This window comes from Scyliorhinus torazame, chromosome 7 (assembly GCF_047496885.1).
Source record: "Scyliorhinus torazame isolate Kashiwa2021f chromosome 7, sScyTor2.1, whole genome shotgun sequence".
NCBI lineage: Eukaryota > Metazoa > Chordata > Chondrichthyes > Carcharhiniformes > Scyliorhinidae > Scyliorhinus > Scyliorhinus torazame.
In genome coordinates, this window is record NC_092713.1 from 35,317,562 (window position 1) to 35,805,148 (window position 487,587).

The 487,587-nt window shown below is 49.2% G+C and overlaps 2 protein-coding genes, 1 long non-coding RNA gene and 1 other non-coding gene across 6 annotated transcripts; 2 read left to right on the forward strand and 2 right to left on the reverse strand.

The window, feature by feature from the left end:
- Window positions 1-266,032: 266,032 nt before the first annotated feature.
- LOC140426141 (choline transporter-like protein 3) lies at window positions 266,033-383,459 on the forward strand. 3 transcript variants are annotated; one of them, XM_072510545.1, is made up of 16 exons: window positions 266,033-266,153; window positions 278,268-278,372; window positions 316,191-316,333; window positions 322,092-322,228; window positions 327,442-327,535; window positions 328,692-328,861; window positions 338,315-338,404; window positions 341,700-341,824; window positions 347,362-347,548; window positions 353,818-353,983; window positions 355,386-355,542; window positions 361,630-361,713; window positions 375,407-375,544; window positions 377,563-377,799; window positions 378,775-378,870; window positions 380,941-383,459. In XM_072510545.1, exons 1-16 carry the CDS (start codon window positions 266,130-266,132, stop codon window positions 380,959-380,961), a joined length of 1,974 nt encoding a protein of 657 aa, XP_072366646.1. In that variant the 5' UTR covers window positions 266,033-266,129; the 3' UTR covers window positions 380,962-383,459. The 3 variants fall into 3 exon arrangements, with proteins under 3 accessions (XP_072366646.1, XP_072366647.1, XP_072366648.1); XM_072510546.1 differs by having other exon boundaries at window positions 380,944-383,459; XM_072510547.1 differs by lacking the exon at window positions 266,033-266,153 and adding an exon at window positions 275,346-275,383.
- On the reverse strand, window positions 279,526-290,936 carry LOC140426142 (uncharacterized). The gene is made up of 2 exons (XR_011948136.1): window positions 290,668-290,936; window positions 279,526-280,311 (listed from the first exon to the last, which is right to left on the reverse strand). It is a non-coding gene; the product is annotated as an uncharacterized lncRNA (long non-coding RNA).
- An 8,171-nt stretch (window positions 383,460-391,630) lies between the features above and the next one.
- Window positions 391,631-485,769, reverse strand: cnn3a (calponin 3, acidic a). The gene is made up of 7 exons (XM_072510548.1): window positions 485,483-485,769; window positions 415,217-415,338; window positions 407,964-408,030; window positions 404,541-404,678; window positions 399,798-399,914; window positions 398,960-399,106; window positions 391,631-392,130 (listed from the first exon to the last, which is right to left on the reverse strand). Exons 1-7 carry the CDS (start codon window positions 485,537-485,539, stop codon window positions 391,789-391,791), a joined length of 990 nt encoding a protein of 329 aa, XP_072366649.1. The 5' UTR covers window positions 485,540-485,769; the 3' UTR covers window positions 391,631-391,788.
- On the forward strand, window positions 472,690-472,797 carry LOC140427520 (U6 spliceosomal RNA). Its single transcript, XR_011948541.1, has one exon. It is a non-coding gene; the product is annotated as a U6 spliceosomal RNA (small nuclear RNA).
- Window positions 485,770-487,587: the final 1,818 nt, after the last annotated feature.

Sequence of the window (487,587 nt, forward strand, 5' to 3'; positions counted from 1 at the left end):
CACAGTAAACATTCCCCCACGACCAACCCTCAATTTGAGTCCAACTTTTCAGTTTGTATAATGTTCCATGCCTCATCGGGCGTTTCAAAATAATGGTGCCGATCTTGGAACGTGACCCACAATCGCGCTGGCTGCAGCATGCCAAACTTCACCCCCTTCCGATGGAGCACCGCCTTAGCCCGGTTAAAACCAGCCCTCTTCTTAGCCACCTCCGCACTCCAGTCCTGGTAAATTCGGATCTCCGTGTTCTCCCACCTGCTGCTCCGCTCTTTTTTGGCCCATCTCAGGACACACTCTCTGTCCATAAAGCGGTGGAACCTCACCACTACAGCCCTTGGCGGCTCGTTGGCTTTGGGTATCCTTGCCAGGACCCGATGAGCCCCATCTAGCTCCAGGGGCCTCGGGAAAGCTCCCGCGCCCATCAGCGAATTGAGCATCGTGCTCATATATGCATCGGGCCCCTCCACTCCTTCAGGGAGACCCAGAATCCTAAGATTCTTCCTCCTCGACCTATTCTCCAGGTCCTCGAATTTATCCGCCCTCCTCTTGTGCAGCGCCTCGTGCGCCTCCACCTTCACCGCCAGGCCCAAGATCTCATCCTCATTCTCCGAGGCATTTTGCCGCACCTCCCGGATCGCCGCCCCTTGGGCCTTCTGGGTCTCCACAAGCTTCTCAATCGCCGCCTTCATTGGCGCCAGCATTTCTGTCCTCAGTTCCTCAAAGCAGCGTTTAAGAAACTTCTGCTGCTCCTGCGACCACTGCGCCCATGCTGCTTGGTCTCCACCTGCCGCCATCTTGCTTTTCCTCCCTCGCACTTTTCGCTGCTCCAAGGTCACTTTTTTAACCGCTCCACTCCTGGTCCAATCCATATAATGTCGGGGGGACCTTGCTGTCACCTTCCCACAGTGGAAGCAGTCGAACAATTGCCGTTGGGGCCCGTCTGGAGAGCCCAAAAGTCCGTTCCCGGCGGGAGCTGCCGAACGTGCGACCTACTTCAGCATAGCCGCACCCTGAAGTCCCCCTTAACTTATTTTCAATCACACCAAACACAATTTGGTCCCGGATCATGGAAGATTCCGCCACAGAAAAATTACAGGTTTTAGCTTTTAACTTTAAATCAGTGATGAAACGATCCATGAACTCTTCTGCCTTCTGTAAACGTGATCAAAACACATAGCGTTCATAAATTTCATTCTTTCTGGGGGTGAAGTGTTCAGCAAATCTTTGAATTACTTCGTTAAAATTTTTAATATCATCATTGCTTGCAAATTTAAGCGTATTAAACACAGCAATTGCTTCGGCCCTGCCGCTGTTAGGAGCATCGCTACCTTACGCAAGTCTGTGATCTCCTAAATTTACTGCAGTGAGAAACAGATTAAATTGTTGTTTAAACACATGCCACTTACTGTCCACGTTACCATGAAATCTGAGACTCATTGGTGGCTTCAACCATTCCATGTAGTTCATTCGTACAGTCTGCAAAATCTTCAAATCTCTGTGGACCCCGTGGCAGGTCTCGCCGATGATGTGCTAGTTTTTTCTCAGTATTTAATACCATCCAACCCTGGTACCATGTAATGTTCTTGTCGTATGGCCTGATTTATATTACAAGAACACTTGTAGCTCAAGCTATAAACTATTTATTAACGTTAACTGTGGGTCAACTATATACAAAACAACAGGTGAATAACAGTATGAAAATGCACAAGCCATTGTCTCTCTCCCAGCTTCCTAGTCAGACGAAGGTCACCTGACTCCAACAGTCACTTATATACTAATGAGTGGTCAGTCAGTGAATTACAACACAACCATGATGTCACTACAGGAACTTGTCCATTTTGGGTTCTTTTACCCCTGCGATGTTCGTGCATTTGGTTGTATGACGAAGGACATCAACGAGTTAACCTGCAGGCTGAGATTCTGCTTGCTGAGAGTCAAGCTGCAGCACAAAGTGACGCCTCCGCAAGAACAAAGAACATGGAGCTGGTCAAAGCTGTTTAAAAGTGACCATTAACAGCAGGGTAGGAAAAAAGATTTGGCACCTGCTAACCGTGTAATCAGACAATGGGCAAAAGGTGAGCTTGTACGGGTCAACCGGAAATAGATGGCCTTTGTGCCTCTTGCTGAAAGATCAAAAACTCTTTCAAATGAATGAGCGCAGAAGGTAATGAAGCCAGCCACCAGACAAAAAGTTATTAATATTACATGTGAAGAACTGTATATAAATATGAACTGAGATTTGCAGTATAACACACACACACACACCATAGCTAGCCATAGGGAGCAGGAAGTGTCTGGTCAGTTCTACCACCAACCTATATTGCCATGGAGAAACCAACCGTGGGGTGATTGTAAGTATCATACTCGGAACTTTGGGAATAGCTAGCTAGGAGAGGGATAGCCTAGGATCTTGATATCTCATATGGATCACGTATGCAACTATGCATGACCTCACTGTAAGTGCATGTAAAATGAGAACTTTTCAATTGAGAGTTTTGAATCGCAATGTTCTGTTGGGTGTTGAAACTTGTCGGCCTCGCCATAATTTTAGCGTTACGAACTGAAAGAGATCATTTGCCTCCAATTCTCAACACAATTGAAGCCAGTGAATAGACTGAGGCAGGGGTGTGCTGTCTATTGCACCTCTGAATCTGGAGCACTGCTTGCTTTCTACCACTCTGCTTGCTCTATCGAAGGGACATTCTTTTAGTCATTACAATGTTTTTTATTTGAAGCTCTACCCCCAAAGCCACTGCACCTCTCTCTCGGCCTTTAATGCTTCTTTATACAGTTGCTTAGTAAGATGTGTTGTGCGCCCTACCTACCCTCTCCCCATCCTTTCCCTTACTCCCTCTGCCATCCCTTGCTCAACATCCTGTCTGTTAAAAAGTGCTGATTCATAAATAATGTCCCCCTTCAGCTTTGCAAACTCTTACTTGAAGTCGACCAACATTCATCTGGCTTTATGAAGGCCGGCACAGTATTAGAGACCATATAGCACTGTTCCTTAACAAGCACCTTTTGACAGACAGGAACACGTCGGTCACTGTGGTTCCAAAGCTCAGGAAAAGAAAACACAAGAAGAGAAAGTTACAATTAAAGATTGAAATACCCGCTGGCTGCTTTCAACCTGACAGTAACAGTAAAGGGCTTTACATAGGCCACCTCATCATTCCAATGAATCACAAATCATTTGGCACACTTCATTACTTTTATCCATTGCAATGTTCTGTAGCCAAATTCAGCAGTTCTGCAGGCACTAACATCCACACCCATCAGAGACGTGGAAAAACATGCCCTTTCATAGCAAAAGAAATAAGCCAATTTTGGAGCATGTAAATCAATGTTTGTTATGGATTGACTTGCCAAGAGGGTTTTCCCATTTTAGCAATGTTTCTAAAAGTGGATAAGTAATAGAATGCTAAGAGTTTGCATCCGATCTGGAGTTAACCAAACCGGTGGGGGGTGGTCATGACTTCCCCATAGGGTCACGAGACAAGAATTTGGGGTGGTGAATCTGAAGCAGCAATAGTTGCAATGGAGTCCCAGCCCCAGGTTCGATCCCGGCCCCGGGTCACTGTCCGTGTGGAGTTTGCACATTCTCCCCGTGTTTGCGTGGGTTTCACCCCTGCAACCCAAAGATGTGCAGGGTAGGTGGATTGCCCATGCTAAATTGCCCCTTAATTGGAAAAAATGAATTGGGTACTCTAAATTTAAAACAAAAATACTGATTTCTGACAATGGCGTGGCCCCTTTAGATCCTTGCATTTTTTGGTTTGTGGGCGTGTCCTTACGGACTGCTCTCTGAGGCCGAAATCCTGCTGCAAAAAGAATCTGTAAAAAGAGAGCTGTTTACTTTTTATACAGAGACTTTTTCTTCAACAATGAGGATCATGATGCATTCTGCATGATGCAGAATCCGATTGTATTAATAATGAACATCCCTATATATCAATGCCCTGAGTTCTATTACATTAATAAGCAGCTTCCTAATACACTCATAATCAGAGTTCCATTACTTCAAGGTTCAAGTTACTTCTACATGAGTAATCTGGACCTAATTACATTATTCACATAGTTCCCAATGCAATAATAACCAGCTGCCTATTACTTCAATAATCAGGAAATGGTTACATCAATAATCAAGATGCCAATACATTAAATATCAGAATTGAACTGCTGGCCACCAATTAAAGGAACATTGATCAAATAATTTAAAGTAAATCTTAAAATATTGCATTGAAAAGTGTTAATTTGGTAAATTGATGAGGAAAAAGATGCCCAGTTGTTGATTGGTATTCCTGATTTTTAAAATAGGAAAATTAGTTTAGAATACTTTGTATTGTGAAGATTTAAAGAAATAATTCGATTGTATTTTGCCTTTTAAAGGGTAAATTCAGTTCATGAATTGTATTTCAATTTAGAATAATTGAGGGTTTTTTTCAGTGAGAAAGGGATGCTCCAGGCCCATAATCAGGCCGCTACAGTAATCATTCAAGTCAGATTAATGATTGTTTTGCAGGATCATCTAAATATTTTCAGTTTCTGCTGTTGAACGAAGAACAAACTTTGCTTGGAGTAGAGCAGATCTTTTTCATTTATTCTCCAGTTGTTTGTTCTGGAAAGATTGTGGGATGAGCAAATGAAGAAACATCCAATGAGGCTGAGAGTAGGAAAACAGCTTGAGAAATAGAGAAAAGTTCACTCCGCAGAAAGGAAACTTTGTGATGACGCTTGTCTGAAAAATAACTTATCCCCTTTCGTCAGGACAGGAAGGAGGATTGGTGTAATGACACAAGGCTTTGGTAGGGCAGGGTATACGGACCAAGGCAGCATGGCATAGTGCATGTCAGAATATATGGAACAGCCACAGAATCACAGAACATATAGTGCAGAAGAGGCTCTACAGCTGATTGAGTCACATGAAAAATACCTGACCTACCTGCCCACCTAATCCCATTTGCCAGCACTTGGCCCATAGTCTTGAATGTTATGCGATGTCAAGTGCTCATCCAGGTACTTTTTAAAGGATGTGAGGCAACCTGCCTCTACCACCCTCCCAGGCAGCGCATTCCAGACCGTCACCGCCCTCTGGGTATAAAAAGGTTTCCTCCCTAACCTCATGCCCCTCACCTTGAACTTGTGTCCCCCTCGTGACTGACCCTTCAACTAAGGGGAACAGCTGCTCCCTATCCACCCTGTCCATGCCCCTCATAATCTTGTACACCTCGATCAGATCGCCCCTCAGTCTTCTCTGCTCCAATGAAAACAACCCAAGCCTATCCAACCTCTCTTCATAACTTAAATGTACCATTCCAGGCAACATCCTGGTGAATCTCCTCTGCGCCCCCTCCAGTGCAATCACATCCTTCCTATAATGAGGCGACCAGAATTGCACACAGTACTCCAGCTGTGGCCTCACCAAAGTTCTATACAGCTCCATCATGACCTCCCTGCTTTTGTAATCTATGCCTCGATTGATAAAGGCAAGTGTCACATATGCCCTTTTCACCACCCCATTAACCTGCCCTTCCATTTTCAGAGAACTATGGACAAACACACCAAGGTCCCTTTGTTCCTCGAAACATCCTAGTGTGGTTCCATTCATGGAATACTTCCTCGTCAAATTTCTCCTTCCAAAGTGTATCACCTCACATTTTTCAGTGTTAAATTCCATCTGCCACTTATCCGCCCAATCGACTATCCCGTCTACATCTTCCTGTCACCCAAGACACTCAACCTCACTGCTAACCACCCAGCCAATCTCTTTTTTAAAATTTATTTTTTAAATTAAAAAAATAAATAAATTAGAGTACCCAATTCATTTTTTCCAATTAAGGGGCAATTTAGCATAGCCAATCCACCTACCCTGCACATCTTTGGGTTGTGGGGGCGAAACCCACGCAAACACGGGGAGAATGTGCAAACTCCACACGCACAGTGACCCAGAGCAGGGATCGAACCTGGGACCTCGGTGCCGTGAGGCAGCAGTGCTAACCACTGCGCCACCGTGCTGCCCCTACCACCCAGCCAATCTTTGTGTCATCGGCAAACATACCGATCCTATCCCCCACATTGTCATCTATATCATTCATATAAATGACAAACAATTGGGGACCCAGCACGGATCCTTGTGGTATGCCACTGGACTGGCTTCCAGACACTAAAGCATCTGTCATCACCCTCTGGCTCACCCTGAGGACTGGAGAATAGCCAATGTTGTTCCTTTGTTTAAGAAGGGTAGCAAGGATAATCCAGGAAATTGCAGGCCGGTGAGCCTTATGTCAGTGGTAGGGGAATTATTGGAGAGGATTCTTCGAGACAGGCTTTACTCTCATTTGGAAGCAATTGGACATCTTCACGAGAAGCAGCAGGAGAAGTCATGTCTCACTCACTTGATCGAGTTTTTCGAGAAAGTGATGAAGATGATTGATGAAGGTAGAGCAGTGGATGTTTTCTACATGGACTTCAATAAGGCCTTTGACAAGGTCCTGCATGGCAGACTTGTACAGAAGGTGAAGTCACACAGGATCAGAGGTGAGCTGGTAAGATGGATACAGAGTTGGCTTGGTCATAGAAGACAGAGGGTAGCAATGGAAAGGTACTTTTCTGAATGGAGGGTTGTGACTAGCGGTGTTCCGTAGGGATCAGTGCTGGGACCGTTGTTGTTTGTAGTATCTATAAATGATTTTAGGGCAGCATGGAGGCGCAGTGGGTTAGCCCTGCTGCCTCACGGCTCCGAGGTCCCAGGTTCGATCCCGGCTCTGGGTCACTGTCCGTGTGGAGTTTGCACATTCTCCCTGTGTTTGCGTGGGTTTCGCCCCCACAACCCAAAGATGTGCAGGCTAGGTGGATTGGCCACACTAAATTGCCCCTTAATTGGAAAAAAATGAATTGGGTACTCTAAATTTTTTTTTTAATGATTTGGAGGAACATGTAACTGGTCTGATCAGTACGTTTGCGGAAGACACAAAGGTTGGTGGAATTGTGGATAGCGATGAGGACCGTCAAAGGATACAGCAGGATATAGATCAGTTGGAGAAATGGGTGGAGAGATGGCGGATGGAGTTTAATCCGGACAAATGTGATTTTGGAAGGTCAAATACAGGTGGGAAATATACAGTAAATGGCAGAAACCTTAAGAGTATTGACAGGCAGAGGGATCTGGCTGTACAGATACACAGGTCACTGAAAGTGGCAACGTGGATGGAAAAGGTAGTCAAGAAGGCATACGGCATGCTTGCCTTCATTGATGGGGGCATTGAGTATAAAAATTGGGAAGTCATGCTGCAGCTGTATAGAATCTTAGTTGGAAAATAATGTTCAATTCTAGTCACCACACTACCAGAAGGATGTAGAGGCTTTGGAGAGAGTACAGAGGAGATTTGCCATGATGTTGCGTGAAATGGAGGGCACACAGCTTTCACATCCTTCTTATAGTGTGGCACACAGAACATTACAAAATACTGCAGCTAAAGTCCAACCACTGTCTTGTATAAGTTGACCACAACCTCCTTGCTCTTATACTCCATGCCCCAATTAATAAAGTCCAGAATACTATGGGCACGATCGAACTAGCTTATTACACGATCTTATTATTATATTATTATCATAATGGAAAAGTTCCTAAGTAGGGCAGTGAGCCGGAATTGTGGGTGCTTCCCGACGACTGAACCAATGAGACCGCTATTGGTATCTAATGCCAGTTAGGGCCGGTAATGATGCCCCATGGGCACCATGTCGGAAATGTCTGTCCTGCCAGCTGATTTGCCTGGATTGCGCCCGGTAGCTCCCTGCTAACGAGGGGAAATAGCACTGAAACCGATCCCCCAAAGCAAACGCAGACATGCCACCGCGCGGACCAACTCCACAATCCGCAGATGCCGACCTGGCCAGATTGTTGGACGCGGTGGAGTCCAGGTAGGATACCCTATTCCCCCGAGGGAGTCAGAGGGCTGGCCACAGGGCAGCCAGTGACGCCTGGGAGGCAGTGGCAGCAGCTGTCAGCACGGGGAGTGTCACAAGGAGGATCGGTACCCAGTGCCACAAGAAGCTAAGCGACCTCCAAGGGGCCGCATGGGTGAGTTGGCATCGGTTCCCTGGCATCGCTCCCGCCTGCCACCCCCAGCCGCCTCCCCCGACGACTCAGGGGTAGGCACCGCCCTCCCCCCTGCACAATACCGCGCACCCTGGCACCCGCCAGCACACTCCATCCATTCTAATAGAATCCCTACAGTGCAGAAGGAGGCTATTCGGCCCATCAGGTCTGCACCGGCCCTTGGAAAGAGCACTCTACTTAAGCCCATATCTATCCCCGTAACTCAATAACCACACCTAACCTTCTGGACGCTAAAGGACAATTTAGCGAGGCCAGTCCACCTAACCCACACGTCTTTCGACTGTGGGAGGAAACCGGAGCACCCGCAGGAAACCCACACGGACACGGGGAGAACGTGCAGACTCCACACAGACACCCGAGGCTGGAACTGAACCGGGGTCCCTGGGGTTGTAAGGCAGCAGTGCTAACCACTCTGCCACCGTCCCATCCAGCAGCGATGCCCATGCCTGTCGTCTGCCACGCCCCCTCCCCCACGGTGATGCATGAAGCGTGTGGCGCACGTTGCCCTTTCCTTTCTCTGTCCTCGCAGAAGAAGGTCCATAACAGATGGGAAAGGGCCCAGACTGGCGGCAGTGTGCCGGAGATCAGAGTCGTCACCCCCTATGAGGAACGGGCCCTGGAGTTTGCGGGGGTGGTTTAAGACAGAGCGGTCACCGATGGAAAGCTAGGCCTGCGCACTGATCCATCGGCTCCCACCCAGATGACTTGTCACATGTGAGTTATTCATGCCAGATATAACGATCCTACCCTTTGACTGACCACATGTCTATTTTCCCGCAGGATCTCCATCCGGCAGCCCATCCAGGATGGTCTCATCCCTCTGCCATCCAAGAGAACACCTCGGAGGAGAGCTCCGAGGATGTCGCTGTCGAGGCATCACGGCTGTCGTCCCCACCAACCGCCAGCGCAGAGACACACACCTCGGTGGGCGAAAGTAGTGGACAGGCGTCTGGAGCACAATCTACTGAGCGCCACACAGTTGCCGCTGCACATCAGGTGGAGGCAGGAACATCCAGGGGACGCAGCAGGTCTGCTGGATCCCAGGATCCAGCTGGGTCCCAGTCAGCAACATGCGTGCCATCTATTACCCCCTGGACCTGGGACAACCTGGCGATGGCAAATAATCCTGCTGCCCGGGCAGCTTGATGGGCCTGGTCCAGGTCAAAGCTTATATAGTCAACTGCCCGGGAAAACAGGGCACCCCTAACGTCACGGATAACGTCACCCTTAACTTATTGGGATATGTCGCAGAGATCCTTGCTCAAGCCCTGGAATGAACCCGAAGCATAAACGTTCAGGCATACGGTGACCTTGTCGACCACCGGGAGCAGCTGTCCTCTTCTTCCACGTGGTGCCAAGTCTGCAAGGACATGGCACAGGTGCCACACCATCCCCTTGCTGAGGCGGAACCTCCTGCGCCACATACTGACTGTCATCTGTTTAAACGCCCAGTGACACCTGTACATCTTGGGCCGTTGCTGGCCCCCCACCTCTGGGTCCCTCCATGGCCTGATGGGTGGCCGGGTCCTCAGGGTGTGGGGCGGGCCCCTGCACATGGGCTGTCACCTAGAGCCTCTGTCGATGCTGCTGCCACCGCGTTATCCGGTGTCTGGCTGTCTGTACTGTCATCACCACCATGAGGTGGTGCGGGGTAAACAATATCATCCATACGGTGATATCTGTAAGGAAATGGAGAGGGTGAGAGACTGATAATCGACTATAACTTCCATCGTGGTACCCTCAAATCCCTCAAGCCTCCCACACCCTTACACTCCCCGCCTTCTCTCAAGGTGCCATCCAACAAGCCAGTTGTTCTGGGGGACCCCACCCTTCACACGCACCCCCAGCAGGGTCCCTGGGCAGCAGACCCCCACTGGGAACATTACTTGGACCAGGCGCAGATCCCCTCCCCGATCCACACACATGCGCCCACTGGTCGCGGGATATACATAGAACATATAGGGCAGAAGGAGGCCATTCGGCCCATCGAGTCTGCACCGACCCACTTAAGCCCTCACTTCCATCCTATCCCCGTAACCCAATAACCCCTCCTAACCTTTTTAGTCACTAAGGGAAATTTATCATGGCCAATCCACCTAACCTGCGCGTCTTTGGACTGTGGGAGGAAACCGGAGCACCCGGAGGAAACCCACGCACACACGGGGGGAATGTGCAGACTCCGCACAGACAGTGACCAGCGGGGAGTCGAACCTGGGACCCTGGTGCTGTGAAGCCACAGTTCTATCCACTTGTACTACCGTGCTGCCCACAGTGCTGAAGCCCAGCTCTTGGGTGTTTGATTGTTGGCTGCTGCTCCTGCGATGTTGAAGCCTCCAGTGTCCAGGCCTCACAGTCTGAGTGGGATGCTCAGCATTAACACCCACCTGCGACACGGCACATCCACTCAACTTGGGAACTGTGTAGTGCTCACATAACTAACATTGTCAATTCCCTATTAGCAATAGCCTTCAGCTGTGCGGCCAGAGGGCGCTACGGTCAGTGGGAGTTAAAGTGACCTGCACCATATTACAATGGACTGGGCTCTGTCCTAGGGGTGATCGGTGGGACGGACGGGCAGCTGCTGGAGTTACCCTTGGTATGGGTAGAACGATTCGGGGGGTGGCATCTTGGACCCGCAGATACTGAGCCCCTCGCTCCCGGCACAGGGGCGACCCCCGACCGATGGCGGCCGACCCCTCAACGGGATCCGGGTCTCACTAACTAGGCCGGTTCGATCGGAAACCAATCGGCACCGGGCACGGCCCCCGATTTCGGCTTCTCCGGCGTTTAAACCGGCTCGTGCAGGATCGCGCCCGGCCGACCCGGCCGTGAGATCGCAGCCTATCGGCCATGGTTCCTCAAGCGATTCGAGCCACGGAACCTTTTGTGACCTCCCAAGTGCATCAGGGAATCCCGAGCATTCTCATAGACCGGAATTCTCTGGCCATTGGGATTCTCTTTTCCGGCAGCGCACCCCCGCTCGTGGGATTCCCGTTGGTGTGGGTGGATTCAATGGGGAATCCCATTTACAAGCAGTGAGAGGAGAGAATCCCACTGCCAGCGGATGGTGCACTGCCCAGAAACACGCGTTTGGGGCACCGGAGAAGCCCGCCCAGAATGGTAACACCCCTGTTCTGCCACAAAATAGATGCAAGCTCAGAAATAAAATGTAAACCAGTCTTTTCTGGCTTTATCTGTACATTTATTAGGAATTAGGAAAAGGCACGCAGTCAGAAATACATTCACCAGTTACAGGGCCCCCTCACATTACCCCTGGCCCATCCATCCTCCCATGGCCCTTTAGCATTAACCACCAGAAGGAGTACCCACTTTAGGAGTGGCTAATCTAAACATTCCTCTTATTAAAAAAAAGTCTTAACTTGTGTGGTGAACCACTGTAATAGGAGATGTAAGGTAGGACCTGCACTACAGGTTCGCTGGTAGCCCCTGCCAGCTGGCTCCGCCCACTAAGATCTGTATAAATATGCATGACCTCCAGTGCCCTGCCATTTCGCCAGCTGCAGCAGGAGGCCACGCATCTGACTGTAATAAAGCTACAGTTGTACCCAATCCGCGTCTTTGTGCAATTGATCGTGCATCAATTTATTACAGTCAGATTTTCCACAGAATGGATATCAGAATTAAGCCCGATCGCCTGCAGCTGGATCCGCACTCGCCCGACGCCAGAAAAGACTTTACTCACTGGCTAGCCTGTTTTGAGGCCTACATCAACGCTGCGGACCCCGAGCCAACAGAGGCTCAGAAGATAAACGTCCTGTACTCCAGACTGAGCTCCAGCGTGTTCCCGTTGATCGAAGACGCCTCGAATTACGCGAAAGCAATGGCACTCCTTAAAGAACACTACGCGCAGAAGGCGAACACACTCTTCGCCAGGCATGTACTCGCCACTCGCTCTCAACTACCTGGTGAGTCCATTAAAGACTTCTGGCGGGCCCTAATTCCACTCGTCCGGGACTGTGACTGTCAGGCCGTTATGGCCGCTGAACACGCTAATCTCCTCATGCGCGATGCTTCCGTGACGGGGATTGCGTCGGACCGCATCCGAGAACGATCACTGGAAGGGGCCACGCTCGAAGTAGCGGAGACGAAAACCTTGGCGCTCTCCATGACGGTCGCATCCCGTAACGTACAATCGTACCCCTCCCACCGTGCTGCCCACCCTTCTACCCCTTCCTACCCCTCCTGGACCTCGCCGACGACGTCCTCAGCGGGGGCCCTGCCTTCCCAATACGCCTGCGCCGCACGCCGATCCGCGCACCCCGGGGGTCCCCGCTGCTACTTCTGCGGTCAGCAGAAGCACCCCCGCCAACACTGCCCGGCCCGCACTGCAGTTTGTAAAGCCTGCAGTAAAAAAGGCCACTTCGCGGCTGTGTGCCTGGCCCGCGCAGTCGCTGCGATCGCGCCCGCTATCGCCCCCTCCCCCACGGCAAACGCACAATGGGAGCCGCCATCTTCTCCTCCCGGGGCCATGTGCGAGCAATGGGCGCCGCCATCTTGTCCCCCTTCGGCCACGTGCGCCCCATGGGCGCCGCCATCTTGTCCCGACCCCGCAATGTGCGCACCATGGGCACCGCCATCTTGTTCATCCCGAGATCGGAACCGCACACACTCGCCATCCGAAGCATCCGATGGCTACCCGCAGCTCGCTTCGATGACGCTGGACCAATCTTGCCCACACAGCCTGGCCACCGCGTCGACGACGGTTAAAATTAACGGCCGCGCGACCTCGTGCCTGCTGGACTCCGGGAGCACCGAAAGCTTCGTTCACCCAGATACGGTAAGGCGCTGCTCCCTCGTGGCCCATCCTGCCAATCAAAGGATCTCCCTAGCCTCCGGATCCCACTCCGTCCCGATCCGAGGTTTCTGTACAGTCACCCTCACGGTCCAGGGTGTAGGATTTAGTAACTTCCGCCTCTATGTCCTTCCTAATCTTTGTGCTGCACTCCTGTTGGGCCTGGACTTCCAGTGCAATCTCCAGAGACTCACCATCAAATTCGGCGGGCCCTTACCCCCCCCTTACCGTTTGCGGCCTCGCGACCCTCAAGGTCGATCCCCCCTCCTTTTTTGCCAATCTAACTGTGGATTGCAAGCCCGTTGCCACTAGGAGAAGACGGTACAGCACCCAGGACAAGACATTCATCAGGTCCGAAGTCCAGCGGCTGCTTAAGGAGGGTATTATCGAGGCCAGCAATAGCCCCTGGAGAGCCCACTTGGTAGTGGTTAAAACTGGGGAGAAACACAGGATGGTCGTGGACTACAGCCAGACCATCAATCGGTACACGCAGCTCGCCGCGTACCCCCTCCCACGCATATCTGATATGGTCAATCAGATTGTGCAGTACCGGGTCTTCTCAACAATTGACCTGAAATCCGCCTACCACCAGCTCCCCATCCGGAAGTCGGACCGGCCATACACTGCCTTCGAGGTGGACGGTCACCTCTACCACTTCCTTAGGGTCCCTTTCGTGTCACAAATGGGGTCTCGGTCTTCCAAAGGGAAATGGACCGAATGGTCGACCAGTACGGTTTGCGGGCCACCTATCCGTACTTAGATAATGTCACCATCTGCGGCCATGACCAGCAGGACCACAATGCCAACCTCGATAACTTCCTCCGCACTGCCACTCTTCTCAACCTGACCTACAACAAAGAGAAGTGTGTGTTCAGCACGACCCGGTTAGCCATTCTCGGCTATGTAGTCCAAAATGGACTTCTCGGGCCCGACCCCGACCGCATGCGCCCCCTCGTGGAGCTCCCCCTCTCCCACTGCACCAAGGCCCTCAAATGCTGCCTGGGGTTCTTTTCCTACTATGCCCAGTGGGTCCCAAACTATGCGGACAAGGCCCGCCCACTCATTCAGTCCACCCAATTCCCTCTCGCGGCTGAGGCACAACACGCTTTCGCCCGCATCAGAGCAGACATCGCCAAGGCCGGGATGCGCACAGTGGACGAGTCACTGCCTTTCCAAGTAGAAAGCGACGCTTCAGACGTCGCCCTTGCTGCCACACTAAACCAGGCAGGCAGACCCGTGGCATTCTTTTCCCGCACCCTTCATGCCTCTGAAATTCGACACTCATCCGTCGAAAAGGAGGCCCAAGCTATCGTTGAAGCTGTGCAGCATTGGAGGCATTACCTGGCCGGTAAGAAATTCACTCTCCTCACTGACCAACGGTCAGTAGCCTTCATGTTCAATAACACACAGCGGGACAAGATCAAAAATGATAAAATCTTGCGGTGGAGAATCGAGCTCTCCACCTATAATTCCGAGATTTTGTATCGCCCCGGTAAACTCAACGAGCCCCCAGATGTCCTCTCCCGAGGTACATGTGCCAGCGCACAAGTAGACCGACTCCGGACCCTACACGACAGCCTTTGTCACCCGGGGTCACTCGATTGTACCATCTGGTCAAAGCTCGCAATCTGCCCTACTCCATCGAGGAAGTAAGGACAGTCACCATGGACTGCCAGGTCTGTGCGGAGTGCAAGCCGCACTTCTACCGGCCAGACCGTGCGCACCTGGTGAAGGCTTCCCGCCCCTTTGAACGCCTCAGCGTGGATTTCAAAGGGCCCCTCCCCTCCACCAACTGTAACACGTATATTCTCAGTGTGCTCGATGAGTACTCCAGATTCCCCTTCGCCATCCCATGCCACCGCCATCCCATGCCACCGTCATCAAGGCCCTCAACACCATCTTGGCTCTGTTCGGTTTCCCCGCCTACATCCAGTGACAGGGGTTCCTCATTCATGAGCGATGAGCTGCGTCAGTTCCTGCTCAGCAGGGGTATAGCCTCCAGCAGGACGACCAGCTACAACCCCCGGGGAAACGGGCAAGTAGAACAGGAGACTGGGACGGTTTGGAGGGCCGTCCAGCTGGCCCTACGGTCCAGGAACCTCCCAGCCTCTTGCTGGCAGAAGGTCCTCCCTGACGCTCTACACTCCATCCGGTCACTATTGTGCATCGCCACTAATAACACACCCCATGAACGTGTTTTTACCTTCCCTGGGAAGTCCACAACCGGGGTGTCGCTCCCGACTTGGCTCGCAGCTCCAGGACCGGTCCTTCTCCGTAGGCACGTCCGACTCCACCCTTGGTGGACAGGGTTCACCTGCTCCACGCCAACCCGCAATATGCCTACGTGGAGTTCCCCGACGACGCCAAGATATTGTCTCATTCAGGGACCTGGCACTGTCAGGTTCCACCCCAACACACTCCCCCACCCATGCGCCCCCCCCCCTTCCACTGCGCCGCCAACATTGACCCCACTAGACCAACCCCCCCCTTTCCGCACAAGAGGACGAAGAGGATTTTGGCACGCTCCCGGAGTTCCCCGATGACTGGCCAGCATCAGCACCGCCACCACCGCCATCGGTGCCACCTTCACCACCGCCGCCACCGACTTCGCCGCCACCGTTACGCCGCTCCCAACGAAGCACCAAAGCACCGGATCGGCTGAACCTATGACGGACTCCGGACCGTCAACATGGACTTTTCTTTTTTTTTCTTCTTCCTTGTTTTCCCAATTCTTAACGCTGTATATAATTGCACTAATTGTATATAGTTTCACATCACCCCCGCCGGACTCATTTTAACAGGGGGTGAATGTAGTGAACCGCTGGATTAGGGGATGTAAGGTAAGACCTGCACTACAGGTTCGCCGGTAGCTCCTGCCGGCTGGCTCCGCCCACGGAGAACTGTATAAATATGTATGACCCCCAGTGCCCTGCCATTTTGCCAGCTGCAGCAGGAGGCCACGCATCTGACTGTAATAAAGCCACAGTTGTACCCAACTTTAGTCTTTGTGCAATTGATCGTGCATCAACTTGTTATCATTTTCAATAGGAGGAGTGATACTGGAAAGATGATGCTCACATCGGACTGCCACAACACTCCCTGCCCCTCACACACCTCCATCGCTCACACACTCACCCCGTCTCTCACACACTCACCCCGTCTCTCACACACTCACCCCGTCTCTCACACACTCACCCCGTCTCTCACACAATCATCCCTTATCTCACACATTCACCCGCTCTCTCACACACCTCCATCTCTCACACACACAGCCGTCTCTCACACACTCACCCCTTATCTCACACACTCAGTCCATCTCTCACACACTCACCCAGTCTCTCACACTTACCCCGTCTCTCACACACTCAGCCCATCTCTCACACACTCACCCCGTCTCTCACACACTCACCCCTTATCTCACACACTCAGTCCATCTCTCACACACTCACCCAGTCTCTCACACACTCAGCCCGTCTCTCACACTTACTCCGTCTCTCACACACTCACCCCCTCTCTCACACACTCACCCCGTCTCTCACACACTCAGCCCGTCTCTCACACTTACCCCGTCTCTCACACACTCACCCCGTCTCTCACACACTCAGCCCGTCTCTCACACACTCACCCCGTCTCTCACACACTCAGCCCATCCCTCACACACTCACCCCATCTCTCACACACTCAGCCCGTCTCTCACACACTCACCCTGTCTCTCACACACTCACCCCGTTTCTCACACACTCACCCCGTCTCTCACACACTCACCCCGTTTCTCACACACTCACCCCGTTTCTCACACACTCATCCCTTATCTCACACACTCATGCTTTATCTCACACACTCACCCCGTCTCTCACACACTCACCCCGTTTCTCACACACTCATCCCTTATCTCACACACTCACCCCGTCTCTCACACACTCACCCCCTCTCTCACACACTCATCCCTTGTCTCACACATTCACGCTGCCTCTCACACACTCACCCCATCTCTCACACACTCACCCCGTCTCTCACACACTCACCCCCTCTCTCACACACTCAGCCTGTCTCTCACACACTCACCCCGTCTCTCACACACTCACCCCGTTTCTCACACACTCATCCCTTATCTCACACACTCATGCTTTATCTCACACACTCACCCCGTCTCTCACACACTCACCCCGTTTCTCACACACTCATCCCTTATCTCACACACTCACCCCGTCTCTCACACACTCACCCCCTCTCTCACACACTCATCCCTTGTCTCACACATTCACGCTGCCTCTCACACACTCACCCCATCTCTCACACACTCACCCCGTCTCTCACACACTCAACCCCTCTCTCACACACTCAGCCTGTCTCTCACACACTCACCCCATCTCTCACACACTCATCCCTTGTCTCACACATTCACGCTGCCTCTCACACACTCACCCCATCTCTCACACACTCACCCCGTCTCTCACACACTCAGCCCGTCTCTCACACAGTCAGCCCGTCTCTCACACACTCATCCCTTATCTCACACACTCACCCCGTCTCTCATACACTCACCCCCTCTCTCACACACTCATCCCTTGTCTCACACATTCACGCTGCCTCTCACACACTCACCCCATCTCTCACACACTCACCCCGTCTCTCACACACTCACCCCCTCTCTCACACACTCAGCCTGTCTCTCACACACTCACCCCATCTCTCACACACTCATCCCTTGTCTCACACATTCACGCTGCCTCTCACACACTCACCCCATCTCTCACACACTCACCCCGTCTCTCACACACTCAGCCCGTCTCTCACACAGTCAGCCCGTCTCTCACACACTCATCCCATCTCTGACACACTCAGCCCATCTCTCACACACTCACCCCGTCTCTCACACACTCACCCCATCTCTCACACACTCACCCCGTCTCTCACACACTCACCCCATCTCTCACACACTCACCCCGTCTCTCACACACTCACCCCCTCTCTCACACACTCAGCCTGTCTCTCACACACTCACCCCATCTCTCACACACTCATCCCTTGTCTCACACATTCACGCTGCCTCTCACACACTCACCCCATCTCTCACACACTCACCCCGTCTCTCACACACTCAGCCCGTCTCTCACACAGTCAGCCCGTCTCTCACACACTCATCCCATCTCTGACACACTCAGCCCATCTCTCACACACTCACCCCGTCTCTCACACACTCACCCCGTCTCTCACACACTCACCCCGTCTCTCACACACTCACCCCGTCTCCCACACACTCACCCCCTCTCTCACACACTCACCACCTCTCTCACACACTCATCCCATCTCTGACACACTCATCCCATCTCTGACACACTCATCCCATCTCTGACACACTCACCCTGCCTCTCACACACTCACCCCCTCTCTCACACACTCATCCCATCTCTGACACACTCACCCTGTCTCTCACACACTCACCACCTCTCTCACACACTCATCCCCTCTCTCACACACTCACCCCCTCTCTCACACACTCAGCCCGTCTCTCACACACTCAGCCCATCTCTCACACACTCAGCCTGTCTCTCACACACTCACCCCCTCTCTCACACACTCAGCCTGTCTCTCACACACTCACCCCGTCTCTCACACACTCACCACCTCTCTCACACACTCACCCCGTCTCTCACACACTCACCCCCTCTCTCACACACTCACCCCGTCTCTCACACACTCACCCCGTCTCTCACACACTCACCCCGTCTCTCACACACTCACCCCGTTTCTCACACACTCAGCCCGTCTCTCACACACTCAGCCCGTCTCTCACACACTCACCCCCTCTCTCAGACACTCACCCCGTCTCTCACACATTCAGCCCGTCTCTCACACACTCACCCCCTCTCTCACACACTCACCCCCTCTCTCACACACTCACCCCGTCTCTGACACACCCTGTCTCTCTCACACTCACCCCGTCTCTCACACACTCACCCCCTCTCTCACACACACCCCGTCTCTCACACACTCACCCCGTCTCTGACACACCCTGTCTCTCTCACACACTCACCCCGTCTCTCACACACTCACCCCGTCTCTCACACTCACCCCGTTTCTCTCACACTCACCCCGTCTCTCACACTCACCCCGTTTCTCTCACACTCACCCCCTCCCTCACACACTCACCCCCTCTCTCACACACTCACCCCGTCTCCCACACACTCAGCCCATCTCTCACACACTCACCCCCTCTCTCACACACTCACCCCCTCTCTCACACACTCACCCCCTCTCTCACACACTCACCCCATCTCTCACACACTCACCCCCTCTCTCACACACTCACCCCGTCTCTGACACACCCTGTGTCTCTCACACACACCCCGTCTCTCACACACTCACCCCGTCTCTCAGACACTCAGCCCGTCTCTCACACACTCACCCCGTCTCTCACACACTCACCCCGTCTCTCACACACTCACCCCGTCTCTCAGACACTCAGCCCGTCTCTCACACACTCACCCTGTCTCTCACACACTCACCCCGTCTCTCACACACTCAGCCCGTCTCTCACACACTCACCCCCTCTCTCACACACTCACCCCCTCTCTCACACACTCACCCCATCTCTCACACACTCACCCCCTCTCTCACACACTCACCCCGTCTCTGACACACCCTGTCTCTCTCACACACACCCCGTCTCTCACACACTCACCCCGTCTCTCACACACTCAGCCCGTCTCTCACACACTCACCCCCTCTCTCACACACTCACCCCGTCTCTCACACACTCACCCCGTCTCTCACACACTCAGCCCATCTCTCACACACTCACCCCGTCTCTCACACACTCACCCCGTCTCCCACACACTCAGCCCATCTCTCACACACTCACCCCGTCTCTCACACACTCACCCCGTCTCTCACACACTCACCCCGTCTCTCACACACTCACCCCGTCTCCCACACACTCACCCCCTCTCTCTCACACACACCCCGTCTCTCACACACTCACCCCGTCTCTCACACACTCACCCCGTCTCCCACACACTCACCCCCTCTCTCTCACACACACCCCGTCTCTCACACACTCACCCCGTCTCTCACCCACTCACCCCGTCTCTCACACACACACCCCGTCTCTCACACACTCACCCCGTCTCTCACACACTCACCCCGTCTCTCACACACTCACCCCGTCTCTCACACACACACCCCGTCTCTCACACACTCACCCCGTCTCTCACACACTCACCCCGTCTCTCACACACTCACCCCCTCTCTCACACACTCAGCCCGTCTCTCACACACTCAGCCCGTCTCTCACACACTCAGCCCGTCTCTCACACACTCACCCCCTCTCTCACACACTCACCCCCTCGCTCATACACTCACCCCCTCTCTCACACACTCACCCCCTCTCTCACACACTCACCCCCTCTCTCACACACTCACCCCCTCTCTCACACACTCACCCCCTCTCTCACACACTCATCCCATCTCTGACACACTCATCCCATCTCTGACACACTCACCCTGCCTCTCACACACTCACCCCCTCTCTCACACACTCCCATCTCTGACACACTCACCCTGCCTCTCACACACACACCACCTCTCTCACACACTCACCCCCTCTCTCACACACTCACCCCCTCTCTCACACACTCACCACCTCTCTCACACACTCATCCCATCTCTGACACACTCACCCTGCCTCTCACACACTCACCCCTCTCTCACACACTCATCCCATCTCTGACACACTCACCCTGCCTCTCACACACTCACCCCCTCTCTCACACACTCATCCCATCTCTGACACACTCACCCTGCCTCTCACACACTCACTACCTCTCTCACACACTCACCCCCTCTCTCACACACTCACCCCCTCTCTCACACACTCACCACCTCTCTCACACACTCATCCCATCTCTGACACACTCACCCTGCCTCTCACACACTCACCCCCTCTCTCACACACTCATCCCATCTCTGACACACTCACCCTGCCTCTCACACACTCACCACCTCTCTCACACACTCATCCCATCTCTCACACAGTCACCCCGCCTCTCACACACTCAAACACAAACCTCTCTCTCCATATTTACATCCTCCTACAACTTACCTCAAAGCCTCAGACTTCACAGGGTTTGTCTCTGAGGTGCCTTGATCAATGATCTTGTTCTGACCTCCTTTTGAGGTCAAGGATGTTCCGTACTCTCCCTTCTGTCGGTGTGAGTGACCGTCTCCTGGGAGGCTGGAGACTTTATCGGAGGCCTTTCCTTTTCTTCAGGATCTGAGTGGTTAGAACAACCTTCAATTGGCTTTCCTTTCAGGATGTGGTGGTTTCTCCTGGCCTTCCTCGACCCTGTACAATCTTGGATTTGGAGCTTGTAGCGCACAATGACTTACGAGAGAGACGAATAGAGATGAAGTCGATGAGGCTTTATTAAGCGTGACTTGTTCCCCGCAGTTCAGCAACAGACTGGAGCGGCGGGGAGAAGCCCGGGTTCTTATACTCCGCCTTCAGGGCGGAGCTAGGGGGTCAACAGCCAACCAGGACCCGGGATCTGTCAGCCAATAGCATCACGGCTTCACAGTCCCACATGACCCCTAATACATACTACCACATTCACCCCTTGTTAAAAATGAACCCGGCGGGGTGGTGGTTCGCATGGTGGTAGGGGTTTACAAGGCTGGTCCTGGGAGGAAAATTTTTGGCATGTCATTACAATCTTAGCCCTACACTGGGCTATGTACAAGGTTTGTGAACATTTACAATATTCGTAAGAGGAAAAGAACATTTTCGTTACAGTCCAACAACATTCTTGTGTTACACCGATGCCACGAGTCGAGCGGGCGGTCTGGTCTTCCTTGTCGATCGCCTCAGCCTCGGTGGTGGTGCAGGTGCTTGTTCCAGCGTTGTCGTCTCCGGGAGCGTTTCGGTGTCTGTTTCTGTTTCACTCCTGGTCGGACACGGGAGGAGGACCGATCCTCCCGGGAAGGGGGCGGTCGCGGGGTGCGCCGGTGGCAGGGAGGTGATCGCTGTCGGGGGGGGTGTGCGTGTTGCTGGCGGGCGCCAGGTCTCGCAGGGAGACCGTGTCCTGTCGGCCGTCGGGGTACACCACGTAGGCGTACTGCGGGTTCGCGTGGAGGAGGTGAACCCTCTCGACCAACGGGTCCGACTTGTGCGCCCGCACATGTTTCCGGAGCAAGATGGGTCCTGGGGCCGCCAGCCAGGTCGGCATCGACGTTCCGGAGGAGGACTTCCTGGGGAAGACAAGGAGGCGCTCGTGAGGCATTTGGTTAGTGGTGGTACACAGCAGCGACCGGATGGAGTGGAGAGCGTCCGGGAGGACCTCCTGTCACCGTGAAACTGGGAGATCTCTGGACTGTAGGGCCAGTAGGACGGTCTTCCAGACCGTGCCGTTCTCCCTCTCTACTTGCCCGTTCCCCCGGGGGTTGTAGCTGGTCGTCCTGCTCGAGGCTATACCCTTGCTGAGCAGGAACTGGCGCAGCTCATCAATCATGAAGGAGGACCCCCTGTCGCTATGGATATATGCGGGGCAACCAAACAGTGTGAATATGCTGCTAAGGGCTTTAATGACTGTGGCCGCTGTCATGTCAGGGCAGGGGATGGCGAAAGGGAAACGGGAGTACTCGTCCACCACGTTCAGGAAGTATGTGTTGCGGTCGGTGGAGGGGAGGGGCCCTTTGAAATCCAGACTGAGGCGTTCAAAGGGGCGGGAAGCCTTGATCAGGTGCGCTCTATCCGGCCTGAAAAAGTGCGGTTTGCACTCTGCGCAGATGTGGCAGTTCCTGGTGACTGTACGGACCTCCTCCACAGAGTAGGGGAGGTTGCGGGACTTTATAAAATGGTAGAACCGAGTGACCCCCGGGTGGCAGAGGTCCTCGTGGAGGGCTTGGAGACGGTCTATTTGTGCGTTGGCACATGTGCCGCGGGATAGGGCATCGGACGGCTCATTCAGCTTTCCGGGACAGTACAAGATCTCGTAGTTGAAGGTAGAGAGCTCGATCCTCCACCTTAAGATCTTGTCGTTTTTAATTTTGCCCCGCTGTGCTTTATCGAACATGAAGGCTACCGACCATTGGTCAGTGAGGAGAGTGAATCTCCTGCCGGCCAGGTAATGCCTCCAATGTCGCACAGCTTCCACTATGGCTTGGGCTTCCTTTTCCACTGAGGAGTGGCGGATTTCTGAGACGTGGAGGGTCCGGGAGAAAAAGGCCATGGGTCTGTCCGCTTGGTTAAGGGTGGCCGCCAGAGCTACGTCGGATGCGTCGCTCTCGACCTGGAAGGGGAGGGACTCGTCGATGGCGCGCATCGTGGCCTTTGCGATATCCGCTTTGATGCGGCTGAAGGCCTGGTGAGCCTCTGTCGACAGGGGGAAGGTAGTGGTCTGTATTAGCGGGCGGGCCTTGTCTGCATACTGGGGGACCCACTGGGCGTAATATGAAAAGAACCCCAGGCAGTGTTTCAGGGCTTTGGAGCAGTGGGGGAGGGGAAATTCCATGAGGGGACGCATGCGTTCGGGGTCGGGGCCTATTATCCCATTGCGCACTACGTATCCCAGGATGGCCAGCCGGTTTGTGCTAAAGACGCACTTTTCCTCGTTGTATGTGAGGTTCAAGGCTTTAGCGGTCTGGAGGAATTTTTGGAGGTTGGCGTCGTGGTCCTGCTGATCGTGGCCGCAGATGGTTACGTTGTCGAGATACGGGAACGTGGCCTGCAACCCGTGTTGATCAACCATTCGGTCCATCTCCCGTTGGAAGACCGAGACCCCGTTTGTGACGCCAAATGGGACCCTTAGGAAGTGGTATAGACGCCCGTCTGCCTCGAAGGCTGTGTACTTGCGGTCACCTGGGTGGATGGGGAGCTGGTGGTAGGCGGACTTGAGGTCCACGGTGGAGAAAACCTTATATTGGGCAATCCGATTTACCATGTCGGATATGCGGGGGAGAGGGTACGCATCTAGCTGTGTGTACCTGTTGATGGTCTGGCTATAGTCTATGACCATCCTTTGCTTCTCCCCGGTCTTTACTACTACCACCTGTGCTCTCCAGGGACTATTGCTGGCCTGGATTATGCCTTCCTTCAGCAACCGCTGGACTTCGGACCGAATAAATATCCGATCCGGGGCGCTGTACCGTCTGCTCCTAGTGGCGACGGGCTTGCAATCCGGGGTGAGGTTTGCAAACAAGGATGGCGGTTCAACTTTGAGGGTTGCGAGGCCGCAGATAGTGAGTGGGGGTATGGGGCCGCCGAATTGAAATGTTAGGCTCTGCAGGTTGCACTGGAAATCTAATCCCAGTAATGTGGGCGCGCAGAGTTGGGGAAGGACGTAGAGCCTGTAGTTTTTAAACTCCCTCCCTTGCACCGTTAGGGTCACTATGCAGAACCCTTTGATCTCTACGGAGTGGGATCCTGCAGCTAGGGAAATCTTTTGCGTACTGGGACGGATGGTCAAAAAACAGCGTCTTACCGTGTCGGGGTGGGTGAAGCTTTCGGTGCTCCCGGAGTCGATCAGGCATGGTGTCTCGTGTCCGTTGATCAGCAACGTTGTTGTCGTCGTCTGGAGCGTCCGGGGCCGTGCTTGATCCAGTGTCACCGAGGCCAGTCGTGGTCGTAGTGTCTCAGCGTCTTCTTCGGACCCCGTGGAGCCCGATGCTGGGGTCCTTTGTTATCATCCAAGATGGCGGCGTCCATGAATCGCACGCGGCCGGGGGTGGACAAAATGGCCGCCCCCACGGATCGCACGTGGTCGGGGGTGGACAAAATGGCCACCCATGCATCGCACATGGCTGGGGGGTCACAAGATGGCGGCGCCCATCCTCCCCTCGTGGTGGCCGGGACCCAAAATGGCGGCGCCCACGGGTCGCACATGGGGCGCTGGGGGGGCTGGGGAGCGTTTGGGATACACTGCGCTCTTTCTTCTCCGGGGACAGCGGCGACCCCCCGGGACCGGCACACAGCCGCGAAATGGCCCTTTTTGCCGCAGCTCTTGCAGATCACTGCGCGGGCCGGGCAGCGCTGCTGGGGGTGTTTCGCCTGGCCGCAGAAATAGCAGCGCGCCCTCCCGGGATGATCTGGCGTCTTAACCGCGCAAGCCTGTGAGGGAGGGGGGTGGGGGGTTTTGTCGCGACGGGGGTCCACGGAGCCCAAGGGGCTGCCGCGCGGTCGGGGCCGTAAGCACGAGCGTTTTGTGAGGCCACATCTAGGGAAGCTGCGATGGCCCGTGCCTCTGAGAGTCCTAGCGACTCTTTTTCTAAAAGTCTTTGGCGGATTTTGGGAGAGTTCATACCTGCCACAAACGCATTGCGAATTAACATGTCCGTGTGTTCAGTCGCGTTTACCAGCGGGCAGCTGCAGCCCCGTCCCAAAATTAGCAGCGCGGCGTAGAACTCCTCTAACGATTCTCCGGGACTTTGCTGTCTCGTTGCGAGTTGGTAGCATGCGTAGACCTGGTTCACGGGGCGAACGTAGATGCTCTTTAGTGCTGCGAGCGCCGTCGGGAAATCCTCTGCGTCTTCTATGAGACGGTAAATTTCCGGGCTTACCCTTGAGTGCAGGACCTGCAGTTTCTGGTCTTCTGTGATCCGGCCGGGGGCCGTTCGGAGGTAGGCTTCAAAACAAGTCTGCCAGTGTTTAAAAACTGCTGCCGAGTTCACTGCGTGGGGGCTGGTCCGCAGGCATTCCGGGGTGATCCTGAGCTCCATAGTCCTTTAAGTCATGCTTAATAAATTGTAGCGCACAATGACTTACGAGAGAGACGAATAGAGATGAAGTCGATGAGGCTTTATTAAGCGTGACTTGTTCCCCGCAGTTCAGCAACAGACTGGAGCGGCGGGGAGAAGCCCGGGTTCTTATACTCCGCCTTCAGGGCGGAGCTAGGGGTCAACAGCCAACCAGGATCCGAGATCTGTCAGCCAATAGCATCACGGCTTCACAGTCCCACATGACCCCTAATACATACTACCACAGAGCTTTCTTCAATGATTGTACCTTTTTGATCACTAATCCTAACACTCCGTCCTTGCTGCAGCATTGGTAACCTATGTGCTCTATGCCCGCGATTAAATTTCCGACCCTGGTTATGAGATCTTCAGCAATAGTTCCTCCAGCATGAAGCAGTGTACTGACTTGGTCTTTTTGATCTTTCTTACATAAACCTGAAGCAGTTCCGTACCTTGTGAAACTTTTTCTCCAGTTGTCTCAGTTCTGGGCCCGTTGCAAGCCTTCTGAACTCTGAAATAGTTCTGGGGGTGATCGCGTGGATTCCATGCTCCCGGTGAGCCCTGGAATTTTTCCTGCTTCACTGGCCTTGCTTGCTGCTTGTGTCCTGTGCTCGCTGCTGACCGTGCCTCTGGGTCCGTGCCTCAGTTTGCATTCACTGCTCTCGCGATACTCTGCCATCTTGGTAAGTCGTGATTTTTTTTTTTAATTTGCCTTTCCTCTTGAGGGTCTCTTTCCTTGCCAGCCCTGTAGCCTCTTTATAATCCTCACAGGGTCCTTCACTCACTGCCACCATGTTTCGTTTTGTGGTACGGGACTCGACGTGGGTTTTGCAGATTGTCCATTCTCCCAAAGTATGCTGCGGGTTTGGGGGGGGGGGGTGCAGACTGTGGTGAGGAGCACACAGGTGACTGGTCACCAAAACTTTATTCTATTTTCAAAGGTGTCTTGGTCTTGTCAATGAGGACCACTAAAGTCATAGAATCATAGAATTTACAGTGCAGAAGGAAGCCATTCGGCCCATCGAGTCTGCACCGGCTCTTACAAAGCCCACGTAATCACCCTATCCCCAGTAGCCCCCACTTAACCTTTTGTTTTTGGACACTAAGGGCAATTTAGCATGGCCAATCCGCATAACCTGCACATCTTTGGACTGTGAGAGGAAACCCACGCAGACACGGGGAGAACGTGCAGACGCCGCACAGACGGTGACCCATGCCAGATTCGAACCTGGGACCCTGGAGCTGTGAAGCAACTGTGCTAACCACTGTGCTACCGTGCTGTCCTGATGTCGCTCTGGGTTTCATTTCCATAGAAAAGGTATCAACGCAATGGGTTAAAATGCAGCCTTTAACTGATTGTCTGAAAACTGCAGATGGAACAGGGTTGCGGGCAGGGCTCTGCACCGCGATGGGATGCGGGATCTGTGCCAGACTGAAGTGGAGGTGGAGGCAGGTTCGTACTTGACTGGCGCAGGGTTGCTGCGGGTGCTCTAGATGCTCTCTGCTCAAGAGTGGAAATCCCACCCGACGTTGTCGTAGCCTCCCCCAAGGACCTTCCCTCAATTTAAAGGGAGCCCTCACACCTATTTTGATCGCGGGACCGGGATTGGCCTTGTGATATTTAAAATGGTCATGTGCGAGATAATATACTGTTGGGAAATATGGCTATCCTTATTCCCACAGTTCATCAAAGCGGCACTCGATTGTGCTGATTCTGGGCTAGAGCATCGCTCCCCTGAATCAGTCAAGATCAATCTGTTCAGCAGAGATCAGCAACTGAATCTGGGAATTTGCTGTATTGTGAGGCGAGTGGAATGATTAGGCCTTCAGGTTTTTGACAACTACTTTTAAGTAAATAAACCTACGAAGCTGGTGGATGGAGGAGGCAAAGACAAATGAGAACAAAAAAGATTAACCATTTTTGGTATTATCATAACTGTAAGAACTGCAAGGGTTAATGAAATGTCTAGAGTAGCCACTAGAGGGAGCTACAGCTACAAGTATATAAGGCATTGATGCTAAGCCTTGTGGGGGAGAGTTGTGCCGGAGTTAGCTAGAGACAGACAGAAGTAAAGATAGTGTGAGTAAGAGCAGATCATAGTTTATAAAGATTAGTAGTACATGAGTGTAGTTTATATGTGTGGTAAACCACTGTGTTCTGATATTAGAGGTTGTACGGTAGAACCTGCACTACAGGTTCACCTGTGGACCCTGCATGCTAGTTCCGCCCAGGAGCCGGGTTATAAATATGCGTGGCCTCCAGCTCGCAGCCATTTCGTCAGCTGCTGTGGGAGGCCACACATCTGATACTAATAAAGCCTCAGTTTGGATTCAACTTCGTCTCCAGTCAAATTGATCGTGCCTCAATTTATTAGTATCAGATTCAGAAGATGGACCTCCGGATTAAACCAGATCGTCTGCAGCTGGATCCACACGCAAGCGACGCCAGAAAGGACTTCCAGCACTGGCTAGCTTGTTTTGAAGCGTATATATACGCGGCACCAACCCCTGTTCCATAGACTCAGAAGATTCAAATATTGTACTCCAGACTCAGCTCCAAAGTCTTCCCGCTGATCCAGGATGCACCCAATTACGCTGATGCCATGACTCGACTCAAAGAAAATTATGAACAGAAGACGAACACGCTCTTCGCCAGACAGGCGCTCGCAACGCGTACTCAACTACCTGTGAGTCAATCGAGGACTTCTGGAGGGCCCCGATCCCACTATTCGGGACTGTGACTGCCAGGACGTTACATCTAAGGAGCAATCAGATCTCCTTATGCGGGACGCTTTTGTAACTGGGATCGGTTCTGATGTTATCAGGCAGCGGCTCCGAGAAGCAGCCACGCGCGACCTCGCAGAGACTAAAACACTAGCGCTCTCCATGACGGTCGCCCTGCGCAATGTCCAGTCCTACGCCCCCAACCGCGGCCCACTCGTCATATGCTTCATGGGCCCCACAGGCAGCGGCCCCAGTGGGGGCGCTACCCACCTAATACGCCTGCGCTACGCGCCAGCCAGTGATCTCCGGGGTGCCCCGATGCTATTTTTGCGGCCAGCAAAAACACCCCCGCAACGCTGCCCAGCCCGCGCTGCCCTTTCTAAGGCCTGCGGGAAGAAGGGCCACTTTGCTGCGGTGTGCCAGGGCTGCTCAGCGGCCGCGTTCGCCCCCACCCACCCCCGGTCACAAACAATGGCCATCGCCATCCTCCTCCCCTCCCCAGGCCATGTGCGATCAATGGGCGCCGCCATCTTCTCCCCCGCACAACACATGCGTTTCATGGGCGCCGCCACCTTGCTCCACCCCCGTAACGTGCGTTCCATGGGTGCCGCCATTTTGAAATCCCCAGGATCTCTGGGCGCCTCCACCTTGTCCACCCCGCAGCACATGGATACCAACGGCGTTTCAGGACCCCAACTCAACGGCCGCCTCACTACCCGACGGTCAACCACGGCTCGCCTCCATGGCAATCGACCAGTCCCGACCACATAATCTGACCAACGCATCCACCAGCGTGAAAGTCAATGGCCATGTGACCTCCTGCCTACTGGACACCGGGAGCACCAAGAGCTTTGTACACCTGAATAAGGTAAGGAGCTGCTCCCTTAAGGTACACCCTACCAACCAAAGTATCTCCCTGGCCTCCGGATCCCAGCGCGTAGCGATCCGGGGGTACCGCACGGTCATGCTCACAGTCCAAGGCGTAGAGTTCCACGGCTTCCGCCTCTACGTCCTCCCTAACCTCTGCGCTGCAATTATCCTCGGCCTGGACTTCCAGTGCAACCTCCAGAGCCTGACCCTTAAATTTGGCGGACCCTTTACACCCGTCACTGTGTACGGCCTCGCGACACTAAAGGTCGATCCTCCTTCCCTCTTTGCCAATCTAACTCCAGATTGCAAACCCGTCGCCACCAGGAGCAGACGGTACAGCACCCAGGATAAGGCCTTCATCAGGTCCGAGGTCCAGCGGTTGCTTCGGGAGGGAGTCATCGAGGCCAGCAACAGCCCCTGGAGAGCTCAAGTGGGAGTGGTTAAGTCTGGGGAGAAAAACCAAATGGTCGTGGACTACAGCCAGACCATCAATCGGTATACGCAGCTCGACGCGTACCCCCTCCCACGCATATCTGACATGGTTAACCAGATTGCACAATACCGGGTCTTCTCAACGGTGGACCTGAAATCCGCTTACCACCAGCTCCCCATCCGTAAATCGGACCGTCCATACACCGCCTTCGAGGCAGACGGCCGGCTATATCACTTCCTTAGGGTCCCCTTCGGCGTCACCAATGGGGTTTTGGTCTTCCAAAGGGAGATGGACCGAATGGTCGACCGGTACGGCTTGCGGGCCACATTTCCGTACCTAGACAATGTGACCATCTGCGGCCATGATCAGCAGGACCACGACGCCAACCTCGCTAAATTTCTCCGCACCGCCACTCCCCTCAACCTCACGTATAACAAGAAGAAGTGTGTGTTCCGTACAAACCGCTTAGCCATCCTCGGCTACGTGGTCCAGAACGGAGTTCTGGGGCCCGATCCCGACCGCATGCGCCCCCACATGGAGCTCCACCTCCCTCACTGCCCCAAGGCCCTCAAACGCTGCCTGGGGTTCTTCTCATATTACGCGCAGTGGGTCCCAAACTATGCGGACAAGGCCCGCCCACTCATACAGTCCACTCATTTCCCCCTAACGGCCAAGGCCCAACAGGCTTTCGCCCAGATCAGAGCTGATATTGCCAAAGCTGGAATGCACGCTGTAGACGAAACACTTCCTTTCCAAGTAGAAAGCGATGCACGGACATCGCCCTTACCGCCACCCTCAACCAGGCAGGCAGGCCCGTGGCATTCTTTTCCCGCACCCTCCATGCCTCCGAAATTCGGCACTCATCTGTCGAAAAAGAGGCCCAGGCTATCGTTGAGGCTGTGCGACATTGGAGGCATTACCTGGCCGGCAGGAGATTCACTCTCCTCACTGACCAACGGTCGGTAGCCTTCATGTTCAACAACACACAGCGGGGCAAGATCAAAAATGATAAAATCTTGCGGTGGAGAATCGAGCTCTCCATCTTTAATTATGAGATCAAGTATCGCCCTGGCAAACTCAACGAGCCCCCAGACGCCCTATCCCGAGATACATGTGCCAGTGCACAAGTGGACCGACTCCGGGCCCTGCCTTTGTCACCCAGGGGTCACTCGGTTGTACCATTTCATTAAGGCACAAAATTTGCCCTACTCCGTTGAGAAAGTAAGGACAATCACCAGGGACTGCCAGGTCTGTGTGGAGTGCAAGCCGCACTTCTACCGGCTTAACCGCGCGCACCTGGTGAAGGCCTCCCGCCCCTTTGAACGCCTCAGCGTGGATTTCACAGGCCCCCTCCCCTCCTCCGATCGACACACATATTTCCTCAGTGTGATCGATGAATACTCCCGTTTTCCCTTCGCCATCCCATGATCCAACATGACATTTGCCACCGTCATTAAAGCCCTTAATTCTATGTTCACTCTGTTCGGCTTCCCCGCCTACATCCACAGTGACAGGGGATCCTCATTCATGAGTGATGAGCTACGTCAGTTCCTGCTCAGCAGGGGTATCGCCTCCAGCAGAACGTCGAGCTACAACCCCCGGGGAAATGGACAGGTAGAAAGGGAGAATGGGACGGTATGGAGGGCCGTCCAGCTGGCCCTGTGGTCCAGAAATCTCCCGTCCTCCCGCTGGTAAGAGGTCCTCCCTGATGCACTACATTCTATTCGCTCATTACTCTGCACTGCCACTAACAATACACCACATGAACGTCTTTTTGCCTTCCCCAGGAAGTCCACATCCGGGGTATCACTCCCAACTTGGCTCACAGCTCCGGGAACCGTGCTTCTCCGAAAACATGTGCGGCTCCACAAGGCAGGATCCATTGGTGAAAAGGGTGCACCTGCTCCACGCAAACCCCCAGTACGCCTATGTGGCGTTCCCCGACGGCCGCCAGGATACCATCTCCCTCAGGGACCTGGCACCAGCAGGTTCCACCCCCACACCACCCCCGTCGCCACTGGCGCCACTCTCCCCTCCCCCGCTGCCCCCATCACCCCCCCCCCCCCCCAGGACCGTCCGTCCTCCCCCTGCCCACCCCCATTGATGAAGAGGATTTTGGCATGCTCCCGGTGTCAACTTCGACCATGACAGTGTCAACATCGCCGTCACCGCTTCGTCGATCTCAAAGGACCATCAAGGCGCCGGACCGACTGAACCTCTGACCGGCCCGCCGGATGACCAGAGACATTTTTTTTACTGCTCTGTAAATATTAAAAATTGCTAATTGTATATAGTCATCCACCACCCCCGCCGGACTCAATTTTAACAGGGGGTGAATGTGGTAAACCACTGTGTTCTGATATTAGAGGTTGTACGGTAGAACCTGCACTACAGGTTCACCTGTGGCCCCTGCATGCTAGCTCCGCCCAGGAGGCGGGGTCTAAATATGCGTGTCCTCCAGCTCGCAGCCATTTCGCCAGCTGCTGTGGGAGGCCACATATCTGATACTAATAAAGCCTCAGTTTGGATTCAACTTTGTCTCCAGTCAAATTGATCGTGCCTCAATATGTTAATAATCAACTGTGTATTATCTAGGAGCATGTGTTGAATCCAAATGAGTAGTGTTAATACATTTATAGCTTTGTTTAAGTTCAAGCTATTTTGTGGTCTGTGTGAACACTACGCCAACCATCCTGAAATGAGCAACACAAAGAACACCACATCATTCAGAAATTCATTTGGTCTGTTACTAGTTTACATAAACTGCTTCTTATGCCTGTCAGTTTCTACTTCATTGCATCAAATAGTTGGAAGTTGAGATTGATCTTTCTTTTGTAAATTGGTAATTGTACCTAGAATCTGAATGAGAGAGAGAATTCAAGGAACTAAGGAAGCATGATATCCTGAACTCATGGTAACTGGAATGACTGGGACTGAATCACCTGGTGATGAACAGAGAATTTTCAGACGGAAAGCTCAGCTCATGGGTGGCGACACATTTCTCCCTAATTACGGCTCCCCTATCTAAGATGTAGCTAAGGTAAAGTTACCATAGTCCCAGATGAGGGGGGAGAGCTGACCGGTGGTGATTTAACATGAGGGTCACCACCCCTCAGGTGAGGGGCGAGGCTGAGGAGGCAGGGCCTCCATGGATAACCTCAGCTGGTATGGGAATTGAACCCACGCTATTGGGCGCGCTTTGGATCACGGATCAGCTGGCCAGCCAACTGAGCTATAACTCAGCAAGGTCATGTCCTGTGGTTAGTATAGACTTCACCCTGTATTACATATACAGAGTGCATGAAAAAATATTGAAATGTTGGTATCACTTTGGTAATTTTATGCAAATGCATTGGTCCACAGTCTTGACTGTAATCACAGGTAAACAAATTGAAAACTAATGGTTGCAGCCACTTGAAAGCGATTAATTCCGCTTGTTCAAAGTGGCCAAGAAGCATTTGCATTTCACTATGGGTTATATCAAGTCCTCAAGCAGCAATGAATGTGCTGCTTTGAGCTCCCATGTGTACATGATTCATTGCCAGAAAAATCTCTCAGATTCTTAACCCAAATTAATGTTCAGAGTCCTACTGTGTCAATAACCAGGATCCTATTGTATTTGCCAATTGTATCATAGGTTCACAATAATCACGGTACTGTAGGAATAATAATCCGTATGCAATTATATTGATATTCAGAGTCCAAATACATTGATAATTTGTACAGTTTTCACTAATCAATAACCTATTGAATTAATAATGTGTATCATTTCACATTAATCAGAGTCCTATGATATGAATACTTAGGTTCCTGTGACATTCATAATAAGAGCCCTTTACTTTATAATTCAAGATATTATTACATGTCTTTTCATCAACACCTCAACATTTTCACCAACATTTTCTACGTATGTTTGTATGGGATATGGGGGGGAAGGCAGGATCAGGGTATTGAACTTGCTGATTAGCCATGATCATAATGAATAGCAGAGCAGGCTCAAAGGGCCGAATGGCCTTTTCCTGCTTCTATTTTCTATGTATGTTTCTATGTCTATCTCCCATGCTAACTCCTGCTCCCCCACCTTCACTGGTCAAGGCCTAAAGTCCCTCTACGTCCTCAACATTTGAAGCCTCACCCTCCACTTAGCAGCCAGAGCCTCCCCCCCCCAACTCAACAGTTCTTGTACCCCCCTCAAACTTTCACCCTGGGGTCATACGAGGAAACTGTTTGTTCCTTCAATCCCTTCCCATCTTCTTAAAGGCCTAAGAGTCAGGGTTAAACCCCTTTCTCTTCTGATGAAGGTCTGCTGCTATCACTAGAATACCGGGAGTTATTTTCTCTTTCCCGGTGGTATGCCATTAATTTTAAGTCCTCCCATTGTTCAATTTTAATAATGTACTATTAATTTTCATTGTAATATCCTGTTTGGCTTTTTCCTTCTTATGGAGATTACAAATGTATCATTTTGCCCGAAAGGTCAGCTTCTCTAATCCGTGACTGCTTCAAATGAAGAAATCCGTTAGTGATGTTTGGTGGTATTTGTGTAATGTTCTTATTGGGACTCTCATCTTTTCCTACTTGTTCTGCTATGAACACGGGCAAGACAGGTTTCCGAGAATATAAAGTCAAACATGTAGTGAATATTGCGCACCTGGTCACTTTTCTGTTAATAATTGAAACATTGCTCTGTTGCTCAGCGGGCGGTAGTAGATGTGGGAGCAGACAAAGACCCTGCCTCGATATCCAGTCTATAGCCGATCTCACCTGTAGCACAATTCAGTTCAATATCATTGGGCTAGAAAGTGGATAAATTCACAAGCGCTTCTTAGCTCCTAACCTGCTCCAAGTCCCATTCACCATCGTCGCTGTGCTCACCTACATTAGCTCTAGATGTAGCCAAGTCTCGATGTTTAAATTCTCACCCTTGTTTTCAGATCCCTCCACAGCTTAATTCCATCCTCCCTCCATAGCGTCCTCCAGCCTTGTTGTCCAGTGTGTCGGTGCTCCTCCAATTCTGGCCTTTTGCTCACCCCAGATTGTAACCACTCCAGCATGGGTGCCTTCAGCTGCTCTGGCGGTTACCCTCTCGAAATCTCTCTGCCTCCCTTCCCTGCTTTCACACATTCTTTAAAAGCCGCCCCTCTGACCCAGCTTCTGGTCACCTGTCCCTCATTACCTGGTTCCATGTCAGATTCGGGTTGATGGAGTGTGCTCCTGTAAGCCTCCTTGGGGCGTTTTCCTCTGTTAAGGTTGTTGTAGGGTTGCCAACTCCTAATGATATGTATGTCTGGAGGTTCTGTCACATGACTTGCCCCCCCCTCCCCCAGCCAACACCCCCAGCCACCCCACTCCAGTCAGTAGTCGGTCCATCCTTGTGGCGTACTGCAGGTATTCAATGCATATTGCTGCACATTAGGAGAAAAGTGCAACTTGGGTAACGTAACAGAGGGCGTCCTGCAACCCTTGAACCACTCTGAAGTGTGGCTCAATAATATCCAAAATGAGGGGGGGGGTGAAGTGGTCTGATAGTTATCAAATATGAATAGAGGGTTAGCTCAACACAAGTTTTCAAAGTATTTCTTGGTGCCAATTCCCAGCTGACAGCTTTCTGTCGTAATTCTCTGCTTGTTGCGATTTACTTTTCCCGCTGGTGGAGCACCCCTGCCCATAGGTTTCCCGGTGGCGTGGGGCGGCTACAATGGGGAATTCCATTGACAAGCGGTGGGAAGATAGAATCCCATCGCCAGTGAATGGCACACAGCCGAGAAGCACACTGGGCTAGGGGAGCGGAGAATCCGACCGGTTACACTGAAACAACTTGGGTGGCGCTGCGCCGTTCGGGGGCCGTTGGCAGCGGACCCGCCGGCGATTCTCCGCCCCGCGATGGGCCGAATGGCCGCCCGTTTTCAGGCAGTCCCACCGGCGTATATTTCACCAGGTCGGTACCAGCGGGACCTGGCTCTGCGGGCGGCCTGCAGAGTCCTCGGGGGGGGGGTGACCTGGCCCCGGGGGTGGCCCAAACGGTGGCCTGGCCCGTGAACGGGGCCCACCGATTTCTCTCAGCACAAACACAAGCAGTTACCTGTTTGACGCTGGACTGTAGGAAAGATTAACGTAAGTGTGACAATTAAAATTCTGAGATCAAAACACACACCAGGACGAGCAAATCAAATCAAACTGTCCTAATTTATCTCTGAATGGAGTCGCAAAGCCACAAGGATCCAGATGTTCCAGGACCCGCAATTCATTTGGGTGGGTGGGTCGGGGCTGGGATGGAAGATGCCGTGGATTCTCTGAACGTGTGGTTGTCGTTGCACACCCACCATCACACGGCGCGAATAGAGCGAGGCCTTGGCTCAATTGTAGGGAAATCCAAAATGACTGGAGACCGCTGTTGAATTGGGATTAACAAACACACACCATCCACCAGTCATCTGCCTGCCTGTCAGCGACATCATTTCTGAAATGCACTATCACTCTCTGAGCACAGCCAGTGTTGGTGATCTCCTTGCTCTCGCTGCTTTCTCGGTGCTCTCGCTGCTCTCGGTGCTCTCTCGGTGCTCTCGGTGCTCTCTCGCTGCTCTCTCGGTGCTCTCGGTGCTCTCTCGGTGCTCTCCCGCTGCTCTCGCTGCTCTCTCGGTACTCTCGCTGCTCTCGGTGCTCTCTCGGTGCTCTCGGTGCTCTCTCGCTGCTCTCGGTGCTCTCTCGCTGCTCTCGGTGCTCTCGGTGCTCTCTCGCTGCTCTCGGTGCTCTCTCGGTGGTCTCGGTGCTCTCCCGCTGCTCTCTCGCTGCTCTCGGTGCTCTCTCGCTGCTCTCGGTGCTCTCTCGGTGCTCTCGGTGCTCTCTCGCTGCTCTCGGTGCTCTCTCGCTGCTCTCAGCGCTCTCGGTGCTCTCCCGCTGCTCTCGCTGCTTTCTCGGTGTTCTGTTGCTGCTCTCGGTGCTCTCGCTGCTCTCGGTGCTCTCTCGCTGCTCTCGGTGCTCTCGCTGCTCTCTCGGTGCTCTCTCAGTGCTCTTGCTGCTCTCTCAGTGCTCTCGCTGCTCTCGCTGCTCATCGGTGCTCTCGGTGCTCTCTCGCTGCTCTCGGTGCTCTCTCGGTGCTCTCGGTGTTCTCTCGCTGCTCTCGGTGCTCTCTCGCTGCTCTCGGTGCTCTCTCGCTGCTCTCGGTGCTCTCTCGCTGCTCTCGGCGCTCTCGGTGCTCTCCCGCTGCTCTCGCTGCTCTCTCAGTGCTCTCTCGCTGCTCTCGGTGCTCTCTCACTGCTCTCGGCGCTCTCGGTGCTCTCCCGCTGCTCTCGCTGCTCTCTCGGTGCTCTTGCGCTGCTCTCGGTGCTCTCGCTGCTCTCTCGGTGCTCTCTCAGTGCTCTCGCTGCTCTCTCGGTGCTCTCGGTGCTCTCTCGATGCTCTCGCTGCTCTCTCAGTGCTCTTGCTGCTCTCTCGGTGCTCTCGCTGCTCTCTCGGTGCTCTCACTGCTCTCTCAATGCTCTCGCTGCTCTCTCAGTGCTCTCTCGGTGCTCTCTCGATGCTCTCGCTGCTCACTCGGTGCTGTCTTGATGGTCTCACTGCTCTCTCGGTGCTCTCGCTGCTCTCTCGATGCTCTCACTGCTCTCTCGCTGCTCTCACGGTGCTCTCGCTGATCTCTTGGTGCTCTCTCGATGCTCTCGCTGCACTCTCGGTGCTCTCTTGATGCTCTCACTGCTCTCTCGGTGCTCTCTCGCTGCTCTCGGTGCTCTCGCTGCTCTCGGTGCTCTCTCGCTGCTCTCGGTGCTCTCGCTGCTCTCTCGGTGCTCTCTCAGTGCTCTCGCTGCTCTCTCAGTGCTCTCGCTGCTCTCGCTGCTCATCGGTGCTCTCGGTGCTCTCTCGCTGCTCTCGGTGCTCTCTCGCTGCTCTCGGTGCTCTCTCGCTGCTCTCGGTGCTCTCTCGCTGCTCTCGGTGCTCTCTCGCTGCTCTCGGTGCTCTCGGTGCTCTCCCGCTGCTCTCGCTGCTCTCTCAGTGCTCTCTCGCTGCTCTCGGTGCTCTCTCGGTGCTCTCGCTGCTCTCGGTGCTCTCTCGGTGCTCTCGGTGCTCCCGCTGCTCTCGGTGCTCTCTCGCTGCTCTCGGTGCTCTCGGTGCTCTCTCGCTGCTCTCGGTGCTCTCTCGGTGCTCTCGGTGCTCTCCCGCTGCTCTCTTGCTGCTCTCGGTGCTCTCTCGCTGCTCTCGGTGCTCTCTCGGTGCTCTCGGTGCTCTCTCGCTGCTCTCGGTGCTCTCTCGCTGCTCTCAGCGCTCTCGGTGCTCTCCCGCTGCTCTCGCTGCTTTCTCGGTGTTCTGTTGCTGCTCTCGGTGCTCTCGCTGCTCTCGGTGCTCTTTCGCTGCTCTCGGTGCTCTCGCTGCTCTCTCGGTGCTCTCTCAGTGCTCTTGCTGCTCTCTCAGTGCTCTCGCTGCTCTCGCTGCTCATCGGTGCTCTCGGTGCTCTCTCGCTGCTCTCGGTGCTCTCTCGGTGCTCTCGGTGTTCTCTCGCTGCTCTCGGTGCTCTCTCGCTGCTCTCGGTGCTCTCTCGCTGCTCTCGGTGCTCTCTCACTGCTCTCGGTGCTCTCGGTGCTCTCCCGCTGCTCTCGCTGCTCTCTCGGTGCTCTTTCGCTGCTCTCGGTGCTCTCGCTGCTCTCTCGGTGCTCTCTCAGTGCTCTCGCTGCTCTCTCGGTGCTCTCGGTGCTCTCTCGATGCTCTCGCTGCTCTCTCAGTGCTCTTGCTGCTCTCTCGGTGCTCTCGCTGCTCTCTCGGTGCTCTCTCGGTGCTCTCACTGCTCTCGCTGCTCTCTCAGTGCTCTCTCGGTGCTCTCTCGATGCTCTCGCTGCTCACTCGGTGCTGTCTTGATGGTCTCACTGCTCTCTCGGTGCTCTCGCTGCTCTCTCGATGCTCTCACTGCTCTCTCGCTGCTCTCACGGTGCTCTCGCTGATCTCTTGGTGCTCTCTCGATGCTCTCGCTGCACTCTCGGTGCTCTCTTGATGCTCTCACTGCTCTCTCGGTGCTCTCTCGCTGCTCTCGGTGCTCTCGCTGCTCTCGGTGCTCTCTCGCTGCTCTCGGTGCTCTCGCTGCTCTCTCGGTGCTCTCTCAGTGCTCTCGCTGCTCTCTCAGTGCTCTCGCTGCTCTCGCTGCTCATCGGTGCTCTCGGTGCTCTCTCGCTGCTCTCGGTGCTCTCTCGGTGCTCTCGGTGCTCTCTCGCTGCTCTCGGTGCTCTCTCGCTGCTCTCGGTGCTCTCGGTGCTCTCCCGCTGCTCTCGCTGCTCTCTCGGTGCTCTCTCGCTGCTCTCGGTGCTCTCGCTGCTCTCTCGGTGCTCTCTCAGTGCTCTCGCTGCTCTCTCGGTGCTCTCGGTGCTCTCTCGATGCTCTCGCTGCTCTCTCAGTGCTCTCGCTGCTCTCTCGGTGCTCTCGCTGCTCTCTCGGTGCTCTCGCTGCTCTCCCGATGCTCTCGCTGCTCTCTCAGTGCTCTCTCGGTGCTCTCTCGATGCTCTCGCTGCTCACTCGGTGCTGTCTTGATGGTCTCGCTGCTCTCTCGGTGCTCTCGCTGCTCTCTCGATGCTCTCACTGCTCTCTCGCTGCTCTCACGGTGCTCTCGCTGATCTCTCGGTGCTCTCTTGATGCTCTCGCTGCTCTCTCAGTGCTCTCGCTGCTCTCTCGGTGCTCTCGCTGCTCTCTCGGTGCTCTCTCGGTGCTCTAGCTGCTCTCTCGGTGCTCTCTTGATGGTCTCGCTGCTCTCTCGGTGCTCTCGCTGCTCTCTCGATGCTCTCACTGCTCTCGCGTTGCTCTCACGGTGCTCGCGCTGATCTCTTGGTGCTCTCTCGATGCTCTCGCTGCTCTCTCGATGCTCTCCTGATGCTCTCGCTGCTCTCTCGGTGCTCTCACTGCTCTCTCGGTGCTCTCGGTGCTTTCTCGCTGCTCTCTCGGTGCTCTCACGGTGCTCTCGTTGCGCTCTCACTGCTCTCTCGGTGCTCTCGGTGCTCTCGCTTCTCTCTCGCTGCTCTCCCGCTGCTCTCTCGGTGCTCTTGCTGCTCTCTCGGTGCTCTTGCTGCTCTCTCTGTGCTCTTGCTGCTCACTGGGTGCTCTCGCTGCTCTCTCGCTGCTTTCTTGCTGCTCTCTCACTGCTCTCTCGGTGCTGTTCCTGCTCTCTCGCTGCTCTCTCCGTGCTCTCACTGCTCTCTTGGTGCTCTCGGTGCTCTCGCTGCTCTCTCGCTGCTCTCTAGCTGCTCTTGCTGCTCTCTCGCTGCTCTCTAGCTGCTCTCACTGCTCTCTCGCTGCTCTCTCGCTGCTTGCTCGCTGCTCTCTTGCTGCTCTCTCGGTGCTGTTCCTGCTCTCTCGCTGCTCTCTCCGTGCTCTCACTGCTCTCTTGGTGCCCTCGCTGTTCTCTCCATGCTCTCGCTGCTCTCTAGCTGCTCTCACTGCTCTCTCGCTGCTCTCTCGCTGCTCTCTCGCTGCTCTCTCCATGCTCTCACTGCTCTCTCGCTGCTCTCTCACTGCTCTCTCGGTGCTCTCTTGGTGCTCTCGCTGCTCTCTCGCTGCTCTCTCCCTGCTCTCACTGCTCTCTCGCTGCTCTCTCACTGCTCTCTCGGTGCTCTCTCGGTGCTCTCGCTGCTCTCTTGCTGCTCACTCTGTGCTCTCGCTGCTCTCTCGGTGCTCTCGCTGCTCTCTGCTCTCTCGGTGCTCTCGGTGATCTCGCTGCTCTCTGCTCTCTCGGTGCTCTCGCTGCTCTCTCGGTGCTCTTGCTGTTCTCTCGGTGCTCTCGCTGCTCTCTCAGTGCTCTCTCGGAGCTCCCGCTGCTCTCTCAGTGCTCTCGCTGCTCTCTCAGTGCTATCGCTGCTCTCTCGATGCTCTCACTGCTCTCTCGCTGCTCTCTCGGTGCTCTCGGTGCTTTCTCGCTGCTCTCTCGGTGCTCTCACGGTGCACTCGCTGCGCTCTCGCTGCTCTCTCGGTGCTCTCGCTGCTCTCTCGGTTCTCTCGCTTCTCTCTCGCTGCTCTCTCGGTGCTCTTGCTGCTCTCTCGGTGCTCTTGCTGCTCTCTCGCTCCTCTCTCCGTGCTCTCTCGTTGCTCTCTCGGCGCTCTCACTGCTCTCTCGGTGCTCTCGCTTCTCTCTCGCTGCTCTCCCGCTGCTCTCTCGGTGCTCTTGCTGCTCTCTCGGTGCTCTTGCTGCTCTCTCTGTGCTCTTGCTGCTCACTCGGTGCTCTCGCTGCTCTCTCGCTGCTTTCTTGCTGCTCTCTCGCTGCTCTCTCGGTGCTGTTCCTGCTCTCTCGCTGCTCTCTCCGTGCTCTCACTGCTCTCTTGGTGCTCTCGGTGCTCTCGCTGCTCTCTCGCTGCTCTCTAGCTGCTCTCGCTGCTCTCTCGCTGCTCTCTAGCTGCTCTCACTGCTCTCTCGCTGCTCTCTCGCTGCTTTCTCGCTGCTCTCTTGCTGCTCTCTCGGTGCTGTTCCTGCTCTCTCGCTGCTCTCTCCGTGCTCTCACTGCTCTCTCGGTGCCCTCGCTGTTCTCTCCATGCTCTCGCTGCTCTCTAGCTGCTCTCACTGCTCTCTCGCTGCTCTCTCGCTGCTCTCTCGCTGCTCTCTCCATGCTCTCACTGCTCTCTCGCTGCTCTCTCACTGCTCTCTCGGTGCTCTCGCTGCTCTCTCGATGCTCTCACTGCTCTCTCGCTGCTCTCTCGGTGCTCTCGGTGCTTTCTCGCTGCTCTCTCGGTGCTCTCACGGTGCACTCGCTGCGCTCTCGCTGCTCTCTCGGTGCTCTCGCTGCTCTCTCGGTTCACTCGTTTCTCTCTCGCTGCTCTCTCGGTGCTCTTGCTGCTCTCTCGCTCCTCTCTCCGTGCTCTCTCGTTGCTCTCTCGGCGCTCTCACTGCTCTCTCGGTGCTCTCGCTTCTCTCTCGCTGCTCTCCCGCTGCTCTCTCGGTGCTCTTGCTGCTCTCTCGGTGCTCTTGCTGCTCCCTCTGTGCTCTTGCTGCTCACTCGGTGCTCTTGCTGCTCTCTCGCTGCTTTCTTGCTGCTCTCTCGCTGCTCTCTCGGTGCTGTTCCTGCTCTCTCGCTGCTCTCTCCGTGCTCTCACTGCTCTCTTGGTGCTCTCGGTACTCTCGCTGCTCTCTCGCTGCTCTCTAGCTGCTCTCGCTGCTCTCTCGCTGCTCTCTAGCTGCTCTCACTGCTCTCTCGCTGCTCTCTCGCTGCTTTCTCGCTGCTCTCTTGCTGCTCTCTCGGTGCTGTTCCTGCTCTCTCGCTGCTCTCTCCGTGCTCTCACTGCTCTCTCGGTGCCCTCGCTGTTCTCTCCATGCTCTCGCTGCTCTCCAGCTGCTCTCACTGCTCTCTCGCTGCTCTCTCGCTGCTCTCTCGCTGCTCTCTCCATGCTCTCACTGCTCTCTCGCTGCTCTCTCACTGCTCTCTCGGTGCTCTCTTGGTGCTCTCGCTGCTCTCTCGCTGCTCTCTCCCTGCTCTCACTGCTCTCTCGCTGCTCTCTCACTGCTCTCTCGGTGCTCTCTCGGTGCTCTCGCTGCTCTCTTGCTGCTCACTCTGTGCTCTCGCTGCTCTCTCGGTGCTCTCGCTGCTCTCTGCTCTCTCGGTGCTCTCGGTGATCTCGGTGCTCTTGCTGTTCTCTCGGTGCTCTCGCTGCTCTCTCAGTGCTCTCTCGGAGCTCCCGCTGCTCTCTCGGTGCTCTCGCTGCTCTCTCAGTGCTCTCGCTGCTCTCTCGATGCTCTCACTGCTCTCTCGCTGCTCTCTCGGTGCTCTCGGTGCTTTCTCGCTGCTCTCTCGGTGCTCTCACGGTGCACTCGCTGCGCTCTCGCTGCTCTCTCGGTGCTCTCGCTGCTCTCTCGGTTCTCTCGCTTCTCTCTCGCTGCTCTCTCGGTGCTCTTGCTGCTCTCTCGGTGCTCTTGCTGCTCTCTCGCTCCTCTCTCCGTGCTCTCTCGTTGCTCTCTCGGCGCTCTTGCTGCTCTCTCGGTGCTCTTGCTGCTCTCTCGGTGCTCTCGCTGCTCTCTCGCTGCTTTCTCGCTGCTCTCTCGCTGCTCTCTCGGTGCTGTTCCTGCTCTCTCGCTGCTCTCTCCATGCTCTCGCAGCTCTCTCCCTGCTCTCTCCCTGCTCTCACTGCTCTCTCGCTGCTCTCTCCCTGCTCTCACTGCTCTCTTGCTGCTCTCTCACTGCTCTCTTGGTGCTCTCTCGGTGCTCTCGCTGCTCTCTTGCTGCTCTATCGGTGCTCTCGCTGCTCTCTCAGTGCTCTCTCGGAGCTCCCGCTGCTCTCGCTGCTCTCTCAGTGCTCGCACTGCTCTCTCGATGCTCTCGCTGCTCTCATGCTGCTCTCTCGGTGCTCTCTCGGAGCTCCCGCTGCTCTCTCGGTGCTCTCGCTTCCCTCTCGCTGCTCTCTCGCTGCTCTCTCGGTGCTCTTGCTGCTCTCTCGGTGCTCTTGCTGCTCTCTCGCTCCTCTCTCCGTGCTCTCTCGTTGCTCTCTCGGCTCTCTTGCTGCTCTCTCGGTGCTCTTGCTGTTCTCACGGTGCTCTCGCTGATCTCTTGGTGCTCTCTCGATGCTCTCGCTGCTCTCTCGGTGCTCTCTTGATGCTCTCGCTGCTCTCTCGGTGCTCTCACTGCTCTCTCGCTGCTCTCTCGGTGCTCTCGGTGCTTTCTCCCTGCTCTCTCGGTGCTCTCACGGTGCTCTCGCTGCGCTCTCGCTGCTCTCTCGGTGCTCTCTGTGCTCTCGCTTCTCTCTCGCTGCTCTCTCGGTGCTCTCTCGCTGCTCTCTCGGTGCTCTTGCTGCTTTCTCGGTGCTCTTGCTGCTCTCTCGCTCCTCTCTCCGTGCTCTTTCGCTGCTCTCTCGGCGCTCTTGCTGCTCTCTTGGTGCTCTTGCTGCTCTCTCGGTGCTCTCGTTGCTCTCTCGCTGCTTTCTTGCTGCTCTCTCGCTGCTCTCTTGGTGCTGTTCCTGCTCTCTCGCTGCTCTCTCCGTGCTGTCACTGCTCTCTTGGTGCTCTCGGTGCTCTCGCTGCTCTCTCGCTGCTCTCTAGCTGCTCTCACTGCTCTCTCGTGGCTCTCTCGCTGCTTTCTCGCTGCTCTCTCGCTGCTCTCTCGGTACTGTTCCTGCTCTCTCGCTGCTCTCTCCGTGCTCTCACTGCTCTCTCGGTGCCCTCGCTGCTCTCTCCATGCTCTCGCTGCTCTCGCTGCTCTCACTGCTCTCTCGCTGCTCTCTCTCTGCTCTCTCGCTGCTCTCTCCCTGCTCTCACTGCTCTCTCGCTGCTCTCTCACTGCTCTCTCGGTACTCTCTTGGAGCTCTCGTTGCTCTCTCGCTGCTCTCTCCCTGCTCTCACTGCTCTCTCACTGCTCTCTCATTGCTCTCTCGGTGCTCTCTCGGTGCTCTCACTGCTCTCTCAGTGCTCTCTCGGAGCTCCCGCTGCTCTCTTGGTGCTCTCGCTGTTCTCTCACTGCTCTCTCGGAGCTCCCGCTGCTCTCTCGGTGCTCTCGCTGCTCTCTCAGTGCTCGCGCTGCTCTCTCGGTGCTCTCGCTTCCCTCCCGCTGCTCTCTCGGTGCTCTTGCTGCTCTCTCGGTGCTCTTGCTGCTCTCTCGCTCCTCTCTCCGTGCTCTCTCGTTGCTCTCTCGGCGCTCTTGCTGCTCTCTCGGTGCTCTTGCTGCTCTCTCGGTGCTCTCGCTGCTCTCTCGCTGCTTTCTCGCTGCTCTCTCGGTGCTGTTCCTGCTCTCTCGCTGCTCTCTCCGTGCTCTCACTGCTCTCTTGGTGCTCTCACTGCTCTCTCGGTGCCCTCGCTGCTCTCTCCATGCTCTCGCTGCTCTCTAGCTGCTCTCACAGCACACGTGCTGCTCTCTCGGTGCTCTCGCTTCCCTCTCGCTGCTCTCGCGCTGCTCTCTCGGTGCTCTTGCTGCTCTCTCGGTGCTCTTGCTGCTCTCTCGCTCCTCTCTCTGTGCTCTCTCGTTGCTCTCTCGGCGCTCTTGCTGCTCTCTCGGTGCTCTTGCTGCTCTCTCGGTGCTCTCGCTGCTCTCTCGCTGCTTTCTCGCTGCTCTCTCGGTGCTGTTCCTGCTCTCTCGCTGCTCTCTCCGTGCTCTCACTGCTCTCTTGGTGCTCTCGCTGCTCTCTCGGTGCCCTCGCTGCTCTCTCCATGCTCTCGCTGCTCTCTAGCTGCTCTCACTGCACACGTGCTGCTCTCTCGGTGCTCTCGCTTCCCTCTCGCTGCTCTCTCGCTGCTCTCTCGGTGCTCTCGGTGCTTTCTCGCTGCTCTCTCGGTGCTCTCACGGTGCACTCGCTGCGCTCTCGCTGCTCTCTCGGTGCTCTCGCTGCTCTCTCGGTTCTCTCGCTTCTCTCTCGCTGCTCTCTCGGTGCTCTTGCTGCTCTCTCGGTGCTCTTGCTGCTCTCTCGCTCCTCTCTCCGTGCTCTCTCGTTGCTCTCTCGGCGCTCTCACTGCTCTCTCGGTGCTCTCGCTTCTCTCTCGCTGCTCTCCCGCTGCTCTCTCGGTGCTGTTGCTGCTCTCTCGGTGCTCTTGCTGCTCTCTCTGTGCTCTTGCTGCTCACTCGGTGCTCTCGCTGCTCTCTCGCTGCTTTCTTGCTGCTCTCTCGCTGCTCTCTCGGTGCTGTTCCTGCTCTCTCGCTGCTCTCTCCGTGCTCTCACTGCTCTCTTGGTGCTCTCGGTGCTCTCGCTGCTCTCTCGCTGCTCTCTAGCTGCTCTCGCTGCTCTCTCGCCGCTCTCTAGCTGCTCTCACTGCTCTTTCGCTGCTCTCTCGCTGCTTTCTCGCTGCTCTCTTGCTGCTCTCTCGGTGCTGTTCCTGCTCTCTCGCTGCTCTCTCCGTGCTCTCACTGCTCTCTCGGTGCCCTCGCTGTTCTCTCCATGCTCTCGCTGCTCTCTAGCTGCTCTCACTGCTCTCTCGCTGCTCTCTCGCTGCTCTCTCCATGCTCTCACTGCTCTCTCGCTGCTCTCTCACTGCTCTCTCGGTGCTCTCTTGGTGCTCTCGCTGCTCTCTCGCTGCTCTCTCCCTGCTCTCACTGCTCTCTCGCTGCTCTCTCACTGCTCTCTCGGTGCTCTCTCGGTGCTCTCGCTGCTCTCTTGCTGCTCACTCTGTGCTCTCGCTGCTCTCTCGGTGCTCTCGCTGCTCTCTGCTCTCTCGGTGCTCTCGGTGATCTCGCTGCTCTCTGCTCTCTCGGTGCTCTCGCTGCTCTCTCGGTGCTCCCGCTGCTCTCTCGGTGCTCTCGCTGCTCTCTCAGTGCTCTCGCTGCTCTCTCGATGCTCTCACTGCTCTCTCGCTGCTCTCTCGGTGCTCTCGGTGCTTTCTCGCTGCTCTCTCGGTGCTCTCACGGTGCACTCGCTGCGCTCTCGCTGCTCTCTCGGTGCTCTCGCTGCTCTCTCGGTTCTCTCGCTTCTCTCTCGCTGCTCTCTCTGTGCTCTTGCTGCTCTCTCGGTGCTCTTGCTGCTCTCTCGCTCCTCTCTCCGTGCTCTCTCGTTGCTCTCTCGGCGCTCTCACTGCTCTCTCGGTGCTCTCGCTTCTCTCTCGCTGCTCTCCCGCTGCTCTCTCGGTGCTCTTGCTGCTCTCTCGGTGCTCTTGCTGCTCTCTCTGTGCTCTTGCTGCTCACTCGGTGCTCTCGCTGCTCTCTCGCTGCTTTCTTGCTGCTCTCTCGCTGCTCTCTCGGTGCTGTTCCTGCTCTCTCGCTGCTCTCTCCGTGCTCTCACTGCTCTCTTGGTGCTCTCGGTGCTCTCGCTGCTCTCTCGCTGCTCTCTAGCTGCTCTCGCTGCTCTCTCGCTGCTCTCTAGCTGCTCTCACTGCTCTCTCGCTGCTCTCTCGCTGCTTTCTCGCTGCTCTCTTGCTGCTCTCTCGGTGCTGTTCCTGCTCTCTCGCTGCTCTCTCCGTGCTCTCACTGCTCTCTCGGTGCCCTCGCTGTTCTCTCCATGCTCTCGCTGCTCTCTAGCTGCTCTCACTGCTCTCTCACTGCTCTCTCGCTGCTCTCTCGCTGCTCTCTCCATGCTCTCACTGCTCTCTCGCTGCTCTCTCACTGCTCTCTCGGTGCTCTCTTGGTGCTCTCGCTGCTCTCTCGCTGCTCTCTCCCTGCTCTCACTGCTCTCTCGCTGCTCTCTCACTGCTCTCTCGGTGCTCTCTCGGTGCTCTCGCTGCTCTCTTGCTGCTCACTCTGTGCTCTCGCTGCTCTCTCGGTGCTCTCGCTGCTCTCTGCTCTCTCGGTGCTCTCGGTGATCTCGCTGCTCTCTCGGTGCTCTTGCTGTTCTCTCGGTGCTCTCGCTGCTCTCTCAGTGCTCTCTCGGAGCTCCCGCTGCTCTCTCGGTGCTCTCGCTGCTCTCTCAGTGCTCTCGCTGCTCTCTCGATGCTCTCACTGCTCTCTCGCTGCTCTCTCGGTGCTCTCGGTGCTTTCTCGCTGCTCTCTCGGTGCTCTCACGGTGCACTCGCTGCGCTCTCGCTGCTCTCTCGGTGCTCTCGCTGCTCTCTCGGTTCTCTCGCTTCTCTCTCGCTGCTCTCTCGGTGCTCTTGCTGCTCTCTCGGTGCTCTTGCTGCTCTCTCGCTCCTCTCTCCGTGCTCTCTCGTTGCTCTCTCGGCGCTCTTGCTGCTCTCTCGGTGCTCTTGCTGCTCTCTCGGTGCTCTCGCTGCTCTCTCGCTGCTTTCTCGCTGCTCTCTCGCTGCTCTCTCGGTGCTGTTCCTGCTCTCTCGCTGCTCTCTCCGTGCTCTCACTGCTCTCTTGCTGCTCTCTCGGTGCTCTCGCTGCTCTCTCCATGCTCTCGCTGCTCTCTCGCTGCTCTCTCCCTGCTCTCACTGCTCTCTCGCTGCTCTCTCGCTGCTCTCTCCCTGCTCTCACTGCTCTCTTGCTGCTCTCTCACTGCTCTCTTGGTGCTCTCTCGGTGCTCTCGCTGCTCTCTTGCTGCTCTCTCGGTGCTCTCGCTGCTCTCTCAGTGCTCTCTCGGAGCTCCCGCTGCTCTCTCGGTGCTCTCGCTGCTCTCTCAGTGCTCTCTCGGAGCTCCCGCTGCTCTCTCGGTGCTCTCGCTGCTCTCTCAGTGCTCGCGTTGCTCTCTCGATGCTCTCGCTGCTCTCATGCTGCTCTCTCGGTGCTCTCTCGGAGCTCCCGCTGCTCTCTCGGTGCTCTCGCTTCCCTCTCGCTGCTCTCTCGCTGCTCTCTCGGTGCTCTTGCTGCTCTCTCGGTGCTCTTGCTGCTCTCTCGCTCCTCTCTCCGTGCTCTCTCGTTGCTCTCTCGGCTCTCTTGCTGCTCTCTCGGTGCTCTTGCTGTTCTCACGGTGCTCTCGCTGATCTCTTGGTGCTCTCTCGATGCTCTCGCTGCTCTCTCGGTGCTCTCTTGATGCTCTCGCTGCTCTCTCGGTGCTCTCACTGCTCTCTCGCTGCTCTCTCGGTGCTCTCGGTGCTTTCTCCCTGCTCTCTCGGTGCTCTCACGGTGCTCTCGCTGCGCTCTCGCTGCTCTCTCGGTGCTCTCTGTGCTCTCGGTGCTTTCTCCCTGCTCTCTCGGTGCTCTCACGGTGCTCTCGCTGCGCTCTCGCTGCTCTCTCGCTGCTCTCTCGGTGCTCTCGGTGCTTTCTCCCTGCTCTCTCGGTGCTCTCTCGCTGCTCTCTCGCTGCTCTCTCGCTGCTCTCTCCCTGCTCTCACTGCTCTCTCGCTGCTCTCTCGCTGCTCTCTCCCTGCTCTCACTGCTCTCTTGCTGCTCTCTCACTGCTCTCTTGGTGCTCTCGCGATGCTCTCGCTGCTCTCTTGCTGCTCTCTCGGTGCTCTCGCTGCTCTCTCAGTGCTCTCTCGGAGCTCCCGCTGCTCTCTCGGTGCTCTCGCTGCTCTCTCAGTGCTCGCGCTGCTCTCTCGATGCTCTCGCTGCTCTCATGCTGCTCTCTCGGTGCTCTCTCGGAGCTCCCGCTGCTCTCTCGGTGCTCTCGCTTCCCTCTCGCTGCTCTCTCGCTGCTCTCTCGGTGCTCTTGCTGCTCTCTCGGTGCTCTTGCTGCTCTCTCGCTCCTCTCTCCGTGCTCTCTCGTTGCTCTCTCGGCTCTCTTGCTGCTCTCTCGGTGCTCTTGCTGTTCTCACGGTGCTCTCGCTGATCTCTTGGTGCTCTCTCGATGCTCTCGCTGCTCTCTCGGTGCTCTCTTGATGCTCTCGCTGCTCTCTCGGTGCTCTCACTGCTCTCTCGCTGCTCTCTCGGTGCTCTCGGTGCTTTCTCCCTGCTCTCTCGGTGCTCTCACGGTGCTCTCGCTGCGCTCTCGCTGCTCTCTCGGTGCTCTCTGTGCTCTCGCTTCTCTCTCGCTGCTCTCTCGGTGCTCTCTCGCTGCTCTCTCGGTGCTCTTGCTGCTTTCTCGGTGCTCTTGCTGCTCTCTCGCTCCTCTCTCCGTGCTCTTTCGCTGCTCTCTCGGCGCTCTTGCTGCTCTCTCGGTGCTCTTGCTGCTCTCTCGGTGCTCTCGTTGCTCTCTCGCTGCTTTCTTGCTGCTCTCTCGCTGCTCTCTTGGTGCTGTTCCTGCTCTCTCGCTGCTCTCTCCGTGCTGTCACTGCTCTCTTGGTGCTCTCGGTGCTCTCGCTGCTCTCTCGCTGCTCTCTAGTTGCTCTCACTGCTCTCTCGTGGCTCTCTCGCTGCTTTCTCGCTGCTCTCTCACTGCTCTCTCGGTACTGTTCCTGCTCTCTCGCTGCTCTCTCCGTGCTCTCACTGCTCTCTCGGTGCCCTCGCTGCTCTCTCCATGCTCTAGCTGCTCTCGCTGCTCTCACTGCTCTCTCGCTGCTCTCTCTCTGCTCTCTCGCTGCTCTCTCCCTGCTCTCACTGCTCTCTCGCTGCTCTCTCACTGCTCTCTCGGTGCTCTCTTGGAGCTCTCGTTGCTCTCTCGCTGCTCTCTCCCTGCTCTCACTGCTCTCTCACTGCTCTCTCATTGCTCTCTCGGTGCTCTCTCGGTGCTCTCACTGCTCTCTCAGTGCTCTCTCGGAGCTCCCGCTGCTCTCTCGGTGCTCTCGCTGTTCTCTCAGTGCTCTCTCGGAGCTCCCGCTGCTCTCTCGGTGCTCTCGCTGCTCTCTCAGTGCTCGCGCTGCTCTCTCGGTGCTCTCGCTTCCCTCCCGCTGCTCTCTCGGTGCTCTTGCTGCTCTCTCGGTGCTCTTGCTGCTCTCTCGCTCCTCTCTCCGTGCTCTCTCGTTGCTCTCTCGGCGCTCTTGCTGCTCTCTCGGTGCTCTTGCTGCTCTCTCGGTGCTCTCGCTGCTCTCTCGCTGCTTTCTCGCTGCTCTCTCGGTGCTGTTCCTGCTCTCTCGCTGCTCTCTCCGTGCTCTCAATGCTCTCTTGGTGCTCTCGCTGCTCTCTCGGTGCCCTCGCTGCTCTCTCCATGCTCTCGCTGCTCTCTAGCTGCTCTCACTGCACACGTGCTGCTCGCTCGGTGCTCTCGCTTCCCTCTCGCTGCTCTCGCGCTGCTCTCTCGGTGCTCTTGCTGCTCTCTCGGTGCTCTTGCTGCTCTCTCGCTCCTCTCTCCGTGCTCTCTCTTTGCTCTCTCGGCGCTCTTGCTGCTCTCTAGGTGCGCTTGCTGCTCTCTCGGTGCTCTCGCTGCTCTCTCGCTGCTTTCTCGCTGCTCTCTCGGTGCTGTTCCTGCTCTCTCGCTGCTCTCTCCGTGCTCTCACTACTCTCTTGGTGCTCTCGCTGCTCTCTCGGTTCCCTCGCTGCTCTCTCCATGCTCTCGCTGCTCTCTAGCTGCTCTCACTGCACACGTGCTGCTCTCTCGGTGCTCTCGCTTCCCTCTCGCTGCTCTCTCGCTGCTCTCTCGGTGCTCTTGCTGCTCTCTCGGTGCTCTTGCTGCTCTCTCGCTCCTCTCTCCGTGCTCTCTCGTTGCTCTCTCGGCGCTCTTGCTGCTCTCTCGGTGCTCTTGCTGCTCTCTCGGTGCTCTCGCTGCTCTCTCGCTGCTTTCTCGCTGCTCTCTCGGTGCTGTTCCTGCTCTCTCGCTGCTCTCTCCGTGCTCTCACTGCTCTCTTGGTGCTCTCGCTGCTCTCTCGGTGCCCTCGGTGCCCTCGCTGCTCTCTCCATGCTCTCGCTGCTCTCTAGCTGCTCTCACTGCACACGCGCTGCTCTCTCGCTGCTCTCTCGCTGCTCTCTCCCTGCTCTCACTGCTCTCTCGCTGCTCTCTCACAGCTCTCTCGGTGCTCTCTTGGTGCTCTCGCTGCTCTCTCACTGCTCTCTCCCTGCTCTCACTGCTCTCTCGCTGCTCTCTCACTGCTCTCTCGGTGCTCTCTCGGTGCTCTCGCTGCTCTCTTGCTGCTCTCTCGGTGCTCTCTCGGTGCTCTCGCTGCTCTCGCTGCTCTCTCAGTGCTCTCTCGGAGCGCCCGCTGCTCTCTCGGTGCTCTCGCTGCTCCCGCTGCTCTCTCGGTGCTCTCGCTGCTCTCTCAGTGCTCTCGCGGCTCTCTCGGTGCTCTCGCTGCTCTCTTGCTGCTCTCTCGGTGCTCTCTGTGATCTCCCGCTGCTCTCTCGGTGCTCTCGCTGCTCTCTCAGTGCTCTCGCTGCTCTCTTGGCGCTCTCGCTGCTCTCCTGGTGCTCTTGCTGCTCTCTCGGTGCTCTCGCTGCTCTCTCGCTGCTCTCTCGGTGCTCTTGCTGCTCTCTCGGTGCTCTTGCTGCTCTCTCGCTCCTCTCTCCGTGCTCTCTCGGTGCTCTTGCTGCTCTCTTGGTGCTCTTGCTGCTCTCTCGGTGCTCTCTCCCTGCTCTCACTGCTCTCCTGCTGCTCTCTCACTGCTCTCTTGGTGCTCTCTCGGTGCTCTCGCTGCTCTCTTGCTGCTCTCTCGGTGCTCTCGCTGCTCTCTCAGTGCTCTCTCGGAGCTCCCGCTGCTCTCTCGGTGCTCTCGCTGCTCTCTCAGTGCTCTCTCGGAGCTCCCGCTGCTCTCTCGGTGCTCTCGCTGCTCTCTCAGTGCTCGCGCTGCTCTCTCGATGCTCTCGCTGCTCTCATGCTGCTCTCCCGGTGCTCTCTCGGAGCTCCTGCTGCTCTCTCGGTGCTCTCGCTTCCCTCTCGCTGCTCTCTCGCTGCTCTCTCGGTGCTCTTGCTGCTCTCTCGGTGCTCTTGCTGCTCTCTCGCTCCTCTCTCCGTGCTCTCTCGTTGCTCTCTCGGCTCTCTTGCTGCTCTCTCGGTGCTCTTGCTGTTCTCACGGTGCTCTCGCTGATCTCTTGGTGCTCTCTCGATGCTCTCGCTGCTCTCTCGGTGCTCTCTTGATGCTCTCGCTGCTCTCTCGGTGCTCTCACTGCTCTCTCGCTGCTCTCTCGGTGCTCTCGGTGCTTTCTCCCTGCTCTCTCGGTGCTCTCACGGTGCTATCGCTGCGCTCTCGCTGCTCTCTCGGTGCTCTCTGTGCTCTCGCTTCTCTCTCGCTGCTCTCTCGGTGCTCTCTCGCTGCTCTCTCGGTGCTCTTGCTGCTCTCTCCATGCTCTCGCTGCTCTCTCGCTGCTCTCTCCCTGCTCTCACTGCTCTCTCGCTGCTCTCTCGCTGCTCTCTCCCTGCTCTCACTGCTCTCTTGCTGCTCTCTCACTGCTCTCTTGGTGCTCTCTCGGTGCTCTCGCTGCTCTCTTGCTGCTCTCTCGGTGCTCTCGCTGCTCTCTCAGTGCTCTCTCGGAGCTCCCGCTGCTCTCTCGGTGCTCTCGCTGCTCTCTCAGTGCTCGCGCTGCTCTCTCGATGCTCTCGCTGCTCTCATGCTGCTCTCTCGGTGCTCTCTCGGAGCTCCCGCTGCTCTCTCGGTGCTCTCGCTTCCCTCTCGCTGCTCTCTCGCTGCTCTCTCGGTGCTCTTGCTGCTCTCTCGGTGCTCTTGCTGCTCTCTCGCTCCTCTCTCCGTGCTCTCTCGTTGCTCTCTCGGCTCTCTTGCTGCTCTCTCGGTGCTCTTGCTGTTCTCACGGTGCTCTCGCTGATCTCTTGGTGCTCTCTCGATGCTCTCGCTGCTCTCTCGGTGCTCTCTTGATGCTCTCGCTGCTCTCTCGGTGCTCTCACTGCTCTCTCGCTGCTCTCTCGGTGCTCTCGGTGCTTTCTCCCTGCTCTCTCGGTGCTCTCACGGTGCTCTCGCTGCGCTCTCGCTGCTCTCTCGGTGCTGTCTGTGCTCTCGCTTCTCTCTCGCTGCTCTCTCGGTGTTCTCTCGCTGCTCTCTCGGTGCTCTTGCTGCTTTCTCGGTGCTCTTGCTGCTCTCTCGCTCCTCTCTCTGTGCTCTTTCGCTGCTCTCTCGGCGCTCTTGCTGCTCTCTCGGTGCTCTTGCTGCTCTCTCGGTGCTCTTGTTGCTCTCTCGCTGCTTTCTTGCTGCTCTCTCGCTGCTCTCTTGGTGCTGTTCCTGCTCTCTCGCTGCTCTCTCCGTGCTCTCACTGCTCTCTTGGTGCTCTCGGTGCTCTCGCTGCTCTCTCGCTGCTCTCTAGCTGCTCTCACTGCTCTCTCGTGGCTCTCTCGCTGCTTTCTCGCTGCTCTCTCACTGCTCTCTCGGTACTGTTCCTGCTCTCTCGCTGCTCTCTCCGTGCTCTCACTGCTCTCTCGGTGCCCTCGCTGCTCTCTCCATGCTCTCGCTGCTCTCGCTGCTCTCACTGCTCTCTCGCTGCTCTCTCTCTGCTCTCTCGCTGCTCTCTCCCTGCTCTCACTGCTCTCTCGCTGCTCTCTCACTGCTCTCTCGGTGCTCTCTTGGAGCTCTCGTTGCTCTCTCGCTGCTCTCTCCCTGCTCTCACTGCTCTCTCACTGCTCTCTCATTGCTCTCTCGGTGCTCTCTCGGTGCTCTCACTGCTCTCTCAGTGCTCTCTCGGAGCTCCCGCTGCTCTCTCGGTGCTCTCGCTGTTCTCTCAGTGCTCTCTCGGAGCTCCCGCTGCTCTCTCGGTGCTCTCGCTGCTCTCTCAGTGCTCGCGCTGCTCTCTCGGTGCTCTCGCTTCCCTCCCGCTGCTCTCTCGGTGCTCTTGCTGCTCTCTCGGTGCTCTTGCTGCTCTCTCGCTCCTCTCTCCGTGCTCTCTCGTTGCTCTCTCGGCGCTCTTGCTGCTCTCTCGGTGCTCTTGCTGCTCTCTCGGTGCTCTCGCTGCTCTCTCGCTGCTTTCTCGCTGCTCTCTCGGTGCTGTTCCTGCTCTCTCGCTGCTCTCTCCGTGCTCTCACTGCTCTCTTGGTGCTCTCGCTGCTCTCTCGGTGCCCTCGCTGCTCTCTCCATGCTCTCGCTGCTCTCTAGCTGCTCTCACTGCACACGTGCTGCTCGCTCGGTGCTCTCGCTTCCCACTCGCTGCTCTCGCGCTGCTCTCTCGGTGCTCTTGCTGCTCTCTCGGTGCTCTTGCTGCTCTCTCGCTCCTCTCTCCGTGCTCTCTCTTTGCTCTCTCGGCGCTCTTGCTGCTCTCTCGGTGCTCTTGCTGCTCTCTCGGTGCTCTCGCTGCTCTCTCGCTGCTTTCTCGCTGCTCTCTCGGTGCTGTTCCTGCTCTCTCGCTGCTCTCTCCGTGCTCTCACTGCTCTCTTGGTGCTCTCGCTGCTCTCTCGGTGCCCTCGCTGCTCTCTCCATGCTCTCGCTGCTCTCTAGCTGCTCTCACTGCACACGTGCTGCTCTCTCGGTGCTCTCGCTTCCCTCTCGCTGCTCTCTCGCTGCTCTCTCGGTGCTCTTGCTGCTCTCTCGGTGCTCTTGCTGCTCTCTCGCTCCTCTCTCCGTGCTCTCTCGTTGCTCTCTCGGCGCTTTTGCTGCTCTCTCGGTGCTCTTGCTGCTCTCTCGGTGCTCTCGCTGCTCTCTCGCTGCTTTCTCGCTGCTCTCTCGGTGCTGTTCCTGCTCTCTCGCTGCTCTCTCCGTGCTCTCACTGCTCTCTTGGTGCTCTCGCTGCTCTCTCGGTGCCCTCGGTGCCCTCGCTGCTCTCTCCATGCTCTCGCTGCTCTCCAGCTGCTCTCACTGCACACGCGCTGCTCTCTCGCTGCTCTCTCGCTGCTCTCTCCCTGCTCTCACTGCTCTCTCGCTGCTCTCTCACAGCTCTCTCGGTGCTCTCTTGGTGCTCTCGCTGCTCTCTCACTGCTCTCTCCCTGCTCTCACTGCTCTCTCGCTGCTCTCTCACTGCTCTCTCGGTGCTCTCTCGGTGCTCTCGCTGCTCTCTTGCTGCTCTCTCGGTGCTCTCTCGGTGCTCTCGCTGCTCTCTTGCTGCTCGCTCGGTGCTCTCTCGCTGCTCCCGGTGCTCTCGCTGCTCTCTCAGTGCTCTCTCGGAGCGCCCGCTGCTCTCTCGGTGCTCTCGCTGCTCCCGCTGCTCTCTCGGTGCTCTCGCTGCTCTCTCAGTGCTCTCGCGGCTCTCTCGGTGCTCTCGCTGCTCTCTTGCTGCTCTCTCGGTGCTCTCTCTGATCTCCCGCTGCTCTCTCGGTGCTCTCGCTGCTCTCTCAGTGCTCTCGCTGCTCTCTTGGCGCTCTCGCTGCTCTCCTGGTGCTCTTGCTGCTCTCTCGGTGCTCTCGCTGCTCTCTCGCTGCTCTCTCGGTGCTCTTGCTGCTCTCTCGGTGCTCTTGCTGCTCTCTCGCTCCTCTCTCCGTGCTCTCTCGGTGCTCTTGCTGCTCTCTTGGTGCTCTTGCTGCTCTCTCGGTGCTGTCGCTGCTCTCTCGCTGCTTCCTCGCTGCTCTCTCGCTGCTCTTTCGGTGCTCTTACTGCTCTCTCGCTGCTCTCTCCGTGCTCTGGCTGCACTCTTTGCGCTTTCGCTGCTCTCGCTGCTCTCCGGTGCCCTCGCTGCTCTCACCATGCTCTCGCTGCTCTCTAGCTGCTCTCACTGCTCTCTCGCTGCTCTCTTGCTGCTCTCTCGCTGCTCTCTCCCTGCTCTCACTGCTCGCTCGCTGCTTGCTCACTGGTCTCTCGGTGCTCTCGCTGCTCTCACACTGCTCTCTCGGTGCTCTCGGTGCTCTCGCTGCTCTCTCGGTGCTCGCGCTGCTCTCGCTGCTCTCTCGGTGCTCTCGCTGCTCTCTCAGTGCTCTCAGTGCTCTCGCTGCTCTCTCGGTGCTCTCGCTGCTCTCTCAGTGCTCTCGCCTGTCTCTCGGTGCTCTCACTGCTCTCTCACTGCTCTTGCTGCTCTCTCGGAGCTCTCACTGCTCTCTCGCTGCTCTCTCGGTGCTCTCGGTGCTCTCGCTGCTCTCTCGGTGCTCTCGCTGCTCTCACTGCTCTCTCGGTGCTCTCGGTGCTCTCTCTGCTCTCTCGGTGCTCTCGCTGCTCTCTCGGTGCTCTCGCTGTTCTTGCGGTGCTCTCACTGCTCTCTTGCTGCTCTCTCGGTGCTCTCGCCGCTCTCTCAGTGCTCTCGCTGCTCTCTTGGTGCCCTCGCTGCTCTCTCGGTGCTCTCGGTGCTCTCTCGGTGCTCTCTCAATGCTCTCGCTGCCATCTCGGTGCTCTCGCTGCTCTCTCGATGCTCTCACCGATCATTAGGTGCTCTCTCGATGCCCTCGCTGCTCTATCGGTTCTCTTGCTGCTCTCTCGGTGCTCTTGCTGCTCACTCGCTCCTCTCTCCATGCTCTCTCGCTGCTCTCTCGGCGCTCTTGCTGCTCTCTCGGTGCTCTTGCTGCTCTCTTGGTGCTCTTGCTGCTCTCTCGCTGCTCTCGCTGCTCTCTCGCTGCTTTCTCGCTGCTCTCTCGCTGCTCTCTCGGTGCTCTTACTGCTCTCTCCGTGCTCTCTTGGTGCTCTCGCTGCTCTCGCTGCTTTCTCGCTGCTCTCTCGCAGCTCTCTCGGTGCTCTTACTGCTCTCTCGCTGCTCTCTCCGTGCTCTTGCTGCTCTCTTGGTGCTCTCGCTGCTCTCTCGGTGCCCTCGCTGCTTTCTCCATGCTCTCACTGCTCTCTAGCTGCTCTCACTGCTCTCTCGCTGCTCTCTCGCTGCTCTCTTGCTGCTCTCTCGCTGCTCTCTTGCTGCTCTCTCCCTGCTCTCACTGCTCTCTCGCTGCTCTCTCACTGCTCTCTCGGTGCTCTCGCAGCTCTCTCACTGCTCTCTTGGTGCTCTCACTGCTCTCTCGCTTGTCTCTCGGTGCTCACGGTGCTCTAGCTGCTCTCGCTGCTCTCACTGCTCTCTCGCTGCTCTCTCTCTGCTCTCTCGCTGCTCTCTCCCTGCTCTCACTGCTCTCTCGCTGCTCTCTCACTGCTCTCTCGGTGCTCTCTTGGAGCTCTCGTTGCTCTCTCGCTGCTCTCTCCCTGCTCTCACTGCTCTCTCACTGCTCTCTCATTGCTCTCTCGGTGCTCTCTCGGTGCTCTCACTGCTCTCTCAGTGCTCTCTCGGAGCTCCCGCTGCTCTCTCGGTGCTCTCGCTGTTCTCTCAGTGCTCTCTCGGAGCTCCCGCTGCTCTCTCGGTGCTCTCGCTGCTCTCTCAGTGCTCGCGCTGCTCTCTCGGTGCTCTCGCTTCCCTCCCGCTGCTCTCTCGGTGCTCTTGCTGCTCTCTCGGTGCTCTTGCTGCTCTCTCGCTCCTCTCTCCGTGCTCTCTCGTTGCTCTCTCGGCGCTCTTGCTGCTCTCTCGGTGCTCTTGCTGCTCTCTCGGTGCTCTCGCTGCTCTCTCGCTGCTTTCTCGCTGCTCTCTCGGTGCTGTTCCTGCTCTCTCGCTGCTCTCTCCGTGCTCTCAATGCTCTCTTGGTGCTCTCGCTGCTCTCTCGGTGCCCTCGCTGCTCTCTCCATGCTCTCGCTGCTCTCTAGCTGCTCTCACTGCACACGTGCTGCTCGCTCGGTGCTCTCGCTTCCCTCTCGCTGCTCTCGCGCTGCTCTCTCGGTGCTCTTGCTGCTCTCTCGGTGCTCTTGCTGCTCTCTCGCTCCTCTCTCCGTGCTCTCTCTTTGCTCTCTCGGCGCTCTTGCTGCTCTCTAGGTGCGCTTGCTGCTCTCTCGGTGCTCTCGCTGCTCTCTCGCTGCTTTCTCGCTGCTCTCTCGGTGCTGTTCCTGCTCTCTCGCTGCTCTCTCCGTGCTCTCACTACTCTCTTGGTGCTCTCGCTGCTCTCTCGGTTCCCTCGCTGCTCTCTCCATGCTCTCGCTGCTCTCTAGCTGCTCTCACTGCACACGTGCTGCTCTCTCGGTGCTCTCGCTTCCCTCTCGCTGCTCTCTCGCTGCTCTCTCGGTGCTCTTGCTGCTCTCTCGGTGCTCTTGCTGCTCTCTCGCTCCTCTCTCCGTGCTCTCTCGTTGCTCTCTCGGCGCTCTTGCTGCTCTCTCGGTGCTCTTGCTGCTCTCTCGGTGCTCTCGCTGCTCTCTCGCTGCTTTCTCGCTGCTCTCTCGGTGCTGTTCCTGCTCTCTCGCTGCTCTCTCCGTGCTCTCACTGCTCTCTTGGTGCTCTCGCTGCTCTCTCGGTGCCCTCGGTGCCCTCGCTGCTCTCTCCATGCTCTCGCTGCTCTCTAGCTGCTCTCACTGCACACGCGCTGCTCTCTCGCTGCTCTCTCGCTGCTCTCTCCCTGCTCTCACTGCTCTCTCGCTGCTCTCTCACAGCTCTCTCGGTGCTCTCTTGGTGCTCTCGCTGCTCTCTCACTGCTCTCTCCCTGCTCTCACTGCTCTCTCGCTGCTCTCTCACTGCTCTCTCGGTGCTCTCTCGGTGCTCTCGCTGCTCTCTTGCTGCTCTCTCGGTGCTCTCTCGGTGCTCTCGCTGCTCTCGCTGCTCTCTCAGTGCTCTCTCGGAGCGCCCGCTGCTCTCTCGGTGCTCTCGCTGCTCCCGCTGCTCTCTCGGTGCTCTCGCTGCTCTCTCAGTGCTCTCGCGGCTCTCTCGGTGCTCTCGCTGCTCTCTTGCTGCTCTCTCGGTGCTCTCTGTGATCTCCCGCTGCTCTCTCGGTGCTCTCGCTGCTCTCTCAGTGCTCTCGCTGCTCTCTTGGCGCTCTCGCTGCTCTCCTGGTGCTCTTGCTGCTCTCTCGGTGCTCTCGCTGCTCTCTCGCTGCTCTCTCGGTGCTCTTGCTGCTCTCTCGGTGCTCTTGCTGCTCTCTCGCTCCTCTCTCCGTGCTCTCTCGGTGCTCTTGCTGCTCTCTTGGTGCTCTTGCTGCTCTCTCGGTGCTCTCTCCCTGCTCTCACTGCTCTCCTGCTGCTCTCTCACTGCTCTCTTGGTGCTCTCTCGGTGCTCTCGCTGCTCTCTTGCTGCTCTCTCGGTGCTCTCGCTGCTCTCTCAGTGCTCTCTCGGAGCTCCCGCTGCTCTCTCGGTGCTCTCGCTGCTCTCTCAGTGCTCTCTCGGAGCTCCCGCTGCTCTCTCGGTGCTCTCGCTGCTCTCTCAGTGCTCGCGCTGCTCTCTCGATGCTCTCGCTGCTCTCATGCTGCTCTCCCGGTGCTCTCTCGGAGCTCCCGCTGCTCTCTCGGTGCTCTCGCTTCCCTCTCGCTGCTCTCTCGCTGCTCTCTCGGTGCTCTTGCTGCTCTCTCGGTGCTCTTGCTGCTCTCTCGCTCCTCTCTCCGTGCTCTCTCGTTGCTCTCTCGGCTCTCTTGCTGCTCTCTCGGTGCTCTTGCTGTTCTCACGGTGCTCTCGCTGATCTCTTGGTGCTCTCTCGATGCTCTCGCTGCTCTCTCGGTGCTCTCTTGATGCTCTCGCTGCTCTCTCGGTGCTCTCACTGCTCTCTCGCTGCTCTCTCGGTGCTCTCGGTGCTTTCTCCCTGCTCTCTCGGTGCTCTCACGGTGCTCTCGCTGCGCTCTCGCTGCTCTCTCGGTGCTCTCTGTGCTCTCGCTTCTCTCTCGCTGCTCTCTCGGTGCTCTCTCGCTGCTCTCTCGGTGCTCTTGCTGCTCTCTCCATGCTCTCGCTGCTCTCTCGCTGCTCTCTCCCTGCTCTCACTGCTCTCTTGCTGCTCTCTCGCTGCTCTCTTGGTGCTCTCTCGGTGCTCTCGCTGCTCTCTTGCTGCTCTCTCGGTGCTCTCGCTGCTCTCTCAGTGCTCTCTCGGAGCTCCCGCTGCTCTCTCGGTGCTCTCGCTGCTCTCTCAGTGCTCGCGCTGCTCTCTCGATGCTCTCGCTGCTCTCATGCTGCTCTCTCGGTGCTCTCTCGGAGCTCCCGCTGCTCTCTCGGTGCTCTCGCTTCCCTCTCGCTGCTCTCTCGCTGCTCTCTCGGTGCTCTTGCTGCTCTCTCGGTGCTCTTGCTGCTCTCTCGCTCCTCTCTCCGTGCTCTCTCGTTGCTCTCTCGGCTCTCTTGCTGCTCTCTCGGTGCTCTTGCTGTTCTCACGGTGCTCTCGCTGATCTCTTGGTGCTCTCTCGATGCTCTCGCTGCTCTCTCGGTGCTCTCTTGATGCTCTCGCTGCTCTCTCGGTGCTCTCACTGCTCTCTCGCTGCTCTCTCGGTGCTCTCGGTGCTTTCTCCCTGCTCTCTCGGTGCTCTCACGGTGCTCTCGCTGCGCTCTCGCTGCTCTCTCGGTGCTCTCTGTGCTCTCGCTTCTCTCTCGCTGCTCTCTCGGTGTTCTCTCGCTGCTCTCTCGGTGCTCTTGCTGCTTTCTCGGTGCTCTTGCTGCTCTCTCGCTCCTCTCTCCGTGCTCTTTCGCTGCTCTCTCGGCGCTCTTGCTGCTCTCTCGGTGCTCTTGCTGCTCTCTCGGTGCTCTCGTTGCTCTCTCGCTGCTTTCTTGCTGCTCTCTCGCTGCTCTCTTGGTGCTGTTCCTGCTCTCTCGCTGCTCTCTCCGTGCTCTCACTGCTCTCTTGGTGCTCTCGGTGCTCTCGCTGCTCTCTCGCTGCTCTCTAGCTGCTCTCACTGCTCTCTCGTGGCTCTCTCGCTGCTTTCTCGCTGCTCTCTCACTGCTCTCTCGGTACTGTTCCTGCTCTCTCGCTGCTCTCTCCGTGCTCTCACTGCTCTCTCGGTGCCCTCGCTGCTCTCTCCATGCTCTCGCTGCTCTCGCTGCTCTCACTGCTCTCTCGCTGCTCTCTCTCTGCTCTCTCGCTGCTCTCTCCCTGCTCTCACTGCTCTCTCGCTGCTCTCTCACTGCTCTCTCGGTGCTCTCTTGGAGCTCTCGTTGCTCTCTCGCTGCTCTCTCCCTGCTCTCACTGCTCTCTCACTGCTCTCTCATTGCTCTCTCGGTGCTCTCTCGGTGCTCTCACTGCTCTCTCAGTGCTCTCTCGGAGCTCCCGCTGCTCTCTCGGTGCTCTCGCTGTTCTCTCAGTGCTCTCTCGGAGCTCCCGCTGCTCTCTCGGTGCTCTCGCTGCTCTCTCAGTGCTCGCGCTGCTCTCTCGGTGCTCTCGCTTCCCTCCCGCTGCTCTCTCGGTGCTCTTGCTGCTCTCTCGGTGCTCTTGCTGCTCTCTCGCTCCTCTCTCCGTGCTCTCTCGTTGCTCTCTCGGCGCTCTTGCTGCTCTCTCGGTGCTCTTGCTGCTCTCTCGGTGCTCTCGCTGCTCTCTCGCTGCTTTCTCGCTGCTCTCTCGGTGCTGTTCCTGCTCTCTCGCTGCTCTCTCCGTGCTCTCACTGCTCTCTTGGTGCTCTCGCTGCTCTCTCGGTGCCCTCGCTGCTCTCTCCATGCTCTCGCTGCTCTCTAGCTGCTCTCACTGCACACGTGCTGCTCGCTCGGTGCTCTCGCTTCCCTCTCGCTGCTCTCGCGCTGCTCTCTCGGTGCTCTTGCTGCTCTCTCGGTGCTCTTGCTGCTCTCTCGCTCCTCTCTCCGTGCTCTCTCTTTGCTCTCTCGGCGCTCTTGCTGCTCTCTCGGTGCTCTTGCTGCTCTCTCGGTGCTCTCGCTGCTCTCTCGCTGCTTTCTCGCTGCTCTCTCGGTGCTGTTCCTGCTCTCTCGCTGCTCTCTCCGTGCTCTCACTGCTCTCTTGGTGCTCTCGCTGCTCTCACTGCTCTCTCGCTGCTCTCTCTCTGCTCTCTCGCTGCTCTCTCCCTGCTCTCACTGCTCTCTCGCTGCTCTCTCACTGCTCTCTCGGTGCTCTCTTGGAGCTCTCGTTGCTCTCTCGCTGCTCTCTCCCTGCTCTCACTGCTCTCTCACTGCTCTCTCATTGCTCTCTCGGTGCTCTCTCGGTGCTCTCACTGCTCTCTCAGTGCTCTCTCGGAGCTCCCGCTGCTCTCTCGGTGCTCTCGCTGTTCTCTCAGTGCTCTCTCGGAGCTCCCGCTGCTCTCTCGGTGCTCTCGCTGCTCTCTCAGTGCTCGCGCTGCTCTCTCGGTGCTCTCGCTTCCCTCCCGCTGCTCTCTCGGTGCTCTTGCTGCTCTCTCGGTGCTCTTGCTGCTCTCTCGCTCCTCTCTCCGTGCTCTCTCGTTGCTCTCTCGGCGCTCTTGCTGCTCTCTCGGTGCTCTTGCTGCTCTCTCGGTGCTCTCGCTGCTCTCTCGCTGCTTTCTCGCTGCTCTCTCGGTGCTGTTCCTGCTCTCTCGCTGCTCTCTCCGTGCTCTCACTGCTCTCTTGGTGCTCTCGCTGCTCTCTCGGTGCCCTCGCTGCTCTCTCCATGCTCTCGCTGCTCTCTAGCTGCTCTCACTGCACACGTGCTGCTCGCTCGGTGCTCTCGCTTCCCTCTCGCTGCTCTCGCGCTGCTCTCTCGGTGCTCTTGCTGCTCTCTCGGTGCTCTTGCTGCTCTCTCGCTCCTCTCTCCGTGCTCTCTCTTTGCTCTCTCGGCGCTCTTGCTGCTCTCTCGGTGCTCTTGCTGCTCTCTCGGTGCTCTCGCTGCTCTCTCGCTGCTTTCTCGCTGCTCTCTCGGTGCTGTTCCTGCTCTCTCGCTGCTCTCTCCGTGCTCTCACTGCTCTCTTGGTGCTCTCGCTGCTCTCTCGGTGCCCTCGCTGCTCTCTCCATGCTCTCGCTGCTCTCTAGCTGCTCTCACTGCACACGTGCTGCTCTCTCGGTGCTCTCGCTTCCCTCTCGCTGCTCTCTCGCTGCTCTCTCGGTGCTCTTGCTGCTCTCTCGGTGCTCTTGCTGCTCTCTCGCTCCTCTCTCCGTGCTCTCTCGTTGCTCTCTCGGCGCTCTTGCTGCTCTCTCGGTGCTCTTGCTGCTCTCTCGGTGCTCTCGCTGCTCTCTCGCTGCTTTCTCGCTGCTCTCTCGGTGCTGTTCCTGCTCTCTCGCTGCTCTCTCCGTGCTCTCACTGCTCTCTTGGTGCTCTCGCTGCTCTCTCGGTGCCCTCGGTGCCCTCGCTGCTCTCTCCATGCTCTCGCTGCTCTCTAGCTGCTCTCACTGCACACGCGCTGCTCTCTCGCTGCTCTCTCGCTGCTCTCTCCCTGCTCTCACTGCTCTCTCGCTGCTCTCTCACAGCTCTCTCGGTGCTCTCTTGGTGCTCTCGCTGCTCTCTCACTGCTCTCTCCCTGCTCTCACTGCTCTCTCGCTGCTCTCTCACTGCTCTCTCGGTGCTCTCTCGGTGCTCTCGCTGCTCTCTTGCTGCTCTCTCGGTGCTCTCTCGGTGCTCTCGCTGCTCTCTTGCTGCTCGCTCGGTGCTCTCTCGCTGCTCCCGGTGCTCTCGCTGCTCTCTCAGTGCTCTCTCGGAGCGCCCGCTGCTCTCTCGGTGCTCTCGCTGCTCCCGCTGCTCTCTCGGTGCTCTCGCTGCTCTCTCAGTGCTCTCGCGGCTCTCTCGGTGCTCTCGCTGCTCTCTTGCTGCTCTCTCGGTGCTCTCTCTGATCTCCCGCTGCTCTCTCGGTGCTCTCGCTGCTCTCTCAGTGCTCTCGCTGCTCTCTTGGCGCATCGCTGCTCTCCTGGTGCTCTTGCTGCTCTCTCGGTGCTCTCGCTGCTCTCTCGCTGCTCTCTCGGTGCTCTTGCTGCTCTCTCGGTGCTCTTGCTGCTCTCTCGCTCCTCTCTCCGTGCTCTCTCGGTGCTCTTGCTGCTCTCTTGGTGCTCTTGCTGCTCTCTCGGTGCTGTCGCTGCTCTCTCGCTGCTTCCTCGCTGCTCTCTCGCTGCTCTTTCGGTGCTCTTACTGCTCTCTCGCTGCTCTCTCCGTGCTCTGGCTGCACTCTTTGCGCTTTCGCTGCTCTCGCTGCTCTCCGGTGCCCTCGCTGCTCTCACCATGCTCTCGCTGCTCTCTAGCTGCTCTCACTGCTCTCTCGCTGCTCTCTTGCTGCTCTCTCGCTGCTCTCTCCCTGCTCTCACTGCTCGCTCGCTGCTTGCTCACTGGTCTCTCGGTGCTCTCGCTGCTCTCACACTGCTCTCTCGGTGCTCTCGGTGCTCTCGCTGCTCTCTCGGTGCTCGCGCTGCTCTCGCTGCTCTCTCGGTGCTCTCGCTGCTCTCTCAGTGCTCTCAGTGCTCTCGCTGCTCTCTCGGTGCTCTCGCTGCTCTCTCAGTGCTCTCGCCTGTCTCTCGGTGCTCTCACTGCTCTCTCACTGCTCTTGCTGCTCTCTCGGAGCTCTCACTGCTCTCTCGCTGCTCTCTCGGTGCTCTCGGTGCTCTCGCTGCTCTCTCGGTGCTCTCGCTGCTCTCACTGCTCTCTCGGTGCTCTCGGTGCTCTCTCTGCTCTCTCGGTGCTCTCGCTGCTCTCTCGGTGCTCTCGCTGTTCTTGCGGTGCTCTCACTGCTCTCTTGCTGCTCTCTCGGTGCTCTCGCCGCTCTCTCAGTGCTCTCGCTGCTCTCTTGGTGCCCTCGCTGCTCTCTCGGTGCTCTCGGTGCTCTCTCGGTGCTCTCTCAATGCTCTCGCTGCCATCTCGGTGCTCTCGCTGCTCTCTCGATGCTCTCACCGATCATTAGGTGCTCTCTCGATGCCCTCGCTGCTCTATCGGTTCTCTTGCTGCTCTCTCGGTGCTCTTGCTGCTCACTCGCTCCTCTCTCCATGCTCTCTCGCTGCTCTCTCGGCGCTCTTGCTGCTCTCTCGGTGCTCTTGCTGCTCTCTTGGTGCTCTTGCTGCTCTCTCGCTGCTCTCGCTGCTCTCTCGCTGCTTTCTCGCTGCTCTCTCGCTGCTCTCTCGGTGCTCTTACTGCTCTCTCCGTGCTCTCTTGGTGCTCTCGCTGCTCTCGCTGCTTTCTCGCTGCTCTCTCGCAGCTCTCTCGGTGCTCTTACTGCTCTCTCGCTGCTCTCTCCGTGCTCTTGCTGCTCTCTTGGTGCTCTCGCTGCTCTCTCGGTGCCCTCGCTGCTTTCTCCATGCTCTCACTGCTCTCTAGCTGCTCTCACTGCTCTCTCGCTGCTCTCTCGCTGCTCTCTTGCTGCTCTCTCGCTGCTCTCTTGCTGCTCTCTCCCTGCTCTCACTGCTCTCTCGCTGCTCTCTCACTGCTCTCTCGGTGCTCTCGCAGCTCTCTCACTGCTCTCTTGGTGCTCTCACTGCTCTCTCGCTGGTCTCTCGGTGCTCACGGTGCTCTCGCTGCTCTCTCTGCTCTCTCGGTGCTCTCGCTGCTCTCTCGGTGCTCTTGCTGCTCTCTCGGTGCTCTTGCTGCTCTCACGGTGCTCTTGCTGCTCACTCGGTGCTCTAGCTGCTCTCTCGCTGCTCTCTCAGTGCTCTTGCTGCTCTCTCGATGCTCTTGCTGCTCTCTCGGTGCTCTTGCTGCTCTCTTGCTGCTTTCCGGGTGCTCTCTTGCTGCTCTCTCGGTGCTCTCGGGGCTCTCGCTGCTCTCTCTGCTCTCTCGGTGCTCTCGCTGCTCTCTCGGTGCTCTCACTGCTCTCTCGATGCTCTCACTGATCTCTCGCTGCTCTCACGGTGCTCTCGCTGCTCTCTTGGTGCTTTCTCGCTGCTCTCTCGGTGCTCTCACGGTGCTCTCGCTGCTATCTCGGTGCTCTCACTGTTGTCTCGGTGCTCTCGCTGCTCTCTCGCTGCTCTCTCGGTGCTCTCGCTGCTCTCTCAGTGCTCTTGCTGCTCTCCCGATGCTCTCGGTGCTCTCTCTGTGCTCTCTCAATGCTCTCGCTGCTCTCTCGGTGCTCTCACTGCTCTCTCGATGCTCTCACTGATCTCTCGCTGCTCTCACGGTGCTCTCGCTGCTCTCTTGGTGCTTTCTCGCTGCACTCTCGCTGCTCTCTCTGTGCTCTCGCTGCTCTCTCACTGCTCTCTTGGTGCGCTCGCTTCTCTCTCGCTGCTCTCTCGGTGCTCTTGCTGCTCTCTAGCTGCTCTTGTTGCTCTCTCGGTGCTCTTGCTGCTCTTTCGCTCCTCTCTCCGTGCACTCTCCCTGCTCTCTCGGTGTTCTTGCTGCTCTCTCGGTGCTCTTGCTGCTCTCTCGCTCCTCTCTCCGTGCTCTCTCGCTCCTCTCTCCGTGCTCTCTCGCTGCCCTCTCGGTGCTCTTGCTCTTGCTCGCTGCTCGGCATTACCTGGCCGGCAGGAGATTCACTCTCCTCACTGACCAACGGTCGGTAACCTTCATGTTCAATAACACACAGTGGGGCAAGATCAAAAATGATAAAATCTTGCGGTGGAGGATCGAGCTCTCCACCTATAATATAGCAACGAGGAGATTTTTAACCCAAAGAGCATTTAGAATGGGAGAGCCTGCAGAGGTAAGGAATCCACGTTGCTGCCAGAGGCGGCCAAAATCGTGGGTGACACCAAAAGCGTACCTAGAGTCTGTGTACACATTCGCACTTTGGTCTTTGGCCAGAACACAAGCTCTAGAACATAGAACATAGAACATAGAAAAATACAGCACAGAACAGGCCCTTCGGCCCACGATGTTGTGCCGAACCTTTGTCCTAGATTAATCATAGATTATCATTGAATTTACAGTGCAGAATCTAGTAAGGGCGAATAGCTCAGCTTTCTGCGCCGAGACTGGAATCTGGAAAGCAGCTGCTTCCAGAATGTCAGTGTCTGTAACAATGGCATACCCTGCTCGCTTTTAAAATTTTTCCTACTTCAAGACTGTGAAGAAAACAACTTTACAACTCTGTTTCGAAATAAATAACTTTGTCTTTATTGACCAAAGTCTGCATGCAGAAGGCTACAGGTTAGTAAATATAAATTCATTGCTGTATATAGTTCTCCACCACCCCCGCCGGACTCAATTTTAACAGGGGGTGGATGTGGTAAACCACTGTTGGCCCTATATTAGGTGATGTAAGGTAGGACCTGTAATACAGGTTCGCCGGTAGTCCCTGCCTGCTGGCTCCGCCCAGTAGGCGGAGTATAAATATGCATGTCCTCCATTCAGCAGGCATTTTGCCAGCTGCTGTGGGAGGCCACACATCTTAGAGCAATAAAGCTTCAATTGTATCCAACACTAGTCTTTGTTCAATTGATCGTGCCTCAAGTAAATAAATGACACAGAATGCCCAGGGACCGTGGTGAAGTCAGCAGGGTCAGCAGCTGAGTAGAAAACGGAATAATTATTTTTTTACCTGATAGCAGCTACTGAGGAGAATAAGAATAAGAATACAGTATATATTTTTCACATTTGCAACTGGTCGGTTAGACTGCAACTATTTTCTCCAGCCAGTGCATTCTCACTTTCCTACACACGTAACATGTATTTTTTATACGTTAACACTGCTCGGGCTTTGGCTGGGAAAGAAGAAATTGCCTCCTTCATGGGTCCCCTGTTTTGATTGGAGTCCCCACCTTTTCCAAATCAGCCTTGGATCTCCCCCCATTGTTCCTGGGGCTTGGCAGCCTGGCATCAGCGATTCCCACTGTGCCCCTCCCACCACACACACACGCGCACCAATAACGAACATTGCTGGGGCCTGGCTGCAGTCCCTGTGGTATCCACAGCTCCAGTGGTGCTGCTGGGATCAAACAGCTGGATTGGATTAGATTTGTTTATTGTCTCGTGTACCGAGATGCAGTGAAAAGTATTTTTCTGCGAGCAGCTCAACAGATCATTAAGTACATGAAAAGAAAAGGAAATAAAAGAAAATACATAATAGGGCAACACAAGGTAGTCAATGTAACTACATAACACCAGCATCGGATAAAGCATACAGGGTGTAGTGTTAATGAGGTCAGTCCATAAGAGGGTCGTTTAGGAATCTGGTGACAGCAGGGATGTGGCCATCTGGGATGGCCACGTCCCGATTACAAAATGGTCACTTGCAAAGAATGCAGGGAAAATTGGACAATACCGAAAAGGCAAGCAGGTGCAAGGTCTGTCTGTTGATTAGAGCTGTAGTTCTCAGACAAGACCGGTACTGCAGAACCATCTACATCCTAATGAGCCATCCCCGGGAACAAAAGGCAACATTTAGGTAAACAATGCAAAGACAGACACCCCGGCGCCAGAGGAGACTAAAACAAAGCAAACCAACGGCCACCTCAGACACGCCCAGCAACCAGGGAACCCACTCCTCTATTGGAGGAAAATCGATAGGAACGTTTGGGAAAGACCCAATTAATTGGGGCCAAGTTCAAGGCCCGCCCAAAAGCGCGCAAAGCCCTTTTGGGTATAAAAAGGACTCCCCAAGAGAGGATCGCCCTCTTGGCCTTGGCTCTCAGCAAGTAGAGACCCGCCAAAGCTACAGCAGACCAAGTAAGTTCCAAGTCAACGCACGCTACGAGATAGACGCTCCTAGTTGCTATCCTGCAAACAGCTCAACCCAGCAGCCTCAGAACCGAGCAACGGCCATTGTTCCTCTGACTGAGTGGGCACCCGAAGCTAAGTATAGGCTTTTAGTAATAGTGATAGTTTAGGTTGTAGAGTTTTATGCATGAATAGATTTGACTGTGTGTAAATAAATGAGCATTGCTTTTGAACTTACTAACTGGTGTGTCGAGTCATTGATCAGTATTCGGTTTTGAACCTTGTGGCGGTGTCGAAAGATACCTGGCAACTCTTGAGCAAACGTAATTAAACAGAGCCAAATTAAGAGACAACAGCAAGTTAGCAACAGGGAAGAAGCTGTTTTTGAGTCTGTTCGTGCCTGTTCTCAGACGTTTGTATCTCCTGCCCAATGGAAGAAGTTGGAAGAGTGAGTAAGCCGGGTGGGAGGGGTCCTTGATTATGCTGCCCGCTTTCCCCAGGCAGTGGGAGGTGTAGATGGAGTCAATGGATGGGAGGCAGGTTTTGTGTGATGGACTGGGCTGTGTTCACGACTCTCTGACGTTTCTTGCGCCTGTGCCATCTGCTTGGCTGGCATCTCTTAAAGGCAGGACACCCTCCCCAGATGGGGGCAGTAGTATCCCCTCAAGGCAATTAACTTCCCAATGGATGTTAAATCTCTGCATGGCCACAGGACTGCGCAGGAGCGGAAGATATGTTTGCTTCCGTGTCCACCGGGCACCCACTTGTTGAATGTTAAAACCAGCTCAATTATTCCTAAATTTGACTCACCAAACCATCGTACACCGACTAGCTCAAATTGTGTTAATATTTACGTGAATAACCACTAACAGCAGCTGCACAAACTACCAAGCCAATTAAATCATCGGAGAAGGAGCCAACACCAAATCATTAACAAACAATTGTTGATTACTCTCAAAATAGCAGCACTCAGGTTTAAACATAGAGTGGATGAATAAGAAGCAGACATAGTCCACAATTGAACCAGAGTAATTTCTCTCCATTCGAGAGATAATTGGTTGACATAGCTTGAGGGCCTCCACTTGCAAGCGTGGACCAAGGTAAGGAGATGGGCTCCCATGAACCTTCACAGCCAGCAGGGGAATTGAAACCATGCTGTTGACATCATCGCCTAGCCATCCAGCCAACTGAGCTCAATGACTGCCACTGATAGACACGGTCAACTGATGAACGGTGTTACAGAGGCAACTTCATTCCATCACAATAATTAAGCGTTAACTACTCTATTATTTTAAATTTACAATTGAAAATGAAAATCGCTTATTGTCGTAGGCTTCAAATGAAGTTACTGTGAAAAGCCCCTAGTCGCCACATTCCGGTGCCTGTTTGGGGAGGCTGGTACGGGAATTGAACCCGCGCTGCTGGCCTTGTTCTGCTTACAAGCCAGCTGTTTAGCCCACTGTGCTAAACCAGTTGAGATCAAGATTTGAGATTGGTATAATTTGGTAAGATTTATTAGGCACTAAACTTTTTTACAGCATTAAATTGCTATCCTATTAACCAGATTAAAATCTATGTTCTTGGAGCTGGCAATATTTCCAGAACATACATAACCTTGTCCTTGTGAGCTTGAGTAGATTAATTAGTTGTTTTCCCGTTACTCTGGGAGGATCGCTTTCTAAGACGGCTGAGTGATCTACAAGGGTTGCCAAGTCTTCCTCCTGAACCCTCTGCTTCTGGGTACATCCATCTTATCTGCTGGTAGTTATATTTGGACCAACTGGCTTAACCTTCCCTTGATCGCAGGGACATTTGTGCATCTAAGCGACTCACTGGTCGATGTGACTGGACAATTCTAATTCTCTATCCTCCCTCTGACTGTCAGTCAGGGACGAACACGTCACCTTTTACAGAACCACCTTTCCACATATACCAGACAGGAAACTCCGGCTGCCAAACTCTGACAAAGGCGACTGGAATTATGAACTAAAATAACAACTGAGAGAACCGAGGAGTAAGAAGCAATAAGATATCCTCCGTGTCGGAACACCATCGTGTGGCTGGACCAGAGATCACCTCATTCAAGAGGTAGGTATCCTACCTCGGAACCAGTCAGTTGGATTTTACTATCCCCGACTGGCATATTTGAAGGTTGGGGGAGCTCATAAAATAAAGCACACGGCCTTCTCACCGCCCTCCGACACTGCTGCTTCACACCGCTAGGGTCCCCGGTTCGATTCCCGGCTTGGGTCACTGTCTGTGTCGAGTCTGCAAATTCTCCCCGTGTCTGCGTGGATTTCCTCCGGGTGCTCCGGTTTCCTCCCACAAGTCCCGAAAGACGTGCTTGTTAGGTGAATTGGACATTCTGAATTTTCCCTCTGTGTACCCGAACAGGCGCCGGAATGTGGCGACCAGGGGCTTTTCACAGTAACTTCATTGCAGTGTTAATGTAAGCCTACTTGTGACAATAATAAAGATTATTATTATTATGAGCGGGGAAGATGTCAGGCAACTCACAAGCCCTTGGGCCTATCAAGACCCTTAAATGGCCAATTAATTAAGGCCTGGCAGCGGGTGGTCACAGGCCGCAAAACGGCTCGGGAGCCTCGTTTCATCCTAATTTCGGGGTCCGCAAACCCTTTGTAAAATTCATGCCTGAACCGTTGTTACTGTCAACTTCCTTCATTTTTCTTCCACCCTCTGCGTTTTCCCTTATATCACACATAGAATGCTGCTCTCAGTAGTCGACCCATTGCACTGACCCATTGTTCAACCGAAGTGAGTTTATTGATACACAATCCGCAAGCTCGGATTTGATTAACTCGGCAAAGGTTGCAAAAGGCTGAAGATTAAAAATGACAGGCAATGGGCAGCAGCTGAGTTTGTTTTCTCGTTCCAGACACAGACTGACAAAAAAAAAGAGAAACGACTTAGCTTTCAGAGAATCTGATGCATGGAAGGGGGCCATTTGGTCCATCCTGCCGGTGTCAGCCTTGGGAAGAGAGGTCCAATTTGACCAATTCCATTCCTCTTCGGGCCACCATTTAATCAAACAGTGACTCTCACAATGGATAGTCAATGTCCCAGCAAATTTCACATTCAATAAACTACACCACAGAGTATTTGCAGCACTTTTGGCCTTAAGCATTATAGAATCAATGATGCACTAATAATCATAATAATAATTGCTTATTGTCACAGGCAGGCTTCAATGAAGTTACTGTGAAAAGCCCCCAGTCGCCACATTCCGGCGCCTGTTCCGGGAGGCCGGTACGGTACTACAGTGCAAAAGGAGGGCATTCGGCCCATTGAGTCTTCACTGACCCTCTGAAAGAGTACCCTACCTAGGCCCACTCCTCCGTCCTATCCCCATAACCCCATCTAACCTTTTGCACACTAAGGGGCAATTTAGCGTGGCCAATCCACCTAACCTGCACATCCTTGGACTGCGGGAAAAAACAGGAGCATCCTGAGGAAACCCAGGTAGACGTAGGGAGAACGTACAAACTCCACACAGACAGTCACCCAAGGCCAGACTTAAACACGGGTCCCTGGCACGCTGAGAGGCAGCAATGCTAACCACTGTGCCACTGTGCTTTCCAAATACAAGTTGCCCAAGTACAAGTTCTGACATAACCTACGAGTTAAAATGTTCTCATTACACTGATGTCTGCAGGAAATGTTAGTGAAGGTTATATCTGGATCCTACTGCAGATGGTAATTGCACAGTTGGCTGCCTGGTTGTTTTTCTGTTTTCAGTCTCTGGCCACCCACTATGTTTTGTATTGCTTTGGGAAAGGTTTGGAACGGAGGATGTGAGTGGGGGCATTGTGGGACGCCAGCACTCAGCATTGCCCACCACCGATAGTGCTTTTTCTATCTGTGGGGTAATAAGAATATTGGATCATGAGAAAAGCGAGTGGGAAAAAAGCGAAGCACTTTTGATTTAGCAATCCAGAACTGACCATGTCTATTGTCTGTCTGATACGTTGGAACATTAGCCACGCTCTAAATTGTTTCATAAAGTCTTATATCCATTGACAGGGGAGCAGGGTCATTTGAAATATCAGAGTGCGGTTGACTCTGGTCTTTTTTTGACTCACCTCAAGCCCAGGTATGGGTCACATGTTCAGCGTTACGAGCCATTTCCAGAGACAGAACCAGCAACTCTTTTGTGGTAAGGGTGGAAGACCAGAACTTCGAGAGACAATGGCTGCTTAAAGGCAAAGGATCCTTCAGGAATACTCTCCATTTTCCTGGATGAGTGCAGCTCCAAGAACACGTAAGAAGCTTGACACCATCCAGGACAAAGCAGCCTGCTTGATTGACACCCCATCCACCACTCATCCATTCAGTCACTACACCGCCAACACACAGTGGCAGCCGTGTGTACCACCTACCCGATGCATTGCATCAACTCACCAGGGCTCCTTCTACAGCATCTTCCAAACACACAACCTCTACCACCTTGACGGACAAGGGCAACAGATGCATAAGAACACCACCACCTTCAGCTTTCTCTCTAAACCACACACCATCCTGACGTGGAATAATATTGCGTGGTTCCTTCACTGTCGCTGGGTCAAAATTCAGGAATTCCCTGCCTAACAACACTGTGGGTGCTGGTCTAGCCAGTGACGACCACATTCCATGATTGAATCATTTTTTTAAAGAGAGGACTCATGGTTCCTGTAAGCACACATGAGGAAGGCAATGACAGAATATCTTCTTTTCCCCAACATAAAAGCAAAATACTGAGAATGCTGGAAATTTGAAATAAAAACAGAAAACGCTGGAAAGATCTGGCAGAGAGAAAGAAACAGAGTTAATGGGCGGGATTCTCCGACCCCCGCCAGGTCGGAAAATCGCCGGGGATCGGCGTGAATCGAGCCCCCGCCGTCCTCCAAATTCTCCGGGCCCCCAAAAATCGGCCTGGCGTGAGTTGCGGCGCCCGCGTCGGAGAATGGCGGGGTCCAGCGCGACTCAATGGGCCCCGGGGCTGCCTGAATTCTCCGGCCCGTGATGGGCCGAAGTCCCGCCCGTCTTTTGCCGGTCCCGCCGGCGTAAATTGGAGTAGGTCCCTTACCGGCGGGACCTGGCGGCGCGGGCGACCTCCGGGGTTCTTGGCGGGGCGCGGGGGGAATCTGGCCCCGGGAGGTGCCCCCACAGTGGTCTGTGTTGCTAAGTGGCCAACTCAGGTGGCTACACCTGGCCCGCGATCGGGGCCCACCGATCCGCGGGCGGGCCTGTGCCGTGGGGGCACTCTAACCTTCCGCACCGGAGACTGTACCGGTCCGCCATTCCCGGTGCGGAAGCGAAGCCCTCTGCGCATGCTCGGGGATGACGCCAGCACATGCTGGCGCTCCCGCGCATGCGCCAACTCACGTCGGCCGGCGGAGGCCCTTTCTGTGCCGGTTGGCATGGCGCCGAGCCCCTTTCCCGCCGGCCGGCAGGGCACCAACCACTCCGGGGCGGGCCTAGCCCCTGAAGGTGCGGAGGATTCCGTACCTTTGGGGCGGCCCGACGCCGGAGTGGTTCACGCCACTCCGTCCCGCTGGGACCCCCCACCCCGCCGGGTAGGGGAGAATCCCGCCCAATATTTTGAGTCTGGATGACTACTCTTCAGAGCTCTTCAGAGTCATACGGACTCGAAACGTTAACGCTGTTTCTCTCTCCACAGATGCTGCCAGACTTGCTGAGTCTTTCCTGGATTTTGACCCATCAACAGTGAAGGAATCCTGCAACATTGCTCAGTTTTTATTTATTATCCTTAATTATATTGCTCATTTCTCATTGAAGTTGAAAATCGGAGAATATGAGCAACTGAAGAGGAAAATAGAGGACTGAGGTGTGGAGGAATAAGCAGAGAATCATAGAATCACTACAGTGTCGGAGGCCATTCGGCCCATCGGGTGTGCACTGGCAATCCTGAAAGAGGACCCTACCTGAGCCCACACCCCGCCTATCCCTGTACCCCATAACCCCACCTAACATTTTGGACACTAAGGCTAAAATTTAGCACAGCCAATCCACCTAACCTGCACATCTTTGCACTGTGGGAGGAAACCAGATCACCCGGAGGAAACCCACGCACACACGGGGCAGACTCCGCACAGCCACCCAAGACCAGAATTGAACCCGGGTTCCTGGCGCTGTGAGCAGCAGAGCTAACCACTGTGCCACGCTGCTGCTCTTAGAAAGAGACCATTCGGCCCATTGAGTCGGCACCAACCCTGTGAAAGAGCACCCCGCCTAGAAACACTAACCATTGAGTGAAAGGTGTGCCACGCTCGCAGTATCCTTTTCCTGTGTTTCACACCTGTGTAAACTGTGAAGAAAAAGCTCTGGAAGCAATCAAAGGATTTTTTAAAATATAAATTTCGAGTACCCAATTATTTTTTTCACAATTAAGGGGCAATGTAGCCTACTCTTCGCATCTTTGGGGTTGTAGGGGTGAGACCCATGCAGACACGGGGAGAATGTGCAACGTCCACATGGACAGTGACCCTGGGCCGGGATCGAACCTGGGATCTCAGCGCCATGAGGCGGCAGTGCTAACCACTGCGCCATAGTGCCACCCTTAGAATATGGAATTTTAAACAGGAATGCTCATCATGGTGAGGGAAGCCCATGGGAAACAGGACAATTTGGCGAACGGGATAGAAAGTTGGCTTAGTAACAGGAAACAAAGGGTAATGGCCCATAGCTGCCCTTGAAAATGGAAAGTTGTTTCAAGTAGTGTTCCACAGGGCTCGGTGTTGGGACCCTCACTGTTTGTGTTACATATTAACGATTTGGATGTGAACGTGGGGAGCACGATTGGGAAATTTGCAAACGACACACAGATTGGCCGAGTGGTGGACAGTGTAGAGAATAGCTACAATCTCCAGAATGATATAGATGGATTGGTGGAGTGTTCGATGTAGTGGCAGAAGTAATTTAACACAGAGAAGTGTGAGGTCATGAATTTCGGGAGGTCAAACAGCTATAAGGAGTACACAGTAAATGGGAATATATGAAGAGGTGTGATGAAGTGAGAGATCTTGACGTACAAGTACACAGGTCCCTTAAGGCAGCAGTTCAAGTAGACAAGGTTGTTAAGAAAGCATTTGGAACGCTCTGCTTCATTGACAGAGGAATAGAATACAAAAGTAAGGACAGTTGGAATTGTTGGAAGAATTTTGGAATTGTATAAGACACTGGTGAGGCAAAAGCTGGAATATTGTGTGCAGTCCTGGTCACCACATTACAGGAAGGGCGTTCTTGTTCTGGAGTGAGTGCAGAGGAGGTTTACAACAATGTTGTCAGGCGAGAAACGTATAGCTACGAGGAGAGATTAGATAGGTTGGGATTATTTTCTTTGGAACAAAGAAGGCTGAGGGGTGTCTTAATTGAGGTGTGCAAAATTCTGAGGGGAAGAGATAGAGCAGACAGGATGAAATGGTTTCCCGTGGTGGAAAATGAACCAGGGGACAGAGATTCGAGATAAGTGGCAGAAGGTGAAGACGAGACACGAGGAAGAAGTTTTCTACGCAGATGGTAGAGGGAGTCTGGAATTCGCTGCCCGAGTTGGTGGTGGAGTCAGAGACCCTAAACTCTTTTGAGAGGTACCTGGATCTGCACCTTAAGTGCTCTGAGCTACAGGGCGATGGACTGGGTGCAGGAAGGTGGGATTAGAAAGGGCACCTGGGTGTCCTCAGGCTGGCATGGGCAAGATGGGCCGAATGGCCTCCTTCTGTGATTCTATGATTGTAAGTTAGTGCTAGTACATTTTGGGCACCCTGGGCAAAGAGTTTGAGCCTGCGTTGACCTTCAGCGTAAATTTGACACAGGCGCAAAATTACAGGGGAGTCGGGAAATGAGATTTTCGCTGTGGAACACTACTTGAAACAACTTTCCATTTGCAAGGGCAGCTATGGGCCATTACCCTTTGTTTCCTGTTACTAAGCCAACTTTCTATCCCGTTCGCCAAATTGTCCTGTTTCCCATGGGCTTCCCTCACCATGATGAGCATTCCTGTTTAAAATTCCATATTCTAAGGGTGGCACTATGGTGCAGTGGTTAGCACTGCCGCCTCATGGCGCTGAGATCCCAGGTTCGATCCCGGCCCAGGGTCACTGTCCATGTGGACGTTGCACATTCTCCCCGTGTCTGCATGGGTCTCACCCCTACAACCCCAATTACTGATTTGCCACACCCCTCGCCCGTGACGTAATGAGGCTCCCACCCAGGAAGGTCGGGAACCTCATTTAAATACTTTAGCATCTCATTAGTGAGCAGTCCTGCCGGCACCTCCATTCTTTCGGAATAATTATTCCATGCTGCTTTATAGAAACGTGAAATTGCCAATCTCATCTCCGAAGGGGATATCGGAAGTGAGCGTGTAGGTCGGCATTACCCACCAGGGAGTCGAATAGATAGAGTCAATGGACACAATGAGGGAAACAGCTAAGTTTCTTAAATCCGGGGGGTAGACATTGAGTCAAGCTATTGTGGGGTGGGAGAGGGTTTTCTGCTCACAAGCCTTAGCGGGCCTTCTGGGTAGATGCTCTTTCCAAGGCTTGGTGCAGACGCGATGGACAAAATGGCCTCCTTAATATAGAACATAGAACATACAGTGCAGAAGGAGGCCATTCGGCCCATCGAGTCTGCACCGACCCACTTAAGCCCTCACTTCCACCCTATCCCCGTAACCCAATCCTAACCTTTTTTGGTCACTAAGGGCAATTTATCATGGCCAATCCACCTAACCTGCACGTCTTTGGACTGCGGGAGGAAACCAGAGCACCCGGAGGAAACCCACGCAGACACGGGGAGAACATGCAGACTCCGCAGAAAGTGACCCAGCGGGGAATCGAACCTGGGACCCTGGCGCTGTGAAGCCACAGTGCTAACCACTTGTGCTACCGTGCTGTCCTTCTGCAGTGTAGGGATTCTATGATTCTGTGCATGACATCTCTGTCAATTGCCACCTGTTGCTGGTCCTCTGTGTAGCCCCACTGCTCTACCACAACAGTATAAATCTGATCCTACTTCCAGTTCTCTCCAGCTCTGAGAAAGAGTCACCCAGAGTCGAAATGTTAGCTTTGTTCTCTCTCCACAGGTGCTGTCAGAGATTGTCCGCGATTTCTGTTTTTGTTCTACAATTTTAGGACCTGTTTCACTTGGTCAAAAGATTTTCTCTGGTAATCTTCCCACTTCCACCAATGATATTTCTTCAACAGCTGTCAACATGTTAAATAAAAACGGCCATAACAGTTAACCATCCATAAAAAGGACTTCAGCTCAGTTCCTTGGTGCCTGCATCCTTTTTATTGCATTTACCTTGTCCTTGTCCGTGGGTCTTTTAAAAGATATTAAAGTAGATAAGTCACCTGGGCCGGATGGGATTCATCCCAGAATACTGAGGGACGCAAGGAAGGAAATTGCTGGGGCCTTGACTGACATCTTTATATCCTCATTGGCTACAGGTGAGATCCCAGAGGACTGAAGAAGTTGAAGAAGGGTAGCAGGGATAATCCAGGAAACTATAGGTCGGTGAGCCTCACGTCGGTAGTAGGTAAATTATTGGAGAGAATTCTCAGGGTCAGGATTTATACTCATCTGGAAACAAATGGACTCATAAGCAATAGAAGCATGATTTTGTGAAGGGGAGGTCGTGCCTTGATCGTGTTTTTTGAGGAGGTAACAAAGATGATTGATGAGGGGAGGGCGGTGGATGTTGTTTACATGAACTTCAGTAAAACCTTTGACAAGGTGCCACATGGCAGACTGGTAAAAAAGATGAAGTCACACGGGATCAGAGGCGAGGTGGTAAGATGGATACAGAACTGACTAGGTCATAGAAGGCAAAGGGTAGCAGTAGAAGGGTGTTTTTCTGAATGGAAGGTTGTGACTCGTGGTGTCCCACAGGGATCTGTGCTGGGGCCTCTGTTGTTTGTAGTATACATAAACGATTTGGAGGAAAATGTAGCCGGTCTAATTAGTAAGTTTGCGGATGACACCAAGGTTGGTGGAGTGACAGATAGTGTTGAGGATTGTCAGAAGATACAGCAGGACATAGATAGGTTGGAGACTTGGGCAGAAATATGGTAAATGGAGTTTAATCCTGACAAATGTGAGGTAATGCATTTTGGTAGGTATAACATAGAGGGGAAATATACCGTAAATGATAAAACTCTTATGAATATAGAAAGTCAGAGAGATCTGGGTGTGCAGGTCCACAGATCTTTGAACGTGGCAACACAAGTGGACAAGGTAGTCAAGAAAGCATATGGAATGCTTGCCTTCATTGGACAGGGCATCGAGTATAAAAACTGGCAAGTCATGCTCCAGTTGTATAGAACCTTGGTAAGGCCGCACTTGGAATATTGCGCACAATTCTGGTCGCCACACGAGCAGAGGTTTTGTAGAGAGTGCAAAAGAGGTTTACCAGGATGTTGCCTGGTCTGGAGGGTGTTAGCTATGTGGAGAGGCTGAATAGACTCAGACTGTTTTCATTAGAAAGACGGAGGTTGAGGGGTGACCTGATAGATGTCTACAAGATTATGAGGGGCATGGATAGAGTGGATGGGCAGGCACTCTTTCCTAGGGTGGAGGGGTCAGTCACCAGGGACATAGGTTTAAAGTCCATGGGGCAATGTTTGAGGAGATGTGCGAGGCAGGTTTTTTACACAGAGGGTGGTGAGTGCCTGGAACGCGTTGCCAGGGGAGGTTGTGGAAGCAGATACATTAACGGCGTTCAAAAGGCATCTTAACAAATACATGGATAGGATGGGTATAGAGGGATAAGGTACAAGGAATTGCTGAGGGTTTTGGCAAAGGTTGGTATCATGACTGGTACAGGCTTGGAGGGCCGAAGGGCCTGTTCCTGTGCTCTAGTAATTGGAGGTGTATTAGTCAGGGAGAGTGTCCCTTTACACGGATGACCTACATCTTTATATTCTGAATCCAGCCCCCTCCGTAGACGACATCCTGAAGTTGCTTAACACCTTCAGCTTCTTCTCTGGGTGCAGATTGAACTTAGGCGAGAGTGAATGTTTCCCGGTTACCCCCCATGAGAGGCAAGTCCAAGTGGGGATGTTACCTTTTCGCCTTGCTAATACAAACTTTCACTGTCTGGGGGTCTGGGTGGCCCACAACTAGGCCTCACTTCACAAGTTAAATTACACCAGTCTGGTTAACAACAGCAAAGCAGATGCACTGGGGGAAAAAACGCCCCCTATCCTTGGCGGGTGGGGTTCAAACTATTAAAATAAACGTTCTCCCGACATTTTTATATTTCTTTCAGTGTCTCCCCATTTTTCTCCCCAAATCCTTTTTTATCAAGGTCAACAAACTGATATCTTCTTTTATTTGGGCAGGTAAGACTCTGAGAATCCATGGTGTTCTGCTCCAAAGCAACAGGCAGTCAGGGAACTTGGCCCTCCCCAATTTATTGTTTTATTATTGGGCAGCTAACATTCAAAAAATAATTACTCCATCGTTGCCCTTTTCCCCCTGTTGAGACAGCATTTCCCTGACTCCACTGGCCCCTATTTGCAATGATCACCTCTTCCTACCTGCTAGTTTGGACATTTAAATCTTGGGAGGTGAAGGGTCTGGGGCAGTTTGGGGACCTGTTCATGGAGCTTGCCAGTTTTAGGGAGTTAGCTGAGAAATTAGCTGCCCAATTCCAATCTTTTTAGGTGTTTCCAAGTTTGCGATTTGTCACGTAAAGCTTTTCCTTTCTTTCCTTTGACGCTACCCTCTCCCTGAGGAAGAGGATTCTGTGTCTGGCTAGGCTTGAGGCGGGTCTATTTGGATATTCATGGTCGTGTCCTTTAACGGATTCTGCGCCGTGTAAGGTTTAAGGGCGAAAGGGAGGGTGAATTGGGTCCCATTCTTAATGGTGAGGTGTGGAGTGAAGCCTTTCATAGGGTCAACTCCACGTCTTCATGTGCTAGGCTCAGCCTGATTCAGTTTAAGGTATTGCATTTCCCCACTTGACCAGGGCAAGGATGAGCAGGTTCGTCCCTGGTGTTGAGGATAGCTGTTCTCGTGGGCTGGCTAACCATCCGCCTCTGTTCTGGTCCTGTCCCAAGTTGATATTCCTTTGGGCTTCATTCTTTAACACCATGTCGGACTCCATGTAGATTTGGATCCCTGTCCACTGATGGCCATATTTGGAGAGTTGGATTCGCTGGTGTTATAATAATAATCTTTAGTGTCACAAGCAGGCTTACGTTAACACTGCAATGAAGTTACTGTGAAAAGCCCCTCGTCGCCACATTCCGGCACCGGTTCGGGTGCACAGAGGGAGAATTCAGAATGTCCAATTCACCTAACATTCGGGACTTGTGGGAAGAAACCGGAGCACCTGGAGGAAATCCACACAGACACGGGGAGGACATGCAGACTCCATACAGACAGTGATCCAAGCTGGGAATCGAACCTGGGACCCCGGCGCTGTGAAATCATAGTGCTAACCACTATGCTACCATACTGCCTGGGGTAAAGGCAGATGTCTTTCCCTTTGCCTTGCTGATAACCCAGCGGTGAATATTACTTGATTGGAGGTCTCCCACTCCACTTAGTGCCTCTGCATGGCTGGGTGACTGAATGTCATTTCTGCATTTGGAGAAGGTCAAGTTCACCAATAGGGGGTCGGTGGAGAGATTCTATCCAAGATGGCAGCTATTTATTTCCTTTTTTAAGGAATTAGTCACCGTCAGTTATTAGGGGGTTCAGGTTAGTTTTTGTATTTAAGTTAATTGTGTGTTGTTTTCCCTTTTTTTGATTGTGATATTTTGCTATTTCTTTTCCTGTTTGATTCTTTCGGGTTGTATTGACTATTATGAAACATTTCTTAATAAACATTTTAAAAAAAAATTGCTGTCTCTTTGTCTATGCTTAGCTTCAGTGAGGCTGGCTGCACGGATACAAGAGCTATCCCCTGCCGACTTTGGCTCCTAACTCCGTTCAGGAATCCGCACTCCCCGCCAGAACACCAAGACCTGTGAGACAATATGAACCCAATATGAAGAACTGCGTTAAAATCCTCAAATGGCTGCAAAGTCAGAACCTTGCTTGCCGATTTCTTCCAATACCCCAACAGAGAAAGTGAAATCCCACGTGATAATGGTTAGCTCGATGTAGCGTAACTTTGATGTGTAACAGACACGGGGGCAGAATTAGCGGACGACCTTGAGTATGTTGAGGAAGAGGATGCTGAGGGAATACTGAATGAGGAAGTGGGAGGCTTGCGAGCGGCCAGAATTCTTTGGCAGCGGCTCATTGAAGAACATTTTAATATTTAGAACCAGATCCAACTCTCCCAGTCCTTCCACCCTCAAATAGCGACAACATCGCAACAACCAACATTGATATTCATGTCAACTAACATTGCGGGTGATTAGCTACACTCTGCACAAAGTGATATCTAAAAGCATTGTGAATGTGTTGACATATAGAAATGTCTGCAAACTAATTATTATCCTGGTGTCAGCCAATAGTGCCTGGTTAAAGTGCTCTCTCACCTAATGGTTGCAGTGTGCTGGGTGAAATCTGAAGGTTCATTCAAGGGCTCATCAAATGCTTGTGTTCAGTGACCTTGTGTAGTTTATGCCTAACCACCCACAAGGTAACTAGCATTGACGCAGTTAGAGAAAAACAAACACACAAAGGCGAAAGCAATAGAAATATATGTTATATTTCTGTTCATGGGGACAAAGCAGGGGAACAGCACTAAATCATAATGCTTATTTGGAGAGCTAGTGCAAAGACGATGGGTTGAATGTCCTCTTTCTGCACTATTACAGTTCTGTGATTCTCTGATTCTGTGACTGAGACAAGGAAGAGTGAGAGGAGGCGTGTATGGGTCATAAACACCATCATTGACCTACTGGGCCAAACGGTCCATTTGTGTAAGGACTTTGTAATGGATTGGATTGCGATGACCTTTAATTTACTCACCTGAACATAGACAATAGAATATTACAGCGCAGTACAGGCCCTTCGGCCCTCGATGTTGCACCGACCTGTGAAACCACTCTAAAGCCCATTTACACTATTCCCTTATCGTCCATATGTCTATCCAATGACCATTTGAATGCCCTTAGTTGGGCGAGTCCACTACTGATGCAGGCAGGGCATTCCACGCCCTTACTACTCTCTGAGTAAAGAACCTACCTCTGACATCTATCCTATATTTATCTCCGCTCAATTTAAAGCTATGTCCCCTCATGCTAGACATCACCATCTGAGGAAAAAGGCTCTCACTGTCCACCCTATCCAATCCTCTGATCATCTTGTATGCCTCAATTAAGTCACCTCTTAACCTTCTTCTCTCTAACAAAAACAGCCTCAAGTCCCTCAGCCTTCCCTCATAAGATCTTCCCTCCATACCAGGCAACATTCTGGTAAATCTCCTCTGCACCCTTTCCAATGCTTCCACATCCTTCCTATAATGCGGCGACCAGAATTGCACGCAATACTCCAAATGCGGCCGCACCAGAGCTTTGTACAGCTGCAACATGGCCTCATGGCTCCGAAACTCAATCCCTCTACCAATAAAAACTAACACACCGTACGCCTTCTTAACAATCCTCTCAACCTGGGTGGCAACTTTCAGGGATCTATGTACATGGACAGCGAGATCTCTCTGCTCATCCACACTACCAAGAATCTTACCATTAGCCCAGTACTCTGTCTTCCTGTTATTCCTTCCAAAATGAATCACCTCACACTTTTCTGCATTAAACTCCATTTGCCACCTCTCAGCCCAGTGCTGCAGCTTATCTATGTCCCTCTGTAACTTGTAACATCCTTCCGCACTGTCCACAACTCCACCGACTTTAGTGTCATCTGCAAATTTACTCACCCATCCTTCTACGCCCTCCTCCAGGTCATTTATAAAAATGACAAACAGCAGTGGCCCCAAAACAGATCCTTGTGGTATACCACTAGTAACTGGACTCCAGTCTGAACATTTCCCATCAACCACCACCCTTTGTCTTCTTCCAGCTAGCCAATTTATGATCCATACTGCTAAATCACCCTGAATCCCATGCCTCCGTATTTTCTGCAATAGCCTACTGTGGGAACCTTATCAAACGCTTTACTGAAATCCATATACACCACATCAACTGCTTTATCCTCATCCACCTGTTTGGTCACCTTCTCAAAGAACTCAATAAGGTTTGTGAGGCACGACCTACCCTTCACAAAACCGTGTTGACTATCTCTAATCAAATTATTCCTTTCCAGATGATTATACATCCTATCTCTTATAAACCTTTCCAAGACCTTGCCCACAACAGAAGTAAGGCTCACTGGTCTATAGCTACCGGGGTTGTCGCTACTCCACTTCTTGAACAAGGGGACAACAGTTGCTATCCTCCAGTCTTCTGGCACTATTTCTGTAGACAGAGTTGACTTAAAGATCAAAGCCAAAGGCTCAGCAATCTCCTCCCTAGCTTCCCAGAGAATCTTAGGATAAATCCCATCCGGCCCAGGGGACTTATCTATTTTCACACTTTCCAGAATTGCTAACACCTCCTCCTTATGAACCTCAAGCCCTTCTAGTCTGAGGCTCATACCCTTCCATTAGCCCATTAGCCTGGCCAGGTGCAGCAGTAATTCAGCACCTGTTAGGGCTGTCTGATCCAGCTGACTTCTGGCATCACTGGGTCAACAGTTATGAAGGGCCCGGACATATGGTCATCATGGGAAATAGCAACACATTCCACTCCCATTGCAGGACTGCCCTCTAAAACACTGGTGGTCCAACTGAAGTCCCAATCCATTCAGCCTCCAAAGGGGAGGACATATTTAAGCCCAGAGCCTGAGACTGTACTTTGACCATCTCTGAGAAATGCTATTAATGGTGAAAGCTGCTGCATGCCGGTCTCTTTGGGACTGGTGCATTCCTTAGATGGGAGATACACCATGCCTCTAAGGTTCCTGGGAGGACCATCCCTGTTGTATTTTTGGTTCTGATATTTTTCAAAAACCCCAAATCACTGCTTAACTGCTTTAGTGCTTTTTAACTTATGAGAATAAGCCTATAATTGACTAATTAGAATCCAAGCCTACCTATTGTTAGTATGACAGTAGAGGTGGTCAATATTGCGATCTGTGTGTCTTGAGCTGAGCAAACATGAACTGGTTGATGAGCAACGGAAGGGAGAAATTAGCCAATGATATGACTCTAGCACAGCACAGGTCAGTGCAGGACAGAATTAACCAGAAAGAAATCCAGTGCAGGAGCAAATACTCCAATGAAGTACTCCCTATACACACATAACTGTGTGGCAAGATTGAACTCCAACTCAATCTATAAGTTTGCAGATGATATGACTGTGGTGGGCCGAATCTCAAACAATGACGAATCAGACTACAGGAGGGAGATAAATCACTTGGTTGCATGGTGTACCAAAAACAACCTCTCTTTAAATGTTGGAAAGACCAAGGAACTGATCATCGACTTCAGGAAGCGTAGCACAACACACACTCCCATCTGCATCAATGGCTCTGAAGCAGAGATGGTCGATAGCTTTAAGTTCTTGGGGGTCACCATCACCAACAGTCTGTCCTGGTCCACTCACGTTGATGTAACAGTCAAGAAAGCCCAACAACGTCTCTACTTCCTCCGGAAGTTAAAAAAATTTGGCATGTCTGCATCGACTTTCACAAACTTCTACAGATGTGCGATAGAGAGCATCCTATCCATCTGCATCACAGCCTGGTCTGGCAACTGCTCGGTCCAAGATCGCAAGAAACTGCAGAGTGTGGTGAACTCAGCCCAACGCATCACACAAGCTTGCCACCCGCACATTGATTCTGTCTACACCTCCCGCTGCCTCAGGAAGGCAGTCAGCATTATCAGTGACCCCTCCCACCCAGGCACTGCCTTCTTCCAGACTCTTCCATCAGGCAGAAGGTGCAGAAGTCTGAAGACCCGCACATCCAGACACAGGAACAGCTTCTTCCCCACAGCTACAAGACTCCTCAACGACTCCCCCTCGGACTGATTTGTTCCCTGTAAGAACAGTGTTCACGGTGCCCTGTGTTGCTCTTGTTCCGCACTGTAACCAATCACTATTTGTTGATCCACCACTGTCAATGTACTCTGTCGATTATTCTTTTGTCTACTATGTATGTACTGTGTATGTTCCCTCTGCCGCAGAAAAATACTTTTCATTGTACTTCGGTACATGTGACAATAAATATCAATCAATCAATCAATCAATCAAGACACTGATGGCTCATCCATTTCTCTTAAAGAAGACAGCAGTTTGACCGGGGCAACAACCTGTCTCAGCACTTTCCTTCAATAGGAACATTTCTTTTCAAACTGAGTCAATAACACGGAATCAATTCTCCCAGATAATTACATCTTTGAACGAATGCACACATAGTCTTAATATGAACTTTGGAAGTTTCATGGTCAGCAATATCTCTTCCAACATGTCTCCAGTCAGAGTACCCATCGACAAGTGATTATTTCCCACGATTAGGATCAGGGAATAATTTGGCAAACAGAACAGCCGACTGCCGTAGAGGTGAACCAATTGCTCCTTACCGTCACCCCATTTCTCTTCACCCTCAGAAAAATGGGACTCGTGAAGACTTCGAACGTCCTTTCGGCCTTCAACGTCAAAATCTTTTCTCAAGTTTTCCATGTTAACCGATGTTCTCTGGTCCATTGATTCTGAAATATTCAATCATATCCAGTGTAGCAGATTTTGGCCAGAGGGCAAAGTCTTCAGGGTAGGTCTCTTCCCTCACTCCAGCTGCAGAACAAAGAGCTTGAGCAGTACCTTGCAATTTCATTCCTATTTCAGAGCCCACATTTTGTTCACCTTTTTCAGGTGATGTATTGTCTCCGGAAATCGGCAGGTCGAAGTCATCAGATAAGCCGCCAAAACATTTGGTGGATGGTGTTGTTGAGGATGAATGTGCAGTTTGTGCACTGCTCAATATATCAAGCCTGTTAAAGTAAACTGTCTTTTTGCCTAGTTTCCTCCTCTTGCCTCGCCTTCAACTTTCTGCGTTTTTCACGGCCTGATTGATAGCATCTCTTCACATTGACTGATCTGCCTTGATTTCAGCGAGTATGAATTTTCAGAAAGAACAGACAGGCTTCTTTGCCCTCCTCAGCCCTGGCCTGGGGGTCGGGTCACCCCTGCAGATGTCACCTTGACGTCCTAAGCTCACAGGTGTCCCAGTGATGGCTCACTGGTTGCCTGGCTGCTGCCTGCTGGCTATCTGGCCTAGTCTTTGCTCTCACCCTCGCCCAGTCCGCTTACTCTCAGCCCCGGCCTCTGGTCGAATCTACTCCCCACAAAACCATGACACTGGCACCTGTGCAGCCCTCGCACTTCCCAACTGCTCACCCCTTCCTCGGGTAACTGGGCCTCGATGACAACATGTGATTCAGGCTGGCTGCCTGGCTGCTACTGGGTGCTGGATTTATCTGGCCTGCCCCCTGTTCTTTCTTTCTTTCTTTCTTTCTTTGGTTTGTTGGTTAACCACCTGCCCTCCTCAGTCCTGGAGGTCAAGAGTCACCCCGCTACTCCTCTCGACAGCTGTTGGCTTCCCCCCTTGACAGCATCTCCTCCTCCCCCCCCCCCCCCCCCCCCTCCCCCCGGTGTAAGGTCGCCGACTTTACTCTTGCCTCAGGCTGCCAGGCCGAATGTCTGAAACCTGGCTGCTGCTTCACTCAATGAAAGTTCAGGAACCTCACGCCAGACAGCCAAGAGATCCATCTGAACTGCTCTCAGTCTCCACCACCTCTCAATGTTTGGCACACTGTTTTCCCATCCTAAAGGGGAGTCCACCAATCAGAGCCTGGTGTTCTGTATTGCCTGCTGATAGGCTCAAGAAATTCAAATGAGCCTATCAGCAAATTCAGGGCTACCAGACTCTGTTTGGTGCTCCCACGGCACAGCCACCTCTCAGCATGGGGCTTCCCCATTGGCTGGGGGAGCTGTGCGTTTCATTGTAGGTCTGCCTCTACTCTGGGTCAGAAGGCAGTGGAGGTGGGGCATTGAATATTTTTAAGGTGGAGGTAAATGAATTCTTGCCGGGCAAGGGAATCGAAGGTTATCAGGGGTAGATGGAAATATAGAACTTGAAACACAAAACGGATCAGCCATGGTCTTATCGAATGGCGGAGCAGGCCCAAGGGGCTGGATGGCCTTCTGCCCCTATTTCATATGGTTGTGTTTTTAAGTAGCCTGAATGCCCATTACAGTGCAGCACAGAGCACAGGGTGGGGAGTAAAATGTTAAATAGGTTTGGCAATGGCAGTGTTTATGACGCAGCATTGATGAATCCCATGTAGTGAATGGATTGATCCCATTGCTTTCCCTAATGTTGCTCAACCCAAGTGAAACTCCCAGATGCCTACTGGCCTCGGAATTATCATTCTTATGCATGCAGGACAAAAGGCGGACAAAGTGTTTTGCTCTTCAAGAACTCTGCAGAGGTTTGCCCTGGTGAGATTTATGACACATTGCAGTGTTTGTACATAAATAGCTTAGCCACCTGGAAGTGTTCATTTAGGAATGCAGTCCCCAGTCAGTTTGCCTGTTGCTGTTAGCTGACGAGCCAGACACATGTGGATAGGGCTCGGCTGTGACCTCCTTTTAACCCAATGCATAAATACTGAAAATATTTAACACAAAATAATTGTGTCAGTTATGGATACACCCAAATCAACAGAGAAATAAAATCATAAGAAATAGAAGCATGAGTAAGCCATGCTCAGGCGAGACAGTAGCGTAGTGGTAATCTAGAGAGTGGGACTAGTAATCTAGAGACCCAGGGTAATACTCCAGGGACCTGGGTTCGAATCCCACCACAGTACGCAGTAAAATTTGAATTCAATTAAACAAAATCTGGAGTTACAAATCTAACCATGAAACCATTGTTGATTGTTATTAAAAAAAACCCATCTGGTTCACAAATGTCCTTTCTGGAAAGAAATCTGCCATCCTTACCTGGTCTGGCCTGCATGTGACCTCAGACCCATAGCAATGTGGTTGACTCTTAAATGCCCTCTGAACAAGGCCACTTAGGGATGAGCAATAAACAATGGCTCAGGCAGCAATGCCCACAGCCTATGAATGAATAATGTTAAAACACCCAGTGCGCGGTCAATTCCAGCTCCACTATGCTCGGAGTTGCAACATAGGGCAGCACGGTAGCATGGTGATTAGCACAATTGCTTCACAGCTCCAGGGTCTCAGGTTCGATTCCCGGCTTGGGTCACTGTCTGTGTGGAGTCTGCACGTTCTTCCCGTGTGTGCGTGGGTTTCCTCCCACAGTCCAAAGATGTGCAGGTTAGGTGGATTGGCCCTGATAAATTGCCCTTAGTGTTGGGTGGGGTTACTGGGTTATGGGGATAGGGTGGAGGTGTTGACCTTGGGTAGGGTGCTCTTTCCAAGAGCCGGTGCAGACTCGATGGGCTGAATGGCCTCCTTCTGCACTGTAAATTCTATGATAATTGAAATGAACTATTGTTTTAAAATACCCGCGGTCTTCGGATGCTCAATAATTACAGTCACCGGGTTTGTAAATTAAAACACGACTAACATTTTATTATTAACAGGAACTATAATTAAACAGGCAATAACTGGTTAACTATGATCTAATATCTAACCCCCCCCCCCCCGTGCCTTTAACTCGCCCCACCCTCTACACAAATACACAGCCAAACAGAGGGGAAAGGTGGGTGTAAAATAACGATGAAAGCAAAAGGATAAGATTCTTTGTTTCAGATCAACATCTTCCAGTTAGTTTCTTCTTCAGTTCGAGTTTTCAGTTGGAGGTTATCTTTTCTTTCAGCTTGTAATGGTTCACAGTAGACTCACAGAAATAGCTGGTAGCCAGCATTCTAGAGAGAGAAATCTTCTACTTTAAGGGTCTGGAAGCTTCTACCTTCAGGCAATAGCAGAGAGAGAGAGCTGCTTTCACCAAGAGGGTCTGGTGGCTTCTCCTGGGTTCTCTCCGGAAAATCCCACCTGTCAGGAACCAATCGCTGTTGCTTGCAGGGCAGAATACTGCCCCATGCCAATCCATTGACCACCAGCCAACCAATCGAAACAAGCCCCGCCAATCTTTTGGGTGCCATAAAGTTAGGGTTGGTCTACCCAAAATACAAAACTTTATAACACAATGCATTATTTTGGCACTTTGAGTTTCTTACTCCTCTGCCCGACTTAAAGATATGCCTCCAATAACGATCCATGGGCAAAAAATAAATACAAAGTAAAAGAAATAGGAACTAAGGGAATCAACAGGATTACAATTAAAAAACGACAAATTGATTCTGCTCTGCCATCCAATATGATAATGGCTGATTTCTACGTTGGGCAGAAGGTGGTGAAGACCCCACCACATTCCTTCCCTATTTCCCCTTCTCAGACCCCAGGTGGGAAGGGGAGAGGGTGGCCTACATGCCAGATCCTGCTGCTGTTGGTATTCGACCAGTAGTTGGCGGAGAACTCGCCATGAGGGCCAACCACCCATCAATATCATGCAGCAGGAAGAATCATTGGGAGCACGGTGACCCCAGCTTCAAGGAGGGGCAAGGACTGTGTGCTGCAGAGGGAAAAGGCACAGCTTGGTGTGCAGGCCTCTCTCATTGTCACTGGCTCTGGGCTTAGTTGTTTCTATACTGGGGTGAAGATGGAACGGTAACTGGAGGCATCTGCAGTCTATAGACTGGAAACACACAACAAAGAGAGGGGTATGTGAAGGTCTCCTGGGGAAGACAGTCTCAAGATGGGGTTGGTAGAGGTCCACGTGGGGCATGGGAACTCCACAGGTGATGTTCTTGAGGAAGGGGTAGGAATCTCCACCACAACAGGATCCGGGACTACTGGGGGAGACTGGAGAATAACAGGAGGAAGTTCTACTCCCACATTGTGAGGTTCGAGGTGTGTATCAGGCACCAGACAGTGAGAGAGAGAGAATCAAATTCCATTTGGAAATCACAGTGACCAGAATAATGGCGAAGTTCAAAATAAAAGTACCATGGAACCTGATCAGGAGGGGTCTGAGGCATTGTGGGAGGAGTGCTGGGCTAAGGGGGTTCCCTCTCAGGGTGCCCTCTAACTTGTTGGTGCTGCAAGATTGAACAGGAGTGAACTTAGTTAGAAAGGAGGAAGACCTCCTTGAGAATAAAGCTACTGGAAACCTTCATAAAGACTGTTAAAGGGATACTCAGAACTCAATGGCTCATATCACAGTTGCTACATCTCATGAGCAACACATTGGAATGTAATCCTTGTGAATGAGGGCAATAGTGAAGGAAGAACTGCTGCATCATTAATGGCATTCCACCAATGAAGTCCAAACACCTGTTCACCTGGCATTCATAATGGGTCAAAGGGTATCCACTCATTGACCATGAGCACCTGATTGGTCATTAGTTTGCCACAGCTGAGATTGAAGCACAGAGCTACAATGGGTCACTCTTCTCATTTACACCTTATCATCCCACGCAGGGCTCCTGGGGGGTCACATTTCTGTGATGCCATCTTGGTCACCTCAATGTGTATGCCAGTATGCCAGTGTCTCAGGAACAAGGCTGCATCTGCCACCATGCAAGTAGGGCAGGGAACGCTGTGGAGCGTTCCATTTCCCCAAAGGTTCCAAATTCAGAGCTTCTCTTTTCAATCCTTCAATGTTTCAGCTCAGAGAGAAGGCAGAAGGGAAATGGATCCAGAGCGTAATGCTGCCTTTGTCAGGGGCTTAGTGCAATGGAGGAGGCAAGGGAGAGAGAGGTGAAGCCGAGCGCAGCTTCAGCAGGAGGCCACACCTGAGGGACATGGTGAAGGAGAGCCAGATCATGAGCAGGAGGGTCAGCAGGAGAGACACAGACAACGGAGGCGACTCACCAAATCAACAGTTTATCACATGGAGTGAGAGGCAATGCCGGCATGTCTGAGCTTGTCCCGAGATCTGGTGCATCACGTAAACCATATCGTTTGGGATCCCCTGACCCCATGGGTTTGGAGGCCTTTCCCTGCCAGTGGCTTTGAAGGTGTCTTGGTCTTTCCAGGGATCAACAGGGGACCTGTGCGACATCTTTCAGTCCGCAATTATGTCAGGTTTGCTCTGGATGAAGATAGCCAGGATGTGAGATTTGCTGCCATCTCAGACTTATAGACAACACCCACGTGGCTATACGGGCTCCAGGACAGCAGCCCTTAGTGCTTAAAAACAGCAAGAGCTACCATTCCATCAATGTGCAATGGTGTGTGACCACTGGAAACACATTTGAATGCAGTATCCCGGGAAATTACCAAGACTCCCACATCCTGAGTCACTTCCAGGTGCCTGAGATTTCCGAGGGACAAACAACGCTGCTCACAGCTCCACAAGCTCCATTATAGAGCAGACCATTGGGCTTTTGTAGCTGCAATTCAGATGCTTAATCCGCTCAGGTGGCTCACTCCAATACACTCCTGATTGGGTTTCCTGCATTATCGCAATGAGTTGTGTCATTCACAATCTGGCAATGCAGGGTACCAGGTGATGGGGGCATGGGAATGGCAGCTTTTCCGCGGGCTCTGGCATCACTTGCTTTATAATCCGTCATTTATCCTGATCGCCTGGCACGGGTTGTCTAACCAGTGAATTTACATTTGAGGTTATGTCCCTGGAAGACTTCTGGATTAGTATTGGTGAGAATTGGCTGAGAAACTGTTGTGGGGGGCGTGAAGCAGTGGGGCTGGATAGAGGGTTAGCATTTAGGTGGAGGTCTGAGTTATTGATCAGAGACTTGGCGTGCTGACACAAAACCTAAGTGCTCATGCGACCGTGTTGCAGAATACCAATGACAGGCTGGATGGGACAGAGGTAATAATCCTAAGCGTTGAAAATGTTGCTTCTTTAGCTGAACCTTGTATTCAATTCTTAGAAAACCAGTTCTGTGGCATGTCAGAAATCCTGGAAGATTTGGAGAACTGAGAGTGATTATCAGAGTTGTCTGTCTATCTGAGGGGGGTGCAGGGTAAGGCTCCTATTAAGTTCTTTGAGAACTGGCGGCCAGGCTTTCATGGGCTAGATGTGAAGGCTGGGCTTTTGAAAGTGGAAATTGTTAAGAGACAATCAGCCTCCTAGTCCTGTAATCATTCGTTCGCTTGCTCAGTTTTGAAGATTAGCCAGAGGGTCCTGGAGACAGCCAGGTGTGGCAGGGCCCAGTTCCACAAGGGAGCGAGGATTTCCTTCTTGAGGATTTTTCGGTGGCAGCGCAGCTGAAACATTGAGGTTTTGATGAAGTTCAAAGGCACCTGGAGTGAATTATGTTAAGCATCATCCTACGACCCTGAAAGTGACAGGGTGGCACAGTGGTTAGCACTGATGCGTCATAACGCCTGGGTCCCCGGTTCGATTCCCGGCTTGGGTCACTGTCTGTGGGGAGTTTGCATGTTCTCCCCGTGTCTGCGTGGGTTTCCTCCGGGTGCTCCAGTTTCCTCCCACAAGTCCCGAAAGATGTGCTGTCAGGTGAATTGGACATTCTGAATTCTTCCTCTGTGTACCCGAACAGGAGCCGGAAAATGGCGAATAAGGGCTTTTAACAGTAACTTTATTGCATCATTAATCTAAGCCAACTTGTGACACTAATAAAGGTGAAATCTGACGATTCCGTTCAGTCTTTCAATAATCTGACGACTGCCTTGGCCTTCGTTAATCCATGGAGGGCGAGGAATTGGACTGATCTTCAAATTCTCAGCAGCTCTAATCTGCTGTGGGATTCGCCATCAGCAGGATCCTCCACATCGCCGGCAGCGCGGGTTCGCCGACAGAGTGGGCTGGCCCCAATGGGAAAGCCCATTGGCTGGCTACCGGAACGGAGGATCCCACTGCCGTCAGGGCTGCGTCGCACTGGAAAACGGGACTGGCGGGACGGAGAATCCCGCTCTGGACTCTCTCTATCATGGTGCAGTTTGTCTGATTTTATTGATATATATCTTGCTTATTAGAAGATGTCAATATTCGAGTTGGCTTTATGCCCTTGAGTGCTTTGGGGACTCTAATTATCATTAATCATGGTAGCTATACCACAATGCTAACCACTGTCTTTTTTATTATCCATGTCTTAATCATGGCAGAATTGTATCGTGTCATTGCCAAACGGTGGGTGGTGGATACATGTCTTCATGGGTCGGCTCAAAATACAGCAGGGGCATTTGAGTTCTATTCCCTTGTTGGTACTCTTCTTCTCCTCCTTGTTGAGGACGCTGTATCCTATTGGTTAGCCCTACAGGTCCTCGCTCTTGTTGAGGAATGTCCCTTCAGAACTATTGTCGTTGCGGTTCTTTTGTATTATTATAATGGGGTCTCTATGCTGATGACTATATCCTGCATTTTGTTTTATTCGTTCTTGGGATGTGGGCGTCACTGGGCTGGGCCAGCATTTTTTGCCCATCTCTAATTACCCTTGAACTGAGTGGCTAGCTGGGTCCTAGTGGGGGCAGTTAAGAGTCAACCGCATCTGAAAAATGAAATGAAATGAAAATCGCTTATTGTCACAAGCAGGCTTCAAATGAAGTTACTGTGAAAAGCCCCTGGTCGCCACATTCCGGCGCCTGTTCGGGGAGGCTGGTACGGGAATCGAACCGTGCTGCTGGCCTGCCTTGGTCTGCTTTCAAAGCCAGCGATTTAGCCCAGTGTGCTAAACCAGCCCCTCTGGAGTCACATGTAGGCCAGACTGGGTAAGGACAGCAGATTTCCTTCCCTGAAGCATATTAGTGGACCAGATGGGTTTTTATGACAATCAGCAATGGCCGTCATTAGACTTTTAATTGCAGATTTTTATTGAATTCAAATTTCACCATCTGCCATGGTGTGATTTGAACCCAGGACCTTAGAGCATTACCCTGGGTCTCTGGATTACTAGCCCCGTGACAATACCATTACGCCACTGCCTCCCTTGGTACAGACAGGTCTTATATCTGTGAAAGAAACATGTTGGGGACATTTTGATACTTGTGGTATAAATTGAGGTGGGGGAAGGGTGTTATGACACACAACCAAATGTGGCACAAAATTCCTATCCTACTTTTCTTTGAATGGTCTACGCAGTGGCAGTAACTAATTTTAAACTGTTTTTCAGGGAATGTACGGGGAATTCATCATCCCATCAAAAGGAAAAAGATCGTGAGCTGGATTCTCCGTTTCTCAGAAGCATTAGTTATAATATTCCAAAATTCCCTGAATTCTGGAAAGGGTCCAGTGGATTGGGAAAAGGCTAATATAACTCCCCGGTTTAAAAAGGGAGAAAGGCAGAAAGTAGGAAACTTTAGAACAGTTAGTTTAACACCTGTCATTGGGAAATTGTGCTATCCATTATTAAGTAAGTAGTAACAGGGCATTTGGAAAATCAATTCGAGTCAGCATGGTATAATGAAGGGCAAATTGCGTTTGACTAATTTGCTGGAGTTCTTCGAAGATGTAACAAGCAAAGCGGATGAAATGAAATGAAAATTGCTTATTGTCACAAGTGGGCTTCAAATGAAGTAACTGTGAAAAGCCCCTAGTCGCCACATTCCGGCGCCTGTTCGGGGAGGCTGGTACGGGAATTGAACCACGCTGCTGGCCTGCCTTGGTCTGCTTTCAAAGCCAGCGATTTAGCCCTGTGCTAAACAGCCCGATCCTGTAGATGTAGTATATCTGGACTTCCAGAAGGCACTTGATAAGGTGCTACACGAAAGGTTGATACACAAAGTAAAATCCCATGGAGGGGGTAATTAATATATTAGCTTAGATAGAAGATTGATTGCTTCTATTAGGTGAGACTTGGCTCATTAGTTTCATCGTTGGGCAAGATTGCCTTCATTAAAATGAACATGTTACCTAGCTTGTCATACCCCCTACAGATGTTGCCAATCTCTGTGTTAGCTCAAGTTCTAAAGATGATCAATGGAATGATTACGCCATTTATCTGGACTAGGAAGAAGCTTCGCCTTAAGGTTGATAAGCTCCAGCTCCAGAGGGCTAAGTGGGGTCTGGGCATCCCAAATATTAGGCTGGATCAACTGGTTTCTCACCTCAGGTTCATAAGGGATTGGGTTAGGATGGACCCTACATCCATTTGGCTCGACACAGAAGCAGACCAGTCGGCTTGCCCTCTGCAGATCTTGTTATTTTATGGAGACATTAAGGTAGGTTCTGCTAAACGTGATAATCCTATTATTATTAACACTTTCAGTGCGTGGAGATTGGTCCGCCAATTAAAAGGGAGATTTGAACTGACTTCCGTTCTCTCTCTCCCATCCAGGGCAGCCAAAGCTTCCCAGCCGGTCTAATGGATCATGGATTCGATACTTGGAGGGATAGAGGCATTTGTAGGCTGTGAGACAAGTCCAGAGATGCTTCCTTCCCATCCTTTGAGCAGCTTTGGCAACAAATTGATATCCCGAGACACTCCATTTTTAAGTATTTACAAATTAGAGACTTTATCCTGAATAAGACAATCTTGAATCTTGACCCTTGTACTTCCTTGGTGGAAATAATCCTGAATTCTGTGGAGCCTTAATTGTTAATCAGCAGGTTTTATGATCCCATATGTTCTAGATCCTGCGTTAGTACATTGGGTACCTTGCAGTCTTGGGAAAAAGCCTTGGCAATTTACATTGATGAGGAGCATGGGGTAGTAAATAGGATTATGCCAGTAGAGTTTCTGCTTGCATTAAAATACAATTTAAGATACTGTACTGCTGGCATATCACACCTAATCTTAGACACAGGTTTGATCCTGATATATCCCTGATGTGCCTAAAGTGCCTGGTAGTCAAGGATGATTATATACACTGCATATAGACCTGTGTTAAGATTCAATCGTATTGGTCTTGTGTAATCAGAGAGCTGGAGAAGATCTTTGACAGCGCCTTAGAACTTAATCCTATGTTCCTAATCCTGGGTCTTCCAGATAGGATAATTACTGATGCTCATGAATAAAGGTGGTGAAATATCCTTACTTTTTCATCTCGTACAAATATGTTCCTGGGTTAGTGACAAATATCCTTCAATTCAAAACTGGCATAAATTAATTATGGAATGTATTACCATGGAATTACTGACATCTGTGATCCATTCTAAGTCTGATTTATTCTGTAGAGTAGAGGTATAGAGTCATAGGGGTCTGTAGCACAGAAACGGCCATTCAGCCCATCGTGTCTGCTCCGGTCGAAAACAACCATTCGAATTCCATTTTCCAGCACTTGGCCTGCCTTGTATTTATTGGCATTGCAAGTGCACATCTAAATACTTCTTAAACGTCACGAGGATTTCTGCCTCCACCACCCTCGAGATGAAAAACCTTTCCTCACATCCCTTCTAAACCTCCTGTTTCTTAACTGAAATCTATGCCCCCTGGTCATTGATCCCTCCACCAAGTGGAAAAGTTTCTTCTTGCCTACTTTATCGACCCTCATACGTTTATACATCTCAACCATGTTCCCCCTCAGTCTCCTCTGCTCCAAGGAAAACAACCCCCAGTCTACCCAATCTGGCTTCATAGATAAAATTCTCCAATCCAGGTACAATTCTGGTACATCTCCTCTGCACCCTTTCCAGTGCTATCACATTTCTTCTATAATGTGGATTCCAGAACTATGCACAATATTCTAGCTGTCGCCTAACCAATGTTTTATACAGCTCCAGCACCTTTCGCACATCTTGCATGGTCTGGTGAAGACAGGTGCAAACCGTCTGCCTTGTATAGGTCCTGACCTCCCCAAAATGTCCTTGAAATCTAAAGCCCTCCCTACTGCACCATCTCTCCAGCCGCGCATTCATTTGGACCAACCTCCTATTTCTATACTCACTAGCACTGGAAGTAATCCCGAGATTACTACCTTCTGGGTTCTGTTTTTCAATCTACTTCCTAGCTCCCTAAATTCTGCTTGCTGGGCCTCATCCCTTTTTCTGCCTATATCGTTGGTACCAATGTGTACCACGATATCTGTCTGTTTGCCCTCCTCCTTTAGAGGGAAGCAGTGGTATGGTGGTATTGTCACTGGACTAGTAATCCATAAAAACCCAGGGTAATGTTCTGGGGACGTGGGTTCGAATCCCACCAGGGCAGATGGTGGAATTTGAATTCAATATAAAGTCTATCCATGAAATCATTTCGACCGTCGTAAAAACCAATCTGGTTCACTAAAGTCCTTTAGAGAAGGAAATCTGTCATCCTAACCCTACGTGGGTTCTGGCCTACATGTGCCTCCAGACCCACAGCAATGCGGTTGGATCTTAAATGCCCTCAGGGATGGCCAATAAATGCTGGCTCAGCGAACGATGCCAACATCCCATAAACAAATAAAGAAAAAAAAAAAGTATGCCCTGCAGCCGCTCAGTGACCTCCCTGACCCTGGCACCAGGGAGGCAACGTAACATCCTAGAGCCTCTTTTGTGGCCTTTCTGTTCCCCCTACAATTGAATCCCTTACCACTATAGCCTTGACATTCTTCTTCCTCCCCTCTTCTGCAGCAGACCCACCCATAGAGTCATGAAGTTGGCTGCCACTGCTTTCCCCTAACAGTCATCTTCCCCAACAGTATCCAACATGGTATAACTTTTAGAAAGGGGGATGGCCACAGGGGATTCCTTCACTGCCTGTCTACCTTTACTCTGCCTGGTGGTCATCCATGCCTCTTCTGCCTGTTCAATCTTCACCTGCGGTGTGACCACCTCACTGAACATGCTCTCCACTACCTGCTCAGCATTACAGATGCTCCACAGTGAATCCACCTTCAGCTCCAGTTCTGAATTGCAGTTAGCCAATAGCTGCAGTTGGACATTCTTCTTGCACACACATGGTCACCAGAGACAACTAAAGTTTCCTTGATTTCCCACATACCACAGGAGGAACATTTCATGGGTGCAGGCTCCCCTTATGCCCCTTATTTACTCCCTTTATAACAAAATATTATGCTTATGTAAGAAAATGATTTACTTACCTCCCTTACGCTAACTTTACTTCCTTTACCCTCCTTATTATTATGTTTACTTACATTACTTTATTATAATGACCCTGACTTTCACTTATTTGTATTGTTTCCCAGCTAACCCCTTCCTCCAAAAAAACCCACACTTTTTAAACCCATAACTGCTTCACTGCGATGCTGACTGCACAGTCAATGAGAACAGGAATCCAACCTTGGTGTTTATGAAACTGAGGTGTACGCCGCTCCTGCCCGCGCTGAGACTACACTCCACATTGAGTCTTTTTAGCTTCACCTTCTCCTGTTTAGCCAAGCAGCACTCACCATGCGGCAAGAGCAGCATTGAGGTGGCCGCCATTTTCTAGGCCTCAAAAACAATGCTTTGGAAATTGGATTTAAACAGTGTGGTAGTCACCACTGTTTGTAATACGGTAAGGCTCCTGTACTACAGGTACGGGGGTAGATCCCTGCCTGCTGGCTCCGCCCAGTAGGCGGAGTATAAATGTGTGTGCTCATCGAGCTGCAGCCAGGAAGCAGCACATCTCTGCTTAATAAAGCCTCGATTACTCTCTACTCTCGTCTCGACGTAATTGATAGTGCATCAACCAGTTGCTCAGTTAACCAGTGGTAGCAGTATGGGACTCCTATCTAAAGGCTCCACCTTGTCTGAAGTGCTCCAGTTGGGCCTTCAATGAACCATATTGTAAGTCTTGATCTCACAATACGTGAAGTTTTTCGGCCTAAACCATTATCCTTTTGTACTTTTATGGCTTTATCCTCCTTTCCCCCTTAACCTGTTATTAACCTGTCATTGGATTGATCCGATATCAAAACTGAAGGCATTAGTTCCTTAAGTAAACTGTTCTAAATTTATCCTGTCTTGTTTGTTCCTATATTTGCAATAATTATTATTCTGTACTGTACCTGTTTTGCTTTGTTAATTACTTTCCTTTTATACTTTGCAAAAAAATTTAAAAATCTAATAAAAATAGATGCTTTAAAAATCTGGCCATGCAACCCTTGCCAGAGGGTGATCTGGAGAAGGATGACGTTCTGCTGCCTAGTATTGGATCTCTAGCTTTGAGTTGGTGATCGTTTCCCATCTGACTGGGGCTGAGCGAGAGCCTGGTTTCCTGGTCTCCAGCAACCCTGCCGAGTATCAGAGACCTGGGCTGTCCCTGCCACTGACTGCTGCAGTGATGTGTCAGTGAGGTGTTCTCCAGAATGTAAGCCCGAGCACAATGTAGAGCTGTGTCCCAGCGAGGTGTGTCTCTCTGCGCCGGTGGAGGTTTTGTGGGTGAGCGCTGTGAAGAATCCTCCTGAGCCTCCTCTTCAGGCATGTTCCGGGGGCTCAGATTGCTACTCGGCTGCCTTGAGGGCCTTGACCTGCTGGTGCCTGGAAATAGAGAATAGAGTTTCAGTTGATGAACATGAGTTACATGACATTGCATCTGACTCATTGCAATTATCAGGGTTTGATGAAGTGATGGAGCTGTGATCCGTACTAGGTTGCTAGCAGAGGGCAATCTCACCTTCCCCACAGGAGCGATCCCTCTCCTCCCAGCCAGCTTGCCCGCAGCCTCCTCTAACTCAATGAGGGCAATGATGTCAGCCGTCCATCTCCCAGTCTGGGCTCTTTTGCATCTCTTGTGCCAGCTTTGCCAGTGTGAAGAAAGGCACGGTGATCATACAGAATGGAGCAACTTTGGATTATATGCATGTCCCCTGTGTGTGGTGAACCCTCCCGAAGAGGAGCAGGGGATGGGCGTGAGCTACATGAATGATGGGATGGCGGTGAAGTGAAAGTGTCCGTGAAAGGGTGGAGAGTTGATATGTGTCCCCCGCTACTGGATGTGTGAGATTCTTGAAGAGAGTCGCCGTTTAAATACATGATACCATGATGAGAGTTAGATACTGGGGGTTGTTAAAGGATGGCTTGTCCTGGCGGAGTGAATGAGATTATTCATCCTCTTCTTGCACTGGATAATGTTTCAGGCGCGGTTGGCAGCTGCCTGATCTCCTGGACAATGGCCTCACAGGCCAGAGATGTGAGGTTGCTGTGATTCCTTGAGCTATCCCTCGGGTACAGGACATGCCTGTGCGACAATACATCTCGGAAGCTGAACTGGGTTGCTGCCTTATTCTCGAGCTCTTTCTCTTCTGGCTTTCTCACATCTTGCATGGTCTTTTGGAGACAGGTGGGCTGGAGAGAGTGAGATGTATGCGTTGGACTGCCATTTAAATATGGCGCCCGGACCTCGGAACCCACCAGCTGACAGTGGGCAGACGAAGCAGCTCCTGACCCGCCAGGTGATTCGGTCTGACACTGGCCTGTGCGTAATTAATGAGCTGTCAAGTGCACAATCGGGCACGGATTTCCGCCATTTCAGCGGGAAGAATATCACTGGAACCGTCTGCCATCACATTTAGTCGCAACAATGGAAGATTCCACCCTGTCATAATATACACCAGTATATCATGGTGCAGATACACACACACTGATGGACACACAGCAAGACCAATCAACACACACAACACCGCAGCCAATCACTTGTTATAGCACACTCACTATATAGACAGAGGGCATCAGAGTTCCCGCTCATTCGGGATGCAGCCTCTCAGAAGGACAGAGCTTACAGCTTACAGCACAGATCTTCACCATGTGCTGAGTGCATAGACTGGTTAGGACAGGCATAGGTCTTTAGTTTAATCTAGCATCGTGTTAACCCACAGTGAAAGTGTGTTCAACAGTTTCTAACTTAATAAAATAGTGTTGCACTATTTTAAGTGTTGGTGGCCTGTATGTGTTCCACAGACCCAGAGCACCCAACACATCACACCCCACCACTCATCCTTCTTCAGTAGGAACTCGGAATCCTGTGGCCACCACCACCAAGAAGGACATGGCAGCTTGTTATGGGAACACCATCACCTCCAAATGCTCCTCCATGCCATTTTGACTTGGACATACATTGCTGCTCCTTCATCGGCATTGGGCCAAATTTCTCAAACTCCGAACCTAATAGGGGTGACGTGGGAACACCTGTGCCACACAGACTACAAGAAGCAGGTCCATCAGCTGCATCTCAAGACTGTCCCTCATTCCAAGAGGTTTCTTTTTTACATCCCAATGGCCTTAGCTTCACCCATTTTTTTTAGTTTCCGCCCTCTTTTCCTGTTGGTCAACCACCGAAGAGGAACGAAAGGAGGAGGAAGATGATGACTTATAAGGAGAAGAAAGAAGAGAAGAGGATAAACACCTTGCCTGGACAACAAAAGGAGAGCAGGATGATGAACAAGGGAGAGGAGTGGTTAAGTTCAAGCCCATGTCTGGATTCCATGGTGCGCCATATTCCTCTACCACAACCCATTTAATCCCACCCCTTGTTCTGTTTCCTTTTACATTCCCGTCCACCAGGCCTCAATGGGGTGCGGGGAGATGCGGAAGTGTCGGTGATGTTGTGGGATCAAGTAATTCACAGGGTAGGAAGCAGCTGCTAGAGTGACTAGTGGGGGAGGGGATGCCAGCGAGGACAAGGAGACGCTGGCTTTGACGCTGTGGAACGCACTGTGAGCATAAAACCAGGAAATACTGCACCGCAGTGCCATGAACCCTAATGATAGTGTGGGTTCGTTGGGTGGTTGGGAACTCAGCCAGCAGGTTGCACTGGGAATTGCCGAGAGAAAAACCTTTGGGTGGAAAACTGATGGAAACTGCCATTGACCCAATTTTCTGGTTGTTTGACCCTGATTTAATAATCTAGAAATGCTAAAAGCAGGGCAACTGTCTCATGTTTGAGAAAGGTTCGGTAATGATTACTGCAGGATCAAATTTCTTTTGCTGTGCTCTCTGGGTTGCTGTATGCCTGTTGAAGAGAGATTGAGGGCGGTATCCTATTGTGGATAACAATTTAATTCCCTAAACCTTCACTGACAACAGTAGTTAGACGTCTGTTTTTTGTCCCCAGTCATGTTGTGATGGGGCTGTGGCTCCTCAGAACTGTTTTGCTTTGGCCTCTACAAACATTCACTTGAGCTGATTCCAATTTTGCTTTTCATAGCAATTCCTGCATTTTTTTTATCTGCGAGCAGCAAATATCATTCGGGAAAATCAGTGTTTGGATAAACTTTATGATATAACAGGAAAGTTCAGGCCATTCCATGGCATTAAACCAACCAAACATGCCCAGTCACCAAAGTGGCATGATTCACATGGTGTTTTCGTACTGCAGTGTACGCCACTGAAAATTAAAAGAAGATATTTTTTAAGTGAATACCGGAGGTTTGGTCATTAATGTAAGCCTATCGCAAGTACTTTTTTAAAAACTTTACTCCCGGGGTGAGGGTTTGCTGGCTGGGCCAGCATTTTCTGCCCATCCCTAATTGTCCTGTCAGTAGGATCAAACTCAAATCTGTGCAGAAACTTGGGCGGGATTCTCCCCTACCTGGCGGGACAGGACGTACCAGTGCTGAGGCGTGGCATGAACCACTCCGGCGTCGGGCCGCCTGGAAGGTGCGGAATCCTGCTGGTACCAACCCAGCTGGCGGGGTTGGTGCCACACCAGCTGACGCCAAAGGGCTTAGCGCCACGTCAACTGGCGCCAAAGGGCCCCTGCTGGCCGGCGCGAGTTGCCCGCGGGAGCGCCAGTGTGGGCTGGTGCCATCCCAGCGCATGCGCAGGGGAGTTCTTCTCCACGCCGGCCATGGTGGACCGTTACACCGGCCGGCCCGGAGGGAAAGAGTGCCTGCCCATGGATCGGTGGGCCCTGATAGCGGGCCAGATGGGTGCCCGCCCCCGGGGCTAGATCCCCACGCGCCTCCCCGAGGACTCCGCAGGCCGCCTGCAGAGCCAGGTCCCGCTGATACGGACCTAGTGTACTTTACGCCGGCGGGATCCGCCGAAAACGGGCGGCCATTCGGCCCATCGCGGGCCGGAGAATCGGCAGGGCGGTCGCTGTCAATGGCCCCCGACCGGCGCAGCGCGATTCCCGCCCCTGCCCAAAAGCCGGAGCTGGAGAATCTGGCAGCGGGGTGGGATTCACGCCGCTCCCCCGCCGATTCTCTGGGGAGTCGGAGAATCCCGCCCCTGATTTTCCCAAGTGAACAAGGCTGTGTGCTTTGATCTACTAGGCGCATTGTGCATTATGCAACAGTCGATGCAATTAATTTTACCACAGCATTTACAGTCTCAAAGGAATTTGTGTGATTATTTGAATAAATTGCTTCATTGTTGCATGTATTTTGAATGGACATTGATATTGGCCCTATTCAAAGTTAGCCTGGATCGTACAAACAAGCTAAGAATCCAGAGGTAGCATGTTTGGAATAGACGTGGAATGATGTGTCTGGACCAGAGTCACAATTAACTTGTGATTAAAAGCAGAGATGGGATTACATAGAATTTACAGTGCAGAAGGAGGCCATTCGGCCCATCGAGTCTGCACCGGCTCTTGGAAAGAGCACCCTACCCAAGTCCATACCTCCACCCTATCCCCATAACCCAGTAACCCCACCCAGCACCAAGGACAATTTTGGACACTAAGGGCAATTTAGCTTGGCCAATCCACCTAACCTGCACATCTTTGGACTGTGGGAGGAAACCGGAGCACCCGGAGGAAACCCACGCAGACACGGGGAGAACGTGCAGACTCCGCACAGACAGTGACCCAGCGGGGAATCGAACCTGGGACCCTGGAGCTGTGAAGCAATTGTGCTAACCACCATGCTACCGTGCTGCCCCTAATAATAATTGCTCATTGTCACAAGTAGGCTTCAATGAAGTTACTGTGAAAAGCCCCTAGTTGCCACATTGCGTTCGGGGAGGCTGGTACGGGTATTGAACCCGCACTGCTGGCATTGTTCTGCATTACAAGCCAGGTGTTTAGCCCACTCTGCTAAACTAACCCCTTGGTTGGATCCTTGATAGTTAAGGGGGTGAAGTGAAAGGGTGTCAGGAGTTATGGGGAGAAGGCAGGAGAATGGGGATGAGAAAAGTATCAGCCATGATTGAATGGTGGAGCAGACTCGATGGGCCGAGTGGCCTATTCCTGCTCCTAATTCGTGTGCCCCCGTTTGTGCCGTCTTCCTCCTCAAAACAGTGCCACCCCCATCACTTCTCCATCCTCTCGCTCCCTCAAGAAACCTACCCCAATTGATTTGTCCGCTATTTCCCATTCTTGCCCATCGCTAACCTCTAAAGGGTCAGACTGCCGATCTGGATTCTGGATGAGCTAGAATTCCCTCTCATTGAAGATTAGAAGGCCAAAGCCATCATTTTCAGTTCTGCAAAAATGCTACTCCTTTTAAAGACTTCATTCGCCTCTCTTGCTGCGCATTCTAGTTGAACTATTGTGCTCAACCTTGACATTATACTCAAACAAAAACTGAACTGCAAATCCCATATCTTATCCATCACCAAGGCTAAAATACATCTGCCTTTACAATATTGCTTACCACTGTTCCGCCACATGCCCAGTGTGGCCAAAGTCCTTATCCACAACTTACTTGCCTCTAGCCTCAATTTTTTCAATGTTGTCTCTGCTTCCTCTCTCCCATTAACTCCAGCTCTGCAACTTCCTTTAGCCTTTGCCATAATAAGGAAGGAAAAACACCAAATTACATCCAGAAATATTGAAATTTGAAGAAGGTCTGTGAGTCTTTATAAAATGGACATACAAACCAAAGGTAGTTGAGCATGTGAAGTCAGCGACTGGCTGATGTGCTGGTGGGTGATACTCTGAGAGAGACAATGGAACCACCCTGTTTCCAGACAAGGATACTGCTGAAGCATACAGAAGCTATTGCCATCCCCGGTGGAGATAATGGGAGACAATTAATGTCCCAGATGGATTTTGCCTCACATACAACGACTGGGAAATAAGTCAGCTGTGCATGCGAGTGTGTGCGTATGTGTGTGCATATGTGTGTGTACTGATGCTGGAGGTGTCGGAACGTGTGGACCACTGCAGAGGTGTTTTGCAAGTATCTGTCTTTCTGTCTGTGGAATTAAGAAAAGTCAGGATATACCACAGCTGTAAAGTAAACAGGGAAGCTTCTCGACTAAACTGTAGAACATTGGAAACTCAAAACCGACTATTCACCTCCTGAAGTCAGCGCCATTGAGATCTCGAATCATAACAACCTCAACGCTCGATCGTTTACTCCTCACAAGCCAAGAACTGTTTTATATACCCTTTGAACCTTACTTTGGACTCAGTTCTCATATCTAATCTGTCTGAATGTAGTTGCATGTGTTTTTATCAGTTTCTTGCCTTTAGTAGTTAATAACCTCACTCTATCTTTAACTCATGAAAGGCAGGTTAAATTGGTTCCTTTTAAAACATAAATATTGGGGCTGAAAAATGAAATGAAAATGAAAATCGCTTATTGTCACAAGTAGGCTTCAAATGAAGTTACTGTGAAAAGCCCCTAGTCGCCACATTCCGGCGCCTGTTCGGGAGGCTGGGAAAAGGTATCAGCAAAGGGGGGGGGGGGTCCGTTTTAGAATTAATCCCTTGTGACCAACCTCCTCACCTGGGAGGGTATCCAAGCCTGATGTTAACAAATTGGGTGCTGCTCAGGATTTTAACAAATTGTGGGCTCGTACCAAGGTAGTCCCCACTGAGGGGACAGAGAATAACCAATTGGGGGATCTCGCCAGGGTTAACAAATTTGGAGAACCTCACCTGGGAAGCAGGCATAACACCTTTAATGTCCTTCCAGCTGCTGGTTCTGGATTTCAGAGCGTTCCCTCTGTCTTTGCACTCAGATCCTGCACAGACCAGCTGCCGAGTGTATTCACAGACATCTTCAACACCTCACTTCTCCTCTCCGAGGTTCCCTCCTCCTTCAAGAAGACCACCATAATACCAGTGCCAAAGAAGAAAAAGGTAGTGTGCCTCAACGACTACCGACTGGTGACCCTGATGTTTGTTATCATGAAATGCTTCGAGCGGCCAGTCATGAGATGGATCAACGCCAGACTCCCAGACGGCCTCGATCCATTGCATTTCGCCTATCGCCACAACCGGTCCACAGTAGATGCTATTTCCCTGGCCCTACAATCAACACTTGAACATCTCAACAACAAGGACATAGACTATAGCTCTGCCTTCAACACCATTATCCCGACAAGACTTATAGCCAAACTCTGCAATCTTGGACTTGACCCCTCCCTGTGCAGCTGGATCCTCGGCTTCCTCAGCAACAGACCGCAAGCTGTCAGGATAGGCAACAGCACCTTCTCCACAATAGTCCTCAACACCGGGGCCCCGCAAGGATGTGTGCTCAGTCCTCTCTGTACTCCCTATACAGACACGACTGTGTGGCAAGATTTAATTCCAATCTATCAGTTTGCGGATGATACGACTGAGATGGCTCGTATCTCAAACAACTACAAATCAGACTACAAGAGGGAGATAGGTCACTTGGTTGCATGGCGTTTCTCGAAATGTCAGCAAAACCAAGGAACTGATCATCGACTTCATCAACTTCAGGAAGCTTAGCATGAGCCCCCCCCCCCCGGTTCTACATCAATGGCTCCGAAGCGGAGATGGTTGATAGCTTTAAGTTCCTGGGGGTCACCATCACCAACAGTCTTTCCTGGTCCACTCACATTGATGCAACAGTCAAGAAAGCCCAACAATGTCTCTACTTCCTACAGAAGCTAAATAAATTCGGCATGTCTGCATCGGCTCTCACAACCTTTACAGATGTGCGATAGAGAGCATCCTATCCGGTGCATCACAGCCTGGTATGGCAACTGCTCGGCCCAAGATCGCAAGAAACTGCAGAATGTCGTGAACTCAGCCCAACGCATCACAAGCTTGCCACCCCCACATTGATTCTGTCTACACCTCCCGCTGCCTCAGGAAGGCAGACAGCATTGTCAGTGACCCCTCGCACCCAGGCTTTGACCTCTTCCAGACACTTCCATCAGGCAGAAGATACAAAAGTCTGAAGACCCGCACATCCAACATAGGACCTGCTTCTTCCCCACAGCTACTAGACTCCTCAACGACTCTCCCTCGGACTGATCGGTTCCCTGTATTCACGATGCCCTATGCTGCTCTATCTCATGTATTTGCTTTATTTGGCCATTGTTCCGCACTGTAACCAATTACTATTTGTCGATGTACCATTGTCAATGTACTCTGTTGATTACTCTTCTTGTCTACTGTGTACGTACTCTATACGTTCCCTCGGCCGCAGAAAAATACTTTTCACTGTACTTCGGTACATGTGACAATAATTCAATCAATCAATCAATGTATTGATGGCACAGCTCATGTGCCAGAAATAACTGTAGCCCTGTCTCCTACCATTAGTTTTATCCTTCTTTTTCCCCTCCTCTCAAGTCTCACCACATCCTTTCCTCCTTCATGTCACGATCACTTCAAAACTACCTTTCCTCTTCCTTCCCCCACTCCTCCCCTACACGTTATCCCCTCAACTCCAGTATCCTCCACTTACTGGTTACCTCTGCAAGGGGGAACATATTCTTACACAATCTTTATTTCACTTATTTGCTCGCAAAAGTTTTGTTAAATTTCAGTTTGTGGATTAACTGCTATTTCAAATTGCAAAATGTGCTTGCTCCAGGCGTAAACTGGAACTTGGTGATTTCATGTACTGTGTTTGTCAAAGGGTGATAGAAAATGACAGACCAAAGAGGCTACTAAGCATGAGGTTAGATTTAGATTTATTGTCACATGTACCGAGGCACAGTGAAAAGTATTATAGAACATAGAACATAGAACATAGAACAATACAGCGCAGTACAGGCCCTTCGGCCCACGATGTTGCACCGAAACAAAAGCCATCTAACCTACACTATGCCATTATCATCCATATGTTTATCCAATAAACTTTTAAATGCCCTCAATGTTGGCGAGTTCACTACTGTAGCAGGTAGGGCATTCCACGGCCTCACTACTCTACTGTATTGTTCTGCATACAGTCCAGGCAGATCATTCCATACATGAAAACATAGAACTTATGATTAATACATGGGGATACATAATGAAAATACATAAACATAGACAGGTGGTGAAGTATACGGCGATGGAGTAAATGGACAATATTGTAAAGGTGCAGAGTGAACCGCTTCTGAAAAAGCTTAGCGGATGATTTTTGCATGACCTCGTGCCACAAGGATTGGAGAAGTGATAAACTGATTATTGAACAGTTAACAGACTGTTGTAAGGAGGGGTCCTGTGGCTGGAGAAGGGGAACGTAATTAACTTTAATTGTTTCAAGCAGTTGAAGTCAAAGAGAACAATCAAAGGAATTTGACCTTGGCTTGAAACATGAATTTGTCTGTTATTATGTCAAGATGAAGAGCGTGATTAAACAGAAATGTTTCTAAGTGTGGTAGCGAGCGGGAATTGCCAGGAGTTTACTGACGGCCAACCCAGCGAGGCCGTCACTGGTACCTGACATTAATTAGGACCCTTAATGATGCCTCGCGGGCTTCACGCCGCAAATGACTGTACCGCCGGCTGAATCACTGGGACCGCGCATGGCAGCTCCCCACTAACGAGGGGGAGCAGCACTTAAATCGATCCCGTAGAGCAAGCCCCCGATAGCACGCAGCCAGACCAGCTCCACGATTCCAGGATGCCGACGTGACCAGACTACTGCACGCGGTCGAGTTCAGACGGGATACCCTTTTCCTTCACCCCGCCCCGCTGCCCCTCATCCCCCAGCACAAGACCGCAACATGCCCCAGCACGCTGGCATCTGTTATGGGCCAGGGTTTAGAGAACCTCAAAGTGTATCATGGAGTTCACCTAACCCACAGCTTTTACTAGATTGTGGTATGGGGAGCACACGGCCCACTCTACAGGTGTGGTACAGCAGAAATGGAAAAGTATTTTTTAAAAGCAAAACAATGTTTATTCTATGAACTCCAGTTAACCTTTTTAAAACATACAGTGAACATCTTAGCAACCGTTAATTCAAATACAACCCCCAAAAAATACAACACTAAGTAATCCTTTAAGCTTTCCTTTTAACATCCATAAGACTTAAAACACCTTTTACCAGAAGCACATCAGGTTAAAGTCACTACTGTTATTAGTTTTAAATCACCAGGACCAAAGCACCTTTTACCAGAAGCACATCAGGTTAAAGTCACTACTGTTATTAGTGTTAAATCACCAGGATCGATTTACAGTCTTTAGATTACAGAGAGAGACTCTAATACACCTTCTGGCTGTGACTGCAGCTATCCAGCTCTGAAAACTAAACTAAAACACACCCTGCAGCAAACAGCCTAAAACGAAAGTAAAAAGCTGACACAGCCCAGCCCCACCCACTCTCTGACATCACTGCAGTAATAAACACCCATTTCTTAAAGGTACTCTCACTACAGATATTTATATACACACCCATTTATAAATACCAATTTCTTAAAGGTACTCTCACATGACACATCTACCAGCACACCCGCCTATGCCCAGCTGTGGAGCACCCACCTATCCCCCCTGCCATGTACCTCCACCCGGGATGCATGAAGCGTGCGGCTCACAACGCCCCCTCTGTTTCCTTGCAGGATAAGCTGGCCCATAACAGATGGGAAAGGTCACAGGCGGGGTGCTGGTATTCAGCTTCTTCACCCCCTTCGAGAACGGGTCCTGAAGGTCACGGTGGTGACCAAGGTCAGATCGGTCACTGACCTAGAGATTGGCATAGCCACAGAGGTGACCATCCACCGACCCCACCCAGATGGCCTGTCGGGCATGAGGTTTTCATGCCAGGATGATGATCCTTCTCTCCCCCTGACCACATATCCATTCTCCCGCAGATATCCTCTCCTTTGCAGCCCCCACCCCACCCTTCCCCTACCCTCCTCTCCATCTGTTATTGCCAAATAGAACCAAGGTATAAAGAGTTGGCAGGAAAAACAGAGAGCAGGGGTAGCGAATGAGCAAGCAGAGGTTTGTGTGGAGTGCGAGGTGGGGTAACCATAAGTCCAAGTCCTGATGACAGCCAGGCACTGTGGAGAGGGGGAAAAAACAGAATGTGTGAGGTTTGTTCATCAGGCAGCTAATAAAACTAATACCTTCTCTCAGCTTCTCCCTTTGTGGGTCACCACAATGCTGGTTGCTCACCCTTCTCCATCTCCTCCTGTCAATCGCGGGCAGCACGGCAACATTGTGGATAGCACAATTGCTTCACAGCTCCAGGGTCCCAGGTTCGATTCCGGCTTGGGTCACTGTCTGTGCGGAGTCTGCACATCCTCCCCGTGTCTGCGTGGGTTTCCTCCGGGTGCTCCGGTTTCCTCCCACAGTCCAAAGATGTGCAGGTTAGATGGATTGGCCATGATAAATTGCCCTTAGTGTCCAAAATTGCCCTTAGTGTTGGGTGGGGTTACTGGGTTATGGGGATAGGATGGAGGTGTTGACCGTGGGTAGGGCGCTCTTTCCAAGAGCCGGTGCAGACCCGACAGGCCAAATGGCCTCCTTCTGCACTATTCTATGATAATCTATGATAATCATCCATTCCTCTTCCAATTCCACTGCATTTCATTCTCACATCCCCACATCTTTCTCTCTGGTCTTAAGTCTTCCTCTGCCCCTCCTCACTGCCAATCCCATCTCCATCACTCACCTAACCACATTCTCTCTCTCTCCGCCAACAAGTCACTATTTCAACCTCCTCTTGGCTACTTTCTTCGGCACTCCAGCAATCTTCACAAATGTACTGGTTCCTGATCTGACTAAGTAATAGTCTTGAGTTGGATAGAAATCTGGTTAGCAGACAGGAAGCAAAAAAGTTGGAATAAATCGGTCTTTTTCTGTTTGGCAGGCAGTGACTAGTGGGGTACCGCAGGGATCTGTGCTAGGACCCCAACTGTTCACATTATATATTAATGATTTGGACGAGGGAACTAAATGTATTATCTCTAAATTTGCAGATGATACAAAGTTGGGTGGGAGGGTGAGCTGTGAGGAGGATGCAGAGATGATTCAGCGGGATTTAGAGAGGCTGAGCGAGTCGGCACATGCATGGCAGATGCCGTATAATGTGGATAAATGTGAGGTTATCTGCTTCGGTAGCAAAAATAGGAAGGCAGATTATTATTTGAATGGGTGTAAATTGAGAGAGGTGGATACTCAGCGAGACCTTGGTATCCTCCTACATCAGTCGCTGAAAGTAAATATGCAAACAGTAAAGAAGTGTTGGCCTTCATTGCGAGAGGATTTGAATATAGGAATAGAGATTTTTACTGCAATTGTATAGGGCATTGGTGAGGCCACACCTGGACTATTTTGTGCAGTTTTGGTGTCCTCATCTGAGGAAGGATGTTCTTGCAATGGAGGGAGTGCAGCGAAGGTTTACCAGGCTGATTCCTGGACTGTCACATGAGGAGAGATTAAATCTGTTAGGATTATATTCATTGGAGTTTAGAAGAGTGAGAGGGGATCTCATAGAAACTTACATAATCCTAACAGGATTAGACAGGGTAGATTCAAAAAGAATGTTCCCGATGGTGATGGAGCCCAGAACTTGGGGGTCATAGTTTGAGGATAAAGGATAAACCTTTTAGGACTGAAGTGAGGAGAAATTTCTTCACCCAGAGAGTGGTGAATCTGTGGAATTCACTACCAGAAAATAGTTGAGGCTAAAAACATTGTGTAATTTCAAGAAGGAATTAGATGTAGTTGTTGGGGCTAAAGGGATCAAGGGGTATGGGGGGGAAGGCAGGATCAGGGTATTGAATTTGATGATCAGCTATGATCATAATGAATGGCAGAGCAGGCTCGAGGGGCCGAATGGCCTCCTCCAGCTTCGATTGTCTATGTTTCTATAAAAAAAGATAACCTACATTAAATTAAAGTGTTATGTTATGATTTTAAAAATTCACCTCCAGGAATCAAGAAATTAAATAAATATCAAATTTGAATCTTCCTGCAGCACCTTAATGGACCTGAAGAAGGAGCAGCAGCAGGCAGCATTGTGAAGACTGAAAGGTGGATATAACATTAAGAATGTAGAATCTTGCAGCTGCAGGTAACGTACAGACAATAACATGAGAATATTGTGAAGTGGGATGTTAAGTGTGACAGGATGCAACACTTTTGTACTGTAATAATAATAATCTTTATTATCACAAGTAGACTTACATTAACGCAGTAATGAGGTTACTGTGAAAAGCGCCTGGTCCAGTGTTTTTCAAACTTTTTTTCCAGGGACCCATTTTTACCAGCCAACCTTCGGGACCCACTCTGGCCGAACTTCGCGATCCATGCCGGTCAACCTTCGCGACCCTCGTCGTCCGACCTTCGTGACCCTCGCCGGCCGAAATTCGCGACCCACCATTTTCTCTTAGCTTTAATGCGAGAGGTGAGCCTGCTTGGTTCCTCATGATCTCCCTCCAATCAGGTTCACAGGAGAAGAGCGTGGATTTCGTAACTCAGTTCGTAAACTCTGAGTAGCTCCCCTGTTGACTGATCATTACTGTGGATGAAGTCCATCATCATTGGGATTGACTGGTCACTGTTTCTATTCAATGCTTTAATGTTGTCGAAAGTTCAGCAAAAAACTTATAGTCAACCCTTCAGTACACAGAGGGCGACGATGTGTTGATTTCCCATGACTTTCATTATATTCCTTGCCAAATGTTCAGTTCTGTCCATGATTAAACCATGAGGAATATATACTCTCTCCAGGTCAGTATAGTAATGTTTAGGGATGCAAAACAGATCGAGGTGATCACCACGCAGTCAGCCGCCGCCATGCCACAATCGCACTTTGACCCCAGGTTCAGGTCCCAACACTCCCAGGCCACATGCGCACTGATGAGCGGACAGGCATGCGCAGTGCGGCTGCATTTCTTTAGCTGGGCGCGGCCGCCATTTTCAAAGCCACGCGCAGCCGACATTGTTAAAAGCCGTCTGCTGCGGCTATTGCGCGTGAATTCCTGCAATCGAAATGCCACGATGGCTGGCTCCGCGACCCTCCCGACACCCACCAGCGACCCACCCGCGAGTCACGATCCCCACTTTGAAAATGCCTGCCCTAGTCGCCACACTCCGGCACCTGTTCAGGTACACTGAGGGAGAATTCAGAATGTCCAAATTACCGAACAGCACATCTTTTGGGGCTTGTGGGAGGAAACTGGAGCACCCGGAGGAAACCCGCGCAGGCAAGGGGAGAACGGGCAGTCCAAAGATGTGCAGGTTAGGTGGATTGGCCATGATAAATTGCTCTTAGTGATCAACAAAATGTTAGGAGGGGTTATTGGGTTACGGGGATAGGGTGGAAGTGAGGGCTTAAGTGGGTCGGTGCAGACTCGATGGACCGAATGGCCTCCTTCTGCACTGTATGTTTTATCTTCTATGCGCTAACGTGCAGACTCCGCACAGACAGTGACCCAAGCCGGGAATCGAACCTGGGACCCTGGCGCTGTGAAGCAACTGTGCTAACCACTGCGCTACCGTGCCACCCATGTAGATGTCATGCTCTTCTTGACAATGTTTAAAAGTTGCGATTTGTATTTCTGGTGAGGGGATGATTAGTTTCCAAATTTATGTTCACATTGCTGGGAAGGAATGTTAATAGCTATGAAAATAACATGCAAATGAGCAGCAGCAGAGATTTTCAAGAACAAAGGACACTCTGCTGAGAAAGGAAAATTGTCACTGTCATAATCAAAATACTAATTTTTTAGAATGATTTTTGATGTCTCGATTCCTGACCCCACCACCATGACAGCTCCACTTAAAACTTGCCTGGAGCACCGTGGTAAACTATGTAAGAAGATCTGTTCATTGTTTAGTGCAGTATCCAAGTGTCCAAAGTGTGATGCTTTGATCATGTGAAACCACAGCTGAAGCACCCGAACCATACCCGATGGATCTGATCAAAAAAAAGAGCTCCTCCTCTGATATCACCCCTTGTGGTGGAGCCGGTGTGCAGGAGACTGTCCCTCAGCTACCTGGAAAAAGCCTTGCTCAGCACAGAGTATAATGTCTTCAATCAAATCATCAACATGACTCACTTTCTAATTGCCGCTTAGTCAATGGATCCAAAACTTCCTCTTGAGGAATCATTGGCGAAGACTGCAGACAATGCCACACCCAAGAGAGGGCTGGGAGGAAGGGTCAGGTAGAGACTAAAATTAGGTGGGTGGCAGTGGGGGAGGGTGATGCCATGCATGTCAATTTATTATAATAATCTTTATTGTCACAAGTAGGCTTACATTAACACTGCAATGACATTACTGTGAAAAGCCCCTAGTCGCCACATTCCGGCGCCTGATCGGGTACACAGAGGGAGAATTCAGAATGTCCAAATTACCTAACAAGCACATCTTTCGGGATTTGTGGGAGGAAACCGGAACACCCGGAGGAAACCCAGGCAGACACGGGAAGAACGTGCAGACTCCACACAGGCAGTGACCCAAGCGGGAATCGAACCTGGGACCCTGCGGCTGTGAAGCAACAGTGCTAACCACTGTGCTACCGTGCTGCCCATTACCAACTTCCTGCAGCTTCTGGGATTTTACCTGTGGTGAGGTAGGTTATAGACAGCCCGCACACCCATAGGCCAATTTAGGCCCTTTGGCAAACAGGCAATCTCAATGCAGGCTTTGGAGGGTGGAGGCCCTCCTGATCAGGCACCCTGTGGCCTATGGAGGGGACCCCTAGTGTCGACAGCCTCCTCCCGCACTGAAAGACCATGCGCCATGCTTGTGATCGACCCTATCAACCCACCCTCAGGATCCCATTGGATGGCACTCCTGGTGGCAGGCGGGGGAGGAAGGGCGGGTTGGTGGTGAGGTTGGAGTTGGTTGTGCATCCTCTCCTATAGGGTGGGAAACCACATCTCCAAGCAATGTCTGAGGACCAGAGGGTATGATTGTGGCTTCCATGACCAGTGGAGGTGGTGTTGTCCCTGACATTCCAGCTGGTGGTTGGGACCACAGCTACCCTGTAAAACCCTGGGCATTTGGAGCAGGTGGTGGGATGAATTGCATATCGCAACCAGGTGGGTGGAGAATTAAAACGTTCCGGGTTACTTAATGCATCAGACTGTTGCCTGGATATTGTCATTTTAAACGAGCACTTCTGGACAGGCAGCCAAGCAGACCACCCAAAGCCAGAGGGGTCCTAGTCCATATCTGCTAATTAGCATTACCTGACACCATCAAGCTTTGCCAGCAATTTTAACTTTGGTCTTCACTTGCGAGGTGAAGGCCAGAGTGAGGCTGAGGCCCCCAAAATATAAGTTTATTTACTTGATCAAAATTCACGCAAAGATCTTTCAGGCCTCCCCTACTCTGGCATTCCCCCTTTCCCTACTCTTCCTCTTACCCCACCCCCTTTCCTATGCCTTATGTTAGTATCAGTGATTTTTAGGAGAGTGACAGCTGTTTTCCAATCATTTCCTTTGAGAAAGTGGACCACCGGCACACGTTAATGTTCATAAGGCCCAGAGGGCGTTGGGCAGCTAACTGGCGGTAAGGTGAAGTTGGGGCAGAAGTGTTGGGCATGGTTGTATTGAATGGCAGCAGGTTCAAGGAGCTGAATGGCCTACTTCTCTTATTTCTTAGGTCCATTTGAAGTCAGTGGTTCCCTGCCGCAAACCTGCTGCCAGTTCAAATAAGCCCTCAGAATTTGAAGCACACAGCAGGCCATTTGTTCCATCGAAGTTGTGATAATACTAGCTCTTCAACTGAGGCTGTTCGCTTTAATACCATTCCGTTCCCTTCCGCCCTATTTTTCTCACTCCTTCTTTACAAATATAAATCCTTTAAACGCTAATTATTATTTTTTTTACAATTTCTGCCTCAAAAAAACACTTGCGGTAAAACCTTGCATGTTCCAATAACTTGTGTGAAATTCTGGTGATAAATCCTTAGCTTTAAATTGTCTTCTTGCTGATTGCCAAATAGTGCTAGAAATCTCTTGGTGTTGCTTTGGAAAACCTCAATGGGACCACCTTCTGCTCCAGTGAAAAGAGTTCTAATTTTTCAATTCAAAGTCCTCTTTGTTATCATGGCATCAGGGTGCTGATATTCTAATCGTTCAGATGCCCCCTAGGTTCCCATTTTTCCCAGCGGAAACTGCACATTCCAAAAAGCCAAATTATCGTCAAAGTACTGGCGATTCGAATTTCTTTCAGGATGAGAACTAGTAACCTGAAGATATGAAAAACAATAGGCGGGATTCTCCGCGAATCGGCGGGGTGAACCACTCCGCGTTGGGCCGCCCCGAAGGTGCCGAATCCTCCGCACCTTCAGGGGCTAGGCCGGCGCCAGGGTGGTTTGCACCGCGCTGGCCGGCGCGGAAGGGGCTTGGGGCCACGCCAACCGGCGTCGAAGGGCCTCCGCCAGCCAGCGCGAGTTGGCGCATGCGCGGGAGCGCCAGGGTGTGCTGGCATCATCCCAGCGTATGCGCAGGGGGGGTTCATCTCCGCGTCGGCCATCACGGACTGTTACAGCGGCTGACGTGGAGGAATAGAGTGCCCCCACAGCATAGGCCCGCCCGCGGATCGGTGGGCTCCGATCGCAGGCCAGGTCACCATGGGGGCACCCCCCGGGGCCGGGTCCCCCCGCCGCCGCCCCCCCCCCTCCGAGGACCCCGGAGGCCACCCGCGGAGCCAGATCCTGCCGGTAAGTACCTGTTGTAATTTACGCCGGCGGGACCGGCCGTAAACAGGCAGCCACTCGGCCCATCGTGGGCCGGAGAATCGCCGGGGGGGGCCGGTGCCAGCGGCCGCCAACCGGCGCGGCGTGATTACCACCCACACCAAATCCCCGGCGCCGGAGAATTCGGCAGCCGGGAGGGGGCGGGATTCACGCCGCCCCCTGGCGATTCTCCGACCCGGCGGGGGGTCGGAGAATCCCGCCCAATAAATACGGTTATTTGGAGAATTATTTTACGGTGATAATGGGGTGGGTTCTCCGCTCCCCCAATCGCGTGTTTCTTGGAGGTGCGCTGTTCGCTGGTGGCGGGATTCTCCACTCCGCCGGGAAACCCGCGGACGGGGGTGCACAGCCAACGGGAACAGAGAATTCCAACGGTCGGAGAATTCCAGCCAATGTTTTATGTTTTCTGCTGATCGGAACATGCTGAATTACGGAGCTAACTGAATGGGGCATTGAAGTCTGAAGGAAACATAAGCTTGATCTGAATAATGTACCAAGTTGAATCTGTCACCTCATCCTTTCCATAAAAGCAAAAGACTTCAGATGCTGGTAATCTGAAAGAGAAACAGAAAATGCTGGAGAAACTCAGCAGGTCTGGCAGCGTCCGTGGAGAGAAACAGAATTAACGGGCGCGATTTTCCGGCCGCGTTACGCCCAGGCTGGTTAGATCGCGGGAGAGGCCCAAATTGGGATTTGCGCCAGGTGCTGATTGGGTTCCGATCTAACCGGCCCGCTCCCATTGGCGTATTCCGGATCCTGGGAAACCAATAATCACCAATTAAGGTCAATCTCCATATCGTTAATGGGAAGGACCCCTTTCAAGAGGCCTCCCGCTACATTACGGCCTCCCCAGGGAGTTCCCATCTTGGCATCGTTCAGTACTGGTCCACACAAACATGCACCAGGTGGAACAGCACCCAGGATGTCTCCCGAGCCATTGGAGCACCCTGGAATGCGGGCACCTTGGCACTGCTGCCCTGCACTGCCAAGCTGCTGGGGTGGCACTGCAAAGCTGGCAGGAGCACTCCCAGGGTGGCAATGCCAGATTTACCAGGTGCCAGGGTGGCACTGCCAAGGGTCAGGGCCTGAGGGGAGCCATGCCCATGAAGGGAAGGTGGAGGTGGGGGTATGAAGGGTGGAGGGGGTGCAGGGCGGGTATCATGGGCCTCTGGAAGGTCGGGGGTAAAGAATGAGGGTTCTGGAAGGGGGGGGTGAAAAGGGCTATGGGGACCTGAAAAGGGGGGCCACTCAGCGGCCCCATAGTGGGGTGTCCTCACTTTGACTGGGGGGGGGGGGGGGGTTTGAGGTACTGCCCAGATGTTTGTGTGTGTGGGTGTTACATTGCCCATGGAAGAGGGGGTATGGGGAATCCACAAGCCCACTTAGAGATCGGGACACCCTTTCAAAATGGCGGCCTGATCTCTGAGGAGCCGTCTGGCCAGCAGGTCCAGGATGAAAATAATTCGAAGTATGGGCTCGTCCGGAGAGAAACTCCCCAGGGCCCAGAAAAGTGACCAGGTGTTCTTGGATAGCGGTGGGAAACTCGCCATCAGAGCCGGCGGGAAACTCACAACAAACCCAAAACAAATTACAGTAAGAAACGTTTCTGTTAGATCGCACCCAATGTTTTGAATCTAAATGATCCTTCTACAGACCTGTTCAGTTTATGCTTCATTTTCTGTTTCTACCTCATCATTTCTGCTCTATATTTTAGCCAGGCTCAGAAAGTTATCTTGTTCATAAACCCTACCTTTTTTGACAATTATCCAGTGTTCAGTCTGGTCTCTGTAGCAGGATTATAGACCGCCAGTATTTATAAATTGTCACGAATGTCCAAACAGCAAGCATTTCCTTGTTGTTTACTGTGATTAGCAATGGATTAGATTGCATTAGTCATTGAAGTGTGAGTGATGTAGACATCATCAAGGTATTCAGTGGGTTTTCTATGTCTCACTACGGATATATGGAAGTAAGTGAAGTCCCAATAAATTCTGACTCTCTCTCCTGATATTACTGTAAAATATTTGTACTGACTGACTCATGAATGAGGCCTGGGCACCACCCAAATCTCAATAATGTACATAGATCAGTTAAGCAAAGCTTCAAGGCACCTACAGAAATAAACCATTAAATGAAGCAGAATAGCAAAATATGAATGTGATTAATACCAACCTAATGATCACCAAGGAAAATGGCAGTCACAACAAAATTTCCCTTTGCTATCTGTCGGTGCTGACTCTCCAGTCCGCCCCCAAAGTATGGAGTTTCCTTGATGTCGAGATGCGACTCTTTGGGAGGTTTACCACAGTCCCCTTGCAAAATCATCTCCTCAGCAGCAAAACCCACAAGGTCCATCACAATATCAAAATCAGCAAGCAGCGTCCATGAAGAAAAACCCACTATTTCCATTATATCATGCAAACATGCTGGCAAGAACCACAGCAGACGTCATCTTCGAGCATCCGTTTACATAACAATTCAGGGCATGAGTTTATTGCAAGATTCAGAGCTACTTCGAGGAAATGGTTTGCAGACACAGCTTGGTGAATCATAAAGAGAGAATCATTTTACAGCTATTTATCAAGAACTTCCCCATTACCACTTCCCGTTTGAAAATAGTGCTGCTATGTTTAAGGGGTTAAACATCTAAAACGTTTTCTGTAGATTCATAGAAGCTTACAGCACAGAATGAAACCATTTGGCCTGTTATGCCTCTGCCGGCTCTTCGAAAGAGCCTAATCCCAAACCCCTGTTTTTTTTAATCAATAACCTGTAAATCATTGAGCCTCAAATACCTGTCCAACTCCATTTTAAAATTATTTATGGAGTCAGTTTTTATCTTATTCTCCTGGCGTGTTTCAAATCCTGATAATTCCTGAGTGTTTTTTTTTCCTCTTCCCTCTTAATGTTTTGTAATTATTTTCAAATCTATGACCTAATCGCCAGGGGGATCAATTTCTCTCCATCTACACTATCAAAAACTCTTGTCACCCTCCAAAACCTCTGTTAGGTCACTTCTTAACCATTTCTGTTCCATCGAAAACAGTCCTAACTTTACTAACCTCTCCTTGACAAAGCCCCTCATTCTGGTACTGTGGTGAATGTAATAATCCACCATTGTATCTGTGCTATGCTGTTGCCCTTGTGGGCTCCACCTATGGGGAATCGCTAGAAGACTACCTACGCGATCTCAAAGTCCTGGCACGCTGCTGCAACTACCTCAACATATGGACCTTGCCGTCCGAGACGTCTACGTGGCAGGAGTCCAGTCCAACTACGTGAGACAGCACCTACTCGAAAAAGGGGCCCGAGACCTGGATCAGACGGTAAAATTAGCCTCCTCTCTGGAAGTAGCGTTCCCAAGCCTTACTGCATTCCCGTCTGACCACGCGACCCCCTCGTGGACCCCCAACCAAAGACTACCCCAGGCCTGTGCCGCGCGGCCGCCCGCCCCCCCACGAGGGGCTACCCTGCTATTTCTGCGGCCAGTCCCAACACCCCCGGCAGCACTGCCCGGCCCGTAACGCGAACTGCAGCAGCTGCGGGAGAAAAGGACATTTCGCCAATGTTTGCCTAGCCAGGTCAAGAACTCTAAATCACAGGTCCGATCCTCAGATGCACAGGCCCACAGACCCCGCAGTGTGGCAGCATGTCTGCCGACTCCGTCCCCTGTAGGTGCGTCATCAGCCTCGTGCTATCCGTGGGGGCAGCCATCTTCCAACCTACACAGCACGTGCGACTCACGGCGGCCGCCATCTTGGCCATCCTCCCCCACGCGGCCTGCCATGTGCGATCCATAGGGGCTGCCATCTTGGACGCCATCTTCCTCACCGCCCGACACGCTCGACCAACGGGGGCAGCCACCTTGGCCGCCATCTGCTACGCTGCTCGACACATGCGACCAACAAGAGTAGCCATCGTGGAACTGCCCAGCGCCTCCGACCACGCCGGCTACCCGCAACTCAGCGTGGTCATTCTGGATCAGTCGCGACCCAAACACCTCCGGAGTTCCATGATGACCGTCCGGGTAAACGGGCACGAAACGCCTTGCCTCTTCGGCTCCAAGAGCACAGAGAGCTTCATTCATCCGGACATGGTAAGACCCTGCTCGCTCTCAATCTTCCCGGCGCACCAAACCATCTCCCTCGCCTCTGGGTCGCACTCGGTGCAAATCCGAGGGTGCACAACCGCAACCCTAGTAATACAGGGCGCTGAGTACGCCAATTTTAAATTATACTCCCAGACCTCTGCGCTCCTCTCCTATTGGGACTAGATTTCCAATGCAACCTCAGGAGCCTAACCCTGAAATTCGGGGGACCCTACCCCCACTCACCGTATGTAGCCTCGCGACCCTAAAGGTCAACCCTCCCCCACTCTTCGTGAACCTCACCGCCGACTGCAAACCAGTCGCCACCAGAAGCAGGCAGTATAGCATCCAGGACAGGACTTTTATCAGGTCCGAGGTCCAGCGACTCTTGCGAGAGGGAATCATCAAGGCTAGCAATAGCCCCTGGAGAGCTCAGGTGGTGGTCGTCAAGACCGGGGAAAAGAACCGGGTGGTTGTAGATTACAGTCAGACCATTAACCGGTTTACGCAATTCGATGCGTACCCCCTTCCCCGGATCACAGACATGGTTAACCAGATCGCACACTACCGGGTGTTCTCCACGGTGGATCTGAAGTCTGCGTACCACCAGCTCCCAATCCGCCCGGAGGACCGCCACTACACGGCTTTTGAGGCAGACGGCCGTCTTTTCCACTTCCTCCGGGTCCCCTTTGGCATCACGAACAGGGTCCCGGTATTCCAAAGAACAATGGACCGAATGGTGGTCCAGTACGGGCTGCGGGCCACATTTCCGTACTTGAACAATGTCACCATCTACGGTCATGATCAGCAGGACCACGATGACAAACTCCACAGATTTCTCCAAACCGCCCAAACCCTTAATCTCACTTACAAGAAGGAGAAATGTGTTTTCCGCACAACCAGATTAGCCATCCTCAGCTACATCGTGGAAAATGGGGTTCTAGGACCCGATCCCGACTCTATGCGCCCCCTCCTGCAACTCCCCCTCCCCCACTGCCCCAAGGCCCTGAAGAGATGCATGGGTTCTTTTATTATGCCCAGTGGGTCCCCAACTATGCGGACTAAGCCCGCCCACTAATCAAGGCCACCATCTTCCCACTGGCGACTGAGGCCCGCCAGGCCTTCAGTTGCATCAAGGCGGACATCGCCAAAGCCGCGATGTGCGCGGTGGACAAGTCCGTCCCCTTCCAGGCAGAGGGCAATGTATCAGAGGTCGCCCTTGCCGCTACCCTCAATCAAGCAGGCAGACCGGTGGCGTTTTTTTCGTGCACCCTCACCACCTCCGAAATTCGGCACTCCTCAGTCGAAAAGGAAGCCCAAGCCATCGTGGAAGCCGTACGGCACTGGAGGCACTACCTCGCTGGTAGGAGGTTTACCCTCGTCATCGACCAACAATCGGTAGCCTTCATGTTCGATAATACGCAGCGGGGCAAAATTAAGAACGATACGATCTTGAGGTGGAGGATCGAACTCTCCACCTACAACTATGATATAGTATATCGTCCTGGGAAACTCAATGAGCCCCCAGATGCCCTGTCCCGCGGCACATGCGCCAGCGCGCAAGATGACCGACTACGTGCTATCCACAATGACCTCTGCCACCCGGGGGTCATCCGGCCTATCCACTACATCAAGGCCCGCAACCTGCCCTACTCCACCGAGGAGGTCAGAGCTATGACCAGGGACTGCCAGATCTGTGCGGAGTGTAAACCGCACTTCTATCGACCAGATAAGGCCCACCTGGTGAAGGCATCCCGGCCCTTTGAGCGCCTCAGTATCGATTTCAAAGGGCCCCTCCCCTCCAATAACCGCAATACATATTTTCTCAATATTATTGATGAGTTCTCCCGCTTCCCCTTTGCAATCCCTTGCCCCGACATGACCACGTCCACCGTCATTAACGCCCTACATAGTGTCTTCACCCTGTTTGGTTTCCCCAATTATGTCCACAGTGACCGGGGCTCGTCATTCATGAGCGACGAACTGCGTACCTGCTCAGTAAGGGCATCGCCTCGAGCAGGACTACCAGTTATAGCCCCAGGGGAAACGGGCAGGTGGAGAGGGAGAACGTGAAGGTCTGGAAGACCGTCCTACTGACCCTGCGGTCTAGGAATCTCCCAGTTTCCCACTGGCAGGTGGTCCTCCCGATGCGCTCCACTCTATTAGGTCCCTACTTTGTACCGCCACAAACGAGACCCCTCATGACCGCCTATTTGTTTTCCCCAGGTGGTCCACCTCAGGGGCCTCGCTTCTGTCCTGGCTGAAGACACCGGGGCCCGTCCTGCTCAGAAAACACGTCAGGAGCCATAAGTCCGACCCTCTTGTAGAGAGGGTCCAGCTCCTACACTCCAACCCACAGTGCGCATATATCGAACACCCCGACGGCCGACAGGATACGGTCTCCCTCCGGACCTGGCACCCGCCGGTTCCACCACCACCGCCACTCCACCCTATCCCGCCCAACCTACCATGACCAGCGCCCCCGCCCCTATATGGCTCCCGCACTACCTCCCACCCGCCATCCCCCCTTCACCGATCCACAGGAATGAAGCTCCAGAAGAGACGCTCCCGGAGTCCACGTCTGTCCCCGCACCGGTGCACTCACTACTGATGCCAGCACGGATGAGCTCGACACCCGGGCCAGCAACAACGCCAGAGCTTCGGCGATCACAGCGCACAATCCCTGCGCCGGACTGGCTGAACTTATGAACCCGTCGCCCCCGCCGGACTTCATTTTTTAACAGCGGGTGAATGTGGTGAATGTATTATATTAATAATCCACCATTGTATCGGTGCTATGCTGTTGCCCTTGTATTTGTATCTGTGCTATGCTGTTGCCCTTGTGGGCTCCACCTATGGGCCATTGTATGGCATTATCCATAAGGTAACATGTTGGGGCCTGCATGGGCTCCGCAAATGGCTCCTCCCCTTGAAGGGAGGTAGAAAGAGCAGTCGACCTGTAGGCAGCTCTCAGTGTTAGATCAGTCGCAGGCAGGCACTGTTCTAGTTGATTAAAGCCACAGTTTATCTCTATTCTTGTCTCGAGTGAATTGATGGTCGCATCAGGTACCATCCTGATAAACCGCCTTTGTTATGATCCGGGAACAGACCTCAACAGTGGCTAGGAGAGTGGGCAAGAACCCCGATATTTTATTTTAATGTTGTAAGGGTGTAAGGAAAGGATGCCTCACTCCAGAAGACATTTCACGAAAAAGAGGGGATATGGTGCATTGAAACAAAAGTTATTACTAACAGAGTTGGTATGAAACCCTGGGCTAGTGAGCGGTCAATTCCAGCTCCACAGACCCCGGAGTCCCAACACAATTGAATTAACAAATTAATCGTATCAAGTTTCTGAGAGCTTTGGCCCTTGACTGCTCCAATGACTTACAGACATCGGGGGCAGAATTCTCCGCAATCGGCGATATGTCTGCCGACAGGCGCCAAAAACGGCGCGAATCAGTCCGGCATTGCGCCGCCCAAAAGGTGCGGAAGTCTCCGCATCCTGAGGGGCCGAGCCCTAACCTTGAGGGGCTAGGCCCACACCGGACTAATTTCCGCCCCGCCAGCTGGCGGGAAAGGCCTTTGGTGCCCCGCCAGCTGGCGCGAAACTGACTTTGCCGGGCGGCGCATGCGCGGGAGCATCAGCGGCCGCTCACGGCATCCCCGCGCATGCGCAGTGGAGGGAGTCTCTTCCGCCTCCGCCATGGTGGAGACCGTGGCGAAGGCGGAAGGAAAAGAGTGCCCCCACGACACAGGCCCGCCCGCGGATCGGTGGGCCCCGATCGCGGGCCAGGCCACCGTGGGGGCACCCTCCGGGGCCAGATCGCCCCGCGCCCCCCCCCAGGACCCCGGAGCCCGCCCGCGTCACCTTGTCCCACCGGTAAGAGAGGTGGTTTAATCCACGTCAACAGGACAGGCATTCCAGCAGCGGGACTTCGGCCCATTCGGGCCGGAGAATCGCCGGGGGGGGGGGCCGCCAACCAGCGCGACACGATTCCCGCCCCCGCCGAATATCCGGTGCCGGAGAATTCGGCAACCGGCGGGGGCGGGATTCACGCCAGCCCCCGGCGATTCTCCGACCCGGCGGGGGGTCGGAGAATCCCGCCCCAGATTTGTAAGCGAAACACAACAACCTGCACTGCGCTGTAATGTTCTATGTTCTATGTTCTAACTGTTCATTTATAACAAAAATAGGGATAAGACATTCAATACTTAAAATAGAATAATGGCCAGCTCATCTACTACTCCCCCCTTTTACCGCCCCACACCCTACCTAAACACACACAAGACAGACACACACAGAGGAATGGGGAGGAGTAAGAAGAATAGGAACAAAATATGAAATGGAAGGTGAGTGTCCTTGCTTCGGCTGTTGAAGTCATTGCAGGCTGTTCTTGTGGGACGGGGTGTGATTGAAACCAGCGGTTGGATTGCTTACGAGGATCTTCTGGCAGAAACATGAAGTCAGATTCCCTCTGGGGAGTCACTTTAATTTTTATTAACCTGGGCCTTCACTCCAGAATCATAGAATTTACAGTGCAGAAGGAGGCCATTGGGCCCATCGAGTCTGCACCGGAGAACAGCCTCGGGCCTGTGTAATTATTATTTGTGTCCAACTCAACCAGACTGTCCAACAGCCTTTCTGAGATAAGAATGGACTGCTCTACACGAGATTTCAAAAAGGATGTTTTATAAATTTAGAGTACCCAATCATTTGTTTCCATTTAAGGGGCAATTTAGCCTGGCCAATCCACCTACCCTGGACATCTTTGGATTGTGGGAGTGAAACCCACGCAGCCACGAGGAAAATGTGCAAACTCCACATGGACAGTAACCAAGGGCCAGGATCGAATCCGGGTCCTCAGCGCTGGAGGCAGCGGTGCTAACCACTGTGCCGCCCTTCAAAAAGGGGTTTTAAGCAACTGATCATGCCTTCAGTTGCTGCTGGACTGGATTTTCTTTGCAGCTTAAACTGGTGTTTTCTTTGGACCTTCAGAAAGAATCCATTAGGTGAGGGAGTAGAATCAGAGCTGTGACCCTCCAGCTTGTGTTCAAAATGGAACGAAAAGCAAAACACAGTCTCACAAAGGAAGAAACATTTCATAATAATCAGCATTGGATATCAGCGAAGGCCTGACAATTGTAAAACAGCTCATTGGCTGCCAGCCAAGTCCATCAAGAGGTGTAATTACTGATATAATACCAAACAGCACATCCTGCTGGAGTGCCTCATAATTAAAGGTGAAGTCTATCTTAAAGGCATAGGTCCCATTAATTGTCCGGGTATAAAAATTGTACCTGCAGAATAACAAATGAAAAGGAAAAACAAGGAACAGGTGGGGATTAACAATAGGATCCTTACACTGTATTAAAATATCTTTAACATCACACAAGAAAAATAGCTTACAATTACCCTGAAAGAATGCTAATCAATACAGTGGCAGAATCACCCTTAACTGCTATCTTTATTCTCACTCAAACAACAAAACCATCTCAGCTCTCAATCCACTGCTAAATACAGTTAACGCTCAGGAATACCTCTTGTCCAGAGATGTTCTTTGAGACTGTTTTAAAGGAAATACCCGAATCCTGTCAGAACCATGCAGAAACTTTGGCTGTATTGCTTCAGGAGCTGCTTCTCAGCGTATTTCAGTTCACCTTCCAGCCACACAATTCTAAATTGCTTGTGCTTGATAAGAAACTGCTAATCTGTCCACAGACACATCTTTAACTGAAACAAAAACAGAAAATACTGGGCCCTCTGGCATGATTGGGATTTATGATTTTAACCCCCCTCATGGTGGCGTAGTGTGAAACTCACCATGGGGCGAAGCTCATTTTGATACATTAGCATGTCATTAGCGAGCACTCACTCCAGACCTTCCCCCCCCTCATTGAATATTCGGTGGGCATCAGTGTGATATCGCGCTGGTGTCATTTACAACAGGTTTACCTAAACCTGAATCTGGCGGCCTCACCTCTGAGGGGGATTTTGGAGGTGAGCACTCAGTCAGCCATCAATCTCCATGGTCTTCATTGCTTCACCAGCGAGGACCCAGGGGGCACGGATAAGTTCAACCCAGGGATGGAGTTCTGTCTCTCAGTCTCGGGGGAGGGGTCACTAGCAGGCCTTACCTTCCATTCACTTTGGGGTGACCCTTGCTTTAATGGCGCCTCAGGGCTGGCATGCAAGCATTGATTCCTGTGTCCTCCCTACTGGGCTTATACCCAAAGAACCACTGAGGAGTGCCTATATTTAGTGAGAGCTGGAAAGTGGGTGGGAGGAGGTAATAAGAGGGCCAGCACTGGGGGTGACTGTGAAGCTCTTGGGCGGGTATCCATGAGAGGCCAGGCTGTAAGGGCAGAGGTGGGGACTCAGGAATGGTTTGCATCCCTGCCTCATGAAGAATGAGGATCCTCTCACGTGGTGAAGAATGACTGCAGTGTGAGTATAACCCCACACTCAGGCAGCACTGTGAGGACAAAGGGTTATGCTGTTTAGAATTTCAATTGCACTTGTCCAGGAAGTTTGATTGACAAGTCAATTGTTATAAAGATACCTGAAGATCTAAATATCAGTTGCACTGAGTGGAATGCCCACCCAGTGTAGAGAGGGACAGGGAGGGAGGAGGACCTGCTCCTGGGCCTGGCCAAACGTGCCATAAATCAGTCCAGGCAGCAGGTGACCGAGGGAGTCGCCCAACCCGACTGTCTGCCCCTCTACCGCGGCTACATTCGCGACCGGGAGTCCCTGAAGAGGGAGCATACGGTGTCCACGGGCTCCAAATGAGGCCGTTCACGCCCAATGGGCACAGCTGGCCCTGGGGTGCTTTATTGACCATTTTAATCACATTTTAGTGTAATGTTTTAAGACTCATTTAAGTTTGATTTTGTTTAAAGCAGAATCCCTTTAAGGAGCTGCCCCCTTTACTTCCCTCAGTTTGTTTAATTTGGTGTATTTGGTTGTATCAAAATAGTTAGAGTCCAAGCATTGAACTCATACAAAACATAACATTGGGCAGCACGGTAGCACAGTGAATAGCATTATGGCTTCACAGCGCCAGGGTCCCAGGTTCGATTCCCTGCTGGGTCACTGCCTGTGCGGAGTTTGCACATTCTCCCCGTGTCTGCGTGGGTTTCCTCCGGGTGCTCCGGTTTCCTCCCACAGTCCAAAGACGTGCAGGTTAGGTGGTTTGGCCATGCTAAATTGCCTTTAGTGTCCAAAAAAAGGTTAGGAGGGGTTATTGGGTTACGGGGATAGGGTGGAAGTGAGGGCTTAAGTGGGTCGATGCAGACTCGATGGGCTGAATGGCCTCCTTCTGCACTGTATGTTCTATGTTCAATGTATAACATCACACGGGGTGCATTGATATGAATCCCAATGCAAGACTTCATGGTGAAGTCTATCATCACTCACCGTCCTCTCTATACCATGATGGGGAGTGTATTTGAGGTGCCCCGAGAGGATGCAGATGCTGGTACCATGCATCCAATCAAGAGCCCTGTCACCTCATGCAAGGTTTGGGAAAGGCGGGGGAGGTGTTTGCAGAAAGGTCAAGGAAAGGTACCACTGAGACTCTTGATGGTCTAGACCCCTAATCCTGGTGGAGGTGAGAGGGAGAGCTGTGGGGATTTTTCAGTGCGAGAGGAGAGGGTGTGAGTCTTAGAGGCGAGGCACGCACTAAGTGGGAAGTACATGGGGGGAGGTCCAGGAGGAATGGAGGGCTGAGCGTCAAGGCTCTGTCGGGAATCCTCAACGCTCCCTATGCTGTTCTCTTCTTTTCAGTGCGTGATTCTGGAGAATCATGGGGCTTGTCACGTTGGCTTTTCTACTCATAGTGATCGAGCAGCAGCAGAAACATCGACATGATATTGCACGCATCCAGGACCCTGCAGAGGAGGTGAAGACTGGACCCGTGGCTGTTCCGGGAGCTGCACTACTGATGGAGGGGTCCCACTGATTTTGATTTGATTTATTATTGTCACATGTATTAGTATACAGTGTTATGGACCAGGATTTAGAGAAGCCCAAAGTGTATCATAGAGTTCACCTGACACACAACTTTTAATAGATTGTGGTTATGGAGAGCACACGGCCACTCTACAGGTGTGGAGCAGCAGAAATCGAAAAGTTTTTTTTTTAGAAACAAAACAATGTTTATTTTATGAACTCAGTTAACCTTTTTAAAACATGCAGTGAACATCTCAGCAACCATCAATTCAAATACAACCCCCAAATAATACAACACTCTAAGTAATCCTTAAACTTTCCTTTTAACATCCATAAGACAAAAAGAACCCTTTGTACAGAAAGACATCAGGTTTAACTTCACTACTGAGAACAGTTACCACCTTGAAATCCCCAAATGGACATTCATAAGCTTTCAGAGATTCATACACATCTTGCTGTGACTGCAGCGTCTCCAAAACTAAAATGAAACTAAACACACCCTGCAGCTGCAAGCCCAAAGTGAAAGTAAAAGCTGACAGACAGCCCAGCTCGACCCAACTCTGACATCACTGCAGAAATAAACACCCATTTCTTAAAGGTACACTCACTACAGTTATTCTATAAGAAACAGCAATTTCTTAAAGGTACATGACAACAATGAAAAGTATTGTTTCTTGCATGCTATACAGACAACGCATACCATACATAGGTAAGGAAGGAGAGACTACAGAATGTAATGTTACAGTCATAGCTAGGGTGTGTAGAAAAGATCAACTTAATACGGCGTAGGTCCATTCAAAAGTCTGATGGCAGTAGGGAAGAAGCTAGTCTTGAGTAGGTTGGTACATGACCTCAAACTTTTGTATCTTTTTCCCAACAGAAGAAGGTGGAAGAGAGTATGTCCAGATGCGTGGGGTCCTTAATTATGCTGGTTACATTTCCAAGGCAGCTGGAATTGTAGACAGAGTCAATTGATGGGAGGCTGGTTTGCGTGATGGACTGGGCTACATTCACAACTTTTTGTAGTTTCCTGCGGTCTTGGGCAGAGCAGGAACCATACCAAGCTGTGATACAACCAGAAAGAATGCTTTCTATGGTGCATCTGTAGATGTTGGTGAGAGTCGTAGCTGACATGCCAAATGTCCTTAGTCTTCTGAGAAAGTAGAGTCGTTGGTGGGCTCTCTTAACTATAGTGTCGGCATGGGGGGACCAGGACAGGCTGTTGGTGATCTGTACACCTAAAAACTTGAAGCTCTCGACCCTCTCTACTTCATTCCCATTGATGTAGACAGGGGCACGTTCTCCTCTACGCTTCCTGCATTAGACCACCTCTTCCTGAAGTCAATTATAATCTCCTTCGTTTTGTTGACATTGAGGGAGAGATTATTGTCGTCGCACCAGTTCACCAGATTCTCTATCTCATTCCTGTACTCTGTCTCGTCATTGTTTGAGATTGAACCACTACGATGGTGTCAGCGAATTTGAAAATTGAGTTGGAGGGGAACTTAGCCACACAGTCATAGGTGTTTCAGGAGTATTGTAGGGGGCTGAGGACACAGCCTTGTGGGGCACCGGTGTTGCGGATGATCGTGGAGGAGGTGTTGTTGCCTATCCTTACTGATTGTGGCCTGTGGGTTAGAAAGTTCAGGATCCAGTCACAGAGGGAGGAGCCAAGGCCCAGGCCACGGAGTTTGGAGATGAATTTCGTCGGAATAATTGTGTTGAAGGCTGAGCTGTAATCAATAAATAGGAGTCTGATATAGGTGTCTTTGTTATCTAGGTGTTCCAGTGTTGAGTGCAGGGCCAGGGAGATGGCATCTGCTGTGGACCTGTTGCAGCAGTAGGCGAACTGCAATGGATCAAGGCAATTCAGGAGGCTGGAGTTGATTTGTGCCATGACTAACCTTTCGAAGCACTTCATAATGATGGATGTCAGAGCCACTGGACGATAGTCATTAAGGCACACTGCTTGGCTTTTCTTTGGTACAGGGATGATGGTCGCCTTCTTGAAGCAGATAGGGACCTCTGATTGTTGTAAAGGGAGGTTGAAAATGCCTGCGAATACCCCTGCCAGCTGATCCGTGCAAGACCTGAGAGCTCGTCCGGGTACCCCATCCGGGCCAGGGACACTACCGGCAAAGTAGTCTACCTACAGGTGTCGGAGCTTCAGTGCTGGAAAAGACGGCATCTTTCCTGGGGGATGGTGGACCACCTTTTCTATGTCCTGCAAGAGCTGGCAGCACATGGAATGGGAGGACACCCTGCCCATGGCCCTCAAATCGCTTCTCTGAACCTTTATGTGAGCAGGTCCTTTCAGGTAATCTGTGTGGCGTCTCTCCGTCAGTAGCACACAAATGCCTTAGGGAGGTAACATATGCCCTTTATGCGAGGGCCCATATGTATATAAACTTGGACTAAGAACATGAGGGTCAAGACGCCAGGGCCATAGACTGCATCCACAAGGCACTGACATCTCCATGGCATCATGCGGTGCCATTTGTGAACTGCAAAGGATTCCACTTCCTCAGTATCCAGATCGTTTGTGACCACACAATGTGCATAATGCAGGCATGTGTCTGTTTGTCGGGAGCATCCATGAGAGCTACATCTTGGGCCACTCTCAGATCCCAAATGATTTTGAGGAGAACAAAGGATGGAGGGATGGTTCCTCGGGGACAAGAGGTACTCACTCAGGAGGTGGCTGATGACGCCAGTGGAGAGGCCACAAACACCTGTAGAGCCTGGCTACAGTGAGTCTCATGTGTCGGCGAGCATGCTGATCGAGCAGGCGATTGGACTCACGATCCAAACACAGTCCCTGGACCAGCCCTTCAGCACAGCCACCAGAGGGGGTCCCAGGTTATTGTGCTCTGCTCTGTTCTCCACAAACGTGACACTGCAGAGGGGAGATCAGCTTGATCAGAAGGAGATGACATCGCCTCAGATGAGGAGGAGGTTGAGGAGGCGCTACTCACAGAGGAGGAGGAGAAAGGGCCTGGGCCCGCATAGACTGACGAGCTAGGGATGTCTTCATAGCCTCTTGGTTTGGGGATGAGCAGGACTAGGGAGTGAGGAGCTCTTCCACCAAGGTGTGTGACATCTCATCATAACTGTGGTGCCAGCGGTAGGTTTTTGAGGTGGTGCCCACGTTCATAGGCAGGGCACACAGGCCGGACTCTGTGGGAGAATGACGATGACTTGCATGGAGGACAAGAGTGATGTCCCTCTCATCCTCAGCGATATGTCTGACTCCTGCCTGATAGAGAGCTGTCAATGAAAGGACTTATCATGGGATCTTGAGACTCTGGATAAGCTCTCATCAGCAAAACTCCCCTTTGAGGTCAGGGGTCCTGTTGTGTTCCTCCAACTAACCTCCGGGGTGGGTCAGCCTCTCTACACTTTGTCAGCTCACGGCAGCCTCATCACTGGAGAAAATTGGAAGCCTGAGCGTTGATACTGTGGCTGGGGGTGGGCAGTGGGCCCTGCTGACTCCAGCGCATCTTTACTGAGTAACCAGTGTGGGCGGGGGTAGACAGTGCTGTCACTCTCACTCCGCACATGGGTGAAGCGCTGAGTGCACAAGAACAAAGAACAAAGAAATGTACAGCACAGGAACAGGCCCTTCGGCCCTCCAAGCCCGTGCCGACCATGCTGCCCGACTAAACTACAATCTTCTACACTTCCTGGGTCCGTATCCCTCTATTCCCATCCTATTCATGTATTTGTCAAGATGCCCCTTAAATGTCACTATCGTCCCTGCTTCCACCACCTCCTCCGGTAGCGAGTTCCAGGCACCCACTACCCTCTGCGTAAAAACCTTGCCTCGTACATCTACTCTAAACCTTGCCCCTCTCACCTTAAACCTATGCCCCCTAGTAATTGACCCCTCTACCCTGGGGAAAAGCCTCTGACTATCCACTCTGTCTATGCCCCTCATAATTTTGTAGACCTCTATCAGGTCTCCCCTCAACCTCCTTCGTTCCAGTGAGAACAAACCGAGTTTATTCAACCGCTCCTCATAGCTAATGCCCTCCATACCAGGCAACATTCTGGTAAATCTCTTCTGCACCCTCTCTAAAGCCTCCACATCCTTCTGGTAGTGTGGCGACCAGAATTGAACACTATACTCCAAGTGTGGCCTAACTAAGGTTCTATACAGCTGCAACATGACTTGCCAATTCTTATACTCAATGCCCCGGCCAATGAAGGCAAGCATGCCGTATGCCTTCTTGACTACCTTCTCCACCGGTGTTGCCCCTTTCAATGACCTGTGGACCTGTACTCCTAGATCTCTTTGACTTTCAATACTCTTGAGGGTTCTACCATTCACTGTATATTCCCTACCTGCATTAGACCTTCCAAAATGCATTACCTCACATTTGTCCAGATTAAACTCCATCTGCCATCTCTCCGCCCAAGTCTCCAAACAATCTAAATCCTGCTGTATCCTCTGACAGTCCTCATCGCTATCCACAATTCCACCAACCTTTGTGTCGTCTGCAAACTTACTAATCAGACCAGTTACATTTTCCTCCAAATCATTTATATATACTACAAAGAGCAAAGGTCCCAGCACTGATCCCTGTGGAACACCACTGGTCACAGCCCTCCAATTAGAAAAGCATCCTTCCATTGCTACTCTCTGCCTTCTATGTCCTAGCCAGTTCTGTATCCACCTTGCCAGCTCATCCCTGATCCCGTGTGACTTCACCTTTTCTACTAGTCTACCATGAGGGACCTTGTCAAAGGCCTTACTGAAGTCCATATAGACAACATCCACTGCCCTACCTGCATCAATCATCTTAGTGACCTCCTCGAAAAACTCTAACAAGTTAGTGAGACACGACCTCCCCTTCACAAAACCATGCTGCCTCTCACTAATACGTCCATTTGCTTCCAAATGGGAGTAGATCCTGTCTCGAAGAATTCTCTCCAGTAATTTCCCTACCACTGAAGTAAGGCTCTCCGGCCTGTAGTTCCCTGGATTATCCTTGCTACCCTTCTTAAACAGAGGAACAACATTGGCTATGCTCCAGTCCTCCGGGACATCCCCTGAAGACAGTGAGGATCCAAAGATTTCTGTCAAGGCCTCAGCAATTTCCTCTCCAGCCTCCTTCAGTATTCTGGGGTAGATCCCATCAGGCCCTGGGGACTTATCTACCTTAATATTTTTTAAGACACCCAACACCTCGTCTTTTTGGATCTCAATGTGACCCAGGCTATCTACACACCCTTCTCCAGACTCAACATCGACCAATTTCTTCTCTTTGGTGAATACTGATGCAAAGTATTCATTTAGTACCTCGCCCATTTCCTCTGGCTCCACACATAGATTCCCTTGCCTATCCTTCAGTGGGCCAACCCTTTCCCTGGCTACCCTCTTGCTTTTTATGTACGTGTAAAAAGCCTTGGGATTTTCCTTAACCCTATTTGCCAATGACTTTTCGTGACCCCTTCTAGCCCTCCTGACTCCTTGCTTAAGTTCCTTCCTACTTTCCTTATATTCCACGCAGGCTTCGTCTGTTCCCAGCCTTTTAGCCCTGACAAATGCCTCCTTTTTCTTTTTGACGAGGCCTACAATATCTCTCGTTATCCAAGGTTCCTGAAAATTGCCCTATTTATCCTTCTTCCTCACAGGAACATGCCGGTCCTGAATTCCTTTCAACTGACACTTGAAAGCCTCCCACATATCAGATGTTGATTTGCCCTCAAACATCTGCCCCCAATCTATGTTCTTCAGTTCCCGCCTAATAGTGTTATAATTAGCCTTCCCCCAATTTAGCACATTCATCCTAGGACCACTCTTATCCTTGTCCACCAGTACTTTAAAACTTACTGAATTGTGGTCACTGTTACCGAAATGCTCCCCTACTGAAACATCTACCACCTGGCCGGGCTCATTCCCCAATACCAGGTCCACTACCGCCCCTTCCCTAGTTGGACTGTCTACATATTGTTTTAAGAAGCCCTCCTGGATGCTCCTTACAAACTCCGCCCCGTCTAAGCCCCTGGCACTAAGTGAGTCCCAGTCAATATTGGGGAAGTTGAAGTCTCCCATCACCACAACCCTGTTGTTTTTACTCTTTTCCAAAATCTGTCTACCTATCTGCTCCTCTATCTCCCGCTGGCTGTTGGGAGGCCTGTAGTAAACCCCCAACATTGTGACTGCACCCTTCTTATTCCTGATCTCTACCCATATAGCCTCACTGCCCTCTGAGGTGTCCTCCCGCAGTACAGCTGTGATATTCTCCCGAACAAGTAGCGCAACTCCGCCTCCCCTTTTACATCCCCCTCTATCCTGCCTGAAACATCTAAATCCTGGAACGTTTAGCTGCCAATCCTGCCCTTCCCTCAACCAGGTCTCTGTAATGGCAACAACATCATAGTTCCAAGTACTAATCCAAGCTCTAAGTTCATCTGCCTTACCCGTAATACTTCTTGCATTAAAACATATGCACTTCAGGCCACCAGACCCGCTGTGTTCAGCAACTTCTCCCTGTCTGCTCTGCCTCAGAGCCACACTGTCCCTATTCCCTAGTTCTCCCTCAATGCTCTCACCTTCTGACCTATTGCTCCCGTGCCCACCCCCCTGCCATACTAGTTTAAACCCTCCCGTGTGACACTAGCAAACCTCGCGGCCAGGATATTTATGCCTCTCCGATTTAGATGCAACCCGTCCTTCTTATATAAGTCACACCTGCCCCGGAAGAGCTCCCAGTGGTCCAGATAACGGAAACCCTCCCTTCTACACCAGCTGTTTAGCCACGTGTTTAGCTGCTCTATCTTCCTATTTCTAGCCTCACTGGCACGTGGCACAGGGAGTAATCCCGAGATTACAACCCTAGAGGTCCTGTCTTTTAACTTTCTGCCTAGCTCCCTGAACTCCTGCTGCAGGACCTCATGCCCCTTCCTGCCTATGTCGTTAGTACCAATATGTACAACAACCTCTGCCTGTTTGCCCTCCCCCTTCAGGATGCCCTCTACCCGTTCGGAGACATCCTGGACCCTGGCACCAGGGAGGCAACATACCATCCTGGAGTCTCTTTCACGTCCACAGAAGCGCCTATCTGTGCCCCTGACTATAGAGTCCCCTATTACTATTGCTCTTCTGCGCTTTCACCCTCCCTTCTGAACATCAGAGCCAGCCGTGGTGCCACTGCTCTGGCTGCTGCTGTTTTCCCCTGATAGGCTATCCCCCCCGACAGTATCCAAAGGGGTATACCTGTTCGAGAGGGGGACAACCACAGGTGATTCCTGCACTGACTGCCTGCCCTTTCTGGTGGTCACCCATTTCTCTGCCTGCACCTTGGGTGTGACCACATTTACATAACTGCGATCTATGACGCTTTCCGCCACCTGCATGCTCCTAAGTGCATCCAATTGCTGCTCCAACCGAACCATGCTGTCTGTGAGGAGCTCCAGTTGGGTGCACTTTCTGCCGATGAAGCCATCCGGGACGCTGGAAGCCTCTCGGACCTGCCACATCTCACAGTCAGAGCACTGCACCCCTCTAACTGACATTGCATCAATTAATTTAAATTTAAATTTAAAAAATTTTTTTTTTTTTTTAATACATTTTTTTTTTAAATTTCAAAGTTACTGCTAACTATCTGTTTCCTAGCACTAGATTTCTATTAGAAAGGTGAAAGCTAAATATAGTACTCTCCGATCTCTGTCTTAGATACCCCTCTAAATTATAATTAAGTAATTATGTTTAATTAGTTACCAATGCTTAGTTTTTTAAATTTAGTGTAGATTCCCAACCAGCCACTCAGGTCACAGCTTTTCTGTGATGTCACTTCAGTTTCCCCCGACACACACAATTTGAAAAAGGTATAAAGGTACAGGAGAGTTTGCAGAGCATGGCACCAGGACATGACAGGGTGGAGGAACGGCTGGTGATCAAAGTGATGCTTATTTACAAATACTATATTACAGTATATAATGGATCTGTGGGAACCAGACGCAGGTACAGCTGATCTCCTTGGAGGAATGGACATGTGGAGCTGCAAGGTAAGTATTACAGCCATTTCCCACACAGCCCCTGTCTGGACTGTTGTCTAGCTTCCAGCCAGCGGTCCCTTTTCTGTGTGGGGGTGGGGAGGCGATCTTTGTGGGGGGGCGAGGGGGGGGGGGGTGACGTCTGTTTGTGAGGAGGGGAGTCTTTGGAGGAGGCTTCTTTAGACAGGGGCTCTGTGTGGGAGGTCCTCCTATTATAGGGGTCCCTGTGGGAGGGGGGTGCATGGGGGGGGGGGGGGGGCTGCTAGAGGAGCCATGTGCAGGCAGTGCATTGTTGGAGGGGAATGGGGTGGCCCTCGATGGGCTCGGATGGTCTCCACCGGCGTGGCCCTGGCCCACTGGACCTCGCGGTAGGCCGAGGGAGTAACTGTTGCCCCTTTGGCCCACTGCAAGGTCCACCGTACCAGGTTCACCATTGTTGAGACCACAAGTGATCCGCGCCCATGTGTATTCCCAGCCACAGGGACCGGAGAATCACGGGAGGCCGGAGCATAGTGCGCCGGGCCGGATAAATGGATAGAAATGGGTCATTAAGAGCCATTTGCGTTTACTTATATCTCCCCCACCGGCGTGTATTGTGGACTTCATTCATTCACGCTGCCGGGGGGGGGTCGATCATTCAATTTTCCTCTGGCGCCTGAACGTCCGTCCCAACCGGGAACGCATCCAGCATCCCGGGACGGATAATCCCGCCCATAGGCCAGAATCTTACCTGAATTTGGCAAAGAGTCAGACTCGGAGAGAAAACTGGCGTGTAACTCTCCAGGTTCACAGACCAGGGGCTAAATTCTCCGGTTTTGAGGCTATGTCCGGAGGATCCGTGACGTTTTACGTGGGAAAAATCAGCACCACACCAGCACCGATCCTCCGGCCGGCGAGGGGCTCGCAGCTGCACCAGATAAACTGCCCGGCCTCCGCAAAATAAACGGCTGGAGAATTGTCGGGTCCGTGGCCGCGCATGCACACGGCGGCGAGCTGCAGCGGTCCCGCCTTACAACGTGGCACTGGCCGTGCACAGGCCCGACCTGCCAGATGGTGCCTCCATGGACAACCCCTCGCCACCCCCTGGCCAATCCCCACAAGCCCCCCCCCTGCCCTCGTCCAAGCCCGCCCTGCCAGCAACACGGCTCCCGCCCGAATGTGGCGGCGCTGGGCACAGCCGCATGGCCGGGACCAGGCGTCCCCCATGCCGTCATCAACTCGGCCCATCGGGGCGGACCATTGGGGCAGGGCCTTCAGGCGACGTCCGGAGGCCGTCCCAACGCCGTCCGGCACGCGCTGCAATGATCCCGCTTTGGAGGCGGTGGGGCATGCGCATCCGGCGTAAAACAGGCACGGCCCCGATTCTGTGGCAAAAATGGATTCTCCACCCGATCGCCGATTACGAAACCGGCGCGGGAAACAGAATCTTGCCCAAGCTTTATCACAAAATCTTGAGCCTCTTTGCCAAAACAAATGAGTGGGCATGGTTTACACCATCACTCTGGTGCGGCGAGACCTCAGAGAGCCAGGAACCGGCTCCAAATAGAGCAGGGCGCCATCTTTAAAGGGCACCTTGATCAGCATTGCAGCTTCACACAAGCTTGCCATCCTCCCATTGATTCTGTCCACACCTCCCGCTGCCTCAGGAAGGCAGACAGCATTGTCAGTGACCCCTCCCACCCAGGCTTTGACCTCTTCCAGACACTTCCATCAGGCAGAAGATACAGAAGCCTGGATACCCGCACATCCAGACATAGGAATAGCGGGCGGCATTCTCCGGTCGCCGACGTCGAAATCGCGTTCGGATACCCGATTCCGACCAAATCGGGGGCGGCACCGCTCTCGTGATGCTCCCCCCGCCTCCAAAGCGGCCTTCTCGGAGACACTATTCATGACGCCCTATACTGCTCTTGCTCATGTCGTATCTGCTTTGTTTGGCCATTGTTCCGCACTGTAGCCAATTGCTACTTATTTGTAGATGCACTATGTACTTTTTTGCATTCACTGTAACCATCAACTATTCTTCTTTGTCTACTGTGTACGTACTGTATGCGTTTCCGTGGCCACAGAAAAATAGTTTTCACTGTACTGCGGTACATGTGACAATAAAAATCAAATAAAATCTAACTGCCCCCAGCCCCATCAACAATCCTTACTGGCAAATGCACCCCACCCCCAGACATTCATTGCCGGCAAACTGTCCCCCCCCACCCCGACAATCCTCGCCCGCATCCACTCAACATCCGCCCTCTCCCCCTTACCCCCGACCGCCACACATTGACGCAGCCACCCACCCCATGGCTCTCCCATTAGGGCTCACCCCAGCCCTGCCCCATGGCACAGTGACAACCGGGCAGTGCCAGCCTGGCAATGCCAACCTGTGCCAAGTGGGGTCATGTCCCTTTACCCACCGGGGACTATACTTACCTCTGCGCCCCCGGATTGATCTCTTCGGCTGCCTCACACCAGGCCAAACCTGTTGTAAATCTGTATACATACGTCGCGAGGGGATTCATTTGTTGGGTGAGCCGCTAATAGCATTTAAGTGCATTCAAATGTATTAATAGGAAGTTCACGCCCTTTGTGGACGTGAATCTCATGACGTCGCTGGCGATGGCAGGAAAAATCGGGAAATGCGATCTTTCCAGTGAGAATCCCGTTTCCCAATTCCCGAGATATTTTCCACCTGCATCGCCAATCCCAAGGATGACGAGTGCAGGCTCAAACCCAGGCATGATCTTTTTTCTTAATATAAATTTAGAGGACCCAATTCATTTTTTCCAATGAAGGGCAATTTAACGTGGCCAATCCACCAACCCTGCACATTTTTGGGTTGTGGGGGCGAAACCCACGCAGACATGGGGAGAATGTGCAAACTCCACACAGACAGTGACCCAGAGCTGGGATAAAACCTGCGACCTCGGCGCCGTGATGCAGCACTGGGCCACCGTGCTGCCCTTCCCAGGCGTGATCTTGACTACATGTGCCAGGGATTAGTGCCAGGGACTGAGCCCCATTGGGGTGGTGAGGTGCGTTGTTTTGTTGAGGGCGGTGGGGAGAGAGGGTTGACAGTCGGGGAGGAGTTTGCCGGATATGAATGTCGGGGGGGGTGCTGTCAAGGATTATCGGGGGTGGGGACAATCCCCAATCCCTCAGTGATGGGGGCTGGGGGCTGTTTTGCTGCAGCACTGATCGGGGCACCTTTCAAAGATGATGGTCCGATCTCTTTGTAGTGGTACCTGGCTCTATCAGGTTCCACCCCGCCAGTGTGATGGCGTAAACCCTGCCCACTCATCCTTTTTGACAAAAAGTCTCAAATGTCTGTGAGACAACCGTTTAAAAATGAGGGGTCGCACATTTAAAACGGAGATGAGACAAAAAAAAAATTCTCAGAGTCTTTGGAACTCTTCCTGGCAATGTAATTGAAGCAGAGTCTCGACTGCCCCTCTATGCACCTGATTGGAGGCCATAAACCTCACTCCTAATGGTCTTCAACAAAGGCTATCCAGATGCAAGGATTTTGCCTCTCTTGGACTATATAAGATACCTTATTACGTCCTGAAAAGAGGGGTTTTAAAAATTGCATCTGCTTTGTGTGCTCTTTAAACATTGTTTGGAAGGTGGAGAAATACTAAAGAATGGAAAACTGCTCCTGTTGTACCTATTTTTTTAAAAAAAGGGACCAGAAAGGACGCTGAGAATTATCGGCCGGTCTGTTTGACTTGCCACATTGCAAAACTAATGGAATTTTGTGTTGTCGAGAACATCTGGGCTTTTTGGAAGGAGCATGGTCTTATTGGAAGAACCAGTTTGGCTTCATCCCTGGGGGTTCGTGGGTCTCACAGTTACTTGAATTTTTAGAATATGTGACTGCTGTGGTTAAGAGGCCAGTGGCGTGATATAATTTACTTGGAATTTTCAAATGCCTTTAATTCAGTGACACTTGTGCGGTTATTGAACAAGCTATCTGCATTGGGGATTGAAGTCAAACTTTACCAGCGCATAAAATAATTTTTGTTCATAGAACATAGAACATAGAACAATACAGCGCAGTACAGGCCCTTCGGCCCACGATGTTGCACCGAAACAAAAGCCATCTAACCTACACTATGCCATTATCATCCATATGTTTATCCAATAAACTTTTAAATGCCCTCAATGTTGGCGAGTTCACTACTGTAGCAGGTAGGGCATTCCACGGCCTCACTACTCTTTGCGTAAAGAACCTACCTCTGACCTCTGTCCTATATCTATTACCCCTCAGTTTAAAGTTATGTCCCCTCGTGCCAGCCATATCCATCCGCGGGAGAAGGCTCTCACTGTCCACCCTATCCAACCCCCTGATCATTTTGTATGCCTCTATTAAGTCTCCTCTTAACCTTCTTCTCTCCAACGAAAACAACCTCAAGTCCATCAGCCTTTCCTCATAAGATTTTCCCTCCATACCAGGCAACATCCTGGTAAATCTCCTCTGCACCCGCTCCAAAGCCTCCACGTCCTTCCTATAATGCGGTGACCAGACTGTACGCAATACTCCAAATGCGGCCGTACCAGAGTTCTGTACAGCTGCAACATGACCTCCCAATTCCGGAACTCAATCCCTCTACCAATAAAGGCCAACACTCCATAGGCCTTCTTCACAACCCTATCAACCTGGGTGGCAACTTTCAGGGATCTATGAACATGGACACCTAGATCCCTCTGCTCATCCACACTTTCAAGAACTTTACCATTAGCCAAATATTCCGCATTCCTGTTATTCCTTCCAAAGTGAATCACCTCACACTTCTCTACATTAAACTCCATTTGCCACCTCTCAGCCCAGCTCTGCAGCTTATCTATATCCCTCTGTAACCTGCTACATCCTTCCACACTATCGACAACACCACCAACTTTAGTATCGTCTGCAAATTTACTCACCCACCCTTCTGCGCCTTCCTCTAGGTCATTGATAAAAATGACAAACAGCAACGGCCCCAGAACAGATCCTTGTGGTACTCCACTTGTGACTGTACTCCATTCTGAACATTTCCCATCAACCACCACCCTCTGTCTTCTTTCAGCTAGCCAATTTCTGATCCACATCTCTAAATCACCCTCAATCCCCAGCCTCCGTATTTTCTGCAATAGCCTACCGTGGGGAACCTTATCAAACGCTTTGCTGAAATCCATATACACCACATCAACTGCTCTACCCTCGTCTACCTGTTCAGTCACCTTCTCAAAGAACTCAATAAGGTTTGTGAGGCATGACCTACCCTTCACAAAGCCATGCTGACTATCCCTGATCATATTATTCCTATCTAGATGATTATAAATCTTGTCTCTTATAATCCCCTCCAAGACTTTACCCACTACAGACGTGAGGCTCACCGGTCTATAGTTGCCGGGGTTGTCTCTGCTCCCCTTTTTGAACAAAGGGACCACATTTGCTGTCCTCCAGTCCTCTGGCACTATTCCTGTAGCCAATGATGACATAAAAATCAAAGCCAAAGGTCCAGCAATCTCTTCCCTGGCCTCCCAGAGAATCCTAGGATAAATCCCATCAGGTCCCGGGGACTTATCTATTTTCAGCCTGTCCAGAATTGCCAACACCTCTTCCCTACGTACCTCAATGCCATCTATTCTATTAGCCTCGGGCTCAGCATTCTCCTCCACAACATTATCTTTTTCCTGAGTGAATACTGACGAAAAATATTCATTTAGTATCTCGCCTATCTCTTCAGACTCCACACACAATTTCCCATCCCTGTCCTTGACTGGTCCTACTCTTTCCCTAGTCATTCGTTTATTCCTGACATACCTATAGAAAGCTTTTGGGTTTTCCTTGATCCTTCCTGCCAAATACTTCTCATGTCCCCTCCTTGCTCGTCTTAGCTCTCTCTTTAGATCCTTCCTCGCTACCTTGTAACTATCCATCGCCCCAACCGAAACTTCACACTTCATCTTCACATAGGCCTCCTTCTTCCTCTTAACAAGAGATTCCACTTCCTTGGTAAACCACGGTTCCCTCGCTCGACGCCTTCCTCCCTGTCTGACCGGTACATACTTATCAAGAACACGCAGTAGCTGATCCTTGAACAAGCCCCACTTATCCAGTGTGCCCAACATTTGCAGCCTACTTCTCCACCTTATCCCCCCCAAGTCACGTCTAATGGCATCATAATTGCCCTTCCCCCAGCTATAACTCTTGCCCTGCGGTGTATACTTATCCCTTTCCATCATTAACGTAAACATCACCGAATTGTGGTCACTGTCCCCAAAGTGCTCTCCTACCTCCAAATCCAACACCTGGCCTGGTTCATTACCCAAAACCAAATCCAACGCGGCCTCGCCTCTTGTTGGCCTGTCAACATATTGTTTCAGGAAACCCTCCTGCACACACTGTACAAAAAACGACCCATCTATTGTACTCGAACTATATCTTTTCCAGTCAATATTTGGAAAGTTAAAGTCTCCCATAATAACTACCCTGTTACTTTCGCTCATATCCAGAATCATCTTCGCCATCCTTTCCTCTACATCCCTAGAACTATTAGGAGGCCTATAAAAAACTCCAAACAGGGTGGCCTCTCCTTTCCTGTTTCTAACTTCAGCCCATAGTACCTCGGAAGAAGAGTCCCCATCTAGCATCCTCTCCGCCACCGTAATACTGCTCTTAACTAGCAGCGCCACACCTCCCCCTCTTTTGCCTCCTTCTCTGAGCTTACTAAAACACCTAAACCCCGGAACCTGCAACATCCATTCCTGTCCCTGCTCTATCCATGTCTCCGAAATGGCCACAACATCGAAGTCCCAGGTACCAACCCATGCTGCCAGTTCCCCTACCTTGTTTCGTATACTCCTGGCATTGAAGTAAACACACTTCAAACCACCTACCTGAACACTGGCCCCCTCCTGCGACGTCAAATCTGTGCTCCTGACCTCTATACTCTCATTCTCCCCTACCCTAAAACTACAATCCAGGTTCCCATGCCCCTGCTGCATTAGTTTAAACCCCCCCAAAGAGCACTAACAAATCTCCCCCCCCAGGATATTTGTGCCCCTCAGGTTCAGATGTAGACCATCCTGTCTGTAGAGGTCCCACCTTCCCCAGAAAGAGCCCCAGTTATCCAGAAATCTGAATCCCTCCCGCCTGCACCATCCTTGTAGCCACGTGTTTAAATGCTCTCTCTCCCTATTCCTCATCTCACTATCACGTGGCACGGGCAACAACCCAGAGATAACAACTCTGTTTGTTCTAGTTCTGAGCTTCCATCCTAGCTCCCTGAAAGCCTGCCTGACATCCTTGTCCGCTTTCCTACCTATGTCGTTAGTGCCAATGTGGACCACGACTTGGGGCTGATCCCCCTCCCCCCTAAGGACCCGGAAAACACGATCCGAGACATCACGTACCCTTGCACCTGGGAGGCAACATACCAAACGTGAGTCTCTCACGCTCCCACAAAATCTCCTATCTGTGCCCCTGACTATAGAGTCCCCAATTACTAATGCTCTGCTCCTCTCCCCCTTCCCTTCTGAGCAACAGGGACAGACTCCGTGCCAGAGGCCCGTACCCCATGGCTTACCCCTGGTAAGTCCCCCCCCCCCACAAGTATCCAAAGCGGTATACTTGTTTCTCAGGGGAACGACCGCAGGGGATCCCTGCACTGACTGCTTTTTCCCAGTCCCTCTTACAGTTACCCACCTATCTCCAATCTTTGGTGTAACTAATTCCCTGAAGCTGCTATCTATGACCCCTTCTGCCTCCCGAATGATCCGAAGTTCTTCCAACTCCAGCTCCAGTTCCCTAACTCGGTCTTGGAGGAGCTGGAGATGGCAGCACTTCCTGCAGGTAAAATCAGCAGGGACACTAACTGCATCCCTCACCTCAAACATCCTGCAGGAGGAACATTGCACTCCCTTCCCTGCCATTCCTCTAACTTTCTACCAAGATCTGGCTAACAACTAAATTAAATTTTTATAAAAAATAATAATAATATAATAAAATATGGTACTTACCTCAGACCAATGGGTTTTATTATTAGGTTAGAGGAGGAGGGCGGGTGGGAGACACTACACGTGTAGTGTCTCGGGTTTCCTCTCCACCAGAATTTATTGGTGAGGGTCTTCCCAGACGTCCGCGGGTCGACTTCCTGTTCCCGCCTAAAAAACTAATTTAAAAAAAATAAAAATTCTCAGCTCCTGCTAACCAGCCAGCTCCACTCCCGCCGAAATCGACTGGCCTGCCCCTGCAAAGACAAGTGCTTTTAAAGGACAGACTTACCTCCCAGCAACCACTTCCGCACTGCTCCCGCTGAAACTGACTCACCAGCTGTTCTCACGCCGAAATCGACTGGCCTGCCCCTGCAAAGACAAGTGCTTTTAAAGGACAGACTTACCTCCCAGCAACCACTTCCGCAATGCTCCCGCTGAAACTGACTCACCAGCTGTTCTCACGCCGAAATCGACTGGCCTGCCCCTGCAAAGACAAGTGCTTTTAAAGGACAGACTTACCTCCCAGCAACCACTTCCGCAATGCTCCCGCTGAAACTGACTCACCAGCTGTTCTCACGCCGAAATCGACTGGCCTGCCCCTGCAAAGACAAGTGCTTTTAAAGGACAGACTTACCTCCCAGCAACCACTTCCGCAATGCTCCCGCTGAAACTGACTCACCAGCTGTTCTCACGCCGAAATCGACTGGCCTGCCCCTGCAAAGACAAGTGCTTTTAGAGGTTGACTTACCTCCCAGCAGCCACTTCCGCAATGCTCCCGCTGAAACTGACTCACCAGCTGTTCTCACGCCGAAATCGACTGGCCTGCCCCTGCAAAGACAAGTGCTTTTAAAGGACAGACTTACCTCCCAGCAACCACTTCCGCAATGCTCCCGCTGAAACTGACTCACCAGCTGTTCTCACGCTGAAATCGACTGGCCTGCCCCTGCAAAGACAAGTGCTTTTACAGGTTGACTTACCTCCCAGCAGCCACTTCTGCAATGCTCCCGCTGAAACTGACTCACCAGCTGTTCTCACGCCGAAATCGACTGGCCTGCCCCTGCAAAGACAAGTGCTTTTAAAGGACAGACTTACCTCCCAGCAACCACTTCCGCAATGCTCCCGCTGAAACTGACTCACCAGCTGTTCTCACGCCGAAATCGACTGGCCTGCCCCTGCAAAGACAAGTGCTTTTAAAGGTTGACTTACCTCCCAGCAGCCACTTCCGCAATGCTCCCGCTGAAACTGACTCACCAGCTGTTCTCATGCCGAAATCGACTGGCCTGCCCCTGCAAAGACAAGTGCTTTTAAAGGACAGACTTACCTCCCAGCAACCACTTCCGCAATACTCCCGCTGAAACTGACTCACCAGCTGTTCTCACGCCAAAACGACTGGCCTGCCCCTGCAAAGACAAGTGCTTTTAAAGGTTGACTTACCTCCCAGCAACCACTTCCGCAATGCTCCCGCTGAAACTGACTCACCAGCTGTTCTCACGCCGAAATCGACTGGCCTGCCCCTGCAAAGACAAGTGCTTTTAAAGGACAGACTTACCTCCCAGCAACCACTTCCGCAATGCTCCCGCTGAAACTGACTCACCAGCTGTTCTCACGCCGAAATCGACTGGCCTGCCCCTGCAAAGACAAGTGCTTTTAAAGGTTGACTTACCTCCCAGCAGCCACTTCCGCAATGCTCCCGCTGAAACTGACTCACCAGCTGTTCTCATGCCAAAATCGACTGGCCTGCCCCTGCAAAGACAAGTGCTTTTAAAGGACAGACTTACCTCCCAGCAACCACTTCCGCAATACTCCCGCTGAAACTGACTCACCAGCTGTTCTCACGCCAAAACGACTGGCCTGCCCCTGCAAAGACAAGTGCTTTTAAAGGTTGACTTACCTCCCAGCAGCCACTTCCGCAATGCTCCCGCTGAAACTGACTCACCAGCTGTTCTCACGCCGAAATCGACTGGCCTGCCCCTGCAAAGACAAGTGCTTTTAAAGGACAGACTTACCTCCCAGCAACCACTTCCGCAATACTCCCGTTGAAACTGACTCACCAGCTGTTCTCACGCCGAAATCGACTGGCCTGCCCCTGCAAAGACAAGTGCTTTTAAAGGTTGACTTACCTCCCAGCAGCCACTTCCGCAATGCTCCCGCTGAAACTGACTCACCAGCTGTTCTCCCGCCGAAATCGACTGACCTGCCCCTGCAAAGACAAGTGCTTTTAAAGGACAGACTTACCTCCCAGCAACCACTTCCGCAATGCTCCCGCTGAAACTGACTCACCAGCTGTTCTCACGCCGAAATCGACTGGCCTGCCCCTGCAAAGACAAGTGCTTTTAAAGGTTGACTTACCTCCCAGCAGCCACTTCCGCAATGCTCCCGCTGAAACTGACTCACCAGCTGTTCTCCCGCCGAAATCGACTGGCCTGCCCCTGCAAAGACAAGTGCTTTTAAAGGACAGACTTACCTCCCAGCAACCACTTCCGCAATGCTCCCGCTGAAACTGACTCACCAGCTGTTCTCACGCCGAAATCGACAATGTGTTCGACTGTGTTGAAGTGGTCACTGTTATTATGGTCACTGAGCAATTATCAAATCCAACAATTGATGGCCAGATTCAGCATAGTACGTTTTTTAAATGTAGGGCTGACATTAAAAATGATTTGGAAGTTAAACATAACCCAGGGCTCTTGAACACACTTCTCCAGAGTGAACTCTCTGCTATGGTGCAGAGGCCCAAGGAGTAGCAATTTACCTTTATGTGGCAAAATGCTCAGTTTTCTATTCTGGTCACAATAATCCTGATTCACATCACCCATTAAAAACGATTTGGGTGCGACTGTTACAAGTAATTTGAAGTTTGCGTATCATGTGGCTCAGGCAGTACAGCGGGTAGAGAATGTCTTACAAGCGCTGAATGTGTCCTTTGTGAGTTGGGGTGTTAGTGTTTATCTTAAACTCCTGTAAGCAGCTGGTACACCCACAACTGGAGTATGCATCCACAGTGTGCAATTGGCGCTTTCAGAGAGATATACAGCTGATAGAGCGAGTGCAAAGATATGTTACCAGGAAAATGGAAAGCACGAGGGGGCTTATGAGGTGCGTTTAAGAATTCTTGGATTACAATCTTTAGAGAAGAGAAGATTGATTTTTGATTCAGTTGAAGTTTATAAATGGCCTTATCACCTCTAAGCCTGAAAAGTTCTTTCCTCGCTGTGGTACCCTCAATAACGACGCCAAGAGTGTAAGAAGGCTTTAATAAGCTAAGAACTAGACTGGTGCTGAGACGTGTGCTAACAGCGGCGCCGCCCACAAGGCGGCCCCTTATATACGGCTCCCAGATGGGAGGAGCCGGAGGTGAAGTCCCCCAGGGTTCCAAGCCCGGTCTTAAAGGGGACATCACCTTACATGATGACAAGGGTACAGTGTTACTGTAACCGTTCATCACATTCACCCCCTGTTTAAAAAGAGTCCGGCGGGGGTGAAGTGCCATCATAAGTCCATTTGTCTTGGTGGGCAGATCGTCCTCACCGACCTCCTCAGTTCGGGCGGTGGTGCGGCGGACACGGACGTCTTGGTTGAGGGTACGTCCGGGAGCACGGTGGTCGGAGCTTTGGTCCGGGTCGGGGCAGGGGAACGGGGCGCAGGGAGAATAGGGGGGGGCCAGGGGTAGCGGTGCCGGCGCCAGTGGGGTGTGTAAAGGGGGGGTATTGCTAACTTTTGGTTGGCTCTTAAATGTTGCTCGTTGCGTCTTTACTTAATTTGCTCTGTTTCTATAACCTTTGCTCTAGAGTCGCCAGGTATCTTTATGATACCGCCACGAGGTTCAAGTTCAAGTACTGATCAATAACTCAATGCACCAGTTAGTAAGTTTCAAATGAAAACACATTTATTATACACAGTCAATCGCTACTCATGCATAAAACTCTACTCAATAGACTATCTCCAACACTATAGGCCTAAATGAATATTTTTCGTCAGTGTTCACACAGGAAAAAGACAATGTTGTCGAGGAGAATACTGAGATTCAGGCTACTAGCCTAGAAGGGCTTGAGGTTCACAAGGAGGAGGTGTTAGCATTTCTGGAAAGTGTGAAAATAGATAAGTCCCCTGGGCTGGATGGGATTTATCCTAGGATTCTCTGGGAAGCTAGGGAGGAGATTGCTGAGCCTTTGGCTTTGATCTTTAAGTCATCTTTGTCTACAGGAATAGTGCCAGAAGACTGGAGGATAGCAAATGTTGTCCCCTTGTTCAAGAAAGGGAGTAGAGAAAACCCCAGTAACTATAGACCAGTGAGCCTTACTTCTGTTGTGGGCAAAATCTTGGAAAGGTTTATAAGAGATAGGATGTATAATCATCTGGAAAGTAATAATTTGATTAGAGATAGTCAACACGGTTTTGTGAAGGGTAGGTCGTGCCTCAAGGATAAAGCAGTTGATGTGGTGTATATGGATTTCAGTAAAGCGTTTGATAAGGTTCCCCACAGTAGGCTACTGCAGAAAATACAGAGGCATGGGATTCAGGGTGATTTAACAGTTTGAATCAGAAATTGGCTAGCTGGAAGAAGACAAAGGGTGGTGGTTGATGGGAAATGTTCAGACTGGAGTCCAGTTACTAGTGGTGTACCACAAGGATTTGTTTTGGGGCCACTGCTGTTTGTCATTTTTATAAATGCCCTGGAGGAGGGCGTAGAAGGATGGGTGAGTAAATTTGCAGATGGCACTAACGTCGGTGGAGTTGTGGACAGTGCGGAAGGATGTTACAAGTTACAGAGGGACATAGATAAGCTGCAGCGCTGGGCTGAGAGGTGGCAAATGGAATTTAATGCAGAAAAGTGTGAGGTGATTCATTTTGGAAGGAATAACAGGAAGACAGAGTACTGGGCTAATGGTAAGATTCTTGGCAGTGCGGATGAGCAGAGAGATTTCGGTGTCCATGTACATAGATCCTTGAAAGTTGCTACCCAGGTTGAGAGGGTTGTTAAGAAGGCGTACGATGTTTTAGCTTTTATTGGTAGAGGGATTGAGTTTCGGAGCCATGAGGTCATGTTGCAGCTGTGCAAAACTCTGGTGCGGCCGCATTTGGAGTATTGCGTGCAATTCTGGTCGCCGCATTATAGGAAGGATGTGGAAGCATTGGAAAGGGTGCAGAGGAGAGTTACCAGAATGTTGCCTGGTATGGAAGGAAGATCTTATGAGGAAAGGCTGAGGGACTTGAGGCTGTTTTCATTAGAGAGAAGAAGGTTAAGAGGTGACTTAATTGAGGCATACAAGATGATTAGAGGATTGGATAGGGTGGACAGTGAGAGCCTTTTTCCTTGGATGGTGATGTCTAGCATGAGGGGACATAGCTTTAAATTAAGGGGAGATAGATATAGGACAGATGTCAGAGGTGGGTTCTTTACTCAGAGAGTAGTAAGGGCGTGGAATGCCCTGCCTGCAACAGTAGTGGACTCGCCAACACTAAGGGCATTCAAATGGTCATTGGATAGACATATGGACGATAAGGGAATAGTGTAGTTGGGCTTTAGAGTGGTTTCACAGGTCGGCGCAACATCGAGGGCCGAAGGGCCTGTTCTGCGCTGTAATGTTCTATGTTCCATACTTAGCTTCGGAACTGGCCCACCAGGTCAGGGGAACAAATGGCCTTGCGTTCGGGTTCTAAATCTGCAGGCTTCAAAGCTGGTACGGACTAGTAGCTAGGAGCGCCTATCTCGTAGCGTGCGTTGGCTGGAGACTTACTTGGTTGGTGCAGCAAGTTAGGCAGTTCACTGGCAAGGGTGGGTTCGAGCTGCTGAGTGACCCTGCCAAGGAGGACAAATTGAACTTGGGGACTCTATTTTATAGTCCCCAGGGGCTTCACATCCCTTTGGGCAGACCCCGTACCTGGTTCCAAGGGATTGGACTGCGTTCCAATCACTTGGATTGATTTCTCCAATACTGGAGCTGTTCCCTGATCGCTGGGCGGTCCCTAGGTGTCCGTTGGCCTTCCTTTGTCTTGGCTCCTGCTGGCGCCGAGAAGTCTGGCTTGGCCTTGTTTACCTTAAATGTTTCAATTGTTCCTGGGGATCGCTCATTAATATGCGGATGGCTGTAGTTTCAGTGCTGTCTGGGTTTCCGCAAAGTCTAATACACAGGAAACTTTGCACCTGCTAGTTTTTGCCTGTGTTGACTGACTTTCCCTGTAGTCTTTGCGGATCTCCATTTTAAGTCGGGAAGTGGCCAACCCAGGTGGCTACAGGGGCGCTAGGGGGCGCGCGCGGTAGGTGCTCACAAACGGGGAGTGGGGCCGGGAAGGGGGGTGTTGTAGGGGGTGCGGGGTCCTGCAGGGGAGCGGCGCGGGAAGGGGCGTCTGTAGTGGGGGATCCAGCGGGTGCCAGATCCCGGAGGGAAACCGTATCTTGCCTGCCGTCGAGGTACTTGACGCAGGCGTAACTGGGGTTGGCGTGGAGTAATCGGACCTTTTCGACCAGGGGGTCCATTTTATGGTTCCTCGCGTGCCTCTGGAGAAGAACATGTCCCGGAGCCGTCAGCCAAGGTGGAAGTGAGACCCTGGAGGTAGACTTCCTGGGGAAGACAAACAATCGGTTGTGAGGGGTCTCATTTGTGGCCGTGCAGAAGAGGGACCTAATGGAGTGTAGGGCATCAGGCAGGACTTCCTGCCAGCGGGTAGTGGGGAGACTGCTTGACCGTAGGGCCAGAAGGACAGCCTTCCACACTGTCACGTTTTCCCTCTCCACCTGCCCGTTTCCCCGTGGGTTATAACTGGTCGTTCTGCTCGAGGCGATGCCTTTGCTGAGTAGATACTGACGCAGTTCCTCGTTCATGAACGATGTACCCCGGTCGCTGTGGATATAAGCGGGGAAACCGAACAGAGTGAAGATGCTGTGCAGTGCCTTAATCACGGTGGCTGAGGTCATGTCGGGGCAGGGAGTGGTGAATGGGAAGCGGGAGAACTCATCGATAACGGTGAGGAAATAGGCATTACGATTGGTGGATGGGAGGGGCCCCTTGAAGTCCACGCTCAGTCGCTCAAAGGGCCCCGAGGCCTTCACGAGCCGAACCTTGTCTGGCCAGTAGAAGTGCGGTTTGCACTCCGCACAGACTTGGCAGGCCCTAATCATGGCCTTGACCTCCCTGGTTGAGTAAGGTAGGTTGCGGGACTTGATAAAGTGGATGAGCCGAGTAACCCCCGGGTGGCAGAGGTCATTGTGGATGACTTGCAGGTGGTCGTCCTGCACGTTGGTGCATGTGCCGCGGGACAGGGCATCTGGGGGCTCGTTGAGCTCCCCTGGACGATTCTTGATATCATACGTGTAGGTGGAGAGTTTGCTCCTCCACCTCAAAATTTTATCATTTTTTATTTTGCCCCGTTGCGTGTTATCGAACATATAGGCGACTGGCCGTTGGTCGGTGGCGAGGGTGAACCTCCTACCGACTAGGTAGTGCCTCCAGCGCCGCACAGCCTCCACAATGGCTTGTGCCTTCTTCTCGACTGCAGAGTGTTGAACCTCGGAGGCGGCGAGGGTCCGGGAGAAGAACGCTACTGGTCTGCCTGCCTGATTGAGGGTAGCAGCCAGGGCGATGTCTGATGCATCGCTCTCTACCTGGAAGGGGATAGTTTTGTCAACCGCGCGCATAGCGGCCTTGATGATATCGGCCTTGATGCGGTTGAAGGCCAATCGAGCCTCAGCCGAGAGGGGAAATGTGGTGGTCTTTATGAGTGGGCGGGCTTTGTCCGCATATTTGGGGACCCACTGGGCGTAGTAGGAGAAGAGCCCCAAGCACCGTTTGAGGGTCTTGAGGCTGCGGGGAAGGGGAAGTTCCTTTAGAGGGCGCATGCGGTCGGGGTCGGGACCTAGGACCCCGTTTTCCACGACATAGCCGAGGCTGGCTAGCCGGGTTGTGTGGAAAACGCATTTTTCCTCATTATAGGTCAGGTTAAGGGCTCTGGAAGGTTTGTTTTCAGCTTGCAAACCTCTGTTAAAGGTCTGGAGGAACTTTTCGCGGTTTGCGTCATGGTCCTGCTGGTCATGGCCGCCGATGGTGACATTGTCCAAGTAAGGGTATGTAGCCCGCAAACTGTACTGGTCCACCATTTGATCCATCGGCCTTTGAAAGACGGAGACTCCATTTGTGACTCCGAAGGGGACCCTGAGGAAGTGGAAGATCCGGCTAGCTTGCTTCGAAGGCAGTATAAGGGCGGTCCTTTGGTTGGATGGGGAGCTGGTGGTAGGCTGATTTGAGATCGACCGTGGAAAATACTCGGTATTGGGCGATCCGATTGACCATTTCTGCGATGCGAGGAAGGGGGTACGCATCATGCTGCGTGAATCGGTTGATGGTCTGGCTATAATCCACGACCATCCGTTTCTTATCCCCGGACCGGACTACCACCACTTGTGCTCTCCAAGGGCTGTTGCTAGCCTCGATGACCCCCCCCTCTCCCAGTAAACGCTGGACCTCTGACTTGATAAAAGTCATATCTTGGGCACTGTACCGCCGGCTCCTGGTGGCGACGGGCTTACAGTCGGGAGTGAGGTTCGCGAGTAGCGAGGAGGGTGCGACTTTCAGTGTCGCAAGGCTGCACACCGTGAGGGGGGGGCAAGGGTCCGCCGAACTTCAGTGTCAGGCTTCGGTGGCTGCACTGGAAATCCAGTCCGAGCAGCAGGGGGGCACAGAGGTGGGGAAGGATCTAAAATTTGAAACGGGTGTACTTGGCACCCTGGATCGAGAGATCCGCGATACAGTACCCCTTGATTTGTACCGAGTGGGACCCGGATGCGAGGGCTATGGTTTGGGACATGGGATGGGTGCGCAGGGAGCAGCGCCTTACTGTTTCAGGATGGATAAAGCTCTCCGTGCTCCCAGAGTCGAAGAGGCATGCAGTGTCGTGCCCGTTGACCTGGACCTGCATCATAGAGTTCTGCAGGTGTTTTGGCCGAGTTTGGTCAAGGGTGATTGCTCCCACTCGCGGGTAGTCCGAGTCCTCAGCCGAGTCGGACTCGTAAAATAGCCGCCGCCGTCGGCTGCACGTGTCTGGTCGAGAAGATGGCCGCCGACAAGTTGGCCGCTCCCATGTTTTGCATGAGGCTGATGATGCGTCAGAAGGGGGCGTGTCGGGTCGGTGCGCAGCCGCTTTGTGAGGCCAGCGGGCCTGGGAGCCTGATTTTCGGGCCAGTTGTTCTTTGTTCTTCTGGCCCCTGGGCCTGGCCAGGCAGACCCTCGCAAAATGCCCCTTCTTCCCGCAGTTGCTGCAGATCGCGGAGCGGGCTAGGCAGCGTGGCCGTGGATGCTGGCCCTGCAAGCAGAAGTAGCACTGTGTGCCCCCATGATGAGCGGGTCGACGCGTGGCGCAGGCCTGTAACATGGCTGAGTCAGAGGAAGTCCGGGGGGGTCTCACAGAGTCCGCGGGGTACGTACCCAAATTATGTCGGGCCACCTCCAGCGAGGAGGCGAGCGTTAGCGTGTCCTGGAGGTCTTTTGCCCCGTTCTCGAGCAGCCGCTGCCGGATGTAGGTCGAGCGGATGCCGGACACGAAAGCGTCTCTGATGTGCAGGTTCATACGGACTTCCCCTGTCACATTCTGGTGGTCACAGTCCCTGGCAAGCGCGGTGAGATTTTCAACGAATTCGTCTAGCGATTCTGCCGGCAGGTAGAGAGCAGGTGCCTGGCGTGCACCTCGTTGATGGTTTCGACGAATCGCTTGCGGAGTAGCTCGACCGCCTCTTCATAAGTCGTCGCCTTTTCGAGTGTGGCGGAGATTCTGTGACTCACCCGGGCGTGGAGTAGACGCAGCTTGCGTGGCCCCAGGGTGGGAGTCTCTGAGGAGTCCAGGTAGGCCTCGAAGCATCAGAGCCAGTATTTAAAAATTTCCTTTGCCTCCGGTGTCCGTGCTTCCAGGTTGAGTTTCTCTGGTTTTAGGCCTGCGTCCATCCTGATGTAGTTTAACTTATTAAATTGTGGTACCCTCAATAACGACGCTTAGAGTGTAAACGGTAAAGAAGGTTTAATAAGCTAAGAACTAGACTGGTGTCGAGACGTGTGCTAACAGCTGCGCCGCCCACAAGGTGGCCCCTTATATACGGCTCACAGATGGGCGGAGCCGGAGGCGGAGTCCCTCAGGGTTCCAAGCCCGGTCTTAAAGGGGACATCACCTTACATGATGACAAGGGTACAGTGTTACAGTAACCGTTCATCACATCGCAATTGCAGCATTTTGTGTGGACATCGGTATCAACTACAGAAATTTGGTTCACCTCTTGACAGACGTAAATGTTTTTTTCCCCACATAGAATTGTTCCTACTTGGATTGCTTTGTCTGATTTAACTGTGAATGCTCAAACTGTGCTGACACTTAGAAGGTTCGTTAGAAACTCTGTGATCTCTATGTATATATTGTCTGATGTTGTCTCTTGTTATTAATTCTGTGCCTACGTGAAATGAAAAATTTCACACTGTGTGGAAATAAAGATTTTTTAAAGCTGCAGGAGGTTTATGTCTGTGGACTCTACAGGAATTCCATTCCACACTTTTCATTTCACCCTGGTAATGTTGATTTGCGAAATAAAAATCTAGTTGCTGAATTCTTTTGTTAATTAAACCTGTAACAATGGAACCCTTTACTGAGTGCCAAAACGCTGTCTCAACTCTTTTGATTTACTGTGCGATATCGTATCTTTCACAAATTCCTTCATGCATGTCAATGCTTTTGATGTTTGTTTTCAGCTTGCAAACCTCATAATGCTATTTGAAAATTGATTGCTGGTAGCACTCTTTAACTATTTCTTTGCCGTTTATAGATTAATGTTTGCTGCGATTGGGTTGCATGTGGCTTTGTAGAGCACAGCCAATTCAAACATTTTCTTCAAATTTATTGACACTAAGGCCCAGATTTCCATGGAGACTGAAGGGCTCAGCACCATAGACAAAATGGCGCTGGAGCCACAATTCAACCCAAACCTGACACCCACCATTTTTGCCGGGAGGGAGTGGTTTGGATATATTTTGCACCTCTGCAGTTCGCAGGTTTTCATCACCCAGGTTTCTGAAACATTACTCATGGGCTTTACGAATTTGAAGGGAAGGTTCTTTTGAGAGGTGCTCTCTTGGGGAGGTTCCAATTCTCCTTTGGGATTGTTAAAAGTGGACATGAATGTGGGTAAAAAGGTGAATATGGTCCGTGGAACTGTCAAGTTGTCAGGTCATTTAAATCCCTGCCATTTAAATTTTGAATAAACAGTCTGTGACTTTCTGTTGAAGAAAAAATCAGTGCTTGTAATTTCAATCGATGTTTGCTAATGTAAACCAAAGGGTTATTATTATGGGATTAGTACTGTCTGACTGCTTTTGTAATCTATCATTACCATAGTGGGAAGCCTGTAAATTCATAGTTAGATTAACAACTCCAGTGATTATAAAGGATTGTATTTGATCTGGGGCTATGAATTCAAATGTTTATTTTTATAAAGTGTTATGTAATTGAAGCAATTTAAATGTATTGAATGGGCTTTTATCATTGCAAGGGTTTTTAGCATAGCGAAATCTGAAATAGATACTTAGAACTTTGTTTTATCTCATCTACACATAGCTGCTGAGGTTTTCCCATGCTAGATACTAAATCGGTGGCATGGTAGCACAATTGGTAGCACTGTTGCTTCACAGCTCCAGGATCCCAGGTTCGATTCCCGACTTGGGTCACTGTCTGTGTGGAGTCTGCACGTTCTCCATGTGTCTTTGTGGGTTTCCTCTGGGTGCTCCGGTTTCCTTCCACAAGTCCTGAAAGACGTGTTGTTAGGTGAATTGAACATTCTGAATTCTCCCTCTGTGTACCCGAACAGGCGCCGGAGTGTGGCAACTGGGGGATTTTCACAGTCACTTCATTGCAGTGTTAATGTATGCCTACTTGTGACAATAAAGATTATTATTATTATGAGTTGGCATGGAGGGTGTAGGGGCAAAAGGATGGCTTATGGTGAAGGGGGGTCATTGTTGGCATGAGGTGACACGAAATGGGCACAAAGGCTATAAAGGGCTCTGGGATAAATGGGGAGTGATGGGCGGCTGGTGTGAGTTGGCACAAAGTTAGCATGGAGGCTGAGGAGCCACAGGTGTCTGTAGACAGGCATGAAGTGTCCTGGAAGGTATGAGGAGCCAATAGGGTGGGCAGAAGAGCATGAGATAGCATGAAGGATAGAGAGGATCATGGGGGCACCAAGTGGCATGAGTTGGCATGCATGGGCAAGTGGTGTGTGGGGTTGGTGGTGAGGGGATGCGGGGTTGAGGGCTGGGGGGAGGCCTTACTATATTTATTATAACTGGGATAAAGTCCCATCTCACCAATGTAGGCCTTGTAAACATCCTGCCTCAGCACTGGACACTCCCGCTTTGCCTGCCCAACACACGAATAACACTCATATCACTCACTCCAGCGCTCTTTTCACCGACCATGCAGGATATCAACAACCCAGAAGGAAAAGGCAAGCAGCCTCAAGAAGAAATCTGTTCCTCAATTCAGCCACCCTCTCTCTCTGATCTCATCACCCTTTCAAAATGTATTTTTATTTATTTACGGGATGTGGGTGTCGCTGGCCAGGCCAGCATTTATTGCCCATCCCGAGTTGGCCTTCAAAAGTTGGTGTTCAGCTGCCTTCCTGAACCACTGCAGTTCGTCAGGTGTATGTACACCTACAATGCTGTTAGGGAGGGAGTTCCAGGGTTTTGACGCAGCGACAGTGAAGGAACGGTGATGTATTTCCAAGTCAGAATGGTCAGTGGCTTGGAGGGGAACCTCCAGGAGGTGGTGTTCACAGATATCTGCTAATCTTGTCCTTCTAGATGGTGGTGGTTGTGGGTTTGTAATGTCCCCCCTCCCCCCGGTCCCCCGTCCCCCGTTCCCCCACTTTGGACAGCCATCCTTCCACTTTGCTCCTCTTGTCTTCGTCAGGCCACCAGTCTCACCTCGTACTCCAGCCCTGTCCGAACTTCAGACCTTTCCTGCAGTGGCTCCATGTGTCCCGCAGCATGTTGCTGTCCAGATAGACACTGCTGTGTGGCACCAGGGGGGGAGGAGACCCCGTACTCCCCACCCCCAGTACTGATCTGAAACGGTGACGCAGGAAAGGTCCATATGTGCAGCCGTGTGGTTCTGGCCATGAAGACCAGCTTGGCATGGTGATGGGGGGCAGGAACCAGTCTACCCTGACAGAGGGGTGAACAGCACATCAGGAGCAGCGCAGCATTATGCCAGAAAGTTGTTGCGCTCACCCCAAAGTTTTTGGAGAACTGAGGACTGCCTTGTGCACGCTGCTCTTTAGCAATGGGTTTTAGACTGACGGAATTTCACGCTGGTGTGATGTGAGATTGGAGAGCTTGACGGGATTTCAGTGAGCAGCTGTGTCAGTGAGCATTTATGAAATGCAAATGGAGTCCACATCAGCAGCCAGCGGGATGACCAAGCCGCCTTTAACCTGCCATAGGTGAGAATTGCTACATGATTTTCCGCCAGCGGATCTCTGACCTTTTTGGCTCCCGCTGGATTCTCTGCTCCCACCTGTCACAAAGCCCACTGCGGCCGGGCCAGGACTGGAGAATTCCGCCCAGGTTGTGACTTCCATCATCTCTCCCTCTCTCTTAGCAACACCAACACCAGAGCAAGTCAGACAGTCACTGAACTTTACATTCCCAGAATTTACAACCTCAGCCACCTTTGTCCATTTTCCGGCGTGGCATGCCCCTGCCGGCAGTGGGATTCTCCGTTTCTGCAGCCGGCCAATGGGGTTTCCCATTGTGGCCACCCCACGCCGTCGGGAAACCCGCGGGCGTGGGTGCACTGCCGGCGAAACAAAGGATCCCACAGACAGAGAATCCCGCAGGCAGTATTAGGCAACACAAGGATTTCATGGCACTACATGGTTGGTGTACACAGCTGTGAATTAATTGTGAATCCCAGAGAAATGGAATGAGTTTACCTTCAGCCAATGTCTTTCAGGACCATCTGAAAGGATACTTTCAAACTGTAATCGCTGTTAGAATATAGGGTGGCAGCCAATTTGGGCCCAGCAAACATTATTTCCTTTCCTGTCTTTTCCTGAAATTACTTTTTTTTTAATAAACATTTTATTGAGGTATTTTTGGTATAGTAACAACAACCAAATAAACAATATACATGAAACCATAAACATAGTGCAAAAGCCATTTACCTCTCGTACAGGTCCCACCTTTATTAACCCCCTACTCTAATCTAAACTACTCCCCTCCCGTCTGCTGACGGTTAATTTCCCGCAAAGAAGTCGGCGAACGGTTGCCACCTCCGGGTGAACCCTAACAGTGACCCTCTGAAGGCGAACTTGATGCTCTCCAAACAGAGAAAGCTAGCCATGTCCGATAGCCAGGTCTCCGAATTCGGGGGCTTTGAGTCCCTCCGTGCTAATAGTATCCGTCTCCGGGCTACCAGGGAAGCAAAGGCCAGAACGTCTGCCTCTTCCTCCTCCTGGATTCCCGGGTCTTCTGACACCCCGAAAATCGCCACCTCTGGACTCAGTGCCACCCTTGTTTTTAAACCCTGCCAAAATCCCCTAAGCTTTGGACATGTCCAAAACATGTGGATATGGTTCACCGGTCCTCCCGCACATTTTGCGCACCTGTCTTCCACCCCAAAGAATCTGCTCATCCGGGCCACTGTCGTGTGAGCTCGATGAACGACCTTGAATTGTATCAGGCTGAGCCTGGCACATGTTGCGGACGTGTTGACTCTACTCAACACGTCTGCCCCTAGACCATCTTCTATCTCACCTCCCAGCTCCTCCTTCCACTTGCGCTTCAGCTCTTTGGTCTGCGTCTCCTCCGACCACATAAGCTCCTTATAAATGTCTGAAAGCTCCCCTCCCCTACCCACCCTCTGGAAACCACCCTGTTCCTGAAATGACTTTAACAGACAACATTAGCAGACATAGTGCACTCCTTCCATTTCAGAAGGTCACCGCGTGATGGATTCCTGTTTAGTTCACAATAGGCCTAGTCTTGTAATGAACAAATGCAGGATTGTTTAGCTCATGGCAATTCAGATCATTTAGGCCTTAATTAGCTGGTTTTCCAATTATGCATATTGCAATCATTATAAGATCATTTCAACACGAGGTATACATGATAATGAGGTGCATGGACAGGGTGGACAGGGAGCAGCTGTCCCCCCTTAGTTGAAGGGTCAATTACGAGGGGACACAAGTTCAAGGTGAAGGGCAAGAGGTTTAAGGGGGATTAGAGGAAGACCCTTTTTACCCAGAGGGTGGTGAACGTCTGGAATGCACTGCCTGGGACGGGGGTAGAGGCGGGTTGTCTCACATCCTTTAAAAAGTATCTGGATGAGCACTTGGCCCATTATAACATTCAAGGCAATGGGCCAAGTGTTGGCAAATAGGATTAGGTCGGCAGGTCAGCTGTTTTTCATGTGTTGGTGCAGACTCGATGGGCCGAAGGGCCTCTTCTGCACTGTGATTCTGTGAGTCTCGTTATATTGTGTAATAAAAGCATTCAGTCAGTGGGGAGTCAATCTCCAAGACCATAACCTTAGTAAGAGGTGGGCAGGGTGGATGGAGATGGATCTGCTGTTTTTCATGGATTGCAGAATATCAGGATCGGGGAATCATTGGCAGTTGAATGTTTTCTGATACTTCTTCACACTTCTGCACTTTTATCAAAATACCTGCGTTCCTATTTTTGTAGTTCTTTTAATAGTTGCTGGTTGACATCCTGTAATAATTTATTAATTTTCTTTGGCTTTTTTTGAACAATCAAGAGTGTTTGCAACACAGAAGAATCCCATTCAACTACATCCAAAATGAATCCTCTCTGTCATCCACCCCCCGTAATGGTCACATTCCATCTGACAACGTTAACTTGATGATTCCTTTCGTCACTGACTCGCCAACCAAAGAAACTGGTTTAGTTTATTCATGTTAATTAAACATTCAGAACTTCCATTATAAATTTCAAAAACACTGGTGGCAGACTGGCTGGCCTGAGTGACCTGTTCCTGTGTTTTAATACACGGGCTGTCGAGGGTCACAAGTGCATTGGCCTCTGTTCTCCAACCTGCAAGTTGTCAAGTGAAATTCTTGGCTCTGGCTGCAGGGATGAAATTCTTTCCCCTCTGCCCGGGTAAAAGCCCTGTATGAAATAGACGAGGGAAACCTCAATTCAATTTCTACTGAACAAAATTTAATGGCAATTAGGTTGTTTGGCTATTAAATTGCCAATTGCATTCGGTGCAGCCACTGGGAAAGGTTCACACCAGGGCAGTGAGAGGGGCATTGTGCGGATCGGTGAAACATAATCTCGAGAAGTTCAGCTATTTATACAAAGCACTCCAAACTGGAATGTGCTGCCTGAAAGGATGATAGAAGCTGATTCAACCATAACAGTGAAGGGAATTGGACAGACATTTCAAAATGAGAGAAATTGCATCATTATGAGGAAAGAGTGAGGCTAATAATAATCATAATCTTTATTATTGTCACAAGTAGGCTTACATTAGCACTGTGAAAATACCCTAGTCACCACACTACGGCGCCTGTTCGGGTACACAGAGGGGAATTCAGAATGTCCAATTCACCTAACAAGCACGTTTTTCGGGACTTGTGAGAGGAAACCGGAGCGCCCGGAGGAAACCCACGCAGACACGGAGAGAACGTGCAGACTCCGCACAGACAGTGACCCAAGCCAGGAATCGAGCGCCCGGGTCCCTGGCGCTAAAATTGGATCGCTCTTTCAAAATGTCAGCACGGGTAACTTGCATTGAACAGCCTCTTCTTGTGCTGTTTCCATTTAATGTGTGACTTCGGGTCAGCATCAATAACAATGCAGGAACTGGCATTTAACATTGCTCAAGCTAATCGTTTCAGCTTTGGTGTGTATTGTGGTAAAATGTTTAATATACTCTTGGACATGATGCGCTACGTGAAAATTATGTCTTGGTACGTGTCTCCATGGATGACAGTATACTGATTCATCAAGTTTATGGAATCTTAGGCCATCCATTACTTTGCTGACGGTGGTGTTCCGACACCCTGGGCTAGTGCACGGTCAATTCCAGCCCCACTTAACCCGGAGTCACAACATAAGTGAATTGAACAATATTCTTCAAAAAATATTCAGTCTTTGGCCCTTGGCCAAGAATTGCAGTCACCAGGTTTGTAAATGTAAACACAATTACTGTTTATTAATAACAAGAACCATAACAAAATATGCAGCAAATACAACAAATTAACTATTATCTAATTCCTAATTCCCCACTTTCACTTGCCCCTACCCTCTACACACACACACACACACAAGACAGACAAACACAGAGGGGAGAAGAGGGCTGAAAATCAGAAGTAAAATGAAGAAGAGTCCTGGTTTCAGATGGTTGTTTCCAGAACCTTACTCCTCTTCAAACTTTGCTTTCAGTTCAAGGCTTTACTGTAGATTCATTCAGGCCACTGCAGTTTCAGAAATACAGCATTCACAGGCTTTCTGGGGAGATAGAGAGAGAGGGGGAAGGAGAGAGATGGAGAAGGTTCTTGTCTTTGTTTTCAGCCAGTAATGTTTTTCCTAATCATTCATTCATTTATTCATTCATTCATTCATTCATTCTCCAGGTCTACAAAATTATGAGGGGCATAGACAGAGTGGATAGTCAGAGGCTTTTTCCCAGGGTAGAGGGGTCAATTACTAGGGGGCATAGGTTTAAGGTACGAGGGGCAAGATTTAGAGGAGATGTACGACGCACGTTTTCTACATAGAGGGTAGTGGGTGCCTGAAACTCGCTGCTGGAGGAGGTGATGGAAGCAGGGACGATAGTGACATTTAAGGGGCATCTTGACAAATACATGAATACGATGGGAATGGAGGGATACAGACCCCGGAAGTGTCGAAGATTTTAGTTTAGATGGGCAGCATGGTCGGCACAGGCTTGGAGGGCCAAAGGGCATGTTCCTGTGCTGTACTTTTCTCTGTTCTTTGTTTGTTCAGTACAGCACTCACAGTCTTTCTGGAGAGAACACAATGGAGAGAGAGAGGAAGTCCTTCTCTCCATGCTTTCATGAGTCAAACTGAAACTCCTTGGGATCTGAAAATCATTCACTGGGATAGGACCCAATCACTACCTATTACTGGGCAGAGTATGACCTTTTGGGCCAATTCACTGGTCACTAGCTAATCAATCAAACAAAATCCCCATCTCGCATTTATTTTTATAAATTTAGAGTACCCAATTTTGTTTTCCAATAAGGGGGCAATTTACCCTGGCCAATCCACCTACCTGCACATCTTTTTCGGGTTGTGGGGGTGAAACCACGCAGTCACGCAGAGAATGTGCAAACTCCACATGGACAGTAACCCAGGGCTGGAATTCGAACCCAGGCCCTCAGAGCCATAGGCAGCAATGCTAACCATTGTGCCAAGTGCCGACCCCCCCATCTCTCATGTTGAAAAGTCTGAGTCCTCCTGTTCAAACCAGCAGAGGCTAGCAGAGTGTTCTCTCCTGTAACTTCTCAAATATTTATTCTCTTTGCTGCTTGACTTAAAGATACATGTCCATTAATCATCCAGGGATCAAAAATAAAAGAAAGGAGAAAAAAGGGAATAAATAGAAAGGATATTTACAATGGAGAGTAGACTGATAGGACGGTAATTGGCTGGGTTGGATTTGTTCAGTTTCTTGTTTACAGGACACACCTGGGCTACTTTCCACATTGCTGGGTCGATGCCAGTGTTGTAGCTGTACTGGAACAGCTTGGCTAGGGGTGCGGCATGTCTGGAGCACAAGTCTTCAGTACTATTGCCGGGATATTGTCAGGACCCATAGCCTTTGCAGTATCCAGTGCCTTCAGCTGTTTCTTGATATCATGTGGAGTGAATCGTATTGGTTGAAGACTGATATCTGTGATGCTGGGGAACCTCAGAGGAGACTCAGCACTTCTGGCTGAAGATTGTTGCGAATGCTTCAACCTTGCCTTTTGCACAGATGCGCTGGGCTCCTCCATCATTGAGGATGGGGATATTTGTGGAGCCTCCTCCTCCAGTGAATTGTTTAATTGTCATCCACCATTCATGGCTGGATGGGGCAAGATTTCAGAGCTTAGATCTGACGCGTTTGTTGTGGAATCACTTAGCTCTGTCTATTATTTGTTGCTTATGCCGTTTGGCACACAAGTAGTCCTGTGTTGTAGCTTCACCAGGTTAACACCTCATTTTTAGATATGCCTAATGTTGCTCCTGACATGCTTTCCTGCACTCTTTATTGAGCCAGAGTTCATCCCCTGGCTTGGTGATAATGATAGAGTGGGGATATGTCGGGCCACGAGGTTGCAGATTGTGGTTGAGTACAATTCTGCTGCTGCTGATGCCCCACAGCACCTCATGGATGCCTAGTCTTGACTTGCTGGATGTTCGAAGTCTATCCCATTTAGCAGGGTGGTAGGGCCACACAACACGATGGGGGGTATCCTCAATGTGAAGACAGGCCTTTGTCTCCAGAAGGACTGTGCGGTGATCACTTCTACCGATACTGTCATTGTCAGATGCATCTGCAGAAGGCAGGTTGGTGAGTCAAGTATGTTCTTCCCTCTTGTTGGTTCCCTCACCACCTGCTGCAGTCCCAGTCTAGCAGCCATGTCCTTTAGGACCTGGCCAGCTCGGTCTGTGGCGGTACTACCGAGCCACTCTTGGTATTGGACATTGAAGTCACCCGCCCAGAGCATATTCTGCGCCCTTGCCACCCTCAGTGCTTCCTCCAAGAAGTATTCGACATAGAGGAGTGCTAATTCATCAGCTGATGGTGGACGGTACATGGTAATCAGAGGAGGTTTCCTTGCCCATGTTTAACCTCAAGCCATGAGACTTCATGGGGTCCAGAGTCGATGTTGAGGACTCCCAGGGCAACTCCCTCCCGACTGTGTACCACTGTGCCGCCACTTCTGCTCGGTCTGTCCTGCCGGTGAGACAGGACACACCCAGGAATGGTGATAGTGGTGTCTGGGCCATTGTATGTAAGATATGGTTCTGTGAGTATGACTATGTCAGGCTCTTGTTTGGCTAGTCTGTGAGACAGCTGTCCCAACTTTGGCACAAGCCCCCCAATCTTAATAAAGAGGACTTTGCAGGGTCGGCAGGGCTGGGTTTACCATTGTCGTTTCCTGTGCCTGGGTCAATGCCGGGCGGTCAACTCAGTTTCAATCCTTTTTTGTGTTTTTGTAGCGCTGGAATACAACTGAATGGCTTGCTAGGCAATTTCAGAGTCAACCACATTGCTGTGGGTCTGGAGTCACATGTAGGCCAGGCCAGGTAAGGATGGCAGATTTCCTTCCCTATAGGACATTAGTGAACCAGATGGGTTTTTATGACAATCAACAATGGTTTCATGGTCATCATTAGACTTTTAATTCTGGATATTTTATTATTGAGTTTAAATTACACCATCTGCTGCAGTGGGATTTGAACCCGGGTCTCTGAATTACTAGTGGATTACTAGACTGTAGCCTGTATAAAGAACCTTTCTTTACTCATTATCGCTAACCAATGGTCGTCAAAGGCACTGAACAAAATAGTAAGCAGTGCACTCACAATGTCTAAAGTGATAAGCAGTAAATCATTGGGCAGAATTTTCCCAGAAATTTCTGCCCATGTTAAATGTTTTAGGCTGCACCCCCCTTTTAATTTTTTGGGCGGAAAGGGGTGGGGAGGGAGGAGACCTCCTCATGAACCTGTTCCTGGGCCTGGCGAAACTTGCCATTAACAGGTCCAGTCTGCGGGCGATTGAGGGGGTCGTCGAACTCGACTGTCTGCCCCTCTTCTGCGGTTTCGTTTGCAGCCGGGTGTCCCTGGAAAGGGAGCATGCGGTGTCCACGGGCACCATCGACGCTTTCCATGCCCGGTGGGCACCACAGGGTCTGTGGTGCTTTATTGACACTTTTAATCAGCTTTTGGTTTGAGTTTTTAAAGTTTAATTTGCTCTTTGTTTTTGTTCAGGGCAATTCCCCTTTAAGGTACGGCCCTTTTTAACTTCTCCCTTAGTTTGTTGATTTAGTTTAATTGGTTGAATTCAAAATAGTTCAGAGAGTTCATAGGTGTCATTCTTCCATACTTAGGCCTACTGGATTGCTAATTCTCAGGTGGACAAACCACCGCGCCCCCCCCTCCCGAACTTGGTCACGCCCGACTTGGTGTTGCGACGAGGGTGTTGAATCTCGCGAGAGACCTTTCATGCCTGAAATGACTAAAGTGAGGAATCGACGTGGCGTTCCTCGCCGAGGTCAAAAGAAATGGCAGAGTGTCGTTGAATTGTGGTGTCGGTCTCGGTGCTGATAAAAATCTCACTAAACAAGCCCAAAACCCGTCCTCTGAAATTTTCCATTAAATTGCGGCCTTTGTATTTCTTTGCAGGCTGGACAATCCTTTGGATGAACTTGTGCCAGTTACTAAATCTTAACCTCCTTAGCATTTATTATCATGCATTGTTTTAACTCCTACCTCAAAGTATGTGAAAAACGTCAACAATCAGCGAGAAGTTACATTTTTCCATGGTGTGTGGCCGCACTGACCATGAGCATCAGTTAAGTGAGGAATGTTCACAATGTTCCTTGTTCAGTACCATTTTCCCAACAATTGTATCTTTGAATTTGGTTAGGCTTCTCTTATCCAATATTTACTTTTTCCTCAACTTAACTTCCGACTTTGACCTGCCACAGAAACTGAAACAATTCTTGGGAGAAATATTAGCAGGTAACTCAGTTGGCGGAATGTTTGCTCTGTTTTCTATGAGGAGCTGGAGAATCCAGGAAAATACCAGACTATTTAGACTGGTCTGGAAAGCTGAAGATTTATTTTTCCCGTTTACAATGTTTATCAATGGTTAATAAATATCACATGATTCGTAATACGCCATTTGAAAACAATCCTCTTTTTACCTGGCTTCCAATAGAGTGGCATATTCTTATTTCTTTTAATTTCCATTTCATCATGAACATATTATCGATGATCACATTTTTAAACTCTATTCTCTAAATATGTATTTAAGCATCAGCAACTTGCCACTATTCAATTCAAAACCATCCAAAAATGCATTAGTTACAAGAAATTCATTTGAAATGCAGTGATGGGGTGGTACGGTGGCACAGTGGTTATCACTGCTGCCTCTCGGCGCCAGGTACCCGGGTTCAATTCCAGCCTTGGGTGACTGTGTTGAGTTTGCACATTCCCCCCGTGTCTGCGTGGGTTTCCTCTGTATACTCCGGTTTCCTCCCACAGTCCAAAGATGTGCAAGTTAGGTGCATTGGTCATATTATAATTTCCCCTTAGTGTCCAGGGATGTGTAGGTTAGGTGGGGTTATGGGGATAAGATGGGGGAGTGGGTCTAGGTAGGGTGCCCTTCCAGAGGGTCGGTGCAGACTTGATGGGCCGAATGGCCTCCGTCTACACTGTAGGGATGCTATGGTTCTATTTATGGTAAACATGGCAGCCATATTGCACACACCGGTGGTGGTTAGTTACACTTCCTTTTTCATTAATGAGGTTGTGGGTGACACTGGCTAGGCCAGCATTTATTGTCCATCCCTAATTGCTTTTGCGAAGGTGGTGGTGAGCTGCCTTCTTGAACAGCTGCAGTCCACGTGGTGTAGGTACACCCACTGTGCTGTTAGGGAGGAAGTTCCAGGATTTTGCTCCAGCGACAGTGAACGAATGGCAATATATTTCCCAGTCAGGATGGTGAGTGACTTGGAGGGGAACAAATATCTATCTGGTGGTGTTCCCATGTAGCTGCTGCCTTTATCCTTCGAGATGGTAGTGGCCATGCGTTTGGAAGGTATTGCTTAAGGAGGTCATTCAGGAACTCCAAGTTGAGGGGTTGGGGGGGGGGGGGGGTGGAATAACGTACACTTTTAGATGCATATTGTAGTGTGGTGTGATAAATGGTGATGGTAGAGGCTCCAACTTTCCTTTCATCACATGGCTGACCAGGAATATCGAACTGCCTGCCATTGGTGTGTGTTGGAGGGATTTGCAGGTTCATACTCAACCTGTTTGGCCACATCATGAACACATCATAAATATATATTTCTTGGTCATCAACTCAAACCCAGAGTTTCTGGACAGAGACAGGGAAGCTACCCACTACGTAACAAGATCTCCACGGTTGTACACAGTAAGACCCCTCCAACAACAATGAGATGAATGTGCAGGTCATCTTTATTTGGTATTGTACCTTTGAAATGACATCTGATGTGGTCCTGTTGATGAATATCTATACCTTACAATGGTACAAATCGGAAACAGTGGCCCACTGGTATGTGTTATTCAGCATAGCAACAACACAAATTATAATGTCCCTCATTCCCTAATTGAAGCTTTCGTCATGATGTTGGTTCACAATTCTCACTAACAATAATCCAAAGATAAAACTGTCCTTCAGCAAATACCCAAGTCCATTCCAATCCATTACCTGGCAGGCTTTGTTAGAAGATGGTTCACTGAATTTGTACATTACCATTCTGTGCATCTCGAAGCAGGTCATAGTTACAACTGAGATGAGTGTCTGCTAACTATTTATGGTGTCATAGTGGCAGAGCTTATTCATGGACAGCCTTTGTTAGTAGCTCTCCAATGTCACAGTCTCCATTAGGACAACCAACAACTCTGAGCCCTGATTGGGTCGGCTTTTATGTGTTGGTCCAATGAGCTCCAGCTTTGGTCATGGGATGCAGGTATCGCAGGCTGTGCCAGCATTTATTGCCCATCCTAAATTGCTCTTGAGGGGGTATTTAAGAGTCAATCACATTGCTGTGGGTCTGGACTCAGATGTAGGCCAGACCAGGCAAGGTTGTCAGATCTCCTTCCCTAAAGGACATTGGTGAACCAGATGGGTTTTTACAACAATCAAAAATGGTTTCATGGTCACCATTAGATTTTTAATTCCAGATTTTTTTTATTGAATTCAAATTTCACCATCTGTAACGGTGGGATTTGAACCTGGGTCCCCAGTGCATTACTCTGGGTCTCTCTGGTTTACTAGTCCAGTGACAATACCACTACGCCACCACCTCCCCATACCTGGGAAACTTGTACTCCACGAGTTCCACGGGGAGATCGACAATGGTTTCCCTATGGTCCTCGAGGAGGTTATGAGACTTTTACAATACAACAGTTCAAGTATGAGGGTGTAAGTATGCGATTCTTGTATGTTAGTGTGAGGCCTGGGCCTGCCTGATCTCTGGTTACCTTGTGGACGATGTGATCTCGGGTTGCCTAACATAAGGAAGTGAGTAAGTGACCGATTACAGGATTGACGGATCGAAAGTGTCTGAATGATTCCTGTCAATAGCTGATGGTGCATCTGATTCCTCGAATTCTAACGTGGAGTTACACTGGTTTGTGGTAATGTCACAGTTTTGTGGTTTTCTGCGGATGGGTCCTGATCGCACGATCTTGTTTCAATTTACAGCCACACTGCACAAAACGATCAGCAAAATGCAGCAGAGGCTGAAATCTGAAACAAGAACTGAGAAATCTAGAAAAACTTAGCAGGCCTGGCAACGTCTGCAGCCGGAATGTAACCCAGTTCCTTAGTGCCCTGCCTCATTTACATCGCCCGGCCATTAACTGGGCAGTAGGCCACTATCTACTGTCACTAAGACTCCATGAAAGGGCGGCACGGTGGCACAGGTGAGAATAGTGGTGTGCAGCCTACTGTTTGCACTGTCAGCCTTTCCCACCATGATATCCAGCACTTTGAGAAAGAAAAGGCTTGAGACAGGTCCCATGCCATCACACTGGCAGCGCTCTGCCCTGCTGACAATGTCGGCCTTCCATAGATCGCGGTGCCTTTTTAAAAAAATTAATAACAAAGATCCACCAACGCACACAGGGAACCCCCCCCCCCCCCGTCCACCCTCCATGGGCCTCCCCAGGGGACGCCCCCCCCCCCCCCCCCCCTCCCCAGCACTGACACTGATGCCAAGGGGCAATGCTGAGGGCAGCACTCGGGCAATGTCTGGGCATGTCCCTCTCCCACCAGGAGCTGTACTTATATGTAGCCCCCCCCCCCACCCTTCCCCAGCCTCTCATGAGATTTTGCTCCCCCATCGGCATTTACACCCACGGCAACCGGGACACAAAGTCCCCACAGTGCTGTCCCCAACAACTGCTCAACCACTGCCTGTCCAATAGACAGGAAGACAGTTAGGTTAAACTGCTGTAGCATGGGCTGAGATCTGGGCCTTCTCAGCTCCAAACCCTAAACCAAGTCACTGACCACCTCAGTCATCAAGTGATCACCATCTCAAGTGCCCCTCACCTTGGTTCCCACTTGCCGTGCTGAAGCTACGCTAGAAGAACCAGAACAGGTTGGAGATCACTTGAGACAAGATCTAAGGGCTTGCAAGAGGGTGTTCATTGGCCTCTGGATGTGCTTATGTTCATTTCACAATACCCCGGAAAGCTTTCTCACGCTTTACAACCCCACCCAAACCCCAACCCCAAACCCTAAGTCCTAACTTTAACCCTCAATCTTTAACACTACCACTGGACCCTAACTCCTAACCCTAAAACTATCCCTCCTTGCCATTTTAAGCTGTATGCAACTTTTGACAATGTTGAGATTGCGTTCCTCCTCCACTGTTGTCCAGATCCTGCTCTTACCTGGTTCTGTTCTTATCTACCTAATCATAGCCAGAGTATCACTTCAAATGACTCCTCTTCCTTCTCTCTCACGGTTCTCTCTGGTGTCCCTCAAGGATCTAAACTGTCTCCCTCCCACCCTACCCCAACTTCTAATCTACGTGCTGCCTCTTGGCAACATCTTCTGGAGGGGCGGCGCTAGCATTCATTTGCATACTGATAACACACAGCTCTACCTCACTGTCATCTCTCTCTCAACTCCTCCACTGTCACTAAACTATCAGGCGGCTTATCCAACTTCCAGTATTGGATGAGCAGAAACTTCCTCCAACTAATTATTGGAAAGACTTAAGCCGATATTCCCATCCCCTCTCCAAACTAGCTATGACTCCATCCCTCTCCATGGTAACAGTTTGAGACTAAACCTGTGTCTTTACAACATACTTGTGCTATCACTAAGTCTGACCGTTTTCACCTCTGAAACATTGCCCAACTGGCTGATGAAACCCTTTGTTACCTCTGGATTTCAGCATTCCAATGCACTCCTGGTTGATCTCCGAGCTGATATTGAGGGCGACACGGTGGCACAGTGGTTAGCACTGGTGCCTCACAGGGACAGGGACCCGGCTTCAATTCCAAACTTGGGTGACTGTCTGTGCGGAGTCTGCACGTTCTCCATGTGCCTGCCTGGGTTTCCTCCCACAGTCCAAAGATGTGCAGCTTAGGTGGATTGGCCATGCTAAATTGCCCCTTGGTGTCCAAAGGTTAGGTGGGGTTGTGGGGTTAAAGGAATAGGGCGGAGGAGAGGGCTTATGTGGGGTGCTCTTTCGGTGGGTTGGTGTAAACTGGATGGGCCGAATGGCCTCCTTCTGCACTCTAGGAATTCCATGATCCTATCTCCCACATTTTAGCCTGTGTAAACCTGAGGTCATCCAATATTCTGCTGCCTGTGTCTTAGCTCCCAAGTCCCATTCAACTATCATCCCTGTGCTCTCTGGCCTACCATTGGCTCCCTGTCAAGCAAACATCATAATTTTAAAATTCTCATCCTTGTTTTCAAATACGTCCATGGCCTCACCCCTCCCTACCTCTGTCATCTCCACCAGCCCCATATCTGTTTTCCTCTCATTCTGGTCAATTGAGCACCCCTGATTTTACTTTGCTCCTCCATTTGGCAGCGCCTTCAGTTGCCTAGGCCCAAGCTTTGGATTTCCATTCCTCACTCCGGCACTCTCACCTTCCTCCTTGAATACACTCCTTAAAACCTACCCCTTTTGACAACTGTTTTGGCTATCTTCTTGGGTGGTGGCTTGATATCATATTTAGTTTTGTAATGCGCCTTTGAAATGCTGTGGGGCATGTTATTACGTTTAAAGGTGCTACATGATGCGTTATTGTATTATTAGTCACATTTATTTGCGGAATTCTTGGTGAAACGAGTTTGTTTCGTGAGTTTATCTGCAGCTCATAGGAATGAAGTTTCTATTTTAATGCAAACACGTCTGTAACCTGGCTTTTCCCTCTGCACTTCCCATTATGAAAAGTTTGTTTTGTTGCTGTTTCCCGTATTTCTGCTGCTTTGTGTGTGTGGTGTGCAGAAATTGTGCTTCAGCAAAAAGTTTCACCTTTCATCTAGATCTGGTTCACATGCCGGAGAGTTGGCTTGACCTGGTTTCCCATCTTCGCTGATATGTGTTAGAAATGGCTGGAAAACAAATTCTTCTTCAAGGTGATTGATCATGAAGAGCAGCATGACTTGTCAGTACACAAACAAGTGGATGTTTTGAAAGCTATTGGAAGAGTTCAAGACTCTTTAGCACTTGAAAGGCCAGAGCATACAAGGCTATGCACCAAGTGCTGGAAAATGGGATAGGTAGATGGGTGCTTGACGGCCAACGCAGACATGATGGGCCAAAAGGTCTCTTTCCTGATAAATTAACCTGTGAAGGTTAATTTTAGCATCCTGATGTTCTGTTGCCGTCACTCACAGCTACCCATCACTTCTCATATTTTCAAAATAAGTTCTGTGTTCTCATAAAGGATTCATGCTTTGTCACTGTACAGCCATGGCGACGCACTAACACAATTAATGACCTTGCTGCATCTTCAGAAGAGTAGTGTGATCTCTTCCGGTCCCGCTTACATTCAGGAACCGGTCACCAGCGCGTTGGAAGTTTTATTTCAAAATGTCAGCTCCAGTTTCAGAACATGTCTCACCACTGGCCCCGAGATGGCCCTATTCAGTGTTAATAAATCTTTGTTGTCACAAGTAGGCTTACATTAACACTGCAATGAAGTTACTGTGAAAAGCCCCTAGTTGCCACATTCCGGCGCCTGTTCAGGTACACAGATGGAGAATTCAGAATGTCCAATTCACCTAACAGCACGTCTTTCGGGACTTGTGGGAGGAAACTGGAGCACCCGGAGGAAATTCATGCAGACACAGGGAGAACGCACTCAGACAGTGGCCCAAGCCGGGAATCGAACCTGGGACCCTGGCACTGTGAAGCAACTGTGCTAACCACTGAGCTACCGTGCTGCCTATTGGTCCAGGATACCATTGTGTGGCCTCCTGTGGTTTCTATGGCTCACCTGCACTATTTGTAGGCCGCATCCAAATTGAGGGCCAAGATTAGTGACACCCACCTGAGAGAATACTCACCCACTCACATCTAACCTGAATCTGGCTTCATAACATTTCAAATTGTGACACCCCACCCCACCCTTACACCCCTACCCCTACATCCCTACCCCACTGATCTTCACTAACATATTTAGTTGGAACAAATGAACTGCACGCAAATCCAATCCATTCTTTTTATCGTCTTATAAACCTCGTTCAAAGCACTCACAGTCTTGACTAAAGTGTAGAGTCTCAATTCAGAATCGCAGAATTGTTACAATTCTTTCAGCCTATGTTGATGCCTAAGATATGACAAACTCTATCCGAACTTTATCCAACTTAAATCTTTTGTGTGCCCTTGCTCCACCAATGGCAACTGTGCCTAGAGGCACCCGGATCCCATCCTCCGAAATGCTCCTCTTCCTTTAGGTCGGTGTCCATTTTTGTCGTTTTTTGATTCATTTATGGGATGTGGCCGTCGGTGGCTAGGCCAGCATTTATTGCCCATCCCTAGTTGGTATTGAGAAGGTCGTGGTGAGCTGCCTTTTTGAACCACTGCAGTCCCTGAGGTGAAGGTACACCCACAGTGCTGTTAGGGAGAGGATTTCAGGATTTGGATCGTGCGGCAATGAAGGAATGGCAAAATATTTCCAAGTCGGGATGATGAGTGACTTGGAGAGGAGCTCCTAGGTATCTGATGCCTTGTCCTTCTAGTGGTCATGGGTTTGGATGATTTGCATAAGGAACCTTGGTGAGTTACTGCAGTGCATCTTGTAGGTGGTGCACACGGCTGCCCCTGTTCATTGGTAGTGGCGGGAGTGAATATTTGTGGAAGGGGTAGCAATCAAGTGGACTGCTTTGTTCTGAATGGTGCCAAGTTTCTGTAATGTTCTTGTCGGATGGCCTTATTTATTACAAGAACACTTGCAGTTAAAGCTATAAACGATTTATTAACTTTAACTGTTGGTAAACTATATACAACAGAACAGATGAAAAAATGTTAAAATCATGTACAAGCATCCTCTCTCTTTAACTTCCTCTAGTCAGTCTGAGGGGTCAGCTGACTAGCATTCACTTATATACTAGTGAGACTCCCAGTGATCAGTCGGTGAATTACAACACAACCATGATATCACTCTATCACTACAGTATCACTACACTATATCATTGTTTTTGGGGCTGCACTCATCCAGGCAAGTGTTAAGAACAGTAATGTTTTACATTCCCGACTTGTGCCTTGTGGATAGTGACATAAATGGCATTGAATGTCAAGGGGCAGTGATTTGCTCCTTTCGTCTTGGAGATGGTCATTGTCTGGCACTTGTGTGGTGTGCATGTTTCTCATTGCACTCTATGAGCAGCTTTGGGATCTTTTTCTTTACAAATCCAATTTGTTAAGCTAGCACAGAAAGGAATTTCAGATTTTACGTGCATTTTCATATATTTATGTGTCTCGGGTGGAGATCATTTTCCCCACCTCACCTATTAAAGGGACCAAGTAACAAATCACCTTTAATCCCACTTCTCAGCAGATATAGATCAGGTTCCCTTTGAAAGCTATCAGTTGGCCTTGAATGAATTACCTTCTTTCAGAGAATTGTTCCACTTGGTATATACTATACAGTAGCTAGTTAATCTGCACGAGGAAACCAGAGATATAACTATTCCCTTAACTCAGACAGCAGTCAATGAGAATACTGATTAAGGACAGTAATGTTTTTGAAAGGAGGTTTCGACTTTCCACTCCCAGTTTATCATTTCTGAGTGATTTTATTTACTTTGGGAAGTAGGTAATCAGACAGTAATATTTCCAGTCCAAAAATGCTTGCACTCCTGACTAAGTGACAACTTGCTTGCTTATTGAGCTGATCCGCATTGTGTTTGCAATGTTCCTTGCTTGTTTTCATTGTTTAAAATTTACAGTCATGTTTGAGTCATTCTCCAGATAGCTAATGCTTGAGTCAACAGATAGACGTTTTCACAGATATGTTTAATATACGGTAAATAAGTCCTTTCCGGCTTTTATTCACAATATCAATTCGGAAGACACGATAGGCAGATTATATTTATAATAATGCACCCGACACTCATGGTGCTCTTAAACTTCATTAGTCAACACGTAATTGGGATCAGAAAATGGGTTCCTAATTGCGTATTTTATTCCCAGCTAACGTTACAAACATATGAAAATGACGCGGAAGAAACAATGAGCTGGTCACCTCATGTTATCATGGTGCAATTGCGTGTCACAAGTCCAAAAGGCCAGACAGTCATGCAAGGTGCATGGAGAAACCCCATGATTCAGTGGCTGACAATGTGGTTGATTTATTTACTGCTGGAGCTGGGTAAGCATAGTTGGGGCAATCATTAGAGTGTGGAAAATTAGTCATGGGTTTAGAAAGATTCAAATGAGTGCATGTCAAAGATTTTAAAGTTGTATTCAACTTCATTACGCGATAGAATGATGCTTGATACTTGCCGCCAAGGTAATTGCTTCTTTTTTAAAGCCACATTTTCATTGCGCTGACATGTTCTGGTCAGTCGGGAAGAGTCTGGGCAGAAAGCTGAATTTATTGACAGCGTGTTGGAGGCACGAGGAACGAGAGGCGACTCGGCGAGGAGGGAGAGAGGCAGAGGCAGATGATTCTGTGTTTTACTTTTGCGAAAAAAAAAGGCACAGCCAGCGGGTTTCTCAGCCCATGGATGAGGGCAGGCCAGCCGGCCGGCAACAGCGAGGCAAGGTGCCGGGCGAAAGCTGCGAGTCAAGATGAGTTAGCCGGTCAGCCGTCGTCGAACAGCGAGGGGAGCAGGCGAGGGGCGACTTGACCCAGCCACAGCTGAGGAGGTCGTGCCAGCCAGAAACAGTGAGGTGAGACGCGAGGCGCTTGAAGAAAGCCACGAAGTGTGCCAGCCAGTCGGGGTAAGCAGCCATCATGGGGGTAGCCCAGTTCGGAAGGTGAGTGGGGATCCACAAAGTGTAAATCCGCCTCTGCGGATTGTATTCTGAGCACTGGAGGTCAGTCAGAGCTGGTCGAGTTGCTCTACGAAGCAGATTTACAATCATGTGGACAATGATTTTTGAGGCAAACTGGGAACATATGGGCTGGAATTTTCCCAAAATTCGGCAAAGGCCAATGGTGGGCAGGAAAAGCGGCATTAAGCATACGGACGGCAATGGCGGGTTTTTACGCCCTATCCTATTGTATGGCACTTGGAGACCAGCAAACCAGGATACCAACCCAGCATGGGAGGCAGCGGTGGGCAGTGCCAATGCATTACAGAGTAGGAGAGGCACCCGGTGCCAGAAAAGGATGAATAATCACCTCCGTACGACCCGGGTACATCACTCTTCTCATCACTCACAACTCACATACTCACACACCCGTCACACATCCGCACGGAATTCACTTACTGCTGGCTCAAGGGACCCCACCACTCACTCTCCCACACACATCTTCATCTCCCCTGCGGGTCCTGTCCTCATCACCTCATTGGCCCCACTCACCATCCACACTCACCATTCACAGGGGATCAGGGGCTATGGGGAGAAGGCAGCAGAATGGGGCTGAAAAACATATCAGCCATGAATGAATGGTGGAGCAGACTTGATTGGATGAATGGCCTAATTCTGCTCCCATGTTTAATGGTCTTATGCCAGGCATCTGTACCATCTGTCCTGGCACAGATCCTGCTTATGGATCTGGTAGGGGCTGGTTTAGCACAGTGGGATAAATAGCTGACTTGTAATGCAGAACAATGCCAGCAGCGCGGGTTCAATTCCCGTACCGGCCTCCCCGAACAGGCGCCGGAATATAGCGACTAGGGGCTTTTCACAGTAACTTCATTGATGCCTACTCATGACAATAAGCGATTATTATTATTATTATTATGCTTTCTCCATCTGTTTTCAGGCAGGACAGGTTGGCACATAATAAAAGGAACAGATCCCAGATAGATGGAGGAATGTCAGCGATAGAAATCCTCACAGACTTCGAGGAAGATCCCTCCAGCTGGCCAGGAGAGGAAGCTGACCATTCCTGTGCCGGCGGTGAGGTGGGTGGCGATAAACCACGAGAGGATCCAGTACAGCATCATCCAGCACTGAGAACCACTGTGGGTCATACTTCCTGTATCTAGAGGCCTCTGCCACGCGCGGATGAAATATCCCTTCTCTCACAGGCACATCAGATTAATGGAAATGAGGAAATGAAGGGACAATCGTAGCGAGCTTTCCCACCGACGTGAAATGTGATTTGGGTTTCTCGTTAGATTTTCCGCTCCCATCGCCAAACCCGCCCAAGAAAAGCAGCAGCGCAAAATCCCGGCCATGGTCTCAGCCTTCAGTACTCCATTGTTACTTTTCTAGAACCAAACCCAAGTGTGCATTCTTCTAACATTTTTCTTTTGGCTTACTCTGAAATATTTGCCAGAATTAGTCCCTGCTCAGTCATTCAGGCTGATTTTGTTTCTATTTGAAAGACTTACCTGTGGTTAAAACACCAGGGAGAGAGTCCATGTCATGGATGTCTGGACAGAGTCTCTTTAGTTATTCAAATCTCTTTCTCTGAGTTGGCAGTATCTTATATTCAGTGAGAGGTTGGCCTCGGTAGTTACATTGAAGAGAACTCGCACTTTTCTGCAAAGCCTCGGAAATATTCAATGCAGACTTCAAGCCAGGTCAATTGAATGTCTATATAAAGGACAGAGAAAAGAACATCCGTGAATTGTGTTTTCCATTGTGCTGAAATAACAAGAGGAATATTCTGTTTTATGATTGCAAGTATAAGTTGCCTACAAAGGTACTGTTTAGTTATAGTAATCTTGATATTTTGTTGCAGTAAAAGTCTTAAAATATGCTATTGTGTCAACCTTTCAGCTATTAACAGGAGTTTCGAATTTATTTTTATACAACATTCATCTCTACAGAGACCACAACTATTGCATGAGCAGTCTCTCAAGGTCCTTACGTAAATCTGTGATTAGTTTGAGTGTGTAGAAGAATGATTAACCTGCATGCGTTGTCATTTTGCCCTCAATGTTTATTTATTCAACAAAACTCTTAGAAATCAACAATTTAATGTAGGAACGGTATTGCTCATGGAACAGCAGTATTGTAAATACTTTTCATAGAGTGTTATTATTATGCATCTTATTTAAATCCGTTGCTGATGTCGTCAGTAAGAGTTGTTACCTGTGTATAATCACTTTTTTAAAATATTGTAATTCAAAACTTCAACATTTTAAACATTTTAACATTGTTACAGCAATGTAACAACACTCCCCCCTCCCCACCCCCACCCTTTGACGACAACCAGATCCCCAAAGTGTAAGATGAACAAACCCCATCTCTGGTGGAACCCCGCATCCTCCCCTCTCAGAGCAAGTTTCACCTTCTCCAAATACAGAACTCCATTAGATCCCCCAGCCACACTGAGGAGGGGGTGGGGGTGGGGGGTGGGGGGGGGGGAGAAGCTGACCTCCAGCGAGCGATCAATGAGGCAAAGGCTAAGCCATCTGCCCCCGCACCCGTCTGCAACTCCGGCAGGTCTGACACCCCGAATATGGCCTCCATGCGACCAGGCTCCAGGTCCACATGTAGAACCTCAGACATGGGGCTGAAAAACAGCCCCCAAAATGTCTCCAACTTCAGGCAGGACCAGAGCATATGGACATGATTGGCTTGGCCCCTCCCACACCGCCGGCAGCTATTCTCCACCCCTTTGTATCTAACTGCCATTAGTTCTAATTCTATTCAGTTGCTGTTAATTCAATGTTTAGCTAGTTGCTCGCATTTTTTAGCTCATACTGTATTTTGAACTTCATTATTCTGATATATTAAAGAAGATCAACTTTATTTACTAATTTTATTAACAACATGTTTCAACTACCTTTTTGTGGTCAAGTTACCACATCCTTTTGGCGATGAGAATAAAAGAAATTTGAGGCTCAGCACGTTCACCATGAAGTTTTGCTAAGTTTCTCGATGGAAGACAAGTTAGCAGCACTACGGCTATGTTTGGGTCTATCGGTGAGTTTGTGGAAGAGAATGAGAACTGGACGAAATATGTGGAAAGATTGGAACACTTTTTCTTGGCAAATGGGATCTCAGACAAGTCGAGAAAGCACTTAATTCTCCACTGTGCGTGTGTGTTTCAAATTCCATAGTCATTTACGGAATTTGAGACAGACTGTAGCTAACGTTGTTGTTGAATTGTGCCAGCTCTCTGAACATTGTGCGTTTGGAGCTGTTGTGGAAGACATGCTTCAGGACTGATTAGTCTGTGGCATTAATGAGGAGAGCACTCAACAGCTTTTTGGTAGAAGCCACACTTATTTTTAAGGCTCTAGAAATTTCTCACGGCACGGAAATGGCTGCCAATAATGCAAAAGATACTCAGAAGGCCGGTGGCGACACACAGGCAATTGCATTGCATCAAGTAGAAAAATAAGTTGCAAGTAAAAAGGTGAATACAGGGAGTGTTTTAGGTGTGGAGGGTCACACTATGAGAATCACCGTAAGTTTATGGACGCTGTTTGTCACCAGTGCAGCAAGAAGGGGCGTTTAGCGAAGAAGTGCTAAGGTGTTAAGAGAAAGCCAAAGGCCGAACAGGGAACTTCAAATGCAAGGAAGACTCAGTTGACGATGCAGTGCACGGAAAGCTCAGACCAGGCAGAAGAGCATTATTACGGCATGTTTGATATGAGTGAGAGGCATGCATAGCCTATTTAGGCTATAGCGGAGGTCGATCATCAAGATAGAGGTGGGCACAGGAGCCTCTTCATTGGTAATCAGAGAGGAGACCTTCAGGAAAATTTGGGACTCTAAGCAAACACCAGCCCTTATTCAGGCAGGAATCGGCTTTCAGACATACACCGGCAAGACTATACCATTGTTTGGAACATTAGAGGTAAACATTGCATATAACAGCCAAGAAACAAGAGCACAGCTTCTGGTGGTAAAGGGAATGGGCCTAGTCTACTCAGGCGTGACTGGCTCAGGAACATTCAGTTGAACTGGAGTGAGATAAAGCAGACAAATGATAGAGGATGTCATTCAGAAATATCCTACAGTTTTCAAAGGTGAATTGGGTACATTGTAGTTAAATTGTTCGAAGGGGAGGCGGTGGTCTCATGGTGTTGTCACTGGGCTCGCAATCCAGGGACCCAGGGTAATTCACTGGGATCCCACCATTGTAGATGGTGAAATTTGAATTCAATGAAAATCCGGAATTAAAAGTCTAATGATGACCATGAAACCATTGCCGATTGTCGTAAAAACGTATCTGGTTCACTAATGACCTTCAGGGAAGGAAATCTGCCATCCTTACCTGGTCTGACCTGCATGTAACTCCAGACCCACACAGCAATGCGGTTGACTCTTAGCTGCCCCCCACTGAAATGACCTAGCAAGACCACTCAGTTCAAGGGCAATTAGGGATGGGCAACAAATGCTGGCCCAGCCGGTGATGCCCACACCCCAAGAACGAATAAAGAAAGATCCTCAGTCTACTACTCACCTTTCAAACAGAGGCTAGTGCTTTAAACCATGAAAGCCAAAATGGAGGAGGGGTTGGTGCGGCTGCCAAGGCTAGGAATCAGTGAGTCCATTTGGTTTTCACGTTGGGCACCTCCAATTGTTCCTGTTCTTAAAAGTGATGGTACTGTGCCCATATATGGGCAGACTTGCCATTAATCAGGTTTCCAAGCGGGATGCTTACCTGGTGCCGAGGGTAGCAGACCTGTTTTCAAGCCCTGAAGGAGGCAAGAGGTTTTCAAAACTGGACATGAGCCAGGCCTATCAACAACGCTTGCTAGAGGAGGACTCGAAGCAGTACGTGACCATCAACTCACGTAAAGAGTTGTTCAAATACAATCATTTGATTTTTGGTGTATTCTCCTGTCTGGCAATCTTCCAAAGGATGATGGACAACCTGTCACAAGGCATTCCTCACATTGCAGTCTACTTAGGCGACATATTCATTTTGGGTAAGACCGATGAGGAGCACCACAGCAACCTGGATCGAGTTTTTAAAATGTTTTCAAAGGTGCAACTGCGTCTGAATTGGAGCACGTGCATTTTTCAGGCACCGAACATGGAGTATCTGGGCCACAGAATCACTGCACAAGGTTTATCTCCTGTGGAAGGGAATGTTGAGCAATTAAGGAAGCTCTGGATCCCAGGAATGTGGCCGAGCTCAGGCCATTTGTAGGTTTGATGAACTATTGTGGAATGGTCCACAGTGTTGGCTCCACTATACCTACCTCTGCACAGAGAAACCAAATGGAAGTGGGAGTCAGCACAAAAGAAGGTTTTCAAAGATGAGAAAGTACTGCTGCAATTGAAAAATCCGCCCGCCCATTTTGATCCAGACAGGAGACTTACTCACGCCCTATTGGTGTGGGGGCGGCACTTTCTCATGTAAAGGAGGACGTGCCTGAATGGTCCAATGATTTCACATCTAGGACACTGGCAAAGGCTGAAAAGGCAGATTGGACAAAGAAGGTGTAGCTATCCTTTTTGCGGTAAAAAGATTCCGTCAGCACCTTGATGGTCGTTCATTCACCATGTGAACTGACCACAAGCCATTCTGAGTTTTTCAGAGTCAAAATGTATTCCTCTCATGGCTTCAGCAAGGATACAGTACTGGCCACTTACATTGTCAGCTTATCAGTCAGCATCATGTACAGGGCAGGGAAGGACAGTGCTAATGTGGACCTGTAAAGTTATCTCCCTTTACCGGACTTGCCCTGTTGTTGTGCCCTCCCGTTACGATTTTCTTACTGGGGAGATTTGCCCAATCCCCAGTGAGTGCTCAACAAATTAAGTAGTGGACAGACAGGAGATCCTATTCTGTCACAAGTTAAAAGATTGCAAAGATGGCCATCTATCATAGAAGATGGTGGGCCCAAACCTTATGTCAGCCACAAAGATGAGTCAAGTGTGCAGGATCATAGAATTTACAGTGCAGAAGGAGGCCATTCGGCCCATCGAGTCTGCACCGGCTCTTGGAAAGAGCACCCTACCCAAGGTCAACACCTCCACCCTATCCCCATAACCCAGTAACCCCACCCAATACTAAGGGCAATTTTGGACACGAAGGGCAATTTATCATGGCCAATCCACCTAACCTGCACATCTTTGGACTGTGGGAGGAAACCGGAGCACCCCGAGGAAACCCACGCACACACGGGGAGGATGTGCAGACTCCGCACAGACAGTGACCCAAGCCAGAATCGAACCTGGGACCCTGGAGCTGTGAAGCAATTGTGCTATCCACAATGCTACCGTGCTGCCCAAAGGATGGCTGCATACTGTGGGAATCAAGAGTGATCATTCCACCTCCTGGTCATTCGCAAGTAAGGGATGAGGCTCATCCCGGCACCTCTCAAATGAAAATGTTTATGTTTGGTGGCCTAATATGGACCAGGATTTGGAGAACAAAGTGAAATCCTAGTCTGCATGACAATCTAACCAGAAAATGGCGCCACTGGCACCATTACACCTTCCGTCGAGACTTCAGATATATTTTGCAGGTCCTTTCATGGGTCACATATTTTAGTCATCGTGGATGCACATCCTAATTGGTTAGAGGTATACACCATGAGCAACCTTACAGCTCCTAGAATCATAGCGAAGCTACCCGAAATCTTTGCAACTCATGGGTTACTGGATTCTCTCATTTCTGATAATGGTCAATACTTATAAGTGAGTTGTTCCAAGATTTTATGCAAAGGAATGGAATACGCCATGTGCGTACTACACCTTTTGATCCAGCTTCAAATGGTTTGGCAGAGCAAGCTGTTCAGTCATTGACGGAAGGATTCGAGAGGATGGCAGGTGATACTTTAGGGACCAAGATCTCGAGGTTCTTATTTCAATATCGTATCACACCACAAACAACTGCGGGACTCTCACCAGCTGAATTATCGATGGGTAGATGAAAAAAGTCTCACCGGGATCAGCTACATCCAGATGTCAAAGCAAAAGTTGGAAGGAGACAAGAAAAGGAGGAGAGACATGATTATCATGCTAAGGAGAGACGTTTTAACCCAATTTATTGAGTTTGTACCAGGTGTTTTGGCAGTAACCCACAGTGGCTACCTGGAGTTATCCTTAACCGAATGGTCCAGTATCTTTGGTAGTGATGTTGAACAATGGAAGGTTTGTTTGTAGGCACCAAGATCATATTCGCCAGGAGGCATGGTGGCCAGTGGTTAGCATTGCTGCCTCACGGCGCCGAGGACCCGGGTTCGTTCCGGCCCCGGGTCACTGTCTGTGTGGAGTTTGCACATTCTCCCCTTGTCTGCGTGAGTCTCACCCCCCCCCACAACCCAAAGATGTGCAGGCTAGGTGGATTGGCCACACTAAATTGTCCCTTAATTGGAAAAAAATATTTGGGTACTCTAAATTTGCTTTAAAAAATAGATCATATTCATTTACGCCATCACTCGGAGACAACAAACATTCCAGATAACACAATAGAAGGAAGTGCAGCTGTGGAAATTTAACAAGAAGTGGTTCCTGTTGCACCAGGACTTCCAATGGACTCTACTTCAGGAGAGGGACACTTCTGCACAGATACTCAGCCTACTCCTGTGCCCTCCGTTCAGTTGAATGGATTCAAGCATCACCAGAGTTGATAGAGTCACCTGTGGTACAGCACAGTCGCAAAGCTCCTGAAAGACTAATGTATAATTAAGACATTAGTTTCATTGTATTTCTGCCTTTAAGGAGGATTAAAATCTAAGGGAGGAGAGGTGTTATAGAGCGTTATTATTATGCATCTTCTTATTTAAATCCATTGCTGATGTCATCGGTAACTGCTTGAGGTCATTAGTTGTTATTACTTGTGTATATTCGTATTTAACTGCCGTTAGTTCTAATTCTATTCTGTTACTGTTATTTTTTTAAAAATTTAGAGTACCCAATTATTTTTTTCCAATTAAGGGGCAATTTGGTATGACCAATCCATAGCCGTGCACATCTTTGGGTTGTGGGGGTGAAGGCCACGCAGACATGGGAAGAATGTGCAAACTCCACACGGACAGTGACCCAGGGCCGGGATTCGAACCCGGGTCCTCAGCGCCGTAGCCCAGTGCTAACCACTGCACCACATGCCGTCCTCTGTTACTGTTATTTTGATGTTTAGCTAGTTGCTCCTGTTTTTGAATATTTAAACTTTGTTATTTTTCTATATTAAAGAAAATTAATTTTATTTATTAACTTTATTAAGACAACCTTTCTGCGGTCAGGTTACCAAATTACTAAAACTCAAAGCCTTGTCCTGAACTTCCACAAGAGAATTAAAAGCAAATATTCACCCCACCCAGCCCCCCAAAACATCCCCTCCCCCAAACCATATATTACGATTCAAATATCTAGACAAACAACAAGGGTTTAGCAGCGAGGTCATGAAGTACTGTACAAAATAATAATTCCAGACCTACAATCAACCAGGAATTTAGTAAGTTATCACCATTCAATATCAGTCTCCTATTGGGAACATTTTTCCCAGACCTGGTGATAAGCCCACAATGTTGTTTTGTTTCCAAAGTTCCCAGGCTATAGCCCATCAAAAAGATGGAAGCATAGATGACTGTTCAGTGGACACATTGTGATTGCTACATATTTGCAGTTCATGGGCTGCATGGTGGCGCAGTGGTTAGCACTTCTGCCTCAAGCGCCGAGGACCCGGGTTCGACCGTGGCCCCTGGTCACTGTCCGTGTGAAGTTTGCACATTCTCCCCGTGTCTGCATGGGTCTCACCCCTGTGGTAGTATGCATTAGGGGTCATGTGGGACTGTGAAGCCGTGATGTCATTGGCTGACAGATCCCGGGTCCTGGTTGGCTGTTGACCTCTAGCTCCGCCCTGAAGGCGGAGTATAAGTGACGAATGTGATATAAAATAGTTACTTTAGAGATACTAGTTAATGTAATGTAGAAATAAGCCACTTTGATTCTGGCAGTTAGGGACAAAGGGGTTTGAGACCACATGGAAAAAGCAGGAAGAGGTGTGCCTATGAGAGTGATGCTGCATTGATAGGGGCCAGAGAAAGGGATTGGAAGTGAGCCAATCAGAATAGATCAAACAGGTCAGGAGGGACATAGGCTGACCTATGTCCGTCGAGTATGTGAAACTTGATACCATTTGAATTGATTTTACAGAGATCCCTTTCTCTCTTTGTTCAGTCGTTTTTCTGGAGCTTAAGAGGCTGGATGTCTCTTATGTTTCTGTAAGATGAATTAAGCTTGCAAGCTAAATAAATAACTTCTTTTTACGTGCGAATCCATCTCAACTTTTATTGAGGCCAGACTGACAGAGAAAGAAATTTGGGGATCAATATAAGAACCAGGAGTTCTCCCCCGCAGGCCAGTCTGCTACTGAACTGTGGGGAACAAGTCACACTTAATAAAGCCTCATCGACTTCATCTCTATTCGTCTCTCGTGAGTCTTTGTGCGCTACAACCCCCACAACCCAAAGATGTGCAGGGTAGGTGGAATGGCCATGCTAAATTGCCCCTTAATTGGAAAAAAAAATATTTGCAGTTTGCTTGTCGTAGATTAACTTTGCTGGCAGGAACTTGTAAAATGGCCAAAAAGCCTGAACAATGAAAGATTGTATAATGAGAGGGCAGAAGTTTAAGATAATTTGAATCAGAATTAAGGAAGAAGATTAGGGGGATAATGTTTTTGTGCAGTGAGTCATGGCCAGAACATGCGATTGTATTGGAGTCTTTGAGAAGGAAATTAGATGATTTCTTCAGATGTCGGAATATTAAAGGATGTGATAGGGGAGTGACGATGAGAGTGGGTTTAGAAGAGGCTACTTAGGTGGAGAAAGGCATTGACAGAGATTTAAATGTTCCAAAAGGCTTGTATCAGTGCTGTAAGGTGCTATGAAAATATATTAGTCTCTTATGGGACTCTTAAAGGTATTCTGAACAATCTTCCTGTTTTACAATAGGAAAGCAAGATTATTTTTAAGGACTTGAAGCTGAATAAAATACTTAGTTGCTGCCACATGCTTTGGCCCTCATTGGTCTCATACCAATGTATAGTCTAGCTAAGTTATTTTGTGTCAGTTGGGCTAAGGATGACGTTAATGGGGCTTTAAGTGAATTAATATCGCTCCCAAAGCAATCGATAATTAATATGTCTAGTTCACTTGGGGTATCAGCCATCGGTGTAAGTAGAATGCTGAACTATACTGCGAGACCAACAGAGATCGGTGTTTTGAAGCCAAACCGGGCTGTGGTCAGAAGGAATGTTGAGTGCAGTACCCAGCTTTAGTTACTGACACACACGGATGGCATTGAAGCTCAAAGGTTAAAGTAAGAGGAAACAAACTGATGTGGGTGTTGTACCATCAATTCACTGCAAGACGATGAGAACGAGTGAACAGAGGCTTTATTAACCGAGAACTTGCCTGCCTGTGAGTTCAGTAACAATGAGTGCCGCCCACAGGTGGCCAGGTCTATATACAGCCCCGGAGGGGGTGGAGCCAGAGACGGAGCCCACCGGGGCTCCTGTACAATACATGGTGGTAGATCGTATTACCATTTCCTGGCCATAGGCCACAATACTAAGCAGACAGTTTATACTGTGGTGAATACATTCACCACATTCACCCCCTGTTAAAAAAATGAAGTCCGGCGGGGTGAAGTGGGGTCATCATATATTCAGTCTGTCTGGAGGCCGGATTGTTCTTTTGGACCTCCTCAGCTCTGGTGGTGCGGCGGGTGCGGGCGTTGCAGTTGATGACTCCGAGAGCGTGTTGTCTGGAGCTTCAGTCCGGCGTGTCGGCGTCGGTTGAGGGGAGGGGGTAGGCAGGGGGATGGTGGATGGTGGCAGTGTAGGCGCGGGACAGTACAGGAGCCCCAGGGGGGTGCAAGGAGCGTGGGGGGTGGCAGTAGGTGGCGGGGGGGGCACGTTGGCCGAGGAACCAGTGGGCGCCAGGTCCCGTAGGGAGACCGTATCTTGCCGTCCGTCTTGGTGCGCGACGTAGAAGTATCGGGGGTTGGCGTGCAGCAGCTGGACCCTCTCGACCAGAGGGTCGGTCTTATGGCTCCTCGTATGCTTCTGGAGCAGGACGGGCCCCGGAGTTGTCAGCCAGGTGTCATGATATTCAGATGAACATCACAGCACATACATACACACAGAATGATGGACAGATCAACGGACCAATCAACACACAAAACACGACAGCCAATCACGGACAAGAGCATACACAGTACAAAGCAGGGAACACGACACTTCCTGGGCACTCGAGCAGGACAGGGCTCAGGGCACAGACCTCGTTGCCAGCCACTCAGAGGTTCACCATGTGGTGAATACCAGAGTTTAATGTGTTAATAGTTCATTGAAATAAAACCGCGTTGTACCATTCGCAACCGTGTTGGTTCGTCTGTGTATCAGAGTACCCAACACTTCATGATACCAGGAGTGAATTGACACCGACCCACAAATCTGCCATCCTGCGCCATGGACACCGTCAACACACCGCAGCCGCTGGGAACCTCGGCGTAAATTGGAAGTTGTTCAAGCAGCGTTTCCAGCTCTTTCTGGAAGCCAACGCAAGAGAGAGCGCCTCGGACACCAGAAAGATCGCCATCCTCCTCACCACCGCAGGGCAGCACGCCATCCATGTCTACAACTCCCTGGTGTTCGCGGAAGGCGAGGACAAATCCAAATACAAGACGGTCCTTCTCAAGCTCGACCAACACTTCAACGTCGAGGTCAATGAGAGCTTCGAGAGGTATGTCTTCCAGCAGCGCCTGCAGGGTAAGGATGAGCTCTTTCAGTCATTCCTTACCCATCTCCGCATCCTCGCGCAGTCCTGCGGTTACGACACCACCTCAGACTCCATGATTCGGGACCAGATCGTTTTTGGGGTCGCCTCGGGCACCTACGCCAGCAGCTTTTAAAAATAAAAGGCCTAACCTTAGCCTCCACAATCGAAGCCTGTGTCCTGCACGAAAACCTGACTAGCCGCTATGCCCAATTTCAGGCAACCGAATCGGCGCGGCGGGGGTTCTACGCGGCCGGATCGGCGGGCCAGGTGCCCCACGAGGCCGAACGGGTCCAGGCGATTGAGTTCCTCCCGGCCCGCGGCCTGGACGACATCGGCCATTTCGCGCGCTTTTCGAGGCCTCCCGCGCTTGTGCGCGCCAAAACCTACGGCAACACTGACGGACGTGATGCGCAGGCGCGCCCGATGCAAGACCGAACTGCGCATGCGCAGTGGCGCAACAAACATCATGACGTCACGACGTGCGCCAACTGTGGAGCTGCACATTTAAAGCGCCAATGTCCCGCAAGAACCCGACAATGCCTACGCTGTGGCAAGGGGGGCCACTACGCTGCTTACTGTCGAGCAGCTCAACCTGCCAATCTTCCACATCTCCGACAACCTCGCAGGGACGTACAGACCATTCAGCATCCCCATTACGAATCGGGCCCAGTCAACATCCAGACCGGTGACACAGATGACCGAGACGCCGTCCGTGTTGTGGTCATTGATGGGAACCGAGTTAACACGATCAATCCGGGTGATGAATGGTGTGCCACCCTGACGGTCAACCGATCGCCGATAACTTTCCGCCTGGACACTGGTGCCTCCGCCAACCTCATAGCCTGGTCAGCCTTCTACGCCATGAAGGTCAGACCACCAATTCGGCCGTCCCGGTGCAGGATGGTCGACTACAACGGGAAAGTTATCCCGGCTATGGGATCCTGCCAGCTCCAGGTGACGCACAACACACACACGGCCACACTCTCGTTCGGGATAGTCGGCTCATCGAAGGACTCCCTGCTGGGCGCACAGGCATGCAAGGCTCTCCACCTCGTGCAACGAGTCCACTCTCTCTCTCCAGACGGCACGTCTGACTTCCCGAATGCAGAGTTTAACGCACAGCTCCAATCGCTCCTCGCCCACAACCAGGAGGCATTCGAGGGCATGGGAACACTGCCATACACCGATAGAAGTTGGCTCAAACCAGACGCCACCCCGGTCATTCACGCACCTCACAGGGTCCCTGCGCCACTCAAAGACCGTCTCAAGCAGCAGCTGCAGGATCTCCAGGACCAAGGGGTCCTATCCAGGGTCACGGAGCCCACGCCGTTGGTCAGCTCCATGGTGTGTGTCAAGAAGCCCTCCGGCGAGCTCCGGGTCTGTATTGACCCAAATGACCTCAATAACAATATAATGAGGGAACATTACCCCATACCCAAAAGGGAAGAGATCACGAGTGAAATGGCCCAGGCGAAAATATTTACCAAACTGGATGCCTCTAAAGGCTTTTGGCAGATCCAACTAGATCCGTCCAGCCGAAAGCGGTGCACTTTTAACACCCCTTTCGGCAGGTTCTGCTACAACCGAATGCCATTTGGCATCATCTCGGCATCCGAGGTCTTTCATAGGATCATGGAGCAGATGATGGAAGGCATCGAAGGGGTGCGCATCTACGTGGACGACGTCATCATCTGGTCCACCACACCACAGGAGCATATCTATCATCTCCAACTCGTCTTTGCACGCATATGTGAAAACAGCCTGCGCCTCAACCGAGCCAAGTGTTCTTTCGGCCAAACCGAGCTGAAGTTCCTGGGGGACCACATTTCCCGGTCAGGGGTCCGTCCGGATGCAGACAAGGTGAGCGCCATCTCAGCCATGCCGCAGCCGGCAGACAAGAAAGCAGTACTACGCTTCCTAGGCATGGTCAACTTCCTGGGGACGTTCATTCCCAACCTTGCCTCCCACACGACAGCTCTGCGCCACCTCGTCAAAAAGTCCACGGAGTTCCAGTGGCAGCACACACACCAGCAGGAATGGGAGGCGCTAAAACTCAAGCTCACCACTGCACCGGTACTGGCGTTTTTCGGCACGTCTCGTGCCACTAAAATCTCGACTGGTGCCAGCCAGTCCGGCATTGGGGCAGTGCTCCTGCAGCGGGATGACACTGCGTCATGGGCCCCAGTCGCCTATGCCTCTCGGGCCACGACCCCCACAGAGCAGCGCTATGCGCAGATCGAAAAGTAGTGCCTGGGCTTGCTAACCGGTTTAGACAAGTTCCATGATTATGTGTATGGTCTTCCCCGGTTCACTGTTGAAACTGACCACCGCCCTCTGGGCAGCATCATAAACAAGGACCTGAACGAGATGACCCCTCGCCTCCAGCGCATCCTACTTAAACTCAGGAGGTATGACTTCCAACTGGTCTACACCCCAGGGAAGGACCTTATCATTGCGGATGCCCTATCGAGAGCAGTGAGCACGCCGCCAGATTCGGAGGGGTTCGTATGTCAGGTCGAGGCGCAGGTGGCCTTCACATCGGCAAATCTGCCAGCTGACGACTCCAGTCTGGCCCGTATTCGCCGAGAGACTGTGGCCGACACCCTTCTGCAACATGTGATGCGCCACATGACGGGAGGGTGGCTCAAAGGGCAGTGCCCGCAGTTCTACAATGTCCGAGACGACTTGGCCGTCATTGATGGTGTCCTTCTGAAGCTGGACCGGATTGTGATTCCGCACAGCATGCACAAGCTGGTTCTCGACCAATTACACGAAGGCTACCTGGGGGTCGAGAAGTGCAGACGGAGGGCCCGAGGGCCGGTATACTGGCCGGGCATCAGTGACGATATTGCCAATATGGTGCTCAACTGCCCAACCTGCCAAAGGTTTCAACCGGCGCAACCTCCTGAAACGCTTCTGCCCCATGAGCTGGTGACGTCCCCATGGGCGAAGGTGGGTGTGGACCTCTTTCACGCGCTCGGCAGGGATTATGTCATCGTCGTTGACTACTTCTCCAACTACCCAGAGGTCATACGCCTACACGATTTGACGTCGTCCGCTGTCATACGGGCCTGCAAAGACACCTTCGCTCGCCACGGCATTCCGATAACGGTCATGACGGGCAATGGGCCCTGTTTCGCCAGCCAGGAATGGTCATCGTTTGCTGCCTCGTATGGCTTCACACACGTGACGTCCAGCCCTCTGCACCCCCAGTCCAACGGAAAGACGGAGAAGGGCGTTCACATTGTCAAGCGGCTCCTCTGTAAGGCTGCTGCTGCCGGATCGGATTTCTGCCTTGCCCTGCTGGCCTATCGCTCAGCCCCACTAGCCACTGGTCTCTCACCAGCCTAGCTGTTGATGGGTCGCGCCCTCAGGACTACTGTACCTTCCATTCTGGCGCCCACCATCGACCATGCTCCGGTACTGCACAGGATGCAACTGCAGCGCGGTCGCCAGAAGAGGTCATATGACACACGGGCAACTGATCTTCCCGCCCTGGCCCCTGGAGACGAAGTCCGCATCCACCTACCAGAAGGTGGCTGGTCAGCACCTGCCGAAGTTCTCCGACGCGTGGCTCCCCGCTCGTTCCTGGTTCGCATGCCTGATGGATCCGTTCGTAGGCGCAATCGCCAGGCTCTTCGCCTGCTTCCACACTCGCTACGAGATCTTACACTGACACCGTGCCCTCCTGTCGTTCCTGATAGCGACTTCGTGGAGCTGCCTGCTACCATGCCCCTTCCTTCGTCGCCCGTGGCCAGGCCTGTTCCTCAGCCGGTGGTTCCAGACCCACCCTTGAGGCGGTCAACCCGAATTCGTCGCCCACCTACTAGACTGGACTTATGAGATTGTTTATACATTGAACTCATGCAACCACTTTGTTAATATGTTTATGTTCTTATCGTTACAGGAATTCGTTTTATCGTTTAACATTTCCCCGTTCTTTGTTTATGGTACAACCTCGTTGTTATGTCACACCCGACATCGCCCCTTGTGTCTAGTTAAGCCCCATGTACATGCTGTAAATATTGCACACACACACATTTAGCTACACTCAGTACACATCTCTATTTATAAACACGTAGGCACATAATCCTGTAAAAAAGGTGGGATGTCATGATATTCAGATGAACATCACAGCACATACATACACACATAATGATGGACAGATCAATGGACCAATCAACACACAAAACACGACAGCCAATCACGGACAAGAGCATACACAGTACAAAGCAGGGAACATGACACTTCCTGGGCACTCGAGCAGGAGAGAGCTCAGGGCACAGACCTCATTGCCAGCCATTCAGAGGTTCACCATGTGCTGAATACCAGAGTTTAATATGTTAATAGTTCATTGAAATAAAACCGCGTTGTACCATTCGCAACCGTGTTGGTTCGTCTGTGTATCAGAGTACCCAACACTTCACCAGGATGGAAGCGAGACCCCGGAGATGGAATTCCTAGGGAAGACAAACACACGGTCGTGAGGGGTCTCATTCGTGGCTGTGCAGAGGAGCGACCTAATGGAGTGGAGCGCGTTGGGGAGGACCTCCTGCCAACGGGGAATCGGGAGATTTCTAGACCGGAGGGCAAGAAGAACGGCTTTCCATACCGTCGCGTTCTCCCTCTCCACCTGCCCGTTTCCCTGCGGGTTGGGGCTCGTAGTCCTGCTCGAGGCGATGCCCTTACTGAGCAGGTACTGACGCAGCTCATCGCTCATAAACGATGTGCCCCGGTCACTGTGGATGTATGCAGGGAAACCGAACAGGGTGAAGATGCTGTGCAGTGCCTTTAACAGTGGCCGATGTCATGTCGGGACATGAGACAGTGAAGGGGAAGTGGGAGTACTCGTCAATGACGGTCAGGAAGTATAAATTGCGGTTGGTGGATGGGAGGGGCCCTTTAAAGTCAATACTGAGGTGCTCAAAGGGCCGGGAGGCCTTTACCAGATGAGCCTTGTCTGGCCGATAGAATTGCGGTTTGCACTCTGCGCAGACGTGGTAGTCCCTGGTCATGGCCCTGACCTCCTCGGTGGAGTAGGGCAGGTTGCGGGCCTTAATAAAGTGGGTAAACTGGGTGACCCCGGGGTGACAGAGGTCATCATGGATAGCCCGAAGTCGGTCATCTTGCGCGCTGGCGCATGTGCCGCGGGACAGGGCATCTGAGGGCTCGTTGAGCTCCCCAGGACGATACTTGATATCGTAATTGTAGGTGGAGAGTTCGATCCTCCACCTCAAGATTTTGTCATTTTAAATTTTGCCCCATTGTGCGTTGTCAAACATAAAGGCTACCGACCGTTGGTCGGTGACGAGGGTGAACCTCCTACCGCTAGGTAGTGCCTCCAATGCTTCCATGATGGCTTGAGCTCCTTCTCGATAGAGGAGTGTCTGATCTCTGAGGCGTTGAGGGTTTGGGAAAAGAAGGCTACTGGCCTGCCCGCCTGGTTGAGGGTGGCGGCCAGGGTCTGACGCATCGCTCTCCTCCTGGAAGGGGACGGACTCGTCTACTGCGTGTATTGCGGCCTTAGTGATATTAGCCTTGATGCGGCTGAAGGCCAAGCGGGCCTCAGCCGTAAGGGGGAATATCGTGGCTTTAATAAGTGGGCGGGCTTTGTCCACATAGTTGGGGACCCACTGGGCATAGTAGGAGAACAGCACCAGGCATCGTTTGAGGGCCTTGGGGCTGTGGGGAAGGGGAAGTTCCGTGGGGCGCATGCGGTCGGGGTCGGGCCCTAGGATTCCGTTTTCCACGACATAGCCGAGAATGGCTAGCCGGGTTGTGCGGAAAACGCACTTCTCCTTGTGATATGTGAGGTTGAGGGATTGGGCGGTTTGGAGGAACCTCTGAAGGTTGGCGTCGTGGTCCTGCTGATCATGGCCGCAGATGGTGACATTGTCCAAGTACGGGTGTGTAGCCCGCTGCCCCTACTGGTCCACCATTCGGTCCATCGTTCTCTGGAAGACCGAGACCCCATTAGTGATGCCGAAAGAGACCCTGAGGAAGTGGAAGAGTCGGCCGGCTGCTTCAAAAGCTGCGCAGTGGCGATCTTCCGGGCGGATCGGGAGCTGGTGGTAGGCTGACTTCAGATCTACCGTGGAGATAACCCGGTATTGCGCGATTTGGTTGACCATCTCCTAATGCGGGGGAGGGGGTATGCATCAAGTTGCGTGAACCGGTTTACGGTCTGGCTGTAGTCCACCACCATCCGATTCTTTTCCCCAGTCCTGACAACTACCACTTGTGCCTTCCAGGGGCTGTTGCTGGCCTCGATGACCCCCTCCCTCAAGAATCACTGGACCTCTGACTTGATAAAAGTCATGTCTTGTGCACTGTACCGTCTCCTCCTGGTGGCGACAGGTTTACAGTCGGGGGTGAGGTTCACGAAGAGCGGGGGGGGGGGGGGCTGGTGACCTTAAGGGTCGCGAGGCTACATACCGTGAGGGGGGTAAGGGTCCACCGAACTTTAGGGTCAGACTGCATTGGAAGTCTAGTCCAAGCAGTAGGGGGGCGCAGAGGTGAGGGAGGACATTCAGTTTAAATTGTAACACAGTACCCCCGGATCTGCACCAAATGGGATCCGGAGGCAAGGGAGATTGTCTGGGTCGCAGGGTAGATGTGGAGGGAGCAGCGCTTTACCGTGTCAGGGTGGACGAAGCTCTCTGTGCTCCCAGAGTCGAAAAGACAGGGGGTCTCGTGCCCGTTGACCCGGACGACCATCATTGAATTTTTCAGGTGCTTTGGCTGCGACTGGTCGAGGGTGACCGTCTGCGTGGTCGGAGGTATCGGAGTCACAAGATGGTGGCCCCCACGGGTCGCACGTGTCGGGCTGAGTTGAATATGGCGACCAAGTAGGCCGCCCCCATGAGTCGCACATGTCGGGCTGCGTGAAAGATGGCGCCCCCCCCCCACGTGTTGCACGAGGCGGATGACGCGTCTGAAGGGGGAGTTCCCGGCTGACACACAGCCACATTGTGGGGTCTGTGGGCCTGTGAGTCCGTGGATCGGGCCTGGTACGCTTTAGACTTCGGGGCTTTATGTCGGGCCAGGCAGACAATGTGCAAAATGTCCCTTTATGCCACAGTCGCTGCATGTTGCGGTGCGTGCTGGGAAACGCTGCCAGGGGTGTTGGCCCTGACCGCAGAAGTAGCACAGCGGACCCTCGGTCTGGACGGGCAGTTGCACAGCACAAGCCTGTGACGTAGTCGGGTCTGGTGGAGGCTGCGTCGATTGTGCCCACGAGGTGTTTGCTGGGTCTGCGGGGAATGCGCTGAGGCTCTAGTAGGCTACCTCTAATGAGGGGGCTAGTTTTACCATGTCCTGCAGGTCCGAGGCCCCGTTTTCCAGCAGTCGCTGCCGGACGTAGTTAGACCGGACCCCAGCCATGTGAATGTCCCGGATCTGCAGCTTCATGTGCTCCTCGGCCTTCACATCCTGGTAGTTGCAGTTTCTGGTGAGTAGGGTCAGGTTCTTCAAGTACTCGTCCAGCGATTCCCCGGCGCGTTGACGGCGGGTAGTGAGAAGGTGCCACGCGAACACCTCATTTACGAGCTGCACGAAACGCTCCTTCAGCGTCATGACAGCCGCTTCGTACGTGTCGGCTTTCTCAATCATCACGGCGATTCGATGGCTCACCCGGGCGTGGAGGAGGCGCAGCTTGAGGGCGTCAGAGGGAGGCATTTCAGAGGAGTCGAAGTAGGCCTCGAAACAGCGGAGCCAGTGGGAGAAGATTTCCTTAGCTTCTGTTGCTCGTGCGTCGAGGTCGAGTTTATCAGGCTTTAGAGCGGCTTCCATAGTGATGTCTTCGGTTAATAAATTGTTGTACCATCAATTCACTGCAAGGCGATGAGAACGAGTGAACGGTGGCTTTATTAACCGAGAACTTGCCTGCCAGTGAGTTCAGTAACAATGAGTGCCGCCCACAGGTGGCCAGGTCTATATACAGCCCTGGGGGTACGGAGCCAGAGGTGGAGCCCACCGGGGCTCCTGTACAATACATGGTGGTAGATCGTATTACTATTTCCTGATTATACAGACACGGTAGATCGTATTACCATTTCCTGGCCGTAGGCCACAGTACTAAACAGACAGTTTATACTATGGTGAATACATTGCCGCGGCCTGCCAAGTAGCTACCTTGCTGCATACCCCACTGACCGCCCACCCTGGCCCGCGGTTGTGCAAAGTGACACCGGCCGAATGGGTATCCCCGTCCCACCAACTCCACACCCAGCCCCTCAATCCGTCACCCTGGCCGCCTTGAGGAGGTTGTGCAGTTTCGTACAGCCCCACTGGCCGGTCCTGGCGGTGGTGCCCACGGCACTCACGCCGTCTCCCACCTCTGCCCAGGCTCGGTGCTCGGCAGCGGTTGGCAACATTCTCCCCATCCTGGGGCATGTGGTAGTCACCACTGATGTATATATTATGTGCTTTGTGGTAAGGCCCTGTACTACAGGTACGGGGGTAGTTCCCTGCCTGCTGGCTCCGCCCAGTAGGCGGAGACACGCGGCTGAGCTCCAACGTCTTTCCACTTATCCAGGACGCGCCGACCTACGAAGACGCCATGGAGCTACTGAAGGAAAACTACGCTCAGCGGACTAACACGCTCTACGCCAGACACATCCTCTCCACTTGTAGTCAACTTCCTGGTGAGTCAGTGGAAGATTTCTGGCGTGCTCTAATTCCCCGAGTCAGAGACTGTGACTGTCAGGCCGCCTCGGCCACGGAACGCTCGAACTTGCTCATGAGAGACGCTTTTGTTACGGGGATAGGGTCAGATTACATCCGCCAGCACCTCTTAGAAAGGGCCACGCTCGACCTCGCGGCAACCAAAAAGCTAGCGCTCTCGCTGACGGTCGCTTCGCGCAACATCCTACACCCCCGGCCGCGCGGCCCACCCGTCCTACGCATCGTGGACTTCGCAGACGACCGCCCCATCGGGGACCCCACTCAGCCAACCCCACGCCTGTGCCGCGCGGCAGCCAACCAACCCCGGGACCCCAAATGTTACTTCTGTGGGCAGCCAAAACACCCCCAACAACGCTGCCCGGCCCAGAGCGCCCTTTGCAAGGCCTGCGGCAAGAAGGGACAATTCTCTGCGATGTGCCAGGTGCAGTCGGCGCTATTGTTCCGAACCCCCCACGTACGGCCAGTGGGCTCCGCCATCTTGTTCGGCCCCCAACACATGCGGCCGTGGGCACCGCCACCTTGTCCCCCCTAGGATCATCAGGCGCCGCCATCTTGTTTCCCCCACGACACATGCGGCCCGTGGGTGCCGCCATCTTGTCCACCCCAGGATCATCAGGCGCCGCCATCTTGTTTCCCCCACGACACATGCGGCCCGTGGGCACTGCCATCGTACCAGGACCCATGCCTCCCGGGCACCCCATCGTCTGCCACCATTGACGACCTCGCCTCGGTCACGATTTACCAGTCCCGCCCACACAATCTCGCAACGGCCTCTACCAACGTGAAAAGCAATGGGCATGAGATCTCCTGCCTGCTGGACTCCGGGAGCACCGAGAGCTTCATCCAACCCGATATGGTAAGGCGCTGCTCCCTCGCGGTACACCCCGCCAACCATAGAATCTCCCTGGCCTCCGGGTCCCACTCCGTGGCGATCCAGGGGTACTGCATAGCCACTCTCACTGTCCAGGGCGTGGAGTTCAGCGGCTTCCGCCTCTACGTCCTCCCCAACCTCTGCGCTGCCCTGCTACTCAGCCTGGACTTCCAGTGCAACCTCCAGAGCCTAACATTGAAATTCGGCGGGCCCCTACCACTCCTTACTGTGTGCGGCTCGCGACCCTAAAGTCGACCCACCTTCCCTATTTGCAAACTTAACCCCAGATTGCAAACCCGTCGCCACCAGGAGCAGACGGCACAGCGCCCAGGACAGGACCTTCATCAGGTCTGAAGTCCAGCGGTTGCTTCGGGAAGGCAGCATCGAGGCCAGCAACAGCCCTGGAGAGCCCAAGTGGTGTTTGTGAAAACTGGGGAGAAACACAGAATGGTCATTGACTACAGTCAGACCATCAATAGGTACACGCAGCTCGACGCATACCCCCTCCCACGCATATCTGATTGGTCAATCAGATTGCACAGTACCGGGTCTTCTCAACTGTCGACCTAAAATCCGCCTACACCAGCTCCCCATCCGCAAGGCGGACCGCCCGTACACTGCCTTCGAGGCAGACGGCCGCCTTTACCACTTTCTTAGGGATCCCTTTGGCATCACCAACGGGGTCTCGGTTTCCAACGGGAAATGGACCAAATGGTTGACTTTAACGGGCTGTGGGCCACTTTCCCGTACCTAGACAATGTCACCATCTGCGGCCACGATCAGCAGGACCATGATGCCAACCTTGCCAAATTTCTCCACACCGCCACTCTCCTCAACCTAACTTATAACAAGGAGAAGTGCGTGTTCGGCACAAACCGCTTAGCCATCCTCATCTATGTGGTCCAGAACGGAGTTCTGGGGCCCGATCCCGACCGCATGCGGCCCCTCATGGAACTCCCCCTCCCCCACTGCCCCAAAGCCCTCCAACGTTGCCTGGGGTTCTTGTCTTACTAAGCCCAGTGGGTCCCAAATTATGCGGACAAGGCCCGCCCACTCATTCAATCCACTCTTTTTCCCCCAACAGCCGAGGCTCACCAGGCCTTCAACCGTATTAAGGCTGACATCGCCAAGGCCGCGATGCACGCAGTCGACGAGACGCTACCATTTCAAGTCGAGAGCGACGCATCAGATGTCCCTCAACCAGGCAGGCCCGTGGCATTCTTTTCAGGAACCCTTCATGCCTCTGAAATTCGGCATTCCTCTGTCGAAAAAGGGGCCCAAGCCATCGTTGAAGCTGTGCGGCATTGGAGGCATTACCTGGCCGGCAGGAGATTCACTCTCCTCACTGACCAATGGTCGGTGGCCTTCATGTTTAACAACACACAGCGGGGCAAGGTCAAAAACGATAAAACCTTGAGGTGGAGGATCGAGCTCTCCACCTACAACTACGAGATTTTGTATCGCCCCGGTAAGCTCAACGAGCCCCCAATGCCCTATCCCGAGGTATATGTGCCCGCGCACAGATGGATCGACTCCGGACTCTGCAGACAACCTTTGTCATCTGTCATCCGGGAGTCACGCGTTTGTACCAGATCATCAAGGCCCGCAACCTGCCCTACTCATTCGAGGAAGTCAGGGCGATCACCAGAGACTGCCAGGTCTGCGCGGAGTGCAAACCGCACTTCTACCAGCCACACCGTGCGCGCCTGGTGAAGGCCTCCCGCCCCTTTGAACGCCTCAGCGTTCCTCCCCTCCACCGACCGTAACACGTACTTCCTCAGTGTGGTCGATGAATATTCCAGAATCTCCTTCGCCATCCCATGCCCCGACATGACGTCTGCCACCGTCATCAAAGCCCTCAACACCATCTTCACTTTGTTCGGCTTCAACGCCTATGTCCACAGCGACAGGGGATCCTCATTCATGAGCGATGAGCTGCGCCAGTACCTGCTCAGCAAGGGCATCGTCTCCAGCAGGACGACCAGCTATAACGCCCGGGGAAACGGGCAGGTGGAGAGGGAGAATGGGACGGTCTGGTGGGCCGTCCAGCTGGCCCTACGGTCCAGAAATCTCTCGATCTCCCGCTGGCAGGAGGTCCTCACCGACGCACTGCACTCCATTCGGTCGCTCCTATGCACTGCGACTAATGACACACCCCATGAACGTCTCTTCGCCTTCCCCAGGAAGTCCACCTCCGGGATGTCGCTCCCGACTTGGCTCGCAGCTCCAGGACCGGTACTCCTCCGTAAGCACGTACAACTCAACAAGGTGGACCCGTTGGTTGAGAGGGTACAGCTGCTCCATGCGAACCCACAGTACGCCTACGTAGCATCCCCAATGGCCGCCAAGATACTGGGCGGGATTCTCCGAACCCCCGCCGGGTCGGAGACTCGGCGGGGGCTGGCGTGAATCCTGCCCCCGCCGGTTGCCGAATTTTCCGGCACCGGATATTCGGCGGGGGCAGGAGTCGCGCCGCGCTGGTCGGCGAGACCCCCCCCCCCCCCGACAATTCTCCAGCCCACAATAGGCCCAAGTCCCGCTGCTGGAATGCCTGTCCCGCCGGCGAGGATCAAACCACCTCTCTTCCCGGCGGGACTAGGCGTCGCAGACGGGCTCCGGGGTCCTGGGGGGGCGTGGGGCGATCTGGCCCCGGAGTTGCCCCCACGGTGGCCTGGCCCGGAATCGGGGCTCACCAATCCGCGGGCGGGCCTGTGCCGTGGGGGCACTCTTCTCCCTCCGCCTCGGCCACGGCCTTCACCATGGCCAACGCGTAAGAGACACCCCCCCTGCCCATGCGCGGGGATGACGTCAGCAGCCGCCGACGCACCCGCGCATGCGCGGACTTCCGCCGCCCGGCAAAGACCTTTCAGCCCCGGCTGGCGTTGCCACTCCGGCACGGGGCTAGCCCCTCAAGGTGAGGGCTTGGCCCCTAAAGGTGCGGAGAAATCCGCACCTTTGGGGCGGCCTGATGCCGGAGTGGTTCCCGCCACTCCATCCCGCCGGGACCCCCCGCCCCGCCGGGTAGGGGTGAATCCTGACCACTGTCTCCCTCAGGGACCTGGCACCAGCTGGTTCCACACAAACACACCCCTCGGCCCGGCGCCACCCTCCCCTCTCCCAGCGCACCCAGCCGCAACCCCCGCCCCAGGACAATCCGTCCTCCCCCTGCCCACGCCCGAGGATGAAGAGGATTTCGGCACGCTCCCAGAGTCACCAAAGACCAGACCGACACCGAAATCGCCGCCAGCACTGCAGCGCTCCCAACGGCAGATCAAGGCTCCGGACTGACTGAACCTGTAACTTGATCGGGACTCTTAAAAAAAAACATATACTTGTATATAGTTCTCCACCACCCCCGCCGGACACAATTTTAACAGGGGGTGAATATGGTAGTCACCACTGATGTACATATTAGGTACTTTGTGGTAAGGCCCCTGTACTACAGGTACAGGGGTAGTTCCCTGCCTGCTGGCTCCGCCCAGTAGGCAGAGTATATATATGTGTGCTCCTCGTACAGCAGCCATTTCGCCAGCTGCTGTAGGAGGCCACACATCTTAGTGTAATAAAGCCTCGATTGCATCCAACTCTCGTCTTTGTGTAATTGACAGTGCATCAGGGCACAGGCTGGCCCGCCTCCCCACCACGACATCCAACAGTGTCTCCAGTTCCGCGTCAGTGAAACGGGGTTCTGCTCTTTGTGCTGCCAACTTGTTGGCTGGGATGAGTGTGCATGGGGAGCGGAGCGCTTATAAGTGGCTGCAGCTTGTCAGCCTCTCGAGTGTCAATTCCGATTCCGGCAAATCAGACACCGTTTTTCATTGGAATCGATCATGTTCCGTGTAATGCCGATGCTAGCCCATTAACCCTTGATGGATTCTTCTGGGAACAACGCCAATTTTCCTGTTGGAGAACACCACCGATTCTGTTCCAGCGTCAACACCTCTGAAACGGAGAATCCCACCGCAGACGTTTTGGCACTCTGCTGTCATACAGCACTATTTCTGGACCTGAGCGAGACCCTATCTGTTGATTCAAACTGCCTGTACCTCCAGATACAGTAATACATAAAGGAAATCAAAGTGTAACTCCTCCAATGCCACTTTCTTTAAGCGTTAGCAGTTTAGTGCAACTAACTTTGATAAAGGTTAAGCTTATTCTTGTTATGAGTGATGATAGGACTGTTTGTATTCAGTACAAAATGATCTTAAGTGCCTTTTAAATCACATATAAAGGTCACATCTAAAAATAAGTCGACATATCAGCAGGAAAAGTTTGAAAACATTTGACAGAGTGCAGCAGCCTGAGCACTAATAGCCCTGCTCGAACAAAGTCACATCCCGGACGTCGGCCTCACAGAGAGGCTGATGGGTGGAACATTGGACGAGATGTTACTGGCCCCCGGCTGTCAGGCTGGGACCCCTTACGTTGGGAACTGTGTCGGGAGTTCTGGGCTGCCCATCAGCTGGGGATAGTCGGCCAGTTAAAAGTCCCGTTGAGGGCCAGTATCCCAGGCTTCCCGAATTTTGCTGGCAGTGAAACATTAACCCCCCCCCCCCCCCCACCCCCCCCCCCCAACCGTGTGGGCAGACAGCCAGCTATATGGAGGCAATAGAAATCAAGATGGCTTAAAGATGGGTCTGCGATGGGACTGTGACTACTTCCTTTCTCAGCTTGTTCCATTGTTGGATTGTCCTTGGGGCGAAAGGTTGTTGATACACTGGCCGCAATCCTCTAGCCATTGGGAATCCCTTCCCACTGTCAACGCACTCCCAACCACGGGATTCCTGCCAGTGTGGGGAGGCTCGAATGGGGAATCCCATTGGCAAGCGACGGGTAGAGAGAATTCCACTGTCAGCGAACGGAACATTGCTAAGAAACACGCGCCTGGGGGTCTGGAGACTCGCCCACGATCTTGGAAACAAATGGTCCTTTGGATTGTGTGAATGATTATACATGTTGGGTGGGATTCTCCACCATGCTGCACCTGTTTTCTGGCTCTGTTCCGGCCGCCGGCCAATGGGTTCCCATCGGGGGGACACCCATGCCTGCGGGAAATCCACAGGCGTGAATGTGCTGTTGGGACCACAGCGTTGAGGACCCGGGTTCGAATCCTGGACCTGGGTCACTGTCCATGTGGAGTCTGCACATTCTCCCCCTGTCTGCGTGGGTTTCGCCCTCACAACCCAAAGATGTGCAGGTTAGATGGATTGGCCACGCTAAATTGCCCCTTAATTGGAAAAGAAATATAATTGGGTACTCTAAATTTATTAAAAAACAGTGAATGCGCTGTTGGCGAATCAGGGGATCCTGCTGGCAGAGAATCCAGCCCATCGTGTTTTGTCGCTGCTGGAGGACACCAGGTACTTTTTCAGTCAATTCCCAACAGCCTATTCCATATTTTACAGAACACGGCCAGTCTACTTTTCACCCTCCTCTGCTGGAGTGAGTCGCATTCCAAGGGCGGGATACTCCGACCCCCCACCGGGACAGTGAATCCCCGGGGGTATTCTCCGGCGCGTTTTTCGGGCGGGGACGGAGTTCCTGCCACGCCGGTCGGGGGCAGCGGCCCCAGCTGCGATTCTCCGGGCCACGCTGGGCCGAGCAGCCGTCCATTTTTGGCCAGTCAACCCCCACGGTGGCCTGGCCCGCGATCGGGGCCCACCGGTCAGCAGGCGGGTTTGTTCTGTGGGGCACTTCTTCCTTCCGCGCTGGCCCCTGTAGGGCTCCACCGTGGCCGGCGCGAAGAAGAGAACCCCCCCCCCCGCGCTGCCAAAATACGAGGGCCGGTCTGCGCATGCGCGGAACCAAGCAGGCCGGCCCTTCGCCGCCGGGTGGAGAGGCACCAACCCCTCCGCCGTCCACCTAGCCCCCCGAGACAGGTGATAATTCCTCACCTTGGGGGGCCGTTGATGCCGGAGTCGTTGGCGCTGGTTTTCCCGCCGGCGCGGGGACTTAGTCCCCGGAAAGGAGAATCCCAGTCCAAATCTTTGATCCAGGATGTGTCACTGATGCAGTTCCCATAGTGATTCGTGCTGAAGCAACTTTGGGTTGCTTCAATATTATTCATATCATTCATCAAATAAAGATCCCACACACACAGCCTGAATACAACAGGAGGGTGGCAGATGCAGATTCCGCCACCTTCCTGCCTCCACCCCATTGGTGCCTCTGGTCTTTGATATCTGCCATTCACCAACTGGAGAGAAGCTGGATGCAATTGTGAAGCCCAGGTTCACCCAATGTGCTTTTCCTGCAACTGTTAGAGACATTGAAAGCCCTGTAAATAAGAGGAATATAATTGGAAGATGCACTATCAAGCGGCACTTACTCAGCAATTAACTGCTCACAGACGCTCAGTTCAGGTTCCACCAGGGTCACTCAGCTCCTGACCTCATTACAGCCTTAGTTCAAACAGGGACTAAAGAGCTGAATGCCAGAGGTGAGGTGAGGGTGACTGCCCTTGACATCAAGACGGCATTTGACTGAGTATGGCACCAAGGAGCCTTAGCTAAACTGGAGTCAATGGGAATCAGGGGGAATATTTTCCGCTGGTTGAAGTCATACCTGGCACAAAGGAAAATGGTTGTGGTGGTTGGAGGTCAATCATCTCAACTCCAGGACATCACTGCAGGAGTTCCTCGGGATACTGTCCTAGGCGCAACCATCTTCAGCTGCTTCATCGGTGACCTCCCTTCCATCATAAGGTCAGAAGTGGGGATGTTTGCAGATGACTGCACAATGTTCCTGCATCACTCACGAGTCCTCAGATAATGAATCAGTCCGTGTCCAAATGCAGCAAGACCCGGACCATATCCAGGATTGGGGTGACAAGTGGCAAGTTACATTTGTGCCACAAAAATGCCAGGTAATGACCATCTCCTACAACAGAGGATCTAACCATCACCCCTTGACATTCAATGGCATTTCAATGGCATTACCATCGCTGAATCCCCCACAATCAACATCCTTGGGGGTTACCATTGATCAGAAACTGAACTGGACTAGCCATATTAATACTGTGGCTACCAGGGCAGGGCAAAGGCTAGGAATCCTATGAATAACTCACCCCCTGACACCCCAAAGCCTGTCCACCATCTACATGGAATACTCTCTACTTGCCTGGATGAGTGCAACTCCAACAACACTCAAGAAGCTCGACACCATCCAGGACAAAGCAGCCCGCTTAATTGCTCCCCTTTCCACAAACATTCAAACCCTACACCACTGATGCACAGTGGCAGCCCACAAGATGCACTGCAGTAACTCGGCAAGGGTCCTCCCAAACCCACAACCACTACCATCTAGAAGGACAAGAGCAGCAGATACCTGGGAACCCCACCACCTGGAGGTTCCTCTCCAAGTCACTCACCACCCTGGCTTGGAAATATATTGCCGCTCCTTCACTGTCGCTGGGGCAACATCTTGGAACTCCCTCCGTATCAGCACAGTGGGTGTACCTACACCTCAGTGACTGCAGCGGTTCAAGAAGGCAACTCACCACCACCTTCTGAAGGGCAACTAGGGATGGGCAATAGATGCTGGCCTAACCAGCGATGCCCACATCCCGTAAATGAATAATTTTTAAAAATAGTCTTTGGCTTTTTATTCCTTGCTATTGTGTTTGGAAATTGAACCGGATTCATTGGAGATGAAAACTGGCTCCAACAACTCTTAGGTTTTTGCTATTTTCTTGGTAGTTCAATCACTTATACACCAGGCCTCCAGTATTGTACTGCACTACGTTTCCTCATGGATAATAACCCATGATGGAGTGTGATCATCAGAGCCTCATAAAAATATTAAATATTAAAATTACTGACCATTTACCTCATCAGTTTATTTTGTAAGCTATGTGAACAAATCTAAATGGCGGTACATTTTATGGGATACTGGTTTGGAGGAGTTAAAGTGCCTTGCACCGAGAGGGCGAATGTAGTGTTGAAATGACAGTATCGCTGATTGAAGGACATATCTGTGATGTTAGTCCAAACTCCCTGCGCTATCAGGAACAGTGACTGCTCCAACCTTCTTCCACAGTGAGGTCATGAGTGCTGAAAAAGAAAGATATTTTTTTCAAATTGAATAAGCCATCTTAAAAGGGCTGTTGCGAAGGTTGCCTTTTGTTCAAAGCAATCTCGTGCACCAAGGGAGAACCATCGGATCCAGGTTTCCCTCCAAGACAAGCTAACCTTCCATTCATTGCCGCCGGGTCAGATAGCCCCCTACCCAATGCCATTGTAGGAGCAGCATCACCATAAGGCCCATCACCATCTCCTCATGTTAACCATGCTAACCAAGCCCACCTGGTGCCCAGGCCTATATTTTTCCCTCAACTGTTGGTAATAAAAAATAGATTATTGGTCGTGATAACACCCGTGTGTGGGAGCTTGCTGTGTGCAAAATAGGCGCCGTGTTTCCTACATTATAACAGTGACAACACTTCAAAAGTACTCCATTGGCTATAAAACAATTTGTGATAATCTGAGGTTGTGAAAGGTGTGGTAAAAATGCAAGTCTTTGGGGCAATTAAAGATGGGAGTGTCTAAAAATATAGACCATTCTAGCATTTCCAGACTCGAGAAACACCAGGTCACCGCTGATCTCCAGCATTGCTTTGGTGTTGAAAGAGCTCTTAAAATGTCAAAACAAAGTGCACTGTAAAATTGATTGCAAAGTGAACAATTTCAGAACTTTCAAACAAGAACAGACAACCTCAGCAGGCCTGACAGCATCTGTGGAGAGAGAAGGGTGCTAACGTTTCGAGTCTCGATGACTCTTTGTCCAAGCTGAACTTTCAACGCCATTTACTTCTCTGACATGGCGATGCCGGCGTTGGACTAGGGTGGGCACAGTGAGAAGTCTTGCAACACCAGGTTAAAGTCCAACAGGTTTGTTTTTGAATCAATAGCTTTCACAGCACAGCTTCTTCATCACTCTGTTTGAGAGTTACGCTGTAAAAGGACTCCGAGACATGTGCCACCAGCGTTCACACATGTATACCAGGAGCCTGTCAAAATTATTCAAATGATGCTGCATCTGTAAAATTGGTCGGGTCTGAGGCACAGCTTTACAGCAGTCACAAGTCGCACCAGTTTTACTTCCCGATGGTTGAAAGGATCTGGTGCGAGACCGCAGCCACACTGTCCTGTTTTCTAGCTAAGATGTTTCATTGCTGAACTGTCCACTTCGGGCTATACAGGAACCCAAGGAGATGAGAATAATTTTATATTAAAAGAGGAAATTTCAACTTTCCCCAATCAAGGTAACAGAAGGAAACAGGAGAGGATGCGAAGCAGGGGCAGATGCTCCATTTGCCGCTCTCTGTCGAAATGCCATTTTAACTCCCCTGGCTTTGGACAAGTGGGTACATCTCCTGCCAGAATCAGGCAGAAACCACATTAATGAAGATAATTTGGGGTTCAAAGGTACACACGGGACCCCAAGGGGATCTTAACCTATTCCTGAGGCGTGAACTCATCGGCAAACCACACAGACCCACCGAGTTAAGTTTTTTTTAAAATGTTTTACATATATAAAAGTAAGATTCACCTCGCTACCAGAAGCCTCTCTCTGAAATTAGTTTGTGGTCCACAAGTGACTCTGACCTGCAGGATCCAATGAATGGGTTACAGGTAAGCTTGTAAGGCCGGGCAAGCAGTAATTTTCCTCCTAACCCACAAGCAGTGCTGGAAAGTCTTTTACCTCATTAATCTCATCCTTCTCGCCTCCCATCAGCCGCTGGGATTGCCGAGGCCCAAAAAACCTGGCTCCCATTGAGATAAACGTGAAATGTAAAGTGAGGTTAAATTTGAGGCGTAGGCTCTCATAAAACATTTTAAAGATGGGCCCCACCTCTTGAGAGCAAAATTAGTTGCTACGCCCCCGACCTCTATTTAAACTAGAAATGGATGCCTTCAGGGCAGGTTGGACGATTTTTTTTTTTGTAAACGCAAAATATTTTGGATGCTGGAAATCTGAAAAAAAAACCAGAAAATGCTGGAAAGACTCAGCAGGTCTGGCAGCAGCTGGGGAGAGAGAAACAGAGTTAATGTTTGGAGGTTAAAATTGACCCAAAAAGATCAGGATTCACTCTTTCCACTGGATATATGATGGCTGAAGAATATATGGCAGTGTTTAGATGCATAAACATGTATAATAGATTCTGAATCATCCAATATATTATCAGTTGAGCATAACTATTTCCTAACAAAATCCAGTGTGTCTCTATATGTTGTGCAAAGAAAATGCAGTATATTTTTCATCAGAAGCTCTGTTTCATAATTGTCTCTCTGATGGAGATGGAAGATGGAGGTCATGGAAGATCCTCGTTACATTGTGCATCAGTCAAAGCCATTTCAGGAAGGAATTAGATATAGCTCTTGGGGAAAATGGGACAAGGGATATGGGTGGAAAAACAGGATCAGGGTATTGATGATCAGCCATGATCATAATGAATGGCGTAGCAGGCTTGAAGGGCCGAATGGCCTGCTCCTACTTGTATTTTCACTATGTTTCTATGTGTTACATAGTAAGCTTATTTTTTAAAATCTTTTGGCTCCAATCATATTGACTCTGACTCTATCTCTTCCCCGTCTACATCAACCCCCTTTTCCGAGCACGTACTCATTGTTAACTTACTTTCTTGACTCTTCTGCCTCACTTAAATAGATTAGATCCAGATTTGTTTCTTGTGCAGACTCGTTCAGTTTACAACCAAGGGGTGTCCCTTCCCGTCCCCAGCTGTCTTGGTTCCCGTCCCACCCCACCTTCATATAGGATGGAGAAGGAGCGTAACATCCCAGCTCCAGCTTTTTATTAATGCTACCAGGCTAACCATTCCTGTAAAATCATTTCTTCCAGTTCCCCCAGTTTATTCCCCACACTCTGCACTGCAGTCTGTGCAATTTAATATTTCTAAACACTGCCCATTTTCCTCTTTGCTTTTGTCTAAACTACCTTTACCTCAGTCTTTTCCCTGTTTGGACCTGTCCTGTTTTGTTTGTTCATGCCTTCTCCATCCAGCTAAATTGCTTTCTGCATGAATATGATCTCATCTATTGTCTACCCTTTTTTGTTAGCTCTGCCTGCTTGTTTTTACTTTCCCAGTCCCCCTTTCCTAGTTTAACAGCCTTACACATCCCACACTGTTGCCGGTACGGTAACCCCAATCTGTTTAGATAGAGCCCTTCCTTGCAGATTAGCTCCCATCCATCCCAAACCCAACGCCATTGGCCAAAGTGAAAACCCTCTCCCCGAAGGTGCTCCTTCAGCCACGGATTGATTTCCCAGATTTTCCCACCGTTCCCTTTTCCAAAACGCAACTAAATTTGTTTCCCAATCCCTGAGACACCGATGAAGCAACAAAACATTTGGCACTGTTGCTCGGAGTTTGCCTCATCACTGGTGTAACTGAAGACTGTAATGTGTTTGAGTGTCTGAGTTGCTCTGCGTACTCCTATTATACCTATTCCCTTCAGCCTCTTCCCCACTCCTCAGATCGTTACCTTTCTTTCTATCTTAGTTCTTATCAGCGTCTCAACCACTCACTCCAGAAACTTCACTCTGATTGTCATGTACCATCATTAGCAGGAAACTCTCAGGGTTTGGGAAATACGGGAAGGCTTTGATTATCATGGAATTTACAGTGCAGAAGGAGGCCATTCGGCCCATCGAGTCTGCACGGCCCTTGGAAAGAGCACCCTTCTTAAGCCCACACCTCCAGCCTATCCCCATAATCCCTCCCAACCTTTTGGATACTAAGTCGTAATTTAGCATGGCCAATCCACCTAACTTGCACTTCTTCGGACTGTGGGAGGAAACCGGAGCTCCCGGAGGAAACCCACGCAGACACGGTGGGGGAACATGCAAACTCCACACAGACAGTCACCCAGGCCAGAATTGAACCCTGGTCCCTGGAGCTGTGAGGCAGCCATGCTAACCACTGCGCCACCGTGCCACCCCAAGTCTGCAAGTCTGACTCAAAGACAAACTACTGTTTCCATATGTAATAAAGCTTTCAGCAATATAACGAGATTACTGGATTTTAGCCATCACATTCTGTAAACAGAAATAAACTCAACCCCTGTGTTATTGGGAAACAAATATAAAATAGTTATTGTGACAAAATGTCACGGGAGCACAGTGGTTAGCACTGCTGCTTCATAGCACCAGGGACCCTGGTTCGATTCCCACTTAGGTCACTGCCTGTGCAGAGTCTGCACGTTCTCCCTGTGTCTGCGTGGGTTTCCTCCGGGTGCTCCGGTTTCCTTCCACAAGTCTCAAAAGAAATGAAATGAAATGAAAATCGCTTATTGTCACAAGTAGGCTTCAAATGAAGTTACTGTGAAAAGCCCCGAGTCGCCACATTCCGGCGCCTGTTCGGGGAGGCTGGTACGGGAATTGAACCCGTGCTTGTTACGTGAATTGGACATTCTGAATTCTCCCTCTGTGTACCTGAACAGGCGCCGGAGTGTGACGACGAGGGGATTTTCAGAGTAACTTCATTGCAGTGTTAATGTAAGCCTACTTGTGACACTAAGAAAAATTATTATTATTAAGTCAAACCATTTTGTTTTGAAGTTTCTGTATCTCACGTCCTTCATAGGTGTGCCTGAAGCCTGTAAATATTGTTGACTGTCTGCACTTAGTCCACCCTCACTCTGTTCTATTTAACTCTTTCAGGACGAAGTGTATATAAATTGCAGCTCAGTGGACACTGGGAGGAATATGCTGTGCCTGGTAGTTTTATCTGTGGCTTCCTTTTTGGACAGATGTATTGAGTTTCACAACATGCATGTGAAATTTCAATGTCTAAGTTACTCGTTGAATATCTTTGACATTACATTCCTATTTCCGTATCGCAAAAACCCAGTTGATAGACTTGGTGTCGCTTTCTGTGTTTCTGGGTGCTATTTCATTGTTTTCCCTCTTTAGGTCTCTCTGCATTGCTCCCAGGCCAAGAGGGCAGCTGGGTTACCTGCTAATAATACTAATAATGATTATAAAGTCTACAAAATTATGAGGGGCATAGACAGAGTGGATAGTCAGAGGCTTTTCCCCAGGGTAGAGGGGTCAGTTACTAGGGGGCATAGGTTTAAGGTGCGAGGGGCAAGGTTTAGAGTAGATGTAAGAGGCAAGTTTTTTACACAGAGGGTAGTGGGAGCCTGGAACCCGCTGCCGGAGGAGGTGGTGGAAGCAGGGACGATAGTGACATTTAAGGGGCATCTTGACAAATACATGAATAGGATGGGAATAGAGGGATACGGACCCAGGAAGTGTAGAAGATTGTAGTTTAGTCGGGCAGCATGGTCGGCACGGGCTTGGAGGGCCGAAGGGCCTGTTCCTGTGCTGTACTTTTCTTTGTTCTTGTTTGAATAGGATGGGAATAGAGGGATACGGACCCCAGAAGTGTAGAAGGTTTTAGGTTAGACGGGCAGAATGGTCGGTGCAGGCTTGAAAGACCGAAGGGCCTGTTCCTGTGCTGTACTTTTCTTTATTCTTTGTAGAGGAGTGAATTCTACCTGTTGGACCCTATGTCTGTCACACAGACCAAACTAGGGAGGGCAGTAGATGCTCACAAAACAACTAAGGAGTTACAGTGGAGACCCAGATAGCATTAACAAATGCCCAGAACTATGGAATTGAAATACAAACAAGCGTATTGTCTCACACATTGGAAAAAGAAAAGTGAAGAACATATTTAATCAATTATGTTGAAATGCACAGTTAGGGGATGAAAGAGATCTGAGCGAGATTGTGGACCCGAGACTGAAGATATCTAGTCATTGCGATCAACAACGCAAACAAGATGTGGCGCTGTATTGGCAAATCATGAAACAATCATGTTGATGCTGTAAAGTTTTATGGTCAGGCCACACCTCGACTTCATTTGTTACTAGTCCACAATACACACAAGGAACACCTGGGATCTGGAAGTGATGCAGAGAAGAGTTCTGGCGTGTGTCGGTAATAGCAGAGGTTTTAATAGCAAACGAGAGGGTAGAAAACGGGGGACCCCATATTCATCTTGGGTAGGGATGATAAATGAGTGCTAGCGTATCAGCTGCCAGCTTAACGCCCCTCCCAAATACCTCTTCCCTTTCGTGTGGAGAGCAAAACAAGGTACCAATTTGATGTCATCTGTTTTACATCACTGCCTTAGTCACGTGTCATCCCTTTGAACTCATTCAGCTAGATGAACCAAATGGACTCACCAATCTTTTCTTAACTTTGTGACTTTAGTGACTATGCGATAACTGTGTACCCTCAAGGACCCACTTATTCGCAGAATATTTTCAATCTTCAAAATATCTGGCGTATTTTCCTTCATGCTTACTAATGTTCCTCTGCCTTTTGCTGTACTTGTCTTTATGACCATTGGTTTAATCCTCCAATCCATCGATTGAACTATGGTAGCTTCATATTGTGACCAGGTAAAGCTGACAGTACAAGTTCTGATTTGCAGTTGTCCTTTTGATCTGAGTGATCAAGCCAAAGAGTCCCACATGGGGCACCATGGTGGCACGGCTGCCTCACCGCGCCAGCGCCCCGGGTTCGATTCCGACCTCGGCCGACTGTCTGTGCGGAGTCTGCACGTTCTCCCCGTGTCTGCGTGGGTTTCCTCCGGGTGCTCCGGCTTCCTCCCACAGCGCAAAGATGTGCAGGTTAGGTGGATTGGCCGCGCTAAATTACCCCTAGATGGGGTTACGGGGATAGGGGGGGGGAGGTTGGGCCTAGGTCGGTCTTTCAGAGGGCCAGTGCAGACACGATGGGGCGAATGGCCTCCTGTTGCACCGTAGGGAGGCTTTGATTCTGTGTGAACAAAATAAAATGCATTGAAGTTTTTGAACACCTTGTCAGTTTGAAAGAGTAAAGCTGTAGCAGATAAATTATACTCGATTAGTACATTTTCAACTAAACCTTAGCTCATTATTTCCCTCTAGTGGTTAGAATAAGTTTCACAATGTTTAAAACCCGCAGTTTGCCCGCTTTGTTACAGTAGAAAAATAACCATGTAATCATGAATGGACAGTAAGCCAAAGAAAGGGCAGACGGTCACAGAAGTGGGAAGATCTTAAAGGTGGAATGGTTTACAGAGAGAAGTTAGCAATGATATGTTGTCCTTAGAGGGAGTGCACCTTAAATTTACTCAAATGCGTTAAATTTACACCAACTCGGGTTGTATTTTCTGGAATTGAGACAGTTAAGGGGTGCTTTGATTAAAGGTTTCAAGATATAAGGGGGCCTGCTGGGGTAGTTGGTTCAGCTTCTAATTCCTCAAAACATCTCCACCATCTACAGTGCTCAAGTCAGGGGTGTGACATAGTGGGGCGGCACAGGGGCAGGGTGGCATGGTGGCACAGTGGTTAGCACTGCTGCCTCACAGCGCCAGGGACACGGGTTCAATTCCAACCTCGGGTGACTGTGTGGAGTTTGCACTTGCCCCCCGTGTCTGCGTGGGTTTCCTCCGGGTGCTCCGGTTTCTACCCACAGTCCAAAGATGTGCAGGTTAGGTAGATTGGCCATGATAAATTGCCCCTTAGTGTCCAAAAGGTTGGGTGGGGTTACTGGATTACGAGGATAGGTTGGTGCCGTGGGCCTAGCTCTTTCTGAGGGCCTCGATAGGCCGAATGGCCTCCGCACGATAGGGATTCTATGAATATATTCACCACTCCCCTGAAGCTGCAATAATGCTCAAGAAGCTTGACCACACCCAAGATACAGTGTCCCTTGTTACTTGTCTCAATATCCACCCCCTGCAATGCCAGTGTGCTGTGCCCACAACGTATAAAATGTACTGAGTGTAATGTAGCAACTCACCCGTGTTACTTGTTTAAAATATCCAAAATTGCACTCCATATGACCCATCGAGCCTGCTCCTCCATTCAACATGATAATGGCTGATCTTGACCTTCAACTCTATTTTCCCCCGAGCTCGACATTTCCCTTGATTCTCTGAGAGACCAAAAATCTGCCAATCCCAGCCTTAAATATATTCAGTGCTGGTCTCATTTGAAGAGCCTTCAAAGATATCCTCCCTCATTACTGCAGTGATGGTCTCTTTTATCAATAGTGCAATTCCCCCTCCTCTTACATCTCCCCCCGCCCCCCCAATCACGCCTGAAATTTCAATACCCTGGAATGTTGAGTTACTAATCCTGCCCCTCGTTCAAACATGTCTCAGTGATTGTAACAATATCATATTTCCACGTGCTGATCAATGCTCTAAGCTCATCTGCCTAACCAGACAGGCTCCTTGCATTAAAATAGATGTTGTTTAGCCTTCCAATTCTCCCATGTGCCTTATCTGCCTGCTAGACTGACCCAGTTCTCCTTCTACATTTGATTGAAGCACCCAACTGTACATCTATTCTGTGTCCCATCCCCCTGCCAAATTAGTTTAAAACTTCTCCAACAGTTCTAAGTCTATTGCAGACTTTATTTTACTGAAAGATTCTCATGCATAATAACATATTCACTAGATTTGCATTCCTTCAAGTACGCAATCTATTATAAAAACAAAATTTCATTGTGTTTAATTCCCGACAAAAACAAACATTTATATTCACAGCCCCATATCAAAGGCTCTATAAGCACTTGGACCTGTCAATCAAATTGTGAACTGACGGGCACTCCAATATGATAATGATAGGTTGTGAAATCATTCATGCAGCACAAATCCTATAATGATAACCCTCAGGCATATGTCAACAGACAGAATAAAACAGCAAGCACTGATTTGCTTTTTGAAACTGCAGACAGTGTTTTTCCCTCAAAAGTTTAAAGGCCTGGAGATTTATACCCATTAATAGCTTTGACAGTTAATTTGACAGATTGGCAGGTTTTTTTTATTTGTGCAAGGGAAGGGGCAGCATAGAGGTGCAGTGGTTAGCACTGCTGCCTCACGGCGCTGAGGATCTGGGTTCGATCCTGGCTCCGGGTCACTGTGTATGTGGAGTTTGCACATTCTCCCCGTGCCTGTGTGGGTCTCACCCCCACAACCCAAAAAGTTGTGCAGAATAGGTGGATTGGCCATGCTAAATTGCCTCTAATTGGAAAAAAAAGAATTGGATACTCTAAATTAAAAAAAAGAAATTGTGTAAGGGATGTTGGGGGCATCGTTGGCTTGGCCGCCATTTATTGTCCATTCTTAATTGCTCTTGAGCAGGTGGTGGTGAGCTGCCTTCTTGAGCCACTTTGTGGGAACACTCAGTTCTGTTAAGAAGGGAGTTCCAGGATTTAGACACAGCAACAGTGAAGGAATGGTGATATATTTCCAAGTCAGGTTAGTGTGTGGCTTGGAGGGGAGCTTCCAGGTGGTGATGTTCCCATGCGTCTGCTACCTTTGTCCTCCTAGGTGGTGGAGGTCACAGGTTTGGAAGGTGCTGTCAAAGGAATCTTGGTGAGTTGCTGCATAGCATCTTTTAAATGGTACACAGTGCTGCCTCTTGCCAGTGAGTGTGGGAGCGAATGCCGAAGGTGATGGATGGGGTCCAAACCAAACAGGCTGTTTTGTCCTGGATGGTCGCCCTTCCGAGTATTGTTAGAGCTGCACTCATCCAGGCCTTCCGAGTATTGTTAGAGCTCCACTCCTGGCTTGTGCCTTGTAGATAGTGGATAATCTTTGGAAAGTCAGTAAGTGAGTTACTCCCCACAGAGTTCCCAATTTCTGACCTGCTCTGGTAGCCACAGTATTTCGATGGCTAGTCCAGTTCAGTTTCTGGTCATTGATAACCACCAGGATGTTGATAATGAGGGATTCAGCGATGGTAATGCCATTGAATGGCATGGGGTTAATTTTAGATTGCCTCATGTAGGGGATGGTCATTGCCTGGCACTTGTGTGGTGTGAATGTTATTTGCCACTTGTCAGACCAAGCCTGTACATTGTCCAAGTCTTGCAGCATTTGCACATGGATAGCTTCAGTGTCTGAGGAGGCATGAATGACGCTGAACATTGTGCAATCGTCAGTGAACATCCCCACATCTGACCTTATGATGGAAGGAAGGTTGAAGATGGTTGGACCTTGGACAGTATTCTGAGGAACTCCTGCAGTAATGTCTTGGCGTTGCGATGATTTACCTCCAACAACCACAACCTTTGTGCCAGGTATAACTCCAACCAGTGGAGAGATTTCTCCCTCATCCTCATTGACACCAGTTTACCTCGGGATCCTTGATGCTATACTCGGTCAAATTCTGCCCTAATGTCACGGGCAATCACTCTCACCGCACCCCTAGAATTCAGCTCTTTTGCCCGTGTTTTGACCAAGGCTGTAATGTAATCAGGAGCTGAGTGACCCTGGCGAAACCCAAACCGAGTGTCCGTGAGCAGGTTATTGCTGAAGAAGTGCTGCTTGATAGCACTGTTGATGACTCCTTCCATCACTTTGCTGATGATTGAGAGTCGGCTGATGGGGTGGTAATTGGCCAGTCTGGATTTGTACTTCTTTTTGTGGTACGGCTATACCTGATACCTTTTCCACATTGCCAAGTAGATGCTGATGTCGTAGCTGTACTGGGACAGCTTGGCTTTGGGCATAGTTAGTTATGGAGCACAAATATTCAGTAATGTTGTCAGGCCAAGCCTTTGCAGTATCCAGTGACTTCAGCCATTTTTTAATGTCACATGGCACTATGGAGTTGGCTCAAGACTGGCATCAGTGATGCTGGGGGCCTCAGGAAGAGGTCAAGATTAGTCATCCAGGGCAGCACGGTGGCACAGTGGTTAGCATTGCTGCCTACGGCACTGAGGACCCAGGTTCGAATCCCGGCCCTGGGTCACTGTTCGTGTGGAGTTTGCACATTCTCCCCGTGTCTGCGTGGGTTTCGCCTCCACAACCCAAAAGATGTGCAGGGTAGGTGGATTGGCCACGCTAAGTTACCCCTTAATTGGAAAAAAAATACTCTACATTTTTTTTTAGAGATGAGTCATCCACCCAGCTGTCCTGGCAAATGAAGCTTGACAATTTCAATGGGTCTATCCACTTTTTACACATATTTATATCTACCGTTAACAATCCCGAAGTGCACTTGACCTCTCCAAAAGGACACCTTGCCTCTCCCAAAGGTATCGATAGACCTATCCACAAGAGCACTCTACCTCTTCAAATAACTCTTGCAGCTTCAGACCTTCTCCTGAAAAGTGTAAAGCCCACAATTGAAAGCATCTGAACTTGCATGTGCAGCTGCCACCGTGAATCATGGATGAGCAAACTACAATCTGCCTGTTACCACACCAACACTCCCCCTGTTCCCCAAGTGTGGTTTCATTAAAACCCTGTACAACTGTACTGAGTGTTTTTGTTCCAGTACTCCAATCCCCTTAAAATAAATGTTATTACCTTGCTGTACCAGCATACGAACATTCTGTGTTCCTTGTAAGAGGAGATCCACATCTCTCTGCACATCAATATTTACAGGTTTCATGCCTTTTAAAAGAATATTCAGCTTTATTCTCATGACCAAAGTGAATAACCTCGCACTTCTTCACATTGCACTTCATCTGTGATCTTGTTGCCCCACCCGCTTGACCAGCCTATACCTCTTTGTACCCTCTCTGTGTCCTCCTCATAGCTTGCATTGCCATTGTTATAACCTGCCTGCTTACCATTGGCTGGGGACTAATGACAATCCCACAATCCTGTGGGAGTATGAGCTTCCCCAAAGAGGGGGGCGGAGAAACCATGAGTAAACTCCAAGTATAAATAAAGCTGGCCAGTTTGGAACCAGCAGGAAGGAGTGTGCAGCAAGGGAAGTTCCTGCTGCTGTTATATATATATATATATGTTATTGTAAATAAATGTTATTACTTTGTATACTTAAAACCCGTGCTGGATTCTTCGTGGCCCTCACAAAACCCATCTAACTCTGTCTTCAGTAAACTCAGATAAAGTATTCTCTGTATCTTTGTCTATGTCATTAATATAAATTGTAAATAGCTGAGATCCCCAGCAATGATTCACTAGTCACTAGCCAGCTTGAAAATGCACCATTTATGCCTACTCTTTGGTGCCGGTCTATAAAGCAATCCTCTATCCAGGCTCATCTTATTATCCCCAACTCCATGAATATTTACATTGTCCATTAACTTATTTTATGGATCTTATCGAAAGTCCTTTAGGAATCCAGGTACACTACATTTACTGGTTCCCTGTTGTCCACCCTACTAGTTACATCCTCCAAAAACTTTAATAAATTTGTCAAACGTGACTTCCCTCTCTTGAAATCATTTTCATAAATTATCATAGAATTTACAGTGCAGAAGGAGGCCATTCGGCCCATCGAGTCTGCACCGGCTCTTGGAAAGAGCACCCTACCCAAGGTCAACACCTCCACCCTATCCCCATAACCCAGTAACCATAACCCAACACGAAGGGCAATTTTGGACACTAAGGGCAATTTATCATGGCCAATCCACCTAACCTGCACATCTTTGGACTGTGGGAGGAAACCGGAGCACCCGGAAGAAACCCACGCACACACTGGGAGGATGTGCAGACTCCGCACAGACAGTGACCCAAGCCGGAATCGAACCTGGGACGCTGGAGCTGTGAAGCAATTGTGCTATCCACAATGCTACCGTGCTGCCCCAAATTCACTTTGCACATTTGTCAGCAAACAGTCACAATTAATTAGATTCCCCCATGTTGCACACTGGAGTGAATTTGTCACTTGCGTTATGTAATGCTGACCAAATCTCCCCCCCCCCCCGCCCCCCCCCGCCCCCCCCCCCCCCCCCACCCTCCAAATATTGCTACAAATCCCTCCATCTACAAGCCTATCAAAAGGCGGGTGAATGCTGCTACAGGTAGCACATCATCCAGGATGTGGAGATGCCGGCAGGGGACTGGGGTGAGCACCGTAACAAGTCTTACAACACCAGGTCAAAGTCCAACTCGCATTCAAAGTATCGCCTTGCATCTTTGACTATGTATGTTTCTGGAACACACCTCTTCATTCACCAGAGGAAGGAGTGATTGGAAACAAACTTGTTGGACTTCAAACCTGGTGTTGTCAGACTGCTTACCATCATCCAGGATAGCAGTCTACTTGGTTGACATCAATATACCCCTTCCTACCAGGGAATGGGAATCAAGAGTATGGACTACCAGATTATGGGCACCCAAACTCCAGCACCTCCGTCCTCATGACCTGCAAACGGTCACAATCCCAAATCCCTATCCCAAAATATCTAGATCGGGCAGCTTACTCAAAAGAATAGCCTTCACATACCCTTCAATGTGTAGCTGCACTATTAGAGATGTAATGGGATGGCAAACACGTGTGACATGTGATCAGCTACTGACATTGAAGTCGGTCAGTGGTCTTCTTGCATCCAGGTTCTTGCTGCTAATTCCAATTATGCCCACCATCCTTGTCCTTGTTAAATGATTTAAAAAGAAAATGTGCATTGGAGAGTTGTGGGAACCATGGTCTAGAATTGTGGGTGCGCTAACTTTTGGTGCTTGCTGGGTGGGGGAGGGGGACACCGGGGTTTTACTCGACACCTCAATTGGTGAGGCTTGAGGGGCCCGTGATATTTTCCCTCAAGCCGCAGCATCATGGAGCTGGCATGAGAGGAACATTGAATTGGCAAAGAAGATATGATGGATTGCTATTTGTCTCACAATGGCCCTTAAGTAATTGATGCTGGGAGAGGGGCGGGAGGATCGGAGGTTAGGGAGGTGTGTATTTTTTAACATAGAATTTACAGTGCAGAAGGAGGCCATTCGGCCCATCGAGACTGCACCGGCTCTTGGAAAAAGCACCCTACCCATGGTCAACACCTCCACCCGATCCCCATAACCCAGTAACCCCACCCAACACTAAGGGCAATTTTGGACACTAAGGGTAATTTATCATGGCCAATCCACCTAACCTGCACATCTTTGGACTGTGGGAGGAAACCGGAGCACCCGGAGGAAACCCACGCAGACACGGGGAGGATGTGCAGACTCTGCATAGACAGTGACCCAAGCCGGAAACGAACCTGGGACCCTGGAGCGGTGAAGCAATTGTGCTATCCACAATGCTACCGTACTGCCCACAATGCTACCGTGCTGTTGAGTAGGAGCCTGGGAGGCAAAGGAAACTGAAATTCGGAGGGGGTTGGATAAAGGTCCAAGTGTCAGGTTCAGAGGTCAAGCTACAGGAGGATTGATAGTCATGGGGGAGGGGAATGGGAGGGGTGGGGGGAGAAGGAACAGAAGCCAGGCTTCAGAAAGGGCAACCATCAGGTGATTTGCAGTGGTGATGATTTTTTTTCGATGCTGAGTTGGAAGGAGTCCCATTGGCTGCCTGAAAGACACAGTTGCTAAACTGTAATGACTTAGGCCAGGCATTTGTGATTGGCCAATTAGAATACGAGTTCCCTGATTAAGGGCCCAATCAGGGAACCCCTTTCTGTGTATATAACAGGGAATGTCAGAACCTCTGCACTCCCGGTGTAGACAGCAGACTGAATGGTCATGTTTGGTCAGCTGTTGGGTTTGTAGATAAAAGAAATTCTGGTGATGGGACCTCTGCCTCCGTGGACTTATTACAGTGGCGACGAGGAAAACGGAACGACCTGAAGAAACCTGCTCGTCAGCAGCTGCCGCATAGTGAGGGTAAGCCACTGACAGGCAAAATGCCGTTATTCGGAAAGTTGGACTCTTGACCCTGCAGTGGAAGACTGGGCCCAATATGTAGAGCGGATGAAATACTACTTTAGAGCAAATGATATAATTCCGGATGAAAAGCAACGGGTTATTCTGCTGACCGCGTGTGGGCCAGCAGCCTTTGCCATTATGCGCAGTCTCTCTTTTCCAGAGTAACCGGACACGAAAACCTTCCAGGAATTGACGGACATAGTAAAAGAGTACTATGACCCTGAGCCACCTCTGATCCTGCGAAGGTACCGGTTTTACTCAGCATTCCGAGACACTGGGGAGTCAGTTACAAACTTATTAACAAGATTAAGGCGCTTAACAGAGGCTTGCGAATTTGGCCTGATGCTAAATGAGATGCTCCGAGACCGTTTGGTGTGTAGAATAAATAATTTAGCAATACAGATACGTCTGTTAGCAGAGGCCAAGCTGGATTGCAAACCAGCATTGCAGCTGGCTTTGTGCTTAGAAAAAGCGGCAAGCAGAGCGCATGAGTTGCAGGATACTCCGATGGAGGTAGACGCCCATACCAGTGAAACTGAGTTAAGAGACTACCGCGGGGGGATAGGCAACTGCATAGCCACCCTCAGGAATGACGCGGATTCTAAGTTAACCAGGCCCACTCGCAGAAACCCCCCCCCAAGCAAGGGAAAATTAGGTCCAGACAGACGGCAGCCCCTGCAGCCTTTCGCCCGGCAAAATATTATAGCTGTTGCCAGAGATCTGAGCCAGAAAGGAGAAATAGAAGACCAAAACCAGCATCTTGGAGAAGGTCACGTAGGCTGGGGTACAGGAGAATGCACACCCTAGAAGCTCCACCTACACTTCCGGTTGCGGCTATGCGGAGCTAAGCCGCACATTCGGCGGCTCCCGCTATAACGGACTTTTGGGCTGTTCAGAGGAGCCCAAATGGAAATTTTTCGACGACTTCCAGTGTGGGAAGGTGATAGCAAGGTCCACACCCCATAGTATATGGATTGGACCAGGAGCGGAGTGGTCAAAAAAGCATTTCTGGAGCAGCGAAAAGTGCTAGGGAGAAAAAACAAGATGGCGGCGAGCGGAGATCAAGCGGCATGGGGGCCGGAGCAGCAGTAGTTTCTCAAGCGCTGCTTTGAGGAGCTGAAGAAAGAGGTGCTGGCGCCAATGCTGACGGCGATCGAGGGGTTAGTGGAGACCCAGAAGGCCCAAGGGGCGGCGATCCGTGAGGTGCGGGAAAAAACCACGGAGAACGAGGATGAGATCTTGGGCCTGGCGGTGAAGGTGGAGACACACGAGGCGCTACACAAGAGGTGGGCAGAAAGATTCGAGGACCTGGAGAACAGGTCGAGGAGGAGGAATCTTCGGATTCTGGGTCTCCCTGAAGGGGTGGAGGGGGCCGATGCCGGGGCATATGTGAGCACGATGCTCAACTCGCTGGTGCAGGGGCCTTTCCGAGTCCCCTGGAGCTAGAAGGGGCTCATCGGGTCCTGGTGAGGAGACCCAAGGCCAACGAGCCACCAAGGGCGGTCGTGGTGAGGTTTCACTGTCTCGTGGATAGAGAGTGTGTTTTGAGATGGGCCAAGAAAGAGCGGAGCAGCAGGTGGGAGAATACGGAGATCCGAATCTACCAGGACTGGGGTGCGGAGGTGGCTAAGAAGAGAGCTGGGTTTAATCAGGCCGAGGCGGTGCTCCATCGGAAGGGGATGAGGTTCGGAATGCTGCAGCCAGCGTGATTGTGAGTCACATTTCAGGATCGGCACCACTACTTTGAAACGCCTGAGGAGGCTTGGACCTTTATCCAAACTGAAAAGTTGGACTCAAACTGAGGGTTTGTGGTTGTGGGGAGGACGTCGGTTGTATACAGGGTTTTAACTATGCGTCGTAGGGAATGTTCCACGAGTTGGGTGATGGATGGTGATGGGGGAAGAGATCTGATGGGGAGACTGAGAGAATGTGGGCGCCGGTGCTGGAGGGAGGGGAGGCCCGGGGATGGGGGAATTGAGATAAGACCGCAACAGGAGCGGCGCCAGAGGGGGTGGGGCCGGCTCAGGAAAGCACGGGCTTTTTCCCGCGCTAGGGAAGGATGGGGGGGGGGGTGTGGAGGAGCGCACACTGATTGCTGGGGAGGGGGGATTCCCACACTGGGAAGGGGGGTCAGTGGGACGGTGGGGGAGGCCGGTGTCAGCAGGAGTTAGCTGACTTACGGGAGTGTTATGGGGGGAGCAAAAGAGCTAGATACAGATCTGGAGGGGGGGGAAAGGGTTGCTGCTGCATTGGCCGATGGGGAACTGGAAACAGAAGAGGTGGTCGGGGCAGGGGGCCCCCGTCTGGGGGACTGGAGAGTGTGGGTGGCGCGGGCACGGGACTGGCCTAGAAAAGGAGATGGCGGGGGGGGGGAAGGGGAAGCCCCCCAACCCGGCTGATAACTTGGAATGTGAGGGGCCTGAATGGGCCGGTTAAGAGGGCCCAAGTGTTCGCGCACTTAAAGGGACTGAAAGCAGACGTGGTCATGCTTCAGGAGACACATTTGAAGGTGGCAGACCAGGTCAGGTTAAGAAAGGGATGGGTAGGACAGGTATTCCATTCGGGGCTGGATGCGAAGAACAGAGGGGTGGCAATACTGGTGGGGAAGCGGGTGTCGTTTGAGGCCAGGAATATTGTAGTGGACAATGGAGGTCGATACGTGATGGTGAGCAGTAGGTTGCAGGGGGCGTGGGTGGTATTGGTAAACGTATACGCCCCAAACTGGGATGATGCTGGATTTATGATGCGCATGTTGGGGCGGATTCCGGATCTGGACGCAGGAAGCTTGATAATGGGGGGGGATTTCAACACCGTGTTGGACCCAGCATTAGATCGCTCCAGATCTAGGACTGGGAAGAGGCCGGCTGCGGCCAAGGTGCTTAGGGGGTTTATGGACCAGATGGGGGAGTAGACCCGTGGAGATTTGCTAGGCCCCTGGCCAGGGAATTTTCTTTTTTCTCTCTCGTACACAGAGCCTACTCCCGGATAGATCTTTTTGTTTTGAGTAGGGCGCTGATCCCGAAAGTGGAGGGAACGGAGTACTCGGCCATAGCCATCTCAGACCACGCCCCGCACTGGGTGGAGCTGGAGTTGGGAGAGGAAAGGGACCAACGCCCGCTGTGGTGTCTGGATGTGGGATTACTGGCGGATGAGGAGGTGTGCGGGAGGGTGCGGGAGTGCATTGAAAGGTATTTGGAGGCCAACGACAACGGGGAGGTGCAGGTGGGGGTAGTATGGGAGGTGCTGAAGGCGGTGGTCAGGGGAGAGTTAATCTCCATCAGGGCTCACAGGGAGAAGAGAGAGGGCAGGGAAAGGGAGAGGTTAGTGGGGGAGATCCTACGGGTAGACAGGAGATATGCAGAGGCCCCCGAGGAGGGACTACTTGGGGAGCGGCGAAGTCTCCAGATGTAATTCGACCTGTTGACCACAGGGAAGGCAGAGGCAAAGTGGAGGAAAGCACAGGGGGTGACGTAAGAGTATGGGGAGAAGGCGAGCCGGATGCTGGCACATCAGCTCCGTAAGAGGATGGCAGCGAGGGAGATAGGTGGAGTTAAGGATAGCAGGGGAACTACGGTGCGGAGTGTGGTGAAAGCAAATGAGGCATTTAAGGACTTTTATGAGGAGCTGCACAGATCCCAGCCTCCAGGGGGAAGAGGGGATGCGACGATTTCTAGATCAACTGAAGTTCCCGAGGGTGGAGGAGCAGGAGGTGGCTGGTTTGGGGGCGCCAATTGTGTTGGAGGAGCTGGTTAAAGGACTGGGGAGCATGCAGGTGGGAAAGGCCCCGGGGCCAGATGGGTTCCCGGTTGAGTTTTACAGGAAGTATACGGACCTGTTAGCCCCGTTGCTAGTGAGGACTTTCAATGATGCAAGGAAGGGGGGTCCCTGCCCCCGACAATGTCCGGGGCACTGATCTCTCGGATCCTGAAGCGGGACAAGGACCCACTGCAATGTGGGTCGTATAGACCGATCTCGCTCCTCAATGTGGATGCGAAGTTGCTGGCAAAAGTGCTGGCTACGAGAATTGAGGACTGTGTCCCGGGGGTGATTCATGAGGACCAGACGGGATTTGTAAAGGTCAGCCAGCTAAACGCCAATGTGCGGAGGCTCCTCAATGTGACTATGATGCCCTCAGTGGAGGGAGAGGCGGAGATAGTGGCAGCTATGGACGCGGAGAAGGCCTTTGACCCGGTGGAGTGGGAGTATCTCTGGGGAATGTTGCGGAGGTTGGGGTTTCAGGTGGGTTAAGCTCCTATATAGAGCCCCGGTGGCGAGTGTGGCTACGAATCGACTGAGGTCGGAGTATTTTCGGCTGTATTGAGGGACGAGACCGGGGTCCCCCTGTCCCCCCTGTTGTTTGCATTAGCAATTGAGCCTTTGGCTATGGCATTAAGGGAGTCCAGGAAATGGAGGGGGACGGTCCGAGGGGGAGAGGAGCATCGGGTGTCGCTGTATGCCGACGACCTGTTGCTGTATGTGGCAGATCCAGTGGAGGGGATGGTGGAGGTCATGCGGATCCTAAGGGAGTTTGGGGACTTCTCGGGCTATAAGCTCAATGTGGGAAAGAGTGAGCTCTTTGTGCTGCATCCAGGGGACCAGGGAAGAGGGATAGACGACCTACCGGTGAGGAGGGCGGAAAGGAGTTTTCGGTACTTGGGGATCCAGGTAGCTAGGAGCTGGGGGGCCCTGCACAAACTTAATTTGACGTGGCTGGTGGAGCAGATGGAGAAGGACTTTAAAAGATGGGATGTGTTGCCACTCTCTCTAGCGGCAGGGTACAGTCGATTAAAATGATGGTTCTCCCGAGGTTTCTTTTTGTGTTCCAGTGCCTTCCTATTATGATTACCAAGGCCTTTTATAAGCGGGTAGGTAGGAGCATTATGGGTTGTGTAGGCAAACAAGACCCCAAGGGTAAGGAGGGGGTTTCTGGAGCGTAGTAGGGACAGGGAGGGCTGGCGTTTCCGAATCTGGGTGGCTATTATTGGGCAGCCAACGTGGCGATGATTCGTAAGTGGGTAATAGAGGGGGCGGCATGGAAGAGGTTGGAGATGGCGTCCTGCAAAGGAACGAGCCTGAGGGCGCTGGTGACGGCACCGCTGCCGCTCTCGCCGACAAGGTACACCACGAGTCCGGTGGTGGCGGCAACACTAAAGATCTGGGGGCAGTGGAGACGACATAGGGGTGAGATGGGAGCCTCGGTGTGGTCCCCGATCCGGGAGAACCATCGGTTCGTCCCAGGGAGGATGGACGGGGGGTTTCGGAGCTGGCATCGGGCAGGGATCAGAAGGATGGGGGACCTGTTTATAGACGGGACGTTTGCGAGCCTAGGGGCGCTGGAGGAGAAGTTTGGGTTACCCCTGGGAAATGGGTTCAGGTATATGCAAGTGAGGGCGTTTGTGAGGCAGCAGGTGAGGGAATTCCCGTTGCTTCCGGCACAGGGGATTCAGGACAGGGTGATTTCGGGTGTATGGGTCGGAGAAGGCAAGGTTTCGACGATATATCAGGAGATGAAGGAAGAGGAGGAGGCTTTGGTAGAGGAGCTCAAGGGCAAGTGGGAGGAGAAGTTGGGGGAGGAGATCGAAGAGGGTCTGTCGGCTGATGCCCTGAGTAGGGTTAATTCCTCTTCCTCATGTGCCAGGCTCAGCCTGATACAGTTTAAGGTTATTCACAGAGTGCATATGACCGGGGCGAGGCTGAGTATGTTCTTTGGGATGGAGGACAGATGCGGGAGGTGCTCGGGAAGCCCGGTGAATCATGCCCACATGTTCTGGTCGTGCCCGGCATTGGATGGGTTCTGGAGGGGTTTCGCGAAGACTATGTCCAAGGTGGTGAAAGTCCAGGTCAAGCCAAGTTGGGGGCTGGCATTATTTGGGGTGGCGGACGAGCCGGGAGTGCAGGAGGCGAAAGAGGCCGGTATTCTGGCCTTTGCGTCCCTGGTAGCCCGGTGGAGGATCTTGCTCATGTGGAAGGATGTGAAGCCCCCCAGTGTGGAAGCCTGGATAAATGACATGGCAGGATTCATTAAGCTGGAGAGGATAAAGTTTGCCTTGAGAGGGTCTGCGCAGGGGTTCTTCAGGCGGTGGCAACCGTTCCTAGACTATCTCGTGGAGCGTTGGAATGAGGTCGGTCAGCAGCAGCAGCAACCCAGGGAGGGGGGGTGTCTCTTTCGGGGGGGGGGCAGGTTGGGCGGGCGGGGAGGGGGTTTTTCCCTAGGGGTACTTGTAAAAAGCATATGGGAGGGTTAATATGTGCGGGAGAAACCCATTGTATAAGTTCGGTAGTATGTTTGATTGATATGTTTATGTTTTGTTCTGTTCTTTTCTCCTTCTCTTTTCTGTTACGGGGGGGTTTAATTGGTTGAAACTTTTTTTTGGAAAAACTTTGAATAAACATTTTTTTCTTTTTAAAAAGTAGATCCACCTACCTCCAACGAGGAACCACTAAATTGTGTAGCGATGGTGAAATCAAAACCCATTAAATGATCCATAAGGTTGAATGGACGTCCCACACTAATGGAAATCGGCGCTGGAGCAGCCGTATCAGTGATCAGGGAAACAGTATTCAATAAGATTCGCACTGGACTCCAACCCTTATTCCTAACCAGGACCTTAACAAAACTGAGGACATACACAGGGGAACCACTGTTGGGCACAACGTATGTAACTGTGGCTTATGGAGAGCAACTGGTTAGGCTGCCTTTAAATGGTAGTGAAAGGTGTGGGACCAAGCTTATTGGGACGAAACTGGCTAAAGGAGATCCAGCTGGATTGGGTAAACATTTTCCAGCTGGAAAGTGGCCACCTGAGCGAACTCCTGTGCAAATACCCAGAGGTTTTCCGAGAAGGGCTCGGAACAATAAAGGGAGCAAAGGCGACATTGCATGTAGATCCAGAGGTAGTCCCAAAATTCTACAAGGCCCGACCAGTATCCTTCGTGTTATGGCAGAAAGTCGATATGGAAATAAAATGATTAGGGTGTAAGGGAATAATAAAACCGGTCCAGTTTGCAGAGTGGGCGGCACCCGTGGTGCCTATCCTTAAACTGGACGGCTCGGTCCGCCTTTGTGGAGATTTCAAACAAATGATTAATCGCTACTCACAACTGGGCAAATACCCAATTCCCCGGGTTGAGAATTTGTATGCAAAACTGGCTGGAGGATTCCTATTCTCAAAGCTGGGCATATCTACAGCTCAAGCTGGACGAAGTGTCCCAAAAATTCTCGACAATAAACACCCTGAAGGGCCGTTTTCAGTATACAAGATTACCCTTCGGGTATCGTCAGCTGGTGCGATATTCCAGAGGACAATGGAGAATATGTTGCAAGGGCTACCACAAGTCGCCATTTACCTGGACGACGTACTCATTACAGGAAAAACAAAGGCAGAACACCTGGAGGAAGCCCCCAGGAGGTTTTCAGCAGCAGGCGTGCACCTAAAGAGGGAGAAATGTGCTTTCCTAGCACCTCCAGTAACCTATCTGGGGTACAAGGTTGACAAATCTGGGCTACACCCTTTGGAGGATCGGGTGAGGACGATTAAAGATGCCTCGGCCCCCACCACAATCCAGGAGTTAAAGTCACCAGTCCTAAAAAAGACATTATGGAAAGTTCATACAGAACAGAGCTTCCATCTTGGACCCCCTGATGCACGATCAATAACTCCAGAAGCGAGGTTGGAGACCATTGAAGGCTTTAATACGCTAGATGTTTCCCCCAGCAGCGCAGGTATAGAAGAAAGCTGCTGGAGCGGCACGGGCTCTTAAACCCTGCCTTGCAGGGCGGAGCTAACATACAGGCTTAACCAATGGGAACAAGTACATTCTCCACCAATGGTATTCCGGCATTACCAGGCACCGTAATCCTTCTAACACAGACTACCACATTCACCCCCTGTTAAAAAAGAGTCTGGCGGGGGTGGTGTCTTCGTATTACCAAGTGGTAGAAGTTACAGTTATGACGGTACCGTAATACCTCCGTACAGCGTTTTGCCTGATTACATCTTAACTATACAGTAATGTACATTTCAAAATGAAGCAGTTAGTCGATCGGGGGCCCTGGTCGTCCTCTGCGATCGTCGTAGTGTTGGTGGTGATGCCGGTGGAGGTTCGTGCGTCTGTGACTCCGGGAGTGTGGTTTCGGCTTCTGTGGCCGCTTCATCACCGGGAGCTGCCAGCCAGGTCGGGAGCGAGGTCCCAGAGAAGGAATTCCTGGGGAAGACGAGGAGACGTTCGTGAGGTGTTTGGTTGGTCGTGGTACAGAGCAGTGACTGGATGGAGCGGAGGGCATCCAGGAGGACTTCCTGCCAGCGGGAGACTGGGAGGTTCCTGGACCGCAGGGCCAATAGGACGGTCTTCCAGACCGTTCCGTTCTCCCTCTCTACCTGTCCGCTTCCCTGGGGGTTGTAACTGCTCATCCTGTTCGAGACAATGCCCTTGCTGAGCAGGAATTGACGCAGTTCGTCACTCATAAAGGAGGACCCCCTCCCTATCACTGTGTATGTAGGCGGGGAAACCGAACAGCGTAAAGATACTGTGGAGGGCTTTTATGACGGTGGTTGCGGTCCTGTCAGGGCAGGGGATGGCGAATGGGAACCAGGACTACACGTCAATCACGTTCAAGAAGTACGTGTTGCGGTCGGTGGAGGGGAGGGGGGCCTTTGAAGTCCATACTGAGGCATTCAAAGGGACGGGAAGCCTTTATCAGGTGTGCTTTCTCTGGCCTGTAGAAGTACGGCTTGCACTCCGCGCAGATTTGGCAATTCCTGGTGGCTGTCCTGACCTCCTCGATGGAGTAGGGCAAGTTGCGGGTCTTGATGAAATGGAAAACTCGAGTGACCCCCGGGTGGCAGAGGTCCTTGTGGAGGGCTCTGAGGCGGTCCATTTGTGCATTGGCACATGTGCCGCGGGACAGGGCGTCAGGAGGCTCGTTTAGCTTCCCGGGATGATACAAGATCTCGTAGTTGTAGGTGGAGAGTTTGATCCTCCACCTCAAGATCTTGTCGTTTTTTATCTTGCCCCGCTGTGCATTATCAAACATGAAAGCAACCGACCATTGGTCAGTGAGGAGAGTGAATCTCCTGCCGGCCAGGTAATGCCTCCAATGTCGCACAGCTTTTACTATGGCCTGGGCCTCCTTTCGACTGAGGAATGGCGGATTTCGGAAGCGTGGAGGGTACCTGAGAAGAAGGCCACGGGTCTGCCAGCTTGGTTGAGGGTGGCCGCCAGACGCATCGTTCTTGACCTGGAAGGGGAGGGACTCGTCGATGGCGTGCATCGTGGCCTTTGCAATGTCTGCTTTGATGCGGCTGAAGGCCTGGCGGGCCTCTATCGACAGGGGAAAAACTGTGGATTGGATCAGTGGACAGGCTTTGTCCGCGTAGTTGGGGACCCACTGGGCATAGTTGGAAAAAAAACCTAGGCAGCGCATCAGGGCCTTTGAGCAGTGCGGGAGGGGGAACTCCATAAGGGGGCAAATGCTTTCAGGGTCGGGGCCTATAACTCCATTACGCACTACGTAGCCGAGGATGGCTAGGCGGTCAGTGCTGAACACGCATTTATCCTTGTTATACGTGAGGTTAAGGATTTTTGCAGTCTGGAGGAATTTTCGGAGGTTGGTGTCGTGGTCCTGCTGGTCGTGGCCGCAGATGGTGACATTATCGAGGTACGGGAATGTGGCCCGTAAACCGTACCGGTCTCTCGTTGGAAGACCGAAACCCGATTAGTGACACCGAAGGGAACCTTTAAGAAGTGGTAGAGCCACCCATCTGCTTCGAAAGCAGTGTATTTGCGGTCACTAGTGCGGATGGGGAGCTGGTGGTAGGCAGACTTCAGATCCACCGTGGAAAAGACTTTGTATTGCGCGATCCTGTTAACCAGGTCGGATATGCGGGGGAGAGGGTACGCGCCCAGCTGCGTAAACCTGTTGATGGTCTGACTGTAGTCGATGACCATCCTATGCTTCTCCCAGGTCTTTGCAAACACTACTTGAGCTCTCCAGGGGCTGTTGCTAGCCTCAATGACACCTTCCCTCAGTAACCGTTGGGCCTCTGACCTAATAAAGATCTGGTCCTGGGCACTGTACCGTCTGCTCCTGGTGGCGACTGGTTTGCAATCCTGGGTGAGGTTCGCAAACGGGGAAGGCGGATCGACCTTGAGGGTCGCGAGGCTGCAAACAGTGATGTGGGGTACAGGGCCGCCAAATTTGAAAGTTAGACTTTGGAGGTTGCACAGGTGGGGAAGGACGTAGAGTCGGTAATTTTTGAACTCCCTTCTCTGGACCGTGAGGTTAGCTACACAAAACCCCTTGATCTCTACTGAGTGAGATCCGGAGGCCAGGGAGATTTTTTGATTGACAGGGTGAACAGTGAGAGAACAGCGCTTTACCGTGTCGGGGTGTATGAAGCTCTCCGTGCTCCCAGAGTCGATTAGGCAGGATGTTTCATGCCCATTGATAAGCACCGTCGTCATAGCAGTCAGAGTGCTCGGGGCCGAGACTGGTCCAGGGTCACCAAGGCTAATCGTGGCAGCAGTTGGATGTTCTCTTCGGGCGATGTGTGGTCAGCCAAACTACGGTCCTGGCAGTCCATCCAAGATGGCGGCGCCCACTGGTCGCACATGGCTGGGGGTGCACAAAATGGTGGTACCCATCCATTGCACGTGAAGTCCACGGGACAAGATGGCAGCGGCCGGAGGCCGTCCGTGGAGAGGGTTGTGGTGGCGGTCCATATTCGCCTCCGGAGACCGCAGCGACCGCCCGGGCCTGGCATACCGCCACGAAGTGGCCAATTTTGCCGCATCCCTTGCAGATGGATGATTGGGACGGACAGCGCTGTCGGGTGCTTGGCTTGCCCGCAAAAATAGCAGCGGGGCCCCCCGGGGTTGCCAGGCCATCTCACAGCACAAGCTTGTGGGAGGATGGGAGATGCCTCGGGGACGGCCGCGGGGGGAGGGGGGTTCCACGCTGCCCAGGGGGCTGCCGCACGGTCAGGGACATAAGCGCGGGCGTTTCAGGAGGCCACATCCAGGGAGCCGGCAAGGGCCTGTGCCTCCTTGAGGCCTAATGTCTCTTTCTCCAGCAATCGCTGGCGGATTTGGGAGGACAGCATACCTGCAACGAAAGCGTCTCGAATCAAAAGTTCTGTGTGGTCGTTTGCTGAAACGTGCGGGCAGCTGCAGTTTCTCCCCAACACCAGGAGCGCACGGTAGAATTCTTCCAGTGATTTCCCCAGGGATTTGTCGCCTCGTCGCTCGTAGATGTTGGGCGTAGACCTGGGTAAAAGGGCGAATATAATGTCCTTTCAGCAGCTCCATTGCAGCATCGAAATCGTCTGCGTCCTCTATGCGGGTGTAAATTTCTGGGCTCATCCTCGAGTGCAGAATTTGTAGTTTCTGTTCTCCCGTGGGTGTGTTTTCGGCCATCCCGAGATATCCATTGAAGCACGCCAGCCAGTGCTTGAAGGTTGCCGTTGAGTTTGCCGTGTGGAGGCTGAGTTGCAGACACTCAGGCTTGATTCGGAGCTCCATTCTTTAAAAACTAGTGTATTAAATTGATACACGATCAATAACTCCAGAAGCGAGGTTGGAGACAATTGAAGGCTTTAATACGCTAGATGTTTCCCCCAGCAGCGCAGGTGCAGAAGAAAGCTGCTGGGGCGGCACGGGCTCTTATACCCCGCCTTGTAGGGCTGAGCTAACATACAGGCTTAACCAATGGGAACAAGTACATTCTCCACCAATGGTATTCCAGCATTACCAGGTACTGTAATCTTTCTAACACAGACTACCACACCCCCTACACCAATGACTAAAAAAGGGGCAAGCCTGGGAGTGGTCTGCCCGCCAAGACCGGGCTTTCAAGAAGTTAAAAGAACAACTTTCCGCAGAGAACGTCTTGGCACACTACGATCCCAGGAAAGAGTTGGTCCTCACCTGCGACGCGTCTCCATATGGCGTTGGTGCAGTTTTGGCACACCGAGGGCAAAACGGACAGGAACGACCGATAGTGTTTACTTCCAGGACGCTGGCAGCAGCAGAACGAAAGTACGCCCAAATCGAAAAGGAAGGACTGGCTGTGATCTTCGCGGTGAATTTCACCAGTACTTGTACGGGCGGAAATTCACTAATTACCGACCACAAGCCATTGGCAGGTTTGTTGAAAGAAGACAAAGCAATGCCACCAGTAGCTTCGGCCCGGATCCAACGCTGGGCCCTACTACTGGCGGCGTACCAGTATCAACTGAAGCATTGGCTAGGAACCCAGGAGGCAAACGTTGATGCACTAAGCAGGCTGCCATTACCGGACGCCCCGCCATTAGTACCCAAAATAGAGGAAACGGTAATGATGTTACATTTCCTAGGCACCCTTCCAGTGGCCGCACAAAACATTTTGTTTATGGACCCAAAGGGACCCGGTTTTATCAAAAATAAAATACATGGTGCTAACTGGGGAGTTGGAAAGACCGGTCCAGGTAGAATTCCACCCTTACCTGAGCAGAAGAGAGCAGATCACCGTGGAAGACGGGATCTTGCTATGGGGGGCTCCAGTAATAGTAGTTCCAAGTCAAGGCCCCGAGCCATACTGGCTGAACTACATCCTGGAGTCTCAAAAATGAAGATGCTGGCCAGAAGTTATGTCTGATAGCCGGGCCTGGACACAGACATAGCGGCATTGGTAGGTCGGTGCCAAGAACGCCAACAAGGGCAGAAGGTGCCACCAGCAGCCCCGTTGCACCCATGGGAATGGCCAAGTAGACCATGGTCGCGACTTCATGTCAATTTTGCAGGCCCGTTTATGGGTTCAATGTTTTTTATAATAGAAGACGCCCATTCCAAATGGCTGGACATCTAAAAAAGGAACTCTGCAAATTCAACAACTACCATTGGAAAACTCCGCACCTCGTTCGCAACTCATGGTATCCCGGAGGTGTTAGTTTTGGATAATGGATCAGTTTTCACCAGCCAGGACTTCACAAAATTTATGAAGTCGAGTGGCATTCGGCACATAAGGACGGCACCATACCACCCGGCATCGAATGGTTTGGCGGAGAGAGCCGTCCAGACCTTTAAAAGTCGGGTTGAAGAAACAGTCAGCAGCGTCATTGGACACCAAACTGGCGGGCTGGTGATTTGAACAACCCCACACGCCACAACGGGAATAGCATCGGCGGAGCTACTCATGGGCAGACGACTCCGAACCCGGCTGAGTCTACTATTCCCGAATTTAGGTGGCAAAATAGAGTCACTCCAAGAGGCCCAATGCAGGGGCCACGACAACACTCGCCGAGAAAGGCAGTTCAACACGGGTGAAAACCTTTGGGGGGGAGGGGTGTAATGACTTAGGCCAGGCCTTTGAGATTGGCCAATTAGAATACGAGTTCCCTGATTAGTGTCCCAATCTGTGAATCCCTTTCTGTGTATATAACGGAGTGTCACATCCTCTGCACTCCCGGTGTACACAGCAGACTGAATGGTTATGGTTGTTCAGCTGTTGGGTTTGTAAATAAAAGGAATTCTGGTGACGGGACTTCTGCCTCCGTGAACCTATTACAGAAACATTAAATCGAGCAGTCAATAAAAAACGATTTTAACATTGTAGCCAATTCATCAAATAATTTTTTGAATGAATTCTTGGCACTAGAGGGTTGAGCAGCCTTTATTGCCAATCTCTATTTGTTCCAGAGAAGTGACGGTGAGCAGTTTTCTTATTTAAAAAATGCAGTCCATCTGGTGGAGGAGCTCCCATAATGCTGTTAGAGAGGGAGTTTTCGGATTTTGACCCAACCACCATGACCCATACAGAAACATTGTTCAAGTCAGGATAGTGTGTGACTTGAGGTGGAACATGCAGGTGGTGGTCTTCCTATGCGCCTGCTGCCCTTGTCCTTCGAGATGGCAGAGGTCATGGGTTGGGAAGAAGATGTCGAAAGAGGCTTCGCAAGATCCAGCGCATCTTGTAAATGGTACACACCGCTGTACCGGTGGCGGAGGGGATGAATGCTTAAGATGGTGGGTGGGCTGCCAATCAAGAGGGTTTCTTTGTCCTGAGGACTGTATCTCACTTAAATGTATTGTGTATTTTAATTAAGCCCTTGGCCTGCATTAATAATAACAATAACCTTTTATTGTCACAAGTATGAAGTTACTGTGAAAAGCCCCTAGTCGCCACATTCCAGCGCCTGTTCGGGTAAGCTCGTATGGGAATTGAACCCACGCTGCTGGCCTTCTTTTGCATCACAAACCAGCTGTCTAGCCCCCAGAGCCAAACCAGCCCATTGTTGGTGAATGCACTTTAAGTCAGCCTTAATGTTTGACTGTAAGACGATCCACAGTGAACATCGAGCCAAGAGCTGGCAAGAGTGACCTTCATCCAATTTCTTGCTTCCTGAGCACCCATTCCATACCAGCACTAGTAGTCATGAATAGTGGAAAGTCTCACCAAACGTGCCTTTTCCAGGCTGCTTCTAAACAGGGCTGTAAAGGATAAAATGGACAGGAGGAAACAGGGGGAAATCAGTTACTTCTCTTGGTAACATTTAGTTTATAGTCACTTTATTAAGATCTATTTGGGCAGCACGGTGGCGCAGTGGTTAGCACTGCTGCCTCACGGCGCTGAGGTCCCAGGTTCGATCCTGGCTCTGGGTCACTGTCCGTGTGGAGTTTGCACATTCCCCCCGTGTTTGCTTGGGTTTCACCCCCACAACCCAAAGATGTGCAGGACAGGTGGATTGTTCATGCTAAATTGCCCCTTCATTGGAGAAAATGAATTGGGCACTCAATTTTTTTTTTTTTAAAGATCTATTTGTCAGTTCACAAAACTGTTAAACTTTTGGCAGAAGTTGCTGTAGAACAAACAAACTATATCTTCAAGTTTTTATGAGGTTTAAGTACTCTTTCAGTTCCAAACTAAACTACCATTAGTCATTCCTGTCTGCAGTACTTGAGTATTATTCAAAATCCTGCTGCAACCCCATTAGCCGTAATGTTGCTGCTGTATATCAACCCCAATATTTTCCCATTCTACCTCCTGAGTTCCTGCACCCAAGGTATAAATACTGAAAACGGCAATGTTAAAAATGTACCAACATAGGAGGCGGGATTTGTCTTTTGGGTTTGGGACAAATAAGAGTCCCGACTCTGCACTGTCACATACAGTGGCCCACAGGATTTTCCAAGGAATCACACCATTGCCCAGAGGGCACATTCGCTATTCAACAATGGGTAGGCTCCCAAAGCCACAGTGCCAACAGGATACCCTCCAGCACTGAGAGAATAGAAGCCTACCAATGCAGGTAACAGAAAGAGAGGGCACCTCAAGCTGCAGATGCCATCTCAGTACTGTTAAAGGCTTTGATAATAAAAATGGCCACAGCTGTGGAGGGAAAGGCCTGCAGCTGCAACCGTAGCCACCTCTCTGCAGCGGTGGAGGAATTTGAGGGGAGGTTTTCTTGCATGCCTACTGTGATGAATCGAGGAAATTGTTGGATATTACACTTTATATTTTGTTGTAGAAATGTTATTCAAATTCCTGGGTTCAAATAAATACAGTCTGCTAAAGCTGTGACTAAGGAGGCATAAAGATGAGGTAATCATTGATTTTAACCATTTACTACTTTTATAGAGAGATGGTTGATGGAATATTGTTTAAGTTTTTGGAAGTTGCCTGGGGTGTAGATCATTTATGCGGGATTGTGTTTAGACCTAGCTAAGCAGATCATGGGCCATTTTAGGGGGAGGAAGCCTTATGCTTGGGATATAGATGATGTAATTGATGAGAGGCGCTAGGTCTGTCTGTAGTTTTGGTAGTTTTGCCATGGGATTTTGAATGGAACAGAAGTGTCTTGTGTCTGCTCTTGAAAGCGTCTCTTTCCAAAAGATCTCTACACATAGCATCAAGTATTTCTGTTTTGTTAACTTTATTTATAAGTGGCAATTTAACTATATTGGATTGCTTGATTGGAATATATATAGTGAAGGTGTAGGGCATAAGTTAAAGTGTTTCCTATTTTTAAGAACCGGTTAACTGTTAATTGTAAAGCTATTTATTTGCTGTTAATGTGGTTAATTGTGTGTTTAAATTAAAGTTTGCTTTTGCATAAAAGACACCTATTGGTTAGTGCTATCACTCTTGGGGTAAAGTATCCTTTCCTTACAGTTTTACAAATTGAAAAATTGTTTGGATTTCCCATCTGGGATCCTAACACACAGAAAGATGATAATTTGGAATTTCTTTCTAGGCCGTGTTATTCTACAGGGCCTTTGAGACTGGGTCAGCGAAGTGCGAGAATCCTCTACTCATCAACACTCTTAGAGTGTGGAGGATGTTCTGTCAATTAGAAGGAAGATCTAAATTAAAGTCCACTCTCCACTCTCTGTCCCATTCAGGGTAATCCTGGATTTCCCATCACATCTAATGGACCATGGATTTGATATCTGGAGGGATCGAGACATTTGTAGGCTGGGAGATATGTTCAGCGGTGCCTCCTTGCCAGCCTTTGAGCAGCTATGCCAACAATTTGACATCCCAAGACTCCTTTTTGAAATATCTAAAACTTCGAGGCTTTATCCTTAATGAGACAACTATGCGCCTTGACACTTCAATCTCCTTGGTTGAAAAATCATGACTTCAGCGGAACCTAAACATTTAATTAGCAGATTCTATGACACTGTGTTCAAAGTCCTGTGTGAGTATATTGAGAACCCTGCAGTCTTGGGAGAGGGACTTGGTGGTCAATACTGATGAAGAGACCTGGGATAGTATATGGGAATATGCCAATATAATTTCGGTATGCAATAGAATGAAGGAGAGTCAGTTCAGAATATTGCACCGTTTGCACACCACACCGAGATTGAGACACAGGCTTGATCCTGCTATATCCTCAATGTGCCTAAAGTGCCAGGTAGTCAAGGGTAACCACATACACTACATATGGTCCTGTGTCAAAGTTCGATCCTATTGGACTGGTGTAGTTAAAGAGCTTGAGAGGCTATTCAACACAGCCCTAAAATTTGATCCTTTATTCCTGAGTCTTGAGTGTCCTTGATAGGAGGAATAGTGTTGTTAATAAAAAAAGGCTGTATAATATCCTAACTTTTGCAGCACAAAACTTTATATCCTCTACTTCTGGATTTGCAACAAGTTTCCTTCAAACATTGGCATAAAATAATTATGGAATGTATCTCTATGGAGTCCTTGACTTCCGTATTCTATTTTAAATCAGATACATTCTGAAAAGTGTGGAACCCCTATCTCAAATTTAAAGGCTCCACTACGCCTGACCTGCTCCACAAGGTTTTCCATCAGCTATACTGCACCATCTTTAATTCGTTATACAGAAGGCCATAAGATATAGGAGCAGAATTAGGCCTTTCGGTCCATGTCTTCTCCGCCATTCAATCAGATTCTGTGGTTCTGTGATATGTTTCTCATCCTCATTCTCCTGTATCCTCCCCATACCTCCTGACCCCCTTATTAATCAATGAATCTCCTTATTAATCAAGAACACTAGATTTGTGCTTGAGCCCTTTTCCTTACAGCAGACTGCAATGCCGCTGATCAAAATTCTTTGGAGATGGATGGTTTCTATTGGTACCCCTGCAGATATAATGGGTTTCAATGGTTCCCCCTTTGTTACAGGACCTGGTTGGGGAGACTTCATCTGCTGGTCCCTGGTTTTGTTGACTGCAATGTACCTTACAATGAGAGGTGCAAGATTCCATACAGACGAGGGTTGCGCTTTTGTCCTGTAACCGCTGTTGGACATTTCCAGAAGCTGTAGCCAACTTGTAAATCATGTGACCTTCAGCAGCCGTCTTTTGACTCAACAAAATCCACTTTTTAAATAGCAAGGTTTGATTTAAACCGTTTATGATCTCCCTCATGTCTTAAGGACGTGATATTCGGAAACAAAGGTTCTTCTGTGTGCTGTTTTTAAAATATGCCTGTATCAAGTTGTTCTCAACAATGTTGTTTATAAATGGTTAGATTACATAGTTTAAATAGTGCAGGCGCTAAGTTGGCATGTAAGAAAGTGCATTAAATGTAGATCAGGCGCAGATGCAGCATGAGGCCAGCCTTCCAATAAGGTCAGGATGTCCTTTCAGCTCGAAGGCTTTTGAAATATTGACCACTATTGTTCTGACTTATCAGTGGGTTCAATTTCTGGCCCATGAAATTGAAGGACTGCAGTACTTCCAGTGGACATCTTTTTGATCCATTGTTCCGGAATGGTATATGTATGTGTTTTATGCAACTTTGTTTTGTTTAGATCAATGCATATAGCAGCACACAACAAATTTTCTCTTACAGCCTGCAAAGAATGTGGGCCGACACCCTTTTAGTTTTGTGCAGGCTTTGAGTGAGTTAACATCTCGCGCATATATAGTTTTTTCTTTTATTGTCTTCCGATCGTGCAAGTGGCAGGAAATGTAATTACTGGTGTGGAGGCAGAATAGTGAATGCTTTCTGAGAGAACTGGGCGGAAGTGTTTCGACCTTGGGAGTGAAAGGAACACTCTCTCTCTCTCTCTCTCTCTCTCCTGCTTGCTGAAAGACTGCTTTATTGTTCTCAAACCAGTGAGCGCCTGGCGCATCCTTTGCTGTGAACCTGAAACGATGCTGAGTCTGCAGAGAAAGTAGACAACCTTGCGAGAGAAAACCCACCTCAAGCCCAGAAGGAAGAAGTACCAAAATGATAGCCTGAACTTAAGAAAGACATTGACTGGAAGTCATCCCAGTGCATCAATAATCCTTATCCTTTTATTAATGTTAATATTTCCTTTCCCTTTTCAGCACCCTTTACTTCTGTGTTGTGTGTGGGGGGGGGGGGGGGGTCCATTGAGAGTGCGGGTAGTTAGGAAGGTGGGTGTTGGGAAAGGGGTATTAGATAGTCAGTTACATTTTCTGTCAGTTTACTTGTAATGCTGTACATAATAAAAGGTTACTTGTGCTAAAATTGCAAATCTGATGACTGTAGTTTAATGGCCAAGGAACTTGGGTCTTAAAATAATATCTAATTTCACCTGTGTCCTGACTCTGGGTCAAGTGGGGCTGGAATTGACCATGCACTAGCCCAGGGTGTCGTGACAATATTTTCCCTTTCTTTCTCCCTTGCCTGAGGTCTCAATTTTTTCTACGAGGCCGCAGCGCTGATTCCAGTCGTTTGAGCTCGGCTCAGCATCGACTACAATTGAACCCCCGTTAAACGTCACTAGATGGTTGCTGGCACGCAGTTTGCTTTCCCCAATGATTTTTATTTGTGAAAAATGTGAGGGGGTTTTTTTCATTTGCTTTACCCATTTGCGAGCTGGCATGTTTTTTTTTCTCAAATGATGTTTTAAACCCAATATTTTAATCACTGGAAGTTGGGAACTTTAATTTCCTGATTCGTGGATGTTACAAAGCTGGTGGTTGATGTCTTACCATCGATCTGTACTTAATTTCATCTCTGCATTTTCTAGCATTGTTTGCACATTGAATTTGCTGATTGCTCTGGCAACCGTGCCATTTGATCCAGTTTCTATACCAGTGCCCAGTTTCTATACCAGTGCCGTGATTTCTAATACAATCCACACTGAGAGGATTAGCAAGAATGGGACATTCCTATTGGAGTTCTGCATATTAATGCAAGCACATTGCACAGGTATTTGTGACTCATTCCAGAATGGCATGTGTGCGCATTTTACGCACCTTTCATCGAATCATAGAATCTTAGAATTTACAGTGCAGAAGGAGGCCATTCAGCCCATTGAGTCTGCACTGGCCCTTGAAAAAAGCACCCCACTTAAGCCCACACCTTCACCCTCGCCCCCGTAACTCAACCTAACCTTTTTGGGCACTAAGGGCAATTTAGCGTGGCTAATCCACCTAACCTGCACATCTTTGGACTGGGGGGGGAAACCCACGCAGACACGGGGAGAACGTGCAGATTCCGCACAGACAGTGATCAAAGTCGGGAATCGTACCTGGGACCCTAGAGCTGTGAAGCAAGTATGCTAACCACTGTGCTCCCGTGCCGCCCCCGCTGTGCTCCCGTGCCGCCCCCGCTGTGCTCCCGTGCCGCCCCCGCTGTGCTCCCGTGCCGCCCCCGCTGTGCTCCCGTGCCGCCCCCGCTGTGCTCCCGTGCCGCCCCCGCTGTGCTCCCGTGCCGCCCCCGCTGTGCTTTGACAAGGTCCCTCATGGTAGACTAGTACAAAAGGTGAAGTCACACGGGATCAGGGGTGAACTGGCAAGGTGGATACAGAACTGGCTAGGCCATAGAAGGCAGAGGGTAGCAATGGAGGGATGCTTTTCTCATTGGAGGGCTGTGACCAGTGGTGTTCCACAGGGATCAGTGCTGGGACCTTTGCTCTTTGTAGTATATATAAATGATTTGGAGGAAAATGTAACTGGTCTGATTAGTAAGTTTGCAGACGACACAAAGGTTGGTGGAATTGCGGATAGCGATGAGGACTGTCGGAGGATACAGCAGGATTTAGATTGTCTGGAGACTTGGGCGGAGAGATGGCAGATGGAGTTTAATCCGGACAAATGTGAGGTAATGCATTTTGGAAGGTCTAATGCAGGTAGGGAATATACAGTGAATGGTAGAACCCTCAAGAGTATTGAAAGTCAAAGAGATCTAGGAGTACAGGTCCACAGGTCATTGAAAGGGGCAACACAGGTGGAGAAGGTAGTCAAGAAGGCATACGGCATGCTTACCTTCATTGGCCGGGGCATTGAGTATAAGAATTGGCAAGTCATGTTGCAGCTGTACAGAACCTTAGTTAGGCCACACTTGGAGTATAGTGTTCAATTCTGGTCGTCACACTACCAGAAGGATGTGGAGGCTTTAGAGAGGGTGCAGAAGAGATTTACCAGGATGTTGCCTGGTATGGAGGGCATAAGCTATGAGGAGCGATTGAATAAACTCGGTTTGTTTTCACTGGAACGAAGGAGGTTGAGGGGCGACCTGATAGAGGTCTACAAAATTATGAGGGGCATAGACAGAGTGGATAGTCAGAGGCTTTTCCCCAGGGTAGAGGGGTCAATTACTAGGGGGCATAGGTTTAAGGTGAGAGGGGCAAGGTTTAGAGTAGATGTACGAGGCAAGTTTTTTACGCAGAGGGTAGTGGGTACCTGGAACTCGCTACCGGAGGAGGTAGTGGAAGCAGGGACGATGGGGACATTTAAGGGGCATCTTGACAAATATATGAATAGGATGGGAATAGAAGGATACGGACCCAGGAAGTGTAGAAGATTGTAGTTTAGTCGGGCAGTATGGTCGGCACGGGCTTGGAGGGCCGAAGGGCCTGTTCCTGTGCTGTACATTTCTTTGTTCTTTGTTTGCTACCGTGCTGCCCCCACTGTGCTCCCGTGCTGCCCCCGCTGTGCTACCATGCCGCCATTTAGTCTGAACCAACGCTGGCAGCAAAATACAATTAATTTTCTCTTAGAACCTCCCAGGACGGTGGGGACCCCTTTGCGAAAGTGGGTGGGTTGCGGGTGAGTTAAAATCTCACCCATCTAAATGTTTTGATTGTCTTAAGAACATGTGATCACCAGCGGTGGGAAATGTAACTTCAGAATTAATCCTGTATTAAATATCCACTTGACGTCTGGTGCCAAATGCGCACAAGGTGAAACCCAATCCCTTTAAATCTCAGAGGTGTATTAGATGCCGCTGCTCTACGCTTGGGATATTGTTAATGATACAAAACAAACTATGAGAATCCTTGTTCTCTTTCCAAAATATTTTTCACCAAGTGATAAATGGGTTCCGAGATAACAGGATGTTCATCCAAGAGTCTGGCTTCTCCTGGTTAATCAGAGAGCAGAAATCCTTAATGCCACAAGTTGTAATTTAAGCAAGTTGTATATTCCGTCCTTTTTCTGGTTTGTGGATTAGGTTTATCCTTGGCGCTTCTTTACTTACAAATGCCATGCTACCATTTACAGCGAATTGGCTTACTCTTCACCAGGCGTGTCAAAACCCAAGACTACAAGATCCCGCAGGAGTGGCTCTGTAACCGAGAGTAGTGTGAAATGTGTAACTTTCATAAATAGATTACAAGAAAAATAAAACTTGACAACACCCAAAATCAGGGGCTGGTTTAGCACACTGGGCTAAATGGCTGGCTTTTAAAGCAGACCAAGGCAGGCCAGCAGCACGGTTCGATTCCCGTACCAGCCTCCCCGAACAGGCGCTGGAATGTGGCGACTAGGGGCTTTTCACAAAAACTTCATTTGAAGCCTACTTGTGACAATAAGCGATTTTCATTTCATTTCATCAAAACCTTTAACATTGCACAGTCCTGCTTGTGTTTACCAAGTGTGACATAATGGGGGAGATGGGTGGTGGGAGTTTATTTTTCGGCCCGAAGCCTGTTGTAGAGTCTCCAAAGGTGCCTTGCCTGTTCACCCGAAGCCAATGTCAAAGGCCCAACGTGGTTCACTGGTTGTGATAGGGTGGGGAAACAGATGGGCTCCCATCCTGATCCGGACAGAGAAATTCTGGAGGAACTGACCCGGAGGGGCTGCACGCAGGTTGGTATATCACACGCCGGAATCCCGTCTTCCCGTGAAGCTGAGAAGAGCAGATGTCCCAGAATAGTTCACCACCCCCACCACCGCCGCCCCTCCCTCCCCTCCCTGAAATATCCTAGGTTACTTGTCAAGCGACCGTTATCATTTCATCTAAGGATCTCTAGTTAGATCACTCATTCCCTGTCACAACTGGTGAAGCGCACACTCGGGCCATTTGTATGAAAAGAATACAAATTCTACATCTGCTAGGAACTTTGATGTATTTTGGCAGCAAAATCACCCACCCCCCTCCCAAAACAACACCACCCGCAGAAAAGCAGGGAAGTATGCTGCATCATAGACGGCTTTGATGTGATTCTCCCCAAAAACGACTATTGTGTCATTCTGGGCAGGTTTGGCGGGTGTTTCCTGCTGGCTTTTTGGGTGAGATCCACACCGGTATTCATCCACACTTCAGACCAGATATAACCAAATGGGACAGAGTTCCACAGCGAGCATGTTTAGCTGCATGTTTCCAGACGCTCGCAGTACTGTGTGAAACACTATCTAACGCAATTCCAGTTAGGTACAGGTCCTCAGTGGAGAATGCGCGACTGAGACCCCACTTCGTCCCGTTTCCAGCACTGCGGGTCCTGTTCATCGGAACCCCTCAGTGCAGGGAGAGATCGGAACGCTGTGCGCCGCCCCCCCTGCCCCCCTCCTCGCGTGCACATGGTATACCCGGGTCCCATTCCCGTCAGTAAACGAGATGCCAGATTGGCACCCTTAGCAATGGCAGCCTGGCGCCCTTTGCAGTGACCCGGGCAGTGACCCTGCCAGCTGGCAGTGCCACCCAGGCTGGCACCAAGTGACACTGCCAGGATGCCAGGCTGGCACTGCTGGGGCGCCAGGATGGCACTGCCAGAGTGTCAGGCTGGCTCCAGCAGTGCCAGGGTACCACCCTGCCCAGAGGTCAAGCACCTGGGGACCTCCAATATCCTGGGGGAACTTCCCTGAGTGCTGTTCTGCCTGGTTCCCGTTTGTGGAGACAGTACTGAACGGCACACGCCCATGGACTCTGAGGCAAAGGGGATAGATGCCAACGCCTCGGTTACTTCAGGGAATTATATATTAGAGTGAGAATAGCTATATGTAGATTTGCCAAAAAGTGATCCCTTCCACAATGTGCAGGATTCACATCGCATCATCTCGCAAGATCGCATTAGGTCTCACGAGGCGTAGCGAGCCAGGTAGATCCCGGGTGCGGGGCCTCCCGGCATCTGCCGGCAACGTTGCGTTTCAGGCACAAGGTGGCCATGTAGATCACACTCTGAGTTACTTTTTCAGGGCTTGGGGAGTTTGTCACCGGTCAAACAAACACTTACAGTTTTTCCGGCAATGGGGAGCTGAACCCGCCGCGTGACCGGCTCCTCCGAGATCGGGCTGCCATTTTGAAAGAATGCCCCACCCTCAAAGTGAGCTTGAGGGTCCCCCGCACCCCCCACCCATGGACAATCCAACCCCCCCAGACATAAGCATTACCGTCCCCACCCACCCCACCCCCCCTACCCCCAAGTAAGCACACTCCGCTATGGGGTTGCTGAGGGATCCCCAACCTTTAGGGCCTCCCCCTTTCATTTCACCCCCCCCCCCCTGTCATTGGCATGGCCCCCCTCAGGGTCTTGGCTCTTGGCAGTGCCAACCCAGCACCCTGGTACAGGCCCGTGGGCAGTGCCCCTCACATCCTGGTAGGTTGGCACTGTCAGTGCGCTAGGTTGGCACTTCCAGGGTGACTGTGTGCCAGGGGGAATGCAAGGGCATGACCCTGCCCTGTCCCCAACCACCCGGGGGGCTCCAATGGACTCTGTGACCCCCCTGAGTGGCCGCCAGACCTGGTCTCTGCTTGTGGATGCCAGTACAAATTGGAGCCTGGGTGAGGCCTCACCAGCGAGGCCAGTGCCTCCTGGGCGCCAGGCGAATGCAGCCTCATATATTCTATTCCTCCGCTAATAAGTGAAAAATTGCACAAGACTTCTTTTTTTTAATGTATTTTGTTCCAAACACAAATTTTACAGAGAACATCCACACATACAATCAATATACACATACACAGTTTGTACAAATGTTTCCCCTAGATATCCCTCCCTCCCCCTCCTTCACCCCTGCTGACAAAAAATTCCTTAAAGCTGGATAAGAACGGATACCATCGCACACAGAATCCTTCTCTGACCCCCCTCAGGGCAAACCTAATCTTCTCCAGGCTTACAAATTCCTGTACGTACCCTATCCACGCCGCCAGCCCTGGGGGCGTTTCCGACGCCAATTCAGCAGTATCCCTCGCTAGGCAATCAAGGAGGCGAAAGCCGCCATATTGACCCCCTTCCCCCCCTGCAGCTCTGGCATTTCCGACACACCAAATATCGCCGCCAAGCGGTATAGCCGTTACCCCAAACCCCAGTCAGTACCTCTGACCACACCTTAAACATCCCCCCTACCCAAATCCTTCCGATTTCTCATACCTCCCGAACATGTGGGCGTAGTTCAAGACGTCTTTATCGACCTGTCCTGTGACAGTTTTGCATCAGTTTTACCTAATGTACCTGGCACATTATGCAATCAAATATTCAGACTTTAGACACTTTAGTGGATTTTCCCACCAAGTGACAGACCCACAGTACATCAGTGGCAATTTAGAATAAAGCCGGCCTCCAAGGTTCACAGTGGAAGAGGTTTGCTCGGAATGGTTCTTAATGGAACAACATTCCTTCAAAGTAAACATTTGGTAGATACAGAACTCTGCAAAATAAATTTGTAAACAAAGGAAAACAGAGATCCTGCCAGAGAAGTTATTGGGAGCAGCTGTTTGCCATTTTGCGGTCGATGGATTCAATTATCTATCCAGCGTCCTAGACGTAGTATGAGAGAGGGACAATGAGGGCACAGATGTTTACAGTATAACTGGTCTGTTTTGGCTCTTTACTAGAGCAATCTAAAACTAATCCCCACTTTCTCCCACTGCTCCAAAGGCTCATCCAGTTATCCTTTAAAAGATGCAATGTCCTCTGTCATACTCACAGCTGGTTTAGCACACTGGGCTAAGTCGCTGGCTACCAAAGCAGGCCAGCAGCACGGTTCAATTCCCGTACCAGCCTCCCTGAACAGGTGCCAGAATGTGGTGACTAGGGGCTTTTCACAGTAACTTCATTTGAAGCCTACTTGTGACAAAAAGTGATTTTCATTTCAGCAAGCGTCAAGGCTCTCCATATTCCGACAGCTCTCATAAAGAAGTGTATCCTCACCTTTATCCTCACTCCCAATGATGACTTTAAATTAATTGATGAAATAGACCCCACAATTAATTAAAAGCTGCTATAACCTCTATTAATTCATGGAATGTGGGCCAGCATTTATTGCCCATCACTAATTCAACTGAGTGACTTGTTAGGCTATTTCAGAGGACATTTAAGAGTCAACCACATTGTTGTGGATCTGGAGTCACATGTAGGCCAGAACAGGTAAGATTTCCTTTCCTGAGGAGCACTGTAGCCACCTGAGTTGGCCACTTCCCGACTTAAAATGGAGAACCGCAAAGGCTGAAGGGAAATTCAGCCAACACAGGCAAAAACTAGCAGGTGCAAGTTTACTGTGTATTAGACTCTGCAGAAACCCAGACAGCATTGATACAAGCAGCCATCTGCATAATAATGTAGCAGCCATCTACATAGTAATGAGCGATCCCCGCGAACAATCGAACATTTTGAGGTAAACCAGGCCAAGCCAGACTCCTCGGCGCCAGCAGGAGCCAACACAAAAGAGGTTAACGGACACTTAAAGACCGCCCAACGATCAGGGAACAGCTCCAGTATTGGAGAAATCGAACCAAGCGATTGGAACAAAGTCCAATCACTTGAAACCAGGTACGGGGTCCGCCCCAAAGGGTGGGAAGCCCTTGGGGACTATAAAGTAAAGCCCCCAAGTTCAAATCGTCCTTCTTGATAGGGTCACTCAGCAACGCGAAGCAACCCCTGAGAGTGAACTGTCCAGCGGCCTCCAAGAAAGTAAGTCTCAGGTCAACGCTCGCTACGAGATAGACGCTCCTAGCTACCAGTCCATACCAGCTTTTGAATCCCGCAGACTCAGAACCCGAACGAAAGGCCAATTGTTCCCCTGACCTGGTGGGCCAGTCCGAAGCTACGTATAGGCCTGTTAGTTAGAGAAATAGCTTAGAAAGTAGAGTTTATGCATGAGTAGTGTTTACTGTGTATAATAAATGTGCTTTGATTTGAATCTTACTAATTAGTGTATTGAGTTATTGATCATTACTTGAACTTGAACCTCGTGGCGGTATCATAAAGATACCTGGCTACTCTAGAGCAAAGGTTATAAAACAGAGCCAATTGAACCAACCAAAAGTTAGCAACATATTACTGGCGACATCCTGACGGGACCCGATCTAGAAGTGGCTTAACCACTCCGGGAGAACCCAAAATTTGAATTAGAAATCCAATTGGGAACAGAAAAACCACAAGTGTTCAAGCAGTTCTGATGAATCCTCATAATTCGGAAGTATGTTAATGCATGCGTAACTAACAGGGCGATAAGGTAACACTGATAGATCTTTTTGTTGCGACAAAACTGTCGGGAGTTTGTATTCCGGAAAATAGCAAAAGCCGTACCCGTAATTACAGCACCGCCTTAATACCCCTTGTTCCAAATTTCAGGATAAGAAAAATGGCAATGCAGGCAATGCAACGCCTCATGAACCCTGAAGAATTCGTGGTCGCAGCGACCAGCAGTAGAGTAGGACAGTGTCCCGTTTGGGAAGAGGAAATCAGAAAGTACCTCAAAGGGAAAGGATGGCCCCTTTGGAGCGAATTCTGTGAAAATGAGGAAACAGGTCCCGGGAGTATAGGACATATTTGGTGGTCGAACCTGAGCGAGATTCACAAGAAGAGCTCAGGAAAAGCTCGCAAGCCGAAGGCAATCATGTCCTGTTTGGCACAATTGCGAGGCACAGAGGAGGTCGTTCGGATGCTCCGCAGAGAGATCGAGGAGGCACATCGAATGAGTAAGGTCGATGTGTGCGAGATAGAGAAAGTGAACCTAGAATTAAGAAGGAAGTTAGCAGCAAAGGATGGAGAGGTGGATGATGCCAAGTGGGCACACCAGTCTTGTCTGGCGCACTTAAGCAGCTTCCAATCCCAGTATGAAAAGGCCTATCAGGACACTCAACGTGCAGTCCTGGTACGAGACAACACAGAGAAGCAGGTAGAGGCATTGCAAAGGCAGTGTAGTGACCTGAAGGCAGCGTTAAGAGCACTCCATACTAACACCACGGAGCAAAGACAAAGCTCATTAGACCACGCAAAGTGCCGGAAGCAGATTGCAGAACTTGCAATCTCTGCTTTCAGTTCAAAAAGGATTCCAGGAAACCTTTGGATCACAGCTAGATGAGGGAGACGACTCTGATTGGGAAGAATTGAGTGAGACAGCGCAGAGATATGTTTAGGGAACATGTGCGCTGGGACTGCCCCAGAAGAGAAAAACGCCCCATCCCCCCACAGAGCAGATAGTTCCGGCTCCAAAGAACCCAGTCATCACCCACCGCACAGCCACAGCGGACGACACTGAATTTCTGTACACCACCCCCTTAACAGTGACCCAATTATGGGACGCGTGTGAGAAAATCACACCGTTCCTCCCACCTCAGACCCCCACCACTTCTTTGCCAGAGTAAAACAGCAGGCAACCATGTACGGCGTGGATGAGCGAGAGCAAGTAAAGCTCACAGTTTTGAGTTTAGACCCTTCGGTCGTAGCAGCCCTTCCCGACCCACAGAATGTAGGAGGAGGCACCCTTGCAGAAATGCATACCGCGATCCTAGACGCGATCGGGTATAACAGGGGTGACCCCATAGAAGGCCTCAATAAGTGCAGGCAAAAGAAAACCGAGCACCCCACAGCATTTGCTGGACGCTTGTGGATCCATTTCGCAGCAGTTTTCGGAGACTTAGACCGCGACCATTTGTCCCCAGACAACATGGCCAAATGGACCCGCACCCTTATCTCCCATGCCACAGAAACAGGACAAAAAGCTTGTGCCAATTATAATCCCTCAGAGGAGACTTATAATGAGAAATGGGTTGTAAAAAGATTGTCCCGCACCTGGAAGCAGTCTGTTCAAAACAAACCCACAGTTAGGAAACCCGAGGAACAGCAGGGAGAAGCAGACATCCAAGCGGTGAAAACGCACCAGAACCCCGCATGGGTAAACGAAGGCAGGAACAGCCCCCCACAAAAGCCACAGGAGTGTTACAACTGTGGACAATTAGGACACTTTGCACGAGAATGCAATGCCCCACGAAAGCCATAGAGAGCCCAGCAGGCAGGCACTCTGAATAAGAATAGGACAGAGCCCATACGTAGTGTGAGCACCCGTTCAGACCAGACGGACCTGAACGGAACGGACTGACGGTGTTCGGGCTTCCCCAGTTGGGTCTGCGACACCCTTTGGGATAGGTCCGGCCGACCAGTAGTTGCAGCAAAGATACGGGGACAGCCCATCGAATTTCTCTGGGACACAGGAGGGTCCCGCACCACAATAAATTCCTCCACCATATTCCAGAAAGACACGTGGCCCACTACAGCCACTATCACCCTCAGCGGCTTTACAGGCCACTCACAGCAGGGACACATCACAGCCCCTGTACCCATTCAGATTGGCAATATAACGACAAAGCACCCCATAGTTTTATTCGATCTACCCCACAAAGCAGAACACATTTTGGGAATCGATTTTATGAATTCCCACAACCTGTCCTTTGATCCAGTCAATCAATGTGTTTGGAAAATGGCAAAATCCCCAAGAGCCCCCGCAACGCTCACAATAGGAGAATATGCAAACAAGATTAGCGCAGTCGGCGAATTCTGGTTTGACCCGACCACAATTAGCACAGACAAGCAGGTTAGGGCAGTTCTGCAGAAGCACAGGACAGCATTCGCGACCCACAAACACGACTGTGGCCAGATGACTGGTTCCGTTCAAATCAGAGGACCTGACCCTAGACCCCAAAAGCAATACGGATTTCCCCAAGAGGCAGAGGGAGAAATCGCAAAAGTTATCGACAGCTTATTGGAGCAGGGCGTACTTAGATCAGTAGCCTCCACTAATAATGCCCCGATTTTGCCAGTGAGAAAGCCCGATGGACCATGGCGACTGACCATCGATTACCGGGAACTCAACAAAGTCACCCCCGCAGCAGCCCCCACGGTAGCCACAAGTCCCGAGAACATGCTCAAACAGGGACTCAACTCCCAATACTTCATGGTTTTGGACATCAGTAATGGATTCTGGTCCATTCCATTAGCAAAGGCGTGCCAGTACAAATTTGCCTTCACATTTAAAAATCAGCAGTACACGTGGACATGCCTTCCACAAGGATTCCACAACTCCCCCTCCATTTTCCACCGACAGCTGGCAAATGATTTGTCAAAGTTTTCTCGCCCCGAATGTCTGGTCCAGTATGTGGACGACCTATTACTGCAGACCGACACCAAGGCAGAGCACATCGAGCTTCTGGCCGAACTCCTGGAACTCCTTCATTCAATTGGTTGTAAAGTCAACCCAAAAAAGGCCCAGATTTTGGAAAACAAGGTGATATATTTGGGTACAATTATCACACATGGTAAATGCGAGATCGAACACAAAAGAATAGACTCGATTGCCAAATTGCCCCTTCCCCAGAACGTTTCAGCCCTCCGGTCGTTTTTAGGACTGGTTGGCTATTGCTGAAACCACATTGACGGTTTCGCCAGCAAGGCAGCACCCCTCTCAGACCTCCTAAAGAAAGGAGCCCCTGGGAATGGCTTCCGCAGCATACGGATGCTGTGGACTCTTTGATAAGAGCCCTCATTGCAGCCCCCGCACTACAAGTTCCAGACCCGCTTTCTCCCTATGCGTTGGAGGTAGCAAGCACAGACCGCACCCTTTCGGCCGTGCTCCTCCAGGAACGGCACAAACAGTTAAGGCCCGTGGCTTATGCCTCCAGAGTCTTAGATGCTGTGGAGCAGGGATTTTCAGCCTGTGAAAGGCACCTGCTCGCAGTTTTTTGGGCAGTACAATATTCATACATAACCGGACTGAACCCCATCACAATCCTGACGGAACCCACCCCCCCCCCCCCCCCCCACCCAACCTTTACTGGACGGACGACTTAAGGACGGTACAGTCAGTCAAATAAGAGCAGCCAGGTGGACCCTTCTTTTGCAGGGACGGGACATCGCTGTTAAAAGGACCAAGACCCACACTTTCTTAGCAGATAACCTTCAGTACCGAGGCACCCCCCACGAATGTGAAATCATCTCACCACACCACAAAACAGGCCCCTTTATTGCGAAAACACCCCCCAGAAAGATAGGTAGTCCAACCCAGAGCCCCAAGCACACCGACACGTGCGAACCCATAAGAATATATGTGGATGGATCTTCCACAATATTAGAAGGGAAGCGCATAACAGGATGCGGCATTTATGTCGGACGCGCAGGAACGCACCCTAGAAGAAATCGCAATAAAACGTCCAGGACATTTAGGCGCACAGGCGGCAGAACTAGCAGCTGTGGCGTACATTGTAGAACACCCAGATTCCTTCCCCAGCCCAGCAGACATATACTTGGACAGCCTCTATGTCTGCAACAGCCTTACAGAGTTCCTACACCTGTGGAAAGCAAGAGGATTTGTTTCCGCAGACAGAAAACCCCTCCCCTCAGCCCCATTGCCCCGTCACATTTTAGAAAAAGCACAGGGCAGGACTTTTGGAATAGTTAAAGTTTGAAGTCACCACCGTTCCTCCCCCACTGGAAATGTAAAAGCCGACGCACTGGCAAAAGCTGGTTCCAGGCACGGATATTTTTGGACACCCCCCGAAAGCGCACCAGTGAATGCAGTTCAGGTCTCTCAGACTAATATCGAGGATTTAGGGCAGGCCCAGAAGCAGGATAGCAATCTCAGGGAGATGTTAAAAGGAAACTATCCAGCACCCTATGATAGATTCAAAAATGCACTGACCACACACGACGGTGTGGTGTTAAAAGACATCCTTTATGTGGTTCCTGAACAGGACAGGAATCAGCTCATTTGTTTGTTCCATGACAGTCATGGACATCAGGGAATTGATCCCACTACAGCCCACCTCAGGCAGCTCTGTTGGTGGCCAAGTTTAAAAGAGGACGTAATGCACTACGTTGAGAATTGCCTTATCTGTGCCCAGAACAATCCGGACAGATACGCCAAGAAAGCTCAACTTAGTCACACCCGCCCCGTTAATGGCCCCTGGACTAACGTCCAGATTGATTTTATAGGACCATTGCCCCCTTGCAGGAATGGTTATAAGTATGTACTTGTGGTGATAGACACGTTTACAAAATGGGTAGAGGCATTCCCATCCAGAACGAACACGGCAAAGACCACAGCCAAGATCTTAACCCACCACATCTTTACGAGATGGGGACTCCCCCGCAGCATTGAATCCGACCAAGGTTCCCATTTTACGGGACGTGTCATGAAGAACGTCCTCAGAATATTTGGCATTACCCAAAAATTCCACATCGCATACCACCCCCAGTCAAGTGGCATCATGGAGCGCATGAATCGGACCCTAAAATCAACCCTCCGAAAAATGGTCCAGCAAAACAACACCACTTGGGACTCAGTCCTCCCTTTTGCGCTGATGTTTTTGCGAAATACGGTTTCAACATCTACAGGTTACACCCCACACACCCTCATGACCGGACGCCCCATGAAAGGCACAGAATTTTTATTGGGATTAGATTTGACCAGCCCCGAAGTGACGGCCCTCACACACGAGAAAGCAGTAGAACAACTGGTAGAGAATGTTAAAACGGCTCAGCTAGCAGCCGCGGTATGATTAGGCACACGAAAGAAACAGAGCAAGGCCTGTTTCGATAAGACAGTGCATGCGACTGAGTTTGAGGTAGGACAGCAAGTCATGCTCTCCATATACAACCCCAGCACATTCCTGTCACCTAAATATTCAGGTCCGTACTCCATTGCGGACAAAGTAAGCCCCTCCGTGTACAAAATAAAGTTCCCCAATGGAAAGACTGCGTGGTTCCATATTAACCAGGTTAAGGCATATGGACCACAGTCGAACCACACACACCATGTCATGCTCGACGCAGCAGATCACGCCCTGCCCACAGCCAACGTAACCATACCCTCCCCCAACACGTCCAGCCCAGCCACGGACTCAATCCCGACTCCACCACCGAACTCTAGGCTCAGCCCCGGAACGCCCACAGACTGCAGCGACAGCGACAGCGACTGTGACACAGACAATAGACACAGCATACCACCCTATTATCCCCATACATCAGGCCCACACCCACCGAATCTGAGCATGATTCGAGTGATCCCTTCATGATCACTTTCCTAAACAAACCCCACCACCGACCAACAATGACGACCCCGACTCCATTCCAACAGAATTGGAGACATCCTTTTGGCACCGAGATAATTCATTCAGACTCGTCCGGAATGACGAGATGGATCCCAAATCACACCATGCAGTCCTATCAGCCCTTATACATTCGAGAGTGTGGCATCCGGGAGAAGATGACGACTTTGAGTCTGACCCCCAAAGCGAGAACCCCTTTGCGACCCTGTTCGCAACCGATAACTGAGGTGTCCAGATGATGTTTTAAAAAGGAACCGCTTGGGAGAAAACTGTGTCCTTTCTGATGGAACCTGCAGCATGGTTTATGTTGTTTGTAGTGGTATTGTTTAATGTTGTTTGTAAGATCGAGAAAAAAAATTTCACAGCCCCACGCCACCACCCTTCTGACGCTCACTGGCAGTCAGAGAAATTAGTTTGTCCCGGACACTAGTTCAGAGGAACTAGCTTGTCCACAGAGACTTGTTGATGTCCCAGACGCCAGTTCAGAGGAACTCGTCTGTCGACAGAAAAACAGGCCCCCGTTCATAACTGCCCTTCTGGTTCGAAGGAAGAACCAATACGGCAACCCCCCACGATGACTACATTTTTGCCCGTTCTTGTTGGTTGCTCAGGCAGTGGAGAAACGGCATTGGGACCCGCCCTGCTTGGGAACCCCCCCCTCTGGTCAGCTATGCTCGGGTAGAGCACACACAGCATTGGTCGCCATCCTACCCGGGGATTCCATCCACATCTTACCCGTCGCGGCCCATACGCACCTCATTTCTGCAATTTACGTTCAAAAAGTTTTGTTTGGCTTTTAGGCAACCCTTAGGTTGCCATCCCTATGCTATTTACATCCTCAAACATTTGGATGGTAAATCGCACAGCTTGCGAGACGGCTCGCACTGTTTCAGTATTTTTAAGTGTGTCTTGTCCGGAATATTCGGTTTAAAAAAAAAATGAGGGAGTCACACATGGTGACAAATTGTAAAGGGAGAATTGGCACTAAAGGACAGACATACTAACAGACGAGATATTAAACCAAGATAGTAACAGACACTATGCTTGATCCCACAGAACCCCAAAAGCTCCAGCGAAGAGAAGAGAAAGAAGAAACCCCTGACTCCAACCGCCCCCCCCCCCCCCCTCCCCGCCGTTAATGATTCACTTCCCCATAGCACCCAGAGCCCAGTCACAAGCGACACCATACCATCTTGGTGTGACAGGTTTATAACCTGGTACTCCCTGTCCTACTTGATAGAATCCCTACTAGTATTGGCGATACTCTGCTGCATCGTGCAGACTATTCGTCTGAGGGAATGGCGAAGGAGAGCCTACCGCGCTCGCACCCCGGTATATAGGATAAGATCCCCTATTTTCCGTTCTGACCAGACCCCCGACCCCCGCGATCTATAATAAAGAACATTTGTTTCCGTTCTTTTTGTGAATAAAGAAATGTGTTTCATGAGCGATTGTACAATCCTGAGCTTGACTGCCAAGCCAGGAAAAATGTGAATAATGCTGCTATGATTTTGTTTGTGTATTGTTTAAGGAAGTTAGTATGATTGAATGTTTGAGTGAGTGTAGTTTAGTGAGGACAGCTAGAGGTACCGTTTAAAAAAAACTTTTTGCAATGCATGTCCCTGTTTTGACATCGCGCCACTTAGAATGTTAGTTCATTTTCTTGCATAGTTATGGTCAGTGTAGAGGCCATAGAAGAGTGCTCGCCGGGTCAGGGAATGAAGACAACACAGTTATGTGATCCTTCACGCTTCGCGTTCGGATCACAAGGAGGGATTGTAGCCACCTGTGTTGGCCACTTCCCGACTTAAAATGGAGAACTGCAAAGGCTGAAGGTGCAAGTTTACTGTGTATTAGACTCTGCAGAAACCCAGACAGCATCGATACAAGCAGCCATCTGTATAGTAATGTAGCAGCCATCTACATAGTAATGAGCGATCCCCGGGAACAATCGAAACATTTTGAGGTAAACAAGGCCAAGCCAGACTCCTCGGCGCCAGCAGGAGCCAACACAAAAGAGGTTAACGGACAATTAAAGACCGCCCAACGATCAGGGAACAGCTCCAGTATTGGAGAAATCGAACCAAGCGATTGGAACGAAGTCCAATCACTTGAAACCAGGTATGGGGTCCGCCCCGAAGAGCGGGAAGCCCCTGGGGACTATAAAGTAAAGCCCCCAAGTTCAATTCGTCCTTCTTGACAGGGTCACTCAGCAACGCGAAGCAACCCCTGAGAGTGAACTGTCCAGCGGCCTCCAAGAAAGTAAGTCTCCAGTCAATGCTCGCTACGAGATAAGCGCTCCTAGCTACCAGTCCATACCAGCTTTTGAATCCCGCAGACTCAGAACCCGAACGAAAGGCCATTTGTTCCCCTGACCTGGTGGGCCAGTCCAAAGCTAAGTATAAGCCTGTTAGTTATAGAAATAGCCTAGAAAGTAGAGTTTATGCATGAATAGTGATTTACTGTGTATAATAAATGTGCTTTGACTTGAATCTTACTAATTGGTGTATTGAGTTATTGATCATTACTTGAACTTGAACCTCGTGGTGGTATCATAAAGATACCTGGCGACTCTAGAGCAAATGTTATAAAACAGAGCCAATTGAACCAACCAAAAGTTAGCAACAGCACGAGTGATCCAGATGGGTTTTACAATAATTGACAATGGTTTCATGTTCATCATTAGACTTTTAATTCTAAATGTTTATTGAATTCAAATTTCAGCTTCTGCCATGGTGGGATTCGAACTCTCATCCCCAGAGCATGACCCTGGGTCTCTGGATTACTAGTCCAGTGACAATACAATACCACAATGCTACCGTCTTCTCTTAGCTTCTCTCTTCTACGGGAAATAATCCTCGCTTTTCCTCAAAACTATGTTTTCTTGGAATTCAAACCATCGGGTGAATCTATGCTTTGTACTCTTGAACTGACCAACAGCAGCATTCTCTCCAAGCCAACAATTGGGACGGTAATCATTCAAAACCAACTCTGCTGCATTTGCACTTTGTATGTCTGACACCAGACTCCGAACTAATTGCTCTATTCGGAACTTGGTCGGGGCAAGAAAGGTGGACACACTTTAGGAATGTCCTCAAGTCACCCTTAAAGGTGTCTAGCATCCTCACCGACTCATAGGAGCCCCTGGCTTGTAATTGCCCAAAATGGGGAAGGCCCCTTTGGGAAAGCACTGAGCACATCGATAGACTTCATCAGGAACTTGGAAAGTCGAAGACGAGGCGTTGAAGGGAGCATACAAAACTCCAAACCATCTACCCAACCCTTGAAGTACCTGTGGCAGATTCTGAAGATCATGCATTGGATTTATAAACCATCTCAGAACCCATTGAACAGGAGTAGGTGCAAGCCATCCTCTAATTGAGCCACACTGCCTAAGAAGAGAAGAACTCTCGGGCTTTAACAACCTCTATAATGGGGAAACCAAAATTGCACACAGTGCTCCGCTTGTAGCCAAAGCGGTTTTTGTACAAATGAATTTGTATATCATTATAGCTTATCCCTGACAGAGGAATGATTCTCTCAGGGGACTGGGAGAATTATCTATCCCTCTTTAAAATAGGAAATCAATGGCTCCAATCCAACCTGATACATCAAAGCTGAAACTCTGTGTGATTGGAGATGTCACCTATCAGATGAGATATTAACCTACTGCCTAGCCTGCCTGTTAAGGTGGATGTAAAATAACTTATAGCTCTGGCCAAAGATGAAAAAGGGAGCTCTCCCAGCGTTGGCATTGTTTGGAGGATTTTAAAGAAACAATGAAACATAAAACAGCCCCCCAGTCCTCATCCTCCCACCAAGCTTTCATACATTCACCATGCCCCATTGATGCCAGCCCATGTCATCTCATGTTCCTACCCACTCCGCCATGCCAACCTATGACTCTCTACCCATCCCCATTGCCCCTCATACCCTCCATGACAAGTTATGTCCCTCTACCCACGCACTAAGGTGGTTTTTAGCCCCCATGCCAACTTAGTGCCAACTCATACTCCACCACTACCTGTTTATCTTACACTTACCATGCCAACTCATCCAGTATACACTATGGACAGACCTCAGGACCCATGCAAAGATCAGATAGAATAAAGTTGTTAAGTGTCCAATGAAGAAGTCACTATTTCAGAAAAAGCACTCTGATTGACAAAACCCCATTCATCATATTTAACTTCTTTTAATCCCTCATAAAAATAAGCATTGGAATTTGTAGTCCCACTTCAAAGAGCCTAACCAGTCAATTAAACTATGGACTGAAAGGACCCCACTGTGCTAATGGAAGATTGTGAAATCAGTCAGGCAGCAGTACTCCAGTACTGATAGCCCTCAGGCTTATGTCAACAGACAGAGTGAAATAGCAAGTGTAGATTGTCTTTTAAACATTGCAGGGCACAAGTTTTAACTGGCTTGACAGCTTGAAAGTTCCACTGACACTCTTGATAGTTCCTTTTGACACTTTTGACAGTTACTTTTCACAGCACTCTTGACAGTTTCAGTGAGTTTATGAACTTTTTACACATAATCATGTCCACTTCTATCAAAGAACTTCTTACCTCTCTAAAAAGGGCACTTGACCTCTCCCAAAGTTGGTCCAGGACCATATCCAAAGGGGTACCCTACCTCTCCAAAAGTACACCTCACCGCTCCAAAGGACTCCATAAAGTTCAGACCTGTTCGAATCTGCACAAATAATGTTTTCCACTCCTGGCTAACAAAACTCCGACATGACTGGCGACAGCTGCTGTTTTGTATGGTCAGTTGTCTCCACGAAATGTGCATCCGCAAATCTTGACTTCCCCCCACCCTGCAAAAATGGTAGATGCCGTATTCAGGGGCGGGACTTTCAGATTTCAGCCATTTTTGTAATAATTGTGAGAATCCACACCTGTGTGCGCATTACTAAGGTGCATGAATCAGACCCTTTGACTCCAATCCAAAGTTTGTTTTTCATTAGTTTAAATCTTGTTCTGTTTGGTTTGGATTAGTTTTCCTGATCTACATTTTTTCTGTCTTATTTATCCTGTAAGGTCATACCTCAATTATTCACTTTCCAAGCCAAAAATTCAAACTTCTTTGGTCTTTTCTTTAAGGATTCGTCCTCTCAATTGCTTGGAGGGTTTGACTGTTTCCCCTGGTGACCAGACCACTCAAGGTGTGGTCTAATTAGAGTGCTGTGCAGTTTAAACATGCTTTCTGATGACATTAACTCGCGTATTTCGGCTATATTGTTCAGTCTTTTTCACACATTTTTTTGCCCGGGACCCATTTTTACCAACCGGCCATCCTTCGGGACACACGTCAGCCGACCTTCACGAACCATGCCAGCCGACCTTCGCGACCCACGCCACCCGACCTTCGCGACCCACGCCACCCGACCTTCGCGACCCACCATTTTTGCTTACTTTTAATGTAACAGGTGAGGCTGCTTGGTCCTCACATAGAACATGCAGAAGGAGGCCATTCAGCCCATCAAGTCTGCACCGACCCACTTAAGCCCTCACTTCCACCCTGTCCCCATAACCCAATAACCCCTCCTCACCTTTTTAGTCACTAAGGGCAATTTATCATTGCCAGTCCACCTAACCTGCATGAGGAAACCGGAACACCCGGAGGAAACCCACGCAGACACGGGGAGAACGTACAGACTCCGCACAGACAGTGACCCAAGCCGGGAATCGAACCTGGGACCCTTGCGCTGTGAAGCCACAGTGCTATCCACTGCCGCTACCGTGCTGCCCTCACGGTCTTGATTGCTTTGTCATTCAATGTGAGATCTCACGGCATCCGTTGAAGAAAATCAAGAGGTATGTACTCAAACTCGCCATGCATATAACACACATATAACACACATATAACACACATGGGCTTTGCATTCTAATTTGCAGTGGCACAATTAAGAAACCCATGCAATCATCTTTATCCTGCCTTGTTCCTGTTTTCAGCTTCTTCTTCATGGATTGTTCGCCAGAGGCCCTGGAGCTCACACCAGCACTGCTGGCAGCTACAAAGTGGAGGAATCTCTCTCGCGCCCAGAGCATGTGACATCAGCGTACGGAGCGTGTGACTTGCTCTCTGCTACCACTTCTGGAGAGAAGACTCCATTGATTTTTTAAAAGAACCTGCTCCTGGGTCAGCGCACTGACGTCAGCAGGAGGCGTTCTGCCTCGCTAGGTTCCGGGCCTGCGCACTGCTGAGGGGGCCACACATTCTGAAAGCTGGTCACGGTCAGCATTTTTAAAAACCGGTCGCAGCCAATAGGCACTAATTCCCATGATTGGGAATGCCGTGGACGATGGCCCTGCGACCCTCCCGACACCCACCCGTGGGTCGCCACCCTGAGTTCGAAAATGACTGATGTCGTTCATCATTCTACTTGCCTTTTGCTGCTCTGCAAAGTCGAATGGCTGTTCCCTTCGAAAATTTACGGAAAGAAAGGTTTGTGTTTATATGGTACGTTGCGTGAACAACGGATATCACAAAATGCTTTACGACTAATGAAGTGTAGTCACCCAGCAGTCAGTTTGTGCACAGCAAGCTTCCCCATCGCGCAATGTGAGAATGACCAGATCATAGAATCCTACAGTGCAGAGGGAGGCCATTCTGCCCATCGAATCTGTACCGACCCCACCATTCCCCTACCCCATTCCTGTAACCCCACTTCCGCTGCACTGCACTGGAAATTCAGCTTAGGTTTTAGTGATCAAGCACGGAACGTTGTGACTCTGGGATGAGAGTGCTACCAACATGGCTGACACAAGGCGATAGCATTGATCTGTGCCAGGGGCTTGAAGAGGTCTCACGGTGATTCAAGAGTCAATTTTTCAACATGCCAATTTTTATTTTTATTTGCCTTGTTATTGCCAGATTTTAAATTCCAAGTCAAGAAAAAGCAAAAGTAAGACTAAGAAATTAGACTCCAAAAAGAATGCAAACTATTGTTCTGTGACTGTGTACAGAAAGGTTGGAAGGGGTGAAACATAGTCTGCCTGTTCATTACTGGCTCATTTCATGCTGTAGGCATTGGCCCATTTACCTGTTCTGTCTCTTCTGACTTTGACCCTGGACCAGACGCAATGGAGACCAGGACGGATGTCCTGTTCCCTTGAGGCTCCCGGAGGGCAGCCAGTGATGCCTGGGACGAGGTGGCGGCAGCTGTGAGCTCAGGGAATGTGACCAGGAGAACTGGCCTCCAGTGCCATAAAAAGTCAACGACCAACACCGGGCAGCATGAGTGAGGAGACACCGATGCCCCCCCGCCCCCCCCACTCCCCCCAAGGGTGCATCCACCCACAAACTCCCCATGTGACCACCAACCCTCCCTGTACCCCTCTCCCCTTCAATACCCCCAACCCTCCCTGCACACCCACCTTCCCACCACCGTGAACAAGACATGTGGCTAACAATGCCCCCTCTGTATCTCCTCAGGAAAAACTCTCCCATAATCGTCAGGAAAGGGTTCAGACTTAAGAATCCTCACCACCTTCGAGGAGCGTGCCCTGGAGGTGACTGGGGTGGCTGAGGACAGGGTGGTCACCCACGTGGAGGCTGGTGAACGCCGCAGAGGTGAGGAACCACTAGGCTCCACGAGGGGGACCTGTCAAACGTCAGTTGTTATTGCCTTACTAACTGACCGATCATTCCCACCGACCACATGTCCATTCTCCCGCAGGTCTTCCCACTAATGGCACCAGCCCATCCCGGGCAGCACCCTCTCCAGCCTCCCAGGAGACCACCTCGGAGGAGAGCTCCGAGGATGCCACTGTAATAGTCGCGGCACAGCGGCCATCCCCACCCTCCACCAGCGCGGATTCACACACCTCATTGAGGGCCACGGGATGAGGTAAGCAGTTGGCGACTCCATCTCTGTTGTGCACCCTGGGGAAACACCTAGACGTAGTGGTAGAGCTAGGAGGGCCATGCACGGTTAGGATCACTGAGGGCACTGGGGGAACTAGTGAGGGGGTGGGGGTGGGGGGCGGTAGTTAGTGGGGAATTGGGAGGTTCGGGGGGGGGGGGGTGGCACCATCGGGGGGACTTGTATTACACAATAAACACCTTTGTGCACAACCAGGATGATGCCTCTGTCACTTTCTTCCACAATGCGGGCTCACCTCCGAATCCTTGGCCCATCTCTCCAGGCATCTTCCCCTTCTTGTGGCACCCACCCACCCTCTGGCCATGGACATGTACCCAGAGCTGTGTCCCAACCACTGGGTGTTTGGATGTTGGCTGCTCCGTGTGTGGTGTTGCCTCCCGCAGTGTTCAAGAACAGTGTCCAGGCATCAAGGTGTGATTGGGATGCTAGGCAATGACGCCCACATGCTACATGGTCCGCCCACCCACGGTAACCCACTTGGGTTGTGTGAAGTGCTCCTTAGCCCCGATTGCCAATTCCCTATTTGCAATAGCCTTCAGCCACACAGCCAGGGGCCTCAGCAGTCTGTAGGGGTTATGGGTGGTCGGTGAGGCAGACGGGCAGAGTCAAGGGTTGCCCCAGGAATTGGTACACAAGATCCAGGGTTGGCATGGTGGTGCCGCTCGTGGTTGCCCCCCCCTGGTTGCCGCCCCCAGCGCGTCTGCCCACCCTCCTATGGTGGCCCAACCCTGGGGAGGGCCCTAGCCGAGGTCCGCCCCCTCCGCCAAGGGTGCCCCATCCGCCTACGGAACATAGGGGCGGCAATCTGAGCACCGTTGGGGTCCTTGCCTGTGGGCAAAGATGGCTACTCACCTCCTCGGCTCCCCACTGAAGCCCTTCCGGCAGTTCATGTTTTTCAAAAGGAGCACTAATCGGCGTCAGTGTGACCATTTGCTGGGGAGACTGCTGAATAACAGGAGGCTGTTGGATAAGGTTCGGCTCCTGTTAATTGTGTGGAAATAGGGCTTAACCAATAATTGGTTTCTCGCCACGTTATGGCGAAACTCCGATTTCGCTTGCAGGAGCGCGCCGGTTGCATCGCAAACTGTTCGGCGCCTGGCGCGATTCTCAGTTTTAGCCTCTCCCGTATTCACTGGCCTCGTTTCGCTTGAGCGAGAGTGCAACGAGGCTGGGGAATCGCGCCCAGAATGTTGTTGGCTCAAGTTTCACTCTGGCGTTAACAAAGACGAGCTGGACTGACATCCCAGTGCAGTAGAGGGAGTGCTGCATTGTTGGAGGTGCTGGCTTTTGGATGTGACATTAAAACTGAGGCCCCACCTTCCTGCACAGGTGGATGCAAAAACTCTCATGGTACTACAGTAAGTCTGTGCTTTAAGTTTCCCCTTGTAAAGTCATTTTGATTTAACGGTGTGTTTTTACTGACATTGGCATTCAAGTTTAGTGTTGTGAATCCGTATTAATGTTGTTTCAAGCTGTGGGATATGGGCTCGCATGACCCGATGACTGGCATTTTGGAGTGGCTATTCCCACTCCCACCAACTTGCCAATCCGCCCACTGGCCAACCCTTCCACTCGCCGAAGCATATGGTTCACCGACACTCCTTCTAGTTCACCCTCTCACTGGTTGACCTTTGTACTCGCCTTCTGACCCTCCCGGTTACCGACCCTCTCCAACTCACACTCGCCAACCCTCCTCTGACTGACCCTTCCGCTGGCCAACCCTCCCTCTGGCTGGATCTGGATTCGCATTTGTTTATTGTCACATGAACCGAGGTACAGTGAAAAGTATTGTTCTGCATACAGTTCAGACAGATCATTCCATGCATGAAAAGAAAATACATAATAGGGCAAGAGGGGCAGCACGGTGGCGCAGTGGGTTAGCACTGCGGCCTCACAGCGCCAAGGTCCCAGGTTCGAACCCGGCCCTGGGCCACTGTCCGTGTGGAGTTTGCACATTCTCCCCGTGTTTGCGTGGGTTTCGCCCCCACAACCCATATATGTGCGGGGTAGGTGGATTAGCCACGCTAAATTGCCCCTTAATTGGGGAAAACTGAATTGGGTACACTCAATTTAAAAATAAAATAAAAAGTAAAAATAAAAATAATAGTGCAAGAAAAGTTAGTGATAGTGTTAGTGATAGAATTAAGTTTTAAGAGATTAGTACGGTTAGAGGAGATGCAGGAAGAGGATCTGTGTGAGAGCTCACAGAGAGTCGCCACGCTCCAGCGCCATCTTGCTGATCTTCCCAGTCACTAGCATGTGGCTCACTCCAGCAAGCCTGCACCTCACAGATGTTCCCCCTCTGTAGGTTGCTTCCTGCCTCTCTGCCCTCATCTCCTGAGCCCTCGCACACAAAGATTTGGTAGAGGAAAGCAGCCAGTACTAGGGTGAACCAGTGGGAGAATCGGTGGTGAAAGGGTCAGTGAACGGGAAGGCTGGCCAGCGGAAAGCCCGGGGAACATGATTGGTGACGGGAATTGGGGAGCGGCTGAGATAGCGAGTGAGAAGTGGTATTGAGTGAGAAAGACCGTGAGCATGATGCAAGTAGAAAAAGTCACCATATTTCTTTTATATTTTATTTTAAAATGATTTTGTTGATCAATATATTAATTTAGCAATATACAGTAGTTAAACTTACAAGGTTTGATATTTTTTTCTGATGGGAAAGGTCCTGCTGAACCCAAATACAGATTTCTTTTGATTGCAGTTGGAAAATCTGAATGCTTAATGTTTTTTGCATTTAGAGTTGCATTTTCAGGAACCAGACCACTATGTTAGGTGAGGAATTCCTGTTATGATGAAGCACGGCAAGTTTTTCTGGCGTCCTGGTCAATATTTATCCCCCGCACATCGCAGAAATAGATAATCCAGACATTATCACATTACTGGCTGCTTTAGCACAGTGGGCTAAACAGCTGGCTTGTAATGCAGAACAATGCCAGCAGCGCGGGTTCAATTCCCGTACCGGCCTCCCCAAACAGGCGGCGGAATGTGGCGACTAGGGGCTTTTCACAGTAACTTCATTAAAGCCTACTTGTGACAATGAGCGATTATTATTATTACTGTTTTTGGGAGCTTGCTGTGCACAAATTGGCTACCATGTTTCCTACATTACAAGAGTGACCACACTTTAAACGTACTCCATTGGCTGTAAAGTGCTTTAGAACATCCAGATATCTGCTTAAATGTGCTTATTTCCATATTTTCTTTAATTCATTTTGTAGCGTCCAAGCTGCTTCACTTCAATGAACTATCATTCGGTTTGCCATTTCAGAAAGAAGCTAAGAGTTAACCACATCACTGCCTGGTGTCACAAGTAGTTCAGACTAGGTAAAGGTGGCAAATTCCCTTCCCTAAAGCACATTTGTGAACCAGATGAGTTTTTAACAACAATCTGGTCATTTTATCGTCTCCAAAAAGCTAGCCTTTTAGTTTATATTTTTAATGGACGGAATCGAAATTTCCCAGCTCCCATGGTGGGATTGAACAAATGTCTTCAGATCATTCCCCCAGGCTTTAGCACAGTGGTGGACAACCTGCGACCCATCTGGGTGCAGAGTGCGGCCCAGGGGACATTTTGTTGACCGTCGCCCACACATGAGAGTTGCCACATTCCACAGATTTCTGTCTGTGTTGTTTTTTCCTACCGGTATGACTAAAGTGATTCGCAAGTAAAACAAGGGTGAGTGAAATGAGGTGCGTCCTGATTACTCCCAACACTGACTGCCAGAGCCGTGAGCTCCCTCTACATCCAAAGTGTAAATATTTATTTTGTTTTTATCATCTGAAGTTGATAATAGTTCTCTTAATATATACATGATGAAGCATTTTCTCTAACTCGTTATGAAATATTCGGTGTGTATTAAATGTATTTGGTCTCATTCATGGGGTCATGGTTAGTGAACCAACCTGATTTCAATCTTGCAGCCCACTTAGATGAAGGAGGGTCACTCAGGCAGCCCACTCACTAGCCCAGGTTGCCCATCTTTGAGCATCACTAGTATAGTGACATAACCACTGTGCTACTGTACTCCGGTTTCATAAACAGGAGGCGTTTTAAGGACGGTCTTAGAACAATCTTGGAAGTGGAAAAGCTTGGGGAGGCGGAGGGAATTCCTCAATAAGGGAGCCTAGCTGCGCGAAAGGTAGCGATGCTCAAGTAGGCCAGGTGGCAGGAAGAAAGTGACTGATTGTTGGGTGTTGTTCAAGGTCTGAAGGAGAGTATAGGGTACTGGAAATTCCTACGACTGATAGGCTGCAGTTGCACAATGTTGTTACACATGGGACCCACACGTTCATCAGAGTACACTCATTAGACAGAATCAGGATCCAAATTCAAACCACAAGGGTGAGCAATCAGTGTTCGAGCCCACTGGGCAAATCCTGTTCCTTTTTAAGAAGCAAATGAGCATTTGAAGAGCTGGATTTGCAAAGTAACAGGATTTTTGTTCTCTGGCGGTGATTTTCTTCTTAGAAAGACTCAGTAGGTCTGGCAGCATCTGTCTCCCTCCGAGGTGAAGTATTTCTGGCATTTTCTGTTTTCATTTCACATTTCCAGCATCTGCCAAATTTTGCTTTTTATTTGAGTGATTTGCTTTTTACTTGTTCCTGGGGTTAGGGGGTTACTGGCTCGGCCGGCATTTATTGCCACCTTCCTGAACTGTGGACTTGTTAGACCTATTTCACAGGGCAATTAGTCAGCCACATTGCCCTGGGTCTGGGGTCACATGTTAGCCAAACCAGTTAAATATGTCAGATTTCCTACCCTGGGTGAAGCAAATGGGCATTTGCAGCAATCCAGTCGAGAAATTATTATTATTAAATGGGACGAGCATTTTATTCCAGATTAATTAATTTAAATCCCTCCAGCTGCCATTTGAACTCATGGCCCCTGGAACATTGAAATAAAAAAAAGAAAATACTGCGGATGCTGGAAGGCGGAAATAAAAACAGAAAATGCAGGATATACCCAGCAGGTCTGGCAGCATCTGTGGAGAGAGAAACCGAGTTAATGTTTCCAGTCTGTGTGACTCTGAAAAGTTCTGAGGGAGCGTTGTACAGATTCAAGACGTTAAACTCTGGCCTGGAATTCTACGGCCGTTGGATTCTCTTTTCCCGCCGGCAATGCCGCCGCCCCCTCTCCCCGCCAGTTTCCCAGCGACATAGGATATCTTCAATGGGAAATCACATTGACCAGGGGCGGGAAGAGAGAATCCGGCCGCCCAGCGAACGGCACGCCGCCGAGGAACACGTGCCGGGGGAAACCGGAGAATCCAGCCCTCCTGTTTCTGTTTCCGCAGATGCTGCCAGACCTGCTGAGTTTATCCAGCATTTTCTGTTTCTATCCTTAGAACATTAGCCTGGCCCTCGGGATTACTGGCCCAGTGATATTACCACAATGCTGTCGTCCCCTGGTGGAGGGCTCACTGCCAATAAAAAGTCTTTGGCCTGAAACTTTCTCTTGGCATTGCTGATGGGAAAGTCCGACAGGGGTCCAGATTCAAAAAAAAGTTTGGGAGCTCGCCATCGCCCCCTATCTTGCGGTCCCTCCCGTGCAGGTGAGTTCGTGCAGCCGCCGCTGCCTCCGCCGGGCTGAAGCTACCTGTGCTGCTGGAGCGAGCCCCGGGATGTCTTGTTGCGGCCAGTACGAGGTGAGTGGGGGGGCTGAGCAGGGCGGAGCGGGGGTTGCTCCCTCCGGGCTGACTCCAGCTGTACTGATGACAGTCTGTCCACAGGGAGAGGCTTGAGGTGCATTCTGTGATCGGCTCGGGCCTCGGGAAAACACTTGGCCGGGGTGAACTTCAGCCGGAGTCACAGCAAGTGCTCATCATTCTCATCCCTCTGAGGGGATTGTGACTGAGACAGATGTGGAACATTGCGGTGCTCTGGCTGCCAAAGCTACACAGGGTCATCAGCTCACTCGTTATTCAATCTTCTAATTAACTCGCATCCGCCCTGCAAGAGAAGCGAGTGATTGAAACCTTCATTGCCCCTGAATGAACTGGTGAAGTGCATACTTTAACCATGAGTCATCAGACTGGGCACTGTGCTGACTCCACTCAGGAGCGAGTCCAGCCGGGCTTTTTTATTATTATTAAACTCCATATCCACTTGTGCAACACACGCTCTTTCTCTGGCTCCGTGACCCAGTTAACTTTCTAATAAATCGTTCCCTTTATTTGCAGAATCCTTTTTTTAAAAATCTGTTTTGGAACTGGTTGCAAAATGTTTCATCAGGGACAGAATATTGAAACTAAAATAGAATTTTTTCATGGCTTGTTTTCAATTCAAATTACAGGTCTTTATGAAAAGGTTTGGGGGTTTTTTTGGTGGGGGGGGGGGGGGGGGGTCTGAAGCTTTATTGACCCAGGGGAGCTATAGGGTCAAAAATAACCCAGGTGTGTTTCCTTCACACTAATCTTTTTCTAACACTCCTCACTCCTGAGGACCTCATAGATTTCTTTGACACTTATCTTTGATGTGGAGATGCCGGCGTTGGACTGGGGTGAGAACAGTAAGAAGTCTTTGTAGCGCACAATGATTAAACACAAAACGAGAAGCGATGAAGTCTATCGAGGCTTTATTAAGCGAGACTTGTTCCCCAGCAGCTCAGTTACAGAATGAGGCTGCGGGGAGAACTCGAGCTCTTATACTCCACCTTCAGGGCGGAGCCAGAAGTCGGCAGATCCAACCAGGACCCGGGACCTGTCAGCCAATAGCCTCTCGGCTTCACAGGTACCATATTACCCCTAATACATACCACCACATTCACCCCTTATTAAAAAGGAACCCGGCGGGGTGGTGGTTCGCATGGTGGTAGGGGTTTACAAGGCTGGCCCTGGAACAATTTTCGTACTGTGGCTATACATATTTAGCCCAACATTTGGTTATGTACAAGTTTGTCAGAACTATTTACAATAAGGAAAAAAAAAATTATTTTACAACAAAATTCTTGCTTCCTCGGTGTCACGCGGATTCCACGAGTCGAGCGGGTGGTCTGGTCTTCCTCGCCGATCGCCTCAGCCCCGGTGGTGGTGCAGGTGCTGGCTCGGGCGTTGTCGTCTCCGGGAGCATTGCGCTGTTTGTTCCTGTTTTACTCCTGGGCGGGCACGGGAGGAGGACCAATCCCCCCGGGAAGGGGGTGGTCGTGGGGTGCACCGGTGGCAGGGAGGGGGTGATCTGTGTTGGGGGTGCGTGCGTGTTGCTGGCGGGCGCCAGGTCCCGCAGGGAGACCGTGTCCTGTCGGCCGTCGGGGTACGCCACATAGGCGTACTGCGGGTTCGCATGGAGAAGGTGAACCCTCTCGACCAACGGGTCCGATTTGTGCGCCCGCACGTGTTTCCGGAGCAAGATGGGTCCTGGGGCTGCCAGCCAGGTCGGCAGCGACGTTCCAGAGGAGGACTTCCTAGGGAAGACCAGGAGGCGCTCGTGAGGCGTTTGATTAGTGGTGGTACACAGCAGCGACCGGATGGAGTGGAGAGCATCCGGGAGGACTTCCTGCCACCGGGAAACTGGGAGATCTCTGGCCCGTAGGGCCAGTAGGACGGTCTTCCAGACCGTGCCGTTCTCCCTCTCTACCTGCCCATTCCCCCGGGGGTTGTAGCTGGTCGTCCTGCTCGAGGCAATGCCCTTGCTGAGCAGGAACTGACGCAGCTCGTTACTCATGAAGGAGGACCCCCTGTCGCTATGGATGTATGCGGTGAAACCGAACAGTGTAAAGATGGTGCCCAGGGCTTTGATGACCGTGGCCACTGTCATGTCGGGGCAGGGAATGGCGAAGGGAAAAAGGGAGTATTCGTCCACCACGTTCAGGAAGTATGCGTTGCGGTCGGGGGAGGGGAGGGGCCCTTTGAAATCCAAACTGAGGCGTTCAAAGAGGCGGGAAGCCTTGATCAGGTGCGCTCTATCCGGCCTGAAAAAGTGCGGTTTGCACTCTGCGCAGATGTGGCAGTTCCTGGTGACTGTACGGACCTCCTCAACAGAGTTGGGGAGGTTGCGGGACTTTATGAAATGGTAGAATCGAGTGACCCCTGGGTGGCAGAGGTCCTCGTGGAGGGCTTGGAGGCGGTCTATTTGTGCGTTGGCACATGTGCCGCGGGATAGGGCATCGGACTGCTCGTTCAGCTTTCCGGGACGATACAAGATCTCGTAGTTATAGGTGGAGAGCTCGATCCTCCACCTTAAGATCTTGTCATTCTTAATTTTGCCCCACTGTGCATTATCGAACATAAAGGCTACCGACCGTTGGTCGGTGAGGAGAGTGAATCTCCTGCCGGCCAGGTAATGCCTCCAATGTCGCACAGCTTCCACTATGGCTTGGGCTTCCTTTTCCACTGAGGAGTGGCGGATTTCTGAGGCGTGGAGGGTCAAGGAGAAAAAAGCCACGGGTCTGCCCGCTTGGTTAAGGGTGGCCGCCAGAGCTACATCGGATGCGTTGCTCTCGACCTGGAAGGGGAGGGACTCGTCGATGGCGCGCATCGTGGCCTTTGAGAAATCTGCTTTGATGCGGCTGAAGGCCTGGCGGGCCTCTGTCAACAGGGGGAAGGTAGTGGACTGTATTAACGGGCGGGCCTTGTCTGCGTACTGGGGGACCCACTGGGCGTAATATGAAAAGAAGCCCAGGCAATGTTTCAGGGCTTTGGAGAAGTGGGGGAGGGGGAATTCCATAAGGGGGCGCATGCGTTCGGGGTCGGGGCCTATCACTCCATTGCGCACCACGTATCCCAGGATGGCCAAACGGTTTGTGCTAAAAACGCATTTTTCCTCGTTATATGTGAGGTTCAGGGCGTTAGCGGTCTGGAGGAACTTTTGGAGGTTGGCGTCGTGGTCCTGCTGATCGTGGCCGCAGATGGTTACGTTGTCGAGATACGGGAACGTGGCCTGCAACCTGTGCTGGTCAACCATTCGGTCCATCTCCCGTTGGAAGACCGAGACCCCGTTCGTGACGCCAAATGGGACCCTTAGGAAATGGTATAGCCGCCCGTCTGCCTCGAAGGCAGTGTACTTGCGGTCACCTGGGTGGATGGGGAGCTGGTGGTATGCGGACTTGAGGTCCACGGTGGAAAAGACCTTGTACTGTGCAATCCGATTGGCCATGTCGGATATGCTGGGGAGAGGGTACGCATCTAGCTGCGTGTACCTGTTGATGGTCTGACTATAGTCTACGACCATCCTTTGCTTCTCCCCGGTCTTCACGACTACCACCTGGGCTCTCCAGGAACAATTGCTGGCCTGGATTATGCCTTCCTTCAGCAACCGCTGGACTTCAGACCGGATAAACGTCCGGTCCTGGGCGCTGTACCGTCTGCTCCTAGTGGCGACGGGTTTGCAATCCGGGGTGAGGTTTGCAAACAAGGACGGCGGTTCAACCTTGAGGGTTGCGAGGCCGCAGATAGTGAGTGGGGGTATTGGGCCGCCGAATTGGAATGTTAGGCTCTGGAGGTTACACTGGAAGTCTAATCCCAGTAATGTGGGCGCGCAGAGTTGGGGAAGGACGTAGAGCCTGTAGTTCTTAAACTCCCTCCCTTGCACCGTTAGGTTCGCGATGCAGAACCCTTAGATCTCTACTGAGTGGGATCCTGCAGCTAGGGAAATCTTTTGCGTGCTTGGATGGATGGACAGAAAACAGCGTCTTACCGTATCTGGGTGAATAAAACTTTCCGTGCTCCCGGAGTCGATCAAGCATGGCGTCTCGTATCCGTTGACCCGCACCGTTGTTGTCGTCGTTTGGAGAGTCTGGGGCCGCGATTGATCCAGTGTCACCGAAGCCAGTCGTGTCAGTAGTGTCTCCATGGCCGATGGCTACCATCAACACCGCAAACTGCCGGCTCAAAGTGGAGAGGATCTCCAGGAAGATCGCGCATATAGACACTGACATTAAGTTTCTACAAAGATGCAAGAAAGCAGACAAGATCCCGAAAGGGCTACAGCCAAACATTGTCTGGCATCTTTGAATCTGTCTATCTATATATATATATATATATATATATATATGTTTCTGGAACATACCTCTTCATTCACCTGAGGAAGGAGCAGCGCTCCGAAAGCTTGTGACATCGAAACAAACCTGTTGGACTTTAACCTGGTGTTGTCAGACTTCTTACTTATCTTTGAGACTGTCGATTTATTTGGTTTCTTGCTCGCTAAGGTAAAATCACCATAGTCCCAGATGACCATAGGCTGTTTACCCTTTGAGGGGGAGAACTGACTGGTGGTGATTTGACCTAAGGATCACCATACCTCAGGCAAGGGTCAAGGTTGAGAAGACGGGGCTTCATGGATAACCTTAGCTGGAACAGGAATTGAACCCGCGCTGTGGGTCTTGCTCTATACCCCCCCTCCCCGATACAAAGCTGTCCCTACTTTAGCCCTGAACCTGCATCATTCTCTACTTTCTCCTTCTTCCCCTCATGGCCCCACTGAGTTCATCTTGGCTGTGAGACCCCCCCGCAACACCCTTGATCCTGGTCCTACTGAACTGCCAAACGCTGGCAGCTGTGGCACTGTGGGCAGAACTCTTGCCTCTGGTTCAGTCAGTTCGGGGTTCAAGTCCCACTCCTCCGGGGTTAGAGCACAACAAAAAGCCAGGGTTAGCACTCTTCCCAGTGCAGTACTGGGAGAGTGCTGTACTGTCGATTGATTGATTTGATTTATTGTCACGTGCACTGAGGTACAGTGAAAAGTATTGTTCTGCGTCGTCCAGACAGATCATTCCATACATGAAAAAAAACCATAGGACATATATAAATACACAATGTAAATACATAGACACAGACATTGGGTGAAGCATACGGAATGTAGCGAAGATGTGTGAAGAGATCAGTTCAGTCCATACGAGAATCATTCAGGAGTCTAAAAAGAAGAAGCTGTTTTTTAATCTGTTAGCGTGTGCTCTGAGACATTTGTATCTCCTGCCCGATATACCAGATTTCAGATAAGACGTTAAACCGAGGTCCCCATCTGCCTGCTCGGGTGGATAGAAAAGGTCTCATAAAGAAATATCACTGAGCACTCTTTACACACTTAAATTGAATGTCAGGAAGACAAATGTCATGGTCCAGGATGCTGCCACCTATCAGCATTGACAATATGACGCTGGAGGTTGTTGATAACTTCACATATCTGGGTTCCATGATCACCAGCAATCTGTCACGACGCTGAAATCAACGCACGCATCACCGAATCTGCACCGGTTCTGGCCAAGTGAGCAAGAGTGTGGAACGGCAGCGAAAAATGCGAGAGTTTCCATCATCGTGGCCTCAGATCCTTAGCATCTCTCGGTGGGGCGAGGCCAACAACTCAGACCTCGCGGAACGTGCTGATTCAATCAGCAAACACTCATCGCTAAGCCAGTGTGCTGGCTCAGCTATGTTCATCGGATGGGTGACAGTTATACAGCCGATCCTCTGTACAGTGAACTAGTCACTGGAGCACGACCTCCTGGTATACATTCCTCTGTTGCAAGGACATCTGTGGGCAAGATACGAAGATGGTGGACACTGATACTGGCAGCTGGGAGACAGTTGCTGATGGCCATGACCTCTGGAGGTAGACTGTTTGGAAAGGCATTGGAAGAGGCGAGCAGCTGGCCCAGAGAAGGGCCCAGAGAAAAGAGGGGTCAACCAATCATGCACCTTCCCACCCCACTGTCTTACTCTGCAGCAGAGATGGCCACATGAGAGTGAGGTTCCGGAGCCACAGTAGGCGATGCTCAATGCAAAGTTAACCAAATCCCAAACGCTTGTCTTCGGACACCGGAGATCGCCAACCATTTCAAAGAGAAGTAGGGATGTTATCCCCAGTGTCTTGGCCAATATTTACCCCCCAATCAACATCACTGATAAACTAGTCATTATTGCATAGCTGTTTATGGGAAATTGACTACATTACAACAGTGACTATACTTTACACATATTTCATTGGCCAATAGGAGCTTTGAGACATTTTGTGCTCATGAAAAGTGTTGATAAATGTGAGTCTTTTTTTCATCCAGCCTCCCTCCCTGACACCTCCCGCGCTGGCTGACAGTGATTCCCTCACCTCGGATGTTTCATCCTCTTCAAAACTATTGTTATCAATTCGAGCTCTGTAGAAGAATCATACGGACTCGAAACGTTAACTCTGTTTCTCTCTCCACAGAGTTTTTCCAGCACTTTCTGTTTTTATTTCAGATTTCCGGCGGGTGCAGTATTTTGCTTTTATATTATTGTCATCAACTCCCTGTCTCCACCAGTTTTGACCCCTGAAACCCTTGAAAGCTTCCATTCCATCGCAAACTCCTTTGCTGTTCCAAGGATCTTGAACATGTTTGTAGCGCACAATGACTTACGAGAGACTAGAAGTGATGAAGTCGATCCAGGCTTTATTAAGCGATGCTTGTCCCCAGCAGCTCAGCAACAGAATGAAGCTGCGGGGAGAAGCTCGGGTTCTTATACTCCGCCTTCAGGGCGGAGCCAGGAGTTGGCAGCCAACCAGGACCCGGGATCTGTCAGCCAATAGCATCTCGGCTTCACAGTCCCACATGACCCCTAATACATACCACCACAATGTTGTTGTCTCCCAACTCAGTGCCCACCTTTCCGAAATCCATGTTTGAATCTCTGCGATCAAAATCCCACAATTGCCACGGTACCAAAGCAGCCCCAGTAAAAGCCACAAAGGATAACCCCAGTGGCATGGTGCACTACCCAGCCCCATTCTTCACAATCTCCCTTTATCTTTGACCCTGTTGACCCCATCAGCGACCTCCAATGCCCTGCTCGGAGGGATTACTCCCACTTGATTCTTCAAGGTTGCAGGGTGTTTGCAAGTCACTTTAATAGTTCTGGTACGGATCAATGATTTGAGCTTGATTGTACGGGTATGATGAAAATGTTTGCAAAGGATACAAAAGATTTGCCATGTTGAAAATAAAATGAAAGCTGTGCTAGTTGGAAGATATCAATGGGCTAGTCAGCTGGGCAGAACGGTGGCCAGTTAAATTCACAGTCTGGAGAAGTGTGATATATTGCATTTGGGAAGTTTAATGAAGCAAGGAATACACAATAAATGGTAGGATACTGAGGAACCATAGAAACCCTACAGTGCAGAAGGAGGCCATTCGGCCCATTGAGTCGGCACCAACCCTCTGAAAAAGCACTCCACCCAGGCCCACCCCCACCACCCCTCGGACTAATCATGACCAATCCCCCTAACCTGCACATCTTTGGACTGTGGGAAGAAATCGGAGCACCCGGAGGAGAAGCCAGGGTAGAGAGACCTTGGTGTTCATGTCCCCAGGTCCCTGAAGAGTATAAATTGGATAAGAAGACCCTATTGACAACCAGGGGACATAGATTGACAGTAAGAAATGGGAGGCTTAGAGGGGATTCGAGGATAATGGGTGTTGGGATTTGGAGCTCACAGTTTGGAAGGGTGATAGAGGCAGAAGCCCTCCAAACATTTACAAAGTAATTATAAGTTACAACACTTCAAGTACCTATCCTTGGACCCCCTCCTGTGCATACTGCTTCTCGTTGCAGTCTGATGATGTGGGACCTTGTTAAGTTGATTGCACTCAGCTCTAGTTCACTCAGTCCCTCCACTTCCTCTCTGTTATCAGAATGCTTGTCCTGGGTGAGCTGAAACTCCCTCCCATTAAACATTGTGAAGACCAAAGCCAACTTGTTTCTCAACAACATCAACCCTTTATAAAAACAGAACTCCGCTTTCAAAGAGCCCAGAATGTTCTGGGAATCTAATGCTGTGTTTAATGTATGCACCATTACTAAAATCGAGATAACTCAGCAGTTTGAGGCAAAGAAGAGATACAGTGTGCATAGCAATTTCACTAAACCTGCTGGACGATTTGCGATGTTCTGCCAGTAGCCTTGTGAAAATGAGAGCTCGCTGTCAATCTTCCCGTAACTGTAATTACTGCACTTTTGCTGTTAAAATAAATGAAACCTGCCCTCAGGATGGTACTTAAAAACATGAGAACCCATTTAATAATGAGATTTAAGTTCCTGCAATGCCACTAAAACTTCCTGGATCACAAATGGAGTAATTGAAACTGGAACCTCTATCCAACGGGAAATAAATTGTTCCTACATTTTTTTTAACTCCTATTTTTCCTTGTATTTCATTTTTTAAATTTTGATTGAATTTAACTTTTCCTTTTTAAATTTAAAGTATCCATTTCTTTTTTTTTTCAATTAAGGAGCAATTTAGCGTGGCCAATCCACCTACCCTGCACATATTTGGGTTGTGGGGGTAAGACCCACACAGACACAGGGAGAATGTGCAAACTCCACACGGACAGTGACCTGGGGCCTTGATTTCATTTAAAAGAGGCTCATAGTATTGAATTGGCAATGATTCAAAGCGATACACAATTTCTAGATCTGTGCAAAATGTTTATTTTTTGTTTCGGTGCTGTGCCTTTTTGGTACCATCCCACATGTTAATTAAGTTGTAATTTAGTTCGCCCAGAGCTGGCACACTCCATCAACAGTCTGTAGATGCACACCAAAACCCATTTTTGAAATCTTGGAGAGTATCAGCAGGTTGGTATAATTATCAACAGCTTTAGAATTGTAGACATGCTGGATATGTGAGTCAAATTGTTGACAGAACAACATAATGATTTGGAATATTATGAGTTATGTTTGCTCACCAATCGTTCATATATCTAGGAAAGCCTAGAATTTCTGAAATCGCAAAATATGGAGGTACATTTTTCTCTTATCGGCTTTTACTAAATCAAGGGAGATGGTTGTTGTCATTTGGATACTTTGGTTGTATCTTGACATTTGTATGTTTAAACATGGACTGTTTATTGTTAGTCTTTAACTATTTACAGATCCCAGGTTACTGTCATGCATGGAGCTACTTCTCCATGAAGGTAGGCTTCCAGAGTCTATTACCGTGTGAGTCTATATATCATACCGTGGACAGTGCTATTCTCCAGTCCTATGTTAACCCTTGCTCTGCTGAGTACCTTTACATTGCAATGGCATGCAGGCACATAATAATATGGTGGCATAGTGTTAATGCCACTGAACTAGCAATCCAGAGGCCCAGGCTAATGCCCTGGGTTTAAAGGGTAAAAGGATAACTAGGGAAAGAGTGGTACCATTAAGGACTATAGTGGTAATCTATGTGTGGAGCCGGAGGATGTAGGTAGGGTTCAAAATGAATACTTTGTGTCAGTATTCACTCATGAGAAGGACAGTGTGGGTATAGAAATCAGGGAGAAGGACTGTGATAAAATTAAAAGAGGTTAACATAGACAGAGAGGAGGTTCTGAGTGGTCGGGCAGGCATAAAGTAGACACATCTCCAGAACCAGATGAAATGTATCCCAGGCTGTTGAGTGAGGCAAGGGAGGAAATAGCAGCGGTGCTGACAAGTTTCAATTCCTCTCAGGCCACAGGAGAGGTGTCGGAGGACGGGAGGATGGTCAATGTGGGACCATTATTCAAGAAGAGAGGAAGGGATAATCCAGGAAATTACAGGCCAGTCAGTCTAACCTCCGTGGTGGAGAAACTATTGGCAGCAATATTCTGAGAGACCGAATTAACCTGCATTTGGAAAGGCACGGATTAATCAAGAACAGTCAGCATGGTTTTGTTAAGGGGAGGTCATGTCTGACCAACTTGGTTGAATTTTTCGAAGAGGTGACTAGGTGTGTAGATGAGGACAATGCATTTGACGTAGGCTACTTGGACTTCAGCAAGGCTTTTTCTAAATTTAAAATACCCAATTTGTCTTTTCTAATTAAGAGGCAATCTTATAGAGTGGCCAATCCACCTACCCTGCGTATCTTTTGGCTGTGGGGTGCGACCCATGTAGATATGAGGAGAATGTCAAACTCCACACAGACAGTGACCCGGGCCAGGATCGAAACCAGGTCCTTGGTACTGTGAGGTCAGCCACTGTGCCATTGTGCTTCCCTTTTCAGCAAGGCTTTTGATAGGGTCCCACGTGGGAGACTGATAGCAAAGGTAAGAGCCATGGGAACCAAGGAAAGTTTGCAAATTGGATCCAAAATTGCTGAGTGGCAGGAAGCAGAGGGTGATGGTCGAGGGGTGTTTTTCTGACTGGAAGCCTGTGCCCAGAGGGATCCCTCAAGGATTAGTGTTGGGGCCCATGCAGTTTGTGGTTTATATAAATGATTTAGATATGAATGTAGGATCAGTAAGGTTGCGGATGATACAAAAGTTGTGGGTGGTAAATTGTAAGGCGGAGAGCCTTCAATTAAAGGAAAATATAGACGGGCTGATCAGTGGCTAATGGAATTCAATCCGGATTCATGTGAGGTGATGCACTTGGGCAGGACAAACAAGGCAAGGGAATACATGATAAACAGCAGGACCCTGGGATGCACCAAGGATCAGAGGGACCTTTGTGTGCATGTACACCAGTCCCTTAAGGTAGCAGAGCAGGTGGATACATGGATAAGAAGGAATATGGTATACTTGCCTTTATTAGCTGAGGCACAGAGTTTAAGAGCAGGGAGGTTATGCTGGAATTGTATAAAACGTTGGTTAGGCCACAGTTAGAGTATTGTGTGCAGTTCTGGAATCCACATTATAGGAGGGATATGGTAGCACTGGAAAGGGGGCAGAGGAGATTTACCAGGATGTTGCTTGGGCTGGAGAGTGTTAGTTATGAAGAGAGCTTGGAAGGGCCTTTGCTGTGCTGTATGACTCTCTGGGAACGATCCTTCAGCCACACTGTGCAGGAAAAGGAAACAAAATGAAATGAAAATTGCTTATTGTCACAAGTAGGCTTCAAATGAAGTTACTGTGAAGGGCCCCTGGTCGCCACATTCCGGCGCCTGTTCGGGGAGGCTGGTACGGGAATTGAACCCGCGCTGCTGGCCTGCCTTGGTAGCTTTCAAAGCCAGTGATTTAGCCCTGTGCTGAACCAGCCCCTCAAGCAGCTCGCCGCGGCGCAGCGTGGCCGATGAAAGCTGGGAGACCCCGCTCCCAGCATGCACCCGGCTCACAACGCCCGTGAGATTCCCGCAATCTCGCGAGGCGTTGCAATGTGCGGGATCAGTTTTTGCCAAATCTGCATATTAGAGTGAGGCAGTAAGTCTTACTTTAATGTGCAGATTCTCAAGGTATCTGAGGCTTTGGGAGCCAATGCCTTTGCCATGGGGACCTTGGGCGAGTGCCATTTGGGACTGGTCCCCACGAACGTGGACCAGACGGAATGGTATTCGTGGGGGGTCTACAAGGAGGCCCACCGGTGCTTACCCTCTAGGCAAGGTGGCACCCTGGCACTACTGGTGCCACCCCTGAACCCTGTACTGCCAGTATGGCACCCTGGCACTGCCAAGGTTCCCTGGAGACACTGCCATGGTACCAGGTTGGCGGTGCCAAGGTACTAAGCTGGCATTTTTCAAGTGGCGACAATTAAGCCAGGGGACCCCCGCATGGTGAGCTGGGGCTTGGAGGTGGGTGGTGGGGTGATAAGTCGGGGGTCATGCTGGGGGCTCCAGAGATCGGGGACACCATTTAAAGATGGCGTCCCGATCTCTCACGACATGAGGTGAGCAGAGGTCCTCAGTACAGAAAACGGAGCTAAGTGCGGCCTCGGCCATGCGTTCCCGCTGAGGACCCCCTATCTAACCCAAGTGCCGTTCGATAGCGTTGCGTTTCTCTGCGTTGCGAGCACCGGGAAACACGCGGATAAATGCGCTCGCCGTGGGACTTTGTTCTCATTTAGTTAAATTGCGCCTATTTTCTCATATCATTTCTAAATTTACTTTTATTGCAGGTATCCGGTGAAAGCGTAACACACAGGGAATGGCGGCCGCAGATTTACAGGAGGTGCACAGACGTTCTGTGGCTTGTGATCTTCTGTCTTTTCTGGGGTGGAATGGTGAGTGTGTAGCAATTGGAGCGAGCAGGAAAAATGTATCGTTCAGGCAAAAGGAGCAAAATGATTTGAAATAATCTTACCTTTGGAGTGATGGTCCGACAGCAACATTAAAAATAAAAAAAATTTAGAGTAGCCAATTATTTTTCTTCCAATTAAGGGGCAACTTAGCGTGGCCAATCCACCTAAACTGCACACCTTTTTGGGTTGTGGGGGTGAGACCCACGCAGACACGGGGAGAATGTGCAAAAACCACACAGGACAGTGGCCCAGGGAACAAAACATTTTAATCCATTGAGTTTAGAGCTAGCCCGAGGAACATTTTCAAATATGAGCTTTAAATATAACGTTGAAAAAATAATAGTGATAAAGGCACCACTAATCTACGACGACGGCCTCCTCGCAGCCGGTTCCATTTCTGGCCTGATAATAGATTAACATTTTGTGGTGAAGCTCACTTTCTTCACAATCATCCACTGAGTCCTCTGTCTTGCCTTCGTGCTCGAGTGGATGCGAGTGAATTCTCTGCAAGGAGAAGGGGTTTTGGAGGGAAGTCAGATGAGATTTGCTCACCAGGAATGGTCTGAAAAACTAACTTGTCTGCAGTATTGATCAGATACGACATCAAATTTAGAGTAGCCAATTATTTCTTTTCCAATTAAGGGGCAATTTAGCGTGGCCAATCCACCTACTCTGCACATCTTTGGGTTGTGGGGGCGAAACCCACGCAGACACGGGGAGAATGTGCAAACTCCACACGGACAGTGACCCAGAGCCAGGATCGAACCTGGGACCTCAGCGCCATGAGGCAGCTGTGCTAACCACTAGGCCACCGTGCTGCCCTGACTCTTCAATGTTGAGCTTATTTTTGTGGCAATAACTTTGACAGGAGCTTTTAAACAACAAAGTTAAACTTTTTAAAATCTACCAGCCGAGTTTTCCGCTATTTTTTCAAAATGTCAGTCCCGACGAGAAAATCGGCAGGGCGCTAAAACAACTGACCAGATGCTGCAGGAGAATGATGATGACGGATAATAATAATAATTATTATTGTCACAATAATAATCTTTATTTTTATCACAGGTAGGCTTACATTAACACTGCAATGAAATTACTGTGAAAAGCCCCGAGTCGCCACATTCCGGCGCCTGTTCGGGTACACTGAGGGAGAATTCAGAATGCCCAAATTACCTATAGCACGTCCTTCGGGACTTGTGGGAGGAAACCGGAGCAGCTGGAGGAAACCCACGCAGACACGGGGAGAACGTGCAGACTCCGCACAGACAGTGACCCAAGCCAGGAATCGCACCTGGGACCCTGCCGCTGTGAAGCAACAGTGCTAACCACTGTGCATATGCATAGTTGCATGAGCCTCATTGTACTGAGTCTCAGCGGGTGTTTGTGGCCTCTGCACTGGCATCATCAGCCATCTCCTCAGTCGGATACCCTTTGTCCAGGAGGAGCTAACCCTCCAGCTGCTGCTCTCCCTCATGAACAGCTGGGATCTGTGAGCGTCCCAAGGTGTAGCTGTCAGGGACACTCTCTGAGAAACAGGCACAAATCTGGGGAATGTGTATCGCGTGGTCAAACACTATCTGAACATTGAGGCAGTGAAATCCCTTGCAGTTCATAAACAACCTCCCAGTCCATGTGGTGCCAACTCTTGCATCACCTGGCACAGGTGGTCAACTGATCCCCGAGACAGACACAGTCTTCTCTGGTACTGGACGCAGGAAACTCTCAGATGGTGGACCCGTGGCCGGTAGTGTCTGCTCCGATGCTCCGCTATCAGTGGCCCTGCACCCTGTAGATCAGCAAGCCCTGCCACCCCCTCCTCTTCCGGGTGTTGGTCCTGCCCACATGCAGGCACACGTCATCATCGCTGCTGCTGCTCCACAGCTGTCAAAAGAACTGCCAGCTCCACTGGCTCATTGATCAAAAACTGAAAGGAAGAGAACATCAAATGAGCGATGAGGAGTCCTGACAATGCCCTGACCCGCATCCCTCTCAGGATCTGGGACATCCACCCCCTCCCCCCTCTCCGCACTGAGTAGCCATAGATCAGGAGCGCGGGGCTGATGTGCAAACAATACTGCAGCAAAAGAGTTTTTAGACAAATGAACAGGGGGTGCAGCCTACAACAACCAATAGAAACGTGATCCACAGGCTCCACAAGACTGCAAAAAGGGCAGGCATCTAACTACTGTGCATCAATCATGGTACACTCATGCATTGTAACACTGACTAAATTGGCACAGTTGACTCAGCAAGCAAGGGTCAAGGAGCTGATTGGACAACTGGCGTCTCCCTGCGGCAGATGAGGTCACCTGATTCATGTTAAAACATCAATTTGCAGTCACCTTCATCCCTCGATGACACGCCATTCCCCCGTCTCTCATGGACTGCGGATTAAACGGGCTTCCCAGTTTGGCAAACCACTCAACCATACTTCATTCCCTGATAGCCGGGCCTCCATTGTCAGTGGCTTTGCCCTTCCAGAACGCTCATTCCCTGAAGGTGCACTTTGCAGCCTGAGGGTGTGGGTTCATTCTGACTGTACTCGTCCTCGCCCATGAGTGAGCGTCTGCTGCCCTCATGTTGATGTTAAACCTCCCCTGTCAGAGTTCCCCACTCTGCCCACGCAGCCTGGCATTTCATGGAACCCCACCAAGGGACCACCCCTGTGATTTCACCCCACTCCCACCCACTTTCCAGCTACCACTCTGGAAGGGCGACCCTTCAGCAGTGATATCGCCGGACATCCAGCAAGGGAGACACGCGAAACGCGACCTGCACACCAGCCGCCAGACCCCATGACACCTAGAGGCTCACAGCCATGAAGGGCGGCTAAGGCCTGTGAGGCACACCACCACCACCACCCTACACAAATGCTGAGACCCATCCCTAATTGTCCTTGAGAAAGTGGTGGTGAGTTGCCTTCTTGAACCGCTGCACTCCGTGTGGTGTAGGTACACCCACAGTGCTGTTAGGGAGGGAGTTCCAGGATGTTGCCCCACTGACAGTGAAGGAATGGCGATATATTTCCAAGTCAGGCTGGTGAGTGATTTGTCGGGGAACCTCCAAGAGGTGGTGTTCCCAGGTATCTGCTGCTCTTGTCCTAGATGGTAGTGGTCGTGGGTTTCAAAGGTTCTGTCGAAGAATCCTTGGTGAGTTCCTGCATCATCTTGCAGATGGTACACACGGCTTCTACTGTGTGTTAGTGGTGGAGGGAGTGAATGTTGAAGGTGGTGGATGGGAGGCCAGTCAAGCAGGCTGCTTTATCTTGGATAGTGGTGAGCCTCTTAAGTGTTGTTGGAGCTGTACTCATCCAGGCAAGCAGAGAGTATTCCATCACACTCCTGAATTGTGCCTTGTAGGTGGGCTTTGGGGAGTCAGAAGTTGAGTTACTCACCACAAAATTCCTAGCCTCTGATCAGCTCTTGTAGCCACAGTATTTACATAGCTGGTCCAGTTCAGTTTTTGGTCAATGGTAGCCCCCAGCATGTTGAAAGTGGGGACTGCAGAGATGGTAGTGCCATTGAATGTCGAGGGGCAATGTTTAGATCTTCTCTTGTAGGAGATGGTCATTGCCCGGCACTTGGCGCAAACGGAGCTTGCCACTTGTCAGCCCAAGCCTGAATGTTGCCCAGGTTTTGCTATATTTGGACATGGACTATTTCAGTATCTGAAGAGTCACGAATGGTGCTGAATATTGTGCAGTTATCCGCAAACATCCCCACTTCTGACCTTATGATGGAAAGGAGGTCATTGATGAAGCAACTGAAGATGGTTGGGCCTAGGACAGTATCCCGAGGAACTCCTGCAGTGATGTCCAGGGACTGAGATAATTAACCTCCAACAGCCACAACCATCTTCCTTTGCGCCACGTATGACTTCAACCAGCGGAGAATTTTCCCCCTGATTCCCATTGACTCCAGTTTAGCTAGGGATTCTTGATACCATACTCAGTCAAATGCTGCCTTGATGTCAAGGGCAGTCACTCTCCCCTCACCTCTGGCATTCAGCTCTTTTGTCCATGTTTGGACCAAAGCCGTAATAAGGCCAGGAGCTGAGTAGCCCTGTTGTAACCCAAGCTGAGTGAGCAGGCTGTTGCTGATGGTAAGTGCGTATGGTAGCACTGCCAATGACACTTTCAATCACCTTTGCTGATGACCGAGAATTGACTGATAGCATGGTAATTGTCTGGGTTGGATATGTCCTGCTTTTTGGGGATAGTCACAAGATAAGAACCCATGGTGTTGGGGTTGTTTGTTGGCACGGATAGAGAATTGGCCAATGGACAGGAAGCAGCGAGTGGGGATAAGGAGTTCTTTTTCAGGTTGGCGACCTGTAACCAGTGATCACTGCTGGAACTGCAACTGTTTACAATGTATATTAATGGCTCAGAGGAAGGAAGCAAATGTACTGTAGCCAAATTTGCAGATAACACAAAAATAGGTGGAAAGGCAAGTTGCAAGCGGGACACAAACAGTGTGCAAAGAGATAGTGATAGGTTAATTAAGTGGGCAAGTGGAGTATCATGTGGGTAAAATGCGAAGTTGGTCATTTTGGAAGGGAGAAAAAAAGAACAGTATTGTATAAATTGTGAAAAACTGCAGACAGCTTCAACACAAAGGGACTTGGGGGTACTTGTGCACGAAACACAGTAAGCTAGCGCATAGGTGCAACAGGTAATCAGGAAAGCTAGTGGAAGTTTCCCTTATTTCAAGGGGGTTGGAGTACAAGAGTGGGGAAGTCTTGCTGCAACTGTACAAGATACTGGTGAGACCACATCTGGAGCACTGTGAGCAATCTTGGTCCCCATATTTAAGGAAAGATATTATTTCTTTTTAGAGGCGGGTCAGAGAATGTTCACTAGGATGTTCCCGGTATGGTAAGATTGTCTTATGAACAAAGGTTAAACAGGTTGGGACCCTACTCATGGCAATTTAGAAGAATGAGAGGTGATCTCATTGAAACATACAGGATTCTTAAGGTGATAGACAGGGTAAATGCTGAGAGGATGTTTCCCCTCATGGGCAGGTCTAGGACCAGAGGGCATAGTCTCAGAATAAAGAGGGGCCAATTTAAATCTGAGAGGAGGAGGAATTTCTTCTCTGAGGGTTGTGAGTCTTTGGAACTCCTTGCCATAGAGAGCTGGGGCGGCAGAGTCCTGGTGTATATTTAAGGCTGAGATAGATAGATTCTTGATCAGTAAGAGAATTAAGGTCCTATTGAATTGAGGAACTGATCAGCCCACTCCTGTTCCTATTTCTTATGGTCTTATGATCTTCGTACATACTTGGGCAATTTTCCACATTGCCAGGTAAATGTGTGTTATAACTATACTGGAATAGTTTGGCTAGGGGCCCAGCAAGTTCTGGAGCACAGATCTTCAGTACTTTTGCCAGAATGTTGTCAGACCTTTGCAGTATCCACTGCCGTCAGCCGTTTCTTGGTATCACCTGGAGTGAATAGAATTGGCTGAAGGCTGACATCTGTGGTGCAGCGATCTGGGAAGGAAGCTGAGCAGGAACATCCACTCAGCACTTCTGGCTGAAGGAGATTGCAAAAGCATCTTAAAATATGGTCCAAATATTCTGAAGGTCTCCAATAACACTGCTGCACTCGTCAATCAATAAAGAGAAAGGGACAAGTCCTCCGTTTGTTCCAGTAGTGCAAGTTGGCCAAGGGGAAGGAACTTCAGTTGTTATCTGACTAATTTGGATCTCCTCCATTTTCTGATACTTCTTCTAGTCACTCCTCCCACTATGTCCGATGATGCAGCTCACTGACAGACATCTCACTCGTTACACTTAACCTTTAGTCAATGTACATGAGGCTTACCTGGTGCAAACATGCTTATTATACAAGACAGGGCAATTTCTGTACTTTCCTAAGTGGTGTGGCAAGGTATTATTGAACCATCAAAGTTTACAACACAAGAGGGTTGTAGGAGGAGGAATTCTTTGCCACAGGGGATGGTTGACATTTTTTTAATAAAGGAAAATTTGGGCCCATTTCTGAAGCAGAGGAGCACACAGTGGGCAGAGAGTAGAACAGTGGATTCATTTGTCTTCTATCAAATGGCCACGGAACAAGTGAAGGAGAGTGGGCCATTCAGCCCCTTGAGGCCTATTAGTCCATTCAACTAGAAAATGGCCTGTTTGCATTTCTGATTGAGTTACCCTCCTTCATTGGATCTGTATCTCTTCATAGCCTTGCCCAACTATCATTTATCTATCTCGTTCTGAAGTTTTCAATGGACCAAGGCTGTCCTTTTGGGGGAGAGAATTTCAGATTTGCACCACCACAGACATGGTCAGCCAAATGTTTTCCTTTAGCTCTGTGGACTTTTGTGGTTCTTTTAGGAATTTGAATTGCAGTCTCTGTGCTATTGGTTCAGTAGCGGAATCAATGCAGAATGTGCAGCAGGAGCAACAGGTGATATCAGGAAAGAGCACTGTAGGAGACGATGACGGAGGTCCTATAAAGGACTCTTGCCGATTGATGTGCTGAAGTCCAGCGGAACCTCGTTGGTTCGTCTCGGAAGTTTCAGGGATTTGGTCTGGCTGAAAACATCTTAACTAATGTCCTTCATTAAAAAGTGACCATTTTACACATGGCATTCGTAAAACTCCCCAAGCCAATTTTTAGAAGTTAGATCTTGAATGTAAGGGAGGTTAAATAATTGTAAAAGGGAGCACGTTGTAAAGGCGGAGTAATTTTAAGTGCCTGTTTCATAAGAACATAAGAACTAGGAGCAGGAGCAGGCCATCTGGCCCCTCGAGCCTGCTCCACCATTCAATGAGATCATGGCTGATCTTTTGTGGACTCAGCTCCACTTTCCGCCCCGAACACCATAACCCTTAATCCCTTTATTCTTCAAAAAATTATCTATCTTTATCTTAAAAACATTTAATGAAAGAGCCTCTACTGCTTCACTGGGCAAGGAATTCCATAGATTCACAACCCTTTGGGTGAAGAAATTCCTCCTAAACTCAGTCCTAAATCTACTTCCCCTTATTTTGAGGCTATGCCCCCTAGTTCTGCTTTCACCCGCCAGTGGAAACAACCTGCCCGCATCTATCCTATCTATTCCCTTCATAATATTATATGTTTCTATAAGATCCCCCCTCATCCTTCTAAATTCCAACGAGTACAGTCCCAGTCTACTCAACCTCTCCTCGTAATCCAACCCCTTCAGCTCTGGGATTAAGCTAGTGAATCTCCTCTGCACACCCTCCAGTGCCAGTACGTCCTTTCTCAAATAAGGAGACCAAAACTGAACACAATACTCCAGGTGTGGCCTCACTAACGCCTTATACAATTGCAGCATAACCTCCCTAGTCTTAAACTCCATCCCTCTAGCAATGAAGGACAAAATTCCATTTGCCTTCTTAATCACCTGTTGCACCTGTAAACCAACTTTTTGCGACTCATGCACTAGCACACCCAGGTCTCTCTGCACAGCAGCATGTTTTAATATTTTACCATTTAAATAATCATCCCTTTTGCTGTTATTCCTACCAAAATGGATAATCTCACATTTGTCAACATTGTATTCCATCTGCCAGACCCTAGCCCATTCACTTAGCCTATCCAAATCCCTCTGCAGACTTCCAGTATCCTCTGCACTTTTTGCTTTACCACTTATCTTAGTGTCGTCTGCAAACTTGGACACATTGCCCTTGGTCCCCAACTCCAAATCATCTATGTAAATTGTGAACAACTGCGGGCCCAACACTGATCCTTCAGGGACCCCACTAGTTACAGGTTGCCAACCAGAGAAACACCCATCAATCCCCACTCTTTGCTTTCTATTAATTAACCAATCCTCTATCCATGCTACTACTTTCCCCTTAATGCCATACATCTTTATCTTCTGCAGCAACCTTTTGTGTGGCACCTTGTCAAAGGTTTTCTGGAAATCCAGATATACCACATCCATTGGCTCCCCATTATCTACCGCACTGTTAATGTCCTCAAAAAATTCCAATAAATTAGTTAGGCACGACCTGCCCTTTCTGAACCCATGCTGCGCTGTCCAATGGGACAATTTCCATCCAGATGCCTCGCTATTTCTTCCTTGATGATAGATTCCAGCATCTTCCCTACTACCGAAGTTAAGCTCACTGGCCTATAATTACCCACTTTCTGCCTATCTCCTTTTTTAAACAGTGGTGGCACGTTTGCTAATTTCCAATCTGCCGGGACCACCCCAGAGGCTAGTGAATTTTGGTAAATTATCACTAGTGCATTTGCAATCTCCCCAGCCATCTCTTTCAGCACTCTGGGATGCATTCCATCAGGTCCAGGAGACTTTTCTACCTTTAGCCCCATTAGCTTGCCCATCACTACCTCCTTGGTGATAACAAACCTCTCAAAGTCCTCACCTGTCATAGCCTCAGTTCCATCAGTCACTGGCATGTTATTTGTGTCTTCCACTGTGAAGATCGGCCCAAAAAACCTGTTCAGTTCCTCAGCCATTTCCTCATCTCCCATTATTAAATCTCCCTTCTCATCCTCTAAAGGACCAATATTTACCTTAGCCACTCTTTTTTTGTTTTATATATTTGTAGACACTTTTACTATCTGTTTTTATATTCTGAGCAAGTTTACTCTCATAATCTATCTTGCTCTTCTTTATAGCTTTTTTAGTAGATTTCTGTTGCCCCCTAAAGATTTCCCAGTCCTCTAGTCTCCCACTGATCTTTGCTACTTTGTATGTGTTTTTCTTCAATTTGATACTCTCCCTTATTTCCTTAGATATCCACGGTCGATTTTCCCTCTTTTTACCATCCTTCCTTTTTGTTGGTATAAACCTTTGCTGAGCACTGTGAAAAATCACTTGGAAGGTTCTCCACTGGTCCTCAACTGTTTCACCATAAAGTCTTTGCTCCCAGTCTACCTTAGCTAGTTCTTCTCTCATCCCATTGTAATCTCCTTTGTTTAAGCACAAACACTAGTGCTTGATTTTACCTTCTCACCCTCCATCTGTAGTTTAAATTCCACCATATCGCTCCTTCTGAGATGGACTTTCACACATGGCCTGTGTGGGTTATGTTTCCTAATGGACTTTCTTATAACAGCAGATCTGAGTGAATAAATAATGAAATAACTTGGTTTTGGGATGCTCCCCTTTCTGATACAGTTAGTAATTCTAGTATATGAACTGGGATCGTGCTTTCTTTCGACAGCTAAATCTTCACTGAAACAGCAATTTATGATTCGATGTAAACTGGAATCATTTCTGCAGTATTTAACAATTTCATGAATGTTCCAGGACGTGAATGAATATTGGACTTTGCCTCCCATTGTGGTCACTGCCTGCCCAGTGGGAACTTGCTGTTGATTAGAATTACAGAGTCCATCCAATGCAAAAGGAAGCCATTCGGCCCATCCAGTCTGAAAGAGCAACCTACCTCAACCCAAAATCTAACCCTATCCCGGTAACCCCATCTAGGAGAAATTTAGCATGACCAATCCATCTAACTGGCACATCTTTGGACTGTGGGAGGAAACCGGAGCACCCGGAGGAAACCCACCCCAGTGTCAGCGCAGGTCAGAGGTCATGATGCCGGGGCGGAGGGTGCATTGCCGATGCAGGTCAGAGATGACAGTGCCGGAGAAGAGGAGGTGGTGTCAGAGAAAGCAGGACAGCACGTTGTTGGAATGAAGATATCATGGGCTTTAACCGAAAGATACTCCAGACCTTGAAGTTAGTTAAATTTGATTTATTGAACCTGTCACACAGTTAGCATAGTTCTCTGTGAGTTCAACTCTCTGCTAACCTAAGTGTGATTACTCTGTCTGACTGAACCAGACTAGCTCTTAGCCACGTGCTGGAGGGGTTATGTGATATATACACCCTGACTCACTCTGTAGATGTCCCCAGTGGAAAGAGACGGAGTGTGAGTGCCTCGTGCCTTTTATAGTGGGAACCCACCCCCAAGTGTTCTGCCTGCTGATTGGTTATGTCCTGTTCTCTGTGTTCATTAGCTGCCTGCCTGTATCTCATTATGTGCATGTTTGCATATCATGACACACAGTTTGCTGTGCCATTCAAGACCTGGCTATGCAAAGAGGTGGACACACTTGATTAGCCAAGAGTTAAAACACTTGATGAGAATAAAACATTCCCCACACACTCAGTAGATGTTATCTCGCTCTCCCTACTAAAGTTGATGCTATTGTAAGATATTTGATACTCGGAGTGAACGTTTTGCCGAGTGGTGCTTTATGGGAATGCTGCTCTATCACAGTAATTCAAGTGTGGCAGAGTATTTGTTTTATTCTGTATTTTGTTTGAGCAAGGTCAAGGCAGAGATAAGATTGTAGCGATCATTTATCATTAGTTGTCTCACTGCATCCGTTTACATCAATCTGTCTATTCGAAATAATTTTGAACTGAGCAATGATGCTAAAGTCTCCGTTTTCTAACTCACACCTATCTCCGTACAGCTATCTCCTGCTCAGCTACACTGGCGTCCGGGAGAAGAAATGCCCTGATTTTAACATTCTCGGCTTTTGTTTTCAAATCCCTCCAAGTCCTCATCCTGCCCTATCTCTGTCATCTCCTCCAGACCCAAAACCTCCACCATATGTATGTGCTGCTTCAGTTCCAGCCTTGCCTATCCCCCTGATCTTAATTGTGGTGGTGGTGTCTTCAGCTGAGGCATGCATCTTTGGAATTGCTCCCCATGTAACCCTCTCATCCTCACCGTCCTCCTTTAGACTGCGAGTTTTAATGAGTCAGCGTTTGCTTATCTGACCTAATATCTTCTTGCATGGCTCTGTGAGAAAGTTTGTTTGATAGCATGCCTTGTAACATTTTACTGTGTTTAAGACACAATCTAAATACAAGCTTGTTATTTTCCTTCCAGCACTTTCCCCGCACCCTCAGAGTTTCCTCCAAGTGGCGGTCAACATGGAGGAGCCTCACTGATCAATGCAGATTGAGGTCGCATTGGGGCGCGCTTCACGCTAACCAGAATGGCGTAAACTCGCATCTGATTCCTCACTTGGAGCCTCATTAACTATGTATGACTCCTTCCCTAACAGCACGGTGGGTGTACCTACACATCGGGACTGCAGCAGTTCAAGACTGCACCTCACCGCCAACCTCGGAAGGTCAACTAGGGATGGGCAATAAATGCCGGCCTAACCAGCGACGCCCACATCCCGAAAATGAAAAAAGATACAGTTTTACTGTTCCAGCCCATGGGCTGGACATTTAAGAACTCAACAGAGTGGCTCTACCAGTGACCCGTTAAACATCCACAGGAGATTGCCCAGTTAGCGCTCCAGTTACGTGTTTTTCATAACTATTTCTGTAACAGCGGGGAGGACGTGAATGTTTCACCCACCCACCACCCACCCCACAGAAATCATCCCATCCGCCTGCTGTCAGAGCCACTTTGACCCCACACCCAGCTGTCACTTCCACTGCAATGTAGTCAATGTGTTGTACCTGTTCCCACATTCCCATTGCTATTTGTACTAAACATTCAGTCAAAATTTACGTCATGGCCAAAATTCCTAAACACTCCCTGCTTCGGGCAGAATCGGTGTACTTATTTTGAAGCTCGGAGTCACGTAAATAGCACCTTAAAATCAATTTGTGTGAAATGTTTACTTCAGAACAGGAACCACCCTCTTTGTCTTTGTGCCCCTCTCTCCCCTCCACCCCCCCCCCCCCCTCAACAGCCTCCCCCTCCCTCATATGTGCTTCAATGTATTTTTTATATAAGAACGTATTTTGTGAGGCAGTTCTCTTGAAATGAGAGTCAGAATGTTGTTAGGCTCAACCAAACGATAAAGTAACACTGGAATTCTTGTAGTCAGTCACCTGACTCCTGGTATGTGGAGTATTCAAAGAATGAAGGCGCCTGGAAGTTAATGGTGACTAATTCACCTTTGTCTCCTTGCTGCACCTTTCGATTAGCCTCAGCCTGCAGCTACAACCACCGTATCCATGTGCGCTTCTTCTCTGCTGTCCTGTCTACACAAAATCACAGAGCAATGAAGGAGACTGTTCAGTCCAGTGAGCCAGTGCCAGTGCTTTCAGCTCTCCCCCCCCCCCCCCCCCCCCCCCCGGTCCCCCCTACCTCCCCCACCACCAGCAGCACTTTCCCTCTACTTTTTCAATCTTTCCTTTTCAAGTATTCCTCCAATTCTCTTTGGAAAGTTACTACTACCCTTTCAGGCAACCCATTCCAGATTGCAACAACTCGCTATGTAAAAATAAATTCACCTCGCCTCCCTCCCCCCTTGGTTCTTTGCTCTCTTATCTTACCATCTTAGTTGAGGCTCCTGAATTGACACCACGGCAGTCGAGCTGAAACATAAAACAGCAAGTTGTCCCTGTCGACAGATAGACATAGAGGAAGGGCAGTGAGGGGCAGGCTGGGTTAAACCTTCACTGATTGAATCGTCAGCTGACACAACATCTCGGTTCATGCAGGAGGACTTAGGTAAAACACCATAGATTGACTCTCCTCACTAGATTAAACCCCCCCCACCCCACCCCCCGCCATCCCATCTCCCTGTCCCACACCACTAACATCACCCCCCCCCCCCCCCCCCACTCTTTAATGGACTTTGCCAAGCGTAAACAGTGGAAAGGGGGCACAGAATCCAGAGCATCCCATCCACCCAACTCATCAAGCACCACCTGTCAAACCTGTGGCAGAGTCTGCAGATCCAGGATCGGACTATTCAGCCGCCACAGAACCCACCTCCCTCGAAGTGGGAGCAAGTCATCCTCGACCTTAGGGACTGCCCAAGCAGAGACCATGAAGAATTTTCGACAGAGGACCCTTAATAGGCTACAGGCCTTTGCTTCTCATGCCTCTCCCAGCTGGTGTAGATTTAGATTTATTGTCACGTGTACCGAGGTACAGTGAAAGCTATTCTTCTGCGTACAGTGCAGGCAGATCGTTCCATACATGAAAAAACATAGGACATAAGCATGCAAATGCTTAGACACAGGCAGCGGGTGAAGCATACGGTGTATTGTACTACTAAGTAGAGAAGATGTGTGGAGAGATCAGTTCAGTCCATAAGAGGGTCATTTAGGAGTCTGGTAACAGTGGGAAAGAAGCTGTTTTTGAGTCTGTTTGTGCGTGTTCTCAGACTTTTATATCTCCTGCCCGATGGAAGAAGTTGGAAGAGAGAATAACCCGGGTGGGAGGGTTCTTTGATTACGCTGCCCGCTTTCCCATGGTAGCAGGAGGTGTAGATAGGGTCAATGGGTGGGAGATGGGGTTCTGGGAGTGACACTGGCTGAAGGATTCCAGTGGGACTAACCAGCGTGAAGGCATTTTCTCATCTCCGATACATAAACACAAATTCCTGCCTTCCTGTTTATCCATACAGCCCCCACACTTCTGCTCTGTGAACTCTGGCAAAGTGTATATATATCAGCAAACATCCCTCAGCATAGAGTGCTTTGGAAATATTTTGCGTAATTGCATTTAGTCCAAATCAAAATAGTGCAGAACAATATTTGCATTCGTGTAAATCACCTAATTGGTTACCATTGCACATTTTCAGTCCGCGAATCCCTTCTGATCTGCCAGTTGATGTGTTTTTTGCTCTTTCAGAATATTCTCGTTGACAGATGGACTGACATTACATTGTACATGATTTCCGAATAAAAGTGGGATAACTGGCTTTGAATTAGCTTATTAGTGTCTTTAACAGCACATCAGAAAACATTCTCATTCATTATGCCCCCCCCCCCCCCCCTCCCAGCCCCCCATAACCTCTCTCTTGCCTTACTCTCACCCGAAGAAAGGCTGCCATTAGTATAGCGCCCTTTACAACCTCCGGACTTTTTGAAATGTAGTCACTATTGTAACGCAGAAAACTTGGATGCTGATGTGTGTCATGTTGTTCACCCTGGGGCAACACGGATTGCACACGATACACGATGCAATTAACAGATCAAGTATACACCAAACGAAGGCGTTGGTTCAATATGAGATTTATTGAACTCGAGTAACAAAACTCACAGCTGCCTGTGGGTGGCCTCTCTACTACCCTAAACAACTAAAGCTAACTATCTAGACCAGGCTAGCTCTGATCCATGTGTAGGAGGTGTTGAATAATTTGTACACCCTGACTGTCACTATAGCTATCACCAGTGGAAAGAGGCAGGGCGGGATTCTCCACTCCCGCGCCGAAGTGGCCGCGCCGTCGTGAACGCAGTCGAGGTTCCGACCGATTCAGGCCCTGGATCAGGCCAGGATCAGGGCCGCATCATCTACACGCGCCAGGCCTTGTCGCCCGCGTAAAGGCGGCGCCGCATAGATGACGCGGCCGGCACCGCATAACAGGTGTCATCCGCGCATGCGTGGGTTGGCCAGTGCCAACCCGCGCATGCGTGGTTACCGTCCTCTCTAGTCCGCCCCGCAAGAAGATGGCGGACGGATCTTGCGGGGCCGCGGAAGGAAGGAGGTCCTCCTTCAGAGAGGACGGCCCGACGATCGGTGGGCACCGATTGCGGGCCCCCCCACATTTAAGGTACCCCCCGGTGCAGGATCACCCCTCGCCCCCCCCCGCAGGCCGCACCCCCCAGCGTCACGCACCGCTCACAACGGCAGCGACCAGGTGTGAACGGCGCCGGGGGGAACCCGCCGTTTTGGCCTTGCCGCTCGGCCCATCCGGGCCTGAGAATAGCGGGGGTGCCGGAGAATCGCCATTTTGTGTGTCTCCAGCGATTCTCCAGCCTGCGGCCCGCGAAACTCGACCGGGCCGTTCCCGCCGCTTGGGAGAATCGCGGGAGAGCGTCGGACCTGCGTCCCGGGAAATTTTCGCGGCCCAGGCGATTCTCCCGACCAGCGCGGGAGTGGAGAACCGGCGCGGGAGTGCTGATGCCTTGTGTGTTTTATAGGTGGAATCACCCCTCTGGTGTCACGTCTTGTGATTGGTCATGTTCTGTTCTGTATATTGATTGGCTCACCTGGGTGTCGGTCACTGCCTGCTTTTGCCTCATGATGTGCATGGGTGCATATTATGACATCCTCCCTTTTTTTTAAAAATGTGTCGGCTGCTTATAGCAGAAACAACATATTTACAAGAGTAAGTATATACAAAAAAATTGGTGAGTGGATGGATATGTATATGTAAGGTGCCTAGTGTGCAGGAATAAAACAACATTTGTACAAGGAATTATTTATAAGTCCAATTGTTGAGGCTGTCGTCGGATTCTTGTGGACCGCCTGACAGGTGGAGGTGGGGATGATGGTATCTTGACCGGTTGGCATGCAGCCAACCGGTTGGCATGCAGCCAGGTTGGTGGCCTCGTGAAGCGAGGTGTCCGGAACGGGCAGAAGGACATCTAGGAAAGTGAGATCCGGTGGTGGGCAGGCAAGTTTGCGTAGTGCCCTTCTGTTGCGCCTTACAATATATCCATCTGCCATGCGAACCCCGAATGACCTGGGAGCAGCCTGTCGAACAACAACAGCTGGAGCTGACCAGCCTCCACTAGGCAATTGGATGCGAACAGCGTCCTTTGGAGAGAGCACGGGCAGATCAGTAGCGTGAGCACCATATGTTGTCTTTTGCCGGGTTCTGATCTGCTGCATCTTTTGCAGCACTGGAAGGTGATCCAGGTCAGGTACATGAATGGTCGGAACAGTCGTCCGCAGGTTACGATTCATAAGGAGCTGTGCCGGAGACATACCGTTGGACAACGGAGTTACCCTGTACGCCGGAAGAGCGAGATTGAAGTCCGAAGCTGAGTCCGCAGCCTTACAGAGCACCTGCTTCACGAAATGGACCCCTTTTTCGACCTTCCCATTAGATTGCGGGGAATGCGGGCTCGAGGTGATGTGCTGGAAGTGGTATTGCTTTGCGAAGTTGGACCATTCTTCACTGTAGAAACAGGGACCGTTGTCGCTCATGACCGTGAGCGGGATTCCATGCCTGGCGAATGCCTCTTTGCAGGTCTTTATGACGGTCCTGGATGTTGGGTCCGATAGTTTCACTACTTCGGGGTAACTGGAGAAGTAATCAATTATCAGGACATAGTCACGCCCGTTGGTGTGAAAAAGGTCCACTCCAGATTTAGTCCACGGAGAGGTCACGAGCTCATGCTGGTGGAGCGTTTCTTTGGGCTGAGCAGGCTGGAAATGCTGGCAGGTCGCGCAATTGAGGACCATGTTGGAGATGCCCTCATTGATGCCGGGCCAATAGACAGCCTGCCGGGCCCTGCACCTGCACTTCTCAATACCGAGGTGTCCCTCGTGTATCTGCGTGAGCACCAAGCTCTGGAGGCTGTGCGGAATGACTATGCAATCCAATTTCAGAAGGATCCCCTCGACAACAGTCAGGTCATCCTTTATGTTATAGTACTGGAGGCATTGCCCCTTCTGCCAGCCATCCGTGAGGTGATGTATACCCCCCTGCAGCAGAGGGTCCTTGGCGGTCTCCTCCCGAATGATGCCGAGTCGTTCGTCGGATGACGGGAGGGTGCTGGCACGCAGTTTCACCGGCGCCTCGATGTCGTGCATGAAGTCTACCTGCTCACATGGCGAGGTGATGGCATGGGATAGGGCATCCGCGATGATCAGCTCCTTCCCAAGTGTGCAAACCAGTTCAAAGAGTCGAAGGAGAATGCGCTGGAGCCTGGGTGACATGTCATTTAAGTCCTTGTGTATAATGTGCACTAGGGGTCTGTGGTCTGTCTCTATGGTAAAGGTCGGGAGACCATACACATAATGTGGAATTTCACAATGCCAGTGAGCAGGCCCATGCATCCTTTCTCGATTTGAGCATTGCGTTGCTCAGTGGGGTCATGGCCCTGGACGCGTATGCCACTGGAGCCCAGGGCGAGGTGTCGTCCTTCTGCAGGAGCACCGCCCCAATGCCGTCCTGGCTGGCGTCTGTGGAGATCTTGGTCTCCTTTGCTGGTTCAAAGAAGGCTAGAACAGGAGCGGTGGTTAGCTTCGCTTTCAACTCAAGCCACTCTTCTTGATGTGCGGGCAGCCACTGGAAAGTGGTGGACCTTTTAACAAGGTGTCTGAGGGCCGTGGTGTCTGACACGAGATTGGGAATGAACTTCCCCAGAAAGTTCACCATCCCCAAGAAGCAGAGGACCGCCTTCTTGTCCTCTGGAGTCTTCATCGTGTTGATTGCCTGGACTTTGTCCGAGTCTGGCTGCACGCCCTGTGGTGAGATCTGATCGCCCAGAAACTTAATTGACGACCTGCCAAAGGGGCATTTGGTTTTATTGAGCTTCAGGCCGTTGGCATGTATGCGCCTGAAGACAGGCAATATGTTCCTCCGGGGTCGTGGACCAGATGATGACGTCGTCAACATAGACCCGTACACCGTCAATGCCCTCGAGCATTTGCTCTATTATTCGGTGAAAGATTTCGGAGGCCAACACAATGCCAAATGGCATTCGGTTGTAGCAATATCTCCCGAAGGGAGTGTTAAATGTGCAGGGCTTCCTGCTGGACTCGTCTAGCTGTATCTGCCAGAAGCCCTTTGATGCGTCCAGCTTTGTAAAGAATTTGCCATGTGCCATTTCACTCGTCAGCTCCTCCCGCTTCGGGATCGGGTAGTGTTCCCTCATAATGTTGCGATTCAGATCCTTAGGATTGATGCAAATGCGCAGTTCTCCAGACGGCTTCTTGACGCAGACCATCGAACTGACCCAGTCAGTTGGTTCCGTCACCTTGGATATTATTCCTTGATCCTGGAGATCCTGCAGCTGCACCTTCAGACGGCCTTTGAGGGGCGCCGGCACCCGGCGCGGTGCATGGATGACAGGCGTGGCATCAGGCCTGAGCAGAATTTTATAGCGGTAGGGCAGCGTGCCCATCCCTGTGAACACATCCAGGTACTGCAGTAGGAGCTCCTCAATGTCGGCTTTCAGAGTGGTGTCAGCTGAGGACATGGCATGTACACGCTGAACTAGCTGGAGGAGCTTGCATGCTCGGGCACCCAGCAGAGAAGCCTTGCCGGGCTGGACGACCTCAAACCGCAAAGTGGCCTTGACGGCCCTGTTGGATACCTGCAGGTGACAAGACCCGAGCGCCGTGATGGCATTCCTATTGTAGTCGCGCAACTGGCAGGCCGGTGGAAGAATGGAGGCTGCCTCCGGATGCGAGCCAGATCTGCTTTGGATATTAGGTTGGCTGAAGCACTGGTGTCCAGCTTGAACCGGATTCTACAATTGTTGACCTGTACTGTGGCACGCCACCCGTCTGCACAATCCACTTTAAGGATGGGCGTGTGTGTTGGTGACTGTGAGGATACATGGTTAAGCATGGTGATGATGCCCACTCGATACGGGGACTCCGGGCAGTCGTCCTCTGGATCGGTGATGGAGTCTGGTTCGAAGTCCAGCAGCCCTTGCTGCACACGTCAAACTCGTTTTCGTTGGACCTGGTACCGCTGGCCCCCTGTCGGAGGTGCAGATCTGCACAGAGCAGCATTATGGCCAGGTTGCTTGCAGTTGAGACATCGCCTGCCTCTTGTAGGGCATTGCCACTTTAAATGGGCGGTGCCACAGCTGGAGCACATCATTACGTCGACGCGTGACGTTTGGCGCGTCTCCGCACCTGTGCAGTGTAGTCTTCGGCCGCTTCGTTTTCCCGACCCTGATGAGCATGCGTGGGAGCCCTGGAAAAGCGTGCAAAATGGCCGCCTTCATCGATGCTCAGGCCCCACCATTCGGGCGATGGCCTCTACACTTTCAGGCAAGTTGGGCCTGCTCTGCCGACTTCAGGCGGGAATAGCGACTTTTCGCCAGCTCATGGACTTTGCGCGTCTCGATGGCCACTGGCTAGGTCATATTTTTAATTTTTAGGAGCTGCTCCCGCAGGGGGTCGGAGTGGACGCCAAACACGATCTGATCCCTGATGAGGGAGTCAGCGGTGTCTCCGTAGTTGCAGGATTGCGCTAGAATGTGAAGCTGAGTAAGAAAAGACTGAAAAGGCTCGTCCTTACCCTGAAGGCGCTGCTGGAATACGTAACGCTCAAAGCTTTTGTTTGTCTCGACCTCGCAGTGACTGTCGAATTTGGCGAGGACAGTCTGGAACTTGGCCTTGTCCTCACCGTCTGAGAAAGTGAGCGAATTGAAGATTTGGATGGCCTGGTCCCCCGCAGTAGACAGCAGCAGGGCGATTTTTCGTGCATCGGATGCACTTTCGAGGCCCGAAGCCTCAAGGTATAGGCTAAATTTTTGCTTGAAGACCCGCCAGTTGGCGCCAAGGTTCCCGGAGCTGCGGAGGTGCCTGGATCTTTTCCATGCCGCTGGAAGGCAGTTGCTGGTCTTCAGAAAATTTTTCGAAGGTAAATTACTTAGAGGCAGTAGCCACTTCTGGTATCATGTCATTCACCCTGGAGTAACACGGATTGTACACGATGCAATTAATTGATCAAGTATACACCAAACGAAGGCGTTGGTTCAATATGAGATTTATTGAACTCGAGTAACAAATCACACAGCTGCCTGTGGGTGGCCTCTCTACTACCCTAAGTAACTAAAGCTAACTATCTAGACCAGGCTAGCTCTGATCCACGTGTAGGAGGTATTGAATGATTTGTACACCCTGACTCTCACTATAGCTATCACCAGTGGAAAGAGGCAGAGTGCTGATGATGCCTTGTGTGTTTTATAGGTGGAAACCCCACTCTGGTGTCACGTCTTGTGATTGGTCGTGTTCTGTTCTGTATATTGATTGGCTCACCTGGATGTCTGTCACTGCCTGCTTTTGCCTCATGATGTGCATGGGTGCATATTATGACATCCTCCCTTTTTAAAAAAAAAAATTGTTGGCTGCTTATAGCAGAAACGACATATTTACAAGAGTAACTATATACAAAAAATCGGTGAGTGGATGGATATGTAAGGTGCCTAGCGTGCAGAAACAAAACAACATTTGTACAAGGAATTATTTATAAGTCCAATCGTTGAGGCTGTCGTCGGATTCTTGTGGACCACCTGAGAGGTGGGTGCACGGGAGCATATTATGACAATGTGCATGTAGCAAGATCCCACAAAGAGCGTTGCGATAATGAGCAGTTGTTTTTAAAGAGTGGTGGTATCGAGGGTACCTGGGTAACTCTCCTGCTTCTCCTCAAAATAGTCTTATCGGAGCTTTCGCACACAATGCCCCATCACTCTGTGAAGTTCTTTAAGTACGGCAGTGATTTAGAGGATTGGCCTGGTGTTATAGTGATAGCGACCACTGCGGTATTTATGAAATATTAGGCAGCAACTCGAACCCATAAGTGGCAGATGCTGCGTAACCACAAACAGAATAGATAATGAATGGACACAGCTACCTGCTTTCTGTATATATTTGTTCACCTGTATTAGAACAATACTTTGGATGGAGTGAAACTATTGATCAAAAAGAAATGTGACATTTGTTATTAAGATTACAAGAAAAACAACCAAAACATTGGGGCTCATTTCTAGAGGGATAGAATTAAGAAGCAGATAAGTTAGTTTGAAGTTGTTTTTTTTTATTCATGCACAGGATGTGAGTGTCACTATGTTAACCACCCCTAATTTTATAGAATTATAGAATCCCTACAGTACAGAAGGGGGCCATTCGGCCCATCAAGCCTGCACCGACCCTCTGAAAGAGCACTCTATCCAGGCCCATTCACCCGCCCTATCACCATGACCCCATAACCCCACCTAATCTGTACAGCCTTGGACACTAAGGTGCAATTTAGCATGGCCAAGCCACTTATGCTGCACAGCTTTGGACTATGGGAGGAAACCGGAGCACCTGGAGGAAACCCACGTAGACACGGGGAGAACATACAAACCATCCCCCCAGGGCTGAAATTGATCCAGGTTCCATGGCGCTGTGAGGCAGCAATGGTAACCACGGTGTCACCATGTCATCTAATTACACTTGAGAACTCTTGTAGAACTTTGGTTAGACCACACTTGAAGTTTTGCGGACAGTTCTGGTCTCCAGAGAGCCGCCGCAGCCACAAGGTAAACTAGGCGGTTGCTTAGGATTTGGGGTGGTGGCAACCGCTGTACAAAACGCAAGTCTGAATTCTGAAAATTTTAAATTATATTGTTATGACTGATCAATGAGCAACATAACCGAGGGATGGGGGGCGGAGGCAGGGCACTTACAAGTTCAACTATTCAAAAAGACAAGCTCACAGTGATGATCTCGTGATGAGGGTTAAGGTCTCGCGAGAGGTCCGGGAGATGAGCACGCAAATCTAAGATGCCTCGAAGGAACTTGGTGCTGCAGAGGCAGAGCATGAGGATGGGGCTCCAGAGGTTGAGACCTGGATGAGGGCTGAGGGCTGTAATGTTCTCTATGTTCACGGATAGCAATATCTTTGTGGTTGAATCAATTAGAGAACATACGGCTTTGTTGAAGAATAAAACTGTTTATTAACCAACTAAGCACTATAAAGGTTTCTACGATGTGAACGATGAGTACAGTTGGATACTATGGCTAAATACAAATAATTCTGATTAACGAGTATTAATCACGATTGACTAAGGAGCTACTCGATATGCGACTGGACTCTACGCATGCTATCCACGTCCTGCTGCACGCCTCGTGTGTTCAAGTAATGTTCTCCTGTCGTCTCGCCACCTAGTGGTCAGATGCTCAAATCTCAGTCTATGCATACGGCACCTACATTTACTTACAGTTTGGTTGTTAATTTATACACAAATGATATTCTACATATCATTACAAGGACAGGCCATGGATATCAACTGTCCATGGATCTGAGTGAGTCAAACCATTTTACAGTATTCCTGTTTGAAAGTTAATTGTGAGGGAGTAGTGAAGTTGGTGGGAGGGAGGGGTTGCAGTGCACATTCACTTAGGGCGGCAAATACTCTTGCGCCAGCTCCTACATCTGCGTATTATAAAAGGATACAGAGGTGCTGATGCAAAGGCTCTTTACTAGAATGGTTGCACCCATCAGAAAAGAGAACGTGGCTTGCTACTCAAAAAAAAAAAGAAGACAATTTTACAGGTGAATATCCATTTACCGAATTAGGCAGCAGAACACACTCGATGGTTCGCAACTGTATTATTGTGATACTATAATTCAGCACAAACACTCGTTTCCACTCTTCCCTTTTGGATCCTCTCCCTGTCCAGAAGCAATTGGGGGGGGAAAACAGCTCTTAGGTACAAGCTTCATTGAGTGTCACCCACTCCCAATTCACTTTGCAGCAAGATTGTTTTACTCTTAAAGAGACCTGCATTTCAAACACTGTCAAAGACTGAGGATGAACCTGATAAAGGTTTACAAGATTATGAAAGGGTTTGATAGAATAATTATAGAGTTGATTTTTCCACTTGCAGGCAGGAGAAAAATTACGAGCTATAAATATAAGAGACCAAGGTATAGAAAGGTATGGACCAAGTGCTGGAAAATGGAATTAGAGTAGGTGGCTGCTTTTGACTGGCGCAGGTGTGACGGGCCACAGGGCACTTTCTGTGCTGTAGCCCTCTATGACTAAGATGGTCATTTAAGATATACAATTACTCGTAACGTTTACTCTGTTTCTCTCTCCACTGATGCTGCTGGACCTGCTGAGTGTTGTCAGCACTTTCTGTTTTTTATAGCTAATAAGTCCAACTGGAAATTGAGGAGAATCTTTTTTACCTACAGAGTGGTTAGAAATAATAATAATCTTCATTAGTGTCACAAGTAGGCTTACATTAATACTGCAATGAGGTTACTGTGAAAATCCCCTAGTCGCCACACTCCGGCGCCTGTTCGGGTACTCTGAGGGAGAATTCAGAATGTCCAAATTACTGAACAAACATGTCTTACGGGACTTGTGGGAGCACCCGGAGGAAACCCACGCAGACACGGGGGAACATGCAGACTCCACGCAGACAGTGACCCAAGCCGGGGATCGAACCTGGGACCCTGGCTCTGTGAAACAACAGTGCTAACCACTGTGCTAACGTGTCGCACACGGTAGAAAGTGGAACATGATATCACAGGGTGTCGATGAGACAGATGGTATAGATACATTGAAGAGAAAGCTAGTCAGCATATGAGGGGTAAAAGGAATAGAAGCTTACGCTGATGCGCTTAGATAAAAAGGCTCACCTGGAACATAATCACATGTTTGGCCAAATGGCCTCTTTCTGGGCTGTGACTACTTTATAATACTTTGTAACTTCATTGATAGACAATTACTCTCTCAATTCCTGTAAATTCCAGACCTTTGCACACACTACACCAATCTTTCACCTGAGGGGATGGACTGTATCTTAAATGTTGACTGCTCACATTTCAGTCAATCTTACCTTTATTATAAGATCAATTGGAGTAGTTCGCTCAATTTAGCCATGTTTTTCTAAGTGGAATTTGTCAACGTTCTGTATGAAATATTATCAAGGTCGGGGAACAGAGCAATGTGGATTTAATTGTTAAAACTGTGTTGATTCACTCACATGATTGGTGTCAGTATTGTCAAATAGAGGGGGTGGCGGACCCCAGTTCTTGATGAGGGGTTAAGGTCAAGAGTTAAGCAACATGGTGCCCCGATAAATATTTTTGTCAAGCTACTGGCTTGGTATTGTCTGTTTTGTCTCGTACTCAAGGACATGCGTGTTTTGAAATGCATAAACCACTTCTAATCTAGTACCACTAAATTCTTGATTTCAAACAAACTATACAAATAGAAGTAAAAATAATAAATCAAGTTAAATGTGTTTACATTTTCTGGGTTTAGAGTTCTGTCAATGTTTATTACCAGAAATTCTTTGGTGATGGAAATAGTCTTATGATCTGACAAAGCAAAATCCTGTTTTTGGTAACCAGTTAGTCAGACATTAATCATCAGGGTTGCTAGTTGTTCATTATTGATGTGATAAAGCATTGATTAAATAGGTTCCATTGGCATACACCATCCACTGTGACAATTAAGACACAAACTGCGACCATAAATTTGCGGGACTACTTCATGGACAGATGGGGAAAATGCCAAGGCCAGGCCAGTATTTATAGTCAGTAAGCTTAGTTTGTTATGTTGTTACTGAACATCAAACAGTCCAGCATTTTCATAGAATCATAGAATCCCTAGGGTGCAGAAGGAGGCCATTTGCCCCATCGAGTCTGCATTGACCCTTGGAAAGAGCAACCTACCTCTGTCAAATCCCCCACCCTATTCCCGTAACCGAGTAACTCCACCTAACCGTTGGACACTTAAGGGGCAATGTAGCATGGCCAATCCACGTAACCCGCACATTTGGACTGTGGGAGGAAACTGGAGCACCTGGAGGAAACTCCACACAGTCGCCCGAGGCTGGAATTGAACCCGGGTCTCCTGTGCTGTGTGACAGCAGTGCTAACCACTCTGCCACCGTGCCGCCCCATTTTAATGGCAATGACTGATTTCTTTAAATTTCCTGGTGAAGAAAAGAAAGAACTTGCAATTATATATGTGCATGGGGTTATATGTGCATATATGTGAGGGGCTGGTTTAGCACAGGGCTAAGTCGCTGGCTTTGAAAGCGGACCAAGGCAGGCCAGCAGCACGGTTCAATTCCCGTACCAGCCTCCCTGAACAGGCGCCGGAATGTGGCAACTAGGGGCTTTTCACAGTAACTTCATTTGAAGCCGACTTGGGACAATAAGCGATTTTCATTTCATTTCATTTCAAATGTGATATATAAAGAGATTAAACAGCAGGAACAGTGATTAGTGGGAGCTGGGAGAGATTGAAACAAAGATGTAGCAAAACCTAAGAACAAGTGACAGATGTCCCAGTGGGAGATGGTGTAGGAGGGTTTTTGCATTGGGACAAAAAAATGTTTGGGGTGTAAAACAGACTAAAGATGGAGGGGGAAGGTCATAGTCAAGTTGTTGAACTCCATGCTGAGTCCTGAGGGCTGCAACGTGCCTAGTTGGAAGACTTGTGTCGGCTTTCACTGGATCATTGCAGCAGGCCAGGGATGGGCATGAGAGCAAGATGCTGAGTTGAAATGGCAGGCGACGGGAAGGTTGGGGTAATGCTTGTGGGTTGAGCGAAGTCAGTCTGCGTTTAGTCTCCCCAATGTAGAGGAGACGGCATTGGGTACAGCGAATACAGTAGACCAATCTGAAAAAGGTGCAAGTGAAATGCTGCTTTTTCTGAATAGAGTGCTTGGGGCCTTGAACGGTGAGAAGGGAGGGTGTATAGAGGTAGGTGTTGCACCTTCTGTGATTGCCAGGGAAGGTGCCGTGGGAAGCAGATGGGTTGGGTGTGATGAAGGAGTGGACCAGGGTATCAGGAGCTGGGTCAGCACAGTGGGCTAAACAGCTGGCTTGTAATGCAGAACAAGGCTAGCAGCGCTCCCTGTACTGGCCTCCCCGAACAGCCGTCGGAATGTGGCGACTCGGGGCTTTTCACAGTAACTTCATTGAAGCCTACATGTGACAATAAGCGATTATTATTAAGCAATTATTATTATCAGAGCTTTAGACTGTGATCTTTCTCCTCCATATTTACCTCCTTTTATATCACATTTTCCCTCTCTTTAGTTCTCAAGAAAGGCCATGTGGACTCGATACGTCCGTCACATTTTTGCAAACAGCGACATGGGCGCAAAATATCGCTAGAGTTGGAAAACGGCAGTGATGTAACCAGGTTCCTGACCTCTCTGTGGGATGCTCATTTAAATGAATCATAATCTAATTAAAGGTCCTCCCCGCTGTATGTTTCCCTCACCCATTGGGTTAAAATCGTGAGCCAGGCAAAGGGAACCCGCCGCGGGCGCACAGGTAACCATAGCCCCCAGGGGAGAGGGATGTTGGCAGGCACTGCCCCAGCACCCTGGCAGTGCCCCTGGCAACTCGGCAATGCCGTGTGTCCCTTCTGGGGAGCTCCATTAGCGGTGTTTTCCTTATCCAAGATGTGGGGGGGGGGGGCCCATGTCCATTTTGTTGTGGGGGGGGGTCCTATTTTTTATCAGAGATAGTATGCCCTTTAAAAATAGCATCCCGATGCCATGATTCCCATCTGCCAGCTTGCTCCAGCTCTGTCACACCAGCCTGATGGTGTGGGCCATGCCTCGATTTATTGTTTTGCAGAGTCCTGCACAATGTGGCAGGCAAGGCCGGTTGTGCAGCGACTGGGCCGCACGCCGGTTTTCTCGCCGCAGTCAGCACTCTGTGCGGTAAATAGAAAATCCCACTTGTTAACTCTGTCTTCTCTCCCTCCAGACACTGCCAGACCTGCTGGGTCTTTCCAGCTTTCTCTGCTTCAGTTTCAAATTCCCAGCATCTGCAGTATTTTGCTATTTTTGTAACTATATAATAATAATCTTTAATATTGTCACAAGTAGGCTTACATTAACACTGCAATGAAGTTACTGTGAAAAGCCCCTCACGCCTGACACATCCTCAAGATGTATTAAACGCGTGACAAACAATTATTTCCCACTAAGTTCATAGAATCTTAGAATTTACAGTGCAGAAGGAGGCCACTCGGCCCATCGAATCTGCACCGGCCCTTGGAAAGGGCACCCCCTTAAGCCCACCCCTCCACCCTATCTCCGTAATCCAGTAACCCCACCTATCCTTTTTTGGACACTAAGGGGCAATGGATCATGACCAATCCACCTGCACATCTTCGGACTGTGGGAGGAAGCCGGAGCACCCGGAGGAAACCCACGCAGACACGGGGAGAACATGCAGAGACCCATGCTGGGAATCGAACCTGGGACCCTGGAAGCTGTGAAGTAACAGTGCTAACCACTGTGCTGCCACGATTGCTGAATTAATATGCTAAGTTCACTTGATTATTATTCTTTTGGCGGATTGTACTTAGTTAACCTGTGAGAAGATCAAGTTAGACCAAGGATATAGTAAAATGGAGCCGGTATCTATAAAGCAAGTTGTTGCCTTCAATGTTGGATGGAGCATCCCGTGGGTCAATAACCTGCCCATATGAACTCCGGGCACAGCTGGTATTTTTATAGCTCTTTAGTTCCTGGAAGCAATTATTCGACACAGACAACGGAAAAATAAGCAAGTTAACTAACTGTTTTCACTTTGCTGGACTAATCTGTACAGTAGTTATTGTTTTAAAAGAATTGTACTGGTATAAGAATTCCTGAGCCAGCTGAGGTTATTCATGAGCCTTCTCAACCTTGCCCCTCGCCTGAGGTGTGGTGATCCTCGGGTTAAATCACCACAGGTCAGCTCCCCCCCCCCCTCCCCCCCTCAAAGGGGAAAGCAGCCGATGGTCATCGGGGACTGTGGCAACTTGGAGTCATAGAATTTACAGTGCAGAAGTTGGCCACTCGGCCCATCGAGTCTGCACTTTAACTAATAAGCATTGTAATCCGGGCTGATCCAAACTAAATTTTTCCTCTTTCAGTGGCACTGCTCAAATACAAAATCGCAAAATTGTGCAAGTTAGTAGTTTATGTCCTAATTGTCACCCTGGAAGGTGCATGCCAGTGGAGCCCAGTTCAATCAATGCTTCATCACATCCATAATGCATAACTAGCTACCGCGATGGTTAATGTTTGTGACTATCTAGCCCATGCTCTGTGTTTATAATGTCAACTGCCTTCATATACAGAATAAGAGACGGGGATAATGAGGGGGCATGGATCGCAGTCACTATTTGAAGACATAAGGTTGAATTCAGAGCGATCCTAAAACTAATTGGTTTTGCATTCCAGCCGGCTACCCAGGAAACCTTACGGAAATGCTCTGGATTTTATTTTTAGAGAAATGCAGCTTCGAATCCAGCAAATGAGTGAAAAATAAGTAAATTGTGATTTTGTTACGTTCATTCTTTGTCCCCGCCGCTCTCTAGCACCACTAGTGGCCAATTGGAACAGTGTATCTGCAATGGGCCTGAACCTTTTGACACTTCCATTCCAGGTCACGGAGAAAATAGGAGCAGGAGAAGGCCATTCGGCCCTTCAAGCCTGCTCCACCATTCCTTTTCTTAAATTTTATTTTTATTAGGGTTTTGACATTTCAATGCAAACTTTACATAACACGACAGGACCAACACACGTATTTACAAAACTTTACAGCCACTGTAGCTCAGGCAGTAATTTACAAGCAAACTGTCCCTTGCGGTTTTCTTCTCCTACACCTGCCCTGTGTTTTCCTTGGGAGCTTTTGTCCCTTGCAGGAGTTGGAACTTGTCCGTGATTTCCCCCAGGGTCGCCACACTACCGTCCGTGTGAACATCCCTAACCATCAGCCTCATCCTGGGCGCAATTGTCCCAGCCCCACGCCGGGCCACAGAATCACCCCAACCGCGCCACGCCAGCACGCGATTCTCCGAGGTGAGGAGAATCGGCGCCATTTGCGCCGGTCGTGGACCACTGTACGAGGCCGGGTTGCTGATTCTCCGGCCCGGATGGGCCGCGCGGAAAAGCAGAGTTCCCGCCGGCGCCATCCACACCTGGTCGCTGCCGGCGGGAACTCTGCACGAAGGGTGGGGGGTGGCCTGTGGGGGGGGGAGGAGGGCTCCGTCCCCGGGTGGGGGGGGGGGCCTCCGATGGGGTCTGGCCCGCGATCGGGGCCCACCAATCGGCGGGCCGGCCTCTCCCCTCCCCGGGCCTACTTTGTTGTGCGTCCCGACCCAGAAACCCCGCGCCATGTTGCGTCGGGGCCAGCGCGTTCCGAAAAGCCACCGCACATGTGCGGGTTGGCGCCGCCCTCTGCGCGCCAGGAAGTGAAGCTGGAACAGCGTGAACCGCTCCAGCGCCATGCTGGTCCCCTGTGGAGGACAAAATCGCTAGTGCCCGCGCCCGTTTCACGCCTTTGTGACACTCTGTCCCGCAGTCGGAGAATCGCACCCCCTGTCACCACCTTTTGAAGGTGGCGTCCATTGTTGCGGGAGGGAACCTGTGATTGGGAGCTATGGTGGACCTCTCGGTTAGTCCGAAGTGCTGTCTCATTTTGTTTCACGACCAGAGCGTGGACACCACCACTGGTCGTTTTGAGTATCTGACCGGGGAGGGGGGGGATGGGAGTGCAATTGTGGCCAGTTGTCCCCATACAGGAGCACTCCTCCATTTTGCCCCACTCCACTCCCGGTATCTTGATCCATAGAAATTTCATAGAATTTACAATGCCGAAGGAGGCCTTTTGGCCCATCGAGTCTGCACCGGCCTTTGAAAAGAGCACCCTACCCAAGGTCAATACCTCCACCCTATCCCCATAACCCCATCTAACCTATTTTGGACACTTAAGGGGAATTAAGCATGGCCAATCCACCTAACCTGCACATCTTTGGACTGTGGGAAGAAACCGGAGCGCCCGGAGGAAACCCACGCACACACGGGGAGAACGTGCAGACTCCGCACAGACAGTGACCCAAGCCGGAATCGAACCTGGGACCCTGGCGCTGTGAAACAACTGTGCTAACCACTAGGCTACCATGCTGCCCCATCCTCACACCCTTTCTGCAGTGGCTGCCCAGTGGTCGAAGTGGAGGTTTGGGAGGGCCAGGGCGCAAGAGAGGACTAGGCGTTCCCGAAATCCAGCACTGCGGAGAGTGTTGTGTGTTCTAGAAGGGGTGTGCATTTAAAATTTAAGAAAAGTCTGGTCTCCTAAAAGCAATCGATCACAGAACTCCAGTGATGTCTGGCAACATTTTTGAGTTTTGTACTTTGACTCCCTCTTGGCTTAGGGCACACGCCAAAGCACCACAGTAAATTTCCACCACACACACACACACACCCATACCTAAAGGCAGTGTAAGCAAATACCTCTCTCCACCCCCACCGTAAGCTTGCCACTGGAATTTCTGGGGTTGTTTTGACCACATTTCGTTGATAGCTATGTCTGTGGCATCTGTTAACACTTGTTAAAGTGTGTTTTTTTTCCCAAATCATAGTTGCTCTGGTTCCAAGCAGTTTGATGGGTTTGTGTGCTGTTCAGCCAGCAGCCGTGGTTTACTTACTCGAGTCTCGAGCTATTTTGCGGAATTTTAAACATAGCTTGAGCAATCTGATGCATACAGCAGAAGCAATTAATACTTCAGCAGATTGCAGAACTCATGAGTCATTTGCAAAAATTGCCAATTCTTGGTACACCGCAAAATAGCAGGAGCCAATTTCTCATCCACAAATTTCATTCTGACATTTCAGGAGCACGGAGTTCTCTCTGTCGCAGTCAAAGTCCGTTCCTTTACTAAGCAAAGTATCTCTACATTTATCTGAATTGCTGTGACCTAGCGGGGAAATTGCAGGGGGTAGTGTTCCCGTGTCTGTGACATTTGTTCTTCCAGGTATTAGAAGCCAGTTGGTAATCGCAAGCTGCTATAGTAGAAGCCTTGGCGAGCTGCTACAGTGCATCTTGGAGACGGTAGACACTGCAGCCATGATGGGTTCATGGTGAATGTTTAAATTAGTGGATGGGGTACTTTTGTGAGGGCCAGGAAGAATCCAGCACGAGTTTTAAGGATACAAAGTAATAACATTTATTTACGATAACATATATATATATATAACAGCAGCAGCAACTTCCCTTGCTGCACACTCCTTCCTGCTGGTTCCAAACTGGGCAGCTTTATTTATACATGGAGTTTACTAACGGTTTCTCCGCCCCCCCCTCATGGGGGAAGCTCATACTCCCACAGGATTGTGGGATTGTCATTAGTCCCCATCCAATGGTAAGCAGGCAGGTTATAACATCCCTCCCCCCCAAAGTCCAAGGAATCCACCAAAGACCCTGGCAAAGGAGGGCGTCGGACTCGTTTTGCTGCAGGCCGGACACCATTTGCACGCGGCGCTGGATCAGGCAGCGTGTAACGAGACGGAGACCGGCGCTTCCGTGATGAGCGGCGTAACGGTTGTACATCCACGGCCCGTGGGCCCGAGGATTCCCCCTCTGATGCGTCCTGCGTCTCCATCTCGGAGTCAGAGCCTGCTGCCTCTGTCATCTCGGCGTCTCTATCTCCGCGCGGTTCTGTAACGACCTGCGCAGACTTTGAGTGAGGCACCAGAGGAAGATTGTGAGGACTACCTTCCATTGTCTCTGGTCTTTGTGGCTGTAGCAATGAGCTCCGGGGGCGGGGAATCTTTGGAAGGGATGGTCTTCTGGACCGAACGTGGTCTACATGTTTGCGCTGGAGACGACCCTAGCCTTGCACCTGGTAAGATATAGGGCCCGTTTGGCGAAAGATTACGCCAGGAACCCACTAGGCACCACCAGCAAAGTTCCGAACGAACACTGGGTCACCGGGCGCAAACTGCCGAATCGGCCGATGCCGAGAAAATCCCTGTCCCTTCCATTCTTGTGTGTGGCGTACTTTTGCGCCAATGTCCGGGAAAACCATACTAAGGCGGGTGCGAAGTCTCCGGCCCATTACGAGTTCTGCGGGAGCTACCCCAGTCACCGCATGGGGGGTGGTCCTATACAAAAACAAAAAGCGAGCCAGTCTCGTGTCCATTGATCCGGAAGACTGCTTCTTTAGGCCTCGTTTGAATGTCTGCACTGCGCGCTCTGCCAACCCATTTGAAGCCGGGTGGTAAGGAGCAGTGCGGATATGGTGTATGCCGTTCATCTTCATGAACCTCGCAAACTCCTCACTGGTGAATGGAGTGCCGTTATCCGTGACCAGCACCTCGGGGAGGCCATGCGTACTAAAAGACAAACGCATCTTCTCAATTGTTGCGCAATTGAGCGGCGCTTCCGTGATGAACGGCATAACGGTTGTACATCCACGGCCCGTGGGCCCGAGGATTCCCCCTCTGAAGCGTCCTGTGTCTCCATCTCGGAGTCAGAGTCTGCTGCCTCTGTCATCTCGACGTCTCTATCTCCGCGCGGTTCTGTAACGACCTGCGCAGGTTTTGAGTGAGGCACCAGAGGCAGCCTCTGGTGTTGTGCCCAGCATCTTATGCACCTCTAGCCATTTAGACTGGGTGTCGATTAATAGAAGGAACATGGATCCTTGAAAAGGGCCTGCGAAATCCGCATGCAAGCGCGCCCAAGACCGCCCTGGCCATTCCCAGTGATGTAGGGGCGCGGCCGGCGGAAGCTTCTGATGCTCCTGGCAAATGGAGCAGTTTTGGGCCACCTTCTCAATGTCGATGTCGAGGCCTGGCCACCAGACATACCTCCGGGGCAATATTTTCATTTTGGTCACACCTGGATGCCCATTGTGCAAGTCTCTTAGTATCAGCTCCTGTCCTTTTCCCGGGACAATCACACGCGTCCCCCACAAAAGGATGCCGTCTTCCACGCTGAATTCTGAAAGCTTGGAGGAAAATGCCCGCAACTCGCCTGGGAGCTGTCTATGCTGCCGACCATACAGGACTATGTGCCGAACCTTTGACAGGACTGGCTCCGTCTGGGTCCACTCACGGATCTGTGATGCCGTGACAGGCAAGGTGTCCATAAAATTTAGGGTTGCAACCACCTCACCGGTCGTGGGGGTCGACATGGGGCCGGTCGATAAAGGCAATCGGCTCAGTGCGTTGGCATTCGCTATCTGCGTTCCTGGTTTGTGCTCCAGAGACTACTCGTATGCAGCAAGCAACAAAGCCCAGCGCTGGATCCGTGCAGAAGCAATGGGCGGTATTGGCTTATCCTCTATGAAAAGTCCCAGCAGAGGCTTATGATCAGTCACGATAGTGAAATGGCGGCCATACACGTACTAGTGGAAGCGTTTCACCGCAAAAACCACTGCCAGGCCCTCCTTCTCGATCTGCACGTACTTTTTCTCCGCTGCAGTCAATGTGCGGGAGGCAAAAGCTATCGGCCGCTCGGCCCCGTTCTCCATCTTGTGGGACAGGACGGCCCCAATACCATACGGGGATGCATCACATGTGACGAGCAAAGGCTTTCCAGGGTCATAGTGGGTTAGTAACCCAGACGATGACAATTGTTGCTTTACCCGCCGGAAAGCGGTTTCTTGCGGCTGACCCCAAACACAGGTGTGATTTTTCTTTAGCAGAAGGTGCAACGGGGCCAGCATAGTTGCCAGATTGGGGAGGAACGTCCCGTAATAGTTTACGAGACCGAGAAAAGAGCGAAGATGCGAAGTGTCAATCGGGGCGGGGGCCTGTTGAAATGCACGCACCTTCTCTGCGACGGGGTGCAAACCTTCGCGGTCCACCCGATAACCTAGGTAGACTACTTACTTTGTCTGAAATACGCACTTTGTGCGACGTAAACGGACTCCAGTCTCCGAAAAGCGTCTAAGGACAGCCTCCAGATTTTCCAAATGTTCCTGCTCCGACGTCCCTGTAATCAAAACGTCATCTAAGTAGACAGCGACACGCGGTAAACCTCTCAAAATGCCCTCCATAACACGTTGAAAAATAGCGCAGGCAGAGGATACTCCAAAGGGCAACCGTGTATATTCATACAGGCCCCGGTGTGTATTAATCATTACATATGGTCGGGAGGCAGGGTCCAGCTCCAACTGTAGGTAGGCGTGACTCATATCTAATTTTCTGAACAAGAGTCCGCCTGCAAGCTTCGCGTAGAGATCCTCTATGCGAGGCATTGGATATCGGTCGAGTCGGGAAGCCGTATTCACTGTAAGTTTATAGTCGCCACACAAGCGAACTGTTGCATCTGGCTTCATTACAGGTACAATTAGTGCTGCCCAGTCAGCGAAACGGACGGGCCTGATAATACCCAAACTCTCCAAAAGAGTGAGCTCCCCTTCTACCTTCTCGAGCAAGGGGTAAGGCACGGGCGCGCCCGGAAATAGCGCGACGTGACTCCTGGTTCGACTTGGATACGGGCTACGGCCCCTTTTATTTTTCCCAAACCGGGCTGGAATACATCTGGGTATCGTCCTAGCACCTCAGTCAACCCTCCAGAAACTGTTTGGAGGATGTGCCGCCACTGCAACCGCAAATGGCACTACCAGTCCCGACCCAACAGGCTGGGCCCATGGCCGCACACCACGATAAGTGGGAAACACCCCTCCTGGCGTCCATAAACAACAGGGGTCATTGTAGTTCCTGCAATGTCCAGTGGTTCCCCCGTGTAGGTGGCCAACTTGGCCTGTGAGTCGGTTCATGTAAGGGTCTGCATACCCTGCTTGATGTGGTCGAATGTCCTCTGGGCGATCACGGAGACCGCTGCGCCAGTGTCCAACTCCATCTCACGCAGGTGACCATTGATCCGTACTGTCACCTTAATGTGGGCCACACGGGGAGCTGCCACACAATGCAGCTGCAGGCAGTCGTCCTCCGTCTCCACGTCCTCAGGAGTAGTCGCCGCAGGTTCATCCACATGGAAGGTACGGCCCCTGGGCTGGTCCCAGTTTCGGCCGGAACGATGGTGCCTCTGGCGCCCCAGGACTGGCGTCCGCGACGGGGTCGACGCCTACAAGTCTGACACGGACATGGCTCCTCATCCATTGGTTCTGGAGAAGGCTCCCTTCAGGGAGGAATGTCCGACGGCCACTGGCGTCGATCCGGACGTCGCCTCTCCCAAGGTACCGCAGGGGTGAGGGGGGGATGTTTTCGGATGGAAGGGGTTGCGCCCTAAGGCATGCACCTCCATTCCCTGTAGCTCCTGCACTCCTCGCTCTGTGCTCTCTCGGGACAATACTATTTGATTGGCCTGTTGAAAAGTCAATGTTGGCTCAGCTATCAACTTTCTCTGGGTGGCAGCATTGTTAATACCGCAAACCAAACGGTCGCGTAACATTTCTGACAAGGTCTCACCATAGTCACAGTACTCCGCAATCCTGCGTAGCCTGGATAGAAAGACTGCAAGGGATTCTCCTGGGGTCCTCTCAGCAGTATTAAACCGGTAACGTTGGACTATCATGGACGGGGTTGGGTTAAAATGTTGCCCCACTAAATTCACAAGTTCATCAAACGTTTTGGTGTCCGCGCAGCTGGGTATGTAAGGCTCCTAATCACCCCAAACTTATGCGGGCCGCAGGCGGTGAGCAATATGACCACCTGGCGCTCGTCTTCGGTGATATTGTTTGCTCAGAAATAGTAACGCATCCGTTGTGCGTACTGGTTCCAGCTTTCCAGCGCAGCATCAAAAACATCCAAACGTCCGTACAGAGGCATGGTATAATAGAAAACAACTTCCAACCTGTATCCAACAAAAATCCAGGGAGGTGGCTTCAGCAGTGTAGACAGCTATTCACTTTAACCCTCGTCGCCAGTTTTGTGAGGGGCACGAAGAATCCAGCACGAGTTTTAAGGATACAAAGTAATAACATTTATTTACGATAACATATATATATATAACAGCAGCAGCAACTTCCCTTGCTGCACACTCCTTCCTGCTGGTTCCAAACTGGGCAGCTTTATTTATACATGGAGTTTACTAATGGTTTCTCCGCCCCCCCTCATTGGGGAAGCTCATACTCCCACAGGATTGTGGGATTGTCATTAGTCCCCATCCAATGGTAAGCAGGCAGGTTATAACAGGTACCAGTTCAAGTGGGCTGCTTTGTCTTGGATAATCAAAGAACAAAGAACAATACAGCACAGGAACAGGCCCTTTGGCCCTCCAAGCATGGTACCTGCCTAAACTAAAACCGTCTGCACTTACGGGGTCCGTAACCTTCCATTCCCATCCTATTCATATATTTGTCTAGATGCCCCTTAAATGCTGCCATCATACCTGCTCCCACCACCTCCCCAGGCAGGGCGGTCCATATATTTACCACCCTCTGTGTAAAAAAAACCTGCCTCACACATCTGTTTTCAAACTTTTCCCCACCCACTTTAAACCTATGTCCCCGACTCTCCGCCCCTGGTAAAGAGCGTCTGACTATGTTAAGCTTCCAGAATGTTGTTGCTGCACTCATCCAAACAGTGGAGGTGTATCCAAACGCACCCCTGACTTGTGCCTTGTACATTTTGGGACAGGAGAATTAAGAGGGGAGTTACTCACTGCAGGATTCCCAGCCTTTAAACTTCTCTTTTGGGCAGAGTATTTCTGTGGCTGGTCCAGTTAAGGTGCAGGTTAATTGTAACGCCCCCTCCCCAGAATGTTGATGGTGAGGGATTCAGTGCTGGTAATGCCATTAAATGTCAGCGGGATGTGGTTTGACTCTATTTGTTTTGTTGGGATGGTCACTGTCTGGCACTTGTGTGTTGTGAAAGCCACTTATCAACCCAGCCTGTATGTTGCTGAGACCCAAAGTCATTTGACAATATTTGCTTTGGAAAGTAAAAACTCATGTTGGGAGATAAATATTTTATAGCGTCTTGAGGCAAAATTCTGAACAATTGTTCTTGTATCTGCAGCCACAAAACAATCTTTCTCCTTTGTCAGAAAGAACATTATTTCCCTGAACCCCAGCCCTTCTTTAGGGCTGGGAGTTGGTGGAGGTGGGAAGAGGAAGTATAAAGATGGGGATAAAATCAATAGGAAGGTGGTTATACTACATTTAATTTTTGAACGTTATTTGGGGCTCCAAATGCCTATCGAACAATTGTTTTTCCTCTTTATTGTGGTACGATAGGGAGATGTTAGGAAATTGGATCCAGAATTAGGGCAGCACGGTAGCATTGTGGATAGCACAATTGCTTCACAGCTCCAGGGTCCCAGGTTCGATTCCGGCTTGGGTCACTGTCTGTGCGGAGTCTGCACATCCTCCCCGTGTGTTCGTGGGTTTCCTCCGGGTGCTCCGGTTTCCTCCCACAGTCCAAAGATGTGCAGGTTAGGTGGATTGGCCATGATAAATTGCCCTTAGTGTCCAAAATTGCCCTTAGTGTTGGGTGAGGTTACTGGGTTATGGGGATAGGGTGGAGGTGTTGACCTTGGGTAGGGTGCTCTTTCTAAGAGCCGGTGCAGACTCGATGGGCCAAATGGCCTCCTTCTGCACTGTAAATTCTATGATAATCTATGAGAAATGGGATCGGAGATGTAGTGGGCAATTTAGGGGTTAAAACCGCTAATACTGAGTCAGAGGTATACACCCACACCTGACCTGAGTTACATTGTCCCATCCAGACTTAAACGTGTTAATGGGAATACAGAATACCCTTGTTCAGCCGGGGTAATTCACTCAAGATCCATTGTCCTCTGGGACACTCTGATCTTTTTTTTCCTTTTTATAAATTTAGAATGCCCAATTCATTTTTCCAATTAAGGGGGAAAATACACTCAAACAGGGGGAGAATGTGCAAACTCCACACGGACAGTGACCCAGGGCTGGGGTCGAACCTGGGACATCGGTGCCGTGATGCAGCAGTGCTAAACACTGCGCCACCGTACTACCCTGCTCTGACCAGCTATTAGCCCATTACAGAGTCTGATGGCCTCTTTTGTCCGTAAATTGGATGTTAATCCTGTTTTGTTTGTGTAAACGGGAGTAGGCAATCAAAAGCCCAGATAGCAATGATGAGTTCAAGTATGGATACCCCAGGACAGAGCCATAGTTTGAGGGGCTGGGTGGAGCTCAGAGAGAAAAAAGAATCCTGTATGAACAGGTGGGGGCAAAAGGATTTGGAAAGCCACCAGGAGAGGTCATGAAAAGCTGCCTCAGAGACAGGCATGCTAAAAGGAATCTGAAGGAAGTTCACTAACAACAGAGAATGTTCTATAAATGCAAGTATTATTTTTGCCTGTCCGTGTCAGTGGAGTTGAGAGCTGTATGTTTGTTTTACATACGGTTTAATGGGAAATTGTGTGTATTTATTAGATTTGAAGTTTAAAAGTTTAAATATTGTTTTTCTTTTGTTATAATAAAGCTTGTTTGTAAAAATAACCACGCCCTATTTCTCATACAATCGCTCCTGGAGTGAATCAATTTTTCTGCACAGTCTTAAAATGAAAGGAAATGTTGTGGTTCTGGTCTAGTATCTTAGTCACTGTTAGGATCTGACCAGGCGTCCGTAAGCACTGACAGTGGTTTGACTGGTTTTGTCCTTTTCCACCCAGATGTTTATAGCTGGCTATGCTGTGACAGTCGGTTCTGCAGAAAGACTCATCTTTGGCTATGACAGCTTTGGAAACATCTGTGGAAAGAAAAACTCTCCAGTTAAGGGGGCCTCGCTCTCAGGACAAGACATGAGCAGCAGAAAGTGGGTATCTTTTAAAAGATTTACCAGTGCTATGTACTGTTTATATACTGTGTCAAATGACCTTCGTCACACATTGCATTTTACAAAAACACAAAAAGGTGGTTGGTAAAAGGATAGTCGTGGCCAATCAAGCAGCTCAGACTTGATTGTTTACCCGTGGGGTGGGGGCGGGGGTGGGGGGGGGGGGGGGGGGGGGATTAGAGGGGGAAAGCCTGCACCAATTACCACAAAGACAGCTAGGTGGCAGTAGACTTATGTTTATAGACCCAGCTGGGTGGCAGTAGACATCCGTTTGTAAACCCACACAATCACTGGAGAGGTAGACCGTCTGGTAGATCAGCTAGTGAACAGAATTCCAACTACAATAAAGATAATACTGGAAGTAATTAGAATTCTTCCCAAGGTGGTCAAATAGATAGTGTAGAATATGGGGGGAAATCAACGAGACTGGCAAGTCTTCGTTGTTATAAAGACGGACATTTTAAGGCCAACTGTTGGAAATTGAGAAGTAAACAGATGGTGTTGGGACCAATGACTTGCCTTAATGCAGAGAAAGCTGCAGCAAACAATGCAGCTTGTGAGAAACCAATCACTTCTCATGTTTTTACCCTGGGTGTAAATGCAGGGTATTATGAAGGATTTATATTTGAGGGCAGCACGGTGACACAGTGGTTAGCACTGCTGCCTCATGACACCGAGGACCTGGGTTTGATCCCAGTGCCGGGTCACTGCCCGTGTGGAGTTTGCACATTCTCCCCGTGTCTGCGTGGATTTTGCCTCCACAACCCAAAAGAAGTGCAGGGTAGCTTGATTGGCCACGCTAAATTGCCCCTTAATTGGGAAAAAAAAAGTATTGGGTACTCTAAATTTTAAAAAGGGATTTATATTTGAAGGGGAAGTCACTACATGGAATGTCCCAGGAGGAACCTAAAAAGGTTGTAATCCTAAGAGTTTGGCTTGAAGCTTGTAGTCAACAAACAATTCAGACCCTTTTCAGAAATGTTGCAGCGTGCAAATAATTTGGTAAAGGGTATTGAGGGTAAGATTGTGTCTATCCCATTGTGAAGAGTGAAGTGAAATTGTGCTCCAGTGAAGAGATCTGTTATTGTTGGTATTGTTTCTAAATTATCCATTAATCATGTGGGTTTTGTATTGGGGAATGATTCTGCGGGCAATGTAGTTTATCTACAATTTGGGATGGTACGCCAGTCTAGGATTGGTTCCTGTGAGTAAAAACTCTTCACCTATTTGTGATCCAGATGAGCAAGGAACTGATTTAAGTAAAACTACTGGTGTCTCTACCCCAGTAATGGAAAATCCGGAGGCACCAAAAGTGCATGTGAAATTTCCAAATCAGAATTCTTCACAGAATGGACTGAAACCTCAAAGTGACCCTGAAAGTCACTTCCAACCTAATCTTGTAACTCTAGCTCCATCCCTGGAACTCTTTGGGAAATTTTGCTCACCCTCACGGATCTTCACATTTTTCCGAAAGTGTGGTGAGAAGAACTGGACACAATATTCTTGTTGGGGCCTAACCAGAGTTTTATACAAGTTCAGCATAACTGCTTTTCTACCCCCTATTTCTGAAGCCCAAGATCCCTAATGGTGGGCTAACCATTGGAACAGAGGCACAGGAGTAGGTTATTCAGCCCCTCGAACGTGTCCCACCATTCAATAAGATCTTGGCTGATCTGTGGCCTAACTGCATATAGCTGCCTTTGGCTCATATCCCTTAACACCTTTGCTTAACAAAACATTATCTGTCTCAGATTTAAAATTAACAACTGATCTAGCATCCATTGCCATTTGTGGGCGAGAGTTCCAAATCTTTACCACCCTTTGTGTGTAGAAGAGCTTCCTAACATCTCTCCTGAATGGTTTGCCTCTAATTTTTAGGCTATGTCCCCTAATTCTAGAATCTCCAACCAGTGGAAACAGTTTACCTTTATCTATCCTGCCATTTCCTGTTAATATCTTGAATACTTCGAACAGATCATCCATAACCTTCTAAATTTTAAGTACACAGGCCTAATTTGTGTAATCTCTCCTCATAACTTAATCTCTGTAATCCAGGTATCATTTTGTGTAAAGCTACATTGCATTCCCCCCAAGGCCAAAGTATCCTTACTAAGGTGAGGTGCCCAGAATTGCTCGCAGAGACTCCAAGTGGAGTCTAACCAGGGCTTTGTAAAGTTGCACCTCTGTGTCCTTATTCTCTAGTCCTCTAGATATAAAGGCCAGCATTCCATTAAACTTCTTGCCCCCCCCCCCCCCCCCAAGGTCCTACTGTGCTTGCACACTCTTTAGACCTGTGCCAGTCTAAAGAGGGTTGTCTTATGAGGAGAGGTTAGACAGGCTAGACTTGCATCCGCCGAAGTTTAGAAGGGTAAGAGGTGACGTGATTGAGTTGTGAGTCTTTGGAACTCTTCCTGAAAAGGTGGTGGATGCAGGGCCTTCGTATATTTTCAAGGCAGAGGTGGATAGATTCTTGGTGAGCAAGGGGGTGATATGTTATCCGGGTTGGGTGGGATTCAGATTTGAGGTTATCAGATCTGCCATGATCTTACTAAAGGGCAGAGTAGGCTCGAGGGGCCATTCTGATCAAGGAAGTTCTCCTGAACACAGTTCAGAAATTCGTCTCACCTTTTACTCCATAATAAGAATCATTATCCCAATTGATACCCAGGTAATTTAAAGTCCCTCAATATCACCACTCTATAGTTCTTGCACATCATGTTTTCAAGTTCTACAGTGAACCTCCAACCACCCCACCCCATGGTAAGGGTGCTGCTATTGAGCCAAGCTTATACCACAGTTGACACTGATGTATTTTGCCTATCTGATTGCTCCCACAAACAAAATCTTCCCTGATATAAACCTGCAAAATCATTTTTAATATATTTGCCCCAGAGAATTATCAATATACAAAGTGCCTATTGAATAATGACACCTTTGGTTCTGAGATGAATAATTATCCACCCACAGCTTGGGATGAACAGGCTACTGGAGGAGCGGGGATGAAGAGATTTTACTGTTGCTGAAAAAATACACTTTGTCAAAGCTTTTTCACCTTGTACTCATCAAGAATAGCAATGTCAGGGAAAACAACAACTTTATGCTGTTTGAGGAGAGGGTGCTGATTGGTTGATAAGTGTACTCCGATTGGTAGAGCCATGGAGAATGCATCAGTTTATGGTGACTGACAGTTAACTGCCAAGCATTGTTTGAAAAGTTAGACCGCGCAGCTTGACTGATTAGTTTTCATCCAGTGCCCATTCTGGTAACAACTGGCATTTCTGCCATCCTCCTCGCTAACAAAAGGATGTCTTAAAGTACTTAAATAGGGGTGAAGCTGAGCAGTAGGCAATATGGACAGAATGGGGAAAGAGAGCAAGCATCAAATTGTGTGACTTTCTCGCAAATTGATGTGTGTGAGTGGAATTGTCTGATCTTATGATGAAACAACGAATATAATAAAACAGGAATTTCTTACGGCAGGCCGAGAATCCATTTCATTCTCCGGCAGCGAGTTCTTGTGTTAAAGTGAAATAGGCACAAACCCGAAAACAAAATATTGCATAATCTGCCTATAAGACCATAAGAACATAAGAACTAGGAGCAGGAGTAGGCCATCTGCCCCCTCGAGCCTGTTCCGCCATTCAATGAGATCATGGCTGATCTTTTGTGGACTCAGCTCCACTTTCCGGCCCGAACACCATAACCCTTAATCCCTTTATTCTTCAAAAAACTACCTATCTTTATCTTAAAAACATTTAATGAAGGAGCCTCTACTGCTTCACTGTGCAAGGAATTCCATAGATTCACAACCCTTTGGGTGAAGAAGTTCCTCCTAAACTCAGTCCTAAATCTACATCCCCTTATTTTGAGGCTGTGCTCCCTAGTTCTGCTTTCACCCGCCAGTGGAAACAACCTGCCCGCATCGATCCTATCTATTCCCTTCATAATTTTATATGTTTCTTTAAGATTCCCCCCTCATCCTTCTAAACTCCAATGAGTACTGTCCCAGTCTACTCAACCACTCCTCGTAATCCAACCCCTTCAGCTCTGGGATTAACCTAGTGAATCTCCCCTGCACACCCTCCAGTGCCAGTACGTCCTTTCTCAAGTAAGGAGACCAAAACTGAACACAATACTCCAGGTGTGGCCTCACTAACACCTTATACAATTGCAGCATAACCTCCCTAGTCTTAAACTCCATCCCTCTAGCAATGAAGGACAAAATTCCATTTGCCTTCTTAATCACCTGTTGCTCCTGTAAACCAACTTTTTGCGACTCATGCACTAGCACACCCAGGTCTCTCTGCACAGCAGCATGTTTTAATATTTTATAACTTAAATAATAATCCCTTTTGCTGTTATTCCTACCAAAATGGAATGAAAGAATGAAAATTAAAAAGAAAATGTTGGAAAACACTCAGCGGGTCAGTCAAGAGAGTTGGCATGGCGTGTTGCTGACCTTTCGATGACTCAAGTCCCTGTGTGATGACTTGGATGGTTAGACCAGTTGAATCAGGAAAGTCACCTGCTTGACCTCTATTCTACAGGGAGTTAGCTGGGTGGGCCCAGCCAGGATGCTGAAAGGGCTGCTACAGCCCTGCTCAATCAGGTTGATATCAACCTTCAAATCCTCCAACTCATGCCAATGGCATAAGAGCGGGAGAGATTCCTGGTCATCAGTGTGGTGGAGAGAAAGTGGTGATCTCTAGCATCACCATCCGTAGCTCCAGGCTGCAACATGCACGTTGCCACAGCAACTCCGACTGCCCGAGTGATCTGTAACGCACCACCGCCGTCACACTCCTGCCTCCGCACTTGTCTGTGAACAGCCCCGATCAGGGTTCAATTGAATCAGGATCAACTTTGACACTTTCAACAGCTTCCGACACTCTGACTGCACGCAAGGAATGTGAAGCCAGAGTTCCACCCCCAGCCAGCATCTAAAGCCTTCTGAGCGGGGAGAGGAGATGGGGGGGGGGGGCCTTCTCCCTGCCATTTAAAAATACTTTCTCTCCCTCCTACCCATCATTGGCCAAGCCTGCCCGACAGCTGGTCATGACAGGTGTTGGGGTTTACACCTGAAGCAGTGCCCACCCCATTTCACTTTCTATGGAGCTGAACCTGTCACAGATTGACACCTTCTTCCCCCTACCCCACTGGCTGGTACTGGGTGGGATACATTCTACCACTTATTGCTCTTAGCGTGAATGCAGCCCGACACTGTACTCCGGGCTCTCTTGTGCCTTCAGTTAGGTCGCTCACGCATCATCATCAGGAACAAAACCACTGACTGAAGATCTTTCATTTCGGCCATCCTCAATGATTGAATATGTAAAAGGTAAACGGTTTCTGTTTGAACGGAATCTCCTGTAACAGAAACATTGAGGGAGCTTGTGTCTTCATTCAGAGCAGAGCTGCGTCCCCCAGGGACAACATGTGGTCGCTCTGCAGTCCCTCACAGCTGTGCCCACAAAGTTTTTTCAGATACCGCACTGTCCCAGACTTTTACAAAGAACTCTCCCTGCCTCGTGTGTGCCAATATCTGGAGAGTCTTTGACTTGTTGTAATCACTGCTACTGAGAGCAAACATATTTGTGTGTCAATGGAACCGATCACTAGACTCAACAAAGCTTGTGCTAACAAGCTCACTCATTGACAGGAAACTAGTTCTGGGCCTGGCCTGGATTTTAAAAGTGCTACTTTTCAGACATTAATGAAGTATTTTGTCTCCAAACAGACACGTATTCTTTCTGAACACCTGCAATGTGGACATTAAGAACCATAAAATAAATTCATTGTCTATTTGTGTATCTGGCTGTCCTCAGGAGCAGCTGAATGGACTAGAGGAGCTGAAACATTTTGCTCAGTACAATGGTAAGTGCAGTTAGATTGAAATTACAGCAAATAAACAGGTCACTCGGTCTCGCTACTCCATGACGTGCTGGTGTCATTGGTCCACGTGAATCTCCTTCCAGCCTATTTACTTCTTGCCCCCCTATTGACATGGCCATCTATTGACATGCCCCCCTATTGACATGCCCCCCTATTGACATGCCCCCCTATTGACATGCCCCCCTATTGACATGCCCCCCTATTGACATGCCCACCTATTGACATGCCCACCTATTGACATGCCCACCTATTGACATGCCCACCTATTGACATGCCCACCTATTGACATGCCCACCTATTGACATGCCCACCTATTGACATGCCAACCTATTGACATGCCCACCTATTGACATGCCCACCTATTGACATGCCCACTTATTGGCATGCGCATCTATTGACATGCCCACCTATTGACATGCGCATCTATTGACATGCCCACCTATTGACATGCCCACCTATTGACATCCCCACCTATTGACATCCCCACCTATTGACATGCCCACCTATTGACATCCCCATCTATTGACATGCCCATCTATTGGCATGCCCACCTATTAACATCCGCATCTATTGACATGCCCACCTATTGACATGCGCATCTATTGACATGCCCACCTATTGACATGCCCACCTATTGACTTGCCCACCTATTGACATCCCCATCTATTGACATGCCCATCTATTGGCATGCCCACCTATTGACATGCCCATCTATTGACATGCCCATCTATTGACATGCCCACCTATTGACATGCGCATCTATTGACATGCCCACCTATTGACATGCCCATCTATTGACATGCCCATCTATTGACATGCCCATCTATTGACATCCCCATGTATTGACATCCCCACCTATTGACATGCCCACCTATTGACATGCCCACCTATTGGCATGCCCACCTATTCACATGCGCATCTATTGACATACGTATCTATTGACATGCCCACCTATTGACATGCCCACCTATTGACATGCCCACCTATTGACATGCCCACCTATTGACATGCCCACCTATTGACATGCCCACCTATTGATATGCGCATCTATTGACATGCCCACCTATTGACAAACGTATCTATTGACATGCCCAGCTATTGACATGCCCACCTATTGACATACCCACCTATTGACATACCCACCTATTGGCATGCGCATCTATTGACATACCCACCTATTGACATACCCACCTATTGACATGTGCCTCTATTGACATACGCACCTATTGTCATGCCTACCTATTGACATGCGCATCTATTGACATACCCATCTATTGGTATGTGCCTCTATTGACATACGCACCTATTGTCATGCCCACCTATTGGCATGCGCATCTATTGACATACCCACCTATTGACATGCCCATCTATTGACATGCCCATCTATTGACATGCCCATCTATTGACATGCCCATCTATTGACATGCCCATCTATTGACATACCCATCTATTGACATACCCACCTATTGGCATGCGCATCTATTGACATCCCCACCTATTGACATGCGCATCTATTGACATGCGCATCTATTGACATATGCACCTATTGACATGCCCACCTATTGACATACCCACCTATTGACATACCCACCTATTGACATGCCCACCTATTGACATGCCCACCTATTGACATGCCCGTCTATTGACATGCCCATCTATTGACATATGCACCTATTGACATGCCCACCTATTGGCATGCGCATCTATTGACATGCCCACCTATTGACATGCGCATCTATTGACATACGCACCTATTGACATGCCCATCTATTGACATGCCCATCTATTGACATGCCCATCTATTGACATGCCCATCTATTGCCATGCCCACCTATTGCCATGCCCACCTATTGACATGCCCACCTATTGACATGCCCACCTATTGACATGCCCACCTATTGACATGCCCACCTATTGACATGCCCACCTATTGACATGCCCACCTATTGACATCCCCACCTATTGACATGCCCATCTATTGACATGCCCATCTATTGACATGCCCACCTATTGACATGCGCATCTATTGACATGCCCACCTATTGACATGCCCACCTATTGACATGCCCACCTATTGACATGCCCACCTATTGCCATGCCCACCTATTGACATGCCCACCTATTGACATGCCCACCTATTGACATCCCCATCTATTGACATCCCCATCTATTGACATCCCCATCTATTGACATCCCCATCTATTGACATGCCCAGCTATTGACATGCCCAGCTATTGACATGCCCAGCTATTGACATGCCCAGCTATTGACATGCCCACCTATTGATATGCCCACCTATTGATATGCCCACCTATTGATATGCCCACCTATTGACATGCCCCCCTATTGACATACCCACCTATTGACATCCCCACCTATTGACATGCCCATCTATTGACATGCCTACCTATTGACATGCCCATCTATTCTTTCCCCATCATGGACCTATCTGGCTTTCCATCAAATGCATCAATGCTGTTTGCTTCAACCCCCCCCCCCCCCCCCCCTCACCCCAATTACCATTAATCTCCGGGTCAAGTTCTGCCAGGATGGGCGGCACGGTGGCGCAGTGGTTAGCACTGCTGCCTCACGGCGCCGAGGACCCAGGTTCGATCCTGGCCCCAGGTCACTGTCCGTGTGGAGTTTACAAATTCTCCACGTGTCTGCGTGGATCTCACTTCCACAGCCCACAAAGATGTGCCGGGTCGGTGGATTGGCCGCGCTAAACTGCCCCTTAATTGGATTTTTTTTTTTTTTTAAACTTCTGCCAGGGTTCATGATATGGGGCCAGATTTTCTGTTGCTCCAGCCACGTCTTTCTCGGTGGCGCGCAGTTCACTGGGGGCGGAATCCTCTGCTGCCACCGCTTGTCAATGGGATCTCCCACTGAAGACACCCCATGCCTCCGGGTGGGGGTGCACTGCCTACGGGCGAAAAGAACCCCAACGGCTGGAGAATTCTGGCCACGGTTGTGTTGAAGTTGAGGAAACGGAGCTATCAAAAGTCAACCGAAAATGTTTTCAAAATATGTTTGCTTATAAAGATTGGAAGGTCGTTTGCATTCATTTGGCAATCTAACTTAACATTTTTTTAATGCAAGATACACATAGTGTGTGTGATTCACCTCACAACGCACAAGAGCATGTGCTGTGCGAAGCAGCTGTTTCAGTTCCAATATGATGTGATTGGTTTGTAGAATTGTGACTGACCATGTCTCCACTTCCGTTGGACTGTTTCGTAAAGCTATTTTCCAGCAGGATTTCACAACTGATACCTTGGTTTCAAACATCTCGGTGTACAGTAGCTGTTTTGACATCAATTTCATCAGCAATGATTGATGATTTTTTATTACTCCTTCTGTGCTGCAAGGCCAGCTTTTATTGCCCGTCCATTATGCCCTTTCGGAAGGTGGCGATTGAGCCATGGTGTGGGCTGAGGTGAGGCAATATTTAGAGGGTGCGCTATAGTTGCTGGTAAAGGAGTAGGAAGTTACGACCTGGAGCACTGTGACAAGAGTGATTTGTGATACCTTTACCGGATGATCCGGCTGCCATTTAAAAGTAATGGCTTGCACTTTTCACCCTTTGTACTCACTACATATATGCTGTTTAATCCAGTTCTGTTGAGCACGCCAATTCATTAGTGGCCTTTAACCTGGATACAGATTGTTTGTCTTGAGATACCCTGTTCAACCAACTGGTAGCACAACAGGGACATAGAAACACACAGCCCTCGTTCAGATTGTAACGGTACAGCACCACGCTCTGGTGAGTGTTCAGGAAGTGCAGCATCGCTGTTAGGATGAGTTGTGCTGATGACATTTTTCTTCTGTTGCCGAAAGAGGCAAAAGAAAGAACAAGGTTCCGTTTTTTTTTTCATATCTGCAAATGGAAACCAAAAGGAAGAGCGTTAAAATTTCAGTGGGTAAACGGGAAAGGCACCTTTCCGATAGATTGTGACCAGAGGCAGTCACTTCTGCTTCCCTACACAAAATCTGTTTCAGTGGGTGGAATCGTCCCACAATTTGTCAGTTTCAGTGCGGAAAGTGGCGTGTAGCTCTCCAGCTGCCCAGCCGAGCTTTCTCTCCAGATCCTCTGGCCGGCAGTCTGTGCACAGAGAATCTGGGGGCCGGCGTGGTTTGCGGCGTCACTCTGGCAGGGTGGGCGGGTCCTGATAGATGGCCCCCCACCATGGACACAGAGGACCACCCACAAACATCATGGAACTCCCCCCTTCCAAACGAGCATCAGGCCAATCGCCCACCCCCCAACAGGCGTTAGGCCACTGCCGGCCTCCCCTGTCACCACAAGCATTAGGGCACTCCCCCTTCCTAAAGGCAGCGGCGCCCCCTTCAAGATCTGATTTAAAGAGAGTCCTTGGAATGAATTTATAAGGGTGCCTATCTGTGCAGTGGTGGGACTACACGCTGCTTCTCGTCAGACAACAGTCAGCTTGAACTCATAGGGCCGAATAACCACCTTTTGTGCTCCTGGCTCTGACAACTGCCATCCTTCCAAACCTGCACCGATAACTACCTGATAGCATAGAGTACCCAATTCGTTCTTTTTCCCAATTAAGGGGCAACTTAGCGTGGCCAATCTGCCTGCCTACTCTGCACATTGTTTTTGGTCTTTGTGCGGGTGAAACCCAGGAAAACACAGGGAGAATGTGCAAACTCCACACGGACAGTGACCCGTGGCCGGACTCGAACCCGGGTCCTCGGCGCCGAGACGCAGCAGTGCTAACCACTGCGCCGCCGTGCCGCCCTTAAAAGCGTTCCATTTTTTAAGCATGTTTAGAAAGTGAGTTCTTCAAATCGCTCAAGAAATAGACTGAGGGGTTATAAATTGGAATGTTGTGTGTGTATGTTTATGTATGTTGTATGTGTAACGTTATTTGTCATTCATTGTACACAAACGTGAGTAACATTGAACAGCAGAGCTCTGCCGCAGTGGCATCTGGAGAGAACAAAGTATCTTCTTTTCATGAACAAAATGATCTGTTTGAGCTGCTCGCAGAAAAATACTTTTTACTGTGCCTCGATACACGTGACAATAAACAAATCCAATCCAAATCCAAACGGAGCAACACAGTTGTGTTTTACCAGTCGAACATTTAAAAACTGCTTCTTTGTGTTTCTGGTCCCACCTTTTGAGTTTCTGGTGTGATTAAACTGCTCTTTGTGTTGCTGCGTAGGTTCCTATTTATGTGTGTACAGTTTAAACATCTCCGACTACACAGAGCCTTCCAAAGCAGCTCACCTCTGTCCCAAGTTACCAATCCCTCCAAGGTGAGTTTATTCAGTCGATTATGGCTCTTAATGAAGGTTTGTTTACCGTTGGGAGAAGCACATCCTGCCTAGACAAGCTGAAGCCTTTATTTATTTAATTGTACCTTAGTACATTCCTCTGTGATTAGACCTTTTGAAGTTATCTTGTGCCATTTTATATACCTGTAATAAAGAGCGATTAGGAGTCAATGGTTTCCTGTAGAATGTTTACATTGATCATTTGCACTGCGGAATCGCAGCCTTTGTGTCATTCCATTTGTTAAATAAATACATGGAAACCTTGAGCTTGAATTGAATACGTTGAGCTATTATTCAACAAAATATGTGAAGTTCACATTCAGCAGAATGGCTTCAGGGGCGGCACGGTGACGCAGTGGTTAGCACTGCTGCCTCACAGCGCTGAGGACCCGGGTTCAATCCCGGCCCCGGGTCACTGTCCGTGTGGAGTTTGCACATTCTCCCCGTGTCTGCGTGGGCCTCACCTCCACAACCCAAAAAGATGTGCAGGGTAGGTGGATTGGCCACGCTAAATTGCCCCTTAATTGGAAAAAAAGATTTGGGTACTCTTAAAAATTTTTTTAAGGAATAATGGCTTCCGGGATAGGGATACGCACATCAGCAGCTTATTGCTATCCAATCAACTTACAGGTATCTTATAAATTTACTTTTAAACAAAGGTTTAATACATTTCTACTCACATCTGAGTTACGAGATTGTTGTCCAAGTCCGACTCAAGAGGCTTAAATGCAGAATCCAGGCTGACCAATCAGTCCAGCACTGAGGGAGTGCTGCGCTGTCGGAGGTGTTGTCTTTCAGACGTGATGGTGAAGTGAGGTCCTGTCCACCCTCTCGGCTGAACGTGAAGGACGCCAGAGCACTCCTGTCCCGGCCATCACTTATCCCTCAACCAACACCAATGGAACAGATCCTCTGCTCACTTATCATAGAATTTACAGTGCAGAAGGAGACCATTCTCACTGTTGTTGCTGGGAGCTTGCTGTGCTCTGCGGTATTGCCCCACATTCCAACAGTGACCACACTTCAAGACAGCTGCTGATGGGACGTAATGAAAGGCGCCGCATAAATGTAAGTTGTTTTTTTTATTAATACTGTGACGCGTTTGGTTATTTGCAATTCAACTGTTTTCCTCTTTCAGCCAGTCGTTCCCGCTCTTCAATCGCTGTGTTCCTCGGAGCCCCGCCTGCTACTCCCACTTCCTGACTGTTCTTATTAATGTGGTCAAGGAGAGTGACTTCTTCCAGCGCATCATTGGTGGAATAATGGCCAACAAAGAGTACATTATAGGACTCAGCTTTTTTGCAGTCGGTAAAGATTGTTCTCTGCTCGAAACTGGATTCATGTGTAAACCGCGGTAACTTAAGAGAAGATTCTCATTTGTGACAGCGGGGAAAGCTGTGTTAAATATATCCTGTGCAGAGTGACCAACCATTAATTGTGACAGTGATGTAGCAATTATTGAGGCCATGTGGATTCTGTTATCACATATTGCATCCTCATGATTTGTCCCGTGTTGAAGTATGAAAAGTTTAGAGACAGAAAAGATTATCGGGTAACATTTTAATATTTTATTGTTTGTGTTACAAATGGGTTGTAACTATCTGAAAGGTGCTGTCACACTGGGTGGCAGGGTGCATTGCAGGATGGGCTGCGACACCAGGTGATGCAGTGGACCGTGGCACTGGGTGATGCAGTGGACCATGCAGCACTGGCTGGAGCAGTGGACCACGGCACTGGGTGATGCAGAGGGCGGCACTGGCTGGAACAGTGGGCCGCGTGCCACTGGATCACACAATTGTTAAACACCGGAGGAGGTCATTTGGCCCATCGTACCTGTACTAGCTCTCCGAATGCGCCATTCACCTCGTGTCATTCCACTGCCTTCTCCCCATAACTCTGCCCATTCTTCCTTTTCGGATTACAGTGTTATCTGAAATGTGTTATCAGTGTTATCTGAAACTTTGAATGCTTGAACCTGCCTCCATCCCACTCTCAGGCTGTGCATTCCTGAAATTAACCAGTCGCTGTGTGAAACTGTTTGCTCTCATGCCACACTTAGTCCTTCTGCAAATTCAATCTGTGCCCTCTCGTTCTCGAACTTTCATGAGTGGGAACAGTTTTTCCTACTCTGCCCAGGCCTCTCATGATTGTCAATACTATTAAATCTCCTCTCGGCCTTCTTTTCTCTAAGGGAATTATTCCTAACTTCCCCAATCTGTCTTCAGAATTGACGTTCCTCACCTCTGGAACTATTCGCGTGAATCTTTTCTGCACTCTCTCCTCTGCCTTCACTCGCTTCCTAAAGTGTGGAGCTCAGAACTGGACACAATAACCTTTATCCTTGGGCTTAACCCTTGAGTGGCACAAGGGAGGCGATTGCAGGGGCTCCAATCAAAATTTTTCATTCCTCTCTGGCCACAGGGAAGGTGCCAGAGGACTGGAGAACAGCTAACGTGGTCCCACTATTTAAGAAAGGCTGTAGAGATAAGCCAGAGAACTACAGAACAGTGAGTCTCACATCAGTGGTAGGGAAACTATTGGAAAACTCTGAAGGAGAGAATCTATCTCCGCTTGTAGAGGCAAGGTTTGATCAGAAGCAGTCAGAGGGAGGACATGCCTAAGAAATGTTATTGAATATTTTGAGCATATGACCAGGTGTGTAGGTAAGAGTAGTGGAGTTGACATGGATTTCAGCAAAGTCTGTGACAAGGTCCCACATGGGAGACTTATAAAGAAGGTAAATGAACATGGGATACAGGGTAACTTGATATGATGGATTCAAAATTGGCTTAGCTGTAGGAGACAGAGGGTGATGACAAACGGCTGCTTTAGTGACTGGAAGCCAGTCCAGTGGGGTACCACAGGGACCTGTGCTGGGTCCCCTATTGTTTGTCATTTATATAAATAACATAGATGAATATGTGGGGACTAGGATCAGAAAATTTGCGGATGACACAAAGATTGAGCGGGTGGTTAACAGTGAGGTTGAGTGTCTTGGGTTACAGGAAGATATCAACGGGATAGTCAATTGGGCGGATAAGTGGCAGATGGAATTTAACCCTGAAAAGTGTGAGGTGATACATTTTGGAAGGAGTAATTTGACAGGGAAGTATTCCATGAATGGCCTGACACTGGGAAGTTCCGAGGAACAAAGGAGCCTTGGCGTGTTTGTCTATAGGTCTCTGAAGGCAGAAGGGCAGGTTAATGGGGTGGTGAAAAAAGCAAATGGGACACTTGCCTTTATCAATCGAGGCATAGATTACAAAAGCAGGGAGGACGTGATGGAGCTGTATAGAACTTTGGTGAGGCCACAGCTGGAATATTCTGTGCAATTCTGGTCGCCACGTTATAGGAAGGATGTGATTGCACTGGAGGGGGTGCAGAGGAGATTCACCAGGATGTTGCCTGGAATGGTACATTTAAGTTATGAAGAGAGGTTGTATAGTCTTGGGTTGTTTTCACTGGAACAGAGAAGACTGAGGGGCGACCTGATCGAGGTGTACAAGATTATGAGGGGCATGGACAGGGTGGACAGGGAGCAGCTGTTCCCCTTAGTTGAAGGGTCAGTCACGAGGGGGACACAAGTTCAAAGTGAGGGGAGGGAGGTTTAGGGGGGATTTGAGGGGAAAACACTTTACCCAGAGGGTGGTGACGGTCTGGAATGCCCTGCCTGGGAGGGTGGTAGAGGCGGGTTGCCTCACATCCTTTAAAAAGCACCTGGATGAGCACTTGGCACATCATAGCGTTCAAGGCTCTGGGCCATGTGCTGGCAAATGGGATTAGGTGGGCAGGTCAGGGCCTGCATGGGTGCAGACTCGATGGGCCGAAGGGCCTCTTCTGTACTGTATTATTATGATTCTGTGGTGAGCTATCAGTTTTCTGTGCAGGCAGCCTATCCAATACCACCTCCTTACCAATGTTGCACCTTCTCATATCTGCCTCTTTCACTGTGGTCTGGGTAGCATCTTTTTCCTTGGTGAAGACAGATGCAAAGTATTAATTTAATGCCTTAGCTATAGGCTCTGTCTTCATGCATAAAACCTCTTTTTGCTCCCTCTTCGATTCAGCTCCTTTTTACCGCCTTTTACTGTTTATTTTCCCATAGCAAACTTTGGGATTCCCCTTCGTGTTAGCTGCCAGCCTCTTTTCGTACTCTCTCTTTGTTTTGTTAATTTGCTTTTACACCAGCAGCTCAGGAAGAGCTCGTGATGGTAATTGCAGCAGCTGGTGGCAATTAAATTCAATTAATACTATTCATAGGCCTTACCAATAATAATAAACCGGATCCCACTGCCCACCCGGATCCCACTGCCCACCCAATCCACCCTGCCCATCCTGCCCCCTCACCCACCGGACTCCACCGGGCCCCTGCTGCCCACCCCACCCACCTCCTCCAGCCTGCCAATCCCACCCACCCTGCCCTACCATGCCTACCCCACCACCCACCCTGCCCACCGGGCCCTCGCTGCTCACCTCACCCACACTGCCCATCCTGCCCACCCCACCCATGCTACCACCCTGCCCCAATGCCCACTCTTCCTCTGCCACCCAGCCCACTCTTTCCCCCTACCACCCTTCTGTTCTGCCCATCGCATTGTGTCTGCCCAGCCCTGCAAAGCTGAATCTCCGAAGTCTCTCGCTCTCTCTCTTGCTCCTGTAGGCTGCTCTGTGTCTCCCACTGAGTGGTGCAATGGCCTGTTTAACTGGATGATGCAGTGAGCCGTCCCAGTGGGCAGGATAGTTGGCTGCACCAGTGGGTGATGCAGTGGGCAGTACAATTGGCTGCACCAGTGGGTGGTGCAGTGGGCGTTGCCAGTGGGTAGTGCAGTGGGCTGTGCCAGTAGGTGGTACAGTGGGCCTTGCCAGTGGGTGATGCAGTGGGCATTGCCAGTGGGTGGTGCAGTGGGCTGTGCCAGTATGTGGTGCAGTGGGCCTTGCCAGTGGGTGATGCAGTGGCTGTGCCAGTGGGTGGTGCAGTGGGCTGTGCCAGTAGGTGGTACAGTGGGCCTTACCAGTGGGTGATGCAGTGGGCATTGCCAGTGGGTGGTGCAGTGGGCTGTGCCAGTATGTGGTGCAGTGGGCCTTGCCAGTGGGTGATGCAGTGGGCTGTGCCAGTGGGTGGTGCAGTGGGCTGTGCCAGTGGGTGGTGCAGTGGGCTGTGCCAATGGGTGATGCAGTGGGCTGTGCCAGTGGGTGGTGCAATGGGCCTTGCCAGTGGGAGATGCAGTGGGCTGTGCCAGTGGGTGGTGCAGTGGGCTGTGCCAGTGGGTGGTGCAGTGGGCTGTGCCAGTGGTCTGTTGCAGTGCAGTGGCTGTGCCAGTGGGTGGTGCAGTGGCTGTGCCAGTGGATGGTGCAGTGGCTGTGCCAGTGGGTGGGGCAGTGGCTGTGCCAGTGGGTGGTGCAGTGGCTGTGCCAGTGGGTGGTGCAGTGGCTGTGCCAGTGGATGGTGCAGTGGGCTGTGCCAGTGGGTGGTGCAGTGGGCCTTGCCAGTGGGTGGTGCAGTGGCTGTGCCAGTGGGTGGTGCAGTGGCTGTGCCAGTGGGTGGTGCAGTGGGCTGTGCCAGTGGGCGGTGCAGTGGGCTGTGCCAGTGGGTGGTGCAGTGGGCTGTGCCAGTGGGTGGTGCAGTAGGCTGTTCCAATGGGTGATGCAGTGGGCTGTGCCAGTGGGTGGTGCAATGGGCCTTGCCAGTGGGAGATGCAGTGGGCTGTGCCAGTGGGTGGTGCAGTGGGCTGTGCCAGTGGGTGATGCAGTGGGCTGTGCCAGTAGTCTGTTGCAGTGCAGTGGCTATGCCAGTGGGTGGTGCAGTGGCTGTGCCAGTGGATGGTGCAGTGGCTGTGCCAGTGGGTGGGGCAGTGGCTGTGCCAGTGGGTGGTGCAGTGGCTGTGCCAGTGGGTGGTGCAGTGGCTGTGCCAGTGGGTGGTGCAGTGGCTGTGCCAGTGGATGGTGCAGTGGGCTGTGCCAGTGGGTGGTGCAGTGGGCCTTGCCAGTGGGTGGTGCAGTGGCTGTGCCAGTGGGTGGTGCAGTGGCTGTGCCAGTGGCTGTGCCAGTGGGTGGTGCAGTGGGCTGTGCCAGTGGGCGGTGTAGTGGGCTGTGCCAGTGGGCAGTGCAGTGGGCTGTGCCAGTGGGCAGTGCAGTGGCCGTGCCAGTGGGCTGTGCCAGTGGGTGGTGCAGTGGCTGTGTCAGTGGCTGGTGCAGTGGGCTGTGCCAGTTGGTGGTGCAGTGGGCTGTGCCAGTGGGTGGTGCAGTGGCCGTGCCAGTGGGCTGTACCAGTGGGTGGTGCAGTGGGCCTTGCCAGTGGGTGGTGCAGTGGCTGTGCCAGTGGGTGGTGCAGTGGGCCTTGCCAGTGGGCGGTGCAGTGGCTGTGCCAGTGGGTGGTGCAGCGGCTGTGCCAGTGGGCGGTGCAGTGGGCCTTGCCAGTGGGTGGTGCAGTGGCTGTGCCAGTGGGTGGTGCAGTGGCTGTGCCAGTGGGTGGTGCAGTGGGCTGTGCCAGTGGGTGGTGCAGTGGCTGTGCCAGTGGGTGGTGCAGTGGGCTGTGCCAGTGGGTGGTGCAGTGGGCTGTGCCAGTGGGTGGTGCAGTGGCTGCGCCAGTGGGTGGTGCAGTGGGCTGTGCCAGTGGGCGGTGCAGTGGGCCTTGCCAGTGGGTGGTGCAGTGGCTGTGCCAGTGGGTGGTGCAGCGGCTGTGCCAGTGGGCGGTGCAGTGGGCCTTGCCAGTGGGTGGTGCAGTGGCTGTGCCAGTGGGTGGTGCAGTGGCTGTGCCAGTGGGTGGTGCAGTGGGCTGTGCCAGTGGGTGGTGCAGTGGCTGTGCCAGTGGGTGGTGCAGTGGCTGTGCCAGTGGGTGGTGCAGTGGCTGTGCCAGTGGATGGTGCAGTGGGCTGTGCCAGTGGGTGGTGCAGTGGGCCTTGCCAGTGGGTGGTGCAGTGGCTGTGCCAGTGGGTGGTGCAGTGGCTGTGCCAGTGGGTGGTGCAGTGGGCTGTGCCAGTGGGCGGTGTAGTGGGCTGTGCCAGTGGCCAGTGCAGTGGGCTGTGCCAGTGGGTGGTGCAGTGGGCTGTGCCAGTGGGTGGTGCAGTAGGCTGTGCCAATGGGTGATGCAGTGGGCTGTGCCAGTGGGTGGTGCAATGGGCCTTGCCAGTGGGAGATGCAGTGGGCTGTGCCAGTGGGTGGTGCAGTGGGCTGTGCCAGTGGGTGGTGCAGTGGGCTGTGCCAGTGGTCTGTTGCAGTGCAGTGGCTGTGCCAGTGGGTGGTGCAGTGGCTGTGCCAGTGGATGGTGCAGTGGCTGTGCCAGTGGGTGGGGCAGTGGCTGTGCCAGTGGGTGGTGCAGTGGCTGTGCCAGTGGGTGGTGCAGTGGCTGTGCCAGTGGATGGTGCAGTGGGCTGTGCCAGTGGGTGGTGCAGTGGGCCTTGCCAGTGGGTGGTGCAGTGGCTGTGCCAGTGGGTGGTGCAGTGGGCTGTGCCAGTGGGTGGTGCAGTGGGCTGTGCCAGTGGGCGGTGTAGTGGGCTGTGCCAGTGGGCAGTGCAGTGGGCTGTGCCAGTGGGCAGTGCAGTGGCCGTGCCAGTGGGCTGTGCCAGTGGGTGGTGTAGTGGCTGTGTCAGTGGCTGGTGCAGTGGGCTGTGCCAGTTGGTGGTGCAGTGGGCTGTGCCAGTGGGTGGTGCAGTGGGCTGTGCCAGTGGTCTGTTGCAGTGCAGTGGCTGTGCCAGTGGGTGGTGCAGTGGCTGTGCCAGTGGATGGTGCAGTGGCTGTGCCAGTGGGTGGGGCAGTGGCTGTGCCAGTGGGTGGTGCAGTGGCTGTGCCAGTGGGTGGTGCAGTGGCTGTGCCAGTGGATGGTGCAGTGGGCTGTGCCAGTGGGTGGTGCAGTGGGCCTTGCCAGTGGGTGGTGCAGTGGCTGTGCCAGTGGGTGGTGCAGTGGGCTGTGCCAGTGGGTGGTGCAGTGGGCTGTGCCAGTGGGCGGTGTAGTGGGCTGTGCCAGTGGGCAGTGCAGTGGGCTGTGCCAGTGGGCAGTGCAGTGGCCGTGCCAGTGGGCTGTGCCAGTGGGTGGTGTAGTGGCTGTGTCAGTGGCTGGTGCAGTGGGCTGTGCCAGTTGGTGGTGCAGTGGGCTGTGCCAGTGGGTGGTGCAGTGGCCGTGCCAGTGGGCTGTACCAGTGGGTGGTGCAGTGGGCTGTGCCAGTGGGTGGTGCAGTGGGCCTTGCCAGTGGGTGGTGCAGTGGGTGGTGCAGTGGCTGTGCCAGTGGGTGGTGCAGTGGGCTGTGCCAGTGGGTGGTGCAGTGGGCTGTGCCAGTGGGTGGTGCAGTGGCTGTGCCAGTGGGTGGTGCAGTGGGCTGTGCCAGTGGGCGGTGCAGTGGGCCTTGCCAGTGGGCGGTGCAGTGGCTGTGCCAGTGGGTGGTGCAGCGGCTGTGCCAGTGGGTGGTGCAGTGGGCCTTGCCAGTGGGTGGTGCAGTGGCTGTGCCAGTGGGTGGTGCAGTGGCTGTGCCAGTGGGTGGTGCAGTGGGCTGTGCCAGTGGGTGGTGCAGTGGCTGTGCCAGTGGGTGGTGCAGTGGGCTGTGCCAGTGGGTGGTGCAGTGGGCTGTGCCAGTGGGTGGTGCAGTGGCTGTGCCAGTGGGTGGTGCAGTGGGCTGTGCCAGTGGGCGGTGCAGTGGGCTGTTGCCAGTGGGCGGTGCAGTGGCTGTGCCAGTGGGCTGTGCCAGTGGACGGTGCAGTGGGCTGTGCCAGTGGGTGGTGCAGTGGCCGTGCCAGTGGGCTGTGCCAGTGGGTGGTGCAGTGGGCTGTGCCAGTGGGAGGTGCAGTGGCCGTGCCAGTGGGCTGTGCCAGTGGGTGGTGCAGTGGCTGTGCCAGTGGGTGGTGCAGTGGCTGTGCCAGTGGGCTGTGCCAGTGGGTGGTGCAGTGGCTGTGCCAGTGGGTGGTGCAGTGGCTGTGCCAGTTGGTGGTGCAGTGGCTGTGCCAGTTGGTGGTGCAGTGGCTGTGCCAGTGGGTGGTGCAGTGGCTGTGCCAGTGGGCGGTGCTTTACACCTCTAGGGAACTGACTGTCTCTCAGGCGAGATTGATTAGATGCAAACTTGCCCCCTCTGCTGGCAGCAAAGATCATTACTGAAATAAGGTAAATTCACATTTTTAATTTTTTTTCAATTAAGTGGCAATTTAACGTTGCCGGTCCACCTATCCTGCCCATCTTTGGGTTATGGGGGCGGGACCCACGCAGACACGGGGAGAATTTGCAGACTCCACATCGACAGTGATCCGAGGCCTTGGCGCCTGAGGCAGCAGTGCTAACCACTGCGCCACCGTGCCGCCCTAATTCACATTTACCGAGTGTCGGAACGGTTCAGCTTTTTCCCCTTCACAGATCAGGTATAAAATTGACATCAGTGTTGCTATTAATTTCATATTTCTCATGCTAAGTAATCTAGATGTCCTTATTAGGCTAACTCCTTACACAGTGGGCGCGATTCTCCCATGCCGCGCCGGATGGGAGATTCGCTGTTCGTGCCATTGTTTTCCGATCGGTGGGCCGGCCTCTCCAGCCCCGGCCCTATTTTATTACCCGGCCGGCCCCTGAACCCCCACGCCATGTTGCCTCGGGGCCAGCGCGTTGAGGAAGTCCCCCGCGCATGCACGGGTTGGCGCGCTGCCCAGTTGGTGCCAGGAAGGGAGGCTGGAGCGGCGTGAACCTATGGGGGCCACAATCGATCGTGCCGCGCCCGTTTCGCACCGTCGTGAATCGCGACGGCGTTCACGACGGCACGAACATTCTGTCTCCATTTCGGAGAATCGCGCCCCTTGTCTCTCCTCTTGCTGTGCTCCTTAAAACTCCCATTTTCGCCAAGTTTATGGTTGAGTTCATGTCTCCTCCTTTGGCTCAGTGTCAGTTCTGATTGTCTGAACACATTCCGGTGAAAAACATTGGGATATTTCACTTATGCCTCCCCACCTCCACCCCTCTACCCCCCCTCCCCCCACACAATTCAAATTGGGACGAGCCATACAGATGCAAATTGAGCTGATGTGCCTGGGTTTTGGACCATGGTTTGAACACTCCTGATAAAGAACCTTAGCGCCTGAATATCTTCGAATAATTTTGTACCCTTGGAGTCACCGTAACCTTTAGTGCCATGCAAGATTGGCGATAGTGGCTCATAATTTCGTTTGCCGCTAATCTCAATTATTCTGGCAATCATAGATAAAATTACCCAAATGATTCTGTACCCACTTTCCAATGGACACGGGCCTACTTCACAAAACCGTTTCCAATTCACCAATAAGAAAGGCACAAAATCGATTTTCTTCAGAGGCTCTAAAGTTTTTTTTTAACATTTCTTTTTCCCAATTAAGGAGCAATTTAGCGTGGCCAATCCACCTACCCTGCACATTTTTTGAGGTTGTGAGGGTGAGACCCACTCAGACACGGGGAGAATGTGCAAACTCCACACGGACAGTGACCTGGGGCCGGGTTTGAACCCGGGTCCTCGGTGCCGTGAGGCAGCAGTGCTAACCCGTGCCACGCCAGAGGCTGTAAAGTTGATGCCTGTGGGAAATAGGGTAGTTAAATCCAGAATAGGTGCGACATTAAGATTTAGAAAGAAAGGGAGATCGAGTGTCAATTTTCGGGGGGGGAAAATGTGGGGGGGGGGGGGTAAAGATAGGAAAGCATGTTTTACTTTCACATTTAATCTTTACTGAAATTAATAAACAATGGAGATCGGAACTTCAAACAGTTTGATTATGCTACATGGTGAACATCAATCAGAGTGACTCTTTCTCTCTCTCCCACAGTCCTCTCCTTCATCATGGTGGCTGTCTTCAGATTCATCGCCACGTTATTGGTTCATATCTTCATCGCTTTGGTCATTTTTGGATTGCTGTGTAAGTGGGTCTATTTTAAACCAGTTTCATCATTCACACTGTAGTGACAGGAATGCATTTCCTACCAGAAACCATTTGATTGGATAGCCAGAATATCCAAATAGAAGGAAATGCAACCCTGCCTCGGATTCTTTGAACCTTGAGAACAAGTACAAAGAACATTACAGTGCAGGAACAGGCCCTTCGGCCCACCAAGCCTGCACTGATCCCGACTCCCTATTTAGACCTACTACTACAAATGATCAGTACCCCTCCTTTCCCCGCCCGTTCTTGTGTCTATCAAGATACATCTTAAACGTTGCTATTGTGCCTGCCTTCACCACCTCCACTGGCAACGCGTTCCAGGCACCCATCACCCTGTGCGTGGAAAACATTCTCTGAGGTAAGGGGATAAGATGCAGAAAATTCCTTTGTCAGAAATAACTTTCAGTTTACCTCTTTTGGTCTTACCTTTTTTTCAATAAATTTAGAGTACCCAATTAATTTTTTCCAATTAAGGGGCAATTTAGCATGGCCAATCCACCTACCCAGCACATCTTTGGGTTGTGGGGGTGAGACCCACTCAGACACGGGGAGAATGTGCAAACTCCACACAGACAGTGACCCAGAGCCGGGATCGAACCTGGGACCTCAGCGCCGTGAGGCAGCAGGGCTAACCCACTGTGCCACTGTGCTGCCCTCTTTTGGCCTTACCTGGGAGTTTCCCTTCTGTAAGTGGGAAAAAAAATTAAGTTGAAAAAGGGGTTCTGTTGCCTCTCAGTTGCAAGGGTTCAGGACATAGCGGATTGGCTTGACAAATCTCTGGGAAGTGAGGGTGAACAACAGAGGTTGTGGTTCATGTGGGAACCAGCAACATAGGGAGGGGCAGCTTGGAGGTCTTGCAGGGCCAGTTCAGGAGTTAGGGGGCAGGTTGAAACACAGGACCTACAGAAATACTACCACGAGCTTCACCATTTAGGCAGATCAGGGAGGTGAATGCGTGTCCTGAGGGATGGTGTCGAAGGGAGGGATTTAGATTTTTGGGAGATTGGGATCGCTTTTAAGGAAAAGCGAAAGCTGTTCAGAAGAGATGGGGTTCAACCTGAGCTGAAATGGGACTAATGTCCTGGCTGAGAGAGTAATTGGTGTAGTGGGGGTGGATTTGAACTTGTACAGCAGAGGGGTGGATTGACTAATGGGCCTAGTTGAAGAAGTACAAGTGAGGGCAAAAGAGAGATGTTGGGGAATAGGAAAAGGAAGTGAAGGAAGGCAGTATTGACAGTACACTTTCGAAGGAGGAATGGAGGCATAGACTATTTTCTAAATGGGGAAATGCTTAGGAAATCAGAAGCACAAAAGCACTTGGGAGTCCTTCTTCAAGACTCTCTTAAGGTTAACGTACAGGTTCAGTTGGCAGTTAGGAAGGCAAATGCATTGTTAGCATTCATGTCAAGAGGGCTAGGGTACAGGACCAGGGATGTACATCCGAGGCTGTAAAAGGCTCTGGTCAGACCCCATTTGGAGTATTGTGAGCAGTTTTGGGCCCCGTATCTAAGGAAGGATGTGCTCGCCTTGGAAAGGGACCAGAGGAGGTTCACAAGAATTATCCTTGGAATGAAGAGCTTGTGTATGAGGAACGGTTGAGGACTCTGGGTCTGTACTCGTTGGAGTTAGAAGGATGAGGGGGGGATCTTATTAAAACTTACAGGAAACTGCGAGGCCTGGATAGAGTGGACGTGGAGAGGATGTTTCCACTTGTAGGAAAAACTAGAAGCAGAGGACATAATCTCAGACTAAAGGGACGATCCTTTAGAACAGAGATTAGGAGGATTTTCTTCAACCAGAGGGCGGTTAATGTGTGGAACTCATTGCCGCAGAAGGCTGTTGAGGCCAAATTACTGAGTAATAATAATAATGTTTTATTGTCACAAGTATGAAGTTCCTGTGAAAAGCCCCGAGTCGCCACATTCCGGCGCCTGTTCGGGTAAGCTGGTACGGGAATTGAACCAGCGCTGCTGGCCTTGCTCTGCATTACAAACCAGCTGTCTAGCCCACTGAGCTAAACCAGCCCATAAGCGGGAGTGTCCTTAAGACTGAAATAGATAGGTTCTTGGTTAATAAGGGGATCAGGGGTTATGGGGAGAAGGCAGGAGAATGGGGATGAGAAAAATATCAGCCATGATTGGATGGCGGAGCAGACTCGATAGACCGAGTGGCCGAATTCTGCTCCTGTGTCTTGTGGTCTTATGAACAAAGAAATGTTCGCCTCCCAAAGGGCAAGAAAAAGGGTAGGGTTAAATTGTACGTATGTAAATTCACAAAGTATAGTGAACAAAATTGGGGATCTGGAAGCAGAAATTGCTCTGGGGGATATGACATTGTAGCATTGACAGAAACGTGGCTCAAGCCAGAACGAGACTGGATACTTAACGTCCCGGGTTTTAAGCTTTTTACTGGAAACAGGATGGGTAAAAAGGAAGGAGGTGTAGCAGTCTTGGTCAAAGATAGTATCATAGCCCTTGAATGAGATGCAGTTCCTGAATTAGAATCTATATTGGAGGTGAGAAACTGGAAGGAAGCAGTGACCTTGTTTGGTATTTATTACAGTCCTCCAAACAGTGGGGATGAAGTAGAAGAGAGCATTTGTAGGTAGATTACGAAACTCTGCCGGACATGTAGGGTCATGATATTTGGAGATTTCAATTACCCTAAGGTAGACTGGGAAAAGGATAGAGTATGGGCCACAGAAGGGTAGAAATTCCTGCAGTGTGTGCAGGAGAACTTTCTGGAACAGTACATTTCCAATCCTACATTTAAAAAATACCCACATTTAAAAATACAGTCCCAAAAGATAATATCCTTTTGAATTTCAATTCTAACACATACTCCACCTATGCTGTGCCAGGCAAGATGGCAGCTCCAAATGCTAGGTTGATCAGATTCTGGCCAGCTGCTGGCCAAGGCTAGATCATTCTAATAATGTTGTTTGACACTTCTATTTCAGTCAGTGGCCCCAATACGTGTACTATGGGTTGACAATGTCCTACACCTGGGCTACCTTTGTATAGCTGTGACCTGACATTCCATCCACATATACAGACACATACACGTGCATACAACACATGCACACAGACACAACACGCATATACACACACATACATATACAGAGAGATACACACACACATATATATTCAAAAAGTTCTGGATCTCAAATCGCAGCATATATTGAGTAAATAAGAGCTCTTCACAGCAACGAAGATATTCTGTTCTCTCGAGAGTTCTTTTCATTTTCCTGTGATGAATCTTGTTTGTCTAGTTGTGTCGGGTGTTCTGTGGTGGCTGTACTATGACAACATGAATGATCCCAACATAGTCTTGGAAACGGAGAAGGAAAACACAAAAGCACTCCTGGGATTTGCTATTACTGCGACCATCATATCGGTAAGATGCTTAAAATAGAAACCCTTCTGGACTCTGAATGAGTTGAAATGGTGCATTTAACAGCCCGAAGAGTTGTAGAAAAGTCGCATCCGTCAGACAGGCTCCAGGCAAATTCCCTGCCCAGATCCAGTCCACAATTGTTCATTTTACTTCAGTTGCAACATTTCACATCTGGACTTTTAACATATTGTAATGTGTGCTGTGGTAAAAGTACAGCACTGGTTGAAATCTGAATTGAACGGACTGGGATTCACCCCTGTACAGATGTTACCATTTATGCTCCAGTCATGAACACGTGTGGAAAAACGGGGACTAAAGAAATGCAAATTCTGCATCGGGTTTTTGCAAACTCCAATCTCGAGTGTTTCCTAACTCCCCTCCCCCGAGTAAAAACTCTGACTAACGCTAAAATCAAATTTTGTCACTACAATTGGAAGTTTAAATTTTTTTATTAGTGTTTTTTTTTTCCAATTAAGGGGCAATTTAGCGTGGCCGATCCACCTACCCGACACATCTTCGGATTGTGGGGGTGAGAGCCATGGAGACATGGGGAGAATGTGCAAACTCCACACAGATGGTGACCCGGGGCCGGGATCGAACCTGGGACCTCGGCAACGTGAGGCAGCAGTGCTAACCACTGTGCCACCGTGCTGCCCCTCTCATTTGTTTTTTAATGAAAAATAGAACATTAAGTCACTGAACATGAGGGGGGGTTGGCTGATCTTATATATTATTCAGTATAAACAACATCAGTTTATTGAATAATAACCTCTGTCCCCTGTATTTTGTTTCCAGGAAGTTCTGTTTGTCAATGTAAACTGTACTTATAAAAATAACGACACTATTGCACATGGAATCATTTTGGCGTTTTATTAAAGTGGCTGTACTACGATTTATTTTAACAAATAGGCAAAATGGATGGCTGGGTTCAATTCTGCTTTTAAAGTAATTTCCATTTTATACTTGGCTCAATGATAGTACTTGTGATATCTTTGCAGGACAGAAAGACGTAGAACACACACATTGATCTACCACCCAACTGAACTAGTTTAATCCAGTTTGACTTGCATGCATCAATACACAAATGACCACAAGAAGGTGCTGTTGCAGGATTCTCAACACTGAGACAGAAGGTCATGGGTTCAAACCCCACTCTAGGAAATCATTGACTTTATAGTCTAGGCTGATACCGTAGGTGTTCTACATATTCTTGAGGTGCAATCCTTCAGAATAGTTGTTATTCAGACCTTCATCTGCCTTGCCAGGTACATGTAAATAAAATCCCATATCACAACTTGAAGATGTAGTGGAAAGCTTTCCAGGTGAATTATTCCTCAAATGATAATTGTCCCTGTGGTGTGTGTGTGTGTGAAAGAAGGGTGTGAGTGTGTGTGTGAAAGAAGGGTGTGAGTGTGTGTGTGAAAGAAGGGTGAGTGTGTGTGTGTGAGGGGGGTGAGTGTGTGAGGGGGTGAGTGTGCGTGTGAGAGAGGGGTGAGTGTGTGTGTGAGAGGGGGGTGAGTGTGTGTGTGAGGGGGGTGAGTGTGTGTGTGTGAGGGGGGTGAGTGTGTGTGCGTGAGGGGGGCGAGTGTGTGTGTGTGAGGGGGGCGAGTGTGTGTGTGTGAGGGGGTGAGTGTGTGTGTGTGAGGGGGGTGAGTGTGTGTGCGTGAGGGGGGGCGAGTGTGTGTGTGTGAGGGGGGCGAGTGTGTGTGTGTGAGGGGGGCGAGTGTGTGAGAGAGGGGTGGGTGTGTGTGTGAGAGAGGGGTGGGTGTGTGTGTGTGTGTGAGAGAGAGGGGTGTGTGAGAGAGAGGGGTGTGAGAGAGAGGGGTGTGTGTGTGAGAGGGTGTGTGTGTGTGTGAGAGGGTGTGTGAGAGAGGGCGTGTGTGTGAGAGAGAGAGAGGGGGGTGTGTGTGAGAGGGGCAAGTGTATGTGTGGGAGAGGAGTGTGTGTGGGAGGGGTGAGTGTATGTGTGGGAGGGGTGAGTGTATGTGTGGGAGGGGTGAGTGTATGTGTGGGAGGGGTGAGTGTATGTGTGGGAGGGGTGAGTGTATGTGCGGGAGGGGTGAGTGTATGTGTGGGAGGGGGTGAGTGTGTGTGAGGGGAGTGAGTGTGTGTGTGAAGGGGGTGAGTGTGTGTGAGGGGGTGAGTGTGTATGAGAGAGGAGGGTGTGTGTGTGAGAGAGGAGGGTGAGTGTGTGTGAGAGAGGAGGATGAGTGTGTGAGAGAGAGAGGGTGAGTGTGTGTGAGAGAGGAGGGTGAGTGTGTGTGAGAGAGGAGGGTGAGTGTGTGAGAGAGGAGGGTGAGTGGGTGAGTGTGTGAGAGAGGAGGGTGAGTATGTGTGAGAGGAGGGTGTGTGTGTGTGAGAGGGGCAAGTGTATGTGTGTGAGAGGAGTGTGTGTGGGAGGGGGTGAGTGTGTGTGAGGGGAGTGAGTGTGTGTGAGGGGGTGAGTGTGTGTGAGAGTGGAGGGTGAGTGTGTGTGAGAGTGGAGGGTGAGTGTGTGTGAGAGAGGAGGGTGAGTGTGTGTGAGAGAGGGTGAGTGTGTGAGAGAGGAGGGTGAGTGGGTGAGTGTGTGAGAGAGGAGGTGAGTGTGTGTGAGAGAGGAGGTGAGTGTGTGTGAGAGAGGAGGGTGTGTGTGTGAGAGGGGCAAGTGTATGTGTGAGAGGAGTGTGTGGGAGGGGTGAGTATGTGTGGGAGGGGGTGAGTGTGTGTGAGGGGGTGAGTGTGTGTGAGGGGGTGAGTGTGTGTGAGGGGGTGAGTGTGTGTGTGAGAGAGGGGTGAGTGTGTGTGTGAGAGGGGGTGAGTGTGTGTGAGAGGGGGGTGAGTGTGTGTGTGAGGGGGGTGAGTGTGTGTGTGAGGGGGGTGAGTGCGTGTGTGAGGGGGGTGAGTGCGTGTGTGAGGGGGGTGAGTGCGTGTGTGAGGGGGGTGAGTGCGTGTGTGAGGGGGGTGAGTGCGCGTGTGAGGGGGGTGAGTGTGCGTGTGAGGGGTTGAGTGTGTGTGTGTGAGGGGGTGAGTGTGTGAGTGTGTGTGTGTGAGGGGGTTGAGTGTGTGAGAGAGGGGTGGGTGTGTGTGTGTGTGAGAGAGGGGTGTGTGTGAGAGAGGGGTGTGTGTGAGAGAGGGGTGTGTGTGAGAGAGGGGTGTGTGAGAGAGGGGTGTGTGAGAGAGAGAGGGGTGTGTGAGAGAGAGGGGTGTGTGAGAGAGAGGGGTGTGTGAGAGAGAGGGGTGTGTGAGAGAGAGGGGTGTGTGAGAGAGAGGGGTGTGTGAGAGAGGGGTGTGTGAGAGAGAGGGGTGTGTGAGAGAGAGGGGTGTGTGAGAGAGAGGGGTGTGAGTGTGTGTGTGTGTGTGTGTGAGAGGGTGTGTGTGAGAGAGAGAGAGGGGTGTGTGTGTGAGAGGGGCAAGTGTATGTGTGTGATAGGAGTGTGTGTGGGAGGGGTGAGTGTATGTGTGGGAGGGGTGAGTGTATGTGTGGGAGGGGTGAATGTATGTGTGGGAGGGGGTGAGTGTGTGTGAGGGGAGTGAGTATGTGTGTGAAGGGGGTGAGTGTGTGTGAAGGGGGTGAGTGTGTGTGAGGGGGTGAGTGTGTATGAGAGAGGAGGGTGAGTGTATGTGAGAGAGGAGGATGAGTGTGTGTGAGAGTGGAGGGTGAGTGTGTGTGAGAGAGGAGGGTGAGTGTGTGTGAGAGAGGGTGAGTGTGTGAGAGAGGAGGGTGAGTGGGTGAGTGTGTGAGAGAGGAGGTGAGTGTGTGTGAGAGAGGAGGTGAGTGTGTGTGAGAGAGGAGGGTGTGTGTGTGAGAGGGGCAAGTGTATGTGTGTGAGAGGAGTGTGTGGGAGGGGTGAGTATGTGTGTGAGGGGGTGAGTGTGTGAGGGGGTGAGTGTGTGTGAGGGGGTGAGTGTGTGTGGGAGAGAGGGGTGAGTGTGTGTGTGAGATGGGGGTGAGTGCGTGTGAGAGGGGGGTGAGTGCGTGTGTGAGGGGGGTGAGTGCGTGTGTGAGGGGGGTGAGTGCGTGTGTGAGGGGGGTGAGTGCGTGTATGAGGGGGGTGAGTGTGCATGTGAGGGGGGTGAGTGTGTGTGTGAGGGGTTGAGTGTGTGTGTGTGAGGGGGTGAGTGTGTGTGTGTGAGGGGGTGAGTGTGTGTGTGTGAGGGGGTTGAGTGTGTGAGAGAGGGGTGGGTGTGTGTGTGTGAGAGAGAGGGGTGTGTGTGAGAGAGGGGTGTGTGTGAGAGAGGGGTGTGTGAGAGAGGGGTGTGTGAGAGAGGGGTGTGTGAGAGAGGGGTGTGTGAGAGAGGGGTGTGTGAGAGAGGGGTGTATGAGAGAGAGGGGTGTATGAGAGAGAGGGGTGTGTGAGAGAGAGGGGTGTGTGTGAGAGAGGGGTGTGTGAGAGAGAGGGGTGTGTGTGTGAGAGGGTGTGTGTGTGTGTGTGAGAGAGGGTGTGTGTGAGAGAGAGAGAGGGGTGTGTGTGTGAGAGGGGCAAGTGTATGTGTGTGATAGGAGTGTGTGTGGGAGGGGTGAGTGTATGTGTGGGAGGGGTGAGTGTATGTGTGGGAGGGGTGAGTGTATGTGTGGGAGGGGTGAGTGTATGTGTGGGAGGGAGTGAGTGTGTGTGAGAAGGGGGTGAGTGTGTGTGAAGGGGGTGAGTGTGTGTGAAGGGGGTGAGTGTGTGTGAGGGGGTGAGTGTGTGTGAGAGAGGAGGGTGAGTGTGTGTGAGAGAGGAGGGTGAGTGTGTGTGAGAGAGGAGGGTGAGTGTGTGTGAGAGAGGAGGGTGAGTGTGTGTGAGAGAGGAGAGTGAGTGTGTGTGAGAGAGGAGGGTGAGTGTGTGTGAGAGAGGAGAGTGAGTGTGTGTATGAGAGAGGAGAGTGAGTGTGTGTGAGAGTGGGGGTTGAGTATGTGTGAGAGAGGGGGATGTGAGAGAGTCATGTTTATGTGAATGTGAGAGAGACAAAAAGGACAAAAGGTAAGGCTTAAGTTTAATATAAAAAGATAATGTTAAAATTATTACCCATTCCGAAAGTGGGTCCTCCTTCCAGGGGTTAACGATAAGGGGCCATAGAGTCAGAGAAAAGTTCAGCCCATCTTGCCCATGCCAGCCCGAGGACCCCTAGGTGCCCTTTCCAATCCCAGCTTCCTGCACCCCGTCCACAGCCCTGTAGCTTAGAGCAGATTTTAAAAAGAGTTTAGGGTCTCTGCCTCCACCACTAACTCGGGCAGCGAATTCCAGATTCCCACTACCCTCTGCGTAAAAAAATTCCTCCTCACGTCCCCTCTGCACTTTCTGCCACTTATATTGAATCTATGTCCCCGGTTCTAGAATTCTCTACCAAGAGAAACTTTGGGAGACCCTGACCCATTACATTTCTAACTTCCCTCAATTCTGATGAAGGACTAGCAGCCTGAAACATTAACTCTGTTCTCCCTCCACCGCTGCTGTCAGACCCGCTGAGTATTTCCAGCGTTTTCTCCCTTTATTTCAGATTCCCAGCGTCCTCCGCATTTTGCTTTTGCAGGCTTTTTTCGAGTTCTTTTCCTGACCGGTTTATTGTCCCCGCAGGTAATCCTTATCGCCTTGACCTTGGTGATGTGGAAAAGGATCGGTCTGACCATTCAGCTGTTTCGGATCACCAGTAACCTATTCAGCAACGTTCCTCTCTTACTTTTCCAACCAGTGTGGACCTTCATCATTCTCACTTTATTCTGGATCTACTGGGTGGCCGTACTTCTCAGTCTGGGTACTGCAGGTGAGTGACTGTAGCACTGATACCTGTGCGTTGGTACTAAAACCATTTGAGTCTGGCAAATCAACCCAAAATATCCAAGTGAGCTTGAAGAAGTGTTTTCCGAGAATGTTAAAGAGCAGTGTGAAATTTCCAGCGAGTCGGACGAATTGTTTTCCTATGTGGGACCAGTGGTAATATAACTGGGCTTTCAGAATGTTTTAGAATACGGAGAGCACCTCGAGGCTCGATTTTACAGGTCGACAGCACTAAAGTGGGAAGCACTTTGAGGAATGGTGGAGGCTTCTTCAACCTACAATTGTATCCCGACTTTCCGACCACTGCTTTCTCAATACCTTATTTACTGCCTCAAAGAACAATACAGCACAGGAACAGACCCTTCGGCCCTCCAAGCCCGTACCGGCCACAATACCAACCTTTGCCAAAACACTCAGTGCTTCCCTGTGCTATATCCCTCTATACCCTTCCTTTTTTTATAAATTTAGATTATCCGATTCTTTTTCTCCAATTAAGGGGCAATTTAGTGTGGCCAATCCACCTACTCTGCACATCTTTGGGTTCAGTAAGAAGTCTTACAACACCAGGTTAAAGTCCAACAGGTTTGTTTCAAATCACTAGATTTCGGAGTACTGCTCCTTCCTCCTGCCTTCACCTGAGGAAGGAGCTGCGCTCCGAAAGCTAGTGATTTGAAATAAGAACATAAGAACATAAGAACTAGGAGCAGGAGTAGGCCATCTGGCCCCTCGAGCCTGCTCCGCCATTCAATGAGATCATGGCTGATCTTTTGTGGACTCAGCTCCACTTTCCGGCCCGAACACCATAACCCTTAATCCCTTTATTCTTCAAAATACTATCTATCTTTATCTTAAAAACATTTAATGAAGGAGCCTCTACTGCTTCACTGGGCAAGGAATTCCATAGATTCACAACCCTTTGAGTGAAGAAGTTCCTCCTAAACTCAGTCCTAAATCTACTTCCCCTTATTTTGAGGCTATTTCAAACAGGTTTGAAATAATCCTGTTGGACTTTAACCTGGTGTTGTAAGACTTCTTACTGAGCTCACCCTAGTCCAGCACCAGCATCTCCACATCATCTTTGGGTCGTGAGGGCGAAACCCACGCAAACACGGGGAGAATGTGCAAACTCCACACGGACAGTGACCCAGGGCCAGGATCGAAGTTGGGACCTCGGCGCCGTGAGGCAGCAGTGCTAACCACTGCGCCACCATGCTGCCCCTCTATACCCATCCTATCCATGTGTTTGTCAAGATGGCTTTTGAACGCCGTTAATGTATCTACTTCCACAACCTCCCCTGGCAACGCGTTCCAGGCACTCACCACCCTCTGTCTAAAACACCTGCCTCGCTCAATCCTGGTGATTGACCCCTCCACTCTGGGAAAGAGTGCCTGCCCATCCACTCTATCCATGCCCATCCACTCTATCCATGCCCATCCACTCTATCCATGCCCATCCACTCTATCCATGCCCCTCATAATCTTGTAGACCTCTATCAGGTCACCCCTCAACCTTTGTCGTTCTAATGAAAATAGTCCGAGTCTATTCACTGTGCCGCCCTTTGGGTTTGGAATAGATTTAACCTTCATCTCACTCACCCTCTCTGAGCAAATCTGATCTAGATCCATGAATTAGCTTAATTTAAAGAAATCCATTAGGATGCATTTGGGACTCATGAAGTTGAAGAATATACTGGGCAGCGGGACATTTTCTCTTGTCCCACTTTTCAAACATATTATCAGTGTAAAGAACGGGCAGACAAGTTGTAGCTGAGACAGCGGCAACTTCCTCTTGTCCGCTATGATCACGTCCTGAAATGAGAGAGTGTTTGTTGATCTGATACTGGGATATCCTAGCACAATGCAGACTAATAGATGTGGACAGCTAATGTTGCAAAGTAGTGGGCGGGATTCCCCGGCCACTCAGCCGCATGTTTCTCGGCGGCGGGAGACGGCATGCCGTTTGCTGCCGGCGGAATTCTCGGAATACCCATTGAAGCCTCCCATGCCGCCAGGAAATCCGGGGGAGGGGGGGGCATGTGCGGCGGCGGCACCAGCGAATCATGCTGTCAGCAAATGGCCGGAGAATTCCGGCCAGTATCTATGAGGAGACGCGTTAGAATTGCTTAAGTTGCGGGTGGCACGGTGGCTAGCACTGCTGCCGAGGTTCGATCCCGGCCCCGGGTCACTGTCCGTGTGGAGTTTGCACATTCTCCCCGTGTCTGTGTGGGTCTCACCCCCACAACCCAAAGATGTTCCACGCTATTGCCCCTTAATTGGGAAAAAAGACTTGGGTACTTCAAATAAAAAATAGAATTTCTTAAGTTTCATTCTTATGCACTGTAAATTCTAGGATTCTATGATTGATTATGTGGGATGGCAAAAGGTACATGGCACAGAAACAGGCCACTTGGCCCATCTGGTCCAATCTAGCGTTAAAGCTCCACTTGAACCTCCTCCCATCTTTCCTCATCTAAGTCTGCCATTGTAACCCTCTATTCCCTTCTCTCTTGGCAGCTTGTCTAATTTCTCCTTAAATACACCCATACTATTAGCTTCCCTGTGGCAGTGAGTTCCACTCTCTGGGGTAAATTCCAATTCCAATTGTATTTTCTGGTGACTATTTTATATTGATGGCCTCTAGATGAGCTTTTCCCCACAAGAGGAAACAATCTCCCTGTATCCACTCTATCAAAACCATTCAGAATGTTCAACACCTCAATTAGGTCACCCCTCAGCCATTTTGCTCCAACAGAGGCCCAGCCTGTAAGGCCTGGCCCATCAAGTCTGCACCGACCCTCTGAAAGAGCACCTTACCTGTGTCCAATTCCCCGCCCTATCCCGTAACGCCACCTAACCTACAAAACCTGAGGAAGGAGCAGCGCTCCGAAAGCTAGTGACATCGAAACAAACCTGTTGGACTTTAACCTGGTGTTGTAAGACTTCGTACTGTGCTCACCCCAGTCCAACGCCGGCATCTCCACATCATAACCTACAAAACACAGCTTTTGGGTCCAGAGATTTGAATGCTGCAAGATCCTTTCCTTCTGCACAGTCTCTGCAATCTGCCCCGATACCGGTTATGGCTCTGCCAGCCATGTTAAATAGCCCCCCCCCCCGCACCCCGCCCATCCAGCCCGTTACTGCAAAACCAAACATATCGCAACTGAGCTTCATATGTTTTCCACAGCCCCAGTGCTGTCAACTATGGGGTCAACCACGCAAACTCCACTGTCTAAGGTGGGCCCTCCCCACCAATCCTGCCCCAGTCTCTGACTTCCACCCTCTTCCCCCTTCCTGATGCAGAGATACCTGATCCAGGGTCGCGGTCTTTATCGCCTAGTCCAGGCTAACCGTCCCCAGCGCATGACCCCATTCTGATGCAGCCATCTGATCTGACCTTGCAGCCCCCAGCCCAGGCCCCTGATCCAATTGCACACCTAAGCCAGTCTCGAGGTACCACTAGCTCTGTTCTTGCTTGCTTTGAGATGCCCCGCTCGCCAAAGAGCGGAGCATCTCAAAACAGCCGACTTTATGCTTCAGGATTGATACTAATATTTGGGGATAAAATAAACCCCAATGGCTGGAGGTAGAACAACACTGTGAAATGTTTGCTCAGTATGTTTGTTGCAATTCCAATGCTTGTGTCTGGGGTAGCCTTTTGCCAAAACTTTTTGTTTCTTGCCTTATGACATTTCATTCTTTGGATATCTATGTTTGTTCGAGAGTTCATTTTGGTGCAAGGAAGCCGTTTACAGATATTCATCTTGGTTATTTTTTAGCATTTTTAAATAATACAAGACCCTCGCCCCTGGACATGCAATGGCATTACCATCACTGAATCCCCCACTATCAACATCTTGGGGCTTTCATTGAATAGAAACTAAACTGGACTAGCCATATTAACACTGTGTCTACAAGAGCAGGTCAGAGGCTAGGACTCCTGAGCCAAGTAACTTACCTCCTGACTCCTCCCAAAGCCTGTCCATCATCTACAAGGCGCAAGCCAGGAGTTGAATGGAATACTCCCCAATTTCCTGGATGACTGCAGCTCCAATAACACAAGACGTTTGCCACTACCCAGGGCAACAGACATACGGGAACTCCACCACCTGAAGGCTCCCCTCCAAGTCTCTCGCCATCCGGACTTGGGAATATAGCGCTGTTCCTTCACTGTCGCTGGGTCAAAATCCTGGAACAGCCTCCCTAACAGCACAGTGAGTGTGCCTACACCACATAAGCTGCAGCGGTTCAAGAAGGAAGCTCACCACCATCTTCTCAAGGGCAATCAGGGTTGGGCAACAAATACTGGCCGAGCCAGCGAAGCCCACATCCTGTAAACATGAACTTAAATAAAGAAGGCAATCTGATGTACACGGAAGAGGAAAAGAAAGAGCACATTCCCATGGGGATTTGGCCATTTTGTTTTATTATTGTACGGCTTGATTTTCTGTATTAAAGCTCGACATTTTCATCCAAATCGTGTTAATATTGTCATCCAGCTTACATGTCAGCCTTGAGGGTAAACACAGCCCATTGACGTATAACATTTTCTAGTTTTAAAATCAATATTTGATCTGTTTTCTTTTATGTATTGGCTTGGCTTGGTGGTATTCCTTTCTCTCAATCTTGCCTTGCTCAAGCATTTAGCAGAGCATCAACTTGCCTGCCTCAATTCATATAGACCACAAGATGGCGTCTATGTACTACCTGTCAAAAGCTGCACGTGTTGATTTTTAACAGACACGGCCACTGAGATTTCAGCAGATCAGAAAAATGACCATGATGTGTTGAAGTATAATTATTGCCGGTAATTTTATACATTATCCACTAGTTATTAATTAACTAGCTAATTTGCAATGGGATTGTGCATGAACATAAATAAAGTACCATTTTGTGCTTCTCTCCTCCCCTCCCTCGCTCCCTCCTCCTCGCTCCTTCCTCTCCTGTATTGCTCCCTCCTCTCTTTCCCCTTCTCCTCTGTATCGCCCCCAGAAGGAAAACGAAAACCAATTAAACTTGGGAAATCACTGGGACTGGTTCCTACGTGAGTTCCATATTAAAAGGCATTGCAAGACTAGGACCAGCCATTTTCCAAGAGTCACATTGACCTCGAAACGTTAACTCTGTTTCTCTCACACAAACGCTGCCAGCGCTCAGCACTTTCTGTTTTTATTTCCTACATTTTGCGATCTTTTCCTTCGCCCTCTCTCTCTCTCTCTCCCCGTTGCCTGAACTGCTTTTGCCGTTTCGTTGTGCAAATGTGGAGAATCAAATTCTGCCAAATCGGACGACAGGTAAGCTCCACGCTGAGGGGGTTTCCGATCGTTAGAACAATCTTCTGTCTTCAATAAGGCTTATGCAAAGGACAGTCAACATTTCCTGCAGACGCTACCATCACCTCACCTCCCCCCCCCCCCCCCCCCCCCCCCCCCCCCAACCAAATCTCCCTCCCACAAATGAAATCGATATCATCTGGATATTGGTATGAATTATTTTTTTTTTAATTCATTCATGGGAGGTGGGCATCTCAGGCTGGGCCAGCATTTATTGCCCATCCCTAATTGCCTTTGAACTGAGTGGCTTGCTAGGCCATTTCAGAGGGCAGTTTATTGCTGTGAGTCCGGAGTCACATGTAGGCCTGACCGGGTAAGGACGGCAGATTTCATGAAGCAGATGGGTTTTTACGACAATCGACAATAGGCAGCATTAGACTTTTAAATCCGAATTTTTATTCAATTCAAATTTCACCATCTGGGATTCGGACCCGGATACCCAGAGCATGATCCTGGTTGTCTGGATTACTAGCCCAGCGACCACAATACCACCGAGCCACTGCCTTCCCCAAAATACTTCATATGGATTTTTTGTTTGCAACCCATCCACACAGCCCTCCTTCAGGCTGTTGAAGGAGGTGTGCAATGGTCCCTCTGGGATTCCAGTGCATGGACATTTTAATCGCTGAATGTACTGCCCAGTAACTACAGTGGTGTATTGTTTTTGATGGTTCGGAATAGATGTGTAGACTACTTTACAATTCAGCTGAGATGTTACTTTTTAAACTTGAATGTTTTGTTTTACATTTGCCAACTCTCAACGTGCAAATGCAGACCCGTCCTCGGTTTGAAGGAAAAATGAGATTTCCTCACCTGGGATTTCCATCGGGAGGGAGGAAATGTGACGGTCAGCGGGCTGTGTTCTCCGGACGTTGCTGTTCCCGTATTTCACGTTCCCCTTTCTTTTTAATCTTCCTTCCAGGTAATGCCTATGTGACGGCGGACAATCTGGTTGAGTACAGACCACTGTCTGGAATACGGTACATGTGGTGGTACCATGTGATTGGACTGATCTGGACCAGCGAATTTCTTGTGGCCTGTCAGCAAATGACAATCGCTGGTGCTGTGGTGTGCTGTTACTTCAACAGGTAGGAGTTTGCTAGCAAGGCCCGCCTGAAATGGGAGCAGGAGTAGGCCATTTGGCCTGTTGAACCCGGTCCGCCATTCAATAAAATCATGACTGACCTGACGGCGGTGTGAACTTGACCCCCCCCCCCCCCCACCCCCCCAAGAACCCTTTGGCTCCCTACTCAATCAAAATTCTCTCTAACTCGGCCGTGAATATATTCAATGATACAGGCTCCGCTGCTCTCTGCGGAAGAGAATCCCTAAAGACCAATAATTCCTCCTCATCTTCGTCTTAAAGCCCATCCTGTCCCTCCCCCGCATCCTCCTCGTCGGACGAGGCCTGGCTTTCAACCCCCTCCTCCAGCATGACGTTGCCTTCTGCTGCGCAATGTTGTGGAGGACGTAGCAGGCCACATCTTCAGGATGCCACTCAACCATGTCCCTGGTCGCTGCATGGACGTTGTTGTAGCGGGTCTGTGGTCTCCAGATAGGCGTCATCAGCCACGACCACAGCTGATAACCCCTGTCGCCCAGGAGCCAACCCCTCACCTGGGGGTGCACCTCGAAGATGGCAGGAACCATCGAGTGTGCCAGGATGAAGGCATCGTGCACACTATCCCAGGTATCGGGCACAGACGTGCTTGATGTGCAGCTCATGGTCACACACCAGCTGCACGTTCATTGAGTAGATTCCCTTTCAGTTTGTGAAGACCGGCCTGTCATGAGCTGGTGCTCGTAGGGGGACATGTATTCCATCGATCACCCCCTGGACCTGGAGCAGCCCAGCGATGGTGGTGAACCCCGCTGCCTGGAAGGATCCCGTGGCGTAAAGGTTCAGGGTGACCCTTACCTTGATGGCCACCGGGAGCGGATGATCTCCCCCATATCCTCGCGGTTCCAGGTGCGCCATGACGCTGCAGATATGCCGTACAGTCTCCCTGCTCAGCCGGATGCAACGACAACACGTCCGGTCTGGCAGATCCTCAGCGACAGAAGCTGTCGGTACACCAGGCCTAATGTGGCGCCTCCTTCCCGCCTCCTCCTCGGCCTGTTGGGCGGCCAGCTGTCCATCCTCACCAGCTGGCTCCTGTTGGGGCAAGCTCCTGGTCTGATGGGTCATCCCCGAGCAGCTCCTGCTTGTACAGCCTCAGTACATCCCCAGTGCTGCGGCAGCTAGCCCCCCCCCCCCGGTAAACTAGCAATTCTCCCTCTCTTCCCCCTCCCACAACTCCGGCACCCACTAAAGCAACTTCCCACCGAACACAGCAGCAATTGAACCGGTTGGGATTGTCTGGCTCAGTACCACACTGGGTATGTTTGAACACTCTGGTGAAGTAGCAATGCTCATGCTTTCCTGTCTTAAGCACCTTTTATTGCTGGGGAGCTCAGTCTTATAACATAATCACTGAATTCTTTCCTCAGGGACAAAAATAATCCGCCCAGCTACCCAATCCTCTCCTCTGTTTCGAAGCTCTTTAATTACCATCTGGGAACGGTTGTTAAGGGCTCGTTTATAATTACATTTGTCAGGATTCCACGGATCGTTCTTCTGTACGTTCACAGTATTCTGAAAGGAAAGGTAAGATAAGGAACAGGGCTGGGATTCGTTTCGAGTCCTTCTGATGTTTTTCGAGAAAACTCCTGTTTAAAGTAAAAGTTTTCTAACCCGTGACAAACAGTAATGTATTTTATTGAAGTGCAATTTACAAGGTTCGTGTGAGCCATGTATAAAACCACGTTGGATCCAGTTAAATTCAGCTGCTTAATAATAGGTTATGTTGTCTTTGATTCAGAATGCCTTTTTATCCAATCCATTCCTGTTCCAGTAATTGAATATGTCTGTGAGATCAGTTATTGATTGCCGACTATTAAAGCTGAGGGACTGATGGCTGCTGATCATCTTGTGGACTGTTTCTGCATCTGACTAGTACGCTGAGATGGGTTTCAGAATGCCCTCTCTCACATCTTTACAGTAAGGGAGGAATATTCTGAAAGTGAAATGAATCTTGGATCGGATGGGACCGCTCCTACAGACAGCAGTAGAGGAGTGAATGTGCAGGATATCTCTGGGGGGGAGATTGTAATTGCTGTCGATGTGAGACCATGGCTGAGTGTGTTCTGATTTAAATTATGTACAATCACGTGTAACAACGTAGTTGGAGGGCGGCACGGCAACGCAGTGGTTAGCACTGCTGCCTCACGCCGCTGAGGACCCGGGTTCGATCCCGGGCCCTGGTCGCTGTCCGTGTGGAGTTTGCACATTCTCTCCGTGTCTGCGCGTGGGTCTCACCCCCCACAACCCAAAGATGTGCAGGGTATGTGGATTGGGAAAAAAAAACAATTGGGTACTCTGAACTTATATTTAAGAAAAGCAGTTCGTCGGTCAGGATTCCATTGCCAGTTTGCATCATTTTCTCTTGTTTTCCTTTTCTGATACTTTACAGTTTTGAAAACGAGTTCCCCAGACTTGCAGCAACAACACAGAATGTGATTGGTTAATTCTTCATTGTCCGCCAACCCACGCACACACACACACGCACACACACACACAGTTCATCCTGTGGACGCATTAACAACCAGGCAAATATACTTAGATCATTCCAATTTTCCACATTCCATTTGTCTGCCATGTGATGCTGTGAAAAGCATTATAGTTTTGGCATGTGATGGTGATGGTTTCAGAAGATGTTAGCCACTCGCATGACAGTTTTATGTGGTCGAAGCTATTGAGTCATTTTTTTAAATTGGCAAATATGAGGTTAGTTAAAATAGGCCACAAAAACGACCCCCCCCCCCCCCCCCCCCCACCCCAGGCCCCCTCGGCACTTTGTGACATTGTGACATTTCCTGAGCCACCTCCCTGCTCCAGTTCTTCTCTCTCATCTATTTCTCACTGACAATCTTCATTACAGCCTCTGCCTGCAAACTTCTCTGTATATTTATGATTACCCCCAGTGCTCCAGTTCCTTTAAGTTTCCTGCCCTTTGATCTCTTGTGAGTATAAGTATCTCTCCCTTGCCTCAAGGTATTTCTTTTCCTCCTACCACTTAAATAACCCTCGAGAATTTTTAACTGTTGATAATGGTATCCCTACCTTTTCCGCTTACTTGCTGGCTTTGGTGGTCACCATGAGGACTGACTGTACTTCTCCATTTCTCAGGCTGCTTGGTTTACCTTGAGTTAGCAAGCAGCCGATCTGATCCCAGAGATCCAGTTAATCAACCCGATGTTTTTTGTCCACAGCCCCAGTCCTACCTTTTACACCCTAACTGCCTCCTCACTGCTGACTGCACAGACAGGTTTGTTCATTACAGAAGACGCTGAAAATTCTGGGCTTTTGCTCTTGGTCCGACAGGGCTGACACAGTGGTGCTGTCCGTCGGAAATGTTCGACCGTCCACCTAGTGCTGTTGGGTAGGATGCCAGATTACGTAGCCGCCTTCTCTTGCAAAATACATCCTGCGGACAGCATTGAACTGGGCTTTCATCTCCTGCCAGGTACAGAGCACTTCTGTCTGCTAAGGAGTGTCAAACATGGCCCTCGTCACATCCACAGGATACAGTATGCTTATCCATTTCCACAGACCCCAAACCCGGAGTTCGGGCTGCAGTGTTCAACTGCGGTCACGCTTCCATTTTGACTTTTCAATCTTTTCATTCTTGGCTGCCACAAAGGCTGAAAATTTGGTGGAAACATTTTTTCTCAGACTTATTTTTTTTTGAAAAAGGCTTCAATTTTTTTCAATCCCCAGGTCAGTGACCTTACACTTCAGCAGTTGTTCAGCCCCCTTTGTCGCACTCCTTATACAAGCATCAGGCTGTGGGGGTGAATAGGAGCATAGAATTCATGGATTGACTTTGCAAATCTGCTGAGACCTGCTCATTGCAAGGGTTGCGCACTCTGAGTCTCACACAGTGGTCCCAGGAGCTATCTAACTGGCTTCCTCCAATCGGTCATTTTAGCCAACTGCGATGGTCTTTAGGAATTCATTGCTACTTTTCCCGGATCCAGATGCCGCTCACCCTCTTCTGACCAACTATCTGTGCGATTAAAGTAACTCATGACTTATTTAAAATTTAGTGTACCCAATTCTTTTTTTATCTGAATTAAGGGGCAATTTAGTGTGGCCAATCCACCTCCCCTGCACATCTTTGGGTTGTGGGGGTGAGACCCACGCAGACACGGGGAGAATGTGCAAACTCCACACGGACAGTGACCCGGGGCCAGGATTGATCCGGGTCCTTGGCGCCGTGAGGCAGCAGTGCTAACCACTGTGCCACCCCAGATCGCACCCTATTTGTCTGTTTCCATAGCTATTTACTCCTGGAACAGGTCGCTAATCTGTCACCAAGGGGATTATAGCTTCAAGGGTCCCACTCCACATCAAGTATTGTTGACCAGGGATCTCTCCCGCCCTTAGCACCAGCCATTAGAGTGTTTGGAAGGATTTTTGCAGGTTGATGCTCAACCTGTTTGACCGCATTATGTGGATAGGGTGGAGGTGTGGGCTTAGGAGGGTGCTCTTTCCAAGGGCTGGTACAGACTCGATGGGCCAAATAGCCTCCTTCTGCACTGTAAATTCTGTGATTCTGTTATGAACACATCTTCCTTAGCCATCCAGTCCTGGGGTGGGATTCAAACCTGGAGCCTCTGACTCAGGGGCAGGGATGGTTCCCACCATGCCACAAGACCTCCTTGCAGATTAGTCATATCTGCTTCATAACAGATTTGATCAGACACCTGGATGTAGCTCTGTGCATTATTTCTGTTAATCCACAACTAGAGCGGATAAAAGTAATTCTTTTGAAAAGAAGTGGCTGCTGATGTTTTCTTCCCCTTCCAGCCGATACCCCATCAAACTGAAAATGTTGAACATGTTCTTGTATTTGTTTGTACGTTTTCCTTTAAAACTCTCCTTTCCGATGTTGCAGCTTTTAACCTATGTAAAAGGATAACTGTTCTTTTGTCATCCAACTGTAACTTTGTTTAATGACCCTAGTTACTACTATTCATTGGCTGTTGAGCACTTTGAGCCATCCTGTGGTTGTGCAAGATTCTTTGCAAAGGTTTGAGTCTGTTGGGTGTGAAAGGCGCGATACAGACACAAGTCTTGGCAAAATCTTGGAAAGGTTTATAAGAGATAGGGTGTATAATCATCTGGAAAGGAATAATTTGATTAGACATAGTCAACACTGTTTCGTGAAGGGTAGGTCGTGCCTCACAACTGAAATCCATACACACCACATCAACTGCTTTACCCTCATCCACCTGTTTGGTCACCTTCTCAAAGAACCTTATTGAGTTCTTTGAGAAGGTGACCAAACAGGTGGATGAGGGTAAAGCAGTTGATGTGGTGTATATGGATTTCAGTAAAGCGTTTGATAAGGTTCCCCACGGTAGGCTACTGCAGAAAATACGGAAGCATGGGATTCAGAGAGATTTAGCTGTTTGGATCAGAAATTGGCTAGCTGGAAGAAGACAAAGGGTGGTGGTTGATGGGAAGTGTTCAGACTGGAGTCCAGTTACTAGTGGTGTACCACAAGGATCTGCTTTGGGGCCACTGCTGTTTGTCATTTTTATAAATGACCTGGAGGAGGGCGTAGAAGGATGGGTGAGTAAATTTGCAGATGACACTAAAGTTGGTGGAGTTGTGGACAGTGCGGAAGGATGTTACAAGTTACAGAGGGACATAGATAAGCTGCAGCGCTGGGCTGAGAGGTGGCAAATGGAGTTTAATGCAGAAAAGTGTGAGGTGATTCATTTTGGAAGGTATAACAGGAAGACAGAGTACTGGGCTAATGGTAAGATTCTTGGCAGTGTGGATGAGCAGAGAGATCTCGGTGTCCATGTACATAGATCCCTGAAAGTTGCCACTCAGGTTGAGAGGGTTGTTAAGAAGGCGTACGGTGTGTTAGCTTTTATTGGTAGAGGGATTGAGTTTCGGAGCCATGAGGTCATGTTGCAGCTGTACAAAACTCTGGTGCGGCCGCATTTGGAGTATTGCGTGCAATTCTGGTCACCTCATTATAGGAAGGATGTGGAAGCATTGGAAAGGGTGCAGAAGAGATTTACCAGAATGTTGCCTGGTATGGAGGGAAGATCTTATGAGGAAAGGCTGAGGGACTTGAGGCTGTTTTCGTTAGAGAGAAGAAGATTAAGAAGTGACTTAATTGAGGCATACAAGATGATCAGAGGATTGGATAGGGTGGACAGTGAGAGCCTTTTTCCTCGGATGGTGATGTCTAGCACGACGGGACATAGCTTTAAATTGAGGGGAGATAGATATAAGACAGATGTCAGAGGTAGGTCTTTACTCAGAGAGTAGTAAGGGTGCGGAATGCCCTGCCTGCAACAGTAGTGGACTCGCCAACACTAAGGGTATTCAAATGGTCATTGGATAGACATATGGACGATAAGGGAATAGTGTAGATGGGCTTTAGAGTGGTTTCACAGGTCGGCGCAACATCGAGGGCCGAAGGGCCTGTACTGCGCTGTTATGTTCTATGTTCTAAGTCTTTTTTTCTTGGCTCAATTGGTAACAACCTTGTCTCACCACACAAGGTTGTGGGTTCATGTCCCTCTCCAGGGCTTGAGCACAATGTCAAGGCTGGTACTCCATTGCAGTACTGACGGAGAGCTCTGCTGCCAGAGGCGGAAGAGACGTTAAACCCAGGGCAGGTGTTCCCCACTGGGGTGGATGTAAAGGACGCCATGGCAATATTTTGAAGGAGATCGGGGAAGTTCTCCCCAATAACTCGGCCAATGTTTATCCTGCAATCAACGTCACAGAAAGAATTATAGGTCATTATCATACTGCTGTCTGTGGGAGCTTGCTGTGCACAAATTGGCTGCTGTGTTTCCTACATTTCAACAATAACTACACTTCTAAAGTACTTCATTGGCTATAAAGCACTTTGGGACTGCCTGTGGTCGCGCAAGATTATTTAGAAATGCAAGGCTGCCTTCCTTTCGCTGATGATACCCTTCCCGGTATCCTCAAGGTGGCTATTCCCAAACTAATCCTTCTCCTGTATTATTTTGGCGATCTGTTCTGACCAGTTTGTTAGATCCTTGTCGCTGTTATAACTCACTTGCCCTTATGTGGTGCTTTCAAAACTTGTGGAAGCAGCTGCCAAGAAATCATAATAATAATCTTTATTGGTATCACAAGTAGGCTTACATTAGCACTGCAATGAAGTTACTGTGAAAATCCCCTAGTTGCCACACTCCGGCGCCTGTTCGGGTGCACAGAGGGAGAATTCAGAATGTCCAATTCACCAGACGAGCATTAGGCGAGTTCTGGCCTAACCCATCGTTAACCAGCATGACTTTCCGTTTGACCACTTTACCTGTGAGCTTGCTGCCTATGTTTTGCACCTCTGCATCTCTATTCAGGTATCTCCAACGCCCGCTTGGCAGATCCTAACACTGTAATAATTCATTTTCTGTTGTAATATTTTGAGCCTCAGCGGTTTCCTGAATTATGGCCTTGGCTCTGCATCTTTAGTTTTTCAATTTAAAAAAAAAGGGGGGGCCTGGGTGTATTGCCATCACAAACATAAAAGAAAGGTTTGAAAGAATAATGAGCAGGAGTAACATTTGGGCTGCAAATGTACTGGATTTGACAGAATGTTTGGATTTGATGGACTGTTTTGCTCTCTTTTAGGAAAGTACTTGTGCCAGATGTCTGGCTAAGTGCTGTGCGTGCTGCCTCTGCTGTCTGGAAAAGTGGCTGCGATTTTTAAACCAGGTACTTCACTTCTGTAATAGCTACAAGTGGGGATTGCACAATGAGTGGGATTGTAAAGGCTTTCCACTTGGGTACAGCAGCAGTCAATGTGGGAAGGTGATGGGATCTGAGAATATTACTACCTAGACATGAGAAAGACACTTAAAAAAGTCTGGATGTGATTCTGACATTAGCAATACAATTTTAACAAGGAATATAAATTCATAAAGTTTCAAAGGATGGTAGTAAATCTGAACCATCAGTGACACCGTCATCTGTCTTCCCAAAAGTAGGGAATTAATGCTGAAGCTTTATAAAGCTCTGGTTAGACCACAACGAGAGCATTGGGTCCAGTTCTGATCCGCACATTTCAGGAAGGATGTGAGGGCCCTTCAGTATGGAAGATTTAACAGAATGGTTCCAGGGATGAGGGATTTTAGCTACAAAATTAGGTTTGAGATGCAGGGGTTGTTCTCCTTGGAGCAGAGGAGGTTGAGCAGATATTTGATGGAAGTGTACAGCAGACAAAGGAAAGCTGTTCCCAGTAGCTGATGGTGCAAGTGCTCCTTCTACAGGTGCCATGTTTTACGATGTTGTCGATCACAGCTCTCCAAACTCCATGGCCCTTGGTATCAACCAACATCTTGGTGTTGTTCTCAAATCTTTATACCAGCTCTGCTTCTTAAACTGTCCGTGTATTTCCTCCTTCGTCTTCCTCTTGCTCTGCCACAAGTGCCACAGGACACAGATATATAAGTTTTTGGAAAGAGATACAGGGGGAAAGTAAGGATGAATGTTTTAAGGAGTGGGTGATAATGATTTGGGATTTGCTGCCTTTGAGGGTGGTGGAAGCAGAGATGATCAATGATGTCAAAAGGAAATGGGATGGGCACTTGAGGGAAATAAACTTCAGAGATACAGGGATAGAACGGGTGAATGGGACCGACTGGATTGCTCTACGGAGAGCCAGCATGGACTCAATGAGCTGAATATCCTCCCGTGGCACACTTGCTCTATATGATCAAGCAGTGACAATCTTTGCCAGGGAGTCGAGGTTTGTTGGTATTCTGTAGACCATCCACCTGGTTCACTAAACTCCTTTAGAGAAGGAAATCTGCCGTCCTTACGGGGTCTGGCCTTCATGTGACTCCAGACCCCAGCGAGGTGATTGACTCTTAGCTGCCCTTTGAAACTTTTGAGCAAGCCACTCCGTTCAAGGGCAATTGGGAATGGGCAGCAAATGCTGGCCTTGCTAATGACCCTGATGACTCATGAAAGAATTAAAAGAAAACATTTCCTGCAGTGCCAATCTCCTTGGAGCCTGATTATTTAAATGAGCTTCTCTTCCAGTGTGTTGGACATATGTTGAATGTGACAAATAAGCAATCAGTCACACTACGCCGTTCAGTAAAATTTTCAAAATAACATTCTAAGAGTACAAGCTAGTTATGGAAAGAGAACTACAACCCTCCTAGTGAGTTGAGTGACTAAACAGTGGAATAAATGGCCTTTACATTTTCCCCTTACTCTATCATAACTTGTTGTAAGTTACGTTGGAATAAATGCAATAACTTTAAATTAATTGCTACATCAAACAGTTCTTTATACTGCTGCCTCACGGCGCTGAGGACCCGGGTTCGATCCCGGCTCTGGGTCACTGTCCGTGTGGAGTTTGCACATTTTCCCCGTGTCTGCGTGGATCTCACCCCCACAACCCAAAGATGTGCAGGGTAGATGTATAGGCCACGCTAAATTGCCCCTTAATTGGAAAAAAATTAATTGGGTACTCTTTTAAAAAAAAAAATAAAAAAAAAATTTTTTTTAAAGCAGTTCATTCTAAAGTCCCATGTGTCAATCTATTTTTTTGCTTGGTTTAAAAAGTATGGCGTGATCGAATGGCCTCGCCGCGCCCGACTCAGCAACACAACGTCGCCGTTAAATCTCGTGAGTGGCCTCTCGGATCGCCTTACGAGATCTAACTAGGTAAGTGCGCCCTCAGCCGACTGTTACTCACCGAGGCCACAAAAAATGAAGAGTCCTGTTTGATAGCGGGGTCATCCTTGGGGCTGAAGGAGCTGAGAAACACCCCACTTTAAGCGCCCAAAACTGGACTCTGTTTTTTAGGGGGTTAAATCTCACCCTATGTTTGTTTCTTTAGCTACTAGTTTTTGTTTTCTATGAAACTTTTTAGGTATCAATATTGTAGCATGCATGCAGTTGGTTTTTACAGTCTGGGGAACTTGGAGGGTTTGTTTCATGCCTCTCACCTAAAGAAGGGAGAGGAGAAACTAGCTGCAGTCTCTTCCAAAATGCCTCGCACGTGTCTGAGGCACACCTTTTGTCATGTGAGAGTACCTTTAAGAAATGGGTGGTTTTATAGAATAACTGTCGTGAGAGTACCTTTAAGAAATGGGTGTTTATTACTGCAGTGATGTCAGAGTGCGGGTGGAGCTGGACTGCCTGTCAGCTTTTAGTTTCACTTTGAGAAAAGCTTGGGTGTGTCTGTTTTTTTGGTTTCCTTTTAGTGTTGGAGCTGCAGGCTGCCACAGAAGGTGTAATGTTGTTCTCTCTGCCATGTAAAGACTATCTCTGGATCATTTGGTGAATTTAGAGTGATAACTGTTCTCAGTAGTGAATTTAAACCTGATGTGCTTCTGTTAAAAGTTTTTTTTTAATGTCTTATGGATGTTAAAAGGAAAGTTTAAGGATTACTTAGTGTTGTATTCTTTGGGGGTTGTATTTGAATTGATGGTTGCTAAATGTATGTTTTTAAAAGGTTAGCTTGAGTTCATAGAATGAACGTTATTTTGCTTTAAAAATAACTTTTTGATTTCTGTTGTACCACACCTGTAGAGTGGGTCGTATGCTCCCCATACCACAATCTAGTAAAAGTCGTGGGTCAGGTGAACTCCATGATACACTTTGGGGTTCTCTGAACCCTGGCCCAGAACACTTTCAGATGGCTACTATTGAGCAACACCTTATCAATTTAAATAGTGGTAAACAAGCCTTGTCCTTCAGTCAGTCTTTGTCTCTGTCGTTCTCCAGCAAACATGTGCTTAGCTTGTGGGGCTGGAGCATGGACATTGCTTTTTGATTGAAGTGTGTCCGACTTCAAGGCCAGGTGCTTTTATCTGTTGGTTGTACAGTGCGCAAGCGGATCGAGTTATCCACTTCTGCTATTCATGGTCGGGAGAAACCAGTCTTAATGGGAGAAGATCAGAGTTTTCTCGCAGGGTCAGAAAGGTCAGGGGAAAGGGGAATCATTTGGATGACAAAAGATGGAAAACTACTTTAAATTTTAAGAACAAAATCAGATGCTTCACTTTTAATGGTTAGTCTATTTTTTTATGATCTACTTCCTAAAAGCAAAAAAAATCTGAAAGTAAAACTATTCATTTCAATCTTTTGATATTTTTTAAGATGTCCTTTTACCAGATGAATTTTAACTTTAAAACCAGCCTTTCCATATTTTCCTTGTTTAAAGACAATACTTTTTTCTTAATCTGTATTTTAAACTAATTAGGATTATTCTCATTATCTTAATTTCTTAAAAATTAAAGCACCCATTAATTTTACAACAAGTTTTTCAAATGCTTTTCTTTGCTGGCCTCTTCTAATTGCCTATCCATATGTTATTTTGCACGTCAGTTGAACAGTGAGGGTTACATTGCTGCGGGTGGCATTTGTGTTCCCAAAGAAGGGGTGAGAGGAATGAATGCATCAAACGGCATGGTAATAGCTGCAAGATCGTCCCGCTTTATGTTGTTGAACAACTGAAGCCAAAGGCTGTAGTGAGTGAGGGTTACTGAAGCGCAACGGCCCCCAAAGGTATTAAGGTAGCTACGAGAATCTTCAGCTCAGGCTTAAAACTCTTGTGGGGGCCGCAGTTTCTTTGGGGCAACTTGTACCTCGGGGCGTTTTTACAATGGCGGTGTGAACACCGCCGCTCCACTCTGTGTTGCTGATTCGGAGCTATCCTTTCTGGCTCAAACACTTAAGTTCTGTGATGGCGCGATCAGCTGTTGCCGTGACAACCATCTATCCGTGGCCTCAGTGCGTGGTGGTGCATCTCTCATTCCACTGCTGGGCTCAGCTGCTTCACAAAGCAGTGATTATTCACAGACGGCAGTCCGTGGAAACTGGACAAGGGCCCACGGTGCTGTTCTCATGACTCTGACTGGCGGATCTGCTGCCATTGTCATTACTGGAGGCTGGCCAGAAATCTGTGCTTCGATAAACATCCATACTTTGGCTGAAGAAATTTATAATTAAATAGTCTTTCCAACTTTGTACAATTATGATGGCGTTAGCCCCTTCTGTGACTATTCCGTATGGTGCCGCTTTTTTTTCTTTAGATTGATTTGGATTGTAAACAAAGCTATTCCTTTGGGAGTGAAATGCGATTGAACAATCTTTTAAAAAAGGCACCACGTATGCCTTACTTTGCAGCGGACAGCTTGGTTTAATAATTCAGCAAGCTGTTTTGTTTGAAACGGATGTGTTGAGGGCAGAGCCCCCACCCCCCACTCTATTTTGGCACATTGCTAAGGGTCACTTTTATGTGGCGCAGTTCATTGTGCATCTGCTCCTCCAGTTCAGACGATTCTTCGTCCCTGTACCTCTCATAGGACATCAGGAGGAGACTTTTCGAACGGAAGAAACCACAAGACTTTTACTCTCTTCCCTCTGCACCCTTCCCCCTTGGTCATATTTCAGTTTTCTCTTTCCCCCCCCCCCCCCCCCAAAAGGCTTCGGTACAACTGATGGGCATGTTGGTATCCATCGGGGGTGCGTTGCTCTTTGACAGAAAGAGGAAAAATGTAGTCATTTTCTGCCTGGCTGATTTGCTTTGAATGTCCCCAGTTAGGAAGGCAAATGCAATGTTAGCATTCATGTCGAGAGGGCTAGAAGACAAGACCAGGGATGTACTTCTGAGGCAGTATAAGGCTCTGGTCAGACCCCATTTGGAGTATTATGAGCAGTTTTGGGCCCCGTAGCTAAGGAAGAATGTGCTGGCCTTGGAAAGGGTCCAGAGGAGGTTAACAAGAATGATTCCTGGAATGAAGAGCTTGTCGGTTGAGGACTCTGGGTCTGTACTCGTTGGAGTTTAGAAGGATGAGGGGGGGGGATCTTATTGAAACTTCCAGGATTCTGCGAGGCCTGGATAAAGTGGACGTGGAGAGGATGTTTCCACCTGTAGGAAAAACTAGAAGCAGAGGACACAATCTCAGACTAAAGGTACGATCCTTTAAAACAGATATGAGGAGGAATTTCTTCAGCCAGAGGGTGGTGAATGTGTGGAGCTTTTTGCTGCAGAAGGCTGTGGAGGCCAAATCACTGAGTGTCTTTAAGACAGAGATAGATAGGTTGTTGATTTATAAGAGGATCAGGGGTTATGGGGAAAAGGCAGGAGAATGCGGTTGAGAAAAATATTAGCCATGATTGAATGGTGGAGCAGACTCGATGGGCCAAATGGCCTCCTGCACTGTAGGGATTCTATCATTCTAATGCTTCTGCTAATTCTGTTACCCTGTGTCCCCTAGCAACTTCAGCTGGTGGAAACCACTTTTCCTTATTTAGTCAATCAAAACCCACCTAAATTTGACTTTTTATATCTTCTCGTAGCCTTCTTTGCTCTAGGAAATATAATTCCAGCTTCTGCAATCTCTATATACTGGAGACACTCACCCTTGTCCCAGACAGTAAATCTCCTCAACTCCCTCCCAAAGGGGGACCCTTCCGATAGGACTGTGCCTAGAATTGGGCACAATAGTCTAACTGAGGGCTAACTGGTGATCTTTTTTGTAATATAAATTTAGGGAGTACCCAATTTTTTTTTCCCAATTAAGGGGCAATTTAGTGTGGCCAATCCACCTACCCTGCACATCTTTTTGGGTAGTGGGGGCGAGACCCACGCAGACATGAGGAGAATGTGCAAACTCCACACGGACAGTGACCTGGAGCCGGGATCAAACCTGGGTCCTCGGTGCCGTGAGGCAGCAGTGCTAACCACTGCACCACCGTGCCGCCCCCTAACTGATGATCTAAGGATTCATAGTTTTTGTACACTATGCTTCTATTGAAATTACTTCGTAATACTAATGGAAAATATTTGTTGTAAATCCTAGTTTCTAAAAAAAAGCAACAATAATAAACTTTCCAGTCACTAGTTATTACAATCAGTGTGCCTGCTTCAGGCTCCGTCTTCCGGATGATGACTTTGCAACATGCGGTTTCTGTCAACACTTGCGAAGCAGGTCAGGAAGAAAGATCGCCCAGCACTTTGTTTGATCTGAGCAGGTCCAGCATAGCTGGAACAACAGCACTCTTCATAGCTATACATGAGAAAGGCTGAATAACTGTGGAGGATTACTGCGCCTTTCACTTAACGCATTTCAGAGGCAGCGGATTTTGAACTCCTGGAAGCCACTCAGGGGAAAATGTACTGAGATTCAGCCGTGCTTTTCACAGACCAGAGATTATCTCGGAGCCTTGGGGTTGTGAGCAATACGGAACCCTTTTAGTCCCAAGCATTAAACTTTTCACAGATCGCAACAGCTGAGTTCATTGGCACAAAAGTCTTCCAATTGCTCGGGGCAGATTCTTTCCAGGCAGAGGTCTTGGAGTGATTTTTTTTTTTTAAAAGACAGCCAATATCTTATTATTCCTTACTGTAACAATCACATCCATCATCCCCCATGGCAGAAATCCATGTTTGTAATTAGGAAGCATACTTGGAGAACAGGTGGAAGACATAGCTGCTGATCGGCAGGCAGTGAGTTCTATCAACCCAGTGACATGGGAGTTTCCTGAGGGAGCTTCCTAACATGGCTATCAGGATAGTTTCTGCCACACATTTTGTGTAAAGCAGGTATAATTAGTTGCCGAGCATGGCAACAGAGGTGCAGCCTTTTAAAGGACAGTTCGATTGACATGAGTAACAGATGGGGGAGCAATCGCCTCTTGGAAGGTGCAGAGTTTGGCTCACTCATTTCTGAGGTCACTTCACCGTAGGCCGCATCAATCTTTCTTCATACTTTGAGGATTATGTCTATGGACAGTTTGCACAAAACAGCCAGAGAAAGTGGCACGAGAGGGAAACAAACAAAGAGCTCTACTGATTTGGACCCTTGTGAAGCAAACTGCAGACAGGAGGCGCAGACTCTTGTGTGTGCGTACAGGCATGTGTGTATGTCAGTAAGCTAGCTAGGAATATCAGAGTCATACAATACAGAAGAGTTCCTCCGGCTTATCGGGTCTGCACAGACAAAGCTTCACTAAATCTACCCTAATCCCACTTCCCAGCACTTGGCCCATAGCCTTGAATGTTATCACATTTCAAGTGCTCATCCAAGTACTATTTAATGGTTGTGAGGTTTTGTACAGCTCCAACATGCCCTCCCTGCTCTTATAATCTATGCCACAACTGATAGAGGCAAGTGTCCCGTATGGCTTATTAACTACCCTATTAACCTGTCCTGCCACCTTCAGGGATCTGTGGACAAGCACCCCAAGGTTCCTCTGAGCTCCTAGCATCCTCATTCAATAAGGGATCCTGCACGGATCCCTGTGGTACACCATTGGACACTGGCCTCCAGCCTTCTACCACCACCCTCTGTTTCCTACCACTAAGCCACCTTTGGATGCAACTTGCCAAGTTAATCTGAATTCCATGTGCTTTTGCCTTTCGGCCTCCCCTGTGGGACCTTGTCAAATGTCACGTGTAGCTGGGAGTCAAAACAAAATGTCGACTCCTCAATTTCAACATCCTCTTCACTTTCCTGAAGCAATGTTTGCAGAATGAATCCTTCAAAATGCACTCTGGCCAAGGGATGCTCTGGTTTAGGACCTTGCCTTTTAGCTGCCTAGCTCCCCGAACAGCATTTATTTGTGTGTACATTCATCAAACCCCTTCTGCAAATTTAATAGGCTGATAGTCCCATTACCTCTCTCTTCAGCTCTCCCTGGCAATTTGACATACACCCCTCAAATGTTAGCCTTCCTCTCATGGGCTTAGAAATTCAGCAGAGCAGCTTCCAATATGTGCTGCATGCCATCTAAAATCCAAAGAAATGGTGTGCAGTGCCCATGTTGCCCGTGAGAAGGGGGTGGTGAGCTGCCTTCTTGCACTGTTAGTTTATATGATGTAGGTACACCCATAGTGCTGTTAGGGAGGGAGTTGCAGAATTTTGACCTGCGACAGTGAAGGATGAGAGATATATTTTAAAATCAGCATGATTTGTGGCTTGGAAGAGAACTTGAGGTGGTGATGTTCTCATGTGTTTGCTACCCTTGTTCTTCTATATGGTAACGGTCGTGGGTTTGGAAGATGCTGTCTGAGGAGCCTTGGTGAGCTACTGTAGTGTATCTTGTAGAAGGTACACATGGTTGGCACTGTTCATTGGTGGGTGGAGGGAGTGAATGTTGTGGAAGGGGTGCCAATCAAGTGGACTGCTTTGTCCTGGATGGTGTTGAGCTTCTTAAGTGTTGGAGCTGCACTCATAAGGCAAGTGGAGAGTATTCCATCACACTCCTGACTTGTGTCTTGCAGATGGTGGACAGGCTTTGGGGAGTCAGGAGGTGTGTTACTCGCCAAAGGATTGCAAGCCTCTGACCTGTTCTGATAACCACAATATTTTTTTGGCGAGTCCAATTCAGTTTCTGGTCAATCATAACATCCAGGATTGTGATAGTGGATGATTCAGCAATGGCAGTGTCATTGAATGTCAAGATGCGATGGTCAGATTCTCTCTTGTTGGATATGGTCAGCTCTGGCCTGGGTGTTGTCCAGGTTTTGCTGCATTTGGACTTGGACTGCTTCAGTATCCGAGGAGTCGCGAATGATACTCAACATTGTGCAGTCATCAGCGAATATCCCCACTTCTGACCTTAAGATGAACGGAAGGTCATTGATGAAGCAGCTGAAGATGGTTGGGCCTAGGACACAACCCTGTGGAACTTCTGCAGTGAGGTTCCGGGACTGAGATGATTGAGCTCCAACAACCACAGCCATTTTCCTTGGTTATGACTCAGAACTTCCCCCGATTCCCATTGCCTCCAGTTTTGCTCCTTGATGTTGCACTCGGTCAAATGCTGCCTTGATGTCAAGGGCAGTCACTCTCACCTCACCTCTGGAGTTCAGCTCTCCTGTGTTGCTCTTATTAGCCTTAGTTTTATTAGCTCTAATTCTGTCACCTTTGCTCACGAGTCGCCAGGTATCTTTCTGATACTGCCACGTGGTTCAAGTTCAAGTTATGATTAATAAGGCAGCACACCGCTTAGTAAGAGTTAAATCAATGATCATTTATTATATACAGCAATAAATACTTATACAATACTTCTAGACTATTACCCACCACTAAAGGCCAATACTTAACTTTGGTGATGGCCCACCAGGTCAGGGAAACAAATGGTCTATCGAATGGGGTCTGGCCTACGGGATTCAAAAAGGCTGGTACGGGTTGATAGTCTGGAACACCTATCTGGTAGCGATCGCTGGAGTAAGACTTACTTGTTCTTTCGTCGAAGGGTCTCGAAGGTTGCGAGTAGGAGAAGAAGGGTCGATCTGAACTTGGCCCCTATTTTTATAGTTCCCAGGGGCTTCCCGCCTCTCGGGGCGGACCTTGACCCTGGTCCCAATCACTGGGTTCGATATGCTCCAATAATGGGGCGATTCCATGATCGGGGGTGGTCGTCCACCTTTCTTTGTCTCAGCCACTGCTGCCGCCGAGAGGTCTGGATCGGCTTTCAATTGCTAATTTGTAGCAATTGTTCCCGGGGATGGCCGATTAAAATGCAGATGGCTGGGTTGATGTGCTGTTAATGGTTGCAGGTATCGGTCTGGGCCGACTTCCCCAGAGCCGAATACACTGTTCTGCCTGCAGCTGTCCGTTTTGAGTCCTGTTGGCTGATTTTCCCATCAGCCTCTTTAGTTCGCCATTTTACATCAGGGTTTGACCAAATACTCGGGAATCAGGCATTTTAGGTGGCTACACCTGTCTATGTTTGAACCAAGGCTGGAATGAGGTCAGGAGCAGTAGTAGACTGGTGGGACAGTAATTGGTCGGGTTGGATTTGTCCTTTTTCTTCTGTGCAGGACATAACTGGGCAATTTCCCACATTGTTGGGTAGATGCCAGTGTTGTAGTTGTACAGGAACAGCTTGATCGGGGTGTGGCAAGTTCTGGAGCACAAGTCTCTTATACTATTGCCAGAATATTGTCAGGGCCCATAACCTTCACAGTATCCAGTGTTTTCAGCTATTTCTTGATACCAAGTGGAGTGAAGTGAGTTGGCTGAAGACTGGCAGCCTTGATAATGGGGACCCCTGGAGGAGGCTGAGATGGATCATCCACTTAGCACTTCTGGCTGAAGATTGTTGCGAATGCTTCAGCCTTATCTTTTGCACTAATGTGCTGTGCTTCGCCATCTTTAAGGGTGGGGATATTTGGATTTGGGTTTATTGTCACCTGTACCGAGGTGCATACATAAAAATACATAGGAAAAAACATACAATATAAATACATAGACACAGACATCGGGTGAAGCATTAGGAGTGTGGTACTACTCCAGTGAGTGGTTTGTTTACCACCATTCACAGTTGGATGTGGCAGGATTGTAAAGCTTACATGTGACCTGTTGGGTGTGGACCCACTTAGCTGTGTCCATCACTGGCTGCTTATGCTGTTTGGCGCGCAAGTAGTCCTGTGTTGTAGCGTCACCAGATTGACACCTACTTTTTCGGTGTTGCTCCTGGCATACTCTCCTGCACTCTTCATTGAACCAGGCTTGATCCCCTGGCTTTGTCGTAATGGTAGAGTGGGGGATATGCTGGACCATGAGGTTACAGGTTGTGGTCGAGTACAGTTTTTCTGCTGCTGATGGCCCACAGCGCCACATGGATGCCCAGTCTTGAGTTGTTAATCTGTTAAAAATCCACCCCATTTAGCACGTTTGTAGTGTATCATTGACACTACATCTTCAATGTGAAGATGGGAGGTTGACTCCACAAGGACTGTGCAGTGGTCACTTCTCCCTATATAATCATGGACAGATGTATCTGCGGCAAGCAGTTTGGTGAGGAGCAGTGGGGCTGGATAGGAGGCTAGCGATAGGTGAAGATTGACACAGATGTCGTGGACAGAAAGACAAAAGGAACGTAAATAGGGGTGATAAGGCTGAGCAGGGTGCTGATAGTGGTTAATTGTGGATTCCCACCTACTGAGTTCAATAGGACTCTCAATTATGTCCAATCCATCTCCCACACCTCTGCTTTCACCCCTTCCCCTCCCTCCCAGAACCAGGATAAGGCCCCCTAATCCTCACTTTCCACCCCACCAGCCTCCGCATTCAAAGAATCATCCTCAACCAGTTCTGCCAACTCCAGCATGATGCCACCACCAAACGCATCTTCACATCACTCCCCCTGTCAGCATTTTGCAGGGACTATTCCTCTGGCATACTCTGGTCGACTCATACATCATCCCTAATACCTCACCCTCTTCCCATGGCACCTTCCCAGGCAATCACAGAAGGTGCAAACCTGCACCTTTACCTCCTCCCTGCTCATCATCCCAGGGCCTAAACACGCTTTTCAAGTGAGGCAGCACTTTACGTGCACCTCCTTCAATCTGGTCTATTGCATTCGCTGTTCCCAATGTGGTCTACTCTACATTGGAGAGACTAAACGCAGACTGGGTGACCGCTTTGCAGAACACCTTCGGTCCATCCGCAAGCAGGGCCCAGACCTCCCTATCGCTGCCATTTCAACTCCCCGTCCTGCTCTGATGTCCATCTTTGCTGCAATGTTCCAATGAAGATCAGGCCAAAAGGTACCTCATCTTCCCATTAGGTACATTACATCCTTCCAGACTTAGTGAACTCTCCCTCCACCTTCATCTCATTTTTATCAGGATCTGTCCTGCTCGTGGGGATCAGGGATGGTGGTGTCTGGGACGTTATTTGTAAGGTATGATTCAGTGAGTGTGACTATGTCAGGCTGTTGCTTCAGTAGTCTGTGAGGCAGCCCCCAGGTGTTAGTAAGAGGGACTTTGCAGGGCCAACAGGTCCGAGTTTGCCATTGTCAATTTTAGTGCTGAGGTCGATGCCGGGTGGTCTGCCTGCTTTAATTCCTTTTTAGACATTGTAGCGGTTTGATTCAACTGAGTGGCTTGCTCGGCCATTTCAGAGGGCAGTTAAGAGTCAACCTGGCGTCACGTGTGGGCCAGACCAGGTGAGGATGGCAGATTTCCTTCCCTAAAGGGACATTAGTGAACCAGATGGGATTTACAACAAGCGACAAAGGTTCCAGATTATTCTACTGATTGAATTCAAATTGCACCATCAGCAGTGGTGGGATTCAAACCCGTGTCCTCAGAACATTACCCATCTAGCGACAATATCACAAATTCACCACCTTATCCCCACCACCGCTGTGCATCTTTAAAAGAAATAGTGAATGATTGAGTTGAACAAAGACTTTATTTAACTCACCTGATTCAAAGGGCTAGGATTCCCAATAATGGGCGCGATCTATTGGCTGTTCATGCTGGGGGGATATTCCAGTCCCACGCCGGCGCAAGGCTTTCCTGGCGACGAGGGGTGCAGTCACCGGGAAATCCCGTTGACAATGGAGGGGTCGGTAACTCCCGCTGGCGAGCCGCCTCCGCCACAAAAAAACACGCGGCGGGATGGTGGGTAAATCCCGACCAATATTTTTCAAAAGTAATCTTTCATTTCACCTTCTATCCGACCCTGCCTTTTTTTCCCCCAAAAAAGTTGTCTTAGGGCAGATTCAGTGAGAGACAATTATTTGGAGCCAGTTATTTTGAATGCTGAAATAATTTAATATTATCATAGAATCATAGAATTTACAGTGCAGAAGGAGGCCATTCAGCCCATCGATCTGCACCGGCCCCTGGAAAGGGCAACCTGCTTCAACCCACGCCTCCTCCCTCTCCCTGTGACCCCACTAACCGTTTTGGACACTAAGGGGCAATTTAGCATGGCCAATTCACCTAACCTGCACATCTTTGGACTGCGGGAGGAAACCAGAGCACCGGAGGAAACCCACGCAGACACGGGGAGAAAGTGCAAATTGGGGCTAATGTTAGTCAATTTGCTAATGTTGGTGAAAAATTCAGCATGGGTATAATCAGCAAAATTGTTTTACACTGAGACTAACGTACACTGAGACTAATGTTTTTTTGCTGACAAGTGTACTGAGGAAAATATATTCCAAACAGGAGAGCTACAGGTTTGACCCAACCTCATTGGGTGAAGCCGCTACAGCCAGCCCAGGTTCCAACTGCAGATTGTTGTGCGACTCCTTCCAAAAGGGAAATTCATCCAGCGAGGAGACGCGAGGGTTGATATCCTACACAACTGGAGTTATCTGTTGATTCTTACGGTCTTGCTTCACACCCTGTAAAATGGACCTTTGTGGGGTCACCTGGTTTGAATTGAGGAGCAAAGAAACAAGGGAAGACAGAGGGGGAGTGCGGTGTGGGTTGTTACACAGGCAGAGCAGTGAGCGCACTTCCAATGTGTGCATTTTTCTGGGCATGTCAAGAGAGGGTAAAATGGCTTTAACTTCGCAATGTAAGGTGTCGCTTTAAAAGAACTGCAAATAAAGCTACCGGTTGGACCAGTGTCGAGTAAGTAGCCCAGTGAGACAAAGTTAAGTTACCCAATCCCCTCTACTTCTGTTTCAGAATGCATACGTTGCGACTGCAATCAATGGGACTAATTTCTGCACCTCAGCTAAAGAAGCTTTCTTTCTCATTGTAAACAATGCGCTGAACGTGACAGCAATCAACTGCTTTGGAGACTTTTTACTATTTCTTGGAAAAGTAAGTACTTTAATGCTCCAAGAGGATTCCACGTCCTCGTTACACTAAGGAAGGATTTTCCCTAAATATTGATGTTCAGTATGAATAATTAACAGCATCAGCTTTGCTATTTTCACAACTAAGAATATGGTTCCTGGAATTTCTTATTGGAATCATTAACACATTCCATACTTCATTATAATCATTAACACATTCCATACTTCATTAACAGTCTAACAGGTGAATGCTAAACAATACTATTCATCAAATATAATTAATGGAATACAATCGAACCTTTGTCAAATGCTCCTATGAAGCGCTTTGGTATTAAAGTCTCCATAATGGCATATAGGCTCCTTAGGCAGCACCTTCCAAATCCACGACCACTACCAATTAGAAGGACAAGGGCAACAGATACCTGGGAACACCACCACCTGGAAGTTCCCCTCCAAGTCACTCACCGCCCTGACTTACTATATCGCTGTTCCTTTACTGTCGCTGGGTCAAAATCCTGGAATTCCCTCCCTAACAGCACAGTGGGTGTACCTACACCTCAGGGACTGCAGCGGTTCAAGAAGACAATTCACCACCACCGTCCTAAGAGCAATTAGGGATGGGCAACAAATGCTGGCCTAGCCAGCGAAGCCCACATCCGGTAAAAATGAATTAAAAAATATATAAATGCATGCTCCTGTTGTAGATCATGGCCCAATTTGTAACCGAGATGGGACTGTAATGATGGTAAATTGCGCCCTTATGTTGCTAGTGCAGCACACCAATAACTAATGGTGAAATCAAAGAAGGTGTTAAAGAGTGGTTAGCACTGCTGCCTCATGGCGCCAAGGACCCGGGTTCGATACCAGCCCCGGGGTCACTGGGTCCGTGTGGGGTTTGCACATTCTCCAAGAGTCTGCATGGGTCTAACCCCCACAACTCAAAGATGTGCAGGGTAGGTGGATTGGCCACACTAAATTGCCCCTTAATTGGAATAAAAGGTGTTAAAGGTAATGTGACTAACCTGCTGCAGTGTTCACAATTAGGATATTTTGGAGCAATTTTTATCATTCAGCGAAATTAAATTTTACAGGACTCTGTTACTGCTGTTTATTTATATTACCACTGGAGTACAAATCTGCTGTCCAAGCTGACTCCCGTGCAGTGCTGAGGGAACACCGCATGGTCAGAGATGTCAGCCTTCCTTCATATGAGGCACTAAAACGGGAGTCCCTGTAGCAGTCAATCAGGTGGATTTTAAAAGTTACCACATCAGAATTTAAGGAAGAGAAGGGAGTCCATCAATTGTCCTGTCTTTTATTTTTCTCTTAATCAAGACCCATTCAGCTGTGATCCTGTCCCTACCCAACCTCCTAGAATACATTTCCAGGACAGATGAACAGGGACAGAGGTTCCCCTTGTTAACACTGGTCAAATGTAATATGTAGTGCTGCCTTGGACAAGAACTGAGGGCCAAATCAGGAAAACATCCTGGTTGGAATGACTCCGCTGGATAAGCCCAATGATTGCAAAGAAGTGATGCTTCTAATGAATAGTTTCAGGCACTCACCCACGAGGTTCATGTGAATATGGCTATTTGGGTGTGGCACCAGGTGGCTATCATCTTACTGTATCCCAGCAAAGAGTCTTCCAGAATGGAGGAAAGAAATTGGTCAAGAAAACCTCGATGTCCAAATTGGTTTTGTTTATTGTCACGTGTAAGGAGGTGCAGTGAAAAGTATTTTTCTGCGAGCAGCTCTACAGATCATTAAGTACATGAAAAGAAAATACATAATAGGGCAACACAAGGTATACAATGTAACTAGATAACACTGGCATTGGGTGAAACAGAGAGGTTAGTAATAATGCTAGTCTTAGAATTAAATTTTAAAATTGTAAATTAAGTAAAAAGAGGATCTGTTCGGGAGAGCTTGCAGAGTCGCTATGCTCCGACGCCATCTTGTGCTATAAATCATCTTAAATGAGCAGTCAGACTTTGCGTGACATTTACATAAATAATACTCAATATGTTTTGCTCTTTACAGGTATTTGTGGTGTGTTTCACAATCTTTGGCGGTCTTGTGGCATTTAATTACAATCGTGATCTAAATGTTTGGGTTATCCCACTCATAATGGTCTCCTTTTTTGCCTATTTGATGGCACATTGCTTCTTGTCAGTGTTTGAAATGGTGGTGGATGTCTTGTTCATGTGTTATGCTGTTGATCTGGCAACTAATGATGGGTCAGCAGAAAAACCCTACTTCATGGACAAGGAATTGATGGTGAGTATTAAAAGCACTAACGGTTCTAATCTCCACTCCCTCGTTCTCAAATCAACAAAAGTGGGGTTGGTTGGTGGGGAGGAGGTAATATGCATTAGCAATTTGAACTAAATGTGACATCATAGATGTTGCACTTTGTGTACCTTTCTAAACTTGAGTGTTCTGGAATGTCCAAGTGTAATTTAATGGTATGATATGGGCAGCACAGTGGATAGCACTGTTGCTTCACATCACCAGGTTCGATTCCCGGCTTGGGTCACTGTCTGTGCGGAGTCTGTACGTTCTCGGTGTCTGCGTGGGCTTTCTCCAGGTGCTCCGGTTTCCTCCCACAGTCCCGAAAGATGTGTTGTTAGGTGAATTGGATATTCTGAATTCTCCCTCAGTGTACCCGAACAAGCGCCGGAATGTGGCGACCAGGGGTTTTCCACAGTAACCTCATTGCAGTGTCAATGTAAGCCTACTTGTGACAAAGATTAATATTCTTTTTAATAAGTGCATCAAATGATTTGCCTCTTACTCTCTTTTGAGGTTCCTACCAGATGAGCATATTAAGAACCAGTGATGCACCAGACCATCTCGGTATACACACGCTGACTTACTTTGATAACTTGAGGAAGCAAAATAGTAACTGTGCCATAAAGCGCAACTACTCACCAGCACTTATCTCATGCTTATCACTTTGAACAATGAGAGATTGTCTGGGGCAAGACAATCTTTCAACCACTTTGCTAAAGTTGCTCCTTATTAAATGATTGATCTGTGCTTCACAATGATGATCCTCTGAGACCACAAAACACTTGTCTGGGCATTCTCCAAGACGGAGAGGTTTTAGGGGATGTAGACCTACTTAATAATTAGCAGCAACTGCATTGGTGTATGTGTGTGCTCACTGTGCTGTCATTACAATTACAGGTTCTATTTATTTAATTCTGGAGAATGATGTTTACATGTGAAAGAACTGTTGCTGTTTTCTAGAAATTTGTAGGTAAAAGCAATCAAGAACTCAAGAGGATCAGTGGAAGTGACAAATCAAACCTGGACAATAACCGAAACACAGAACTACTGCCAATGGTCAGTGCAGCAAACTGTTTCAGCATTAAGAGTATAGGCTGGATTCTCTGCGACCTGTAGTGGAGTTCCAGATGCGGCGGAGAATAGAGCTTCGGGGAAAAAACCCAGCACCAATCTATTTCCAATGCCCCACAAGTGGCGGTAGTTTCGAGGTTTGGCCTCATGCAAGTGGGAGGATGTAAAGGGATCAAAATTATCCTATTAAAGGACTGGACACCGGATTCTCCATGAGTCCATGATTCTCCAGCCCTGTGTGCCGGGAGTTACAGCTGCTGCTTTCTAGATATCTGTCTGAGGCAGCAGCTGTAAGGGACAGGAAGGGAAAAAAGCAGAGGTCTTTTTCACTGCTTCAGCCAGTACTGCTCGTTAGCAAGGGTGTGGGGGGGGGGGGGGGAAGAGAAATGAGAGAGACTCTGTTATTGCAGGGGTGAGTCGCTCCCATGCATGTGTGCCGTGGGGCAAGGGGTGACCCAGCAATTCCCGTGGGGGGGTAGGGATGCCCCTATTTGTCAGCAGGGGGTAGCTGGATTTGCATTGCTGGATCTTGCTACTGGGCCACCCGCTTAAAATGGCAGGTGCATGGTAGGACCAGTGAATTGCTTCTGGTCGCTGCTCCGAGCGCCAGCGCAAACCATTCCCGTAGCCGGCCAATGGGGTTTCCCCAATGTGGGCCACCTCACGCCATCAGGAAACGCGCTGCTAGCGGGGCGGAGGATCCCACTGACGGAGAATCCCGCAGCCTATTTATGTTGGCAATGTCCTCTAACAGGAAACCAAAAAATAGCATGTCTAGAAAGTATCTTTTCCCTTTAGTAGAGGGGTCAATAACCAGGGGGCATAAATTTAAAGTTAAGGGGCAGGAGATTTAGAGGGGATTTGAGGAAAACCTCTTCACCCAGACAGTGCTGGAACTCACTGCCTGAAAGGCTGACAGCGGCAATCCTCAACATTGAATAAGCATTTAAATGAGCACTTGAAATGCCATAAGCATACAAGGCTATAGACCAAGTACTGGAAAATGGGATTAGGATAGGTACTCGATGGCTGGCACAGACACGATTAGCCGAATGGCCTCTTTTTGTGCTGTAAAACTCCATGGCCTTATGGGGGATGGATGGACTATTCAACCACGTCAAACAGAGAAGTCAGGATGGTACAACAAACCACGGTTTCAGTCATAAAAGGCAGACTGGCTGCTGTCGGAAGAGAATTGGTCTGAAAGGATTTTAATAGTCAATGATGTGGCATTGAACAGGGTGGCAGTGGCACAAAGACCCAAGAGAATTGGGGCAGGTGCTGGAAAGGCTGAGAATGGGCTTTCAGAGGGGAATGAGCAGCAGCAGCTGCCCAAGGGAAGCCATATTCAGCAAGCTTTGGGGCACAGAGAATCTGGTGTTGGGTTTCAGAGAAGATCCTGACAGGAGCAATGGAGTACACATGCGAAAAACTACAGAGACTTTTTTTGAAAGTGCAGAGGGAGGGGGTTAGGAATACAAGGGAAGGAGGATTGTCCTGACAACATACACAAGCACCTCATGCTTTCTGTTGTAGGTGAGGATGAAGGAGGTGGGGAGGACATTTGTTTAGGATTTTGAGATTGTTATTGACTTCTAGGATGAATCTCCATAGTATCCTTTGAGGTAGGTAAAGTCAGACCTGACTGTGAGCTACCAGGCTAATAAAGGTTCCAGGTTCACTCAAGTCTGTGGTCCTCAAGTCTTGAAGTCAGACAATTTCTATGTGGGGTAGAATGGATTTAATCATTAGTGGATCAACAGTATTCAAGACAGAAGTGGGGCCACGTTAGACAGCTCAAAAGGATTAAACTATTTATGCAGCAAAAGTCCCATGGTACAGCCAGGACTTTCAGCTCCCAGGCTGGAATGTGCCTGTCCACAAAAATTAATGGGAGGAAATCATAGCTGGTGTCTACAAGACGAAACTTGACAGATCCTAAACATTTCACAATGTTGCTCTAGCATTAATGTTTTATACTCTGGTTGGTTAATGTGTTCATCAATTCAGCTCACCTACAGAATTAAAATTGCAATGTAATTCCTTTCTGTTTAGCAGGGCACTAATACAGCATGATGGGGCTCCAGAGAACCAAGTATCAACATTCCAATCCCTTCACATTTGATTACTGCAAGCTAAATGGAGAGCCGGGCCCTACTATCAATTTAGTACAAGTTGTCTGTTATTTCCTCCATTGAGTAATCGTTTTTTCTTAAGAAATGTTTTATTGTACAATCTCTCAAGCTATGCGGAGATCTCTTTACTGTGACACCAATATCCATTCATAAGGTGTTATTGAAAGTTCAGCTTGTTATTTCTGCCCACAAACTGGTCATGAATATTCTTGCATTAAAAGTTGAAATGTCCAATGCTGTTAGCTCAAGGTTGCAGTCTCTCGGTCTTCCCCCACTGCTTGAAGAGTTTTCAGTGCTGCCATCCATGTTTCAGGGAAGATGAATATATTCATTGAAAACATGCAATAATCATGGAAGAGTGTATTTGTTAAAATGTGTCATTAATCAAATCGTTAGCGGGCAGCACGGAGGCACAGCGGCTAGCACTGCTGCCTCAGTGGGTTCAATCCCAGTCCTGGGTCACTGTCCGTGTGGAGTGTCTGCACCCTCACAGCCCAAAGATGTGCAGGGTAGGTGGTTGGGCTATGCTAAATTCCCCTTAATTGGAAAACATTTTTAAAAAATTTAATTGATTCTTATACTGGAGTTGTAAAATGTTAATTCTAAATATTACCAAAACATGGATAATCCGATTAAATACATAAATACCAAGCACTAATCTCAGGAGAGAAAAAGCTAATAAAGGAATGGAGCGGAGCTTCTGCTGTCTTTAATCTTTTAAAGGTTTTATCTTTATTTATTAAATCTTTGTATCTGTAATAGTAAACCCTTAACATTACTTACTGATCAGTTACCCCAACTCACATGGTCTCTTACGGAAGTATTCTTTTTATTTCTTTACCCTCTGAAGAAAATTAAAGGTGGCACCATAAAAAGTGACCATGAAGCGGTCAGTGTCAGAAGAATTTAACTGGCTTTTTACAAATGCCTTAATTTTAAAAAAAATTATTTTAAAAATTTTACTAGTTCACAAATGGCCTTTGAAGGAAGCCTGCCATCCTTTCCTATTCTGACCTATGTATGATTAACTGCTCTCTGAAGTCATGGATTCTATCTAGCTGCTACAGAGGAAAATGCAACAGTTCCAAGTAGCAGGCTCATTCCCAACAAAGGCAGGCAATATCCCAATTTCGCTCGTGATGCCCACACTCACAGCCGGCAGATCTGCTGACCTGTTGGGAGAATTCTATAAACCTTACCTTCAAATAAATGTGTAGCATAGTCTTCTGCTGCTGGTGGGCCTCAGGTGCTGGCAGTACTCTTCAAAGATTCAGGTAGACATTACCTAGTTTCAGGGAGCAGTACAGGCTTGAATGTTTGGAATGTGGTGCACGGGAGAGGCTAGGTGCTCCACAGCCACACAAAATTTGTGAAGTGATCATTAACTAACCCACTTTTCTCCCCATAATTGACAGTGCCTTTTTGGGGGTGGGGGGAGAGGTACGTCAGGGTGGGAGGGAACTTAGAGCTTAAGCAATAGACGAGATCTGCTGGGGGAATATAGCATGTTTCTGTATGAAATTCTACATAATACAAGCTCAGACCAATAAAATAGCCCTAACCAAAACGAACATAGCAGTTGACTCTATAGCTCAATGGGTAAAACACTGGTCTTGTAAATCTCATTCGTGCTTTTCTCAATGATACGGAGGTAGAATAGTAAGCCCCGGGAAGGATACAGAGAAATTCAAAAGCATCTAGACAGGTTTGGTGAGTGATGAAAAAGATGGCATTCATGTTATTAATTTTGGGGTGGCACAGTGGTTAGCACTGCTGCCTCACCGTGCTAGGGACCTGGGTCCAATTCTGGCCTTGGGTGATTGTGGAGTTTAAATATTCTCCCAGTATCAGCATGGGTTTCCTCCGGGTGCTCCAGTTTCCTCCCACAGTCCAAAGAAGTGCAGGTTAGGTGGGGATAGAAGGGGGTGGGGGCCTAGGTAGAGTACTCTGAGTCAGTGCAGACTCAATGGGTTGAATGGCCTCCTGCACTGTAGGAATTCTATGAACATGTGATGGGACGTAGATGTTGAAAGATGTTCCTGGTATGTGTACCCACTGTCTAATACTTAGGACATGGGTGTTTAAAAAATAATAATACTCTGCATTACAAATATTTCACTTACTGAGCACAAGAGTTTACGTGAGCCACAAAAATTGTTTGAGAAACAAGGATCAAGTTTGAACTATTTTTTATAGATTGTAACTTGAACATTTTTCAATTCAACAGAAGCGGTGGGTGAGCCTGTCCTTCAAAGCACGTTACAATTCATGGTCCTGTCTTAACTATTTTGCATCTTTTAAATGTAAAGTACCTTTTAGAATTGACACTGGCTGTTTGAATCCATGGTTAGTATCCAGTCACAGAATAGAGTACAATATTTAAAAGCTGATGTTTATACTGTATCAAATCTTTGTAAAATTAAAAATTTGGACATTAAAGTTTTGTCATCATTTAACTGAGTGAATTGGAAGCTTCAGGAACACGTGTTCACAAACACATCATCTATGCATATGCCAAGTACCAAGTCAATCTGTTGGAGATTGTGACATGTGGTTCCATGTGGTATTCAGGGGATGTTGGTGTTACTGGCTTGGCCAGCATTTACTGCCCATCCCTAATTGCCCTCGAGAAGATGGTGGTGGTGAGCTGCCTCCTTAAACCACTGCAGTCCATGTGATGTAGATACACCCACAGTGCTGTTAGGGGGAATTATCCTGTGTATGACATATTGGGCAGGTTTTCCAGTCCTTCCGCTGGCAGGATCTCCCAGTCCCTCCTGGTGCCCTAGTAGCAGAACGGGCGAACCACCCAAAACGTCGTAGATCCCACTGGCAGCCATTGGCGAGCTGTCTCCACTGCCAGAAAACATGCCCGAGGGGGTGGGGGCTGCAAAATCATAGCCATTGCGAGAGCTTTTCAGTGGGTTGAAAAAAAACACAATATTTGGCACTGCTCTTAGAAACAACCAAAAATTACTCGGCTGGTATTAAATTCAGATTACAAGATTAATAGACTTCATCACAGAGAAAAATCAGAGTGTCCTCTCTTGTGGACCTCCAGCCTTCACTGATCCTAATGCACATTATTTCCAATTTGTATTCTTTTGAAAAACATGGATGTGTAAATAGTATTCAATTGAAAACGAGTAATTAACGGGAGGACATTCTTGTCCTCTCACTACTGTTGACCATTATCTGTAGAATCAAGATTGTTACAGTAGCGCTGGTTCTGTGCTCGAACAGAATTTGCGTAATCTTTGCTATTCTTGAAAACCTCCAGCGCTTCACATAATTGGCCTATTGCAACGAAAAAGCACTAGCTGCCAGTGCAGCAAGAGGAGCAGCGCTGTGTAGGAGGAAAGAAAATATGCAATTTCACAACCGTAGGACAGCCAGAGGTGTCGTCGCTGTTAAAATGCATTTAAAACTAGGACTTTGTTACAATCAGTGATGGATTGGAGCTCAGCTGTTAAATTGTCCCAGGCTGTGGTAAACACTCAAAACAATTGATGCATTGTTTAGCTTCATTACTACTGAAACATCAGAAAGAAAGTGGAACTCTTAATTTGACCACTTCTGCAAGCTATAACAGGGAGTTGGCTGGCTCCCAAGCAAAGATACAACAATGCTTTACTGTGCTACAAAACATGAAGAAATACAAACATTTCCAGCAACAGAATGCAAGGTCTTGCTTAAAATGGCAGTAACCGAATTTGGAAAGATATAGCCCAGACCATCTAAAGTTCTTGTGTGCAGTTTTAAATGATGGCAAATAAAACTAAGTGACAAAGGATAACTTCAGAAAATATTATCCAAAGGAAAATTCACAAGAAGTTTTCATTATGCAAGCTGAAACATTTCCAGTGCATGAATCCAACAGCTGCTTTCATCACCACCATACTTGCTGTGCTTAGCTAGAGAGATTTGCATTAAAACGCTGCATTAGTTGGGGAGAATTGTGTATTATTCCTGGCTAGAACAGAAGTTTAAGTATGTTGCTTCTTCTTCCTTCAATACCAACTGTTTTTGGAGTAGATAACAGTAATATCAAATTGGGATTATCCTTTAGAGAAGGAAATCTGCCATCCTTACCTGGTATGACCTACATGCAGCTCCAGGTCTGTAGCAACGAGGTTCACTTACATTCCCAAATTAGGGTTGGGCAGTAAATGCTGGCCCACATCCCATGAATTAATTTTTAAAAACAGCTGGATTCTCCAATTTTGGAGAATCCAACCTATACAGCACGATTCTCCGGCCTCATTGCACTCTCGCTCAAGCCGAAAATGAGAACCGTGCCAGGCGCCAAACAGTTTGCGACGCAACCAGCCCTCTCCCGTAGGCGAAATCAGGATCTCGCCATAGCATGACGTGAAACCAATCACCATTTAAGCCCAGTTTCCATACAATTAACTGGAGCCACCCCTTATCCAACGGCCTCCCATCATTCACCGACCTCCCCAGCCTGGCACCGATTAATACTCCTTTTTTAAAAAGTGAACCTGGCAGAAGAGCTTCTGCGAGGAGACAAGGAGGTAAGTACCCTTTCCCGGAAGCACTGGGCTTGCCACCTCAATGCTCGGCAGGGGTTGGGGAACCATCCGCAGGGGTGGGTTGACATGGGGAGGATTGAGGGAGGTGCTGAGGGGGAGGGGGTGTCAACCATCCCTGGGACCACCATGCCAAACCCATGTACCCCTTCCAGGTGCAACCCTTGTCCCTACCCGCCTGCCCCTCCGACCACCCATGGCCCCTCCTCCCGGGGAGGCGGTTGGTGACTACTCACTCGTGTTGCCCCGTGTAGGTCATTCACCCTCTTCCTGCACTTGAAGCCAGTCTTCCTGGTCACACTCAGATCATTGCCGCTACCACCTCGTCCCAGGTAACCCTGGCTGCCCTTTGGCTGACACTCCGGGAAACAGGACATCCCTCTTGGCCTCTAGCAGCCTCCCCAGGTCAGCTTCCCCGAATCTTGGGGCTGGTCTCCTCGGCGCCACTGTTGCCTGGGGTTGGCTGAGCAAGTGCAGCTTAACTGCTGCTCAACCTCGTTAGCAGAGGGCTGGCAAGAGCCGCACCTGTGAATCAGCTGACAAGCCTTCATTTGCGGCAAGAAGCCCGCGAGACCTCGTTAAATAAACCAATTGACGTTGGTGGGCCGAGTGCCGAGAAGCTCGTGGTAATTCCCACTCGCTACAACAGTTAAGAAATCTTTCCGAAGCATCGCGCCTAGAATATTCAGTTCCATCTGCAGTGCCTCAGATAATGAAGCAATCTTTGCCAGTACGGCCCAATTTTCAAACCTGGGATGATAAGTAGCTACACAAGTCGTGGGCTCCAACAAGCCAATCTAACTAGCCCTTTTCTGTCAGTATTTCTATGGTCAAATCCTCCATAATCAACATGTTGAGGTCACCATTGGTCAGAAATGTAACTGGACCAGCCATAAAATACTAATCTATTAGAGCAGGCCAGAGGCTGGGCATTCTGGTAAGTCACTCCTCACTCCGCAAAGCTGGTTCATCATCCACAAGCCGCATTGTGATACAATACTCTCCCCTCACATGAATGCAGCTGCCAACAATGCACAAAGCTCGACACCGTCCAGGACAAAACTCACCAACCACCTTAAACATGCAGCTGCCACCCTTGCGGTGGAGGGAGAAAGTGTAGCATCCGCAAGATGCACTGCAGCAGCTCACCAAGTCTTCAGAATAGCATACACCGCTTAAATGAACAAGGGAAAACAGGCACATGAGAACACTCCCACATGCAGGTTCCCCTCCAAGTTATACATGCATCGCATAAAAGTATTAAAGCAAACATGGGCCATATATTTATTTTCACGTAATTTGTTTTGTTCAAGTGTTACGTTAGGAATTACAATACAGAAGCAGATCATTCAGACTAACCAGTGCATTGTGGTGTTTACCATCCTACCAAGCAGCAGTTCCGAATCCCTGATGCCTGCTGTTTCCACTTCCCTTTCCCCAAGTGAACATGGTTTCTATTTCAATTAACCACTCCAACTGCACATTACAAAGCAGTTATGATCCAACTTCGGAAAAAGTTTGGCTTGATCCACATTTACCCATTTTCAACAATGATCATACCCCATGCTATTCCAACAACAAAAAAAAAAAAAAATCACGTTTTTCCTCATTTGTATTCCCTCACCCCAGACAGCAATCCATTGAATCTACATTTGTATTCTCCATGGAGCCTCAATATCCTTCCAGTGTGCAGCGCAATAAGTGTACACAATACTCTGGACATGTTAAGATAGTTGGGTGCAAGTACTACAGTTAGAGCTGATCACACTACAGATAAAAATGTAAATGTGTTAGAATAACGGGTGCTTTCAGCAAAGATCATCAGTTTAGTTCTGTTCCACCAATGTTTGTAGACAAGTACGCTAGTAACAAAATTAAACACTGTAACAAGCGTCACTACACCAGTTTACCAACTGAACACCAATAGTTCTGTAGTAACAGTGACACTTAATATTCAAATAGTTTTTGTCACAAAAGATTGTTAATTAGCTTACAAAAAGACTTTGTTCTCCACACTGCAGTTTCAGACCCGTGACTGCATTCAGTTTCCAGCTAGGCACAACATAATTTACTGTGACTGGCTATGTGCATGCTTGGGTAGACAGGGCAGTGTTCTCGCTCTAACAGTTAAAAAATATAGGCCCCATTCTTCCGGGTTCCAGACAGTCAAGAGACCAGACACACCCCCACATGTGCTACAGACTCCCATGCTTGGACTTCCGATGGGCTCCTCTGCCTCCTAAAAAAGATTTGAGTCGGAGTTAGAGTATACTCATCAGAATATTTACCACGGAAATCTCATGCAGGTCTAGTCCAACACCTGGGTAATTATAGAACCATCCCACCACTCCACCCCAAATAGGCTCCACCACCTTACCCCATGCACTTACCTTTGCTCAGTGGGTGTTTTCAACGCAGCTTTGGACATTTAAACTCTACTTATCAGACAGCAACTAGTGCCATAAAAAGGAAATGTGGTTTTGTACAATCTGAGCTGCTCCCTATGAGGTTTGTTGCAGTGGGTCAGGTGCAAAATATCCTCCGTGGGAAGACTGCCCCGAAGTGTCAGTGAGAGGCAAGTGTCCTGACCGGAAGATCTGGGCCAAAATGGTTAGAATACAGATGAGCCCGGTTATTTAAATATTCAACAGGACAAACGAACACGAGTTAAGAGTGGGAGTAGATTATGTGCCCCTCCATCATTCAGTAAGATCCATTCTGTGAAATTCTTCATCTGTGTCTTAAATGACTGCCCTCTTATTCTGAAAAGATGTCCCCTAGCTCTGGACTCTCCCATGAGAGGAAATAACCTCTCGGCATCTAGCCCATCAAGTCCCTTCAGAATTTCAACCCCCCTTAGTCCTCAACTTCAAATAACATAGGCCAAACAAGCTCAACTTGCTGAGCTGCCTCAAATGCAAATATATCCCTCCTTAAATAAGGAGACCAAATCTGTATGCAGTACAAGTGTGGTCTCATCAAAGCTCTGTACAGTTGTGACAAGGCTTTCCTACTTTTATACTCCATTTAGACAGACCAAACATTTTGAAAGACAGACCAAACATTTTGAAAATCAGATATGACATTGCACTGGATTTAGTATCAAAGACACAGACTCCCTTCTCAGGAGAGCATCTCTATACTTTCCTTCAGAGGCAAATCGGATCCTTTTTTTTTTACAGGACGGTCACATTACCAGTTCAATGTTCGTGCCAATATGCTAAATTATTTTGCACTGATACAAAAATTTTCAATGAACCAGTTTTATTTTCCACTAAATGTTGTCATAGAATCCCTGCAGTGCAGGAGGTCATTCGACCCACTGAGTCAGCACCAATCCTCTGAAAGAGCACCCTACCTAAGCCTATGCACCCTCCCTATCCCTATGACCCCACCTAACCTTTTATACACCAAGGGGCAATTTAGCATGGCCAATCCACCTAACCTGCACATCTTTGGACTGGGAGGAAACCAAAACAGCCAGAGGAAACCCACGCAGACAAGAGGGGAATGTGCAGACAATTACCCAAGGCCAAAATTGAACCCAGATCCCTGGTGCTGTGAGGCAGCAGTGCTAACCACTGTACCGCTCCTCTTGCTGTTGCAATTTTGTAGGAACTCTGGCTTGGGTTGGCCAACAACTACTCGTCAGGTTAAAAAGTTGCAACTGAGGCGGAGGAAACTCCGGTGGAGGAGCTTAAGGGCAAGTGGGAGGACGAGCTAGGAGGAGAGATAGAGACAGATCTATGGGCAGATGCCCTAAGCAGGGTTAATACCTCCTCATCATGCACCAGGCTTAGCCTGATACAATCCAAGGTAGTCCACCAGGCACACATGACAATGGCTAGGATGAGCAAGTTTTTCGGGGTAGAGGATAGGTGTGCGGGAAGCCCAGCAAATCATGTCCACATGTTTTGGGCAAGCCTGAAGCTTAGAGGGTTTTGGCAGGGTTTTGCGAAGGCAATGTCCACGGTGCTAAAAACACGGGTGGTGCCAAGTCCAGAGGTAGCAGCCTTTGGGAGTGTCAGAAGATCCCGGAGTTCAGGGGGCGAAAGAGGCTGACGTCCTGGCCTTTGCCTCCCTGGTAGCCCTTAGACAATCTTATTAATGTGGAGGGACTCGAAGCCCCCGAGTGTGGAGACCTGGGTTAGTGACATGCTGGGTTTCTCAGTCTTGAGAAAATAAAGTTTGCCTTAAGAGGGTCAATGTTAGGGTTCTCCCGGAGGTGGCAGCCGTTCATCAACTTTCTCGGGGAACATTAAAAATGTCAGCAGATGCAGTATCCTAGGGGGGGGGGGGGATTGGTGTCTGGCTGAGGTGAGAGGAAATTGGGCTGGGGGGGGGGGGGGAGAAAGAGAAGAGAGAAATGTTTATTTTACCATGTTGATGTCATTGTTTTTTGTTACAGTTATAAAAAATGTCAAATATCTTAATTAAATTTTTTTTTTTTTAAATTTGCAACTGAGTGAAATAGGTAATGAATTATATTTGCATTTAACTCCGTTTCAAACTCCCTCCTGGTCCCGAGACAGACATTTAGGCATCTATGTGGAGTAACTACTGCTCAGTAAGACTTGTGCAGTACAGAAATTACTTCTCAACAAGAGTGCTTTGAAATATCAGTGCCCAACTCTGTTTCACCTTTTCCCAGGCAGCAGCTGTTCCAAATGGTGAAACATGCAAGTAAATATAAATAGATGTGAAACATTTTCGATTAATTATGCTGGCTCTTAAGGATGTGATTGCGGGAGTGAATTTAGAGATCACTTCAGCAATCAAATCAGTAACTGTGGCTTACCAATTACTGCAAAAATCAATTGTGATTAAGTTTTAATGGAAGCTTGGTTTATACCCCTCTTCAAACAAGAGCATTGTGTGGATCAGTTATACTGAAAGCAAACTGCAATTTGTACTAGAAACAGATCATTCACTTTTACGTTAATCAAATCTAAGCTAATGTTAGAGCTTTTTAACATGGAAAAGAACAGACAAGCCAAGAAAGTAATAAGCAATTATTACTATGCGGACGAGTTGTCTCTATAGTAATTTTTATTCACAAAAATGAACCATACACAAAGACATTTATGCCAAAGAAAATGGCAATAAATACAAAAAAATGAGGATAGAATACCTACATGGATAAAATATGGCACATAAGTAAAATACATTTAACCTAGAGCAAAAATGGAAAAAAAGCACTACATTTCGTAGAGTCCCTTTTTAGTATAGATATTTGCTCAATTGTTTCGGTCATTTCATTTGGTTAATGAAAAGAATGATTTAAGTTTTCAAATCACAAGTTTTTTGCCTCTTCACGCATACAACATCCCAATGGTTCTAAACAATGCATTACATAAAGGTGTATTTTGTTTTAAAACTTATTAGCCCGCACATTACATAACTATTGCATAACTAGTTGCGTTTTAACAGTTCAGGATGTAACGGTTTAAGGTATGGTTAACTATTTAAGATTTGTGCCCCAGTATTTTAATTTTGGGCACCAGAAGATAGCAGATGTAGAACTGCCCCGTTTCATACTAACAGCTATCATGGGCCATTTCACTTCTCAACCATAAAAGAGCCATTATCCAGGAGTAAGATATTCTTCATAGTTTTGTGTTCATTTTAGGTTTGTGCATTTGAAAGGCATTGGTCCCATACAAAATGAAGAAAAGTTAGAACAAAAATCATAAGACTAAAGGATATGACAACTGGCTAGCTGTAGATGCACATTTACACGGGTTTCAGTTCTTAACATTTTGTCATTACATCATCGCTGACAGCAACCTGGTGCAGCAAACATGTGGTGTGTTTGTTTCAAGGAAAACACCAAGTCCTATTTAGCAATATTTCTGGCAGCTTCCCAAAATCCAATCAAACATGCTGTGTAAGGAGGAGGCAATTAAAAGTCAAAAGAACTAATTTTAATAGTGGGAAGGCACCAGGTATATTTCTAAATCTTAATTTCAGTTTTTTTTCCCTTCAAGTCAAAGTGAAACGGAATTATCTCCAGTACTTAAAAATGGTAATTACTGCTACCAGCAAGTGGCACTAAAGAATAGAAAAGCAAGACAGCAAAATACTGATTTTATGGATTAGCTGTGCACAGAAAAGGCAGCAATCCAAATCATTTGGACCTTTAAATTCATGGAAGACTGTAGCAAAACCAAAGCTGTCTAGCTAGTTCACGAAGGCGTATTAGGTCATAAGACTGCTCACTAATAATCAACACCATGATCGGAATATTCACCACGGTAATCTCCTTGGTACTCATCCTGATACTCTAGGGGATAGTCGTCAGGGTAATCACCTTGGTAATCTCCATCACTGTATTCTGAACCATTTGTTCCCTGGCTTCCATTGTGGATTATGGGCTCAGTTGGGGTGGCACAATATTTGGAGTCATACACCTGCCGTCCAAGACCATATACAGTCATGCCTGTTTGAGATGCCCCTTTATTCGTACCCATCTGCAGCGATATTGTCGAAGTGTCACACTTCTCCGTCGACACCTTTTGATCGTAGATGTGTCTTCTGGTACCTGGGGCTGTCATACCAGCCTAAAAGGGAGCAGGAATAATAGAATGATGTATGCGGACATGGTTTTTAATACAGGTATGAAATAGTTGATTTTACAGTTTGGAACTGTCACCAACATTTTGGTTAAAAATAAAGTATGAAAAGCTGAATGCCAAAACCAGAAATACAACATCCTACTTTTACCAAATATCCCAGATTTAGGTTAATCAAAGCCATAGTCTGCCACCACCATTAATCTTGACAAATGGCTCAATAAAACGAAGATTACTGAATATATCCATGTACACTATGATGAATGTGCGCCATTGTTTGAAAGTGGAGCTATCTAACATGCAAATAATCCACACAATAGGCTCGGAGTATAGCACAAGTGTTACTGGAGTCTGTCACACATTCACTTAGTCTGTTGTTGTTCAAAGGAGCTGAGCAATTAGTAAAAAATGCATTGTCCAGGGCAGAACAGTGGTTAGTAGTTCGATTCCGGCCCCTGTCTGCGTGGTGTTTGCACATACTCCCGTGCCTGCATGGATCTCACCCCCACAATCCAAAGATGTGCTGGGTAGGTGGATTGGCCACACTAAATTGCCCCTTATTGGAATTTTTTTTAAAAATTATTTAAATGCATTGTCCGATCTCAGCAGCCCACCTCTTTACAGGCAGCAAAAGAAGCTGGGGAGTGAGGAGATGCAGGTCAGGAAAACATAGGGCCCCAATTAACTGGGAGCATCCCAAGCATCACGGTCAGCCACCCAAAACACACTGGCCATTACACAGGTACAGATAGTCAGTCAATTGCCAGCTGGAGAATAACCAGGCCATAAAGTCTAACCCAATAGTTTTCAGGTAAAAGTCAAGTCTCTTCATAGAAACCCTACAGTGCAGGAGGCAGCCATTCGGCCCATTGAGTCTGCACCAACCCTCCGAAAGAGCACTTTCATCTCTGTAAACCCGCTCATCAATCATGGCCAATCCACGGATGACTACCTGTGGCGGCCATGGAGCGAGTGGTCGCACATTTGGCAGCTCCTGCTCAGAGGCTTTTTTGGACCTTGTACGCGCTTGCTGGCCTGATGTTTTGGTGAAAAAAGGTGTAGAGTTGCCTTACAAAAGTTAAACTGGATGGATCCATGGAACGGAAATGGGGCGAGAAGATGCGAGCAGTTGGAGCAAGAGAATCTTTGTGCACCATAGATCAAGATGGCGGATTGTAAAGGGCCAGCCCTGCCTGCCCAGTGATCAACGAAGCAGCTTGTGGACTTCTTGAATGAGAAGTTCAGCCAGCAGAGGAGGGAAGCCCACAAAGACCTAGCCAAGGCAGTGGAACCATTCAAAGCAGGAATTGTTCCGTGCGGGACAGAGGCTGGTGTCCCAGGGCCAGGCCATTTGGAAAGTGGAGGCGGCAGTGGCGGAGCAGCTTACCTCGTTGGCGGCCGAGATTGGAATGATGCAGCAGACCCAGAAGCTGCTAAAGGAGAAGGTGGAGCATCTGGAGAATCGCTCCCGGAGACAAAATCTAAGAATCATTGGGATGCCTGAAGGCTGACATTGGGATGCCTGACTCGTATGTAGCCAAGATGCTGGAGAAGCTGATGGAGCAGTGGACCTTCGACTGGCCCCTGGAGGTTGACCGGGCCTACAGGCTGCTGATGAGGAAGCCGCAGGCGAACGAGTCGCCGAGGGCGATAGTGGTGCGTCTCCATCGATTCCAGGATAAGAGAAGATATTGAGGTGGGCAAGGAAGATGAGGAGGTGCACCTGGGAAGGCAACGAGCTCCGGGTATACCAGGACCTGGCGAAGAGGAGAGCCGGGTTCAATCAGGTGAAGGCTGCCCTCTTCAAAAAGGGATGCTGTACTCGGCCTTCCTCTGGGTGGCTTTTAACAGCCGAGAGCATTATTTTGGGTCACCAGAGGAGGCAAAAGAGTTTTTAAAGAGACAATGGACTGGCAGGAGGAGGAGTGAGGGTATGTGCGCTTTTTGTCTTTCTTTTGTTGGAGAACTTCTCTCCTTTGAGATGTTTTGTTGGGTTTGGTGGCGGGATGTTTGGGGAGCATTGAGGGTGAGTGCACCTTTTTTCTTGTTCCATTGTTGTTTGTGTTGGGGAGGTTTGCAGGGAGTGGGGCGTGGCCAGGTGGTTAGCATAGTGGCGGGGATGCGATTGTTGTTTTGTTTGGGGGGGGGGGCTGTTGACTAAGGTGTGGTTGCGGTATCGCAGCAAGAAAGGGAGTTGTGACGGTGGGCATCCGAGGGTGGACCTGATTAGTCGAGTGGCACAGGCCGGGGTTTGACCGGCAGAGGAGGGGAAGGGGGTGCCCCCTAACCAGGTTGGTCACATGGAACACGAGGTGGCCAGTCAAGCAGTCGCGTGCGTTCGCACGCTTGAGGAGCTTGAAGGTGGATGTGGCCTTTTTGCAAGAAACACACTTGAAGATCGGGGATCAGACTAGGCTAAGGAAAGGGGTGGGTAGGGCAAGTCTTTCATTTAGGATTAGATTTGAAGACACAGGGGGTGGCGGTGTTGGTAAGTATATGGGTGGCGTTTGCGGTGGGGAAAATAGGGGCAGATTCGGGAAGGGGGTTGTGGTGAGTGGGAAGCGGAGGTGTTGCCGGTGGTTTTGGTAAATGTTTATGGCCCCAAACTGCAACAATGTCGAATTCATGAGGCGGGTGCTGGGGAAGATCCCAGACTTGGACTCTCATGGGTTGATCACGGGAGGAGACTTTAACATGGTCATTCAACCAGATTTGGACTGGTCGAGCGCAGAGATCAGGGAGGGTGTCGACCGTGGCGGAGAGTTGAAGGGTTCATGTAGCGCATTGGGCTCGGGTGAGGGGCGTGATCCGTGGAGGTTTGGGAGGCCGAGGGTGAAGGAGCTCTTGTACTTCTCCCATGTTTTATTATTATGTGAACCGAGTGTACTCTCGGACTGATTTTTTTCGTGGTGGGCAAGACTCGGGGTACTTTGCAATCATATGGCACGCACTGCACTGGGTGGACCTGCAAGTGTTCGGGGGCCTGCAGTGGAGACTGGACATAGGGTTGTTAACGGATGAGGTGTGCGAGGGCCGCCATTCGGGGGTATGTGGAACTGAACGAAACGGGTGAGGTCTCAGCCGCCACATTATGGGAAGCGCTCAATGCAATGGTTAGGGAGTTCATATTGATCCAGGTACACAGGGAAAAAGTTGGATCGAGCAGGTGTGACAAGGTTGATGGACAGGAGGTATTCGGAGACCCCGGAGGCAGGATTGTTGAAGGAAAGGCGGAAGCTCCAGATGGAGTTTGGGTTGGAGTCCACGAGGAAGGCTGTAGGGCAGTTGCGGAGGGCCAGTGTACGAGTACTGGGCAGGAATACGGCCCACCAACTCGGGAAGCAGGAGGCGATGAGGGAGATCAGAAAGGTGAAGGACGGGAGGGGACGAGTGGAGGCACTGGACCTGGTGGGGGAGAATGGGATATGCAAGGAGTTTTAAGGAGGGTTCCTGGATGGGTTGGAGTTCCCCAAGGTGGAGGAGAACCTGTTGGCAGGGTTGGGGGACTCCCATTGGACTAGTAGAGGTGATGGACGGCATGGGGACAATGCAGGCAGGGAAGGCCCGGGCCCGAATGGGTTTCCTGTAGAATTTTATAAGAAATCTGTGGGAGGACATGGGGCCCCTGCTGGTGAGTGCATATAATGAGGCAAGGGAAAAGGGGGAGCGCACCCCTCCATATTAACACAGGCATCTATATCCCTAATGCTAAAGAAGGATAAAGATCTGGAGCAGTGTGGGTCCTATCGCCCGATATCGCTATTAAATGTGGACGCAAGTTGCTGGCAAAGATCTTGGCCTCACGAATTGAGGACTGTGTGCCAGGGGTGATAGTGGAAGATCAGACAGGGTTTGTTTAAAGGGGAGGCAATTGTCAAGAGAATGTTAGGAGACTACTAAACATTATAATGATGCCCCCGGAGGGAAAGGACATGGAGGTGGCAGTAGCAATGGATGCAGTGAAGGCTTTTGATGGAGTGGAATGGAAGTAGTTGTGGGAACTGTTCGGGCAGGGGTTTGTGGACTGGGTCCGATTGCTGTCTCGGATACTGGTAGCGAGCATGTGGACGAATCGGGTGAGCTCAGGGTACTTCGGGCTACACCATGGGACAAGGCAGGGGTGCCCACTCTCCCCGTTCCCTTTTACCTTAGCAATAGAGTCAGTGGCAATGGTGCTTAGCACAGGGTCTCGCTATATACAGACAACCTGATGCTTTATCTCGGACCCACTGGGGGGTATTGGGGGAATTAGGAGTATTCTGGAGGAGTTTGGCCGGTTTTCCAGATACAAGCTAAACATGGGGAAGAGTGAGGTGTCTCCAATCGAGGCCAGGAGAGGAGGTTGGGTTCAAGGTGGTGGGGGTGAGCATCAGATATTTGGATATCCAAGTAGCGGGGATGGGAGCAGCTGCGCAAGTGGAACTTGGCACGTTTGGTGGAACAGATGAGGGGGAAGTGTGAGGGGGGGGGGGGGGGGGAGAGATTTTAAGAGGTGTTATGTGCTGCCACTATTGCTGGTGGGGTGAGTGAAGACAGTGAAAATGCTGGTGCTGCCGAGGCTCTTATTTATCTTTCAGAACCTCCCGATCTTCGTCCCAAAATTATTCCTTACAAAAGTCAATACTTTGATCTCGGGGTTTGTGTGGGCGGGGAAAACCTCACGGGTTAAGAAGGTGCTGTTGGAACGGGGGCGAGTACGGGTTGGTCTTGCCAAACAATGAATCATTATTGGGCAGCAAACATTGCTATGGTGAGGAAGTGGGTAGTGGGGGAGTAGTCAGCGTGGGGGCGGCCTCTTCCAGGGGTTCGAGCACCTCTGTCTTTCTCGCCAACCAAGTACTCCACGAGCCCAGTGGTGGTGGCGGCGGCCCCAAGGGTGTGGGGACAGTGACAGCAGCATCAGAGGTTGGAAGGTGCCTCGATGTGGCCACCGATTTGCGACAATCACAGATTTGCACATGGGGCGGCAACAGGCAGGGGACCAGTTTGTAGGGGGCAGCTTTGCGAGTTTAGAGGACTTGGAGGAGGAATAGGAGCTGCCCAGTGGGAACGGGGTCAGATACTTACATGTCCGAGACTTTGTGAGGAAGATGTCGCCCTTTCCCGGTTGCCGCCTTGGGATTACAGGATAAGGTGCTATCGAGGGAAGGGGTGGGTGAGGGCAAGATGTCCGAGATCTACAAGCTGCTAACAGACTGAGAAATATCCCCAATAGGGGAAGTCAAATGGAAATGGAAGCTAGGTTGTGGGAGGAAGCTCCGAGAATGGTGAATGCATCCTCGTTGTGTGTGAGGCTCAGCCTTATCCAGTTTAAGGTTGTACATAGGGTGCACATGATGGTGGCTAGGATGAGGGGGTAGAGGACAGGTGTGGGCGGTGCGCGGGGGAGGCCCACGAACCATGTTCACATGTTTTGGGCATGCCTGAAACCGAAGGGGTTCGGACAGGGACTCATGGATGTAACGTCCGAGATGTTAATGGTGAAGTTGGTCCCGAGTCCAGAAGTGCCAATATTTTGGAGTGTCAGAAGACCCATGAGTCCAGGGAGCAAGAGAGGCCAATGTTCTGGCCTTTGCCTCCCTGGTAGCCCGGAGATGGATTTTGCTGGAGCGGATGGACTCAGCCACTGAAACCGGGGATTCGGGTGAGTGACCTGGCGGAGTTCCTAAAGTTGGAGAAAATAAAGTTAGTCTTATGGGGGTCGGTTGATGGGTTTGCCTGGAGGTGGAAGCCGATTGAGGCGTCGGGGGGGGGGGGTTATAAATAAATAAATAAATAATGGCCAAACCACCTAATCTGCTCATTTTTGGACTGTGGGAGGAAATCTGAGCACCCAGAGGAAACCCACACAGACACTGGAGAACATACAAACTCCACAGTCACCAAAGGCCGGAAAAGAAAGAAGAAAACTAATCTCCAGAAAATGCCCAATCCATACCATTCTCTGGTACACACAAAACGTATGTTATACTTGTATTGGTTTCAGCCTGGAAAAGATCACATCCCAGCTCTAAAATTATACCTTCAGATATCTCAGCTAAGATGACAAGCTGAATTGTAGTCTAGTGTTTTGCGTGTATGCGTGGTGTCAGTGCGTGCGGGGGGGTTTACATAGGATCTCAATCTCAAAATATAACTTTCTGCATAATAGAATGCCAACATAGCAAAATCCCAGAATATCAAAATTTCTGATTTTGTAACAGCATTTAGCTGCCTGACTGCTCAAGTCACAATTTCTCTGAATGTTTTCACCACTCCCACTGTTTCGCTGTAATCAGGACAATGGTTGTGGACAGTCCAACTGACTGGCCATGAAGGAAGTAACCAACTGCTCATACAGTCCAGATGTGCCCTGCTCCACTGACCAGACTGGTTTAAAATTAGACTGTGAATTCAAGAGCCAGCAAGCCGAGCAAAGAGTGTAAAACTGGCCATTTCCTGTATTAACGCACAACTTCAACGTGCTCATTTGTACAGCGAGTGGAGAGTTTTCTGGGGCCATCAGGATTTGGACGTCAGCAGCTTTTTACACACTCCCTACAACACTAACGGAGCCAGGTCTGCCGTGAAAGATTTGTGCTCGGCCTCAAGTAAATGACATCACCCTTCATCAGTTTTATCATGAGGGATTGCAGGGCAGCAAGAGGTCCCAGTGTGGAATTAATTAGTTGATTATGTGCAGTAACTGCGAAGATTACAAAGTTTGTAGCAAATTGAAAATTAGTTACCCTTATGTGGGTTTCAGCTGGGAAAAGATCACATCCCAGCTCTAATTGCAATGTATTAAATCATCACATACATGCACTGGGTTGCTTACCTGACTGGCACCTTTGTTTGTTCCCATCTGGAGACTTATGGTTGTTTGATCATAAGGTTTCTCAGTATGAGTCTTCGGATCATAAAGGTGTCTTCTAGTCCCATAGGCAGTCATACCTGCTTGGCTGGCACACTTGTTAGTCCCCATCTGAAATTAAATTAATTTCCTTTATGGTGGCATCAAAGGCAAACTAAGGATATGTGCCCCAAAACAAGAGTACTATGTTGAATTTAGACAGCATTAATCTGGTTAGTAGCATTTCAGAAGCCAATTGGCTGGGATTTAATCAAGCCAAATGGAGATGTCACACACGCAAACCGTGAGGAAGGCCCAATGGAATTAAGCATTCTTCAAGCATTTAAGTCACCACCAGGACGTCTTCCTTGGTTGCAGATGTCCCACACGCAGAGAGCTGCCAACCAATCAGAGGTCAGCAGTTCATCACTGCCGCCAGCGCCAGCAGAGGTTGACGACAAGTGTATCAACCAGAGGTCCAGGTCACCATGGGCCCTCAGCCAAAAGGTGGAGGAAATATATTTTAAATATTGTGCGGCAGAAACAATCTGATCAGTAAGCCAGTTTGGCAAATATACCATTTCATGCCCATCTCAAATCTAGCTGTCATTATTTCACCAGTTTACAATGTGTCTGTTCAATTCTCAGGAAATTTTATTCCCCGTATCACGATACAACAAATTGAGAAACTGAAAAAAAATCGCAGCAGGTACAAATTTGTTTCATCAACAAAATTAAAATCTCACATTTTTAGAATGACCTGTCTCCAGGGAGAGAAATGTCTCACAAATTGAAAATAAGTTGAAAAATAATTGATGGCTACCTGAAGCCCAATTACACTTTGTCCCGCCTTCAGTTTTTCCTCCTTGAAGTGCCTTTCTTGCTTATCTGCATATTTAACACCAATGTCCATTCTTGTGTGAAAGCCTTTAGTTTTGGCCTGTTCAAAATAAATCAACATTGAAAGCGACATTGAATGCAAACTGTTGGAATTAACAGCTCAGGCAGTCTTTCCTCTGGAACAATTTAAGACTTGCAAAAGAATAACAGCAAAACTACACATGGAACTTGCAGATTAAATAAAAGCAGGAAGTGAAACAAAATGCAACTCTGCAAAGCAGTAAGTCACCAAGGAACGGTTTCAGAATCTGCAAGTTAACTTCAGCAATAGCACTGATTCAGAAATGTTTTGAATAAGCAAATCAAACTTTGTCAAATCCAAAAAGTCTTTTGAATCCCCCTTGCTGTTCTCTACACCGTACTATATTCCCTCCACAAATTTCAGCGCTAAGCAATATTGTTGCCGTTACAATACTGAGCGCGATTCTCCCAAAAGGGAACCAAGTCCCCTAACGAGTGCGTTTAGCCTAGTGTTTCCCGGCACTCGGCAGTGCCTAGAAACACATGGCTATTCAACACGACTGCAGTTGAATAAGGGGCCTCAACGGGGAACGCGCCGCACATAGCCCCGTTTTGAGCTCCGCTCGCCTGAACTCCCCACTGTAGTGAGATCTCGGGCGTCCTGATCTCCAAAGCCCCCCAAAGAGGAATCCCCAACATTTCTCTCCTCCCACCAACCCCCCCCCCCCCCCCCCCCCCCCCACCGCCCAAAGCCCAATCACACGTGCACAAAAATGCCAACATGGCAGCACCAATCTGGCACCTTGGCAGTGCCAGGCTGGCAATGCCCAGTTGCACCAGTGCCAGGGCACTACCCTGCCCAAAGGGCATGCAGCTAGGGGCCTCAGATTCCCTGGGAGACCCCCACGAGTACCATTCCACCTGGTCCCCGTTTGTGGGGACCAGTACTAAATGCACTCACCCAAAGTCTCGGGACAATGGGTTGAATCCCAAAGCTTCAGGTATCTCAGGAATCTGCACACTAGTGTATGGCAGCCTGGCTCTAATATGCAGATTTACTAAAAATGGGCAGGATTCACATCGCAATGTCTTGCAAGCTTGCATTGAATCGGCACAGTAGTTACCACTGTTGCTTCGCAGCACCAGGGTCCCAGATTAGATTCCCGGCTTGGGTCACTGTGCGGAGTCTGCACGTTCTCCCTGTGTCTGCGTTGGTTTCCTCCGGGTGCTCTGGTTTCCTCCTACAAGTCCCGAAAGATGGGCATGTTAGGTGAATTGGACATTTGGAATTCGCCATGTGTGTACCTGAACAGGCGCCAGAATGTGGCGACTAGAGGCGTTTCACAGTAACTTCACTGCAGTGTTAAAGTAAGCCTACTTGTGACAATAAAGATTATTATTATAATCGCGCAAGGCCGGGCGGTACGGTGGCGCAGTGGTTAGCACTGCTGCCTACAGCACGGAGGACCCAGGTTCCATCGTGACCCCGGGTCACTGTCTGTGTGGAGTTTGCACATTCACCCCGTGCCTGGGTGGGTTTCCCCCACATCTCAAAGATGTGCAGATTAGGCGGATTGGCCACACTAAATTGCCCCTTAATTGGAAAAAAATAATTGGGTACTAAATTTAAAGTAATTAAAATTACAGGTGGGAGGAGGAGCGCAAAAGAAGGGCAAGAGAAAGATAAAAATAAAAACAGAAAGGCGTTGCGAGCTGGTTAGATGGTGGTTTAGCTCAGTGGGCTAGACAGCTAGTTTGTGGTGCAGAACAAGGCCAGCAGCGGTTCAATTCCCGTGTCAGCTGAACCCGAACAGGCGGCGGAATATAGCGACTAGGGGCTTTTCGCAGTAACTTCATATTTGTGATAAGAAAAGATTATTATTATTAGATCCAAGGAGCAGGGTCTCCCGGCTTTCAACAGCCACGCTGCGCTGTGGCATGCTGCTTTTCCGGCGTAACGTGGCCAGAGGATCACGACATTTGCTGAAAGAAAACTAGCTCCAACTTTTTCTATTTAAATCATGACGGTGGGAATTTCGTGACATGAAATCTATTTTAAAGATTGCCTTTTTTTGGTTTAACATCTCTCATCTTAATGGAGATCACCATTTGGCACACCTGACCCATGCTGCTGTTATGTTCCACTCAAAATTCCCTCACAACCCATTTCATTTCCTCCATCTACCGATCTTCCTTTCTGCATTATGTACTTAGCCAGCTTTCCCTTTACGATGCTATTCGCCTTCATTACTTACCATGGGAAAGCAAGTCACATTTTAACCGCTCCCTGGGTAAAGATTTCTTCAGAATTTCCTCAGTCCTGCCTTTTCAGGAGAAAACGGCCCCATTTTGAATATACTTCATTTCCAGCATCATCCTTCTAAACCTGAAAGTTCCCCTCCAAGAAACACACCATCCTGCTCTACACATGCGAGATGTGGACTGTGTACCAGAGTCATATCAAGAAATTCAACCACTTTCACTTGAGCTGTCTAGAGAAGCTCATGATCCGGTGGTAGAACAAAACAATTGTTGGCATGCCAAGCACCCATACCAGATTGAGTCGGTCATAATGGAGTTGGGCTCATGTAGCCAGAATGCCGAACACTAGTTTATCAAAGCAAATCTTCCATGGAGAACTGGAGTCTGGGGTGTGTGCTCAAAAGGAAGCGCTCCAAGGACACTCTGAAGGCTTCATTTAACAAGTTTTGGCAGTGACGGAGCCCTGGACAAGGCTCGTCCAGGATGGTTGAACCCGGCCCAACCAAATACAAGACAGTGCAGCCTCCTTTAAAAGCAAGTACACATCAGAGGCAAAGAGAAAATCCCAACTCAGCAAAAAAGCGCAGCACGGTAGCATAGTGGTTAGCACAATTGCTTCACAGCTCCAGGGTCCCAGGTTCGATTCCCGGCTTGGGTCACTTGTCTGTGCGGAGTCTGCACGTTCTCCCCGTGTCTGCGTGGGTTTCCTCCGGGCGCTCCGGTTTCCTCCCACAGTCCAAAGATGTGCAGGTTAGGTGGATTGGCCATGCTAAATCGCCCTTAGTGTCCAAAATTGCCCTTAGTGTTGGGTGGGGCTACTGGGTTATGGGGATAGGGTTGGGGGGGGGCTTGGGTAGGGTGCTCTTTCCAAGACCTGGTGCAGACTCGATGGGCCGAATGGCCTCCTTCTGCACTGTAAATTCTATGAAATTCTCATCCAATTCAATCAGCTGCGGTATTCAGTCTTATTTGTAACAGAACTTTCCAGGTGCAGATTGGCCTTGGCAGTCACCTATGTACCCACTGGAATCTTACCAAATACCCTAGATGAAGAACATGATACAACTGCGAATCAAGTTCCAAAACACACAAAAATTAAAAACGTGACAAGTTATATGATCTTTTAATCACCTTGAATCAAACCCTTCCTGGTACACTATGCTATGTGCAGAACTAGGTAAAGACAAGGCAAGGCACTGCTGCCTCTCAGTGCCAGGGACATAGGTTCAACTCAACTCAGGTCATGGGTGAGGAATTTGCACATTCTCAGCATGGGTTTCCTCGGATTCCCCAGTTTCCTCAGTCTAAAATGTGCAGTTTAGGTGGATTGACTATGTTTAAAAATTACCCGATGTGCAGGTTGGGTAGGGTGATCTTTCAGAGGGTCGGTGCAGAAAAGAACGACCACCATATCTACGGAGATTCTACGGAGATCTGCATTCATGAGTCGAATATATCCTCACTTCCAAAACGCAATTCACAGCCAATTAATTAATTGTTTCACAGAGTCCGACAAAATCTCTGTGGTGAAACTTGTATTGTTATTAAAACAATATTGATCTAAATCCCAACTTCATGCCATTCCATCCTTCCCATGCCAGGTGTTGCGTGCTATACCCAACACATCCCTCTCATATCATCCCCACACCATCTGATCCACTCTTCCTATGCCATCCCGATCACCCATTCCAGGCCTCCCTTGCTGTCCTCCACCTCCATCACCAATTCTTCCAGCTTTGTTGTCGATCTCCCTTTGCCATCCATTATTTTTGTCCTCAATCAACCCGTCACCAGCAACCACAAGTTCTCCAGTCAATGTCACTTCAGAGTAGCTACACCTCAAAGTAGCAATCAGTAACTAAAGCTAGCAGGCAAGCAAGGTTTATTAAACCACCGCCTCTTACATAAAGAGCATCTGGACAGCTTCCAGGCTTGTTTCTCTCGATGAACTGTTGCCCTACATATCTGTCCATCTGCAGGGCTGGGGAAGGAGGTGAAAGTGGAAAACTAGATGGGAGAGTCTGACCAGTCTGGCTTTAACCTTTCCTGGCTACAGGTATGGCAGTGGTTGGGGAGCCAGGTCAGAGGGTGCAGAACACTCAGGCAGCCAGAAAGAGAAAATATTACTAAAAAAGGAAATAAAAATATAACATGGAACCATTTCATTATGTCTGAATGTAGCTTCTCTGTGACCCCCAAATTAATGCGGTGCTTTATATGTTCCAGTGATCTATGTGTCTCACCTGCCGCCCTGCTCACCAGTCTCTACCCACCAAATCAAATCTCCATAGAAGTGTGGGGTGGAACTTGAACCAATGAGCTTCTGACTCAAGAGGAGAGAGTACCATCGCCAATTTAAACAACCTTTAATACGTGGTAGAAACTTATAGCCTGGGCTGGATTAAGAGCATCTATTAACAAACTTAGATTAGACAGCACTTACCAGACTGGCAAGTGCCAACAATGTTGTCTGTACTTGAGTCAGGTTCCCATTCTCAAAAAGATCATTTGCTTCAAAAATGTCATGTGGCTTCATCCCATAGGACTGAATAGCTTTAATAAAGTTTCCTATGTTCTCCAGCTGAAGGAAGATAAACCAAGCTGTTAATAATGTTCAATGTGTAATTCACTTTTGAAAGATCTATAGTTTCATTAATATGTCAAGTTTTCTACCATTCCCACCCTACTGAATACACTGATGATTTGCTGGGATATGGTTCACTCGGTGCTTCCAATGCCTCACCAGATGGTGATTCTTCACTAGTATTAGAAGGCTATTTAAAATGAAGGGCACCACAGAAAGCCAAAATCACATGCAAACATTCAAGTCTGTCTCTGATCACCACAGGTTAACAAGAATGCGAGAACCCTTGGAGAATGGAGGTTGTTCTTGGGACAAGGAATTTATTTATTTATATTTTTATTCAAGGCATTTTCATATAAACAACAAAAGCAGAAGAACAACCAAACAACATTGTAAACAACCAACACCCACTTCCCCCCCACTCCCCTAATATCACCCCTTCTCACATCCGACCTTCCCCATTTTAACCCCCCATCCCTCAAACCTCCTTAAAGAAATCAATAAACAGTTTCCACCTCCGAGTGAACCCAAAAGAACTAGGAGCAGGAGTAGGGCACTTGGCCCTTCGAGCCTGCTCCGCCATTCCATCAGATTATGGCTGATCTTTTGTGGACTCAGTTCCACTTTCCCGCCCGAACACCATAACCCTTTATTCCTTTATTCCCGCCCGAACACCATAACCCTTTATTTCTCAAAAAACTATCTATCTTAAAAACATTTAATGAAGGAGCCTCTACTGCTGCACTGGGCAAGGAATTCCATAGATTCACAACCCTTTGGGTGAAGATGTTCCTCCTAAATTCTGTCCTAAATCTACTTCCCCTTATTTTGAGGCTATGCCCCCTAGTTCTGCATTCACCCGCCAGTGGAAACAACCTCCCGCATCTATCCTATCTATTCCCTTCATAATTTTACATATTTCTATAAGATCCCCCCCGCATCCTTCTAAATTCCAACTAGTAAAGTCTCAGTCTACTCAACCTCTCCTCGTAATCCAACCCCCTCAACTCTGGGATTAACCTAGTGAAGTTCCTCTGCACACCTTCCAGCGCCAGTACGTCCTTTGTCAGGTAAGGAGACCAAAACTGAACACAATACTCCAGGTGTGGCCTCACTAACACCTTATACAGTTGCAGCATAACCTCCCTAGTCTTAAACTCCATCCCTCTAGCAATGAAGGACAAAACTCTATTCGCCTTCTTAATCACCTGTAAACCAACTTTTTGCGACTCATTGGGCACCCAGGTCCCTCTGCACAGCAACATGTTTTAATATTTTATCATTTAAATAATAATCCCGTTTGCTGTTATTCCTACCAAAATGGATAACCTCACATTTTGTCAACATTGTATTCCATCTGCCAGACCGTACCCATTCACTTAAACTATCCAAATCCCTCTGCAGACTTCCAGTATCCTCGGCACTTTTTGCTTTACCACTCATCCAAGTGTTGTCTGCAAACTTGGACACATTGCACTTGGTCCCCAACTCCAGATCATCTATCTAAATTGCGAACAATTGTGGGCCCAACACCGATTCCTGAGGGACACCACTAGCCACTGATCGCCAACCAGTGAAACACCCATTAGTCCCCACTCTTTGCTTTCTATTAATTAACCAATCCTCTATCCATGCTACTACTTTACCCTTAACACCATGCATCATTATCTTATGCAGCAACCTTTTGTGTGGCACCCTGTCAAAAGCTGTCTGGAAATCCATATATACTACATCCATTGGCTCCCCGTTGTCTACCGCACTGGTAATGTCCTCAAAAAATTCTACTAAATTAGTTAGGCACGACCTGCCCTTTATGAACCCATGCTGCGTCTGTCCAATGGGGCAATTTCCATTCAGATGCCTCGCTATTTCTTCCTTGATGATAGATTCCAGCATCTTCCCTACTACTGAAGTTAACTGAACTGCCCTATAATTACCCATTTTCTGCCTACCTCTTTTTTGAACAGTGGTGTCACGTTTGCTAATTTCCAATCCGCCAGGACCACCCTAGAGTCTAGTGAATTTTGATAAATTAACACATGCATTTGCAATTTCCCTAGCCACCCCTTTTAGTAACCTGGGATGCATTCCATCAGGGCCAGGAGACTTGTCTACCTTTAGTCCCATTAGCTTGCCCATCACTACTTCCTTAGTGATAACAATCATCTGAAGGTCCTCACCTATCATAGCCTCATTTCAGTCACTGGCATGTTATCGGTGTCTTCCACTGTGAAGACCGACCCAAAAAACCTGTTCAGTTCCTCAGCCATTTCCTCATCTCCCATTATTAAATCTCCCTTCTCTTCTTCTGAAGGACCAATATTTATCTTAGCCACTCTTTTTTGTTTTATATATTTGTAGAAACTTTTACTATCTGTTTTTATATTCTGAGCAAGTTTGATCTCAATCTATCTTACTCTTCTTTATAGCTTTTTTAGTAGCTTTCTGTTACCCCCTAAAGATTTCCCAGTCCTCTAGTCTCCCACTAATCTTTGCCACTTTGTATGCTTTTTCCTTCAATTACTCTCGCTTATTTCCTTATATCCACGGTCGATATTCCCTCTTTCTACCGTCCTTCCTTTTTGTTGGTATAAACTTTTGCTCAGCACTGAAAAATTGCTTGGAAGGTTCTCCACTGTTTCACCATAAAGTTTTTGATTCCAGTCTACCGTGTCCAGCTCATCTTTGACCACACACTTGATTTCAAAATACCTTACTGCAGGGCAGTAAATTGCACTGTTATTAAGAACTTTGCCAATTCAAATATTGCCCAAGTAAGGCTACAAATAAATAGTAGCCAACCGTAGAAATTTGCAACCATATTTTAATAAAATGACAGCTCTAGATCAATATACTGGTATCCATGACCAAATAGGAGACTGAATTAGCCCAATTAAACAGTACGGCTTCCCGAGCCGGTGGTTGACATTTGCCAGAAAGTTGCTGGGCAATCTACCAATAGAAATGTCAGGGAAAGGAGTTGAAAGTGAACCAGCTAAGAAAGCTCATCACTCACACTGGTACATGGCTCACTGGGCACCTTCCCAGTACCCTGTCCAACTGGCAGTTCAGCACAAGCATCAGCAAGTTATTCAACCAAATTCCAGAGAATATCCCAGCCAATCCAATCATGTGAGAACAGTGGGTGAGAACATGTGCCAAGGTCAGCACTGGGTAGCTCAGAAAGCACATTGCTTGATTTACAGACCATGACACTGAAAACACCTGTAGAATCAGATTCCAAACGAGAGTCAGGTTGGACTGGCTAAGTACATTTCTTACCTGGTGCCAGTTTAATTTGGATTCATTTATTTTCTTGATTGAATTGGGTTGTAGCTTGTTCATGAGCCTAAAAAATCAATTAAGAAGGATTTAGTACAGCTTCTGACCATGCAAATGAAAAAATTCAATACGGTTGCCAAAAACTTAAATTAAATAAAGACCTGCTGAGCCATTTTGGGCTTTCATGAGCTGCAGTTTGCTCCTCTCTCAACCGATGGTGTCGTTTTGCCACCACAGCACATTCCAAACTACTTTAGTATTTTTATTCCAAATTTGCAACATTTTTACAATTTACAGCAAATACAACTCCCTACCCTCCCAAACCCAAAATGCTGCCAAAACGGTCTTCAAAGAGTCATCGTTTGCCAGCGCCTGCAACCCTGACCCCCTACATGAATCCGCCTCCATCCTCACCCACAAAGCTCCCACCTCCCTGCCCCATCCTCAACAGTCTGCATTCACCGTCCAATCCAATTCGGGCGACAATGTTTCCTCGACCTCCTTCAGCTTCGCTCCTTGCTCCCGCCCCTCAACCGAAGCCTTTGTCAATGCCACCTTCTAATCGAGGCAATCGTCTCCTCCACCCACGCTTTAAGCGAACCCGTCATCTCCCTCCAAAGTACTTTCAAATGTTGCAAACAGCCTTTCAAACTCCATCGACATCTCAGTCAGAGTTTCAACCGTGATGGGAGCAGCCCCACCCGACGACCCAGCCTTTCTTCCTGCGCGACTCACAGCAACACTTGCCAGCGGACGCTCACCCCCTTCTTTCCAAGAACTTTATTCTGAGACTTCAACTCCTCCAACTCCTTATGACTTCCCATACCAGCTCATTGAAAACTACCCGAGACTGGGCATAAAAATCCAAAAACTCGAGCAGAAGTCACCTAACGTGTGATCTCCACCATCATTTTACCACTGGAGTCAGCATTCCAAAATACTTTCTAGCGGACAGTAAACGGTCCTGCTAACCAGGAGCTTTAGAGAAAGCAAATGATCAGTTTAAACACTGCCACTACAAAATAATGGTTACCCAACTTCAGAAAGTAGTTTCATGAAATCTGGGCAAGTTTAGAGGGGTGAAATTTACGACCATTAGGATTAGAGGTGATTAAGGTGGCATGATGGTGCAATGGTTAGCACTGCGGTCTCACGGCGCCAGGGATCCGTGTTCGATCCCGACCCCGGGTCACTGTCTGTGTGGAGTTCGCACATATTGGATAGGTACATGGATTACGGTAGAATGCTGGGGTGTAGATTGATTTGTTCTTAATCTAGGACAAAAGTTCGGCACAACATCATGGGCCCATGGGCCTGTTTTGTGCTGTATTTTCTATGTTCTATGCTCCCCATATCTGCATGGGTCTCTCCCGCACAACCCAAAATGTGCAGGGTAGGTGGATTGGCCACGCCAAATTGCCCCTTAATTGGAAATTTATTTAGTAAAAGGATTAGAGTCGATTAATGGATACCACCATATCAACGCACAAATTATTTTCAGTCATTGGTTATCTCCTTTCCCCATATTAATTTCAACATTAGAACCCACACTGCAAAATTGTGCATGCTCACTAAATATGATCGCTGTACACCATTTGCTTCCATTCAAATTATTTTGAGTGGGGCCTACAAAAATTACATTCTCAGTTGCTTCTCCAATCCTGACCCCACTTCTTGCTGTATATCACAGCCGGTCCACATACAAAGTTACACCTAACCCAATCCGCTTGTCCCTCTTTGACTTGGGAAGGTATTTGAACACACGAGCAGATACGCAATTTGTTCGGGGTCATCTTGAGTCAGATAGATTTGGGTAAAAGTCCCAATCCAGAGTTTCAAGCATAACGTCAGCTGTCAACCCACTGCAGTACTGAAGGAGTGTGGCACTGTGAAGCAACTACATTTTGGATAAAATATTAAAATGGTGCTCTCATCTACACTCAAGTCAATGTAAACAATTCCATGGCATTATTCAAAGAGCATAGGAGTTCGTCCAGTATCCTGACCCAAGATTGATGATACTCCCTCAACCAACACCAAAAACATATATCCTGACCTTGCTGTGTGCAAAATGGCTGCCATGTTCTCTACATTACAATGAAAACTACACTTAGAAACAGATACTTATTTGATTGTCGAGTGCTTTGGGGACATCCTGAGATGATGAAAGTCACTACATATAATACAACTCTTTCTCTCCATTGCTTGTGTTTAATCCTAGTTGTCCAATTTGGTCAAAAGATGTATGGACAGGACCATAGCTTATTGTCCAAATGGAAGATAGCCTGGCCCTAGATTCAAAGAATGCAACTTTCCCCATGATGATTGATTTCCCCATTAACAATTATGCTATATTTGAAAGTGAGGCATCACTATTCTATGACAGGTAGCCTAGCAATTTCCATAGTCACCAAACAGGCACAATACAGTTCCCAATTTTGAGCCTCCCATGCACAATCCAAGCAGTTTCTTATCCTTTGTTTAGATCACCTTGATATGGAATGTAAATTTCAGTGACTTAAAGTGGGGTTTTTCAACATGCGGGCCGCGATCCCGTGGGTGGGTGTCTGGAGGGTCACAGAGTGATCGGCCGTGCCATTCTCGCAGCAATCCCGATCATGGGACAAGTGCCCAACGGCATTACCGGCTTTTACATTGAGAATGGTGGTCACTATTGCCTTTTAATTAAAATAAATTGAGGTTGTGTGAAGTCTTCTGACCAGGAACAGCAGAAGAGAGCAGGTCACGTGTCCAATTGATGTCAAGTGCCCTCCATGTATGTGCTTTTGGCACCACACCATGGAGCACAGTAGCTTCCATTTTCCAGCTGCTGGCAAGAGGACTGTGAAGATGGATTGTTTTCTTAAAAAGTAAGAGACAGCCAGAGACTCAAATAGGCAGTGTATCTATTGGACAGGATGATTTTGTCAATTGTGCTAATGAAAATAATGAAATGAAAATTTCATTAAGGATGCAATGTCCATGTGGGTTATATGCAGGGAAGTACTGGCAAATGAAAAGTGTCAGATTTTGAAAGAATAATAACAATCTTTATTATTGTCACAAGTAGGCTTTCACAAGTAGGCTTACATTAACACTGCAATGAAGTTACTGTAAAAATCCCCGAGTCGCCACACTCCGGTGCCTATTTGGGGGTACACTCGAGGGAGAATTCAGACCGTCCAATTCACCTAACATCACGTCTTTCGGGACTTGTGGGAGGAAACCAGAGCGCCCGGAGGATACCCATGCAGGCACTGGGAGAACGTGCAGACTCCGCACAGGTCAGTGACCCAAGGGATCGAACCCGGGTCCCTGGCGCTGATAAAGCAGCAGTGCTAACCACTGTGCTATGACTATACAACACTTCGGAAAGACACTCACCATTGTTATGTTGTTATGGCCATAGCAATGATGTACACAGAACATCTAGTTCTGTAACTAGTAAAATGATTTATTAGCAAACACGTGGAAAGATAACTCACGAACCATGATACAAGAACGTCTTTCAGGACTTGTGGGAGAAAACCCACGCAGACATGGGGAGATCGTACAGACTCCGCACATAGTGAACCAAGCGGGAATCGAACCAGGGACCCTGGTGCTTTGAAGCAACAGTGCTAATCACTGTGCTACCGTGAAGTGGTGGGTGACATTGAGACCCCAGAGTTGTCAGTTATTAATTTACAGCTGACCCCAAATGAAAAAGCTGCGCTGTTGTATCCGACCTCTTACAGCACATTAAAAACACGTCAAAAGCACAGGAAGCTGTGAGCATTCTGAAGTATGTCCCACGAGTATCCTATGCGGAGTAAAACATGCATTTGGTTGCTATTGCTCTTCACGACAACCTACATGTGCGAGGGTAGATACTCCATTTTCGTAAAGATGAAGACAGAACAAAGGGACAGGTTGAAGTCTGCACCGAATATGCACATTGCTCTCCTCCTTTGAACATGATTCAAGTTGAGATCATGAGGACCAAGCACACTTCCCTTTCGCATTAAAAGTAAGCGAACATGGTGTGTGCTGCGACAGTCGGCCTCGTGGGTCAACCAGGTGGCAAAGGTGGGTCCCGGGGGGGGGAAAAGTTTGGAAAAACACCGATTTAACGAACAAACAATTAGAGTACCTCATTTGCATTCATCCTCTTCGTCTGATACCCTCCTAAGACCCTCCAAAGCCCCATATAGTCTTTTCACGGAGATCTCTTCCCACAACCTTTGTATCGGTATATTTTTTACTATGAAGTGACCTTCAGCCCTCATCTAAATTCCCCTGGTTCTCTTTCCTCAGACTTCCCCGTTTGCTATCAATCAACTTTATCGTACACATCAACTTCTCCAACCAAGGCTAGCCACTCAATCTCACTAAAGGTCACTATCTGTCAATTTTAATTAATGACTGAATCACCTTGGACAAATTTTCCCATTTCCCTCACCACCCACAATGATTCTGTCCACGTGCAGGCACACGAGCCACTCCATTGGAAAAGCTCAGCACATTCTAATTTTCACCTCCTCCTGACACACTTCACAAAAATATCACTGCCTGTGTTAACTGGTTCAACTAAGTGCTCATTGTTGTGCCATGACTCCCTTGCTCAGATTTTAAACCGTTTGTCCTCCCCATCACAATTCCCAGCTCTGTGTCAAAGTTGGGTCAAGTGCACAGACTATATCCTCACAGGTGTTCCAAGTGCTCCACATTGGCTTACTTTAGTGCAATTAATGCTTTTTGTACCCAAGTGCTTGCAGAATGCAACTTACTGGTTACTGTACAAGTGCTTCATTTTATACGCTAAAATAACACAGCAAGCCAGTTTCTTTCCATCAACAGAATAGTAAATAAGGGTGGTTGAATATAACAAACTGAAATGTAAATAGAGGAAAGTATTGTATAAACAAAAGCTTTATTTTTACAACAGTGATTACAAAAAGTACTTCCATTAGATTTTTAAGCATGTTGGGATGTCCCAGAGTTTGCACATGTACAAGTTCATTCGTATTTTTCAAGATGGCTGCTAAAAATATGCTGGAAGTACTCAGCCGGTTCAGCCAGTGTGTGTGTGTGTGTGTATATGTGTGTGTGTGTGTATGTATGTGGGGGGGGGGGGAGAGAAGAGGAGGAAACAGAAAAAAAGAGTTAACATTTAAGGTTGATAATCTTTGATCAGAACACCAGATTATCTTTTTTTTAAATAAATTTTTCCAATTAAGGGACAATTTAGCGTGGCCAATCCACCAACCTGCACATCTTTGGGTTGTGGGGGTGAGACCCACGCAGACAGGGGGAGAATGTTCACACTCCACACAGTGACCCGAGACCAGGAGCAAACCCGGGTCCTCGGCGCAGTAAGGCAGCAGCATTAACCACGTGCCACCTTCGGATTTCAAACATCAGCAATGTTTTGCTTTTCCACAAGACTCACCTTTTTGAGGCCATCTTGTCACATCAAAATGAGGCCAGAACTAGAAACATCAAGTACCTGAGGCTAACACAAGGGTAAGCACATCACAGTACTAGTCTCTAAAATGCACATTTTATTACCAACACGTATCAAAACAGGTTACAACACAAACACCCCGGGAAACATACTTCTCAGCAATCAACTACACAGTCTATACAAATCTCCCCCCCCTCTTCCGACGAACAGCTCCTCAAACACGATCACAAACATCCCCAACCTCTTCTCAAACCCCTCTGCAGAGCCCCTGAACTCATTTTATCTTCTCCAACTGCAGAAAGTCGTACAGGTCACCCAACCAAGCTGCTACCCCCGGTGGCGATGCCAACTGCCACTACAGTAAACTTTGCTGTGCAATCAGAGGCGAAGGCCACAACATCGGCCTTCCTCCTCTCCATGAGCTCCGGCTTCTCTGAAACCCCAGATAGCGCCACAAAAGGGTCCAGAGTCCACCTAAAATGCAACATTTGGAGATGGCGTCCTGTGTGGGCACGAGTCTGGGGGCGCTGGTGACGGCACCGCTGCTGCTCCCTCCGACGAGGTACACCACGAGCCCAGTGGTAGCGGCGACCCTCAAAATCTGGGGGCAATGGAGACGCCACAGGGGGGAGGCGGGGGCTTCGGTGTGTTCCCCGATATGGGAGAACCATCGGTTTGTCCCGGGGAAAATGGATGGGGGGTTCGTGAGTTGGCACAGGGCAGGTACTAGGAGGATGGGGGACCTGTTCATATACGGGATGTTTGCGAGCCTTGGAGAGCTGGAGGAGAAATTCGGGCTCCCCCCTGGAAATGCTTCAGGTATATGCAGGTAAGGGCGTTCGTTAGGCGACAGGTGGTGGAGTTTCCGCTGCTGCCGGCGCGCAGGGTCCAGGACAGGGTGCTTTTGGGGGGGGGGGGGGGGGGGGGAAAGGATCTCGGCAACTTATAAGGTGATGCAGGTGGAGGCCTCGGCGGAGGAGTTAAAAGGTAAGTGGGAGGAGGAGCTGGGGGAGGAGATCGACGAGGGTATGTGGGTGGATGCCCTGGGAAGGGTAAACTCTTCCTCCTCTTGCGCGAGGCTCAGCCTGATACAATTTAAGGAGCTGCACAGGGCGCACATGACCGGGGCAAGGCTAAGCCGTTTTTTTGAGAGTGAGGACAGATGTGCGAGGGTTCGGGGAGCCCAGCAAACCACACCCATATGTCCTGGGCATGTCCAGCGTTGGAGGAGTTCTGGAGGGGTGTAGCGAGGACAGTGTCAAGGGTTAGGCCCAGCTGGGGGCTCGCAATATTTGGGGTGTCGGATGAGCCAGGAGTGCAGGAGGCGAAAGAGGCCGGTATTCTGGCCTTTGCGCCCCTGGTAGCCCGGTGAAGGATTCTTCTTCAGCGGAAGGATGCGAGGCCCCCAAGCGTGGAATCCTGGATTAACGACATGGCAGGGTTCAAAATTGGAGGTGGTGAAATTTGCCTTAAGGGGATCTGTGCAAGGGCTCTTCAGGCGGTGGCAGCCGTTCCTAGACTTCCTGGCAGAGCGTTAGGAGATGGTCAGCAGCAGCGGGGGGGGGGGGGGGGGGGGGGGGGGGGGGGGGGGGGAGTTCGTGTTTGGTAGGAGATGCACTATTGTTTACTGTTTAACATTTATTTGTTTATTTATGCACTTTTGTTCTTGTTGTTTTATTATTTGTGTAAAGGGGGGGTTCTATTTTTCTGTTGTGATAATCTGCGGAAAATTTTGAATAATTTTTTTTTTTGTTAAATGCAACATTAACATGGGAACAAAGCTTCCCAAAAGTGGTCAGTTACTCACATGCAAAGAATAACACCATCCTTAAGGCTGTGCTGGAAGCTGTCAACCAAACGTCTGCCTGCAACCTCTTCAATCCAGACTCGCAACTCTTCCTCTTTCTGGGGGTCATATTTCTGAAGGATCTGGAAAGAACCAAAATATATGATATACATATTACCACATAATTGAGTATAGATCTGCATATTGAGAATAATTACTTTATCATCCTGTGCCTTGAAATTTGATATTTCCTACAGCAATCCAGGCCTAATCAGATTTCCTATAGGAAACTGCATCATGTTAATTACTGGTGTTGCTTTACTGCTGGGAAAAGAATGTCATGGCTAACTTTCACAGGCTGAACACACAAAATGATGGACCTTTCCTCAATAAAATACAAATATTACAATAGACCCATTGGAAATTTCTGGCAGCTTTGCTTTCAGAAAGCCTTTTAATACAAAATACTTGGTCACGGTTTGAGAATGAATGCCAAGATGAATCCAAAAGTCTACAAAGTCAGATTAGGACTTGCAAAAAGAATCTTGGCAATTAATTAACATAACTAATTGCACACTTGCTCATTTTCTTTTGTGAGATGCAACACTTTGGGATTCTAAAGAAACAGGAGGAGCAAGTTTATGCACCAAGTTAATTGTTTCATGAATTGATCTCCACTGCACATATTTTGCACAAAAGACATAATGCCTAGACTCTTAGACTCTAACCTCACTACCAGCTCTCCCCGAATTTGTCATTCTGACATGTGGGAATAGACCATTCTTTTTTTTTTGGAAGCATCATATGTCTTAATTTGCAAAACCTAAAGGAGCAGTTTTACCCAGAGCTAAGTTTTCTCCCATCAGGTCTGGGCCTTCACTTTTCACTTTTTTTCTTCTGGAATATAAATAAAATCCTGGAAATATTCAGCCCAGGGGACATCAGTGGAGAAGGAAGCCATTTTGCTACCCTTTTCAATTCTTTGGATCGGGCTGCAGCATGAACAGTGGCTAGCATAGCTGCCTCAACACCAGAAATTCGGGTTAGATTGTGGGTGATAATTTGCACATTCCCACTGTATCTGTGGGAGTGGCCTTTGGGTGCTCCAGTTCCTTCCACAGTCCAAAGATGTGCAGGATAGGTGAGATTATGGGGATAGGGTGGAGGAGCAGGCCTAGGTAGACTGCTCTTACAGAGGTGCTGATTAAATGGGCCAAAGGCCTCCTTCTGCACTGTAAGGATTCTATGAACAAAGTTTAATCTCGCTGCCAATCTGCGTCCTTCATTCTGCCTGTCAGACTTAGTTCCAAAAATTAGAGAATACAAGAGAGAAAGCACAAGAGAAGGACAGTAAGCTACAACAAAAATAGATGCAACATTTTAAACCAGTGAGCCATAAATGCTAGTTTATTTTTTTTTAAAGAGTAAATGAGGCAGTTAGAGAGAAGGCATGAACTGGCATGTTCACTTGGGTCTGATTTTTTGATACTTTCATTGAGACTAAATTTTGTTTTTGATAAAGCAAACCCACACAAGACTTATCCACAATTGAATTCTGTTTGCATAAGTAACACATAATTGGGCTTCACACTCCTCGTGCCCAGAGTTTGCTCCCAATCAGTTTTCAGCATTACTTGAATATTTGTTTAGCTAACATGATGTAAAATAGCTGTTAAAAGACCCCTGATCATTAAACAACTAATTAAAATAAAGCTTATATACCAGAGACGGCAATGCTTTGAAAATTAAGAAGAGTTTTCAGAAGGAGCATCTCTTGGGGTTTCAGCGGGAGCGGAGTGCGGGGGGGCTGCTGGTGGGTGAGTATTTAAGTAAACACTTACCTGGTCCCGTTTCTGTTCCTCTTTGCTGCTGTTGTTTTTTTTTAATAAATTTTTTTTTTTTTTAAGGCGGGAACAGGAAGTTCGACCCGCGGACTTCTGGGAAGCGGCGTGCAGGGGTTGCCGGTAGGTGAGTATTTAGGTTTAAAATAACTTACCTTGCAGGGGCAATCACTTGGAGTTTCAGCGGGAGCAGAGCGCGGGGGGTGAGTATTGAAGTTTAAAATAACTTACCTTGCAGGAGCATCTCTTGGGAGTTTCAGCGGGAGCGGAGTGCGGGGGCTGCTGGTGGGTGAGTATTTAAGTAAACACTTACCTGGTCCCGTTTCTGTTCCTCTTTGCTGCTGTTGTTTTTTTTTTTTTTTTTTTAAAAAGGCGGGAACAGGAAGTTCGACCCGCGGACTTCTGGGAAGTCCCTCACCAATAAGTTCTGGTGGAGAGGAAACCCGAGACACTACACGTGTAGTGTCTCCCACCCGCCCTCCTCCTCTAACCTAATAATAAAACCTATTGGTGTGAGTTAAGTACCATATTGTATTATTATTATTTTTTTTTTTTTTAAATTTAGTTGTTAGCCAGATCTTGGTTGAAAGTTAGGGGGATGGCAGGGAAGGGAGTGCAATGTTCCTCCTGCAGGATGTTTGAGGTGAGGGATGCCATTAGTGTCCCTGCTGATTTTATCTGCAGGAAGTGCTGCCATCTCCAGCTCCTCCAAGACAGAGTTAGGGAACTGGAGCTGGAGTTGGAAGAACTTCGGATCATTCGGGAGGCAGAGGGGGTCATAGATAGCAGCTTCAGGGAATTAGTTACACCAAAGATTGGAGATAGATGGGGAACTGTAAGAGGGACTGGGAAAAAGCAGTCAGTGCAGGGATCCCCTGCGGTCGTTCCCCTGAGAAACAAGTATACCGCTTTGGATACTTGTGTGGGGGGGGGGGGGACTTACCAGGGGTAAGCCATGGGGTACGGGCCTCTGGCACGGAGTCTGTCCCTTTTGCTCAGAAGGGAAGGGGGGAGAGGAGCAGAGCATTAGTAATTGGAGACTCGAAAGTCAGGGGCACAGATAGGAGATTTTGTGGGAGCATGAGAGACTCCCGTTTGGTACGTTGCCTCCCAGGTGCAAGGGTACGTGATGTCTCGGATCGTGTTTTACGGGTCCTTAAGGGGGAGGGGGAGCAGCCCCAAGTCGTGGTCCACATTGGCACTAACGACATAGGTAGGAAAGGGGATAAGGATGTCAGGCAGGCTTTCAGGGAGCTAGGATGGAAGCTCAGAACTAGAACAAACAGAGTTGTTATCTCTGGGTTGTTGCCCGTGCCACGTGATAGTGAGATGAGGAATAGGGAGAGAGAGCGATTAAACACGTGGCTACAGGGATGGTGCAGGCGGGAGGGATTCAGATTTCTGGATAACTGGGGCTCTTTCTGGGGAAGGTGGGACCTCTACAGACAGGATGGTCTACATCTGAACCTGAGGGGCACAAATATCCTGGGGGGGGGGGGGGGGAGATTTGTTAGTGCTCTTTGGGGGGGGGTTTAAACTAATGCAGCAGGGGCATGGGAACCTGGATTGTAGTTTTAGGGTACAGGAGAATGAGAGTATAGAGGTCAGGAACACAGATTTGACGTCGCAGGAGGGGGCCAGTGTGCAGGTAGGTGGTTTGAAGTGTGTCTACTTCAATGCCAGGAGTATACGAAATAAGGTAGGGGAACTGGCAGCATGGGTTGGTACCTGGGACTTCGATGTTGTGGCCATTTCAGAGACATGGATAGAGCAGGGACAGGAATGGATGTTGCAGGTTCTGGTGTTTAGGTGTTTTAGTAAGCTCAGAGAAGGAGGCAAAAGAGGGGGAGGTGTGGCGCTGCTAGTCAAGAGCAGTATTACGGTGGCGGAGAGGATGCTAGATGGGGACTCATCTTCCGAGGTAGTATGGGCTGAGGTTCGAAACAGGAAAGGAGAGGTCACCCTGTTGGGAGTTTTCTATAGGCCTCCAAATAGTTCTAGGGATGTCGAGGAAAGGATGGCGAGGATGATCCTGGATAAGAGCGAAAGTAACAGGGTAGTTATTATGGGAGACTTTAACTTTCCAAATATTGACTGGAAAAGATATAGTTCGAGTACATTAGATGGGTCGTTTTTTGTACAGTGTGCGCAGGAGGGTTTCCTGACACAATATGTTGACAGGCCAACAAGAGGCGAGGCCACGTTGGATTTGGGTAATGAACCTGGCCAGGTGTTGGATTTGGAGGTAGGAGAGCACTTTGGGGACAGTGACCACAATTCGGTGACATTTACATTCGTGATGGAAAGGGATAAGTATACACCGCAGGGCAAGAGTTATAGCTTGGGGGGTGTGGGGGGGGGGGGGGGGGGGGGGGGGGGGGGGGAGACAATTATGATGCCATTAGACGTGACTTGGGGGGGATAGGTTGGAGAAGTAGGCTGCAAGTGTTGGGCACACTGGATAAGTGGAGCTTGTTCAAGGATCAGCTACTGCGTGTTCTTGATAAGTACGTACCGGTCAGGCAGGGAGGAAGGCGTAGAGCGAGGGAACCGTGGTTTACCAAAGAAGTGGAATCTCTTGTTAAGAGGAAGAAGGAGGCCTATGTGAAGATGAGGTGTGAAGTTTCAGTTGGGGCGATGGATAGTTACAAGGTAACGAGGAAGGATCTAAAGAGAGAGCTAAGACGAGCAAGGAGGGGACATGAGAAGTATTTGGCATGTAGGATCAAGGAAAACCCAAAAGCTTTCTATAGGTATGTCAGGAATAAGCGAATGACTAAGGTCATTCAAGGACCAGTCAAGGACAGGAATGGGAAGTTGTGTGTGGAGTCTGAAGAGATAGGCGAGATACTAAATGAATATTTTTCGTCAGTATTCACTCAGGAAAAAGATAATGTTGTGGAGGAGAATGCTGAGACCCAGGCTATTAGAATAGATGGCATTGAGGTACGTAGGGAAGAGGTGTTGGTAATTCTGGACAGGCTGAAAATAGATAAGTCCCCGGGGCCTGATGGGATTTATCCTAGTATTCTCTGGGAGGCCAGGGAAGAGATTGCTGGACCTTTGGCTTTGATTTTTATGTCATCATTGGCTACAGGAATAGTGCCAGAGGACTGGAGGATAGCAAATGTGGTCCCTTTGTTCAAAAAGGGGAGCAGAGACAACCCCGGCAACTATAGACCGGTGAGCCTCACGTCTGTAGTGGGTAAAGTCTTGGAGGGGATTATAAGAGACAAGATTTATAATCATCTAGATAGGAATATGATCAGGGATAGTCAGCATGTCTTTGTGAAGGGTAGGTCATGCCTCACAAACCTTATAGAGTTCTTTGAGAAGGTGACTGAACAGGTAGACAAGGGTAGAGCAGTTGATGTGGTGTATATGGATTTCAGTAAAGCGTTTGATAAGGTTCCCCACGGTAGGCTATTGCAGAAAATACGGAGGCTGGGGATTGAGGGTGATTTAGAGATGTGGATCAGAAATTGGCTAGCTGAAAGAAGACAGAGGGTGGTGGTTGATGGGAAATGTTCAGAATGGAGTTCAGTTACAAGTGGCGTACCACAAGGATCTGTTCTGGGGCCGTTGCTGTTTGTCATTTTTATCAATGACCTAGAGGAAGGCGCAGAAGGGTGGGTGAGTAAATTTGCAGACGACACTAAAGACGGTGGTGTTGTCGACAGTGTGGATGGATGTAGCAGGTTACAGAGGGACATAGATAAGCTGCAGAGCTGGGCTGAGAGGTGGCAAATGGAGTTTAATGTAGAGAAGTGTGAGGTGATTCACTTTGGAAGGAATAACAGGAATGCGGAATATTTGGCTAATGGTAAAGTTCTTGGAAGTGTGGATGAGCAAAGGGATCTAGGTGTCCATGTACATAGATCCCTGAAAGTTGCCACCCAGGTTGATAGGGTTGTGAAGAAGGCCTATGGAGTGTTGGCCTTTATTGGTAGAGGGATTGAGTTCCGGAGTCAGGAGGTCATGTTGCAGCTGTACAAAACTCTGGTACGGCCGCATTTGGAGTATTGCGTACAGTTCTGGTCACCGCATCATAGGAAGGACGTGGAGGCTTTGGAGCGGGTGCAGAGGAGATTTACCAGTATGTTGCCTGGTATGGAGGGAAAATCTTATGAGGAAAGGCTGATGGACTGGAGGTTGTTTTCGTTGGAGAGAAGAAGGTTAAGAGGAGACTTAATAGAGGCATACAAAATGATCAGGGGGTTGGATAGGGTGGACAGTGAGAGCCTTCTCCCGCGGATGGAAATGGCTGGCACGAGGGGACATAGCTTTAAACTGAGGGGTAATAGATATAGGACAGAGGTCAGAGGTAGGTTCTTTACGCAAAGAGTGGTGAGGCCGTGGAATGCCCTACCTGCAACAGTAGTGAACTCGCCAACATTGAGGGCATTTAAAAGTTTATTGGATAAGCATATGGATGATAATGGCATAGTGTAGGTTAGATGGCTTTTGTTTCGGTGCAACATCGTGGGCCGAAGGGCCTGTACTGCGCTGTATCGTTCTATGTTCTATGTTCTAAGGCGTGGGCGTTTTTGTTCTGAATCAAACACGAAAGGGGTTAGCATTACCAACAGCCCCAGGTTGGGGAGGTACGATTATTTACTAAATATTCAATATATTTTTTTAATTTACCAATCTCCTTTCCCAGAAAGATTGGCAGTGTATCACCATTGCAAAAAGACTTGTTTTAATTTCTTACATAGCGGACTGCTCTTCCTCCATCATCCATATTGTCACTCTCCTGCATGTGAAATAGACAAAGGCCCCATCTGTTTTCTTCAGTAAAGCAAGATCATTACTAAACCATCACATGTTCACTATATGACGCAATTTACTTTTTCCTTTACAGCGATAGTGGCAAGCTGGAGCTCTATGGACCTGCTCAAAAAAGTCTGAACACCTGGTGTTTCTGGATTTCAGGACTAGTTACAGCATATTGCTTAAATGGATTGGATTTCAACTGCTAAAGGATCAAAAGTAATGCGAAAATTAAAATGATCTACACTAAGCATCCAGGAAACACCTTTGTGGAACCTTTGGTCTCGGTTTTACTTATTTGTTGAAAAAATGAAAACCTCTGCACTTGGCTAGGCAAAAGGAAAAGTAAGCTGATAGTAGGCAGTACATTTTCCCAGCACTCTTAATAAGCTGCCACCACAGACATATATACTGCAGGTCAGTAAAATACTGCTTTCTGTCAGAAGGTTTAGTGTTGAAAAAGATTAAACATCTGGCTTGCAAACCAGACAGCTGTTTTGGAAGGGTAGTGTTCAATTCTGGTCGCCACACTACCAGAAGGATACGGAGGCTTTAGAGAGGGTGCAGAAGAGATTTACCAGGATGTTGCCTGGTATGGAGGGCATTTGCTATCATAGAATTTACAGTGCAGAAGGAGGCCATTTGGCCCATCGAGTCTGCACCGGCTCTTGGAAAGAGCTCCCTACCCAAGGTCAACACCTCCACCCTATCCCCATAACCCAGTAACCCCACCCAACACGAAGGACAATTTATCATGGCCAATGCACCTAACCTGCGCATCTTTGGACTGTGGGAGGAAACTGGAGCACCCAGAGGAAACCCACGCACACACGGGGAGGATGTGCAGACTCCGCACAGACAGTGACCCAAGCCGGAATCGAACCTGGGACCCTGGAGCTGTGAAGCAATTGTGCTATCCACAATGTTACCGTGCTATGAGGAGCAGTTGAATAAACTCTGTTTGTTCTCACTGGAACGACAGAGGTTGAGGGGCGACCTGATAGAGGTCTACAAAATTATGAGGGGCATAGACAGAGTGGATAGTCAGAGGCTTTTTCCCAGGGTAGAGGGGTCAATTACTAGGGGGCATAGGTTTAAGGTGAGAGGGGCAAGGTTTAGAGTAGATGTACGAGGCAAGTCTTTTACGCAGAGGGTAGTGGGTGCCTGGAACTCGCTACCGGAGGAGGTGGTGGAAGCAGGGACGATAGTGACATTTAAGGGGCATCTTGACAAATACATGAATAGGATGGGAATAGAGGGATACGGACCCAGGAAGGTGTAGAAGATTTTAGTTTAGACGGGCAGCATGGTCGGCACAGGTTTGAAGGGCTGAAGGACCTGTTCCTGTGCTGTACTTTTCTTTGTTATTTGAGAAAAATTGATCCCATGAGCTTTATGGGATAGAAGAGGGTGCCAATGTTAGCATTTTCAAGTTAGGAGGCTGCATATCTCAATATTTTAACATGGATCAATCTCTTTTTTAAAAAAGTACATTAACAATGCTTGAACACTCAAGGTGTGAGAATCTGATCATTGCCTAAATCAAGTTAAGCAAAATTGAACTGATCAGGAGATGTTTGCAGTTTTTGCTTGATAGGATCATTCTTGAACTCACAATTGCCTTGTAGTTTTCCAAGATGACTATTCTGATGATGGTCTTGTTTGTACAGGTTATCAAGTATGGCTTGTCCACTTTGTATTGAACATTTTCACCTTCGATAGTCCGGATTTGGATTTTTGTGTTGCGATTGGCGAAACTGTCAGCTTTCGCCATAATTAGCCTGTGAAACCGACAGCAGCATCTGTCTGCACATGCACAGTTAACATGGAGAAAATCCAGAAGGTGCATGTGGTGTGTTCCTGGATAACGCCATAAACCGCACGCAACAAGTGCCAAACGGTGGCAGCAATGGATGTGGTGTATTCACTGCAACGCCAGCGATGGACCCTATATGGCTTCAGTGGTTGAAGACAGTCTTAAGAAAAGTGGCAACTTTAAACTTAAAAGAAAAAAGAGGGGCTGGGGGCTCAAGCTAGGAGGCATATACATTTAATGTTGCACTCTGAATTAATCTATACCAAGCAAAGTCTGCCTCTGGTTTCTTCCTTCACTGATTGGCTACCACAATCTTTAGAAATCACTGAAGTGATGAAAACGTGAATGCTGAAAAAGTTTCACCTTGTTAATGAGGTGTACCTAGTTTTAAAAACACTGCAAAGTCATAACCACTGAACAACCTCTGGCCCTGGAAATCTAATTCTACATTTCTGTAATGCAAATTCTTTTTCATTAAAACTTTAAAAGATTATGGCTCTGGTCCAGGTTAAGTTGTGGCTTGGAGGAGTACTTGCAGTTGGTGGTGTTCCCATGCATCTGTTGATCTGGTCCTTCGAGGTGGTAGAGGTTGCAGGTTTGGAAGATGGTGTCAAAGGAGTCTTGGGAGGGTTGCTGCAGTATATCTAGTATATGGTACATGCTGCTAACACTGTCTGTGGTAGAGGGAGTGAATGTTGAAGGTGGTGGATAGCATGCCAATCAAGCAGCCAGCTTTGTCCTGGGTGAGAGTTTCTTCAGTGGAGTCATGCTCATCGAGACAATTGGACAGTCCTGACTTGGAGATGGTCGGCGTAGGCAAGCTTTGAAGAGTCAGGAAGTAAGTTACTCACCACAGAATTCTGAGCCCATGACCTGCTCCTGTAGCCATAGTATGTATATGGCTTGTAAAGGTTTTGGTCAATGGTAACACTCAGGATATTGATAGTGGGGGATTCAGCAGTTATCAACTTGGGCTGGTAAGTGGCACTAAGTATTACCAAGCAAGTCACTTGGTGCAACAAAAAAATGCCAAAAGTGGATACGCCCATGCTACTTCAACGGCTCGAAGGGTATCCACACAAGACTCCTCTGCGCACTGAAGCCTGCAGTTAAGAAGCAGATTAACTGGGTCGCCACGTTATTTATGGCTGGTGATGATCGCAAGAAAATTGAAATGTTGAAGGCTAGTTATGTAACATGTTAGTGAGTTGCCAACTCGAGAGAGAGAGAGAGAGAGAGAGAATGGACGGAGGTGGACATTTTAAAAAACCCACAAAAGAGCCTTCCTGATGCTGAACATCGCACTCCAGCACCCAAATACATATTTATGCAATCTTCAGAATAAAACCAGCACAACAGAGATTATCTGGTCAATTCTGTAGTCTTTTGGTATTCCCTGCTCACGTTCATCATTAAAGCTGAATACACAGAATGCAATACACATCCACTTTTTCCATTATGCAGCTATACAACCATAAACACAAACCTAATCTGTGAGCCCCAATGTGCACAGGTCAATAAACTCCCAGAGCTGTTTGTTTTCCCATCAATTTCTCATGGTAACCTATGGGTAAATTACAACCCAGTCTCATGTGTGACACTCCACATGTGAAGGTCTACTCCACAGTTGAAGGTCTGCATCACAAAACAGATTCTGCCCCAATGTTCCTCTCAAGAGCAAATCTTGTACCCTCCACTTCTCTCAGCTATGCTACTCATTCCAGAATGATACAAAACAGAACATGTTACTCGCCTGTGCGGCAGGGGATGAGAGTTACTACTTTATGAGTAGAGGTTACTTTGTGTATAGTGGTGGGACTTTAAAAGATTACGCATAACTTCACGAATAGAATATTTTATGCCAAAAAAAACCAAAAACAATATTTAATCCATGAAACCCAAAGAAATTTCAAAAGATCCCACCCCCCCCCCCCCCCCCCCCACCAATGTAGGGCAGGTAGATCGCATTGCACTGAGCAGGAGAGGTCTCCCAGTTTTCTGGTCAACTGTAACCTATTAACTAAACCCAAAACATATTTGGTGATTTATCTCAATGCTGTGTGTAGCATCTGGCCAAGTGTAAAATGACTGCAATAATTTTCTACACGAGTGACTGCAATTCAAAAGGAATCCATCAGTTGCACTGCATTTTGGAATGAAAGGCGAGAGTGGCTGCCTTTGATATCAAAGTAGCATTTGAGAGTGTGGCATATAACAAGTGTTTTTCAAACCGGGCCCCACTTTGCCACTTGATGGCTGGCACAGACATGATGAGCCAAAGGGCCTCTTTCTGTGTTGCAAAACTACTGACTTTATGAAAGTTGAGATATATTCAAAGCGCAGAGGGCAGAGGAGAGCCACGAGGTTGATATCAATGTTTGAATTATTCAAAAAGAAACAAAGATTTATATTTTTTCTAGCACCATCACAACTACACGAGTATAAAGTAGTTTGCAACCAATGAAGTACAGTCAATGCTGGAATGCCAATTTATGCACAGCAAATCCCACAAACAGCAATATGCAAAAACCAGGGGCTGGATTCTTCCGCCCCACCTGCCGCAAGATCGCCACGGGCTAGAAGCTGACAATGGAAAAATTCATTGACCTCGGGTGGGATTCTCTGGTCACTGGGCTAACGCGGTTAGTGAATCCCGCCCCAGATAATGCGTTTTTGTGATGTTGATTGAGGGATAAACGTTAGTTAGGACATCAGGGATAATTCCCTGCTCTTATTCAGTGTAGTCCCATGGAATCATTTACATCCACGTGAGAGGCAGAGCCTCCACGTAACATGGGTAACTAGAAAATGGCATTTCTAGCAGGACAGTACAGACCCCTGTCAGCATCAATTGGGCTAAGGTGGAGATGGTTAACAGCTTCAAATTCCTATGGGTGTACATCACCAAAAATCTGCCCTGGTCCACCCATGTCGACACTACCACCAAGAAAGCACAACAGCGCCTATCCTTCCTCATGAAACTAAGGAAATTCGGCATGTCCACATTAACTCTGACCAGCCTTTACAGATGCATCACAGCCTGATATAGCAACTGCTCGGCCCAAGACCGCAAGAGAGTCGTGAACACAGCTCAGTCCATCACACAAACCTGCCTCCCATCCATTGACTCCATCTACACCTCCCACTGCCTGGGGAAAGCGGGCAGCATAATCAAAGACTCCTCCCACCCGGCTTACTCGCTCTTCCAACTTCTTCCATCGGGAATAGATACAAAAGTCTGAGAACACGCAGAAACAGATTCAAAAACAGCTTCTTCCCCGCTGTTAGCAGACTCCTAAATGACCCTCTTATGGTCTGACCTGATTAATACTGCACTTCTGTATGCTTCACCCAATGTCGGTGTCTATGTATTTACATGTGTACTTTGTGTCGCCTATTATGTATTTTCTTTATATTTTATTTTATTTTCATGTACTTAATGATCTGTCTGAACTGCTTCTCACTCCTGGGACAAACATTCTCCCGTATCTCACCTCACATTAGCCATTTCCGTGGAACTTTTTCTGTTTGTGATCCTGCTGATCTTACCAGTAGTTGGGATACCCATGTTAATTCAGAGTGCGCCGCGACCCTTTTTATACCAGTCCACGACCCTTCACTTTGAAAAAGCCTGGCATATAGGAAACCCAAGTAAAACTGGAGTTATTAGGAATCGGGGGAAATGCGCCATAGGTTGAGTCATAATGATCTTCCTTTTATACTAGGTGAGATTGTTGGAGGCAGATCATCTCGGCCACAAGGCATTGATGCAGGAGTTCTGCAGGGTAGTGTCCTAAGCATAACCATCTTCAGCTGTTTCAATGACTTTTCCCCCCTCCTGCAGGCTAGAGATGTGGATGTTGAGCGTTTCAATTTGAAACTCAAGATAGTGAAGCAGACTGTGCCCGTTTACAGCAAGACCTGAACAACATTCAGGCTTGGGTTGGCAGGTGGCAATTCAGGCAATGACCATCTCCAACAAGGGGCAATCTAACCATCTCGCTTTGACATGGCATCGCCAAATCCCCAGCAAATCAAAATCCCGAGGGTTAACACAGACTAGAAACTGAACGAGCCATATAAAATACTGTGTGGCCACCAAGACCAGTTCAGAGGCTGGGGATTCTGGGTGACTCACCTCCCAATTCCCCAAAGCCTGTCCACCATCTATAAAGGCACAAATCTACAAGGCCTGCACGATGGCACACTGCTGTCTCTCAGTGCTAGGATGGGAGTTCAATTCTGGCTTTGGGTGACTGCGCAAACACATTTTCCCCATGTCACGTGGGTTTCCTCCGGGCCCCCCGGTTTCCTCCCACAGTCCAAAGAGGGGCAGGTTAGGTGGATTGACTATGCTAAATTGACCTCAAGTGTCCAACGGTTAGGTGGGGTTATTGGGATATGGTGGGGAAGTGGGCTTGGATGGAGTGCTCTTTCAGAGGGTCGGTGCCGACTTAAATGGATGAATGGCCTCCTTCTGCACTGTAGGAATTCCATGATTCTAAGTCAGGAGTGAAGTGGAAACTCCAGGAGGAGTGCAGCTCCATTAAACAAACAGCTTGACACCACCCAGGACAAAGCCGCCAACTTGATTGGCATACCCAACAACATTGGACTCCATCTACACAGATGCACAGTGGCTGCATATCAAGATGCACTGCTCCCGGTTGGTAGAGCAAATGGAAGGGGACTTTAAGAGATGGAACTGGCGGGGAGGGTACAGACCGTGAAAATGACGATCCTCCCCAGATTTCTGTTGATCTTTCAGTGCCTCCCCATCTTCATCCCGAAGGCCTTTTTCAAGCAGGTGAACAAGATCATTTCGGGCTTTGTGTGGGCGAATAAAACCCCCGGGTGAAGAAAATGTTGTTGGAGCGTAGTCGGGGGGTGGGTTGGCGCTGCCGAACTTCTGCAACTACTACTGGGCGGCTAATATAGTCATGATTAGGAAGTGGGTAATGGGGAGGGGTCGGCATGGGAGCGGTTAGAGACGGCATCATGTAAAGGCACCAGTCTGGGAGCATTGGTAATGGCACCTGCCGTTCTCGCCGGCACACGGTACTCCACAAGTCCGGTGGTAGTGGCGGCACTGAGGATCTGGGGGCAATGAGGAGGTATAAGAAGGTGGACGGTGCGTTGGTCTGGACCCCGATTTGTAACAACCACAGGTTTATACCGGGCAGGCTGGATGGCGGGTTCCAGAGCTGGCAGAGGGCAGGAATTAGAAAGATGGGGGATCTGTTTATAGATGGGAGCTTTCTGGATGCTGGCATACCAGCGCCGTAAGAGGACGGCAGCGAGGGAAATAGGGGGAATCAAAGATGGAGGGGGAGCCACGGTTCGGAGTGCAACGAAATAAACAAGGTATTCAAGGCCTTCTATGAAGAGCTGTACAGATCCCAGCCCCCGGGGGGGGGGGGGGGGGGGGGGGGGGGGGGGGGGGGGGGAGAGAGAAAGAGGGGATAAGACGATTCCTAGACCAACTGCGGTTCCGGAGGGTGGAGGAGCAAGAGGCGGCTGGTTTGGGGGCATCAATCGGGTTGGAGGAGCTGAGTAAGGGTCTGGGGAGTATGCAGGCGGGGAAGGCCCCGGGGCCGGACAGTTTCCCGGTGGAGTTCTATAGAAAGTATGTGGACCTATTGGCCCCGCTACTTGTGAGGACCTTTAACGAGGCAAGAGAGGAGTGGTCCCTGCCCCAGACAATGTCGGAGGCGACAATTTCCTTGATTCTGAAGCGAGACAAGGACCCACTGCAACGTGGATCGTACAGGCCAATTTTGCTCCTCAATGTGGACGCCAAGTTATTGGCAAAAGTGCTGGCCACGAGGATTGAGGACTGTGTACCGGGGGTGATACATGAGGACCAGGCGGGATTCGTAAAGGGCAGGCAATTAAACACTAACGTGCGGCGGCTCTTAAACGTGATAATGATGCCATCGATGCAGGGAGAGGCGGAGATAGTGGCAGCTAAAGACGCGGAGAAGGCCTTGACCGAGTAGAGTGGGAGTACCTCTGGGAAGTGCTGCGTAGGTTTGGGTTCGGGGGAGGGTTTATTAGCTGGGTTAAGCTCCTTTACAGTGCCCGCGGTGGCGAGTGTGGTGACGAACCGGCGGAGGTCAGAGTACTTTCGGCTGTACCGAGGAACGAGGCAGGGGTGCCCCCTGTTGTTTGCATTGGCGATTGAACCCTTGGCCATAGCACTGAGGGAGTCTAATAAATGGAGGGGGGGGTGGTTCGCGGGGGAGAAGAGCATCGGGTGTCACTATACGCGGATGATCTGCTGTTGTACGTGGCGGACCCAATGGAGGGGATGGTGGAGGTCATGCAGACTCTGAGTGAGTTTGGGGAGTTCTCGGGCTATAAGCTCAATATAGGGAAGAGTGAGCTTTTTGTATTACAGGCAGGGGACCAAGAAAGAGGGATAGGGGGCCTACTGCTGAGGAGGGCGACGGGGAGTTTTCGGTATCTGGGGGATCCAGATAGCTAGGAGTTGAGGGGCCCTACACAAATTGAATTTGACGAGGTTGGTGGACAATGGAGGCGGACTTCAAAAGATGGGACATGTTGCCGCTTTCGTTGGCGGGTAGAGTGCAGTCGGTCAAAATGATGGTCCTTCCGAGGTTTTTGTTTGTGTTTCAGTGGCTTCCCATCGTGATCACCAAGGGCTTTTTTAAGAGAGTAAGCAGGAGTATTTTGGGGTTTGTGTGGGTGAATAAGACAACGAGGGTAAGGAGAGGGTTCCTGGAACGCAGTAGGGACCAAGGAGGGTTGGCCCTGCCAAACCTAGGGAGCTACTACTGGGCAGCAAATGTGGCGATGATCCGCAAGTGGGTTATGGAGGGAGAGGGGGCGGCATGGAAGAGGATGGAGATGGCGTCCTGTAAAGGAACGAGCTTGGGGGCGTTGGTGACGGCACCGCTGCCGTTCTCGCCATCAAAGTATACCACGAGCCCGGTGGTGGCGGCAACGTTAAGGATCTGGGGCCAGTGGAGACGGCACAGGGGTGCAGTGGGAGCCTCGGTGTGGTCCCCGATCAGGGGTAACCACCGGTTTGTCCCAGGGAAGATGGACGGGGGGTTCCAGGGCTGGCATCGGGCGGGGATTAGAAGAATGGGAGACCTGTTCATTGACAGGACATTTGCGAGCCTAGGGGCACTGGAGGAGAAGTTTGAGTTACCTCCGGGAAATGCATTCAGATATATGCAGGTGAGGGCTTTTGTGAGGCGACAGGTCAGGGAATTCCCGTTGCTCCCGGCACAAGAACTTCAAGACAGGGTGATCTCGGGTGTATGGGTCGGGGAGGGCAAGGTTTCGGCAATACACCAAGAGATGAAATAAGAGGGGGAAGCCCTAGCAGAAGAGTTGAAGGGTAAATGGGAGGAGGAACTGGGGGAGGAGATCGAGGAAGGTTTGTGGGCTGATGCCCTAGGTAGGGTTAATTCCTCCTCCTCGTGTGCCAGGCTCAGCCTGATACAATTTAAGGTGGTTCACAGGGCGCACTTGACGGGGGCGAGGTCGAGTAGGTTCTTTGGGGTAGAGGACAGATGTGGAAGGTGTTCAGGGAGTCCGGCGAACCATGTCCACGTTTTGGTCATGCCCGGCACTGGAGGGGTTCTGGAGAGGAGTGGCGGGAGCAATATCTCAGGTGGTGAAAGTCCGGGTCAAGCCAAGCTGGCGGCTAGCAATATTCGGAGTAGTGGATGAGCTGGGAGTGCAGGAGGCGAAAGAGGCCGGAATTCTGGCCTTTGCGTCCCTAGTCGCCCGGCAAAGGATCTTGTTATTGTGGAAGGAGGCAAAGCCCCGTAGCCTGGAGGCCTGGATAAATGACATGGCCGGGTTCATTAAGTTGGAGAGGATTAAGTTTGTCTTGAGAGGGGCTGCGCAGGGGTTCTACAGGCGGTGGCAACCGTTCCTAGACTACCTCGCGGAGTGTTAGAGGAAGGCCGGTCAGCAGCAGCAGCAACCCTGGGGGCGGGGGGGGGGGGAAACGGGAGACTGTTTGAGGGGATGGACGAGCGGGAGATAACATGGAGGGTGGGGGAAACTGGCACGTGCGGGCAAGAGCCAGTCTATAAAGCTATGTAAATATACAATTTTGCCATGTATATATCTTGCTCAATGCGGTTTTGTGTTATTTTGTTACCCGGGGGGGGGGGGGGGGGGGTTATTGTTTGTAAGGGGGAAAAATTGTGTTGTCAAAAAATCTTAATAAATATTTTTTTTTACAAAAAAAAAAATAGATGGGAGCTTTCCAAACTTGAAGGCGCTGGTGGACAAATTTAAACTGCGCCAGGGAATGGTTTTAGATATTTGCAAGTGTGAGGCTTCCTGAGGAAACAGGTGTTGGCCTTTCTACTGCTGCCGCCACAGGGATACAAGATAGAGTAGTTTCCGGTACCTGGGTGGGGGAGGGGAAGGTGTCGGATATTTACCAGGAGCTGTTGGAGGCGGAGGAAACCCCGGTGGAGGAGCTTACGGGCAAGTGGGAAGACGAGCTAGGAGGAGAGTTAGAGGCGGGTCTATGGGCAGACACCCTCAGCAGGGTCAATTCCTCCTCATCATGTGCCAGGCTTCGCCTAATACAATTTAAGGTGGTCCACCGGACACACATGACGGCGGAGAGGATGAGCAAGTTTTTCGGGGTAGAAGATAGATGCGTGAGGTGCGCGGGAACCCCAGCAAACCATGCCCACATGTTACATAAGAACATAAGAACTAGGAACAGGAGTAGGCCATCTGGCCCCTCGAGCCTGCTCCGCCATTCAATGAGATCATGGCTGAACTTTGTGGACTCAGCTCCACTCTCCGGCCCGTACACCATATCCCCGAATCCCTTTATTCTTTAGAAAGGTATCTATCTTTTTCTTAAAGACGTTTAAAGAAGGAGCCTCAACTGCTTCACTGGGCAAGGAATTCCAGAGATTCACAACCCTTTGGGTGAAGAAGTTCCTCCTACACTCCGTCCTAAATCTACCTCTCCTTATTTTGAGGCTATGCCCCCTAGTTCTGCTTTCCCCGACCAGTGGAAACAACCTGCCCGCATCTATCCTATCTATTCCCTTCATAATTTTATATGTTTCAATAAAATCCCCCCGCATCCTTCTAAACTCCAATGAGTACAGTCCCAGTCTACTCAACCTCTCATCATAATCTAATCCCCTCAATTCTGGGATCAACCCAGTGAATCTCCTCTGCACTCCCTCCAGTGCCAATATGTCCTTTCTCAGGTAAGGAGACCAAAACTGAACACAATACTCCAGATGTGGCCTCACCAACACCTTATACAATTGCAGCATAACCTCCCTAGTCTTGAACTCCATCCCTCTAGCAACGAAAGACAAAACTCGATTAGCCTTCTTAATCACCTGTTGCACCTGCACACCAACTTTTTGCGACTCGTGCACCAGCACACCCAGGTCCCTCTGCACAGCAGCATGTTTTAACATCTTACCGTTTAAATAATAATCTATTCTGCTGTTATTCCTCCCAAAATGGATAGCCTCACACTTGGCAACATTGAATTCCATCTGCCAGACCCTAGCCCATTCACCCAACCTATCCAAATCCTTCTGCAGACTTCCGGTATCCTCTGCACTTTTTGCTGTACTACTTATCTTAGTGTCGTCTGCAAACTTTGCCACATTGCACTTGGTCCCCAACTCCAAATCATCTATGTAAATTGTAAACAACTGCTGGCCCAACACTGATCCTCGAGGGACCCCACTAGTTACAGGTTGCCAACCAGAGAAACACCCATTTATCCCCACTCTCTGCTTTGTTAGTTAACCAATCCTCTACCCATGCTACCACTTTACCCTCAATGCCATGCATCTTTAGTTTATGCAGCAACCTTTTGTGTGGCACCTTGTCAAAAGCTTTCTGGAAATCCAGATATACCACATCCATTGGCTCCCTACTGCACTGGTAACGTCCTCAAAAAATTCTACCAAATTAGTCAGACACGACCTACCCTTTGTGAACCCATGCTGCGTCTGCCCAATGGGACAATTTCCCTCCAGGTGACCCGCTATTTCCTCCTTAATGATTGATTCCAGCATTTTCCCTACAACCGAAGTTAAGCTTACCGGCCTATAGTTACCCGCTTTCTGCCAACCTGCTTTTTTAAACAGTGGTGTCACGTTTGCTACTTTCCAATCCTCTGGGACCACCCCAGAGTCTAGTGAATTTTGATAAATTATCACTAGTGCGTTTACAATTTCCCTAGCCATCTCTTTTAACACTCTGGGATGCATCCCATCAGGGCCAGGAGACTTGTCTACCTTTAGCCCAATTAGCTTGCCCAATACTCCCTCCTTAGTGATGACAATCAGCTCAAGGTCCTCACCTATCATATCTTGATTTCCATCAGTCACTGGCATGTTATTGGTGTCCTCCACTGTGAAGACTGACCCAAAAAACCTGTTCAGCTCCTCAGCCATTTCCCCGTCTCCTATTATTAAATCTCCCTTCTCATCTTCCAAAGGACCAATATTTACCTTAGCCACTCTTTTTTGACTTATATATTTGTAGAAGCTTTTACTATCTGCTTTTATGTTCTGAGCCAGTTTACTTTCATAGTCTACCTTACTCTTCTTTATAGCTTTTTTAGTAGCTTTCTGTTGTCCCCTAAAGACTTCACAGTCCTCTAGTCTCCCACCAATTTTTGCCACTTTGTATGTTTTTTCCTTCAATTTGATACTCTCACTCACCTCCTTAGATATCCACGGTCGATTTTTCCCCTTTCTACCGTCTTTCTTTTTTGTCGGTATGAACCTTTTCTGAACACTGTGAAAGATCGCTCGGAAGGTTCGCCACTGTTCCTCAACTGCTTCACCATGAAGTCTTTGCTCCCAGTCTACCGTAGCTAGTTCTTCTCTCATCCCATTGTAATCGCCTTTGCTTAAGCATGTCATCCTCCAACTGTATTTTAAATTCCACCATATTGTGGTCGCTCCTTCCAAGAGGATCCCGAACTATGAGATCATTACACAGGACCAGATCTAGGGCCGCTTGTTCCATTGTAGGTTCCATTACATACTGTTCCAAGAAAATATCCCAGGCAAATTCTATAAACTCCTCCTCAAGGCTGCCTTTACCAACCTGGTAAACCAATCGATATGGAGGTTAAAATCTCCCATGATAACCGCTGTACCATTTCTACATGCATCCGTTATTTCTTTGCTTATTGCCTGCCCTACCATCCTGTTACTATTTGGTGCCCTATAGACTACTCCTATCAGTGACCTTTTCACCTTACTAGTCCTGATTTCCACCCAAATTGATTCAACCTTGTCCTCCATAGCACCAATATCATCCCTTACTATTGTCCGGATACCATCCTTAAACAACAAAGCTACACCACCGCCCTTACCGTCCATTCCATCCTTTCGTATAGTCTGATACCCTTGGATATTTAACTCCCAGTCGTGACCATCTTTTAACCATGTTTCAGTAATGGCCACTAAATCATAGTCATTCACGGTGATTTGCGCCATCAACTCATTTACCTTATTTCGTATACTACAAGCATTCAGGTAAAGTACACCTATGCTGTTTTTTATGTCTTTGTTATGAATCCTAACACCTTGATCAGTAACTTTTCGCAATTTATTTTTCCTCTTACCCTGTCTCCTAATTTTCCTGGTCTTTGAACCCATATCTCTACATAATAACCTGTCACGTAACCTGCTGCCTTGATCTCCATTAACCATTATACTGTCCATAGCTTTAGGGAAGGGGCGGTACTGGCGGTCCAACTAGGGAAGGGGCGGTACTGGACCTGGTATTGGGGAATGAGCCCGGCCAGGTGGTAGATGTTTCAGAAGGGGAGCATTTCGGTAACAGTGACCACAATTCAGTAAGTTTTAAAGTACTGGTGGACAAGGATAAGAGTGGTCCTAGGATGAATGTGCTAAATTGGGGGGAAGGCTAATTATAACAATATTGGGCGGGAACTGAAGAACATAGATTGGGGGCGGATGTTTGAGGGCAAATCAACATCAGACATGTGGGAGGCTTTCAAGTGTCAGTTGAAAGGAATTCAGGACCGGCATGTTCCTGTGAGGAAGAAGGATAAATACGGCAATTTTCAGGAACCTTGGATAACGAGAGATATTGTAGGCCTCGTCAAAAGAAAAAGGAGGCATTTGTCAGGGCTAAAAGGCTGGGAACAGACGAAGCCTGCGTGGAATATAAGGAAAGTAGGAAGGAACTTAAGCAAGGAGTAAGGAGGGCTAGAAGGGGTCACGAAAAGTCATTGACAAATAGGGTTAAGGAAAATCCCAAGGCTTTTTACACATACATAAAAAGAAAGAGGGTAGCCAGGGAAAGGGTTGGCCCACTGAAGGATAGGCAAGGGAACCTATGTGTGGAGCACGAGGAAATGGGCGAGGTACCAAATGAATACTTTGCATCAGCATTCACCAAAGAGAAGAAATTGGTAGATGTTGAGTCTGGAGAAGGGTGTGTAGATAGCCTGGGTCACATTGAGATCCAAAAAGACGAGGTGTTGGGTGTCTTAAAAAATATTACGGTATATAAGTCCCCAGGGCCTGATGGGATCTACCCCAGAATACTGAAGGAGGCTGGAGAGGAAATTGCTGAGGCCTTGACAGAAATCTTTGGATCCTCGCTGTCTTCAGGGGATGTCCCGGAGGACTGGAGAATGGCCAATGTTGTTCCTCTGTTTAAGAAGGGTAGCAAGGATAATCCAGGGAACTGCAGGCCGGTGAGCATTACTTCAGTGGTAGGGAAATTACTGGAGAGAATTCTTCGAGACAGGATCTACTCCCATTTGGAAGCAAATGATGTATTAGTGAGAGGCAGCATGGTTTTGTGAAGGGGAGGTCGTGTCTCACTAACTTGATAGAGTTTTTCGAGGAGGTCACTAAGATGATTGATGCAGGTAGGGCAGTGGATGTTGTCTATATGGACTTCAGTAAGGCCTTTGACAAGGTCCCTCATGGTAGACTAGTACAAAAGGTGAAGTCACACGGCATCAGGGGTGAGCTGGCAAGGTGGATACAGAACTGGCTAGGTCATAGAAGGCAGAGAGTAGCAATGGAAGGATGCTTTTCTAATTGGAGGGCTGTGACCAGTGGTGTTCCACAGGGATCAGTGCTGGGACCTTTGCTCTTTGTAGTATAAATGATTTGGAGGAAAATGTAATTGGTCTGATTAGTAAGTTTGCAGACGACACAAAGGTTGGTGCAATTGCGGATAGCGATGAGGACTGTCAGAGGATACAGCAGGATTTAGATTGTTTGGAGACTTGGGCGGAGAGATGGCAGATGAAGTTTAATCCGGACAAATGTGAGGTAATGCATTTTGGAAGGTCTAATGCAGGTAGGGAATATACAGTGAATGGTAGAACCCTCAAGAGTATTGAAAGTCAAAGAGATCTAGGAGTACAGGTCCACAGGTCATTGAAAGGGGCAACACAGGCGGAGACGGTAGTCAAGAAGGCATACGGCATGCTTGCCTTCATTGGCCGGGGCATTGAGTATAAGAATTGGCAAGTCATGTTGCAGCTGTATAGAACCTTAGTTAGGCCACACTTGGAGTAGTGTTCAATTCTGGTCGCCACACTACCAGAAGGATGTGGAGGCTTTAGAGAGGGTGCAGAAGAGATTTACCAGAATGTTGCCTGGTATGGAGGGCATTAGCTATGAGGAGCGGTTGAATAAACTCGGTTTGTTCTCACTGGAACGAAGGAGGTTGAGGGGAGACCTGATAGAGGTCTACAAAATTATGGGGGGCATAGACAGAGTGGATAGTCAGAGGCTTTTCCCCAGGGTAGAAGGGTCAATTACTAGGGGGCATAGGTTTAAGGTGAGAGGGGCAAGGTTTAGAGTAGATGTACGAGGCAAGTCTTTTACGCAGAGGGTAGTGGGTGCCTGGAACTTTCTACCGGAGGAGGTGGTGGAAGCAGGGACGATAGTGACATTTAAAGGGCATCTTGACAAATACATGAATCGGATGGGAATAGAGGGATACGGACCCAGGAAGTGTAGAAGATTGTAGTTTAGTCGGGCAGCATGGTCGGCACGGGCTTGGAGGGCGAAGGGCCTGTTCCTGTGCTGTACATTTCTTTGTTCTTTGTTTGTTCTTTACACTTCCCTCCCCCCCCCCAACTTGCTAGTTTAAAGTCCTTGTGACCAACCTATTTATCCTATTCGATAGAACACTGGTCCCAGAATGGTTCAGGTGAAGACCGTCCCAACGGTACAGGTCCCTCCTGCCCCAGTACTGATGCCAATGCCCCATGAAATGGAATCCCTCTTTCCCGCACTACTCCTTTAGCCACGTGTTAACTTCCATAATTTTCTCAACCCTATGCCAATTGACACGTGGCTTGGGTAGTAATCCAGAGATTATAACCCTGGAGGACCTGTTCTTTAATTTAGTCCCTAGGTGTTTGATAATCCCCAAACAGGTCCTCTTTCCTAGTCTTACCTATGTTGTTCGTCCCAACGTGGACCACAACAACTGGATCCTCCCCCTCCCTCTCCAAAATCCTTTCAAGCCGATCAGAGATGTCCCTCACCCTGGCACTGGGCAGGCAACATACCATGCGGGACTCTCGATCTGGCTTACAAAGGATGCCATCAATCCCCCCCAATTATAGGATCCCCTACAACTACCACTTGTCTTTTTGCTCCCCCCTCTTGAATGGCTTCCTGTACCAAGGTGCAGTGGTCAGTCAACGCATCCTCCCTACAGCCCTCTTCCTCATCCACACAGGGAGCAAGTACCTCATACCTGTTGGACAAGGTCAAGGGCTGAGGCTCCTCAACTCCTAAACTCAGGATCCCCCTACCCACCTCCCTTGCAGTCACACCACTCTGTGCCTGACCACTGACCGAATTACCAGTACTTATTCTACCGGGTGTGACTGCCTCCTGAAACAAAGCGTCCAGGTAATTTTCCCCCTCCCTGATGTGCCGCAGTGTGTGCAGTTCGGTCTCCAGCTCATCAATTCTGAGCCGAAGTTCCTCGAGCAGCCAACACTTGCAGATGTGGTCACTGACGGTCTCAATGGGATCCACCAGTTCCATCATCATACAGCAACAGCACATCACCTGTCCAGCCATATTCAACTAGTTAATTAATTTAAATAAGTTTTAAAAACATTTTTTAAATAGAACCTCAAGGATAAACCCGAACACCAACAAAAACACAGCCCTCTCTCACCACTCACCCGAACTCAAGTCACTCACCTAAACTCAGATGTACTCTGTTCCAATCAGCACTCCGTGACTACAGGCACTCCTGCCACACCTTTTGTGCACTCACCTCTCCCAGCACTGTCCCGGCTCTCTCTCCTCTCGCACTGTTTTCGCTGTCCCGGCTCTCTCCTCCCGCGCTTTTAAAATCTCCCGGCCCTCTCCTCCCGCGCTATTTTCGCTGTCCCGACTCTCTCTCCTCTCGCGCTGTTTTTGCTGGCATGCCAGCTGTTCTGGGCATGCCCGAAGCTAAGTTTTGGCAGGGGTTTGTGAAGGCAATGTCCACGGTGCTAGAAACATGGGTCGTGCAGAGTCCAGAAATAGCGATCTTTGGAGTGTTAGAAGATACGGGAGTACAGGGAGTGAAAGAGGCCGATGTCCTGGCCTTTGCCTCCCTGGTAGCCCGGAGATGGATCCTTTTAACGTGGAGGGACTTGAAGCCCCCCCCCCCCCCCCCCCCCCCCCCGAGTGTAGAGACCTGGGTTAGTGACATGGCTGGGTTTCTCAGTCTTGAGAAAATAAAGTTTGCCTTAAGAGGGTCAATGTTGGGGTTCTCTCGGAGGTGGCAACCGTTCGTCGACTTTCTCGGGGAAAATTAAAATGTCGGCAGAAGCAGCATTCTGAAGGTGGGGGGGGCGGGCGGATAGGTGTTAGATGGGTTGAGGTGTGTGAAGATTGGGTCGGATGGGGAAATGTTTATCTTACCAGGTTAATGTTATTGTATTTGTTATTGTTATAAAATTTTTGCAAACACCTTAATAAAAATTTTTATTTTTTTTAAAAAGATGCACTGCAGCAACTCGCCACCGGTATCTTGTGACCTGTACGGCCCAGAAGTCAAAGACAGCAGCAGATGCATGGGAACACAACCATCCGGAGAGTAGATAAGACATTATATAAATGCAGGTTGATGTTCTCCATTCAGAGCATCTTTGAACATGAGCATTTTTACCAGAAATCACTTGTTTGTTCACTATTTCCACAGTATTCCACAGAATAGATGGAAGTGGTCATGCTAAATTGCCCAGAGATGTGCAGGTTAGACAGTGGAGTGGGCCTTGGTGGGGTACTCTTTCAGAGGGTGGGTGCAGACTGGATGGGCCGAATGCCTTCCTTCTGCACCGTCGGGTTTCTAGGATTCAAGAAATGCTTATTTAGCCTTCCCATGTTACCACTAAATAGGTTATGGACTAGATCCCAAGTGTCTGAAACGTAGACATAACAATTGCAAAACTAATTTAAAAAATGTCAAATATTAACAAACACTACTACATTACCTCTAAGAGTCTGGTTTAAATTACAAAAATGTCTTGTTCCGACAGTTAGTGATTTCCCCTCATTTTTCTCCCTTCCCAAAAGGCACTGACCTTTACTCCAATAACTATGGCTCCTAGAACATTGCCCAAGTGACTAGTCTTCATGCAGACAGTGAGAATCAGAAATCTATGTATATGAATTGTCAGAGCTGATCCACTTAGGCTCTTCAAAGAATAAAGATTCCAGTTTCCCAGCATGGATTACCAAACTCTTTTGTTATTCTTCCATGGGGTATGGCGGTTTTGTTGCCAATCGCTAACTGCTCTGGAAAAAGGTGGCAATGAGCCATCTTCTTGAACTGTTGCAGTCCATCTTGTAGGTAGATTCACAATACTGCTAGGAAGGGAGTTCCAGGATTCAGATTCCACGATAGTGAAGATGCCAGGAAGCTGTGCAGCTTGGAGGGGAATTTGTAAGTGGTGATTGTTTGTATTTGTCAGCTGCCCTCGTCTTTCTGTAATGGTAGAGGTCATGGCTTTGAAAGATGTTGTTGGAGGGGCCTTGGTGAGCTGCTGCAGTGCATCTTCACTGCTACGACTGAGGGCATGAAATGTTTGATTCAGTGGATGGGTGCCAATTTGTCCTGGATGATGTTGAGGTTCTGAAGTGTCGCTGGAACAAACAAAGAACAAAGAAATGTACAGCACAGGAACAGGCCCTTCGGCCCTCCAAGCCCGTGCCGACCATGCTGCCCGACTAAACTACAATCTTCTACACTTCCTGGGTCCGTATCCCTCCATTCCCATCCTATTCATGTATTTGTCAAGATGCACCTTAAATGTCACTATTATCCCTGCTTCCACCACCTCCTCCGGTAGCGAGTTCCAGGCACCCACTACCCTCTGCGTAAAAGACTTGCCTCGTACATCTACTCTAAACCTTGCCCCTCTCACCTTAAACCTATGCCCCCTAGTAATTGACCCCTCAACCCTGGGGAAAAGCCTCTGACTATCCACTCTGTCTATGCTCCTCATAATTTTGTAGACCTCTATCAGGTCGCCCCTCAACCTCCGTCGTTCCAGTGAGAACAAACCGAGTTTATTCAACTGCTCCTCATAGCTAATGCCCTCCATACCAGGCAACATTCTGGTAAATCTCTTCTGCACCCTCTCTAAAGCCTCCACATCCTTCTGGTAGTGTGGCGACCAGAATTGAACACTATACTCCAAGTGTGGCCTAACTAAGGTTCTATACAGCTGCAACATGACTTGCCAATTCTTATACTCAATGCCCCGGCCAATGAAGGCAAGCATGCCATATGCCTTCTTGACTACCGTCTCCACCCGTGTTGCCCCGTTCAATGACCTGTGGACCTGTACTCCTAGATCTCTTTGACTTTCAATACTCTTGAGGGTTCTACCATTCACTGTATATTCCCTACCTGCATTAGACCTTCCAAAATGCATGACCTCACATTTGTCCGGATTAAACTTCATCTACCATCTCTCCACCCAAGTCTCCAAACAATCTAAATCCTGCTGTATCCTCTGACAGTCCTCATCGCTATCCGCAATTCCACCAACCCATGGAGCTAAATTCATGCAGGCAAGTGGAGAGTAGTCCAGCACACTCCTGACTTGTGCTTTGTAGACAATGGCTAAAGATCGGAGAGTTGGAGGCAAGTTACTCTCCAGAATTCCGAATCTCTGACTTGCTTTTACAGCAGCATTTATATGGATGGTCACAGTTCAGTTTCTGGTCAATGGTAACTCCAGGGTGTTGATACTGGGGGATTCAGCAATGGTAATGCTTTTCCATTTTTGGGGAAAGGCTGTCACACATTCAGGAACAGAGTGGCCCTGGCAAAACCCAAACAGTGAGAGCATGCATCAGTGAGCAGGTAGGTGGAGAAAATGCACTGGATAGTGTTGGACAATGCCTTCCATCACATGAACAAGAGACTTGGGCGCAAGTCTTCAGTACTACTGTCAGAATGTTGTCAGGGCCCATTGTCTTTGCAGTATGCAGTGGCTTCAGTCTTTTCTTGATATTGTGTAGATGGAGACCATTACAGATGCAGGTCAGGATAGATCATCCACCCAGCACGTCTGGCTGAAGATTGTTGCAAATGCTTCGGCCTCGTCTGTTGCACGGATGTTCTGGGTTCCCCCATCATAGAGGATGGGGATATTTGTGGTGCCTCCACCTCGAGAGTTTGTTAATTGTCCACCACCATTCATGACTGGATGCTGCAGGACTGCAGAGCTTTAATCTGATCCATCGGCTGTGGAATTGGTTAGCTCCACCATATGTTACTTCTGCTGTGTGGCATGCAAGCAGTCCTGTATTAGTAGCTTCACAAGTTAACACCTCATTTTCGCGCAGGTCTGGTGCTGCTCCTGGCATGCTCTCCTACTCTTCATTAAACTAGGTTGACACTCCAGCTTGGTGGCAACGGTAGAATGGCTCGGCCAAGAGGTTGCAGATTGTGGTAGAGTACAATTCTGCGTTGATGGCCCACAGACAATAATAACTTATTGTCACAAGTAGGCTTCAATGAATTGAATTGCAAGATAGTTCTAAATCCATCCCATTTAACAGCCACGCAACACAAGGGAGGGTATCCTCATTTTGAAGGTGGGGCTTCGTTTCCACAAGGCCTATGGTGTGGTCACTCCTACCAATACTGTCATGGACAGATGCAGTTCCAACAGGTAGATTGAAGAAGACAGCATCAAAGCTTTTTGCTCTTGTCGGTTCGCTCACCACCTGCTGCAGGCGCAGTCTGACAGATAAAATGTCCCTCAGACAGTGGTGCTACTGGACCACTTTTGGTAATGGACACAAAATCCCCCACTTGGATTCTGTACCCTTGCCACCCTCTGTGCTTTCAAGTGGTATTCTACTTGGCGGAATACCCATTCATCAGCTGAGGGAGTGGTGGGAGAAACAGAAGATGGTAATCAACTGGTCACTCACCACCACCTTCTAAGGACAACATATGCTGACCTAGCCAGTGATGCCCACATCCTCCGAATGAATAAAAGTTTATTTGCCCACGTTTGGCCCAATATCATTAGATTTCATGGACTGCGGAGACAATTGTGAAATCTCCCAGAGTAATTCCATCCCCGTGTCTACCAGAGCTTCATCCTCTTGCTGGTCTGTCCTGCTGGTGGGACAGGATATACCCAGGAATGGTGATTGCAGTGTCTGTAAGTGCAGTGTATTGCAGTGTTGGTGGACCGGTTTAGCTCAGTGGGCTAGACTGCTGGTTTGTGATGCCGAACAAGGCCAGCAGCACGGGTTCAATTCCCGTACCGGCTTACCCGAATAGATGCCGGAATGTGGCGACAAGGGGCTTTTCACAGTAACTTCATACTTGTGGCAATAAAAGATTGTTATTATTAGGGGTTGGTTTAGCAGTGGGCTAAATTGCTGGCTTGTAAAGCAGACCAAGGCCAGCAGTGCAGGTTCAATTCCCGTACCAGCCTCCCCGAACAGGCGCCAGAATGTGGCGACTAGGGGCTTTTCACAGTAACTTCATTTGATGCCTACTTGTGATAATAAGCGATTTTCATTTCATAAGGTACAATTCAGTGAGTATGCCCTTGTCAGGCAGTTGCTTGATTAGTCTATGAGGCGGGTCTCCCAATTCTGGCACAAGCCCCCAGATGTTAGTAAGGAGAGATTTTCAGAGTCCTTCCCTGGATTACTGCCCGTGTGGAGTTTGCACATTCTCACCATGTCTGCATGGGTCTCACCCCCACATCCCAAAGATGTGCAGGGTAGGTGGATTAGCCACACTAAAAAAAAAAAACTATGGCCAGGTGCTGGCAAATGGGATTAGGCAGGTCAGATGTTTTTCCTGCACCGGTGCAGACCCGATGGGCCTCTTATGTGCTGTATTAAATCTTTGATTCTGTGAAGTGGCTTGCTAGGCCATTCCAGAGTCAATTACATTGCTGTGGGTCTGGAATCACACAGGCCAGACCAGATAAGACAAGGGCGGCAGATTTCCTTCCATTAAGGACATCAGTGATGGCCCTGAAAGAAACACTGGCAGATTTTCCATTAAACATAAATCTGACACAAAGAAGCTCCAACATAGAAAGTAGCTCACTAAGTCTTGCTCATAGGGTAAGCAAGTTAAATGGTTTAAGTCCTAAATCGATCTTAATATAGTGCTGAAAATTCTCCGCAAATCTGGCAGCAACCGCGGAGCGGGAAATAAAGTCAATCAATGTTCATAAGAACAAACTCATGAATTTAAGAAGCTATTTTCAGATACCTTCTACTGTAGATATATAGAGTATTAGAAGAAAAAAAAAATCTAGAGTGATTTCCAGAAACACTTCAGACAAGGAATGTGAGATCTATCCAGGAAAAAGCTTGCAAAATTCAGGATAAAGTTATCCAAGCAGTAATAATACGCTGCCATAAATTCCAGGCGAGCAGTGGAGATGATTTTTTTTAAATTTAAAAAATAAAATAGATCATAACATCCTCGGGTTGACAATTGGTGCAGATGACACTCCGTGCCCAATCAATTCCGTGAAATTTCTTCTGTGACAGTCTCCCGCAACCTTCCAACTCAGGCTGGGCGAGATCCAGGCCGCTCAGCAGTCCTCAAGACCTAGCAGAGTCAGGTTGAAGGAGGATACACCCCTCATAGCACTCGCTGCCATAAACTGTAAACAGTTTAAAATGTCCACTGAAGTAGACAGCCCAGGAGAAGGTAGGTGGCCATGATTTGGGGCGATCGGCTCAGGTCACGGTAAATTTAAGGAGTCAGAAGATAACACCATGAAGGGGAAAGGGAATGGGAGAAGTGAAGGGGTGGGTGACAAGCCATGTCTTCACAATAGTTACCCAAAAGTTCGAAGAGGTTATAATTTTTCTAACTTTTTCGGAGTATAAATCATGTTAGGTGGTGCCTAGCACAGGGCAATTATCCTGGGAAAGGTGTGCACTTGTCGGCAACGCCCCTGCAAACATGTACTGTGGAACCTCTGGGAGGGATTACCCAGCGCACATGTCAGTGCACGCAAGAGAGAGATATTGCACTTTCGACAAGTGTCTACGTGGGTTTCCTACGGGTGCTCCGGTTTCATCTCTCAGTCCAAAGATGTGCACGTTAGTGGATTGCCGTGCTAAATTGCTCCTTAGTGTCCAAAGATGTGGGGGTTAGGTGGGGTTGCTGTGCGAGGACTAGGGAAGTGGGCCTAGGTAGGGTTCTCTTTTCAGAGGGTTGGTGCAGAGGGTTGGTGCAGACTCGATGGGCTGAGTCTGTGCTGTAGCAATTCTATGATGTGCTGATACGGCTAGATGAAATGAAATGAAATGAAATGAAATTCGCTTAGTCACAAGTAGGCTTCAAATGATGTTACTGTGAAAAGCCGCTAGTCGCCACATTCCGGTGCCTGTTCGGGGAGGCTGGTACGGGAATTGAACCGTGCTGCTGGCCTGCCTTGGTCTGCTTTAAAAGCCAGCTCTTTAGCCCTGTGCTAAACCAGCCCCAGATGAAGTGGGAGAGCTCATGTGACCACCAAATTCACCCCAAACCCAATCACCACCAGCCCCTTGCCTCTGCAGCAAGGTGTGGAAGGCAGTTTACACCATAGTATCATCAGTCCACAAAGGAGGTTAGAAACATTGGTTGTTTTTATAAAATCACCGAATAGATTTGCACTTTTCACCACATATTTAACAAAATCAGAATAACGGTCCTGCTCGAGGGAATTGCAAATAATCCTGTGATTCAAAATTGAAACTCATCATCCAATTTCATTGATTACACCAGAAAGGATTTTACAGCCCCCCACCAAGGCACGTCTCATGGGCCATTTAAATGACCGTTTATTTCAGCTGGATCGTTGCGCTGGTCAACGAGACACAGCCTGAGTGAGTGAGAGACAGTGAGAATTTGAAACTTGGTAATTTGGTGCAGTGAGGTAATTCGGTGAAGAGTGGGAGAAGATGCTTTTTCCCTACTGTTTTGTTCTCTCTCTTTCTTCTGGCCTGTAACTTTTAATCAGCAGGGAGAGAACCAGAGAACATCCGAGACCCTCAGAAGGTAAGTAAGTGATTTTTACTCATTTTTACTTTTATTACCTTTTCAAATTGTAATGTGTGTGGGGGGGGGGGGGGGGGTCACACCCAAGGTGCAGGCAGAGAAATGGATGACCACCAGAAAGGGCAGGCAGTCAGTGCAGGAATCCCCTGTGGTTGTACCCCTCTCGAACAGGTATACCCCTTTGGATGCTGTCGGGGGGGGGGGGCAGAAGAGCAATAGTAATAGGGGACTCTATAGTCAGGGGCACAGATAGGCGCTTCTGTGGACTTGAAAGAGACTCCAGGATGTTATGTTGCCTCGCTGGTGCCAGGGTCCAGGATGTCTCCGAACAGGTAGAGGGCATCCTGAAGGGGGAGGGCAAACAGGCAGAGGTCGTTGTACATATTGGTACTAACGACATAGGCAGGAAGGGGCATGAGATCCTGCAGCAGGAGTTCAGGGAGCTAGGCAGAAAGTTAAAAGACAGGACCTCTCGGGTTGTAATCTCGGGATTACTCCCTGTGCCACGTGCCAGTGAGGCTAGAAATAGGAGGGTAGAGCAGCTAAACACGTGGATAAACAGCTGGTGTAGAAGGGAGGGTTTCCGTTATCTGGACCACTGGGAGCTCGTCCAGGGCAGGGGTGACCTATATAAGGACGGGTTGCATCTAAACTGGAGAGGCATAAATATCCTGGCCGCGAGGTTTGCTAGTGTCACACGGGAGGGTTTAAACTAGTATGGCAGGGGGGTGGGCAGGGGAGCAATAGGTCAGAAGGTGAGAGCATTGAGGGAGAACTAGGGAATAGGGACAGTGTGGCTCTGAGCCAGAGCAGACAGGGAGAAGTTGCTGAACACAGCGGGTCTGGTGGCCTGAAGTGCATATGTTTTAATGCAAGAAGTATTACGGGTAAGGCAGATGAACTTAGAGCTTGGATTAGTACTTGGAACTATGATGTTGTTGCCATTAGAGGCCTGGTTGAGGGAAGGACAGGATTGGCAGCTAAACGTTCCAAGATTTAGATGTTTCAGGCGGGATAGAGGGGGATGTAAAAGGGGTGGCAGAGTTGCTCTACTGGTTAGGGAGGATATCACAGCTGTACTACGGGAGGACACCTCAGAGGGCAGTGAGGCTATATGGATAGAGATCAGGAATAAGAAGGGTGCAGTCACAATGTTGGGGGTTTACTACAGGCCTCCCAACAGCCAGCGGGAGATAGAGGAGCAGATAGGTAGACAGATTTTGGAAAAGAGTAAAAACAGCAGGGTTGTGGTGATGGGAGACTTCAACTTCCCCAATATTGACTGGGACTCACTTAGTGCCAGGGGCTTAGACGGGGCAGAGTTTGTAAGGAGCATCCAGGAGGGCTTCTTAAAACAATATGTAGACAGTCCAACTAGGGAAGGGGCGGTACTGGACCTGGTATTGGGGAAATGAGCTCGGCCAGGTGGTAGTGTTTCAGTAGGGGAGCATTTCGGGAACAGTGACCACAATTCAGTAAGTTTTAAAGTGCTGGTGGACAAGGATAAAAGTGGTCCTAGGGTGAATGTGCTAAATTGGGGGAAGGCTAATTATAACAATATTATGCGGGAACTGAAGAACCTAGATTGGGGGTGGATGTTTGAGGGCAAATCAACATCTGACATGTGGGAGGCTTTCAAGTGTCAGTTGAAAAGAATTCAGGACCGGCATGTTCCTGTGAGGAAGAAGGATAAATACGGCAATTTTCGGGAACCTTGGATAACGAGAGATATTGTAGGCCTCGTTGAAAAGAAAAAGGAGGCATTTGTCAGGGCTAAAAGACTGGGAACAGACGAAGCCTGTGTGGAATACAAGGAAAGTAGGAAGGAACTTAAGCAAGGAGTCAGGAGGGCTAGAAGGGATCACGAAAAGTCATCGGCAAATAGGGTTAAGGAAAATCCCACGGCTTTTTACACATACATAAAAAGCAAGAGGGTAGCCAGGGAAAGGGTTGGCCCACTGAAGGATAGGCAAGGGAATCTATGTGTGGAGCACGAGGAAATGGGCGAGGTACTAAATGAATACTTTGCATCAGTATTCCCCAAAGAGAAAGAATTGGTAGATGTTGAGTCTGGAGAAGGGTGTGTAGGTAGCCTGGGTCACATTGAGATCCAAAAAGACGAGGTGTTGGGCGTCTTAAAAAAATATTAAGGTAGATAAGTCCCCAAGGCCTGATGGGATCTACCCCGGAATACTGAAGGAGGCTGGAGAGGAAATTGCTGAGGCCTTGACAGAAATCTTTGGATCCTCACTGTCTTCAGGTGATGTCCCGGAGGACTGGAGAATAGCCAATGTTGTTCCTCTGTTTAAGAAGGGTAGCAAGGATAATCCAGGGAACTTCAGTGGTAGGGAAATTACTGGAGAGAATTCTTCGAGACAGGATCTACTCCTATTTGGAAGCAAATGGACGTATTAGTGAGAGGCAGCATGGTTTTGTAAAGGAGAGGTCGTGTCTCACTAACTTGATAGAGTTTTTCGAGATCACAAAGATGATTGATGCAGGTAGGGCAGTGGATGTTGTCTATATGGACTTCAGTAAGGCCTTTGACAAGGTCCCTCATGGTAGACTAGTACAAAAGGTGAAGTCACACGGGATCAGGGGTGAGCTGGCAAGGTGGTTACAGAACTGGCTAGGTCATAGAAGGCAGAGAGTAGCAATGGAAGGATGCTTTTCTAATTGGAGGGCTGTGACCAGTGGTGTTCCGCAGGGATCAGTGCTGGGACCTTTGCTGTTTGTAGTATAATATATTATATATATATATATATATCTCCACAGGTCACTTAAAGGGGCAACACAGGTGGAGAAGGTAGTCAAGAAGGCATCCGGCATGCTTGCCTTCATTGGCCGGGGCATTGAGTATAAGAATTGGCAAGTCATGTTGCAGCTGTATAGAACCTTAGTTAGGCCACACTTGGAGTATAGTGTTCAATTCTGGTCGCCACACTACCAGAAGGATGTGGAGGCTTTAGAGAGGGTGCAGAAGAGATTTACCAGAATGTTGCCTGGTATGGGGGGCATTAGCTATGAGGAGCAGTTGAATAAACTCGGTTTGTTCTCACTGGAACGACGGAGGTTGAGGGGCGACCTGATAAGAGGTCTACAAAATTATGAGGGGCATAGACAGAGTGGATAGTCAGAGGCTTTTCCCCAGGGTAGCGGGGTCAATTACATGGGGGCATAGGTTCAAGGTGAGAGGGGCAAGGTTTAGAGTAGATGTACGAGGCAAGTTTTTTTACACAGAGGGTAGTGGGTGCCTGGAAGCAGGGACGATAGTGACATTTAAGGGGCATCTTGACAAATACATGAATAGGATGGGAATAGAGGGATACGGACCCAGGACGTGTAGAAGATTGTAGTTTAGTCGGGCAGCATGGTCGGCACGGGCTTGGAGGGCCAAAGGGCCTGTTCCTGTGCTGTACATTTCTTTGTTCTTTGTCCCTTATCCCATCAGGCAGCAGGGGCTGTAACATCCTGGCCTTGGTTTCGAGAGTTATAACACTGGCTTCACTCACCGGTGTGCTGCTCTTCCATCAATAAAGGTTGACAGGATAGAACTTCACAGAATTTAAAACTCCAAGTTTCACTGTAAGTGTGTGAGGTGCGTGCTTGTGTGAAGTTGGGCTGTGGGTGGTTACCTCCTCTGCAGTCTCTCACTACCTACTTTGATTCAGTGTGCTGTCAGATAAGCAACATTACTCCCCTGCAATGCAGTTTTGGAATTGACACAACATGCCAAAACTGTCAAATCAAGAAAGACAGCAATGGATCTGAACCACGTCGCATTGAATCGGTGTGTAACTGGAATCAACACCATCTAGCTAACCTAAATAGTGTCTTTTTCCACTGTCTTGAGATCAGTTACACATTTTTTTTTAAAGTCCTGACGTGCAGCTGCACACCTTTTCCTTATTGGATTCAAAAAGGGGACAGTTCCCTGTAGATTCTCCTACCCCTATCAGCAATTCTCCTTTGCCGAGTGAAAAGCGCTACACTTTGCAGTCTTTGAAAATACTGAATCTTTGACCCAGGGTTGCATTAAAACATTGCAACTTTGAGGTATTCAATTGAAGGGAAATAATTTATTTCAAAAGGCAGGCAAGCTAATAAAAAGGTTCACTATTCCAGCAAGGTCAACTTTTAGCTGAAAAAGCATTTGCATGCAAGAGTTTTTTTTTTTTAAAACTGAAATTTGAAACGGTAAACTTACTGAAATTAGTTTGACAAGAAGCATGTGAACAGACTAAACAGATGCCTCAGTGGTGAAATGCATGATAAAAACAAGTGCAAACTTCAGTGAATTCATTTTAACCCTGGTGAGAAAGTAAATTTTCTGATAAAGTATCTGGATACAGCACAAAGTCTATGCCGAGTAAGCTTAAAAATCACAGGGGCAGCAGTTGCCTTAGTACAATTAGTTCACAGACTGGCAGACCGTCAATAGCTCCAGTCTTCATCAGCATCAAGTGACTTCTGTCCGTATAGGTTCACGCCACGACATTGAGCCAAGGCAGGATCAGTTATCAGCTGTGGATGACTGGCCTGTCAACAATCAAATGCTTCAGCTCACACAAAAGTGGTCTATTGGGCAAAATAGTGTTGCTTGTAAAACCCATCCCCAAAAAGAGTGAGCACAGGCAAATAAAAGGAATATAGGAGAAAACTGAGTGGGGGAACAATATTCATTGCGGTGATTAACTCAGGGTATTTTCTAACTGGACAACAGAGTGCAACATATTACAATCTTCAACTAATTTTGAACAAGTCAAAAATAAAGCATGTTTACTTTGGTGTTGTACTTTAATGATTCTTTATGAAAATTTATGACCCCTGTCTAACTCAAAGCAAATGTTGCAAAGCAGATAATTTGAAGGATGGAGCCAAGATGCCTTCAAGCAAATGTACTGTGTGATTCACTCAGATATTTGCATGACTGGCAATTACTACAAAACTTAAGCCAAATATTATTTAAATTGACAGCAACTGTTTGAGGTATTTAAATTAGGTTGAAATTAGGTTCAGAAATTTCAGAGAGATCATTTACGCTGGTTAACAAGGCCACAAGATTAGCCTGATACAATTTAAGGTCGTTCACCAGGCTCGCATGTCAGTGGCCCGGATGAGCAGATTCTTTGGGGTGGAAGACAGGTGTGCAAAATGTGCGGGAGGACCAGCAAACCATGTCCACATGTTCTGGGCATGTCCGAAGCTTAGGGGATTCTGGCAGAGGTTTGCAGATGTCATGTCCACGGTGTTAAAAACAAGGGTGGCGCTGAGTCCAGAGGTGGCGATTTTAGGGGTGTCGGAAGACCCGGGAATTCAGGAGGAGAAAGAGGCAGACGTTCTGGCCTTTGCTTCCCTGGTAGCCCGGAGACGGATACTATTAGCTTCGAGGGACTCAAAGCTCCCGAACCCGGAGACCTGGCTATCGGGCATGGCTAGCCTTCTTTGTTTGGAGAAAATCAAGTTCGCCTTGAGAGGGTCACTGATTTTTTAAATAAATTTAGCGTACCCAATTCATTTTTTCCAATTAGGGGACAATTTAGCGTGGCCAATCCACCTATCCGGCACATCTTTGGGTTGTGGGGTCGAAACCCACGCAAACACGGGGAGAATGTTCAAACTCCACACAGACAGTGACCCAGAGCCGGGATCGAACTTGGGACCTCGGCGCCGTGAGGCAACAGGGCTAACCCACTGCGCCACCGTGCTGCCTAGAGAGGGTCACTGTTAGGGTTCGTCCGGAGGTGGCAACTATTCGTCAACTTCTTCGTGGAAAATTAATCGTCAGCAGGAGGGGAGGGGTTAATGAAGGTGGGACCTGTAAGGGAGGGAGATGGCTTTTGCACTATGTTTATAGTTTAATGTACATTGTTTATTGTGTTGTTGTTATAATACCAAAAAGTACCTCAATAAAATATGTTTATTAAAAAAAAACAAGGCCACAAGAAAGGAAGGTTCAGCAAAGAGATACCACACAATCATTCTTTGTCGAAAATGGTGTGATGTTCCTACATTTTCACTTGACCATTTGCATTACGGGAGGGGGATTGAAAGTACGTGTTTTTGTTGTTTCAGGAAAATTATAGAACATTTGTGGACCTATTCAGGTTCAAAGAAGGAACTAAAGGTCTTGAGAAGTCATCATCTATTAAAGTAATTCCAGGCGGCACGGTGGTTAGCACTGCTGCCTGCAGCGCCGAGAACCCAGGTTCGATCCCAGCCCCAGGTCACTATGTGTGGAGTTTGCATATTTTACCCTCGTGTGTGGGTTTCACCCCCACAACCCAAAGGTGTGCAGTGTAGGTGGATTGGCCACACAAAATTGCCCCTTAATTGGAAAAAATATTTGGGTATTAAATTTAAAGTAAATCAAAAATTACAGGTGGGAGGAATAGCGCAAAAGGGAGAGAAAGATAAATGCCAAATTACAGGTGGGAGGAGCGCAAATGAAGGGTAAGAGAAAGATAAAAAATACCAAATCACATTTTTATTTTTTGTTTTTCAAAAGGTGCATTGACTTTTTAAGTATAGTCACAGCTGTAATTTATGAAATGGGTAGAAAAGAATCAAACCTTAGGGCATCGCAGTTAAAACACAAACACATGTCCACATTAACTCTTACCAACTTTTCCTGATGCACCATAGAAAGTATCCTATCTGGCTGCATCACAGCCTGGGATGGCAACTGCTCGACCCAAGACCGCAAGAAAGAGAGTCGTGAACACAGCCGAGTGCATCACACGAACCTGCCTCCCATCCATTGATTCCATCTACACCTCCCGCTGCCTGGGGAAAGCGGGCAGTATAATCAAAGACCCCGCCCACCCAGCTTACGCGCTCTTCCAACTTCTTCCATTGGGCAGGAGATACAAAAGTCTGAGAACACACACATACAAACAGATTTTAAAACCGTTTCTTCCCCGCTGTTACCAGACTCCTAAACGACCCTCTTATGGACTGACCTCATTAATACTACCCCTGTATGCTTCATCCGATGCCGGTGCTTATGTAGCTATGTACCTTGTGTTGCTTTATTCTGCATTTTCTTTTCATGTACTTAATGATCTGTTGAGCTGCTCGCAGAAAAATACTTTTCACTGCACCTCAGTACACGTGACAATAAACAAAATCCAAATCCAAAATGAATTTGGAACTGTGGCATTTGGGTTCGAGTAAAATTAAGTGGTAGATTTTTTTTAAAAAATATAAATTTAGAGTACCCAATTAATTTTTTCCAATTAAGGGGCAATTTAGCATGCCCAATCCACCTACCTTGCACATTTGTGTGTTGTGGGGTCAAAACCCACGCAAACACGGGGAGAATGTGCAAACGCCACATGGACAGTGACCCAAAGCTGGGATCGAACCTGGGACCTCGGCGCCGAGACGGCAGTGCTAACCACTACGCCACCGTGCTGCCCCTTAAGTGGTAGATTATGACCTATTTTATTTATTTAGCGAATGCAAAGTCCCTAAGCCAAGCAGTTTATTTCAGTCTTATGTAGATTGCGGATAGGCCTCTGCTGAGTCTGTAGATTGGACATTGTTAATGCCAGTGAATATTATGTGCAGTTCTGGTAGCCACATTACAGGAAGGACATTATTGCTCTGGAGGGAAAAAAAAAGGTGAGACTACTAGGAGAGATTGGATAGGTTTGGCTTATGTACCTTGGAACAAAGAAGGCGGAGGCGCGACTTAATTGAGGTACACAAAATTATGAGGGCAAGATAGGGTGGGCAGGATAAAATGGTTTCCCTTGGTAGCGAATTCTAGAACCAGGGGACATAGATTCAAGATAGTTGACAGAAGGTGTAGAGGGGACATGAGGAAAAACCTTCTTACGCAGAGAGCAGTGGGAGTCTGGAATTTGTTGCCCGAGTTGGTTAAAAAGGTACCTGGGTCGGCACCTAAAGTATCCCAAGCTACAAGGCTACAGACCAGGTGCAAGAAAGTGGGATTAGAAAGGGCACCTGGGGGTCCTTGGGCTTGCATGGTCACGATGGGCTGAATAGCCTCCTTCTGTGCTGTAACATTTCTATGATGTGGTATGCAGTTTGCTCTCTCCCACAAGCACATAGGGGCATGCCCCATCTGTGGAGGTTGGTCAAGCAGAGGCTGTGGCCAGGCCGGAGCCTAATGGTGGATCATTCATTCCTTGGAAGGTTAAAAGCAGACAACTGTTGGGTTGGGTTTGAGACCAGGGGCTGGATTCTCCGCTGGCGGGATGCTCCATTTTGCCGGCAGCCTGGGGGGTGCGGATGGGGGGGGGGGGGGGGGGGGGGGGGGGGGGTCCCCCGACAGTGTTGGGCTGCCCCACAATGGGAAACCTCTCGACTAGCCGGCGTAACTGAGCATCCCGCCGGCGGGATAAAACAGAAATGTGGCACGGCGGGGCAGAAAATCCAGCCCTAGGTACTGGTTTGTCATGTCCAATGATTGCTATTCATTTGTCCAGGTGGAATTTGAGTTGAAGTCCCGTTTGGGAGGACTTTTCCAGATCAGCCTTCTTGACCAGTCATACCTTGGGTGGACTGAGCAAATTAGCATGGAGTGGCAGGTATTGCAAACTTTTCCTATCTTTTTGTGGATTATTGCAAGCCGGCGGATATGTGGAATAGTGACGTTTGTCAGGACAGGGAGCGGTGTTGAGTGAGTATAGCGCTCCTGGAATGATAAATCCAACTGAGATGGTGCAAAGTGAACTGCTCCACATCATCACCTCTCCATCTGTGCAACTTGCTCCAACTATACTTGCAGGACATTGCCATAACTCTTCCAATTTTGGCCTCTTGTGCACCCTTTCTCCTACATAGAGTACCATAAGCAGACCGTCCAGATAGTTTGGCATTACAAACTGTCCGAATTCCTCCAAACTTGCTAGCCGCCCCACATTTTGAAACACCCATTCAAAATCTCTCTCTGATCCCACTTTTGGATACTTGCTCTAACTCTGCTACTATATCCCAGCATCTATTTTTCTCTTCTGTTAAAACCATTTTGATTTGGATGTTCTAACTAGAGTGAATACACTATATATCAAAATGGAAGCCAGTTCTACATTGTTCTCTTATTTTGGAGTCAAGCAGCGGTATTGATCAAATCAGATCTCAGTTCAGTGAATATTTGCAACATTCCTAGTATACCTAGGCTCACATTACCCAGATGCAAGTGAGTGAGCCAGAATATTGTTTTAGTCACCCTGAGCTTTCCCTATTATGCATTTTCAGATTGTTTAGGAGTTTGGGAATAGAAACACTCAGTAGCAATGTACATTTTTGCCATAAAACTTAATATTTAAATACCAGTAAAAATCTGATTGTGCACCCTGGTTACATGTGGGTTTCTGATTGGATGCTCAGGAAGAGTCTCAATTGATTTCAATTACATTTTCATAACATAAACTCCGTTCCCACAGGTAATACATTTTTCTCAAATATACAATTTCATTTCCAATAGCAAAGCATTTAACCATTTTAAAAAGGAATGGCATTTTAACAGCCCAATTCCAACATGAATTACATCACTTGTCAGTACAAATGATGCAAACCTTCATCAGCAGTCTGCAATAGACATTTAAAAAATCAACCAGAATGTGCCCTTGCTAAATCAATACCCAGAGGAAATAGCTGAGAATCGGAGCAGCTGGAATTCATTCCACTTTAAATACACCGATTTACGTCATCAAGCAACCCCAACAGCATCTGTTTCTTCACGCCCAACACATACACACCTTTTAAACCGAGCCTCATTTGACAGAATTAGGAAATTCAAATTTAACCAAAACTTTGTCCTTTCGATCTCAAAATTCTCATTGGAAGATTCCTTTTCAATAATTCTACATTGTTGCATTGCATCTCAAAAAAGGTCTATGTTGTAATCTTCACCCTTGAATAATTACGAAGCAAGTGACAGTATTAGAAGTATTTAGGCAAAAAAAACCCACTAAAATCACACAGTAGGCTGTACATATTGTGCATAAATTAATCATCTGTGTCAAGTTCCTTGAATTTCCCCATTGTAGTAGCTACAAAATTAATAATTTTTTTAAAGTTTGGCTATTTGAACAGAATATGGGGTCATCTAATTAGTATTCCATCTCTGAATACTTGTAATTATATTCTAGTTACCCAAATTAATAGGCGGCACCGTAGCAGTGGTAGCACGGTTGCTTCACAGCACCAGGGTCCCAGGTTCGATTCCCAGCTTGGGTCACTGTCTGCACATTCTCCCCGTGTCTGCACATTCCTCCGGGTGCTCCGGTTTCCTCCCACAAGTCCCGAAAGACGTGCTGCGAGACGAATTGGACATTCTAAATTCTCCCTGTGTTCCTGAACAGGTGCCAACTAGGGGCTTTTCACAATAACCTCAATGTGGTGTTAATGTAAGCCTACTTGTGACAATAAAGATAATCAATTATTAGTCTGAAAACAATTTACACAAGGAATCATTTCGTATCCAGGTTTTAATCTTTTGAAACAAAAACAGAAAATGCTGGACAATCTCAGCAGGTCTGGCAGCATCTGTGGAAGAGAGAAGGAAGCTAATGTTTCAAGTCTGACGACTCTTTGTCAAAGCTAAAGACAACTGGAAATAGGATTAGATTTATGCCGGGGGTGGAGCTGGATAGGAGGGCCAATGATAGGTGGAAACTGAAAAAGACAGTGGAGCAGTGGATTAGCCCTGCTGCCTCGGGGTGCCGAGGTCCCAGGTTCGATCCCAGCCCTGGGTCACTGTCCGTGTGGAGTTTGCACATTCTCCCAGTGTTTGCATGGGTTTCGCCCCCACAACCCAAAGATGTGCAGGGTAGGTGGATTGGCCGTGCTAAATTGCCCCTTAATGGCAAAAATGAATTGGGTACTCTAAATTTATTTAAAAAATAAACTGAAAACGATGTAATGGACAGAAAGACAAAGGTAAAGTAAATAGTGGTGATCCAGGCTAAAGACCAAGGAGGGTGCTGCTTTTCTTTTAGGTGGATCAGGCAGCAGTTTATTCAATACACGCATGCATTCAGGGGATAGCACCCTCAGATTACTACAAGAAACTACTCAAAGTTGGACAGTTTCTTCCATATGTTTATACCATTCTCACAATACTTCATTCATTGCCTCACATTGTTCTTATCCCACACATCTACTTCTGTACGTCCACAATTACAGATAGTCACAAAACGTCGAGAATGAACTGACCTTGAAGACAAATGACAACCAGTAATTTTTTCCAAAAGCACCAACTGTGTCTTGTCGAGCCGGACGATTTACTACATTGCCCAGTCATCTGCTTATTTCAGCCTGACCTGGAGGTCACTTGCTTTCCTACACCTTCGCAGTACACGAACACTTTTAAAATCTTGTACCAACAATTTGGTCAAACCAGAGTATCCCAGGTTTACACTGCTTCAGTCCTGCCCTTTGGCTCTTGGTTACTAACCCCCAAGATGGCCAACTCACACTTAAAACTCTCCAAATCTTCTCACACCATCACTGCTGGCCAGGCAGATGGTTAGATTTGCATGGTTTCATTTTCCCAAACTACATCAAGTATGCTTGGATTCTCCTCAGGCTTGCACAGCGCTTTGGTTACTACTTCAGCAATGGCTCGGGTCTGGCATTGCCAGCACCAGTTACAACATTCAATTCCAAGTCCGATAGCAATTAGCAACTGCACTACCACCAGTCCATGGAAAGCTATACTGAACCAGGGGCGAATGCCCACCTGAATACCCTAGTCTTAAACTGTCTGCCACCCACGATGTATCCTCCAGTTCAGTTTCACAACTTCTCCCACTCGGCTTCCTGTAGAACTTGGTGATACTGCTTCATTGCCACCAACACCTTTTTCCTCATCTTCAATGGATGTTCTCGCAGTATTGGGATTTGTTCCCGTCTCACCAAGTGCTCCTTCATTGATTATATTCATCCACTAACTGCGAGGAGACAGAATATGGAATTATTGCTGAACGTCTGATCGTTGTTGGGGGTGGAAGCAGCAACTTCAGTTAATCACTGGGCGGTGGATGTTACTGTACTCGTATTGAGGCTCGCTGGTGATCAAGCAGTGTTCCCCTTCTCCAAGGTATGGCACCTGCATCGGTTCATTGCAGGAACATCCAATCAACCGGTTCTTCAGTCGCTGGTGTAGACCCGGCTTGCAGAACCAATTGTTGTGGAATATCGAAAGACACTCAACAGTGGCTTTGCATGCTGATAAGCAGCACTTCCCTTTTTTGAGAGCAGAGTGTGATATTAAGCTGGCGTGGGCGGCACGATGCACAGCGATTAGCACTGTTGCTTCACAGCGCCAGAGTCCCAGTTTTGATTCCAGGGTCACTTTCTCTGTGCACGTTCTCCCTGTGCCTATATGGGTGTCCCCCATGTGCTCTGGTTTCCTCCCACAAGTCTCCTGGCCCTGATGGGATGCACCCACCCGAGTATTAAAAGAGATGGCTAGGGAAATTGTAAACGCACTAGTGATAATTTATCAAAATTCACTAGACTCTGGGGTGGTCCCAGAGGATTGGAAAGTAGCAAACGTGACACCACTGTTTAAAAAAGGTCGGCAGAAAGCGGGTAATTATAGGCCGGTAAGCTTAACTTCGGTTGTAGGGAAAATGCTGGAATCCATCATTAAGGAGGAAATAGCGGGGCACCTGGAGGGAAATTGTCCCATTGGGCAGACGCAGCATGGGTTCACAAAGGGTAGGTCGTGTCTTGACTAATTTGGTAGAATTTTGAGGACCTTACCAGTGCAGTAGGGAGCCAATGGATGTGGTATATCTGGATTTCCAGAAAGCTTTTGACAAGGTGCCACACAAAAGGTTGCTGCATAAACTAAAGATGCATGGCATTGAGGGTAAAGTGGTAGCATGGGTAGAGGATTGGTTAACTAACAGAAAGCAGAGAGTGGGGATAAATGGGTGTTTCTCTGGTTGGCAACCTGTAACTAGTGGGGTCCCTCAAGGATCAGTGTTGGACCAGCAGTTGTTTACAATTTACATAGATGATTTGGAGTTGGGGACCAAGTGCAATGTGTCAAAGTTTGCAGACGACACCAAGATGAGTGGTAAAGCAAAAAGTGCAGAGGATACCGGAAGTCTGCAGAAGGATTTGGATAGGTTAGGTGAATGGGCTAGGGCCTGGCAGATGGAATTCAATGTTGCCAAGTGTGAGGATATCCATTTTGGGAGGAATAACAGCAGAATAGATTATTATTTAAACGGTAAGATGTTAAAACATGCTGCTGTGCAGAGGGACCTGGGTGTGCTGGTGCACGAGTCGCAAAAAGTTGGTGTGCAGGTGCAACAGGTGATTAATAAGGCTAATCGAGTTTTGTCTTTCGTTGCTAGAGGGATGGAGTTCAAGACTAGGGAGGTTATGCTGCAATTGTATAAGGTGTTGGTGAGGCCACATCTGGAGTATTGTGTTCAGTTTTGGTCTCCTTACCTGAGAAAGGACATATTGGCACTGGAGGGAGTGCAGAGGAGATTCACTAGGTTGATCCCAGAGTTGAGGGGATTAGATTATGACGAGGAGAGGTTGCATGGGAAGATGCCATGGGAGGAGGCTGAGGTGATGGCAATGATGCAGGAGTGGACCAGGCTATGCCGGAGGAAATGGTTCCTGCAGAATGCTGACAGGGGGAGCGAGGGAAATAGGTGTTGGTGGTAGAATCATGCTGGAGTTGGCGGAACTGGTGAAGGACAATTCTTTGAAAGTGGGGGCTGGCGGGGTGAAAATGGAGGACAAGGGGGACCTTAACCTAGTTCTGGGAGGGAGGGGAAGGGGCGAGAGCAGAGGTCCGGGAGATGGGTTCGACACGGTTGAGAGCCCTGTCGACCAAGAGGGTGGGAGACCCACATTCTTGATACTGGAAGTATCATGAACCGTGAGCTTACAAATGATAAGGACACACATGAAATTGATATAAAGCTCTTTCATATGGTTATTACCACAGAGGTCACAATGTCCTTGCCAATACTGTACTGTAGAAGGCCAACTTCAATCTGTGAACCCTCTTTCAGTGTTATTCAATTTTCAGACACCAGACTAACTGACAATGCTCTTTGTTTCACAACTCAAGAGTCGATTAGGCATAAATATGACATGAACAATTTTAATACTAGTTCCTAATGTCCAAATATTAAAATGAGAATTCTTTGCCATTTTGGATATGGAAGCAAGATAGACTTGCATTTTTTGTAACAGTCTGCATAACCTAGAGATGTCTCAAAACACTTTACAGGCAATCAAGTATTTTTCAAAGTGCCAGTCACTGCTGTAATGTAGGAAAGGATCAAGTATCTTTATCTCTCCCACCCCATTTCATTTACGTTATTCATAAATGCCAACAATCTCAATGTAGACTCAACTCCCCATTCACACTGCAGCCTTCTACATTTGCATTGGGTCTTCACTGCCTCCAAGAGGAGCCCTGCTCCTTCCAGGTTTAAGTCTATATGGCTGCTGCCTTCCTAACCAGCTACACTTGCCTGGCACATCAACACTGCTATCAGTCACTCGACTGTCCTCTCAGGGCTCCAATGTACTTCCTAGTTCAGCCTAAGCCGCCAGCTCTTCCCAATGTGCACTCTCCCCTCAGGCCCAGCTTCTTTCACCAGTGCAGGTTCTAGCACTCCCAGTTGCAATTACAAACATCTCTGGAATATTAACATGACTTTCCAAGGTTGTGATTTTCCACACATGGCTTTTACATTAAGTTGGCCAAATACTATTGAGGAGTGCGAGTGTTTGAGGAGAAACAGGAAGAGGATACATCGAAAGAAGAAGAAAAAACAGCCAAGAGGGGGTAAAAAGCACAAAAGAGAAAAAGACCAAATGTGAGCACACAGCAGCAGGTAGAATTAGGGTGCATGAAGGACAAATCAAAAAGCAGATTTTCATTTAATCAGTGAGCAATAACATGGATTGCATGATACAACATTCAATAAAATTCATATGATTCAGTTTAGAGCCATTATTTTCTTCAATAAAAGTGGCATTAGATGTCAGTAAATGAAGTGAGAGCCATCCACAAAGCGAAAATTATGCTCTGCACTTCTCTATTTCTGGCCAGGCCAGAACTTGGCATCTGGTGGCCCTGATTTTGAGCATTTCAAAACAGACATTAAAAACTTCAAAAAGCAGTGGGCAGCACGGTGGCGCAGTGCTTTGCACTGCTGCCTCATGGCGCCAAAGTCGCAGGTTCGATCCTGTCTCTGGGTCACTGCCCGTGTGGAGTTTGCACATTCTCCCTGTGTTTGTGTGGGTTTCGCCCCCACAACACAAAAAGATGTGCAGGCTAGGTGGATCGGCCACGTTAAATTGCCCCCTAATTGAAAAAAATTAATTGGGTACTCTAATTTTTTTAATTTAAACTGCAAAAAGCTAAACACTGCAGAAACTGCAAAAAGCTAAACACTGCGGAAAGCTGAAATAAAACTGAAAATTCTATTTTCGGTTTAACTCAGGTCAGACACCATTAGTGGACAGCGAAAGAGAGAGAATGTTTCAGTTCTGATGAAAGGTTATCAACCCGAAAAGTCAACTCGGTTTACAGATGCTGCTTGAGCCCTCCCATGACACCTTCCAGCAGTTATGTCTCAAATCAAAAACTTGGCAGCAAAAAGCCCCGAAAGCTGTCACCACAAAAATGAGCATTTCTTTGCAATTTGATCAATTAACTCAAAGACCTAATTTGGACTCACAGTGGAAGTTCAGGGATTGCATTGGGCTTTATTAAAGGTTTCAAGTCGCCATATTTTGTATGAACTGAGTTTTCAAAATGGCACATGTACAATTGAAGTTCAAAGTGACCTTTAATTAAGGTCAGTGATACTTGAAACCATTGTAAGTTATATAATGGAAGTTTCATGCAGCTTTGTAAAGAATGTGTAATTTACGCTTGCCAGATTTTGGGGTAATAAACGTTTGTATTCGCATCGCGATGACTAATGCCTCTGGAATACTAACCATATGTGACTTCTCACAAAGTAGCTTCTCTTCTTTTTTTGACAATTGCTGCAGGATAGAATGGTGCTGGGAATACATCGCGTAAAAAATGTTAACACTGAAACAGTGGAAATTGAGGAAAAGAATTTTCTCATGAGCTCGCAATGGAAACTTTGAGTCTGATTTACTCTGGAAGCCCTGGATTTGAGCCCATTTTATTCTGTCCCTTCCTTCCCCTTTCAGCCATCTGAGCTTGTGAAGAGAAAGTGCTCTTCACAATACGAAAGTCACAGGAAGTACAAGCAGAAAATGTTACAACCCATACAGACCTGTGCAATTCCAGCTATCAGAAGCATATTAAAAATCATTCATTAGGGAATTGGGGGGTGGGTGGTATTAGGGAGAGTTCGTGTAGTTTAGTTTAGGCGGGATCAGTGAGAGGTGGTGGTGGGATGGTTATTTACTGAGTTATGTTTACTTTTGTATTTGTTGTTATAAAATCTTAAATGTCTTGCTAAAATGTTTTCACAAAAAAATCATTCATAAATGTGTAAGAAGAACAATACAGCACAAGAACAGGCCCGTCAGCCCTCCAAGCCTGCACCAACCATGGTACCTGCCTAAACTAAAACCGTCTGCACTTAGGGAGTCCGGATCCTTCCATTCCCACCTTATTCATATATTTGTCTAGATGTCCCGTAAATGCCGTCATCAAACCTGCTCCCACCACCTCCCCAGGCAGCGCGTTCCATATATTTACCATCCTCTTGTGTTATAAAAAAAATAATAAAAATTTTTTAAAACTTGCCTCGGGCAGCACGGTGGCACAGTGGGTAGCCTTACAGCGCCGAGGTCCCAGGTTCGATACCGGCTCTGGGTCACTGTCTGTGTGGAGTTTGCACCTTCTCCCCGTGTTTGCGTGGGTTTCACCCCCATAACCCAAAACATGTGCAGGGTAGGTAGATTGGCTACATAAAATTGCCTCTTATTAGAAAAAATGAATTGGGTACTCCAAATTTTTTTTTTTATTTTTTTTTATAAACTTGCCTCACGCATCCGTTTTAAACGTTTCCCCATGCACTTTAAACCTTTGTCCTAGAGTACTTGCCTTTCCTACCCTAGGAAAGAGCATCTGACTATCGACACTGTCCATGCCACACAATCTTGTAGACCTTTATCAGGTCGCCTCTCCACCTCAGCCGTTCCAGTGAGAACAGACCGAGTTTATCTAACCTCTCCTCATAGCCCGTGCCCTCCATATCAGGCAAGATCCTAGTAAACCACTTCTGTACCCTCTCCAAAGCATCCACATTCTTCTGGTAATGTGGCAACCAGAATTGTACACAAATATTCCAAATGGGGCCCATTTAAGGTCCTGTACAGCTGCAACATGACTTGCCAATTTTTATATTCAATGCCCCGACTGATGAAGGCCAGCATGCCATATAATAATTTTATCCAATATACCTTAGCGACCAGATGTGTGAATAAATTTCCCAAATTGATTGTTTCACTTGGACTCTGACGAACTGAAACTGTGAGTGAGGATTTCCGGACCTTGGGAAATTCAAGCACACTCAGGAAAGACCGCCAAGGTTCCCACAAGTTCCATGCCATCGTGGGGCATGGTTAAAGTGGAGAGAGGAACACAGTTAACAAGTAACAGGAAAGCTGATCACTCCTGGTCCCGTACTTGTAATAGCAACACCAAAACGACATAGTTGCAATAAAGATACGTTTTACTGGTTGGAAGGCAAGCATTGGCCTGAAATTTATCCTTGGGTTGGAGGGTGTACGGTGGTGTGAGTGTGTGGGGAAGGCAGCACCCGGGAGTTTGGGGGGCACACAAAATGTCTCAAAAAGTACCATAACATCCTAAAAGCATGATGAACAAGCCATCTCAGCCCACACAATTCTACGATAGAGGACAGCAATTTTGCTGAACTGTGTCTGCGCCAGCTCTGCCAAAATGGAGATGATGTACCCCACTTCCCTGCTTTTCGGCCTTTACCACTGTATCTCTGTTTTAAATATTTACTGCAGATTTCCGTTAAAAAGATGGAATGGTGTCCTTTCAGGAGCCAGCTGCTGTATTTCAGTGCTCGACTTTCTAGCCTCAAACCTTGCAGGCAGGCAGGCGAGGATGCTCAGACCATATCCCCATTAAAATTTCAAGCATACAAAGCCAAGCATGCCAAAATGGAGTATGCACCAGCCGTGTCTCAATTTTCCTTTTTTTCTTCCACAAAATGTTTATGTGGAGACATTCTCCAGATAAACCAAGGTGTGTCACACACTTTTGAACAGACTATTTAGGAGGATGCATCCCGAGAAGATCCACATGAAAATAATTTCCCCCCACCCCCCCCCCCTTCAAATTGTTAATGCGAATGCTACTGGCAAGGCCAGCATTTTGTAATTCATTTGTAGGATCTGGGCATCTGGCTGGGTCATAATTTACTGCCCTTCTGAAGGCATGGTGAGCAGCCTTCTTGAACCACTGCTGTCCCAAGGTGTAGGTACAGCTACAGTGCAGTTAGGGAGGGTGTTCCAGGATTCTGACCAAGCGAGGGCGAAGAAACGGTGATGTATTTCCAAGTCAGGATGGTGTGTGACCTTGGAGATCCAGGTGGTGGTGTTCCAAGGTATCTACTGCTGTCCTACTAGATGGGAGTGGTATGGTTGGAAGGTGCTATCTAAGGAACTTTGGTGAGTTCCTGCAGTGTATCTTGTACCTGGTACTGTGGTCAGGGTGACAAGGCACATAGGCCAGGAACTCAACTATCACGAGGGCTTGGCTGGAATCGATACTGGCCATCCACAAGAGCATTCAATTTAATGCATTAACTCGTTATTACTATATGGACTTTTGTGATTACGCACTCACATTTACACAAAAGAACAGGACCATGCTGTGAATATATAACGAACCTCCAGGCACTGGTGATCAACTTTGCAACAGGGCGAAGGATAGACAAAAGAAGCCATCAGATTCCATAATTGAGCTGGTGGCTGGCCAGAAGAGGGCATTTCAGAGGACCATGAGCTTGATTGAATCACCATGGATAAGAGTATTCATTTTTCCCATTAACGAGTTGGGGTCGGGATGGGACAATGACCAGTTGTGGGCGTATACCTATGACTCAATGCTAGCATACCAGCATAAAGATAAAAGGAACATCAGAACAGATCTTCAGTGATACCCTGGAGAGTCCCCCAGGCACAAACATCGCAAGATGGGACCCTGGGTTTTGAAGCCAGAGAAGCCATCCACACAGTGATCGTAGCCTCGCCAGCCTCCTTCACTAAGTGCAGGTAAAACCTAAAGTTCAGCTGAGAGTCATAGAATTTACAGCGCAGAAGACGACCGTTCGGCCCCAGTCTGCACCAGCCCTTGGAAAGAGCACCCTACTTAAGCCCATACCTCCACCCTACTCCTGTAACACCACCCAACGTTTTTGGACACCAAGGGCAATTTAGGGCTAGTCATACTTTGCTGATTGAGGGAATGGTGATTAAAATAGTGTTAAACCGGTGTACCTATTCTGTGCTTTGTTCATCTCGCAAATAAGGGCACATGGGTAAAATGTTTGATTTATTTACTGGCCAACGTATGAGGTTTTACAGAACAACAGCAGACACGATGGAGGGATTGAAGGTTTGTGGAAGAACCAGCAATCAAGCAGGCTTCTTTGTCCTGGATGGTGTCGAGCATCTGGAGTGTTGACTTTGCACTGATCCAGGCAAGTGGAGTATTTCATCTCACTCCGACTTGTAGATGGTAGGCAGACTTTGGGGAAATCAGGTGGTAAGTTTCTCACTGCAGGATTCCTAGCCTTTGACTGCTCTGGTAGCCATAGTATTTATACGACTAGTCCAGTTCAGTTTCTGGCCATTAATAGTAACATCCAGGATGTTGATATAGTAGAAGGTTCAGCAATGGTAAAGCCATTGAATGACATGGGGCAATGGTTAGATCCACTCTTGAATGAGAGGTTGCCTGGCAACAATGGAACCATACATCAGACACTGACATCTTCAGGAGAGGAGAGAATAAACTAGCTGAGAAAACTATGTTAAAAACAAATGCACAATTCACATGATTACATCAAACTGCAAGAAACAAACTCCCTTCATAACAATATTACACCATTCTGTGTAGTACTGAGACACGCTGTGCAAAACAGGAAAAATACAACTTTTAATATAGCTCCAACAGCTTTCTAAATGACCACAAGCCTTTTATTGAAGTGCTACAGAACAAAGTACCTACATTCCAGTCTTGCCAAAAAACTGGCTACTACATAGAAAAAAGGTTGAATCTCCAGACAGTGTTACCTTTGTAGGTTCATATTGAAAGCTGAAGTAAGTTTTTCCACTCTCGCTGAAATAGTTCTACAGGCATGTTAGAATGGTTTCTTGCAGAGTGTCTGGCGTTCATCCAAGGAAAAGAGCCTGCCACCAGATGTCTTGATTAGCATTGGGATAACATACAATTGTTGTTTTTGTTTGTGCTGAGTTTGAGAAGTAATTAGTCATTACAGAATAATTGGAACGGAATGGTCCAGAGCTTCCTCTAACTCGTTAGGTTAAAGGCCACTATAGTCCATTTGAAGCTGAAATCACTCAAGTAGCAAATATGGGAAACTCATCCTAAATGTAGTTCATCAATCAGAGCTCCATTTGTCCTTGCATGTCCGTGAACTGTTATCTCAAATATTCCATACCAGGAAATGTGAATTGCAAGTTAGAAATGGTGTAAGTGCCATTCTCGCCCTCAGAAGCAGATCGCTATGAGCCAACAACCATTGCTAAAAGACAACTCACAAGAAATTGTATTAGCCACAATAAAAAGTATTAGCGCTAAACCACATGCAGAAGTACATAATTTTTTTTCTTTTAAATTAATTCATGGGACATGGACATCGCTGCCCATCCCAACTGCCCTTGAACTGAGTGGCCATTTTGGAGGGCATTTGAAGAGTCAACCACATTGTTGATCTGGAGTCACATGTAGGCCAGACCAGGCAAGGACAACAGGCTTCCTACCCTAAAGGACATTAGCAAACCAGATGGGTTTTTACAACAATTGACAATGGTTTCATGGTCATCATTAAATTTTTATTTAATATAATAATCATAATCTTTATTAGTGTCACAAGTAGGCTTACATTAACATTGCAATGAAGTTACTGTGAAAATCCCCAAGTCACCACACTCCAGCGCCTGTTCAGAGGAGAATTCAGAATGTCCAATTCACCGAACAAGCACATCTTTCGGGGCTTGTGGGAGGAAACTGAAGCACCCGGAGGAAATCCATGCAGACACGGGTTAGATTTCACCATCTGCAGTGGTGGGTTCAACACCGGAGCATTACCCTGGGTCTCTAGATTACTAGTCCAGTGATAATAGTACTTGGTCATCACATCCCCTATCCAAGACACAAACACTCCTGAAATTAGAATGTGGACATGTTAAATATGTACTACCACAAAATTCTAATCATGGGAACAATTAAGTTTCGACACCCAGATGCTCCAATAAATATCTCTCGTACACAAAACAGGACAATTCACACAGGAAACCCGACATAATAATACATAGTTGAATTCACAAGCCACTGGTATGCACTTTGCAAAGTCAGATACAGTAATTTTGTTACATAATGCATAGAACTGCCTATGCCTTTTCTCTGTGCAGCTAAATAACTGAACTGTGAATTCAACACTAAACTTCAAACTGAAACTGTGCAGTTGTTGAAGTGAATTTACCTGGTGCAAATAACCACAAATTGGTTATTTACTTCACTCTTGGGAACTAGAAATTGCACTGTGGAAACCAAATTTAAAGAGTGCAGCAAATCAAGGCACTCATTAAAATTGCACAATTGCTAAGGGGCAGAAGGCAGCAATTCAGCCCATGGTGCCTGCACTATCTCTCCAAATGACCATTATGACTTAATGTCATTCTCCTGCCTTTTCCCCGTAACCCTGCACATTGCCCTCTCGAATGCCTCAACAGAGCATACCTCCACCACACTTGCAGGCAGTGCCATTCCAGGCTCAAACCACACTGTGAAAAATGTCATTAAATCTTCTCAATTCTTTTGATGTGATGCAGCAAAAAGTCTAAAACTAACAGAAGATCAGATCACATCAAACTCTTCTAACACCATTAAAAGGTTTCAAGTTGCTTCAAACTTTGTGTGCATCATAGTTACTTTTACTTATAAGAATATTTGTCATTGAAATGGTTGTTTGATTTAGTTAGCAGCACTAGAGGGCTAGTGGTTCAAGGACCTGAGCGCATAATCTATGCTGGCACTTCTTGTGCAACACTAGATAAAATATTGAATTCTAAGAGGTGCCATCCTGAGCATAGTTTAAACCAGAGCCATGTATCCCTGTTCAATGAATGTCACAGGTTGCATGGAAAACTTTCAAAAGCAACGTGTTCTTGGTAAATGTCTAAATCAACATTCATCCCTTAGTCACCACAGCAGATTACCTTCTAGGTTTGCTTAATTCGCTGTTCAAGAGACTTCAATAGGTGTATGTTGGCACTCTCATTTTGGCTACTGAACATGGCCACACTTCAGAATTAATTAATTAGCAGCAAAATGCTTTGGGATATCCTGAATTAGTGAGAAGTGTAACTATACAAATGCACATTTTTCTTCACCTTTCTTAATCTTAACAGATTAAGATTGCATTTTCTGCACTATTCCAAGAAAATATAATAGTTTCTGTTTATACAGCATCTTTAATAGAGAAAAAAATCTCACGGTGTTCCACTGGGTAACCAATAGATGAAAATACTGGGCCAGGAATAGGATGATGGAGGGAGAGGGGGGGGGGGGGGGGGGGGGGGGGGGGGGGGGGAACCAAAAGCCAGAACCAAAAAGCTTGTAACAAAAAAAAAAAAAGCTTAAGAGTTGAGGGGCAAAAAATGGCAAGGAAACTACTGGACACAATTAAATAATATTTACAATTGAGAAAAATGCATCAAATCTCTAAGAATGTTTTAACCAGCATGTAACTCTGAACACTACATGCTATTCAGTGTATCATTTTAGATCTTAGAAGGCCAAGATAATCAGCATGCAACCAATTGACCAACAAGTTATTTCATTTGGCAGCAATTATTCGGATATCAACCTTGGACAAGTTTTTAAAAATGGAAAATACAGAGCCCTGCAGATACAGCAACGGTGAAAGGAAGAGATATGGGAGGAAGGACCCGTTTCTTTATTCAAATTACGCCCTCAGACCTAGATTATGTTTTTTTCCTATTCAGCTACGTTATGGGCGGCAAAGTGGCACAGTGATTAGCACTGCTGCCTCACAGCTCCAGGGACCGGGGTTCAATTCCGGCCTCGGATGACTGTGGAGTTTCCAATTTCATCGGGGTGCTCTGGTTTCCTCCCACAGTCCAAAGATGTGCAGGTTAGGTGGATTGGCCAGTCTAAATTCCATGTCCAAAAAGGTTAGGCGGGGTTACTAGGATAGAGTGGAGGTGTGGGCTTAAGCAGGTGCGCTTTCCAAGGGCCGGTGCAGACTCGCTGGGCCAAATGGCCTCCTTCTGCATTGTAGGGATTCTATGATGACGGGCAAAATAAATTGTGATACACTGTTACAGAGCCTCATTATGTAGCCGGTCTTGCTTCAGTAATGTTTACCTGCAACTATCCCGTTCTTTTTTTATTTTTCCAATTAAGGAGCAATTTAGTGTGGCCAGTCCCCACCTATTCTGCACAATAATTGACAAAGTACATCGACAAGTAATTGGTTACAATGCAGAACAAGGACCAAATAAAACAAATACACTATGAGCAAGAGCAGCATAGGGCGTCGTGAATAGTGTCTTACAGGGAACAGATCAGCCCGAGGGAGTCGTTGAGGAGTCTCGTAGCTGTGGGAAAGAAGCTGTTCCTCGGTCTGAATGTGCGGGTCTTCAGACTTCTGTATCTTCTTCCTGATGAAAGGGTCTGGAAGAGGGCAAGGCCAGGGCGCAAGGGGGTCTCTTGACGATGTTGTTTGCCGTCCTGAGGCAGTGGCAGGTGTAGACAGAATCAATGGTAAGGTGGCAAGCTTGTGATGAGTTGGGCTGAGTTCACCACAGTCTGCAGTTTCTTGTGATCTTGGGAGCAAGCATGTTGCCATACCAAGCTGTGATGCAGCCGGATAGGATGCTCTCTATGGCACATCTGTAGAAGTTTGAGTCAATGCAGACATGCCAAATTTCTTTAGCTCCCATAGGAAGTAGAGATGTTGTTAGGCTTTCTTGACTGTTGCATCAACGAGAGTGGACCAGAACAGACTGTTGGTGATGGTGACCCCAGGAACGTAAAGCTAATCGGCCATTTCCACTTCAGAACCATTGATGCAGACAGGGGCGTGTCGTACTACGCTTCCTGAAGTTGATGATCAGGTCCTTGGTTTTGCTGACATTTAGAGAGGTTTTTTTTTTTGGTACACCATGCAATCAAATGATCTATCTCCCTTCTGTTGTCTGACTCGTTATTGTTTGACATACGGCCCAACCATAGTTGTATCATCTGCAAACTTATAGATCGAATTGGAGTTAAATCTAGCCACACAGTCCTCTGTGTATATATAGAATACAGCAGACGACTGAGCACACATCCTTGCAGGGTCCAGAGTGTGGTGGACTGTTGTGGAGAAGGTGCCGTTACCTATCCTGAAAGATTGAGGTCTGTTGGCGAGGAAGTCCAGGATCCAGCTGCACAGGGAGGGATCAAGTCCAAGATTGCAGAGTTCGGTTATTAGTCTTGTCGGGATAATGGTGTTGAAGGCAGAGCTGTAGTTAATGAATAGCAGTCTGACGTAGGTGTCCTTGTTGTTGAGGTGTTCGAGTATTGATTGTAGGGCCAGGGAAATAGCATCTGTTGTGGACCAGTTGTGGCGATAGGCGAACTGCAATGGATCGACGCCGTCTGGGAGGCTGGCGGTGATCCGTCTCATGACTGGTCGCTCGATGTCAGGGCCACCAGTCGGTAGTAGGTGAGGCACACTACCTTGTTCTTCTTTGGTACTGGTATTATGGTGGTCTTCTTGAAGGAGGTGGGAAGCTTGGAACGGAGAAATGAGGTGTTGAAGATGTCTGCGAATACACTCGCCAGCTGATCTGCACAGGATCGCAGTGCACGCCCAGGGAATCCGTCGCTTCCGTGGGTTCACTTTCAAGAAGGCAGCTCTTACGTCTTGAGGTTGTAATAGTGGGTATGGGCGTGTCCAGGACTGTTGGGGCAGGTGGCACTGATGTACTGGCCGACTTTGTATAACTACATCCACATGTATTCCTAGTCTTTGACCTGCCCTGGTAGCCACAGTATTAATGTGGCTAGTCCAGTTCAGTTTCTGATCAATGGTAACCCCCAGGATGTTGATTGTTGGGGAATTCAGTAATGGTAAGACCATTGAGTGTCAAGGAGCGGTGGTTAGATCTCTCTTGTAGGAAATGGTTATTCATGTCATACAAGTGCCAGGCAATGTAACTTGCCACTTGTCAGCACAGGCCTGGATATTGTCCAGGTCTTATCTGAGGAGTCGCGAATGGTGCTAAACATTGCAGATGCAAACATCCCTGCTTCTGACCTTATGATGGAAGAAAAGTCATTGATGAAGCAGCTGAAGATGGTTGGACCTAGGACAATACCCTGAGGAACTCCTGGAGTTGAGATGATTGACCTCCAACCACAACCATCTTCCTTTGTGCTAGGTATAATTCCAACCAGCAGAGAGTTTCTCCTCCAATTTCCATTGACTCCAGTTTAGCTAGGGCTCCTTAATGCCATACTCAGTCAGATGCTGCTTTGATGTCAAGGGCAGTCACTGTCTCCTCACCTCTGGCAATCAGTTTTTTTGTCCATGTTTGAACTAAGGCTGTAATGAGGTCAGGAGCTGGTGCAACCCAAACTGAGCATCCACGAGCAGGTTATTGCGGAGTTAAGTGCTGCCTGAAAGCACTGTCAATGACTCCTTGTTCAATGGATTACCATCACTAAATCCCCCACAATCAACATCCTGGGGGTTTCCATTGATCAGAAATGGACTAGCCACATTAATACTGTTGCTATTAGAGCAGGTCAAAGGCTAGGAATCCTATGGTGAGTTACACCGCCGCCCCCCCCCCCCCCCCCCCCCCTGCACCAAAGCTTGTCCGTCATCTACAAGGCACAGGCCAAGAGTGTAATGGAATACACTCCATTAGCCTTGATAAGTGCAGCTCCAACAACACTCAAGAGGCTCGACACCATCCAGGACAAAGCCCGCTTGATTGATCCCCTTCCATAAACATTGAAATCCTCTACCACTGACAACAGTGGCAGCCATGTGTACCATCAAGAAGATGCACTGTAGTAACTCACCAAGCAGCAGATACCTGGGAAACCCACCATCTGGGAGGTTCTATTCAAGTCACTTGCCACCCTGACTTGGAAATTTATTGCCGTTCTTTAACTGTCACTGGGGCAACATCCTGAAACACCCTCCCCAACAGCAGTGGGTGTATGCACACATCAAGGACTGCAGCAGTTAGTGCTCGCTTCAGCAGCACATATACTAAAAATTGGAACGATATAGAAAAGATTAGCTTGGGCCCTGCGCATGGATGACACGCAAATTCGTTAAGCGTTTTTATTTTAGAGCAGCAGTGGCAGTGGTTAGCACGGCTGCCTCACGGCGCCGGAGTCCCCGGTTCGATCCCGGCTCTAGGTCACTGTCTGTGTTTGCGTAGGTTTCACCCTCACAAACCAATGATGTGCTGTGTAGGTGGATTGGCAATTTGCCCCTTAATAAAAAAGTGAAATGGCGACTCGAGATTTATAAAAAAACAAAAGGATTGCAGCAGTTCAAGAAGATGACTAACCACGATCTTTTGAAGGGCAACTAGGAACAGGCAATAAAAGCTGGCCTAATCACGGACACCCAAAAAAAAATTGAATGTCAAAGGGTGGTGGTTAGATCCTCTCTTGTAGGAGTTGGTCATTACCTTGCACTTGTGTAGCATGAATGCAACTTGCCACTTGTCAGCCCCAAGCCTGGATATTCTCCAGGTCTTGCTGCATTTGGACACAGGCTGTTTCATTATCTGAGGAGTTGCGAATGGTGACGCCCACATCCTGTAAATGAATGGGGGAAAAAACACTTCATTGAACTAGGGTTGATCCCCAGGCTTGGTGATAATGGTAGAGTGGAGAATATGCCAGGCCACGAGGTAGAGTACAATTCTGCTGCTGATGGCCCACAGCATCTCACAGATGCCCAGTCTGGAGTTGCACAGTGGTAGTACCAATGTGATGGTGGTCAGATTAAACAGCCTATAATTTCCTGTCGTCTGCCCCCCTCCTCCATTCTTAAACAGGGTTGTTACATTAGCCATTTTCCAGTCCTCTGGGACCCTCCCCACCTCCAGTGATTCCTGAAAGATCACCACCAATGCCTCCACAATCTCCTCAGCTATCTCCTTTTAGAATTCTGGGGTGTAGTCCATTCGGTCTAGAACCTCCACAGTGATGGCCACCTCTGCCCCGGATTCTCCTGACGTCCCAGGACTGGATTCTCCGCTCCAGATGGAGTAGTGACCGGCGCCAGGGCGGAGAATCCATTTCCCGCACATGTAATCAGGACCGGTGCCGGTTCCCCGGGGCCTGGCTACGCTATTTATGGGCCGGGGGGGGGGGTCCGTCAGGCACGCGGCCGATCGGGGGCACTATTTATGCGGTCAGAGTCTGCAATGGAGCACGGCGCCGCCGCTGGAGGCCGCCGCCGTGCACATGCACAGCCTCTGACCTGGAAGTATGGGAGCCCATATCTGCAGCTGGAGCTTCACAAAAGCTCCCTGCAGGGCTGTTAATATGTGGCCTTTTGACGCCAGTTTTTCTGGCGTAAAAGACCACAGTTTTCATGACGGCATGTCCCTGAAATGGAGAATCCAGCCCCCTGTATCCCACTAGTGTCTTCCACCGTGAAGACTGATGCAAAGTAACTATTCAGTTCCTCTGCCATTTCTTTGTTTCCTATTACTACTTCTCCAGCATCATTTCCCAGTGGTCCAATGTCTATTCTTGCCTCTCACCTTTTATATATTGAAAAAAACTCTCGCGATCTTCTTTTACGATACTAGCAATCAGATGAGACTTGATCTGTGATAGAGCAGGCTTGACGGGCCAAATGGCCTGATGAAACACTGAATAACAAGGGGCTTGAAAATTCAGACTTGTGATGAATTTGATCATTACCACAGATTCTAACAGCAAGAGAACCACAAGTGTAATCCACTGACTATTCTTCTCCAAATTAGCTTTCTAGCCTGATTCAATTCATGAAAAGCACAAGTTACACACTTGGATGCATCTGGTTCTCATCTCTCAAATTTACCTTCAATGCCAGGCACCTCATACTTCAATATTAAGTGTTCTTTGAGTTTGAGGGGTCAAGTTCGTTTTTGTTAAATAAACTGCAAAAGATGGTCAGAAAGTTCAATTGCTACCTCAAACAAGACAAAAAGACGACAGGCATTTGACATCCATGCTACAAAATACAATCACCACCTATTTTTATGATTTTAAAACAACAGCGTTGAGATCTAATTTCCAATGAGAAGCTCAAGAATGATGGAAATTAAACTCGGGAGTCTCTAACACCATTAATAACATCCATTCACCATTTAGTGTTGAAAAATGATCACTCCTTCACCCAGCTGATTTCATTTCACAAGAACCCAAACACCAGTTTTCCATTTTGCTATTTAGAGCAATATTTTCAGATTCTGTTACAGCCAGTAAGTTTCTGAACCTCTTGTTTCACACTTCATTCCTCATTTCTCAGGGATTTCCAAGTTGTTTTTTCTCTCTCCTTAATTGGAACATTCCCCACTTCCATGGCCAATATCATTTCTTGAATGGTGCAGAGTCAAAGGAATGGAGTGCATCTTTGCAACATCCGCAATTCTGCCTGCCATGTGATATTCTTCCAGTCTGCTGTTGGTAGCATACAGATTTAATTCAGCACCTTTACCAACTTCCCGTCATCACTTGCGACCCTTTTAGCAGGTCTATTAAAATGGTTCATTACGACATGACCAATAACAAAGACATGAAAGTTGCCTGGAAATGTAATAGCCAGAGCTTAATAGAGCGCAGCGCCAAACACAAAATAATTATTTCAATATCATTCCCAAGTGCATTAACACTTCTCGATTATCTAGCAATGATTAGGCGATGAATGGAGGTGGGACAGCGATACAGCCATACCGTCTGCTCATCCAACACAGAAGTAGTAGCACATGACAAAACGATTGACACAAACATCAGAGATAAAATTGCTCGTCACCTATTTCAGCACACTTGCACCTAATATAAAGGGATATCTCAGTTGGCTTGCACGTGGTTCAGAGTTAACACCGACAGCGTGGCCTCCATTTCCATTCCGGCTGAGGTAGACTTGGGGGCAGGGATAAGAGGAAGCTCCCAAGAGTGGAAGGCAATGACAAACCACCACTCACAAAACTGCCAAGAAAACAGCTCAGGCTTAAGCATCAGCAGACAATGAGCCACCTTCCTTTGGACAGAGCATGCATGAACAAGTAATATTTATAAGAGAAATCCTAATGACACGCTATCAGTCATAGCTTCATGGTTACTTGTGCTCAACCCCCAGTTGCAACAATTCCACTCTTTCAACAAAACGATGAGCAACATTCAAGTGTGGATGACGGAAGAGAAGGAGACAGACGCAAAACAATTTTAACCCTTTTTAAAGAATGCTGTACATGCACTTCCGACTTGAACTACTTGGTCCTATTTCCCCCACCCCACCAGCATTTCACTGACCCAACATCACATATCTAAAATAATACTTCAGGCATGTCAGAAAACAATGCCATGCTAAACTTGTGCATGCGTGGCATAGTATTCTAACTGTAAAAGATCCTCTAGACATTAATGATTTATGTGGATGAGCTCTGTAACTTACAACACAGATAGCCAAGCGTCACCAATGTGTTCTAGTTCAGCAATACTCAGCTGAATCAACGAAGCGTACATACCAAATAAACCAGAGAGCAATGGTAATTAAAAAGCTGCTCTTCCTCTTTGTTGTATCCAAACTCATTTCAAAAAGAAACTGCAGTTAAATAAGGGCTTAAATACCAATCACTATTGTTTTGCCTCAAAATGCAAAGCTTTAAAAACAGATGATACCATGGTTCTGTTGCTTACCAGGAGCAAAAATATAATCAAAGCTTGATTTGTCACAACGACATATTCTTTTGATGGCATCTGGCTTCACAAATGACACTACTCAACCAGGCAAGCATCTTTGCCCTCCAGTCATTTTTTTCACCTCTGCTTCTTGGATCAATTTTGCACCTTGTCGATTTCAAAACCATGAATGCGCGAATAGCCTCAAGTCATGTAGTTTGCTGTATTCTAGATCAGGATCTGCTTTTATAACATTCGACCATTCGGAGGACAACCTCAGAGTCACTTTGGAAAATAGATATTAACATTAAAAAAGAGTGATAATTAACTAATTATGTTTTGATGCTGCAGTCCAGAGGAAGTTATAAATATTCCACTGGAGAAAAAAAAAAGTGAAACACACACAATTCAGCTCCCAAGTGTCACTATATTCACATGAAACCCACTTTTGCACAGTCCCAAGTTGAAATATTGGGTATATTTCTTCTATTCTTCACAACAAACTGTTAGGCTGAAAGGGAGATTGGTTACGATGAAACATAACCAACAACTCAGATTGTGGCACCTCAGAGAACTACTTTGTGGTTTTGTGGTTCCCATCATGTGTGCATGCACACAGGAGTCAAAAAGAAAATTGCACATCCATCCATCATCAAGCTGCAACCAGAGTGCCTTAGTTAGTACAGTTTACATTTAACTAGCAGATTAATCTGTACCAACAAGGCTGCTCACTGAACCATAGGTTGGATGCTTCACTAACACCGGGCAGCCAGTGCTGGCAATAAACAGACTTGTATTTTCTGGGAGTTATTTCTGTTGCTGGTAGAACTATTGTCACACAACAATTAACACATGTTATGCCACAGGATGATTTTCTTATAATGAAGGTTCTTATTGGGATAGAAGGAATCATCTCACAGCCTGGTGAAGTGAAATGTTCACCAATACTCACCCAACTTTCATATATAAGTTTGCTTTCAATGATGAAAAGAAGCAACTCTATTTACAATGACTAGTTATATTTTCAGTCAAAATATAATTCCGCAATTTAACGTGCCTGTTTTTTTTTTTTAATTAGTTCTTTGGATATGAGCATTGCTGGCTCGGCCAACATTAGTCGCCCTCGAGAAGGTGGTGCCGACCTGCTTGTCGAACTGTTGCAGTCAGTGTGATGTAGGTACACCCACAATGCTGTCAAAGAGGAAGAAGTTTTGCCGAGGTCAATTCCATGGTCCATCTAGTTTTATTATTATTCAACTTTTGTTGTGGCAGTTTGTTACAACTGGAGTGGCTTAAGCCATTTCAGGGGGCAGTTTAATAGACAACCACATTGTTATGAGTTCGAAGTCACATGTAGGCCAGACCAGGTTAAACCAGTTTTCCTCCGACAAATAATGAACCAGGTCGTTTTTACAACAATCCAGTAATTATGAGACCAGCATTTTATTTCAAATTTATTAATTGAATTCCCCCAGCTGCCATGAATGTTGAACTCATCTCCCAGAGTCAATCCAGTAAAATGATCACTTATGCTACCATCCCCTAAAGTATACGTTATGCATGTATAAAAACATGTGAGGGCAGGAGAAGTAATGTTTTGCACAAAGCTTGTACTCTGAAAGCCAACCTATAAATATTTTACATTAGCAATCAGTACAACAGCAGCAAATGCAAGCTCAATGCTACTCAGCACACTTCATTACACCCTGAAGTAGTAACACAATCAGAACTTAAACAGAGTATATATTTTTACAACGTACTGTAAGAGTTCAGTGACTTTAGTCTCCTCTTCTTCAATAATGAATGTAGTAGCAGATAAAAACTCATTATGAATGAAGCCATCGTTCAGCTCTGAATTTAATAATTACTGAAGGTTTACCATGTGACAATCGCAGCCTGTGATAAGTAGAAGAGGGCACCCTTCAAAGTCTCACCTCCTCCGTTTCACCCAAGGAGATTACAAATAAAAAAGGAAAGCATTGTCCTTTTATATTATTTATCAGCAAGTTATTACAATCCTTAGAACAGTTTCGATACACAGGCCCAAAAAAATATCTTGGACAAAAAACAGCTCAAAGCAGAAAAAGTAAACATTTAAATCAGTACGTGAGCTCTTAATTGAAGTTTGCATCTCACTGTATTTTTGGCAAAACACAACCAACTTCTTTCCTTTGCACTCTGCACGCAATATAACTCACCAAAAAGGCCTACAAGCAAATGTAACGCCTACACTCCCACAACCGATCTTTCCACATAGCTGAATAAGTGGGATGGGATTTCTAAACTGGCTGAAGATGTCAGCTGCATGAACTCAAGATAAATATTGCCATAACATCAGTAACATTCGACAACATAATGGAGAGAGACTTAGAAGGCAACACAGCCTCTTAAATTCTAATCTTTCAAAACTAGCTGCACTTTGCCCCACTGGGTTAGACCCTGGGAATCTTACATATTTAAAATTACAATACATAACAAGATGGAATGCAAAATCCTCGTGCAACAACAATGGGAGCTGAAGTTACGTGAGCCCAACCAAGTTCTAATTAGTGGAAGCCAGGCTGTATAAACAAAAAATCCTGGAGATTTTGTACATGCTCCAATCAACAGATTTCAGTTCTTTTTTGACAATGGGAGGTGTAGTAGCAGGGTATGTTGCAAGGCTTGATGAAATAGATCTGACTTGCTTAACTAAATAAGTCACCACCAAGAGATTTGAGACTGGCTGCTACACCCTCCCCATTTTATGCCCAAGTGTCTCTAAACGGTTCAGCCACTTCATCCATTCTTAGTATCGGCGTAAAAAAAGTGAGAAGGCAGTGCGCTAAAGTGGAACTGAACCTCAGCACAGGCTGAAAGGGAAACAGTCACCTTACTGTACAGTCTTGTCCTTGCACGGTATTGGTTTAGCACTATGGGACCCAAATAAAAGGATTTAGTGGCAATTGCAGAAGTTCAGGAATCATTGGGGGTGGGGGTTATCAAAATGCTACTAAACTAATCCGAAACCCATCATTCCGAATACTGTTTTTGAAGTTTCTTGTTACACCCCCTAGAGCAAGGTTAGAAATTACCAGCGGCAACGCGGACTTATCCTACTGTTGGCTTTCATCCTCATATCGAAACAGGATCATGTATGTATTAAGCTTTCATTCCCTAATATCATCAATCTAGTTTCAGGTTTTGATCTCAAAATGACAATATATTGTTGAAGTGTCTAGAAAAAGCTCTTGACACAGGCATTTAAGCCTTGGTCAGAAGATGTCAGTCTGTAAACCTTAACCTGATGTGATACCTTGCACCACTGACGTAAGGCTTTTATAACGAAGAGCGCTTCACAGCAACGCTATCAAACACAATGTGCCTCAGAGCCTCACAAGGAGACATCAGGGAAGATGATCAAAAAGCTTGGTCAAAGAGGTAGGTTTTAAGGAGTGTCTCAAAAGGAGAGATAGCTAGGCAGAAGAGGTTAGGGAGCGAATTCCAGAGCTCAAGGCTTGTCCACAACAGTACAGCTTTAAAAACTGGGGACGCGCAAGAGACCACAACTGGAGAACAGAATTCTGGGTGGGCTGAAACAGAGAGGGCGAGACCACAGGGGAACCTCAAAACAAAAATGAGAATTTCAAAAACCTCGTCATGGTTTAAATCTGAAGCGGACAGGTCAATAAGCACAGACGTGAACGGGACTTGGCAAAAATTAGGACATGGGACATCATTTTGGATCGCCTCCAGTTTGCAGAGGGTAGAATGTGCGAGACCAACCAGGAGTGCATTGAGAATTGTCAAGTCTAGAGAAAGCGAAGGCAGGGAAGAGGCTTCAGCTGAGCCGAGGCAGGATGCAGTAGGACGATGTTACAGAATTGGAAACAGTCTCAGTGATGGTATAGATGCGTGGTCAAAGCTTTATCTTCGGATCAAATATGACACCAAATTTTCAAACACCCTGGTTCAACTTCAAAAATTGCTCGAGAGAGAGATGGAGTCAGTTGCTAGAGAATAGAATCTGTGAGGAGGACTGAAGACAATGGCTTTGTCATACCCATTACTTAGTTGCAGGAAATGTTGATCATCCAATCTTGGATGTTGGACATTCTGCTGCCTAAGATTTTAGGGAGAGCAGACAGACCGAGAGATGTGGCACCAAGTGTTGGATGTTGTCAACGTACATCTGGAAGCTGTTGCTGTCGAGGGGGCATGAGGATGAGAATTAGGAAATGGACAAAATCATTTGGGAAGAGAAGCCACTGGAGGTGATTCTCTGATAACCAGGCCAAAGGCTGCAAATGCATAAAGAGGGCAAGGAGCTTACCTGGGTCAGGCACAGAGAATGTCATTTGCAACTTTGACAAGAGCCGTTTTGGCAGTGCAGCAGGGGTAGAAATCTGATTGCAGGGTTGAATCCCCTCTCAAGAAAGACAGGCATGAAGGAGATAAAATATTCAAAATTTCTGTGGCAGGAAGGTTGGAAATGGAGTCATAATTTGCAAGGATGAAGGGTGTCAGGAAGTAGATCTGAAGGAGAGAACTGCCAACATAATCAGCTAATATGGGAGCCCGGAAGAGAGGTTAGGTGGTCAGTAGTTTAGTTGAAGTGTATTGAGGGACCAGGAGGTGGATCGCATGGGCAAGATGAGCTTGAAACAGGTATGTGGGGAAATGGAGAGAAACTAGAGAAAGATACAAGTGTGTGGGTAGGGCAAGAGGGGTACGTTAGGGAAAGCTTGGTCAGGTGAATACTGGAAAAGGACAGAAATGTTAAGATACAGCTGATCGGATGGTCTTAATCATAGTGCCAAAGTCCATGAGCTCGTCACCTTGGGGGTGGAGATGAAGAGAGAGAGAAAGGACGGGTGTTAAACGTTGCACTTTTGCAGCCAAAAGCTCTTGTGCTTTTCTGCATTTCACAACGGTAAGAGGTTGTGAAATGCATTTTATATTATTTTGTGGAACAATTAATTAATTCTCTATCGGGAAGAAAAAAAGTGAACTAGATTCGACGGTGGAATCAGGAGGTTAGTTTGTTTCAACGGTAAGAAGTCTATTCCGTTTCCAAACTGGAGATTAAAATCAAGTGATTGGTTCTATTGCAAATGTTTAGGTAACTCAATTATTCTGCCCCGGCATATGGGCCAACATTTGTCACCCATCCCTAACTGTGTTGAACAGAGTGGTTTGCTAGACCATTTCAGAGAGCAGTTAAGAGTCAATCATATTCCTCATTGCACTGAGAACCTGGGTTCAATCCTGTCCCCAGGTCACTCACTGTCGATGTGGAGCTTGCACATTCTTCCCGTGTTTGCGTGGGTCTCTGCCACAACCCAAAGATGTGGTGAGGTGAATTGGCCACGCTAAATGGCCCCTTATTGGAATATATATATATTTTTTTTTTAAAGCCATTGCTCGACAAGTCCAAGAGACAGCTCTCCCAATTTTGGCTATACTGTTAAGCGGCATTTGAACAAGTATTCAAAAACAGCCATCCATTCCAGCAAAGGCAGGAACAGCCAAGGACAATTTTCTCCCAAACTATTCATCAGATGCCACCAACACATCACATGCAGCCCCTCTCGTTATGTCCCAGAGAGTAATTACTTTTCACAGGTCCAAGTATATTTATATTGCCCTGGGATTGAAAAGGAATTTTTGACAATTTCAGTTTTATAACGTGGCCTCACAATCTTCCCAGATATTGAAAGGCCAGCACAATAAAGGCTATACCTTATTTCATACCTCCACCCTCCAAAATGCCTGAGAGAAATAGTTTGGTGGAAGAGAACAAAAAGGAAAATTTTATGAACCAGAACAGTCTTCTCTGTATATCTTGGGGACACTCTCAACCAAAGTATTTAATGACAGAGAAAGTGAACCCAGAAGAGTATGCACACGTGTTAGGTCACATGGCTCAGTCATTTTAATTTGGTGAATGGATCAGTGAAAATAGTAAATTTAGTACAGACCTGTTCAGTAAATATGTGATAAACCACCAGTTGGGATAGACCCTTGATGGATCTGAGCAAGTTGAAATGCTGGAGTGATAAAACTCCTTTTGATCTCCCCTGCTGTCCTAATTCAGTGATTAGCACTGATGCTTCAGAGTGACAGGGTACCAGGTTCGATTCCCGGCTTGGGTCACTCTGTGCAGAGTGTGCAGAGTCTGTACGTTTCCCCGTGTCTGCATGGGTTTCCTCCTTCAAGTACCGAAACACAGTCAGGTGAATTGGACATTCTGAATTCTCCCTGTGTACCTGAACAGGCGCCGGGGTGTGGCGACTAGGGGCTTTTCGCAGTAGCTTCATTGCAGTGTTAATGTAAGCCTACTTGTGACAATAAAGATCATATTTGATCATTTGTTGTGGCGTGACATGCTCAGAGACGTCAAAAGGCACTTGAGGATCACACGCTCCCTTTAAAGAGATATAGGGATTGCCCGGTATCGCTTACACATCATGTACACAACAAACAGCATCAGAGAGTGTCTAATTAATCACTCTGCTCTCATTAGCAAAATGAACATGAAATGAAAAGAAAATCACGTGTCACAAGTAGGCTTCAAATGAAGTTACTGTGAAAAGCCCCTAGTCGCCACATTCCGGCACCTGTTCGGGGAGGCTGGTACAGAAATTGAACCGTGCTGCTCGCCTGCCTTGATCTGCTTTCGAAGCCAGCTATTTAGCCCTGTGCTAAACGTGTGAGCAATGGGACCTATGGAACAGATACTGTGTGAGCCAGCCCCACTCATATTGGTGGCCGAGGGACTCGGTTGCAGGGAGTCATCATGAACCACTGGGGAAATTTTCTGCAGGCTGCTGTGATTTGCAACTGGAATGCATCTAAAATGATAAGAGGTAGATAGAGCAAGAAACAGGAGAGGGGAGAGGCAGTATTGTAATTCTGAAGTGCTGACTCATTCATTGTCCCATTGTTCTTGCAAGCCAAACGCTTCAGACAATAGACCACTTGCAAAACACAGTGCTGGCTGCACACCTTGGGACAATACATTACAGCCGGCAGCAACCTGGGACAATACATTACAGCCGGCAGCAACCTGGGACAATACATTACAGCCAGCAGTAACCTGGGACAATACATTACAGCCAGCAGCAACCTGGGGCAATACATTACAGCCAGCAGCAACCTGGGACAATACATTACAGCCGGCAGCAACCTGGGACAATACATTACAGCCAGCAGCAACCTGGGACAATACATTACAGCCAGCAGCAACCTGGGACAAGACATTACAGCCAGCAGTAACCTGGGACAATACATTACAGCCAGCAGCAACCTGGGACAATACATTACAGCCAGCAGCAACCTGGGACAAGACATTACAGCCGGCAGCAACCTGGGACAATACATTACAGCCAGCAGCAACCTGGGACAATACATTACAGCCAGCAGCAACCTGGGACAATACATTACAGCCGGCAGCAACCTGGGACAATACATTACAGCCAGCAGTAACCTGGGACAATACATTACAGCCAGCAGCAACCTGGGACAATACATTACAGCCAGCAGCAACCTGGGACAAGACATTACAGCCGGCAGCAACCTGGGACAATACATTACAGCCAGCAGCAACCTGGGACAATACATTACAGCCGGCAGTAACCTGGGACAATACATTACAGCCAGCAGTAACCTGGGACAATACATTACAGCCAGCAGCAACCTGGGACAATACATTACAGCCAGCAGTAACCTGGGACAATACATTACAGCCAGCAGTAACCTGGGACAATACATTACAGCCAGCAGTAACCTGGGACAAGACATTACAGCCAGCAGCAACCTGGGACAATACATTACAGCCGGCAGCAACCTGGGACAATACATTACAGCCAGCAGTAACCTGGGACAATACATTACAGCCGGCAGTAACCTGGGACAATACATTACAGCCAGCAATAACCTGGGACAATACATTACAGCCGGCAGCAACCTGGGACAATACATTACAGCCAGCAATAACCTGGGACAATACATTACAGCCAGCAGCAACCTGGGACAATACATTACAGCCGGCAGTAACCTGGGACAATACATTACAGCCGGCAGCAACCTGGGACAATACATTACAGCCGGCAGCAACCTGGGACAATACATTACAGCCGGCAGTAACCTGGGACAATACATTACAGCCAGCAGCAACCTGGGACAATACATTACAGCCAGCAGTAACCTGGGACAATACATTACAGCCAGCAGTAACCTGGGACAATACATTACAGCCAGCAATAACCTGGGACAATACATTACAGCCGGCAGTAACCTGGGACAATACATTACAGCCGGCAGTAACCTGGGACAATACATTACAGCCAGCAGTAACCTGGGACAATACATTACAGCCAGCAGTAACCTGGGACAATACATTACAGCCAGCAGTAACCTGGGACAATACATTACAGCCAGCAGCAACCTGGGACAATACATTACAGCCAGCAATAACCTGGGTCAGTCTTTTTTTAATAAGCGTAGATCCCATTTTAACTTAAGTTTCGTCGAAGACAGCGGGTGGCCGGCTTCGCATTTTCAAAATCGGGGGATTGCGGCGTCGAATTCTGAAGCCAGACTTCAGCCAAATACTGACTTTTATTAAATAGCTTCAAGCTGCTCCCTGCCGACTGACACAAGAGCAAATCCGACACCGCCCCACCCAACCCCCCCAAAAAAAAGCAATCACAAAGATTTTTTTTTAAACTCCCCATTCAAACGGCACAATTCTTTCTACGCAGCTCAGCGCCTCTTTTTCTCTCCTCCTCCCAACTCTTTCCACTGGTTTTGCGGAATAAAGACCGAACAAAAGTCACGTCGACGGATTCGGTCCCCGAGGAATTGGCTGCAAGGATAGAAAAAACATCAAACAGGAGCTCCCGGCGCCCTCAGACAATAAGAGCTGAGAGACCCCGGGACTCGCCTCCTCTTCCCCCCCAACCCACCGTAACCGGACCCCACCACCACACAAAATAAATTAGACAAAAACAAAAGGAATCACTTCGAACGACCGTTATCTTCCGCCGGCGGTTTATTTTTTAAACTATGTTTTTTGGGGGTATCCCGTCACAAACAAAGTTGTGAGGAGAGCCGCCGATTGCCCGTCTCCTTTGTTAAATTATTACCTTGTTTCGCACTTCGGCGGTGAGCCCGTACACGGGACCTTTGTTGAAGTGAGCCATGGTGTGAAGGGCGGCGCCTTATCCGCGGTCCGGCCGGTGGAAGGCGGCGTCTCGCTCTCGCTCTCTCTCTCTCTCTCTCGCGCGCGCGCGGTTCCCGCTCCAACGTCCCAGAGCCGCCCCGGGTGGAAAGCTGCGTGTCTGCGTCTCGCTCGCTGTGTCTCCCGGTCCAACGTTCCAAAGCCTCTCTCGCGCGCTCCCTCCTCGTGCAGGCAGCCTGCCCCCCTCGCCCAGCGCAATATGCAAAATCGCCCGGCTTTGAGCCACCGCCATTGGAGCAGCCGCCCGACCAATCGGCGTCCCGGCCTTTGTCCCCCCCCCCCCCTCCTCCTCCCCCTCCTCCTCCCCCTCCTCTGGGACATCCTTGAGAAGAAGCAATCCCCAAAGAGGAGTCAGGTCGGAGTTGTGTGTGCAAGCTGGTGTTGTGAGACTTCTTACTGTGTGCGTGGGACCAGGGTGCGAGTCAGCCAGTCCATCCATCTCATTGAGCATCCAGGGGACGGGCTACCTGCCCAAACGAAAGTAGACAATAGAACATACAGTGCAGAAGGAGGTCATTCGGCCCATCAAGTCTGCACCGACCCACTTCAGCCCTCGCTTCAACCTTATCCCCTTAACCCAGTAACCCCTCCTAACACTTTTGGACACTAAAGGCAATTTATCATGGCCAATCCACCTAACCTTAACGTCTTTGGACTGTGGGAGGAACCCGGAGCACCTGGAGGAAACCCATGCAGACACGGGGAGAACGTGCAGTCTCCGCACAGACAGTGACCCAGCAGGGAATCGAACCTGGGACCTGGCGCTGTGAAGCCACAGTGCTAACCACAATGCTACCCAGGGCTTGCAAGATTGAACCAGGGCAACCAAGATAGAGGCAGGGCAAGCAAGATTGAGCCAGGACAAGCAAGATAGAGCCAGGGCAAGCAAAATAGAGCCAGGGCTTGCAAGGTAGAGCCAGGGCAAGCAAGCCCCCTGACCCGAGACTTGGGAGCGCGGGGGGATGGGCAAACCAAGCCCCCGCCCCCAAACTCTGGACAGTTAAAGGATTACATCCCGCCCCCCCCCCCCCCAGTTCAGGATGCTCCCAAGAGAAAAAACTTTTATTGTTTAGGAATCCTATTCCAGTTAGATCTTTGGTCCCGGGGGCTTTGTCCCACTGACAACATCCACTGGGTTGTCTGATTTCCGCGTGGCAATCGGAACAGAATTTTCAGGGAGAACAAACAGTAAAATGCCGCAAAAACCCAGCAGGTCTGGCAGCATCTGTGCAGAAAGAAACAGAATTCATGTTTTGAGTCTGCACAATTTTTCAGAACTAAACAGGGAGAAATGTGTTGGATTATATACTGTGCAGCAGCTGGAGCAGAATGGAATGTCAGTTGAGTGGTGGGAGCTAGAAGATATTGCACCAAAGGTGGGCAACACGGTGGCACAGTGGTTAGCACTGCCGCCTCACAGCACAATGGACCCAGGTTCAATTCCAGCCTCGGGTGACTCTGTGGAGTTTGTACGTCCCACCCGTGTCTGCGTGGGTTTCCTCTTGGTGCTCCAGTTTCTTCCCACAGTAAATTCTATGATTCTATGTGCAGGTTAGATGGATTGGTCATGCTAAATTGCTTGTAGTGTGCAGAAGGATAGGTGGGGTTACAGGGATAGGTTGGGGAGTGGGCCTTGGTGGGCTGATTGTTCGGAGGGTCAGTGTAGACGTGATTGGCCAAATGGCCTCCTTCTGCACTGTAGTGATTCTGTGATTCTATGATTCAATTTTTGAGTCTTGAGGGTTGTAATGTGCCTAATTGGAAGATGAGGTGCTGTTCCTCCAGTTTGGGTTGGGCTTGGAGCAGGCCATAGATGGAGACGTGGACACAAGAGCAAGATGTTGAGTTGGAAAGACAAGCGACAGGAAAGTTAGAGTCACGCTTGCGGGCTGGGTGAAGGTCTTCCCCCTCTCCCCATCTGTAATTTCATCTGTTCAAAGCTTACTGTATCTAACATTCCCAAATAAATTCCAAGTCATTTCTTTTATCTATAATAAATGTTGAAAATGA

What these genes read in the sequence shown, in the direction of transcription:
- LOC140426141 (XM_072510545.1), top strand. Translation starts at nt 266,130, where the DNA reads ATGTCTTGTTGCGGCCAGTACGAG. An exon ending in TCTCAGTCTGGGTACTGCAG is followed by an intron (nt 347,549 to 353,817) that starts GTGAGTGACTGT and finishes TCTTCCTTCCAG; the next exon opens with GTAATGCCTATGTGACGGCG. An exon ending in TCATGGACAAGGAATTGATG is followed by an intron (nt 377,800 to 378,774) that starts GTGAGTATTAAA and finishes GCTGTTTTCTAG; the next exon opens with AAATTTGTAGGTAAAAGCAA.
- cnn3a (XM_072510548.1), bottom strand. Translation starts at nt 485,539, where the DNA reads ATGGCTCACTTCAACAAAGGTCCCGTGTACGGGCTCACCGCCGAAGTG. An exon ending in GATGGTGTTATTCTTTGCAT is followed by an intron (nt 408,031 to 415,216) that starts GTGAGTAACTGA and finishes TTGATTTTTTAG; the next exon opens with GCTCATGAACAAGCTACAAC. An exon ending in CAAACAAAGGTGCCAGTCAG is followed by an intron (nt 392,131 to 398,959) that starts GTAAGCAACCCA and finishes GCTCCCTTTTAG; the next exon opens with GCTGGTATGACAGCCCCAGG.